At 37.7% G+C, this 432960-nt stretch overlaps 3 protein-coding genes and 1 long non-coding RNA gene across 14 annotated transcripts; 2 read left to right on the top strand and 2 right to left on the bottom strand.

Moving 5' to 3' along the window:
• Positions 1 to 14700: 14700 nt before the first annotated feature.
• Positions 14701 to 30724, bottom strand: ING3 (inhibitor of growth family member 3). 3 transcript variants are annotated; one of them, XM_054079682.1, is made up of 12 exons: positions 30564 to 30724; positions 30313 to 30384; positions 25918 to 26018; positions 24460 to 24525; positions 22618 to 22714; positions 20447 to 20518; positions 19955 to 20074; positions 18627 to 18784; positions 18085 to 18275; positions 16765 to 16957; positions 15786 to 15824; positions 14701 to 15128 (listed from the first exon to the last, which is right to left on the bottom strand). In XM_054079682.1, exons 1-12 carry the CDS (start codon positions 30589 to 30591, stop codon positions 15012 to 15014), a joined length of 1254 nt encoding a protein of 417 aa, XP_053935657.1. In that variant the 5' UTR covers positions 30592 to 30724; the 3' UTR covers positions 14701 to 15011. The 3 variants fall into 3 exon arrangements, with proteins under 3 accessions (XP_053935657.1, XP_053935663.1, XP_053935673.1); XM_054079688.1 differs by having other exon boundaries at positions 18627 to 18685; XM_054079698.1 differs by lacking the exons at positions 30313 to 30384; positions 30564 to 30724 and adding an exon at positions 26211 to 30117.
• Positions 30725 to 57182: 26458 nt separating this feature from the next.
• TSPAN12 (tetraspanin 12) lies at positions 57183 to 100459 on the top strand. Of its 6 annotated transcripts, XM_054076321.1 has the most exons (9): positions 57183 to 57325; positions 57809 to 57945; positions 59015 to 59049; positions 70141 to 70223; positions 70863 to 70998; positions 85884 to 85958; positions 90293 to 90400; positions 93221 to 93364; positions 98892 to 100459. In XM_054076321.1, exons 1-9 carry the CDS (start codon positions 57198 to 57200, stop codon positions 99192 to 99194), a joined length of 1149 nt encoding a protein of 382 aa, XP_053932296.1. In that variant the 5' UTR covers positions 57183 to 57197; the 3' UTR covers positions 99195 to 100459. The 6 variants fall into 6 exon arrangements, with proteins under 6 accessions (XP_053932296.1, XP_053932254.1, XP_053932291.1 ...); XM_054076279.1 differs by lacking the exon at positions 59015 to 59049; XM_054076289.1 differs by lacking the exon at positions 59015 to 59049 and having other exon boundaries at positions 57199 to 57333.
• Positions 100460 to 104482: 4023 nt separating this feature from the next.
• KCND2 (potassium voltage-gated channel subfamily D member 2) lies at positions 104483 to 373186 on the bottom strand. Of its 4 annotated transcripts, none has more exons than XM_054056444.1 (8): positions 372791 to 373186; positions 371968 to 372096; positions 369930 to 371106; positions 124251 to 124413; positions 114687 to 114785; positions 113006 to 113101; positions 108795 to 109042; positions 104483 to 107200 (listed from the first exon to the last, which is right to left on the bottom strand). In XM_054056444.1, the coding sequence occupies exons 3-8, from the start codon at positions 371042 to 371044 to the stop codon at positions 107023 to 107025; spliced, it is 1899 nt and encodes a 632-aa protein (XP_053912419.1). In that variant the 5' UTR covers positions 371045 to 371106; positions 371968 to 372096; positions 372791 to 373186; the 3' UTR covers positions 104483 to 107022. The 4 variants fall into 4 exon arrangements, with proteins under 4 accessions (XP_053912419.1, XP_053912420.1, XP_053912421.1 ...); XM_054056445.1 differs by having other exon boundaries at positions 371968 to 372087; XM_054056446.1 differs by lacking the exon at positions 371968 to 372096.
• Positions 373187 to 393019: 19833 nt separating this feature from the next.
• LOC128850944 (uncharacterized) lies at positions 393020 to 398751 on the top strand. Its single transcript, XR_008448206.1, has 3 exons — positions 393020 to 393118; positions 394427 to 394507; positions 398523 to 398751. It is a non-coding gene; the product is annotated as an uncharacterized LOC128850944 (long non-coding RNA).
• The last annotated feature ends 34209 nt before the right edge of the window (positions 398752 to 432960 follow it).

Genomic DNA, 432960 nt, shown 5'->3' with positions numbered 1-432960 from the left:
CATCGCATAGCAGTGTATAAATAAAACATCTTACTGATGTCAAAAAGGGAAAGAAAGGAGGGTGGATGAAAATACTCCAATGAAAGCACTTGGTATTTAAGCCACAGAAGGTCTTAGTTACTACTTCCCCCTGCTGACACAGGACAGGGACGAGACAGATGGAACAGTTGAGGAACGCTGTTATCTTTAACCTAAACTTATATAATCGAGTGCTTTTAGCTAAAAATATCTGTATACAAGTCATCTATTTTTTCATCTTCCATCATTAGTTATTTTTGAAAAGAAAGAGTTCTTCCTGTACTGCCTCATCTATAAAAAATTAGCTTTATTATGATACCTTTGAGCTAATCTACTCAATCCAACAGCAGCAGCAGCAAGTTAAAGGCCTATATACAGCAATGAGCAGAGTATATGTTTGTTTGAAGTATTGGTGTTAATTCAGCTTTCATATCCTTTTTTGTTTTTTTCATACAAAACCCATCAGTTTGCACGTGTAGAAAAATGCCATAGAAGTGACTCAACACCTCATACAGCACCTCAGCTGTCACATGCACTGCATTTTAGTTTTCTTTCTGGGGCTGTACTTGTCTAAATTAGACTCCTGGGCTATCCTGAGCATGAAAGGAGTACAAAACTTGCCTGTACCCTCCCGTGACTGATGTTTGCTATCCACACAGAAACTCCCATCTCTGCTGTCTGAAGATATGTTGCTCATGCTCCCTCCTTTCCAGCACACCAGCTCATATCCTCGGGTCCTACTCCAGCCAGTCTGTGCTGAAAAGCCTCTGGCAACCCCACAAATCTGGCTGGTGGGCCAGATTTCCGTGTCAGAAAACCATGGGTTCCCTGCAGCTGACTTTGGGGTAGGTCTATGCCACACAATGGAAAGGGGCACCCAGGGAGCTGGTACATCCAAAAGAGGACTGCAGAGATACTACAGCCAGCCTGGGAACCACAGTGACCCCATCAGCAGAGAAAGAGAGCTTTATTGTTTTAAGAGACTGTTGTGTGGCTTTTGACTTGCCCAGATTTCTGGGCCCACAACTACCAGCTACATGGGTGGCGTTTGCATGGTTGTCAACTTCTTACAAAGGGGGATTTTAGTTACATATTTACATGCTATTGAAAGAAGACTTGATTAAAAACAGCTTATAAAGATCTGGATTGATGGTTGCTTCATGATGGGGAGTTCACATCCCCTTGCTAGACTCACACTAGGACAAAATAATCCCCTCTGTCCTCACCCTCTGTGCTGGAGTTACCTTCAGCACAGCCAATAACCATGCTCTTCCTCCAACACAATTTTCCCCTTTCAAGCTCAAGACTGGGGTCTTTATCCTCACATTTTCCCCAGTGTCGCGGAGCCAATTCATCCTTCCTGCAACCCCAAGATCACTCATGGGCCCCAAGTCTTCTGAACAAGATGACATTTACTCATTTATTGTACCAAGACTGAAACAAAAAAAACTCTGCAAAAACAGAGGTGAAGGGATGTTAGCAGAGGGCAGGCAGATTACTGCTTCCTGTATACTCTGGGGGATCAGCCTTCCATTCATCTGCTTTTCCAAGATGTTCCAAGGACTGAGCTGGCTTTTCCCCTATGTTTTGTGGTTTCTTTTCATGACAATAGCATGTAATGCAAATTTCTTAAGCTGTAAATTACTTTTATCAATCACAGCTGGAGTGCAATGAACATGATTCTTACCAGCTTTTGAATCAGGATTCCACCACATCTCTGGGATTATATGTCTACTGACTTATCTGGTCACATTCCAACACTTTCAGAAATTAAGACAGACTTTTGCAAATGGTGACTAATTCCCCTGGCTACTAGTGACTAGTGGCTACTAGTTACTTAGGAAAAGAAGTGGATAAAGAGTCAGGCCTCCTGGATCCCAAACTCACAAGAAAGATTCCTCAGTTCATAATATTCAAGTAACTGCACATTACAATTATCTGTAAGATCAGAAACATCTAGCTAAGTATTTATACTCACACGTATATGTACATATTTCAGAATTCTTAGCAGAAAGCTGCAAATCTCTTCTTTCTTACATAGAAAATACCCTATTTGGGATTCGCAGGCCTTTTCCTTCCAGTGGCTACTCCCACTGCAAGGATTAAGGGCACTCTAGCTTGCTTACCTCTCCCTTCTCCTCCCACTTACTCAAGACTGCTCACCTGGATGGTCCCTACAGCAGCCAGCTTCTGTCTTGCTCTGTGTGAGGGAAGGTCTTGCAGGGATCACTTCTGCCAAAAACCAACCATGACTGTCAAGAATAATCTCCAGTGCTTGCAGCCGAAATCCAAGTTCCATCTGCATCACCTGGAATAGACTTTAAGTATTTAAAGACACCCTGACACATAAAAGGTAAGAGAAAAGTCACAAGACTTGTTAAAAATTGCCAGGAACTAGTATTTGAAAGGACTTAGTCAACATGCCATGCAGGCATGTAATGTGCACCATTCATCATCTCACTGGGGTTTTAAGCAATCCAGCTCATATTCACACAGCTTCCATTTTACACAACTCTCTGTGTTTGTTCAGCAGTGAAAGCTAGTGACCATTGAAGAAAGATTTCAATGGTCTAAGTAGTGACCTGGACAGATCTTTGCCAGGAGCCAACCAAGAAGAAAATGTTAGGCATGGAAAGTTAGCAGGAATTTAAAGCCAGCTAAATAGATCCATTTTATGCATGCTTAACTTCACTCAGAGATCTAATATGAATCATCTGCAACTCTGAATAAAGCTAAGTCCAGATATAAGTACTTGTAAGATTAGAACTTGATATAATAAAAACCATTTTGCATCAATAATTTCACTATATAGAGGCTGCCAAGAAGAAAATATGTTTAAAAACCTACTCACAATTGCTCTTTTCTAGACCAAGTTTCAAATTACAAAGTATAGTGTCCTAGCAACCATTCCAGTGATAAATGAGCTCACAAGAAAAATACGTTCAAACAGATCATTTCTAAATGAACTGACAGTCAAGTCCTCGTAATCATGTCTGTCAACTTCACAGTGCAAACCTATATGTAATTTTCATTGTTTATTGTCAAGTCTTTAATTTCTTTTTCATTTTCTAGCATACTAAAAACTATGCCATAGGCCATAAATTTTAAGTAACATAAAGTACTGGATAAAAGCTTTATGAACAATAGGCATTAATAACTGTAAATATTCAAGCAAAACTTTTATTTAAAACGTGCTGGAGAAAGCCTGCTCTGCCGCACCCTCCATGAATTTTTACTTCATACTGAATTCCATCCAGATTGCAGTTAAATTTGCAGCATCTTCAATCCTGTGTGGTCCTGTTATAAGCAGCGAGTGGGGGAGATTGGCACACAGTGAAAAAGGGAAGAGAAATACATTTCATTAATGCTCTGCACATTGGAAGATCCAATACTACTGAAGCTTAAATTAATCCCAGCATAGTAAAACCCCAGACTCTCTGCCATTTCCCATTCATTGAACAATGTAGGTCTTAATGATATCGTGATTTTGTTCCACAGAGCACTTCAGCTAACAAAGATTCACGTCTTAATGCAGCTTTGGCTCAGTTCTCTGATATTGGCTCACAGTGAAAGCAGGTTAGCAGGGAAGATTCTGCAAATCTTTGGAAGCAAAAAGTTGATGTTAAAGAGAGAAGAGTTTTAGGGAAGGCTCCCTTTTCTGTATTGCTTCTCACTGTTGTTTGATTTATTTAATATTTTGTCTTTATATAAGAGGCAATAAATGATCTGGACTACACAAGCAATGTGTTTACTTCTCTTATCGTAGTACTTACAGTCCTTATATAAATGCATAGTCGATATACAGTCCATTTTAGATCCTTAGTCTGTAAATGTTATCAATGTGTTAAGAAGTGTGATTGCTGGATGTTTTGCCCCAAGAAAGATGCTGTTAGGTCTGCAGTTCCGTGGTAAGATGAGCCAGTCTAGTAATTCCCTGTGAAGGAAAGGGAGAGGTCTTGCTTGCTCCTCTCTCCCCTCCCTTCAGCATCTCCTCTTTGCCTCTGCTCCTGCTCTTGCCCTTCCTGCCTTATGGTGGTGCTCATTAGATCCTTTCATGGGAAAAAACTGTGCAGTTGGGTTGGTTGTCTGCCAGGTGATCCAGTTGAATCGACTCTTGGAGAGGTCCAGTGGGCCCCAGTGCTGGTACAAGTTAACAGTAGGAGAAGAGAAGTGAGAGAGTATGTAAACAGAGGAAGGGAACAGGACCCTGGCAATGGCAAACTTGATATGCAGCTCACCCAGACTACTGAACCCACCCAAGCTTCCCTACAGTTTTAGGTATGACCTTGGTCAACTGCATTATTTGTCCAGAGGCATCTGTCTGTATCTCAGCCATGTTCTTCAGTATTATCTTTGGTAGAAGGGTGACAATGAAACACAGATATCTATTTCTTTATATATGTTAATAATACAGAAAAATGCTTGACATGAGGGTAAGGGAAAGCAGCTGAAAACCAAAGTATTGTGAAGATACTGATTCCTACTCAAAAGGCAAATCTGCGTGTCAGGATGAAGAAACAGATCAGTAAATTCTTTGCTTCCTCATGTCTAAAGTTATTCACCAACTCCTGACATAATCCCCTTGCAGCATTTATTCTGATATTACACAAAGATTCATAGCCATTTTGATTGCTCAGATTCATTGTGTACTGCTGAGAGCTGAATAACAATCAGTGATAATCAAAAAATTCCCAGATAGGCTGTAAGAATATCAACACTTATCTTCAGGTATGCAGTACAGGAATGAAGTGGAATATCTCACTACCTCTCACAGCATTTGTGCTCCTTTTTACTTTAAGTAAATATTTTATTTTGGCATGCTCCACTTCTCTTCTCTTGCTTCTTGCTGGTCCCTCCTTTCTTCACACTTCATGTGAGAACATTTGAATTTCCATTCTCAGGTTTTTCTCTTTCTTCTTACAAATTTTTTTTCTCTCAACATCATTCTCTTCTTTTGATACAGTGATTAGTTTCTGGTTTTAGGTGATCCAGATCCTCTTTTTTTCAATTAAATTCTTGGGCCTTATTGTATGAAAAGTATTTGCACAAATGCTTTTCTACTTTCTCATGTACTTCTGCTGTAAGCAGAGCTGTTCACTGCCTTCTGCCTGCAGAAAGGATCTGAATGACCTTTATGTGCTGCATAGTCGTATCTCCTTGCAGTTCTTCCTAGCTGCTTATAGTCAGGGTAAAATGTATTGAAATGACCAGCAGGAGTGGGAAGAAGCCAAGAACTCTAGCATCACTGATGCAGTACTAGCCACTCCCTGCGTGCTCAAATGATGTTTGCAATGAAGGGTATCCATATAGCTCAACAACTCTTCTATGTACTGGGACACTCTCCTCACACCACACCCTTCCCCTCCATGTCCATCCCCAGCACCACATCAGAAGGACATAGGGGGGAGAGGGACAGCAAGTGGCGAGGATACCAATTTGGAGAGGTATACTTCAAGGATACCAATTCAGAGAGGCTACTTCAAAGAGGAAGGAGTGACCACTCAGCCAGGCCTCCAGTTTGACAGCAGGACATATCCAAAATATTGTCCTACACAGTGGGAGTGTGTGATGCTTGCAGCCAGACATGGAGTTTCAGAAACAATAGCAACAACTGTGAAGGAAAGGACCAGTCTGTAAGGGCATTTAGCAGGGTGAAGAGAAGCATTTACAAACTCTTTTATTTCTATTGTTTAGCATCCTGCATTTTCCCTAGGGTTTGGTTTTGGTTTTGGTTTTTCTAAGTTAATTGTTCTATTTTTTGTTCCAATAAACTCAAATGTAGAATTGAAATGTCATAATCCCCCGGGTCCTGTCACAAATTCCTTCCTCTTTTGTGTGAACTATATTATTTAATTGTCGTGTTCCCTTTTCCTTTAGCCTCGCCTCATCATGTAAGTAGCCAACACTAGTAGAGTGTTCACTTTTTTTCCCCTTCTGTTTTACAGAACAAATGGACCCTAACCAGTCCAGTAACCAAGAAAAGGAAAGGTAACCAGAAAATTCATGACAGTGGTACCCGAGCACAGTTTTTTTTCCTATTTTCCTCAAGTTCAGGAGCAAGCTCTGTTTCAAATAATCCAATTTTTAGAAAACGAAAGGTAAAAATACAAGTAGACTCCTCATCCATAAACAACCATCTTCCACTCCCCTAAATTCCTTAAACTGTATTTTCTGCAGTTCTATTACCTTTGGCTGTCTTTGTTCCTCATGACTGCTTCCATGATCTGGAACATCCTCTCTTTCTTTAGCACAGCAGTTGCTTTGCTGAGACTACTCACAGATTTTTTGAATTACTATCCCAGTGTCTCCTAGGTTCAGCAGTCCTCTGATGCTCTTTGGCAGCCAGAAAACAAATGGAAGTCCCCTACAAACAAGAAAATATTGTACTTGTATAAAACAAGGGTGCAAGGCTGTCAGGTACCTACAGTGATCTCTGTGTTGTCCTCTAGATGATTTAGTCTGCACTGCTGCAGATGGTCTGCCTGCCAAAACCTGCAAACAAGCTCTATAATTTTGTTTTCCAGGTGCCAATCATTTCAGATATTTTAACCACTAAATATTGGTTAGCTCCAGTACAGCAAATATCCGTGCAAATGTACAACTTAAAGCATATTGTGGCCTCCACTGACTTCAGCAGATGAGTTCATACATGTCATAGATTTAGGCACAAAGAAACAAGAAGTTGGTTTCTTTTCTATCAAATGGCTTTGTATTGATGGATATTTTTTTTAACAGAGCTCCCTTGTTAGCAAGGAGAGTTTTAAGACAACACATCACACAGAAAGGCAGACTTAACATTCACCTGTGCCTCTCAAGGTGCCATACATCTAACCAGCCCCATCAAGACCAGCCATTATTATATATACCAGAGTATCTAACAGTTCATTCCAGTTTGTTGCATTCTCGTGGTTCTGCCGGAACATACAATAAGCCAGTACAGAAATGTCTCACCTGAGGCACTTCACCTATCGTGCACGTATATAATAAATTATTGTACAAGTGAATAGAATATGTGGAGGTGCAAGACATGCTATTTTGTTGTTCTTATGGACAAGCAGAAAAACATAACGGTACTCTCCTGAACTTATCAATTTGATTATATCTATACAGTTTCTCTCATGAGTCCAGTGGCTGCAGCACGATCACAGCAGAACATGGTAACAGCAGCCAATGTGGCACAGAAGTTGCTTTAGGAATACCCTTAAGTACATTATATCTTTTAAGCGCTGACTTTTGGCAACCTACTCCACATGATATTTCTAAAAGCAAAGGTTTAACCATTTTTACAGCTAACAAAAGCAAAGTGGCTGGAACAAATACAGTGAAGGAGGCCACACAGAAAGTCCTCATTGCAGTTGGCATGGGGCCTGATGAGTTCTTTGTGTCCTACCCCATGCAGTCACTACACTGCCTCTCAGCTCTGGTCTGTTGGACTGCACACCTTGCCCAAAACACGCTTGATGCATATTGCAGGGTGCTGGGAGGAAGTGGCTTGAAAGTTGAAACTGAGGGAGGCATTTCATGCTGAACCGCTATGATACGGCTGGGAGGAAGCTGGACATCATGCTGTCATTTAGTGATCTTAACTATTTTGATTAAACGAGTCATGTAAAACTAGCTTTTAAGACAAGGGGCTGTTGAAAAAGCAAGGTTTAAGAAAGATATTTCTCAGATTTGCAAGAACTACAGTGTTTTGCTCTGCTTTTCCACACTTTACACACAATTTGAATTGTCCAGAATGGCTGAAGAGTGAATAAAAGCGTTTTTGTTCTTTGTTTGATTACTGGATGATTTGGCGTTGTCTGTTTCAAGCCTTGTTCTGTTATATTATTTAATTATGGAGGTATATTCTAAGACTAGAGGCAGATGTAGACGTTATTAGGATTTGATTTTGCAAAAATTAAAATACAACCAAAATATAATCAAATCAGAATAACTTAAATACAGTATGGAGTAGCTGAGCAATATCATATTAATATTTTTAAATCAATCATATTGCCAACACAGTAAATTAATAATTTATATGTCTGATAGCTAACTTGTTTTAAAATAGACTTTAGAAAGAGAATCACTGAGAATATTTGGGGTTGACTTAAAATCTTGCTATTATTAGCCAAATATAAGATCAGGTGACAGGTTTATTAATATGTGGATATAATTACAAACAATATATTTAGACGATTCCTTCCTTCCTTCATGAGTTTCACTATTACTCCTTAAGACTGAAACAGCAGGGGAAAAAAGAAACTTAGAATCTTGTCTACTTTAAAAAGCTTGTCAGGCTCTGTAAAGTGACATTCCCAGTACATTCCTTTCAGCCTCTTAACAGAAGTCTTTAAGTAAATAGTTGTATGTAAGTGTTCAGAAAAAACTTTCAAAATGAAAAGTACTTTAGAGTTGGTAAATCTTGAATATTAATGGAGATAGTAACCAAAACAACTTAAAGTTGTACTTTTTTCTCTTTTTTGTTTTTGACAATCATCTTTATTTTTCCTGCTCTGGACTAAAACCTCACTGATATTTTAGATTGCATCTATGTGTTATAAGAGCAAACAAAATGTTATAGAAGAGGTGGCAAATCTGTTCTGATGTAAGTAACTCTCTCAAAGGTAACAATCACTTTTGAAACCAGGTCTTTTGTGTGCAAAAGCATGTTTTAAGTCAGTTTCTAAGAAAAGTTCTACTCTGGATTAAAATTATTAACACATAATTTAATTTTTTAGGATAATTTAAAAATAACTCCTATTTTAACTTCTGTTTATTCCTCAGTTCCTTAGTCATTCCAAGTGTATTAAACTATCCAGAAGATCCCTGGGAATTGTATGGTATACCTTTCTAAATTAAAATAAAACATTGTGTCAATACCACTGACTGTAGAACCACTACATTTCCCAGATCTGACTAAGGAACATATTTTTATTGTCAGTTCATTCAACTATTGATTAATCCATCCATCTATAGAATGTAGTTGATTTTAAAGCCTGAGGTTAATTTAGCCTCAAATAACAGGACACAGAAATTAAAAACATTTTTAAAATAATTTAAGTCAATACCATATCCAGATGAATTCATCACAATGAAACACTCCAACTTGTCCCCTTCTCAAGCAAACCACATAACTGAACACTTATTAAAACAATTTTTAAATGCAATGAGCATTTATTTTTACCCCCACACAGAAACAATGTAATTTTAGTCTCACTAGGATAAAAGAAAACAGAGCTTCAAAAAACATTTTCTTTATCAACTGGGAAAAACATTCCTGCACTTCTGACAAGAAAGGATTACTTAATTCCACAGCACTTCCCTGACTGACCCCTGCCAGAACTTAACTACATTCACGCTTGCAAAGTTTATCCAAACATGTATCCCACATGTCTGCTCCCGAGAAGAAATACTAAAACTTGCTTTGAAGTCTTACGGCCACATTTTCACAGGTGGAAACAGTATAAAATTATCTTTGCATTGCTCCCCTATGTCTGTTTCACCAATTTCCATGAGTGCAAATGCAGTATAACTATTACTTCTTCTTCTGTAAAGAAAGGCTTAGTAAAGCCCTAGTAAGGAAAACAGAGCTGTCAACCCAATAAATAAATCTGTGTGCAGCAACAAAAGTATGAAAAATACACAAATTGTAGCTGAACAACTGCATCTGCTTTGCTTAGTTTAAGACTCTCCTCATTGTACTCTTAGACTTCAGTGAACTTTTCTTAATTGGCAGCAGCCAGTTTCATAAATGCGGGCACACAGATTTGATTCAGTGTATATGGCATTGCTGAATAAATATTTACAAAGGAACAGAGCAGTCACAACAATGAGTTTTCATAATATGAGGCAGAAGGTATAAAAAAGTATTAGCACTTCAAACATGTTTAAACATCTGTTGATCCTAACATTGTTTGAAATTTCCTACTGCATTAGGCAGATTCCTTGTACAATCTCATAATATGCTAGGGTTTTTTTTCAATATGTTCAGGATCTTTTTTTCAGTAGACAAAGGGAATACAGTTAGCAAACAGTTAAGGTCATGTTTATAATAATGACTTTAAATGTGTATGAAATGTAGGTAACTATTATTATTAGAAAACATAAGATGTGATGCATGCAAGCATAAGTCTGTAAGTAATCACACAACTTGGTGGTAACATCATGCTCAGATATCTCATAAGATATACGTAGAAGAAAAAGCTGCTGATTGTCTTTATAGAATATCATATGCCTATAAAAGCAAGATAGAGATTTGAAAGTGCTAGAGGAATATTACTGTAACTTGTTACAGATATAATGAAGAGGGACATTTTTCTTGTTTTAGTTGCACTATTCTCAAGAGCATTTTAGGCAATCCTGGGAAGAATAAGAAAAATGCAGAGACAATCTACATATAGTGGGGCCTAACTTGAGTTATTCGTGTATACCTTAAGAAAGTGCGAAAAGTCAGATCCTTATCCCTCTTGCAATTCTACTTCCCAGAGATTTTTAGTGTAAGTGCAAAACTGAACTCTGTTGTTAAGGTGCAGGCCACACGGGTTCTCCGTCACCTGCCATATCTATAGAACAAGAAAAGTGCATGGACCGAACATTCCAGCAGGATGAGATGGGAGATGAAAAAAACTGCCAAGAAAAGCCAGCTCACAGTGGAAAGTGCTTCCCTGGTGAGGGGGAACAGAAAGGGGAAAACAAACTTCAGAATTTCTGATCTTTCCTCTGTATGTTTGAAGAAGATTTTGCAAAGTCCAATAAACAAGAATACAAATTCTTCTGTGCTACTCAGAGAGACAACCTAGGAGGATTTTCAGAGCAGGGAGCATCCTCTTTCTTTTTCATTTCAAACCTTGAATAAATAAAATCTACATCTGAGAAAAACATTTTACTTCTTCACAATGCAGACAACACAGTTCACAAGACAGGCACCACTTTTTCTACTGTTACAGTGCTAATAAGCACACAGCTTCTCACTTTGTGGACTACAAGCACTTCCTCATCCTAAAAATTCACTCAAATGCTGGAGCACTGAGATGAGACTAAAACCAGCTGCAATGCATAATGCCAAAGGGTCGACCTAACCTTGTGTCTTGTATCAAACAGCAGTCAGTGTTGTATGCCACTAAATTCTCATGATCAATCTTGAATGAGTTTTTGATCCAGATGTGTTGCTTCAGCATTTTATGCCTCTATGGACATTGCTTCTGTTAATGTCTCAGCCACTTTTTATATCCATGTAAGTTAGCATGCCATGTGTGAAAAAAATGCTGCCCTTTTTCATTTTGGACTGGCTAACTCCCTGCTACGTCTATCAAAAGACACACCTTTTGTACAGCACTCCTAAAAATACAGATCCCTGCTACATCTTTACTGACCCACCTCCTTCCTAGCCAGAAGACTCCCAGACAACTCAGCTGCCTCTCAGACGTGTTGTCCTTACACAGCTTTGACTACTTTGATCCTTCTATCGGAGCCTTTCCTAGTTTTGCCACATTTTTGCAGAAGAGTGAACCAGAATTTTAAACTATGTTAAGACCCTATCACACAACAATTTTCACATTGTAAAACTGTTTTCTTTTTTATTCTTTATCTCCTGCTGGGTCATTCTTAGCACTTGTCTGATTGACTTCTAAACAATGAGCTGATGTTTCCATAGAATTACCTAGATAATTCCAAAACCACATTCCTACACGGCAATAGCTACTTCAGAGGCCCCAGCTGCAGGTAAATTAAGGTTTTATATATTATATTTACATTGCTTTAGGAAATGTTTCATCACTTCTTCCATTTTATCAGACACTCAGTACCATGAGATTTTTTGCTATTTTTGAGAACCCAACATAAGTGCAAACACTATATTATTATTTACCCCTCCTTAACTGACCTTTCATGTCTGGTGTGTTGCAGGGTCCTACTGGACTCCTTTAGCAGCCTCTCCTTGCTGGGAATATTGGTAATTTATTCCTTGACTGTTTTGCAAACAGCCGTGTAACATTAAGGGACCTCCGCTCTTCAACCAGCACATCACTGTTTATTTAAAGAAACTCTCATGAGAGGCCCTTTATAGATCAACCTGGCCTTCTTTCTCTGCTCAGTGAAGCTTGCTAAGTACTCTTTACCACCATAAGGCAAGGACTGCCAATATGAAACTATGCACACACGCTAATTCTAGTCTTTCAGTTTCTACCTATGTACAAAGAAATAAAAACTAAGTGTGTAGATCCAGCCTGAAGATTTTCAATAACTGGCATTTTTATTGCTTTTCATTTCTTTAGACACTTTAAAATACTTAATAATTGCTCAGATATTCCATTTGTAAGTTCTTCTAGAACTCTCATGCAGGTTTGGTCCCAGGAATTAGTTGCAGACCCATTTCTATAGATGCCTTACTTCGAGAGCAATTCTAAAGTAACCTGCAGGAATGATCCTTGTATTCAAATTTGTCTAACCTCTTGCGCAGTGAGGAATTTTGCTTGTCTTGTAAATTTACAGTGCTTTTTGCACCATAATCCCATGCTGACCTTTAGGCTTCTCTCATAGGCTTCCTGTTTAGAAGAAAAAATAGAAGCATGAACAGGTTTTAGTGTTCTACATCTTTGACTTCTGTATTAGATTTTTTCCATATTTTCCAGATTTGTTCATTTCTGTTTTCTTCATTTAGATTCAAAATACTAACATACTAATGACAACAAAGGTCAGGTTTTTCTTCTTGTCCATTCTCTAACTAGCTCCTCCATGAACTAAGAAAAAAAAATATATTATCCAATGAAAAAGCAAATCAAAAATGTTTACATCAAAGCCTGAAATTTTTAGCTGTATTTGTAGTCTCTGCACCACCTTAGGTATAGTTACCACCACAGTGAGGGATTTTGCTATGTGTATTTGTAATTGTTAATGGACTTACTTTTTAGCCCTAGAGACTTAGACTCTCAGTGCAAAAGGAGTCTGGATTGCCTGTTGCTTATGCAACTTCAATTCACAGCTTGGCACAGCTTCCAACAGAACAAATAGTTTGTTACCTTTATTGCCTCAATAGCCTCAATTAAAAACAGATATTCTAGTCCTCAAGTGTTTTCTTAGACTGGGATTTCCACAGAAGTACAAACCCAGAGGATTCAGTTCCCAGTTTCAATGGAACCTTAGTTACGCTGCTCCTTGCTGCTCCTTTCCCCTTTCTAGCCTATTCCTTTTACCAAAGTCTATTTTATCATCCATCATCACATTTTCATTCTTACACATCTTTTACTTACTTCATGGATTTAAAATGCCTACTTTTTTTCATTTTTAAACAAATGATGCAACACAAGCCTGGTTTTGTTTTGGTTTAGATAAAGCCTGCATATTCTGCACATACTCCTACCGTGAATGAGCCTAACTTTTCATTCCCTTGACACTGTTGGCATAGTCATGCATTGTTTGGAAAGCTACTATGGTCATGATGTTCCAGCCTGACAGCCCAAAGTGCAAACCCAGTGCTAGAGTAAAATTATTACCCCAAAGGGAAAGTTCTTTTTTTCAGTAGTGTAAGAAAGGAGGAAGAAGACAAAGGGGGTAACAATCTTTGTGTTCAGTGCTGCTGCATGAAAAAGCCATACAAAAACAACAAAAGGAAACTGACGGTGAAAGGAAATTGACAAACTATGTCCAAAAATAATCAAGTGGGGATAAAAATACAGAAAATCTTTCCATTATATTGATGGTCAAGGGTCTAATTTAAAGATCAGTTTTCTGATCCTGTACAACATTATAGGCCTGTATTTAGGCTTCCTAACATGACAATCCCTATTACCCTACGGATTCTGCAGCAGGATGAACTCCCTTCTTCCATGAACCACATGTTGCTTTTCACATGAAAACCACTGTCCAGAAACAAATATGGCAGCTGCAAGGCACACTTACTAAGGTTTTCTTCTCTCCTTCTCATTTCCAACCATGCTATGGAAATAGGAAGACAATCCAGCCTATGGATATGTCTTGACAGGTCGGGATTTTTCTTTATAACCACATGGAACTTCTCTGCTCAATTAAGCAGGTGCCACTGGTCATCAGGGGGCAGAGACATCAAGGCAAATGACGTTCCAGCATTTGCCTACATACATATTAGTTACCCACCTAGCAGAGAAATGTCCTCCTGTACAATGATCCTTCATGTGGGTCATGTATAGCAATTTCTTATGCAAACTTCACTCTATTCTTCTGAAACCATTTCAGGGACAAACCCTTTTTTGACAAATGAACAGAAAACATGAATTCAAGGAGTTGAGGTTGTTTTATTTTAACACCCAATACAATTCAAATTTAAAGGATTACTTGCACAAAAAAATAAACACATTTGGTATAAAAATTTATCATCACTTTAACACCTTTTTTAACTCTTATGGCCTGCACCTTCTCTGGAGCAGTAACATATAAAGACTAATGGCACAAGTTTGTTTTATTCTACAGCATTTTGTTTTTACATACTCAAGTACCCTAGAGGACAACAGCCCGCTGTATACAAGAACCATTTTCTTCAGCCTGCTGAATTAAGTTTCATAAAGAACCAAAGCTATAAAGGCATTTTAAAAACCACTGGTTTTTTTTTTTTCAGAAGCACTGACTTTTTTGCACCATTTATATACATAGTGTTACATAACAGCTCTTGAGTACAGTACATGCAGCAGAATATATCTGTTGTATATAAAATGTACATTTAAAATCTTATCAGAATTTTTTGAAGAATGAATAATTGTAGAATGCCCACTGCTCAGAGAAAATGGTTTGATAGTACAAATGCCTGCATGTGCTGGCCACTGGAACAATCCAAGGCTCACTGGAATAGTAGCACATCAATATGCTTTAAATAATTTACTTACAATATTAAAACACAACTAGCAAAATCAATAGTTCCAGATCTTATGACTGCTAGGTTAACTCTTCAGTGGTTGCAAGGAAGTGTGGTGAGGGTTCCTCCCCCTCCCAAGTCCTCTATAAAACTTTTAATTTGTAATTTGTTTTCCAGATGAAGAAACTTATTTATGTCTACTGCCTCTTCTCTTCATTGCAGCCGTACACTGAGGACAGTACCATTTCCCTTTCGGTGCTTCTGTCAGTCCAACACATCCATAGTGGAACCACTCAATGGGGCACTATAAAAACAGAGTAAGAGAGGGTTTGGGGTTTTGGGTTTGCCTTTTTTTTTTTTTTTTTCAAAACACCTGTTACAAGCACAATTCTATGAAAATGAAGCAAGCAAAACCTATAGATTCTGCTTTTCACATAGGACGAAACAAGAAGAGAGGAGGATCTCAGTCCCTAACATAGAATCAACAGACAAGGAAAAGCAATTAAAATCCTAGGAGTTATACATGGACTCGCATAACAAAGCAAAAGATACAGGCAGTGCTTCAAAAAACTTAATCTGACAACACTAAGTGACAGAAAAGTAATCCTACCACTCTCTTCGGTCTAAATGTAGTATCTCAGTAAATAAATGATTACATTCAACTGTTCTCTCAAAACTTGTTTTATTTGAAGGGGAAAACTGATATTAATGGTGCCATGGCTAAGAGCTCCCAGAAATAAAGGGCATTTTAAAGATGTCAAGCCTTCGCAGCAGAGGGTGAAGCCTTCTAAAACAACCTGAACTATGGGGATAGATGAGAGATTTTCTGAAGAATGGTTCAACTCCTATGCACATTACACTAAAAAACTCTACTCTAAAACTGACCATAGAAAACAACTACTCCACAAGCACCAGTTACATGCACAAGCATCTCATGAACTTTTTGAACTTTGTTACTTACATCTTGGTTATCACAGCCTACCATTTCACCATAGGACACCTAGTAAATAAGAAAAAAGACCTTTATTAATAATTACTAGTTAAAAGGAATAGACATTTCAAAGATCAAAAGTTCAAGTTTCTTCCTTTGAGGAGCTTTTCCATTAATAACAGCAACAATATTTTTATTTTGCTTGTTACACAGCACCATGTTCAAAGCAAATTGTTCTTCAAATTTTTTTTAGGTAAAAAAAAAAAAAAAAAAAGATGCTTCTGAGTATTTCAGGTTGGATAAAAAAGATCAGCACTCAAAACCTGAACTGAGCACATTTTAGTCTAAACAACAGGGCTCAGCACATTACCAGCCCAGCTTTCAAAATTATATTCAGGCCTGGCATTTCCCTTGCATACATGACAATTTGAAGCACTTGTTTGAAACAATAAATAATCTGAAGAGCATTACAGAATTCTATAATCTCTAAAAAAAGCCAATGCTCTTACAGGTGTTCAAAATAAGAACAGACATTTTTAAAGAAAAGCTTCTCATGTTGTCATTCAGTCTCCAGTTTCTGGATAGCTTTTATAAAACTAGGTTTTTGTTTGGTGGTTGTGCTTTTTTGGTTTGTGGTGGGTTTTGGGTTTTGATTTATGTTTGGCTGTTTATTTATTTTTAAATGGAAAATAGAGGAGACCTGACAAATTCCTCATTAACTTAAAATTTTAACTAAATTCTCTTTGAACCTGTTCAATTTTTAATTTAATTACTCCTCAAGTCTCATTAAAAGATTTAAAACTCTCCAGGTGTATCACATCACTGGAAAACTTGCATGTTTTCAGCTTCAACATTTGAGTTCATTATTCATATCACCAGGAAGTAAATAAAACAGATCAGAATTTCAAGACTGCAAAGATAATGTTTTTTAAATTAGCAATCAGAGAAGGAAGTTCAACTCAGCTAAATAGCAGCTCTAGCTATATGTCAAGTTGGAAGCCATCCTTACCTGATTACAAATGCAGTAACGTGGCTCATTTGGATCATAGGTCCAATCAACCTGGCTATTAGAATCAGACTCTGGTATTACTGTTGTTTGCTGAGACAGTTCTTGTGCCAGTGCAGATGAAGAAGAACATGATGATAGAGAAGAAGAAGAGGAAGATGATGAGGACTGCTGACTTGAGGATTTGTTGTTGTTTCTGGAAAAAGAAAATAGCATACACAATTTAAATTAATTTCCTGCCACGTAAAAGAATCACTAAACAAGTACTTATTGACTACGAAATACCGCAGTGTCTAAATCCCAAAGCTTCATTCCCTAACATATTTCATTCAACAATTGCAAGAACGGAAAGGGATACGCTGAACACTCTTAGTAAACAGAAACAAGTCTTACCAGCTTACAAGTGCACGACAGGCTATTCTAATCAATAGAATTTAACAGCTTTAAACTGTCAAAAGGCCTTAATAAATGTTTTCCTTCACCAATTTTTCCATCAACGGCCCTAGTGTCAATTGCCCATGAAAATTACGTTACAAATAAAACAGGAATTTACATATAAATAATGTCATATGTCATGTACAATAGATAACTATTTTGAAGACAACTGATTCGGTTTATCTCCACTCAAGCATCACCAATCACTCCACAGAACAGTGCCAGAATACAAATTCTATGCTTTTGCTTATAGGTCAGATCTGACACCCAAGATATCCATAGATGAAAATGCTTCTAAGAAAAAAAAATATTAACCGAGCTGAGAACACAAACAAATCTGTACAAAGAAAAGAATGCAAGTCAGTTTAAAAGGACAAGCCTTTCCAGGCAAAGTCTTTCAAGTACAGCTTCTGATTGTTGTGATATTGTGTTGTTTAATATGTATTTCATATTTATCAGAAATAAAATTAATTTTGTTTCCTGTCCAAGACAGTCGGTCATCAGAAAGCGTTGTTATTATTTGTGAAGCAGATCTTCTGATTATTTCAAAACCATCTACGAACCATTGTATAGTATTCCCCAACATCTGCTGTTAGGCCAAATCTTCTCTCAAGAACATCGAAAAATGAGGGAAGAAACTAGACTATGTCACAGATGAAATAGCAAATCAAAGACGTTTATTTAAAACCTTGAAGAGAGTTTGCTTAAAGAAAGAAAGTGAGAGGACAAAAGAAGAAAGCTCTGACAAGAAAAAAACAGCAGGCAGTAACTACCTTCTTCTGATCCTTGCCTCTGATATTAAGTATTTCTAATATGGGCGATGACCTTTAAAAGAAAGCTTAGCTGTCTTAAAAGCTATATTTGCAGTCAACAAGTAAGAAAACCTACTTGCTTTTTCTGCCACTTCGTGAATCTGTGGTTGATGAACTTAACGTCTGTGTTAATGTAGACGCCAGAGCTGATGATGAGTATCCAGTTGAATCTCTGGATAACGAAAATTCTCTTCCAAGTTGAAAATCATTGTTCTTAAATGCTTCATAGCTGGCTTTTAGACTGGATGTTCGTCTTCCTTCCTTCATCTAAAATGAATACTGATATTCTATCAGATCACACAGCAGAGCTTTTACAGAAGACATACTAGGCTGCTAACTGCTAATTATTTGCATAGGTTCAATAGTTACCCTGTTAACAAAATGATGTATGGTAGGTGGTAAAAAAGTACAAGAATATCCCACAGGAAAAGCTAGAAAACAGGCTGTCCCTTTATGCAAGTTTTACAGGATGAAACTGTAGTATATAAACACAAATGATACTGCGAGAAGTGAATCACATCAGCTGAAAGTGATCATGTGAATTTAGATTTTAAAAAAAATCACTAGCCTTTCTTCTTGATAGCCAATGGCACGATGACAAGAACGTTTTGACATTACCTGTGCCGTGGCTTGCACTGCTTGAGCTGCTGCCATGGTAATTGCACCGGCCCCGGATCCTGAAGATAATGAGCCCAGGTTATATGATGCCAATGGTTGAGAAGAGTTTGTATTGTATGTATTGTTTGAAGAGGATGATGAATTACTGTTTCGACACCCTTGATGAATAGAACACATTCATGAAATACAAAATGAAACTAAATTCCTTTGCATTTTAAGAAGAGTTATATATGACAACCAGTGAAAGAGCAGCAGCTCCGTTTTTGCACCAGAACGGTCTGATCTTTTGGAAAAAGTTTAAAAAGTCATTTGACAATGACAGTTTTGGCTTAAGAGAAAAAAAAAAAGAAAAAAAAAATATTGTTTCTCACCCATACTCATGCGCAAGAAGTCCTTTTACAAAGAGTCTTCACTATCCCTCACTATCATAATCAGCTATCAAAGAACAGATGCAGCTGCTATGTCTGTCTATATAAACCAAATCTCCACTAAACGATGCTGACTAACACAAGAGAGTAAGAATTTAACTGCACACCTATACTGTTTCTCAAGTAAAATTTTTAACAACCTGAATTCTAAAAACTACAAACCACAGTCTTAATGCAACACAGATTTCCACAGCCATCTACACACTGACAGCTGCTCAATCATAGCTAACATTTGATTTGCTATCTCATGTGAAGTTCCTTCAAAAGAAAAGTAAAATGGATATGAGAGAGATGACTTAAAAGGGATGAACAGCACTAAATTCCAAAATATAAGGTACTTTACTTACTATAATCTCTCACAATCTATTTCCAGAGAAGAAATTACGTAACACCCTAACTTTGAAAATGGGCAGAAAGTTGTGGGGTTTTTTAATTCATTACTCCAAACTACTTCTCAACTCTTTCAAAACACACAAGCAAAATGATTTTATTTAACTGTAGCTGAATGCCAGGTCAGACTAACCCTTTAAAAAAAAAAAAAGTGTGAATATTCTTTTCTCTTACTTTATAAATTATTGCATACATTTCTTTTTCCCAAAATAATAACGCATTGATCTCTTATATTTCTAACGCTGGTTTAACAAAACTGTACTGTTATCTTCTTCCAAGCAGTCTACATAAAAGAAACAGCCAACACACAGCTGTTAAATGACAACGAAGCTGATGTACTTCATGGACAACACAGATGAGTAACCATGCCTGCAATTTCTCATGTTTTAAATGACTGAAAATCTCAGGGGAAAGGGTATGAGCCTCTGATTTCAGAAGAAAATAACTCACAAATATTATGGGCTTTCTCTTCTTCCGATTAAAAATAAAATTTAAGACAGTTAAGATTACCTGGTGTATTTTCTTTAGAAGCATCTGAAGTCAGGGTAGATAGAAGAGCTTCAGATTTAAACTTCTTTTCAGGAACATGATCTGCTGTACCATGGTGAGAAGATGGATTGTGTTTCCTTTCTAAATGCAACAAATGAAGGAAACTTAAATGTAAAACCTTTTCAGTTTGAAAGTTAAACTACAACTAGAGATAATGGCAGATAGGAATGATTGAACTCAACGACCCAAGAGGTCTTTTCAACTTGATGATTCTATGATTCTATAATAAAACACCACTTTTAACTAATTCCCATCAGCAAAACCCTATTAATTCATTCTTGAACTTCTTCTGAATAGACATCATTATCATTGCATTATGCCTTTTTCCTCCAGCCCTCAATGTTTAGAGAAAAAAAAAAAAGTTCTATACTTTTTTTTCCTCCCCCTAACATTACCCAACAAAAAATAAGGAAACATAAAAAGTCAACATTTTTTTAAGTCTCAAACACTTACTCTCTACCGGAGTGTGAGAATGGGCATGATGGTTATTCACAGGCTGTGATGGTGTATCCAGCTCCAGAGATCCTAAGAGGAAGGGGATAAAAAACTTTCAGTCATCACATTGCACGCTGTTGACTTTTAAGATACTAAAATAATCTTTATAATATTAACCAAATCGCTATGCAGTTATATTTATTTTAATCAGAAGATTTTTTGCTAGACTTGAAACCCTTCCTATAGTACAACCAGGAACTAGTGAGAAGAACAGTTTTAAAGTTAAAACTGGTGACTGCTGCTGTTCAACTATTGAAATCAGTAAGTTAAAGTCAAGGCCAATAAGGAGAACAAACAACTTTGCCCTAAATATACCATTTATTCAAACGAGTTGCATACAAGCTAGTGATGGCTAGAAAATGCTGTACCAGAAGTACTGTCAATCTAACTCAATATGAATTGAAAACTGTAACTGGTACACTGTTAATGAGGCATCTTATCACACTGAGACAAAACACACAAGCACTAGCAATATCTTTCAAGATTATCTAACATTCAACAGGAAACACTTTGGATCATTATCTAAATCTTCTTAACATTTACAATACATAAACAAACAATCCAAAGGTGGGGGGGGAGCAGAGAAAAAAAGAAAAAGGGCAAGGGGGTGCACAAATGCATGTCTATGTCTAAGAATAATACTGCTTGTAACAGGAGACTAAACCAGCACAGCGTAGGAGAGACTCTGAACATAAATTTCTATTAGAACAATATACGACAATTTGTGTATCAGCCTTTCTGCCGAACATTCAAGCTAGCTGTAATACCTTCCAACATTTGTACAGAAGACAATTCAAGAAAATAATTCACATTCATTTTTCAAAATATGTAGCTTCAACCTTTCTTTACCTCCTTCTTTTCCAGTGCTTTAAAAAGTACGAGTGTATTAGAAAAGTTTAAAGAAAACTATTCTAGAAGGTCAAAGTATAAGGACGTATTTCGGCTGAGCCAACATTAATCATGTTATGAACTAGTCCAAAGGCTGCCCTCTGGTGGAGTCTCAGCAATATGTATGTACGCTGACGTCTAAAAATGGTTAAGAGACTAACACTTTACACTTGATTAAAAACAAAACAAAAAAACCCGCAACTTTAAAGATGTCACATGCAGTCTGGTACTCTATTCCGAGTTCCTGAAATTCTCTCTACCTACCTCACCAAACACATAGCTCAACTGAAGGCAGTATCACCTCTTAAAACTGTAGCTGGGATTCCAACTGAAAAAAAAGTAGTCCTTTTCTGTAGTTGCTAGTTCATTAAATGTCCTTTGCAGTTTTCTTCTGGTAATAGCGATTACAAATAAGATATCCAAAACCTCACTGCTTTTATGACAAAGCCACAGAAAGCTCGAAGAAAGAATATTTCTTCCTAATCTCCTCAAGTGATGTAGGTTATTTTTCACTGTCTATGGGTATAAGAACAGTCATTGCCCCTTAGCTCCATAATCACAATAGTTAAGTCAATTTTGAAATTTCTCATAAACACATTTGAACTTGATGCCTAAATGCTGATGTGTACAGAAAGGCCAGATACTTCTGCACCAAGTTGGCCAAAAAGCTGGCTTTGTTCACATTTTCAATACTAGCTTAACTACGTTCATTAAGCACACAGGTTTTCCTACTCAAAATGCTTCCCTCTCACTACCCCATTCCACAATAAACCCCATTCTCTCCCCGCTAAAAAGAAAAAGAAAACCACTAAGTTACTAACTTTACTTGACATTCCACGGCTATAGCTAAAATAAAGACCCTCATCAATTTGGTGGCAATCAATTCAAGTAAGAAATGGTATGCATTCAACTGGGTTGGTGGCAAGCTAATGTTGAAGTACTTGTCTGATTACCTACAGTCATTAAAACAGGTTTAGAGAATTCCGTACCTTATTGTAGCAATTCACAAGTGCAACAGCTGTGCCAAAAAATTTATTCTAATTATTCAGTCATAATTTGACTTCATTAGTGAAAACTGAGATCGAAACTAAAATTTGAGAATCACTGACCAATAAAAAAGTACCCAGGTTAAAACACAATTTAGAAATGACTGGAAATACTGCCGACCACTAACAAGTTCATGATATCTCATTTTTGCAAAGTGATTGTCAAGTTCTTAAAAGAAAATCATGCATACTTACGTCTCTCCAGTATTTCTGTAATTCCAGCATTATCTGCTTCAAGTTCCATTTTAAACTTAGCGAGTTCCTGGTCCAGTTTTCTCAAATGACGGTCTACCTGTTTCGAGACACAGCAACAATAAATAGCATTCAGTTCTGGAACATGAATATCTACTCAGTCCCAGTCTTACTACGTATCTCCCTTTCCAGCAACTCTCTGCCATGCAGCACTATGAACGCATTAAAACACAAAGAAGCATAACTTCTTGGTCACATACATTTCCCTAACTCAGCAGAGAAACTAAGATTAACACCAAAACAGTGCTATTGCTCCTAAGGTGTGCAGTCAATCACAGGATATCCTAGGCTGCATATTGGTTCAGCAGCTAGAACCTTTCCTCTTACTCTAGGCAATGCTCCAAAACACAACATGAAGTCTTTCTTAACAGAAAAAAAGATTAAGAGGACTTGGGGTGCTGTGGGTATGGGTGTAGAAAGGGGAAGAGAAAGAACAGTACACAGCATGCACTTTTTAGAAGAGATTGGACTGCATGGGGAAATTGCAAGTTTAATGAATTGAAATTGAAATTACTGATCTTTGAAGCAGCGAGTTAATCTAAAGATAGGCGGCAACTTCCAACTTTCAGCTAGCTGAAGCTGAACAAAAGCAGACAAGAAATAGTCATTTTATGTCTACTATATTTTAGTGCAGTCTGACTTTCAGGTTCTGTTCTCTGAGAAATTGTAAAATAAATATACTTAAAATCTGAAACCCACATGCTATAAAGAAGAGTAGCTTGCACGTCGTCTCTTTTCAGAAAAAAATAACGAAGACAAAATCAGCACACATGAAATCTTAGGATATCTAAAATTATTTCTGCATGTTTTGTATTTAAGTGACATTTACTATCCAAGCAACAAAATTCTTAAAAGTCAATAAAATATTAAACGCTTGTCTCACCACCAAAAATAGTGACGTGTAGCTGACAGAACAGTTCAGGCAGAATCACAGAATGGTTTGAATTAGAAGAGACCTTAAAGATCACCTAGCTACAACTCTCCTGCGATGGTCAGGGACACCTCCTACCAGACCAGGCTGCCAAAGGCCCCATCCAACCTGGCCTTGAACACTTCCAGGGAGGGGGCATCTACAACCTCCCTGGGCAACCTGTGCCAGTGCCTTACCACCCCCATTGTGAAGAATTTCTTCATAAAGTTTAATCTAAATCTTTCGCCCTCCAATTTAAAGCCATTCTCCCTCATCCTATCACTACATGGCCTCATAAAACGTGCCACCACAATTTTCTCATAGGCCCTCTTCAGGTACTGGAAGGTCACTATAAGGTCGTCCCAGTGCTTTCTCTTCTCCAGGCTGTACAACTACTACTCTCAGCCTGTCCTGGTATGGGAGGTGCTCCAGCTCTCTGATCATCTTTGTAGTCCTCCTCTGGACCCATTCCAACAGTTCCATTTCCTTCTTATGTTGAGGATTCCAGAACAGGACACTCCAGGTGGGGTCTCACAAGAGTGGAGCACAGGAGCAGAATCACCTCCCTCAATCTGCTGGCCATGCTTCTTTTGTTGCAGCTCAGGATACGGTTGGCCTTCTGGGCTGCGAGCGTGCACTGCCGGCTCATGTCAAGTTTCCCATCAACCAGCACCCCCAAGTCTTTCTCCACAGGGCTACTTTCAATCATGTCATCCCCCACCCTGTATTAAAACCACAGATTGACTCGACCCAGGTGTAGGACGCTGCACTTGATCTTGTTGAATCTCATGCACAGCTATAATACCGATCAAAATGTTCAGAACTCCTTAGGGCATAATTTTAGGCAGTTCACCACAAGCCTTCTGTCTACTTACCAAATCATATATTTGATTAGCCAGTTGCACTTTTTCATCTGCATCTTCCAAAGCCTTATAATAATCCTGTTATAAAGAGATTTTATTTTTAAATTGTGAACATAACTGAATTAACTTCAGTCATTTTAAGCTTTTATCCAGCACAAAATACAAGTTAAAAGGAGATATTCAAGTCACGTTTCAGAAAGACTGTGAAGCTCTACTGTTAACAACAATCAGCTAAATTCTAGATGAGAGATATAATACATATCAATTTATTGTTTGTGACTTATGAAACGCTAAGCTACAAAATGTAGACTTTTCCTCGAGTGATATTTAGATTTCTGCAAAATATGCTACAAGAAAAGAAACAGTCTTGGATTTAGTTCATATTACACCACATAAAGTTTATAGACTCAAAGTGAGGTGATGTCTTTTACTTCACATGGATCTTTAGGACCACTGCAAATACTACTGCCCTTCAAAACGATGCTCAACAGTACTGGGAGGGGAGGCCTTTCCAGCATTGTAGTTAAATAGAGATAACAATGTATATAGTTTACAGTTTAAACTCTTTTACACATTCATGTTACTCATAAGTGTATTATAAAATAATTTGACAAAAGCAATCAAATTTAAAATCTGCTCTAACTAACGAAAATCCACAGACAAAACTTCTTTTTTTAAGTTGTATTTACAAATGTTTTTAATCTAGAATTAAACAGGTTTAAGAGCCTTTTTATTCTCCATTTCCACTAAAGATTATGTTGCTTAGGCAAAAACTACTTGAAATGTTGGTCCAACTCAAGTCAGAAGCAAATTTTTCATTTACTCTAGTGAAGTCAGAGCTTTGACTTTTTTTAAATACAGAAATATAGTTATATTAATTAAGAAAAAAAATCTCTTGGAACAAATAAGGGGCTGAAGCAGCAAGTGCAGGAGATTAGAAAGGAGTTTCTCCTGACAAACCTACAGACCACCTTGCTAACAATACCATCACCAAAGTCCGAGTGTTGAAGGAGAAACCAAAACACATCCACCTTTTTATTCCTCCCTCCCTAAAGCTACATCTACCACATGTATAAAATACACAAGGACATAGGGAGAACCACAGGAAATGCTGAAGCTAAGCTTGAAAAATATCCTCTAAAAGCAAGCCAATTAACTTCCACAGCCTCACGTCACACAAGCAGAACAAAAAGTCTGACCTGAAAATTTAGTGCCTGGTTTCCTCACCATTTCAGTATCATTATTTTTAAAATGCTAGCAAATACTGGGTAAAACTTGAGAGAAATGTTTCATCAAAGAAAAAACTTCCAGTCATTTTTCTCCTCCTAGGTAGTGCTATCCATCTCTGTGAAAGCCCGAGGGAAGTCACAGTTCTGAATGCTTAAGTTTCCATCACTCATAAGCTATTTTCTCCTAAGGTTATCTTCATTTGCAAAACAAAAATGTGAACCACTCCTATGATATCCTTACTTTTTTGATAGATGTCATTTGTTCTTCTCTCCATTCAGGTTTGTTTTTCTTTGCGTTCATAAAAAATTCATTTACCCTCTGCTCAAGCTGATCCATTGCATCTGTAGCACAGGAAAAGATTAAGATAAATGTTATCTTCTCATGTATATAAACATTATGAAATATGATGGATTTTTTTCTTAAACAAAGTTGACAGGACTGAAGTGCAAACTGTTAGAGAGGGAAAAAAAAACCAAAAAAAACCAAAAACCAAAATAACCAAGTGACAGTGGACAGAGGAGGGAAATAATTACCTTAATTTCCAAGAAGCAGAATTGCATTCTGGTAGGATTCTCATCAAGGTTCTTGTGCTCTCCAGCATGGGACAGGCAGGACTCCAAGTTCTAAAGGTTTTTTGTCCCTAAGAGCAGTGGTAGTGACTTAAAGCACGACCCAAACTCCTCACCCAGGGCTCTAGACTGCTGACTTTGGAACATTCTAGCCAGTTACAAACTGAGCAGGAAACAAAATGCTCTCCTAAGAGAAACAGTCAAATACAAAACCAAATAATTGAAAAAATTAGTGCCTCAAAAAGGTAGAGCAACTGAAGAGTCAAGTCACCGCCTTTAAACAAAGGCCCTCTCCATTGTATGCTAGGATGGGTGAGAGCAAATTGAAAGCACTCACAAAGTTATTCCCCCCACCCCCAAGGGCAGCACTAAGGATGAATTCACTGATGAAATACTATGTGAACAAGACTCTGACTTACATGAAGTTGAGAAATATCGTAAGAGAAAAAAATAAAGCCATCAGTTCTCCAACATTAACTGTCATAAGAAGGGAAATGTCAACTACAAGTTCTTTGTTTTTTTGTTTATTGAAACAGGAACAGGGATTCGACTCCCTTCCCTTTCCCTCCACCCTCCTTAAAAAAGAAAAAAAGAAAGCACTTCCAAAAAACACTCAGCTGCCTCAGCCAAACTAGCTTTGACAGCCTTGCTACTCACAGGATAGAGGATAGTACTGAAATGTTTTTCACAGCACTCTCAGCAATACTGTCCCGATAGCAGTTTCAAATTCAACATGACAAGGCACTAACTACCTACAGACTTCAGGCTCTGGATATAAAACACTTAAGGTACTTTGCAGAAACCACCATCAAAACTGGATCACAAGATGGCCATCTTCTCTTACAGAGAAAAGTGATTCAGTTAGTTCAAGAAGCTCATTAATTCTCAAGTATGATTAACTCTTAAAATCCAATGGGGTCCACAGGTTTTTGCACTCTGAAAATTCACAACTAGAACTAACTGTTCATGTAAATAACCAAAAATTATTCATTCTAAACGATTAAAAACATTCATGAATTTGCCCCTAAGCTGGGAACGTCCAGCATCAAAACCAACAGGAACCTAACAACTGACTGGACAACATGCAACCCCAAGATGGAAGAGTTGTGACACAGGCTTACAGGAATTTTGTTCAGACCTGGATGAAGCAGTCAAACAGCTTTGCTGTAAAACACATTAAAGATGGGAGAATCTGTACAATGAGAATGTTCCACTTGCAATGTGTTACTCAGGGAAAAGATTAAGAAGCCTAAGCAGCAAGCAAGCAGCACATACTTTACATGGCAGCTTCTAAAAGCTTTGTTCTTTGACCAAATGACTATAATTTGGTCCATAAAGCCAATGGACAAAATGTTTCCTCTGCAATTCCCAGAGTACAAACTGCTAGGTGATAATTATTCTAATGGTTCCACAGACATGAAGAGGGAAAAAAAAACCCACAAAACTTCACTCTTTACTTTTTATTGAGGACAGTACACCAGTCTGCGTTAAACTGCGTAAGGCAAAATGTCCACAGAAACTTGGTCTCCTAAAAAGGGCAACGCAGGCACTATCTATTAGATTATATGAAAGATTCTCTCTGGTATAGAATCATAGAATCACTAGGTTGGAAAGGACCCACTAGATCATCGAGTCCAACCATTCCTAACAACCCCTAAACCATGCCCCTCAGCACCTCATCCACCCATCCCTTAAACACCCCCAGGGAAGGTGACTCAACAACCTCCCTGGGCAGCCTGTATGCTCAAATTCCTTCACCTCTTCTTCCCACCTACCTTTTTAATCCCACTGTGACACATTCTGAGACACTAACTTCTTAATTCAGATTTCCCAACACAGTTGCCAGAAATTCTACTATAAAAGAGGCCTTTTTCCAGATCGTGACATTTTTACCATGGAGGCCTGATAATCCACGATTTGCAATTAAATAAAGAAATACATTTTATACTCTATATGGAGGTCAGTTAAAGCTCAAGAGTCAAGTCGTAACTCAGATGGTCTCCACCTTTCCCACAGCAGCCTTGTCAGGGCATTCAGCAGGTACAGCTGGTTTATTACTTCTTCCAACAACAAACAGCAGCACCTGCTCCATTAGAATTCCATGTGGTTCAAACAGGACAGAATGTAAAGTTAACATTAACTCTAAAACACGGCAACAGTTATCTCTGAACTACAACTCATGCAGGTTTCTGAGACAGCATCACTCATCAAGTACTGTTTCCAAGTACTTCAGTGACACTGAATCTTCACAGCAAGTCACTATGTTACAACATAAGAATGTAGTATTCAGTGGGTAGTTTGGCAACTGATGTTGAAGAGATGGTAGTCCAGAAGTTTCATAAATGTCTTTAGATGCTTTGTCACTGATTGTGCAAGAATTACAGAAGTACTAAGGTCCAAGAAAATTTTTCGCTAGGGCTTAGTACACTATGCTGTGTTACTTGCTACTTCCAGTAATACAATATGGAGTGTTATTTACCACTTCCAGTTAAAGCAGAGGAAATGACACCAGTACAACCTTGGCAGCACTACTTGGCTCAGCTCTGAAACTCACTTCAGAAAAACTCCTAGCTTCTTTGTCTCCATACTGAATAGGAGTAAATTTTGTGAACTTACTCAGAACTACCTAAGTCAGTGAGCTGCTCACTCTCTCTCCCAGTGCTCCCCACTGATCGTTACTTCAGAAGTGCTATCTCCCATGAGAAGCCATTGCTCTGTTCCCCCAACTTTAAGCACTGAATCCAAGACAGCATGTAGGCTACAGTATACAGAATAATCCTATGGCCAGTTCAATATGCACCAGTAAAGTCTATTAAACAGACCTGCTGCATCTGAAGTAAATATCCAAGGAAAGCCTGACACCTCATTTCAGATTATAGGTTGAACTACTATTTTCAAGAACTGTGCTTCCACACAGCGTTGCATTTTGTATTCCTGTATGGCATTCACTTGTTATTTTGACTCTCACACTCTCATTCTTCTTTACAACATTCTGAGCCTTCTGTATTGATGATCCCTCTTATCTTTTGTCCAATAATGATTTCATTAGCAATGGCCTTTCCATCAGTTACAGATGAGGACATTAATTACAAGTTTAATGACAGCAACACCTCAGTGTGCGTTATGGAAGACCTAAGCCCCAGATGAGGTTGCATTAGAAAACATGAAAAGGCAGTGCATCCTCAAAACACCATAAGGTAGTGTATCGTATCAGTACATACATAGGTATATACAGAGCAATCTACAAAGAAACCCAAAATGGACAGTGTGTTTGCTTACATGTCAGCTAGAGGACAAGAGGTTATGTTTTATTATCACAGAATCATAGAACAGTTTGGTTTGCAAGGGACCTTAAAGATCATCCAGTTGCAACCTCCCTGCCATAGGCAAGGACATGTTCAACTAAATCAGTCTGCCCAAGGCCCCACTCAACCTGGCCTTGAACACCTCCAGCGATGGGTAACCACAACTTCCCGGAGCAACCTGTGCCAGCGCCTCACCACTCTCACAGTCAAGAAATTCCTCCTTAAATCTAGCCTAAATCTGCCCCTCTCGGGTTTATACCCATTGCCCCTAATCCTATCACTACAAGCCTTTGGAAACAGTCCCTCCCCAGCTTTCTTGTAGCCCCTCCTGGTACTGGAAGGTTGCTGTGCAATATCACTCTATTCCCGTATTTATTACACTATCGTGAGAGGAGCTGGCTGGGAGGTTTCAGAGACAGCACGCTGCTACCTGCTGTAGGAGCGGGACATAACTCACGTTCCAAACCACCATCACTGCTCTTAGGGATCAAAAATCTAAAGAGTTTGGGACGTGCCACCGAAAATGCCTTTGGGAGCAGCACAAGCCCAGCAGCCAAACTCCTGTAAGATCCTAGCCTGAGCTGCGGGCCGGGGCGGGCCCGGGGCGGGCCGGCGGCGCGGGGGGCCGGGTGGGGAGGGCGCCTCTCGCTGACACCGCCCCTCGGGGAGCCCCCAGGCTCGCCTTCTCCCCCCCCGGGCCCGCGGCCGCCGGCGGGGCGCGCGCTGGGGCGGGGCGGGCGCGGGGGGCGGGACTCACGTACTCTGCACCTGCAGGTCCATCTCGCGCATCTCGGTGAACCTGTCGCGCAGATCCATGGGAAGCTGCTCGATCACTGCGGGGACACGGGGGGAGGGGGAGGGCGGGGAGAAAAGGGAGGGAGGCAGGCGGTCAGTCAGTCACCGCCGTGGGGGAGGGGGGGCGCCGCCTCCTCGCCGCGGCCTCCCCCGCCCCCCCCGGCCCCAGCTCCCCCGCCCCGGCCGCGCCCGGCGCCCCTGTCCCGCACACACTCACTCTCCAGATAGTCCTCCAGGTACAGCATGGCGGCGGCCGGGGCAGCGCCGAGGGGCTTCTCGCTCGCGGGGGGCTCGTCCCTTCCAATATGGCGCCGCCGCCGACAACACCGGCGGCTCGACTCAGCGAAAACAACATTGGCGGCTGACGGCGCCCGCCCGGGCCGCTCCGCGATTGGCCGTCCGCCTCGCTGACGCGCCGCGCGCCGCCGCCCCGCGGCCTCACGGGAAATGGAGGCGCTGCGCGCGGAACCGGCGGGAAACTACAAGTGGCGGCGGGCATCGCGCTGGGGCCCGGGGGGAGTGCGTCCGCGTGCTGGGTCCGAGAAAGCCTCGGGCAGTCTGGCGAAGGGGAGGGGGTTGGCAGCCGCTCCATCGGACTCGATGCGTTTGCTTGTTTATCTCTTAGCTTAAATGCTCCTAACTGGTAGTAGTGCATCAAAAGTGTAAGAAGTGACAAAACTAACAAGTTATAAATGTTCATAACTTGTTTACAAAGGGTTGTAGTGATAGGACCAGGGGCAATGGGTATAAACTGGAGAGGGGCAGATCTAGACTCGATATAAGGAGGAATTTCTTGTCTATGAGAGTGGTGAGGCACTGGCACATGTTCGCCAGGGAAGCTGTGGCAGCCCCATCCCTGGAGGTGTTCAAGGCCAGGTTGGATGGGGCCTTGGGCAGCCTGATCTAGAGGGAGGTGTTCTGCCCATGGGGGCAGAACTGGATGGTCTTTAAGGTCCGTTCCAACCCAAACTATTCTTTGATTCTGTTCTATGATTCTAACTAGTAGTAGCACATCAAAATCATACAATCAAGAGGTTGGAAAAGACCACCAGGCTCATCGGGTCCAACTATTCCTATCAGCCACTAAACCATGTCCCTGAGCACCTCATCTACCTGTCTTTTTAATACCTCCAGGGATGGTGACTCCACAACCTCCCTGGGCAGCTTCTGCCAGTGCCCGATGAGCCTTTCTGTATAGAATCATAGAATCACTAGGTTAGAAAAGTATAAGAAGTGATAAAAGTAATCAAATTATTTATGTTCCGAACTGGTAGTAGTGCATCAAAAGCATAAGAAGTGACAAAACTTATAAAATTACCTCGATTTCCGTGCCCTCTCATGAGTGGTTCAGGGTGAAGAATGCGTCTCTGCTGGCGTACATCAGTAATAGGTTGCAGGCAGCGCTACAGGCACAAGGGAGCATCAGCTTCTGCAGGAGCATCCACTTCTGCAGACGTTTGAATTGCTCTTCAATAGCAGAAGTAAAACCCTAACAAGCAGGCAGTAATGATTGCACTCCAGTTGCAATACTTCTTATTGTAATTTATTTCAAAACGTTTGGGGCTGAGGTTTTTCATGCTGTTTCAATCTCCCAAATAGTGTATTTTGTCACTTTTATCACTATCTAATATTTATTGTCATACTGGTGGACTGATGCTTTTATCCAGATTTTTTTTGCTCAACAGGAAAGGGTTTTTCAGGGCTTGTGTGGTGTCAAGTGTAGGTAAAGGAGCATAAGAATAGTGGCAGCAGAACAGGGTAGCTTTCTTGCCATGCTTTTTATCTCCTTTTCATGTTTTCATCTGTGACATATGCATCCGAGCAAGGAAAGAAAGTGTATGCTTAAGGCAAGTCTGAATAAAAAGCTGTGTGGGATGTTTTTGAGCATCATAACCAATAGAAAATGTCATTCTTTTCTCATATATTGTGAATAGTTAGCTAAGGATGACAGAATCTCGGGAAGTGAAGCATAAATTTTGTGCGTAGCCTTTATGAAGACTGATGTTAGCTATGTCTTGAATATGCAGGGCATAGCTAAGGATTTTGTTATTATTATTCCTGTGTCATTATAGATGGAAAAATGGTGTAACAATAACTATCAACTTTGTAAAGAAACACTGAGATAAAGTGGTCACTTTTTATCATCTCCCCATCATTAGCCGTGCAGTCTGTACTGCCAAAACAGATGTATCAACTAGTGTCATACATAACAATGAATAGTTTTTAGCTGGTTATTAAGCTCAGGTACTGTGCACCAGAAGCCGTAGTTGAAAGAATATGTATATTATTGGTCATACAGATCACTCCTTAATGTACCACTTGTGACTCACTGGTGTAGGAATGAAAATATTTTTTAAAGTTTTGTGTGAGAAATTACTTAGCCCCATTTTGTTATGTAGAAAACAAGACTGACCTTTCCTAGGAAAATAAATACCAGCACTTTTGTTGAAGTGAAAGGGTTTGATGCAGCAATAAAACTCAGTCCATGCAAAAGCACATCCTATGTTCATTAGGAGAAAAGCTAGGTGAATTTAGGGAATCTGAATTGATGGGATCATTTTCTTTTACACTTAATGATGGCTTTAATGCTTTTTAAAGAAAAAAATTGCAGACACATTTGGGATCACATTTCATACAGCAGAAGTTTAAGAAAACAATATTATACACAAATACTGTACAAAGACTCCACTATTATAACCGCAAGTGAAACAGTCATACAGTAAGTTCATACCATTTGCTTCATGACTCAAACCCTAGGACAACCAGGGCATTGGGACCTTATGGCTTCTCCAATGCTCCAGTTTCATGCCTGAGTTTGCCACATTCTCATCTCTGCAAGCTTGGGAATAGCCAGCAAAATTTTCACTGAGAGCTATTGTGCAAGGGTATAATCAGAATCCTCTTGTTGGAAAATACCTTTGAGATCATCAAGTCCAACCATACTTGTCCACTACTAAACCATATCCCTGAGCACCTCATCTGTCTGTTTTGTAAATATCTCCAAGGGTGGTGGGTCAACCACTTAGCTGGTCAGCCTGTTCCAGTGCCTGATAACCCTTTTGGTGAAGGGTTTCATCTGGTTCCTATGTGCTGTGGTGCCCAGATCAAATAAACCAAGAAACAGTTCTCGGGGCTGTGCCTTGGTCATTTGCCTTTAGCGTGTGTGCTGTCTTCATTAATGGAAAGAGAAGATGAAACTCAAGCATTCCAACAGGCTTCTGTCTTCAAGTGCCCCCCTTTATGCTTTATGTTTTATTGAAACATGAGAGGGTTTTATAAAAATAGAAACCCACTTCAGAAATTGTTCATTGTAGTACTTTACAGCAGGGAATGCGAGGGGATTATATAGTAGAATAGAAATGAAAATACAATTCAACTTTGTTCAGTATCTTTTGAAAAGCAAACAGGAACTTATTTATCTGCTTATAGTCTTTTTTCAGTATTTTCTTTCTTAGATAGGTGGAGAGACACATTTTTCATTTCTGCCGATGTTAGTTAATATTGTAGAGTCAAAGGAGTAGCCACTCCAACTTCTGTCGAGTTGCGTGTATAAGTGCTGCTTATCGTGACATACTGATGGAACTGAGCTTAAACTGACATTTAAGAATTGATTATCTACTCAAGCCATAACCCCCCCTATTTTTATAATGAAAAACTTCTTGTTGTGTATAAATGTGAAAAATTACCTTTATTGATTAACTCAACTTTTAGAACTGTCTGGTTAGAACAGCGTCTGGTAAGGAAACATGGATTAACAACTGTGTTTATTGGAATGCAAATAGAGTGAAAAAGAACTAAACACCAACTGTGAACTCCAGGTAAAAAGAAATTGAATTTGTGAATTCCAGTCAACGTTGCTCAAAAAACTCCTGTACAGCAACAGAACTGCTTATCACAAAGAAAGGAAGGGAGTCCCTGGGAACTGCCATTTTCTCCTGTTGATCTAACTCGATTAATATTGATGGCATTCCTTCAGCAAATGCTTCACATAAACCATGTATCATCATTTGTGACAGAAAGATGGCATAAAGAAATATTACAGTTGCCCTGTGATCTACCTTGAGCTAATTGCTTGCATACATTTCATTGGTTTTCAACCGATAGGGAAGAAACTGATTGAAAACGTGGATTTATGTTCTGAGGTAGACTTCTCAGATGGGGTTAAGACTTAAATCTTCTCCCTTTCTCCTGTCCTTACCCATTCCAGATCTCTGTAATGTCCCTTTTCTATTATTATTTCTTCTGTCACTTCCCATGTGTAAGGTTGTTTGCCACATCTCTAACTCTATACTTTTCATTTTCGTATGCCGCCTGCTATCAACCCATTGATTGTTCCCTTTCCTTTTTCCTTCCAGATCTGGTCTGTCTTCTCAGCTGAATGATTGCCAGGGCTTCCTGTATCTATTTAGGACTCTCACATATTTTCTTCAGTACTCTGATTTTTAAGTCTTGTCTAATGCAATGTTTCTAGACCTATGGTCCTTATGTTTTGTTTCGTTGTTTTCAAAGACACACTTCTAATGCTTTGATTTGAAAAAATCAGGACAGACCTACCTAGCCCATACCTAGATTGATGCTCCAGGTCTCAGCTACTGCTGGTAGGATCCTGTGCTTCAATTTCTCATCAGGGAGCCGCACAAAGATTGCTGGCGTATGGAGTGCAGAAAGCGAAGTCTGTCTGTTAGTGAGGGCTAGCCTGCTGTCACAGAAGAACTTTAAGACACAGTGACAGCTAAGCAGCAGCAGGCAGTGGCGCAGCAGAGCCTACATACAACTACAAGCCTGGGTAGCTCTCAAACTACTAGAAATGAGCTTTTTCCTTTTCTTTGGCACCTGCCACTGTTGCATTACAGCAGTCCTGTCTGGCGGGCCAGAATCCATTTGCCACGGTGCACTGCTGTGAGCATGTGTTGTCGATCGCAGCATTCCTAGCAGTTTTGTCTGCCAGTGTCAGCATCAGGCCTGCTGGTCTCCTCACATGCTTTCAACTATTTTATTATAATTTCTCCTTACTTCCTGTTTCTTATCTGCTATTTTTCTGCTATTGCTGCTGTTTCTCCGCTCCTCCCAGTCCGGCAGTCCAGCTGTCCCTCCCAGCTGCCATGAACTCCACCATCTCCCATATTCTAACCTTTCTGCTGTTGCAGGGTCATCACCCAGAGCCTGACTCTCCCTCTGCAGGAAATAACTATCATTCCTGCTGTACTACATACCATGGTTATTGGAGGACATTAGTTAAATAACTAAATTGTCCTGAGACTGAGCACCACGTAAGGGTTACAACATGTTCGTATTTGTTCTGGGCAATCAACTTTATGTAATAGGAAACTCTATCCAAAGCCAGATCCTAGGAAAAAGCTGAGTGAGAATATCAAATATAAAATGTTACCCTTGTCTAGTGCAGCATTGTGCAGAAACTTCACACTTCCATGAAGTGATCCTCAAAAGGGCAAATTTGACCGAGAAGTACAGTGGCTGGATGGTAATGTGTCTGAGAAATCACTTTCCTTTTCTACTTACTACAAACTCTTTCACATTCTGAGATTCAGGTTCCTATTTCTGGAAACAAATCCATGACCCAAGGTAATTAATTTGCTTTAACAGTCAACAGGAAAATGGAACTGCCACTTATCTTTCAGCATGACTTTGTGTACAGACTCGGGCAATTAAAATGTCATGTTTTAGTTAATTTTATCTACTACAGACTCAGTTAAATTTACTTGCAGATTTCAGTTATTTCCTGAAAGTCTGCAGGATATGAGTAATCGCTGTTTATATATTTATCACTGAAATGTTTTATCCTAACTTCCTAAGAAATAAAGCTTATATGAGCAATCTATATGTTTGTGTGCACACTTCTTTATGTGTCCTTTCACTCTGCCCTATCTCAATGGAATTAATTGACTAATTTCACCCTATACGAAAGAAAAGTCATCCTTTCAGAGATGAATTTTGCAGTTCTTAAATGCTGTGTTGACCCTAATGTTTTTTTGGGGTTTTTGTTCCCTTCACTGAGGAAAAGGTTGCAGTATAAACCTGCAAGAATAGTTGAGAATATCCGCACACAAGAAATGAGTTCCTCAACCGTGAAAAAAGCGTCAGTTGGTGAACATGTCTTATTAGGCACTGCTGTAAGACACAAAATAACTTAACCAGTTTTGCTGTTCACAGAATGTCTAGGTTTGTTTGCCTGAATTTCTTAAAATCCTGAGTGCTAGGTCATATGGCATGCATGGGAATAAAGTTTGGAAATTATTGTTTTAATGATTATTTAAACACTTCTAGTAAAAGTTTAAGTTTCAAATGCTTTTAGCTGATTATCTATAATGAAAGATATTTCTTGCATTTTATAATTGTCAGATTTACAATCATACTTTTTTCCATGAGCTCAGCACATTCTTGTGGCTGGAAGACGTCCATATCTGCTAGCTCTCCATGAAGAAATGCTATAAATGGTTGCTACACCATCAGAGGCACAGAAAAATGTGGGATATGACAGCATCTATTGCCTAGGCTGCTCAGACGTGTCCTCTGAGAGTTGAGGTCTGCAGGTGGAGCGGGTGAGAAAACAAAAAGCTGAGAGTTAGGAGATGACAATGCAGTTTTATTAACCTCCACCCAAATTCGTGCTCTTGTAGCCTCCTTTGTCTGTGGAGCAAATTAAAGGAAGTTGAAAGCGGCAGCAGGGGAAGGAAATACTGTGAGAAATTTGCCAAAGTAGTGACATTATGATTGACTGAAGGAGCACAGCTGCCACAGGAGAGAATGCAGGTTTTGAGGGCAGGCATGAATCTTCACTGCTCCTGGGCATTCACTGTCAGATGTGTGAGGGTAACAAAGAAATCACCTTCTCTTTCAGGATCATTAAGCAAGAGCTGTGCAGACATTAGGGCACCCAAGAAAACAGAGTTCAGACTCAGAGGATTTGCAGGAGAGGACATATCTTTGTGATGAAATGGAGATACTGTTAACTTCTTAAGAAGGGAGAGAAGATATACTGGAACATAGCGCAAGACACAAGTCTGCCTCTTCGCTGTGATAATAGGCAAAACTTGGGGAAAGAATGGAAATACAACTGACTTTCTTGAAATTTTATTACTGGATGTAGTCAAAATGGTAATAACATTGTAGCTGAGATACTCTAAATATATACTTAAGCGATCTTTCTGGGGAAGTTAGTTTACATTTCATTAGAGATGTACACAATTGATGAAAATACAGACAATTTGGAAAGCACATAAACACTTCTCCAACTGTTCTATTGACATTTTTTTGAGTGATATTTTTGACTTTTACAAATATTTCATGTGATCTAAGCATACCTGTTTTATATGTGTGTAATCCTAGGTCAAATTTGCAACGCAGAAATATATCTGCTAATTCAACAAATGAACTATTATTATTCTCTACTTGAGTTATGTTATTGTTATTATTGTTTGCAGTTTTTGTTCTGAAGTGCAAATTCGTGGTCCCACGTGTGGTGAACCCTATCATGTTAGTTAGTACAGAAATAATGAATAAAAGGTGGCCATAGGCTAAGTTAATACCTAATTTGTTTTTCATCTCATGTATTGGTGGAGTAACCTTACTGTATTTTTAGGTGGCTTCTAAAAAGGTTTGCAATGAGTACATATTATAGTGAAGATTGATTTTGGTCTAAGTTTTTAGGCATGTCCACAATTCTCATGTATTTCAGTGCCAAGTGTTTAAAAAAAAAAATCTATGTTTTAAGTGTACCATTTTATTTTAGTGCATGTGGAGAGTTCGCCTGTTGTACTTTCACCTTGCGTCAGTGATATACTTCAACAACATATGAAGAGAGTTAACTGGCATAATATTAGTTGGCATTCCTTGCAATGAACAGCTTGTTTCTAGTATAGCTAATGGTAGGAGTGGCGCTTCAAAACCAGCTTTTCTACCACGAGCAGGAGATCTTACCAAAGAGTTAATTTGGGTGACGAGGTTCTAACTGAGATATTCCAGCTCTCATTTTCATGCTTGTAGGTTGCAGAGCTTTCTGATCTTTTACATTCATGTAAGTTTTGCCTATTAATTTTGTTGGTACAATGGAAATTATAAAAATTAAGGGCTTTACTAGAAAAACAATCTTACTTCATGAGAGACCACAAGCTGAATTTGTAGTATGTCAGCAACCTTGGGCTTATGTGGCAGGGGAACATAGTTTCAATAAAGAAAATAAATCCTTATTAACTGTCAAAAATTAACTGTCAGTAATTTATAAGGAAAGTTAAAAAAGTACTGCATTTTTTTATCCCAATTCAATTTGAAAATAAAAACTAAGTATTTTTTCCCCATTAATGAGAAATCTGCTCTTCTCTATGTCTCTACCCTTAAAGATTAGGGCAAACCATTCGGGAAAGCAGCTGCCTGGGAATTACTCAATGAAACAATTCTTTAGCTGGAAAACGCTCATTCATTATATACTAAGGCATTTGCAATAATGTAGGCCTTCAACGGGACTTTTACTGTAACAGATAAAGAGAGCTGGAGGTAGAAGAGGTTGAGATTTTATTAAGAATAGTTTCTGTTAGCAGTAAAATATGGTACCGTACGATTGACAATGTTTTGTGTATAGAGAGCATCTCACTTGAAAAAATTGACAGAAATCTTGAAGAACGTTATATACTTTCCAGCAGAGTGTTTTATAAATTTTTGAGAAAAATTCAATGGCCCCTAAGTGCTTTGCATAAGGTATAATCTTAAAACTATCAGGTGACAATTTTAGAGCAACATTTAACTGCTAATTACCATAGTGGCAGATAAGTATTTGCTAAAAAGAGACATGGGCCTTAATTTTTTTTAATTATTTTTTTTTATCGCGGATGTCAACATTTCTTTGTCGTGATTATATCTGGGCTATTTTTCCATTTTGAGGCTAAACATAAATTCAGTTTACAAATGTTTCGCTCTAAGGAATATTCACTGGAAGATGAGAAGCTTAAAATAGTATGTCTTAGTGAGTCTCTACTTTTGTAAACAGGATTAACACAAAGGTGCTGCCAGAAGATGATGATTAATGGTTCTAAACACTATAGATCTGCATTATGTAACGCATCTCATATCCTTGAAATGAGTACTGTAATTTGTCATTGTTGTCTAGAGCTAAAATTACAACAGGTAATTTACAACAATAGATTATATTGCTTTATAATTACATTTTTAAAATTCATACAGTCTTATTTGAATAGATGCTAGATCTCAGAGCAATGCGTTCATTTTTTTGTGTAGTAACATGCAATGGCTGGATAATCAATTATACATTTGTTTTGCTAAAATGACCTTTGTCATCTTTCTTACACAGTACAGTATCCTGTATCCCACTGTTACTATGAAGAAACACTAATTTTCTACTTTTATTTCCTCATCCCTCCTCAACCACCCAACTGGAAGGGTTTGCAGCCAACACTTGGGTTTGGAGCACATTCTGCCTGCTTGTGGGAATTACCTGCAGAGCTGTTGTCAGCATGCCCTCACAGTGGGCTGCTTTCTCCTAGGGCCTCCTCGGCACCTCTCCTTGCCCCTGTTGTGTCCCCCTATTTTAGACAATGAATGAATTCTCTAACTCGCCTTGGCTCCTATCAGGAATGTGGGTCATTTTAGGCTGCAGAGTTCATTAAAAGACATATAATATTTCATATTCAAACAATTTCTGTCTCTTAGCCTCTCCGTACTGTTTCACAGGGCTATTAAAAAAAAAAAATAGCTAGGAGGTGCCAGACATAAAAACCTGATTAATGGAATTTCTTTGTGGGAATCCAGCGTTTTGCTTTGTAATATGGTCTATTGTGCTTTAATGGGAAATTCCATTAAATTGGTGACTTATGGTTCTGGAATTGTTGATTGACCTCAAGTGCTGGAAGACAGATGTAGTTTGCCTTTTTTATTTACTAATCCTGGCTCATAGATGTATATTGCTAGCTTGGACAACAGAGACAGGTCCCTTGTGGGCCACTTAGTTGAACTTGACTGAAGAATGTCTGCCCCTGGAAAGAAAAATATTTGGTTTCCAACTGAGTACTGGAAGTTTCTGTGCCAAATGGGACAATGTTTGGAACAAGCTAGAACAGAATGGAAAGAAGATCATGCTAGGACTTACATAGATAAATAAAATCATAATACACCTATGTGGGTATCTGCCTACTGTGCATGTTCTTCCTTTTCTGTCTTCAATCAGTGTTAACTGCATAAAGCTAATGTGTAATCATTCCTTGGTGCTTGCTTTCAAAAATACAGGCACATTTTGTTAAATATATAGCACAGGACAGCAAATGATATGGTCACATGAAGCAGTTTGAAGGAAGACAAATGTAGGTCGGATAATTCTTCTGACTTTACTGGGCCCTGCAAAATTAGTAGTAGCCAGATCTAAACGGTTTTGTATGCAGCATGCTATACAATTAAAGTACAATCTGGAGGCGCTCTGTCTGCCATCTGTATCAGAGATAAAGTAATTTATTCACCATCAAGAATTAACAAATTATACACATTTTTAGTTCAGAAACAGCATATTTGAATAAAGCAGAAATATTGTCCTCTGGTAAAGATCACCCACTCAAGATTTGAATTTTAATTACCCTTTTCCAAACACGCAACCCCTCCATGTATCTATGGATGTATGTGTGTGGATGCATATGTATAAATACATATGTGTTATTTTGGCAACGGTATTCAGATCTTGTTCATAATTCTATTTTCTGCTATCTGTCCTTGCAGAACTCATTTCAGTTGACAAAAATATATACTTATAGATTCAGAATTTGAAAGGGATAAGAAAAGAAAAGAACACATACTTTCAGTGAAGTCGTCTGTGTGGTTTTATGTAAGATATAATTTTATAAGACCGAATTGAAAGAGAGCAAAGAGAACATCATAAAGGTAAACATATAGAAATTGGTGGAATATTATACCTTTGTTATATTATTTATTTATCTTACAGATTTCACTAGGAAGTAACATTGTCGTTACAGAATCTTGTAAGATCATGTAAAAAATAAGAAGGACACATACTCAGATGAATTCTGTAAGTTTTTGAGTAATCTCTGTAGAATCCTGCCAGCCTCTTCATCTTTGATGAGTTCTATAGGATTTTCTGTAGAGACTTTGTCCTTCAGTCTGTTCACAGGAATACTGAAGGCACGGATACAGCTGGATGATACACCTGCTCATTCAGTGAATTACTAGTAGCTATCATTTGCTGCCTTGCCACAGCAGTAGCAAAATAGTAACAGAGCAGAACTCCTATGTTGGGTAGCACATACACCAGCTGTCCCTTTAACCCACTGCTCTCCTCCTTTCTCATAAACCCTTTTTTTCACCTTTATATACTACATGTTTTTCACTCATGAAAAATGCTGTGTTTACAATGTCATATCTTGAGTACTCACAGGATTATGGGAAATTCTCTATTCATGATGGAAATAAAATTCTCACTTCATACTGACGAACCACAAAAGTTTGCCCTTTCTGTTAGTATTTGTGTAACTTTAAGAAATATCTGCACCATGTACACAGGTGCGATGCAGGAGTTACCATGGAAACAACACTATTGAATGGTAAAATCCGGCTTCAGAATAGCTTTATCTTAATCACCTTCAATTTTTCCATATGTTCCAAGTTTTTTCTTTGTTCAGTATGAAGTGAACATGAAACATAACTAATCTGTGGGCTGAAGGATGTTACACTTCATTTGCACAACTTTTCAGGCATTGCCAGCCTGTTTTAGTAATGAATTCTGTTTGTTCTATTATTATTTGTACAAAAAAAAAGATGTGCAATTGACAAAGCCCCTGTGTACTTTATTTGCATATCTTTGAAGATGTTGTAAGGCAGACAATTCCCAGTGGAGACTTTAATAATAACGGTCATCCCATAAAAGGTCCATCTGTGGTGACACTGTGCTTTTTGGAATCAAGGGGAACGGGTAGTTTAAGAGACAACCCAAGATACCAACAGAACCTGTGGATACTTGTCAATTCACAGCCGATATATCAAATTAAGACCTCTAGCAAACAATGCTTCCATCTTTGAATGTTAATTTCATTATCTGAAAGAGCTTTTATTTGATTATTTGTATTATAAAGTGTTCTTGAAGAAAACAGGAAATGTACATGATATAATGCTGTACATAAAGAACTATTTTCTACCAATAATCATGACTGAGCAATTGTGTCAAATGTACTTATATAATGTAATTCAGAACAATACCTTTTCTATAATATCATTCAAGCTTATTGACTGTCTAACAGAACTAACAGAACATTCTTAAACCTGTATTCAGTGTTTAAGAGTGCAACATATATTTGCTAAGTATGTTTATTTAAAACTGACAGTAGCATAAAACACCACCAACACAACTGTAAGTATACAGACCCTTGTTTAAACGATGATCTTGTCACACAATTCCATCTTTGAGTTCAGTCATATAAACTTTCGCTTCCTTGTTTGGGCAGAGAGGGGGCTGTTTCTCTTTTCCTGTATAGCTAAGTAAAGTACATTCTTAACACCTCATATGTGATGATATGAAAAATCTTGCTTGATCTCAGCTGCAAATGTATCATCTCATGATTTCAGAGAACAAAGGTACCAGTGTGGACTACAAACAGATAGATACAGAATGGGTGGAATTTTCAAGAGATGAATTTCACTTAGATCAGCTGGTAGACGCAAAGTTTAACTGGGTAATGCTTGTAAGAAAATGAATTAGATGACCCGCTGAAAACTAAAGACAGCACATGAGAAATGTCTGTATGAGAAATAAAGGAAGAATGGAAAAGCTTACAGTGAGGTCCTCCCAGTAGCTGTAAGATTTGTCTAGAAGAATTCAGGTAGCACAAAATAAAAGGGAACTGCTGTTCAAAATGATCTGTCTGGAAGATGAGGGAAGAAAGAAAGACCTAAGAGTAAGAAGAAGAGAGGGAATAAGGCAGATGAATAATGCAAGAAATAGAAATAAGAAAAGACTGTAAAAGACAGAAGATTGAAAAGTCATGGTCACTCATGAAAGGCCAACATATAGCCAGTAACATGCAGGAAACGATGCTGACTGAACAAAAATAATTTGGATGGTGATTTCCTGGCAGGTTCAATGTTTAATGAAGAGAAAGCTAGACTAAATGGACATTCTGGTAACAGGAACAATCACTTCAGAAAAGAAAATGAGGAAAAAAATATGTCAAAGCTAGCAGGAGGGAAGAGGTCAAATGAGTGGTCAAAATCAGAAATGCAGTTTCCTTCATACTTAAGAAATTAAAATGTCTTATTCGAGTCTTGAAATTTTACCTCCACCTAGTCACCTCCCTTTACCTCTGGTCTTCTCAAAATTTGTTGCCAGTGCAGCTTTACCCACTCAAGAAAATATTTTGTCCTTCTTTTGGCTTCTTTAAAAGTCAAACATAACATCCAGCATTAGGTTTTGACAGGGAAGTGGACTCATTTGATATGGATGTATAAATAAAAAAGGATTAAGTGCATGAAAATTTCATTGTCATTGTAGCTAATTATTAGTTAGGAGAGGGATTTTATAGGCTACAGAGAACTTTTAATGAAATCACAGTTCAACCTTCTGCAGTGAAAACTGCCATCCCAAGTACCAGAAACCAGCAAAGGAGGAAAGCATAACCTTGCTGCTCAGTAGCTGTGTGCAGCGCATGGCTGTGGCCATTTATTATCAATACCAAGAAGTTGTCATGATGTGACACAGGCTAAAGTTCTTTTCGCTTGTCCCCCAGATCCAGTAGCTCCTTACAAATGTAAGATGTCCCCAGGAGTGTCCTCAGGAGAAGTTTTATTAGTATTTCAGTTTAATCAGTTTTGTGTATAAAAATACTGCAGTGTGTATAATTTGTTCTGCTTCCATTTTTAAAGTCTTACTGGATTGTATTAAATGTTTTTCAATAATTATGAAGCATGAATACCAGTCTGAGTATTTATCTGCTGATAACCCTGAAAATTAATCCCTACTTGGAACACAAATTGACTTCTTTTTTATTCATTAAAGTTAAAAAAAAAGAAAAAAGAATTCGCAAGCTAAAAAGGTTACCTGAGGCAGGTCTCATTTGCAAGAGTAGCAGCAATGTAGACATATATTACATAAAAGCCAAAGCAATTAATACTTGTACAGCAAAGTGCATGAAGCAGTAGTTCATACACAATGAGAACTAGGGCTATTAAACTAGCTTATTAATCTATAGAACAAACTTTGTAATCAGTTCAGCAATTTTTTAGTCTCAAATAAGCCAGACTGGAAGAAAATGTGGGGGATGATGCACCTACATCAGAGCAAGGGCAGAGACCACAACGGCACATGCGCCATATTGCCACAACTGCCACGAGGACTGAGAAGAGTCATAGTTGTAGGAGACTTTACTGAGGGGAATAGAGGGTCTGATATGTCGAGCAGACCCCACTTACAGGGAAGCCCGCTGCCTTCCAGGTGCACGGGTAAGGGATGTGGCCAGGAAACTTCTAAGCCTGGTGAGGCGCTCAGACTGCTGCCCATAACTGCTGCTCCATGTGGGAGGGGATGAAGCCACAGTACATGGCCCAAGGGGGATTGAAAGAGATTTTAGGGCCTTGGGATGGCTAGTGCGGGAACCTGGGGTCCAGGTGATTTTTCTCTCCCTCCTCCAGTTATGGGGGGTGATGCTATAAGGATTGGATGGGTCCAGTCTATTAATACATGGCTCTGTGTCTGGTTTCAGTGTAATAACTTCAGGGTTTTTGACAACGTGATGTTCTACATGGCACCAGGTTTACAGGTATCAGATGGGAGCCACCTTTCTCGGTGGGGGAGGAGGGTCTTTGCTCAGGAGCTTGCAGGGCTCATTGACAGGGCTTTAAACTAGATGTGAAGGGGGTAATATCAGGCTTGCCTATGACAGGCTGTGTGAGGACACACAATGTTTGGAGGGAGGGGGTGATGGTATAGGCCCTCCACCTGCTGCCCTGGGGCATGCTGGGGATGCGGTGGCACAGTTGAAGACCTGTGGAGATGAGTGGGAGGCTCGTGAGGTAGTAGGTGTCAGGGAGGAAAATTCTCCAAAACATATTATAAGTAATAAAGGGTTCAGTAAGAAGGTGATGCGACTGGCAGCCCAACTGAAGTGCCTCTGTGCAAACACAAGAAGCTTGGGTAACAAAGAGGAGGAGCTGGAAGCTACCATGCTACTAGAAAGCTATGATCTAGTTGCCATCATTGAAACTTGGTGGGATGAATCCCATGACTGCAGTGTGGCTATTGATGGCTACACACTGTTCAGAAGGGACAGACCAGGAAAGAGGGGTGGAGGCATTGCCCTCTATCTCGGGAAGGGGATAGAATGTGAAGAGCTGTCATTGAAGAATAGCCATGAACAGGTTGAAAGCTTGTGGATCAGAATAAAAGACTGAGAAACCAATGGGAACCTTGTGTTTGGTATATACTACAGACCACCTGATCAAGGAGAGACAACTGATAAAGCCCTCTTCCTCCAGCTCCAGGAGGCTTCACACTTGCAAGCTCTCATTCTACTCCAGTACTTGATGAGTAGACTGTTTGGTGGATGAGAAACTGGTTGGATGGTCATATTCAGAGTAGTGGTCAATGGCTCAAAGTCCAGATGGAGATCCACAAATGGTGTCCCTCAGGGGTCTGTACTGGGACCAGTGCTGTTTAATATCTTCATCAATGATATAGACAGAGAGATTGAGTGCACCCTCAGCAAGTTTGCAGATGACACCAAGCTGAGTGGTGCAGATGCCACACCAGAAGGACAGGATGTAATCCAGAGGGACCTGGACAGGCTGGAGAATTGGGCTCTGCAAACCTCATGAGGTTCAACGAGACCATATGCAAGGTCCTACACCTGAGTCAGGGCAATCCCGATTTCAGCACAGCATGGGGGATGATGTGATTGAGAGCAGCCCTGCAGAGAAGGATTTGGGGATGCTGGTTTGATGAGAAGCTCGACTTGAGCCAGCAATATGTGCTCACAGACCAGAAGGCCAACTGTATCCTGCGCTGCATCAAAAGAAGCATGGCCAGCGGGTCGAGGGAGGTGGTTCTGCCCCTCTATTCCTCTCTTGTGAGACCTCACCTGGAGTATTGTGTCCAGTTCTGGAATCCTCAACATAAGAAGGCTATGGAGGTGTTGGAACAGGTCCAGAGGAGGGCTGCAAAGATGATCAGAGGGCTGGAACACCTCTGCTATGAAGACAGGCTGAGAGAGTTGGGGTTGTTAAGCCCAGAGAAAAGAAGGCTCTGAGGAGATCTTACAGCAACCTTCCAGTACCTGAAGGGGGCCTGCAAGAAAGCTGGGGGGGGACTGTGTACAAAGGCTTGTAGTGATAGGACTAGAGCCAATGGGTATAAACTGGAGAGGGGCAGATTTAGACTAGACATAAGGAAGATTTTGTTCATGATGAGGGTGGTGAGGCACTGGCACAGGTTGCCCAGGGAAGTTGTGGCTGCCCCATCCCTGGAGGTGTTCAAGGCCAGGCTGGATGGGGCCTTGGGCAACCTGATTTATTGGGATGTGTCTCTGCCCATGGCAGGAGGGTTGGAACTGGATGATCTTTAAGGTGCCTTCCAACCCAAACCATTCTATGATTTCATGATTCTATGATTCTATGGTTATTGATGCTTGAGGTTGCCCCGACACAGGTGCAAGACCTTGCACTTGGCCCTGTTGAACCTCAAGACGTTCACATGGGCTCACTCCTCCACCTTGTCAAGGTCCCTCTGGATGGCACCTTATCCCTTAGGTGTGTTAACTGCTCTATGCAGCTTGGTGTCATCTTGCAAACATGCGTACTGTCTTGCAGAGCCATTCACTGTAGTGGTTAAAGGACACCTCATGCTGTGGAACAAACACTTTATTTACAAATGTAGATTCAATGAGTTTGTGATGTGCAGTAAGATATTCTTTGATCCTGAAAAAGAAGAGTTGATACATACTAGTGTGATGCAAACAGAGAACACATTTTAAACTAAGGCATGTTATAGCTATCAAAATCATCCCAATGCTGTAATCCTGAAGTAATAACTCTTAATAAAAAATCCACCAGGACTGCAATGACATTTTAACATCTTCCATGGAAAATTATGGATCAATTATAGTAGGTAATTGTCCAAGTCAGTGATGTGATAGATCAGAGTAGAAAATTCTCTTTAATAATGGTTTTTTAGTGTCACAAAATTGAACATTATGGTATTTGGGCTCATATTGTGTTTTTCAGAATTGCCCACATAAGAGTGTTTATATTCACTGTGGTATTGCTAGGATGTTATACTAAACTTGTATAGCATTTCTACACCCCTGTGTGCGACCAGTTTATCTTACCTGGCTGATTACTTACCTGTGTTCAGTCATGTCAGTGCCATGAGTAGTGGCACAAGTACTGATGATCTCCAGCACCACTGAGTGGCAGTCCAGGTCTGTGTGCATCGCAGATCCAGCACCCTTCCTCACCAGGATGTTTAGTCCACGGGATTAATGCATGAACATTTCAATAAAACATTGTTTACATGATAAGCAGCCAATTCACCCACTTGAAAAAAGGGCTACATTCATGAAAGGTATTATAAAGAGACTCTTCATGGTGGAATTTTTAACAAATAAATGCCATACATACTCCTCTGCCGAGTTAAAATTCAAAATACTTGAGAATTACAAGTACTTGTGAAAATAATGAGGTTTTGTGTTCAGAGGAAGCTGTACAATGATTCTGCTGTATGTATTTATGAAGTACTGCTGTTTGTCTTGCAGCAAGCATACAGAGACTCCAAGGAAAAATCGGAACCTATGCTGAGTACTACCTACAAAAAAAAAAACCCAAAACACAGAGATGGCTTAGATTTACAGCACAAGCAACTTATTTCAGATAGTATATGGGAAATAGAAAAAAATGGCGAGGAAGTCACAATAATCCTCTGTCCCATGAAAGATCATTTCTGATTCTGACTTTAATGAAAGCTAGTTACTTGCTGACTCTGGTGATATTAGCTTATTTTCTCACATGAAGAATCCTTCATATTGCAGAAATGTCAGACTTCTTACAATGTGAAGGAAAAATATGGAAGTAACCCTGCTCTCACTTATCATTTTGGGGAGAACACCAGTTTTGGCTCAGATACCTAAATATTTTCACATCTTCAACACATAAATTCAAATTAATTAAAATCTGCCACTTGACTACTCCAGATATTCAGTAAAATAAATGATGCATTGAGCAGCATCCTTCTCCTAAAGACTTTCCATGTCTTTTATATTTTTTCTGTTTAGGTAAGTACCAGGCAGGCATGTACCTTTGCCCAATATGGATCTAATTATCACGTCAGAGTTAAAAAGTCATTAAAAAAATCTGTGCCTTCTAACATGGAAAAAGCACTTTATTAGAATGAAGAAAATTGCAGCCAGACAACTTCCTTTTCTTTCTTTCTCTGAAGAACTTTAGTCTTCAATCCACATTTCCTGCCAGGCTTTATAATAATATCAAAGTAATACGTACTTCAAATGTTTTCATATCCCTTCTTCTCTTTATCAAGCTGCAGCATCCCTCCATCACTCTCCAGATTTTTATATGCATTTTTATCTTAACTGTTATTAATGTCTTTTGAGTTTCCACTCATCTCTGTCATTTCTGTGTCCTGCTTTCTCCTGCATCTCTCTCAAGCCTCCAATGACAGTTTCAGCAGCAATTTTCATGGGAACTGTGAGCCAGCCAGGGCGCTTTCAAGTCCAAGGAGAAGGGAACATCATTTGTGTTAAGGCACATCACACATTGTAGCGTCAGGCTTTGTCATCAGAAGACTTTTGTGTAAGTGATCCAGACACAGCTGTCACCTCAGACACATCTCATGGCTCCTGGATGAGAATCTTGATGCAGAGAAGAATCTGGACAAGGGAGAGAAACTTAAGAGGCAAACCAGGTTAGCCACAAAGGATATTTAGAAGAGGAGATAGAAAAAAAGTAGATATAAAAGAAGGATAAGGAGAAAAAGCAAACAGGTGAAACAAATGCGAAGAAGAATACTTCTCTCCTCCCTTTAAGGCCTTTCCTTTAAGGAAAACGACGATCAGTTTAGTGCTCTTCTAGTGATTTGCAACACCAGATTTTGCTTCATCATTGTAAATTCTCTGCTAATTCTTAATCAGAGAGTTGAGCACTGAGTGTCACACATTTCAGACCTGGGACCTCTATTACAGAAGATAATCCCATAAGGGTATCTGTAATTAGATGGAACGACAGTATATGACAGCAACTCTGTACTGCGAAGTGACTATGCACAGAGCAGCACATTTGCCTTAGTTAGTGAGGGAGCCTTTTCTGAAAATCTATTTCATATCCTTCCCAAAGAAAAACTGCCCTAGGAGATAATTTATCAGACACTGAAAAGTAACGAAGTGTTAGAGTCAAAGATGCCTGTGAATCTTTAATCACTTATTAAATTACAATGCTGGCTTTAGTTATACAATCATACATATTTTTGCCCTTGACCATTGCTTCATTATATGCAAAGAATGAGCTTTTCAGTATATTCTTCTAGCTTGATTCAGCATGTGGTCTATTTACTTCCACTACTGAGCCTCAGCTGTGAGGGCAGCCATACATTTCCTGCTTGCCTGTTCCGCAGCTCTCATAGCACATATGTTTCACAAACATTCCTCTCCATTACACTTGCCCTGAAAGAAAGGAGTTTCATCATCTCCACCCTACAGCTGGGAAACTCAGACTGTGCGATACTAGTATCTCAGAATTCAGGCAGATCCATCTGAGTAGTTCACAATGGTTAACATTTCATATTTTCAAAGGGCAGTTCCCAGTAGCTTCAGATACAGTTGTGAATGTTTAAACATTTCTAAAAATCAGCCTGTGAGATCTCAAGCTGGACAAAGAAAACAGGGAACAAAATAACCACCTGGGGAAAAGTGATTAAAGAAACTTGCCACGCGGGAACACTGACTCCAGTTGTCAAAAGCAGCTACTGTGTAGTGATGAGATCTTCCTTGTATTTTGTTACTGCACCAGGGCTTCATGATAAGAACTGTCATGCAGCCTTGGTAACTAGCAGTGCTACTGGCACATCACAGATACTAAACTGTGCTCTTTGCTCATGTAAAATCTCCTGTTGTGCCTGAAAATGTAGTGCAGACCCTAATAAACAGGACTCTGAAAATCATGGTGGCTTCCCTTGTTTCTGGAGCAGTTACAACTGCTGAATGCCTCCTTATGGGATTTAACTAGAAGAGAATGTGTAACAAAAACTCTGTGACTTCCATTATAACATCATGCACCACATATCGGCAAAAAGCTACCAGAAAACAGTTGAGCAGATTTTTCAAACTGTGTTTTCTAGAGCAGGCAACATCCTTCTGTTGAACTAAAATCTATACTTATGAGAGAGGAGAATAAGGCAAGGAAGGACAGGCATTGGGAAGTGCCCTAGGATAAACAGCAAAGAAATTCATTCTACGGCAGGGATAAAACAATTCAACTCCATAGTTTTGGGGTTCTTTAGCTGGACTCACCTTGGAGGTCACTTTAAAGAGCATTGCTCTTTTAAATCCATAAAATATTCTTTTTCCCGAGCTCTATGACACATGGGTCACTGACTACGTAACATTTTCTAGCTTCCTTCTAAGAAATTCACAGTTGCACTGTCTGCTTAAATACTTTTAGCCATTAGCTCTGTAGCAACCTTCCGTCTCTCACTGGCTGTGCATATTTTCTGGAACAGATGAGATTTCCAGACTGTCCTAATGGGGAGTTAAATCCTAATGAGTTCATGTGCACCCCTGCTAAGGATTCTCATCTCTTGGCATCTATAGTATGTCTCAAGACTGTTGACCTAGAAATCACACAGTCAGATTCATCTGTTTCTGATTATCAGATGCATCATTTCTGTTATTCTTAACATATTAATTTTGATATTGAGGACCTGTTTTTCCAGCTGAATTTGGTTCTATCATCATTTGTTTGATGTGCAGATTTTTATCCATTTTTATGCTCTTTTTAAAAAAATAAAGTAAATAAAGACTGAAAAATATGAGTTGTTCTTTTTCACTTAGTACTAGGAGCAAATTTGAATCTTCTCAGTTTTCATTTTTTCAGCTGCTATATGGTATATTATTCTCATCTTTTTCATGTGTATTATTATTACACTCCATTCTTTTTCTTGTATGTCCTGACATTGTCTTGATGCGCTGATTTTGAAGAATCTGTGCTCATCTGAACTTATATCCATATTTATCTTCACATTAAAACACTGAAACACATAGTGATGGATATTGTAACTCTTTGGTTGATTGCTAAGAATGCACTGTGTATGGATCATATATTGTGTGTTTTGTTAAGAAGAGTTTTGCTGACTGTGAAGAGGAAAGCTGTTTGCCTTCTCATTGCTGATGCTGTCTCTAGTTAAGGAAGAAAGAGGCGATTGGTCCTCAGCCACAAGGTGACACAGAGGAGCTTCTAGACGGACACTGATGACCAGGACAGGAAACAGAGAGGAAAGAGGTAGAAGCATCGGCTTCGAGAGTAATTTAGGTTGGAAGGGACCAGCTGTGAGGTCAGATCATGGTGCTTAGAGATTCATCCATCTTGGGCTCAAATTAAGAGCTTTTTGAGGGGAGAGGAGAGCAGACCTGCAGCAAAGCCTCTGGAATGATGGAGAGAAGGAAAACTGTTCTAGAGTCATGTGTCGTTCCCACTCCTGCCGCCAAATATCTGCTGAGGTATTATTTCAATAGCCACAGAAAGTTGCTGAACTAGGAAGCAGGAAGCCCATTTGCAAGAGCCCACTGAGCCCAGAGTAACATTTGTCAAGTCTATGATTTTAATCTCTTAATCTTCTGTTTTTATTTATTCAAAGTGGTAATTTATTCCAGATTGTTTTCTTCATGTTCAAATAGAACAAAATTTTACAGAGTAGAAGAAGTTGGTGTCTTTTCATGTCTTTGTTTCAACAGAAAGGAGGGGAGTTTTTACCTCATCGTCTTGAGCAATGCTGCTCCTGCCATAAACAGGATGTATAGCTGTATGCTCTAGACAGGTTATTCCTGAGTCAACTAAGTACCCTTTCAGTTTTATAGAGGGATATTTGTGTATCTGAGAATTTTGTTTTTCAACAAATGTCCATCCTGCCCTGTACATTAATGCTGCCAGTCATAATCAGTGCTTAGGACCAGACAAGAGCAAAGCCAAACCAGACAAGAACGAAGCCAAACCAGACCTGAGGAGCCAGAGTAGTTAAGCACGGTACCAAGCAAAAAGAAAAAAAGTTATGAAAACTAGGAAGTCCTGAGTCTAAGGAAAGGAGCAGACAGACCTTAGTTTAGCTAAGAACGAGCTCACCTAAGCAGACAGGACCAAAGAATATTATTACAATCAAGTAACACACTGAGAAAGCAACACGAAAGTGGTGAGATACCTATTTGAGACACTGACAAGCCACCAACTAGCTTCAGAAATCCATCTTCAGAGCATCAGCACTGTAAGCCATGCAAATTACTTATTGCAGATAGATGCCAGTTACAGAAATTGCCTGCCAGGCAATACCTGGCAAGGACTTGCAATTAAAAAGCTCTGTATAAAAAGGAATGACTTAAATATCCTCAAAACTCTACAAATACTGCAAAAATTACAGGGATCGCAGAATTTTCAGAAATAACAGACAGTGCAGCTGGAACCAATATATTAAAATTAACTCATTAAGAATTTCCCTGGTGCTATCAAAGGCATTTCCAGCTTATACTAGAACCTTGCAAATAAATCAGTACATGAAAAATTCGCTTATTGGAATAGACCGAGTTGAGTAGATAAAAAACAGAATTAAAATGAATATGTGCCAAAGCACATCCACATGCATGTTCCTTTCTTCAGCACTCATCTGAGTAACTTTAAATTTTATGGCAGCATATAAAAGGACATTAATTTAACTCATTGCTTTTTCAGCAATAAAGTTTCCTGCCATCTAGTATCAGGCAATTATCACCTATAAATTTACACATGCACCTAATGCTGTTCCACTTGATCAGGCTACTTGTGTAGTTTAAAATAAATACACTTGCAGCTATGTGCTGAATGGGTGTCTTTAATATCTGCTCCTATTTTAGTCAGGTTTCCTGATGAAGAAGGGCTTACGAGATCATACTGTAGTATTTACACAGACATATGCCAGTCCATGCTGTTCTAACAGCTTTTGAACCTGTAGGCCAATTTCAAGCATATTTGACAAAGAGAGGCTAGCTTACGGATATTAAGTTTCTGTACATCAAATTAAATAAGGCAGTTAAGCAGAGGAAAGACAGATTATCAGTGTTATTGGTATTTCCGTCCCCGTCTCCTGCCATTGATGAAAAGGCTGTATCACAAACACTTTATTTAAGTCTACATAATTAATATTTGAAAGCTATTGTTGATTCTCTGTCAAGGACAAAAAAGCTTCACAATTTGTAGTTTATTAGACACGGCAGAATCCAAGCAAACAATACCGATCCACAAGGCTTCGATAGTTGTCATGCTTATATGTTTCTGTGCTACACATTAGAGAAGCATTACTTGCTAACAACAAACTTTTATTTCAAAGAATTATAAATATGAAGAGCTTCATCATTAGACTTCTGTTTGTAAAAAGTATCCTCTTGTCTTGCCCCAAATAAAATCTAAGCTATTTAATTTAAAGGAAAAAAAAAAACAAACCACATGTACTGAAGCAGCACAGTAGTTTCTCTGATGCTTTTGGGGTGATCAGCTAATATTTCCAGTTTAGTTACTGCTTTGAATGCATGGGAACTTTCTGTGTATTTCTTTCCCAGCATTGACATCATGGAAATTTCACGAAGTTTGACAGCCTGGTAGAAAGCAGTATTCCAAAGGGACCTTCCTCTGAGCCCTATAGCATTTGGCAGACATTCATAAATAGGACCTGTTTTCTTTAGGTTTTGAGTAAAATCTGGACAAATAATAATTTAACTAAGAGCAAAAGGACAGAAAAAAAATCACCAACTAAGGAATCCTCTTTATGTTTGTAATGGAGTTACTGTAACAGAATTTTAAAAAGTTAGTCTGAGAGCATCTTATGACCAAAGACCTCAAAGAATGGAAACTCCGAGACAAAATCTTGAAGTGTCATTGTTAGTGGGATTTTTAACAAGCAAAAAGTCTAACACACTGGTTTTCTTTTTCCCTTCCTCAAATTCCTTATGAACTAGAAGTAGTTCAGCTCTAGGCCAAAAAAGCAAGAACAACTTCTCCTTTTCTCTTTAAAGCATGTTTAAAGAAAAATTGCTCTGTGTAAGATAACTGACTATTTTTGTAGTGCATTTCTTATAAAAAAAAGTGCTCAGGTGATCTGTTCTCTCACAAGGAACAGTCAAGAATGCAAACACAACCTCAATTATTTTAAATCTGATTTATAACAGACTATTGTCCTCAGACAATGCTGAAGCTCAGTTGTAAACAGATACTATTTTTGTAAACTTGCATGGGTTCACTGAAAATATCATACCTATTCAAGATCTGTCTTGCTGACTGTTTTTATGTGAAGTCTTCAGTAATAAGAGGAATGAATGGTATGTAAACAGCGCAATGAATGTACAATGTCACCTTTTAACAGTATCCATCTTAGCTCAGTTTTCCTTATTTAGTTATGAAATTAGCACTGTTCACTGAAGAGTAGAAATGTGGCATACTGCACTTCCCAGAGAGGCTCTTTATACCAGAAAAGAGGATCAAAATAGTGGTTAAAGCTTAGCAAATTTCAAGAAAAAAAAATCTTCACACACCACATTTCTGCAACATTACTGAGTCTGTTCACCTTTACTATCAGTTTTGCTTCTATAAATTTGGCATAAAATCCCTGTTGCATGGGATTTTATGTCCATCCATGTCCATTTCAAGGAGAGATAAATACACCTGAAGAGTCTGTGTGCCCCAATTCATTACCAATGGCATGAAATCATTGAAATGAAAGCTGAAGTGAGATCCCACCAATAGCCTCAGTGACAAGCACTTGCATATCTGGAGTTTGCACGTTTTTTCAACACATGTTTAGTGCTTCAAGAAACAGATTTTTCTTTAACCTCACAAGAGCTAGATTCCATCCATTACATCTTTTTTTCTTCCTTCTCAGCTTTCTCTAGCAGTTGTTGAAACAGTCTCTATATAACATGTACTGAAAACCATTTTCCTCTTCTAGCTAAGAAATATTTTTCTGCGTATTTTCTCCTATTTTTTGTGGTGGTGGCACTGCAACACCTTTAAACGTAGTCATGGAAAATTCTTTCTTAATCTGCGTATAACCCTACCTTTTAAGCTATAAATATTGTTGTTAAAATATCGAGCAATATATACAGACATCAGTAGGAATTCACCACCGTAACCACCAGATGCGCGCACACTTTAACAGACTTCAGAGGCAGGGTGACTTCTTCACCTTAGTTGTGGCAACTCTATGTAATATGCAGAGCATGGGGCAAACCAACAGTGTTTTGCCTAAATAATAACAGAAGATTTTGCCTGTTTCTGGAATAATATAGCCCCAATATGGTTGCACTTCTAAATTTGCTGTTTAATGGTGGGGAATGGGTGCCGGGCTGTTAATGACCAGACTTAGGTTCTCAGCAAAATGTCCAGATGGAGGTCTGTGACAAATGGTGTCCCTCAGGGGTCTGTACTGGGACCAGTGCTGTTTAATACCTTCATCAATGATATAGACAGAAAGATGGAGTTCACTCTCAGCAAGTTTGCAGATGACACCAAGCTGAGTGGTGCAGATGCCACACCAGAAGGACGGGATGTCATCCATGGGGACCTGCACAAGCTGGAGAATTGGGCTATGCGAACCTCATGAGGTTCAACAAGGCCAACTGCATTGTCCTACACCTGGGTTGGGGCAATCCCGATTTCAGCACAGGATGGGGCATGATGTGATTGAGAGTAGCCCTGCAGAGAAGGATTTGGGGGTGCTGGTTGACAAGAAGCTCGACATGAGCTGCAATATGTGCTCACAGACCAGAAGGCCAACTGCATCCTGGGCTGCATCAAAAGAAGTGTGGCCAGCAGGTCGAGGGAAGTGATTCTGCTCCTCTGTTCCTCTCTTGTGAGACCTCATCTGGAGTATTGTTCCGGAATCCTCAACATAAGAAGGATATGGAGCTGTTGGAATAGGTCCAGAGGAGGGCTACAAAGATGATCAGAGGGCTGGAACACCTCTGCTCTGAGGACAGGCTGAGAGACAGGCTCTGCTCTGAGGACAGGCTGGGGTTGTTAAGCCTGGATAAGGCTCTGGGGAGACCTAATAGGGACCTTCCAGTACCTGAAGGGGGTACAAGAAAGCTGGGGAGGGACTTTTTACAAGGGCTCGTACTGATAGGACATGTGGGAATGGTTATAAACTGGAGAGAGGCAGATTTAGACTAGACATAAGGAAGAATTTCTTCAAGATGAGAGTAGTGAGACACTGGCACAGGTTGCCCAGGGAAGTTGTGGCTGCCCCATCCCTGGAGGTGTTCAAGGCCAGGTTGGATGGGGCAACCTGGTCTGGTGGGAGGTGTCGCTGCCATGTTGGGGGAGTGGAACTGCATGGGCTTTAGAATGCTTTTGAGTTGGAAGAGACCTTAAAGATCATCTAGTTCCATCCCCCCTGCCGTGGGCAGCGACACCTCCCACTTTAAGGTCTTTTCCAACCCAAACCATTCTATGACTCTATGCAATTCGGGCAAGCCCCGAGCTGTCCCTTCCACCGGTCCCCGCGGCCCGTGCCCCCAGCCCGCACCCTGCCCCAACAGCCCCCTCGCTGCGGTCCCCGGCGGGGCGGGCGGCGCTAGGACCCTGCGGGCAGGCGGCGCGCATGCGCGGGCGGCGAGGGGGCAGCTGGCGCGGCCGCCGGGCTCGGCGGGGATCGGGGGCGCCCGCTGGGCATGGGCGCCGCGGCTCCGTGCTGCCTCGCTCCGTCCCGATGAGTCCTCGCAGGAGCAAGTGAGTGAGTGAGTGAGTGAGTGACGGAGGGAGGGGGGCTACCGAGCGGTGGAGTGGCCACTGTCCCCGGGAGCAGCGCGTCCCTCCCGGGCGGGGACGGGACGGCGCCTCCGCCGCGCTCCGCTCCGCTCGGGACAGCCCGCGGCTGCTCCTCTTCCCGCGGCTTTAGTTTGCGTTAAAAAAAAACACCCCCAGCAGAGTGTCCGGGAGCAGCGGGGGGGGCTGCCGGGGGTGGGCGCTGACGGCGTCCTCGCGGGGTCTGCGGCTCTCGGGCTGGGGCTCGGCTTTGCTGAGCTGGGCTGAGCTCTGCTGGGCTGAGTTGGGCTGGGCTGGGCTTTGCTGAGCTGGGCTGAGTTGGGCTGGGCTGGGCTGGGCCGGGCTTTGCTGAGCTGGGCTGAGCTCTGCTAGGCTGGGCTGGGCTCCTCCACCTGTGCTCTTGTTCCCGGGCACTCACCGGCTCCTTTTCCACCTCTTGCTCCGCAGGGCGCTGGCGGTCCGGGCTCGGGAGGGAGGATGTGGTGAGAGGATGGGGCTGTCTCCCGCGGGGTCTCGCCATGGCCAGGGAGGACTCGGTGAAGTGCCTGCGCTGCCTGCTCTACGCCCTCAACCTCCTCTTCTGGGTGAGTGCAGCGACCCGGGGTGCCGCTCGAGCAGGTGGCGGGGGTCCCTGCTCTGGGTGCTGGGTGGGAGCCACCTGCGTGCCCTGGGTGTGCGCCAGGCGCTTCCCGAGCAGGAATACTGGTTGCTTCTGGAAGGGAAAAAAATAAATAAAAGGCTTTGGAAACTAGTTGGAAGTAAAATTAGATTTGGTATTAACCTAGTGTTAAAAATACACGTGTGAATTTGTGCACCTCTAGTATGTAGAGAGGGAAATATTCACGGGTGCTGTGGATTCCTGACAGGGAGCATCCCATGACCCGAACTGAACTCGCAGCTTTTAAGGTATCTGAACAGTCAGCTGGTCTGCAAAGGCCTTGCTCAGAGTCTTTCTTGTGTTTTCAGTGGCCAGATCCTAACTGGCAGACAGGGCCTGCGGTGATTTCTTTCATTTTCAGTCAGAACTTGTATGTATAGCAGCACTGTTTCTCGTTCTCCAGCCTAAGAGGGTGAGATCAACTCTTGCTCTTAGACTTCTACAGCTCGGGACAAACAGCGTGATGGAGCTCGCTCAGTCCTTGCACCAGATGAAATATCCTTCACCTATATAGTTGAGACTTATTCTGCATATGTATATGGGAACAAAAGGGCAGAAGGCACGACATCCCACAACTGTTCACAACAGCTGACTCTTAAGGTGCTGTAGACTTAAATGATACAGGGATAAAACATGGGCCATGCTTAGTTTGTAATAGAATTGAGGTGAAAGCCCATGATTATGGAAAATTAAGTGGAGATCAGAGTATGAATGAGAGTGAAAATTGTTAAACAGCATTTGGTACAGAATAGTCCTTTTTGTGTAATGCAGGTGATCTGAAAATCTGTTGAAAGTATGGTATATGCTTTGTATACTGCATTTAACAGAGGTGAAAAATAAATTCTTTCTGTATTGCATGTAGGAATAAAGCCCTTTAATAGAAAATGAGGAGATCTTTCTTTTTTAAAAAAAGGATGTTATTGTTTCTTGCATTAGACATGGTTTTCATTGGATACTGTACAAAATCTGAAAGTCTGTATTTTCTTTTGAGTAAGACCAAGGTTGCCAGGGTTCAGATGACTTGAGTTCAGCTTTGGCTTTTTACACATATGCTGTTAGAGTTGAGTGAACTAACAGCCACATGATTGAAAACATCTTGTCCTGCTGTTCACCTCTTTGCCGCTTTCTTCTGGTTTCTGTAATTCCTGCCTTGAGCAGTCCTCATCCATTCCCATTCACACCTTAACTCACCTCTGTCCCCTTAAACTTACTCTGCTCTTTTCTCTTGCCCTTCATGCCTGTTGCCTGCTGTGTCCCATCACTTTTATTATTCAGTGACAGCTTGTTGTAGTTGAAGCAGCCATTTAGGTGATCGCCAGGTTACGCATGTGGCTGTGTACCCTGATGCTATGTCTGTTGATCTGCTGTGTGGTGAATGAGGGCCTTGGTGCTGGAACTGAGTGCTTCGTTTCTCAGTCCTGAGATGCTTTCCTTGTGCAGGAAAGCCTACCCTTATCGTTGGATGGGACTAGTGCATTGTGTTGTAGTTCCTCTCTAGGGAGATGTGGGTCCCACCTGGGCGATTTAAATGTGTCTGCCATCTTCGCTCAGATTTTAAGTTCTTTCCCATGCCAGATTACTCCTTTCAGCTTTTTATTGTTTAGTTCATGTGTTTTTCTGTTTGTGGACCTCGGGCGTGGAGCTGCTTAGGGCATTTGAGCTTGGCAGCGGAGCAGCGAACTACATCTGTAATGCTGTGCTGCTGTTAACTTTGTTCATTCTTAATTCATGTCTAGGTTACGTTTAAAACATTCATGGCTAGAAATAACTTCTTATTCTTTAAATTTTGTTGCTCATTAGATAATGTCTTGCATCACCCTTAACTAGAAAGTGTCATTTCCCTCTGCCCCACCCCCAGTCATATAGGAAAAAGAATCCTTTGAGTCTGTTGGGGTATGAGAAGTCCTAGTGAAGAAAATGGTAACTTCTCATGCTTGTCCCTGAAATACAAAAAAATATCTGTAGTTAGTCTTCCTAGCTGAGGCCAGAACACTGGAAATTACACCCAAGTAGCTAAGTAAAATCTGTATAGTGGTGAAGCATGTGAATATGTAATGAAATCATAAGTGCCGGTATAGCATCACTTGCACTACAGATGCTACAAAGAATTAAAGCTATCTTCCATAATGTTAAAAAATTAAAGGTGTTGGAACTCAGATGAAAAATTTGCCAGTACATTTTGAGTTCTCTGCACTTTACAAAGCAGATGAATGCAGTGGTTTTGCTCAAAACAAATTACTAAGTCAAAACCCCCTGAGTCGGTCAAAACTGTGTGATAAGAAATAGGATGCGTGGTGGGTGGGTAGTTAAATGTATTGCACTTCTATCAGACTTCTTTGGAGGAATGCATGTTGAAAAAACCCTTTCTGCTTCCAATCTGGTCCTGTTCAGATGTGTATTTAGCAGCAGCTAAATATAAATCTGCTACTAGCTGCTTGTTGTAGTGAGATCTGCTCTATCTCCTCCTCTGTCAGAGCTTGACTTTTTTCCTGTTGGGCTCAGTGGGAGTTTTGCCACTGGCTTTTCTGAGCATGACCCATGGGGCAGAATTTTCTTGTGAAAAGTTCTTCTGGCAGCAGGTGCTTACCCATTGGGGTGGGGATTGTGAGTTCCCCTTGCAGTTGTTCTTGCTTTTGTTTGGAAAACTTTAGCTTTCCTATTGCTTTTGTTAGTGCTTACCTTGATAAATACCAGACCAACTTATGGGCTGGATGTCGGGAAGTTTAGATTAGATCAGCCCCTTGAAAACGTGTAGCCTTATTCTTCCTGCTCCCTACGCGTGGTAGGATCTATTCCAGTGGCTAAAGATGAAAATGATGCATGATTCCAGCATCTGTACAGACCTCCTGATCGGGGATGCATGTGTGTGGTTCTCTTACAGCTCTGTCTTGGAGGGTTTTGCACATTCTCTTGCTTGCTTTCTTCCTTCCCAAGGACTTGCTTCCACATGGCTTCAAGCCTGTGGATAAGGTGCGCAGTGGCTGTGTCAGTTTTGAGTGTTGGGCTGAAAACAGTGAAGATGTGCAAACAACATATATTCACTTTTTAAAATCACGGCTTGATTGAAGGTCCGAGTTGGAATAGGGTGACAGTCTCTCCTTGTTTCACTGTGGTGGTTTCCAGCAGTAGGTTTAACCACACGTACAAAAAGGATTACTTTCTCTTTAAAGCTGGGGGCTTGAAGATTTTGAAGTCTTGACAGAAGTTGTGCAAGAGTCAGTAGTCACTGTCTGGTACAATCTGATTGTCAGCTTCTTAGAACAGAACATGTAAAGTAAGCTTCAAGTGTGTCCTGTGTGCAGCTCTCCCAGCGTGCATATGATGGGACTCTAGCGTTTGTCATTGCCAGCCTGGCGAGGGCAGGCTTGTGCACATGAGGCTCTTTTAAGAAGATGTTGCTCGTAATAGGACTGGTTTGTCTGACCACCTATCTTGCGGAAAAACTTAATATGCTGATAGTTGCTGCACACATTGACATTTTCATAATTTAGTTGCTGTTGGAGCCTGCAGAACCAGAAGTATAGAACTTATCAGTCCCTCCGCTGCCATCCTTGTAACTTCTCCAGAGCATTGCTCATAAGTGTACAGCTCTCAGAAAGAAAAGCAGTTTTTACTGGGCTCAGCTGATGAGCTGGGATGTGGAATGGTAGGACCATATACCCGTGCATACATGAGAGGGAGGCAGGTGGTGTTAGGTATGCTTTTTGTCAGTTTTGGCCTAGAGGCTGCTTAGCTGTAAATAATTCATGAACAATAAACTGGAAACCTAATTCTGTGTTTTAGCAGTTCCTCATGTTTTGATAATGGACCAATAAATGTACTGCCTTTACTGCTCCAGGAAAACATTGGTTTTGTGGATGTGAATAGATCAGGACTCTGCTCTTTCAGAGCCATGTGAGTTGCAGTTTCAGGACTTACTCAGTCTTGTATTTTCGTAAGAATTTCTTTGACCATGCCCTGGACAAGGAGTGTCCGTCAGACTAAATCCAGCGGTTAACATTTAATTTCATTCTGCTGCCATCCTTATGTATAAATGAGTGTTGCTTAAGGTAGTTTATAAATCTGAGAGATCCAGCTTGATTTTTGCAGATGTCATCTTATACTCTGTAGCACTGCTATCTGCAGAATATTACATGCTGGACAGCCCAATAAAAAGCAAGGACCTCCAAAAATGCATGATTTGGTATCATGTAGTCAAGACTTGGTGCTTAACTAAGTGGATTGTCTTAGTAGTGCTTGAGAGAAGACATGCTCCTACTGTTTCTTAGTTTTCTCTTCTTAGTGGCAATAATGGTCTTCATTATCTTTGAACGGTGTGTCAGGACTCAACAGAAATTCAGTTTTGATAGCTCGGCAAACATATTTTATACAGGTTATGAAACTGCAGGATCTTTCCTTTTGGTGGGGCTTTTCTGTATCAGCTGTAAATCATACTGTTCCAGCTCAGTACCAGTCATGGATGTAACATGAGCATCTTCATTTCTTTTGAACAGTGTATAGCTTGTCCTCACAAAAATCCTCCTCACCACATTTTGTGATGTAGCTATTGTTCTTCTGTACTTTGCTGTGGTCTCTTTCCCAATTAAACCACCTTTGCAAACATTTGTGCTAGGGAGACCTTCAGTCATAGAACACTGCCAGCCAGTAATAATGGCACAGGCACAGCACAGGAGATTGTCAGAGGGCAGTGGCCCCTAGGGGTTGTGCTAGAACAGGAACTAGAAAATAGTGCTGACTACAGGAAAAATTCAGTGTCCTGGCTGCTCCTGGCTGCTTATGCTAGTAGAGGATTAAGCAAAGCAATAGTTTTGAGAAGCACAGGCCTGTTTTGCTTTTCTTGGCAGCTCAGCCATGTGTTCTTTAAAAATATTTTAAAAATATTTTTCGTAAACTAGGTAGTGATGGTAGGTGCAAGTGAAAGCAACACTTTTTTTGTCAATTTTCTCATTTAGAAGAAAAAGCAAAAAGTAGCTAGCACGCAGGAAAGTCTATACAGACTTTCTGCTGTGAGAAAACTACCAGATCTGCCTCTTTTTTTAATTTTTCTAGTGAGCATATGAGGTAGAAAGGAGGAGCAGCTGCTGTTGTGTCACTTGTAATTGGGGTTGACTGTACTGTAGTGGCTTGGGCAAATCACGGTTGTAAGTTGCAGATGACTGTCATAGGTGGTAAGGATCTCTTAATGGGTGATTAATAGTGTCACTGGAAGCCTGAGCCAAGCCAGGGACGTTTCCACATCCTTCACCTTATGAGGTTTTACTGCCTGGGGATATGCTGTTTCTGTTGAGCAACGCCTAAGCCTAAGCTTTCCTTCGCTTAAGTAGAAGTACCATCTAATTTAGACCATCATGTGGTTGTGGCTAATAAACACTCCTGGCAGGTAGTGGGAATTATTTTGCATCTATCTTGAATTTGTGCTCATGAACAAAAAAAATCATATGAAAAGAAAGAAGAGCCAGCTTCCAGTTAGTTTTACTTTTGTTTTGAATACTTTGCACATTGAAACCTTCTAGTTTTGGCTACATATACCACCTGAGGGTTTAGAGCAAGAGACTATTAATGGTGTGCAAGGAAGCACTTAGGGTGGTTGGAAGCAGTGAAATTGTGTTTGCTTCTTTTTCCAACCTCAAATGTATGTGTTGAATCTTGTAATTTTTTGCTTCGTTTTTCAAATCTATTGTGACATGAGGAAAAACAAAAAATCAGTCTGTCCACTGTCCGTCCTTCCCTGGAACTAATTCTGCGTAGAGGTGTTTCTTCTGCTTTCCAACTTCCAGTCACATTAGTGGGTTTTGTACATTCTTGGAATGAATAGAGTAAGGGTCAAATTTTTAAGGTAGTTACGTGACTGATAATATCCGTTGAAATGAACACTGCCTGTCTGGGTACCTGTAGCAGCGTAAATGTGTGGTTCATTCTAGGCCAGTATGCTCTGCTTTTAGAGATTGCAGTGTAGACTTGCGTAATTGAAACCTGATTTTCTTAGCATTCCTGTATAAAGAAAATACACTTGGTTCTATGGGAATACAGTGTCTTTTAAAGGAATATGTTCAGCAGAGCAAGCTATAGAAGGAGTTTTGAAAGACCAGTAATACTTTTAATTCTTGTCTTTGAGAAGTCTCTTACTTTTTCATGTCTTTAAGCTGCAGTATTTATATAACATCATTACACTATCAGGTCATATTCTAACAAAGTAAAGCCGTGTTTATTCATAAGTCAATTTTGTGTCTTCTTCTATATAACATTTTATGCCACATATCTTCATAGTTTACACGGCTCTCCCTGCATGGTGTGTCGACAGTGAATTGGTATATGAGTCTCTGCAAAATGATCCTGAAAAAGAGTGGCTTGATGTGATGATGAAAAGGAGAAAGTAAACGAAGACCTCACTCTAATGTTGGAAATCACATTGATTTCTGAATACCAATTAAGAAGCATATAAATGAAACCACAGACATTTTTTTGGGTAATTCTCACGGCTGTATGGAGCTCATTGTATCAACCTTGAGGATGAAGGCATAGACTGGTACTGACTAGATTTGAGCCAATAGCTCAAGGGGAAAGAAAAACTTCAAACTGTATGCTTAAACTGGTAAGCCGTCATCTCCAGCAGGATTGGGAAGGTCCATCTGTCCTGCAGGCAATTGCATTTGTTTTTTGCCTTTAAATTTGCGTGTCTTTCTGTAGAAGATAGCTACCCAGTTATTCATGAATCCCCAGGTGTTGCTTTTGTGCTGTGACAATTTTTATCATCCCAGGATTCTGTGGTATATGCTAGACAAGCTTATAGGAATAATACCTGTCTTTCAGTCTCTTGTAGCTACTTTCTAAAATATAGGGGACAATTTAATTTAGTGTAGTTTTATAAGAATGTGTGATTTAGTTTAAAAATGCGGTTTCATTTTTGTAATCTTCATGTGCTCATGGGTATTCGCATGTAAAACAGGAGAGTTAAGTCATGTCCTCACAACAAGCTGATATATAGGTCCTATGAACCATAGGAAACAGTCTTATCTCCTATCCAGTTGTGTACCCTGGGTTTAAAAATTACATGCCTGCTGTCTGTGGGTCCAAGAGAGATTGACTACTGTCTGTGAACAAAGACAAGCTCTTGGGGGGAAAAAAAAAAATGAATGTGTTATGCGTAAGTGAAGGCATCTGATCTTAAACGCGTGTGGATTGTGATATGGATCTGGACACTTGAGCTCTGCACATTGCTGTGAGTTACCCATAATCAGCAGCACATGCCTCTGCATCCCCTAAAGCAAAAGGTGTTTTGATGATGAGAGGTTACTTGTGAGGGAAGAGAGGCACCAATTGTGTCCTAACAAGAAATATAGGGTGAAGGTAGTCAGAGAGAACAAATGCAGAAATATATGCACTTTCTTAGCTTTCTTTGCCTTTAACATATTTTTACATGATGCAGCACAGAAATTCATACTTGGGTCTGACGCTTGGAAGAACGGGCTGTTGTATGAACTGTACCTTGACTTGTTTGCATATTTGAGCTCTTGTTTCACAGTTCTTTACATGGCACTGCCATGGGATCCTTGCATAGCTAACTGCTGAAAAACTTGCTTGCCTGTCCCAGGAGGGTGGCCCGTTAGCAGCCTGTCAGGGTTCTGGCAGTTGCCTTAATGCAAAGTGTGCAAGTTCCAGCCCGTGCCAAACACGGGGCAGGTTTTTAACTCACTGTTGCAGCTGTGCAAGCAAACCCAGATTCAGAGTGCAAATAAGTACATGCTTCAACTGTTTGCAAGTGGGAGGGGACCAAGGCCATAACCCCTTGTAGGAACTTAAGCTGAAACTAAAAGTTGGCATGTCTGTAGAATAAAAGGTGCATTAGTGAGGAATAGGGGAATTCCCTTTATTATAGACCGCCCTTCTTTCTATAAACATTTCAATGCTTTTGCCAGGTAATACAAAAAAACAAGGGCTCTTGTCCCTCTCTCCCCCGCCGTTATGCCCTTCCCTTCTAAAAAAATATAGTCATCTGTTAGTCCAGGGATCTGAGTCATCTGTGTTTGTTCAGTGATCTGAATATTGAGCTTAATTGTGAAAATCCTGTGAAAACATTGCAGCAGGCTCTGTTCATTACCTGGTAGTGATTTTTGCCCCCCTTTTGGTAAGTCACAGCTTAGGTTACACAAATAAATTTTAACTTGAAAAAGTTCTCAAGGATTATTTGTTTACTAAAATTAAAGGATGTGTTCTGATTAATGTTGTTGTATCTTGAAAATAATTTTCTTGGAGCTGGAAACCTTTTTCTACAAAGCAAGTTACTCCATAGTGCTAGTCAGCATTTTGTACAGGTACCAGAGTGGGGCCTGAACTTGTTTGTTCCATCTGGAAAAAAAAGAAATGTGTGTGGTTTTCAATGTGGAAGATACTGTAAATGTTTATTCCCATTTAATAATGAAAAGCACCCACCCTTCTCTCCAGTTAGAGAAAAGCAGCTTTCATTGTAAAAAAAATAAAGATGTTAGACTGATAAAGGTGATAAGAGAGAATGAAAACGAATGTTTAAATAGCTACAGTAACTGGTCTTGCTCCCTCAATGATGGAAATTCATGTTCGTTTATTAATTGAAAATGCAGATTTATTTCTGGTTTTAGGTATGGCCCCAAAGATGTGGTTAGTAGTACTGTCGCAGTAAAGTCTTAAAACATATACTTAATGAATGAAAGATGATTTGATGTTTTCATTTTGATTTGTAATTTATGTAAAAGAGTTCCTAAGGCAATTTAAACTATATTTGGAAATGACCACTCCTGATAGTTGTTGTTATAGTCCATTGTTGGATATTGTAGTATGGTTGTCTAAGAAAGCTCTAATTGCATTAAAACCTTTATGCTATAAATTAATTTGGAATGTTAATGTTATTGTGTGACCTGCATATTGCTTGTATATGAAAATGTAACTTACTACCTTTGTTTAATCAGGGTGAAAATATATTTAGAGTATTAAACAGCAGGCAGTTTTGAAAACTCTTCAGTGTCATGTTGATGGTTCCGTAACATACTGTGACGGTTCAGAACGAAACCTGTAGTAACTTCTGCAGCTAGCTGCAACAAAACCATGTTTTACTGCCTACTGTTTACAGCACAGCAGACTGGCTGCCATCAGAGAAGCCTGGATAAAAACTTTCTGATGAAATAATGTAATTGCTAATGTGATGAGAATTGTTTTGGTAGTTCTAGTTCTCATAAACTTCTGTCCTTTAGCCTGATTGCTTGATACAGATTTCTAACTGTATTTTACATTGAAATTAGTTACAAATCAATGGCTGAAGTAGAGGCTGCCAGTTTTCTAAGGCTGCCATCTTTCCATCCTTTAAATGAACCAAGAAATGCTGTAATCGAGACCTTGGCCCTGCCCATAACTCATTGAAAATCTCCTGGCAATGAATTGCAGCAGTGTGGTTGCTCCCCTTTGCTGATACGCTTGGATGTACACCGAGGTGTTGGAGGATGTTGTTACTATTCCTACTGAGCCTATGGGGTGAGTTGTACTGCTGGTGTTAGTGTAATTTCTGTGCTGCTGGCTGAAGATCTGCCTCTGCGGTGAGTGGAGTGAAATGGTGAGTGGCTGGAGCCTCCTTGATTGTCAGGTGGCACTTGAGGATGCTTAGTGTTTTAAAGTGCAGCATACTGAGTTGTAGGCAGGAGGCCATGGAGGTCAAGTGTGCATGTCATGTTCTTGTTGTCGTGATTCCCCCGTGGCTATGGAGCAGGTGAGCGAGTGGATTGATGGATATGATTTAGTGCTTGAGGATCTTTTGTCACTAAACTGAACATCAGTCATTATTATGCAGGGTAGTCTGGTGTTGCAAACACATCTTTCATCCTGCAGGTATTCCTGCCCAGAGGCTGATTTTTGCTGATCGGAAAGAATATGGCTTTTCTTTCCCAGCTCTTCCGTTTGGTAGGGAAGAGCTACCAAACACTCACCAGGTTATGTGCCATAAAATATACCTTTTCTTAATCAACCTATTGTTGTTTTTTTCTTTATTATCATGGTTCGTTCTTTACGGACCTCTGTTCAAGTGGGGCTGCTTGAGCGTTTGGCTGTTCTCTTTCTGAGCCATGTCTTTATGCTGTCCCAGTTTGACAGTGTTAACTGACTTTCGTGGGCATGAATCCAGTGTGTTATAGCACTCTGGCTTTCTGGTCATTCAGAGTAATAATTCATTTTGGCCTTTCTTCAAAATGGTGCCAAAGATACCTCCCAAGTAATTTGTCTGGTTGGCAGGAGAGTGTTGCACAGGTAACTGTGTGTATCTCCGTGTAGCAGTGAGATAAAGGGATTGTGTGTGTACATTTTTAGAGTAATGCTGAGCTGGCTCGTGTTGATACCATATGTGCGTTGTAAGCATAGCAGAAGTCAGTAACACCTGAAGGAATTAATGATGGTGAGATCATTCAGGGCATCGGGTGAGTGAGTGAGCGAGCGAGCGGGCTGTAGACTGGCTCTCATGGGGCTACAGGTGAAGGAATCTTCTTGTGTGTAACTTACCTCCAGCAAGAAACAGGAGTAATTGGGTGTTAGCTATTTACACTGAAGAACAACAGCCGGGGAGATGTAAATGGCTAAATGCTTTTTGAATGAAGTGAGAGACCTTTCGTAGAGAGCTTGTTCTTATAAACTGAAAGAGTCTTCATGTAGTTACATTATTGGTGAAGGCTATGTTTCCTAGGAGAGGAAGCAGTCCTTTTCTTCCAGTTACTGTTCGTGATAAGTGAAAATGGAGTCATGTTCCATGGTACGGTGATTAAGTGTTTTTGTAGAAGTTATGTGGCTGTGTGTTTGCCACAGCTTGGAGATGTACCTGTCTAGACTTTCCCCTCACTGATTTTATTTGGGCAAAAATACATACTTAGGTAGAGAAAACTCAGGCAGACAAAGCAGAAATAAAAGTTCTCCTTCCTGATTTGCCTTTGTAGGCAAGTCCTTTCATCTAGCAAACTGAATAATTCTCTCAATGGCAGGGCTCTTTTGGTCTCTAGGGTCCTTTCTGTCTCCCCTGCCTTTTAGCTATTTGCTCTGTGATTTCCCTGTTGACTCCAAATAACCTGCAGGCTCCAGTATCCTTGTGATGACTGTTTTGTCTGCCAAATCTTACCTCTGCTGAAGAAACAATCCCTTGCCTTCTTCCAAGGAATCCACTTCATCCTGTTGCTGTACGGGAATGTATTGCTGCATACCAAGGGCTGGAAGAAAACAAGTGCATCCTGTGAGTTCCTAATGGAGAGTAGGGGCTAGGCAGTCCACCAGTCTGGTACAGTAAGAAGAATATTATTTAGCAAGTGAGCATTTTTATGGTACAGGTTTTGTAGCAGGACTGTCTGGCTCTTACTAGAAGTTGCTGAGGAGTGTGGTTCGGATGTTCTTCTTAGTTCTCAGCACCACTTCTGTAAAGCAAAGTAACCAAATTTATCTTCAATATTTTGTCTTGACCTGCTGGCTACCCTTTTTTTGATACAATCCGGGATATGGTTGGCCTGTGGTTGACTGTTAGTGCACATTGTTGGCTCCTGTCCTGTCCAGCTTTTCTGCTACCATTACCCCTGAGTCTTTCTCCACAGGGCTGCTCTCAATCCATTCATTCCAGCCTTTATTGATGCGTGGGATTGCCCTGATGCAGGTGCAAGACCTTGCACTTGTCATTGTTGAATCTCATGAGGTATCAGTACCGTTGTTTCCTGCGTGGGTCTTACTCTTCATTGGCTGTATACTTAAGACGGCTTCATGGTTTCATACAGACTTGTTGGTAACTCCCATGAGCCCTGAAAGAGTTGTTGACCTTAGCAGCATAAACCCTCCCTGTTGTTCCTGTGGTATGTTGTGCAGTGGTGGGACTTCAGCCAGCAGTTGCATCACTCCACTGAGTGGACAGGGTGGTGTTCAGGTATCGATTATACATACTAGAAGATAATTGTCACTGGCTCCCTAAATACCTAAACAACAAACCAACTAAACATTTACAGTTTGGGGGATAATATTATGTTCAGATAAATGAATGCATGAAAGATGCTACTGATGATTGATCCTCTGCTTAAATTATGAATGATCTTTAAAGTTTTGTAAACACATGATAAATAATTTCCTATTTTCTTCTTAGTTGATGTCCATCAGCATATTGGGTGTTTCTGCTTGGATGAGAGACTACCTGAATAATGTTCTTACTTTAACTGCAGAAACAAGGTAAGGCTTTCCGTAAACCTATTAATCTGTGTGGGCAATCGATTGTGGTATATGTTGTTCATTCTGTATAGCAAGTTTCCCAATTAGGATTTCTAGTGATAAGCATTCAGCTAATTATTGTTTTATTGAAAGGTGTATTTTTGCAACGATTCCTGGCATCAACTGACAGTAGAGAAGGGAGAAAGATATAAATTCAATCTCTCTTTATTCCTGTGCCTTTCTCTTCTTACAGTGATCTTTTGCCCCATTGCCAACATGTAACCATATTATATTACTGTTTAGTTTTGAATACTTTATTCAGTCCAGAGGTATAGTTAGTTTAGCTGTTAGTTTTATTACAGCAGTGCTTGTGAGCCCTAGTGATGGAATAAGGCCTCGCTGTGCTGCATGCTGTTCATGTGCAGGACAGGAAGATTGCCTTTGTTCCAAAGAGATTTCAGATGATGCATTACTTTCTGGTACCAAAACGCAGCATTTGACTTTAAAATCACATAGAAGAGATTTCTGTGAAACTTGTAAGGTGCTGGAAATAACACATCTTCTAATCCACTGTTTTCATTTTAATGGCTATATTACTTTTTTAACTCTACCATTTTTGTGTGATTGTGCTTTTTTCATTATGTTTCTGATTGGCTTTAGGGTGGAGGAGGCTGTCATTTTGACTTACTTTCCTGTGGTCCACCCTGTCATGATTGCAGTCTGCTGTTTCCTCATCATAGTTGGAATGCTGGGCTACTGTGGAACAGTGAAAAGAAATCTGTTGCTCCTTGTTTGGGTATGTTTCATAACCTCTAAAACCAGCCAACTTCTGCTGTGCTTCAACAGTGTAAGAAAAGTTTTAATCCACAGGCACTAGATAAATACTGATTATTTTTTACTACCATGTTGAGTTATGATATCGCTAAGGAATTGTAAATGCGAAGCACACAGTAGGAGAGAATTTATTGCCTAGACTACATTATGCTGTGACTGAAAGACAAGCAGTGTCTCATTTGCAAAAATCCACTTAATTTAGTTGAGTTGCTGAAGGGAAAAATAACTCAAACTCTTAAGTACTAATGATTAGGGGAGCGTGAGTCTTGAGTGCTGTGAAATAAATGCTTATACTACCCTTTTGACTCTTGGCTGTGCAGTAGCTAGATGACCTAATCTTTGCTTTATCCTCACAATTGATTGTGTGTGAAAGTTAATTCTGAGTGCATTCAGAAGCTTTGCCTTCTGTTACATAGACGTGGAATTTTGCAGTTGCATTTGGTTCTGAGCAAGTTTAAAAATAAATTCCAAGTAACCAGCTTTTTTCTTTCTTTAGAGGCTGCATAACTGAGCCAACAGCAGCTGAAAAGCAGTAGTCTTTCCTGCATAAGTCTCTGTGTCCTATTTAACTGTGATAAGGGTTTGGATTTTGAATATTAGTTAAGCATGTATACAAGATGAAGATTGTTCTTTAAAAGCTATATAGTTAGGAAAATCTCTCATTTAAATCTGAATACTTTATAGTAAGTAATGCATTTTTTATGTTTTGATGTTAACCTTGCAATGTTGAAGTTGGTGAGAACAAATTCTAAGGCAGATGTTTCATAGTTGTGAGCACTTCCATAAAAATAATGGATTAATGTGATTTGATAACATATAATTATTTATCTAGTATTCTTGCGTACTTTAAAAGGGCTTTGTACATATTTTTGTTTTATATAAATCATGAAAGTATTAAAAGATAGTAAACTTTTTAAGCCTTTAGTTTTTATGGTAAGGTTAGAAGATTATTTTATTAAAGTGTTTTTTATTTAATGCTGGTGATAGTTTTTAATATGAATTAAAATTAAATGCAAGGCAAAAGCAACTATATAATGTAGACCAGTGCTAAATAGTATCTGTAAAAAAAAAAGTTCACTTTTTGGTATAAACCTTGAAAAAATCGTAACTAATTAAACAGAAAATTAAGTTAAAACTGGTTTTGACCTTCAGTTTATTTGAACTGCTGGTGAAAAGAAGAAATACTTTATAGATTTTAATGATGTCTGGTAATAAATAACTTTGTGTTTAGGCAGTCAAATTATACTAAATCAGAACAAGACATTTCTTTCATTTTAAGTTTCAGTATTTCATTTACAGGAGCCTGAGAATTTGCTCTTGCTAAGCAGACTGATAAGCAAAACTAAATTATATCTTCCTAAGTATGTCACTGTCTTTGATTAATTGTTAAATTAATATAGTTGTGTTATGCCACAAAAGTATGCAGAAGTAAGTCAATGCTTCATTCATCAGACTAATCAGAAAAGTGATAGATCAACAAAATGAGCTTTTGTACAGCCGGACGAACTAAAAGAAAAGAACCTTCATGTAAAACATTAACAACCTCTTCAATCATGCTTTTAATCTTCTTTCTGAAGTACATGAAGAGCTGTAATGATGGCATGCAGAGATATTTTGATACAAATCTTGATGTTCCTGGCAGCATGCTAATTGTTAGTGCTAATGTTGTTAATTCAATTTGGCTTTCGGAAAATGTAATAAAGCGTAAGAACCATAAAATATGGATATTGTGGTGTTAGGTATTTTTAATACAACTGAACATGTAATTATTTTAATTTGTTTTTGAAATTTACATTGCAAGTAAATGCTTGAAACCTTCCCAGCTCCACATGGGGCATAAATATAAATTGAACTGATGTTCACTTGGCTTATAGTAGGAAAATATAATACCTCAGTATTCTGAGGTGCGTGCTCTGGATTATTTGTAGAACCAGAGTTTTAAAGCTATGATCATTTAACTTTAATTACTTTAAGAATACAAAGTCCTGAAGGCTAGGTGGTATAAAAAGCCCAGATGTACCTTAAATATCTGTAATATAATTTTATTGTGTTGTGAATGACCAGCATCCTCATGTAGAAGTAAATGCATCTGCTGTGGAAGATTTCTTCAAAATTGTTGTGAGGTTATCTTGCTCTATTTTGACAATATAAGTGTTGGGATGAATCCTTGAAGATAGCTAGGTTTGCTGTCCATTTCATAAATTGCTTCTTTTTACTTTCTTTCCATCAGAGTATTTAACACCTGCAATATTTGCAGTATTAATCCTGTGGAGCAAAGTTTGACAAATATTTTTTTTAAAAAACGAAACCAAGTAGAAACACTAAGCACATTTCATTGCATGAAAATAAATATAATGTTAAGTACAACCCGTCATTTTGATTTAGAACTGTAAAATATGATTTGTATATTGCTTCATCCTTAGGGTCTAAATATAGTTATGAACATTGCAGAATTGGCAATCGTAGGAAGAGAATGTCTGAGAGTTGTGTTGCACATTGAGTGTGAGACTCGCATTTAGCTCCTGCTTTATGTTCTGCTGCTGGGATCACCTCTCACACGTTTCCATCAGAGTGCAATCTGGTCCCTTTCCAGCTGTATGACATAAGGTGCCAGATATGGGCTCCACAGACTTTACTAGAAAGTGTCTTCTTCATGTGCTGACCTGTTCTGCTGCCCACGATGTATGCCTCATCTCAGGGGAAGAAGATCCCAGAGATTTCTAACATAGAGTTGAGAGAAACAGAGTATCTTCTGAGGGTATGAGTCTGCAGAACACAATGTGCCTTTAACTTCAGAGGAGTTCCCAGGGGATTCCAGCTGTGCACTTCTTCCCTGCTTAGTGCAAGATAAAGTATAGTGAGAACCTCTTAGTTAAAGATCTAGAATGGAATCAAGCTCAATTATAATAAATTAGAACAAAGGACAACGCCTCCCCCCATTTATCTCTTTTGTACAGCCAGGCGAACTAAAAGAAAAGAACCTTCACGTAAAAGTGTGGTTTGGTTTTGCAAGCGGTCAATTTACTAACCTCATGTGGATGAGTCTCCTATTAATATATAACAGTGTAACATGAATTCTTCAGTCCTTCTGTTTGGTTTTTTTTTAAATAATATATGTTTCACTTAGAAATAAGTCTTATATTTTATGTCAAATGAAATCCTTCTGTATTTTCTTGTGACCTGTGATGAGGATTTTTGAGTTACAGAAGAAATTCAATCCCTAACTGGATTTTTTATCTAGAAAATTGCCTTTAGAAAGGATGGCCTTTCTAAAATAAAGCTTTATTGACCAAGGAAGTTTTAAGTTCACATAAATTTTCTTCTTAAGTAGAAAACTTTTTAACAGGTAAATTCAATACACCTGACAAAAGAAGATTATGCCAACTTAAATAATTTCAGTGGTTCCATCTATATGCTTTAAATTTACAGCTTTAGAAAGAATATTAAGCCAAAGCGGCAGAAATGGACTTCTCTTTAATATTAACTCTAATTATTCTCTATTATTAATATTCTCTAAAATATTGTATAATTTTAGAGATAATTTTTTGTTGAGTACTGAAGTCTTGGTTTTTTCTTTCCTGTTACTTTTATGGTAAGCTTTCCTTAAGAGCATTCTAGTTGATGTAGAGGAATGCCTTAAAAGAACAAGTACTTTTTGGTTTGACTCCAGTTGTCATCAGCATGTTAACTGAACCTCCATAAGTGTACCTCTGAGTGAGGTTCGTTCAGTGTCCTTCTGCTCAGCTTGGTGTGGGAGGGCAGCTTTCTTCTCATTATTACTGCCATGGAATACGATTACACCAAAAAAGGTCATGTATTAATGAGCTGTTCTGTTGCTAATTCAGTGGCAGGCTGGTCAAGGGTGTTAGCAAGTTGTATAGTAGTATTTTTAGGGGGGAACTGAGGAAAGCTGAGTGCTCATGGGAGTGAAGTTTCGGAGAGAAATGGAGATAGTGGCTCATTTTTTACTTAGGGAAGTGGGCTGTGATGCCAGCCTAAAGTGGAAGATTTGGGCTGCCCCGGGTCACTGGCTTGAATGTATAAAACGTCCAAGGATGAGAAACTAGAATCCGGGTTTTGTGGTGCTTGTTAGAGTTTTTCAAAGAAGGTTCTTTAACTTATTTTTTTCAAGTCCCAAAAGTATCCTTTGCCTCTTCTCTTCTGAGAATTTGTACATTTTGGATTGTTTTTAAAGTCTGTTTTGTACGTAGTCTGACTGGGAAAAAAATCAAACAACAAACCCCCAAAGCAAACCAAGATATACATGCATGTATTCTTAAAGGATAGTAACCTTAGTGTGGAATTTTTTTGAAGTTATTCTCTTATTAAGACGATAGTAAACTGTTGTTTGACAGGAAGAGCTTCATGATGATCCCACTGGAAAATGTTTTCCTGGCTGGAGTTTTCATTGCAAATTCTGGCATTTATAACTATGAGTTTTCTGTAATTATAGCATTCAAACAGTACAGGATTCAAATTTGTCTGCATATGTTTTTGCAAAGGGAAAAAACATTAGATATATTTGATATCAGTGGGGCAAATCTTTTTTTTGTTTTTATCATAAAGTTGGCAGAGAAATATTCCACAGAGCTAAATGTTACATCCTGTTGATGTGTGGTCAAACAGCTTGTTAATTCACTTATTACAGAACCAGGTTATAAATTGGAACTTTGCAGACTAAGTTGTCTGTTAATTGACTTGAAACATAAGCAAACTGTCATTAAACCAAAATGAATTTTTCTTAGGAGCAGACAAATATTTCATGAAGAGAAAAAATGAAATGGTATTATGCTTTGGTTTAAAAGGTAAACTGAAGATATGTGACAAACGTAATGTGAATGTGGCTGCCTCGTGTCAGTAGTTCCCAGCCAGCTAAACACAGAGCTGGTGAAAATGGTTTCTGAAAAGTCCAGCAGAAAAATGGCAGAGAACCACAGATTGTATCACCACTTGGGGCAGATACTTCTATATCCATGCACCCATTTAGGTCCACGTAGATGCTGAGGTGATAGGGACTACTAAACTTGGACATCTGTGATATTGCAAGACCTTGGTAGCTGCTAATGTCTTCCTAGAAGGGACTCCTGCTCTGTATGAAATGTTAGCTGCACTGCAGTACCACAGCACCAACCATTATACAGTACTTGTGGCTACAGTTGGCATGAATTAGTATGACAGTTTAGTGATAATTATTTTTTGTCTTCATGTTTTTTTGTGTATTTCTGCAATAATGCGTAATATAGGTTATTTGTTTTGTAATAACACGGGATATTTGTTCTGACCCCTGTGGACTTCTTAACCACAGTCACAGTGCTCCAATACTTGCATTAACATTTGGCACTGGAATTGTTATTTACTAACCAGAAGTATTTCTTCGTTATTTAACTGCCAAGTATTGAAAGGGAAGAAATAACTGACAAATACACTTAGTGTAAGCCTCTGCAGTTTAGAAGTAGACAGGGCAGAGACTGAGAATTCATTTTTGCTTTTTGTGCCTTTTATAAGCAGCTTATGTACAAATGAGCAGGAGAAAAATGGAGATTCATAAGGCAAGCTGGCCTGTCTGGTTGAAAGACAGGTTTATAGTATGGTAGTGAAGGTTTGTTGGGAAGCCAGTACTGTTCTAAAACTCAAATTCAGATAGGCAGTGGATAAGGAAGGGACTGGACATTTAGCTTGCATTTTGAAATGCTTCTTGTTTGGTGTTCCACTTGTAAGAGAAATTAGACTTAAAATTCACCAGTTTTTATTATGTCCGAGCAGTTTCAGATATGAGCAACTTTGTCAAGAAAATAAACACAGGGCTATTTTTTTTTTTCCCAATATTCCTAACTTTCTTCAAAGGTGAGTTGTTTGAAGGCATGCCTGTACTGATCCTTCTTAGAGCTCTTTTTGCCTTGAAATGGGATGTGGGGTAAGCTGCTTTTCTGTTCAGATCTGGGTTTTTGAGATTCAAATAAATTGTTAGATTTGAGATTGGTGTTGGTGACGCCACAGTGTTTCCATAGAGCAAAGCTAGGCTTTGCAGAAATCTGCAGGACTCCCAGCCCACATGTGGAGTGGGCTACATGGTCATGAAGTCCAGTGCAAACCTCTCTGTCCGCCTCTCTAAGCATGAGGTACGTTTTGTTGACCTTGTCTTCTACAATGTAAATGTACAGTGCTGTGAACGTACTTAAAAGACTTCTTCAAAGGCAAATGCTTTGAAATAGTGCCTGACTTTCTTAACTAGGAGTGGGAGCTTATAGATGAGAGATAAAAGTTGCCTACTGTTATGAGTTATTGGGAGGTATTTAGAGATGAAGGGTGCTGCCTGCTGAATAAACTGCAGGCAAGAGCAGCTGCATGTTTGAGTACCATAGAGGGAAGAGAGTTGGGGTGGAAGAGCATGACAGGAATTAAGCTGGTGGGAGTGTCCAGATCTTCTTGTAAATGCTTGGCCTAAATCCAAATGTTTGCTGCGCCTACAGGGATGATCTGCTTCTCTCACCCCAGAATTTAGCAGCTTGAGTGCATAGCCATGTCGTAGCAGGGCAGAGGCAGCACAGTACTCTTCAGTGCAGTATCCAACAGACCAAAATAACAAGTACTGTCCAGCCTCTTCAGGTCTGCTCACGGAAATGCCTTTGACTTACAACAGCAAGATTGGACAGTGCAGTTATGATGCTGTCAATTAAAATGATTTTTGGTTTTCATACTTCTGCAATACTGAAGAGCCACTTGCTCATCATATTGGAAAAAGATACTGTGCTAAATTAAAACGTAAATGTCTGACAAGAGCTGCTTTATGGTGTCAGTAAATTTTCAGCACGCGCTGTGCTGCTTGGACTGTGTGCTATGCTTAGGCTTACATGATGGGAGTCACTACTTTGCCTGTTGTTGGGGATACGTGAGATCCAACACGAAAAATGAGACTAACCCTATAGCTTGGGAACCAAGAGTGGAAGGGGAAAGACAGACATGGTTATGAAACGTTCTAACCTGTCATGGTGAGACAAGGCTTAGCTTGATCACTTCACTCAGTCTGAGTGGAAGCTTTTTCAGATATAGGTGTTTTCTTACCCTTGGTTGAAAAATGTCAGTGTGCATCAGCCCACAATGCTTTGTCTATGAAGCAGTTTTTAGCTAATAACATCATTGCTGTGCCTTGAGCACCTACCTTGTTTGCCAGACCTGGCTTCCTCTTTCCAAAGATCAAGTTAGTGCTCAAAGGAACTCATTTTTTTGTCTGTAGAATATGAGAAAGCAAAAACGATGCTCAACAGACTTCCATAAAATGATCTTCAGAATTTCTTTGATCTTTGGTAGCATTGTATGTAGCTGCCAGCTCAGAAGGATATGTTTTGATGCTGTAGTTCAACTGCATTCTTGTTGCTACAGAGTATGGATGGGATGTCTGTCAGGTAAATTAATCTCTTTTTCTTGCCTAATCTTACTCTTTTGACTAATTAATCACAGAGACGCTTTTCTCTGTGCACGGAGGCTATGGTATGGTTTTAATCTCTAAGAGTGCTTCTTCACTCAAAATGGTGAATGTTTGAAGTGTTTTGGAGCATGCTAAGGCAGAGTTACTGTGTGTATTGGCACTAAATTGATCTGTTTTACAAGGAAAAAGGATTTTCTTGACCGAAGAGGGATTTTTATGATGTTTAATATCCTTGGTAGGAAATAAAGAGGGGTTAGAGAGATGGAGGTGCTGTGTTTTGAAATAAGGGGAGAACAAGGAGGAAAAGAATATTGTAAGGCTTAAGGAAATTATGGTCTAATGTCTGTTCCCTGTTCAGAACTTTACCATGACCTTACAGTGATCCTTATTCCTTGGAGTTCATTGACTTGATGTAATTGAGTCTTGGGCAAATCCTAGTAATTGTCTGATGTGTGTATTTGCTTATTTCCAAAGTAATACATGTTTGCTTATGTAAGCAAAGATTAGCTGTTAAAGTAAAAATTTAAGCCAGATCATTAATATCTCGTAGAAGAATTGAGGCTGTGAACAGAGTTGTAACTATTAATGAATAGTTCTGTTTAGTTTTTAAAAAAGCAGATGAGACAGTCAAGAGATCTTGGATACATACCATAGAAAATTAAAATGTTCATTGCCATTAAAAAAGTTAGTTATAAAGGCTTTGGAAAAAGTGGTAATTAGTTATATAAAACTCGGACTTTGCAAAGGTCACAGGCTTTCAGGCACTTTGTGTCTATCGACAAAATTTGGTAATCTGGGAAACCGAAATCTACAATAATAGAGGTATTTGATATTTTTGCTGTGCAATTTATTTATTCTAAAGAATTGGATGGCATTCAGTAGCTAATATAGTAAGTTGGTGGTTTCAGTTCATTTCCTTGTTGACTTGTGTGTGCATCTCTCATAAATTTCTGCATTGTCAAGCAAGTAAACCAAATTTTAAATAGAATGACAAATGAACTGTTAATCCCTTCAGGGTAGGGCTGAGGGAGGAAGGGAGGCGGGGGAAAGTTTGCTGTGCTGGAGTGAATAAACAGAGAATTTCAGTTTTCTGTGCAGCTTGTCTGACTCTCATTTAATGAATGTTGCTTCATTTTTAAGAAGTATCGCTATATTAATCATTAAAATAACCTCATTAGTTTTGAAACTGTACAAAAGTGAAGGGAACCATGGTTTGTAACTTACTGAGGGAGCAAGGATTTTCATTAGGTTTTGCACAGACAGTCTGGTTCCCATTGGTGATCCAGCGGTGGTGGTCATCTACCGTTTCTCAGGGTGCAGACAGATATCTGAATGGCTTGAGTCTCAGAAAAACAAGGCTGATGCCCCTAGGCTGTTAGCCATTGGGAAATGTTATGCACCACCCTCTTAAATTCTGCTGGCATCTGTTCTACATGCCACGTACTCCAATCTTTTAGAGAATCCCATAAGGTTTTGTTCTGCAGCTGCCTTACCCTTGGAATCTACTTCAGCCCCTGCCCTGCCCTCCCAGTGCTTTCCTTGCCTCTACTGCCATATGGACTGCATTACCCAAGAAAGTGGTGTGAACAGCAGACAGCAAATCTGAGGAGAGCACGCTTGCTGATCAGCTACTCTTCATTTGCTGTGGAATAAGGTTTGTGTTTTTTTCTCGGGTCTGAGAAAAACAAAAAACCCCCCGAAGTTTTATATCTTCTGGAAGAAAAGAAAAACACTTGGGAGGGGAGTGGTATAGCTTGAAAAAAAGATGCTTATGAAATGAAATACAGAGCACATGAATGATGATTCATTAGTAAGTACACTGATTCTTCAACGAAAAGTGTGTTTGCTCCAAAGTGGAAGGATTTCTACAGTCCTGTAGACCATTCCCCAAAAGCTGCAGTACCACCCACCATGCTCTCGCTCTTCACCATGTTACAACGTCTGACTCCAGTCATTAGCCCTTCCCTGTCATTGCCATTTGCTTTTGTATACAGAATGCTCTCTTGCTTTCTTGATGTCTGGAAGTGAGTGTAAGAAGCTGCCAATATTTTGAGTACGTTGTGTGATGGGTTATATTTTTTCTCTAGGGATGAATTTAGTAGACTGTGAATTCTGATTTTCTAGGATGACAGTAGTGAAGTAGAAAACTTTCAGAACAGATGAAATAGGGTCCTAATCCCAGTAATGGGAACATCATGCTGCCTATAAAACAAAGGATTAGAGAGAGGAAAAAGATTAATTAAGCTACTTTTACCCTTTCTAGTTCTAATGAAATTTGGGTTGCTGCAGAACCTTGCATTTGTTTGTGTTTGTGAGTTGTGTAGACTTTCCCTTAAATTGCAGTTCCAAATTGCAACCAAAGTGGTCATAGCACATTTGGTATGAGCAGCATCATGAGGGCCTGACGGGGGATATGTTCAGGTCTTTGATTCTCCTTGTGTGTAGGCTAACAGCCCACTAATTTTACTGGTTATGGTATCTGAATGCTGATGAGGCATTCTGTAGGTCTAGGGAAGTGATTGAGTCACTGTCTCTGGAGGTATTTAAAAGATGTGTAGATGTGGTATTTATGAACAGGGTTTGGTGGTGAAGTTGGCAGTGTTAGGTTTACGGTTGCACTTAATGTTCAAAGTCTTTTCCAACCTAAACTATTCTGCGGTTGTATAGATCATTGGAAAAAATTACTGAACTTGCCTATGACAAAGCGGAAAACTCACGTTGGTTTCACTTCAGGAGCATAGTTGGAAATTCACATCTTTGCATTGGCTTCTCTTACCTGCCTGGGCTGCTTGGCACCAGAGGGCCATGGTGACCCAAGTAATTACATTTCTATGAGGACTTCTGCTCTTAGCTTCATTTCTGGCATAATGCTTACACTAGACTTTGGAAGGGTGTCCTCAGAGGATTTTCATATGGTTTTGTATCTGTGCCAGTGGGATTATTGTGGTGGCCAGTAATGGGTCATTGGGTATTGAGTGCAGTAGCCAGGGCAATGTGAAGGAAACTACTGCAGGATACTATGGAGTGTTAATTCAATTTTTACATCGATAATTGTAATTAGAATTTAATACTGTGGTGTGAATCCTCAAAAAAATCCATGTTTTTGGAAATGATTTGGGGGAGGGCATTTAAAATTTTACATACTCTGTCTACATACTGTGTTTTCCAAACTCCCAGTTTTTCCACCATCCCGTTGCCACGTTAGTAAGAGAAACAGAAGCTTGTTTTTCACCATTTCTTTTCACCTGTTGCCTGAAAAGCATATACAAATCATATTATTAAGTGATTAATTGCAAGATTGTGTGGCAAATTCAAGACAAACAAAAAATCTAGAACTACAGTAGGAGTTTTATATTACATCTCTATAAAGAACATAAAACACCATGCTTCGTGCTTTATATCCTTCCCTGCAATTATCCATGATTGCAACAAACAAATCCTATACTCTGCAGGCTATAAAGCCATGAGGGAAAGGTTTCATGTTGAGAGAGACTTATGTGTTTGCTGTTCACTGTTACTCTCTGAACAGAATGGGAATTGTTGGAACAAGCACCTTTTAAGCAAATGAAAAATGTCTTAGATTCAGTAATAAGTGATTTTGTGCTGGCATTTGGTATTTTTATTTGTGTTTGTAGCTAAATGGTTTATATGATCAAGAAAAAAATATGTTCCTGTAATGTATTCGGTGGTGGTAGTGCTTTGCTTAGCTTGATAGAACAAATAGAATAGCGAAAAAAAAAAGGTCATAATTTAATCAGGATAAATTAATTTTCTAGTTCAGTTTTTTAGCCTTAGGTGGTGAAATAGGAAGGTGTTTTGGGCATATGCCAGACCATATATGCTTATTCATGGAGCACTGGTATATATGGAGCTTGTACTCTTTAATGGGGAGCCACTGCAGTGTGCCGGAATTTTACACAAGCTAAAACTTTTGATCCTATTTAGAACTCCATGCAGATTCTTTCTAAAAATAGTTTTGAATTATTTTAATTTTTTATTGCATATCTGAAGAATATCATGTATCTTTCCATTACTTTATCATGTTCTGATAGATTTTAGGCAGATAGCTATCTGAGTAGCCATCTGAATTAGCAGAGAATCTATTATTTCAGCCTTAGTTCTCATTTTTGGTTTCTCTTTTTTCTGTCTTCAGAAGAGGAAAAGCCAGTAGAAGATAATCTCAGCAATGGGCAAGAGTGCTCTAAAGGAGTTGTGCTTTAGGAAGTAATCTCAGAGACCTGCTGGTGTAGTTCGGAGTATAATGCACAACGGCGTTCGTGAGTGAGTTAGTCTCCTTTACAAAATATAGCCACTCAGCCCACAGAAGAAAGATTAAGCCTTTCTTAAAAACCAAATCCCTGTTTCTGGCAAAAAGCAGAAATGTGTAAATGCAGAAAGATGCATTTTGCATTCAGACTGCTGTGGGAGTTTACTGGGGGCAAGGAACAAGGATTGAAGCCAGTAATAATTTCTGTATTTGGAAGATGGAAATTAGGGGTAGTAAATTTAAATAATGTTTAGAGGGTTTTTTTTCCCCCACACAACCTACGCAAGAATTATTTGGTTTGCAAACCATTACATTTAGAGAGGGGCATAATATTCTCCTTCAATAGCAGAGGGAAACTGAAGCTCCTGTTTGTGAGTTTGGTGTGCCTGCAGTTGCTCAGCTTCTAGGAGGATGTGCTTTAATGTGTGTAAACTCTGTGTGTTTTCTTGTCTTTTGCCATATGGACAGATGCGCTTTCTCAGAACAGAAGGCTTCATTCTGCAGTGCCCTGGTATGTCCAGATGTAGCTAGAGTAAGAAGTGCGCAATTCCTGGCAGAACCAGAAGTGGTTTATAAGAGAATATGACTAAATAGTTTTCTGTCCCAGGCTATATTCAGTGACTGGAGAAAATCTTGGGTTTGATTTTTTTTTTTTTTTATTTTTATTTTTTTTCTTCAGCTGCTACTAGAAACTTTCTTAATTATATGCTGACGGAAGTGAGGACGTTCCAAATGTCAAGACTGGTGAAAGGATGAGATGTTACAGGGAGCCGCAAACTAAGCGTTTTCCACAGAATGCCACATGTACACCCCTAGATACATTGTTTTCACTCTGATTAGTGAGTTTTGTGCAAGATTTGGGTATAGCAGGCAGTCCCAGGCTTGTTATTCCAATAGATTATAAAACCACTGAAACTTTGTCAGCAGAGAACTCCAAGGAGATCTTATAGCAACCTTCCAGTACCTGAAGGGAGCTTACAGGAAAGCTAGTGAGGGGCTATTTGTAAAGACTTGTGGGGATAGGACCAGGGGGAATGGGTATAAACCGGAGAGGGGCAGATTTAGACTGGACATTAGGAAGAATTTCTTCACCATGAGACACTGGAACAGGTTGCCCAGGGAGGTTGTGGCTGCCCCATCCCTGGAGGTGTTCAAGGCTAGGTTGGATGGGCCTTGGGCAGCCTGATCTAGTGGGATGTCCTTGCCCATGGCAGGGGTGTTGGTACTAGATGGTCTTTAAGGTCCCTTCCAACCCTAACTATACTATGATGCTATTATGGTACTGTGAACTCCAATTTGCTTTTCTCCGAAACATTAACTTTTCCTCCCTCTCAAATATGTTAGTGTCAGCCATAATGTCCCTAAACATTTTTTTCATATGAATTAAAAGAGCTAAAACGTGGCATTCTTTCCTCCTTTCAAAGGGAATATTTTGTAAAGTAGATTTCCATGTTTTTTTAAAGAACCCTTTGCATAACTTGCAGGCACTATGGTGGTGGTGGGTATATATTTTTCTAGAAGCTCATGAATTTATTTTTTAGAGAAAGCATTTTTCTTGTAAGATACAAGGCAGGTTTTTTTCCTCTTTTGGACCTTTGGAAGGTGGACATATTGATTATTGAAGGCGTATACTGAGTACTGGATTCTGCAAGTGCTTATGATGTTGATTTGTAAGGACACGTAATATATTGTTCAGCTATAATGACTGTGGAATTGCCGTATAACGTGGTGGGGGCTAGTAAAACATGACTTCTCCTTTCAATATCATCTTTATTAAAACAAACCTGAAGGTGAGGATATGAGTACACGTTTCTCTTGAAAATCCACATGACTATTTTTACACGCCCATTTTAAGTTGGCTGTTTGTGTCTACAAGCCTAATTCAGGGAGTTCAAATTGATCAGCAAGTAGAAATTAAATCAAGATGCTGTTCAGTAGCTGCAAACGTATCTCTGAATTACTGAGTCCCAGACTGAGTGAATGAAAAAGATGCCATGTAGATGACTGTTAAATCCTAACACTTGTTGATTTATATTCTATGTTTTAAATAATACAGCTTTTTTTTTCCCCTATTAAAATATCAATATCTATTACCCTCAGTATGTGTTTTGTTGTGGTTTGTTTTTTTTAAAGTACTTATCCAAAATACATTCCAGAATTAAATGACTAAATTAGAAGCCTTTTGGCATGTGTCCTCCAGATGGAATGACATATTTGTTCTCTTCTATTTTATATCGTGATGGTGTTTCTTTGGTTTGCAAATAAAATTAAAGCCCAAAGTGAACGGAACTGTGCTTTTGCTTTGAATAACAGATAAATGGGTTACTTTTAATAGAGGACATGAGTTAAAGCAATCTTAATTTCCATGCTGCTTTACCCTGCAGTCTAGAAAGTGTTTATTGATACTTTACAGAAGATGGCAACCGGTTTTTTTTAACCCTCATTACCAAGACCTGTACAGTTGCTTCATTTATATGCTTATTTTCTAGTTCAAAGGTTAGGTCTTGTGATAGACGAGGATATTTCAATCAATCTCAAATATTTGTTTATTGACACTTAGGGACATGGTTTAGTGGTCCACTTGGCAGTGTTTGGTTTGTGGTTGGACTCTGTGATCTTAACAATCTTTTTCAATCTAAATGATTCTATTTATGCCTGATGTCACATACCTAAAACACTTCTTAAGAATGCAGTTTTCAAGAGCCTTGTTTATTTTCATCTTCTCAGTTATCTCCATTTTAATTCTTCTTTTTTTTTCCCTCTTTTTGGCTATTAGGATGATTTGGATATGTTGCTTAAATGGATAAGACTGAAGGAAACAATATTTCTCTTTTTATTTATGATGGGAAGAAGATTGTTCTCTTTACAAATGTTTTAGCATAATATGTCATGATAGCTTTGTACTCCTGGGCAACATGGAAATGAATTTGTTTTCCAATGGTAATGTTCATATGCTTCATGTTAAGTCAGTAAGAAATATCACATGACTTACATTTTTGTATGCAGTAAACTTTCTAAAATTATTTCAGATTACATGTCTTCAGTCATGTGAAAACTTAATGAAATTTTGAGATGTTCTGTAGTAATTTTAAGTATTTTTTTTCAAAGTTAACCTGAATGTCAGAAATAACTAAGACTGCTCTGTTTTCTGCAGTACTTTGGAAGCTTGCTTGTAATATTCTGTGTTGAACTGGCCTGTGGTGTTTGGACCTATGAGCAGGAAATAACGGTGAGTCAGGAAAGGAAGCTGCATTTTTTCAGCAGAATAAAACAGATATTTCCATTAGCTAGCTGTTTTCTAATTGCTGTAATGTTTATCGTTTTTGATTATTCCAGCAATCTTAATTTCATGTGACTGCCAGAGAATATTTCTGGGAAAGTATCTGTCTGTAAGGTCCTTCTCACCTTTCCTCCCCCCATCTCCTCTGTTTTTGAGAGCCAAAGCCTGCAACTCCTGATTTCAGGACTTTATTTATGGTTAATTCTTACTTAAGCAGGTTCTCACTGAAGTCAATGGAAGTTTTGAGGATGAAGTATAAACTTCAGGCTCAAGATAAGTATTTAGAGAGGGGAGATGTGAGAATTTGAAGGGATTTTGCCTTCACTGTTCTTCTTAAAAAGCTATAGTTGAGTGTGCTACATTGTAAACAGACAATGTGTTCTCTTAAAAAGAGGACTTACTGTCTGCTGAAATCTTTGCGCTGCCTCCACAAGGTATAAATGCCAATTTTAAGCAAAACATGTCTTAGCTATAAAACACTCCCCTGTAAACTTGTGAATAGTTTTTATCTCTGTCTAGTTTTTATAGCTGCACCAACCTGTAATTTTCAAACTGAAGACTTGTAACCATCACACAAGAAAAGGGATGAGTGTTGAACAGAAATTAAACTGAAATGTTATTTGGCTGGCTGATATATCCTTATGTCTTGTACTTGGTCTGGTACAGAGGGGCAAGTATTTTCTCTTGAGCTGCCAAGATATGCCCAATATACTGGTCTTTCCAAAACTGTGTAGCAATTATACTGCAGTAAGACAGGAGCGAGCCTTCTTGGTATTTACATGGTACTGGGACCAAACTAACTTCTGGCGGATTTGAAGTCTGAAGTTATGTGACTCTACTTTGCGTCAGAATTCATTCCCTTGTGATACAGCTTGCAGAGGCATGTTCTATTACAGCAGTGATTAAGGCTATCCCTTTACTTTTAATGTCAGCTTATGTGGATGCATTTTAAAATTGGGAATGCAGACGAGGCATTCTTCATCCTATGGACACAGCTGCCCTCTGCAGGGGTTTTCCCGAGGATGGCAGTCAGACTAACATTCATCTTTCCGCAGAAATCTTGTCAGTGGAAGCTGCCTGAAATAACATAGCCTTCAGTGCACTAGTGCATGCCTTCTCCAGGCTTCTCTTTTCAGTTAGAGAACGTGAAGTCATGGTGTTTCTGTGACTCCCAAGCTATCAGTTGCCTCCTGTGCTACTGAAACTCAAACTTGGGACAGTTTGATAAAAGCTAGCATTGCCCAACCATATGTTAAGGCACTGGTGATGCTGTTTCCCTCCAGAGGAAAACACAGCTGTCCCTGCAGCCCTTTGGCAAAAGAAGCAACGCTGAGCTTCATGTCTGCACCTTCTGCAGTGCATCACAGTGAACTTATGCTCCATGCTTCTTCAGTTCTTCCTCTTTCTCCCAGGAGTTTGAGTCTATGAACATACAAATAAAACAGAAAAAACATCTCATCAGCCACTGCTTTTCTTTTTTTGTCTCTCTTCTTCTCTTTATATTTTGTTTTTAATTCCTCATTCCCTGAAATACTGAGGGTTTTTTGTTTTCTCTTTGCATCCAATTTCCTCATCTCATTCTCTTTGTCCTAACACTACTGCTCCTCATGTGACGAGATGGGCCAGTCTCTGGTTTGTTGCTGCTGAGACCAATAGGTAATGTGGCGGTCTGGAAGAGCACAGTTGTTTTCAGTAGTTCTTTCCTCACTGTGCATGTCATTCCCCTAGAGCATACTTTTTCCTACTCTACTTGATAAAGATTAGACAACTTCTTATATACACGGGGGTGACTTTGTCTTGTTGGTTTCAACATAGCATGAAATCATGAGCCCCTGGTAGGTTTCAGAGAATAGGTTGGCATTAGGGTAAGTGGGTGGGTGATGTTGTCAAAAATGTCACCAAGGCACATATCCGCCTCTGCTGATCCAATATGGGCTCTCTTTGGCATGTGAACAAGTTGCTGTAAGAATCCTTGTATAAACAATTTTCCTTCCAGCTCATGATAGCTCTCAGCAAGAAGTGTGCCTCATGACTAATTTATTCCACCCGCAAGACTGAAAAGCCAGTGTGGATTCTCAGCTTACTTGTGTGTTGGGCAAGCCTTGATACTCATTAGAAAAATAATAATGAATAAGTAGGTCTCAACGACAAACCGAGCTTTACAGAACTTATGGTAAAATCAGATCAGCATCTACTTTTTGTCTACACAGTACAGAAAAGTGTTGGCATATAGTCAAACAAATGTGGCTGAAAATAATGTATTATTGTGCACTACTGAGTACATGAGCTGACCAGAAAGCTGTTTAGTAGATACATCAATGTCATTGGTTTGACCTGTTGGCATTCTCAGAGCAGTCAAACACACAAACTCCAATATCCCTCCTTAGCTCCGGAATTCAAATTGCCTTCCCACACTAGAATTTAGTTTGTTCTGACTTGCTTTTAATTTCCTTCTTTCATTTCTTGATTTTTTTTTTGTTGTTTTCCATTGCTTTCATAAAGAAGTTGGATGCCTTGTGTTACATGTGTAACCGTGGACTGTGTTCAACTGAAATAAGATGATAAAAAACCAGTCTAGCAAATAGAGCTTAATTGAAGTGATACCAAATAGTATCCAAAGAAAGCAGAGTGCTGACTTCCAGTGCAGTGGAAAGAGAAATGCATTGAGTACAAACCCAAGTTATTTTATTATAGTGATCAGTAGAAATGTTTGTGGTAGAAATACTCTGACATTATTATTTTTAAGTGTCTTTAGTGCTCTACTGCTAACATTTTTCACATGGACAGCTCTAAGTTCAGTTCTTTATAGCTTAAGAAATTAAAATTCTGCTAAGTGAAAAGTGTTTTAAATTTCTGGGATATTATTCATATATTAATATGCATGATGTATGAAGCTTTACCAAGGCATAAAAAAAATATAATACAACTTAGCATTGGTAGTGAAACATTATCAAATGTTCTTATTTGGACTATGAGGTCAGGCAGGCAGTGGTTGTCCCTATGTTTTTGTAGAGCATCTAGTACAACAAAGACTTGGGAAATACTATGATTTTATTTTTTTCCTTAGATAACATTTATTGCTATTTGTATGATGCCCTTACTGTTTGCTCCAAATTGAGTGGCATAGCTAGTTTGCAGCCATTAGAGGAGCTGGGCTTCCCACCGTCCGATTGAAAGCTGATATTGTAATTTTTTTCACTATGACTATTAAAGCTGATGGGAGTAAGGCAGAAGAACTCAGCATAAATGGTATGTGTGCCTAGAAGGACAACTGCGAAGTCTTCACCTTCTTCTTTTAGTCTGGCACACTGAAATTTGTGCTGCTGAACAGAGATTAGTTTCTTATCTTGACTTTTAACTGCATTGTGTGGCAGGTGCCATAGCATGTGCTCCTGTAGTTTCTAAGAAATTAATTGAGGATTGTGATCCAATAAAGGACACACCAACGTCTTGCTTCTGAGCAGTCAGTTTGAAAGTAAAATTCTTTTAAGAATCCTTCTTTCAGAAGCAAAGATCTACCAGGCAATAAGCATGTATGAGGAAAAGAGTTCCCAGAGCCTCATTGTTTAAGCTTTCTTGTTAACATTCTTAAGCAAGATACCAAACTAGAGCACATTCAGGATACCTCTGTGTGGGACTCCAGCCAAAGCCAAAAAGCCACTGAAAAGACTCTCAAAGTAGAATTTATCTTAGTGAATTTTATATATTTAGATGTTAGACATTTAAATCTGTATTTGTCACCTTAGACAGTGGAAGGGATTTGAGACTTCCAGGGAATGATAGATCTGCTCTATAATAAATTATTTATCTTGAGACAAGATGAGTTGTTCTGTGTGGCTGCCTGTTTCTTTTGTTCTACTGACTAAGAAGACACCAGGGACATAGCTAAACCGGCACAAACAAATGCCATCCGTGATGATTTGGATGGGTCTTGCTTAGAGTTTTATGCCTGATAGAAAAAAAAAATCTGGTATGATGTAATCAAGTTGTATGAAAGTATCTCTGAATCTCTTCTGAATACATCTCCTTTCCCAGTGTACGTTAATTTGTAAGGAAAGGATGCAAGTAACTTTTCCCTGATATTTTAATAGAGGCTTGTAAAGTTTCAGTTTTGTAAAAATTAAGCCCTTGTTTTTCTGTTTTATTTGACTACAGAATTGTTTTGGTCTTTGCTTTGAAAAGATCTCAAAATATATATGGAAGGTTTGGGTTTGGAGCCACAAGCAAACTCATCGATTTATCAGCCTTCTGTTGTATGAATAACTTTCCTTTCCTTGCTCCAGGTTCCAGTACAGTGGTCCGATATGATCACTCTGAAAGCCAGGATGACCAATTATGGCCTTCCTAGGTACCAGTGGCTGACCCATGCTTGGAATTTCTTCCAGAGGGAGGTAAAAATACAGTTAATTCATGAGCTGATGCAGATAGTATTTATCTGCTACAGGAAAAGGTTTGTTTTTAAATTAATAGATCCATGCAAGTTTGTTTGGTGTGGAATCCTGTTTAGAGATGATGTATTCTGTTACGTGACTTGATATTCTCTTGAGCCATAAAGACACTAAAACACAAAAAAAACTTGTGAATTTGTTAACACAGTTTTCTCCTTTGCTGGTAAGATTAGGAACCAACACCTTTTAGGATTCTTGTAACATGTAAGAATGTGGTGTATATAAAATTACAAACCTACAGGTAAAGAAAGACAAACACTTCTCTATGCTATTTTAATATTAAGTGTGCTCCCCTTCCTGTAGGCTCTGTTATGTTTCGTTTCATGGAGCTGTCATGTCTAAGATAATGTGCCTAGCTGGAATTGAGTGGGAAAGGAAGTTTCTAGAAGGGTGCCAGCAACGTCTTTCTGGCTGAAGTTAGAGAAAGTGATGAGGATTTTGATTTCCTTTGACCGGAGTGGGTGGGGGAAGCAAACCAAAAAGCTGCCTTGTGCATTCACGGCTTTGCCCTCTGGCCTACTGAAATTCAGAACTGTTTTTAAAGAATGAACTATTATGTTACAAAAACATGAAATTGCCCAAGGTAAAACCCATTAAATCCAAATATAACTCACGTGCAGGAAGAGAACTGTTTAAATGCCCGTCATTGTGCTGCCTATGTGGAAATGTTGAAATCTATCATTGTTGCACAGATTTCCTGTTTATTCAAACATTTCCTGGCAGCACTTGCTTAGTCTGTATGTAACGCGAAAGAAAGTGCAAGGACTGCATGAGGTTAAACACCCATCACTCTCCCTAGTTGCCTGCTCTGGCTGTGCAAGGGCTCTGTGAAACAGAATAACCCATGCAGAATACCATGCAGGTAGTATTTGTGTCTGTTCTATGTGAGAGAGTACATAATCAAACGATCTCTATTTCCTTGAATAGAGCTGATACTGTATCTTGGTTTAGATGTACAGGTTGATTAAATTAATAGCTGTCTCTTATCCTCCTGGCTGCTGTAGTGTCATCATAATGGCTGGTTTTAGTATGAATATTAGTAATAAAACTTCAACTGTATCTTAACTTTTAGGGGAGAAAAACTTCCTTTTAGACGTTAGTTTCCTAGATTCCATCTCTGACCAGAGGAATGATTTGGGGAAGGTTTGAAGTGAACTGTGAGAGAGCTCTTTTACAGCTTCTAGATAATTGATGGGCTCTTATTTTTATTCTGTCTACTCATAAATCCAGTGATGGATGTGTGAGCCTGGTACACGCTTTATGACTGAATGAGCACTGTGCTTGGACCCCTTCTTCAGTCAGCATTACAATTTTTTTTCCTAAAGAAAAGATTTGGAGTTACAATTTTGTTCCCAAAAATTCAGCCCTGATCAGCTTTGTGCTCTTTCTTCTGTATCTTTTAACATCTGAGAAAGATGGGAAATGTATTTTTTCCCCAACTTCCTTATTAGTCTAATATTAAGTTGTGACTATGCTAAGGAAGATGGGAAGGGTCAGTCGAAGTAAATAAAGAAGAACTGGAGGGAGGAAAAGAAAAGGTGTGAGCATAAGAAAAGGATGTTTAATGAGGCTGTAATTTCAATTCCAATACTTTCCTTAGAAAGTCCCACGTTTGGAGGATTTTGACTGACTAGCAAAGTGATAAAAATGGAGATATTAAAGTTGTGGTGAAAAAGGAAGAAGTGAGATTTGTAAGAGGACTGGTAAAGTCAAGGCACAGTTTGTGCCAGTGTGGTGTCTGATCACTGATCTGCTTGATTGTGACTGAGGAGTGACCTGGTATACAGGACTCTTGACTCTGAGGCGAATGAGGGGGACAAATGTTTCCAAGCCCACGGGTAAAAGAAACCAAGTGACAGATTACAGACACTTGGTCTGGTACTGGAGAACATCCATACAGGAAAAAATCAGCATCTTAATTCATACAGCAGGGCTTTTTTTTCAGTCAGATCAAGTCCCTATCCAATACCAGAGAAAATCTAATGTAGCTGCTTCAGCTCTTTTTTATGTGAAAGCATCTAGGAATGTGGTAGGCTGGTCATTTGGCTTTAAATCTCTGTGCTTTGCAGAGGAGAAGACAGGTTGTTAGTCCTGATGCTTTTTATAGCCAATTACAGCTCATCTGCTTTGCAGCCGGACTTCCTACTTTTATGGTTAATTCTGTTGCAGTGTTTATTTTAGTGTGATACCCCTTCCATTTTCTTTTTTTTTCTTTCAATATTGGTGATGTCTATACCTTTTTTTCATCTTTTTTTAAATTCTTTTCTTTATTCAGATAAATCTGTGCTTTTTCTCATCTGTTTTTTAGCAGATGTGTCCATAGTTGTAGCTTTGCAGGGATAGTCCTCACTAGTAAGACCTCAATCATCTTTTCCAACTACTTCCTCCAGCCAAGCGTATATGTCTTCCTTAGTCACCCTTTTGACATGAAATTATCATGTATTACTTGTAGTAAGGATAGAGGAGTTACAGCATAGGACAATTTCTGTGAAGCATCCTTTGAAGGGAGCAGTTGGGAATTAAAGGAGAACGCAATATCATGGATTGTTTCTCAGGTGTTCATTGTTCACTGCATTACATTTTTCAAACTGCTTTATGTCAAAATACAGCAGAAGAAGAAATGTGGAAGCTCTTGTAGATGTTTTTAATCCTACATAAATATTTTGGAGATTGTTAAGAGGAATATATTTAGCTGATTGATGACCTAGTTTTATGATGAAGTAGCATCATTATTGCTGATCTTGGCTAATCCTTCCTTTGCAGTTTAAATGTTGTGGGGTGGTGTACTTCACAGACTGGCTAGAAATGACAGAGATGGACTGGCCACCTGACTCCTGTTGTGTCAGAGAGTTCCCAGGATGCTCTAAGCAGGCACATCATGAGGACCTCAGTGACCTTTATCAGGAGGTAAGAAGAAAAATGTGGCTGTTTTGTGAGGGTTCATAAATTCTTCCTGATCCAATCATTTCCAAACTCATAATTTACAGTGCAGCAGAAAAGTTTGTAGAGTAATTGTAGGTATGGAAAGTGTTTATTGTGCTTATTTATGTTTATTATTTGTTAATGCTGAAGTGAGGGAGAAAGTAGACCTGCCAAAAGCAAGTGGTTCAGAAAGCTGCTCTGTTCTAGGGAACCTAAAAGACAGTGGTAGCAACTATTTTTTTATCCACCAGCTACTTGCAGAGCTTCTCTTGTCTTATGGCAGGGCTTGCAGCACTGGTTACACTTCAGAAGTGTCAGTCTCTGAATGCCTGCCAATCTTACACATTCTTGAAGAAAAACAAGCTCTGTCTCTCTGCATTAATGGTTACTTTTTAATACTGTTGTCAGTATTGATACCATGAAGTCCCACTCTGCTATAGAGAGCCCCGGAGGAGTGTAAATGTATGGAAGATGAAGAAGATTCATTTGCGCTCAACATCCTTCTTGCTTATGTGAAAAGACAAGAGGTTGGAAGCAGTGTCACTCAATAGAAAACTAATTTTTGAGCTTAGGAATAGGAAGCTCAAAAGTATCAGAGAAGGAGTATTAGTCACTGGAGTGTCTTGTTGAAGTTGCAAGGTTTGTGTTAAGACCCACTTGATAAAAAGAAAGACTGCCTGGCTTTTTTCTAAAAGAATCCTGAAGGGCACTTTAATGGTTCTTTCCCAACCATACAACAGAGCATTTTGGATGCATTCAGATCTTAGAAAAAAATGTCTTTTTGGTTTGCTGTTGCAGAACCCATTCCAAACGTGGCTGTGTTCTGTTTTGCCAGCCACAAAACCACTCCATTGCTTTTTGAGATATGTACAGTATTTGGTTGGCAAAACATTTTTTTTTCCATGGTGCTTGCCTGTGGGTTGTCTCACAGGCTCATACAGTATACTTGCTGATACGTTTATCAATATCACGCAAACCCAACTTGCAAGGCTAATCTGTCTGACTCCTGCTTTGGAGAATTGAAGGAGAAAAGCTTTTTTAGAAAGTGATTCAAAACAAACTTGCGTAGTCTGGTGGTTTGAGCGGGAGTCTGAGGAGATTAGCCTTGCTAGCCTAAAATTGGCTTATGTAAATGCCCTTCAAGTCTATTCTGGTTCTTCAGAAAAATTCTTTGCAGTACTTCAAAAAACTGAAGTTTGGTTCAGCTAGGATTGATAAAATTGTTTTCTTGTAGCTGCGCTGTAAGTTTCTGCTGAGACTTCAGAGCTTTCTGTTGTCTAAATTGGAATTCTTCACAATATAATTTTTGTCGAAAGAAAGGTGACTGACTTAGTGCTTGAGAGTATTTTTGGCAGGAATTGTTTCCCCTGCTGGACTTTGAAAGCTGTTTTTTGTATGTGTTAGTCTTCTTGGACTGCTTCTGTTCTGATGAGCTTCACCTTTGGTGGCTCTCATGGATCAGACTCATTTTAGAGTGAGCGTGGTTGTGAGGGAGGTGTGTCAGATGACCATGTAGTCCTGGAGGTTCATTGTAATCCGAGAACAAGGGGAGCTCTGCCCATCTTGTGACTGGGAGCTGTTGCCTAGATAAAATGATTGGTAGGAGTCAGTATCTTCAGAAAAATCAAAATTATATATTCAATATATTTTCTTTTTCGAGCATAATTTTGAGTACACTCAAACTTTGATTATGCAGCAGATCTGTTGAATATGTTGATGGTTTATCTTTTGTGCTCTGAGAAGTGCCTTATTTAACATCTGATTCTTATTCTACGATGTTGCAATAAATGAGGAATATAGTCTTTGTTTCTATTTTAGCACTGAAAATATAAAATGGCCTTTGTAATAAATATGAATTAGGCCTTTAATCCATAGCTCTGTAGGAGGTTGATTGCTACAAAGTTTTACAGTTTTTGAGTTGTCAACAAGAGCTTGCTGTTTAGTGACAACTAACTTTTGCTGTGGAAAGTATATTTATATACTCTTGAATTGCAAGCTACCAACTATGAATGTGTTGCATAAGCAGAAAGAAAACGTGTGAATGTGAGGATAACAGGGGTGGCTGGTTATTTCTCAATTTTGAAACTGATTTTAAACGCGTACTAGAGCAGAACTGTAAGCACATCATTAAATGGAGGGAGGCAGTCTATCTAGATTGGGCATAATTTGTCTCAGTTATGTGTCTGTACTGCAAGAGATGTAGGCATTAATGATATTGCTCTCTGTTAATGGATGTTTCCTCTAGGCAACAAATGAACTGAATTTGAATACTGCTGTGGTTGAGCATTTTTAAATTATGACCAGCATGTACCTTCATCGCTTCAAGTTATCAGAAGTATTGAAATGCAGACAGTTTCTCTGTAATTAAAACCAAATTGGGAAAGTAGTATAATTACAACAGTGTCTTCTACTTAGATTAAAAAAAAGATGCCAGTGTGACAGTTTTTATTTCTCATCAAGTTCAATTACATTGCTTTTGCTACAGTGTGTGTTTTGTTTTTTTTTTAAGTTTCATAAAATCCACATTTACTCCTTGTTCTGTGTCTGAACTATGTTAATGTTTAGAAAATGACACAGTCAAATGATGAACGGAGCAAAGACATTGAAGTCTTTTAGTTTACTCTGGTACAGTTATCATATAGTACATTAGTTTCATTTAGATCCTAAAAGAAAATCTGTTGACTGCAGTGTGAATTTTGCATGTGAGGCAAGAATTCATCAAACACATTCAGGACTATAGCATTTGAAATTGTTGGCTTTGGGGTATTTCAATGTGATTGAAAACTGTTACTTTTCATATCTTGTCTTCAGATTCTATCACTTTGATCAATTGCGTTCTTCTCATAGAAAAGCTATAAAAAATATGTAGTAAGGATATAAATGCAAAAATGACATTTTGAACACAGAGCCCTTTTTGATGGGTTCCTGATGTCTTCTGCTGGGACTTATGCCTTTTATAGAATGCCTTTTTCGCTTGGTTGGAAAAGACCTTTGAGATCGTCAAGTCCAACTATACCTGTCCGCTACTAAACCATATCGCCGAGCACTACATCTAAAAGTCTTTTAAATACCTCCAGGGGTGGTGACTCAACCACCTCCCTGGGCAGCCTCTGCCAGTGCCTCATAACCCTTTCGGTGAAAAAGTTTCTCCTGATGTCGAATCCAAACCTTCCCTGGTGCAACTTTAGGCCATTTCCTCTTATCCTGTTGCATGTCACTTGGGAGAAGAGACCAACACCCACCTTGCTACAACCTACTTTCAGGTAGTTGTAGACAGTCATAAGACCCCATTTCTCTAGGCTATATAACCCCAGTTCCCTCAGCTGCTCCTTATAAGACTTGTTTTCCAGCCCCTTCACCAGCTTTGTTGCCCTTCTCTAGACACACTGAGGACCTCAATGTCTTTCTTGTAGTGAGGGGCCCAAAACTGAATACAGTATTCAAAGTGCAGCCTTACCGAGGCTGAGTACAGGGACAGAATCACTTCCCATCTTGTACTTCCCTGGTCATGCTGTTTCTGATACAGGTCAAGATGCCATTGGCCTCTTGGCCACTCGGGCAGACTGCTGACTCATATTCAGCCAGATGTCAACCAGCACCCCAGTACCTGTGGTGTTATGCCATCTGGATTATTACTCTGAATTTTCCCTTGCTGGCAGTGTTCCTTTGATGTCTGTTCTGTGAAGCCCTTCAAAGTTTAGAGTAGAGAATAAGCATGGCCTGGAGTACCTCAGGAACTACTCCTGAACATTTTATCCTTTCTGAGACTGAGCATCACCTTTCCTGAGCAGCAAGCACTGTAACTTGTGTTTTACACTGTTGTCCAGTAGTTTCCAGAACTGGGGTCTCTGTGTATCGTTGCTGCCTTATGAGGGCTTTCCTGAAGCCTTTTACAGTAGTTATTGATCTAATTAAGCAACTTCGGAGCATACACTGATGGATTGGAAAGAGCCCGAGGAGTCAAAGAGCAACTACTTTTTTTCTAAATTTCCTTTTCTAGGAAACAGCAACTTGTGATGTTTTAACATGGTTCTTGTTCATCAAACTTTTCCTTTGTAAATAGTGTTAGTTACTATTCCCTTATTGGTTTGGATTTGAACTTCTCAATGGCAGGGAGAGGTAGTGTACGTAACCATCCTCCTGATACTGCATGTGGATGGTCAGCTCTTTGGAGCAGGGTCTAGCTGCCTGCCTGAGTTGGTGGAGAACCTGATGCAGAGTGGGTTGTTACAGCTGCTCTCACTGTGGTTAATGAGACAAAACAAGGCAGTAATGCAGGCAGCTGCCTTTCACTCTTAAATGTCTGCACAGCCTCTGTTGAGGTGACATTTAGTGGGATGTGTATGGAGACTTGATTGCTTTAGAGCTGTACGTAACCCAAGTCAGCCTGGAGACCTGCATGGCCAGAGATGGCACAGGATGGGGAAAAGTGTGGAAACCACTGTGCCAAACAATTTTTGAACTGGTAAATTTCCATGTCCTTTTTTTGCAATAGTGGCTTTGATGTTGATACGATTTATCTATTTATTTATTTGTTTTTTTTATTTATTATTTCAAGAAGCAACAGCCCAACAAGATAAGATAAAACTGGCTCTTGGTATAATACCATCATAATCACTGTCAGAGATGTTTCTGCGTTCAGATCAGAAATTAAGCCAGTTTATTTTAAAATGTAATCTACAGATAGGGAAGGTGGGCAGCCTGTAACTAACATAAAAGAATAGGCTTTTTATGCAATGAGGAAATGGTTCTAGCTCAAGAATAAAACACAAGATTAATGCCACACTTATGCGGTGTTATGACTAGTAAGTACTAAGTATAAAATCTGTAACCACCATGTTTTGGGAATTAGTCAGGAGTCCTCTAGTAAATGTTATTCTGTTCCATGTTCCTTACTCAGACAGTGTCTGGAATGTAATGATTTTTCTACTCCCTAGGGACTTTCTGTGGAACCAATAAACTGGCATATAATAAGTCCTGATAAAACACTAAAAAAGAAAAGGAGAAGAAACACTGATAAGGTTATGCAAGTCTGTAGATCTTTCCTAGAACATTGTTTTAACTTCAGATTGTGGTATTATTTGTAGGAAGAAGTCAAAAGAGTTTAAAATAATTGACAACCTCAAAGTTCTGCAATTTAAGGACAGAAACAAGATAATTAATAGTGCTTAATGGTACTTTTATAACCTTTGCAAAACCAGCTGAGTTTCTCTGAAAATCAGTGATAGTTGATGGGAACTCATATCAACTAGTAACTTCTGCATTGAAGAGTGGCCCATAAACCTTGGAGCTTGTTACATGCAATAAACTCTCAGTGTATGAGAAAACTTGAAATGGCATTATGGAAGCAATTAAAAACTAAGCAAAATAATTTTCAAAGTGTTGTTTGAAGGAGACAAGAGAGAAATTCTGAGGAACCAGTAAAGCCAGCACTAGGCAGTATAAGCTAAACCTTGGCAACTGCAAGACAGATAACATTGACTAAATTTTTTCTTCTGTTTTTGTTTCATAGGGATGTGGTAAAAAAATGTACACTTTTTTGAGGGGGACGAAGCAATTGCAAGTGCTGAGATTTCTAGGAATCTCTATTGGAGTAACACAGATCCTGGCTATGATCCTCACTATTACTTTACTGTGGGCTCTGTACTACGACAGAAGGGATCCTGGGGCGGATCAGATCATGGCCCTGAAGAGTGATGCCTCACAGCAGCTGTCATGTCATTCCGTAGAGCTACTGAAACCAAGCTTAACAAGGATCTTTGAACACACATCCATGGCAAACAGCTTTACACACTTTGAAATGGAAGAGCTATAGGTCATGCGATGAATCTGAGAGGTCACAAAGGGTTTTAATTGTTTTTTGTTGTTGGTTTGGGTTTTTTCTGTTTCATCAAGTATGCCAAATATACAGGTCTTCGTCTGCTTCAGAAAACAGCTGATGAATGGAGGAGGCCAACATAGAAAAAAGGATAAGCCTGTTGGCCTTTTGGCCATGGCCTCAGCCATGAAACGGAGTTGCTTTTGCTTGTTTGTTTTTTAAAAAGCACTCGTTCACTGAGCACAGTAATATTTAACTTATTGTTGCAAGCTGTGGGGTGTGTAAAATACTGATTCATTCACAGGCAGATAGACAGAACTTCTAAGGAAACGTCACAGGAAAGGAAGAGAAATACTCATCTTCTGAAAAAACAACTGTGCTATCGACAAACAAAATGTGACTTCATTTGCAATTGACTTTTACATTTATAATAAGCCATTTGGAAAATGCCTTAATCAGGGATCTATGTATATATAATTGTGTGTTTTTGTGTGTGCATGGAAAACAGAACTACAATTCAAGTCAATACTTGGATTTAAAAATTTGCAAGATTTATAAAAAGAGCAAGATCTTTTTTCTAACAAAACCTTTATATTAGCTGTTGTTAAAGATGTTCTAAAACTTCTATTTTTATCTAACATGACTGTTTAATTTTTAATTTTAAATATATTAAACAGGAATTAAAAACAAAACTATGACTCTGGACAATAGACTTTAGTTTTCTGAGTAATTCTTTGAGACAGTTTGTTCTATGGACTATTTCATAGTAAAAAGGAAAGAGAAAACCTTAAACATTCTTTCCAAAATGGGAATCAGCATGGGAGTAGCACATTTTGATAGATAAATCTTTTCTCCTGTCTGCGATTCCCATGAAGGCAGAAACAAAAGACTACAAGGAAAATGCTTACACTTCTGGATGCTATTGCAATAATTGTAAAAGTACGTAAGGAGAAATTATCCTTTGGCTTCTTCATTAAGAGCTCTCTAGTGGCTTGAAATGCCAACTGGATACAGAGTTAAAATGTATTTATTGAGGTGGGGAAAGTGCATTTTACTGTATTTTTATGAACAATGTTTATTTCATAGGATTATTTTTACTGTTGGCCTCGCTCCTGAATTATGTATTTGTTTTACTGATTACAGTAGTTTGTGGCAAATGGGTTTTTACATAATATTACATCTAAAAAATTCTTTCATTTGTTTTGGAATTTGTAAAAGAAAAGAAAAAAGCAAGGTGTGATTTGGTAGACAATAAAATTACTTTTCTCTTAAATTCTGTAATGGCTTTTTATTTTCAAGTCCTGGAGTGTGAATACTTTAGGTGGGAGTTGGGAGGTTCCTCCTGGTAGTAAGAGTTAATTTGATGTGTCTTTACCCATTCCACATACTCTGTTGTGGAGAAACTGCATTGAGAATTTCATTTTCATATTTTATTGCTTCTGAGAAAGCTTCTTAAAGGCTCATTCAATTAAGCTCTTCAATTGTGTGGGCTGTTGTTTGGTTTTTAGCAGTCTATGTGTGGGTGTAATTATTTTGCGGGTAGTATTGCAAGCAAGATTACCTTTCTGCTTTTGTAACTTTCAGAGATACTAATACTTACATTGAGAGTTAAGAAAAAGGCTAAAGGATCAGACTTCTCCAAAATTTTGCTTGGAGTATTTTTATTTGAAATACTTTCTCATGCACTCTTCGGGAAGCCTTGTTGCCCAGTGCTACTGCAGACTTCCATCTTTTCCACCACTCGGCCTGGGTAGCATTGCTGTAGCTGAGGGCGAGGTTCCTATGTAGAAAAAGAGCAGGTGTTGGAGAACAGACGTGTTCTGCCTCCTGGCTGACTTCGGAGTGCTACAGCCGCCTGTGCTGCTACACAGTAGGTTGAGCTATTGTTGGGGTTTTGCCCTGTTTTTAAAAAAAAAAAAAAAATTAAAAGAGAATGTCAACAAACCGTAAACTGAGGAATCTTTTAATTGTGGATCGCATGGTTGACATGTACACAGCCACATCCAGCTGAATGTGGATTACAGCTGAATGTAGGGAAATTCACCATAAGGAATGTGAAAAAAAGGTCAGAAGAAGTCCTGCCCTTTGTCTAGGAAATCCTGATTTCCTAGACAGTTATACCTAATGAGTGTCTGTGGAAGCTTCCTAAGCCACGTCTCAGCTATCCTGAGGCTTTCCTTGAGTATACTCCCTTGGCAACCAGTGAGGGGTTGCAGCATAATTGCTTCTGTCCGGGTTAGAGCTCCTGAAGGAAAAAATGTGGCAAATTTGTTGGAGAACTCCATAGCTAGAATTAGAGATACTGACAGCCCCGGTAATTTGGTTTTAGGCTTCACAGGTGGTAAGGAAGCACTGCCACTAGCTATAGTTGAATTAAGAGCAAAGGGATTGTTTGGGATAGGGCCCCTTTGACACAGAACCAATTTCCCAGAGCAGTGAACATCTGTAGTCACAGTAAACTCACTTGGGCTTGGCTGCCCAAATCCCCAGCCAGTGTTCAGCTGGGGCTAGTTACATTAGGGAAAAGATCCACAGGCTAGGAATGATGGAAGTTTTCCATTCCCTAGTAAGGCCTACTGATAAGTATTCTGGGAAAGAATCCTTCTATTTTGAGTGTCTAACCGCGCCTGCTGAAGTAGGTCTCAGCTGTAAATTGTGATGCTTTCAAACTTTTTCTTTCACTCAGGCTATGAGGCATCTGTGTTTTCTAGGGCTTGTTCAAAGAACCTTAAAATTGACTGACTGAGCTGCTGTGAGCCTGTTCTTTTCCTGCAGAGCTTTAGGATATATGTAGGAGAGAGGCTGCTTGGCATGAGGGGAACATTTAGAGAGACTTTCAGTGGTGAAAACTACTTCATCCCTTTTATTTTCTCCTTCCCTCAGTTTTGCAGGAGTACCTTGGAGGAGAAGGGTGCGGTGTTTTTTCTTCACTGCAGCATGAAGTGTAATGAACCAAATCTTTCTTGTTGCAACAAGCTACTATGGAGCCACTCCTTAATGTTTTTCACAGATCCTTGGATGTTGAGAAAAGCAATTATGTTGGAAAAAGCAATTATGTTGGAAAAGGGATCACCTGCACACATCAGGTGTTTCTGTTCAGACCAGTGAATCACAGTGATTTCATGGGACTGTGCCTGTAGCAGTGGGGCTGAGTGTAGTTTACACCACATAATCATTACTTGGGACCATAGGGATGCTCTTAAGAGGCAAAATTCACTGTTTCTCGTCATTGGACAAGGCATTCATTCAGCTGCCAGCAGGTTGTATGACAGGGCTTTCTGGAGGAAATGCAACCCATAAATATAAGGGAAATTGTAAAGAATAAACAGCAAGAAGCAAAGCTGTTGGTCTCAGCAACTATGCGGTTAAAAATAATGGAGACAGATTTTTCAAATAGTTTTTGAAGTTTTTACCACAAAAGCATTATGTTTAATTCATATGAGTTGCTATTATTGAATTGAGTTTGTATCTAAAACTTTAAAACTCATGTATGATTGACTACGTTTCTTAAAAAAAAAAAAAATAGGATGTCCCAAATACTTCAGAATTTTTATGCATCTACTTGCTTTTTATTCAGTGTTTCTTCATCTTCAGTTGTTTCTTGTACATAGATACTGTGAAAATGGGTACCTTAAAAATAGATAAATAGATAATACAAGTAGCTGAGAAACTAAGCTGCCCAGGTAATTAAGTATATCTTACAGCCTTTGTCAGTTGAAATATGTTGTTCACTCCTGATTGGTCTTTCGGCTGCATATTTACACATCCTGACAGCTGATTGCTATTCCAGAACACCTGAAAATCTTGAGATATTTCCATAGTCAATGGGAACATAAAATCCTTGTGGGCCCCAGATGTAGGAAAGAGAGCATAATGACCTTATAAGCACCCTCTCTTCCCAGAACTTTACGGTCCTGTGCTTTCACTAATGTCTCCTCCTCCAGACCAGTTTCCTCTCTGAGAGCTGCACTCCTCCTGGAGCAGCTGAGGTTGCATCATGTTCTCAGCTCTGAAGGCCTTCTCTCAACAGTCAGTTGAGTTTACACAGCAAGTATATCCAAAACCTTAGAATGTGAAGTGTGTGCTTCCAGTTGCCAGTAGCTGTTTTATGGGATTCATAAAGTCATTCTTAAAATTGCTCTGGGATGGCTCACAGGGAGGTATTACGTTTACCTGTTCTCCTCCCCTGCGAGAGCAGGAAGCTCCTGGCAGAGGCAGTCAACAAACCCGCCAGTGGTACAGTGTACACAGCTGATAGATCAGCATCTGCACTGCCCTTTGTGCTTTGTAAGCGATATACAGAGTGCTGGTACCTGCTGTTATGCTACAAAAGGTGTTTGATCTCGTCTGTTCGCTAATATTTTATCAAGACAATCTGATATCAGGTTTGGCTCTGTAGCCTGGAACGTTCAGCAGAGCAGTTGGTGTCTGGACCTATTGAAAACATGGAAGATACTTTTTAAAACTACAGATAGAGAGGTGGAGTTTATATTGTTTGAAGTAATTTAATGCCCCAATTTTCTCTGCTACTGCAAGCTAGGGAGGGGAAGGTGATGGCCACCCACACAGGAGAAAGGCAGTGAAGTCTTCTGGAACTGTGGCATCCTGGTCTTGGTAGCTCTGGAATGGCTTAGATGCACTCACAGCTTGCTTGGAATTAGTGTCGGGTGACACTCATTTTCCTCAGGTTTAGTGATCCTTCAAACTTATTAGGAAAAAAAATGTTCCATGAATAAGTTATTGCAAAACCAGATTGACCCATTCAAGCATGCAGATGTTTTATTTAAGTATTCCTCAAATGTCTATTTATTCAGCATAATGCATGTATTATGCTGCCTTCTGAAATACGATATATGACTGTCAAACAAAATTGTCAAAACAACAACCTTGGTTTCTTTGTATGATACACAGAAATAATTACATTTCATGTACAGTACAGATGCATTTTACACGGTCATCAACAGTCATTCACTACCAAAACAGCATTTAAATCACCTAAAACACCAAAAGAATTTGTATTTCCCAAATTCAGAATAAATTAATGATTTTGCATGTGACACATGGAAATAGGAGACAGGACCGGAATCTTGCAAAATCATACTAAATTATTCATTAAGCTGCATTTTAAAAATGAAAGTACAAGTTGCTCCAGGGATTTAACTGTTATGCAAGTGTATTGCTGTAGTGTGTTTATTTCAGTCCATATGAAAAGGAGAATGAAGAGATTTTAAAAGACACGTGACCTGACTCAGTCAGTAGGTTTCCTGGGTTGTATGTATTCTGTCCCAAAGTGAGTTTCATAACTGCCTTTTTCTGTTATTTATCTGATATAACTAGTGAAGTACCACCATGTGACAGAAAGAAGTTGTTGCAGACTGCTAATACCAAGGCAGTTTTTATATCAATAACTGTTTTGCAAAAGGTGAGGACCAAGCCATTTTTTGTATGAGTAACCATAGGTAGAAGTAGGGTGCAAGTGAAAGACCTGGGTCCATTCTGCCTCTCTTTTAAACCCCATTAAAACTTATGTAACCCACCAGTTTCAGCAGATCTACTACTGCAGTTTTCCAGCAAAGAGAGGAGAGCAACGTCGGGTAATCCACCTCAGCAGAGTTCCTGGAGAAGGAACGCCTCTCTGGGTAGGAGCACAGCCCGTGTTTCTGCTCTCTACTAAGCTTTAAAAGACATGTAGAAGCTCAGTTTACAATGAGCCAGTTATTCTGATTTGCAGACAAAGTGGAAAAAGTGGGAAACTGCAAATTAACCAAGCTTCCAAATAAGTACATGATAAGATAAAAGAGTAACACGTAACACTACATACTCTTTTTAACTGCAGTCTAATTCTAGTATGTGCTATCGCTGTATTTTGGTGTACATACTGAAGCACAATAGTCCATCATCTATTCTTCAATCTCTGTAGACAGGTAGAAAGACCAGTGTTTGTGTGCAGTAAAAAGTGTATTGGCAGCAAGTTTGTTTTTAGAGGGTATTTCCTCTTAATGTAAATTTTCAGGTCAGTAGAATGCTAGCAAATACTGTACTGAAATATACACTACTCAAACTATTAAATATCTGTGTTAATCGTTTATTGTAATGGCATCTAATGCACTGAGCCTTTTGATTCATATGCATATTTTATTTTGCAGACATGCAATTATTTCTGATCCAGTGTTTTTGATGTATAAATGTACGTATTGATATGCACATATTCCATGTATATTTGATGTATATGATGTATGGTATGTCCTGTATATAAGAAGCATTATGATACATCTCCTAATGCACTCTCATGAAGAAAAATGATACTTTTTTTTGTCAGAAAGGTTTCTGGTAGCATCAATGTCTTTTAAAAATGAAGCCAAAAAGCCTTCGTATTAGAGCCTTCATATTAGCTTTTATGGCCTGCACATGTGGGTAAATTCCAATTGAAATAAATTATATTTTTATAGGTTTGGGACCCATTATTCTATCAGTATTCTTAGGTAATTAAATATCTTCACACAATATAAATTGTCAAACAAATTTTGGGATGCAAGTTTACAGATAATTAGAAGAAGAGTATAGCCATCTTTTTTACAGAATATCTTTCAGTGCCTTCCAGTACAGCCAATAGTTTGGATGCTGCAGAATGTCAACAAGGAAGATGTGGAGAGAAGTGTTAGCTGATCCCCAAATCACCTTTGTGGTAATTTTAATTCAAATGGGATTGATCTTGCAAGAATACACTGGAACAAAAAGTTTGTTCTAAAAATACAAAAGTACACAAGATGTCTATGGAAGAAAAGACACTATTGATTCAGCAGTAGCCTTGAAATCCGAAATAGTATGGTGATGTTGGAGTGGACAACAGACTTTCATAGGAATAGAGGACAGTGAACAAAAAGAACAATGACTGAATAGCACATTCGTGGTGCACAGTTTGGCTGTAAGATTATTTAAATGTTTGCCTTTAGAAGTATATAGTGTAGATGAAGCTGTGTAAAATACCTTTAAAAAAAGAAATCCTGATTCCTGATACAACAGGTGTACAATGACTTATTGCAGTTGTAACAGTACCTAGGAAGCAAGATAAAACAATAGTAAATATTGAACTAACTGAACACCTTTAGTTCACTAATAAGTGTTTGAATAAGAAATACTGCATTTTTTTCAAAGGGAAGTTATTTGTACAACTACCATGGAACATTAACAATCAGCTGTTGTAAGTGCACAGAAATGCCCCTTTCTACAGTAATATTTTATCATGCCTAATCTGAAAAACAACAAAAGTAAAGTGAGATCACAGCTCCAAATAATTTCAGCATGCATTATGGTTGTAGTTCTTTCAGTCAGTACAAACATATTTCATATGAGCATTTTTTCCTTTCAATTTTTGATAGTTTTTCAACAAGTTTGTGGTTTAATAATAGGAAAAAAAGACATGTTATCAAAATGTTTCTTGTTTTGCATTCAGCAGGTACACAGAGGTTTGTTTCTATTTTTGTTTTGTGTTTTTTTTTTTTTTTTTCTAAAAAGAGCTCTCATGATAAGAAGAAGCATCAATGGGGACATTTCATTGTGCTCATATAGTAAGTCAAGATGGTCACAGAAGATTCCACCGTGCGTCAGTTTGGATAAGGGGCAGGAAACTCCTTTTGGTTCACACGCTATGACACGGAAACCCACGAAGTGTTCGTTTCTCCTGAACCTCTTGGTCTGCAGCTGCTGGCGCACATGTCAAGGGGCATTGTCTTTGTCAGCTCTCTCATTCCTCGCCGATCTTTTCTCGTCTCTTGAACTCAGCTTGCAAGTGGTCTTTATGCTAATTTATAAATAATTCCTTATTTTATAAAGCGGATACTCTGACAATGTTTCCTCCCGAATACTCAGGAGAATCTGGCCTATCGTCTCCTTCGGGTGTGGTGACTGGAGGTGTCGGGATGCTAATTATTGCTGTAGTGACGTAAGGCTGCTCACAGTTTAGTTTAACACACTCTTCCACTTTGGCATTTAAGCTGGAACGGCTAGAGGAAGAAACAAGAACCCATGAGGAAAGAAAGTCCACGTTACTGCAAACCTCCTGTGTGCCCGATTTCATTCCCTGAGTCAGCCATCTCCATCCTGCCTCGTTAGAGAGCTCAGAGGTGCAAAGCGGCACCACTCCACCACCCCTGCACTCCAGCACCAGGTGGTCCATGGCTTTGTCCATGGACAGGCCTCCTTTCTCCCTTCCTTCCCACCGTTTCAGCCCTCCTAAATGTTTCTCAGCCCATCACCTAAGTGTTTCTAAGCAGGGGAAGTGTTTGAGCTGCTCTATGGGGAGCAATCTTAGCATAGCCAAGTGACTTTCTATGCAGGAAAGCGGGAACTAAGTTATAGTCTCAGTCTTCCACATTTCTCCGTGCTATGCATATTCAAGAACACTTTGTGTTTACTCCGTCCGAGTAAGACGCAATGATGTATGCACTAATTAAGGTTAACTTGTTCATAGAGTTGCTGCAGTTCCTCAGCATCATAAGAAGCTGTAAACCGCAGACTGTTTAAAGATGAAACTGGCATTTTGTGCTTGTGTTTTTAGCTTGTTTGTTTGTTTGTTTATAATGCATAATCATGCTTTGTTTGTTCACATACTCTGTACTGGATGTATGGTGCAGGCAAGTCCTCTAGCAGAGAAAGGATGGATCCAAGCATAGTATCTTCTGAAAAGCTAAGGAGGCCAGGAGGTCTCATTGCACAGCAGCTGAAGAACTTGAGTAGCTACAAGCTAATAGATTGTTCATGAAAGTGAAATCCAAACCTAGTAACTGTACAAAGTACGCTACTCAAAATGTAACTTAACAAGACAATCTCTATAGCAACTAGCACTGAAAATGCTTCTTTTTTAAACAGCAGCATGTTTGAGTACAATAGAAAACACTGCTGAGCCTCCTGAGATCTTCGCTGTGTTTTCAGAGGTGGTGTTTGCACACCAAAAAAATTGCCAAATTGTTTACTTGTGAGAGTATGGAGATGTTCAGTAAATCACAGACTCATAAACTGCAGTTTGTATTAACTCCAGAAAATAGGAAACACAGTTTTCTTATCCATTTGATATTTTTATTTAGAAGACTCTTTCTTATGACTATTAAACTTAGGAACCTGGAAATCAGTTTTATTTCTCTGCTCTGGAAATGTGAGGAAGAGGCATGTGCCTTAGGCTCCTGCACCAAACCAGTAGAATCAGCAGGCAGACCTTTCTTTCTTTATGTTCCCACTTGCTCATCTCATATTTCTGAATTGCACATTTTTCTGTGCTGTTTTTCTTGTTACATGTTTTTCCATGCCATATAATATTTGGTACTCTATTTTATTTGGGGTCTGTGGGTGATATTTGCAAATAGTACACAGTAGTTTGTGGGGAGGGCATAAGAGGGCAGAAACGGATATAGAGAGGGACCATTCTGTTATCTTGGATTAAGCTTGGAGCAAACTAAGCACAGGGTGTTTCAGTACTAGTGTCCATTCTTGGACAACTATTTGATTTCCGTCTTTAGCCTCATAACCATACGCCTCTACGCATCTTCTCTAACAAAGAAAGGGGCTTCAGCTCTTGGTTCTGGGCTGATGCATGGGAAGTACCTGTTAGACAGAGGCGTCCTCTCCACACATCTGATCTGGATGGTGCTGAGCTCTTGTACGCTGCCTGGACGGCTGCCAGTGATAGTGGTGTTTGGGATGCGGTAAGTCTTTTTATGTCTTCGTGAGCAGCAAGTGCTGGTAACACCTTGTTGAGACGAGAGAGAGGGGCTGTGGCTGGGGGGTCTGTTGACTGTGGAAACCTCCATACAGCTCTCTTCATAGACTTGCTCATCCACAAACTCGTGATTCTAGCCCAGAGGAACCCAACAAAGGGACAAAGCACACACAGAGAGATAATTAAAGTGAACATATTAGTCATGATTGTTTAAAGGCTTAAATTGACAAAACTGAATAAACTGGGAAAGTTATACAGTTTATTCTTGATTATGGTGTTTAGTCCACATTAGCCTGGGCTGAGTACCAATACAAATGTAAATGCTGGAACAAAAAACTCAGAGCCCTAAATAAGAAAAAGTTAATCCAAATTATTTTGTATAATACCACATGATTGTAGTTGGCATCAAAAATATCTGTTTAATCTATGAAGTACCACAAAATAGGGGATTCTGTTTATTAATAAAAATGCAAGTGGTGCTTATGTAGATGCTCTAAATGCAATTTGGAAATAAATAAGATTTATTGTATTGAACTATAATAAAATAAAAATCATAAATATTTTCCAGAGGAGTTTATAAAGCTTCCTGTTAGAATTCAGGATCTGAAATAGTGTGTTTTGAGGTATGCATCCATGTAAAAGAAAATGATTCAATTAAATGGAAGTTTTGATTAGACGAGATGAGACAGTATCCAAGAAGTTCCACATTACTGTAGGTGGAAGTATTGAAAGCAGTTTAGAAGACTAAGGATTTAGTTAAATTAAGTAGTCTTCATGCCATCTTTGCTTAATCCCAGCACAGGCAGTAGTGTTCTAGGGTTATCAGGGAGCTGAATCCAAACCCAAGCTGGTTTATGTTGACTCAGTAGGTAATTAAGGAGCTTTTCACACATCACTGTGACTTCCACATTATCTTTGTGTGTGAGAGTGTGGAATAGTGGTGTTGCTTATGGGGGTGGAGGGGAGGAATTTTTACAGTCAATTTAAAGTAGCAGCTCAAACTAAGCAGAGATTAGGATATGTTCATGTGCGATTTGGCAAAGCCTCCTTTTTTTTTTTTTTTTTTAAATCTCTCCTGTTACTGCTGGAATCAGTCTGCATATCCTGAGAACAGTTTAGGGAGCATTTTCTGGGCTGTTTCATGCTCTACTCAGTCTCGTTCACTTAAAGTTTGTTAGCCTGCTGCATCTTTGTGTATTAGAATGAGAAACATTATTTTTTTCCCCTAAGGAATTACGCAGTAATTGGAAAGGTGCTGATGTTTTCCAGGAGAATTACAGTACAGTGCTAATATAAAATATGTGAGGAAAATAGACAGAGAAACAACTGTAGCCAAGTGTTTGCTACAGATGGAAATATATGGGTATATTGTTTTCATTTCTATTTTTTCTTCTTCACTCAAACATAAGTTTGTGTGGAAATAAGTGGTGTTTAAGGACGCCAGTTTCAAGTGATATGGAAAGAATTTTCTTGTGCATTGACTTCTCTAAGGCGTATGCCTGTCGCAACCAAGATTTTGAATATGATCACATGGCAGACATAAAATTCAGAGAGAAAAATTACCTAATCTCCATCTTTAGATTACATTTAGCAGCTTACAATATGTTTGCCAAGAACCTACTGGTTTTCCAATTAAAAGTAATTTTGTGCTTCCTAAAACTTTTATGGAACAACCAACTCAATTCAATTCAACTCAATTAAATTTGTAGGGTCCATTAAAGGCAGTTATTGAGTGAACTTTTAATATAGACTGGAAACATTTTGAAATGATATAATGGCTTAAATGAATATATTTGATTATACTTATTAATTAACTGCACTTAAATCAGCCAAAAGTGGCCTGTAAAATATAATTTTCAGTGCAATTATATTCATTATTAATTTAATCTTCACAGAATTCCATAACCTTGCCCACACTGCATTTTTTAGAGTGGAAAAGATATTATCCTACTAACTTTAAAGAGCCAAAAAAGACAAAATAGTCCTTTGCTTACTATCATCTGGACTGATGCTTATACCAAATGATATTTCAAAGGATGAGGTGAATCTACAAAGGCCCCTCACTCTTGTTGTTAAACCATGAACAAGCAACTTGCCAGATCCCACAAGCTGAGAACCCAAAATTTCAAGCTCCCACTAAAATTTTAGGAATGCATGATATGACCTGGCAGTTGTGGAGTACTACTTGGAACACCTGCACACATTTTTCTCTTCATGTGTCATATGAACATTAGCACCAGTAGCAGGACCCAACAAACCAGTCAAAAAGAAGTAGAGTCTATGCAAATTTAGGAAAGAAGATAATGCATACTTTATAGACTTTTTATTTTTTTTAACCTCCCCCATTTAAAACAAGGAAAAAATAATAGGCTTACCTATTCTATCATTAAGATTAGAGGAAATGTGAAACTTTAGGAGATGAATTCAACTCCCATTAAGTGAGGAGAATGTTTTTCCCATGATTTCTAAGTGAGTTTGAAAAGATCTGTGGCTGCTACCAGGGTTTTTGAGTATGTTTGTAATGTTCAACTGCGGAACAATTTTTTAAGGCAGACAGCTATTATCAGATTCTAGTACAAAATGTCTCAAAAATGTTCCAAAAGGATCCAGCCTGAATCTTGGCAAAGAAATCACGTTTTGTTCTGAATAGGAAGCAAGACATTTTGTCCTACAGCATATTGTATAAAAACAAATACTCCAAAAGTAAGAATGGCGAAGACATAAGCACTTGCGGGATGATGTATTACCATCCAAGTGATGTAAAAACTGGGCCATTTTATTCACAAAGAAAGCTCTTGGAAGGAGATCATTAAATTATACATATACATACATCACATTTTAATTTAGCAATCCCTGTTTTGGAAAAACTTTTTAATCTTTTTTTTTTTGAGAAAGAGCATAAAGACTTTTACATTGATCTCCATCAAATACAGCAGAAGCATTACTGGGTCTCTGAATGAAAATCTAAAACTAGACTATAAAGACAAGAAAATAGCATGATGTTCCTCTATGTATGCAAAACTTAAAGAGAAATCATGTAATATTTTACATGCTACTGGAATTTCTAAAACTAGAGTTAAATTTGCAAATGGTAGTTTAATGGATGTTCACCAACTTATCTACAGTAGGAGTTAAATTGTACATGACAATATAACACCCACAAAAATATAAAAGTTCAAGGAGATTATTTTCATGCGCCCTTTTTGAAATTCCCAAATCCACAAAAATAAATTCACTATAATTAATATTTATGTTCTTATTTTCCTTAAGAAATGATGAAAGATGAAATAATGTAAGTTTGGGGATGATTAGAGTTATTGCTGTGATGTTATCTGTCCAGAAATATCCTGTCAGTAAACATGGCACTTAGTTATTACTGAATTATAACTCTGCTCTAGTTTACTATCCTTTATGGCTGTATAATTATTCAGGTATTGACCAGGGAAAAATATAGAGAGCACATAATAATCAGTCCTTTTGATTTATAGGGAGTTTAAAATCTAGATGAGCATATTTAGGCTGTTATGAATTACATCAGTGATTTCTATAGGGATCTCAGTGTATAAATGAAACCAAGAGACTTTGAAGCTTTGCACCTGCATCTGAATTAAGCACTTGAAATAGGATGCTCGGGGATCCTCTTTTACAGTTACTTCGGTGAGAAGTGTGTGCATGTCTGAGGAGTTGCTCAGCAGTGATCCCTGTACAAAAGCCCAACACGTGCTCAGGCAAACACTCGCTCTGCACTGGGTATTGAGTGTAGAAGGATTACTAATCATGTTGTGTGAACTGTACTGCAGAAAACTACAAATGATAACAGTACAGGATGTATGAAAACCATAATGAAGGTCACGTACACCGCTTGGCTATACTGATGTCATTTCACTGATACGAGTATTTTTCACCCTAGATGAGGCTCTCATCTGGGATCTCTCTCTCTCTATAGTGGGTATAATGTCTTAAAACAAGATAAAATTATTTTTCTTCCCATTTATCTGCTTTCATATAAAGGCTTATTAATTAGAAAAAATACTGAAAAAATTCAAAACTAGGCTGGTCTTGGAATTCACAGGAAAACGCAGTTCTCATTTCTTACCGTAGTTTTTTCCAGGCAGTGAAGCAGGTGGTGGTGCTGCGTTTCAAAGGAAGAGCCGGATTTGCCACCAAAGGCCTGTTCTTCCTCATTGGAGGACTGTTAAAACATAGAACTCCATATTATTGTTATTTGTGAACAAGATAGGTCTTACGCAAATATTTGGCCAGAACTAATCTGGATTGTACACGGTAGCATAACTGCAATGCATCTAGATGGTATAACCTAGTTTTTGTGGACCTGAGTTCTCTTTTGCTTGTTTGTTTTTTAATCACAATATTTTCTTTCCTTCTTTTACACCTCACTTTAAACGTTTCCATCTTAGGTTTTTTTATGCATAGATAAAATAGTACAATTTACAAGTGCAGTCAATGGGTAAGCTTTGAATGTTGGATCAATGCATCCTTAAAACTACCAGAAATTTAAGTGACAGTAAATTTTATTTTTTTTTCCTGGGAATATTCCTCATTTGAAGGAAGTTAAACATAGTGGTCCTCCTGGGATCATTTCATAGCATGCAAGAGTTTTTGGTATTGCTTCTTACATAAATATTCATGTCATCGATCCCAATCTGCTGAATTTGGGAAGCATATAGAGATGTTACTGACACAGAATGAAGAATTAAGTAGAAAGCATCCACTGTTTATTAATTGCCTTTGTGATTATTCACTAGAAAGCAAAAAAACTATGTAAGGGAGGAAGTAGGATAATAAGAAAGATTACAATTCAACTTCACAATATTTGAAATCCGCATGGCAATAAAGATATTTAGTGTCTTTTTAGTTCAAAGACTGGAATTGTTTCAAGCAGAAGAGGAAGCGGGGGTTCTGACTGCTCATCTTTTGCGCTAGACCGTACGGATGGACAGCCGCTTCCTCCACTTCTGGATGTAGGTTAAAGCATTTGGCTTTTTAACACGTATTGAACAGAAAGAGCACAGAGGAATAAAAGCCTTCCTGTATTCCCTGGGGAATTGCCTCAATACCAGAAAATGGCAGAGATTAAACAACACTGTGTCTTCAGTCTTTCTCAACTGACTTGAGCTCTGAGTATTCAAGGGACTGTCTCGGGCAGCATGGGTTGCTGTGATCCCAGTCCCAGTCACTGCCCAGGGCTCCTGCCCTTGGTCCTGGCTTTCTTGCCAGGGCTAAGGGGGAAATTTGCTTCAGGCAACATTAAATTTCAATGCCTTTGAGGTAATCACCAATATTCTTTTTAGATCAGAATAGGTGCTTCTGGGAAACACTCTTCAGTCTGCAACACCACTCTGCAAACAGTACCCCTGAGCTACCTCTTTTCCTCACTGATGAGGAAGCCTGGTTTTGTCATCCATGTTCTACCTCTCTAGAGCCAAATGAGATAAATCTCGTTTTACCTCCTAAGAGGCAAAAGCTCTGTATTTTCTTAATGAGGTCTTCTACAGGATTTATCTCTAAAAATGTGTTTTACATTTGAATCCAGTATTTCTTCCTGGCCATTTCCCTCATTTTTTAATATCCCATTATTGACTCTTATAAGCTTCTTTTAACAATAGTAATTGTCCAATTTATCCTTCTTTAATCTACCTCTAAAGATAACATTGCCTAAGGACCCAAGTTGACTTGCCCAGGTGATGAATAGAATAAGGTACTGCTAGGCTGTCATTAAGCTGTTTCTCTGGAGATGGAGGATATAAAAACATTACCTGCTGCAGCTGGTTACTCAGTAAACCATTTCGTTTGCTCTGCATGTAGGCATTAGCACTCCCACTCTTTGCTGCACGAATTCGAGCAAGTCTGGCTTTCTGTGTAAATAGACAAAAGAAAGACTGTCACTCGTACTCATGTCCATTATTCTGTTTATCTAAAACTGCTAAATGGAATCAGCTGCTTATGAATACCAATATCATAATGACTGAAAGGCTGCATCGCATCTGTCCTGCAGGTGGAATGAATCATAAATGCCTACCTGTTTAAAATGCGAATGACAGAAGTTTTTATTTGTTTGCATGATTCAGCTAATGATAACAGTGATTTTGAAGAAGGGATTAGACAGATCAGCATGTAAGTGCCTCCTTTCTTTTTGTTGCGTTGCCTCAACAGTGCCACTCCACATGCCTTGTGGATCAGGAACACGTGCATTCATCTCAGCTGCCACTGCTGCAGTGAAAATCTCTTTAAAGGGAAAGAAATGGGTCAGAAAAACATAATATTGCAACTGCAGTGAGCTGGTTTCTCAGAGCCTTCTTGGGGTTTTAGAGTAACAGAATGTGATGGCAGTTTTTATGCTGTCTCCCAGCTAAATTCTTGAATGCTTACCAGGGCTCACTAAAGCCCTTTTACCTCTTCATATATATAGGTATAATCGGACTTAATACTTGCCATCATTGGTCATAATCTGTCTATAACCTGACTTTCCAGAGACTGCAGGCATCAAATTTCTGGGAGACATTTGAGATTTCTCAGGTAAGCTTCATGGCTTGTGAAGAAGACTTCTATTTCAGAGCAGAAGGTAGCTCTTATCACAAATTAGAAGGTGTTTAATGAGTGAGGACACTTTACATCCACTGACTTTTGAACAACAGATAAAAGGCAACATTAGGGCAAAGCATGAAGGAAAGACACTCATTTAATAATATAGAAATCAAGCTTTTATAAGATTTCTAGGGTGCCATCCTGGTTCCGTGACTTTTATGGCTGGATACATGTGTGAGAGGGAGTCTGGGTTTATCTTCATGCATTGGTTTCCACTTCTGAAAATGCTGAGCAGCATTTGGAGTTGAATGTCTGCTGGAGCACAGAAGGAGGCACAGTGAAGAGCTTGAAAAACTGACTGTTATATTAATAAGGATTTTCTCATCTGATAATTACTTGGTTGATATTTTTGGAAAATAGAGGATTTCTGCCCCCTTCCCCCAATTTCTGCGGCATTAAATGTCAGCATGAAATGGTTGAGAATCCCTGAACACTTATAGAGGGAAGCAGTCTGGTCACTGCAGCTGCCAGATCTCTCTGGTGTGATTAATAATTAACTGACTATGAGAAATTACTCAACACCATGCTTCTCTGCACTCACAGCCTCAAACTTGCAGATCTCCTCTACGGTGAGCCAAGAAATTCATGACAGCAAACAGCAAACGCGGCTAGAATCTGGCTTATGTTATATGTCATGTATTTATTATCTTTTAATTGTTCTGAAAGAAAATAAGATGAAGCTGTGCATGTGTGCATCACTGGGTCAAAAAGCTCGCAGGAGAGGCTGTTGCCTGATTTTGTGCTATACTGGCCATTTTAGAGTAACACATTGGTTTTTCACCCTCCTCAGTGCATGCAGCATTTCCAGCTATGTAGTTAATGCACCTTGGTCTAGTGGTAAGGAGTAAAGTGCCTGGATCAGTGCTTGTGCACAGCTGAATTCCCACCTTCCACTTCCTCCTGTTAGCACTGAAAGGACACCTACAGCCCCACGCACCATCACCCTAGGCGGAATCCCAGATACTGAACTGGGTGTAAATGTCCACAGCTGACTAGCCCTGGGCAGCCCACCGAGAGAGCAAGGGCTGAGCTGGCCTGGGGCGTCCAGCAGCCAACCTGGGGAGGGTGGGAGAGTGAGAAACGGTTAACAGCTCCAATCCTCCAGGCTCACACTGGCTCCTTGGTGGCACATGCAGGGCCAATGATGTGATTAGGACTGAGTCCTCAGGAACGATACTAAAAAATCCCCTTAGGCAGTCAGAAAATAGGTTATTCTCAAGGTGGAGCTCTTCTGATACAACACCGGCATGATGGGCTGAAGGCTGGGGAAAGAGCTTTACCTGCACTGCAGAACAGTCATGGGTTGGGACATGTGCGCTGGATTATGTTCATAAATTTATTAAAGGTCTCTCTCAGCATTACTGTTTAGCCTTAGGAGCTTGAGATGCTTTAGAGGTGCCTTTGCAGGGTACAACACGGAGTACTATAAATAAGTGATTTTGGTCACAAATTTTTTAGCTGTGGTACATTTCAATGTGCTCTTTATACAGGGAGATTCATTAGATTTAATGAACAAACCTTTTACATACATTACTTATGCTTTTCTATTTAGCATGCATATTAATTTTCTCTTTCAGTGATTGAAGTAATAATTATGCTGCAGCACCATTTAATAAAGAAATATAAAAAACCATAATGATTCATCAGACTATCTTAATATATCAGTGTGCTACAACACATATAATACAACGGTTGTACTTTCCATATGAAGATTTAAAATTACTTTGCAAATGTGAATTTATTGCATCTTAGAAAGCTTTTGTGAGGTGGAAAGTAATAGCTTACCTCTTTCTAGCTGAGACTCATTCAGATGTCCTGAATTTACGTCATTTAACAAAGAGAAGACAATAAATTACCTATTACCACGGCAGGAACAAGATACTGTGGCTTCCATGCTTGTACTTTGGCTTACAGAAAATACTGAAACTGGAGGTGTTTACAAATCTGTTAAAGGGTTAAGATTTCTTTTCCATGCTTCTGCCTGATTTGTATCAGAGCCTGTAGCATGACTAGTCTAGTAACTTCTCACATTCCCTATCAAGGAATCACTAAAAGCTCATGTCAGCCACAGGATTTTAAGGACTGTGCACTGGGGATTGAATTCCCATGAAGAATACCAAAATGACTTGATGGCATCAGGGAATCTGTGATTACAGAAGAACTGTATTTTCCTTTAATCTGTGAACTGCAATTTCTGCCATGTACAACAGAAAGAGAGCAATAACTGCCCCTTTCAACCACTGCAAAGCCCTTCCTAACTCTCTCCTTTCAAGAAATATCTAGCAAAAAAAAAAAAAAGAAAAAAAGGAAGGATTAAGTTTTCCTGCAGTAGATGTAGGACAAAACCAATGTGGCTGAAACACAGTTCTTTCACTTATTCTGGTGAAATTCCACCATAATCATCTTGTCTGAAACTTCCTAAAGAAACTGATGATCAGCTCCAATTCTTCCCACATCCCTTGTATTTGCACTGAACTTCTCTTTGGAATGTGCTGCTTTTTTTGGAATGTGCTGCTTTTTTTTTTTTTTCTCCTAGTTTCAAATTTTGCCACTGCAACGTGGATCCTTGTCTATGGCTGCATTTAAAGGAACCTTACAAGGGGAATTCACTGCTATTCAACAACAGCTAGCTCTGTCAGTTCTGGAAATATAAACAATTATTTTCACAAGGTTTTAACTAATGCTAAATGTAGCACTGTGGGGTATTTACAATATCCACCTTTTAATGCTTAAGATGCCCTCAGCTGTCCAGGTGTATTAAGAGAGAGATTTTATCAGGAGCACTTCAGGGCAGGGCTTACTGTGATACTGGGAATACATTTTGGCACGAGCCCTTCTTCAGTTTGCTATGCAAGAAGCATATTTAGCCTAGGTAATTTAATATTAGATAGCTTCTGTTGTTTCTCTTCTACTGCTCTCCAGACTACATAACTACCTTAGTATAAAACTTCAAAAATTACTAATTACTTACCATATGTTTATTATTTTTTTAATGATCTTGTACAACTAAAATATAATAATTCCTTCACTGTCATTCTGTGTGTACTGGTTTTGGTTGGGATAGAGTTAAATTTCTTCATAGTAGCTTGTATGGAGTGTGTTTTGGATTTGTGATGAAAACAGTGTTAATAAAACAGGGATGACACAACTGGTGAATGAACTGAGTAGGGAAGGTGCCCCATCCAACCTGCTGTTTGTGAACAGAGGAGGCCTTGTGGGAGATGTGACGAGCAGAGGACACCTGGGGCACAGTGATCGTGAGATGATAGAAGTCTCAGTTTTAGGAGAAGTAAGGAGGTGGGTCAGCAGAACTGCCACCCTGGACTTCCGGAGGGCAGACTTCAGACTGTTTAGAAGGCTGATTTATAAAATTTCCTTGGAAAGGAAGTCCTAAAGGGCAAAGGAGCCCAGGAGGACTGGGTGCTCTTCAAGAAAGAAATCCTGGTGGCGCAAGAGCAGGCCATCCCAGTGTGCCAAAAAATGACCTGGTGGGGAAGAAAAACAGCTTGGCTGAGCAGAGAGCTTAGGGTGGATCTCCAAAAAAAGAGGAAAGTATATGAGCTTTGGATGAAGGGGCAAGCATTTCATCAGGAGGAAGTGAGGTCATGCAGAGAGAAATCAGAAGGGCTAAAGCCCAGTTAAAACTTAAATTGGCCAGTTCCGTGAAAGATAATAAAAGATGTTTCTACAACTACATTAACAACAAAAGGAGGGCTAAGGAGAATCTCCATCCTTTACTGGATGCAGGGGGGACATTAGTGACAAACAATGAGGATAAGGCTGGGGTAATCGATGCTTTCTTTGCCTCAGTCTTTAATAGTAAGGTAAGATGTTCTCTGGGTACTCAGCCTCCTGAGCCAGAAGACAAGGGAGGGGGAGCGGAACAAGCTCCGATGATCCAAGAGGGGATGGTTGGAGACCTGTTTGGCCAATTAGACATTCACAAGTCTATGGGGCTGGAGGGGATCCACCCATTCTGGGTCAATTTCTGTTCAATATCTTTAACAATTTTCTCAATGAGGGGATTGAATATACCCTTAGTAAGTTCATGGATGACACTAAGATGGGAAGACACGTTGATCTTCTTGAGGGTAGAGAGGCTCTGCAGAGGGATCTGAAAAGGCTCAGGCCAGCGTGATGAGGCTTAACAAGGCCAAGTGCCAACTCCTGCACTTGGGACACAAAAACCCCTTGCAGCGCTACAGGCTTGGGGAAGAGCGGCTGGAAAGCTGCCTGGCAGAGAAGGACCTGGTTGACAGACGGCTGAACATGAGCCAGCAGTGTGCCCAGGTGGCCAAGAAGGCCAATGGCATCTTGGTCTGCATCAGAAACAGCGTGGCCAGCAGGACAAGGGAAGTGATTGTGCCTCTGTATTTGGCATTGGCGAGGCTGCACCTTGAATACTGTGTTCAGTTTTGGATGTCTCAGTACAAGAAAAATATTGAGGTACTGGAAAGTGTCCGGAGAAGAGCAATGAAGCTGGTGAAGGTGCTGGAGAACAAGTCTTACGAGGAGCAGCTGAGGCAACTGGAGTTGTTTAGCCTAGAGAAAAGGAGATTGAGGGGAGACCTTATCACTGTCTACAACTGCCTGAAAGGAGGTTGTAGCGAGGAGAGTATTGGTCTCTTCTCTCAAGTCACAGACAAGAGGATGAGAAGAAATGTCCTCAATGTCCCCTCAAGGGGACATTCAGATTAGACATAGCAAAACTTTCTTCAGGCACTGGAACAGGCTGCCTAGGGAGGTGGCTGCGTTGCCATCTCTGGAGGTATTTAGAAAACAGGTAGATGAAGTGCTCAGGGATATGGTTTAGTAGTGGACAGGTACTGTTGGACTCAATGATCTCAATCTCAATGGTCTTTTCCAACCAAGCAATTCTATGATTTCATAAGGCCTTTTCTGCTCCTCAGACTGTCTCATCATTGAGTATGCTGATGGTGCACAAAAAAGTTGTGAGGAGACACAGCCGGGACAGCTGCCCCTAGCTGACCCCTGCTGACCAGAAGGATATCCCATACCATATGACATCATGCTCAGCAATAAAACTGGGGGGAGTAAAAGTTCATGGGGGTCTGCAGTTGCTCAGGGACTGGCTGCACATCAGTCAGTCAATGATGAGCAATTGTTTCCTTTGCATTACTTGTTTTTCTTGGGTTTGATTCCCCATCTCCCTTTGTTGTTTCCTTCCTTCTCCTTTTTTTTAAATTATAAAACTATCTTTATCTCAACCCATGAGTTTTTGCACTTTCACCTTTCTGATTCTCTTCCCCATCCCACTGTGGGAGGGTGAGCAAGCAGCTAGATCGTTCTTGGGTGCCTGTTGGGGTTAAACCACAACACGGGGGCTCCTAGACCAACACGCAAAACTATAAAAAAAAAATAAAATTCTTCACACTGTTGTTTACAACATTTTTTGTTTGGCCGTTCATGAATCCATCCTATATTTTTGCTTTCAAGTGAAAAATCAAGCCCACATTTCATGCTCTGATTTTCTTATTTTCAGTAATTGCAAATAATTGACTTTAGATTAGCTGACAATATTTTATAGGACCTCAGCATGCAATGGAGCAGAAAATGCTGTTTAACTTTGTACATTAATGGATATGGTATTAAAGAAGGTCCATATATTTGTTAAGTCATGTCTTGCTTTCAGATTCTATTCAAACTACTGTTCAGTAAACACCAGTTTTACATGCTTTTGTGCTAAAGTCAAAAATCTTGGCTAAGTTATTCTGTTATGCCTCTGCAACTCCACCAAGATTAATTGCCTATCTCGTTTAAAGAAGTCATAATGGCTAGCTACTGCAAATGGTTCACTCTAGGCTGTCAGGTGCTGTTAAGCAGTTGTTGCAATTTATCCTAAAGCTATTTATACTTATCTAGTAACTAATTATTCACAACTTGTCAGATAAATACATTATGTACAATCAATAAATAATAAAGCCAAGCCAATCTTCAGGAGATATTTTTCTGTGTAATGGTAGAAGACTTTACTCACATGAAAGAGTCTGGTTGAACTTTACGTATTAAGTCACTTTTTGTAGCTGATAGTTGTTTGAGTGTTGTGTTGAGGCACCGTGCAAAGTCACCCTAGGGAGAAATTAGGTGGGCAACTTAAATTAAGGTTCCTCTATTTATCAGGTAATGAACGATAATGGGCAGATGGACCCACAATAGAGGCTTTTGGCTAAGAGAATATAAGGCTTGTGCCTTCAAAGATGCAGAAAAATAGGTGTATGAAAAACAGGGAAGGCATCCAGCAAGGAATGCATCTTTCAGGGTGTGGAAGACATTGTCATACAAAGAGTAGCTGCGGTACCCTTTAATGGAGCAGACACCTATTCCAACACGGTAGTTATGCCTCCTCCTTCCCCTTCTCTGTGCTGGTCTTAACTTTTGATTCCTGTTAAATATGGAATAGGAAACTGTATCCAAGCTTACCTAAACCTTTCTTTTTTCTTTCCCATCCTTTCCTTTTTCCTTTCTCCTCTTTTCTTTCCCTTTATACAAGGATCAGTCATAATACATCTGTCATAACTGTGCCACCTGAAAGCACTGATTGGCAACCAAAATAACTCGGCCTCTTGAAGTTGTTTCTAGCTGAAAAAAAGCTCCACAAAGAGGATTCTTCAAAGCTGTCTCAGTTGTGATAAATCTGCTTGAGAAAAAGCCATAGTAAGGCTACAGGGCATAATTAGTTCTGCCCTTAATTCCAATATCTATTTTGGAATATTATTTACTGTCAGGACAGGTCAGATCCTTGGAGCTTATTACCAGATAGAAGGAAGAATACATTCTGTTTATTTTACTTTGTCTTTCATTTTAATCTCTCTTTTTGTTTGTTTTTTTTTATTGAGATCTCTTTTAGAATAATGTATTTCCAAGGTTGGAAGCAGGAGCTTCTCTTTCAAAATGAGACTGTTTTTTTCTTTCTCTCTTCCATCTTCTCTTGAACATTAATAGGAGGCATCTTTTTGCCAAAAAGAAACAAAGTGAATTCTCTAATCCTGAATGACTGTGTAAAACTCAGTAAATGCATATACTGGTGGTCACATGGCTCTTGAACAAACCTAATATGAGTGACAAAGTTTTCCTCCGGAAAATTCCCAGTGCTCCTAGGACTAGATTTCAACTCTTCATTGCAAAACATTCTCTTGAGTTTTCTGACAGCCCAAAAGGCTTTTCATTTCTGAAGACTACCTTGATTAAAATTCTGTATGAGATATTGATAAAGTAAGTTATCTAATTCAGCTATACGACTATCTCAATCACGTAGGTGGTGTTGTAGTCAGAAGGAGGTACCATTGCCTGCAGGGGTTCATGATGTGCTCCATGAAACAACACCTTCCCTCAACCTACTTCTTCAGCCTTAGAGAATAGAAATAAGGTTGGCACCTAGGGAAATATTTAGTTTAGAAAGCTGTGTAAAGCTACTATTGTATTGAATGAAGCAGGAATTTCAAACTTCAATAATGTGACCTTTTTACTTGAATAATCTTCAACAATGCAGTAGAACCTTCCTGTGAAATGCAAAGCTATACTTCATAGCTAAATATGGCTAGATATGGACTATAAGGTACTTAAGAAGTGCTTTTTGTTGATTTTTTTCAGTCCATCAAAGCAATATGCTATTCAACATCTCAGTCATTTTAGATGACAGAGATTAGCTTTACAATAGGAGATATCAATGAAACACACATCCAGTGCTAAGTTAATCAGACCTCAAAGCCATTTTGTCCAAAGCAGGAATGGCATAAACATCATCAGAGGAAATCTCTCATTCTTACTGTTGACATTGTTCTGGGGACCAGAGGAACAGATGCTTTGCAGGATTGCTATTCATCACTTCATATTCCTGTTTGAAACATACAATGAGCTCACTGTTTTGCAAGGAGAAAAAGCCAGTTATGAACTCAAGCAGTTTCTGTTCAGGGAGAGATTATGCAGAATATCAGCCAGTCTGCCATTCTAATCTTTTGCAAGGTGTTTTCTAGTGTCCATCTTTTTTCATTGGTCAGTGTAAAGCAGGAATAGACTATTTTGTTTCATGACATGCAGTAGGAGGCGGTTTCTATCTGAAGTAAAGCTGGTTGCATCTGCACTTATGAAAGTTCAGAACAGGAACATTGATTTCTGGGATCAAGCAGATTTGTTATCCATGACTGGCGCAATGCTCGGAGGCACGGTAATGAAGCACTGTGTTCTGGCTGATACATGCTGTTCTTTCTCTGGCTGCTACCGCCTTTACGCAAACAGAAGTGGAAAAGTTCCTGCCAAAGACAATGTAGTGTAGAAGTGATGTATTCTCTGCATGTTCCAACTGTAGGAATGGTGAATACACAAAAATGGCACAAAAAAGAGTGGGTGGAATTAGTAGAATGGGCAGGGTATGACATTTAGATTACTGAAGCAGCATATATTTGAAATCAGTTTTCTACAAAGATGTGACATTTCTGTGGTATGCTTGATTTCTTTTATGGCCATTTTCCTCATCTGGTAATGTTCTTCCAAGATGTGGCCATTAAAGGGTACAATATCTTAGCTTGGGCCTATGGCTGACTTTCTTGGCCACTAAATATAACATAGTGTTTGCATCTGGCACATGAGCTAGGCACGTAGCACAAGCATATAGTAGTCCTTTTGCTAATAAATACTCACTTTGAGGATGCACAGCATAGAGAAACTCATATTTTATGCATGGCTCACCAGAAAAGAGGAAAAAATTAGGAGCTCACCTTTTGTGCCCTGCGCTTGTCTGCACGTTGATTCTGATGGTAGATACGGCTGAAGTTGGACACTATTACAGGAACTGGCAGAGCAATGACCAAGACCCCACTCAGGGAGCATATTGAACCAAAAATCTTGCCAGCTATTGTCTTCGGCACCATGTCTCCATATCTGGGTTAAGGAAACAAAATGCTCAGTAAGGACAAAATCTCTTCTAAGTACTGAATTTCAAAATGATTTAATTACACAATAGATTTTACTTCTCTTGCACATAATACTCACTGCATAGAAATAATACTTTATACACATATGCATACATAGCATGCCCAGTGTTGTCCACACATGATTTTAATTAGGAGCTAATGTTGGCTACCCTGTCCATCAAACTGTGGGCATCTATACTCTTCTCAGGCTGCCTCCACTGCGATGGAGAAAGAGTGATGTTGCTAACAAAAAGAAATATCAGCGTTGAAGTCCTTACTCTATCTGTTATCGGAAGAACTCATCACTTCCCATTGGCAAGGTCTTAGGGAGACCACTTGGTAAGTTAGATGCCAACCTGAATTATGTGTTCTCTCGCTTAAGCTTATTTAGCACTTTCCTCTAGGAGAGTAGTACATATTTTGGAACAAGTCACCTGCGAGATCATGGACTTTCCATCCTTGGATATTTTCAGCAATTTGTAAGACAAAACTGTGGCTGACCTAACCTATTGCTATTGATAGGCCACCTTTGAATGTGAAGTTGGGCTAGGTGACGTCCACAAGCCCCTTCCATGGTCTAGTCTAAAGTAAACAAAAAAAACTCAAGCCACAGGCAAGCAACCAAACAAATTCTAAGTGCAAATCCTGGCAGTGCTCAGAATTCTTTAGGCTGCTGGATACTGTTTTGTCTAGCAAGTAAAATCATAGTGCTACTGAAATATGTAGAGGCAGTCCAGTGACAGCTTAGTAAGATATCAACTCATTGCACTCTGTAGAGTACCATATTCTATAGGACAAATATATAATTACCTACTACAGAGTTTAATAAAGAGATAAATTACTTTGAAATAGTGTTCAAGCTTTAACTTCGCTGGATTTTAAGTTGTTATTAAACATTTATACTAGCATGTGAGTTTAGCGTGCTTGTGAGCAGACAGATAACACATTCCCTATTACAGAGAATTTATAAAATATTAACACAAGAGAAGGTAGGAAATAAAACTACAAGAGGGCCAGTGTTTGGAAAATGCTTCCTTGAAAACAAAACCTGTCTGTTCAGCAGGAACTGGAAAAATAATAGAGAAGAAGGGGGAGTCTTCAAGTCACATGGTCCAAATTGTTCACCCAGTCACGAGAAGGAGGGGATAAAGGGATAACGATATCAGATGATAGAGAATCTATATGGGGTTAGAGAACACCTCCTAGAAATGAGAGATCAGCATATGTCAAAATGGGATTACACATCACCTTGTAGCTGAAGATGAATGGTTTGCATTTTGTAAGACAAGGCAGATGTTTAACGTAAATTTTCAAATAAGTTGTCATCCAGGCAGATATAATATAGATAACCAAGTCTTAGACTATTGACAAAGATTATGTTGTGCAAAATAAATGTTTCATTGCTTTACGAAGCATGCCTGAAGGTAAAATAGTCACAGGCAAAACATACATTTGTATTTCTACCAGTAAATCCCTCTACCTGTTCAGACTTATAATGCTATTAGTTTCTGATTTCATTTCATGCAGGATTGGATAAAAATACATAGCGTAGTGTAGCCCATCTTCTAAATTATTAATATATCTAGTCTTAATTACAAGATATATAGAACTGGAAAAATACTAGAAAGAGAGTCATGCCTTCCCTCACATCAACAGTTGCACCTCACAACACAGGCATTTTTACTGCTTATCTTCCTAAAGCCAGAGCTGAGTATCAGCTGTCAGGAGTGATGCACGCCCACCTGTTCTTTTCTTTTGGGTAGGAAAGTGGATAAAGGATCTTTCAAGGTCCCTTTGTCAAATGGGAATGTTAACACCTAACTAACCCCAGTTTTTTTTTCAGACAGAGCAGTGAGATAAGCAGTGGTCATGGTGCCAGGCTGGGAAGCTTCAGGCAGAGGTTCTAGGTTCACTGATAATATTTGCTGGTTTACAACATTTGTTACTGCTTTATTTCATCCCTTCATATACAATACAAGTATTTTCTTAAATTGAATCAAAGGGTATCAACAGAAAGCAATTTAAAAGGCAATATATATTTACACACACCTGACGCAAGCAGATCTTGAAAGGCAAAATTAATGCATGTCCAATACTATTGGACATATCTCTAAAATCAGATCCCTACACTTGTATTTAGATGTCTATCACTTGAAATGCTAAATTGCTAAACCTTCTTAAGCTCACATTGCCACTGATGGCTACTGCGGAGAGAAGGCATTTCTGTATCTAATTAATTTGCTTTGAAGTTGCTCAGGGATATAGTTCATCCTGTTGATAATGTGACACTATAATTATGTGAATCAAGTGTAGACTAATGCATTAGGAGCGGTGACAGGAACTATTAGCTGATCCATCCCTAACATTCCAGTATTTATATGTGGACCTACCGACTGATATAAGGAGGTGCCTTTTCACGGTATTTCAATGTTATAGAATGAAATTTAAAAAAATAGGATTGTTTGATACATGAAGATATTTTACAATGTTTTTCTTACTTTCTGGGCAAAATGGAAAGTGGATGGATATTCTGCTTATTTTAAAACAACTTGCTTTTGATTATTTTTCTATTTCAGGTTGAATCAGTTGTAGTACAGTGACACTTTCCAAATGTAATGTTGTTTGTTTATTGTTTAGTGCTAATAATATCTTTTGCAACATTAAAAACTCTTACATAATTAGTTTTCTCTCCTGATGATAAATACTGTGTTGCATATGTTTAAATAAAATTATAGTCAGAAAAAAATAATGTCTTCCAAGAAATTAGCCTTCCTGCACTGAGAAACATATTTGAGGCTGAGAAACATATTTGCTCACTTTTGTGACAAAACAGTTTTTACTACATTTACTTTGATTAGCTTTACTCTCCTTTGGGACAGTGACATAGATTTTTTTCCTTGTGTAGGCATGATCAGAATTGTTAATGAAGTTCCTCCTGCTGGATCAAACATTACTTTTATGTATACCTCATACATCACTGAAAACCACCAATGGAAGCGGATTACCTAAAATAAAGGGAAAATTTCTTCCTGTTTTTTTCCTTGGAAAGTCTAAACTAAAAAAGAACATAATTCCATTTTCAAAAGGCAGTGTAGCTTTGTGGTGCTTGTATTTCAAAGTGGAAAAAAAAATACTTGATCTCTTAAACAAATCCTAAATTCTGCAGAAAATCTGATCCCTTCAGTTATGGAAACACAACAAATACAGAATCTTATTAAGCAATTTTCACAGTCATTTTTCAAAACGAAACTATTTCAAGGTTTTATCTAGTGCTGCTCTGCTTGTCTCATTGCTCTTCAGACTGTAACTGCAAATATATTCTCCTTTATGTGCTTTTTTTTCCTAGTTGCTGTCTTTTCGTAGCGTCATATATAGTCTGTTCCACATATGTCTATTATTGTGGCCAAAGCTCGAGTCAGTCTTTTGGCATTTATGATTTATGCTGACAATTTGATTTTGTAACATCAGAAGTGTCATCCCACTATTGCATGTTCTGGATAAGTGAACAAAAAGATACGTTGTACTGATATCTGTTATCAGTCAAGTGCATTCCACTTCATTAACCAAAAAGGGAAGGGGAAAGGCCATGACAAACCAGATGTGTCAATCAAGTTTTATCAAATCACAAGTCAGAAACTACGTGATCAAAGTAATGCCTGGGTTTCACTAGATGCAGTCCAGGCAGGTCAGAAATACCCTATTGCTCGCAGTCTGTGGATATCTGTTCACTAAGTGACACTGTGCAGGGACGAATGGATGGATGGATTTAAAGGCATGGTTGTCTCAGTTGTTTGTATTCAGCAGGTGACAGACCACTTTTTCATATTTGACTCCTTACTGCAAGGGAAGACAATAAGCCAGCGGATTCCTTTATCTTGCAAATACTGGATCTTTCAGAGTACTGATATGAGTAACATAGGTAGAATTTCTTATAGCTTTGCATGATAGATGTAGGGGCATGAAACACAACTCGAGATGCACTCAGAAGGCTGAGCTTTTGTAGAAACTTCAAATGCATGAATAGATGTACATTTACAGATGCCCAGCCTGTAACCTAAGCATGGCCACGTCAGACCTTACCTGTGGACATCCACCTGCCAAAACAAGATTGCTTTTCTAACTGATGAGTGGAATATACCTGATACTGTACCCCCATAATTCAAGAAATCTCAGACAACTGAGGCTGTATTTGTGGCATCATCAGCTGTTTATCTTCTTCCTGGATCTACTAAAGATTGTGTTTTGATGGCTTTAAGATGCAGTATTTCATAAATCAAAGGTCTGAATTATAATTAAATCAACTCATACTTTTTCTCCATTTTTTGTTTATGCGAGCAGAGAATTTTCTTCACTAATCTTAACCAACGAGAGCAATGCTGTCTATTTAACTTCTGTTTGTTTCTTTGAACACAGGACTAATCTTTTCAAGTGAAAAGTAAATGTATTTTTGAGGATAAAATAAATAATCACAGAATTGTAATTTAGCTTTATTTTTGTGTGCGCTTGACAGATCAAAATACATGTTTGGACTAGCTTACTTTGGATAAAAACACCACAGCCTCCACATGACCTCTACAGAAAATTTCTAAAACTACAGGACATATGTAATAGAAATAAACCCCAAATGTTCACTTTCACAAATATCAAATAGTTTAGACCGATAATTTCAGAAGCAGCCAAGGATAAAAAGGTCAGTGTTCCAAAACCCTAAATGCAATAATGTTTACTGACACTAGAGGGCATAAACATCATTAAAAATAAATGCAAATGCAAAACCAATTTTTAAAATCCATGTTACAAATACATGTGCCCTCTTCCACCTCCTTTGAATTAATTTTCGTTCTTTAATAAAAACACTACATTGATTTAGGTCTGTTGTCTGCTCCCATCTTATTTGCTGAAAAGAAAAGCTAGAAACATTTTTGCTTTCAAACATGTAAAACATATCAGAAAATAATGGAGTTGTAAAATAAATGAAAAGACATTAAAATTTATTTTGTAATATTTATTCAAAAAGCAAGGAAGTTTATGACCAAAGAATAATGAAAATACTATGAAATCCATGGAAACTAAACAATCTTTGTAGAAGTAAGCACAACATATTTTTTTTTTATGCATGGCACACAAATCATGTTTCCCAGTGGATTTAGCATGTTGTTCAGGCAGAGTTCAAGCTTTTTTTGCACTGGAGTTGGTTAAAAGAATGGTGTCCTGTCTTTCCATGACAAGGTCTATCCTCCCACCCTCCAGCTGCCTACTCGCTCTGGGCAGGGTTGGTGCTTCACCCACCTGAGTGGGATGATGATGCATCTGCCCTCTTGCTTCCCTTCTCCACTAATGGTTGTTTCCTGTTCTCCAGGAACCGCAGGCAGAGCCCTAGAGGCTGCTCTGGTGAGACTCTCAGCGAAGATTATCCAGCTGCTCATCAGCCCATGCGTTTAGGCAGGCAGCCACCTAATCGGGCACAGAATTATGTGCCAGCAGAGGAGAGAAGGCAAGAAAAGCAATTCCTACTTTCTCTGACACTAACAGTAATCATGATGAATCCGAAGCCTTACCTAGGTCTTAAAATAGCCTAATGATTTTGGAAAAGTAATTTCTAATAATACAAAATATTGCTGTTAGCGCGAGATGCAGAACATAACATAGATTATTTCAAATTTTATTCCAGCCTAGGGAGATTGTGCATAGAATAGCAAATAATCTTTCCAGCTGCTTTTACTGCTGTGAAGGGCGCTCTGTTGCAATAGTTCTCTCTTCTGCTCAGTGCTGATGGACATGGTCCCCGCTGGGGTCCATAAATGTTCCTCCAAGAGCTGACCAGAATGGTTTTATGAATGATGAACACCGCATCTGCTTCTCAAGAGTGGCACTGCTCCTGGACTTTCCAGCCTGCAGTGCAAGAGAGTCAAATATTGGCCCTGCACCTGACTGAGTTTGCAGTTTCTGAAATACAAAATTTCTCATAAAATTCAGGGGTTTGATTTTTTAAATGTGTGCCAGGGCTTTCATCCAAGAAGCTTAAACAGATTTATGAAGGTGGGCTTTTGTACACAGCGGTCAAGAAAAGGAACTTTCGCATAGAAAAGTTAAAAGACTTGCCTGAGGAAACCCTCTGGGCTTCTTGCAGTGGAGACAGTGATCCATATAGCCAAATTCCTTCTGTTTTCATTCTCCATAAAGTATCAAACCCCAAAAGGTAACAAAAATCTTTTTTTTTGTCATCTCTCACCCACTCCATTGGAAAAGATAATATCCTAACTGTTCCTGATAAGGTGCAAAGTATCATGGAAATGTGATGTCTGGTTCATGTTGTAGGAGGGCTATTTAAACTGCCAGAGCTATGGCTCAGTTGAATCCTACCAGCTGCATCGAAGTCACACAGACATAGTACTGGGGAGGTTTTTTTATTTTGGTTTGGTTTTTTTCCCCCCAGATTTCAGAGTTAAAAATGAGCATGTCTGTTTTTAAGACAAAGTGAATTATTTCTGAAAGGACTGAATGCTTTTTATGGCTAAGAAAAGAAACACAGCAGAAAAAATATATTTGATGCAAAAGTTGCAAGCTGGCATTCCTAATGTTACCTAAATCTCGGTGATTCTCACAATGCACTGGCCATCATCCACATTCATAGGTAAAAAATGGGCCTTTTTTAGAGTCTGCAAGCAAAGGGAGCTTTGCAGAACCATTTTCATGGTAGCAGGCTTCTGCGTCGAATGCGTATGCCCTCACCCTGCATGGCCCCTGCCAATGCCCAAGCCCTCTTCTGCCAAAGATGATACTGAGACCACAACAGTCACTGCATGTGGTCTCTATATATTGAAGCAGGCATTGCCTTGTGTTTCCAAACCCTTTTTTGGCTTTTTTTTTTTTTTTAATTTTAACTATGTAGCATCATATCTCATTATGGAGTACCTTAGAACTGAGGCTTCCAGCACCAGCTTCTGTGATAGAGATGCTCACACAGTGAGAGATCTACCATATATTTGGTGGGGTTTTATGATGTTTACAGCAGAAGGAGGATTTAATGTTAGCAATACAATTCATCAGCTGGAGTACCACACACCCCAGAAAGGAGGAGTGACTAGTTAAGCTCTGCCTTTGTGCTGTCATGGACATGGGATTAAACCGATATCAATTAATTCCCTTCACATGAAGATTAGCTGTAAGATTCGGCAGATACCTTGTAAGGGAGCAAATATCAATTAACCAGTTCAACTTCAAGACCAGATAAAAATATACTGTCAGTGAAGACCAGAAAATACCTGGTTTGAGGGTAAAAAGAGAAGTGCTATGCATAAAACAATATTATAGCGATGTCAAATTATATCTGACAATTGCAAAAAGGTGTCCTTGTCTATGAAGAGTGCTGTAAATTGTTGTAAAGCTGTTCCCTAGATCTTCCAAGCTGCTTGGTGACTAAATTCTGGCAAGTAGACACTAATTAGACATTTATTTCAACATTACATCCAACAACAGATAATGTAAATTGCTCCTGATAATAAGTTCAAGTGGAATTTCAAAATAAGCATATCAACTGTGTGACCTTATGTAGTCAACCCGTACAACTTGAAAAGTATCTAAGTTGCTGTCTAGGAGCTAACACTAGTTTTAAAACACCACTGTATGTGATTGTGAAATTATCCAGGGCTAGATTGGAAGAATGAGACAGAGGAAAGTAAATACATCGTCATTTCCGAAAATCATCTTTAGTCCTAAGAATACTATATCTAATTAACATGGAATTCATTTGCTGTATTACTTCAGAATTTCAACTGCTTAAGACACCATGGTGATAAGCAGAGAATATGTGCTTAGATGGATAATTATTCATAAGATGGTACAAACCATTACAGGAAGTATATATATTTCCTCTGTCACTCAGATACTTTGCATTTTCTGGGGCCTGATGTAGGCATTCCCCTTTTTTCATTCTATTTTATGTGAAACCAAAAGTAACTCAAAGAAAAAAAAAAAAAGAATTTGATCTTTGCTCCTTCAACCCTGATTTACTTCCCTAAGAGCAAATGTTCCAAGGTCTTTTCTCCTAAATATCAATGACATATCACTTATATAGTCAGGATCTAATTTTTCAACAGATTTTTTTTCAGTGCACGTGCTCCCACAAACACATATATACAATGAACGGACCAGCTCTTTCAAGGCTTAGAAATGAACAAAAGAACACCAGTAATGGGTCAGACCAAAGCTCCACTTAGCCTAGGATTCAGTCTCCAAAATTTGGCCAGAAGCAAACAAATATGTAGGGAAAAAAGAGTAGGCTAAATCCACATGATAATATCTTTGAATTCTCTTCCATCCTCCATCCACTTAGAAATACCTCAAGGAGTACCAGAACTGTAATTTCTTTGTAACTAGTGATACTTAGTGAATAGCATTTCCATGGGTTTTATTTTGTCCCCTTAAATCCATGCACATTTTTGTCATTCTCAGTACTGTTTGGTAGTTCCTTTGGTCGGTGTCCTTTTGAGTGCTCTGAATACAGTTCCTTGCTTCGTATGATGCCCCCAGCCAGGTCCTTTTAAAAGAACAGCTGGTGCGTGATCTTTGGCCACCCTCCTCCTGCTATTTGTGTTTTCATACTTGTGTACCTTATGTCTCTTCCAACCTGAGAAGTCCTACTCTGTTCATACAGAATCTACTCCCTAAATTTGATCATACTTTTTGCCCTTTTCTGAATCTTCTCCAATGCTTTAGCACTTTTTACAAGAAAACAAGACTAGAACCGCATATAGTTTTCAAAGATGTATGGACAGGTTTAGAATAGCTTATTTTTCTGATGCCAACTTGGATGGTGAGCTGTTATTATTCACAATGTTGATTCATGATTTCTTACCCTTGTTATTTCTCTGTCCAAATATTTATTGGTGGGACCTGGTAAAATTTGCCTTACTTCCCAGATCTCCATCACTGACTGAGGAAAAGGAGCTGTTAGGCTTGGAGTTTTGGTGACTATCACAACATAATCCTTACAAAATGATCAGCAAAATGGCATTGCTCACCCAACACCTGTGCTAAGCAGAGGAAGAAAATGCACTCCTAGTTTTGTACCAATATTTAAGTTAAAAGTTTTTGGTCCTGTGAATAAGAATTTTTAGAGGGTTTCTCTCCTTGTTTTTCCCCCCCCTTTTTTTTTTTAACTTTTTCTTCCAGAAAATCCTTTCCTAGAAATAGAATACAAAGTTAAGTGAAAGTGTGTCATATATCATGTAGAAATAGAAACCAGGATGAATGCACTTGAATCCCAGACACTCAGCATTTTAAATAAATAGGTATAAATATAATAGAATGTAAAGAATTTCCAGCAGTTCCTACTTGAGATATTAATTGGAAGCAACATGAACATCAGGATACAAAAAGCCTCATCTTCAAAAGTACCACCATCTTCAGCTACTCTTCACATTAAACATAAGGAGTGAAAGGTGGGCAATGCCTTCAACTGAGGGCCACAGCACATAGTAAAGACAGAAGAACCCATAGTGTAGGTACTAAACAAGACTAATGTGAGATTTATCGACTATGCAAGGTCGGCTGCAAAGAGTCCAGTTGCGGGATCCATTGATTCCCAGCAGGATGGATGAGGGTTTGACACATCCTCCCTGGGAAATGATTCCAAACGCAGCTGCTAAGTATCACCCGTCTCCCTGACCTGTCCTTGTTTGGTGGATGTTCTCTGTTCCCCCAGACACCTCAACAGCAGTGGAAGATGACAACAGTGCATACATCTGCATTCTTCTAGGAACACACTGTTCAGTAAAAAATTTCAGCATAGTGACTAATATCAGGGTTGAGCTGTGAAGCACAGGTTATGGAGCAGATTGAAATGCATCTTTTTGAAGCCCAGGGTATGTTCTGATGTGCTACATCACTTCAGTGGAAGGGAGGGGAGAATTTTCCTATTAGCACTACGATTAGGTACAGTCTGGCTCCAGTGTTGCTGTTTCATCCCAGAAACATTGCTGAAAATTTTATGTAATTAATTCCTCCTACAGATTTTCCTTTCATTGCAATACTTATGCTAAATAGCAGTGAAGTCCAAACAAAACATTGATCTGTCAATCCATTCCTAAATTTCTCTTGAGTATATATTAGCCACCAGGTCAAACTGATCCAAGTATAAATCACATTACACCAGAAAAGCACTGTGGAAGTTTGTGAGGACAGCAGTGCCTTTTTTGTGTGGCAGCTACTGGGCACGGCACTGAGATCAGTCAGCTGATTTCACTTGGGAATCAAATTCTGTTGCTCCCACTTTCCAGTAAAACTGTGACTGACGGTGGTTTTAGCCACTACTGGCACTAATGTTGTTCAGTGGTTTACTGGTCAAATCAAGATGCAGGATTGATTCCCAGCAAATTCGGAACTCTTTGTTCTGCTTTTTTTTCCATCAAAGCACTAAACAAAGTAGCCAGTCTGTAGCAGAGATTTCACTTTACCCTTTGGTACATCTCACAACTAAAAAACATTCTGATTTTAATTCCACGTATTTAGTCCTGTCAGATAACATTGGTTTTTAATATGTTAAAACACTGAGAGTGAAAATATTTTGTAAGTATTCCTGGAATAATAAACAGAATTATTTTCTTCTCTTTGGAAATATTCAGAAATCCCCAACCTTTCAATTTCCTCCTTATTACTTGTTTTCTTCAAGTATTTTCACCTTATTTGAAAAAAGTCTATTGTGTCACACTCAGCTCTGGCCAGTTAGGCCAAGCTAATTTTTTGTTTGACAACACAACCACCCATGAACCAGTATTATTTTTAAACTCCTTTAGGCAAAGCTGAAAAACACAAAATAGCTCATAGCGGTGTGAAACTGTTACTGGCCTAACTGTCTAGGGACGTCTGCCAAATATTAAATACTTCAGTTAATTTTTCCCTAATGCTGACTCTAAATCGGTTAAACCAATAGTAAAAACTACTCTAGTATATTTTTATGCACACCCACCCCCCTCATATGAAAAATATATGTGTCTCTATGTATATGTATTTGGGTGAGGCTAAGAACTTTCCCTTTAAGATAGAAATAATTGCTTAGTACAACTTTTGTGGAACTAGAAATCTATCAGAGTCCAGGATCTTGGTGTCCCTTTCCAGCTAGTAGTCAAGAGAATAATTTTTCTGAGGGCATCTACTGTTATTTTGCCTCCAAAATTCATCTCTTTCCTCTTTTACGTCATTTTTAATGCCTCTCTGTTTAGAATAAGTTTGAGAAAACACATCAGTGGAAGTTACTAGCGGCAATGGACCATTTACTATTTTTTTCCATTGGTATAATTGTCTTTTCTCTTTTTTCCAATTTTCAGGGGGTTTTGAGCTTGCTTAGATAAGTCCAGGAAAAATGAAACAATTCACTACCACAAGTGTAGCAAAACAAAAGCCTCTTCTCAGCTCACTCAAGGTTCTTCACAATTCTGCTTTCCATCAGCACTAAATCACCCCAAACCCTGGAAAAGGACGGGATGCTATAGCATTCAATCCTCTTAAAGTTTCCTGGCAGGGTAATTTGTTTCAACTGAGCATAGTTATATCCCCTTTCTTGCAAAGAAACCAAAAGCTTGTGTGAGCTGCTCTGCTCATGGGCAACTTAATCCTTATCCTGCCAGGCACTGCCTCTGCAGACGGTAAGAGCTTGGCTTTGCATAGTTCATATAATTTAAATAGGGAAATCTGCACTTATTACACAAGAGAAATATTGGACCAATGGTTAGAAGACTAAAGTCCTCTCTTAATCAGATTGTGCAGCGTGGACTTCATCAATGAATGCTTCATCGCATCGGCTTTGAGTCTTGACATGAATTTGAATAGATAACTTTGGATATGGAAATACAGCAGCATCTTATGAAGGGTGGAAATGGGTTTGCCTACTTTTGCCAGTTTTGATACCGCATTTTGTGATGTGACCTCTTGTGTGCTACTAATTGGAATCAAGCCACCAATGAATCTCTAAACATTTGCACACTGCAATGGCATGGTAATGACTTTCTGTCACTGCTAACTCCATTCCTATCTGAATTTATGTCCCATAACTGTGAGGCTCTGTATCTCATTACCAGTCATTCAGGCATCAAGCTGCATAACGCTGACTACTACCATTTTTTTACAGGTAATAAACAATTTTTCCATGTGTTTTCTCTATTTTTAAACAAATCTCCCTCTCCGTTGAATACAACATTTAATGACTTTCTGCCAGAGCCCTTTCAAAATTTAACTTTTTAGAGACTACTCATAAGTCCTGAGTTTTCTCATGCAACTCTCAAAAATGGAGCTTCTGGACCACACTCATCCTTTCCATCACATTTTTAAAAGAAAACTTTGCAAAGTTTCAGTGTTCTTTAAGAATTCTGGAGCTTTGTGGAAAATTTGCCAGATGCCCAACGGTAAAAACTAAGGATTTTGGAAGGTTGTGCGAGACTTCTCCACCTAGAGAGATGTGAGTATAGGTACCCCACATGTGTACCCAAGAAATCATGCTACTGGGAATGCTGGAAACAAATTTTCTCAATCTCTTCTTGTGCAGCCTGTGTTTCACAAAATGCTTAAATATTGAGCGAGCCACGCCTGAAATTTTGTACTGTTTCAAGTGAGCAATAAAACCACAGCTACCTTAAGTCTTGTAGTTTTTTTAATGAATCAATTTTCATTTTTGAATTACAACATAGAGAAAACACTTCACTCACTAACAGTGGGTAAAGCTTTAGGAGCTTTCATGGAAGATCAAATCCTCATGCAGAAAATCTTTTCAATCCCAGCTCTCCAACAGTTGGTTCGACTGCACTAACACTGAAACCAGAATTCAGAGGGAACATCTGCACATAATTACTTGCCTTTTGGAAGAAAAGTCTTATCCTATCCTTTCTCTTCTCCAGGTTTTGAAAGATGAATGGGTGTCACTACAGATGATGGCTCAGTATGCACTCCTGGATCATGTAGCCCTCCTTGTAGCATGGATCTGGATTCTGCTAAGGAACTGGAATTCAGTCCTACAGCAATACTTTGGCTTTTTTACCCACCAAATGGCTTACACTGACCTTCCCCAAAGGGCAGACTCCATTTTTAGGTGTCTAATTCTGCCATCATTACTTGGCACAGCCTGTGTGCAAATCGTTATGCCTAATAATTAGATACTGCAGTGCTCAGGGTTGTGACATGAGACTTTCTGAATCATTAATATTATGCCTGCACAATACTTTCCCCTTTCAGAGGTTGTGTGTCATTCTCAGCGAAATGCTGTGTTATGTCAGACATCCACATGGAAGCACTGTAAAAATTGCCTTTTCAGTAACGATTTTTGTGCTGCAAACAGGGTCTCTTTCTGCTTATCCATCGAGCAGTGAATTCCCCAGACCAGTAATTCCTGAACATTTTAAACCACACACCAGCTTTCTTTGACCTGCTGTGAACCTTTAGAATCATGCTGTTAATTGAAAACACTATAAAAGCAATATAATGCAGACCATTTCTTTTAGCCTTGCAGGCTATGTTTTTGGACCCCTTGATGTAAACAATGCCTAAGCAAATAAAGCTCCTCCTGACCAGCACTCTGACCATAGCTGAAAGATTATTTCCTGAGCAATTCTCTCCAGCTTGACCTCAAGATCCACAAGAGCATCAAAGAATAATCTAACAGCTTCTACCTGTCTCCACTTCAAGTACAACTATATTCGATATATTTATCTTTGTGTTTGTCAAAATCAATCAGGAACTTTAAGCAATATCTGACAACCCTTGTGCTTAATTTTGCCTGTGCCATTCACTGAAAATTTTGTCCTTGGATTTTAAATTTCTACTCAACCTTTTGGTTCAAAATGTGTTACTTTTATCTCTACAACAACACGCACAATTTAATGAGGACTGCCAAACCCTCTCCTTTTTATGCATTTTCAATTAGTTTTGCTTCTTACTGACTATAAATCTCTTTTTAGAGACCTTTATATAGCAAGTCTTCTGTCCTTTTCTGCTGTCAGATTTGTTGTTTTCAGTGTATTGAACACTGATTTCCTTCTGTTTCTCCTTGACTTTCTTATTATAGGTACTTTCTTGTTTGTGCCCACACTACAACTGCATAGCTTTGGAGAGGGAGCAGGCACCCTGGGAGAAGAGAGTGAGTGCTGCAGTCCTGCTGCAAAAAGATTATATATCTCAGAGCACTACTCCATGAACTTGACTGGGGCTGCCTGACAATTGCCCCCTGAGTCACCACTGATTTTCAGCTCTGTACAGGAGCTGCGTGTCTAGAGAACAAATGAAGAAATGATCTGCTAGTCTCAAGCTGCTACATGGTATGAGAGGCAGAGAAGTCACGGGTATGGCTGCGTGTTACTGCTGTGTATGTTGTGTCATGTTGCACACACTTATCTCCAGAAGTTACTTTTACTCTCCTGTGGGAGGTGGGAGTAGGTGTCTCATGATTGCAAGGACTCTTAAACTTACTTTTAGCCCAGAGACTTAACACATTGGTCATTGTGGACTGAAAATCCGAGATGTTATTTTATTTCAAGAGTTGCTTTTTCAAAAGTAGTATTTTCAAGCGATATATAACTTCTGATAAGGATCAGATTCTGGCCTTTTAACTTGCACCAACAGTTTCACTTACTCCAATAGAGCTTCTTTTATGAATATCCGCTCTCAGCTCTAAGTAGTTGATGTTTGTGATCTGGCTCACAATCTATATTTGAATGCAGAGGAGACCCCCATCAAAGCTGATGTTTATGTTGTTCCTTGTGATAATAAGGCACATTACTTAATAAGACAATTTGCATAATTTCTATTAATTTATCTTCTGCAAGAGATGTCCTTACTTTTGCCCATCCTTTTTCAGAATATTCAGAAATGCTCTCACATTTGTACTGGTCCCTTGAACCCTGCTTAACTTCACTTCGTGCCACACGAGAGCTTCTCCTTGATGCCGTGTCACTCTTTTCAGTACCCTGCTTTCCTCTACAGCTGCAGTCGCAGCACCCTTCTTAGAAGGAGAGATTGCTTAGAGCCAGCAAAGAAGAAGTGGCAGTGGTAGGCAGGGCTTGGATCTACTCCACTACCACAGCCAAACACTGGAACAAACCATTCTTATCATTTTCATACTTAGAAGTCCTTCTAGTACTACAAAAATGGAACTAATAATAATTTTCATAGAAAGAGTAAAAATAGTTCAAACATCTGAGAATGAATAATCATGTGGTCTTATTACTGTAACTCCTGTCACATTTGCTGGCTTTTCCTCTGGTGCATTTTAGGTCATGCTTCACCCTGCTGGTAAACTTAGACTGTGAGATCTCAGAATTACTTGTGCTGGATCAGCTCTGGGTGTCAGACAACTAAAAAGCTTCTAAACCACTTTTCATTGCTTTCAAAGGAGGGCAAATTTTGATTGTAAATATTAGGAGTGTTTTCATTTATTTTTACTCAAAAACCATGGTATTACAAGCTCATATGCCAGATAATAATTCAAGCCCTCTCTCCAAGCCTTTCTTTCTTTAAAATGCTCAAGAGTATTCACCACTAAATGCATTTGCCTTAGGAGCTAGAAGATCTGTACTTTGTATTACCAATATTACGTCTTTAATAAGCAGGCATGCATGTACATCACTGGCATATTCCTCCTCAGAAGGAGTGGGAAGGAATGGAGAAAAAATTCCACAGGAGGTCAACTCTCACAAGAAAGAAAATAAAAGACCAAATTAATGGAAGCTTCTTAGAGAATAAAGCAGCTATTTCCATTTGCGTAAATAATCAGGACATAGCAGTATGTTCCCCTTCTGATTTCATATTACTCCACTTTGCTTTTCCTGTTTTATCCACAGCCAAAAAAATATTCTATCTTTCTGGTAACCTCTGATCCTCTCATTCATAAGAACTAAAGCCTGGTCATTTAATCTCAAATTCCAGTTTGCAGGATCGTGGCCTACAGGCTTTGGGATTCTGCCATCATATAAATCAGTGTGCCACTATATGCATAACCCGAGGACAACATCACAGAGAGAGTGAAGAACAAAGGGCATAACGAAAGAGAAGAAAGAGGTCCTCATGGATGTGGTTCCTCAGGGATTATTACAGACATATCTACGAGGACAGCCACATGCGTGGTCCTCCCACTTGGTGATTTGACTCTGCAGAGGTTGGGCGAGGCATCTCGTGTTGGTCACATTTTCAAGAGAGTTATATGCTCCAGCTCAATGCTGTGCTGACATAGGCCCCAGACTAAGACTGGATTTCATCCCACCAGCTCAGAGAGCAGATGTAAGAGGTATACAACCCTAGGCCTGTACCTCCAGTGTGTTTACTGCTCACTGCTGCTCGTAACCCACAGGGAGAACAGCACTGCTTCTTCTCTGAGGACAGGATGGTATGATTCTCAGTGGACAACATGGGCCACATTTTAGAGTGTGGTTGCTGGTGACTGGAAGACAGTAACTCATCTCATCCACACCTATTCTAACAATTAAAAAAAAGCATGAAACAAAAACAGTCAATGTCATCAGATTTCCTGAAATACAGAGTTCATCAAAGTGTAGGAATGAATCAGTGGTGCTAAGTTCCTGTTATTACAAGTGTTTGCTGCAGTAAAGAACCAAACCCTAAATGGTGCTGGAGAAACACTAAAGACAATAAAAAATTCATGACAGTCCTCAAGTAATTGATGCATTTTAGCTTGTAGCTAAGAGATTGAGCAGATTAATCCTTAAAAACTTCATCACCTTACATAGTTTATAAACCTATATTACACATTACTTGAAAAATAAACCAGAATGCGACAAAACCCAACAAATATAATAAATGCTGCTTTTCTTCCAAAAATCTTTTGGACATGTCAGATGTAATCACATTGATACTTCTTTTACTTTATTCCCATAAAAGGGATGAATTTGTGGAGGTCATGTACTGTGTTATATCTAGCCATTTTTACTCAGCTGAGCTGTTAAGCAAGAAATGCATTACGGCTACACAGTAGCTCTTGCCAAGAGCGGAATGGCAACACGAAACCCCCAACACTTAGCAGTGGAAACTTCATTAAAATATTTCTTGCTTCCTTTTACAGACAAATAATTTTGTTTTGTTCAAGCAAAAATCCCATTGTTACACATACATGGATGCTATTTTTAGTATCTCAGTCTCTCAGGGTTTCAGGGTAGCAGTCATGGAAGACCAACACAATGTTTTTTTGCCCTTCTTCTGTAAATAATGCCCTAGAACTCCATTCTAGATCCTATATGCAGTATCTGAGGAGGGGAACAGAATCTTAAGATGAAAGAGAGGGGTATTTTTCCAGCTGTGGCCAATATAAAGGCAATGTGTGTGCATTTATGAGTACTGTCTGATCTTTTTCATTGAACTAGCAGGAGTAGGATTAGACCCCATAATACTTTTTTCAAACTGGCAGGAAGTGGATTAAGGCTGAAACTACAGATAAAAACCTGTTCTCTTCAAAAACAATCTGCCAAGTGTTTTCAGGATCTAAATGCAAAAGACGTTTGTAAGCACTAGAAGAAACTACTTTTGAGTTCACATTTATTTACTTAGAGGACAATTCCATAATGACGAACAATTACAAGTTTGTGACAAGAGTGTTCTTTAAGCTCTGGAGATATAGTCTCCTTTGATTTCTTATGTAAAAATGTCATTTATTAAATAGAGTTTTGAAATCAGTGTGACAGGGAACCTAAAATAGAGGTCTTTAATGAAGACATCTTTCAAGGCAGTGAAAGGTTTTGCTGTGACACAACATTATAACAACCCTGTTGACTAAACTGTAACCTCATTGACATCAATGAACTCTCACTGGAATCAATGGGCCCGTATTACAGAAAAAGTGACAATTAATTTAAGTCTGGAAGTCAACCTCTGTCATGTGGAGTCTTTAAAAAAAAATAGCAAATAAGCTCCGTATTGTTGATGACGAGAATTTATTACTGGTGCAATGCTGATAAGGTGTACTTATAGCAAGAGACAAAGGCAGTGTCTATGCTCCAAAAACCTAAGCAGAGATTATAGAGACAGGACATGAAGCCAAAATGGAGAAAAACCTGAATAGGAGTTAAAGCACACATTCTTACATAATTTTTGAGAATGCTGTTTTGTAACGGGAATGATCCTTTCTGCAGTAAGAATGATGGGGCACACAATGCATTGTTGTACAGACCTTCATCTGGATTCACCTCAACTCTCTTTGGAAAGCTGAGGTGTCTGAATTGGAGAGCTCTCCATTTTCAGTGTATAGTTAAGCCATTTCCAAAGACTTCAGGATAACTTCTTTCTCATCATCATCTGGAAGCCTAGGTAAACTGAAGTGCTTTAACTATGAAGAGCTAAACGCAGAAGAGATGAATCTCAGACCATACATTTATGTTCTCGGAAGCAATGTTCAAGAAGCTCAGAGACCAATGATGGTGCTCTTTAGAAGTTCCTCAGCTTCTCTTTCCATCTGTCAAGATAAAAAATGTTTCTTCTCAATAGATGAGTAAATACTCAGGGCAATAAAATCTGTCTTTTACCCTGAGGTGTCCAGAACACTGCGGCTGTTCTTTTTTTCTTGTTTCTTATACTGGGCTTACCTGTCAGTAGCTGCATACTTGAGCATGTGTATGCATATTAATCACCTCTGGCCAGACTTTTAGGGAGTCTTGTGAATAATACATCTGCTTTTTATTAGAAGTCTGATACTTACAGTTGGACTATCTAATGCTTGGTGTTAGAAGTGATACTTTTGACTTTGTTTTTGGTTTACAGTTGAGGTTGACGATCATTTCTAGTCTAAAGATATTCTATTCCTTTTTTAATGCAATTCTTGTTATTACAGTGCCTTAAGCAATGAAATATATACTTCAATATCTTGTGTACTTGGTCTATTAAGATACACATGCTCTTCTCCCTTTCCTTTTCATTTTATATGCTCATACATTTTTATGATACTACTCTAAAGGATTATCTGTAAATCAGATCATGCTCAAGTTTTATATTAGTATGTGCTAAATATTATACAGAAACTGTTCAAACCTATTTAACACACTAGACTGGAAACCTTCTACTGTGAGGTATCTTATTGGGCATTTCATAGGTCTCTAATCTCTATTAGCCTGAATAAACAACTACAACACACACAAAGTGGTGAGATCGAGAACTGGATTGCTTACTGAGGCAGAAATGACAATAATGTTTCTGCAAGTTCGTGTTAGCAAAGTCAACAGAAAATTACATATATCAGTAATTTGTTGTCCAGAGACTGAAGTATTTTCATTTCTCTACTTGCCATAATCATACTTAAAAAAGAATAAAACATAAAGCACCTCTGCATCTACAAAGGCAGTCTGTATGTTCACCAGTGCTGAGCTCAGATGATTTCTTAGTAAAAAGCAATGTCACTTCTTAAGCATTTGGGCTGAAAATATTATGCAATGGGATTTCTTTCATGATCTGAGATGCTAATCTTTCTAACTGCTACTCATTTTAAAGAAAGGACCTAGCGCCAGCCTGTGAGAAATGGAAAAATATGGTATAAGCTGAAAGACAGTAAACAAGGCTTTTTGGAGCTCTTCAATGGCTTATTGCCATATCCAATTGAACACAGATGTGCTGTCCATGTTGATGTAAGGAATGGCACAATGACTGCTGAGAGCTGTAGAGTTTGCAAACTAGAACCCCGCAGAAGGTAAGGCTGCAAGTTGCATCCCTGAGGTACAGGCAAACTGCTAGTGCATTTTCAGTCTAGCAAATCCAGGCAGCGTTTTCACAAAAAAATATCATATAATAATACCAAACTGGAGAGAAAAATGGGATAAGGGATAGGAGAGTGCTAGTCCAGCCTCTACATGTGGCTTACTGTATGAAATTGGGCACATTTATGATTACACAATGAGCCAGCAGCTCTTAAGAGCTAGTGGGTTCTCAGGACTCTCCTTGGGCTGAAGTACCATTAGATATGTAGTCCTGACTATAGTCCTTTGCACTTCTATTTCACCTCCCTTTCCTTGACCTCTCTTGTATTTTCAGTTGTTGCAGGGTTTGAGATACCTCATCCCCAGGGAAAAGCTGTTTTGTACTTACAGCGTGAACATGGAACACCTAGTTACGTGCATTGGGGATATTGCACAAATAAAAACTCTGAAAAAAAAATAAATTCTAAGCCTAACTAACTCAAGGCAGGTAACACGCCCACTTCACATCCATATCAGACCTTCACTTTTGCTTAATGTCATCATCAGTTTCTCTCCCCCCCCCCCCCCCCCCAAATTAAGAATAGTTATTTTTTATTAGACTTTACTGAAATACTGATTGGGCTAATAGCATTTTTTAATTGTTACACTATTTCTTTCCTGCTTCAGGCTAACTTTCCTAGTGAGATTCTAAAATGAAGCAGATGATATGACATGGTACTCAAATTGTAACTGAATTATTAGATTCTGTTTGATTTTATTTTTCATTTAATTGTAAGCCTTCTTCTTCAACTTCACTGTAGTTCAATACATATTTGATAACTATGTTTATTTACATTGTGTGTCATAAGGCTTTTATGTATTTTCTCTGAAGAATCTCTGCACTACTGGATACTGCAAGTATTTGGAAAAAAATCTGTGGGTAAATTAGTGAGTACTTGTGCAAGATAATAAAAGAAAGGCAAGCTTGCGTCTGCATGCTACATAAGATCCAGTAGGATTTACTTGGGCCCAGTGTCACCTGAACATAACTAAATTCTGCTTCTAATGCCACTTTGGATATGAATAAAATGCAGTCATATTTATACAGCACTGGGCCAGTAGCATGGAAACTGGTTTGCCTGGAACATGTCCAGGCACCACCTGGAATCTAAAATATCAGGAATGTGGTGGGTTAGCCTTGATTTGCTGACAGGTGCTCATAAAACTGCTCTATCACTCCCCCTCCTCGACAGGACAGAGGGAAAAGATAGTGATGAAAAAGCTCATGGGTCAAGGTAAGGCAGGGAGACTTCTGACTCTTCCACCCCCTCACCCCAAGAGAATGGGGAATGGAGGTTTTGGTCAGTTCATAACACTCCATCTTTGCAGCTCCTTCCTCCTCACACTCTTTCCCCTCTCCAGCATGGGTCCTTCCCATGAGCTGCAGATCTTCAAAAACTACTCGAGCATGGCTCCTTTCCATGAGGGTACTGTCCTTCAGGAACAGACTTCTCCCATGTGCCGCCCCCCCCCCATAAGCCACAGCTCCTGCCAGGAGGCTGCTCCTGTGTGGACATTACATGAGTTGCAGCTACCTTCAGGGCATCTCCATCTGCTGTAGTGTGGGGTCCTTCATGGTCTGCAGTACGGATAACTGCTCCACTGTGGTCTTCCATGGGCTGCAGGGGAATGACCTGCTTCCCTCTGGGTTTGCAGGAAAATTTCTTCTCTGGTGTCTGCAGCACCTCCTCCTCTCCCTTCTCTGACCTTGGTGTCCGCAGGGCCATTTCTCCCACATTTTTATCACTCCTCTCTCTGACAGAGGCTGTGTGCATTTTTTACTCTTTCTGAAATACATTAATAGCGAGTCACCACTGGCATCACTGATGAGCTCAGCTATAGGGAACAGCGAGTCTGTTTTGGGACTGGCTGAATCTGGCTCTGTCTGACATGGGGGCAGCTTCTGGTGTCTTCTAACAGAAGCCACCCCTGCAGCTCTCCCCCATACCCTCTATCAAAATCTTGCCATGTAAACCCAACATGGTTGGGAAACATGGTGGTGAGCTCCAAAACTGTCTCAGTTGGAACCACTGTAACCAGAACCACTTCCTTTCTGCTCATTCCTTTCCAGACTCATTCCTTTCTGCTGCACTGATGACTCCAATTGCCTCTCGAGAGGCTGTGGACTCTTGGTCTAAACTAACCCTGTAGTAGTAGGAATTTCTGCATCTGAGATACCACAGTTTTGCATTACATCAGCTGATGGTAAGAAGACACATTGATGCTTCTAACTGGGCTCTGTTCAGTCTTGCCCTGAACTGATATAACAGTGAGCATTCACAGAAAGAGTTCAGATGAACAAAAAATAGACCAGAAATTTGCTACAAAAGTGTGAGTTAGCTTCTCATTCAGAATGACTATAAGTCTTGTCTAAATAATAGCTTGCCAAATACTTCTGAACTACCTCTTTCTGTTGCTACTATGCCCCTGAGAACAGAGCTCAGAGATCAACACCCACACATGGGGTGGCCTTACAGACAATCACTGGATTTCAGAAGAAGAGAAAGTCTGGAAAAACCAGTTCTTTTTCTGTCCAATTCAATTCACATAAACATTGCACCGGGAAGACAGGAGAACAGCGGAGGCATCTCCACTGGCTCTGAAGCCTGCCTTAACTGGATGGCAGCAAACGTTTTCAATACCTTATCTGACAGTAATTACTCATCACAAAAAAAATAAACTCTCACCTGTGGGTCAGGCTACCATATATAATCCAGAAGACATTGTCCCCAGTCTTTGACTATGGCCTGACATTTCCCAGTTTGTCCTCAGGTCTGGCTGGGGCATAGAGTTCTTTTGTCCTCTGGTCCATAAGCCCACCACCTCATCTCTCTGTTCTCTGTTTTGACTTCCCATCAATTTTCATCAGGAGGTTTGACTAAATTTCTATATTTCAAAACCTGCTTGCTGAGAAACTCCATGCCCCTTGCTGACTGCTGCCTCTGATAACATTTATGGTCCTCTGAAACAATGGAACAACACGAGGCTGGTGTGTGCAGGGAACAAAACTTACAGAGGATAATGGACATTATCATGCCCTCTGCACAAGATAAGAATATCCACATTACTCTGAAAGCTTTCAGAATAAAAGATAACACTTAGCTTACTTTGTCTCAATAATTTATTTACACATGCATAGGACACACATTTGCCTTTTATCACGTAAATATGTATAAACATCAGCAAATAAACAGAAACAAGCAGCTTTATCTCTAGGCTTGGGAGAAAAAGAAGAAATACAGTTATTGTTTTTCCTGTTTCAGAAAACCAGAGGGACACCCAAAGTCTGTGAAAATAAGAATCACTCAGTATCAAGAGAGAAGGAAGAGAGAGAAAGAGACAGAAAGAAAAGTAATAGATATGTAATATGATTCAGAGAGGCTTCAGCTGGATTTTCAAATCCCAAAATATATTTGCGTGTCTGCCAGAAATAAATATTTTCTTTTGACTCATAAACGGAACTAACTTGACATGAAAGCACACATTTCTTTGAAAAAAAAATGCGGACACCGAAGTGTCACTTTGAGGTGAACTAGGCTTTCATGACACACAGCCAAGCATGTAATTTGCTGATGAATAAGCTCATTCAGTGTACCTGTTTTCCTTCTTCCAGTACTGCGCTTTTCTGCTCATGACTAGGCATTTCTTATTCTTTCTTCCACTCCAAAACTCAGATATATGAAATGCTGCCCAAAATGTCTATACAGGTGGCTCCATAATTTTTTTCAACAGAGATGGTTGCTTAGGGAAAATGGGATTATGAAATAATTCAGCCTTTCTACTACCTTGTGACATGAAGGGTGTCAAAATTAATGGTTCACCCCCCTTCTCCACTCCAAAAGCAGCTACTAGTCAGGGATCTTAAGGCTCAGGAGGCATACAATTTCTTGCTGCTCTAGTCAGAGCAAACCCCAGGCCAGCACTGCACTGGTCCCTTTCTCTGCTGTTTTTTCTTTTGGGCCATTCCGGTCCTCTCCACTCAGGTGCTTCCATCATCCCCTGCCTGCTCTCTATTAAAAGAATATCCTATTGCTCCTTATTAATGATTCTTCAGATGACAAAGGTTTATTCAGCTGCCTTTGTGAGGCATCTCAGTTCTGCCGAGATCCGGGTTGATAACCAGTGCTTCTCCAGCTTGTGCTGGCAAGACTTGCAGCCCACCCGTGTGTGTACGCGTTTGAGGAACAGGGGTCACAAGCTTTACACTGTTGTACAATGAGGATGCAACTCCTTCCTCCGGCAATGGGAAATGTTAGTGCTGGGATAACTCAATTATCTTCCTGCTTTTGCTGGAAACATTTTAAGATTATGAAAAAAAAAATAGTAGAAGCTGATCTGAGATCTGATCTATGCACTTCAACCTCTTTATCTTTCTTTTTTTTTTTTTTCAGTAACTTGAGGCTGCATTTGCCTGCACTTGTTTTTTCTCCGCCTGAGTGTTTTCAGTTTCATGCCTGGTTGCCTGCCTACCTGAGCACCGCTGAGAGCATGTTTTTCTCTGTGAAAGGAATGCATGTGTTTGCCTGCCTGCTCTAACCAGGAACTACTTCTATGGGGAAAAAGAACAACTGCTGTTGAATTACAGGCAGGCACTTCTTACTGAAAATTGTTCTTGTAGACAGCAGCTGAGGTTCACTGAGGTGAATGCAAGGATGTGTAATGTATTTTTACCTGCCCAAGGCTGTCCATTTTTTTTAGGTAAGAAGAGAGTGAGATTTCTTACATAGAGAGAAAGGATTGTTCGGCCACCCTTAGGGTTAGAAAGCATCAAGTTGTGAATGCAAAATTCTGGATTCTTCCATAATCTCATATACAAATTATTCCTTTTTATGCTGGATAAAATGGCCTCACCAAGAAAGGTGAGGTTACAACTGCTTTCCATACCTGCCATGCCCCACTTTTATCCTCAGAGGCCTTGAAAGTGATCTGTGTCAAGGGTAATTTAAAGAAACATTATTTTTTTTTAATTTGGAGTAAAATGGGTTTGTGATTCTCCCACCAGAGCTGCAGCAAGAAGCATTGAGTATACCTTCTAGCTTTGTGTCATGTTTTTGCCATGTGTGGGGATATAAAATCAACAGTTCTAGCACTCCTTCTTAAAGGTGGCTACTGAATAGCACGCTATTTTTCATCTGCCAAACACTGCCAAGAAAGTGGAAAACGACAGGGAGAAGCAACAGAACCTAAGTCACTGCACAATCTTATTTCATGATTGAAACTAAAACCTTCTCAATCCCTTATGTACTTAAAATGTACTGTTCTAAGAAAAGGAAATAGGCAAATCCATGGAACTAGGAGATATATCACAATATCAATAAATAAATAAAATAATAATAATAAAGAAAAAAAATCTGTTGCACAGACTTCCGTGTAGATTCTGTAACTAATAAATATTATACAAAATCAATACAAAATATACAGTCGTAATAAAGTCTGAAGATTTTCTCTGACTAGAGCTGCATGGTCAAGGAGAGCAAATAGAATTGAAAGTTCTCAGTCTTTTTACTAGAATTTCACCTAGAGGTATTGTCTTTGCTCCTTTTTATTACTGTTTTTTTATTATCTTCCTTTTCCCTGGTCAATGAAAACTTTGACAATTTCAATTTACTTCCAGGTTTTATGGCCTGTAACTAAGCTCTTATCTGATAAAACCTAGCTTTTTCTCAAATTTGTTATCTTCTCTTTTTCCGTATTGTACCACTGATCTCAACACACATTCCCTAAAACTGTCCTCAATGCCTCCCACCCTGCTTTGTCTCACTGTGGAATCAAAGGTGTGAAACGTAAATTTACACTGTGCACTGACCTTTTTCCAAGTTATCCAACTTTGGATAAGTCTTTTGAACAGGAGGTGGTAGGACAAACCTTTGTGCTAACAAGAAATTGGGTTACTGCCTTCCAGGATTCACCAAGCATTTTTCCTCTACCCTTACTTTTGTGTCTATCCATTCAAAGATGGACTTTTAGCATATTCTGCTAGGAGAATGCCTGAAATTCAACCACAGTAAATCAAGAACCATTTGAACCATTTGAACCTATTCTGTATATTTTTTTTTTTTTTGTAGATATTTTGGTATTATTACGTTTAATCCTCAGCCTGCATTTTTCATGGTTAATTCAATCTCCTAAATTAAAGTTTCCCTTTTTTTTATATGATGAAGTTAGTTAGAGTATGTAAAAGCAATTTTCTTAACTGGTACAGGGTTTTTTCCTATTTATAGGGCAGTATCCTTACCTGTAATAAAGAGGCCATTTAAAAAGTTTGTGTGTCTATGAACATTTTCCTTGAACGAATGGCAGCTGGGACAGAAACTCCAGGTTAGCATATCTCTCTGACAGGTTTTAAAATGATCTAGTGAGATCCAGGCTCTTCGCTGTCACCAGCTGGGGAACGTTCATCTTTGAAGTATTTTTACCAACTCTGTGATTTCTGTTTTGAGCTGAAAAAGCCTAGTTCTGTGTGGAATTTAATAATCCCTAGTCTGAGTTCTTTTTTAGTAATTTCTCCCACTTCTGTCTAATATTGTGGAAGGAAATGTGACATGTTTTCAATCCCAGATTTATAGATGTCTGAAGCTGCAGCTCAGTTCCTGGAAAAGAGGTATTATACACTATTGTTTTGGATAGAGTGTCATTTTGATGTAAATTGAACTATTCAGTTTCTCTTTTGTTTCCTCAAAAAACATTGTTTTCTTCTGTCCACAGCAATTTCACTTTTTTTTCTTTGTAACAACAGATATCAAACCAGTTAAAGTTGGAATGAATATTCCGTAGTGCTACCTAAGCTGCAGAATAATTTGAGGAATACTTGTAACATCTGAAGCAGCCTTCACTCTTAAGAAGCAAAAATTAACAAGCCATATTTGAAAAAAATGAAATCCCACTAGGCATTCTACAGTGTACAAAGCTTTGCCAATCTAATATGCTTTTCCCTCTATTCCTCCCCAGCTTCCAACATAGAGCTCCTCTCATAGCCCCAGAGCTCGACCCTGGAGAACTCTTAAAGTCCTATTTATATTCTATGTGTATGGGATTTTAGTTTTCGGAAGACATGTAGCCTTAATTTTCAGCCCATATGCTACTTTACCTGTTTTAGAGGTGGGGTTGGGGGTGAAAGATCCAGCAAAAACGAGCACACTAATCCTTGTTAGCTTTAGAATCAGATCGTTGCAATTTCTTCCAAGACTCCTCTAGGTTTTGTAAATGTTCATCTGAAATCTTCCCAGTTATTAGCATGTCATCCAGATAACAGACAACACAATTTACCCCCTGCCTTACTTAGCTCATTATTCTTTGAAACGCAGCAGGTTCTTTTTCTGTTCATACCTAAATAGCCCCTTATGTGTGTTTGTCGTCAGAATATTTTTTTTAATACTAGCTGCAAAGCCACCTGCTGGCACTCTCGGGACAAGGCTTGTTTGGTTAGCTCCTCTCTGCTCAGCGCTTTGTAAATAGCTCTTCTCCTCTAGAAATCCAATATTGCCCAGTCTGAACCAATGAGTGCTGGAAATTTTGCATTTCTGACAAACTTTTCACTACTTGCAATACAATTTGTTTAGCCCATTCACTGACATGCAGGGAAAGAAATGGACTCTGGTTTTCGGTGCTACAAGCTGCTTTTCCACAAGCTTTTGCAGGGCTTATGGTACAGGTCTCCTGAGAAATGCAGAAATGATTTTGTTACTTGCAGATGACATTGCAGTTGTTATACCTGTTACCAATCTACTCCTGTAATGAAAACCAGTCTGAATTTTCCTACTGTTACACAGCTGATTAGCTACTATCCACTATAATTTAAGCTTAGGAAAACAGTTTCTGGCCACCATTTTCAGTTATGATTGTCTTCAATGTTAACAAAATATATTTGTAAACTGCAGTAACAAGAAGACCTGCCTGTTAATCACTACTTCCCCTTACACTACCATGAGACAGTGTGCTATATATGTTCATTTTCTGCACAGCCAGTGCCCAGTTATCCATGGACAGTTTATTTAGTTGACAGATTAATTGTGCCACAGATGCAGAGACGCTGGGGGAGGCCAGCTCGGTTCTGGCAGGATTATTCATGCAAGTGCAGTTCTGTGTGGTTGTTGATACATTAGTCTCACTGGGTACACGGTGACCTAGCTAGGGAGGATACAAAGGACCACAGACATCTCCAGCCTGCTTCAGCACAGGCAGAATAACCTGTGAGCCCAATCAGGCACAAGATGGTTCAAGCAGTCTGCTTGGATGCATGTGGGAGATGACTCCAGTGCTGTGTTTAGTGGTCTTTCAACATATTGAGTCAGGCAGCATGAACTTGCCAGCCAGCTTGGGTCCAGTCCTTGGAAAAGTTCATAAAACCTCAGAGATATGTGGGGCGTAACGCAGAGGAACTCAAATAGTTCCACAAAACTCAGCTTAGGACAAACAGGAAACATTAGTTCAAACTGAGGGCCAACAATACCACCCTTGTAATCACAGACAACTTTTTGAGACTCCTCTCTTGAAGACTATTGCCCAGGTTTCTCTAATAACCATCGTGTTCCAGTCCCTACAAGCACCTACACTTCTGGCATTATAGCTTCTTAAATGAGTGATGCTCCTGCCATGGGCTGTAATTCCTCAGGCACTTTGGTGGAGACAGAGCGAGGTGACTCAGAGAATGGACTCAGGCTCCATAATTTAATTTCCTGAGTTAGTTTAAACCAGTTTACTTAGCAGTTTGGTCCATAATTGCCCAAATACTTTTGTCAGTCTAATGGAGGCAATGGTATGGAGATGGAAAAGAAGAGCCAGGATGGGAAGAAGACTGTCTCTTTTGGATGTACCACTGTCTTGTGCAAATTTTAAGTGCTTGGAGAAATATGAGAGTCTTTTGCAAAAGATTGTTGAAACAACCAATAGGAAACATTTTTTGGCTTGCCAAACACCAGAATACTTCTAGCCCTTCTAGTTGATTTCCAAGATAAAACTATTGTTCTGTTACAAAAAAAAAAAGAAACAAAAAAAAACCACCCAAAAAACTAAAAAAAAAACCCAACTGAAACTGAACAAACTAAAAGAAAGCATGGTAAACTTTTAATGGTTCCCTTAGATCTACTATGTCTTTATCTGGCAATACTAGGAAAATAACTTTAAATAACTTTTGCGTACTGGAACCCTCTAAGCAGCTTGTATAAAACACTGCCGAAGCCCACATCTCTCTTATACAGTCCCTTTTACCCGATGCAAACAGTTTATTCTTGCTCTTTTTTTTAGTTAAAGATCCAGTCCTTTGCCATTATTCTGTGGTGTGTTTTGCCATGAGCAGAGGAGTAAAAATGTGAATACATTGTTTATAATAAGAACAGGGCCACAGTATAGCTTTCTTTCCTTAGGATTTCCTTAAGACAATAATCCCCAATTTCAAAAAAAGAAAATTGACTAACGGAGAGGAATAATTTATCCTCCCTTGCTGCAGGAAGTGTAAATCATAACTGAAATTAAAGACTAAGTCTTGATCACATACTTTTAATATTTTTGTTCTACAAGAGAAGAGAAAATCCTTCACATTTAAGCAGAGCTGAAATCGAGAAGTTGAAGTTGTTTAGTTCTTGTTAGAAGTGCCTTTCTATGCAATTACTGTCTTGGTCCAGTGCAATCAGTTAAGGAGCATCTTACAGATTGGTTCCCCCCGCTTGTTACCCTTTATAATTCCCCAATGAAGAGTTTAAATACTGCTAGAATCAAAATCTCCTTCTAGATTTAGAGAACAACACCGCTCCCAAAGGGTAGTTGAAAAATGTGGGAATTACAAATTTGATCTCACTTACAACGGTAAAAATCAAGAAGTATTCTCATTTCTGTAATGTGCAACTAACAATGAGCTGGAGGTGGAGGGAGGGATATGACTGCTTTTCTTATGATTCTTTTCCTCTGGGCTACATTATATAATCCCAAGCACGAACAAAGCTTTGAGCTATATTTATTAATGATGAATCTGAGTTAGTACTTTCTTGTAGTACTGTAAAAGAGGTATGATTCCAGAGGTGTTGCATTGATCTAAATCCACGGCCAAATCAGATTCTGGTCTCACTTTATCATTTGAAACACTACTCGATTTGGTCCAGAGATTCTCATCTACTTTCAGCACAATAATTAAAGGATGCCAAAGGGTGCTGATGCCTGTTGCAGGCTGACCTAGACAGCTGTGATTTGGAAATGAAAAACTGGAAGAACTGAATGGCAAATAGTGCTGAGGGAAAACAAATCAAAAATGAGGAAGGGAACAGAAAATAGAGCAGACAATCAATGAAGGCTAGGCAGAAAATGAATCCTGATAAACTAGTAAGCGATTGGGTGAGTTTCATCAAATAGAAAAATGTATCTGTGTACGGAATAGAAGAATAGTTGGAGTTAGCAATTTGCACCATTTTAAAAACTGTTTTCTGAACCTATGCAGTGAGTATATTTTTTAAGAAATATAATTCCATGTATTGTCATACAGTCTCCTTTTGCATAGATCAAAGAAATCTGCTGTTTGCCCTTGAGTTAATAACTAAAGCCTTGTCTTAGGGTAGAATCACTTGTTAAGGACCAGGGTTCATGTTGCATTTGAAGAGTCGGGAAAGTATTATTCTCTCTCAGCTGTTTGTGATCTCCTGTCTATGCAGCATGAATAAAACAAGTCAGGAAAGAAAACATCCAGCTACATATCCATTGACTTCCCTTTCTAAAGGAAGTTACTTGGAAGAGTACAAAATCCACAATGGGCTGCCTCAAGTATGACGATAGCTAGAATTGTCATTGTTAGACAGAATACATTAAAAATAAAGAGGATAAATATCTGCATTTGCCTGAGTATAAAACTAGGCTCATTATCTTCAGTAGAAAAATCACTTACAACTTCAGGTCTTTGTAGACTTTTTAACCCCAGTAACAAATGGCTGAAACCACTGTTTCTCTGGTTTTGATTATGGATTAATTACAGAGATTGCTAGTGGAAAAAATCCAGCTATATCTACAGGCACAGTCAGTATAGCTGCATGCTATGTGCAAGTGAAGTGCATTTATTCCAACGTGACTATAAATGTTTATTGCGCTCCAGGTATAGTCAGATCATGGTAACTGTTTCAAAGCTGATATGCGGGCATTATAACGAAATTTAAGTGTAGTGCACTGACTAAGTACACTTAACAGATGAGGCTTATTTTCAGAAAATGGAGCTGAGTGGATGCTCAGTCTCCATTCCCAGAAGCTATTTACTGCACTGATAGTTCAAGAAAAAAAGGCAAATAAATTAATGATTATGCTTTCACTACAAGATGAGAGCAAAAATCCTGTTTAAAATATATGGACATCTGATTTGTTTCATGTACTCAAAACCGAAACTTCTCAATACTTCTGAATGACATAGTAACACCCCACTTTTTTATTTTTCATTTTTCCTAAGAGATACAGGTTATGTTAAAGACAACGGGATGCATTTCATATTGTATTTATCTTTCTAAACTTACAAGTTTGGAAGAATTGGCCAACATTTTGGTAATGACAATCTTAAGGACATTTCAGACAATCTACTCCACACAGAATGAAAATTACCACACAGTATTTAAATGGGCAGTATTACAACACTATCTTCCTGCCTGCTCATCACCAGTTACATCTGCACAAGACTGATGCCATTATGAGCAGCGATGAAAAGCTCATATGAATCTTGACTTTCTACTGCATCCAAGCTTTCTCAGTTGAATCCAGGACCAATGAATGGTTTCAGAATAATTGCTTCTAGATATATTTCTTTTTTGAGAAGTTTCAGCTTGTGACAGTTCTTAACTGCAGCAATTGTTTTTAGAAGCCCTTCATTATAAAACTTTAGCATTTGCAAACCTAGTGGTTTCTCATATTTTTCAGTCAGAAACAAAGAAAAGAAAAGGCATTATGAGAAATTTAAAATGATCTGGTTGCCATGGCAAGTATATATATATTCATTAGCATTCCATGGGAAAAAAAATAATCCACTGATCAAGGCACATGTTATTTTTTATTTCTTAACTTATCTGTGATATTTGGGGCCGTTTCTTCCTCCCAGCAAAATAGATTGCATTCATAAACACGTAAAGAATGTTAAAGTTAACCACACTTTCTGGCAAGGCATTTTTTTAAAAATAATTGCTTTGTGAGAGATGTATAATGCATTTCAGTCTCTCTTTACTAAAAACAAAAGAAAGTATTCCCTATGAAATCTGGAGAATCTGTTGAGTTCATTTAATTGTGCAGTAACACTATAAATTATGAAGGAAAATACTGTGGTCTGTAAAAAACAGTGCAACTGCAATTAAAAGATATGGAGAAAGGTCTTAGATAAATAAAAGAGATATTATTAGAAGTACATCACAGAAAAGGTCAATTGGTTCCTATTTACTTGATAAAATTAAAAGCCAACGCATCTGATTCATGCTGGCATAGTTCCACGCTTTTCATGGAGTAGATGGTGGCATAACAAAGATCAGGAAGTATTAGTTACCGCACACCATGCTTTTGGAAATCCATCAACAGCATCAAAAATGCGTAACAGCAACAAATACCAGATTTTTAAAAATCTTTTTTCTGACTAAACTGAAAGGAATGAAAACCTACCCTGAAACAGTGAATTGAAGTGCGTTACAGACCTGTAAGATGCTCATCTAGTTATTTATATAAATTACTGCATGAATTAAAATAGTATCAATTGTAGGAAAAAATCAGAGTAGAGGAACACCCTGAAGAAGACAGGAGTCCATTATTATTTTATGCGCTATGTGATGTTCAGAACAGTACTGCTGAAATACATCTTGACAGCTGTGATACACCTTTTCATAAATAGTCCTTGCTTTCTCCTTAATAAGTACTTATGCAAAGGAAGAAGAACTCTCAGGAACGGCCAATCTGTTGCTTAGCTAGCATGACAAATTGAGCTTTCATCAGACCCATGCACTTCTAATTTGCTGAAGCTAACATGGATTGCGGAGTTAAAAATGGGAGCAGAATATGGCTCCTTTGTAAGTGCTCTTTTAAGGCTCTATTCCTCTTAATTGCCCACCTTATCATATATTTCATTAGTTCATAATCATACTTGTTTTTCATGCAGTTTGGTTTTGAAGCTTAAGAAAATCTAAAACTGAAAAGCTTTTTTGTTATTGAACTTCAAGAGGTGCATCAAGCCACTTCCCATAGAATGCATTAGTATTCAGAATATGTTGGCAATGAAGAAGGGCATGACTTATTGCACTTGAGTTACTTTTTTGGTTTAATTCCTTTTCAAATGAATTTATAAATCACTGAAGGATTTCCGAATGACAGGCTTGCTTTCTTCTGCTTTTTATAGAACAGCTACAAAATGTATACTTCTTTGCTGCAGCCTTATGCTGAAATGCCTTACCTAAATGTGGGAAAAAAATGGGTTACTAACCAGAGACACATGAATATTTTATGTAATTTTCCAAACATTTTAAAATGGGGGAAGGATTGATATTTATTAATACTTGTTGCCAATATCACAAGGAGAAAATTAGCTCTAACAAATTCTGAAATTAAAGTTTGTGACAATTCAATGTGTTCCAGTAAATAACAATCATATTATATTGATATTCTGTATCAATTTTAACATTAAATTTGTTTAAAAAATAGTATTGAAGGTACTTATATGTTTGGGATAATTTAAGTAATGTTGCCTTGTGCTCAGGTCCTATATCACTCCTCAAACCTTTGAGCCCTATGGAGTTCATACTGAAATGTCATTTAATTTAGTCTCTCAAAGCCCATGTATTCTACTACTTATTGTTTGCAGACAAATATTAACAGCATTTTTGTTTTCATTCTCATCAGATATCTGAAAGGAATGGCTTAGGGCATCTTTAAGATCTATTTGCCTTCTTTTGATTTTTGTGTCCTGTCTCATTCTTTATACACACCATTATTTTCTTTCTTCCTTTCAGGGGTGGAAAGAGGTTCAGGCAGGGTGCAGTGCTGCCAATGCAACGTTAATCTCCAGCAGCTACTAACCTTAGTGACCTATAGCAAAAGAAAGGAGGTATCCTGAAAATCATTACATTCCTTTATGCCCTTTTCAATTTGCTGAGACAAGAATGATGTTGGCACGCAGCACAGTCCAGTCTTAAGTTTCTTGCTAAATGGCAGAGTCTTCTGTTACTAGGACAGTTTTATCTGCTGCCTCTGCTCGTAGTGCTTTCCTGGTGCAAAACATCCTTTCTTCCTCCACAGAGAAAGCAGTCTGAAAGTACTTAGAAAAAAAAAAATCAACTTTGTTAAGCCTTTTTATCTTCTGCCTCTGTATTATATAGCCTTTTTCATCAGAGAAGGAACTGTCTCTGGCGAGTTGGAGGAATGCTGCCTGGGGGCCACGCTTGTTTCAGCTGAAGGTTATGCTGAAGCTCTGGAACCCAAACTTCTGGTGTGTTTTGTAGGCTCGCTTTTGTACAGCCTTTGCTAGTAGATGTAAGGAATGTGAAAATGCTAAATGATGAAACAAGGCAACAGATACTTCAAATGAAACTAATGTCAAGAGTTTCGCCCTAGTGTGAGTATGCACCAAAGCTGAAAAGGCACTTTATTACTCACTTAATTGATCCTGGCCTTAAATACCTTAGTCAATGTGAAACTTAGACATCTATGCTTAATTTTTTTGCCCTGCTACTGGAAATTAAGCTTTATTATGCATAGCGAAACAGTTACAGCTAAGTATGCTTGTCTTTGCTAACCAGGGTTTACTGAGGGCACTAATGGCATTTCTTGCCTCCCCGCATCCCACCATGGCCCAGGACACCCCCATTCCCTGGAGCTGTGAAATCTTTCCCCAGTGACGCCACAGCAGAGCTGGTGGCATCAACCATGGGTCATGACAAGCTGGCCTTGCACCCTGACCAGGCTTTGGTCCATCCCCACTCCTGTGGAGGTGCTCAATGTCTGGGGTTGGGGCTGCCCCTTTGCTCCCCTGGTCTGCTCTAATTCCTCAGGCCAGGATCCCCCAGCCACCCTCGCAAGTCCCTGCTGCTCCCAGCAGGAAGCATAATTTACACATATATGTAACTTTTAAGTTTAGAAGACAAAGTACTGAAAAAGGGGCATAAATAAAGTAGTGAACGTGAAACGTCTGTAATTATCGTACATGAAATATGTCCAGAAGCCCAATTCTGGTCTTGCTTACCCCTTGCAATTGCGTTTTGTGTTGAACCTACATCCTCACAAGAATAAGTTTGCAGGTACACCTGTATGTTGTCTGTGAAGAATGTATAGCAAAAGTTAAAGATCTTCCATTGAACAGCTGTTGAAACCTTCAGCTGCTACAAAATATTTCTGAAAGAAGCTGATCATGCTTTACAGAGAAATAATAGCAAAATGACTATATGTGGAAGATAAAATGAAATGATGTGGTATTTGTGTCATCATATATTTCTGAAAAGACCATAATTCTAGAGGTGATGAAATTGGCACTATATTTTCATTGATTTCCTGTATTTATTCCGGTTCTAAGTGGAATGTAGGAAATATGTTTTACAAAATATGATTAAATACCTATCTATCATTGCTGAAGTTAGTTCGCATCTCTTGGAGACAGAATAACTAATGAAAGCATCAAAATCATTAGAGAAATTTTGATTAAAAATTACTCAGAACTTAATTTCTTAGTAATTGCCTGGAATTTCTTGCCTAAGTTTTCAGAATGGTGAAATCTGATTTTGTCTTCTAACCTACTGAATACAAAAAATTCAAAACAATTCTGAAATAATTAGTTTTGTCACTTATGCTTCTCAAAACAATGATTAATAATAATATTATTAATGACTGTCCCCTTCTATGTTTAAGAAGGCATTCCCCTGATTAAAACACACTCCTATGTATTCTAAGAGTTCTGGGAAAAACTCTTAGAATACATACATAATTTTACACATAACTCTCAGTTATGTGTAAAATTTATTTGAAGTATTTTAAATTCCTACACTGTTTCTAATGATGAAAAACTGTATCATTACACATTGTGACAAAGACACAGGATGAAGGATAATTACAAAATGTGTTACTACCATTCATGTGTGAAATTTTCTAGGCTGTAAAAATGCATGCTCTTAGACAGTAAAAAAGATAACAGTTAAATGGATAACCTTGATGTATAGAAAAAATTCTAAACACGTTCAGCTCTTCACCAGGTATTCATCTGAGAATGCCCCAGTGTGTCACACTGTTTTTTATTCTGCTTGGGTTTTTCCATTTTCAGCACAATGATACTCTTTTAAGAAGAAATATCCTAAAGGTCACGTTATTGTTGAAAATGAATTCCTAGCTTACGTATTTTTAAGTAGGTGAGTTTTAGGCAATTTTTATTAGACAAACTTAAATTCTGTGCTAAGCTATGTATTTTACCTTGTCAAAGAAATACTTTATTTTGTTTACTTGACTAAAACTCATGTATGAATACTGATGATTTAAAATATATACGTGTAAAATTTATGCATCTATGATATTTCACTTGAAGTTGTATTTATTTCTCACAGTCCATTACACAATCCACAAAGAGATAACTTATGAAAGAATATTCACTTATGGTACACAAATATTTTAAGCAAAAATAGACCCACTGTTATCCAGCAAAAACTAGAACAAAAAAACCCACTAACTCATTCAAAGAAATCAATTCTCAGATAAAGATAAGAAGCTCCTGGAAATCAAGAGATTTGTCAGATACTCTCATGAATGCAATTTATGAACAAAATCATTTTGAAAATTAAATATTTGGATCAAATAGTTACAAATGTCAGCAAAACAAAAAGTATGATATTTTCATAGAGCTGATCTACAACAAAGCAAGACTTCTGAGTTTCATGTTTTCCACGCCATAGACCTCAACAGGCTAGACCAGCTGTTTTTTTCTGTTTTTTCATTTGTATCGTGTTTAGGCTTATTTCACTCATCTTTGCTTGCCCCTAGTTATAGTATCAGTTACTACTTGTATTTCAGTGGTGCTGCCAGCATTGATGGTAAGTTACTCTCACAACAGCTTCTCATAGTCTTCCATGCTCTACTACGTGTGTGCCTTTGCAGCCCAACTATAACTGACTGTCTCTCAGCACCGTCTTCTGCTATTCCATCCTCAAAGGATAGTTAGGAGAGAAAGACAGAGAGAGAAACAGGAGGAAACATGCACATGAAGTTTGGATTTATAAGAGAGGAATTTTATATTTCATTTGAATTTTGCAAATATTTGATATTTCTTTCACTCCACTCCATGTGCACAGACAACACGAATTCTTACTCCTTGCAGCAGAGATGCAGAAAACTGCATGACTTAATATGATACATGTAGGAACACTGAAGTTGCTAAGAATATTCCGTTGTTAAAACGAATAGGAGTAAGTTTTTGAGGGACCAAACCACTTATGGTAACCAAAGCACTTCATAGAAACCTATTCTGAGCAGGGATGTTCTCTTCTGCTCAAATAACCTCTCTAATTTCCTACCAAAATATTAAAGACAAGTAATTCCTTATAATGCAGTTCTCAGGGAGAGATAGTATTACCCCCATCTTCATGAGACTCACAAGCCAAAAGATTCAGAATAGGAACCTGAGTAGTTAAGATTAGTCCTTGGAAGGAGTCTGTTTCTATCTACTGCAGAGGGACCCTAGGGAGACAAGACTTTGTAAAAAACATATCTGTTCTGCAGAACCACCAGGCTCAGCAAGTGGATTCTTTCACGAGCTGCTTGGTTGATCAGGAACAAGTTACTGTCTCACAAGCACCGCTTAGTCCGTTACGACCTCTTCTTACAACTACAGCAGCTCAGTGCGGTCTCTGCAAATTTGGTGTTATGTTATTCCTACCAGGTTTCTGTCAACAGAATGTTTTTAAACTACATCGCAGCATACAATTATAGCTTATTCCATCTGCCTTCCTATTTGCTTTGAAAGATTTTTTGAGAAATAAATCTTTTAAAGATCCCATATGAAACAATCTGTTAGTCAATTAATATAAATAGGAACAGAAATGATATTACTGTAGTATTTTTTTTAAAATAGTAAAATTGTTCCACAAAAACTCTGAATTCCCTAGTTTTTAACTAATTTTATTTCGGCTTTATTGGCAACAAAGCTGCATGCATATGCAACACCTTTTCCTCATGCCCTCAAGGAACAAAAGGTGCTAAACACATTATGAAGAAAACTTTATGACTTAAATCTGTTGTGCTGCTCCTAACGTTACACTGGCAAAACACTCTATATAATAATAAAATTAGTTAATGAGGAGTTTCATCAGTTCAGAATAGCAATAATGCTCTGGTATATCATGTGAAGCAAAGTTCTGCATTATTGCAGCAAAGAAAGCAAAGCATTCAAAGTAATATTTGATCAAGTATATTAGAAAACCAAAGAAGGGTGCTACATGAGTATCAGACGTGAAATAAACATAGTCTACATCTCCAGTCACTTGGAGTATGAGTTATAACTAAATCCATGGCAAACATATTTTAAAATGAACTGCAGAAGGATAAACGATAGGAGTACGTCATTTAAGAGTAAAAGCTATATTAAGAGAAGAAAGATGTAGGGGAGAACTTTAGCACAGCTGGTTAGGAATTCATGGAATTTGACAAGAGATTCCAGTCAGTACTCAGGGCAAGATGAAATCTTGTCATTCTTGTCAATGTGTGCTTTTGGTTTCATTGTGGTCAAGATTTCTACCCTAATATCAGATTTGAGGCCCATCGCTTCTTACTTCAATCTCAAAGACAATTCTATATGTAAGTGATTTTTTTTTCATTGCCTAAGCTATGCCATATATTGCCTTATGATGGACCTCTTTCTCTCCTTTTTGTGTAGAAAAAGAATGCACCCATATTTAAAATGTTTACAGATGCATTTAGGTTTTAACTAAAAATGCCTCAGAGAAGAACTACATATTTCTTTAATGGGGAGAGAAACTCTTTGACATCTGCTTGATCACTGTGTCCTAAAAGTATATTCAGAATGGCAGTTCTTTGGTCAGAGGAGAACTTGGGCTGATCTTTAGCATGGAGAGAGGTAAGGAAATGCCATAAGTTAACCTCAATACTAGGATTTGGGGCTCATCTGTAGTCAGAGTTTTCCCTAAAATAAAATATATAGTTTCTACAATCGACGAATTCCCAAGAAATAACCAGGTACTGCCTTTGAGGTTGTACATCTCGAAAGAAATCTTCACCGTCCTCCTTGCAACAAGGAAAAGACTGATATCATCCGGATCTTTGAGATTCATACAACAAATGAAAGGAGAATCGAAAGGAGAATCAAAAGGATTAAGTAAGAACCCTTTCTTGACCTCCCCAGTACAATCTGCTGTGTTGACACTGACTCAAAAGGTGCACAACAGTGAGTAAGCACTAGAAACATTAAACCATATTTTAATTTTGGAGGGTTTTTTTAGAAATTAAATGCCTACCATAGTCTTATGTGTTCATTACTGGGAGAGGAAGCCAGTTATCTCAATGGGTTGATTTCAGCTTACAAACCTGAGAGAATAATATTGTTCTACACAGAGGCTTTTGTGGCAGCCATGTAGCAGAAACTTTATAAAGTTCACCTTGAAAAGACAACTGTGCTGGTTTAGTTACGAATGTTATAATTTGCATTACAGACACAACATGTCAATGCCTGTGGTTTTGACCTCTTAAGTCACTTCACGACAACCCAGATGGCTTGACAACTCTACAAGACTCAGCATGATTTAAGGGCAATTCTCCCTTTGTTTCTGCTGTTAAAACCTCAGAAGAGTTTTCTCCTTCTACCAGACACCCTGAGACAAACAGTTTTGACCTGAGGAAAGTTATATCACTTATTCCTGGGGAAAACAATGACTGTCTCATATGTTCCCTTCTATAGAAAGATCTCTGCAAGTTGTTCTGCAGAACTATGCCTGATTCCACTTGGGTTTGTCATGTTTTCAAGTTACATGTGCAATGATATCAGTGATTTTATTTTTTTTAAAACCACATTTCTGCATATGCAAGATTCTGTGAGGCTGCAGTAGAATCAGGTACTTGAGCTAGATTACGCACTGAGGGAGTCCACTAATGGCAGTAAAAGGACCCTGCAGCCTAATTGCCATTGATTCTTGGTCTTAAAACATCACATAGAAAACAAAATTGTGTAGCAGACTGATCAGTCTCAATAAGTGGAAAATGCCATTATCTGTCTGCCTATGTGAATTTTCTTGAAAGGACAGGGTAAACATGTAATCATCATAGCTCAGAAGATTCAAATTCCGCATAACATACTTTCAGAAATAAAATCAGTTCTTTGATAGGATTTAAAGAGTGAAAGGTTGGGAACACAAGAAACAGTCAGGAATGCAAGCAGAAGAGGTGAGATGTATTAGTAAAGAAGGGAAACATAAGGGGAAGTCTGGGTAAATAGGAGAATAGTGAGTAGAAGAATGTAAAACCGAAGGAGTAATCTGAGAGAATAAATGAGTGCTTATTAGATTCGCATCCTCTTCTCTTTTTCAGGCTGTTATTCCCTGTTACCCTTGAGATGTCCCAGCTCAGTCTCATCTCTATGAAGGTGTCAAGATGCAAGGCCCTGTCATCACCTAAGATAGGTGAGCACTTCCTCACCTTCCTCATGGCAACTGGAATTAGTCTATTCCTGACCCCTGTTTCTCTTCTGTTAGTTAGGACCTCAGCCATACCCGCAGTTTGCTCCCATGACAAAATGAAAGGAGTGGGAGGAAGGAGTACATGTGCTCAGAATTACCCTGCCCTCCATGTGAACAAGAATTAAGGTTATTTTGACATTTCAAATCAGTTGGTTTTACTTCCAAAAGCTTTCAACACTAAATACAAAAGTTACTCTTCACTGCCTGGTATTTAGAAGTCAAATTTTGCTAGCCATAACAGAAAATACTGAGAAAAGCTAATTCTCTAACACTGACTTTTTTTGGCCAATGTACAAGTCTTCTAACTTGCAAAGGTGCTTCAAAGTGATTGCAGAGTATTGTAAGCTCTTCTGAGAAAACTGAAAACAGTGGATGTGTATAGGTATATGTTTCACCATGACTTAAGTGATAGGATCAGTATTTTTTAGAAAAAGAAACAAGGAAGGAAACAATACAGTTCTGCCCTCCTTTTTCCTGTATTCTGTAATTAATATTACAGAATTATTTAATATTCTGTATTTGCAGTCTATTTTTTCTCTGTAAATTAGTTTTGGAATGAAGCACACACCATAACTTTTATGTTATTGTTGTTCAGCCTTGTTGTTGGACAGTTAATTTGCTATAAAATCCACACTATATCATTGTTATTAATTAGAGTAGCCATGAACTTGTCTTTCAAAAGCTATTAAATGCAAATATTGAGTCACATAAAAACATAAATGTGCAGTGAAGTTCTTCGGCAGAATAATGCTATGAAAGAATTAATAGAAATTAATTAAATCTTCATTGAAAGGAATCCACTTTATCAAGTGATGAACCTAACTCAAGGGATAAAAACATAAAAAGTGAAAAATACTATGTCAAATGACAATAAAAACAACACTTTGTGGCTTGTAAAATTAAGAATCATACAATCCCTAGGTTGGAAAAGACCTTTGAGATCATTAAGCCCAACCATACCTGTTCACTACTGAATCATATCCCTATGCGCTTCATCTACCCGTCTTTTAAATACCTCCAGGGATGATGACTCAACCACCTCCCTTGGCAGCCTGTACTAGTGCCTGACAACCCTTTTGGTGAAGACGTTTTTCCTAATGTCCAATCTGAACCTCCCCTGGCGCAGCTTGAGGCCATTCCCCTTTGTCCTGTCCCCTGTCACTCGGGAGAAGGGGCCAGCACCCACCTCTCTACAATCTCCTTTCAGGTAGTTGTAGAGAGCAATAAGGTCTCCCCTCAGCCTCCTCTTCTCCAGGCTAAACAACCACAGTTCACTCAGCTGCTCCTCATAAGACTTGTACTCCAATCCTTTCACCAGCTTCATTGTTCTTCTCTGAACATGCTCCAGGACCTCAATGTCTTTCTTATAGCGAGGGGCCCAAAACCCAACATAGTATTTGAGATGCAGCCTCAACAATGCTTAGTACAGGGGCAGAATCACTTGCCTGGTCCTGCTGGCCACACTCTTTCTGATACAAGCAAAGATGTCATTGCCCTTCTTGGTGACCTGGGCACACTGCTGGCTCATGTTCAGCGGTCTGTCAACGAATACCCCCAGGTCCTTCTCTGTCAGGCAGCTTTCCAGCCACTCTTCCCCAAGGCTGTAGCACTGCAAGGGGTTGTTGTGTCCCAAGTGCAGAAGTCAGCACTTGGCCTTCTTAAACTTCATCCCGCTGGCCTCAGCCCATCGATCCAGCCTGTTCAGATCCCTCTGTAGACCCTTTCTACCCTCAAACAGATCGACACTTCCTCCACAGTGTCATCTGTGAACTTACTAAGGGTACATTCAATCTCCTCATCAAGATCATTGACAGAGATATTGAACAGAACTGGATCCAGCACTGGACCTCCATCTCCTCTGAGGTGGCAAACCAAAGGTGCTCGTCAGCACGCCATTCCCTAGACACTGGAGCGTCATTCACAGGCGTTTTCCTGTCAAGTCTGGTTTTGTCCCCTTCCCTCTTCACATCTAGTTTAAAGCTCTAATAATGAACCCTGTTAGCTTTTTTTGTTTACTGTCACACAAGGCATGCCTGGCTGTTGGGTCTGAGACAGGGAACATAGGGTGTTATTCCAGTGGTCAATCTCCCTCTCACACTACCTGATGCTCCTCAGCCTGCTCAACTCCATCCTGAGTTCTGTCACCAAGCAGAGGAGTTCATCCACCTAAGCACAACTCCCACAAGCAAATTCCCCATCGGTGTCCGATACCAGTGCAACTGGGGGCCACGCCGTCAGCCTGGCTTCTGGGTGGCAGCATGCACCTTCCAGGGCTCTGTCTGGGAGGCTGCATCATTCACGGTTGGTACAGAACTTGAACAGCCTTAAATTTCTGCCTAGTGGCCACCATGGTCCTCTGGTCCTTCTGGACAAGAAGCTGAGGAAATAGGTTTGTGTAGGTAAAGCGATCTGTACTTCACAGTCTACATTGTCAATTGTGAGGGTTTTTCATAGCATGAAGAAACATAGCTGACATAATATCACTAACCACTTACATGAAATTGTCTCAAATGCACGTAACTTTTGCAGAAAGAGACACAGAACAGTGTAAAATATTAATGGAATTATTCCAGATGAGCAAGGAAATTTAAGAATTTAACCAAGGTTATAATTTCAGAGATTTAATCTATTCCTTAATGAGAACATACTTATGCATCTGCTGAACTGAAATTATTTGCCTAAGTGCATTTTTGAAAAGAGATAGTCCTCGTAGATGCTTAAATGCATTTCTGGTTTATGGCCTTGGATTTTAAATCAGAGAATATGTGTTTGTGATCTACACATCCTTGGAACCAGAAATACCAATGTGAGTTTGAGGACCTCATCCGAAATTATGCTCTGTAGGGAATCTGGTAGGAGTTTAACATCCTTTTAGGTAGCTAAAGAGAATTTCTGAGGGTGGATAGTAGGTGAACTTCTGCTTTGCTATGATTGTAAAAAAACTTACTGGAAAATGTATTACTGATGAAGATGACACATGTAATTTAAATAGGAATTACATTTGTTCTAGTTGTACCATATTGCAGTTAACATGAGATAAAATTAAGAATGAGCTCTGCATCAGAGAAAGATGTTTAAATTGAGGTCTAGGTACAATAATAACAGAATGAAAAAGACCTGCCAACTACAGAAAACAGAACAAATTCATACTCAAACAAGGCTTGGGAATGCAAGATGTCTCTGAGAAAGTTGCATGGAATAAGCACAACCATTTATGGGATTAAAATACAGCTAAAGTCATTTAAAATTAGTCCTTCGCCAGGAATCCTATAAATACTTGTGAGCTACACTAAGTACTGCTGGCAGAGCTATTATACAGTTTACATTGAACTATTACATATTGAACTATTACAGATGACTATCGCCCCTTCTTCCCTTAATGTGAACTCTTGAATTTGGTTTCCATCTGGTTAGAGTACAACATATTTTCCATCAATCGTATGCTAGGAGAAAGGTCACCTCTCAGTGTGGCCAGGGCACTGCAGGGGAGGCACTCCTGTACATATTCCAGTTCTTCCATTGCACTCTCTATGCAAGATGCTAGTTGCACTCTCTGTCCAATTTTTCAAGCCAAGCTGGCCTTTTCCAAGCCCTTACTAGGGAAAGGAAACAACAGGCAGCTTATGTTGCTGTAAACTCCAGCAGATTTTCAGACCACACACCTACCCCTGGATATCTGCCAGCAGAAGCTAACAAATGTTTTGACTGAAGGCAAGCAGGAGACTTGTAGAGATAAGAAACTCCTGAGAAGTTATTTAGGAGAGTTTTAACCTCTGTTACTTTCAATAAGGGGAAGAAGCTCTTTTTTTGAACTCTTTCCCTTTATGACCAGTGCATGATGATGGCCAATCCCACTCACCTTGTTAAGGAAAATAAAAACCACTGGAATAAATGTGGTTTACAGTTGGCTGCTCTGGTCACCGCAACTATGAAACTGTCTAAATCTTGGAGCAGTCTGTACTGAATCAATGCATTGGACACATAAACAATTAACTAATCTCTGATAGTTAAATAGCATCTTTTCTCTAGATGCTGATATGCTATTTCAACAACATAAAAGTGACACACCAGTGGTATGTCTTTCCTTCCAGAATTTAAATACATTATATCTCGGCCAAAGTTTAATACTAAAAAAATATAATTTGTAGACCCTATCTCCTTCTCCCTCTTACTTCTACCAATTCCTTTCAGGATATGCAAAAAAATATGAAGTATTTCTCCAAGAAGCATGTGCTTCTTTAAGAAAGACCTTAGTATCAGTATTACATCTATCACACTATCAGGGATGAAATAATTGCATCAGAATAATAATCTTTTTCGAAGGCATTGTTAGGAGTGCAATCCTGATTAAGAGCTGCTGTATAAATGACTGGTGTTCAACAGATGCAGTGGCTTACACAAATTCTTTATACAGAAATTTTCACTTTGGTCATGATGCCTCATTCATGTTACCCAAAATAGGAATTGTTCCTTTTGTCTTTTTTTGTAAAAACAGCCGACTGTGCCATTTTTGTGTAAAGTAGCTGCAGTTCAATGACATGCTGCAGGAAAAACAGAATATAATGAAATCACAAAGTATTCTTATAGTACTAATGAAACATTGGTAATTTTCCCCATAAATGTATAGAAATATCTCAGATACATTTTCTTGGTCAGTCACACTTAAAAAGAAAGAAAACATATCTGCAGGGACAGTTGCTAAAGTTACAGTTAGAAATAGGACTGGTAAAAAGGGTAGGTGCCTTTTGCCTGGTAAGTAAAGATATAGTCTGGTTGAAATAACATGTTATATTTGGAAATGTTGGGTAAGATGAAAAAAAAAGAAATATACAATCTGAAGAAACACAAGAAAATAATATTGAGGCATTTAATTAATTTTCTATTTTATTCTTTTACATAATAGATCAATTAAAATTTTCATTTTGTAATACATTTACTTTTAAGAACAGGTGAGAAACAATACTTGGAAATTTCCACCCAAAATTTCTGGCTCATAATTTGGCTAGAACAAACTAATTTAGCATATAGCTCTAGGGTCTTCTCAGATATATTTTGGAGTAAATCTGCTGTTCATCAAAAAGCAATCATTTAAAATAATTATTTTAAAAGCTAATAAGTGTTCGTAATTATTATTGAAAAAAAGAGTGTTTATTTAAAACAGTCACAAAACCTGTAGTTTACAAAACTTAAATTGTGGCTAGTAAAGTAATTTTAGCTGCAAAACTGCTTATTTTTATCTTTTCTAGAGTATGCAGCTATTCTGACCAATAAAGTAGGCTCCAAAGAGAATTATACTAAATGGAATTGTGAAATACATGGAAAACTCCAACTCCAATTTTATGCTTATCCAGGTTAAAAAAAAAATATTAAAAATACACTTAAAGCCAGGGAAAATCAGGAAGCATGACTATATGCTTGTCATTCAAGAATTGGAAGACAACTCCTGGCATGGTATGAGGAGGGTATGGAGCCAGAAAACAGAAACAGGTTTTCACTGAGATGAAACACTCTCCAGTATTGAACTGAAGCCATAAATGTTTCTTTCATCCACAGCAGTGTGACTAACTTAATAGCAAAGGAGCTAGTAACTAACTAGCTATCTAATTAGCTAGCTAACCATTCTTATTCTTTCAGTCATTATCCAAAAATATAAGATTTAAAGATCGAGAATGGGTAATGTTTCTTATGGGTTAAAGTAAATACAAACCCAAGATGTTACACTGTTAAAAAAGCAGACTTTCAGTGTATAAGGCATAACCCTTCCCCTCCTTTTCTACTTGCAGGTGGACTCAGATATTCATTGTTAATTAGTTTTTCAAATGGTGAGTTTAGGGGCTTATTCAGTTTTTAGTGGGAGTAGTGGGAGAGGGAATCTACAAATTTAATTGCTAGCAGCAGCTGATGCTATCATGTTTCAGACCAAATGGCAAATAAAACTAAGTCTCTATAAAAGTCTGTATTAAGAATTAATATTATCAGAAACAGTTTGATTTGAAACTCTGCTTTAGCCTTAGCAGGCCTGTCAAGTCAAAAAGGCTGTAATCAGCAGCAGAATGCTCTCATAGAGCACAGAAGTACCTCATTCAGTTTGCACAGTGTTTTGTTTGAAGAATACGGAGAGCCTTCCCTACAGGGCCTTCCCCTTTGTGTTATTCCTTAAATTCAGCAGTGAATTGCTTGCTTTCAAATCAACGTGGGCTGATCTAACAAGAGAATAATGTGTTTCCTCCATAAAGGAAAACCTTATGAAGATCTTTTGCTTAAATTCAGACTTCCTTACCACAGCAAAAGTTGAAAACCTTCTATTTTTCAGCCAGGAATAAAGGGAAAACTGATTTTCCTTCCATCTGTATTTGGCTAAGCACCTAGTCCCTAGAGAGCTGCTGCACTACCAATGCCTATCTTCAGATTGCAATTCTGGCTTTTTCTGTAGTTATTTCTTAAAATACCTGTGGTGCCTTTTCATCTGCTGTTTCTCTCAGTTACTGACCATCAGTGCAGTTGGCTGACACCTGATGTGCTGGTTATCCCAGTCAACAATTTTTAGCTGCATTAGTTTGCTCTACAGTCTTTCTCAGAACCGCTTGCCTGCTGTGATAGTTCCTCATATGACAATAGTAGGAAATAGTGTCAATCGAATTTTTAACCCACTTCAGGATGTTTTCTTCCATGCAATTTTATTTGAAAATTTACCATTTAGAAAATACAGAAACAAGAGCAATTAATATGTTAAACCATAGGCAGTCATACACCGCTGAAATAGCTCTGATAGCCGATGTTATTTCCCCTGTGGCTCCTTGGTGCCAGAGGTCACTGTCTCCAAAGCCGAGTGGCTGGGATACAGCATGTAAGTGCTCTTGAGTGGACGCCCTGGCAGCTCACCCAAGCATCTGCCACGGCAGTTCGAATTAGCCTGCCAGACTCCACACAGAGCTCGCCGAGAATAGATGCACATTCTGTCCTGCAGTGAGGGCAATCGTTTCATGGTCAATGACATCATACATAGGTACAGTATAGCAAATGTATGACCTCACCTTTGTGAGATTACCACCAAGCTGGATACTCTCTGGTTATGTCCATCAGCACCTTCTTCAGCTGAAGGGCATTTGGTATACTACAGTAGTACTAGACTTCTACTATAGAAGTCTAACTTCTTCTACTTATGTACTGCTTTTTACTTATGTAAAAGAAGTTAGACGTATTTTTTTCCATATGTTCCCCTAGGGCTTTGCAGAAAAAATTGGCCTATCCAGTAGCATTTCACCAGAGTAAACACATTATGACATAAGCAAGGAGAAATTTCCGTGTTTTTTTTTTTTTTACTTTAGAACAGCACCTATAGTGTCACCACTTTAACGTTAAAACTGTCAGTTCCAGTTTAAAGTTTATTATTTCCCATAGAATAATAAATACATTAACATGAATGTGCAGATAAAGATGCATTTCTGGTAAAATGAGCATAAAGCAACATAAAAGGATACATCGACTAAAATATCTTGAACATTTCAAGAGAGTAATATTTTGCCATTTTTTTCACTGCTTATTTTTTTATGACTCAAAAGACCAAACATGAATTCTATTAGTAAGATCAAATCTTCTATGTTAATTATTCTGCCATTTGCTACTAACAAAAGAATGCTAATATGAATATACTTCTGAAATCTAAAAATGTAAATGTAAATTAATGTATAATGAGTACCACAAAGCACTGTAGCTAATAAAAGATCAAGCTTACTAGAAAGCCAGTAGCAGGCTTCAAGGCAATCTGCTGAATTAGAAAATCACTTAGTTTAAAGTTAATAGAAAGTAGTAGGTAAACAGTCTAAATTGCAGTCTGACAACTTTACAGAGAAAATAGGTTAAATGAATTTTCTGCTTATATTTTGGGGCTATGTAGAGTGATGTCCCCGATTCCATCTTACTTGTCAGTTTTTACTGTTTTTCACTAATTAATTCTCTTCATTTTGAAGTTCAATATCAGATGGAATCAAACTTCAGTGTACATTAGTGGAGCAGAAAATATGAGAATGTTGGATAGGCAGCTGCCATTTCCTGACTTTTCCACCAGTTTTTATAGGTTTTGTATGCTCACGACAAAGATTTATATGACAATTTGAAATCAATGGTAGAGCTGCTACTGACTTTGGGGAGTCCGGGAGTTCACCCATGCCAGTAAAGTTAAGCTCAAAAAAAAAAAAAAAAAAAAAAAGCAGAGAGAGATATAGTTGGAGACTGAGAGCTCTGATTTTTGGAAAATACTCAGAACTTGGCTTCTGACAGGCAGCCCCAGTGCTATGCTTCAAGTCAACCACTAGAATGATCAATTAATGATTGAAAAAGTTAGATTTATTTGCTAATTTTATGACGTGCTACAGGAACCTGAACAGGAGATGGGAGAAAACAGAGAGTTTGCTGCAAGGAAGTTTATAAGTGTTATAGACTAAAATCAGAAAGGAAATGTAAGACCAAGCAACCTGATTTTGGCATGGCAGTGTAGCATCCAAGAAGACTATGTGCCACAAATACTGGCACTTATAATGTGCATGGGGAGAATTAGCACCCCAACCCAGGACAAATCAGACAGCCAACCAAGTAGAGTTAGCTGAGGTTAGCCTTTAGAGAAATGCAGTGAGGAAACCTCAGTCATGAAGTTTGCCAGTTTCCTCCTGCAGGTAAGCATCTATATCCAGGCAGGACTAAGAGCCCAGAAACTTGTCCTGAATGTTTGTGCTGGTTAACTAGCCTTAAATGCACTGATTATCTATGTAGGAAGCATGGTGATGTGATTCAGTCTTTCTGTGCCTGCTGTGGAAGCTGAGGTGAGCTTAGGTAGGAGTTCATTCGAGTTTCTGGAGTTTCTGCTGTAGACTCAAAAGCCGTTCACATGCTTTGAGCTAGTGACATACAACATGGAGCTGGGACTAGGTAAACAGATGAGTCTTCATTCTAGCACCCGCTCGAAAGAAAGGCTTAACAGTGCCCCATCACTGCTTACACATCTCTTCTCAGGAGATGGGATTGAATCTCCTTAGTCCAAAGGTGGGAACCAATGCTTCATCTCCCCTGGATCTGTGAGGGTGTCAAGCACTAGGCTGTCGTTGGAGTTGAGGAATGAAAGAGTATAACTTATATCTTAAAATTAAGTGATGGTCAAAGTGGTGTTTGAGAAGTGCAGCTTCCCCGGTCCCTGGGAAGCCTCCTTGGAGAAAGACAGAAGGATATTCAGATGCTCAAACAGCAGAGATGTGAGAGGGGTGCCAAGCTACTTAGTCCTGTCAGAATGTAAGTGTTGCTCAGGAGAAGCAGAAGCAGTTTGGCAGGTTTTTGAGGAACTGAGGCAGAAACCTGATCAGCAGCGCAAGTGGTTTTCAAGGCATCAGCAACAGGTGTTTTCAGAATCACAGTTGCATGCAAACTAAAGTTCACCTGAATTCTCCTTTGAGAGTTTAAGTCTTTCTTTATATGTGGCCTGAAGTTTCATATTCATTAAAATTCACAGGGATTAAAAACTTATTATTGTATTGTTGATAATTCTGAATTTAAAATGCTCTTTTGCAGTTAAAAAGAACAGCTAATCTTGTCAGTCCACTCATGCGTTAATCCATGGAGGGGAGCAGAACTGTTTTGGGGCATAGTTAAGTGCATCTTGGAGTCTAAGAGGCATCTTTTAATGCTCCACTTTGATTTGAAGGATTAGAGTTTTAATAGCCAAGGGAAAATACCATTAATTTTAACTTTCAAACAAATGATTGAGAGGAATATGTGAGAATGTGTAAATCAGCAAGGTACTATCTATCCTTGATGACTGCTGTCTGCACAGAGGTGCCCCCGGTAAAGCCAAAGTAATTTAGTTGCTCAAGAAACAGGGACATACATTTGAGGGTTTAATACTTTTGGCTTTGCCATGGGGAAAGACTATGCACAGAGAAAATTTTATACGTAAAAGCATGTAATACAGATCTATATGTCCATATGTGACATTTTTTTCAAAGTTGTATTCTCTGTGTCCCCTCCTCCCTCTATTTCAGATCTCAGAAAAATTCCATTCAGGACTTATGCTCCATCTGTGAGGAGGAAGTCATCTTACAATAGACAGAAATAAGAGTGTTTAGTTTGGAGAAGAATGCCCCTAGATTACCCACACTGATTCTGTAAATACTGGAAATAAATGAGTAATGCAAAGTAGGATGAGGGAAACGGGGAATAAAGCTCAAGACAGTAATCTAGTACTTCGAGAATCTACTGACAAAGTCACAAAGAAAAGCCCAGCATAGCTATGTCTAAATACAAAAGGGGAAACCATACGTATGCTGTTTCAAAATTACAACCACCTCATGTGGTCCATCTCTTGCCAAAGCAGCCTGCCAGCTGCTTGTGATTTCAAAAACATCTTGGGCTAGATTCACCTTGGCTGATGGAGCCCATCGTGGCACTAAGGTGACTAGCACTGAGGAGAGCAGGTGGATATACAAGTGTGTTTGTTCATCTTATCATAACTCTTACCTTTCTTGCTGAACTGTTACTATGTATAGTGCTCTACAAAGTCTGAAATACTCTATTTCTCTAGTTGCTTTCATCACAGTACCCTTTAAGACAGAGCTGCCTGATATTTGGAGGAGCTGGATGCTGTGAATAGGGTAGCTGATTCCCTGCAGATACTATCCTTTTAAATGACTTGAATACAAACCGTATGCAAGCAAGGATCCATAATGATGGAGATTACAGCCCCAGAAATAATTTTCCTAGTTATTTTAATCTCACATACAGAGGCTGATGGCATAATCCATGTCTGCTGCACCTGGTTATCCTAGAAAATTCTGCTGGAAAACTGAATACTAGTCCTAGGAATAGTCATTACATGTAAGTTAGTTTTCTTTCATACAGATTACGTAGATAAAAAGATTCTTAAAACACAGTTTATGTGTCATGTACAGAAATGTAACACAGAGAAATAATGTCCTTTCATTGCTAGGGCCCTTAGACTTTAATTGAAAATATCTAAAACAAGTAGAAAATGTTTCAATTATTGGATTTTTGACTCAACAAAATGGAAAAAGTAAAACATCCTTCTTTTGCAATAGCATTATTCATTGCATACACACTCATGTACAATTTTAAGCTGGTAGAAGCAGATAGCTGAAAGAGCCTTCAGTGATAAGGGCAATATTAATACGCTAATGATTTTTATTAATATATCGGAATAACTTCTTTAACATATTCTATAGAGGATTATAAATCTTTTTGTAACTTACAGAACTACATAATGGTGACATAGAGGATTTACACAACCCCTCAGCTTTAAGATGTTTTTTTACACAACAAAGCATTTAATAAAAGTATTCAATGAAGCTTATTGACATTTACTTTTCCCTCTGCTATACATTTATTAACTTTGAATATCACATTCACATTAACATCAAACACATAAAATATGAAATAGCTGGAGAGAACAGAAGACATATTTTAGGGCTTTGATGTTGATGCCAGGGTTTTATTTAAGATATTTATATGTAGCCTAAAAAGGGTAATAAATTTCATTGAAAGCCACTATATTACTAGACTTTTCAAAGTCCACAGGGTAGACTGAAAATACTCAAAAGAGAAAATTAGAAATAGTGCTGAACAATCAGTCTTCAAAAGCAATGAATGTTATTAGGAAACCACATTTAAGGTATCTATAATTTAAATTTGATTTCTGAAAAGTGGAATGACACACACACACAAGAGTTTCAGATTAGATATAAAAATAGTTTCCATTAGCTTTTTCTGCGTTCTTACATGGGGATCATTTGCTTTAGAGGCATTGAAAAAAAGACTACTGTATACAAAGTACATACTACGAAGTACAGCATGATTTAGTAAAGTACGGTCAAAGGCTGACAAAAGCAAAGACAATTCCATTCACTGAAGTGTTTGCTAGCTTCTATCTACTGCTACCTTGTTGAAATTAAATTCATCTATAGATTTGGTAGCAAGAACATGAGTAACTGAGCAAGAATGAACATGTACTTGATAGATTAAATTTATCTCTGCTGTATCGCTCCATTCACTGTTTGTGCAGGGATGAATAGCAAATTGGATCAAATTATAAGAAAGGTGAGCTACCTCAGAGAAAGCTGCATGTGAATATTTTGTAAAGAATAAAACAGTTTTGACAACTTCTGCTGTTAGATAGCAACCATTTAGATAGCATATGTTAGATAGCACTGGAGAACAAGTCTTACAAGGAGCGGCTGAGAGAGCTGGGGTTGTTTAGCCTGGAGAAGAGGAGGCTGAGGGGAGACCTTATTGCTCTCTACAACTATCTGAAAGGAGGTTGTGGAGAGGAGGGAGCTGGCCTCTTCTCCCGAGTGACAGAGGACAAGACAAGGGGGAATGGCCTCAAGCTGCGCCAGGGGAGGTTCAGGCTGGATATCAGAAAAAAATTCTTCACAGAAAGAGTCATTGGGCACTGGCAGAGGCTGCCCAGGGAGGTAATCGAGTCACCTTCCCTGGAGGTGTTTAAGGAACGGGTAGATGAAGTGCTTAGGGACAAGGTTTAAGGGAGTGTTAGGAATGGTTGGACTCGATGATCCCGTGAGTCCTTTCCAGCCTGGTGATTCTATGATTCATTTATTTTTAAAAATAACCAATTACGTAAATTAGAGGTTATCACCTGAACACAAAATTCTATAATCCGTATATATACACATACACTTAACTCAGGTTTAGTTTGATCTTTATGACATTCAGTGCAGGGGAAAGCAGAGATGAGAAGTTCAGTCAAAGTTTTTCAAATAGTAAATAAATATGCAGACCTACTTTGAATTAAATGTCATGCTTTGACATCTATTTCTCAGTTGTGTAAAACCCCACAGCCAGAGCTAACTTTTTGATTCAATTTAGCTGAGAAACTTTTTCTGTTGGCTTCTGTTAGTACGCTTGCGCTTTCATTGATATATTTCAATTGACATTTAGACTCCTAAATACCTGTGTGTATTTTCTCTTTCTTGTTACATGCTGAACATACCTAGATGAAAAGTCAGCGGAAGCTGTTGAATGTTCAGTACCTGCACAGAGACCAGTCCTGTGACTGACAGCTATTATAACACCAAAGAAATTAAGAGTCAGGTCAATTACTGGATCAGGACTTAAACATACACCAGAAAGCCAACTGTAAGCTCTAGCTTAAAAAAAGGACAAAGGAAGAACTATTGCCAGGAACTTGCTCTCTGGCTTTGTATTGTATCATTTCCTCAAATCATTGAGGATTTTGAAGTCTATTCCCTGACTTGTTATGTGTCGGGTTCAGCAGGTTTGATCTGTTAGTATAAGAAACTGCGGCTGTAACACCAAGAGTCATGAACTTTTAGCCTGGCATGCTTCTGAAGAACATGGGAAGAAAAGGGAGACAGAGGAGATAAAGATATCAAGTTACAGGATGAGGCCAAAGTAATACATCGCGCAGTCATGACATCCAACATATTTCTGTGGTGATCAGATTTTCCTTCATCTGCCCCATTGTGTATCAATCAATCAGAGAACACTCCTTCTGTGTTTGAAAACAATTCCCTCAGGTAAACAGACCTCAGCCCAAAGGGCAGATTATCAGGTAGATACCATGCTACCCATACTTCATTAGCTAATTATCATTAGTATGACTTTGGTTCACGCTTCCTATCTTGGGCCACGCTCCCCGTAAAGTAATTGAAAAACTTTGCTCTTGAGGTCTATTAAAAAAAAAATTATAACAAAATCTGAACAAGTGCTTTCTTGTGTTTACATACTTACTTAATTTCAGGCTACTTTATCGGTTTTGAGATAAAAATTTTGGCTTAAGGGCAGTCCAAAAACCCACACTGGAGGGTCTCCAAAGCCCTCAGAGTCAATGCTTGAGCTGCGCATTGCCACAGAGCAGTCACAGCCTTAGATCATCTATTCTTCCTTCTCCCCATTTCTGCTTTTGGACTACGATCCTGGGGGACTGCTGACAAGAAGAATCCTCAAATAACTTGTTAGATTGGCTAGGGAGATCCCTCAGTATCAGGCACTATTAGCCTGGTCCAGACTCTGGTCCAGCACCTCTTAGCAGTAAAACCTGAAAAATTCTGACTTTGTGGAGATGTGTAATCTCTCTCTAGGAGATAACGTCAAGGAGAATTTCCTGTTACTATCATGAGAGCAGAACTATTTGTGAAACACAAGTTCTTGGAAAATCCCAGATGGCATCAATTCATCTGCTTTTGATCTAGGAGGAAAATCACACTTTAAGGTGTTTCTCTAATGTTCTGTATAAATATTCCTAAAGGCTATGAACAGGTAATAAAATCTTCCCTATTCACGTCTACATTATATCAGATTTTATATCCTACCTTCCAGATGATAATTTTATCAAGTAGCATCCAATTTATTTCTTTTTCAAATGTCACTGAGTGCTCTGCTCAAATGCTACTGCTACTTAGAAGTTGGATAAGACCTGCTGTTTAGAAACAAAGGTAATATTCTTAACTATGACGAGAAAGTATTATCATCACTGTAAATAGCCTTGAATAAAAAACTGCTCAGTAGACAAAAGTTTGCAAAATCATTATTTAAGCTTGGATAAACAGCATTTTATGATCATCCTCCTTTGTTGTAACACTAGCTGGATAAAAATGGAACAAAAATGTTACCTTGATCACATTTTGAGAGGAACCTTTAGATATTAGACCATGCATTACTGTTCTGTCAACAGCTTTAGAAACAGTTATTAGCAATACATATTATCTCTTTTAAATTGCATCTCCTTAAGGCTGATGTGATCACTAAGCCAAAGGCTTTTATAATTTACAGATTTAGCTAGCAGATGTAGTTAGCAGCATTCTTATAACATTAACAGTTATACACACCTAATTTCAGATTCTGCCATATGAGATTATATAAAAAGTCTGCTTCTGGCAAGTGTAATTTGCATATTAATATATTATATAAGGAGATATAAAATGTTTACTTTGAAATTTTCCAAATCTACTGGATTTATTTTGGAGAAAACCTACTTAAATAACACAATACAGATCATGTAGTTTCACTTACAAAGTCCACCTATGCTTTGGATCTCTCCTACTTTGCTCACTATCTTTGTCTTTAGCATAGTCTCATGGATGTAATACTTAAAATGAAATCCTCTTGAGAATGTTTTGGGCCAACTGATTGGACCAATGTGTCCCTGCTAGAAAACACATGTAGGCATTTCCCGTTGACACAAGAGATCAAAAACGGTGACCTAAACTTTTGATGATGAAATTACAAAGATCTTTAGAGGTCAGATACTGCACTGGATTTTTTAGTGGGTCACTTTCATTGGCAAGTGGATTAACAACAATATTAATGACTACTTACCAGGCACACAATGTGCAACCTTTGAAGACCACCTTATTCAATAAGGTTTGTCTATGGACATGAATTCTCTCACACATGGTCTTCTGCCAGTCTAAAGGTTTATTGTTTCATGTAACTAATGTGTGTCTGTTCTTAGAAAGCTTTTATGAATGAACCATATATATGTAAATGCACAAATATAGAAAGGTAAATCAACATGCACGTACGTGCATATTTGTATGCACACACACATACATAAGGCAGAATTAGTGTTGTCTTTTGAATAAATACTTACTTGCCATGAGGATATGGACAGTGAGATTTATTTCCCCATTATCCTTCATGCTTGTACTCCATACTTTTATATCCATTTAATGAATTAATGCTTCGTTCATTTTTTGCCAGCCAAAAGGAGGCAAAGCCTGAAACAAACAGAATTGAGCCTCTTGACAGCTGAAATGATCGTGGACTCTCCATCGCTTTGAAAATTAAAAACTGGATTGGACAATATCCAGAGCAATCTGCTGTAGCTGACTGACACCGCTTTGAACAGAGGGGATTGAATTAGGTAATGTCAAGAAGTCCTTTCCAAACTCAACTATTCTATGATTCTGTGAAGTTTTCAGGTTTTTCTCTCCAATGTAGCAAATATATTGAGATATTTCTGATTATGCAGGAAAGGAAATAGACAGTTGAAAAACTATACGCTGAATAATCATAACATATTTCCAGAGAAGTCAGTAAACTAAACAAAGTGAAATACAAAGCAGAAGAACTGCTCTCATAACTTGCAATAAACTGAATACTTTATAGATCTAAAGAAATAGTTTGGTGGAACGAACAATCCAGTACCCTGCATCCTAAAAAACTCTTTACTGGAAGTCATACTGTTCAAATGTCAAATATCTTTAAAAGCAAAGGGGAAGCGGACAGAGGCATTATGCTATAAGAAAGCTTTCTGTGGAAGACATAATATGTAGCTGAACACACACTGGAGTCAATTCTAGCAATGAAAGTGAGTTGATAACCATTGCCCTCAGATGCTGACTTAATGTAAAAATCATCTTTGCTAAGTAAAGCTATGGAATCGGATTTAAAACAAAATAAAACCCATAAACAAACAGCCCCCTCCCTCCCAAATCACTTCTAGAAGATCTGAAGGAACAAAGGGCATTTTGGACAGAAAGTGAACTCTTTCCAAAGAAAATAGAAATTTCTTGAAATAGATGGAAATTTTTGCTTTTTCAGTCCAAATATTTGGTTCAGTGCTGCCAAGTAAATTTGCTTTCTGCCAGTCAGTGATGGATTTCTTTTTTTTAAAATTACTTACATTGAGTGAAGGAAGCAAACAGCTCCCTTTCTAGTTCCTTCTAGTTCCTTCCACAGAAAATAACACTATGAAGATGATACTATAGATAAGCACATGCAAGAGAGTGGGAGTGTTTTGTGGAACAGAATGTTTCAGCAGTGGATTTTTTTTCCCCCCTTAAAAGCTGCATAAGATGTATTCAGTTTCCAGTCAGAGAGCCTGCCAGAGGTGTTTTGTCACTGTAGAGTCTGAAAATAAATTTAAAGTTATTCTGGTTTTGTTACATTTTGTGGTCTTGCTGAATCAGTAAGTGGTTTGAGCCCACTGATATGACAGATAACCTCAGAAGTGACAAAATGAATGCAATTATCGGCATGTAGGTAGGTAGCCTCTGTAGACTAATTAAGCATTCTCCTCTGTGTTCTTAACACCACAGCATTCTTTACAACAATTTGTCTAAGTACACACTCAAAATTCTTAAGTCTAGATTGAGACAAGTACTCCAATTAGGGCTCCAAGGACATTTCCTATTCTTCAAAAGGAGAAAATTAGGGATCTGAAAAAAACATTTTACAGTCAAATGTAGGAGTTTGAGTGAGTCACATGGCAGTCTTTCCGCATGGATGTCATTTCATGAGACTCAAATTAAATCATGGAAAGCTTAATGTTCTTAGTTACCGAAATTTTATAGCTTTTATTATAGATATGATGGGGATTAACAAATTGTAAGACCCAGTTTTTTTAAAAGAAACAGTGGAGGCATGTAAAATTAATGGACTTTTTTTGGATACTTTGGCCTAAATATGCCAATGAGTAGGTAGATCAAAAGACTACAGTCTTTATCATGCTTCTACTAATTTAGGTAGATGAAAGCTAGATTGGAAGGCAAGCAAGGCAGGCACCTGGCTGTAAGAAACTGAGAATTAATAGAAACAGCAAAAGGAAAAAAGGCTGATACACAATAGCAAAAGTTGTAATTCTGGGTCTTTCAGAGCACCTGGGAATAACCATTTTACCATGCCTTTACTAAAGATGGTGGGTCAGCTGCTTTTAATGATTGTGATTCCTATTACTCTGTTTTTCTTTTTGTGGTACATAAGTATGTTGCGCAACTTTACTAAGATGAAAAGAATGTGGATGAATTCAGGTCTACATAAGGACTGAGTGCCAGACAGTAATTTTTTTCTGGGAATGTTTAAAAAGATCATTAAATCTGCTGTTAGTATCTACTGCTTTGCTTTGCTGTTTTTCTAATGTTTCTTCAGTTGCTTAATGTGCTTAATCATTTCCAAGTGATGTGTTCAATTATTTGGCACTGTACACTATGATATTTATGACAGTTACATGTTATTAATATATAATAAAATGGAAGATGGTATAAATACTTTACCTTTTTCAACTAATAAGATATGCTGTGGTTCTTAAACATCTCGAGTAATTACTTTGCTTTGTGAATGAGATATTTAAATGTCCTGTTTGTAATTCATTGCTGAAGGTTTATTTAAAATGTTCACTTTTTGCTTTGTAGTCATTAGTGACAACTTATATTAACAATACGGAAGGGCACCAATGGAACTTCAATGTAAATTTTAGCTTGCCACTTCCTTCTCCCTCCTCAGGGCCAGCACATGAAGGCTCAACGCTGCCTCAGTGAAGATTTGAAAAAACAGAAGGAAAACAGATAACTATGTCTCTAGGAATTATATTCTTAAGTTATTATGTTACTTGGCTTTATTTAAAAGAAACTAGTAATATTTTCAATCAAAGACCTGTCCACTGCGCTGATTTTATAAACTCAATTACAAAGCTCATAATGGGAGATTTTACACTTCATATATAAAATACTCATTATTTTTCTGAATGGTCTTATATTTACATTTCTTTGTGCATAGAATGAACTAAAAAGAAATCTGAAATAATAAAAATTTTGTTTTGATTGGAGGACTATTAGAAATGGAGGGTTCTAAATTGTCTGATTACTGTAACTAAATGAAAAAGAAAAATAACATTAATAATTTATATTCTAAGATGTAGAAGTCCAGCTACAGAGCCAGAGATGTTGAGAATCCATATAGAAAGAATTGGTCAGGTGGATACCAAATTTTGAGAGACAAAAGCAGTATTATTGTTATTTACATTATAAAGTCACTTTGAAAATACTAATGAAATTTATAGCACAAGAAGGTAGATGTGTAAGTAACACCATTTTTAGTAAATATTGATAAGAAACTATTCCTTCAAAACTTGTAAGAAGAAACTTGAGAATTCTTTCTCTGCTAATTCCATAAACAAATACAAATTTTTATTTTGAGAACTTAGAGTACTGCTAATTATATCTTTAAATTGCTTACATCTACAAATGCACCTCTTCATCATCTTCCATCAATACAGAATTTTCCTTGCTGTTTCTTGCATGAGGATAGCAATGGCAGAAAATGACTGAAGTATGAAATCTGTTTTTTATTGGTTTTAGATATGTGCCCACTATTTTAGTTTGCAACATTAGCTTAGTTTCCATTCTTCTCTCTTTTGAAATCAATAGAAGACAAAGGTGATGTAAATATTTTCTAGCATTTATTCAGTCTCTTAATTAACATTCAGGAGTTTCAGCCATGGGTGACAAATAAATATTTTAACAGATGTAAATAGTATCCTTTTATGTGAAGTCAGAAGAACATCTATTCAAAAAGAAAAATCTTTTTTTTTTAGTACAGTCAGCATAAATTTTGGTAGTTTAAAGTCATTCTGTTTGGATTCAAAGATGTGAGGCTGCACTCAGTTCTTAGATGCACCTCTCAAATTTCTTTCTTGATATTTGAAAGCATAAATAGGAAACCGGCCATCAGATTGAATTTAACAAATTGACCTGCTAAGCTTCATTTCATTCCTACGTCCTTTTGTTCAGAGCACTGGAATCCTGTAGGGAATGGTGCTGAGCATTGCTCTTCCACTGATAGGGAATCTGAAAAGTCCCTATTACTGAATTGATTTCCTTATGTGCTCAAGTTTTGCTGCCACATTTCCTAGAACAGCTTCATCTCTCAGCAGAGTAAAACACTTCATATAACGTAATTATAAGCTGTGTTCCAATTAGAATCTTTTAAATGTTGTTACTATGAAATATCATAAGTATGTGCTTGCTAACTGTTGTTTAGTGCCAAAAATCATAGTCAGAACAAATCCAGGCAAAACTGGAACCAGGGACAGTGCTGCGACCACCACAGGTGCATCCAACCCCAGGCCCATTCGCCTTGGAAGGGACCTCAGCAGCTCTCTAGGGCAACTGCTTGTTCAAAATAAACTCAGCTGAGAGATGAGACCATGTTTCTCAGGGATTTATCCGGTCTGACCTAGAAAACTTTCAAAGATGGAGGCTGAACTACCTCCCCAGGCAACCTGTTCCACTGCCTGACTGTCCTTGCAGGTCTTGACTGTTCTCATTAATGTCCAGCCTGACACTTGATTCACTTACAGCTGTTGTCCTTGTCCTCCCACCATGCACCACTAGGAAGAGCTTGGTTCTCTCTGTTTTGGTAAATTCCCTACACATGTTGGCAAGCTGTTGGTCCTCTAAATGAACTCGAAGGCAATTCACAGTGCAGGAATATGCTATGTTTTCTTAATAACTAACAAGACCATTATGTTAACTGCAGATAAGGAAGATATAAGAGAATCAACGTCCACCTGATTTCATTCTATAGTTATAATTGAAGAAGATTAGCATCATCAACCCCCAAACATCGATTTTTTTTTCCCTTAGTTTCCCTCTAAAATAACTTAGGTATATGTTCCCATAGCAAACATTTCTATTACTTTCTCAGCTCAGTATGTTCTCAATACCACTTTCCTGTGCAAAATATTTATCATCACCAGCTGCTCTAGACATTATGTTTCTTGAATTTCCTGTGTAAAATTACAAAATATCTCTACACTAGTATTCAGTGAGTAGATGTATCGAAAATACATGCTAAGCAAATCAGGTATTGTGTAAGAAGACTTATAAACAGATTCAAGCTCAGGTAACTACTAATGTGAAATATTTTTTTTCATTGAACTGTGGTTATCTAGAGGCATTTGAAGGGTGAGAGCTGATAACAGTTACCAAGCTGAAATAAAACGCACCTGTACATACATTCCAGGAATTAATACTTCAGGGCAATTATATTTCCACTCAAATGAGAGTATGATTAATATTTTTTAAAATGTATAACTCACCAAAACACATTTTGATATTTCCTTTTTCAATGCTATCCATTTGTCATGAATTAACAAGTTTATTTAGTGTTAATTATGAGAAAGTTTTTAGGTTTCTAAACTACAAGATATTGTAGAAGACACTATTAGCAGCTTTCTGAACGTGGAGGCCCCTCTAGCTGGAGACATGAATAATTCATTTCTCATTCATTATCCCAAGTCATTCCACTCAAATCATTCCATTAGAGGACTTCTATCATCAGATTTGCAAGTTTTACTAAGTATTCCTGCAGAATGTTTGTCAAAGTTAAAAATATATTAATAGCATTGCCTTATTTTCCTGTGCTCACTCACACACACCTGCAAAACTCATTTTTCTGTTTGCTTCGTTGTCAACTTACTCTTCACGTGGTCCATCCCAACCTTACTGCTCCTCTGAACATAGAAGAGAAAATGCAGAGGGAATTGTATGTATGAATGAGTGTGTGTATGTGAGGCAAGATCAAGGAAAAGCTAAAGGCAATGGCTTCGTCTCGTGAGATATTACCTTACTCGGGGTTATGATTTCAGGGCACAGATGTGCTCTATTATCCCTTTATACACTTCCATTCCTAGCACAACAGACAAGATCTGAAGAAAGGGAATCTATTGCTTGATGTCTCAAGGAATTAGATGAATTGGCAACGAAAGCTGCCAGATATAATAACTGTTCTTATGGTTGTACATTATTGTACCTATTACATTAGAGATTGCCTAGTCTTCATCCAAGCTCAAGATCTATGCAGTATGAACATGATGTAAAGTCATTTTGCATTTTCTGTCTTTCTTAGTTCAGGCTGGAGAAGAGGAGGCTGAGGGGAGACCTTATTGCTTTCTACAACTACCTAAAAGGAGCGTGTAGAGAGGTGGATGTTGGTCTCTTCTCCCAAGTGATAGGTGATAGGACAAGAGGGAATGGCCTTAAGCTGTGTCAGGGGAAGTTTATATTGGATATTAGGAAAAATTTCTTCACAGAAAAGGTTATCAAGCACTGGCAGAGGCTGCCCAGGGAGGTGGTTGAGTCATCATCCCTGGAGGTGGGTAGATGAAGTGCTCAGGGATACCATGTAGTAGTGGACAGGTACGGTCGGAACTGATGATTTCAAAGGTATTTTTCCAACCTAATGATTTTATGGTTCTGGAAAGTTTTAGTCAGACCAAGAATTTTTGTTCGACTAATTTAATTGTGTAAGTATTCCAGCCTGTCAATCTGCAAAGGTATAATTACAGAGCAACTTTACCATTATTGCTCAGAGGAACCCTTCACTCTTAGGATATATCATTGCACTTCTTAAATATATACAGCATATTCAGGTATGTCTTACTATTGATTCTGTACTTGAATTTGAGGCCATTTTGTGAGCAAGGTCTAACATTAAAGGAAATTTGAGTTAAAAAAAAAAAGTCTGCTTTTAGCAAGATACATTTAGAAAATCAAGGAACAAGCTAGGCAAGACCTTCAAGAAGTAATATGAATGTGGTCGATCTTCATTTTACTTTTAAGGCGTAGGCAGATAGATTGGGTAATCTGAGATCTCTTCTAATTTTGTGTTCTGTGAGACAATTTGGAGTAGTGGTCTACAGAAATCACAAAGACCATTGTGTGAGTACTAATAGGAAGCTTGTGTATGGAAGATCAACCTATGAAATGGAGAGGACATCTTCAAAGGGCTGTAGCACAATCTCTAGGCTTGTTCCTGTAGGTTGCATGCTTTGTTACAGCCAGTATAGAGCAAAGCTGAAGCTTGACAAATGAATATCCTCTGCTTTCTTTTGTGCCAAGAGTTTAATATTTAGCCACAGGCAGAGTCCCTTAATGTTTTCCCTCAAAGACTTTCATATTGGCTTGGCAGAGGTTGGTGCATTTCCACAAATGATAAGTTATCTTAACGACAACTTTCTGTGGATCATTTCAGGGTGGTTGGGATTAATTTCTTAAATTCTTTTGAGGATTCTTTTGAAGCTCACAGAAAAGTCATTCTCCAGTGCCTCCCAGGCCTTAGAGTACTCTTAGAGATTTACTTTCTCAAATCGGACCCAAAACAGCAATGATATTATAAAATAAATGTTCTTTCAATTTAAATATATTTGACATGGGTCTGGTCTCTTCTTTTAACAATAATCCGTTTCCTGTGACCCAGCAATCCAATCAAGTATGAATCAAAGTCTCACAATTCCCTACAGTGGGAGCATTGGCCTTCAGGCCTAAACAGAGCTTCCTGCAATTGCCACTATAAAAATAACAAATAAATTAAGTGAGCTACACAGACAACTGGGTTCAATGTTATCAGCAAGCAGGTAGGATGTCTCAAGCTCAGATCTTTGATAGAATTTCCAGTGAAGAGAAATGTAGGATCTTTTCAGACTCTCTCTCACAAAAAACACTGTTTTTATTTCAAAAGTTCTTTTTTTGAATATCCATTTTGTGAGTTCTTAACAATTACTATCATTCTTTACTCTGCTTCAAGCAAAAGTGTGCAAGTCAGGGAAGTAGTCACAATGATTTTAATTTGATTAATGGCTGAAATGTACCTTAGCTTTTAATATACAGAAATCAGGCAAGTTGTCTATTCCAGACAGTTACCTGAAAAGCTTTAAAAGTAAACTTATATACAGATACAATGATAAATAAAACACCCTTCTATATTTAGATACACCTATACACATGCACATTGAAGTGGTGCAGACTTTTCCTCACCGTGCATAGAAGGCCTGTGGTACTGTAGGTTCATTTGACCTTATTACTTTTTTTAAACAAAAGTAAGGCTCCTTCATCTTATTTAGGACTGGAGACATAGATACTGAACTTAATAAATTGTTGCCAAATGAGTAAAAACATGTTATTTGTCTCAACTACGTGATTGCTGTTAATGAATGCATTTATTTAAGCAGATCATGCAGAGCAGTAACTCACTAAGAAGTATGCAAATGATAAAAAACCCTATCTTTTCCTTTTTGCCCTCAAGATTTAATAAAACAATGTGAGGGCTACTGCATATTATTATCAGTTGTAAGAAGATGTATGACATCTACTTTCTGTTAATATTCACTAGATCACTTCTCCAAGCCAGCTACAACTCCATGGCTACCTAAGGACATTAGGTAGAGTTTGAATTCTGATCTGGATTCATAGCATTTGTGTTCAGGATCAACACAGAGAGAAAAGCAAGTCCTGAATCCCTTATTGACATGCTTTTAATTGCCTTCTAGAGGTATCTGCCTCCATCCATTGATCATGAAGGCAATCTGCTGCCACTAGCCGCCTAATCTGGGAGGCTCTGCTAAATCAAACATGCTGGGTGCAGATCACCATCTCTACCAGACCCTTTATTCTCTCTGGTTTTCCCCCATTCCCTTGTTCTTTACTCATCTGCAAAACACATGGTAGGTAACACAGAGCTACCAAGAGAAAAGGTGAAGTTATCACACTCCTGTCCTTATATTCATCTATGCAGAAATGAAACACAATGTAGTCCTTATTCTTAAATACTTTATCCCTGGTATAGATTGTGAATCTTTAAAAGGTAGACTTTACTTTGCTTGCAAGGGAAACCTCTCTTTCACAATCTAAAAGCCGTTCCGAGTATGTGGTTCCCTGTATTTGACAATGCCCTTATTATCATTATCATTCTTTCTACCACTGAAGTATCTCTTTGTATAATGCATATAATCACAATTAATAGTACATAAATCTGTAGATGTCTTTCAGTGATTTTTTATTTATTATATATTTTATGAAACTAGACAGATTTACTTCTGCTGACTATTTTTAAGGGGAGACATATTTTCAACTTATTCACATATTAGCAACTCAACATATTATTTAAAAATATGTTCAAATAAGCAATGTGTAAACCTGATATAAACAGAACACTACTTGACAGATTCAGCAGACATCAGATTGGCAGGAAAGGAGTCTTCTTACTATATTAAAATCTATCAAATGAGGAAAACTTCAATTAATGGTTTAAAAATAACAGTCTCTTGGCCCTTTAAGAAATCAGTTTGCAGATACATAACACAGTTTACTCAGGAATGTATATCTCAGTTAAATTAAAATGCATGCATCTGTAAGCAACTAGGATGTGCATGATTATTTCAAGAAGTAGAATGCAATTATTTTAAGAAGTACAATGCAATGCCTTGTAGCCTTGAACTAAGTGAACACTTAAAATTGAACCCTATTATGAATGTATTATGTCCCCATTAGGAAATATCACCTCAGAACTAGTTAACCACTTCCCTTGTGCGCTGCTAAGGGCTATATTTTGCCATTTCTATACTGTTCACGGAAATCCCCATTGTTATGAGAATTCAAATGCACAAGTATTCCATCTGCACAAACAAGAATCAAACATTTACACAACTTCTCTTCACGTGGTTTTGTTTCGTATTCTTCTGACAGGAGATTTAAAGTCTGTATATATGTATTGTATGTATTGTATCTAAAATATGTGTATATAAATGTATTACAGATTTACAAAACTATCAGATACAAAACTTTTGTCTGATGATTCTAACTCACTACTACACTGCTTTTTAAGCTGCACTAGATTTTTAAATCTATTTACATCCAAATAGAATATTTTTAAAACTCATGACAAAATGTACTGTACTGAAACAGGCATAAATAGCAGAGCTATGCACTAGAAAACCCCATGTTTTTTCCATTTCTAGTTGCCTTGGTCATTTTCATACACTTGATTAGTCATAGACACCCTTTTTTGTTGTTCCATCTGCTCTCCATAGGTTAAAAATAAAGAATCTATATAAAGTCTGGAAAGATTGCAGGGTTTTAACAGTTGTATAAATTAGTTTTCTTCTTTTTAAGTTTTCTGACAGACTTCTGATTTTGCTTATCTATTTCTGATATTCTGTTCTGTCCGTTATTTTTATGTGCACTGCTTCTTTTTCCAAAACTACATAACAGAAAATGACATTGCCTTATAAAAGGGCACCAGACAGGTTACTGCTTGAGCTTTCCATAGCTCGATAAATTTGATGCAAAATTTTTTACCATCCTCCCACAGTAGGCAAGTTATTCGCACTGTGTGGCTTATTAAACAACATTGCCATCATGCATGATAAAACATTATAGTGGGCTGACATAAGAAACTGTAATGAGAATAAGCCATTGACAGACTTTGGGTACAGACCGAAACTTAGTCAATAAAATCACACCAGATGATATATGTAAGAAAAGAACCAGTACAAAAGAACAAAAACTCTAAGATAGCAATGCCTGGTGGTTATTGCCTTAAGCTCTCTATTAGGATTTCTGCAGTGCTCTAATGGCTGAGCAAACTCCCTATCTGCATCTCAGTCTGTGTCAACATGTCATGACACATTAAACTTGCTTATCGCTATCTGCACAGAAGAAGGTATTCTGAAAAAGCATGGCTACAAGATCTCTCTTTCCCCTTACATACTCTTATGTTTCTGGTGTAGTTAATATTTGCTTGCTTCCTGCCTTCTCTCTGAAGCTCACATTAGGGCATTCCTAAGAGAAGATTTTGAGTGTCTCCAAGGTAGTGATCCATCTGTAGCTAGTACCGTGCAACCCTCATCTGCAAAGCTGCTTATTGTCCCATGCCAGGGATGGATCATGTTAAAGGGAACTCATTGCCTTTGGTTCACAGCTCTGTTTTAGTCATGATTATCACAGTCAGCTAAAATGACACCAGCTGTGTCAAAAGCAGGACTTGGGTAAATCTAGCTGTCTTTAGGGACATTCTATTCTGCACATATCTATGTGTGCCTTCTGAAAATCCACACATACATCCCAGCAGAAGTCAGTCTATTCTCCTCTGAGTCTGTTGGAATACAGTTAAAAGAGGCATGTTCCCCCAGGAGGAACATAAGATTTATTAGAGGTAGAGTAGTTCCCCACCTAATTACAAATACATATATACATATGCATATGTATAAACATATATGGAATACATTTGGAATAAATAAATAAATAAATAAACATGCATAAATATACATATATCAGTACAACTTTATTATTCATTAGTACTTTTTTTTTCCTCTATAAAGCTGCTTGTTTTGGTCTGATGGCTTCAGGTTTACTTGCTAATAGGAAAGAAATAATAGTTTGGTTCTCCAGTGTTATTTTTTGTGCTGTGGCTTCTTTTCTGTGTAGAAAGGCTGAGTGAGAGCTTTGCTAAGCACCACAATACAGTGGAAACAAAATTGTTTCTGATGTGCTTATTCTTTCTGCAGCTTGTTCAATGTTTACTTTTTCCTCATTCTGTGCCGTGAGTGATAAGCAATACTGAATAAGGCACCACTAACTCACTGCCCTGAGGGAAGAACAGGTAGTTTTCTACTTCCAAAAATTCTTCACTAAAGAATATAGAGGAACCTTATTCTGTAATGCAGAGACTGATTCACAATGGGATTCCACTATTTCTTTGAAAGACTTCAGCAACTCCCTGCTCAGTTCTATGAATGATAACTAAAGGCTAATGCACTTACTAACCAGACATAAAAAAATGGCATTTTAATTTACAGGGGTTAGATATCTACTTACAGCTTCAGAAATTTACAAGTGACCTCTCATGTATAACATATGTTTACTATTTTATGTATTAACCTTTAATATACTGAATGCACATTGATTTGACTGCGCGACGTGATTTTAATACAACAAATGCACTTTAGAAAAATGGCACAGTAGACAAACAGTAAAGTATGGAGAATATGAGAAATCTACTTATTGATTCCACCTTCATTGACAGTGTGGCATGACTAAATACTAAGTGTAAAGATTGCAGAGACCTTTGTTAACATTTCTAGACTGTATAGACTCTTAGCTAGGGTCCTTCTTGCTGGTGTCTGGGGCCAGCTCAGCTATCCCAGCTGTAGATATAAAATCTCAGACTGTCTAAGTGCTCCAGAGAAAAAGAGGCTGAGGGAAGACCTTACCCCTCTATACAACTACCTGAAAGGAGGTTGTAGTGAGGCGGTGTCTCTTTTCCCAAGTAACAAGCAATAGGACAAGGGAAAATATCCTCTAGTTGAGCCAGGGTAGGGTTGGATTGGATATTAGGGAAAATGTATTCAACCAAAACGGTTGTTAAGCATCAGAACAGGCTGCCCAGAGAAGTGTTTGGGTCACCATCCCTGGAGGTATTTAAGAGACATGTAGATGTGGTGCTTAGAGACATGGTTCAGTGGTGAACTTGGCAGTGTTAGGTTTATGGTTGGATTTGACGATCTTAAAGATCTTGTCCAACCTAAGTCATTCTATGATCCTACTGCAGAATCTAACCTAATGACAGCTAGAGGTAAGAACACAGAGCAAGTAGATTTTCTAAATCTAATGACAGCTAGAGGTAAGAACATAGAGCCAATAGATTTTCTTACAGGTACTTTGAGGCAATATATCATTAAAAAAATACTATATGTACTTCAAGCTTTTCACAATACAATTATAAGTACGAAACATGCATTTATTTGGATCATTTTGTAGTAATGCAAATTTAGGGGAACATATCAGTAAGGCTGTAGTATAGTTCCTTATGTATTTTGGAAATGCTTGGACCCTGAACAGTCTTTGAGGCAATTTGAGGCAAAGCAAAGGAAAATGGAGTACTATAAACAATCAGACTTCCTGTTTTCATGCCATCAATCTTGTTTCTCCGCTACACAGATGCAGAAAGTACAAGATGCTAGGTGCAACTCAGAGAGATGAAGACATTTTTCAGGTCCAAACACAGTGAATGACTCCTATTTACATTAGTAAATTGAAAATCAGTGCAGCTGGGGGTGTTAAAGAATTCCAGAAAATATCCAAAAGGCCAAGCTTTTGGGCTTAGAAAGATCAGTACTGGCCTAAATGCAATAAGAGTCACAAAGGGAATTTCAAAACAAAGTAGAGAACTTCTCATTGAGGTCTAATTATTACTGATCTCCATATTACATAAAACAAATTACACAACAGAGAAGAATCTGAACATTAAAAATGAATGTTTCTGTTAGGGTGTTTCAGCATCTGTTCATACCCAGACATGTTCCAAGTTATCTCCAGAAATGAAATAGAATAATTAGGTCAGATCCCAGACACTCATTTGCCTAAACTAAAAAGGAGGGAAGAATTAGCAGTCTTTACTGTAATCCAGATATGGGTATTCTGGAGAGCAGTTATTTCTTTTCCATCAGTTCCCTCTTAATTTAGGTACCTTTCAATGATTTTTCTAGTGCAGAATGTTATTATGTTTAACACCTGCTGTGTTATTGCACAGTTTTCTTTAGGTTGACATTAAAACAGGGAGAGGAGAGCGAGTGATTATGTTCTAAGCTATACTCTTGAAGATTTACTTCTTCGTAAGTTAAAAAAAAAGAACATATCTGCATGTTTGCCTTTCTCCACGCTGTGGTGAGGAACACTTTCAGTTCCTTCCTATATCTGATGCTTATTACCTACCTCCACAACGTGTGGAAGTTCTGTGCTGCAAATTACTCTGTTGCAACAAAAAACCAATTGCATCAGTATTATAGCTGTAATGGCAAGACGCAAAATCTGCAGTTATGGATAACTCCTTTAACTAGCACATAGGTCTAAATTCGGTAGTGGTTTCTAAAAAGGTAATGAAGCATCAGAAGTGGAATAATCTGCCTTCTGAGAAGCCATTTTGGGGCAATCACAGTCAGCTTTGTGGTCCCCACCTTGCAGGGGACTTGTGGACAAGTCATTTGGCAGATGGCTTTGAGCTGTAGGCCAAAGCAGCGAAGTGGACAGAAGGCCACTCAGCTTTCCAGATCTGCTGGGATGCTGGTTTATACAGTCCCTGCTTGGGGTTCTGCCAGAAGAGTGTTGCAAAACATTTCCATTTCACCTAATGTACAGTTCACTTTTTCTTAAAAGCTCTAAGTAGACTACATGAGACCTAAACCTTCTTCCAAAATACATGTTGGGTATTAGTAACAGTACGTGTGCCAACTAACAAAGTATTTCTGATATGAGGTGCCAAGCAGATGCTCAAAACAACTTGCTCAGTGTTCAACTCTCAGCAAAGAGGAACATGAATTCTTGTTATTGTGGGCATATAGGGATGTAATGTGTCTCAGACATTCACCTGCAGTGGACATCAGAGAAGCACCAGTATACATTAACGGAACTCTGAGGAGATGCTGTGTATGCTGCCAGGATAAGCTACAATCATGAGAAATTATACCATTAGCAGTGAAATGTAGACTGGTGTGAAGTATGAATGAGGATGCAGACGGCAGAGAGGAGAGAAGATTTTTTTGTTTTATCATGCCTGCAATGATGTTTTATATAAACACACAGGTGAAAGCTGTAGAGTTAGAACACAGCTTGTTTGTTCATCAGTGTAAAGGTTGGACATCTGATAGCTGCATCTGCCACTTTTGGCCTCCGTCAGCAGTTTGAAGGGTGAAAGATGTCCGAAGGAATTAAAATGCTATTTATCTTAGAACCACAACTTTTGGAAGGCTTTTCTAGGGAGACAGCTGATATAGAGTACTTGTTCAGCTAGTCATTCAGCAACTGCCACCAGGCTAATGTTTCAAGTGCAGTCAATCATTTATCAGTGTTTAAGTTTGCAACCATTTATCACCACTACATATAAAGAGTGTTTGCTTACAATTCTGGATATAATTTGTGTAAAAAAAAATGATTATAAGACTTCTGGATGATAAGGGGGAGAAAACAAGGAAACAAAGGGAAACTCTCAGGGAAGTTCTGCCACTCTTAGAAATACCCTTTTTTTAAAAAAAAAAAAAAATTAGCCTGAAATACTGTTAAGCCTTTGTTGTTGTTTTGTTTTGTTTTGTTTTGCCTTTAAGATTAGAGCTACCAAATGAGCTTGCATTTTAATCTTCTGTAGTCTATTTATAATCTATAATCTTCTACAGTGAACCTAGAAGGTTAATGCTTAGTATTACTTAAAATTCATGTGAATACTTTCGACCAGCTGTAGGATGTATTAAAGGGATTTATGAATTAAAGGATGATTGATGCTATAAGAAGCTCTTGCTGACTTTACAAGACAATTCACTCATTTTTCAGTTAATTTCATAGTTTATTATATCCAAGATAGGTTAATGGAACATTACATTCCATTTTCCTTTTTCTTTAAGTAAAAGGGGTACTGGTACTACAGTGCTAATTGTTTAATGTTATGGTTAGATTATTGGGTTGATTAAATTGGATTAGTTAGATTACTGGCTCAAAAACATGCTACCACGCATCTTACGTTCCTACTGCTTTGGAATATTTTAGTTTGGAGTATTAACATTTTAGAAACCACATCTATACACAGACAAGTTTGGAGGTTCTTACTGTAAGATGAAACTTAAAATAGATTCCTTAAAATTTGGCTAGAAGGATCCAGGACTGATACAGCTAATATTTTCCCCCCTCTTTGATAGGAATTACTTGTGACAAATGTAAGGTTCCAAAAATGTAATACAGGGAAAAACAAGATCATATTTTGGTACCATCTTTCCCCCAAAGTAGTTTAATTTACAATTTACGACAACTTCTGCAGTACCAGCTCCACCACCTAAGGAAGACCTGCCAAGAGTTCTTTCTCTGCTGCCAGCTGGTCTTCACTGAGTCATGAGCAGCCATGTGTTCTCCATTCCTCTGCCTGCCCCATGCTGCACCACACGGCAGTAGCATCAGCTCTAGGAATTCATCTTATGTTTCTGTGCAAGGTCTTGCCTCATCTTAGCAGATATTAGGAATTCTAATCCTCTTTCTCATTGTCTTTAAGAAAAGAGAGTATGTATTTCTCTTGACTTCTGTTTTGTGGGGAACCTTACTGAACAGTTATCGGAACTTTCACTGGGCGCTGGTTGTCTCCACCTCTGCCACTGGATTCCCAGACTGGTGAGAGGTCGCTTCCACAGAGCAGCCAGTATCATACTAATGAATCATTCTTTCTTCCAGTGACTCCCATACTGAATATGCAGTTTTACCATAAGGAATCACCAACTTCCCTGCTTACAGCAAAACTTCTGTCCACTTAACCCTTTGCCTGACTTCAATTCGTAAAGGCCAGGTAGGTTCCCTGGCAAACCCTCTGCTGTAGGCTTTCAGAGGAATATGTACTAAAGAAAAGGTTCCAGATCTGCTTTTGGCCTTGTTCTCTCTGGATTTTAATGCTATTCTTTTATTACTTCCAGGCTCTATTTCTCATTTTGGTACGTACATTTGCTAAGAGTGTTACAGCTTCTTCTATCTTTGTCCTGTAATCCCAACTGATCCTCCAAACATCACATTTCACACCTCTTAGCTTTGTCCCCACCAGCTTTAAGAAAGTACTGAGGAAGATCAGCTGAGGATCTCGTTGGCACCCAGCAATCTATTGCAGTGCATCCAGCATTGCCTGGTCTAGGCCAGATGCCTTTCAGTCACAGCTACTGCAGCCTGGGTTCACGTTGAGCTGTTGGGTTGTGATGGAAAACCTGGTCTCCATTCAACCTCAGCTCAGGAAGAGGAAAGGAGGCAGGATCTCACACTACTTTCCCAAGCTCATTCAACTCTTCCTGCATGTTAGCCATCCCCAGCAGAGTGTTCCTATGTTTCAAAAAAAAATCAAATAAAACCAAAACAAAGCCTGAAAGATTAAATCTTTTCTTTTGCAAGAATTACTATTTCTCTCCCTACCTCAAACAAATGAAAGAGCTTGAATGGAGTTTTTGGACACATCAGACTCAGAAAACATACTTGTGTTAAGCTTTGTCTGATCCATCAGCTTTAGAGCTTTGTTTCTCATAACATTTTTGTGTATGAAGTGGAGAAAAGGTGCTGTTAGTGGTGGAAATTAATTCCTTGCAATAACAATCTTTCCAGTATCTGTTGCTTATTCCTCCTCTTTTTTCTATTTGCCCACATTAAGACACAATGAATTTCCACTGCAACCCATAATCTCTTTAGTTAGACAAAAATGCATGTTCTGTCATATGATGGGTTTTTATCTCTGGAATATATTCTTGATTACATTGGCTTTAGCTGGGTAACCTCTATTAACATCAATGGCAGCCACATGGCTGAAGCTCTGAATATGAACTTCAGAATAAATCATTAAAATGCAATTGTTTAACTTCTGTTGCTCTAATGTCAGAGATATCAATTGGAGAGAGTATTGGAGTCTTGCATGTAACTGAACAGGTGATTAAATCTACCTCTTGCTATTTTCCATTAAGATTTTTTTCAGATTCTCCCCATACTAGTTTTGCCTTTTTAAAAAGATATTTTACATCTTTAACATAGATGCAGATAGATTTAAATGGATATGTGTTCAGAATTTCCAGTCTTTAAACTGAGTCAGCATAACACTTTTTTTTCTTAATAAAAAAACCCTAAAAGTCTTAAAATTGTTTCCAGATCTCTAAATGGACTCACAATCAATAAGTAATGAATGTCCTTTTTTTTTTTTTTTTTTTTTGGAGTATTTTTCTCTTGTTAAGAAAGGGCCTTTTTTTTTCTTTTTTCAGAAAACACTTTGTTGCTAAGCCTAGACTATATTTACACTTACCGAATACATTTTTGTACCACTGTGCAGTCAAACTGTGTTTATGTATCAGAAAATAACATTTATTGTAGCTCTGAATTTAAATCATTCTGTAAATAATAAATTAACTCCATGGGTATAAAATACTTTGTGTCAAAGAGCTGGTCAAACATAAAAGTTTACAGTTCATGATTTCTGCAAGTTCATACTAAAATCAAAGAGATTAAAAATCTGCTCCAAAACCCTACTGAAGTCAGTGAAAAGGTGCCCACTGACATTAGTAGGAGTTGGATAGAGCCCACCATGGGAAAAAAATCAATAGGCTTTAAATGTGCCGAGTTCATGCACAGGGCACATCCACATCTCGCAGAATGAGGCATTTGACTTCCTCCAGCCCATGTAGGAGATATTGTTTGGAGTTTAATTTAATCCCTTGTTGATTATTCATTGGAGTGAGGCTGAGGAATGGACAGAATACTAAAACAGATGCTTTTAAAGACATACAAAATCTGGTAGCCACTTCTAAATGTGTTTTCAAACTTCAGTTAAATATACTGTACGTATTAACATACAGCCGTGCTCCCCCACTTGTTCTCTTACTGTGTTTGTATGCATTCATATACATATATATCTACATACATATTTGTGAGGAAAAGAAAGACTCTTTAAAATATGAAAAAATTCTGTCACAATTTTGTATCAGAAATGAATCTTTTTGTGTGATTTTTTGGGGGGAGGTGAATGAGTACTGCAAGTATGTATAGAATTGAATATAGAAATAGTTACAGGAACACAGTGGGCTGGAGAGAGGAAAAATGCACACTGAGAAGGCAGTGTAGGAAAGTTTCCCAAGGACTGATAACCTATGGAGTCTGTTGAATCTGCAAGAACTGTTAAATGAAGAACACAGAGAATCTGCTACACCTGTGCAAAGCCACAAGCACACACCAGTGTCAACAGCTCACAATTGCGATCTGTGTCTGGCTCAACTCAATCCCTAAACAGGAAAAAGGAATTCACAGTATTTGGGTGTGTATATGATCAGGCTAAAATACTGTTTTTCATTGCTTTTGAGAACTGAATACTAAGACATTACTTTTTCAGTTTTCCAGTAATTCCGTTTTCATGTTAAAATGTTTGAGTTTTTTACTCTTGGGTTTTCACATAGGTGGTTCATTCCTGCTATAGCTTGGCTCAAGCTTTACTTTCTGTTAAATGCTTGCCAAACAGCACTGACATAAGCAGTTTTGGTGTTGAATGACATTTGGTATTTATTTTATGTTTGGTTCTGAAATAAGCAGATATGATATCTCCTGGCCACAGAAAACATCAAGATGCACGTGGCATACACAGCAGTGATGTCCTTCACCTTCTTCGTGCTATTTCTTGAGAAAAATCATGAAGGTAAGACTAAAGAAGAGGTAATGGTTTCCCGAGGGTGATAACCTAAGCTTTTGCGTGAGTAGGTTTAACTACAGGCAGACTGTAGATAGCTTTGTGTGTTATATGGCTAGGTTTAACCGCAGGCAAGCTGTAGATAGCTCCCTGCATTATATTTGATCTAAACCCAAATCTATGTCAATAAAGTACTAGACTTACCCTGCAATCTGAGGTCTTGAGCATCGATGAGGGTAAAGGCTTGAATACATATCAAGCATTGTGCAAAGAGGTGATGTTATAGACTCATGACACAGTTGCTGACTCTTGTACTACTTGGTTTTCAAAGGATTAAGTTCTGTTAAGTAGCTGTTCATTCACAATGGGAAGGCTTGAGGACTCACTGAGCAACCTAATGTTAATTTGTGTGCTAAGAAAGATTTTTAATAAACTTTATAAATAGGCACTAGCAGAGTAAAAAGGGAGAGATTAAAAGTTACCATGCTAAAGTTAATCGTGACATTTCCTACCTCTGAGTATTTCATTTTGTATCATGATTATTTTCCTAGTATATGGAACACTGGGGAAGTGTTGTATAAAACTGAGAATAAAGAAGAGGGAAGCAGGTTCAGACAAAGCAGTCTGTCGCCTTTGCCCGAGATGGTACACGGTTTCCCTAAAACGTTAAAAACAATCCGAATCTTGTGAGCTTGAGAAGATGTAGTACAATGAAGACTTTTTTATGGTGTGTAATTTACAATGTTTTGTAACAGTTCTGAGAGCAGTGTGATCTCACAGGAAAACAATTTAAGATAGGAGTATTCCACCAGTGGAAAGCGCTAAGTGAAAAACAGAGCAAGAGTGCAAAGCAGGAGAAATCCCCTGAATATGAAGCGGAGAAGAGCACTCATTTATTGCATCTGCATTGAACAGAGGTATGAAAACATTCAGGAATAGAACCGGGAGGGAAAAAACAGATCCTTGTTGATCAAAGGAACACAGGAGGAAACAACCACTTAGAGTTCTCTAGCTTGGCTATCCTAGGTGGTTGTGCAGGTCAACAGTTCTTCAGGCATACTGTGGAGGACAGCTAAAAAAGATCAGGAAGAGAAAAGCTACTGTGTCAGCCCATCAGCTTTCACATCAAGGGAAAGCCTCAGCAATGACAACTCAGAAAGGAACCGGATTCCTAGTACACTACAAGGCTGGAAAGGAATATTCCTTTCACATTTCATGTAAGCAGGAATATATAGTTTTAATGTTAAATACAATTTAAAAAAAACTTTAAATTAGTATGATATTAAACAGGAATTTGGATAAATTTGACAACTGTGCATGTATGTGTGTGTGATCTTCATTTGTTCAGGGAAAAAAATCCAGTTATAAGAGTGTGGGTAGGCAGTCCCACACTGAGTCTAAGAGAGCAAATAAGCTTCCTCTCTCCCAAGGAGGAGGAATCCAGCTTGCAGATTGTTGTGGCCAGAGTCAGCTGTCAGGCAGAAGCTGCTGCTGTGAGGCTTGAACTGGGGCCCTTTTAGCAGGAGGCAGACTGAGCTCCTGTGGTCAACTTCTACACAGATGGAGGGCTGGAATAAATGATGCTTTAGGTTAAAGTAAGAGTGAAAAACGCTTCAGGTGTACAAAGTGTGCCTCTGGCTGGCTGGAGTAGTCATGTGTTTACTGTGGAGGAGCACTTTTGTTGCACTCTTTCCAATGCTTACTACTCACTAAAGGGGGGAAAAAAAAAAAAACCAAAGCAAAAAACCCAGCCACACAGCAGACTACATAGAGTGGAGGATGGAGTAACAGTGTCTTAGGGTGTAGCTGCAGGTGCTGCCATCCTCCACTGGAACTCCCCTTGAGGTCCTGCTCTGAACTCTTCCATTACATTCACTCCTCTTGTTTTTCATTCTACTATGTCTCTATCTCTTCCTGCAGATCTTCTGCTCCTCCTTCCCTCTTACCGATTTTCTCCACTTCTGCTCCTTCCCCACCCACTCTGAACTGCTGTGTCTCCCTGTGAGCGTTCCTCACTCTTGCTTCTTTTCTTCTGAGGTTCCTACTTCCTTCTCCCTTCTCTGCATTGAGAGGAAGTCTTCCTGCTGTCAGATCTTGCGCTTGGCACCATGACGGCCTCCAGTGCTCCCATGGTCATCTGTAGAGGCCTTGTTACTGCTGGATAAAGCTTGATCATGCTTTTGGTGGGGTGAGGTATGAGCAGTCTTGTTAGGGAAGAGTGGTGCTGACTTGGATTGATTTTGTTCACAACAGAGTTTAAGGAGAATTCATCCAGGAAACTAAAGCCTCCATCCACCCTATGTAAATAGAGTTTTTTATTTCCACTTGGTGGTCATATTTTTGGCAGTCACAAAGGCAGTACAAGGAATTCCTGCTTGAGGTAACCCCCCAGCCCTTCTCAAATCTTAAGGATTTTTTCTCCTCATAGAAATGCTGGTTTGACTCCTAAGCTTTATTTGCCTGCTTCCTATTTACCAACTGAAGTTCCTATTTTCTGATTTTCTATTACTTACACAGTACGAAAATATAATCTGAATGCAAAGATAGAAATCTCAGGATTTAATAGAGAGATGTATTATTGCTTCATTTGAGCTCTGAGCAAAAGGGGAATATGCCTAGATTTTACAACAATGTTTCTAAATAGTGCTTTTAAACTCTCATTATATATACCATCAGTCAGAAAAAGATCTTCACTTTTTACCTAAAAGTCAAAGGGTGGGTCAAAGGGAAGAGAAGCTCATGTAGTCATTGTAAAATGCCCCTGATCCCTAAACAAATTCCGTTTAACAGGTAAAAATCTCTTGAAAAATAAAATATACTAACAGCATTTTGTGTGATTCTGTCTTTTATATGAGAGTTAAATTAACATGCTATATGAAATACCAACCTAACAGTGAACTACTGCTGTGTGATTGCTGATTGTTCGACAACAAATGCATACATGGGCTAGATGCAGACTGACAATCAGTTTCTCTGGCCTGCGGCACTATGTGGCTGTAGGAAATTGTTTGGGCTGTTGCACCTTCCTGATGCCAAGGGCAAGTTGCAGTGGGTCCAAGAGCTGTGAAAAGGGTACTCCTCATGGAACAATGCTCCTCATGGAACAATGGAGGAAGCATTTGGGGTGGTTAAGTGGGACAGATGGGAAAGATGGGATAGCTTGATGTTGCCAATGAACATAGGCAAAACTGATTGTTGCTGCCCTGAAGAGCAAGCATCCTTATCTGTGTGGGCAGCTTCAGGCAGCTTTGCAACAGTTGCCTGCTAAGCAAGGAGAGGAGGAGAGGTGTTAGGGGTGATCTGAAGGTGTCAGCATGGCCTGCCAACAGTGGGAAAGGGGGTGTGTGTGTGTGTGGGGAGGCTGGCCTGGGGATGTAGATGGTATGGAAGGAATATACAGTTACTGGAAGTCTTCTGTCAAATTTTGGAGATATTGGGCATGTATGAATTAGGCAGAGGACAGAAAAGAGGACTGGATATTGTTGGAAGAAATCAAAGGTTGGGAAGGATTGGAAAAATTTTGGAGAGTCCAAGGGTAGTTATCTGTCTGCATGGTGATCTTTTTCTTTCTTTATTTCTTTTCCTAGATCTTCCCTTTAGGAACCATTTTGTATTCCCTCACATCCCTTCAGCAGAGTACTGCCTTTTGAGGCTCCTTTCTCCATTCTCACACAATTCTGTACTGCTTTCCAAAAAGCCCTGTTCCACTCTTACCAAATCTCCATCCTCCTTCTGCACCAGCCCTTACTTACTTACCTTCATTCCTGCACTGGTGCTCCACAACTGATGTGGGAGGGAGCCCCAGATCAGGTAGTCCTGGAAATGCTGGTTGTGTGTGGGGCATGTATACTTCCTCCCTACTTGGTGAAGGAGTGGCTAACATTTCCTCACATACCTTGACATTTTCTCAGTGGCAGCAGCTGGATACACCAGTTATCACAGGCCGGTGTTCTATGGGCAGTCGCTTTACTAGTAAGCTTTCCATAATGGATAAGGATCAGCTGAAGAAGTGGAGTGTCTAAGAGTCATTTGCCCAAAAGCCCACACTCACGTAATTTTGAAGTCTTTCCTGTTGTTCATGACAACCAACACACTGAACAATGGGATGTCTGCATTAAGGTGTAGAATATATTAAACTTCTTAATTCATCACAGCTTAACTAAGACCCAGAGCGAGAAGACTCTTGAACTCACACCACTCTTCTGCAGTAGCTTGGAAGCTGAGCTCTAAGCCCTCTTGAGTCAGACAAGAACACACCCACAGAAAAAGATAGAAGCTGGACATTTTTCTGCACTCGGGGAGACGTGTGCCCGAGGTCCCTCAGGATGAAGGTCTAGAAGCCAAATATGCCAGATGATTGGAAATGTACTGTAGCTTTTGGGGTTTTATGCAAAAGGTGTCCACCAATGCCAAATGGCACCCTTACCAACAGAGAGACTAGCAGAACTTCCAGATGAGGCTCCCTGCATATTTGTAGAAACACATATGACTTCATCAACTTTGGCACGAGAAATCTAGGGTTTTTAATTCCAAATGGTTTTAGACTGCAGACTAAAGAGCAAGATCTTTACTTTGCACTTGCTGTGCAAAGCTGGTGAGGGGGCTGGAGAACAAGTCTTACGAGGAGCGGCTGAGAGAGCTGGGGTTGTTTAGCCTGGAGAAGAGGAGGCTGAGGGGAGACCTTATTGCTCTCTACAACTACCTGAAAGGAGGTTGTGGAGAGGAGGGAGCTGGCCTCTTCTCCCAAGTGACAGGGGACAGGACAAGGGGGAATGGCCTCAAGCTCTGTCAGGGCGAGGTTCAGGTTGGATATCAGAAAAAAATTCTTCACAGTAAGAGTCATTGGGTACTGGAACAGGCTGCCCAGGGAGGTGGTCGAGTCGCCTTCCCTGGAGGTGTTTAAGGAACGGGTGGATGAAGTGCTGAGGGGCATGGTTTAGGGAGTGTTAGGAATGGTTGGACTCGATGATCCAATGGGTCCTTTCCAACCTTGTGATTCTGTGATTCTGTGTGTGTTTTTTACGACAACGATGGAAACTTGTGCTTTAAACATTTTATGCCTAGTCTGTGTTTTCTTGAATTGCTCTCAAACTGAATGAATCTCAGGAAGTTAAAAACAATTTTGCCTCCTAAATATTTTGCTGACAGTCTACCCTAGAGTTTTAAAAGAATACCGTAATGAAAACTGAATTAAATACACAACTTCACTTACCTTATTCTGCTGTACTAATTTGCTAACTGACTGCATGGACACAGGTAGACTCAATACCAGAAAGAAACCAGTTTGATACAACAGATGATCTTATTTTGTTATGTCTAAACACACAAACTAATAACATTAGATATTTCTATTAAAAATGTGAGGGTTTTATTCTGAAAGATAGAAGACACCTAATGAAATATATCTACCAGAAGTTATTCATCTTTCATCTAATGTAAGAAAAGGTAAAACAAGCAAATTTGAAAAAAAAAAAAAGTAAATAAACCCAGAACACGGACTGCTGAATATAAAGTAATCCTCTAGGGTTTGTTTATTGTGCATATCTATAGGAAAGTGATAACTCTATGTGAACACGTGGTACCTTATCCCAGGAAAAGACTGAAAATGAATGGCACAGGCCTCTTTAAGGTATGACCAATAACCACTGACAATCTGTACGTACAGTAAAATGCTATTTAATGCTTCTCAGGATAACCTGTGGATTTTTTTTACAAGCAACGAACCCACAACCTTAACCTGTGTAATATGTTTGTGATGCGTGTGTATCCTCTTGAGTCGGGCAGCAAACCCACCAGCTTTCGGCAGTAGCTATCCCATAAATCTCCACGAATGCCTCAGTCATCAGAAAGCAATAAAGAGGCATATTATCTTTAGTAAAGTGAAAAAAAAGGAATGGAAATTTTAGGACAATTGTCAAAAAAAGGAGTACCTCCTAAAGATAAAAGTACTCTTTTTTTTTTTTTCTGGACCTATTTCAAAAGCGTTATTCTGAAAGAAGAGACATCTTATGTTCTTTTTTTTACAGCCTATTTTTGCCTTAAAAACTTCAAAGACAAACAACTGCAACGTCACAGACACCAAGTCCTTTTTTTCCTCATTGAAAGATGTTCTTATCTATGTTGGCAGCCACCCCACACAGTGGCATACACCTGCCTGGAGGCCCAGTTTTTGGGATTAAGCTACAAAACCACAACAGTTAATTTTTCCTTCACATTTCCTAGTCGGTCAGAGAATTTTTAAAAATACTGCATTTTGAAACATGCATTTGGATGCAATCTAACCTGTCACTAGATGGAATCACTGTTTCAAACACTATAATGCAGTTGAATAATTACATGGAGTGAAGCAGTCATATCATGTATGGGCAACTTATGGGTTTTGAATGTTATTTAATCCTGCTAGAAAGGACATTAAGATGTAATTGGTTTGTGACAGATTTCTTTTACGCTGAAACAGAGGATTGCTTTTGGCTCCTAAATAGCATTATGTCTACACCCATGGTGGCACATTTATATGTAAGTCAGGAAATTTCAGTAAAATTTAGATTTTTTAGATGTTAATTTGACAGTTATTTCAGTTGTGCTTACTTTCTGCACTGTGTTTAAACAAAAAGTGGAGTTTCAGGACTTAATGTCAAGGCTACTACAGAGTGCTTCAATGTTTCCCAGAAAAACACAGTTCCAAGGATTCCTGCCTAGGGCTCTTGTTCAAAATACATTTTATATTAGTAGTGGCAGAAAATTATTTACATATTACAATTCTTCCAATAAGAGGAAACAGCAATGGAATTTCTCATGAACAAATGTTATGAAAGCATTGACAATATATTGACAATGTATTGACAATACACCTTTGTTGAATCCTGGTATGCCTTCAATTCTGATATCCACACAAACTAATGAACTTAATTTTCAGCAGTTCTTTGTACATCCTAATTTATAAGAAGGAAATCAACTTTGATTCTTATCCTGTATCTGTGCTGTTTTCACATTCATATAAATAGAGGTATAGCAAAGCCATCTAAAACTCTGGTAATTCCTTCCCTCTCTGCTGAGATAGACAACCAGGAAAATGAACATTAAACATTCTGAGGAAAGAATATTACAGCTTCAGAAGTATAACAGTAGACAAAGCTTAATATATACTGAAGAATGGTGTTGACAATTTTATAAAAAGATCTCAACTAATACTGTACAGTCACTTAAGAAACAAAAAAGCCTATTATTTTGATCCTGCCTAGACTAAAATTCCTAAATGAATGAGAAAAAAAGACCACTAGTGAGGAATAATAAAATTTTCAGGTAGTGAAATGTGATTAAGCTACCAAATCGAAGGAAATCAGAAGCAAACAAAAGCTTAAAAATTGGCATTTCAAAAAAAAAGCTGGAAGATGGCTGTTTGTCTGAGAACATGTGTCAAAACGCATGTTGGAATTATAAGCAAGAGTATTTTGAAGTATCAAAATCACTTGCTTGTCACAGCTGGAGTGCCATGTGATAAACAACATGAAGAATTAGCCATGATCTAAATGTAGACAAACCAAAAAGATACTGCAGGTAAACAGCTGAAGAGATGAGTGTCCAATAATTAATTAACTTAGATTGACATTAAAGACTGAAGAGGTAGGCTTCCGGTAGTCTGCAGCTGTACTTTTCTTTCCAGTGAAACATCCTAACGAAAAGTTCCTTCATGCCTCCACGCATGCCCCCTCCCCCAAAGAATTATGGGAAGAAGTGAAAGCAAGATAACAAGGAAAGCCAAAAGGCCTTGTGCAGTCTCCACACAATCCTCTTCTTGCAGGAGGAATAGCATACATTGAAAAGAAAACCTCACCACACCTACTTACATATTGGGACAAAACAGCTGTAGCAACCTGGAAAAGGACATAAACTATTATCAGGTACACTAATGTTAACAGCTCGTCAATGTCCCACCTGCAGGATGATCAAACTCAAGTTGTACTTTTTTCTTCAACAGAAAGTTACACTCGATGGAACATTTAACCTTAAAAGACACTAAAGAAACCAAATTCTAGCACCTTTGGAGATAGGAATAAGACTTCTTCCTCTTGCTGCTCAGCAGCCACTGATAGTGTTTACATTTCACTGAAGAAGAATTGTTTCATCACTTCAGCCAGGGCAATTGCTTTTTTCTTACAAGGTTTCAAAATAAGAAGGTAATATACACCTTACCAGTTCAAACTTTCTGCCTAAAATAAGGACTAAAATAAGTCCTTTTCATGAACTGAAAAGTCATGATTCTATTTACTTTTCTTAAACAGATTAGAAACTTCCCTACTGCTGCTCTAATTAATGAGAAAGACTTCCACTTTTTAGTTTTATAGACAGCAGTATGGACCCTTAGGCAACAGAAAACCATGCTGAAGTTTGGTAACTAATTACTGAATTCTGATCAGCAGCTTTTACAGAAGGATTTAAACAATCCCACATCCTGTGGCTGAGTAGGTATGCTAATCATTTCATAAGAGACATTCTTTTGGAAATATGAATCAAGTTTATGTAAATATAGAGTCAGAGTCTTTCTTGCTCTCCTAGCTGTGATAGTTGCATTACTGGCTGCAGGGGGGGCTTCTCTGAAGAGGAGACACACATTGATCCCTCAGAAGTACTGGCAGATTTCATCTGGAAATTACTTCAGTGATAACAATGTACATTAATTCAGGTTTATCCATACTGTGTCCTGCAGGCTACATCCTTCCCTTGAGAATAATTCACTCAGGATAGTTTCTAAACATCCTTTATCATGCTTCGGCTGAATGGGTTGTTTTGATGCTCTACACTTTATCTTTCTTTTTTTTTTTCTTTCCCTCTCATCACACAAAAACCACGGTAATAGAAATTTAATTACATAACCTTGTGCTGTCTCATATCCATAAGAGCTCCTAGCATGTGGCAGGAATGCCTGCATTTTTCGTCATATGACAGTCACATCTCTGGATGTATAACAAGAAAGAGGATATGGACGATTGATTTGCATCCAGAGTACCTTACTTGTACTCGAAATGTAAGATCTTGTTCAGGCTCAGAATATACCAGATTTAAGCATTATCTATATGATTGCTCAAGCAAGAATTCCCTTGCTTGATGCCTTTGAAGGCAGCTTAATAAAAAGAAGGAAATAATGTTTTTCAAGCTTTAGGGTGGACTTAATGAGAATTCATGTTGAAAGTGATTGACTATGTGAAGATAGAAAAATACAAGCAGAAAGACAGGTAGTGCTTCTCAGTCTAGGGAGGTAAGCTCTTCATCTCAAATAGTCACCCCATTGAAATGGATAACCTAAACAGTATATCAGAAATTATGTATTTGCCAATATTCGAAGGACATTTTATAACAAGTGCATTTAAACAAATGTTCTTTAGTACACAGAGAAATCATGATGACCTTTTCAAGCATCACTATTCTAGAATCTTCTTTATCCTTTACCACATCCATTGTTATAGTCTATCTGGAAAAGCCCGAATGAGAAACTATAAACCACCAAATGTCAAAGGAAATGTCATCATTAACTTTATCGTGGTATTGTTCATCATCATAAGTCTGATCCTGAAACAACTCATAAAAATTATAAATGTGTGTAGCTTCACTGGCAGTGAAACTTTTCCTAATTTACATGCACCACAGGAACATCAGTATTGTATTGTGTGTCTTAAATGCAGCAAAATTTGCCTTCTATTTAAATAGTTTTCTAGTAGTGGTGAGTGGATCTTTTCATTTTTATTGTATTATTCCTTAAAATGAAATATTTTGCTAAGGAAATGTCATCTTTTGAACTGAACAATCAGTATGAAACATTCCAGTTGAAATGAGTGTAGTGCCTACCATCAGACAGAGCAGTCAGGAAGAGTAAAAAGTCCAAAGTACTATTCATTTTAAGGTCTTCAAAACAAGAATAAATCAAAATAAGAAGCTTTTGTGCATTAAAGTCTTACCATAAAGTTTGTAAGATCTAAACTCTTTTCACCCTATATTCAAAAGAACCAGCTCAATTGTTTACATTGTTAATATTAAAAAAAAAAAAAAAAATTAGTAGCTTTGGATGCATTTTGCATTTCACGTACCTGCCTTCAGCATTAGAATAAATAAAACGGAAAAGAAAATCAAAGAAGAATTTATGCTGCCTTTTCAGAATTCATTTAAACTTTTGTATTACACATTTAAACATCGTGGTAGAACCTGTTCTGAGGTGTTAGCCTTAGCAGTATAGACACTGTGTAGATAATGTGCAAGCCGCATTTAATTATAAAGCTTAGTTCTCAATGCCGAGATAACAAGGCTTCAGCATACAGTTCTTTTTGATAATAATTTCTTAATTGCCTTGTAAAATCTTGAACATTTAGTTCAAGATAGTTAAAGATTTTGAGGTACAGTGTGAAGTTGAATCAGAAAAGCTTGCTGAAAGCAAAAGAAGTTATTTAATTTCTTCTTTGTCTCCACAGAACAAAAAATCACACTCCTACTTCCCACCATAATACATTTTAGACCAATCCATCTTACACAGAAAATTTCTGCTTTAGTCTGGAAACTGATAATCAATTAATAACCTATAATAACTCAAAGGAAATGGTGAAGTCGGGTTCATCAAGATTATGCTTTCCTCTTTCCACATCTCTTTAGATTTCATCAAGGTTGCTGAAAGGACATACTGGAGTCACTGCTTGCCTTGCACCTACATAAACCTGATTTCAAAGCTGTCTAAGCTCACTGAGTTCCCAGTAATGCGGTGTGTGATAAATGTCAAGTCTTTTAATTTTCCTGAAACTGACAGTCTTAGTTATCAATACAAAATTTGACAAAGAATACTCCTTCTATAGTTTTCACTAGTTTTGTTACGATAAATACTTTTTCCTTATCAGTTCCTCTGCCTAAAAAAAGCCTAAAAACAGAAGAAAGAGAACTGCGATACACTTAAGAGGACAGCAGCAGTACTTTTTCCCCTCCAAATACTCTGTTTGGTCCTAAGAGAATGCACCTGCATTTCTGAAGCAGTTCCATCCTTTCCCCAAAGAAGAATCTGAAGAACATGGCTGCAGTTATATTTAAACCTCTCATGTAGGTTCTCCTGGTCCCTGAAGACAATCGTGAACTGAAACAGGCTTCAGGGAAAACAGCATATTTGATAATTAGTCCCTTTGAAACAGCCTCCATTCCTCTAATACAGCATACTTCAGAATATTTTAATAACTGGAGAAGGAATCTGAAGGTCTTGAAGTGCCAAAAATTGTCTTATGGGACCATTCAGCCGTCATGACGACCTTTGGAGCACGTCAGCTCTCTTCAGGTGACACACCAGCTTCCCTGCACTCGTTCCTCAGACTTCAGGTGCTCAAGCTATTCATAAAGATGCCATGTTCAATCAAGGGTGGAAAATTACAATCATCTTACTCTGCTAACACTGCTCACCCACAAAAGGTGTCTTCCTCATGTCTCATCCCTCAGTGCAGGAGGCTTCTCTACCCATTTTGAAACACTGACCCTCACCGATTCCTTTATAAGTAGGTTGCCATATACATTATGCATTAAACCTTTGAGCTCAGTGCATGGCTCCGCAAGCTCCAGAATGCTGTGTCTCCCACAATCAGCCACAAATCGGATGTTGGATGTCATAGCTAGTCACAGCCTGGGGCAGGTGAGCCATAAGCCTGGCAGCCTTCTCTTCACCTGCATCTATTCCTGGGAGGGCAGATCTGGGATGCACTGTTCTGTAGTGCTGCTATCCGCCCCCATTCATTTCAACCTTGGAATCTGCCTTCCAGAAATAGATGGCTGAAAAGGTTCTGACACAGATGATGCTTAGAACTGATTGGGATTCTTCCTTTGTTTCCCAGGTCTAGGGTCTTAGCTCAGCTGTTTAGAATGACCTTTCCACCTTCCTCTGTTCCTGGGAGGGTGATGTCAGACCTGCCCATGCCGCAAAGAGCCCCACAGTGCACCAACAAGTGCAGCACCATGTTAAAAGAGTAGCATGCTCTGGGCTGGTGGAAAGAGAAAGCAGATCATATTTTCTTATTTGCTGGGGAAAACAAGCATGTTTTTGAAGGACATTTTTTTCACGTTTTCAAAAGCTTTCCCACTTTTGCTTTAAAAATAAGCATTCCTTAGCAACAGATTCTGCGAAAAGAGAAAGACCCAACCTCGAAAAATGCAAAAATAGCTTTATATCTTAAGTAGATTTGCATTTTCTTACCAATATTTTGCCTAATATTATTAATTTTTAAGTGAATGAGTTCTATTTAGGTATACTGAAAATCTGAAAGGCTCCTTTTCAGTATTTCAGTACCGTTAACATCGTGGCGCATCCCAGCACTCTGAGATTAGGGAGGGAAAATTTATTGGCTCTCTGCCATCCCTAGCCATCTTCCAGTTATATTTATAGCCTAGGGAAGTCCCAATGCTACATTTACCACATATGTGCAGTACAACTGAACATCTTTGGAATCCGGGCTTCTCTTAAAAGCTGTTAACTTGGGACACTACAGCAGGCGCTGTCTGGGAAGTTACCTACCAGATATACCTCCCAGTGACAGCAGAGACATCTAATGGAAAGTCAACATGCACCAGTTTTCTCTTTGAATTATGCTGCAATTTGACAGGAGCAGAAAGCGCTAGTTAGATTGGAGCTTTCATTATAGGTTTTAGTTCATATTTTGCAGTTTAACACAAACTGCTTAGTATTTCAATACAAAATACCTATTTATTGTTGTTGAATCATTCATAATACATGTAACTCACGAAAGTGCACAATGTATGCGTGTTTGCAAAACGAAGTTTTTGCCAAGTAAGCTGTAAAGTAAGTGTTCCAGTTATCCACTATGTAACATACTGTGCTTAACTATAGAGAAGGTTCAAGGTAATTTAGAGTTTATTGTTAGAGGCAGCATAATGAATTGAATTATTTTATGTCAACAGATTTCTGAAACCAATTAAAATATTTTAACAGCATGCAAACAAATACAAAAACATTCCCAAGACTGCTATTGTAATTTACTTTGATATGTTCTTAAAACTAATCTGGACCATGTCAGGTTAGAAATCACAGCATAATACATGTTATTAAGCTCTTGCTTACAGACTGGCTGCTGTGGTTTTTGCTGTCATGAAAGGCTGCTATTTGAGCAAGGACATGACAAGATTTGCCCTTCAAAAACCTAATAACTGCATGCAGCTTGGGCTTTCTTATGCTTTGCTGGGAGAGAAGTCCTAAACATATAATACTTTATTTCTTGTATTTAGGTGTTTGGGTTTTTTTTTTTACAAAGCTAGTGTAGACAAGACTTCAATTTCATATACAGATATTTTCTTAGGAGTTGAAATACTAGTGGAAGGGTTCATGACATTGAGCAGCATGGTAAATTGTCCTTATCACAAAGAGTCCAATACAGAAGTCTGCAAAAGAATCCCTGGCTTCATTATGATAAATGTGAAAAAAAGTAAGAAATTGAAGGTAACATTGACAGCAGCAGTGATGTAGCCATAATGTATCTGAATTTAAGTGAAAAATTAATCACTGTGAATTAGAAAGTGTTGTACTAGGCACCAGACTCATGACTACATGACAAGCTGTACGTGCTGGTTCATCACACAGCAAGAGTGCAGTTAGCATTTCTTATATGTTTCAGTGCTACGGAAGTGTTTTAAGAATGCAGAACTAGAAAATAATACTGCCATTGAAACTGGGACTGAGCAGTGCTGTGACAGTCTTTCTAGTCCTCGTAATGACATATAAATAGAAAACCCGAGAGTAATTCCCATACCTATCATATTTATTAGCAAAACAGTTATGTATTGTTTATGTGCCTGTCTTCTGAGGTATGGAAATGTATGCAGTATACAAAATTCTTTGGAAATGCACTATTATACAGCACACGGAAAAAAGAGACGCAGTACAAATTCATATTTTACTAAACAAATTCCAACAACCTAAACAAATTTCAATTTTCTTTGTAGTTAATATTCATGCTGGTGAATTAAGCATGCCATAAAAAAAAAAGGCAGCAAAATTGTCTGTTCAGAAATTACTAGCACTGGAAACATTTTAAAATAGTCATCTTCCAGAACTCTGTAAAGGAAACTGAATGCAAATGAAAATGTTTCTCTTTATAGGGCTGTTCAAAACCAAGAGAGTTCAGATATAGGATTCTGAATTCTATTTCCATGTTGAGTCAAACTGAATGTTTCCAATTTACTAGATTTCTGCTTTCATGTTCAGAAATTCCATTTTGGTGCTGTTAAGGTGTGATATTAATTAATCTGTAAAATATTGGATGGAAGATCCTATGCTGCTGTAAACATTTTTACTGAACATATGACAACTCAGAAACAGAAAAAAGTATCAGCACAAAGCCACACAGATTTAAAAGTACCATAAATAAGTCTTTTTATGGCCCCTTGTTCATCCACAACCTGATATTTAAATGTACCTCCTCTCTCATTCATAAATCGAATACTTCTTACTAAGTCAAGTAGCAGATATTATTTTCACTTTTATGTCTACAATTTTTGAACATTTATTTGGATTCTTTGCAAATCCAACCTTTTTCAAACTTGAGAGTAGTTCCTTTCATAAAGCAGAACACTAAATCAGTAGCAAGCAACGGTGTAAGCCCTGCCGAATTTAAAAGCAGACATCTTCTATTATCAAACAAGTGGAATTGTATTTGAGGAAAGCTCAGATTCCAAATTAATTCTTCTTTTTGGTTCACTGTCAAGGTGTACCACAGGACCTATATTTTTATAGAAGCTTATTGGAAGTACATAGTAAAGAACAGGGAGAAATATTTTTATTTATAGTTTTTCAGAATAGTTTTTATCGTATTTCAGAGATTGGCTTCTATTCTTGTTCTTAGTTAAAGCCAAGAACAGGCAGTTTGTTTGTGGAGCTCAAGAAACACCTAATAAACAAATATATGTAAAAAATATTTTAATATATTTTAGTGTTAAAATTCCTTGCAACATCTTTTCAATGGAACAGTTCTCTTTAAATCAAGTTCTTGAAATTTCTACAAATCCCAAATATGCAAGATACGAAAGTATAAAATTCATTCTCTGACATGCAACAAACAAAAGCAAAATCTGAAAAGCTAAGTCTCCAGTCACTTTTCTGGCAAGTAAATGGACTGAGTTTTAAGCAGCTCGATTTCAGATTTTAAATCTCCAGGGTTTCATTAAAGAGATTGCATCAGATCTTCAAAATCTGATTAAAACTGAAAACATCTGGACGGTAAAGTAAAAATGCATATTCCCCCTAACTGGCTTTTAATCAAAAGACAGGTCAGAGTCTTCATTTCTTTAAATGCAACATTTGCAGTATTTTTTCAGAAAACACCAGATAGTGTTTTGCTGTCTGGTGCTTCTGTTCGCACATGCAAGATGCCTGTTGCTCCTCAGGAGAAACTGCTATGACACTCTCTTTTTAATGCCAAAACACTATAATGGGAACTTAATGTGAGTTTGGGAAAGAAACCTGATGTGTTACTTAAAAATATGAAGTGCTATAAATTTCCCCTCCAGCTATATTATTTCTTTCTCTGATTTCTCGGACAAGGATTTGAGTTCTTGTGGCACAGTTTTTTATGTTGATTTTGTGAAAAGTTTTCCTGTCTTTCCCTTTCTGCGCTTGTCCATTCCAGCCTCTTTCTCATCATCAGCCCAGCTACATCCAAACCAGCTCCACACTTTACTATTTGTGTCTTACTTCTTTTCCAGTTTTGGGTTCCCTTCATTCCCTCTTAATTTAGTGTCAACCTTTTGGAAGGATTAGGCAACAGCATTCATTAGAGATAAATCATACTCTGAAAAAGTCTCTTAATCAAATGCTCTGCTTCCTTTTAGTAAGCGTATACCAACAAATAACTGGGGAAGAGAACTGAGAGGGGAGAGGATATCAAAGATTCACTTGTTTCTGAAATGCTAATGACTGTAAGAGAATTAAAAGTTTTCCTTTTATAGAGCAAACTGCCAATGGTTTGTACCTGCTACACATAGAATTAATTTGAAAATAATTAACTGGTTGTGTCTGAGACATTTTAAAAAGGATTATGCAGACCTGCAGTTGAAATTTTTAGGAATGCTATTAATATATTACATCAGGAAATAGTGTGGTCTCTAAAATTAGAATATTTTCAAGGAAAGAGAATACTGATAGTGGTTGGATTTGGTTTATAAATAGGAGAAAGCAATCATGTAAAAATTAGATTTCAGAGAGAACAACTAAAGAAAATTTATGACATAATTACAGTATATAATTCCAGAACTGAAACTTCTTTTCTGTTCTTCAGTTAATAACAAGAATTAACATCTTGGATTATTTACAAACACTCTTTACATTTTAAAGTAACTGTTCTTGCTTTTGAATGCAGGTAGATTTTTTTTTTTAAATTGGATTAATTTTTATTTAAATTAAATGTCAAGTAAAGAATCTATAAATCTTAGTAAAATAGGTGAACTGAAAAGAGGGATAACAAAATCTTCTTCTGCTATGAAAAATAGCAGGACTGATTTGTCTTTCACCAGACTACACTTTAACACATTGGTCTTCATCCACGTTTGCTGAGGTTTTATTTGCAAAATGAATGCATGATTTATTGTAGGAATCAGTCTAGCACTTAGAAATGCATCAGTTATAGTCATAAAAAACCTCTTAGAAAAATAAAACAGGAATAAGATTTGTGATTAAACACTGGATGAAGGCGTAGAAAATAAAGGTTCAGCCACTGGGTCTTTTGTAGATTCTCTCTGTGCCTTTGATAAATATTATTGCTTTAATCAGTAGTGTGCTAGCACTTAAGAACTACACTCATGGGGCCACACTGCACTAAATACTATGCAGCTACATAAAGGTAACTCTAAACCGACAAGTTTAGTTACTCTGCATTTCAGTCACCTACATGTAAGACAAGAATATTACTTCTATTTTTCTCAGTTCTTCTCTGGGTCAGAGTTTCTTCTGCTGTTTCTTTGCATAGCACTTAGTACAGTAGGACTCCAAGTTAGCTCCTGTTGGTGCTAGTGTGATAATTCAGGAATTACTTATAGTTCAGCTAGAGCTAGTGATACAGGATGAAATTTATTATATCGGAATTAAAACATCCACGGTGCAGATGCCTGCATCAGAACTAGCAACCCTAAGTTCTTTTTATAGTTAAGGAAAGAAAAAATACTCTTTAAGATACAATTTCTGTCACCTGTTTTAGAGGAAATACATATAATCTCTCTAGGATGAAAGCTACCTCCATTGGCTACTGCAAGAGGCTAACGGAGCAGCTCAGACAGACAACTGATGCCATCCACAATACCTGTAGCTTCGTAGGTAGATAATGACTGGCTGGATTGTAGGGATTCATTATTTATACAAATCATTATTTCCTACCTAAGAAACAGGAAAGGGCATTTAGCAATTTTTACAGAAGGAAGATAACTGCTCTTTAATAAGACTCAGCATAAGTTGTGACAGATTTCATATAGAAAAAGTTTGAAGTAGGATTTTTTTTTTCTTTTTTTTTTTTTTTCTTTAATACTAGCTGCATGTTTATGTGTGCAAGAGCTCTTTCGGCAATTTTTAAATTTAAATTTCTAAGTATGCCCACAGGTGCTTCACATTAGATCTTGACCTCTCTTTGCAAGTTTAACAATACAAAATAGATATAGTAAAAATAAAACTCTAATACATTTGAAAAATTATTGAAACATACAGAATATCAATGATGGAATAGCATACAAAGGCTTTAAAAAAGCTGTTGAGAACAGAATGGAATACTCCCTCCTGGTCTTTTCTGTTTACAAGAAAGAGAACAATACAAATTAGATTATAAACTTTGAAAATTATTTGATATGGTATGCCATTCCACATGTATGAACTATCTCAGTGGTCAGTTTCCTCTGAATTTGGATTGCCAAAGCAGGAATGGCTTCTCCTACTAAGGATGGCCTCTCAGCAGATTGGGCAACTCATTATAATGTTGGTGAAGTTGTTGAAAAATCCTTTTGGAAAGTAGAAATCTATTTTTTCTGATATTGACAGTGGCTTGAGCTGTGCTGTGAATACAGGATCATCTCTACTGCTTCATGACTGTATGAAGAGATATTATTGAAAATATAGTTAAACAACAGAAAGATTTAAGCTAAAGATACATTTTATATGATTCAAGATTCAGGTATGTTCAGATAGCATTACCCTGGAGAATTAAAAAGTACTTGATAGTATACATTTGTCCGTCCTGCTTTGCTTTGTTATCCACTTTCTTTACCTTTTTTGTTGCCTTCTGTTTCTCACTCTTTTTTTTTCCTCTCTAGCAATCAGATTCTTTTATTTTTTTTTTTTTTATATTTTCCTTTGTTATTTTTTACACTGCACTTCTTTTTTCTTCCAATGAGTTGTTCCTTTCCTATCCAACAGGTAGTCCTACCTCTTATTCCTTATTAACTTACTAGAAAATTCAGGTTCTTTGAACTCCCTATGAAAATCACTTTTACATTAGTGATATTGTATTGGCTCTATAAGAAAACACAGTTTACTCTGTGATGTTTCTTTCTGCTCCTAGGATACAATTCTCCTTGATCTCAATAAATCATTTTGTGGTAGAACTGTGGAATTCATTTTATTTTCTTAGAACTCTACAGACAGTTTGCTCAGAGCTTTGTAGTGTACATTGTACAAACCCCTGTAATTTACACTGATTTACTATACTCTTCAGCTAACAGCATGCTAGCAATTTAAAACTGCTCTGTGCAATCTTGCAGCCACCAATACATGAAGAACAAGTAAAATAGAAAGAAAAGGCACTGCCAGAGAGAAGTAAGGGGATGACATCAGCTCTGATGGACAATGTGCATTGGGTCTTCATCCAGAAACTATCTATCTAGGGAGATTGCAAACAAAACTCTGGACTCTGAACTCACAAAACTCTGGAAAAGGAAAAGACAGTTAAAAAACAAAGACTTCTTTTCTGTTACAGAAAAAAAACCCCAAAATTATTTAAAACAATGGTACATTCACAATAATAAAATATATTTACTTCAAGTTTTTATGATTTTTCTTTATGCTATGATTCTTCCAGTGTGTCTAAATATTATGCTGTAACTGTGATTTTCACCAATTTACTTCACCTAAACTTGTTGAAGTTTAACTCCTAAGTTGATAAAACTTTGTGATAAGCATGCAACACTTCAAAACATGAATAGGTAGTAACTGGCACTGCGGAAAAGTTAGGAAGCACTTGTGTGTGCTTGTTCCTTTCAGTGTTCCTTTTAAAACAAGGAAGACCTAAATTATTCAGATTGATTATCTATTACAAGTTTTACGTAATAAAGCATTCTACAGCATCATTCCAGAGCCTCAGAAACAAGATTTTCTGTGGATACTACCGATTTTTATGTTAACACTGAATGATGTATGAATATGCTTTGGGGCAGAATATAATTCTGAGAACCCAGAAAAGTATCTTGCCAAGATCTTGGGGGTGTATATTAAAATGGTTGCCTTTCATCAATCACATCCTCATTTTCCTAATACAAGAAGATCAGATATTCAAGTCTAATCATGTGCTATGAAAAATGAATGTAAACAAATGCATAGGAGTTTTTTCGCCTTAATTTTTCCCTTTATCTTAACAGTGTTTTTTTTCTTTAGATCGGGATTACATAGAACAGCGTTCATTTTCACAGTCATCTCAATACCTACAGTGATTTTATTTGGGCTTTTTAAAAGAACTGTTGTTCTCAGAGGGACTACAAAATTTTCCAGTGATCAAATCACTGCTAAACTCCAGATTACACTGTCAACCAGAAACAGAGGATATTTAAATGTCCTATGCTTTAACCTTGAGAAATATAGAGTGTATTTAATGTCATTTTTTTTCTTCGGGTAATGATTTTAAGGGCAGGCTTGTATAATCTTTACCTTATTGAAATAATACTAAATGAATCTGTCTGTGGTTGAAAATGGAGAACGTTCTGTGATGACTGCAAATATCGCTAGAGGGAGGAGGATCTATCTGACTAGTTGCAGATGTCCATGTAGTTTTTTATTGTCTTTTGCGGACATCCTTTAAAGTCATGGAGGCATGATTTGTAATGAAAACATCAGCATCTGGGGAAATAAACTGCAACCTCAAAATGCCCATTTCTCTCCAGTGACTTTAAAGAAAGCCTATGATCAGTGATTGCGATACTAGAGTTATTAGAGGTACTACATTACACTAGCGATGTGAAAAAAAAAAACCAAGTAAAGCAAAGTCCACCTTCTCGCCCCAGCTGGGGGGCAAGGTGGCGTAACGCACAGCAGGTCGCAAGTGTTACACAGCTGTCCACAGAGGGATGATGAGTCAACAGACAGTCTTGTGCTTCTGGAAACTGCCTCCAAGCTGCCTCCAAGCTGCTGGGGGAATATGGAGGGCTCACCTTGGCTTTTAGCTGCAGGGATCCCTAATTTTGTAAGGAAACGAGAGCCTCCAGCTTGCAGGTTTTTTCCTCTTTGATACGCGAGTTGCCAAATTTTGCTTCCAACAAAGCATCTTTGCCTTGTGATCAGTCTTTGAATTCAAGCTTTATAGAACTTGGTGGCTTAACTCTGGTTGAGATCTATGGAAGCAGGATTTCATACTGTTTACTTCTAACTGAAATGAAAATGATACTAAAAAGCATAGGAATAGCACAGAAAGTTTTAAACTAGTTTAAATTTGTTTCTATATCTTTGATGTTATCTAACTGTTGGTTTGGATTTTTTTTCTTGCATTATGAAGTTACTTAAATCCATACTAATTTTTCTTCCAACAAAACAAGGTGTTTAAAACCACTTATCTAGCCTTTTTCTGGAGATGTTCTCTTGCTTCTTATTTTCACTTTGCATGCTTTATTTTTGTTTTGTTTTGTTTTTAAAAATTGATCATTTTCTTTCTTTTTTAGAAGGCAAAACCATTACATTTTTTAAAGTGAAACTTGGATTAGAGAAACTGTAAATAAAAGAGTCTATAAAGATAAATATTGATTTAAGAGGTGCTCATACAAATGAGGAAAACAGTCTCTTGCAAATTCATAAAATCCATAGCTTCAACTGATCCAAAGGGAAAAAGATTGATTACTTACTTTAGTCTACTTAAAAAAGGAAAAATGTACTTTTTCGAATATGCTATTTCTGAGGACATGATGGCCACTTCCATCTCCGCTTTTCATGTAGAACAAGTGGCTAAATGTTAAACTTCACAGTGAATTTAAGATCTCAGTAAGAATGCCTTAAGGAAATAGAAACGTGCTTCTGACAATGTAATTTGATTTTAAAATTTCATTGTATTAGATTACCTCTTCCCCTTGAGGGACTAAAAGTGCAAAAAAGTTGCAACAGCTATACTTTAGAAAGTTTTCTGAACAGCATCAACTCTGAAACTTAAAACTTGGTGTGGGCTATTAGGAGTGCTGCCAATTAATAATTTCATTGTGGGAGCTGAAGCTTCTACAGGGAAGTGGCCATGTGAAGAAAAATCTTTAAAATTGAAGTATGTCAAAATCAAGCCTTAAGTGATCTTATTTTAGGTGTTTAATTTAAGAAGACAAACTCTCTAGGCTGTCTCGGTAGTCTAAAGGTGAAAATAGACTTCTCCTGAGCAAGATGAAGAGCACCTTTGCTAGCTTTCTCTTTCTATTTGGACTCTTGTGAAGCCAGTCTTTATCCTTTGGCAACAGTGGAACCCTAAACAAGTAGCCCGTACTTTCAAGGCACCTGGTTGTTTATGAACACAACTGAAAAGATTAAAAACTGAACTTGAGTAAAACCTCTTTCCATCTTTATTTAAAAATAATACTCCTTTCACAGAAACGAGAGGGACAACAATCAAGAAGAAAAGTGAATTAGTTTATGTATATTTTGCCTTTCTGAATAACCTCGGCTTCTAGTTTACAATATCATATTGGTAAGCTCTAAGACACATTGCAACATCAAACGGTTGACTGTATAAGGTTAAGTTATGGAAGTTAATGGTTTAAGCCAGCTATTCATCTGAATCTATTTCTCTAATCATCACACTGATATTTTGATTGCTCCATTGTTGCAGAGGAAATTGATATATTCACTGCAGATGAATGTTGTGGAAGTTAGACATGTAAATTATATATTACATATAAAATGAATCCTAAACCTTAAAACATTCCTTTATATTGCAGCAATAAGGCTCAATGTCTTTATAAGAAGAGAGAGATGACCAATATTGTCATCTCTTATTCCACAATCATTTTTCTTTCACTCACCATTATGATAAAGAGACCCATTTACAAGTAGTGTGACTTATTTTAAATTTTAATCTAGCACCTGATTGGATAAATAAGGTCAATTTAGGATGAATCAAATGAATACTATTACACTGAACATCTGTCACTCTCTCACATCATAGTTCATCTGATAAAATGGTTCTCTTCATCAATTTCTTGACATAATAGGAATGAAGTCATCATAATATACCACCGTCATAAGATCAATGTTTCTGACTTTGAAAACAAATGTCTTGGCTCTGCCTCAGCATTAATGTGGCAGCTGGAGACCATTAACCTAAGACAACTTTTGTTGTCATTGACATTATCTCTTAATTAAGAACGTACTTCTGAGCATTTCTGGGGAAGATTCATTTTTAAAATTTAAAAGTTTTTAAAATTAATTTGAAGAGTATAAAAACTTGTACAGCAATTATGTTACTCGAAGGAAGGAATTGCAAATCAAGGGGTGTTTTTTAGTAAGAGTAACCATATCTAAAAATTTGAGTACAAGAAAATGCAATGAAATATTAATAAAAAAATGCTAAATAATAGACTAGTGCCAATATAGTAAAGTTTTAGAAAATAATATTCTCATCTCACATCTCTCAAGTTGTGTACATAGAATGAGTATTAATATACTCACTTAAGATATTAACCTTATTAGGATTAAAGACATAAACATCACTGAAGTTACCATGGCTTTCACATTCTAAATAGTATTCCTTCCTTGCTTCTGTTTAAGTCTAATTTCTGAGGTAATCACAAATAATGACAACAGAGTACAAAGATTTATTAGCAAAACAGCAAAATTAAAGAATTTTCTCAGTTAATGTCACGGACAAATTTTTAAAGCCTCTTGCAACTTATTAGTAGAAGTTGCTAAGCTTTTTATTTTCAGCGTTGTTCTTTCAATCCTCTTTGCAAATTGCACATCTCTTTTACAATTTGCTTGAATATGATGGTTATTTAAAAATAGTCAGAAGTACCTACGATAAATTACTGTTTGCCTGGTGATAGTTATGCAGCCCTGTTTTACGCCTCTGATTCCAATACAGCTATATGACTTAACATAAACAGTACCATACGACTGATGTAACTAGCCAACACGTAACAGATGGCCAATAGTACAAGCTAAAATTCACTTTCAGGAGATTTCCCAGTGTCTTATGTAAAATTTGCATGTAGTGATGTTAATATAGCAATAAAATCTGAGCATTGAGTACCAACTGAAAATGAGCAAGAACCCACCACAAACATACATATTTTTCTTATGCTTATGCCATCAAAATATCTCTTCAAAATAGGAAGAAAAATTAATATATCCATGACCACTTATCTGCTTCTGGAGAAAAAACATATTATCAGAATGACTGGAAAATTTATGATCACCAGAGTGGATGGAATGCTTTATTCATTCAAGTGAAAGACCAACCTGCCACTGAGCTTAATCCACCCAAGAGAGCACTTAATACTTATACATTAGGAATCCCCAAGATGTGTGAAAATGTTGCCTCATGTCACGATGAAGGCAGTTCACCGGTTATGACACACCAGGGTATTCACATCATATTAATGTACACAAAACCTCATCCTGACTGGGTATCTATACGTTGCACACTGCTCTTGGGAACAAATCTTTCTCTGTATGGACTGTATGTGATAGCCCAGCCACCTAATCAGGACTCTTAATTCATATGCTTAATTTAAACACTTACATTACTGGAAAGCTCACATTTCTAACCTTTGACCGGATGGCTCAGTTGTCAGACTTCTCCATTCCTCTGCACATCTTCACAAAATGCCTGGACATTACCCTCTCCATGTATTCCATGAATTTTGAAAGCTGTGCTCAAAAATGACTGGACAGGACATGAATGAAAAAGTCATGACTTTGGCAGCTTGTAGCCCTTTCATACCACTTCTGCCATAAATAACTTGAAGGGCAAGAGTACAGACATGTAGCTGTCACTGGTCAAGGCTGAGCTGAATATAACTATACTGTAAAAAGAATATTAGAATTTACCATGCTTCTTAACTGCACTCAGCTATACATTGTAGCTTTGATGGTTGGACTGTTTGAGTCTGAAAAGATCCATTATAACAATGTGAGGAGGTGCATTCAGAAAAAGGCAAAGTGTGGATCAATGCATAGACTAAAATGCAAAACCTCATTTGCCTTGTTATTTTCACTACCAAAATGTGTCAAACTTCTTTCCTCTATCACTGAAGTCCTTGTGCTTATTTATCAACAATAAGCAGGAGATTGCATAAAACTCCCATGTTCTTCACACAATTGTCTTCCTTTACTAGAGATTAAATTCCTTCTTTCGACTAAACACTTTCTTTAAACATCCATATGAAGAAAGAGGTATTAGTGGGAGATCACAATCTAAAAAGGCTGTTTTGGAGAAGACAATAAGTGTGTAAGAACTTGAAATAAACACTATTTTATTTGTAAAATCTTAAAGATATTTGTTCTGCTATATAGAGCTAGGTTTGCAAATGTGAACCACATCACCTCCCTGTTGACTTCTATGAAATTTGTAAGACCTAAGAGAAATTATTTCAACTAAGTAACTATTGGTAAAGTCAATTTCAGGCTAAAATTAAAAAGTAGAACTATATGCTAATACTTCATTGACAACTCAATACACAAAAGCCTGAGAACCCAATATTCCATTTGCAAACAATTTTCACTGAGAAAAAGACACATAAAGGAATGCTGCAGAGTCTGGTGTGAAAAATGAATGGTGCAAAATCAAAGCCAGCACCTAGGCCTGCTAAGGTCTGAGGATTGATGGTTATGTGAATTTTCTCCATGAGGATGCTTTCTCCGCAGACTGAAATAATAGAAACATTAAAGTGTGCTTCCATTCTATACTAGTGAGTGAACAGGGTCCTGTAGTGGCCCTGGTGAAGACATCCAAGATCATATGCATTGTCCAGCTGTTAAGGCTGTTCTTGGTTCAGCTCTGAGCTGTGCCAATGCAAGGAGTCCCAGACAGTGCCAGACTACAGTCCAGGGAACAGCATGTTCCACTTGCTCTTCCTACCAAGTGGATTGTGGCACGTAGCACCTTCAGCAATCTTGAATCCAGAAATGTTCTAAGAATTTTGGCTGTGGATGCTTCTTCGCTTCTTCATCAGGAGCCAGAAGAAGTATTATGGTATCACTTTATTCCTGCTAGGACTCCTGGCTTATTCCAGTGAAAATGAATTTCATAAAGTGCTACAAAGAAATCAGCTAGACAGAGCAATTTCTTTTGTGTATCTCTACTGCAAACACCTAAATCCAGAGGGAGCAGGCATGAGGGTTAGAAAGAGAAAAGAAGCAGTGCTAATTGAGACTGACAATTCCTTTTGTCAGAGTGAGATCATTTTACTAGAGTTTAAAGGCCTTTAAAGAGAACAAGCAAGACTTTAGTATATTGACACTTCAGTTGCTTCCTTTATTAGCTGTTTGTAAACCTAAAGAACTCACAGTGACATGGTAAACGTATTCAGTTTAAGCTTAGAGATTTAGGGTTAAGATCTACACAGAAGCTCAGATCTCAAACGTCTCTTTGACCGCTCAGTGTAAAGTGTGTATCTTACAAACACTCTTCCAGCTCTTGCACTTCACTTTCTACTTGTGAAGCTCCAAGGCAGCCACATTTCTGTGGCTGGACCTACACATGGCTTGTTTCGATGGCTTTGGTGTGAAATTTTCTGGCATCTGCCCCCCATGGAAATAAAAAGTAGGTAATATCTCACAACAGTTGCTGGGTTGGATCATCTTTAAAACACTGCAAAAATCTATTTAAATAGTAAGAAGAATACTAAGAAGTATAGTGTACTAAAAGAAAAACTGAAAGTATGCCAGCTTCCATTGCCTTTTAACTCAGCGGGTAGAAACTGATATTGATAAGGCGGTACTTGGTTTGGATATTCTCCCTACCTGGGATAAGCAAGAATTTGAGACAAGATACATGACAAAACATATTGACACAACCCTCCACAACATACTTCTCTCTAAATTGGAGAGAGATAGATTTGATGGGTGGATGGTAAGGTGGGTAAGAAACTGATTGAATGGTTGTATTAAAAGAGTAGTGGTCAATGTCTCAAAGTCCAGATGGACATCTGTGACAAGTGGTGTCTCTCAGGGGTCCATACTGGGACCGGAGCTGTTTAATATTTTTATCGATGATATTGACAGTGAGATGGAGTGCATCCTCAGCAAGTTTGAAGATGACACCAAGCTGAGTGGTGCAGTTGCCACACTGGAAGGATGAGATGTCATCCAGAAGGACCTGAACAGGCTGGAGAAGTGGACCTGTGAGAACCTCAGGTTCAACAAGGCAAAATGTAAGGTCCTGCACCTGGGTTGGGGCAATCCCTGTTTTCAGTACATGATGGGGGATGATGTGCTTGAGAGCAGCCCTGCAGAGAAGGACTTGGGGGTGCTGGTCAATGAGAAGCTCGACATGAGCCAGCAATGTGCACTCGCAGCCCAGAAGGCCAACCGTATCCTGGGCTGCATCAAAAGAAGCGTAGCCAGCAGGGCGAGGGAAGTGATTCTGCCCCTCTATTCCTCTCTCGTGAGACCTCATCTGGAATACTGTGTCCAGTTCTGGGATCTTCAACATAAAAAGGATATGGAGCTTTTGGAACAGGTCCAGAGGAGGGCTACAAAGATGATCAGAGGGCTGGAGCACCTTCCATACAAGGACAGGCTGAGAGAGTTGGGCCTGTTCAGCCTGGAGAAGAGAAGGCTCAGAGGAAATCTTATAGTGATCTTCTAGTACCTGAAGGGGGCTACAGGAAAGATGGAGAGGGGCTACTCATAAAGGCTTGTAGTGATAGGACCAGGGGCAATGGGTATAAACTGGAGAGGGGCAGATTTAGACTAGACATTAGGAAGAATTTCTTCACCATGAGAGTGGTGAGGCACTGGCACAGGTTGCTCAGCGAAGTTGTGGATGCCCCATCCCTGGAGGTGTTCAAGACCAGGTTGGATGGTGCCTTGGGCAGCCTGATCTAGTGGGATGTTCCTGCCCATGGCAGGGGGGTTGGAACTAGATGATCTTTAAGGTCCCTTCCAACCCAAACTATTCTATGATTCTATGATTCTATATCAATTTCCAGGCAAACATTCTACCTATGAGAAGGACTGAGGATGAGAAGACATCATGGCCATCCTCCCGATGACACCATGCTGGTGGAAGAACCTTCCAGTGTATAAATATTGTTGGGGATGAGGGACCAAAGTGTTAGTAATTTTAGGACCTGCCCAATATGGTAACTAAAGGTTCTGCAGAACTTTCCTGATTGGACTGAAAAAAACTTCAGATCACAGGAGAGATGCAAATTTTGAATTTATGTGCCTGACTGTCACTTTGGTGTCCTAGCCCCAAATGTACAACAACCTAATATTATGAGATGAATTAGAAAATGACTGAGATGAAGTCAGTTCTTACTAGTAAAGTGCTTGGTTTCATTGTTTCTGATTATTTTTTCTAGCTTCTCATATTATTTAATTAATGCAGTCCTTAAGGTCTATTTATACTTCATGTAAATCAAATATAAATGAGCTGGAGACATTACCATGGGAAATGGAATGAAATTAATTAATATATTACTTGATTAGTTCTTATCATTAGTTATTAATAATTAGTTTTTTTTCCCTGCACAATTAAGAGTTGCCTGTACTACAGGAAAAGCTATGAGATGTTAGTGTGTTTTATTAAACATAATTCTTAGCCTCCAAATACCTCAAATTGTCACATTATAGAAGGATTGAAATTCCTTAACAGCCATGAACTGATGCTGTTAGTCAGGTGCCCTTGCTAGGGTGTTATTTTCTCAATTGTATCTTGATTACTAGGGAGAATCAGCATACTCACCAGAAAGTGTTGAAGTTTTTGAGATGTTTAACAGATGCAGGTTTGTGCACAAACCCAGCCTGGTAGTTAAAAACAAGTTTGAGGACAATATGTCATCTGTTGGAAGTATTCTTGTGGAATTTTCTTCTCTTATTGCTCATGCTTATTTATCTTCCTTCTCTCAGATAAGGTCTGACAGCTAACGTGGCATTAATTAGCATGACGGTTAACCATTCAAAATCAATCTTCTGAAGGCTTTATGCCCCAAATACTACTATGTTACACAGAACCAACACAGAATATCATGGAGACACCTGAGTATGTACTCCCTCACACAATGGTGTGATTTCTGAAATCATAAACTTCTGAATGATTATGCAACATGCTTCCATTATATTAGTGCATTTTGAACACTAATACTGTTCTACTGTGACTACTGTGCTACTAAGGAAAAAAATGATCAGTGAAAATATTTACAACTCACAAAGAGGACTTGACATAACATATGCATAGCTCATAAAAATATCTATTACTGTTCACTTTTATTATACATAATGTATGGTAGACATAAGTACTCTGACAGAAGCAAAGCAAAGCAAAATATTGTTACCATAACCTATATAAACATGTCTATTTTTGCCTTTTTTTTCCCCAAGAAGGTGAAATACTAAATGTTCTAGACAGTATATTTAGACAACTTATATTTAGAAATCTCATGTAGGAAAATTAGAGTCTTTGTAATGGAAGACTTTTTGAATCAGCATTTTGAAGACTTTTAAAATTATATTACTAACAGTACTGAATAAGTTAATTCCCTCTCATTAAAACTTCAGTTTTATGAGGAGTGACATTTGTATTAGTCTCCAATCATTATGAGCACTGTAGAAAAATGGAGAATATTTTTTAAAATAGCTCAATGTTGCTATCACTTAATCAAGAAAAATTCACCATGAAATAGGCTGTTCCCAATGGAGATCTAGTACAAGAAAAAGCCTTCCTAACCTTGGAAGTGTCATATTTAATGAACATATTTGACAAATTCTGAGATCTTTAGTAATACATAACAACACAGAAAAATTGAGGCAGACTATTACATATATTCTTACTTATCTGGTTCAATTTAAACTGCATGAATATACAGAGCAGGTACATATTTCATTTCAACTGGAGATATGAAAATCCCAAAGTAATATATTTATCAATTTATGCACATTGCAGTTAGGATGTGCTACACTGTCCTATCAAAGATGAAGCCTTAAGAGAAAATTAAAGAATCTCTTTGTCATGCTGGGCACATCAAAATGAAAACTGTATGTAATGAGTAGGGCACGATGTTAACACACAAACACTTTTAGCTGTATCTTAACTGTGTCTCCCAGTTTATAAGTAATGAAGAAACAACAACCATCTTTAGGAAGGACTTTGTGTTTGCCATTTCTGGTTATTGACTGATGTGAACAAGAATATTCCAATGTATAACTACGTAAATGATTTGCATGAAGACATCTATATGAACTTAATGGATTCATCCTTTCCTATATTAGCTACTGACAACACGGATACTCAAAACCTAAAATTTTAATTGACTTACTGTAAGTTTATTGTAGGTTAATATTTCATAAATGGAAAATATCACTTTTTGATTAACAGCAAAATTTGAGCAGTTGGCATTTTAGAAGGTACAAATAACAAAATAGCCAATTAAACCATGTCAAGCTTTGACAAGGTAATTTTTCTTCTTTGCACTTTGGGTAGGATTTTCAAAATCACTGAGTAATGGGCATTTTTATAGAATTCAGTGGCTTAGTTGATATCACTGGAAATAAAGTTAGACCAAAAGTGAACGCTTTTGATATACTATCTAATACCATCTGGAAACAAAAGAACAAAATAAATCTTTGCTTATTGGATAATTTTCTGTCTTTCTTACCCCATCTAAGTCTCCGACATTTAGGATTTGGACTAATTTCTGTGTATTTCATATACATGATAGATATGATGAAAAACCTATTGACACATAAGGCAACTGTAAGAATAATAACGTAAAAGAAATTACATCCAAAAGAAATTTATTGCCAACTTGAATAAATTTGTTGAAGTATATCCTTAATATAAGGGTATGTCTTTTACTTCCTGAATATATTCTGAACCATTTCTGTAAATGCCCTGACAGCAATGTGCTTCAATATTTGCATTTCTGCAGAAAAAAAGCACTATTGCTTTAATATACTAAAATGTATGAAAATACATAGTTGAAATAAGTTGGTAAAATTTCTGCTGCCAGCAATGTGCTTTCGATATGTATTATTAATAATAAAAGAATGACACTTGTCAATGGTTAAATGTTGTGCTATACCATATTACAATGTAGCAAGCAGAACATTTCACATACTGCATATTATTTTACCTTTTCCTTATTTAAATATTTCTAGTAAGCACACACTATGGCAGCTGGAAACACAACAATGCCTGAATATGTACAGATACCACTAGATCATTGTTCCTCTATTAAGACCATATTGCATTTAGCAATGATGTTCTGGCTGCTCAGTGTTATTTCTGGGTCAGCATCGTATCTCTCCAGGAAAGGTGATTTTGCTGTTGGCCCGACTCCCTCTTTCTGATTTAACTGACATAGTTGAAACCATGCCAAGGTGAGAGAGCATTTCAAGTTCAGCAATGAGGAAAGCAGCTTGGGTAAACGCCATGAACAAGCAGCTTTCTGAGAGTGATGTGGAACAGAGATTCAGTTTATGATATTCTTGAAATGAGGAAGACAGGCACATTTGCACAGTGAATACTGTTCTACTGCTTTCCTACTCTTTCCTTCCCAGAGGAAGCAGAGATCAAATATGTATTATGTTATATTTTATTCCCCTCAAAACACTACTCTAAATTTTAAATTAAAATCTGAAGTATTGAAGTAGAATAATTTTAATGGTAAAATCTATCTATAGAAAAGATTCTCAAGAAAAGGAATTTGCTTACTTTAAGATAAAATGAGATTTTCTTCAGACTAGCCCAGAAAAGAAAGATCTGTCATAGCATTTCAAAAGAAAACAGTGTTGTTTTGACAGTACCTCCTTATGTTTCCCATATTAGCAAGACAATCTAGGTACTAGTTAATTATTACCATATCATCAGTATAAAACCTTCAAGCGGCACAAGCAGGGTTCCTGTGTCCACTACACTAGGTATTGTGCAAATAGAAGAACAGAGACAGGCAATTTAGATTTAAGACAGCTCATTGGCAAGTGCAGGCAGGCAGAGACTGCAAAGGCACAATGAGCTAACATTAGTCAGTGTGAGTGACAACAGCTTTGTCAGGGGTTGAGTAAGTATTGCAGGAAAGGAAAGGCAGAATTTGTGATTTGAAGGAAAACAATGAGGCAGGTTGGCAGGTACTTATGGGATGTACCTCCAGGTTATGGATGAAATCACAAAAATGTATATTGGAAAAGTCTGCTGAGTGTGTGAGGGAACCAGCTGGGGATATATGTGTCTGGGTGACTATGTTCCGTCCTAAAACCACATAAATGTGCTGATTATGGGTGTCAATAAAGTGGCCCAGCAACAGAATACAGCATGATACGGTGACAGTCATTGTAATATTCAGGACTACAGAAAAAAGGAGTTTTAGCAATCCAAGCACATATTCAACAGTCTAATTGGGAAGTGTGTTTGTGTATGTTTAAAAAAAAAAAATCTGTATGATTTATGTTTTCATTTAAAAAAAACCTTCCCCGATATATTTCCTTAAGTAAAAAAGAGTTAGGCTAATGTACTAGACCTTAACAGAGGTTTGCATGTGAATGAACCTCAGTGTGTACTTAGGAAAATTAGCCAAAAGAATCGGCACTTGAAACTCTCAAAGCATCCAATCTGATAGTAAAAAACTACAGCGATGTGAAACACAGCAGCAGTCTGTGACACACGATTTCCCTAAAGAATAAATAAATACCTTTTTTTGCCAGAAGCTTTCAGCTGACAAGGAAGGACACAAGACTGAAAGTCGAAGCAGTGTCTAGTGGGCACAATCTAGGACAGTGGCTGGCCAGCAAAAGCCTCAAGATAGCTGGGAAAGGTAGTAATTTTTGAGAGAACGGAAGAAAAAAGTGGGAAAGGAAAGGAAAAGAAAGGAAAGGAGAAGGAAAAGCAGTATGGCAGAATGTTTGGAGACAAAAATAGGAAGCAGTTTGACTGTAGGATTTTTCTAAAAGCTTTTTTGGCTATCATTTTTCTTTAAACAGAAGCCATTATTGTGTAGCTATGATTATTTTTGTAGTTGTCACTTCACCAGTTACAAAGGGTATGGTCTCTTCAGTACAACTTGTTCATTACACTAGCACAATTCCCAAAATAGCCTCCCAATCAGGGTCAAATATAGTTGTGATTTGCAGACTGTATTGACTGACAAGCCAGCTGACTCAGACAGCTGGTACATGATAGTCAGGCTTTAAGGCATTCCATAATTTCAATTTAATTTCAAAGGGTAAACTATAAGTAGGAGCAAAATAAATAATTTGCATGAGGACAAAGATAGTCTCATGAAATAACTATGGTATTCATAAATTATACAGTTATAGAACAGCCCCTCATTATTTTTTATTGTCTGAGCACAGTAAAGTTGGTGTCAGTATACTATAATACACATATAGTATCATCACAAATGCACATGCAGAACGTTTACTGATAATAGTATCAGTACAAATTATGAGAAAACACCATCAATGTTGTGACATTGATATACATGGTTATGTATATACATATATATATATATATTTATATGTATGTATAAAACTAATTCAGGAGAATTTCATCTATATGTATAAAACTAATTCCAGAGAATTTCAGAAGCCTATTTCACCCTTACCACTATAAAATATGTATGTTTACAATATGCCAACATTTGTGTGGCTAGTTTCTTTGAAGCTAAGCTCTTAAAGATTCATTAATTAAATGTAAAATCATAAGTGTATTTCAATGGAACTACTTTTGAGGGCTGTCACTTCTTCTGTTCCTAAAGTACCTCTGTTCTACACAAATCCTGATTAGAAATGTACACAGCTAATAATTATTTCTATTTGTGACATGGAATCATGAGAAAAGATCCTCTTTGTACTGAATGCTGAAGTCCACAACTCAGGCAAACATATCTCTTTGAATTTGGTGAGGGTTTGAGACACCTGAGATGTAAATAATTCTAGTAAAAGTGAGGTATATTTGGGATTTTTAAGAAGAAAGCTCTTGAGAAAAAATAAAAAGGCAGTTGGAAGGAACAAGAGAATAATTAATAGAAATAACAAGGAACATTAAAAAAGTTCTTCCACAGTTACTAATTGAGAATGGTTATGCGGTGTGTGAGCATCTTACAAAAGAAGGCAAATCTTTACTTTTGTGATAGTCTAAGCATCACATGCAAGTTTAGAATATAAAAAGTTGCAAAGTTTAGGATTCAGTGAGATTTCATCCTTGTAGCTTCTCTCCAGCTTGTATTTTAAAAACAAGCAAAAGAATGACGTGAGAAATGCCTCTCCCTTTCTGCAGGCATGACAATCTGGGCACAGTGGCATCCGGCATCACTTCTTTGTTTCCTATGTGACAGCAGAGCTCCATGTCTCGAGGGGCGAAGTGGAGCCCTCTCTGATGGCTGCTGTCTCGAGGGGGCTGCACAAGAGCCTACTCAAAGCATAGGGAGAGGAAGTCCCACAACAGACCTCAGCTCTGGGGAAGATCTATGCAGATCCCTCAGGCTTTTTATCTCCATTTTTTTTCACTCAGAGAAGGCAACTCCATGAAATGTGTCATTAGGAAATAAACTTAAAAGGCAACAGAACAATTAAGAAGCCTGTTGGTTCCTGTTCAAGTCAGTGATCAAGGTGGAGTGGACTCAAGATCTGAGTAGGAGCCACTGAAGACAGAATTGTCCATGTACTTAAATATCATTCTGTTAAAGAAACCCAACCCATCCTTCTCTTACTGCTACTCTTTCAAAAAATGACCCAAAAAGGTAAAATCATATGCTGGCATAAAATAAATCATATGCCTTCTCATAAAACAAATGTTACATGGAATCCTCTTATAGATAATGAGGTTAAACCATTACTTCTGAAGAAAAATATTTTTTCTCCATGCAAATATTATGATCTTCAATAATTATGTTAATTTGTCATTTATATTCACAGCTCATCTGGTAAAATCATTATATGTCTTAACACTAACTTTGATTGCATAAATATTACATTAACTTTGATCACGTAAGTATTGCACAATCACCACTTTAAATAGTTATGAAGGTGACTGAAAAGATTCCAATTGACTTTAATTTAACAAGATTGGGAAATATTTTTCCTCTGATTTTTAATTAATATAATGAATATTTTTTATTTAGTTATTTTATAAGCATATATTTCATTCTTTTATTAAGTCATATACAAGCAAGTGAGAGTTTGAGGATGACTACTACATGATGATCAGATTATAACTGTATTTTCACTTCTATGGGATAAACCAGAAACAAGCCCAGGTCCTGATAGAGCAGCCATTTTAATGCTTGTATATCATAAACATGTGATTAACTGCCATGATTAATTTCACATGGATAACTTTGCTGTTAAATGCTTCTTCCATGCTTAAAGCCCTGTATTTTGTTAAGTAGATTTAAGGATGTTTAATACTTTGCTAGAACCTGGACGCACCAAGCTCTTGCGTGTAGAGTTTCCAGCCAATTTCTCTATGTCAGGGAGAGCTTTGATGCATCTAAGCAACTGATATGATATTGATTCACAGAAAAAGGGGCCTTCTACCTTATGTGATCAGCAAAGAGAACAGTCAATGGCTGTCTTTAATGCATATTAGCAGAGTAACAGGGCATATAGGAACTTGACGTGAAGTAACGCTGGTATTATAAACAGCAATTTGTTCCCACACTACTTTGAGGAGAGAGAATAAGGCTATAAAAATGTGACTTTACTCATCTACAGTATTCGTTTGATTCACTTACCTGACCTTATAAATATGAAATTTCATAGAATCATAGAATCATTTAGGTTGGACAAGACCTTTAAGATCAAGCCCAACCATAAAACTAACACTGCCAAGTTCACCACTGAACCATGTCCCTAAAAACCACATCTACCAGTCTTTTAAATAACTCCAGGGATGGTGACTCAACCACTTCCCTGGGCTGTTCCAATGCTTGACAACCCTTTCCATGAAGAAATTTTTCCTAACATCCTATCTAAACCTAAAGAAATCATTTCCTCTTGTCCTATCACTTGTTACTCGGGAGAAGTAACTGAAACCTACCTCACTACAACCTCCTTTCAGGTAGTTGTAGAAAGCAATACAGGGTTCCCTCAGGCTCTTTTTCTCCAGACTAAATAACCCCACTTTGCTCAACTGCTTTTCATAAGACTTGTGCCCCAGACGCTTCACCAGCTTAGTCGTCCTTCTTTGGACAAGTTTCAGAGTCTTAATGGCTTTCTTGAAGTGAATGGGTCAAGACTGAACACAGTATTCAAGCAGCCACACCAGCACCAAGTACAGGGTGACGATCACTCCTCTAGTCCTGCTGGCCACACTCATTCTGATACAAGCCAGGATCCTTCTTGGCTACCTGCGCACACTGCAGGGTCGTATTCAGCTGGAAAATTTAAGTGACTCCTTACCCCTTGCTCATGTAATTTTCCCACTTCAGTGGTGATATCTCCAGGGTGTCCGTGATAGGACATTGCACTTGTAGAGAAAAAGCAGACAACCACATGTAGCTCCTTACTTCTGGAAATGCTGTCCCCACATACAGACTCACTTTGGTGGAAACAGACCAAAGAACCTTTGATGCCTGTCAGCTTTGTTAAAGAACATCATCCATTTTTATACAGTTATATTATCATTCTGGCAAACCTATTCTAGGACAGCAAGTATACAAAGCTAACACACTCTTCTGCCATACCTGGGAATTCTTTCCTGGGATTTACATTACCTTCTTTTATCTGAAAGGGGAGTACCATAAACTCCTCCTCTCCTTTGTTGGAAAGATTAATCTCAGCAAGTCGCAGACAGCACTTCAGTGCCTTAAACCTCTCAAGATACCACAGTTCTTATCTGAGCACAGTGAAGGCTGAATCAAAAGAAATAGTCCCAGATCTATTAAACATACTTGGTTTCTCTGTGATCTGTTTCCCTCCTCAAGGGTGTTGCCCACTACTACTGGACCAGTCTCTTTCCCTCCTGTCTCGCTGCAAGAACAATTTCTTTCACCTGTATGGAAGCCTAGGCGTGAAAGCCTTTATGAACCAAAGGAGGTTGGGATGTATGGGTTTTCCATTGTAACTAGCTAATAGGAATGGGGTTTTGGCTGAAGCCTTACCAACTATTCTTGATATAAGTGCTGCCCTTAGAGATGATCTAATTCAGTAGGGATTGAGGATTTCTGAGTATGTGTATAGGGATAAAATCTACTGCAGACTTTTTAAAGTAAAGAAGAATTGATATTTTTTTTTACATTTTGCTTATGTTCTTTTTAGAGACAAATGCATGTTTTTAATTGCTTGGTTGTAAATTCTGTTCTTGAGGCAAAAATAAAAAAGGAACAATTAAAAAATTACTTCAGTGACTCTAAATTGGCAAATGTTGACACATAATAATTCTGCTACCATCTTATTTTCCCTCTCCCTCTCTTTCTTTGGGGTAATTATGCCTCTTTTAAATTCAGACAGTGTTTTCAAAACACAGGTTAATATATCCAATAACTTTGACTTCATATTGTATTTTTGAAGCCCTTAGAACATTAGCATATAAAACTAGAATAATGCTACTTAACTGCCTTCATGCATTAAAGTCTGTTTACAACATGTATTTTATTTCAGTTCTTATGTTGTAGAGTTCTTCAGGAAGCATGAATAACTCAAGTAGACAGAACAGCAATTGAAAAGCAAAACTAAAGACCAAATGGGAACAGATTTCAGTGTAACAAGACAAAGGAACCCTTTCTCTGGAGGATATTGAACTGCAAGAGACACTGTATTAACATATTCTTTCACAATGCTTTAATTGTAAAGATGCTTTAAATGAGTCTTTACCTTGTAACATTTCATCAGAAAAAATACATTCCCAGTGTTGTAAGTCATAATTGATCATAACGAGCACGTATTATCTATAAATAACCTAATCAACATTCAGCAAGGAGTTGCATAAATGAGCCCTTCTACATATTGCACCTTATAATGAGCCACTACGCAAGTAATGACTTATTAGTACCACGGGCAATGAATGATTAATTAGTCAATTCAAAAGTGACTTTTTAAGGGCATAATTGCTACATTCTCTAATTTCTGAAGGTTAGACAGAATTAATGTCATGTTGGCATACTAGACCTGATGCAATAACAACTTTGTTTGTCAACAATGAACTACGAGCAGGGGTGGTTCCTGAGAGCTGATTGCACTAAGCTGAATATGCACTCTGGTTATGGATTCCCTAGATTACAGTTGAGTACTATACAGTGATTCTTGCCTGGTCAATCGTGGGATAATTTAGGAGAGCAGCTAGCAAGTGAGAGCTGGACGTGCCAGAGAAGACAAAGCATGCAGGTCCTGCATGACTGCTGCTGTGCCCAGAGTGTGCTGCTAGCTTCGATTCTGGCTCATAACTCATTCCATCCAACAGCTGCTGCTGTCCTCTGCCTCTTCTTACTTCCTAATCATCCCTTTGGCGTTTGTGTGTCAGCTTTTGGAGGGGTACAGACAAGACATTGCTCAACACCTGAGCAGACAGAACACCACTGCATGAAGATTTGTTTGGAAGGGTCATGCACCTGTGTGAGACTAGAAGCAATTAACAAAAGAATAATTGCTTTAGAAAAATTGTGTTTGGTGTGTACGCAGTTCCAGGCAGAGTCTCAAGATATCAATATACTGTTCTCCAGTTTGTGTGATCCAAAGTCCACACAAGCCAAAGGGAAGTGGTCTGCAGAAGCTGGTGGCATTAGCTAAGGCAAAAAGTAACGGAGATTATGAGAACCTTAACTACAGTAATCTCCCTATGGGAAAAGAAAGCTGTACTGAGAAAGAAAGCAGTTTATTTCTCAGCAACATTTTTGTTTTCATGTAGGGGAGTCAGGGAAAGGACCAAAAGAGGGGACATGAAATCTGTAACTATGCAATCACTTGGCCCTAATTCAAGATTATGAGGCAAGAGATTGACCAGTACATGATCTGTTCTGTGATTCAGCAGTCTCAAAGTCTCACAGAGCTAATGAGAGAGAAATGTCACTTCCAACACTCATTTAATCCCCTCTTTCAAAAGCCCTTGGCATGGCAAGGGCTGACACGGCATCAATTAATAAGATGATGTCTTCAGTTAAGCAAAGTTGCTGCATATGAGAAAAGGAAAAAAATAACCCAAAACGTTTTTAAAGCCATCTAGAACTTTATTTGAGTTATTTTATTTGACCAAAGTTAAGTTAGAACATTACTCCTACTAGTGTTTGAGCAGAAATCAAAACAATTACTTGTCAAATTAATACATCTAACTAGCACGTGTACCCTCAATTTATTCAGGTCACTTGTGAAGAAAGTGCTGAAATTATCAGTAGACAAACATGAAACAGAAAAACACCAATAAACAACACATAAAGAGATTGAATCTCTGTAACACTTACATGCATATTCTAGGTTACTGAAAAATACCTTGGTGATACACAATTCAGCTGAAGGTGTTTGGCTACCTCGTGCCCCTGGATCTGCAGCACTCCTCCTGGCTTCCCCCTCCTGGGGAAGTAGCACAGCATACTTCAGTCAACAAGTCTAAAGGGAATTCTAGGCAGAAATTAATACTATTCTGAATGGTATTAACTCCTTGCAGATTTAGTGTTTGAAGTTTATAATTTTATTTTATTTATATAGAGCACCTTTTGTTGGAGGATCTTGTTACCATGCGAGTTGTCAGATAGCATTGATAATGCTAGTATCTCTATTAGAGTGGAAGACTTTTTTCAAGGGCTGAATGGCATTAAGGATCTTGGGTGATGAAAAGCTGGAGCTATATAAAATGGAAAATTTTCCCTAATTTCTCATTTTTCTCCTGCTTCGCAGATTAAGCAACACTATTTTTCCCTCCAGTTGTCAATGAGCTTCTTGTAAATAACAAAAGATTCATTACTATACATTACTAATTACTAGTGCATATAAAAAATCCCATTCTTCTATGAAATTCTTAGAGGAATGGGAGCACTTGGCTTAAAAGGGAAAATTCAGATTTTATTTTAAAAAAATCTATATAAATACAAATTTATTTATTATTGAAGGACAATATGAGCTGTAAGTTAAGATAAAGGCATCAAGTAAACATTATGTTCTCTTTTCCACGCTTTCATTCTCAGTAGGGCTTGGTCAATAATTAGGTTCCATCCATGACTTTTGTTAATTTATGTAATCCATTTCTATGACCTTTCTTCTTGTTTCTTACAGTTTCCAAATAGGTGGGGTACTTTTGTGCATATTTTCTCTGCATGAGAAGCTATTTCCCATACTTTCTTGTTGTGTGTGTGTTCTTTAATTATGCCCCTGTGTCTTAATTCTTTTGATTGAAGATTACTTTTCAGCTATTTCCCCCGCCTCCCGAATATCTGGTCGTGTCAGAGACACATTTTTCCTATTCTTTTACTATTTTGCACATGAAGAACTGCACCCATGAACAGTTTAGTTAATACAGTAGTGAACATACCATGTCCTGCCCTACGCTGAATCATTGCTGGAAATAATGGACCTGCACTGGGAACAAAATTACAATGAGAGCATTTTGTCTCATACATATTAAAATGTTATGTTCCATGAATATACAGAATAAAAGTAGTATAAAGGATCATCTAAATATGATGCATCTAAGTATAACATGATTCAACATCTGCAGTCCTTACTTGTGGCCACTGGCCATTCACCGCCTGAGAGGTTTATTAGAATGCTGTTACATTTGCTGCAGGAAATGTAAATGTAAATGTTGCAACTGAGACCAACATGGAGATAAAAAATTCATGTTCTTACAACATTTTCCCTTTTCTGTTGCTGCCTATGGACTGGCAAAGGTTGTGACAATGGCTATGCCTTAATTCGTCTTTTTTACAAAAGATAAGTCCTTACAAACATAAAACCAATCAAAAGCAAAAGCTCTGTAATAAGGCATATGCATTTTAAAAGTAATTACGAGGGATTTGTCTTGCTCTTTGATAACCATTAGAAACAATAATGTTCAAAATCTTAATTATGTCATAGGTTGCTTTTATGTTATTTTTTTTAATAAAAGTCTAATTAGTATCTAATACACAGTTGCACCATGCTTTGCGTATAACTGAATAGACAATAAAAACACTGAGGTTCATTAAAGTGATCAAAGAGAAAAGCATACTCTCCACTCCTTTTAATAACTGTTCTACAGAGAGCTAGGAGGTTTTTAAAAAGCCTGAGCAGTCTTTGCCATTAATGTACTAAGTGAGTATAATTACCTAAATCAAGAGAACACAACTTATTTGCAACGAACTTTCCAAATTAAAATCAACGTTTGACTACTAACACAAATGAGATTCCGCACATGAAAAGATCATTATAATTAAGCAAAAACTATTACTTTAAACTATCATGAACCCTTAGGACAAAGACCTGAGTTTGTAAGAACTGTTCTTTGTAATATCGAAGCCATGAGACTAAGTCTGATCAGCTGGTTTTCAGTTTAGAATGGTGTTACTCAGTAGTAAGGATCTAAATACACATTATATTCACCACAAAATTTATTGGGTGGAAAGAGATTCAGATATCTCTGTGAGCTGGGAAATTATTCTGTCCTGAAAAATCACTTTGAAGATTCAAAACCAGAGAACTAGGTAATAAATAGTATAGACAGAAAGAGACAAACAAAACAGAAATTTGACATGTTGTCACAATCAAAAGAAAGAAGCCTCTTAGACCCACATCTAGATCACTGAGAAACAAAGGACAGAATAACAGCAAGAAAAAACTGCCACTGTGCTTTTTTTTCTCATGAGATTGTTAGAGTAAAATGCTGGTTTGGATTTAAAAGAGAAAAGCAAATGGAGAAACACTCCCATATGCATTTAGTTGAGTAGGAATGGTTTAAGATCATGCTTAACTACCTTGTTAAACCTAGATAAAAGTCTAACAGGTAAAATCCCTTAGAGTAAATTTAGCTCTTAAATTTTAGAATTTGGCTTACAATGGTTTAAAGAAGTAAAGCACTGAGGGAAAAATATGTGAAAAAAAATACAGCAATTCTATATGAAGAAGCTGATGGTTTTAACTTCTAAAATATTGACTGTGTAATAAATAAATAAATAAATTTATTAAAATGCTAGCATGATTCACAAGATGCCAATTGCAATGAACCTTGCTGGCTAAATTCAGGCTCAATATTGCTATATTAAAGGCATATTATGAAGCCTATTTTTGGTTTTGTTTCTGAAGGAAAAAATATAGCTTCTATTTTGTTTAGATTATTTTCTGAACATATAAGAAGAATGCTAGACATTTTTAAATCTCAGCTAAAATTTTGTGAGAAGTAAGTATGAAAAAGTTTGTGGAAGTTTTTAAGCCATGGAGTTACAGAGAGAAGCAAAGGTGCTTGGTTTAACTGAAAAGTTTTATAGTTTGCTGGACTGGGACCTTATTCATTAGAAATTAGACCTTGGTGTTCATATTATAACAAAATGACTTTCAATGAAACAACTGTGTCAAATGGTCTTATTTTTTAATATATCAGTTATGGTGTGCTATATTGGAGTAGTGCACAAGCCAAGCAAATGTATTATGTTCTTACTAGTGGTCACTTTGAATGCATCTTAACATGAGCAACACATTCTAGCTTTGCTTACAATAAAGCTTCAGCTTGGATGCTTCTGGTATATTCTTGTCCTAGGGAACTTTTTAACTATATGTAATTATAAAATCCATGTAATTATTTCTTGTGGTTCATCAGAAAGGTTCTGACCTGATGAATTTTGCTGTAGTGGAATATATAGCTGACCTCAGGTAGCTCATAAATATGTAACACATTGTTTTGTAAAACATGGTTAATTGTTTCTAAGCATTTTTTAATTATACGGTTTTCAATTGCATTTTAATAACATTAGAACATTTTCCATTACAGCTTAAATTTGAAAAAAGCCAGCAATGGGACAATTCAGGAAACTAAAATTATTAATTCAGCAAGTCTTTGTAAGATCAGTCTCTGAGTCTGTTTTTCTGGTTCTTTGCATGGCTGCTTCTTCAAGTAATAACATTTAGAACTGCTTATAAAAACATTGTTTGTTGTAAAATAATAAATGGTTCCCAAAAGGCTTAAATTAACCTATGATTATGTTATATCTATCTGTATCTACACAGATATTCATTGCCTTTGTACATATTTCATTGCAACTGCAAGATGCCTCCAACACCAAATGTTATAATATAGTCATGGAACCTGTGCCAGTTTTATTTCACCTTAACTATTTGAATCATGCAGCTGAGAAGTAATGATGTTCTGAGGACAATTCCTACCTACCAGCTTCTTCCAAAGCAGCGGGGCAAGCTTTTCTACACCTACATATGAACTTATAAAAAGATTCAGAAAGATAAGAAATCACTGTGATTTCTGCCAGCAAAGGGAGCAATAGAAGTGACACACTGCTGTTCTCATGCTCTTAATTTTGAAGTGGTTAGGAATTACAGTGAAGGCCAAACCAAACTCCAAACTTTCATCAGATTAATAGCACTCCATGGAGTAATGCAAACTGTTTCTCTCCCCTTATTCGTAATCTCACTATGCATATTAATATTTTCCTAATTCTAACAATAATTATTTCACATAGTCTTGAGGATGGCATAATGCCTGGAAACTTTCACTGAATTGCATACCATGATGATGTACACTTTGGATAGTCTCCAGGACAAAGGCCATGAAGTATAATTAAAAGTGACTAATAATTAAGTCCCATAAAATGTAACATGACGGAAAGGAGTGATAAATTTAGATATATACTATAAGTAGTTTCAATGCTTTTCCCCTGACTAGCTAGCTGTTCTGGTGATTACCAGTATATGTAAATATACTAAGATAAAATCTGAGAAACTTGGCTCATTCTTTACTTCAGTACATCAAAACAATGGAATCAGTACATCTTAATGAGCACTTACTATTTTGTACTTCTCTGCTATATCCAAAACTGCAATAATGCATTCCATATGGAGAAGTTTCCGAGGATAGTTTCATAGCACAGAACATAGAATACAGAATAGCTGAGTCTGGATGAGACCTCTGGAGGTCATCTGGTCTAAGTCCCTGGGTCACACAGGACCACCTACAGCTAGCTGCCCAGGATTATGTCCAGACAGCATTTGAATATCTCCAAGGATGGAGAACCTACTACCTCTCTGAGCAATTTGTTCCATTGCTCGAAAAATTAAAAAACTTGAATTTAGTGTAAGTAAAATTTTTCATAAAGCTGAAATACAAAGAAAGAAGAGGAAGCCGATTCCACGGAACATACTTCTATTTAATAGATTTCCCACAAATTAAATATATTACATGCACTCTGACAAGCTGTGATAATTGTACTCATACTATATATAAACTCTGACTACACATAAATATATAGTTAGGGAGGGTTTGAGTGTGCATATATGTCTTCAGTTACTATAAACACCAGGAGGCTAAGAGATTTTGCTTTCACTTCTGGCTAAGTAAATGAAGAGTAATTCTACTGAATTGTCCTCTTTAATGGGAGTTATGTGATGGGGTGAAACTAAGAAAAATGCTGGGTCCACTTGCATTTAAATTACCACCTTAGCGATCATCTATTTTTAATGACTACAAATAGCTAAAATACTAGCATATCACTTACTAAAGGTTACTCATTAACGTATCAACACAACCTGGTAAATAATGCAGTAGAAAACTCCAGTCTAAAAACACGACAGAGTCACAAATAACAAAGCATGCGTATTGTCTGTAAGTCCATTGTGTTGCAAAGCTTGAGAAGCAGGCAAGCAATCATATATTTATCTTTCTTAATAAGTCTTTACCCGAGAATATTTTTATAACAGGTGATTTATAATATTAATTGCAAAAATTAAACTTAACTGTTTGTGAAATATATTAAAGACATCTTCTGCACTTTTGATTTCGTGAGGTCTACAAGTAATTTTGCAGTGAACCATAGTACATTTGTGTCTGTCAAACAAGACAAACATGAAGAAAGTAATTAAAGATACTGCCAAAGAACTCCAAGCTCCTATTCCATACACAGAGAAACTGTTGTCTTCTTGATATACATTTAGGCTTTCCTTCAAATTACCACTACCTTAAAGGACCTGCCATATAAATATTTCTAATGATCAGTCAATACTGCCACTGTTGTCATCAATCACTGCAGAACAAGTACTCTTTTACACAGTAATCACATAAATCGTCTTCCAAGAAATTATAATTCATCCAGACACACCTCTTGATCTTCTGCAAGGTCATCTCAGCTCTTTAAGCTTTTGTGGAAAGACAGCATATGTCAAAACTCAAAGACAGATGAATCGAAGGAAAAGGGTTGATTGAGTTTAAAAAAACTGTCATAGTAAGCAAGCCTATCTCTTTAACAGGCAATGTGTCAGAAGCATTTGTAATGAAGAGTTTGATACTTGCTGGTAATATCTAGTAGTGCTATTGCTTTTTAATAAAGAAATAAATCACAAATGCTGGTTTGTAACATTGCCAGGAATTACTAAAAAAATTCCCACAATGCTCTGGGATGAGATTTGAACTTCTAAAAGTAATTCTTGGGAGAAATGTGTGTACCTGGTTAACAGAAGTATCCATGCGTCATGAAGGAAGGAAATATGTTTGAACTAACTTAAATTTACAGCTGCTGCTTCACTGTCTGAGATGCTATAAGAGGTATTAGAGACAGAAAAAAACTATAGGACATTTGAGGCAAATCTTTATGTGCTTTTCTTTTAAGAATTTCCATTGTCTTCTTTTGAGAACAAGACAGAGCCTTCACACAGCATTTTGTCTTTAAGTGCACATACTAGGACTGTGGGTTTTCCTTGTTGTATTTTTTCCCTTTAAAGGTTCTTTTCTCCATTAGATGCAAAAAAAAATACTGAATACAGAACAAAAACCTTTCATTGATTACTGTTCTTTCTGTCCCTTAAAAGTCAAGAGAAAAAAACCTATAAAGCTTATGGAGAAATTATTTCTGCAACAACATCATTATAAACCAATTGCTAAGAAATGGCTTTATGTAAAATGCTTTACAAGAGAAATGCTCTACCAATAAGAATTATGTCAGCTGAAGAAAATCCAGGGATAATAAAAAGACAGCAGGGTAAGAGACAATTAGAGTCTGATTTATGAAAAGACACCACATACAGACAAATGGTTTTAATCCTACCATGTTTTGTGCATTACTGAGTTTACAGATCATCTCAGCCTATCAATAAATACATTTACAGAGATGTAAAGACATGTAAGCAAGGTGCAATAGTAATCCTGCATAAAAACAGTTGTTACTTAAATAAAGTTTAATGGCCAAATCTGGTGAAGGAGCTGTTGGCTTCTTGAAATGATGCTAAAGTTGCAGGCAACAGTCAGTCAGATCAGATGCCAGGAACCAGAAAAGGAGTGAACTTTTAAATTAAATCTAAGGAGGCAAGTGTCTGACTGAAAAGTCAGACAACTGCTTATTACCCGTAACATGAAAGGTTTAAAAATCATCAGAAGTCCTAAAAACCAAATCAAAAGAAAATTTGGTTTTTTCACTTAAGGAAATAGACTTAGATGAATGTTAGCACACAACACAGGAATGTAATAATCCTCATATTTCCCAAAGACAACTAAATATATGACAGTAATTCACAAGAGATTTTGCAGCATAGCTGAAAGATGTTACTGGTAATCAATAGGACAAGGCATTTCTCTGGAGAAATAGCACCCACTTAATAGGCAGGAAATAAAGCCCACATACTTAAAGTGTTTACTGTGAGATAACACAAGATAAAAAATACACGTGAAGTATATATCCAAGCCGAACAGTAATACTTGGGCTCCTGATCTATGACAGGTGTTCGGGAACATTTAAGTGCCTTCACTACAATGTCTTCTTCATAATACTATATCTTATCTACACTGCAGTAGCAAAGAAGTATCCACTGCCAGGCAGCTTGATCCAAATTAGGAATGCAGTAAGGCAAACTCATCTGAATTCTAAATAGCTGAAATTGATATATACAAGAGAAGGCTGGTTCTGTGGCTATGTCACAAGACAGGAATCAGGAAAACAGATTCAGACTTTCTCTACCACAGCCCTTCTCTGTGACCTTGAGGAAAGACAGTTACTTCCAGGCTGTGAAAGCTAAAAAGCTGGAGAATATCAAACAGGTCAAAATAAACAAAATTAGATTTTTTTTTTCAAGACAGAATGCTGATAAATCCATTGCTGCATGATGATGTGCATGCAGAAGGTGAGACTGGATCAAAAACTGATTGGGTGAATTCCAGTAAAAAACATGCTAGAAAGACTATTTTAAACAAGGACACAACTGCTGGAACTAAAAATTTCTGAGTCTCAGATTGCTGCAATTTTGGAGGGTATTGCAGGGCAATTACCACAACATGTTGTCCATAGTCCGATAGTCTTTCACAGAGACTGCTCCAAGTTGTTGATGGAAGTAAGATGCCAGGCTATATGGATCTCTCGTGTGGCCATCTTTGTGTTCTTATGGAAATTTTTAACTTTCTAACTTGGGAAGTACTTTTACTGTACCTACTACAAAATGAAATTAATCTGTTTGACAAGCTGGGTAAATACTGATGCAGTTAGCTCACGGTGAATATTATGTTGCCACAGTTTCAGTATTACAACGGCAGCTAGTGTGAAGCTGGCTTATAAGCTGCAGTTATTCAGGATAGAAATATCTTCAGATAACCAAGATGCACTTCTACAGATTAATTATGAACTTGTAATGTTATGACATATAATATGTTTTGCGATGAGCTAACAGGTTTGCCTCATTTGAACATATGTCATATTATAACAAAGGGGACACTCTGCCACCTTGTGCCAAAGTGTTGGAGCAAAGACAGAGACTATCAATGACAAAGGGCTGACACAACACAGAAATACAATATTATTCTATCAAAGTTTGAAATCTCATTAATTTTCAAATACAGAAATCATCCAGGAATATCACCATATTACCATGATTTAACAAGATATACTGAATTAACTGAGCAATTTTAAATGTTTTTGCTCTCAGCCTTATCCAGTGGCAAATATAAGATAATTTTGTTTAGTCTAGCCTGAAATGATTGAAGTTCAAGCTGAGCTGATGAATGGTAACATGTTAAGCAGTAGTAACGTAATTGTGTGTCTGAGTTCTAAGGCTCCTAAGTCTGCTTAAGTCACTTTGGAAAATTGGATTTAGCTAAGTCATTCATAACAAGATTTTTCAAGGTATTTAGACATTTTATTCTCATCAAAATTGGTGGGAGATGGATGTCACAATGCCTTTAAAAATCTTATTTGCAGAGCCTTACTCTGCTGAGCAGAGAAAAAAGAAAACCAGACCTGCATCTGCAAGTTTCTTTCGGACAATGACTGCTTCCTGGGAACAAGAATGCAGTGATGATTAACTGAGGACAGACAGACACAAAGGACTCACCGTGCAGTCATACAGATCATCAGAGAAGGATTAGGCCTCAAATACATTTGTTAAGGGAAAGGCTAGAAGGGGTGGAGGGGTAGGGCTGAATGATAGTAATAAGATAATACTTAGCTTAGTCTGATACTGGGTAAAATGTCAATGGTTATGAATTGCTTCGAAGTTAAAACACACAGATAAATATATATACCAATCTTATTCAAGGCAGTCGCAGACAGTTGGTTTCTTGGTGTCACAGCAGAAATGAATAAAAAAGAAATGCTATTTCTTGCACTTTTGGTTTCAATACTTAAAGAAAGTCCAAAGTTACAAGAGATGGACTAGGGTGCCCTTTATCTCTGCTCAGATGGTGATCAGAGATAGTCTGCCAGTGCACAGGAGGATGAAGGAGTCCATGGGTCATTCCAGGTCCCTAGAGGGCAAAGAGGGAAAGTGCTGCCCAGCATAACGCTGGGAGATCAGGCTGGCTAGTGTCTGCAGCAAATAAAAGCTAAACTGAACATTTCTTAGAAATAAAACAGTGGTCAGAATATTTCCTTATGAGTCATATGAAGAAGAGTAATCTGATTTTTTAATGTACTGACCTCTGCCACTGAAAATAATCCTTTACTTTTCCCTGTAGCTTTACTTAGTAATAAGTGGGAGTTATACACCTGTCATGTGAGAATGGAGGGTGACCATAAAGCACCTCTCCTTAGAGTTAGTTCAGAATATTATCTGAGGTGTAAAATGCAATGCTGCATGTTCACAGGCTTAGCATGATTACAGACGTCTACAGTCTATTCCCACAATTAGCTACTTCATAGCAAATGCATTAAAATAACCTAATGAAGTAGAGCTAAATATAGAAAAATGGACTATTCAAGCCATAAACGAAGCTGAGTGTGCCAGCATTATTCTCTTAATGCAATAACTACCCTTACTAGTCTTTCAGCAGAACTGAGAGAATATCAGGAAGCACGGCTGAGCCTCACTGCAAGGGACACCCCCAGCTAACGTTACACAGCATATCAATATAATTTTTAAAATAATCCTAATGGTTGTGAAATGTAAAGCACACATAAAAGGAAAAAAAACACTGCCATTTTTATCTCCAGGGTGGGGGGTGTGTGTTGCAAATTTGAGGAACTCCATGGCATAAAAATATGAGAATAATTCTTGATAAAATTAATTCCTGTTTAGGGCTGCTGAATTGGAAGAGCTGCACGTCTCAAAATATTGAAGTCATGGTAAAACAAAATTATTAAAAGGTGAAGATTGCAAGCAGTTCAGAAATGAAACTATGATCTACAGGAGGTACATTCTTCTTTTTCTCGCTAAAATATTATCTTGCAACCTGTGATCGGACTTAACCCTTACCTGCGCTATTCTTTAAATGAGACTTTGATATATGTCTGATACAGAAATACTCAATCAGAAGAAAGACAATCTCAGAAATATTTAAAAGGAAATGAAATCATAAACGAACTTACATTTTTACTCAGCTATTTAATACCTAAAATACTTAGTGAGAAAAACTCCCACTGATGTGTAGATGTTTAGTCTGTTTCAGAGTTCCAATGTTTAGAAATAGCAATTCAGAAATAGCAATAAAGTAAATGCTTTTCATCCTTTCTTATATCCTTATAGATGAGAATTATTAGGCAAAGTGAACATTATTATGCTTATGAATGCTAGGTAGCAATTTCCTTGAGTGAAGGAAATTTCTTGCTTGCATTATTGCGACAAAGGATATGCCATTGGATGCTGCTTGTGAAGAAGTGACATACACTATAAACAGAGCTATAGAAATCACCATCTAACAGATATCATGTAACCATTGCACAACAGATATTAATGTTCAGCAATCACAATTTGGAAAAGAATTGCAGAGTTCAGCTCCCCTCTAGATGACTGGATGCATAATTCCTTCGAAAATCTGATTATTCCTAACAGACAGGCAAATATCAAAACTGTGGGAAACAGAAAATCTAAGGACACTCCTCATTATCCAAGCCTTTCATGACGGTATCATCTGCTCCTATAATATGGTCCAAAAATAATCACCCTAAGCATTGCTATCACTTCAGTCTTTATCACACAACTACACAGGAAAGCTGACTAGTAAGATGGCAAATGGAAGTGTTGACCCTTCTACGGCTTTCTAGATATTTTTTTTTCTCTAAGGTCCTCAGGCTGGTTCTTGAAATTATAATGAAAAAAACATTATTCTTAGAGACCACAGATAAGTAAAGAGCTGCTTATCTCTGGGGTTCAGCTGATGTTCCCAGCAGAGCAGCTTAGGAATCCTCTCTCTGCTTCTAGGCAGAATTCCTAGGAATTCAGGATGTTGTGATACCCTTAATTTATCCAGTTCTCCTGTTGTGGCACAGAACAGCTGTGGATTTCTATTTTTCATGCAACCAGCAGCATTCAAATTTTGTTTAGAAAGTATAGTGGGACTGAATAAAGCTTATATTCGCTGTTGCACGGCCTCCGTTTTGCAAATGATGACTTCTAGTCCTGCTTTCCAATGTCCTATGCTTTTACACTATCTGTCTGTCTGTCTGTCTATCTATCCTTTTGTTTCATTAAGAGGCAGATGCAAATACAATATTAAGTTGACACGTGAAAAACTAAAAAGATTTTTGCTGAATGTGAATTTTAAAATATCTCTGCATATTTCTGTGTAAGAATTTTTGTTCAGGTATTTATGTTTTAAGGGCAGTTGGGAGAAGTCTTCTCGTTTCATGCTTCTAGAAGTTGCTGGATATTATTCGGCAAGAAGTGCACTTAGTTTGCTCTCATACTGCAACATGCAATATAGTCACAGTTTTTAGCTATGCTGTGGAAAAATCACAATGTAGTTTTAAGAAAAAAAGGTTGAAACTCTCACATTACAGTCTTTTAGCTATCACTGAGTGTATGTTACATGATTTCCATAAAGTTTCATGGAATGGAAAACATTCCAATGACGATTGCATCTGTTTACATTAATTATGTAATTATACCAATTGTACAAATAGAAAGCAATACATATGTTTGACTGAAGCCAACAACTAACTATCAAAATAAAAAACAAGAAGAAACCAAGGTGGGGGTAAAACTGAATGAAAATTTAGATGTCTATTCTCCCAAGTAAGTGCAACAAACACGTACTACCTCTCCAGTCCTTTTCCTGTTCTATCTTCTGCCAGAACCAGAACTCCCTCTCTTAGATACTGCCTCAGGAAAATTTCCTTGTAAAGCTCCCTAAAGCTTGTTTGACATATCAGAGCTGAATTTAATGAGATGCCTAAATGTTGTCCCAAATAAGAGCTGAATTTCATAATATGATTGGGATGCTTTTTTGCAAGTGCCTTATTGCAGAGGTCAAAAATCTTTCCAGAGTAACACAGGTGATCTCTTTTTCTTTACAACTGGAAGTTAACGTTGCTGGTAAAGATGCAGGCCCAGACCCGGGGGTTAATAAGCCACATTGTAATGCAGGAACTCTTCCTCATGAAGATTTATCAGTTCAGCAGGACATTGAAGTTACACCTACCAGAAACAGGGTTTTTATTAGGTGCTATCTTTACCATGGATAATGAAGGCTGTTGTCACCTTCCTCAGTATATTGCATCAGTGAAGTCTTATCCTATTTGATATTGTTTTGTTTTACGTCTCTAGCTACTGTATGTGGGATGTTTCATTTCAAGAATCCCATGCTAACATACAAATAAGCATTTAAATAACAAAAATGCCTAATCAACTATTTCAAAGTTAATTATACCTTAATTCACTGGTCAACTGAGGATCATACTTCCCACACACAATCAACCTTACAAGTATTTCAGTATATGTAGATAATGTAATTTAATTTACAATCTTTTCCAATGTATTTTCCCTCTGGGAGATTCACTACCTATTTTTTCCTTAGGTATTACAAAAACAGGATGAGTATCTCAAGCATCAAATAAATCAACTCTAGAACAAAGTAATGGGTAGGACAGTCTAAAAATGTGTCTAAAAGTCACCAAGCTGCTCAGAAAGGCCACTAGCAACTGTGCTTGATGGACTCAGATTTCCCAAACTATTTGGAAACTTTTGCTTTCTTGAGGGAAAAAAAAAACCTCATCAATTTGTCTTCAGAAATAAAATATGCTAGTGCTGTCACGATGCATAGATTTCAGTATTTGTACAATTAATATCTGTGCTTAATACGTCCTATTAGAGAAATGACTTGTAATGATTAAAACATTCCTTTTCCTCCTTTTGTGTAGAACAATGGCTGCCACAGACACAGGGAAAAGAAAATGACTATCTGTTCACCAGTTCATTTCTCTGCCTTAAAAGCTCACAGATAGTTCCAATAAAAATGTGGTGACACTGATTTGGGACCACGTTGGGCAGAAGTCAGTGGGCCCCGCATATAGAAGACTTTCTCAAGCCAGCCTTAGGCTGGGAGTCACTTTCCATTTTTGCTTGGCTGTATGTGCAACACAAGGCACAAATGGACCACTTGTAAGCCATATTAGCCACGCCAGTTTAAAGGAAGGGAATACAATTCATGGTAAAATACACTTGATCTATTCCAAATTGCTTATTATACTTTCCAATTATTTTTATTTTCTTTCTATGGAATTCCATGTATACACTTGTCATGAAAGCAAATATTAGTTTCTGTACTAAGAAATATTAACATACACTTCTAGAGACAGTTATCATTAAGTTTTAAAAGAGCTGTGGTAGTTTTAATTAGGGCATTCAATGGCATTTGCTAGCAACATTTAACTTTAATTGACAACTTGTCAACATGATCTAACATTTCCTATTTTCAAATGACTATGAGAGAAAGAAGTTCAAACACCACTAAATGAAATTGCTGAGGGACTTGCTGTTAGTCCATGAAGCTAAAGAAACTGCTTTAATGAACAGCTAGATTTTCAGTTTTCCTTCGAGTTTGTTACGGTAATCTGTATTTTTAAGGAGGGAGAATGGATTTGCATGAGGGTCTTTTCCTCTCCTCTGCAGAACACTGAAACATAGTTGAATTAAATCTGAATAACTTTACAGTTTCATTGACTAGTAATCTATTTTTGCAGCAGCAGCAGCACTGATGGAGTATATGAACAATTTGTCAAAAAATTTTATCATTATTATTGTCCTTATTATTATTATTAAGGAAATGCTTGGAGATTTTAACTGACCTGAGTGGTACATTTTGTGTATCATTTTTTTTTGGACAGCTGTTGCCTACATTCAGTTAAGAAATTCACATATATGAAGAAAAACTCATCCCAGCCTGTATCCCCAAAATAGCTGCATAGAAAAGTAGTAATTCATAAAAGCTCTAATCTGGGCAGAAGACATTTTCTCTCCTCTGCTTTCTGTAAAGTCCGTTGAGGGAAAACAGATTATCACAAGGAGAGAATTCAAAAGAGAGGGAGTGGAACTCGAAATTGAGCAATTAAAGAAAGATAATTATCAAGTGTTTATTATAACAGCTGAAGATGAATTAAGTTGTCTAGTAATTTTGGAGTCATAAACCAATGGTGACATCCTCATATTGCAGCAAACTGTCAAAGTCAAGACAGAATAGTATACTAGGGTAGATAATATAAACACAATCAAAACCAGGGAATAATAGAGTTCATAAAATAATCTTCAGAGACAGACAAATTGAACATTTTAGGTATTTTTTCTGCTGAATGAAACATCAAGTTTGATGGTCATTATAAAAAACAAATAAATTGCCTATTATAAAGTATATACTATTTTGAAGGAAATTTTCTGTGCTTGCAGAAATTAATTCCATTTGCAAATGTTAAATTTTTTGTTGCAATTTTAAGTGGTTGCTGTCCTGGAATATATTTTTAATGATAATAAGAATAAAAGATGTCATAGTACAGTCTATAACCAAATGCCCTTCTTAATCCATGTTATAAGACTAAGGCTCATATTCACCTTATTTGAACTAAATTAAGAACATAACTGCTTCATATTTTCTGTTTCTAGCCAAAGGAAAGAAATAGGAATCCTTTTATGTCTCCACTGTCTACCAGTGGAGCTAGGTGGAAAAAAATCCACATCCAAGCGCTCTTCTGCTTTAGAAGGTAATTTGTCATAGCTGTACTTCTGTTGCTCTTCTACTCATAAAACTCTGAGATGAATTTATCCCACATTTGTTAGGAATATGCTTTAGAAGCAGATTAAGATAAAGCATGTCAAGAGCTTGATGTCAAGTCTTTAAGCAACAGTTACCCTAAGAACCTCAAGAGACAATAATGCAAAGATTTTATCAAGATCACAAATGATCTGATTGTGCAAGTTACCATACCTCAGCTGATCTTGGATAGCTGTCAATGCATATGGGCTTACCTCAGAACACTGTACGGTAAACTTCTTGACGTAAGTAATCACAAGCAGAATTTTAAGCACACACTTGAATCCCTCTGAGACTCAATACTATTTGAAGTTCAAAGTTAAGCATATGCTTAAGTATTTTCTTGAATATGCATGAGCTGCTAGGCTGGGCCCTTCGGTAAACATGCCTCCTTTTAAAATTGTTTGCTAGAATATTTGTAGAAAGTGAATCCACTGGGGCCACAGACACCGCCAATTTTTTTTTTTCCTTTTTTTAGTTCAAATAAATGTTCGTGAGTACATTTTGCAGTATTTGCTCAGCAGTTCTTAGAGGAATAATATCTGCCAACTGGCCTTGCCATCAATAAGGAAGTAACTATACACAAAATGTCAATATATATTGCTCTCCCCGGACTAGACATGTCAATGAAATTAAAGGCTAAGTTACTGAACATCTGGCTAGAACTATATTTTTAGAAGCCTATTCTAGTTCAAGTCAGAGAACTAGGAGGAGAATGCCTCACCTCTACTCAGGCATCTGCTGTATTCAACAGCTACCTATTCCCAAAATTTTTGATTGAGCTGGGAACCCAAGAGGGCATTCTAAGATTCAGATTGTGCAACAAGTGTGGTTGCAGGGCTGCAAGTCACAGCCACGAATGAGGGTTTCCGTGGTTCAGCAGCTACACAAACTGATGGCAGTGACCTGTGCCTGTACTACAATGATGAAGTGACCTATGGAAAAGAGAGGAATCACAGTGTGGCTTCAAACCTGCCGCAAAGATAGAGTAAACACAAATCTCAATAGGATTTTCTTATGAATTCCACAGCTAAAGTATTATTACTTTGTTGTCTATTTCTTTCTTTTTCATATGCTGTAAGGTATCCGCAGATGTAATATAAGACTGGAGAAAGGATGTCAATGCAATTTCTTTTACATCTGAGTCACTGTTATGAAATCAGGTCGGACTGGTGTTTGTGAAAAGTCTTTACTTGGCAGCACCTACATAGTGATAGGAGAGAAAAATGTCTGATACATAACACGTACCATAATATTTAGGAAAACACAATTTTAAGGAATTATATAACTCAATAAACATAGTTTTGAATAAGAAGTACATCGAGTAAAGGTGTGATGTCTTAATTTCTGGTACACCTAAAGCTCTTGGATATTCTCCGAGAACCAAATCCCATAACAGATGAAACTATGCTTGGAGAAAATAGCACTCATTTGTACTGAACTGTTGTACAATTCATAGCATGTTAACTACTACTGCTTGCTATACATGAATCTGGTTATTTTTGATCTTATTATTCTGCCTAGAATATACTGTTTAATTATCCAAAACCCATTAAACAACATTGTTCATAGTGCTACTTAAAATTATATGAAGTATATGATAAGGTTTAAGATTCATATTTTTATAGTAATTCTTGAATGTTAGTTCAGGAAATACAGAAAATGGGAGCAGGGAGACAGGAAGTCTGGACTGGATTTGCTTCTAAACTTCAGTATGTAATGCTGTAATCAGTGTGAAGTGATAGGGGTTTGTAAAACATCATAAACAGATGAAGTGGAAGAGTGATTTGTTCTTGAGAGTCGGTAAACTATTCTGACATTGAGTATAAAGGTAAAACATTTATGAGACCTACTGATAGGCACTGCCAGTCACGTGAGTTATGATCTACCTGGAAAACATGTTTATGAGTAAACAAATCTGCCAATTAGAGCCAATCATGTCAGACACATGGTCAACAAATATAATTAATCTAAGCACTCCGATTCCATTGGGGAAAAGGTATTACTGAGCGCATCAGGTGAAAAATGTAAATAAACCTCAGAGTGGAAGGCAAATAAGCAGTAAAGTGTGAACAAGCATTCAACTTAAGCATGGTTGAAAACACAGAACAATATTAGAGGTCTGACAGAAAGTTAGGCAATAGGGAAATACAGAGGCAGATGAGTGCAGAAAGGGAAAAAATGTGCTGGTTGATCTATGGTGAATATAGGTAACAACAACCTATTTGCAATTTTAACATCAAAACCAACTGCCACATGATTACTAATAGTCCATTTGCAACCCTCTGTTATCAGAACATAGAAACAGCTACTCAAAATGTCTACAGTTGTATATAAATAAGTAAACGGGGTACATACGTAATCTTTTCTGTTGATGAAAAAATATAAACTCTTCTGAAAATCCTGCTGTCTGCTGTTATTGCAGGTAGGAAAAGATCACTGTCATAAGTCAGCACGGTTGCCATCAGTGATCAAATGCTTACCACATTAATCTATCTGAAGTGCTTCCAAGCCATACTTTCCTATTGATGTTCATGCTCTGAATTGCAACAAAGAGCCTGGAAGGCTGTTAAAAAATTGAAAGGAATGTTTACAACCCTATGATTCACAGTCCTTTTCCTGAGAATAAACAGGCCATTCTGTGGAGAGCAAAACCATCAGCAAACACTTGAAATTTATTAAATACTTTTCTACAGCATTACTCCTCCACCTCACTAATTGCTGCAGCTGCTGCTACAAAAGTATTTCAATTCCAGCTGAAAGGAGAGGTAGCCTATGCAAATCTTCAGGGAAAAGAGACCCCTATGGTACTCCTCTATGTTGTGGTCTGATATATGAATGTCGTGTGACTCTTCTTCCCAGTCATCACTAGGTGACATTCTGGCTGTTTTCGTGCTAATGGAAAAACTCCCATTATCTTTAACAGAATATGATTTCACCTTTTTACATTATACAACTGCAAACCTTCATTGGAGAAGTGATAACTGTGTATCTTTTTCTTCTCAGTTATAACAACATTAAACTCAGACAAGATAGTAATGGCATTACTTCTAGTTGCCACTTGAAACAGAAACAAAACCAGAAGGAGGGCAGACTAGATCAATTCCACTTGAAAGAGTCAATGAGCACACCTAACAAAAAAAAATGTGCTGTGGATTCCTTAATTTATTCTGTGCTAGGGTAATGTAATTCTCTTGGACAGTGTGATCTGACCACACATTCTTGGAGGTTCATGGAGTTTTGCAAGTTCCACTTTGCAATGCCTCAAGTGTCAGAATATAGATTTTTGAGTTTTCATTTTAGAAACATGAAGAATCCCATACTATCACTGGCCCAAACTGTTCTCTGCATTTCTAACCCCAAGAATCTTTCTAGTCAGGTAGGACTTGCAGACGAGGTGAATGAGATCTGTTACGTGTGTTTGTTTGCTGCTTACCACACATGCATTGTTTTCTTTGGCTTGGGTAAGGAAGAAGACACTAACATGTGCAAGAGGTTGTTCCTTTCCTGGACACAACTATCAAAAGCTTTGAGAATGATCATTGGGATGGCACACAGATAGCCTGCAGCTCAGGATCAGAATACAGAACGGTTTGCGTTGGAAGGGACCTTAAAAATCATCTAGTGTCACCCCAGAGAATCAACAAGAGGGAGGTCTCTCTAGGGCCTCAGAAAAGGTGATGTAAAAGGTTTTGCTGTCCAAGCAGATTGGTGATTAGAAAGCGTGTAAGGAAGGTTTAAAGAGGAGGCAGGTTTCATGAACATTTTGTTTCAAACTTGCTCACTAGAACTGAGTTTTCCATATTTCAGTTACCTCATTGTAGTTTCAACTTCTAATACAGCATGGCTTTAAGGAATGTTTTTACTGGGTTTTGTTTGCCCATGTTAAAATAAAATAGGATATTTGTATCACAAGGCCATCGTTATCCTAGGGCTGCTGAATGAAGGAAACAAGCTAGAACTTTAATCTACCTTTTCAGCCATCAGAAGCCAAAATTTGTGGCTTGCTGCTCCCTGGCGGCTGCCTTTTCTGCCTTTTGTCCTGCACCATAATCTTTGTATTCCATGCGCTTCTGCAGGGTAACCTCACAGATGGAGGTACCAAAGAGGTGAGATGCATCTTACCCCTCTTGGCCTTTCCTTAGCTGAGAATCTAATGACTTACCAACAGCAATGGGAACTGAACTTCAGGCATAAGAAAAAGCAACTACATATCTTTTCATCGTATTTTTAACTCAGACAGAGTGGGATTACTCTTTTAATCTCCAGATAGAAACTTGTAACATTTTATAAAGATTTTGGCTAGAAATATTTGAAAATGGTCTCTCACATTTCACTAAAATGTTATCAGAGTTTTGAAAATGTTTCTGTGCATTCTGTGGTTAGGATTGAAATTTTGAGAGACTTTTGGAAAATTTTGTCTTCACTCTAAACATGACTGTCATTTCATGTCAAAGCTATCTCCTCGTCTCGCCTTGCCCTGCCCTTCCATCCCCTGTCCTCCTCGTCTCTTTTCTTTTGCCCTTCCCTTCCCTTCCCTTCCCTTCCCTTCCCTTCCCTTCCCTTCCCTTCCCTTCCCTTCCCTTCCCTTCCCTTCCCTTCCCTTCCCTTCCCTTCCCTTCCCTTCCCTTCCCTTCCCTTCCCTTCCCTTCCCTTCCCTTCCCTTCCCTTCCCTTCCCCTCTTCCTCCTTTTTTCTTTTTTTTTTAAATTGAACAAAACATAATTCTTCCACACTTTTAATGTCATAATTTATGTTTCAGTCAAGAAAAATAGTGATTATTTGTCCATCTGCCAAGATCATATACCTTTATCTCATTTTGAATCACACTGAAAATGGAAAATCTAAAGAAGTCTTTCTTCAGGAGTATGACAGGTAGATTGTGAAAATATTGTGAAGCACTGAAGTGCCAAATTGATCCTTCAACAGTACTAATTAGAGAGAGAATTTAGCTTGTGTTGAGATGAAATAGTAAACCAAAATTAGTGAAAGGGTCTGGTTTTTTGTCTGGAATAACATAATTAAAAACGATCACCTAGCTATTTCTACTAGTCTGCTTTTCCCTCTTTCTATTTATAGCTTTACTATAATGCTTGGAAAATAATGTTAGGGATATATTAAAAACTTACATATAACTCAGAACTCACTTAAAATCAAGTAGTTGCCAGGAGTCTCTGAACAATTGCAATATTCAACAATTTAATTTTTTCTGAGTAAACATCCAATCCAAAACAATTTATGGTGAATGGAAAGTCAGTGACTTCTGTTGTACATAGGAACAGAATATGGTTTTCTAACATTTCCAAAGCCGTGTCATACTGTTGTGTGTCTTCTTCTCCTTCTATCATCTACTATCTTAAATATTTTTAAATTAAAAGCAATAAGTAAAAAAGACAAAAAATAAAATTACACTACAGCAATATATATTAAAACAATATTACAATATTAAAATAATAACAATATTATAATAATAAAACTCAAACTTGTGATATTCCAATAGCAGAAAAAAAGTTCAAGAATAGGAGTGAAATCAGATATTGAGCTACAATTTATAAGCATAATTAAACAGTAAATCTCTGCCACAGATATGTTAATTAAATACGTTATTTATGTATGCTGTACACTTATTTGCAAGGGGTTTACCTTATTCTTACATGGATTTATTTTGTCCTTTGGCTATTTATATGTTATCTGTTGCTGCTTTATTTAAATTATTTTATTTTAGATCTAAGAAACACTTCCATGAACTGCATTCTATATATCAATAAAACCTGTGTAAATCTGAAATGGTGAAATTCATTCCTCACATCAGGCAACTAATGAGACACTGAATGAAAGACTGCCATTATTTTTCAGAAGAGTTGGACTGGGCCCTTAATCTTCTAGAAATCGCATACTTAAAAAAAGAGAGAAATTGTGACATCTGATTTTACAGGAGCTGTTAACAGAACTGAAATAAAACCTCCTATTGGAGCAATAATGAAACCACAATGTGATTATACAGCAGTTAAATATATTTTAGTGTGAAACACACATCTGACAAATTATTTTGAAGATTAATAACCACATCTATTTTGTAACCATGGTATGACAGAGATGAAACTGATCTCCACAAATGAAAGGTTATAATTAATTAATTTCTGTGCTCTACTGATGTTTTACATCTAAGGGATATACACAGTAAAGTGCAGAATGGGTCAAAGCTGAATAACTCTGTGAAGAAGTCTCTAAGCAAAGTGGCATATTCTCTCCTAAAATTTGCAAACGGATTATTACAGAAGACAGAATATGATACATCGGCTTGGGTACAGATTGAGATCTGAATCTCCTGTGGACTGCAGTCAGTTCAAACTACCATGACTGTCTACAGAAAAGGATTGCGGAGTTACTGTCCTCTAAAAAAGAAATAGTTCAAATATTACCTTTATATAGTATATCTTCTTCAGTGTAAAGCTCATTATTTCATTCCAGATATACCGATCACATTCATTAGTTCCTTTTTTTCTTTCACTTAATTAATGAGTGGAATGTAAATAATATCAAACACGTTTAAAGTATTGAAGAACATATCCTTCCCAAAGCTGTAAGCATACTCACTCAAGGTAAAAAGAATCTTGTGTAAAAGTATTCAGTAGCACACCATAATGTAACTAACCATCTTGCAAAATTAAATCATTATCATTATTCACCTTTCCCAGTGCAGTTGCAGAATACATTGAACCTTCATTCAAGAACTAATAACAATCAACAAACTCTCACTCCTTTGTTGAGGTGTTACTGCTTCACATTTGAGATCTGACAATAAACTTCAGCATCTGGGTTTGTAACACGTATCTTGTGCTATTTATCTGTACTATAAAGTTTCTAGCACATTTCTGAGGTACTAAAGTGCAAAATCAATATCAGATGTCGAGAAAGGACAATATATGATTACGGTTTCTTAGGCATTAAAAGGGAGGATAAAGAGCAAACTATTACCATTAAGCAGAATCTGAAGATATAAAATCTCGCCAGGTAGTTCAATAGTGAAATAGGACCTGTATAACTTTGCTACTTTTTTCTTAATTCACAGAAGAATACATTTATCTATGACTGCTATGATATATTCCTATTTTAAGCACACTTTTCCAAAAGACCTTTACCTGAAGTTTTCTCTTAGCAACAGAGGTGGCAATTAAGGGTAAATTTCAAAGCTACTGTTTCACCATGACATCTCTATGTCTGTTCTGGCTTTGGCTGGGATAGAGTTAATTTTCTTGCTAGTAGCTGGCATAGTGCTGTGTTTTGGATTTAGGATGAGAATGATGTTGATAACAATATCCACAGCGTTTTAGTTGTTGATGAGCAGTGCTCACACTTAGTTAAAGACTTTCCCACTTCTCACGCTCTCCAGACAGCGAGAAGGCTGGAGATGCACGAAAACCTGGGAGGTGACACAGTTAGGACATATGACCCAAACTGGCCAAAGGGATATTCCATCACTTATGATGCCATGATGATAAGAAAAAAGTACCTGAGAGGAGCTGGACAGGAAAGCAGTGACTGCTGCCTGGGGACTGGCTGGGCATCAGCCTGTGGGAGGGGAGCAATTGCTTTGTGTATCGCTTGTTTTATTTATTCTTTTATTATTATAATTATTGTTATTTTCCCTCCCTTTTCTGTCCTATTAAACTGTCTTTATCTGAATCCACGAATTTTACTTTTTTTCCCGTTATCTCCCTCATCCCACTGAGGGGGGCAATGAGTGAATGGCTGCATTGTGCTTAACCGCCTGTCATGTTAAACCACAATAATCTCCAAGGTTATACCCTTACAGAAGGCCAATTCCTTTCTATTTTGTAAGAACCCTGTGACCATTTCTATATTAAAGGAACCTTTAAGGGTCACATGGGTTTCCTCCTCTGTTTTTTTTTCCCCAGCCTATTTTTCTAGCTCTTTTTCTCAGTTTCATTATGAAATATTACTTTCCTGAAGTTCAGCCTGTTATATTCAAGTACAGTCATACAGAAAGTGAAATCAATGTTTCTTTGCAGCATTCTACTTCAAATGTCAAGTCCCAAACGGAAATTGATAGTCTAATACTTGAGACTCTCGGGCACTAAAATTAAGTTTTTTCTCCTTGATACTTGCAGAAGTAGTAAAAACTGATTCAGCAACAAAGAAAGAATAAACGGTTGCATCAGCTATAGTGAAAATAAAGAATCAAGAGCAGCATCAGCAATGCTACATTAGTGCAATACTCTTTGTTACAATACTATTATCAGTATTTACTTAATGGCATGATTATTTGTTAGGAATATCAAATTTCAAAGCCAAATAAAGAGGAACATGAAAGATCTTTAGAAATTCTTAAAACATTTACTATTCAGAATTAAATTCTATGCTGATTTTCTGACTGTGCACTTGATAATAACCACAGGGCTTACACAATTTGAAAGTCAGTCAGAAAGTAAACCCTACATTAATCAGATTTTTACAGCAATAGCTGTTCTTTCAATCAAATGTTACTATACTGAAACAAAGAAAAAAGGCTGCTTGTTGATGAGTTTAAAGAATTTCAGGCAAAGAGAAAACTGTGAACATTCAGTCCTACATCCTGCCTAATATAACCATAGAACTGCTCTAAATTATGTCTTGCTATTATTACTTGTAATTCCAGTACCTGTGTTTGAAATAGATGTGTTCTTTTTGGAATGAGAATCTCTTTTCAATATTTCAAATTATATCACATACACTATACACTTTGCTAAGTCATTCTAACATTAATTTCTGGACATTTAAAGAAAAATGTATGTGGAAAAATATCTGGAAAACACTAATTAGTTAAAATAAAAACCAGATAGGCTCCTACCAATTCACCTTACTTATGGCCACTGTACAACTTGGAACCTAAAAGTCTTGATTGAAGCTAGATCTCCCATGGCTTTGTGCCTCCTCCAGCACAGTGAGGATCTCAGAACCTCTGAGCAGTTGACTTGATTTAGTGCTTGCAAGGTATCAGGTGGACTTCATACCAGCCCTCAAACCTCACATTCCAAAAGGAAAAAACAAAGCAAACAAATGAAAAATCCATACCTAGTCAGTCTTATCTGGTGTTTAAATCTGTGAGTCTTCACTTATCAGACTGTAATCCGTTATACTTTTTTTTCTATTGGACTGAAAAATTCCCTGTTATCAAATTTATACTTTGAATTTCTGTTGCAAAAACTGTGATCCAAGTATTCTCTTCATAATAGGAATGGGCTATGACCCTTCATTTTCTTCTTTTTGCTTATGTTTTCCTGTAATTTAATTGTCCCTTTGTCATTTCACTGAAGCTGATTCATTTTTTAACGTGTCTCTGGAAGTCTGGTGACAGCTGAACACAGTTGCCCAACAGAAATGGTCTCAGTACCAGGTACACCACGCATTGTTGGTATATTTTCTCAAATATGTGTAGGCATCATCCTCACCTACATCATCGTCGTGTCTCCATTCTTATTTGCAGTAAGAATAGCATGAAAATCATCTGTAGAGAGGTTATATACAACACACAGGCCCCAAATCTGAGCCAGTTTTGCCCCATATGATGCTCTTTGCAGAGTCAGCAAAAGGCAATTTGATCAAGGGTTAGAAATGAAAAATATTTGCTGTACAGATATCAGCTTATAAAAACTAAAGTTACTGCTTTATGTGGATGCAGCAAATTACATCAAACGGAGCAAAAAATAATATTAAAATAATTATAATACACCATGTGGCCACATCCTTTCTGTTCAGTTTACAGCTGAAAAAGGACCATTAGATAATTTCCTGTTTTACATATTGGTATACACTGAAGCCAAAGATCTGTGCTTCACTGAAGTACAAACTGAATTTGGCCAAAGACTATCTTCTTGAAAAGAATCCAGACTGGATCTGAAGGCATCTGGCCGCTGGGGCTCTAGTGGTTTCCTGTAATTCTGCACAGCAATTAGTTGATCTCACTGTTGCAAATTTTGGTCCAGTTTCCTATTCAGTGTAACTATCTTCCAGTTATGCGTTTCTATGATTTTTTTGTTTGTTTGTTTGCTTGTTTGTTTTACATTAAAGAGATCTTTAACAGTCACTTTTTTTCTGTGAAGAAACTAATCCTCTGTTCCCCAAGTCACCTGTCAATCTACTTTTGAGATGCTACATGGCTTATGTCAAGTGCTTAAGAAAATTTCCGTTTATTCACACTTAAATAACTTTCAACACATTTTTGCAAAGATGCCTATCCGAACTGTACACGCCATGAACCTGTGAACACTGTATACATCTTCAGCTAGAAAATGCTAGTTATGCCACCTCCAGTAGTCTTACGGAGATGTGTACCATTCTGAGATGTCGTATAGCTGTGGTGAAACCTGCCATCTAAACCCATGGATTCTCTGAAGTGGAAAAATTCCTGTCAACATCAATAGGGCCTGAATTTCCTTCAAAAGGAACTGAAATAAAACAAATGGGGAGAAACCAACATTTAAAGCAACAGGAAATGAAAGTGAATTGCTAAGATATCTAATATTAGGCCTTTAAACAAAGCATAACAGAACCTCCGTAATCTCTACTACATACGGTTGGATTGATGTGCTGTGGTGAAATAATATGCAAAGGATCTTAATGAATCACAAGTGTAGACATTTTCTTTAGAAAGAAAACACTTTCTAGAAAATTTTATTGGGAAAATTTTGAACTTCTTCAGTACCATCAAAATAATAAAAACACATTAAGGTATAGGAACTTAACAAAATAAACAAATACCCCAGTGCACAAATTTAATTTTGTAACAAAGACAACATGTTAGCAGTGTAAAAGAAGTTTTCTCATTTGAGGTATATCATGTCGATGGTCATCTACTGCAGGTAGAAGTTCCCATGTTGCATCAGTAGCACTAACTGTTTACTTAAATTCTTTCTTTCTGCTTCCCAGACTTCAAAGAATGAAATAATTTAGACAGATAGGGTGAGATTCTTCCCACCTAACTTATACATTTATTACATGGATGATCTACAACAAACCAAGCAATCTAAACTGCTTGTAGTTAGTGAGAGGAATGTCACCCAGAGGTACAGCAGTGACTAAAACAGAACAGAGGGACTGGCAAAGAAATCCACTGCTAAGTAGTCTTTTCTCTTGGACACAAGCAATGTCTAGGCTAGATGTAATTATCCATGTTACAGATACCAAAACTCATGAGATGTCTTCCATCCATATTGATAAATAGATAAAAGAGCTTCTAAAATCAAATGCAAGTTAAGTCAGGCTTTTTCTTTGAGAGTCATCCTTCAGCATTTTAATTGGTGGGAAGAAGTATTTTAATTTCCTGGCGAGGGAGAAATGTGTATTTAGGAACTATGATGGAAGAACAAATACTCATCAATCTTCTCTGTGATTGAAAATGAAAATTCTCTTCCAAACATCTCCAATGCCCCTAACTGCCCCAACCATATACAGAACGAAGATAAAGTTGACAGATGTTGAAATGACTTCAGGAGAACAAATTACTGAGAAACCTTCTTTTTCCTCTTTGACAGCTGGTAAGTATTTTCATTCTAGGTAATTTCCAAGAGGGTGAAAAGAAAGAGGTAAATATGAAGTATAGTGCTAACCTTCCCTTGGGGCATCAGACTTTGTTATTATAGTCAAAGACTCACAACTCTATGAGTGTGTGCAGACGATATGCAAGCTGAGGTGAGAATAGAGGGTTAAAGCTGTTTTAATGAAGAAAATCTATTGTCTTGTCTACAAAGTGTGTCCAGTTTATGTTTCTCTCTGTGACAACTGGGGTCAATTCGACTGACTTGGGAATGGCTTTTCCTTGTACCGGGACAAAGGTTCAAAGTTTCCATTTTCCGGTAAAGTATGGCAATCCAATAAGGGTTTGGTTTGTAAACGACAATATTCAACTGTTTTCAAGACAAAGTGTGCTTGCCCGATTTGTGTTTGTCCAGGGAGCAGAGCAAAGGCGAGGAATCCTTGGTTGCCAGACCTCTGGCTGACTTACAGACTGAGCAGCTGCAGCATGGGCAGGCAGCCCAGCACACAAATATGTGAAAGTTATCAATAAAATTGGAGTTTATAAACTCCTTATACTTGCTTAATGTTTGTGCATGCAGAGGAAATGCAACTAAGGTCCTCCTAACAAGCACGATGGCTGACAAAAAACACTGCTGCCAATTGTCAGAAGGCAAAAAGTGCAAACATCCTGGTAATTAGAGGGTGATAGGCGGGAGACAGCTAAAATTCTAATATTCTGAGTGGATTTAATGGAATTTGACTAATTATAATTAGAATGTAAGCACTTGACTGAGAGGACACATGTCCTCAGTTAAAGCAGAGACAGTTGAAAAGCCGGGTTTCAAAATTATAAAGGAAAGAAGGAAAATGGCTTCCTCAGACAAAACTTCTAAGAACATTTGTACTGGATTGAGACAGGGTTAGGAAACGTAATTTTTCACATGAAAATGTAAGTACTTTATACTCAAAGCAAACTGAATTAAAATGCAATTTTTAATGCTAGATCTGAAAATTTACAAGTCATGCAGAACGGTAGCCAATGGGTATTTTGGAAAAGCAAGAAGCTTCTTGCTGCTGTAAGAGTAAATTGAAATTTTTTCATCTTTAACAGCCCTGCAGCGTCACATGTTGTAATTATAAACTAATTTGTACTCTATTGTATGTGCACCTATCCTTCTACTCTTCTAGAACTGTTTATTTTGGAAATCAAGAGTATGAAATGTAAATTATTGTCTGCACTTTCCAAGTTCTTTAGAATACACACTCTAAAGACACCTGATCAAGGACGAGTATACACACAATTGTCACAATGGGTCAGACCAAAAGTCAGCTTAGCCTATTAGCTGTCTCTGATAGCTACCAAGAATAGAGGCTTAAGTAAAAGAACAGATACACAGTAAAAAATAGGTTATGAATAGAACCTTCTTCCTTCTGATGTATCCTTTCAGTTTCCAGCAACAAGTAGCAATGGTCTGAGTCACAAATTGCATCTAACCTATTATATCTAACCTATTATTACCCAACCTAGGACATATTCTTCATTAATTTAATTAATGTTGCAACTTATGTATAGGAACAATTTCCTATCACACAGTTTCAATTACTCACTGGATGAAAGCAGCATTTTCATTTGGTCAGTTTAGAACTGTTGCTGGGTATTTTAATTCCGATGTTCCCTAAATCCTCTGTTGTGAGAAACTTAGTGAAATCTTGCTGCTTTGCCTTCTCGCATAATTTTAAAGAAAACTATTGTGTGTCTCTTCAAATATAAGGAATCACAATCTAGTCTGTCTTTGACCATACAAAATCTGTTCCTTGTATCTGATAATACTTGTTGACCTTCCCAGTATCTTTCCTTTGTAACGCATTGTTTATGGCAGATCCCAGAACTTCTCCAAGACTTTTCTGAGTTCAGATCCAAATGTCAGACTAAGCTCATGATATCTTTTATGAAATGTACTAATGATTTCAAGTGAAATATGTTAATCTGCTTGCAGGACACAAAATGAAGATACTCTTCATGCATGCATGATCTTATCTATTTCTTCTCAAATTCTATCTAAATACACACAATTTATTATGCCACTTTGGTTTTGGTGATTTCCAACTGAGTTATATTTTTAGAAATTTATTCATTTCTGAGTTGCAGAAGTTAATTTAGAGCACATCACTGTATAATAGTCATTAGATATTGGGTGGCATTTCTGCTTGTATCACTTTGCACCTATCATTACATAATTGAATGTTTGGTTTTATTGTCCAGTCATTCAGTATTTGGGAATTCTTCTGCAGCTCTTCACAGTCGGTTGCAGATTTAGCTACCTTGAGTAGTTTAAAATGTAAACAGCTCCCTATTACTCTTTTCACTTTTCATTTTCTCTGCTCATTTATTATTGTACTAAATAACACAATTTTATTTTCTATATAATGATTATTATTCATATTGATATAGAGGTTTTGTACACATTTTCATTGTGTAAGAAAACCAAAAATTTCAGGTTTTTTTCTGTTCTAAGATTTCCCTTCTGTTAATACTGTGTACAATGTAAATGGCTGTTTTCAGACACTGCAGTCACATGTTTTCTACAAAAGTGCAAATTCAATACTACAAGCTGATTTACCTGGAGTTTGAAGCCACACCAACTGCAGGAAAAAAAGCCATAAAATCATAGAATTGTTAAGGTTGGAAAAGACCTCTGAGATCACTAACTCCAACTGTCAGCCCACCTCTACCATGCCTACTACACCATGTCATGAAATGCCACGTCTACACACTTTTTGAACACCTCCAGGGAAGGAACTCCATCACTTCCCCAGACAACCTGTTCCAATGCTTCACCTCTCTTTTAATAAATAATTTTTTCCTAACAGCCAATCGAAACCTCCCATGATGCAAATTGAAGCCATTTCCTCTCGTCCTATCACTTGTTACTTGGGAGAAGAGACCAACACCCACCTCACTACAACTTCCGTTCAGGTAGTTGGTGAAGGCAATAAGGTCTCCCCTCAGCCTCCTCTTCTCTACACTCAACAGCCTCAGTTATCTCAGCTGTTCCTCGTAAGACTTGTGCCCCAAACCCTTCACCAGCTTTATTGCCCTTGTCTGGACACACTCCAGCACCTCAATGTCTTTGTTGTACTGAGGGGCCCAAAACTGAACACAGTATTTGAGGTTTAGCCTCACCTGTGCCAGGGACAGGGGCATGAACACTTCCCTACTCCTGCTGGTCACACCATTTTTGATACAAGCCTTCCTGGCCACCTGGGAGAACCGCTGGCTCATGTTCAGCCAGCTATCGACCAGCACTCTCAGATCTTTTTCTGCCAGGCAGCTTTCCAGCCATCCTTCCCCAAGCCTGCAGAGTTACATGGGGTTGTTGTTACTGAAATGCGAGATGTGGCACTTGGCCTTGCTAAATCTTGTACAATTTACCTTGACCCATTGATCCAGCCTGCCCAGATCCCTCTGCAGAGCTTTCCTACCCTCGAGCAGATCAACGCTTCCACCCTATTTGGTGTTATTTGCATAGTAATAGCTACTTAAATTTTCCTAATATTCAAATAATCAAATAATTTCTCCAGTTTTATTAAGGATGAATAATTTTATCTCATTGTATTTCCTATGATCTGATATCTAAATGTTTCACGAGTATGACAGAAATTATCATAAACTGTGACTTAGTCAGAGATCCCATCTCAGAGAGGATAAAGTGGGGTTAATAAAATTGCTACTTATTTTTTGTGTAAGTTTTATTTTCTCTTTCTACTCCTGCTTGCCCTTGACAAAGATTCCCCTTGCATAAAAGTGCCTCTGTCCTTAACAAAGAAGGGAATCGATCTGGATGTTCAAGACTTTTGCTATCAAGAGTCTTTCACTTCAGCTTGACAGCAAATACCTAAAGGAACCAGAGTGTTCACCATTTTTTCCACAGTCATTTGTTTAGTAACAACTGTTGTGTCCCTGTCTATTAACATGACTTCCTTGCCACCCCACAGAACAGAGAAATGATCTTCTGTACAGCTTTAGATATCCGTATCCCAGGGCCAGTATAATGAAACGTTAGGTTTAATTGCCGCACAAATACAATACTTCTAATTTTAAAAAATCCTTTTCAGCCATGCTTTATAAACACACTCTCCTTCCCACCTTTCCACCTAGAAAAGTCAACTACTTTACATAAGTAACTCTGACCACATATAGAAGAGTAATTACCTTGACCATTGAGAGGATATAATGTCTTGCTGTTATTCCAGCTGTTCAAACACTGTTTGAAAGTGTAAGCAGCAGCAACAGCAAAATAAACACAAGTTGGGGCTTTTTTCTTCTTTTTTTTTTTTTAGTATTAGCAGCTTGTGGATCCAAAAATATTGTACTGCAGAGTGTGGCTAAGTATGTATCACCTCTAATCATTTCCTGGATGATTGATTTCCTAATTCCTTTAGATTTTAACACTGAACATCATTCATCTTAACCAAATGTTGGACTGCTTACAAAATACAAAAAGACAACTATAATTACTCCATTTAGTCTAACTTTAAGCTTTTACCTGAAGTAACGCATAAAGTCTGATCTTCTACAAATTCATATTTGCACTTTGGAAGGTGAGATTATGCTTCCAAATGTTCAACTGCAGAGAATATCAGGAAGTCTCAGAAAAGAGAAGGATGATTTTTGTAGTTTTAGAAACCACTATTTTAAGACACAATCTAGAATTTTTAGTTGGACATGTTCTTCACTCAGTACTGAAAAACTTCCAACAACACAAATTTAGAGTCTGTGCAAAAAAGGACAGTCACACTGCAAATTTAGGAGGGCCTGTGTACATAGGAAAGTATTATACTACAACAGCTATTGCTAACAGTTTTTGGACAGCTAATTTGTGCCCTAACTCAAAGGAAAATACTTTCCCCATATAGGTTAGTTAAAAAAATAAGATTTTAAACCAGAATTTCTTTCTTTGTGAAAAGACTGCCTTAAATTCTTCACTAATGGGACATAAGCCTAGGCTCTGAGTTAAGTACCCCTTTTAAATACCTCATTGAACCATAGCCTGGATGTTTGCAGACACTCAGCTCATTTGCTTTATACTGAGCACTTATTCAGCTAATAAGAGTGCTTTTTTACTTTTGTATAGACTACTTGGCTCCTGAATGCACTCTAAGCTTTACAACATATACCTTTCACAAGAAAATGCGGCTGCCTATCTAAATAAGATTCTGGCTTTTAATCACACCCTGAATTTGGAGCAGCTAAAGATCATGAGACACTAAATGTCAGAGGTAAGAATTGTCTTTAATATGTGAGAAGAGACAGGAGGATAGGCATATAGTCTGCTTCAGTGTTGAAAACAACAGTTGATTCTAAATCACTTGGAAACAATCTGACATAACTCACACAGTGCGGCTCATTATTCCTTCATTAATTTCTTCTAGTTTGTAAAATACTACCACCAACCCTTTTCTGCTCCAAATAGAGATTAACTGAGGGGCAGACAACCCTCCTCTTCTTTCTCCTATTCATTTTATCCATTGATGTGCATGAATTGTTGTCAATAAATACAATGAATATGCACCTGCATAGTCCTGCCCTAAAAGACAGACAAGCCTCATTCTGTTTTGATCTTTGACTCCACCTAAGAACATCACAGCCTTCACCAGTTTCTTCTTAATCCTTTCAGGATTGCAATCATCACAACAGCTTTTACCTTTTCCCACCCTTTGGGAGAACGACTCCCTATCTTTACTTCTGTCTGCGTATGCCCGGTGTCATGTGTAAACTGGAACTTGAAGCAACCTCAGGCAGGTTCCACCTCTGCTCTCCGAAAGGCGGAAAACGTCCTCTCAGGAAATTTGTTGACAAAAGTAAAAAACTAGTCCTGTCCTTCAAAGGTCAACGAGCGTGATGGGTTTAGTTGACTGCAAAAACCAGTCCCATGCCAAAGCATACTTCGAGCCACTCATCTGTGAGCAATGAATCTGGTTTTATTAGGGCTGTATAATCTCATCCAGTTGTCTGGGTGCCAATGCACCTGCTCATGTGGTCTTCAGCTTTCCTTAACCTGGTAACTCCCTATTTTCGTTCCTCTCACAGAGTAAAATTTAAAATTACATGTTTTGCTAGTTTTCGTTTGTTCCTGGCGAACCTCCTCTTTTGAGTTCATTGGATCATCAGGTTGAACTGAAAGCCTAAACAGACTTCACAGTGCGTTGTGGATTTTGTCTCCTCCCATGCAGCCTGACATTGCAGTCCATGTGGAAGGCTGCATAACATGACACAGAACATTCTCCTGAAACGAACGCACCTGCTGGGCATTAACTGTACACCGTAAATTTAATAGCATTACATGGGTATAAGGCAGGACATACTTTGGCCTAAGAATTTTATGCCAGTTTTACGTATGCAATGTCACCTTGCATTTTCAGCTTCAAAAAGCCAGTTTGAAATCGGATATGTTAATGTGATACAGAGGTTTGAAGCACAACAGGAGCTAGCTGGCTGCACCCTCATCTGGCCAGCTAATTCTACTTCCTCTCTTGTGGATATTACTGGTTTTTATAAGGTGATATATCATCATGAGAGTGTCAGCTGCATCGCTCTACAGCTGCGCTAAATCCTTCTTCACACAATGATGTCCATTATGGTGTCCTGATACTAGTAGGCTGAGTTATGAGCTAGACATGGAGTGTTGTGGAGTGCTGAAGTGGTCTGGCAGTCAGCCAGGGACATGCTACAGTACCGTGTGCTTGGTGGAGTGTAGTAGAGATGACAGCCCGTTGCTGGAAATTGCAGTTCTCTCCTGCTGTGCACAGTTATGATAGGGTGTGATGTGTTGGCAAGTGGTGGCTATGATTTTATGGTAAAATTGAACTGCAGTACAAGGCTTCCATGTACATTACTTGCTTAGACTGTTATCTTATTAATAGCTCTTATTTAAGTGTACAACATTGTATTTAAGGGGATGAAATTTAAATCTACTTTTTAACCTCATTTGCACTAAGGATCATGCTTATTGCTAAACATTTGGATTTTTATTTCTTTTATTGTAGTAAATCAAAACATGTATTTTCTATTTTCTTCCATTATGTGTGTGTTTATTTCTACTTTTATGACTTTACTGAATACTGTGATGTGCTAACATGTTCTCTGTGTTCTAGTCCTATTTCATAATATTTTAACAGTGAGTATTAAAGTAATGACCTTTTCTGCTATAATTTCTGTACTTTTATTTTGTAGGTTACCACTCAGAATTTAGTTGGTAAGTCTTAAACTTTAAAAATGACATGTATATACACCTTAGTTTTAATAATTTCTTTAAATTTTACATCTTCCAAGACAGTCGAGAACCCAAACCATCATGAATCCTGCAGCTCAAAGTACTACAATGGTATCATTTAAAAGCTCATTGAAAATATTTGGCTTCTTTTCCAAAGATGATACTACAGTCCAAATAGGACTGAAACTGGACTTATATCTCCACTTTTGGCAATTACACAACAATGGAGCTTTTGCTTCCTAAAGTTTGCTTGTTTGGACTGTTAAGTGCTGAAGACCTTGAATTGGTTTTATGGAATTCATCCTATAATTATAAAATGGAATATAACACAATTGCAACCAAAATTTCTGACTTTGAATGACTGCAAAATGAAAGTTTTAGTTTCTGAATAGAAGTTTATCCTCTTTAAATGAAAAAAAAAAACCAAAACAAACAGCATGACAAAATAACAGCATAAAACTTTGCTATTAGGCATGTTGAAAAAGAAATTAAAATTTCAGCATTAGATACCTAATAAGAGGAACATTCATATTTTGTAAAAGATACATACATAAAACAAAACCAAAACAAGCAAAAAAATATGGAGTTAGCAAACACCATGGAACAGATTCACAAAAAGTACATATATTAAAAAGCATACTTATGAAAACAGCACTATGCTGAAATCAGCTTATGATCTATTGTAACAGTATTACATATTGGCTAAAAAATATTTTTCTTAATGTATGCCACCTAGCCTTACAATACTTTTCTCATCTTTCAAATAGTCATAATCCAGGAAGCTTCTTCAGGAAACTACTATTCTAATATAATATATAAATAATTATATGCATATATAATACACTCATATAAAAATAAATTAGCCAAATTACTGGGTTATTAAGCAGAAACTGTAAGACATGAACAGGTTTTAGGCATGAATGTATATTTATGGTTATCAGAATAGATAGTATTATCAGATTTACAGTAAACAGATAGGAAAAGTAACATGAGACAATTTTTTAAATATATTCATTGCTATTATTTCCTGGTAGCAGGGTTGGTTTTCATTTTCCTCTTAAATGGAAACATGTGATTTTAAATCAAATTCTCCACAGCTTCTGCCTTATGATAATTGCACTCAGTGGGGACTGAGTTTACTGTATTGGAAAAAATATCATGTTATATATTGTTTCTTGACTAAAAGAGTAAACTAAAAGCTCTAATAACTTATGTTGTTGGCAGAACACCAGCAAAATGCAACATGGGTGGCTTATGGATTAGCTGGTATTTAATATAAAAACACACAGGCATCATAAACAAACCCTTCTTCATTTTAATTGGCTTTATTCCATTTGAAATTGTGTACACAATTCCTATTAAAATACATAGCGGAGGATGAAACTGAAAGTGGACACAAAAGTAATGCAGTGGTTTGTAGTTTAATTCATGCCTCACACTATATCACCTCATTCACAGATCAGTCAGCCATTGGCTTGCTATTGGCTGAGATTTTTCTGGACAGGAACCGATTACAGCAACACAATCTTTTTGAATATATATATTTTGACTACACAAAGCTAGGAACGACACAGTAATTTGTCTGAATGCTTAATGAATTTTAAAAGAATTAGTGATATTAGTCCACTAAAGTGTTTTCCAGTGTTTATCTTTTTGTTTTCCTACATAAAGGTTGAGTGGTTCATATAGGAAAAAAAAACTATTTTTATTTTAATGTTTTGTTTCTCTTGGAACCAAAGAAGAATGATAGCCTCAACATCAGATTTGATGCAAGGAGAAAGAAACAGAGCTTGAGACTTGTAGATTAACATACTGTATATTCAGAAAAACAAAATTGCCTTAGGAAGGATTTGAAACATAATAAGTTTCAAGAATAAACCAGAACCACTTATTGTTATGCCACAAAGCTTCTTAAGGATATAGTGATGTATTTCTACTGCCTACACACAAAAAATGTAAACTGAAATGATGACTATAGTAACAGAGAAACACTTCTTAAAATATTCAGATAGATGATTTTAACCAAGAAGGTGCCAATATCTATTTCCAGTCATGCTGTGAAAAGCTAACTATGGCAGATGTCATCAAGCCTGCCGGAAGTGAATTTTACCTGCTCTATACTCACTGACGATTTAAAACACTGATACCTATCTGTGTGTGCTTCTACATACATATCTTAGCCTATCTTTCCTTATCTTGAGTTATGCTGCATACAAAAAGCTTAATCTTTTGGCATGATAATGATGGTCTAGTACAAATTTTTAGACTAGGGCATTTTATTTCTTGATTTTCCATTTAATTTCTTGTCAGGATCTATGACTCATTTTCTTTGGACATCTTAGTTCTTCTGGATGAATGTATTTCATCCCTCTGAACCTGGTCAGAAGAACCCTTGGCAGAGCTATGGCATTCAGACCATTTCCTTTTGACCTATTCCACTTTTCCACCCCCTCATTTTCTCTATGGAATTCAAATTCCATTTCTTTCATTTTGGGATATTTTTGTTTGCTTCTCACCTGATATTCTGCTATGCCAGCTAAATCTCTCCCGTCTTCTCCATCTACGCACTTTCCTACTCATTAACATGTTGTCGGTGTTCAGCATTCCTTCCTCACCTCACACACGTGGAGGTGCTATCTCTTATTCACCTCCTTTGGTGGCAACGGTCATGATAGTGCTAGAGCAGGAAAGATGCCAGCATTTTAACTACTGCGTCATCTAAACCTGAGCAGATGCTCTTGTAATCTCTTAGGCAGAGGAGGTTTGACTGTGTGATAAATAAATTCTTTGGGATGAATATGTGGGAAAATGGGGAGCTCTGAAATACACTTTGTTTCGGGGGCAATGTTTTGAGGGGAAGCTGAAAGGTACTTAGACTTTTCTTCATCCCTTTATTTAGAATTTCATGCTAAAATTCAGCCATGACAGAGGTGAGGCTACAGCCTTTTTGATTTCACATAACCCTGGCTATTGCACAGCCAGGATGAAAAAACAATTCATCCTTTCTACTTAGAAACATAGAACCATTCCTCAATGAACACTGTCTGTCTCCCAATGTCACTGGTGTATAACCTCTCTCCTAGGCGTCCTCTCAGAGCTGTCTGCGATTCAGGGACTGCTTTTGATATTACATGGTTGTATAATCTTGGCTCCAACTGCTGAGAAAAAATGCTAAGTTGTGAGAAGAAGCTGTGAAAAAGTACTAAGCAAGAAGAGAAGGGTAAAATGACAGGCAGAGGTAAGATTGTTGAAACGGGGATGGTTGGCATCTCAGTGATTCCAGGAGAAAAACACTGATATGGGAAGGTATAAAGATGGCATACCAGCAGCAGTGAGGATTAGCAATGGAGGCTGACCCTTTCTCACCTGCCATCAAGCTGTCTGGCCAGTAAAGACATGCTGTATACTGTACTAGGAGTTGTAAGAATACTTATTCTCCTTTCTTGTTTGTCAGATTCTCTGTTGCATGTAATAGCCAAAAATAACTGCTTTATGCTCTTTGGATGTGTACATGCTTCTCGCAGTGTCTTTGTTCATGGTAAAAGTTGTCCAAATGAAGCGAAGCAGAGAAGGCAGGTCACAGACATCAGCTAAGCAAAGACATCAGTCTTGTCAAGGCAAAGTGTCAGGTGGTGAATAACCAGGGACATTTACATAATAACTACTGAGTGGGAAGCCTCTCCCTAGAAACCCTGGAATTATAGAATTACTATAGAATTATAGAATGTTTTGGGTCGGAAGGGATCTTAAAGTCTACCTAGTTCCAACCCCTCTTCCATGGGCGGGGACACCTTTCACTAGACCGGGTTTCCTTAAGCCTCATCCAACCTGGTCTTGAACACCTCCAGGGATAGAGTGAGGTGGCACCTGCAACTTCTCTGGGCAACCTGTTCCAGTACCTCACCACGCTCATACTGTAGAATTTCCTCCTTATATCTAACCTAAATCTATCTTCTTTCAGTTTAAAGCCATTACCCAACCACATTTATATATTACAATATGAGAAGTAACTATATTTCTAAAAGCTATAGTCAGTGAAGACATTGACATTATTTTCACCCACAGAGAAAACTGTGAATACTTTCAGTTTAACTATCAAAGCACAGGTCAACATTTTTCACACTGCGTGTTTGTTTCATAATAATTGCTGTTGCAAGGACAAGAGGGAAGGAAGAGGGAAGGAAGCTTAAGAGGGAGAGGTTGTTTGAGGTCTTTTTGTAAGCAATGTTGAATAAAAAGGGGAATTCAAGCAGTTCTTCAGCACATAAAGTGGAGGGCAGAGATGCAGAATTATGTAAGTGTGGATGCAGTGGCCAATTACTTGAACATAGCATCAAGAATAACTGGAATAAGCAATTGAAGTAGTGCGGGACAGGCACACAAGGAAGAGTGGGCAGTGTAGAGCCTTTAGCATAAGGGAACAGGTACAGTGAGATCCCTACTGAGGCATGATTCTTCTTTCTGTATTCTTTCCAGAAACTAAATATCCTAATGCCATCATGCCCATGAATATCTTCAAAGACTCCTAATATAAATCATAGGTGTGCCAATGTCAGTCCATATCACAGAATGTTTTTTTAACTGTCTTTATTTTTCAAACTTGAGAAATCTGAGACAAAAGATACTCAAGCTGCTTTACAAGAAGCTGCTCTCCTCAGAAAGTCAAATACATGAGTCTTATGTAAGAACACAATTAAGACCGCGCTTACCGCCTTAGCTCACATTCCTTCTGTGTTTACTTGTATGATTTATTTTGTTTTTCAGTCACTAGGATATTGGAGATCCTCATAATCTTTCAGATTTTTATCTTCACAGTATCTTGTGAATCTCTAGTCAGAACTGGTAAGGCCACATCTGGAGTGCTGTGTCCACTTCTGGACTCCTTAGTACAAGACAGATATGGAGCTACTGGAGAAAGTGTTCTAAAGGACAACAAAGATGATTAAGGGACTGAGCATCTCATATGAAGAAAGGCTGAGAGAGCTGGAGTTGTTCAGCTTGGAGAAAAGAAAGCTCAGAGGGGATCTAATCAATATGTACAAATATCTGAAGAAAGGAAGTAGATGGAGGCAGGATCTTTTCTAGTGGTGCCCAGTGACATGACAAGAGGCAATGGGCACAAACTGAAACACAGAGGCTCAAACACCAGAAAAAACTTTTATCTGCGCGGGTGACCCAGCACTGGCAGAGTTTGCCCAGAGAGATTACGGAGTCTTTATCCCTGGAGAAATTAAAAAGACATCTGGACTTGTCCCTGGGCTACTAGCCTTACTTGGAGGCTTAAACTCACCAGATATCTTCCAATTTGACCTGGAACTTTCTTTATTAATTAGAGGATACCTACATTTGACCCTCTTCAAATTATGCAAGGAGGCTGAAATTAGTGTAAAAAGAATTTCTGTGACCTTAGTATAATATAAGGTGCTTTACATTCACAGTTTATAGGACTAACATAAAATCATATTTTCAGTTTGTTTTTTTTTTTTTTTTTTTTTAATTTTGTGTCATTGCCTTCTCCATTTGGCATCTGAATTTTCTCTAATCCCTACGTTGTCTTTCCCCAGAGCCTTCCCAGCCCCCTCCTGCCACTTGCCACCTGGTAGGCAGGAGAAGCAGGTAAGTCCCAGGGCTCCGTTTCTCTGCTGTTGACAACAACCTTCTGTGCTAATTCTGTCAGGCATGCCATCAGCTTGTTATCACTGCTTATTATAAACTGTATATGCACATGAAGACTTGTAACTTGAACCCCCATAACCTAAAGGTTTGGATAAAGGTGGAGTGATTTTTAAAGATATCTCAGTGCTGGTTGTTTAAGTGTGCAGAAGACACATGTTTAAGGCCAAGCACATAAAGAAACATGAAAAAAGGAGATGAGTGGCCTTGAAAAACACAGCAAAACAAATAAAAGGAACAAAAGCATTACTGAATGGTTTTAAATTCATTTTTCTGAAATAAAAAGTGGTTTGAAGTTGTGAGCTATTTCCAGTATTTGACACTTGCTGTTTCCTATTTTATGCCTTGATTTAAATGTTTATAGTCATCCAGGTACAGTATTTTGATATAATCTCTTCCACACTAATAAAGATCTTGCACTACAATTTACTCTAGTTGTAGCAAGTATTTAGGGCTGACTAGCTCTAAATTGCCTATTGTAGCACCACTAAGTATGGAGCCCACCACCTTAAACTAGGTCCACAAGTTAGATGCCATAACGTAGAAGTTGTGGATACCCTCATCACAGAACATAACATATAAAGGAACAACAGCTATATATAGAATTAAATGCATCCTAATGAGTCTCCTGAACAAAAATGCTATATGTCTATATTTGGCAAGCAAAAGCCTGCTCCTGAAAGATACTCACGCCTCAACGCCAGTGAGTACTTCAAGAGAACCTCTGCACCTCCCAACATCTGGCCTTAAGTGATCAAACATTTCTATCCATTGACTTGTTCTACCTTGCCTGATTTCAAGCAGGTTATTACAAGAACAGGGATTACGCATCATTCCCTTCTACAGCACTTTGAATTAATAATTCAATGCACTTTATTCCGCAAGCCATTCTAATCATGGTTAGAGTCAAAAGATTGTTTTGTCACATGGAGAATACTTAGAGGAGCAAAATGCCATGCTGTACTTCCTGTGGCAACAGTTAGAAAAATGGCATATGCCACTTAGCCCCATGGCACTCATTATTGTTCCTTGTCTGATGTATTATTCTAATATTCTCCCAAGTTTCATGACGATGTCATGTTGATCATGCTGCTGTTAGTAAATTTTGGAACAATGCACTTCCTGCTTGAAGGTACAGTAAGAAAAGGTAGTTCTACAGCTGACACCAGGAATCTGTAATTACAACTCTTAGAAAATAAAATACAAAAGAGGTTTACTGGCCAGACAAAAATTCCCAGATTTTTTTAACTTTTATGCGATGTCTCTTGCCGTTATTAGTAGCATTAAAAGGCTACTTCAATTATGAACATGAACCAACATTTTTAAACTAAAACAATGGTAAAAAAGGATGTAAACTTCTGTTATTTGCATTTTAATACTATCATTATGGTCTCTCTTTCACCATCACCATTACAGAGACAAATTTTAATTTTCAAATCTAAAGCCCATACCACTATTTACAAAACAGTCAAGATAGTACGTAGATAGTAAAAGTAATATATTTTTAGGTTTATCATTTATAATTCCTCTGCATAATTTACCCTACGTATAATGCTCTCCTTTGAAACTACTTTCTGATGTGTAAGTAGTATTTCAATTGTGTGACAAACAAACCTTACTATGTCTTTCAGTATTCATTTTCAAAACAAGTAATGCAATCTAAAGAGAAGACACAGCAATTACAAAAGAACTTGTGATGCTAATATAAAGCAAATTTATTCCAACGTTAGTCTTAGCATGTCAGGGTAGGACTATATTATTTGGGTTCACATTATCAAATTATAAGTGGGTTTCATTTCAATGTTTAGGGACCTTTGCCAACGGACCTCTTTAATTAAATCAGAGGCCATACATAAAACCATTTGTCTTGGAACATTTATCTAGAGAGAGTGTAACCTTCTGAATTGGCCATTTTGGAAGAGAAAAAAATACACGCAATAAGGAACAAGTCCATAAAGGGTGCATGTATTTTCGTACAGAGTTCAGAAACAAATGGCTTGCATTTCTGGCTAACCAGAAGCAAGGAAATAAATCACCAGACCTGTGAAAAGGATGAGCCATAGTTTCCTTGTTGCGCTGGCCAGGTCCATATGGCTTTCTGCCAGCAGAAGTGGTTCACAACAGCATCATACACCCTGCTATTTAGTCCTATTTTTGTTATTGTCTTCCGTCATGATATCAAGAAAATTATTTAATTTTCTCACACTTGGTATCGTCTTCTGTAAAATGAGATGACAGTAACATATTGCTCTAATGTCAGAAGAATATTTTTGTAAAGTATTCTCAGAACCATCTATTTAAAGCTTTAAAAATGTTTTATTGTATATCAATACACAGAGAGGAAGAATTTCAAATGTCCCGGTTGAAGAGTCTGATAAAAAATTAACATAAGATAAATATGGTAACTGGCTTCCGTGTTGTACATCGTTGATGTTTTATAAAAATGCCAATTTGAATACTCCCAGCAAAGTGGCACTCTCTTTCTGGGACATGTTAATCTGTCACTATTCACCCTGAGGATATGATCTCCATCCTGTGTCCTCCATTTCTCAAAATAAAATTATTTTTAGAAATTTAAAAATTAGATCTTTCTGTCTTTTATTTTGTTTTAGTATCAGAAACAGAAAATAAAATGTATAAAGTACACATGATTTCTTGAAACATGATCAAAGTACTAAACTATCTGCAGTGTATTTTTCTTTCCTTCATGATGTCTAACAACATGAACAGTTCACCTCTACCAAGTCTTCAGTAGCACCTTCTAGGCTTTTTAGATACTAGCATTAGAAATTGATTTCTGTAATGGTATCTTGGCCAAGCTGCAGGTTTTCATAAATTCCTAGATCATAAACACAAAAGGACCTCAGCAATGATTACCACTCACACAATACAGATCGCAGGGCTTTCTTGAGGTTAGTTTTTGGCCAAACAGCATGTCTTTCAGAACAAATGATTACTCCTGATTTTAAAATACTTTTGATAGAGCACCCATCTCAAATCCTTGGAATTTGCTAAAAATGTAGATGAAGCTTTTTATAGCTTCAAATCTAGCCAGTGGAAAAATTAATTTATATCTGCTAGATTACCGAGCCTATGCTTGTTATCCACAACATCAATCATGCCATTGACAATCTTACTTGACTCTTAATTTATAAACTGAATGCATAGAGCTTCGATAGTCTTTTAATGTATATTCTGCTTTTCACTTGTTTAAACACTTTATAAAATTTCTGTTTCTGTATTAATGTTCTTCATGTAGTTAACGAACTGGCACTCGATCAACGGGGAATTGTATCAACATTACAGACTGAAGCAATGGAAGGACTTTACCTATTCTTTGATACAAGTCTGTCCACCTGATTATTTGGATTTTCCCAGTAATGCTTATGCTTTCTATAAGAGTTACTATTTATTTCATTATTTATCAGTAACCTAAGTTCTGTGTCAACTGAAAACTTTGATTTATATTTTTCCACTACAGATTAATTAAAATCAGATGAAACCGACCTTTTCAGAATAGCACAAATTCCCTTCTACTTGTTCCTTTGAGATGCACCATCTAGCTAGTACTTAACCCTTTATATTCCGTGGTAAATTTTTATTCCCTTTTTTTTTAAATCAAAATAATTTACATTGCCAAACTATTGCCTTAGATTATTTTAAATATAATATATGAACAAAATTTATGAACATTTTCTTCTTATTAACATGAAAGAGTACTGGAGGGCAATAATTTTCCTATCTTTCTGATTGTCTTTCATTACATTATCCTTCTTTTATACTTTATTAATTGAGGTCCACATCTCTGTTGCATTGCTTTTCCTGTAGGCTTATATTTCCCAGGTTTGCTTATTTACTCTTCTTAGATAACAATAAAATACTTAACATCTTCCATTCTTCTTTTAATAGTTAATATCCTCCAAGAAACATAAAAATTCACTAGCAATAAACTGAAGAGCTCCTTGATTTCAAGGCTCTTAGATGCAAGGTATCTACAGATGGTAGCTTGGAAATTCTTTAACTTCAGCAGCTGCTGTTTAACCTCTAGTTACAATTGAAACAGAAAATGTTTTTCCTTATCCTGTGATGTAACTCTAGCATTTGGCCTTTCCCTCAGAAGTATTTACTCTGTTCTTTTTTCTTCTAAGAATGATTACTATGTTCCTCTAAGAATGATTATTATGTTCAATTATTTGCATTTTGAGTAATTTGTATTCCAAAATCATATCTGTATCATAATGAAACTACAGTACTGAGTTCCTCATGGTAATTGATGAAGCTATACAAATCAGTTTCAGATATTTTCGGTCAAACTCCATGAAGCTTTGTGCATCTTTCTGAAGTAACAGATATTCTCTGTGACAGACAATCCTAACTGATAATCAATATCTCAGCAATATCAATGCTGAAATTAAGAACTATTAAATAAATATTTCTTTACAGTTGCACTTTAGACACATGCAACACAAACATACAGTCACTTTCCTTTTATACCTGTGACTGACAGAGACTGAGCTCTTGCCTAAAAATATCTTTCAAAAGACTTTAAACAGCTTAGAATTTTTTACAAGTTCAGAGATGTCCCCACTTTCCCTCCATATAATGGGGAGATGTGAATTATTAAAGTTCAGTTCATGTGCGTATAGCACCTACTGCATATATTCACAGGCAATTTTGATTTGATAGTAATTTTGTATTTGCAAGGTACACTTGTAAAGGATCACATGAAGTGCAGGGCTTTAGAGACTCGGTACTTTGGAACATGAAAAACAAATTACTCTAATAAGGATATGCAGGAAGCATTAACCCATTTATAATGTCAAAGAAACTCCTCAAATTAACTTCAAACAAGAGCAAATTAAGAAACAGACAACATTCAAATGACTCTGGGAAACACGATACCATATAATTTAGGAGGAAACTAGGATAGATAACAATAACAGAAGCCAGAGTGGTTTTGGATGCACCTGTGCAAATTCTTTTTTTCAGGGTGCTAAATATAGGCGATGCATTCATGCTTGATAAAATAAAAGATCAGACCTTTACCTCCAAAGAATCTAAGGGTTATAAATAGGAAGAGAGGAAAAAAGAAGCATATATGCATGTGTGCGTGTGTGGTTTCAGTTTATAAAGGTGCAAGTCCTTCTGACGCACAAAGGGATAAACTACCAACAGACTGCAATGCTAGAAGGCAGGAACTCTGACAATGTGTGTTAAACAGTAGATACCAAGTACTTCTGTTTCCTTCATTGGCATAGCTGCACCTATATAATCTATGCTGTGTCCCACTGAACAGATAGCCTGCATTTGGGGCAGATACAATTTCATAGTTCTGTTCTTTTGAACTGATTTGACAGAATCCTGTCTCTTCAATTAGCAAATAAGACCCTTACTGTAAAATTCTTAAAAAGCCATTTGTCCTGATGAAAATAAAATCAGACTTCTACATCTGAAATATTTTATATAGTGTTGTGAATTGCTGTATAAACAGCTAGACCGTTTGACACCATACTAATCTATTACCAGTGATGTGATCAGCACAGGAAGTTAAAGAAAACCTGAACTCCAAGTCCTTATCCTGCCTTATGCTGCTATAGTTTTGGCTGAAGTCTGCTAGTCATAGTATATTTACTCCTAAGTGAGAATTCAGTATAGTGCATAGTCAGAAATACATGCTTTTTATAAACTGGAAAAAATATGTTAATTGTCCAAAATGCTTTATGCCAAACAACATACAAGATGTGACTAGAAGACGCAATATTTTTCATGAAAATATCCAGGAAGAGAGTTCCCTGAATGAGGCCTTTGCAGTAGTGTAAAGATTCTACCTAGGTGACTGAAAGCAGCTAGCTATGGGTTAGACTAAGGCAGCATGGGGGTATGCATTAGCAGTTCCTGAGCAGTGGATGGCCTCGACTGCCCCTATGATCTCGAAGCTGCAGTTCAATTTTCCATTTCAGCTTCACCCAGTGAACAGGGTCAGCCCATACTGTCTGCAATAGATCAATCTCTTAGATGCATAGACATTTCAGGGGATGAACAGGACTCCCTTACATAATTTCTCCCTTGTCTTTGTTGAGGCTTGCTTTATTTTCTTTATTAACCTACTGTTCATCCCTTTTATCATCATGTCTTTTCAAAAGACATAATGAATAAGCATGATTTTAACAATAATTTAGTGACAACTTTAATAACATGGTACAGCATCTTTTTATTGAATTGTTGAAGCTTAAATTCCTCACTCTTGTTTTAACATGGCGGTGTCAATTAAAGTTAAAATGTTGACTGAAGAGGTTGTTATACATCATTTCTGCATGATGAAAAAACTGTTTTGGCTGTTTTCTTAAGGGCTGTTCTTTTATGAGACTGAATTACATCACTGCTTTACAGAAAGCATTTTTCTGCCCTATCAGGAAGCACACGGGGTGAGAAACAGCTGAATGCCAGAAGCCAATGGAAGACGCCGCTTCTTAGCATTACTCCATGAAGACACAGTCCTACAGGCATGTTTACTTTAGAGCATGGGTGGCCCTGCTAAAATTCAGAAGACTAGTCACAGGATTAGTGTTCTTCTAGGATGCCTTTGTATATTTGGGACACGGGGGCAATGATGGCATTTACAAGCAGGTTTCTTCCCGCTTCCTTCTCTGAACTTTCACAGGCTTATAACATGGTAAACAATAGTTTCAAATAGGTCACCTTCCCCTCAGGCAACACAACGACATCAAGGACAGGAGTTCTCATCTTGCTTCCTTGCTGCAGATATCACTCATCTCACCACACACCACCATGCGTATTCAGAGGGAAATTCTGTACCCATGTTAGAATCACTATAATAGTACCTCTATGAGGATAAAGACAACTTTGTAAAACCCTTTCCTTCCAAAACTCAGGATAACTGGCAAAACAGAAACAAATTCTGTTCCTGACAGTGCATCATGCTATTTCTTAACCACAGCAAAAATAATTCTTAAAAGTGAAGTAATTGGTAGAAATGACTGAACCATATTTAGTGAGGGTTTCATTTCATCCAAAAGGTGCAGTCACTTCTTGGCCAGTATAGAGTTCTGTCCTTAGAAAAGAAAAAAAGGCTGTAGCTAAAGGTTTCAGAGAAAAGAGCTCATAGGGCTTTTATATATTTACACAAAATTCAGGGGAGGTTATACGCCACTGCTACGCAGTGCAAAACAAGGAAGGCAAAAACATAGCTCCCCTTCACAGACCAGCAGATCTTCAGAAGGATGGGGAGGAGAGGGTAGCAAAGACAACATGAGGTCTGTGAGCAGAGCCAACTTTTTGGCAGACGTAACAGGTGAAGGCAAGGGTAGAAACAAAGGTTGTTTGCATATGCCAGCTGTGCCTTTAGAACTCCAGAACAGCACATGAGCTAATTGCAAACTGCTTTGCATGGCTAAACTGAACAGACAGACAAAGAAACTATTTGGTGATGTGATTTTTATATAAAAATCAAATTATAGCTGTTTAAAATGGGCATAATGCTGAAATGACCAAGCAGAGCTCAAACAGTTAGGTATCTCTGCTGTCTTAATCAATACACAAGAGACACCAAGGTCACGCTTCAGAAGCAGCAGCATACAAATTAGAGCCTGTTTCCTGTAAGTGAAATCATATAAAACTGAAGAACATATATAGTAGGAAAAAATCTGACAAAATCTACCACCAATAAATAATTTTACCGGTTGGAAAATTACTGAATATTTTGTTAAATGAAAACACAGCAACAGTAACATTTATACTGGTAAGGAGCATTTTGCTTCTCAACCTACTTCTCCTCACCACAAAAAGTTCTGGGCAGATGGTTGTAAGAGAGACTGGGCACAAGAAATCTTCTTCAATCAGGGCACAGTGGTATCTAAACAGGATCCTAAACGAAGAAAATACATGAAGTAAGGCTATTCCCTGTTCTCAATTAACGTATTTTCTTCAGATCTGAATCAGTCAGCTTGTTCTGGGTCACTGGCTCCCAAACAGTTCTCTTTAATAAACCTTGTAGCTGATGAGTTCTTTTTTCCTCACTGTCCAACTCTGTGAAATTCCTCTTTCCTGCCAGCTTCCTAATTCTTGGTGCTGTTGCCTCTTGCTGGTCTGCTTTCTTGAACCATCCAGCAGCACTGAGTCCTGCAGGAGGTGAAGTAAAAAAGCAGCAAACCATGAAACAACAGCGCAGAGTGTAGCAGATTAAGACGGAGGAGTGGTTTCTTGGGGAGGATAATGCCTTCCTGTTCTGATAATCATTTTTGCTCCTTCTGTGCAGCAGCATGGACTCTAAGATAATAAAACAGGCTGATCTTGTACTCTGAGTCTTATCTATGATGTAGATAAGGTTGGTATTTGCTGCTCTAGTTGCATATAACAGGAACCAAGTAAAAAATTTCTCCCTTGAATGAAGAAACGGTAAAGAAACTAAACTGTTTTTCTGCAGGGTTTGTTACATCTGCAGTTCACTAGATCAGTAAGTGCAGCAGTGCCCCAAATCGTTGTGTGCTCCATGGACCGCCTGAGAACTACCTGAAGGATAACCTTCAGGCAGCCTGTCTAGTCATGTCCAGTTGCATACCAAACCATTCAATGTGCTTGGATTTGAAGAAAACCTCAGAAAAGAACATTAGTTCAAGACACAGCTTAGAAATTATATCCAGCTGGATTTGACAAAATGCTGAGAAACCCACCTCCGCTCCCTTCCTTTCCATGCACTCCCAGCCAGAAACAGTATCACACAGCTGTGGGCTACCACTGATCCCATTAGGGCTGCTCGTCTCCTTATCTGCCTCTGACAGGATGCATACAGCAATCTCTTGCTGAGCAACTGGTGGAGCTCTGGCTACTTCGAGCAACAGTCTTTGAGACTGACAGCCTTATGTGCCTAAAGGGATCAGAAATATGACTGGGAAACAATTTGAATCCCAGCTCTAACACTGCCTTCCTGTATGACATTAGACATATCAGCATCTTACCTTAGGGTGCTGCGTGGGTGACTGTGGAAAATAATAATGCATCATCCTAAATTCCTCAGAGACTGGCTCAGATATCCCAAGACCAACTGCCTCAGAGAGAAGACTTAAATCATATCCTAGGGGGTATTAAGCTCTGAGAGATATTAGAGTGTTCATGAGGTCTAAGCTGAGGACTCTTGCCAATTCTATTTTGAGAATAAACTTTCCTACCTTTTAAGAACATAGTTTAGAATGACACAAAAAGAAACTCTGAGCAAACCCTTTTTCTTGCTGCTCTTTGCTACAGTTTGTCTGCAAAATGATGCAACTCAACCCTAGAGGACTGTAGTAGACTGAAGTCTGATATGAGCGGTATATTGAACATGACTACGTAACAGCTCCAAATAACAGCTTGATTTATGTTCTTATGCTATATCTTATGATATATACTATATTCCTATATTCTGTGTCCTATATTCAATTATACTTCTATGCGTTCTGTTCCTGTATGACATAAAGAAGCTCTACCTGGTTTAGAAGGCTTAGGGAAGAGTAATAGTACTTCCACCTAAAAGGATTTCGTTTTCTTCAGAAAGATGCAGCAAGGTTAAAAGACATTCCTTTAGAAAAGTGTTTTCTCTGTGCTTCTTTCAAGGAGCCTAAGGACAACAGAGCTGGTTCTCCAACGATATGAAGAATGAAAATTGAAGGGTAAAGCAGAAGGGTAAAGGGTTCTGTTGAGAGGAAGGAAAGTAGAAACCTGAGATGTGAAGAAAAACATAGAGATAAATTTGAGGGATTAGAGGAGTATAAGACAAGTAGAGAACAGGGGAATGTTTGGAGTGACAACAGTGACAGGAAGACAGTGGGAACCAAAACAAGTTTCATGTCCTTCAACCTAACTTTGTGCTCAGAATAGCTTCAAATGGAGATTAAGTTGCTGTGCTTCACTGAGACTGATTGCTATTCATAGACCCATATTTGTCCTAGTTCTGCAGTGTTTATGCATGTTTCTTCTTACATTAGAACAAACAAACAATAAAACCTGAAAACATTTTCTTTCAATGTACACTGTAAGATGGAGAACCATTTTGACTTTTAAAAATGGTATTTTGATACTGAGCTATTTTCAATGATTTTTAATGATTTCTAGTTAGGCAGAAGATACAAAGGTTTAAGAACACATAGCATGAAAAGTAGCATTTTTAAAATATTTCAAAAAGTCAGATTAATAATATCTTAATTTTTAGGAATTAATTTTTCAAAATTCAGCACTGTACTGCTTATTTTTACAGAGAAAGAGAATTTGATTTTGTATTATTTTCAGCTTTTCATTTTGTGTCTAGAAATGATGATCGTTATCCAAAAATTTGAAAACTTCAAAGTATTTCTAATACTCACTAGTAAAAAAACTTGACAAATATAAAAACTATCAATTTACTCAGTATTCTAGCTTATAGATTCCTTTGAGATTCGAGCTCATTTATGAAGTTATTTAACTGTATCATAGATCAGTTTTTAATCAGAAATTTTCATCAATATAAAAATGAATGATGACCTGATATAGCCTGTTTCAACAATCAAAAATAGAGGGCTCTGCATCCACCAGGCAATAATTTAGGATATTTCTGGAAACACTCCAGTAAGAAAGGAGGAGCTCACATTATCAGTAACCTGAAGTGAAAACTTTCTGCCTTTATATCTTCAGATGTTGACACAATCGGGGTTAAATTAATGATTTAAGTAAATTTTACATTAGTAAAAATGAAAAGAAAAAGAGTTTGTAGAAGAAAGCAAAACTACAAAGAGCAGAGACAAGTAACTTAGGGTGTAACTGGTGATCTGCATAAATTACTGGGAATTTAATACTGGATTCAAAGTTAGGTGTGACAAAAAAAGGCTGAATTTGTCATCGACTGAGAAGTCCATTTTAGCACACAATTTTAGAATCTGAAAGTATTGTAAGGTATCACTCAACCCGAAAATGGAGGTGGGACCGGCAGAAAGGAAACACTGGAGCAGTAGACAGGAGGTGAGAGGGCGTGGTGGGAATGACAAAGTTGGTGAAGTGCATGTTAGAAGAGCCAAGAGTAAATGCCAAGAGAAATGTAAGATGTGTAACAGCATTCGAGATAGCTGCCTGAAGAAGACGAGCAAGGCATACTGCTAGGAGAGTTTAGATGAAAAGGTATCTATAATAAATGACAAACTTAGGTTTTGTTTCCTATTAAGGTGATTTATGACCTTAGAAGCCTGAAGGCTCATCTTGTTGTTTTCTGCACAAGGAGACAGAGGTGGAAAAACCTTATGCCTTATTATTTGCTCCAGTATGAGGGAAAATAACTACCACCATCAGTTTATCCTCTGTATTTAGAGCAGAAGGTTGTACTGGTTATTCTTTGGGAAAAGAAAGATATGGTCATCTGGAATGATGTCTAATGATTAGATAATGTAATAAACTATTGCTAATATTTTACATGTGAAGAGATACATGTAAAACAGAGAAAAGGAAGGTTTACAATAGTTTATATTTGTTCTTTGGACCCTATTTGAGAAGAACTCTGCCCTCCTGGCTCTGCTTTCACAGCTCTGTCATACTCCCTGCTCAAACTCATCCTTCTAGTTCATTTAAAATATTATGAGGAAAGAGACAATGGCAGGCAGAGAAAAAGATATGAAGACAATAAATGGAGTGAAACTTTGAGAAAACAAAGGGTGAAGACTGAAAAAAAATAGAAAAAGTGCATACATCTAAAAAAAATTATTTAAGCCAATCTAAACCAATAGGTCTTGCCATGGGAAAAGAAATTTACCATTGATAAAAGCATTTTAAAATCCACCATTACATTTTCCTGTGAGCTCCCACCACTGTTAACTAAACCATGCAGCAAACTGTGATACCTTACTGTAATCTTTGATTTCCTCCATGATTTAGGAATACTTATCACACTCATGCATTGTGGTTTTTTTTTAGTTTGAGAGTATGAGTTCCCTGAGGACTAGAAATTAAGGGCTAGATTCCAGATAAAGTAAAATGTTGGAAATTCATTGCCTCCAGCAGTATTTGTGTCTCAATTGCACCACTAAAGAATAGTCCTCATGCTTTTCACTTGCTACCTGGTACCCTGCAGGGCATGCATAGTAATAATATCACAATAGTGGCCATAATTTAGAGTTTGAAGGATATCATACCATTCAAGGGGAGGTAGGGAGTGTGGAATCTACACTGTGTGATTATACCAATTTTTCAGCCAAGATAAAAAAACCAAAAATTGTCGCATGCATGAAAAACACAGTGAAAAACATGCAGTAATTTAGACTTGAACTTCACCATTGTTTCGATGTGCGTCTTGAGCAATTTGCCCAGAAAACTTCCCATTTAAAAATCTACTGTCAAAACATTTTATGATGTTCTAGACTTCTTGTTCTCTGTGAAAGATCTGCAGATATACACCAGAAAAATACCAGAAAATTTGTATGAAAATTATAGTTTAAAATTGCTTTTGACCTTCTCATCTTTTTAAAGCATTTTCAAGAACGACTACAGTTATTTAATCATGTCAACAAAGTAATCTTGGGGAGGAGGGGGGAAGCTCTGCAATCATCACTTATAAAACAGTTATGCTTTCATGCTGTTTTTATAACAGCCTCCATAATAAAACCCCACAGAAATATCACTGCAAGGATTTAGGGTCTTTACAAAACAATTTATATGAACGGGCACATTACGCTCATTTGGCATAATATGGAGTAACAATCAAGCAGGGAATTGAGTATTTTTCCTTGAAAAATACTTTCGCTCTGAAACAAAATTAGAAATTCAATTTTTCAACCTGATTGTACTATAAAAGGAAATCTCATGAAGAAAATATCCTTTAAGACATGTTTTACATTGAGGCTATGGTATGCAATATGTGGTAAAACCCCCAAACCCCTAAAATAATAAAATAAAAGGATAGAAGATGACCTTTTTATGCTTGCATATATTAATATATTTTTAGTTATAATGCTAATACAAATAAAGGTCATACAATACTAAGATCCATAAAATACCCTACTTTAACAGTCATATTTGTAGGATTTATATGATTAACACTACATAAAAGTGACATTGCCTTTAATGCACTGGTATTATCATTGCCAGTGAAAACGACCTCACTTTCAGATATCTTATCTTATTAAATCACAACATTTTAGAAGACAAGCCCTAATTTTCTTCTTAATGTAATTTTTGATAAATTGTAATCCAGTGACTGTTATCATAGCTCTGATGCTTCATTTATGCATCTACAGGTGACCTATCCATACTGTCTACCCTGGAAGCAAAATGAACTTGCCCTCCTCTAGCAATTTTTATTGTAACAAGAGTTTTCTGTTTCTGTGCCACAGTAACCATAGCACAAAAACTATTTTAAATAGCCTCACCACTAAATTATAGCATTCCATACCGGCAAGGATACAACGTGAAAGACTGTTTTACTGCATATAATAGAATAAACACACAGCTATGTAAGTGAATTTGTATTTTTTTTTATTAAAGTCAAAACTCAAGCAGAAACAAGGTCCTAACTTATTAAATCTTTAGGTCCTAAAATTGAGTCCTAATATTTGCCAACCTATAATTTTATATTGCTTCTCAGCAATAACCAATGAAAAAGGAAGCCTGTGAAAATAAATAATTTAAATGAGAAGTAGATCTCAGAAAAATGGAATCTCAAAAATACAGGCATGAGCAAACAGACTCATAGTTGCTCTAAGTTGTATTTCAGATACCGCTTGTTTTTCTCCCCTGAAAGTATACTTTCATTAACCTATTTCTCTACAGAGCAAAGCAGCAATAATTCTAGAGCACAATTTACCTTCCTGAGTAACCTAAAACGGGGTATGGACAGAAGGGAAACAACTGTGTAGCTGCCCAGAATATAACACAGATTGCCTCTAGCAAGGGAACATAAGGAGCTAATTACCTTGAAGGTGCAAACTAATCAAGTTAGGGTGATAGCCTGCTCACAGTTATTCACATGAATAGCCCAGATGAGGTTACTGGAAAGAGTGAGAAGTTGGTGATGAAATGGGCAGTAAAATTTAAAGGCATATGCCCAAAGAGGTCAGTCTTCAAGTCCTAACCCCCATTCTGTCTTACTCATCCTAAAGCTCAGGTGTCCCTCCTAACATTGCATCTAAGCTGAATCCTACGTTATACCAAAAAACATAGGAAATCATTGTCTCCCCATATGCTGTGGCAACCTGCTGCTTTTCCAGCTGTTCACCAATCCCTAGGTGTAACAACTATCTCTCTGTGCATAAAGCCTGAATAAACAAATCTGTTATATCACGAGTATGGGTTCAGCTGGACTCATCTGTTTTACACATGGCGTATCCTTTTGCACATACATGATTTATCTGTTTTGGACCAAAAAGGATCTTGAGCATCTCTCTGACAGGGATGTCTAATGCCAAACGGTGTGAAACCATAATGCCCTGAAGGACCATTTGCGTATAGTGCCTGCTTTGGACAGGCAGCTCTGCATCAGTTCCTTATAGATTAGGGCTGTGTAGCCTTCAGTTTTTATATATATAGTAATATTAGACTACAGTTAAACTTACAGAAGTTTGGATCAATGTGTAAAAGCCTTCCTACTCATTTAGAGTGAAATAACATTGTTTGTTTCCCAGAAATGGCACAACTCTGATTTTCCTCTCCAAGCTGTTTCTCACTAATGTAACTCCCTTCAGGCAAGTGATTTACACCATCATGAAGTGGAACAGAGTCAATAACTACTGAGACAAATAAAGGAAATCTTACTCAGGCTCCTGTGTGTATTTTTTAAAATGTTAAGTGAATAATCCCAGGAAGGGCACAATTGTGCACCATTAAAAGCTGTTGCTACATCAGCCTAAAGAGCTTGGAGGAGATTCGCACACCCACCACAGCTGGGACCGACAATTCTGACTTGCTTGCAATGCTCTCCCTACACTAAGTTTTTTGTCGCTGTATAAATGAATGAAGATGAAATATAAGAGGAGGGGAGCATCTTTGAATAATTCACCTTTTTCCAGCTGTCACACGTGAAAGGAATAGGTATGGCTGCTCTGCTGAAGATACTAACCTGGAACTTTCCATGATCGCTAAAAGAGGAAATAAATTGCCAGTTTCTCAGATGTCTGTATGCACTGATCTTCCCTCCCACTTCTATTCAGCAAGATTAAATCCAGTACCATAAATTTTACGGGGAGGTATTTGCTTTTTGTTTGGCGAGGTTTTGTGTGTCTGTGTTATCAGGCATTTTTTGTGTATTCTCAAAATGCAAAGATGATCAATTAATGTAGCAGATTAGATTACGTCAACCAGTGTATCATCAAATTTTGAATAAGACAATCTATTCTGTATTTCATTACTTCATCTGCAAAGTAGGAACTGAATTTGTTTAATTTTCCCTCATAGATTGTGAGTGGAGCAAAATGTTTCTGAACCTATAACCAGCTGTTTATATGCAATCAACTGGACATATGTTATCTGTTGATATTCATGTCTTTTAATGATATACCACTCACCAAAAATATTTTATTGGAATTACTTTTAAATTTTTCTGATCTTGGATTAATTATTTCAGATGAAAGGTTGTGTTTTGAAGATAAATAAAAAATGAATTATTGAAAATATCTGCCTGGAAAATACGAAAAACTTTTCACTTGAAAATTTCCACTTTTAAAAAAACCCATCAGTTAAAGATGGTGTGAGCATCACTCAAAATCAGTGAAATTTTCAATTATTCAATTATTTTCAATTATTATTCCAATTATTATTATTGAATTATTTTCAATTATTCAGTGAATTATATTCAATTATTCAATTATTTCAATTATTGTCAAATAAATATTTCAGTCAAGCTGAAAAGATTTTTTCTCTTTTGCAGTTTGGCTAATAAACTAAAAAAAATCAATTCTTTGCTCAACTCTTCTTGTGACTATAAACTTCATTAGTGTGAGAAGTCAGAAATACATGAGTAGAATACAATTATTAACTGACATCAATGTGCATTAATTGTCTGAAAAAAAAGCAGTAAGAGGTTTTATGTAGTCTGGTGTGTATCCAACTCTAAATTTCAAGGAGATTTAAAAGTTTATGTCAGAGAATTAATCACTTTTTCAGAGATAAAGTTGATTAGAGATAACCTTCAGCTGTTCCACAGTTTCTTTAAACTTTAATTTGTCATTAGGTGAATGATTTAAAGTCTGTTCTATTCCTGAATACTTCCATCTTCGGTATTCATTAAGGAAATTCATAAATGCTTTGGCAAACAAACAGTTTAACATTGAAATTTTTCTAGCTTGTAAAAATCTGATCTATTTTAAACAAGTATGGAAAAGGCAGAAGAATAAATTGCACTTTTTAATTGGTTTTATTGGAAGCTATATTCTGTACACTTTGCCAATGTATTAAGTTTAAGAGACATGGAAACAGTAACTGCATTTTTTTTCCTTTAAAAGAGGAAAGATTGAGATTATTCTTCAAATGATAATCACATTTTCAGTTCTGCTTTCATACACTGACAGTTTTAAATTCCAATGAGACACAATGCGCTTTTAGATACCTAAAATATTTTCTTGAGTGTCTGAAAACACCTGCTTCCTGCTGGAGAAAAAAAGTGGAAATGACACAGAAAAATTTTCTGTTACTGGGAACACCTCAGAAAATGTCACAGCTGGGATTTATTGGCTACTGTAGTCCCATTGATTTCAGTGCATTTTGAGGACCATCGTGAGACCTTCTGAAAGACCAGATTTGCTGTGTAAACAATTGTGTTATGATTGTGGTGGCAGGCATAGCCAGAGCCTGGTGGGATGCCACACGACGGCATCTAACTGCTAGGTTCAACAAGCAGCCAGAAGCATTTTGCAGGTGTAGCACATGGCAGGTCTGATGCTGGAAAGCCGGTGCGTCACTACAACACTAAGCTTATGAGGTTTTCAGGTCAGCTAGACGTCAGGGCTGTTAAGGTAGACAGTATGGCTCCAAGGGCCAACTACTCAAAATACTACTTATTCAGTTTGAAGAACCATAAATTGGTTTTACTGACTAACTCCACTTTAGGTAAACATTGAAGAAAACCATAATCTTTCTGCAGTTTTCAGGTTGTCCTTACTTTTGCATTTCTTTGGCACTTTCTGTAAGAAAAAGGCTGGTGTAATAATTCTGAGTATCTGTAAATTCACAATCAGTGCTTGAACCCATTGTCCAAAATCTACCAAATCTGATAAATAATGATAGCAAATCTAACAAGTTTGGGTATTTTACATGACTACTGCTAAATATGAAAAATGTATTAATATATCCACTGAAGGAATGACTGGAGTGTGAATTAACCTTGAATTAGACATAAGAAAATCCATACAGGAGAGAAAGATACATTACAAATGCCCCCCAAATAGGAAATGTTTTGATTAGAGAATACAATTTAAGGTGTTAGAAATTTCAAACAAGAACATCAGCTCTTCCACTACGTCTATTACTTTTTGTTTATGAAGTAGATTTCAGGAACAGAAAATCTGTCCTGGCAATGAATCTTCCGAGTATCCAGTTCATAGTTAGGGAACAGTATAAAGTTTTCTGTAATTTTATTTAGAAAAATAATTACAGAAATGAAAAACAGCAACACTGTACATATAAATTCACATTTAATTAATTATCATTAACTTTGCAGATTTGCTAAGTCATTATATGAAAAATGTCTTTCTTTAAGTTGTTGTTTCAGTCTGAAAGAGATGCATTGGTTCACATTTAAAAATTATGCTCACAGCTATCAGGTACTGAAAGATTAAATTTAAGAAGAACGTGTACAGAACTGATATATGAAGAGTAGCACAAATTAGATGATCTGGCCACAAGTTTGACATGAAACTGCACTGTTCAGTAGCTTAGTGCTTTTACCAATAAAAAAATTATGTTTTTTAATGTATTTTTATGGTACTAATAAATAAAAGTTTTGTTAATTTTAATTTATCTTTTATTTAATTCACACAGTATTAGCTTACAGGATGTGAGAGAACATGCAAGTCATCCCGCGGATGGTTTTGTTCTACAGTCCAACTTTGTATTTCTTTCTCATGCTAAAACATGACTCTGCAGGTGCCTCAGCACAAAAATTCTGATCCACAAATGTCAATGGACTTTTGCTGTAGAGCCTGATGGCCCCATATTTTCCAGGAGTTTACATCTGATTAATGATTTTAATGGTGAGACAGAGGAGGGAACAACTTTGATGACCTATGGGAGAAAAAAAAAAAGTAGCTAACAGTAGATTGGTGATCAACAATATACCCAGGTACTCATTTCTTGCAGACTGTCCTACAACTTGAGATGGCCACAGAGATGTTTGTATTTTTATGAGTACCTCAAACTGCTAACTTGGTGTAGCTTTTACATCAGAGTTTTCAGAACAACACTTCATGTTAGAACTACAAGTATCAACAGCCTGGATGTTAGCCAGATTTCACTGAAAGTGATCTCCAGATTCATTTTGAGTCCACATTTATATAATCAGAGGAAAGACATTTTATTACTTATTCCCACCATAGTTTTGCCTCTATTCTTCTGCTAAGATTCTACAAAAATCTGAAAGACACCAAGAGGAGCTCTTTATCCAGAAGTAATGAATGCTAGAATATGTTCAAATCTACATTTAGATCAAGCATCTTAATCACTCCACCAATGATCCAGTTTACAGTCAAACAGAGCTGGCTTGACTCTGTTTTAGCCCCTGGTAAAGGAGTTAACCTTATTGTGCTGAACCTTCTGAATGTTATTGCAACAAAATATTTACCATTTAGAAGGGTCTGTCTTACTTTTGTAAGTGACTGCTAGAATTTACTAGTAATTTATTTCAGCTTTATTTAACTTTCAGCTACAAATGAGCTGTTCACTTAAACTGACATAAATTTTCTGCACAGATTAAAATGGAAGACATGAACCATTTACTGCAGGGAAATGTAATATTAGAACTATGATTATATCACCCCTTCAGCCTCTAAAAAACCTTTTAATGTGCCAGATTTATTAAAAAGTTCACATGTTTATCAAAATACCAATCAGCCAACACCAGTCATTAAGAGGGGAAAAAAAATGAATCATCTGGGAAGAAGTACATTTGGTTTGGATTTCACTGTACTTAACAGTAGAAGATATACAATAATGTCTCAGAAGATGGACATTCCTGGCATTCACTCTTTAACATTAGAAACACTGTGCTCTACTGTACCAAAAGAACTCTTCTTTCTTTCTCGAGCCAGAAAAAAAAGGATAAGAAAATACTTGAGCCTGGAAGTCCAAGCCTTATTTTTTCTATAATCATAACCAGAGCATTAGGCAAATGCATACAGACTGTCTCCATTCTCTTTGTGGTCAGTAATACTTCTACATTTTAAAGGACTGAAAGAAAAATCTTAAACTAACCTGTACCATACGGTAAACTCCTTTGATGAATCCAAACCTTTTGAAATGGAAACACCTGCATTAGAATCTGGTTTCACATCATACTTAAAGACAGTCACTTCCATGCTAAGGTAAAATCACTATACCATGTACATTACAAAACAAATGAACAAGTAAAGAATTTCAGACTCCACTGGTCTCTGACTCTTGCAGTCTTAATCTTTTTTTCAGAACTCTAAAATAAAATTCAAACAAACTAGATCTAAGTTGATGATCTGCCTATTCTGATTTCTGCTACTGACTTCACAGCTTTGATTTCTTCATTGCGTTTTGTTAAGTTCAACTCACTAATTCATGAAGCTCAAAATGCTGGCTGGTAAACAGAAAAGAAGGTGGTGTGAGCCAGTATCTCATATTGTACTTCCCAGGAGCAAACACAATGCAGAGCTTACTGATCTATAGTGCAAGAGGCTATCAGACCCTAAGGGCTGGATCTGTTTCACATCATTTTAATAATCCTAAAGTTAGTTACTGCATACACTTCAGTCTTCTATGCTCCCTTTCTAATCAGGGGAGAGAGATACTTCCCGAGGGTAATAAAGAGAATATGCACCCTCATAGGGTGTCTTTTCCCTTCTTCAGTGACAGAAAAGTTGTGTAATTTACTTAGAATACCTATACGTATATCTATAAACTTAAATGAGATGAACCCCAAGCTAAAATCTGAAACAAAATGATTAAGTATGCCATGAAACTGTATTACATTTCTTTTTACCTAATTCGGGGACATGGGCTGAGAAGTCAAACCTCAGATCAGTTACAGGCATAATTCATGTACTGGTTCATGTATTCACATGCCAGTTCTATTGGTGCATCTGAACCTGCTTGTATGGTTGTGGCTTTGATAGAAACTTCCGGCAAAATTTCTATTTTGAAACACATGAAGATTTACTTCAAGACTGCTAGAGGCATAGAAGCCTGAAACTCAATTTGCTTTGGATAATGACAGGGAGACAGTGACTCATTAATCTGATTAGGAGTCTCTTCTGTTCTTTGTTTTGTTACAAACAGAATAGTTACGAAAATAAAAAATTTCTGATTTTAGAGCTGTTAAAGACGTTAAAAGAATAACTAATGCTTAGTTTGTTTGTTTTTAAATTATAGTCATTATATTACTTTAACTTGGGTTTGTTTTTTTTTTTCTCTTTAGCATTCTGTTGGGAAGTTAGGTCACTTGATTACTTCAGCACACTATTGTGCTAAATTTTTGAAGTATGTGAGCTTTAAATCTTTTTTTTTATATTTTTCTTGAAATAAATGTTTTCTGCATACAATAAATCAATACAGAAGATATGACTTTGAAAGCCAGAACACTTCAAACCATGCAAAATCATAGCCACTGATGTGAACATAGAATTACTTTAAGTAGCTAGGCAAGCTGGGCTTTTTGTGCAAAAATATTCAGATTTATAAAGGCAACTATTGTAGTAAAGCAGATGTACGATTTAACTTATGTTTTGCGTATTGGCCCTGGGATCCTGCATGCCTCAAAAATCAGTGCTGAATGTAAATACTAGAAATACAGCATACAACTTTGTTCAGTATCTAAGGGCTAAAATTAATTGAAAAAAGCAGTCATCATAAAGGTATATTTAATGGAAACATGATGAAACTGTTGGAGACGTTATTTCTGTAATCAGGCCCAGTCCCATGCTAGCCAATTTCATAATCTTATTACTTTGCATTATCTAGACCAATAAAGACTTCACAGTAATTTAGAAATTGCATTGTATCAAAGAAGTAGAAATAATTGCTAGGATATATAGTTTTCATCCTCCTGCAGTTTCTAATTTTATATAACCTTTCTTATTTTATTCTCGTCTGTCATGGTAGAACCTACTAAATTCCTTCAACTGTTTTGATTTCTGTGTTTGCATATGCACCAGGCTTTCAGAAGAGTAGTTGACTCTCTTGCTTTTGCCAAGAACACCCACAGGATTTCATAGTGGACTTTGAACAGGCCACCTTAATCCCTAAGAAACCATCAGATTTATCTGGCTCCGTGCAACCTAGCTAATATAGAAAATCGTCCAACTAATTCTACCTCCATTTTCACTAGGGGCATCTGTATCTTCTGTGATAATAAAAGTGACTATACACAAGGTGTACAGAACAGCATGGTTCCAGCCTTACGCATGTTTTTAAACTTTCATTGCACCCTATATGCGTCTTTGTAAACAATGGCTTATGACTAGATTACTCAACGGTTTGGGGCTGTATTAGATTGCTTTGTTTTACAGGCAAAAACATTCTCTAAAAAGAGAACAACTGTATAAAAAGTAAAAAGAAAAAGGGTAAAGCTTGTCTGCATAAAAGTAAATTCCTTGGGACTAATCTCAAGATATGAACTGACACGAAGCATACAGATCGACATCCTGTAAAGACACATGGAGTGATAAAATACAACTGCCTCTCATGACAGAGTATTTCAAAAAGAATGGTCTATGTTTATGTTATAAATGGTGGTTAACTCAGTTAAAAGTACTCTTGGAGTGTTTAAATACTATGGACATGGACTTAACACAAGACATAGAGAAAAAGAATTCATAAACCCACATCCATCTTATTGGACAGTGATAAATCCATGAAAAATATGTAATTATTGCCAGCAAATCTTTTTCAAAAAACAGTGGCACATAACTGATACTTAGATATTTCACATGAAAAATTATAAGAAACTGTACCTCCTATTTATTCAGAACTTGTACCTTATTTGGACTAAGTGAGTAACCATCTCTTTTCACAGGTTAATCTCTGCACATGAGGCACAGACTCTAGCATGGCAAAACCATTCTGTAATACTTAGAAATAATTTGAGGCTATGTACAATACAAAAAAGAGAAACTGATTTAATTTACTCTGAGCAATCTTCTGATGGGAAAAAAAAAAAAAACTTGTTAACTGTATTCTCAGATGTTAGGCCACAGTTCATTAGGTTTAATTTAACTAATCATATCATAGAGACAATCTTAGCCTATACAACATTTGGGGTTACCAACTTTTGCGTACATAAAAACCATACCTCCTTTGATAAATTCGGTTCCATTTTTTCTGAGAAAACATAGTGTTTTAGTAGTGCTTTAAGCTAACATCACCAATTGAAAGATGTCTTTAATCGCCCCTTGATGTTTAAAGGTTTTTAGTAGGTCATACAGTTATTATGATAGCTAAATTCGATAATGTTGAATAAGCCAGATTTCAAAGAAAAGGGGTGTGTATACGCAATTTAGAAAGTTTTAACACAACTCCAAATAACAGCCAACTCTTTGATGACCTGGCTAACACAGAAACTGATAGAAAAGACATTCTACATTTGCTGGAAGAAATTGTGACAGCCTATGTAATTTAATCCTTCTCTTGTCCAGCTGTTACAGTTGTTCTCAAGACCACATTAGTACCGCTGTGTGAGATCTTGTTGCTCCCTTGATGTAAATGCTGCTATCTCCCTGCTAACACAGAAACCAGGCAGCATTTTTTGCTGATCTTGCAGGATGGAGCACTTAAAAAGGCCACCTTCTCATAATGGCACTTAGCTTTGGTATGTTCACCTTAAATCTCAGCAGGACTGCTTTACTGCAGTCCTATACTCTGATTTCCTGCCTTTCCTCTGTATATTCCCTCCCCTTTGATTTTCAGTTTTTTAAGCTTGAGCTTAGATTCATTTTCCTGGAGCAGTTCTGTTTTGCCTAAGTAATTATCTAATGACTGACACAGAGGTTTGAACTGGAGCTGCTACTCCCTGAGGAAATGCTCTACAGATGAACCATAAGCCTGTCCTTCACTTTTTATTATTTACAGAAAAAAGGAACAGTTCCACCAAGTATTAAGCTCCAGCTCATGTTGGTGAAGACAGCTGGCTACTGCTTAGACCACTTTTGCTCAAAGCCCTGTTTCAGGTCAGATTAGCAGGGAGGAGCTCACATCTCCCACATTCCTGATGGATATTCCTTCAACTATAGTTCTTCAATATAGGGAAGGAATCCTTCCTCTAGATGTTAGGATGATGGCTGTAAGGAGCACAACTCACGAATGAAGATACTGAGAGAACAGAGATGTTACTGAACTGACTTGGTGACACACATTTCCTTTCCACCGTTTACATTCGCATTTAATTAGACCCAGTTGAAGCTGTTTTCTATTCCAAGGGTTTCCAGCAGCTGAGGTCCCTGACTCTCGAACTGCGGTATTTGCTGGGGTCAGAAATTCATGGTGCACAGTAAGATGACTGTGAGGCCAAACGGTGCTGAGCAGAGCATGACAGATATTCTTAAAAGCTGGCTATGTAATGCAGAATTTTTGCAGTACCTTTAAAAAACTAGACTGAAATGTCTACATCACTGTTTGCAAATAGATCCTACATGATGCAATTTTCTCAGAAAAATCTAAACTGAGTGATTTGTTCAAGATATTTCAAAACCTCTGCAGCAGGGAAAATTGTTCCCTGATTTCCCCCTCTCTTTCTAAACGACGGATCCATGAGCAGTCTATGAGTCACTTAGGCTGGTGCTTGTTGACAAATATGCTGCTGAAGAAGTACACTGAGTTGTAAAGCTAACATGAAAGGGGCTTATGCAATGGCTGAAGCACCAAGTAAGCTATCAGCCATGGAAGAAATTTTTTAGATGGCCTAATTTAATGATCCTGAAGACCTACACAGCACTGAATGTAAGTTTGATACTGTAGGAGAGAAAGCTGCCTACATATCTCCCAATTTTTCTCACCTTCATTCCCAGCTAGTTAAAAAACAAACAATCCCCATGGCTCCAAACAAGGACTCGAAAACAGCATTTATTTCCTACCTGGAATTCCTGGATAACTTGTCCACAACTCCCAATTTATTTATACTCAGTTTACCTTTAATGACAAGAAAAAGTTGATATCAACTTTGTAATATAATCCATTCCTGATTATTTGCAGTTTGTGTTAGAACATGTGACAGCTTCTTGTAAAAGTAACTGTGAAAATTCAAACAAGTCCATGAAGCAGAACTATACTCATAAGTGCAAATACAGTTTTTGAATCAAAGAGCAATGTTAGTTTAGAGCGTACCATTCTTGTTTGCTATACCTCTGATGGACACTTTGTTTTTTCATCTGGCCTCTTTCCAAAATTTTTGTTCTGAGCATTTATGTAGCACTCCAAGGAGTCAAGGATAGAACAGTTTTATAAATAAAAGATGAGTTTGTATAATTACTAGGTAGAGAAAATAACTGTTTCTGGGTTTAGTTTATTTCTTTTTGAATGCACACAGAAGGCCTGTGTTTTTCCTTTCCACTTTTGGTCAATGGCCAAAGACCTCTTTAGAACCTTGACATATGAACATTAATTCAAAATATTGCATGATGTGACAGTGCTTACATAAATAGCGTTACCTTTCTAGATTTCTCCTTATATGTCCAAATGGAAGGTCTTCTGGATTCTATGGCATTGTGTAAATGGCTTGGTAAATTAAAAAATTGAAGGGTTGGATGTTTTAGCTATAAAAATAAAGCCTTAAGGCATTAGATAAGACTAATGTTAGTAATTTCAGGGTTCTGGTTTAAACAGCTTATTTTCTTACTTCTGTCATAAAATTCAGCTGCAGCTGAAATACTATATAGGAATGGCTGATCTTCTAGACCTAGCACTAGCGCAAAAGTAAAAAGATGAACTTTGAATAATTTTCATGAATTATTTAATTTCTTTTCTTTTGTTGATACTGAAATTAAGCTCAACCCAATTATCTTTCCTTATGCTAGCAAAACAAGCAAGTAAGATGTGGTAGTACTCTTCACCTTTATCTTAATGATGAAATACGAGTAATACAACACCTATCCACCATATTGAAGAGCACATCCAGGTTAAAACTTTATCTTCGGTAAATATTTATATTTTGCTTTCCCTTAAAAATACCCTCTTCTACTGGTTATTCAAAAGCAAGGTGCTATAGAAATGAATGAGTTAATGCCTAGCAAGTCACATAGTCCTGACTACTAAAAATTACCAAGACATTACCTCAGTATAATGTGTTTCAACATTGATAAATTTAGTCTTTTACAGATCTATGCAGTCTTCTCACACTTGAAAATTTCTTCCAATGTACAATGAACTTGTTCCTCATACTTCCAGTTGGCAGGCTGCTCATTGCTTTTACAGTAAGGATGGTTATATTTTGATGGCTTCAGTGTCACCTTTTGACTTCTGTGCCTCTGGCCTTACTCCTTCTTCTTGATGATGTTCTTTACAGAAAAGTGCTCAGCTAACACCCTGGGCAGAAACAAGTTCAAGCTGATTTCTGAGGTTTTAGGTAATCAAAAGGAAAGAGGAGAAAAGGAGCAAAGAGGATGTGTGACAGAAAGTGTACCGGAAAGGCTCGAAAAAGGTGCAAGAAACTGGGTTAGAGTTTTGCTTTAAGGGAGTTGAAGTATGCAGTAGGATAGAAGGGATACTGAGGCACAAGAACGCAATCCTATTTTGGGAACATGGGGAATTCAGAAACAAACTACGTTTTTTCCTTATAGAGTAAAATCGGGGCCCAACTCTAAATGTTTATACAGACATAGAGGGGTGCATGAAGCTTTTTGTGAAAGGGAAGAGGAAAGGATTTGAGGTTACTGCAACAGGGGAATAGAAAGATGCAAAATATGTACAAAACAAAGACCTTCAGGTACCATAGGCTTCCTTCCAGACTGAGACCTGCCTTTGAAGCTAGATCCAAATTCAAGTATCTGCCTTTAATCCACTTGTTGGATATCAAAGGTATGTGATTGGACATTCATTTACAGAATTAATTAAGAAACAGGACACCCTGTGCAAGGCCAAAAGCCTATTTGATGCTATACTTGATTAATTGGTAGGCTGGGCTGAATTCATTTTAAGATTAACTTTGTTTTATTTCTTTCCTGTGGCATTATGTCAAGGTGAAAATGTATTGACTTATATTAATTTCTTTTGCTCTGGCACATTCTATGTATCCAAGTTAATTTATAAATGGGTTGTTTTAGTCTGGTTTGGCACATCACCTTGATGGTGACTCTTTAAAGGTACTGGTTAGAGCAAATGCTGTTGAAATTCTTTACACAGCTGATATTTAAAAAATCTCTTTAAAACAGCACAATCTGATATAGCAATTAATTATTCTCCTGACACCTTGTAAGAAGGTATAAGCCCTACTTCAGCATAGCTTTTGCTGAGGAGGATTTACAATGATTTACACTAGCTCACAAGCCAGTCCTGACTTAGCCTTGTAACTTCAAGTCCAGTCATTCTAGGAAAGATGATATAATTGCTTCTATTCTACCATGCATTTTCTGAAAGCTGTCTGAATAATGTGACATCTTCTGAGAATAAATAATTTTGACACAGAGCTTTATGTTTAATCGATTTTTGTGCAGCAAATAACTTCTATACAAAACGAGTTGCAAACTGGGTATAATAAGAAACACTAACAATCAACATAGTTCTATAAGGCACAAGATAGTATGTAAGAAGGCGGGGAGAAAAGAGCAATATCCTGTTTCATTGAACTTCAGTAAATGTGACTGAAATATTTCAGTAGTTTAGTGATTCACAGTGAAAAGTTTTCCCCACTGAAAAAAAAAAAAACAAGATGTGCATGTAAACAACTTCAGCACTGAAGGGACTGAGAAGACAGAAAATCCCCATTTGCCAGCGAAACTACTCTCAATCAGGACAAATTTCCAGCTGAAATTGCATTTGAATTGACACCATTACGCTTCACTGAGAAAGTCTTTTTGTATAAGCACAGCAAACTCTAAGGAATGGTAACACGTAAGAGCCACCCACCAGCCTCCTTCCCTTGATTTCAAGGCAACAATAACAAAGAAAAATATCACTGGATCTTATGGAAATCAGGCTACTGATGACTGTGCACATTTTCCAAGAAAGTTGCTTTAAACTGAAGGAAATTTAAACATTTCTGTTGATAATGTGAGTGTTCATCTCCCTAGTTACATTTCTGTATGGAAAGAAATTATATACGTTTGAACTGAGCCCTGCTTATTAGTAAATGGTGCTACCTCTGAAAATGAAGGGTCAACACAGAAAAGAAAAAAGGTAGAGATGAAAAGAGAGAGATAGATATCATACGCAGTAGAAAATACTGGTAAAAGATCAGAGGCAGAAGATGAGGAATAAAGAACAATGGGCATGAGTGAAGTAGATAGCAGAGACTTGAGTGTGATACCATCTGTGAAACCTGTGACTTAGATGAAATTCATAATATCTGTAGCAATACCCTTACTGTTCAGAGTGGACATACCAAAATATGTGATTTCCTTGCTTAATCTATATAAGCCAAGCAGACAAAATGTTATACTTCAGTTCATAAAGCTGTTATTCTGTTTTAAGAAGCTATGTGAGACTCAGTGTCTGGGATCCTGGAGACTACTAAGTCAAACTATGTTCTTACAGTAAAAGAAAACAATGTTTTGATTCATGCTAAATAATATAAAAAATGAGTTGTCTAGGGTAACAATTTAAAAATAATTTGGGGAATTACAGCATTCTGTTTCCATATAGCTGAAGACTTTGCATGCAGTGCTGAACTATAGTTGGGCAAAGAACTACATTTTACCAGATATTAGCAACTACCCATAATAAAGTCAGTGCAGTAATGTTATATAATGTGTAAACCAGCTGATACAAGGTGCAGTACACCATTTCATAGTATACTATATGTAATACATATGGCTTTCTGTTGCTGTTTTGGACTTTTTAGGTAAAGAAAAACAGAAATGCAAAGAGGAAAATTGAGCTGGCACCACCAGGCATCTAGAGGTACATGAGCAGCAATAGGAACACTAGGGAAAACATGGCCCTGCTGCTGGCTAGGGTAGAATGTCAAAGGAAATGGAAAAGGTCAGTATCTCAAGGCCAACTTTGCCTCCGTCTTTACTGAAGGGAATTTTGCATCAATGAAGACTTGGAGGAGTATCTGATCAGGGAATACTTAAGCAAAGCAAAACCCAGAGAATCTGGTGGGATGCACTCAGAAGTGCTGGCCAGTGTCATTGCAGGACCACTCGCAACAATCATTGAAAGGTCCTGTCAAATGCTGGAGGTTTCTGAGGACTGGAAGACAGCAAATGTCACTCCTGTCTTTTGGAAGGGTAGGACTGAGGATCAACAGAGCTACAGGTCAGTTAGCCTCACCTTGATCTCTCAAAAGGTGATGGAGCTACTAATCCAGGAAACCATTTCCAAACACATGAAGGAAAAGAATGTGATTGGAAGTTGTCAGTATGGATTTGTGAAGCATTCCTGACTGACTGATGAGGTGGTTTTAAAGCTGGCTAAACCACTGGGCTCAAAGGGTTGTGGTCAGGAGCATGACGTCCAGATGCAGCCCAGTCCCTAATGGTGTACTGCAGGGGCTGATATTGGGGCCAGTATGTTTTAACATCTCACCAGTGATCTGTAACACAGGACACAGTGCATCCTCATCAAGTTTGCAGATGATACAAAACTGAGATAAGCGGTTGATGAACCACATGGTTACGCTGGCATTCAGAGGGATGTCATAGCATCATAGATGCTAACATCATAGAGTAGTTTGGGCTGGAAGGGATCTTAAAGATCATCTAGTTCCAACCCCGCTGCCATGGTTAGGGACATCTCCCACTAGATCAGGCTGCCCAAGGCGCCATCCAACCTGGCCTTGAACACCTCGTAGCCACAACTTCCCTGGGCAGCCTGTGCCAGTGCCTCACCACTCTCATGATGAAGAAATTCATCCTAATGTCTAATCTAAATCTGTCCCTCTCCAGTTTATACCTGTTCCCCCTCATCCTATAACCACAAGCTTTTATGAATAGTCCCTCTCCATCAATCTGGAGAAACAGACACCTGGGAAGGAATAAAGGTGTGTACTGTTACAGGCTGGGGACCGACTAGCTGGGAAGCAGCTTTGCAGAGGTGGCCTTGGTGGTCCTAGTGGACCGTGAGCAAGCAATATGTCTTTGCAGCAAGGAGGGCCAATAGCCTCTCGAGGGCTGTATCAAGAACAGTATGATATTGCCTGCAGGCCGGGTGTGTGATCCTATTACCATCTTGCCCAGTATTTTTGCCATTTCAGCTGTACTTTTCTGTTAATTTTGTCAGGACTACAGATACCATTTAACCCTCCCATGGAACATGTACTTCTCTGCTAGCAACTTTTGGGTTGAGTTAGGTATTTCAAAGGCTGAATACTCTTTCATTTGTTCTCTAATTGAGAGGAGAAATTGTTCTTTGTCAGTTGACTGCAGCAAGACTGAATGATTATAAAAAAAAATTGCTAGCACCATGAAGAAATTAAAAGAACTTTGGCATTTCTAAATGACCTTGAAGCCAATCCAGAAGATGATGTCATTCCTATTAAGATTTTTCTGTGTATGTGCAGACAATAATGGTGGGATTTTACAAAACAGGTTACTTTCAAAATTCAAAATTCCTGTTTCTTATTTTCTTTGATGGCCTTCTTTTTCCTTCCCTCCCACTTTTAGTGCGGAAACTGCAACAGAATCTACTCCTTCCCCTCATCCCTGCTACTTTGAGTACAGCTGTTGCTTTCTTCATGATCATTTAATGGAACTAAGGAAATAAGGAAGAATTATGAGAGAATGTAAGACGGCATTAAAGAAAGAACAAATCTTCATACAGATAATTAAAATTAAATCTGGGAGGGAAATAACTGATGAGACGGGAATAGCTGTGAGCATTCCTGTAAATCCCCCAAGGAATACTGGCAAACCACGCTACAATTCCTAGGAGACTTTCCTCCATATCTCTAAACTATAACATATGCCATCCAAATCTACTAAAGTGAAGTGTTTTTTTAGTGTGAATTTTAAAGATTACAAGTTTTTTTGCAGGATTGAAACAAAACAGTTTATCCTGAACAGAAATTTCATAATGAAAGATTTAATGCCCACTAGGCTAATCAACCTTAAAAAGTGAACAGAAGAAACAACTTTCCACTGAAATATTTCAGTGTTATTTAGCAGAGAGTTGGTGAGAAGATCTTTGACAGCAGTTCCAGTTCTGGAGTACAACATATAGCTCTGATCTTTTACTGTCTGACAGTGCTAAATTTAGCAGTTATACTGTTTGAGATTTCTTTTTTTTTTTTTTGTTTTGGTTTTTTTTGTCTATTTTCTAGAACACCAGAGGAAAAAATAGGAAGCCTGTCAAAGGATTAGGAAACAAACTTTCTGGTACAGTGCTTTCTCTGTGTAGTGCCAATCTACTTTGCAGTACTAAGAGGCAAGGGAGAGGATCTTCCTGAGTGAAATCCAATGAAAGTTTTTTAATCTTTTAAAGGTTATGCATTATGCCTCCATTTTCACATCTGAGAGTGAATAAAGTTTAGGACAGATTTTCAGTGAAGCATGTTTTTAAAGGCCATGATACTTTTATAAGTAAATAATTAATAGCTAAATCAAACATTTAAAGACTAGCAGTGTGCCTGGATAGCATTTGCAGTGGGTAGAACACACTCTACCTGTGTCTGTGGGGCTGGGGTAGGCAGACAGCTGCTCTTTCCGTGTCACCACTGCTGGTCTTTTCCACCAACTAGAAAGTGAGAAGGAGTGAACAGAAACCACATCCAACCTCAAGAAAAAATTCAAATTCAGCAGCTAGTATAGCTGTGGGTAGGTAGAGAATGGTTTTGCTTGTTTGACTGTTTTTTTTCTTTTGCTCTTTTCTTTTTTTTAAGCTTATATCTTAGGAAGAATTCAAAGAAATTGAAACAGAAAACTGTATCATGTTCCATCTGCATGCTCTACAGAACCAGGATCAGACACTGGACCACATGGGACAGATGTTAGCTACATCAGGTACTGTTGGCAGATGTTTAGATTCTTGGTGGATGAGCACTGGGCAGCCTTATATAGAGTAGAAACAGAGCCAGTAACTCCAGTGAAAGGAGCGGTGCCAACTGGTTCCTCGATCAAGGGGGAAGCACAGATCAGAACCAAAATTTGGTAGTCTTTTTTAAGGGACCGTAACTCTAAGGCCATATAAAAATGCTTCGTTTTCTAGGAGTTCTTACTGCTTTGTCAACTTTCCTCATGGCACAATCTAGCTCTAATTAGTGCTGTGTTAATGAGCCATTACTAAAGATAGATGAGAATAACTGTTCTCATTGAATAGTAATTTCATCAGGCTGCAATGATACCTTCATGTATGGGTCATGGAAATAATATTAAAAAGATAGCCACATAAAATACTTAGGTGAATCCTGAAATTAGTTACTGGTGTGATACTGACTAAGCAATACAGCAGATCTTGAAACAATCTGCTGTAATTACTTCTGGTAAGAAGGATCATCTCTCATGTTCTGCAGTTTTATCAACCTGGTCATGATCCTGAGCAAGCAGTTTTAACTCAAGGAAATCGGACACCGGCTTATCACTTTACAGCAGGATTTGGGTGGGCTTTTCATTTGTTTCTTTCCATACTCACTTTAAAACTGGTGAAAGAAATCTGTTTATTTTATTTTTGCTGACAGACTTCAATGAAAGTAGGATTTTGACTTGGCAAACAAGTGCAAGCTGGAATGTACGGGCATGGAAAAAAGCCTGGAGAGATGATCAGGGACAAATGAAGCATTGAGACAGGTGTTGGTGGCATATAGAAGAGGAATGCAGTAGGGAATAAAGTTAGAGAGATAGCTTGGAGCAAAACTTCGAGGGTCTTTCAAGGCAAGGACACAGATTCTGAACTCAAGGTGAGGTGTGTGAGTAAAATTAAGTAAGACCGACTTTCTCCATGAGCTTTCCAAATACACATTATAACAAATTTTGTGCTTTAGCTTTTTCAGAAGTGCAAATTAAATAGAGAGAAGCTCAGTATTTTTGGTCGGACAGTCTGATATCTGCTCAAAGAACAATAAACATCTCTTGAATGGCTTAAAATAAAATAAAGTAGGAAAAAATACAAAGAGATGCTCTCCAGAAGCTAAAACAAGCCAAGGAGAAGAGAGTCCAGGTATGGGGGCCGTATTCTGCAGTTTCCAATTAATCATTCCCTCAAGGGCTGGAGACTTCAGAACAGTGTACTCAGAGACAAACTCAGGTTCCAGCACTCAGAACTTGCTCCCATTTTCCCTCAGGAGCTGTGTTTTCTGCAAAATCCCAGAAAAGAAAATGAGGGTAAGCACAAAGCAAGAAGCAATATGAATGTTGGAATAAACATTCGCTAAGCCCAGAAGAAAACAGTTGCCATAAAGCTGCAACTAAAACTAGTATTCATGGAAATACATCTGTTCCCCTCTCTGAACTACACACAGTATCGATAGATGAAGATAAACTGCTGGAATCCCCAGAATGAGTTGAAACACTGGATTATGGTTTTACTGCTGCTTCATAGGACCACTTAGCAATGTATAGGATGGCTTTGCTATGTGACTAACACATTTTGACAGATATTATGTGGCACATGGTTCGAACTTTGCCCTTAGAGAAACAGCCAGCTGAAAATATATGGAAAGCTAAAGTAAGGTTAACCTTCACATAAAACATTGGTGTTATTTCCTGAATGAGGTTCAAACCCATATTCATATGTTTGAATTATACATGCAGCAAATTACCAAAGGCTTGTAAGAGCCTTAAAAATACCTCAAAATTATGCCAGTAGCTGGAGAACAAAAGCAACTTCAAAGCTTAGAGAAGACATCTTAGTGGACAACAAGTTCAATATGAGTAAACAGTGTAGTGTTGCACCAAAGGAAGCCAACAGGATGCTGTGTTGCATCAACCAGGGTATCACCAGCAGTCATTTTCCTGCTCTACTCAATGCTTATCAGGTCACAATTGGAATACTATGTTCAGTTTTAATCCCTGCTATACAAAAATATGTGGACAAGGCCACAATGATGACCAAAGGACTGGGAAGCTTGCCATATGAGGAAAGGCTGGGACAGCTGGGTTTGTTCAGTCTTGGGAAAAGAAGGCTTAGGGTTCCATATTTAAAGGGTGGCTACAAAGAAGATGGAAACTCTCTTTTTGCAAGAAGTCACAAAGAAAAGACAAGGGGTAATGGGTACAAGTTATTCCCGGGGAGATTCCTATTGAACACAGGAGGAATATTTTTCACAATGAGAACAATGAGCCATTGGAGTAATCTCCCCAAGGAAGCAGTGAATTCACCAACACTGGACACTTTTAAGATTTGGCTGGGCAGGGTGCTGTGCCGCCTTGTCTAGACCACACTCTGGCCAAGAAAGGTTGGACCAGATGACCATTAAGGTCCATTCAACCTGGTATTCAATGATCCTATGATTCGCCTAAGGAGGCCATCTACATTTAACATCCAAGAGTATTAAAATGGTTGTATATGTTCACGCGCTTCCTATGAAAATGTGTGAACATTTTGTTGTCAAAACTGGAACTTTCTGCATGGATATACTGGGTTTGCTTTGGCTTTCATTTAACTGCTTCCTTGTGTCTAGAACTGAGTAAGTTACCTGAGAGCAGAAATCAACTCAGAACACACAACTGTGTTACCTGTCAGTGCAATCACCTTACACACGGAAAAACGGGTTTTCAAGTCCTTGACCTAAAGGAGATAATTTGTTGGAACTCTCCTACATCATATGATTACATTATAGAAGAAGATTCTGCAGCCTTGCAGCCCGAGTATCGATGCCAGAGACACAGGTTGAAGCCGCTGCTGTCTCTAAGACCTGGGATCAGGACAATACATCTGCCATTGCCTTTGAACACTTCTTCTGCTACTAAGCTATTGTATGGAAGAGGATGTGGCAGCAGGTGATATAAGCAATTGTGATCAGCCCCTTCAGATGCCACTTTCTGTATTGTATAACTAATTACATAAGAATTTCTGTTTTCTCTAAGGCAGCTGGGATATAGATATCCAGAAATGGTTTTGAAACATCAGCTCTAACCTAATGAAACAAAGGTCCTAAACTGTTTCTAGCTCCTGCCTCTCTCTCTTTGGAGTCATTACCTTTCAAAGCATCACGGGGCACTTTTTTGATGGTAAAAATACATTTCCTATTTTTAATTCTGTCTAGGATATACTTGAGATTTATATATACAGAAACTCCCCATCAATGTTTAGAATGGAGCCTTTCAATCTGCGACAAAATTTTGCATGGAAAATATTAGATATTTTTACAATTTTCTCCCAACTTGGGATAACAGGATTTTTTCACATGAAGTATTTGTTTTCCAATTCACAGCTATCGTACAAGATAAGAACAGCTGACTTGTCTAAAGTTAACTGTCTTGTGAAAGAGTAATGAATCAAACTGTAAGCTCTGATCACACAGGACATAATCTTTCCCACCAGAGCAGTCTTTCTTTCCTAATCACACTTTTCAAAATCACTGTTCTTCAGCAACATTCCTTCCACTGGGAAATGCTGCCAGGGTACAAAATAATGTAAATTCATTACAGCATATTATGATAGTAACGAAGAAGCTCTATTCCTCAGAACAGCTGGACAAAGATAAACACATGCATGAGTACATACATATATAGAGGGAGAGCAATGGGTATGTACATGTGTTTATGTACACAAATTTATACATAAACACATGTAAACACATTACATTTAATGTAGAAAAAAAGAGCACTACTGTTCTCAGATCCTATCTGGTACCACAGCCTTGCTTCCTTTCAGCTGTCGATGCTTTTCATACCTGCTTCTACTGATCAGCAAAACAACAGTATCTTTTTCTGGTTTATATGTGATCAGCATGATACTCTGGGAAGGCATCTGAAATTGGGTATTGTTCCAGAAAAGCCACAATTGGTATTTAGTAACATCAATCATATTATTAAAACTTAAATACAGAAATCACTTTAATAATTCAACACTAGGATGAATATCATGTGGTTGTTGTCAGTATCATAAGCACAGTGAAAAAGATTTGTTACTTTTTTTTTGTAGCTTTGAGTCCAACTGATACAATTTGAGGATTTTGTTTGTTTACATATGAAAATCATCTTAATCATAAATTACAAACGTAGTTTTGAATCTCAATAAATTCAACTGGCCTAGAGGACTGTTAAATCATAACAAAAGTCTTGACCATATTACTTGCTTGGATTTCCATCTATCTTTACTAGGAAGCTGTCAGGTTAGAGGAAATCATCCTGCAAACTACGTGCTTACTAAAAATGGAGAAAGCTAAGGACCCAATTCTAAGCACACCCACAGAGACCTTCACAGCAACTGTGTATGGACACTGAAATAAATAAATAAACGCAAGGAGATAAAATACTGAGACAGGATGAGTCATTTTGTATCAGTCAGTGCCAGCTCTACATTTGCATTGTAGAAGGTCAATTATCTCACACTGAAATATAACTGAAACTATGAACTCAGTACCTCTGGGCACTTAACATTGTTTAGATCTGTACTCTAACACTTAATTTAATATTTTTTCCTGAAGGGAAATGATTAATAATTGCATTCAGTGAAGCACACACTTTAAAAGATTGACCCTCACAAGCTGTTGTTTTTTTAAGATTAGAAAAAAAGTAGCTGTTTCCACAGACACTATCACTATGTGACTCTTTCTACGCTTCACAAAGCTGCTGAATGTAATGTGCTAAATGCAAAATTTTAAAGATAACTAATTAGAATAGTATTTTGCAATTATGTTTTAGAACATTCAGCAACAAATAAGACTGAAGTGCTATTTGCTGTTGAGTCTGCTAATGAAGAAAGTTCAGGCTTTCCTCCTATTGAATTCAGTGTCATGTCACATCTACGGCTTAAGTGGAACCAGGGAGCAGGCAGGAAATTATGACTGTTAATTCTTCAGTTTGCATACCCAAATGTGCACTATTGTTTTGAAGGTATTCATGCCCACATATGAAAGGATTTTGGCTTTCAGCAGTACCTTTCCAGAACTGATATATATCCCATGTATTCTGAGGAAAAAAGAAAATTTAAGCTATAGGACATTGATACAAGCAAATAATGGCACAAAATACGAATGCTTCACTCAGTAGCTTAGTATCAATTAGAAAGACTCGAGAATAAATTCTAAGTGCTGTTTAAGAGCTACGGTACAAATCAAGTATGGTACAATACATTTTATAGTCCAAAAATTAATATTGGAAGACTAAAATAGTAAATCTTCCACTCCTCAATCTTCTTCTGATGCTAAAACCTCAATTACAATAATGAATGTTTCACAATTTCAAAGCACATTGCAAACAATAAATAATTTTGGCAATTAAGTAGATCGACATTATTATTCACATTTTATTATGTTATATATCAGAAAACTGGAGCAAATTATGATTTAGAAAGGTATTTTAAAGTTTTTTGGCATATGAAGTTGGAGATGGGAATCAAGAGGATTTTAAAAGTGCAAATACCAAGCCACTCCCTTATTCAGGTCTTCAACCAGCATTCATAGTTAATGAACTTGTTCAGAGAAAATGCTGATTGGACAGGGAATGGTGCACAAAATGAACAGAGATATTGGATAGAAACTGTCTTTAAAAATCTAGCAACTTCTGCACAGTAGAAAGTAGTTGTTACTGTACCATCATAATGGCCAAGAAAAATTTGTCATGTTTCCATTGTATTTCAAGTGTACATCACATCCTGCCAAGGCTGCTCACAGTCACACTTCTTGTGTTTGTATATTTGCATGTGGATACAACGCACTAGCAAGTGCACCGAAAACTTAGCCACCAGCCTCAAAGATCTCCAAAGATTGCTCTATTGGCAATAATTGTTGGTCCACATCTGCAACAATCTTGACACTGTGTTAGGTGAAGGGGGCTCACTGCTCCATGCCACTGCTTTCAGAATACAGTGAAAAGACTAGGCTGTTTGATCTAGTAAAAGCAAATATTTTTAAGCAAATGACCTTTATTTGCGCTCTTGAAAAATATTCCCACACTCAAATTTTTGGAGAAGCATATAATGTTATTACTAACATGTGATCTCCTCTGTAATCTGAGTATGTAATTTGAATATCTAGTGTAACAGAAAAGTACAGTGGTAAACTAAAAACAGCAACTTGCAGCTGAGCATTCAAGAATAACATGCTTTTAAATAGAAGGGAAAGGTTATGGTCACTCAATATAATTAAAAAACACTGTTTATTTTACTGCTACTGACTGAAATGTGATGTGTGCAGACAGATGCTGCACAGCATACTGCATGTCATTTCACATATTCTCTGCAGTAAATTAGGCATCATAGTTTGAAGTATTTACAATGGAAATTATATGAAAAAAATTGCTCAAGAAATACAATTTACATTTCCAGTGTATAATTATCACCAGATTTAACGACACAGTCCTTTCACACAGTATTCCTTCAGTGTTTTAAACTAAAGCCTAATTCTCTGATGCTTTGCACATGTTTGAAATGAGAAAAACATCTTACAGTTTTGTACTTAGTAGTCTGGCTTCTCTCATCTATTTTTCTCCCTCTGCACCAAGCAGGTGGCACAGAGGAGTGAAAAACATCTCACCAGCAGGTGATACTCTTAGTGTGATAGATTCCCTGGCAGCCATAGAGCTGGTAAAGCTGTTTCCTAGCTCTTCTCTTCTACATCTTCTTACTTTCCCTGGGGTTAAGGCGGCAGCAGATGAGCCACAAGGAACAAGTTCATTCTTTTCCACACACCCTGCTTTACTCAGCGAGTAAATGGACTCATTTGCCAGCAAATACAGATTAAAGTATCTCATTGTCATCACACACATATTTAGTTTACACAATTCAGAATTTTAAGAAACTTCAGTGGGACTTCAGAAATCCCATGAAAAGGTGGAATTCCGTCTCTGCTTGTCTCACATCATGATACACTAATCAATGAGATCTTCATTAGCATTCCTGTGCCTGAGGATAACAGCAGGCACCAAGAAGACTATTTCCAGCACCATTAATTCTCATGAATATCTTTACAGAAATCCTGCAAGGATGCTCCTTGGCTTTATCCATTATGGCTATTTCAAACTAAGTACTCCAGCTAAACAGCGCCAAAACTCTTCAAAATATGTGCCAGTGGCGGTTCCACTGTTCTTTAAGTATTACAGCTTCTGAACTGAACTGTTAGTTCCCAACCCTGGTTATTTCTCAAGTTTCAGTCAGGAGTCATGTCAGCTCATGTCAGGAGTGCTTTGATTTTTTTTCTTTTTGTTTTGTATTAACATTTAACTGTTTCTATGACTGGTCCTTTTATCGAAATCACCATAAAATTTGAATGTGTACATTCCATTAGGTTACAGCAAAGTTGCGAGTGACATTTGCTTCTCTAAAGAACTTCATTTGCTTCAGTTGAGAACGAAAAGGAAATATCATCCAAAATATCTTACAGAACTCCAAATCATCATACCCACCAACTGCCAACTCCCACTAACTCCTTTCAGTGAAAATGAACAATGGAATAGAACACTGACTTTCTCTTCTACAATGCAGTCAGCCACAGGTATATACTTTTTAAATGAAAGAATAAGTCCTAGTTAAGTAAAGTATAAGCCCATAATAGAAGAATTTCCTTTAAAATAATGATCTAGCAACAGTTTATTCCAGAAAGAATTCCACTGGCATAACTTTTCAGAACCGACACACAGAATAACCAAATGTTCTGGCCTTAAATACAGCTCTTACAGCCATTTTACCCTCCTTCTCACAAGCTTGTCAAACAATATTTCATCCTATCTATCTTAAGAAGGTGAAATATTGATCCTTCCCAGTGTGCCAATTAATCTTTCAAAAAACATTAGTGAGGAAATGAAGTTATATTTATCTCTAAATCAATATTAAGTTTTCTAGTTACAGTAATCAGTTTTGGATCAGGTCATGCGATTTTAGATGGCTCAAACTTATACAGAAGAGAATGTGGAGCCACAAATGGAGAATCAAGCGCCTCTCTGGTGTTTACAGAAGAACATGGACATAATGTGTTTTGTAACAGAAGGACAGATTAAGACACTAAGAGAAAGTAAAACATAGAAACAGTTTGTTTTCTGTAACCAAAATAAAGGCTTGTAGATTTCAAGTGGTATTGAGCACAATAAAATTTTAGGGTATGTGTATAAATTTAACATCCACTATAAAAAAGATATTTTCCAGAGTGAAGTAATTTTGTTCCTTTTTTAAGATATTCTCATAAGTCATGCATTTGTTCATTTGCCAAAATTTAATAATCAAATTATAACATGATATATCTTGTAAAAATATTAAATACAGTGGAGATACTGATTACGACCTGTATGAGTTGACATTTTATAACAGAATCCTAAAACCGCTTATCAAGCTTTTAAGTTCCCTTGCCTTACTTAAAAATATGTCATCAACTTTCATAGCACTTAATGATTCTCATCACGGACATGACTTGAAAGTTAGACTAACACCTGAAGATGAATCTTTCGCATGTTGTCAAATGTTGTATGCTGCAGAACTAAGGCCTGTCAGAAACCATTCATTACATTTTTGTGTTTTTCAGTCTCACAAGTTTTTCTCCTCTCTCAATAATATTGGGCAGAAGGAGTCTTTTAGCTGTCCACTTGCATGACTCTTCTGCTGTCCAATGGCACACTTATCATGACAGATTTCCAGCTTTATTCTCACCACAGTTTCCACATATTTCCATCCTCTCTTTGAATATCTTTAGATAAAAACGTAGAACACCAGTCATTAACATTTCTAACAGAGTGATTCAATGCAATATCTAGCATTTTTCGAAGGTGTTTGCTTATAGAGTCTGCACCTTTGATAGATTTACACCCTTTGCATCCATATGTTAAAATTAAAATAACATCTGAGCTGTAAATTTTAGGAGTTGGTGTTAAAATAGTAGATTTTCAAAAGCCTATTTTTTTAAGATGATGAATATAACTACCATCTTTCCTACTGATATTCTTTTCCTTCCACAATATCCCTGCTGGCTTGAATGCTACTGCCAAAACAGGCAAATTGCTTCAATACTGGAACATCAGGAAATTTTTTTTTTCACAGAAAGGGTCACTGAACACTGGCAGAGTGAACCTGTTGATTCTATGAGTCTATGATAATACTTGTATGCCTCTGATTTCTGAAGTAAGATGGGTTTCAAACTGACAGAACTCTCACTAGACTCTCTAACTGTTGCTTCCACATTCTTGGGATGTCAGATTGCATTTTCTAATGTAGTTAAGGAAAGAAGCCCTTTGCTCCTCTTCAGTCACCCTTCCACTCCCTGAAGACAGCGCTGAGGACTTGCACAAATCCCCAGGGGTCTCCTAGGCTTCTCTCCTTGTCTGTGTTCAAATCTATGCTCAAAAGCCCTGGCACAGGACTTAAGTGGAAAAGGAGCAGGAGGAAACCTCCTTCCTCTATTCTTTTCCATCCTGATCCAACATGAAGTGGCCCAGATGTGCAGTCTTTTCCTCGCAGTAGGCACATCTACTCTTGTTTGCTTATCTTCTGGTTAACTTTTGAAGCGTTCTAACATTATCCATAACTAGATCTTCTCGCGGGCTGCAAATGAATCTTGTGACACCTCTCTTGTATCCAATGCCTTCCTCCCCCTCCCATAATGAGGCCAAGCGCAATGTCAAGTAGAAGAAGGAGAATACAGGTGTTTTTGTTCCTAGTAGCAAAGGTTATGCCAGTAGTCAACCCTCCTACCTGCAACAGGACTCTCCAGCCACAGGCCTGCAGAGATCGCTTTGAACATGAGAAATCACTACCTGCTTTTCAGAAAGACTTCCCTTGCAGTGAATGTCTTTCAAACAGCAACATAGCTGAGAAAATATATTTAAACTTCTAACTGCAAAGCTTCAAAGAATCGCCAGCAAGTGTCAGAAGCACATGCAGTTTCTGAAGCTGGTTTTAGCTTGCTTCTCCTTAGCAGGGCAAAGAAGTATGAACTGATTTCTTACTCTAGTGTCTGTTCAGCTGGTAGAGTGGGAACAGAAGTGATATGTTTCATGTAGCTTTTTCAGCTTTAGGTTTGCAAGGCTGTATCTCTCTGAATTAACTAAAAATAACTCAAATTAATTGACCTAAAGCCTCAGTATGATCTCTCACGAACCTGAAAGATATGCATATTGCCCTTATTCTGCACAGAATTTGTGTTAGCACATGTGGTCCTATTTTTCATGAACATATGACAGAACATCAGATTGGGATGTCTTGAGTTCTTCCTGTAAAAAAAGCAAAACTCTCTTTTGATACTTGCACCTTATTACCTTGAAGAAAGAATATACTATTTTATTGTCTATGCACAAATTCTTTATCTGGCACAGCCTGGGTGTAATGCATGACTCTACTGGGAATCTGGGATGATATGTGGCAGTTATAGCTTCTTAGCTGTATATGGGATTACTCAGAGCTTCATCACAATGAAAGTGCTTGTCTGGGTGCTAGTTTATTGAAAGTACCATAGTGGCACTCAGAAACATCCTCCTACATGCATTTCCTAATTCTGTACTTACGTGATTCACATTTTGGATTATGTGAATGGACACATACAGTTATATCAGATTAAAGAGAAGTATATGCTCAGGCTGTGTGTGGTGGTAGGAAACAGCTTGGGCATGTTGCCTGACAATGTTGAGAAGAAGGAAGGAGTGGAGGAAAGGAAATTTCTGATGGAATTGATAGGAAAAAAGCCCTGCATCCTTTGTATTTATCTAGCACCTCTCATTCAAGAACATCAGAGCCTTCAGCCTTTGATGGAAAGAGAAAAATCTTCAAGACCTTTCTGCTACAAACCTCTGAAGCAGAATTAAGCCCATGAGTGTTAGCAATAACAAAGCCTAAATTTGCAAATGATCAAAGGGAAATGATCAAAGTAAATGAGCAATATCTCAAGCAGATTGGGATAGTGCCTTCCCACACGTCACTCCAAATTATTATTAAACAATGTCTTTGCAATCAGGAAGGTATACTTCCCTTGAAAATATATACCCTGAGAAAAGCATGTTTTGACAAAATACAGCAAAAACCTCTACCAGATTTAAGGACTAGCAACAAATAGCTAGTACCCTTAAAAATGTAATCCTAAAAATGGCACATAAGAGAAGTATAAGTCAGCCAAGTCTGTCAGAATAATTTAAATTCATTAGCTGAGTTTTGTTATAGTCCCAATGAGATGGGTAACAAACAGATTTTCCTTTTTCTTATGATTCTGAAAGTCACAGTACATAGCCATTTACACTCCCCTAGTCTGATTCATACGTTCCTGCAGTAAGCAAAATAAGCAGGGCCTGGCTAAATTTTGCTAGTATAAAGTTGATTTGACATGCTATTGACGGTACAAAAAAGTGCTGACTTGACAACAAAACATGTCCTGACAACAAAATAAAATGAGACATCTAACCATAGAACAACAAGAAGAGGAGGAAAAAAGTCCTTGCAAATAGTATAAAGTATTTAAACAGACAATTCTTTCAAAATGTTACACATTTACAAAAGAGTTTCTTGAGTCTACTTATAACTTAAGAGAGAGATTCTTGTTTAAGCATAAAAATCTGAATTTTAAAATGCAAAGTAGTACTCTAAATCAAATGTGTATAGGGGCTGATTAATGCACACCTTAAGTTCCTTAGGGTCTCTCTGCACCTTCTGTATGCATTCAAGGTATATTTTAATCAGAACTACTGCACAGTTTGTCATCTTATTTCTTACTCAGAGCCTTTCTTCTTCGGGGTTATGGCTCTTTGCTGATCATTATTGTCATTAAAGCATGTGCTTTTTAATGCCAAGTAATTAGGAAAAATTACAGTAAAAGGTTTCTTGTGTGGCTTCAGCTGAGAACTGCATAATCTTTATAGTGATGTAGTTAAAATTTTAGTCTCTTCCAGTCTATATCATGAATGTAAAGCTCCTCTAAAGTCTGTAGCCATAAAATAACACAGCTGTTTTAATAACATGCCTTACAACTTCTGTCAGTCTTGTGAATCTCTTTTAAGAGCTGAGCTGGTTGGACAGTGATCTAAGCCTCCAAGTGATAAATAAAACAATAGCACTAAAACCTCATTTCCCTTGACTACGAGAGTTTTCTAATTCTCAACAAGGACTTTGATTTATGGAGATTGAAAAAATTTCTCATCATATTTGGAGAAAGTAGTAAGGAGAAGGAACACATTTTTACACTTGATAACAACTGAGAAATACTAGAAAATAATAGAATAACTGTCAGAAATTATAAATGCATTCATAGATTTAAAAATAGAAGCTGAAGATATATTCTCATTGTTAAATCAATACTAGAATTCTGTTTTAAAGACATTCATTTATCCATTGAACATGCTTTTTCTAAACTACAAGATTTACTTCTTATGATTCTAATCCTGTGATCTTACTCTTGCGATGTAAGCTCAGTGGAGTCTGTGATGAAACGATCCATCAGCATGACGAGTATGGTAGGGTCAAAGTGCAAATCATGCTAACTAATGAATATATATATCAGATGTAAATGTAAGCATCCATACCTTTATATATTTATACACACACAAGCAAACAGGGAGTAGATATGTGCATGTGCATTCTCCTGAAATCAAATCATTTCAGTGTCACAGAGTAGCCAAAGAAGAATGCCTGCTTAAAAGCTTATAAAAATAATTAGGTTTTGCTTTTATGTGTTTTGCTTTCTTGAAAGGAGAGAACTGAACGTGGACCACTAGCAGAGTCTCAGCATTGAATACAACAATGCGATATATTTAATTTTGTTAAAGTATAAAATAACAATTTAAGAACTATAATAATAAAATAATAGTTTAAGAATTCCACTAGCAAAGTGAGAAATATGCTAATCTAGATTGTACTTTGTGTTTATATTAGATGTATATAACCATGCTGTAACATATTCAAATTTGGTTTCATCTGCTAATGCATTGCACATTTATCTTGTATGCTACCAGAAGTTTCCTGAAAGAAGGGTGTAGTATTTCTCATTCACTCTAAATTCATACTCTTCTGATTCCAAAACAACTTCACTTCCTAAAACATCACACTTGAAAATCATGTTAGCTAAACATGTTTATTGATGCAAATTACCAGCAGCATCTTGGTTCTCCTACTGGAAAAAAATAATCAAAGGATGCATTAACTTCACTTTGAAAGGATTACTTGTGCCAGTGAAGCTACAGGTAGAAGTTTTAAACGGGAGGGAGGAATCCAGTACATACACTGAAAGCCATTTATGACAGTTTATAACTAACAAATATTAGTTCAGAAAGCAATGACAATAAAACATGACCAAACAAAGGCCAGTCGAGGTTTTCTTTTTTGAAGTCTTGCCTTGTAAATGCTAACGCAGTCTTAGTAACTCGTACAGGATAATGCCTGCAGATGACATGTTAACTATGCAACTCCAAATGAATGGTATTTTAACAGAGAGGAATATAATTACTCACACCCTTTCTTTACCCCAAACCAAGCAAAAATGCTTTATAATGTAATCCTAACTTCATTTTCATTTGGAAACTGGGTCCTGTATTCACGATTAATCTCTCTATTAATCACTGAATCCTTAGCATTCATCATCTTTTCTAGGCATACGTGAGTTAGGAGCCTAGCTATTTTATGGTCTTGCTTCATTCTAAAGAGACAGCAGAATACTATTCATCCCAAGCACTTTCTGTTCTCTCCATTGATTATGGAAGAAGTTTAAGGAACCATTCTCTTAATTTGGACACATGAGTTAAATTTCCAATATTAGGTGGGATGAATTTGTGCTTGACTCATTCAGTTTCGGAAGGTGTGTAGTTTGGCCCTATGCAGATCAGTACCAGGAACAGAGACTTTAGAGGAACAGATTTCCTGATGTATCTTTCTGAGAGGTACATTTGGAATCAAACAAACAAACAAACAAGCAAAGAATCCTTCTTAGTACACTTAATAGTAATAAAGCAGGGTTATGTGCATGCTGTTTGCACTGTCTGCATATTGAATGGAAATCTTCAGTACATTAGTAGGAAATGCCATTTTTCACGTCCCTCAGCTAGAATCAAGCAACATTCTGGGGCTCTATACTGTTAAACTTGGGAAACAGGTTACGTTGAAGCACTGATGTTTCTAAACACTTGATTTAGAAATATAAACTGAAAGTTAAGAGTTGCTTTATAATTAAAGGCTCTTTCTGCTTTCAGTGTATACTTCAGACTTTTTGGCTAACTATAAAGAATAAAATTCATCTGCATGAGAAGTGAAACATCAAATAATGGCACTGAGGTAAATGGAGACTGAATCTAAGTGTCTCCTTTGATGCATTTACTAGTGTTTAGAAACCAAAGAGACAGTGGTCAACTAAAACACCGGGTTTGTCATAGATTAGTTCTTGTAAAGTTTGTAGATTTTTCTTTGATGATTTACTAATGAATTTATAGAACCAGTGACTGTACTATGGTATGAATTCCAATGATTATTGTGGCTTCGATAGTCTTTTCATAGCATAAAAAACATCTTAATCTTTCATTATATTTACCTCTGAACATCACTACTTTTAACTTACCATTATTTTAGAAGGCTATTTTATTGCTCTTTTGGATAGAAGAGGGAAAAACCACGGGGCTGGGGTGTGGGAGAAATATTGCTTTGGTCTTTTTTAACCTAATCGACTCCTGTAAGTGGATGCAACTCCTGTTAACTTCATTGACAGCTGCAGCTGTTTACATCTGGGGTGATATGGGTGGTTCAGGAAGGGCTAAGAGCACCGGCTGACATTACATTTCCCTGACTTTTCCAATTACAAAGATTTTGTGTTCAGTTTCTTATACTGTGCCAACTCAGACATCAGTATTTTTCTACACTCAGAATCTGCTCAGACTTCAGCTTTCACCTCTGGGCTTAGCCGTATGTCTTCATGATTTGAACCAGCCTGGCTTTCCAGTGCCTTGATTTGGGGTTAGGATTTTTGTCATGTATTTCAGTACTGGGCTCCTACTGTCCATGTAAATGTGTTGATTTATATAGCATGCATAGACAAGACAGGTAGAGTGTAACATACAACTAGTGTAAGTGCAATTTAATCCTCTTTTTAAAAAGGGCAAAATGAAACAGAGTGAATCACATCTTCTAATGGTTTCTCCACCTCCACTGGTGATTTGCATTAGCACAGGTGGATTCAGCAGCCGCAATCTCCAAGACAAAGATCACAGAATAAAAAGGATTACAAAAGGGGTTAATGATTAATTTTAGAGTATGGCGGTTAGAAAAATCAGGCATAAAAAGGAAAATGATTTTGTTAATGAAACAGCAATTTGTTGAGTCTGAATCGTTTCACTGGAAGCATCTCAGATTTGACAATTTTTTGCCTATTCCAATGCAAGATAGTCATGCGATTTACACCTAAATTTCCATTAGAAGCTCCTTGGGCCAAGGACTCTTGTGTTTCTACAGAACATGGCCTTGGGAAAGACCTAAGAACAGAAGCTAGTGTCTCCAGAGAATATGTCTAGACACTTGGGACCCTGTCAAATACTAGATTTTCAAGCAAATGTTTTCCGATAAATTGTCATTCCTCGGAGTGATGCATCTGGGGAATGCAGTTCATCCCGGACATGTCCCATTGGATGTTTCCGAGAAAGGTATCTTACACTCCAGAAAAAAAAAAAAAAAGCTTGATTCACTTTGGATATGAAGAAATTCACAAAAGTGGGAATTTATCAGACAAACCACTTAGAATTTTTCTGATATCAGTTCAGTTCATGAAAGAGAGAAAGCAACTATTCAAGATTCAAGAGAATTGTTTTAATGACTTTGAAGTGGCCAGAATATCCACTGCTCTTCACTGAAACATTAGTTTGTTGACCTTCAGTCTTCTTTGAGTTACACAATGTGCAATTATAATCTTTAAATACATTCTATTTCATATCTCATTGCATAAATGAACAGCTTTCTTTCATCTAAAGATAAGCGAGCATGGGAATTTCAAAGATGACACAAAACCAAGATGTGCATTTCAAAACAAACCATGAAAAATAGACTACATTTTCTACTCAAAGCTGCAACAGTCATGATAAAAGGGGTAAAAGCAGGTATTTTTACAGAGAGAACACAGATGTTCAAGGCTCAGAAAAGAGAACAGACACGCACTGAAGCTAACCTACAGACAAATAAAAAAAAAATGCATGATTTTTCCTCTGTGAGGTACTTGTCATTATTGTTTAAAAATATTTTAGTGAAGTTTTGGACATTTAAAGTACTTTTGTTGATAAGATTCTCGAAGGCTTAGACAAAATCACTCATTTACCTGTCCTTTATGAATAGTCTTGTAGAATGAAATTTCTCCCAAATCTTTCATATTTTAATTAGCCTCAATCCTGTGATGGCTCAAACTTTGGTATCCTCAGCAGTCCACGCTTGAAAACATAAAAATAATTTGTGCATATAAAAAAGGGAAGAATATCCTTGTCAACTTGTGTAGGAATAGTGACCTAAACAGCAATTAAAGCAATATTCTTCATAAAATATAGATCTTATTTGCGATGTTTGATAATATGGAGTACTACTGAAGTAGTTTGCTCCAGAAGCACTAATGTTACCCCTTCACTGACATTATGTATATTACACAAAGAATTCACATAAGCTGATATCTGTGGAGTTAGTAATACAAAGTGCTGAATACTTCGGATATCTACTGGAGTCAACTAGTATTAAGGCTACAAAATGAACTGTAAATGTAATATAAATTTTGGTCTTTGTATTTTTCCAACAACTGAAAATCACTTTTCTATATTTCTGGGAATGGGAGCAAGGGAGGACCATCTTTAGAACCCATTAATAAGCAATGAGTGTAAAAGATCAAAGAGTGCCCTATAGGGTGATGACAGGATCTGGTTTTTTTTTTATCTGAAGTAAAATCTTGAAAAAAAAGATTGCTAGTCTCTTTTCACACTCACAGTAATATTTCTCATTTATAATTATCTAGGATTTTGTTACAAGTTTCTCAAGTTGTTCTTCTAATTAAGAGAGGAATGTTTTAGTCTCAAATAAAAATATAAAGGCATATTAAGTTTATAATCTTATTTTTATAGAATTAAGCGTATCATTAAATCATTAAGGTTGCAAAAGATATTTTTGACCATCAAGTCCAACCGTTAATCTAGCAGTGCCAAATTCACCACTAAACCATGTCCCTAACCACCACATCTACAAGTCTTTTAACCTCCAGGGATGGCAACTCAACCACTTCCCTGGGCAGCCTGTTCCAGTGCCTGATAACCCTCTCCGTGACGAAATTTTTTCTTATGTCTAATCTGAACCTCCCCGCCACAACTTGAGGCCATTTCCTCTCATCCTATCACTTGTTACTTAGAAGAAGAGACCAACACCCACCTCACTACAACCTCCTTTCAGGTAGTTGTAGAAAGCGATAAGGTCTCCCCTCAGCCTCCTTTTCTCCAGACTTAAAAACCCCACTTTCTTCAAATGCTCCTCATAAGACTTGTGCTCCAGACCATTTACCAGCTTCATTGTTCTTTTCTGTTGGGCTTTACTCGAGACTAACAGAGGGGTTTGTAACTAAGATGCCTTTGGATTATTTTCTCAGATTTAAGAAGCCATGGTTAATTCAGAAGACTGGAACATCTGGAACCAAGAGTTGCATGCTTGTGCAGGAGGACAAGATGACACTAACTTCCAAGCGACAACACTAGAGCTTTGTGTTCAGTACCCAGGCCTGTCACAAATTCTGGAAAGACCAGCAAACTACTTACTATCTAGGTCCCAGATTTTCCTCAATAAAATGGAAAATGATGGGAGGAATATATGATTATATTAAATGCTAACAGAATTTAATCCTAGCCCTACTGAAGCAGAATTCTTACTGACTTCCATGCTGCAAAGATTTTACCTAATGTGAAAATTTATTCCTAATCTTGCTATTTTGAGTTTTCAAAATAGCTTTGAAAAACAAACACAAATACCCTTATATGAAAGAATTAACATCTGCATAGAAATTGATTCATACCATATAAAAAAATGTAGCAAGATTATGTACTTATTTTCCAAGGCTGATCAACTAGAATAAAATGCAAAATTCTTGTTAGCCAAAGAAAAGTAATGTGCTATCATTTCTGTCAGTACAGAAATCCCACTACAAACAAGCAACAAATAATGTCAGGAAATAATAGTTTCTGAGGAGATGTCACCATGGAAAATAAACTTATAAAGTGGTGAAATACAAGTGACATTGCTTCTAATTTTGAACTTTGATTGTAGAAATCAAGGCAGTTTAGAGGTATATTTCAGTGGGGACAGAGTGACTGTACCTTAACATAGGAAATTCAAATAAATCATTCCTTTGACATAAACTATTGAAGATTTAAGGATTTGAGAATCTTAAGAATTGAAGATTTAAAAACAAATAATACAGCACATATGCTCACTGACAAGTCACGGGTTAATTCCAGTTCTCCTGATGTTGTCATTATACTCTTTCTTCCAGAGTGTCACAAAGTGGTTCATCTGAAGTAAAACCTAATAAAGATTTAAAATATATATAAACCTATTTTGGAAAATCAGACTTTTTTTCATTTACTTTTTCGTCTATTGATAACAAGGATACTGCCAGTGGGGTACCTTTCTGGCACAAAACAATGCCTGGTCATGTCAGTGGGTATAATTCTGGTATGTTACAGATTAGACACTTGCAAGGCATTGCAAATGGCACTGTTCTTTGTCAGACTTTTCATTTAGGAAGGCCCAAACATAATGCTTGCACTGCTGTACACTGCAGGGAAATGTCAGAACAGGTAGATTTATGGGAAGTCATGGTGAGAGCTAGATATCTTTAGTGAGTTCAGTATGCGGCACATACCTTTTCTAACAAAACTAAGGTTGGCAACTTTTAAAAATTCTACTCAGTAAGATACAGCAAATCTCCAGTTTTCATAATTGGTATTTTTAATTATTTACAAGCAAAGAGGCATAATGTTCTGTTACTATGCTAGCACACTATCAAAATTGAAAGCAATTTAAGTTAAAATTAACCGTTCTTAACTAACTAGGTAATAAGTTCATTAACGCATATGCTGAGGAGTAGGCTGGTGCACTTAAATTTGATTCTGAAATATAAAACTTAGAAATAAGTACAAACAACATGTTATGTAAAAAACCCCACAGTGTTTCTATAAAATACTAGCAGGTTTATACGGAACTCGAATTTCCAGTCTTAAACCCCGCGCTTTCAGTACAAACATATGTGCTTTTCTAACATCAGCCTTATTGTAAACTCTACCCATTCTGTATTTTCTGCTCTGGTTATTCCCAAGTTCATCTGACCCTGTCATTTTCTTTATAGACTATCTGAATGTGATTCGGTTGCCTAAACCGAGTCGTGTAGTTCTGTGTAAGATGGCCTAGGGCATCTGACCTGGCCATCTGCTCTTCACAAAAAAGTAAAAAAAAAAAAAAAAAAAAAAGGAATGGGCCTCCTGTAGGTCAAAGATGTGTAGAAGTCTTGAAACCCTAGGGTGTCCCACATGACAGTCAGTACACATCTGCCTTCAGAAAATTGAAATCAGCACTCTCTGTCCTCTCATGTTCTACCTTGAGCTGTTTGGTTTTGTGACCCATTAGGTTTGAATCTGGTTTAAAATTAATATCTAACTTCATATGTATACATACACTTGTGAATTGATGCTTAAATTCCCACTGTAGTCAATTAGTGAGGCCAGCAATGCCTGCCTAGTGAAGATACCTGAACCTACTTTGGATGTCTAGTGCCATGTGAAAGATCTCCCTAGAGTTTCTGTATGTAAAGTTATAACATACTCCCGAAGGAGACATGCACACTGGAGGAGAAACAGATGGCTGCCATGCATCCTGTAGGAGGAGTAGACTACCAGGCAAAATGTCATACGCTGTATAATATGGCAATACAGGTGCAAGATTCAGTTCAAGCAACTCAATCCTAAGTCAACTGAACGCACAGCTCTGTGGCTACCTGTCAACAGCTACAGACTTTTTCTGGAGCAGAATTTGATTTCCAGTACCTCCCCTCACAGTCAAGATCTCCATACAGAAGTCGCCACTACAGTGCCTAATGAATGGGTGCCTGACTGGATGATCAGAGATCCATCAAAGATCATCCAGATGTCTTAATTCCATTCATTCCATTGACTCAATGAAAAGGCTGGTCAAGTCTGCAGAACAATTAATTGTATCTGGATGCTAAGTAAAGCACTGTATGGAGACAATCTGTAGGAAAGACTATCTGTATAGGTGTTCACTTTGGACCTAGGGCATTGATCATGAATCTGAGCTAACTTCACAAATCTTAATATTTTAAAAATGGACTTTTGCGGAGAGTGCTCTGCGTGTTTTGCATCATACTGTAGTTGTTACGTGCACATATCCAGGAAAGTAGAAGAATTGTCCTGGGAGCAACTTCAGCTGAAGAGTAGAAACTCTTCTTGCTTGTCCTCTTAATGTTCCTCTCAATTTCAGTCTTGCAGCTCTGGAATAGTCTGCTTCTTAGGACCTTCTCTTAAAATAGTCCATGTACATTATATCCCTAAAAGTTGTACAAATACATTCTGATGCTGCTGGCCATATTTATTATAAAGGTAATGCCATTTGATGCATTAGCTGTTTTCTGAGTCCATCTGCTATTTCTAAATCCTTCTGGAGATTTAAGTGAGGTTTGTATTTTAGCAGAGTGAAGTCAGGAAATAAGTGCCTGTTCCTTAGACTGAGATGCTTCTAATCATGCAAAATGCCTGGGTGCCAGCACCAAAGAAACTGAGGCCAGTGTAAAGGTGCCTAATGAGCTGAGATGCTCCAAGTAGAAAAGGGCCATCTTCTATCTTGCATCTAGAAATATCTCTTCATGTTCCCTGAAGCAGATGTTTTGGACCCATTGATTATAAAGAAAGCTTTGGTCAGTGCACACAAATGGGGTGCTTTTTATCTTCTTTGATACAAACTAGGAAGGGGATAAGGGTACACTTCCCATTTTATTTTGAAGCAGAGTTTGGATCTGGGGTGTTCTATAGCAGGATTGGATGACAAGAAAACATTCCAGAGTGCTATAGTACAAAAGCAGTACTTCCAAGCTTTCATAGAGAGTTCAATGAATAAAGAAAAAGGTGACTCTTTGGAGCACTTACTGGATAGCCTAAATTTGCTAGACACTTTCAACAAAGATATTGTAAAACAAATATCTGTGCTGAATTGTTTATCTGTGCTTTGTTCATTGTTTCTCAGGCATTTTAGTGTATCTACCTACTTGCCTACCTATCTATCTACCTCTATCTATCTACCTCTGTTGCTAGTTTATCAAGATAAACATATATTGGGAGAGAACTGCCTGTTTCTGTAGTCATATCAAAATTTCCATCTAGATGAGAGAGCTCTAAATTCCCTTCAACATTGATATCTAAAGGGCCCTTAAATTCTCCTAACTTTTCATACATCAAGGAGCACAAGAATGGGGATGAAGAGATTAAACATGATCATCATTCATGAATCATGGGCTTGCTCAACATTTTACTCAACAGGAAGCACAGTTTCCTGACGGCTAAAAATCCCAATAGATCTTAAAAATCACTCATTCTGGATTAAGCAAACCTGAAGAATTCAAAAATCCTCAATTAAATGTAGAATTAATATTGTTCAATGTATGGCACAAAGACAGGCTTTACTTTTCACTGACGAGATTTTAAACACCTACTGATTGCTCTGTAAATTATATTTTCCCCTAGATTTACTGCTAAACCCAGGTATTTGCCTTGACAGATCACTCACATTCAGCTTCTCTCAAAAGAAAGGAAATCTAGCACTTAGTGGTAAATTTAAATGGATAAGTATATTTGCAGTCAAATGAAGACTCATTCTTTATGTATATTTAGCAATCTGTATTATCCCTTAGCCAAATATTATGTCTGCATTCAGTCTTTAATGAGCCAAAACTACTCATGAATTGAAGGAAGGGGTTACCAAGTAGGTTTTCTTATTTAATGAACATGAAGAGTTCCCTCTGTAAAGCCTACAGGGCAGGCATTGCAGGGCAGGATTTTAATGACCATTTTCCTCAAAGTTCTTTGTAGCCTTAAAAGTGAATTTTCATGGGTTGTCCATACTGGCAATATCAGTGCTGCTCAGCAAGGCTTTTGACCTCCTGTTGCAGTAAAGAATTATGCCAAGGCTTCTAAATTCATACATTTACTATGTCTGCAGAACTAAAGGACAGGTAAATGTGAGAAATACACCGTGAAAGGCATGGTCCGTCAGTAGAGGTTACTTTTATCCTTGCTGCAGTTCAGACATCAGCAGAGCAGTACTGTGCTATATGACCAAAGAAGGGAAGCGACAGCAGCCTAAACTCTGATACAATCATAGAATCATAGAATAGTTTGGACTGGAAGGGATATTAAAGATCATTCAGTTCCAAACCCCCTGCCATGGGGCTGGGACATCCCACTAGATCAGACTGCCCAAGGCCCCATCCAACCTGACCTTGAACACCTCCAGGGATGGGGCAGCCACATCTTCCCTGGGCAGCCTGTGCCAGTGCCTCGCCACCCACTTATGTCTAGTCTAAATCTTCCCTTCTCCAGTTTAAGGCCATTCCCCCTAGTCCTCTCACTATAGGACTTTGCAAACAGTCCCTCCCCAGCTTTCTTGTAGTCCCCTTCAGGTACTGGAAGGTTGCTATAAGATCTCCTCGGAGCCTTCTCTTCTCCAGGCTGAACAACCCCAACTCTCTCAGCCCATCCTCATATGGGAGGTGCTCCAGCCCTCAGATCATCCTTGTAGCCTTCCTCTGGACCTGTTCCAACAGCTCCATATCCTTCATATGTTGAGGATTCCAGAACTGATCATGAGGAACATGAAAATATATGAACTACTCAGCTTATATCATACAGCAGATCAGGTTAGGGGTCCTTTCCAGGCTGCGAATGTAAAGCGGTTGCTGCGTATAACATCCACTGTTAGTATGGAGTAAAAAGAGCTGCAGTTATTTTACTCTGTTCTGTATCTGGTGCCAGGTAAATAGAAAATTTGATTTATTTCACCCACTGAAGACAGAAAAATATGAGTTGACAACCTGGCTTATACAGGCGATTTACAGTATTCAAAAATTACATCAACACTATTTGCATTTTTCTCATTAAGAATATTCCACATTGAGTTTCTGGACAGCTAATTAACAGTGTCCACCAATTTTATCTTTCAGGGACCAGTTTATGAAAGGACTTAACAGCTGTAATTTCACTGTCCTTCTGTTTTCTTAATATTTAATTCTGTTATTTTTATTATGCTACAACAGCTCAATGTTTATCAATTAGTGGGAATATTTGCAGATAAACTGAATCTTTAATTAAATTAAGTCTACTCAAATATTTAACTTCCTGTATGAATTTATGTGAAATAAATTTACCAACTGAGTGAGGAAAATACCACATAACAAAAAAAAAAATGTCATGCTTATACATACCAATTAAAAATTATTAAAAGTACTGAAACAAACACTCAAATTTATTAAACCAATCAAAATTAATTTGGTGTAATATAGTATTCCAGCTGTATAAGCACTGCATGGCCAAAAAAGTGAGGGATTATTCTCCCCTCTGTTTGGCAAGACCAAAACCTACTGTCTTGCTTTATTTTGCATAAATGTTTCGCTTAGATGAGAATATAAAACTTCAGTGGAGCTGATCAGATTCCATGACATTTGTCAACTTTACTGGCAGCACAAAACTGTTTTCCTGATCAGAAAGTGTATTCATTAGATTCAAAGCATAATTAATGCAGTAATTTAGTCAAATTTTTATTCAAATTTAATTATAAAGAGATTTAGTAACAGACATGTTTCTTAGCATTCTATAATTTTTTGTTTCTACTGATGTAAACATTTGTTTGTATCTTTTATTCCTGCACCATTATGTACAATGACATATTTAAACTCTACAAGAAATATTTCCTTACAAATAGCTTTTTATATCTTATATTTGCTTTGTACTAATTAGTAGGATTAAGACTGGCATTAGATGTTTAATTGTTTAAAATATATCTGTGCTCTTTAAATCAGAATATGAAAACAAAAATAAGTATACATGTATACAAGTATACAAAACTAAGTATATATGCTGTTTTGCATAATGCAATGGATGTGCGTGCCTTTCTGTGTAGGAGCATAAGATAGCATTATGAACAGTAGTTTTAACTTCCATGAAGACTGGACCCCTGATCTTGGCTGCCTTCTTGGAAGTGCCTGCCATCAGAGAAGGTTGCATTACCTGAATGATTAGGCACAAGCTAGGGTATGACAGAAGGAGGAAAAACCCTACTAGGAATAGACTAGCTGAGGAAGAACATCCTCAGGCACATTCTTGTTATTTTGAATATTTTGCAGTGTTCAGAAGGTTTGTATTCCATAGTTATTGAGTAGATTTCTTTCATAAGGAAAACAACACACAGAACAAAATCAATAACTTCTGTTTTGCATCTGGAAAGCACAGGCAAATTTGTGGTTGAGCTGCAGTAGTTGGTAGTAGTAACTGGATTTTCTTGGGAACAAATGATGACTCCCTAAGATTGAGTTAACAATAAAACAGGATTGGTCTACTCAGTGGGCAAACAAACATTTCAATGAGGCAAGATCAGCTTAGTCTACAAAGGCTTCAGAAATCATGTAAATACAGGCAATGGTGATGATAGGGTTGAGTGTTTATGGGTAAAAATCAGTGGAATGCCGAATAAGGCAGATATCATGGTGGGAGTCTGCTAGGAGAAGTATGGAGGAATGTCAGCAGAACTGCCACCTTGAACTTCCAGAGGGCAGACTTCAGATTGTTCATAAGGCTGGTTGATAAAGTTCCTTGGGAGTCAGTCCTAAAGGGCAAAGGAGCCCAAGAGGGCTTGATGCTCTTCAGGAAGGAAACCCCGGCAGCGCAAGACCAGGCCATCCTTGTGTGCTGAAAAATCAGTTGGTGAGGAAGAATACCAGCTTGGCTGAGCAGGGAGATCTGGGTAGGTCTCAGAAAAAAGAGGAAAGTATATGAGCTTTGGAAGAAGGGGCAGGCCATCTCAGAAGGACCTCAAGGATGAGGTAAGGTCATGCAGCGAAAGAATCAGAAGGACTTAAACCCAACTAGAACTTAAAATTGGCCAATTCTGTGCAAGATAATTAATTTTTTTTTCTACAAATATATCAACAATAGGAGGGCCAAGGAGAATCTCCATCCTTTACTGGATGCAGGGGGAACAATAGTGACAAAGGATGAGGATAAGGCTGAGATACTCACTGCCTTCTTTGCCCCAGTCTTTAATAGTAAGGTAAGATGTTCTCTGGGTACTCAGCCTCATGAGCCAGAAGACAGGGAGGGAGAGCAGAACAAAGCTCCCTTGATCCATGAGAAAATGGTAGGAGACCTGCTTGGCCAACTAGACATTCATAAGTCTATGGGGACAGATGGGATCCACTCAAGGATATTAAGGGAGCTAGCAGACGTGCTCAATAAAACCCTTTCCATCATCTACCAGCAGTCCTGGGGAACTGGGGAAGTTCCACTTGACTGGAGATTGGCAAATGTTATGCCCACTTACAAGAAGGGTCAGAGGGAGGATCCAAGGAACTACAGACCTGTCAGTCTGACATCAGTGTCAGGAATGGCGGTGGAGCAGGCCATCTTGAGTGCTATCACACAGCACACGCAAGACAATCAGGTGTTCAGGCCCAGTCAACATAGCTTTGCGAAAGGCAGGTCCTGTCAATCTAACCTGATCACCTCCTATGACAAGGTGACCTGCTTAAAGGATAAGGGAAAGGCTGTGGATATAGTGTACCTGGACTTTAGTAAAGCCTCTGACACCGTTTCTCACCATATCCTGCTTGAGAAACTGGCTGCCACTGGCCTGGACAGGTGTTCCCTCTGCTGGGTGAAACACTGGCTGGATGGCCGTGTCCAAACAGTAGTGGTGGATGGAGTTAAATCCAGCTGGAGACAGGTCACAAGAGGTGTTCCCCAGGCCTCCGTGGTGGGTCCAGTTCTGTTCAATATCTTTATCAATGACCTGGATGGAGGTATTGAATGGACCTTTAGTAAGTTCATGGATGACACTAAGCTGGGAGGAAGTGTCGATCTGCTTGAGGGTAGGGAGGATCTCCAAAGGGATCTGAACAGGCTGGATTGATGGGCTGAGACCAGTGGCATGAGGTTTAACAAGGCCAAATGCAGAGTCCTGCACTTGGGGCACAACAACCCGACGTAGTGCTACAGGCTTGGGCAAGAGTGCTGGAAAGCTTCCCGGCAGAGAAGGACCCGGGAGTGTTGGTTGACAGGCAGTTGAATATAAGCCAGCAGTGTGCCCAGGTGTCCAAGAAGGGCAATACCATCTTGGCTTGTTATCAGAAACAGCATGGCCAGCAGAACTAGGCAAGTCATTCTGTACTTAGCACTGGTGAGGCCACACTTTGAATACTGTATTCAGTTTTGGACCTCTCACTACAAGAAAGACATTGAGGTCCTGGAGTGTGTCTAGAGAAGAGCAACAAAGCTAGTGAAGAGGTTGGAGTATGAGTCTTATGAAAAGCAGCCGAGGAAACTAGGGTTGTTTAGCCTAGGGAAAAGGAGGCTGAGGGGGTTCTTATCACTGTCTACAACTATCTGAAAGGAGGTTGTAACAAGGTGAGTGTTGGTCTCTTTGCTTAAGTGATAGGCAATAGGGCGAGATGGAAAGGCCTCAAGTTGTGCCAAGGGAGGTTCAGATTAGACGGAAGTAAATGGATTACAGTTGGCTCTAAAACCAATGAAAAACAGCTTATGCACACTGTAACTACAGCTTATTTTTAAAGATAAAAAATAACCAGCACAAGCTGTATTAGTTTGTAACAAACTGGAACAGAACAGTTGCAGAAACAGATGAAGGAGACTATTGTACAGAATAGCTTTCATTTTAGATCTTTCCATTGATAATGTCAGAAGGTTCCACTTAGCTTTGTTTAACCAGATGTCAATGAACAAAAAAAACCCTTTTCCTGATCTGCTCTCCAATGTAAAGCAATGAAATATTAATTAATACATTTAAACAGCTATTCAACTTAAAATAGTTGATTTTTTAAAGGCAGAAAAAGAAAGAGTAATTGACATCTGTGAGCAGGTGTTCCTCACACCAAAAAAACATGGTGTATTTAAAAAGCTGGAAAAAGTACATTTGTTTGGGGAAGGCATTTATCCAGAGAAATCTTTAACTACATGTGCCATAAAACAGGTGTAAAATGCTAGCTCCTCAGACTTGTAACTTTAAGCCACTGCAAAGCATAAACTGCCTAATTTCACCAAAGAATAACAGTCACTACTTCACTCTGTTGTTGCATGACAGCTGTATATGAACAGCTACTCCACTCCACGAAGTGAAGTGGAGAGATGCCACATCACTAGAGGCAAAGCATATCATTGTGTTAATGTCACTTCTGTTAAAGATCTTCTTGTAGCCTGACATCCAGAATGGAGTCACACATTAATGTACAATGGATAATATTTCTGACAATATACTCTAGATGGCCTCAAGCTGATTACCTCTACTTCTTCTGAAAACAGTTGTTACTGAATTGTTTCCTTTCAATAGAGCCTGCCTGAGGAAGAATAGTAAGTGAGACTGGATCGTCAGTGCTGGATATATCATAACTTTGCAATTGCCCTACTTTCGTTCTTGAAAACAATTATTTATCAAGGACAAGAAACAACTTGCCTGTAGGATCTGATCTAGATGAGCATCTGTAAGGTTATCTCATGCCTATATGCTAAAACTTTAGATAGTTAACAATAAAAACTCAGATTAACCGGAAATGGTGTTATCATGATTGGTGCTCAGCCTTTCAAGGAGGGCTGTGCACAACATCCTTTAAATTTATTCAGACAGAATATTGCTGCTGATTTAGCTCAATGTTTGACTATGATACACTGTCTGAAAGGTGAGAAACAATTGGCACTGTTTGTGTCCCAAATAATGCTTTTATCTGGTATCAATCACGGTTCCTGTGCTACAATCAGCTTACAGGCAGTCTTTCAAACCTGTGCTGAGTCTCAGAACTGATAGTGGAACTGTGTAGGTATGAGGATTCGGGACCATTTAAACTCCATGAAGATTCAAGACAATAAATTGATGAGGTGACATGACAATTTGCTGTGAAACTCAATGATAAGTCTAACCTAGATTTCTAGGTGATGAGTACAGGTAAGGTTCAGCTCTCATCTCTCACCTACTAACCAAACCTAAAGCTTGCCCTTCCTTTGACTTTCTGAGGTGTGCAACGGTCAGTCCTTAAATGTTTCAGTGTATGACCAATAAAGGCAGCTAACAGGGCTATTCCGTCCTACCGTTCTAGAGAAACTGCCACATGTATACATACATACCTGTTACTATTTTTAAAATTGTTGAACTTGAGGAGATGAATTTTCCTGTGACATTTGTTCCTCAAAAAGAAATCTTCATAACAATTTAATTCAGAGGCAAGAAACACAACTCATCCAGAACATAAATACCTGCTAGGATCTCACCTATGTTTAGAAGCTCTAGCTGCAGAGATTTCTGAAGTGTCTCTGCAGGAGATAGACTTCTGAATACCATCCCATCACAACAAACACTTAAACAAATAAATAGTGAGTTGCCAAGCATGAAATTCACCTCAAAACCTGAAATTCCTTAAACAGACAAACTAGGAAGAGAGCAACTGCATCAGACTATCTATTTAACTTAATAAAACTTTGAAAAGCTTAGAAAAGTCAGTGCACGCTGAAACAAAAAGATCAAATGAAAGCTGCATAGAATTGCTCAGAAAGGCAATTAAAGAATGTGAAAGGATGGGGGAAAAAACTGCCTAATGCGAAACTCTGATCAGAAGCTCCCATGTTGCCTATACGAAAGTTAAGGAAATGTCAAACGAAGCTGAACCCACTAGTAAAAACACAGCATGTGGCAAGACTTCACATTTCTTGGATGGATAAAATCATAGAACTACAGAATAGTTCGGATTGGAAGGGACCGTAAAGATCATCCAGTTCCACCCCCCCTGCCATGGGCAGGGACATCCCACTAGATCAGGCTGCCCAATGCCCCATCCAACCTGGCCTTGAACACCTCCAGGGATGGGGCATCCATAGCTTCCCTGGACAACCTGTGCCAGTGTCTCACCACTCTCATGGTGAAGAAATTCTTGTTTACACCTAGTCTAAATCTGCCCTTCTCCAGTTTATACCCATTGCCCCTAGTCCTGTTGCTACAAGCCTTTGTAAATAGTCCCTGCCCAGCTGTAGGCCCCCTTCAGGTAATGAAAGGTCACTGCTCTTCTCCAGGCTGAACTACCTCAACTCTCTCAGCCTGTCCTTGTATGGAAGGTGCTCCAGCCCTTCGATCATCTTTGTAGTCCTCCTCTGGACCTGTTCCAACAGCTCCATATTCTTCTTATGGGAAGGATTCCAGAACTGGATACAATACTCCAGCTGGGGTCTCACAAGAGAGAAGTAGAGGGGCATAATTGCCTCCCTCGACCTGCTGGTTACTCTTGATGCAGCCCAGGATACAGTTGGCCTTCTGGGCTGTGAGTGCACATTGCCAGCTCATGTCAAGCTTGTCATCAACCAGTACCTCCAAGTAATTCTCTGCAGGGCTGCTCTCAATCACATCATCCCCCACCGTGTACTGAAAACAGGTCTTGCTCTGACGCAGGTGTAGGACCTTGCACTTGGCCTTGTTGAACCTCATAAGGTCTCAGAGGCCCACTTCCCCATCCTGTCAAGGTCCCTCTGGATGACATCCCGTCCTTCCAGTGTGGCAACTGCACCACTCAGCTCAGTGTCATCTGCAAACTTGCTGAGGGTACACTCAATCTCACAGTCTATATCATTGATGAAGGTATTAAACAGCACAGGTCCCAGTACGGACCCCTGAGGGTCACCACTTGTCATGAATCTCCATCTGGACTTTGAGACATTGACCTCTACTCTTTGAATATGACCATTCAACCAGTTTCTTATCCACTGAACAGTCCATCCATCAAATCCATATCTCTCCAATTTAGATAGAAGGATTTGTGGGGGACTGTGTCAAAGGTTTTACAGAAGTACAGATAGATCACATCTGTTGTTTTTCCTGTGTTCGCTGCTGTGGTTACCCCATCATAGAAAGCCACTAGGTTGGTTATAGAGGACTTGCCCCTGGTGAAGCCATGCTGGCTGCCGTTAATCACCTCCTTGTCCTCCATGTGCTTTAGCATAGTTTCTAGGAGGACCTGTTCCACGATCTTCCCAGGCACAGAGGTGAGGCTGACAGGTTGGTAGTTCCCAAGGTTGTCTTTTCTATCCTTTTCAGAAATGGGCACAATGTTACCCCTCTTCCAGTCACCAGGGACTTCTCCTGACTGCCATGCCTTTTCAAATATCACGGAGAATGGCTTGGCAACCGCATCAGCCAATTCCGTCAGGACTCTGGGATGCATCTCATCAGGTCCCATAGACTTATATAAGATCCCTCCTAATGTGTTGGATTCATAAGGATGATGTTCCTCCTTGGTGCACACAATAATCCTTTATTTTATTATGTTGAATTTGACAAATTTATGCAATATAAATGTTTTCATTTGTCTTACTTGAAACTTTTATAAATGTCTAATAAATCTACCACAGATATTTTTATGGCACAGCACATGCAATGCCACTGACAACGTGCTTCCACAGTTCTTTGTGTCTCATGAAATCTCATTAACTTTCTACAGTGTTAGTTCATCTGTATGAATATTCTTATTCTGGTTTCACTTAATTCTTGCCTTAGTATGGCAAACAAAAGTTATGGTAGAGGACATAATCAGCTGAACAGCTCAGAGTTTATTGCTATGGACAAAAAGCCAGTGTGATTCTCCTATACATGTATTGAAATCACAATTACACAGGTTATATTACTTGCAATTTTGTCTCTGGAAAAAGTGCTCTAAGAATACTGCATAAAGTTCAACTGCACATAATTCAAGAATAAGGCTGAAAATGAAGGTGAATTCTTGGAGTAACCACAACAGTGACTGGGGTTTGGAAAACATGCTTCATAGTGAGGGACTCCAGGAGCACACCACCCATTTAACTTCTCAAAGAAACTCTACTGACTGATTTGATCATAGTGAATACTGTAATGTCTATCCAGAGAACACATACTGTTGATAAACTCTTCCATCTAGCTCAGTGGAAATAAGACAAGTTCCAAGTGTTCAAAATTGATGACAGAGAAGTTGCATGGGATTCAAGTTTCTTCTGTTCAGATGTAGACATCTATAGTATGAATAGTTGCCTTGACTTTCTTTACAGGCTCAGGGCAGCTACGAACATTTCTATCACATTGCTTTTTTCATCTAAGGTAAATGAACTGTGCTCTAAACGGCCTATTACTCTCCACTGGAAAACTTACTCAGATGTAGACAGACATCTAAATTGAAGTTTGCAGAGAAGAATTCCTTCATTCATATTAGAAATGTCACACAGTTTTCAAAAGATATTAGAAGACTGTGATGGACTTTTCACTGATGGCTCCTCAAACAGAATAGAAAGCACTTATACTGTATTCCCAAATTTAAACCATAACTAATTCAGAATACTCCTATACCTTGTGTCAGATATGATGTGATGAAGTGATCACAATGGTCATGTCTGACCTTAAAAAATTAATACTGTTGATTTAAACTAAAAAGGAATTTCCAGAAACACTTCTTCATCAGCTGAACTTTACTACTTCAAAACCATGCCATGAAACAAGTGTCATGGTGTGCATAATCAAACCTAGACTTTTTATTTCTGCTTCAACTCTTCAAGTTCAATTTGGAGCACTAGCTAAAATAAAAATCATTAATAATTAATTCCCTTACAAAGTCTGCATGAATGGACCTTTTAAAAAAAAAAAAAAAGAAAGTAGACCAGTCACTTTATGTCACCAAACCTTTAATCGTACTGTCTTGATATTCTTGCAGAATTGTTGTAATTGCATTTCACAGATGCATTAACCTTTTTTTTTTTTTTTTCTGATAGCAATGTTTGTATGCTCATGGGTTGGACAACGCTGTTTATTCATCCATCCATCTAAAATAGAAGTTTTCACTTGTGTTTTAGAAGTAAGAGGTAAAATAGGTGTCAGATGTAATCAAAGCTCAGAACTTCATTGCCTTCTTTTCATATTATCCTTAATTTAATAAAGAATTTCTCAATGTCTTTTTCTGTTTAGCAACCTTTATTTTATGCCTCCAGAGTTCGCTACACAGTGCTGAAATTATTCTCTCTACGTAAGAATTCAGTACAAGCTGTGCTCATGACAAAGGAGTTCTAACACAGAACATAAAAATGCTCTCTCCCATCTAAAAATTAAAATGGGAGTAAGTTCTCAGCCTTGTATCCACACTAAATTATAAATGCAACAGAATTCATCACATATTTAACATCAAAGTTCTTAACTCATTCATTAGTTCCAAATATTTTTGGCTGTGGTTTGAACCTTCGGCATTCTCAAATCTCCTTTCTTCTTCATTTTTTTAATTGAGCTTGCAGTTTAGATGTGTTATAGACTTTGAAACATACTGTAGGTGCAACTTTTTATGCCTTAAACATGCCATTCTAAATTTTGCATAATATATTGAAGGTTCAACTCCTTTTTTTGTAGTTATGTGGGAGGATCTGACTTAAACGCATAAGCGTGACGCAGGTCCAGAGGTGCTTCAGATACTCAGACTCAACTTCAAAGCAGTAATACAAGCTTCTGCTTACAACCATGTGGGACTTGTTTGGCTCTGGGCACATTTCACTATGTAACCTATATAAGGCCAATGGAAAAGACCTACTTCTTTTCATAACCTATTTTCCCCTTATAGGAAGAGTTTAAATTCCTATGAGTAATGAGAACCACATAAAATAATTTCAAAGCCAATTTTAAAATGGAAGAAGTTTGATTGAAAAAAAATCATTAAAATTGCTTTGCTTACCTCTTATTCTCTTATTTCTGTGTTGGGAATCTGTCATTCTGACTTGTAAGCATTAAGTAATTTTCTGCCCTTTTCTTAAGTTTTGAAGACAGACAGGAGATTTTCAGCATTTTCAGAATTCTTTTAGTATTGTCGGGTTCCTTTCACAATTGTATGTGATGAGCTTTGATTCTGACCATGAAGACAGAGAAATCAAATAATTCAGGAGAGTCTGCAGGGGCAGAGACAGACAGACCACAGCTTAATGTAAAACAATTTCATGGTATCATGGCAGTGATATAGCTGCTCTGGAATCCAAATGTGGCCAGCAGTTAGTACAGGAATCTGTGAGCTGTAGTGCTCCAGCAAGATAATGCTTCATAAGGAAGAATGAAATTTGTGTCTGCAGGTTAACTTTCATAAACATCTGTATATGCTTAGCAGTAATATTCACCAAAACTTTGAACAATTTGGTTTTTTTTTTCTTTTAAAGAACTGAAATAAAATAGGCAAAAAAAATTACTTTGGCTCCCAACATGGTCAGAATCGGACACTAATTTAGTTGCATAAAGGGTGATGCCATGGAAAAATTCTAAGTAAAAGCAAATGTCACTATATTGACTTATGATTGCTCAAACAGAATTCAGGGTACTACTGCAAACAAAGTATTTGTTTTGTAGTTTTTGCAAACCCAATCTTTGTGGTTCATGAATGCCTGAGTTCACAAAGAGTAGCAAGACTGTTTTTTCTAGTCTATCTGTCCGGAAATCTATTTTATGCTTATCTTTAAAATGTCTTCCATATTTCCTCCACAACATGCAAAGTTAGCAATTTTTAGCAAAACTATCCAATCACTACATTGCTCGAAGCACTGTATTTCTTTTAATGTTAGTTTTATCTTTCCCATTTGAGGTGTCATTGAAGAAATCAGTAAATAAATATAAAATAAAAGGTTTATCATTTAAGCTTCCTGTCCCGCTTTTTCTTGAACTTATTTAACTTTGAACCTTACTTTTTATCAGTCACTAAAATGTAAAATATATTCACTGCTGTCACTAAGATTTCACATATCCTATAAGAAAAGGAGACTTTCCTCAATCCTGTTGTTTTACAGAAATGTATTTTTTTTACTGGTCTTCCCCAATACATGATCAAACTCAGCTAACGAAGCAGCTGGAAATACCACCATAGTGAGTCCCAAGCAGAAACAGAGCAAATGTGGTCCTGAATGTCAAGTTTTCTTACTATAAGTGCTGTCTTCATAAAAAACCTTGAAAATAGATATATTTTAAAATTGAACTGACATTTTGTAGCACTTGAGTATTATTCCATCCCAAACAAACTTAATTCACTGATAATCGAAGTGAAGAAAAGGTATTGAGCCTGACAGCCAGTCGCAGTGCAGGTGTTTTAAATTCTTTTACTCATTTAAAAAAGTCTTAAAGTACCGTAAACGTACATATTCATATCATAACTACATATATATCTGTTAAAATGAACCTCCTAAATTAGGTAGAAAATATATTTATCCTCAAAATAAGATTTAAATTCAAAAACAGCAAGATGGAGGATCTAGGTAACAACAAGCCAGTCAGCCTCACCTTGACCACTGGGAAGGTAGTGGAGCAAATTATCCTAGAAGCCCTTGCCAAACACATGAAGGACAAGGTGACCGTGAATAGTCAGCATGGATTTATGAAGGAAAAATCATGCCTTAAGAACCTGAAAGTCGGCTATGGTGAAATGACTAGCTTAGTGGATGAGGGGATACTGCTTATTGTGAATTTAGCAAGGGCTAAATTGACAAGTAATGTCTCCCATAATACTCTCCTTGACAAACTGATGAAGTGCAGGCTTGATCAGTGGACACTGAGGTGAGCTGAAATCTGGCTGAGCTGTTGGACTCAAAGGGTTGTGCTCGGTAGTACAAAGTCCAGGTGGAGTGCAGTCACTGGTGGTGTTTCCGAGGGCTCTGCAGTGAGGCCAGTACATCCTCGGCAATGACCTGGATGATGAGACAGAGCGCACTCTCAGCAAATCTGCAGGTGATACAAACTTTGGAAGAGTAGTTGATACAGCAGATGCTTGCGTTGCCAAAGGGACATCAACAGGATAAAGAAATGGGCAAATTAATCTCAAGAAGTCCAAGAAAGGGAAATGCTAAAACCTGCACCTGGGAAAGAATAACCACATGCCCCAGTACAGGCTGATGTCCGACGGGGTAGAAAGCAGCTTTGCAGAGAAGGATCTGGCAGTCCTAGTGGAAAGAACCAGCAATGTGCCCTCATGTGCAAAGCCCAATAGCCTTTTCTGGGCTGAATCAGGTACAGGATTGTATCACCTGCAGGTTGAATATGTGATCCTTCCCTGCTCCTCAGCACTGCTAAGCAACTCTAACTCCAAGCTACAGTTGGAGCACTGGGTCCAGTCCTGGTCTACCTGGTACAAGACGGCAACGAACACTCTGAAGTAATTTGAGCAAGGGGACATGAAGATGCTGAAGGGCTTGGAGCATGTGAGCCGCATGGAGAGGCAGAGAAAGCTTGCATTGTTCAGCCTGGAGAAGATGCTCAGGAACATCTTTTTCCATGTATATAAGTACCAGATGAGTGCAGAAGTTAAGAATATGGAGCCAGATTTTTCTCAATAGTATCTGGATTGCGGTAATTGGCCACTATTGAAACACAGGAAATTCCATTAAAACAGAAAAAAAAAAAAAATCATTGTGAGAGTAGTCAAACACTGGAGTAGGTTTCCCAGAGAGGTTGTGCAATCTCTACCCTTGGAGATAATCTATAACTGTCTGGACGCGACTCTCGGCAGCCCGCTTTTGGCAAACATATTAAATCAGGATGGGCTGGACAAGACAGTCTCCAGAGATCCCCTTCAAACTCACCTCAGTTCTGCAGTTCTGTTCTTCAAGAATAAAATAGCATGCTGTAAGGCTATATCCTCTATATTGTAACACCCCTGGTGGAATTAATGATAAAGCAGCTTTCCCTCCTCTTGTGACTTAGTAAGAGACAGCTAAAAGTGGCCTTAAAATCGATGGCCCAGGGATGGTATGAGGTTGAACCTTGAAAACTGTGTTCAGTTTTGGGCCTCACATGACAATAAAAACATTGAGCTGCTGGAGCGTGTCCAAAGAAAGGCAATGAAGCTGGTGAAGGGTCTCGAGCACAAATCTTATGAGGAGCAGCAGAGATAACTGGGGTGGTTTAGTCTGGAGAAAAGGAGACTGAAGGGAGACCTCATCACTCTCTACAAGGACCTGAAAGGTGGTTGTAGCAATGTATTGGCCTCTTCTCCCAAGTAACAAGCAGTAGGATAAAAGGAAACAGCTTCAAATCGTGCCAGAGGGAGTTTAAAATGGATATTAGGAAAAATTACTTCTTCAAAAGGGTTGTCAACAGTTGGAATAGGCTACTTAGGGAAATGGTTGAGTCACCATCACTTGGGGTATTTAAAGATGTGTAGATGTGGTGCTTATGGACCACGTCTTATGCGCTTCAAGTTCTTAGAAGTCTTTTGAACAGGTATTTAAAATTGCTGGCTGTATGGTCACAAACATTAATTTTCAGTTCTTATGGCCTTACAGCTAAAAAAACAATAAAAAGTTACATAGACTTGTTATCCTGTGGTAGCTATTTAATTTTAAAGACATTTTCTGTAACTTTCTTCAGTAGTAAAATTTTTAAAGAAATCACTGGAAGTAATGGTTGAGATTTTAGAAACATTTTTCATTGTAATGTGCATCTAAGCCACTTATCTGTCCAAAATAACTCTTAACTTTTTGCTAAAAAAGAAATGCCACACGTTCATATTTAATTAAAAAACAAACAAAACAACAAAGCAAAACCTCATACTAAGTATACAATAAGCAACATATATATTGCTGATTGGAAACTTCCTGGCAAAAAATTTTCTTTTGATACGATATTTACAATGAGACGATGTGATGACAATGTGTTGAATGCAAAATATTATGTAAGAAAACCTTAGGACTTCTGGTGACTCATAAGAAGTAACAGCATGAACATTTTGGAACTTTGGAATCTCCATTCCCATAGCACACATGCTTGATGCATCTACGCAAAACACAGCAATCTCATGCTCCACTGCTTTTGAAGTGACATGAGGACTTAAGAATTCATACATTGTGTCAGATCAAAGATATATCCAGGCCAGAATCTTTTGGTCATTACTGACTGCACAGAAAAGAGTGAAAATGGAGCAAACGTATTTGACTCTTTCCCTTAACATTATCTCATTTTCCACCTATTTCAATTCAGGGTTTTTATGAAGCAGATAGCTTTTCTATGTATTTAGAAACAGAAATTAATAATAATTATTAAATAATAAAAATAAAATAATTAATCTCCTAATATATGACAAAAGTAATAGTTAATGAAGCACTAAAGCATTCATAATCAAAAAATCTAAAGCTGAAGTTTTTATATTTGCAAGTCTTTTCCACAGATTTTACTCCAGCATAGCTGAAAATTAGAACCACGCAAAAAGTTAAAAGTTCCTGCTGTTAAAAAGAAACATATAAAATAATCCTTAACTTTTAAACTCATTGTAGCTTGACTTGACATTTATCTGACATCTCCTTTGATATGTAATCATATTACATACATTTTCGTTCTTCTGTATTAGCACAATTTCAGTAAACAGACTTTCCATCATACATATTTCCTCTAATGCATTTCTAAGGTCTTCTCAGCTGTGACTATGTCTGATGGACACTGTTGAAATCATATGATTGATAAGTAAGATAACAACAAAAAATTCTCATGGAATAATTCTCCAGGCTTCTTGCAGAATATTTGATATGGAAGGTATTGTTATTTTTTCATATGTTAATCACAGTGCTTCAAAAGATTGAGCATTGATACAGCCCTTGCAAATATTTGACATTGATCTGCTAAAAACAGACACACACCTTAGGCTCCCATTGTTCCCTCTACCAAACCCAGTGTTACTTCTTAACATTTTCCCCCTATTTAACTGGAGTAAAAATAGTATTCCTTTCTGAAATGTAATGATATAGACTGAAAATAATCTTTTTTCTTTCTTCAACCCTGAACCTCAAACCTTATGAGTGGCTCCTGGAAAGGAAATTCTTCTCAGGAATGTCTACTGATTACAAACCAATTGAAAATGAAAACTTTCTTCAGGCACAACCCCAAACTAAAACAGCTCTTCATGTCTTCCCATGACTGAACATATGCTCACACATAAAGGAACAGGAACTTGGACCATGGTGGAGAAGAGCACCATCTGGAGACACCATCCCTTTTGTTACCTTGCCATGCTGACATGCACTAAGACATCCTTAGTTCATGCTAGCACAAGAAGAGAATCAGCAATTTGCGAAATTCCCCCTGGATCTTCCCCATCCTAATAAAAGGTGCTTCTTCAGGTACCTTAAATTTCAACTAAATTTTCAGGTCTTGTGTCCTTGTTCTGATATTACTTGTTTCTTTTTCCTCCCCACTGGGGAGCGTTATACCATATGGCAAGTTTTCTCTTCTGAATTTTTCCAGAAATCAATTTCCAAGATCAGGTCCGTTTTGATTTTACACAGAACGCCAAGAAGCAATAACCTGGACATAAAAGGAGGAAGGCGTTATACACAGAATACCTGTGAAAAACAGCATTTCTGGAAATTCATGTTTTAGACTACAAATTTCACAAGCACAAGATGATTTTAAAGAGAAATGTAGATCAATAAATCCTTCTTTATCAAGAATTTCCAAAGTCTTGTTTTCACAAATTTTGCACAAGTCTAATATTTAATATGGCTGAAGACTAAACAATGATGCAATTTATACTACTAAAGATACCTACTTTTTCCTCTCTCCTGAGATCTTTTTCTACTAGGGATTCTTTATTGAGACATAATCCATAACTCTCTGAAGTCAGCAGGATCCTTAATGGGCTTTGCATCAGCCACTAATTTACTTACCATTTGCCTAAAGGACACCACTTTAACTGTAATTATTTTTCTGTCATTAATAGTCAACTTAATTTATATTCAAAATGTTCTAAAATGATTTTGTAAAAATGTTATCTTTAGTTTTAAACAATGGAAAAGATTTTGATTAATTTTATGATTACAAGAACAAATTAGCATGAAAGTAGGCTAAAAATTGTGAACATGCCTTTCATGAGGAAAAATTCTGGGCTCCCTGCCAATTTTAAAAGAAAAGAGAGAAATTCAAGGTAAAGATGTTACTGTTTAGCTTGTGTCTGAGTCAGAATCTAGAACAAGAGTCCCTTACATTTTGAGTCCTTACATATGCAAGAAGTCCTATTGAAATTAAGTGGGGCAAAAATAAAGCACTCAAAGAAAGATGTTTCAGTAGCAGGCAAAAATAAGATGCAGATAGACAAAAATGAGCTGCAGCACTATTCAAGATTCAAATATTTTGTACATATTGGATAATAAGTGAGGTGTACTGCTAAAATACATAGTATAATCACATGTAACTTTTATTTATATGATTACATATACCACATTTATACTCTGTGAGTATGTCTATATGTATGTATACATGTGTACATACACACTGATACACACAAAAATGTTCAAATAGGCACTAAATTCGCTTCGAGGCACCTCATATGCATTTTGTTTTGTTTTGTTTTCAGAAAGAGCCAGATACATAACAGTGTAGTCTTCTGAAGACAGTTGCATGGGGAACTACAAGCTTTTAAGGAAAATAATAGCAAAGGTCCTAGTTGCTTTGCAAGGAATAGACATCTCTTACGAGTTGGAAGATATGTCACTGTTCCACAACGTAATTGAGAACACCCTTTAGATTAAGATCCTGTGAATTAATACAGCGGTGTTCTCCTCCCATCAGGGCAGAGGGTGTCAGGCTCCTCCGATAAAACAATTCTGCACCAGAAAGTGAAGGAGGTAGCCTTTGTAATTTGGGCCACTTTCTATTAAACATTTATACAATGTAGAAAAGGTGCAAGAGGCAAAAAAAAAAGGTATTGTCGCCCAATAATCAAATCTTTTCCTGGGACCGGAAACAGAACAGAATGGTCCAACAAGTTAGCTGAACAGCTAATAAGAAACTTAAACCCTTTTTGCTCACGTTGTGTTATACGCATAACTGAGAAAACACTAGTGTAAAATTTTTTAATTGACTTTTTAAATTAACCTTTATTATTTTACAATTCTCCTTACAAAAGTTCATGATATGTATATTGCATTTTTAACACATCATTTATATTGAAAAAAGAAAAAGTGCTCCACTGCACTTGAATTAGCAAATGCTTAAGATGTGCAATGTACTTCAAATCTTTTAAGCCACAGCAAAACTTGCCATACAAAGTAACATTTTATTCTCTTTTTTCAAACAGCATATTCCAAACCTATAACTGCTCAGAGGAAATTACTCAGAGGAAATTTCTCAGAGGAAAACGCCAGTGCAAGTATTGACCATCTGGGTCTGTAACTACTATTTCAGAAGAAAGAAGAGGCAAAATACATATTGAAAATGCACCTAATACTTGATATGATTTGTGAACATTTACTGCTTTCGATAATTAGATATGTTATATGCTATTCTAATATACATCTGTATTGTTCTCGAGAAAAATTGATCGAGAATTTACCAAATTATATTGGGCACATCTTTCTGTAACATAATATTCAGAAATGCTCTTGAAATAGCCTGTAATAGTATCAAACATGAAAAGTAATGAATGTAAAATTGTCCTACCACAAACCACTCGTGGCAAAATACGACAGTGGTCCAATCTATTACCTTTTTACTTGAAACTCCGAGCAATGATCTCCATTTATTATCCTTGATTATCCATGAGTAGCTGCTTAATTGAATATATTGCTGATAGAAACAATCTATTAAAGGCTGTTTGTCTCAGAGACCTCCCAACCATTTGAAAAAGTGTTACAATGACATATAGTGAGAAAATTATGCCGCTGGGGTTGTATCTTGGATCTTTTAATTTATTATCTAAATAATAGATTCAAGATGTAACTTTTCAAAAAGTAAAATAATTCATGCCAGAAGCCCACTGCTTGCACACTGGGATAACTGACATTTCAAGAGAAACTTAAACTTTTTTTTCCCTTGAAGGGTGATCCAAAATGTGCAAATAAGGAAAATTTAGTTATAACAATAGTCCCTATGAAACACCTAGCAGAAATGGACAGATCTGTCAGGAACAGTAAATTGTCCTTTTTGCTATGTATGATTGTAACACGAGTATGTCTCATCTACTGTACATTCAGATCAAGAATGCCGTACTTTCCTAAAATGCATGAGACTGTCCATAATTTGTTTATGCAATGGCTTCTTAGTTATTTGAACAACTGGAGATGAAACTCTGCTTTTTACAAGTATAGCATGGACCATCAAGTCACCACTCTATTGCTCGATAGAAAATGAACATTTCTTTTTCTTAAGTCTTTATGGCACTTTTGGCCCTGAAGAGAAACTTCAAGTTACAATAATAAGCATCACGTAATAGTTGGAATGGTTGATAGAAATTGTTTCTAAAAACCCTAGATTTTTATGTATGCATCACTTGAAACACAATAGAATTGCTTCACCCGTTTCCTACATCCCACTATTTTAAAAGAATCAAAAATGTACTTTGCAGTGCTAAGCATGACAGATCAGGCCTCACTCTTATTTTCACATTACTGTCACCCAGGAGTAGCTTGTGAAACAATGGATTTACACTGCTGTGAAACTGATGTAAGTGGGATAAGCAAGCAACAAAGCTTGACACCCCATATGCAAATGCTCGGAACTCCTCCAATAAAAAGGTTATGCTTCTGAAGATGAGCTCAGTCTTCAGATGATGTGGTCATGAACACCATAAAATGTTTTGCCTAGTTCACACTGGCACAGAGGCTAAGATCCACAAATTGTAAATACCAACACTTGCCTGCTGCAACAAAGTCGAAACGACTAACCTCGAAGGAGCTCCTATTGATGAAGGAAAAACACTTTTTCAACTTGTAGAAGCATGCTTGCAGTATAAGTGCTTGGGCACTGTCATCGACAGCATATAGAAGAAACCCAAGCAGAATCGTTTGCACCACTGTGGAGGTGTGTCTTTTACACCAGCTTCATGCTAAATGTCGAGTCAAACCTAGGGTAAAGAATTGCAGGGTCATGATACTCAGGACAGTGCCTCAGTCTGGATCCCAGTGCTACTCCTGAACTCCAAAATAAAACACATTTTTCTCTTTATAGTTCAGCCACACACACATGTACACATACACACAGAGGGAAAAAAAGCTAGCTTATATTTTAATCAAGTGTGCGAAGTGAAGCCATGGCAAAACTTGTGTGTATGCTTGCGTGCAGTTTAAGGACAGTGCTCCCTCCCACTGAAAGCAAAGGATGCACAGAACGAGCGTCATTTATTATACTTTGTAGACCAGTATTTTATATTGAGAATTTAAAAATAGAGAAAGACTATCTCTGTATAAAATAAAAATGGGAAAAGACCTAAGAAATAAACAAACAAGAAAGAGGATTTATTGTTTAGTAACTTCTGAACATTACTGCAAAACAGCAAAACTGGGATACTGTTTATGATTTAAGACACCCACATTTCAGTAGCTAGCACACTAAATTGATAATTGTTCACAAAAACACCTAAAACATATCTGTTGGTTTTACATGCACTGGTAAAAGAGAACTGGCACAATAAAGTACTAAACCCCACTAGTTTTTAGCTTTTCTGTCACATCTCAGTGCATTTAATATCATTCTGTCATATTATTTATGACTATACAAAGATACCAGTTATTTCCCATTATCTCTTCAATAAATAAGTAAAGCAGAGCATGCTGCAGTGCTACAATTCGTTAATGAGATGACTACAAAATCGTCACGGTGTCTAGTCTCAGAAGCTTGCACAGCATCTCACTATTAGAGTTCACCTCAGCCCTGAAGAGTAAATTCATTTTTTACATATTGATATGTTCCAACCTGATGGCTGAGACACACATTTTGGAGTGGATTACATAAAGTAAGTAAACCTTTCCATGACACATTTAACATTTAACAAAACAAAAATTCCAGCAGCGTTTTCAGCTTTCATTAACATTTCCACCAGTCTATCACAAGAGAGTTGTCTGTCTTTCTGGTAAGGAAAGCAGGTTAAAACTTTTACTTTGGATTTTCATGTATCTTAATTGGATGAGTTCCTTTAAAGTTATGAACTAATGACACAAACATGTTAGACTATGTACTGTAAGACATAACTAGAATCTTGATCTAAGGCCTCTGAAGAAAATGAAAGTCTTTCCATTTAGTTCCTGTGGCCTTTGCCTCCAAACCCCAATGCTGGTAGAAATAATCAACTTCTTTACCCATTTATCTACATTGCACAGGTGAAAAATGTTTCTTTTTGTCACAAATGAACTAACATGAAATTACTTCTACATTTAGAAAGATAAAATATTTACTAATGTTTTTCAAATACAGTAAGTGTGGTTTCCCCTGTAGTTTCTAGTGGCCTTTTTTTAATCATAAGACATACTGTTCACTATGCATATTTCTTTATTTATATTCACTGTAGGTTCTCTCATTTCATTTTACTATTTGGTTCCTTAATATTCTTCTACATCTTTTTTCTTCTACCAATATTTTATATCTTGGAATGATATTTCAGCTATGTTTTCCACTGTTTATTGTAGGAACTATCAAGGACAGAAGATTTAAATGTTGTGACTTTTGCATGTTTCCCATCTTTCTAGTCAATTAGCAGAAATATATTTAAAGGCATGAACAGAGCCTATTGTAATATAATCATTATGCCTCAAGAGAATATGGGTTCACAATTTTTTCTGAGATGACCTGTTCAATATATTCTGTGTCCTTTCTCCTGAGAAAGATAATGTTACTCTATTTGATTGGACAACGCCACTAGGAAAAAGCATCATGGGGAAGGAAGCTTGAAAATGGAATATGGAGCAGTTAAGCTGGATTAGATCATTACACAGAACAGGGCCTAAAATTTGGAAAAAAAAAAAAAAAAAGAAAAAAAGAAAAAGGAGAAGATTTCATAGCTCATGGCCAGTTCGTTTCACTGTCCCGGAATGGGATTCAAGTAGAAAGTGAAGACATTCTGGTGTGCATATGTAGTTTTTTGCACAAGTTAGTGTTTAAGTTCCCACTGCAGACATCACAGTCAGTCAGTCAGAGAGTGATCTAGCTCACCTGAAAGCAGACAGATATATTAAGGTATCTCACCTAGGCTCATATTTAGACAATTCTGAATTCTGTATTCTTTTTCATTAAATATGTGATTCAAGAGGAACAGAGAAAAATCAGCATTATTTACATACGAGATAAGAAAACCGAAATTGCTCAGGAAGAAAAGGAAACCAGATAAAAGATGGCTAGTAAAATCCCTGAAAGAGTAAATGCCATCAGAAAAACTTTTTTAGTCAGCAACTCATCTCAGGCAATGAGGATAAATATGTGTTTATCCACAAAACTCATTTACACATACTATATGATTACTGTTTAATAAGCCATTTCCTTCCAAGAAACAGTTGTGAATATGCATAAAGTCACTCATGCAGTGCATCCATGCCAACAAAGCTGCAACATGCTCTTAAATTGAATAAAACCTATGAATAAAACCTACTCCCTCTCAGTCCTTCTTCCAGGATTTTCAGAATCGGCATTCGTATCTCACATTGGAAAAAGAAAATAACTGTAAATTTGGTTTTCATTAAACAATTTATTTAGCTAATGCTCAACATATATGGGAGGAACCTAAGAAAGTGTGGGCCTTCTCACTGGGAGTGACGGATCTTAATGTGCAAAGGCAAGTAAGCATAGAAGGGCATATAATAATTGTGTCGTTGATACATACGTGTCTTAGCCAGTCATTCATTTTAACTGATTGTTTGACAGATTCTCATTAGGAAACCGAGTATTTCTTCTTTATACCCATTTTATATATGACCTCATCCTAATATATTTAAGCAGGACAATCTCAAAGTATAGGCAGAACTACCAGTTTAAAAGTCCTTTATATCAGCAGGATAATGAGGCAATATAATATACGGTACATTTTTCACCAACTATTTTAGCAAGCAGATCAACTAACAGATAAAACCTTTATTGCTCTAAATAGCACTGTTGTACTGGTCCAAAATTAGTTACATCAGGCTCTGGCTGTCATGTTCTCTGATGCTATTAATGTGTGATATCCTTTCAAGGTTGCCCGAAAGTTTCTGTGAGTTAAGAAGACGTAGGTAAGCTAAGGGAAAAAATATGCCAACTTGTTCCGCTTTTAGCTGTAAGAAACCCTGAGCCAGTTCCCTACTCCAGTATTCATTATGATCAATTTCTGTGAAATACTCGGGGAGGGATCCCACGTATGACTCAACGTCCATGTTACCAGAGGAGAGGCTTTATTATTTGCTCCTACAGCTTCCTCTTGATCAACAGCAAACAAAATAAATCAGTTACACCAGAAGCTGGTATCTACTGTCTCACTGTATTTCTGATAATAAAACTATGCTTCAATAAATACAACTAAACTCTGGTTTTGCTTTTTTCGTACTATTTCTGTACGAAGTATTGATAGCAATACATCTATTGCAGGAATCTCTGTTGCACAGCTACAGAGTTTTGTTTATATCTTTAGGATTTGAGATAATTCAAATAAATTATAGTTGTCCTCATTAATATCTTGCTAGAGTCATTCATACACAAGTTTGATGAAAGGTTCTCTCAGGTCAACTACAAGTTTCTAATTGATTTTCATGGGCTTTAGATCAAGTGAATAACACTAAATACTGCAATGCACTCAGCACTCCCAGGTTCTGCAGCATTTATTCATCGTGCATTGAAATTCTTATTAAGAATAAGTGTTTTGAAGCTGACATATGTTCTCATCACCTTGTAGATTACAATCTTTGATTATATAAACAGCTAAACAAAACAGAGATGTAAGAAATAACTGTGTTTAGAACAGCTGTTTTCTACTTGCAGAGTTTTCAAGCTCTGTGCTGTTCTTGGACTCTCTGAACCTTTGGTATCTGGTACCATTAAGAATGGCTATCTTTTGTCCAATGCCCATAGTTCCTTAAAATAATTTAGAAAAAAAATATAGAACAGTTTATTTCCCTAATCTAAGCCTGATCCAACCCACAGTAAAGTCATTTCCATTAACTGAGAATATGAGAGGGTGAGATGAAGAAGCCAGTTAGCCCAACACCCCTATCAAGTGGCCAGAAGCAAATGACGTGGCTAAGACAAAAGCAAAGGCAAGAATATAGTGATACCTCCCTCATTATATCTTCTCAGCTTTCCACTATCTGCAGCTTAAGTACTTCCCAAGGCAGATCTTGTGTCTTTTGTGTTTGATATGCATTGGTAGATATTTTTCATTTAACTTTTCTAATTGTTTTTTTCAGTCAAAAAAGAATGGTACAGTAATGGCTGGAATGCAGCCTTTCATCATAAGACAAAATTATTCTTTCATAGCATTGTTTCTAAAAACATTTTCGCATTCCATATATGGATGATAAGTCAAAATTGCCTTGAACTGAAATTCCAGAAGCAATTCAGATTGAACAATCCAAATACGACACTTATTCGCAAATATTTGTTCTACAAAAATGCAGAAAGAATAAGTGTTTTTAATTCATAGATTGAAAGACTGCTGAATAGATTTTCTATTACCTTATATGGCAGGAGCTCTTGTTGTTTTATTGTGAAACTTCTAGAAGAAATATAAGGTTTCTTTTGGAATAAGTTCCAGATACTTAATTGAACATATTCACCGTTGATATTACCTTAGTCTTTCTGCTAAAGTTCTTAGCATTTTTTATAATTCTCTTATCAAATTCAGTAAACAAAATCAGTAAATAATTTACCAATTCTTATACTACAGTAATGAAAATGTCTGAACAGGTACATAGCTCTTCTACCTGCAAACCTGTTGTAGTGAGCCTGACTGGGAGACAATAGTACTTGGAAGAGTTGTGAAACACATAACAGTAAAACTGAGTAAGTGTAGTAGATCTGTCCTGCATGCCCATCTTGGCCTTCATGCTGTGCTGTACAAATATCTTGTCTGCAGGATAAATCTGACCAGATCATTGTAACAGAAGAGCTTGCAGGCAGCTCAGTACCAGTAGTTATGCCACCTACATGGGCTTGCTTTCATCTACAAGTGCAGCAAGAAGTTCTCATGAGAACATCCTTTATGAATAGAGTTGTTTTACTATAAAAAAAAAAATATGTATATATATAGTAGCAGAGAGCACCAAAAAGGAGGATCGTATCTCCATGAACAGAGTCTCTGCAGTGAGTAGAACAATCCATCCAATGCTACATAAATCCATGTTTCCCAGCATCTGAAGGGACATAAGATTTACTACCTATACTACCTACATATATATTCCTCTTTTACTCTATCTTATTAAAACAGCTATTTTATTAAGCCATTTGTTGTTGGGCCTCTCTCATCAACATCCTGCACCTTTCCTCTCCCTCCTCATATCCCATCACCCCACACTGATGCAGAACAACAGCCACTATCACACTGCTCTCTTGAAGGACTCAGATTTCTAATGATTCAGATTTCTAACATTGTCTTCATCTATTTCTCTCTTAACAAAACTCTCAGTTGAATAATTTAACTGCAGACACATTGTATGGGTCCCTGTTCTCAATTTGGTTTTCTTAAGACAGTGGAAAAGTGGCTAGCAGATCAAAAATATCACTTCAAGTCTCAGAAGTACGTAAAACTTGTCTTCATAGAAGGACTTGTTCCAAGGACAGCTTAGAGTTAAGCAAGAATCTGAAGAGCCTACATTCTCTCCCATCAATACCATCACTCTTCAAACTTGTAAAAGGCATTTACTTGAAGAGCAAATGGAAGGATCGCTAGGTTTTTTTTCACATAATTAAATCAAAGTTAATTTCCCAAATTATTAAATGATCACTCTTGCCTCTCAAAGGAGAAGCAAATTTTCTGTACTGATGCAGTGAGGCAGGAGAGTACTTTTGCTTTAGAACTTGTTTGGAAGTTTATGATAAAGCTGCCTAGTTAAGGTAAAAAAAAAAAGAACTATTTCTTCTGCAGTATATTCATCTCTTCCCACAAAATAAATTAAAAAAAATGCCATTTAATATACAAAAGAACATGATTTCCTGAAATCTTACAGAAAACAGAAACGTACTGAAGGAAACATGGCTATTTCACACTGGTACAGAACTCCACAAATTTGAGATTTGCTGCTCTGGAAAAGCAGAACATGAAGAAATACAACTACAATGAGTTAAACCAAATAATTGTTGATAATAGGATTTCATACTAAACTACAGAATTTCTTCACCAGACAGATAGGCATGATTTGTAGAGAAGTGAAGAAAGTTCATAAAGTGAAGAGAAAAAGATATGAACTCTGAAACAGTTTCAACCATAATCGTCTCTCACGGCCCTCAAGCTTCTGCAGTGCTCCAGTTTGGAAGCAGCTTTTAAGAAAATGGTAATTTTTAAGCTGAATTAAATATGAAAATGAGTACTGAAACGAACAGAGTGTCCCCACTGAAATTTGTTTTAGTGTGTCTCTAAGACTTTCAGACTGCTTCAGAGCTATGCATCAGCAACGCCTAACTGCAGTCTAGGGCTCCAATGTGTCCTGGAAGACACTAAAATAATGGCTTGTGGAATATGCCTGACAACTCTACACTGGGGCATTTCAAAAATAGACAGTAGCGAAACAGACCAACATGTGAATCAGTCCCTAGGTTTCCGATTCAGAACACAAATAGTTCACAACTCTAAAGTTAAGGTTTTCAAGCTCTCCATATCTTCATTCAAAACTATTGCTATTTGAAGAATGACTTCTTTATTGAAGTAAATTACAGTGGATACTTACTTAAATGTTTCTTTCGGTCTATTAGAGGCTTCTACTGAATCAGCAGAAACATTAAAATTCCTTATTTTTTCCTAATTCAATTTTTTTAATGTTGTTTGTAAATTGCCAAAAATTGAAAAAAAAAAAGCACTGAAATGGTCTTGAGGATTACACAAAACAAGAACATTTTGATTTTAAATGTAGAAGCCACATTGCCTTTTTGATAAAGTGGAATTGTCATCAAATCCCAAGCATGTAATCTGCTAGGATCTTTGGAAGAAATATGCTATAGGCCTTTCAGAGTTATATAACTGGGAACAAGGAGTCTAGACCAAACCAGCTAGACACAGAGGTTGGGATTTATCTCATTTATTTCACTTGGTATTTAAATATTTAAGTCTCTGCTAATCATAATAAATTCTATTTATACTCAGTGCAGAGGACTGAGCATCTCCAGATGCCTGCTTCTCTTCATTACCTCCTGAGACAAGAATGACTAGTTCAGAAGGATTTAAAGTTTGGAGGAGTAAGTTAAGGCTTATAAATCACAGAGGTGGTGAGCAACTGGCAGAAAAACATGTTTGGATTCCACCTCCAGACTCTTCTGTAATAATTCTATTGTAAAGTATGCCTCAATTGCCTCCTTTTAAAAAAAGTATTCTCTACTTGTCTCCTTTAAAAGAGTTGTATGTCCTGATTGTGTCCTTTAAAAAATCACACACCCAAGATACAATCTATAAATTCTATAGCTATATTCTTCCACACAAACATAGGGACTGAGAAAAGAACTGTACACAGACAACATGAAAGCTTATTTAAGGAAACCTTTCTGCTGTACTTGGATTTTATTGCTTTGAAAGTAAAAGACCTTCTGAGTATACCTAGTGAGCTGGAAAATAGGTATGAGTAAGTATATTTTGGCAGAAGATAACACCATTGACACTAAGGAAAGGAATCAGTCTGTTTTCAGCCTTTTGACACGAGTATCTCTCAAACCCACTTATGTGGCTCCAAATCCATAGGTCAAACCATTGTCCTATCCAGTACTCCACATCTTCTTGCACTTTTCTCTGTATTTATTTAATTTGCTTGCAAAAATGTAGGAAGCAGTCCACACTAGATGTGGTGTCTACATAGAGAAATAGGGAAAGCTCACATACCTTCTAGAAAAGTGTTGCAAAACCCACAATCTCTTTCCCACTGCATGGCCAAACCCACTGTAAATCCACTCTGTGGACCACTTTCTTACAGACAGCGTGTTGTAATCATTGTATGAAGCTAGGTTGGAGAAGACAGTGGCCAGGAGAAGACACTTGCATCCAAAGCGATTTGTGCAGTTCACTCCAGGCACTCTTTCCTTCTAGAGACCTGAAACAAAACTGGTTGCTACATTGCCCTCCCACAACAAGGTTTTTATCGGACATGTGAGCACAGCTGCACAAAGGCGTCTGTATTTTGAAGTCATTGGTTGTGTGTGTCAGACAGCATCATCTGTGGTCTACAGCTGTGCCTCTCCCCAGAGGAGGAGAGAGGCTGTCACAGCTCTGCCAATACAGCAAGAGGCTGAACCACCAGCATGACTAGCAATTCGCTTCTCTCATGAATGATTTAATACATTAAATTTCAAAAGTTTGGGCCTTGGAATGAAAGAAATTGTAGGTCAGATGAATGATGATAGTTATAGTCCTTCAGCAGCTATGATTTCTGCAATGATCTGACTGACATGGGGTGAAGGAAGACAAGTGCCCGAAATAGCACGCGGTCCAAGATAGATAGCATATATTTCACATATTTTTTCATAAGGAGTTTCCTTTATATATTTACCTCTAAAACTCAGCACCTTTTGACACAAATTAGCATCCTATGGTTTGATTATTGTGTTCAAAAGCAAATCAAATAAAATTGGAGCTTCACCTTCACTTGGAAAATAACTAATACTGAACTTGTCAAAGCATGAAGCCAGTCTGTGGACAGATTTACTCTAAGCTATCTGTCTGCAGGAAAGCTTCTGTTTGTAGTCTCTGAAGTTTTCCATCCAGGGGCCAAAAAAGTAAATAGTGACTATATTCTCAATTGCTCTAGAGTTTACAATGCAAATATTCAAAGTTTCATCTTAGATAGACACATATCAAATAAATACAAGAAATAGCTGCACCTATTACTTATCTAATTCTCATTACGTGTATGAGAATAGGTGTATATACTCTGCTTGTCTAGTCCTGCCTGTCCCCAACTCTTCTTATCCATGTCTCAACATGGATTTGATCAGCTGATGTAAACAAATGCATCAATAACCAAAGCAAATCAAAAAGCTTAGAAAAGCTAAAAAATCTCAGTTCTATAAGCGATACAAGATACGCTGGTATTTATATTATAAAGCTGCTGTTAAAAAGAGTTGTTATTAAGTATTTTTTGGTGTGGCTGTGTTTTCAAAAGAAAGGCCACAAATCTTAACCTGTTATTTACCAACAATGAAATGATCAGATATCCTAAACCAAAAATATTCCCTCTTCGCAGTCAGGTTTGGAAGTATCTTCAACCTCTCTACTTTCCATTCCTCTGTGGGAAGCAGGGGAGTTTGGAGACCAGTATGTTGCAGCTGTAATCCACCATGTCAAAGAGCATCAATTTTGTTCCTAAGCAACCCTGCACAGTGCAGTAGTTGCTGTCCACAGCTGATAAGGATGCTCAGAAAATTGTTAACTGGCTGCATGTGTGAGAGATGAAAGTTGCAGAAACTGAAAGTAAGACCACCAATACAGGAATAAAATTCCTCTTTTGGGTTATAAAAAAAAGACGGAGATGAACAGTAACAACAATGAAGAGTAAAGGATCCCACTCACATTACATATGTTCTCATACAGAAAACTCTTTTGGTTCATCTTACTGAAAGAAGCAATGAGTTAGGATGCAGCTGACACTGTCCTGTGAGATATTGCACAATGTTAAATTACGTCCTTCACAACCTCACAGTCTGATTCTTAGCCATTTACAAGGAATGCCTGGATGGCCAAGCTTGCAAGTGATAACTTGAAAGACTGTTCCCTGTGTATCAGCCAAAATATTTTGAGAATCTGCCAAATTACAATGCAAAAAAAACCACGTCTCTGGATATGCATTTGAAGAAAGTAGAGTTTGACGTCAAAATATCTTCTATTCCAAAATAATAACTAATTAATGCATGTTAATGTATTATCATAAAATTAGATCATTATAAGTATTTTTATGGAGTTTCACAGTTATCTTTTAATCCAAGGTGATTTAAAACTGTAGTGGAATATACTTAATTTGATTCTAATTTGCGAAAGTACTCAGACTAATTAAATAAGTTCCTAGAAGTTTATATTTTCTCATACCATAAGAAATTTTATCTGAGGGAACTGAATTTTCAATAATCAAACAGCCAAATTTATTTCTGCAGATAAATATTTTATAACATTTTTATTTTAATGTTCATATTATAATAGATTGGAATTTGAAAAACTATACAAGTGTTCTTAATATTGGGAGTTCTGCTTCATATGTTAATTTTTGACTTGAATCTGAGCTAGACACCATCTGGTTAAGAGTTAACTCACAAATCACAGTGCTTCCTCAAAGAGAAAGAACTGTGATACAAGATGCTTGCCTCAAGAAAATAACATTTTATACAATGAATCAGGAAATGTGTTTTAAAGATGTTTCATGGAACACAGATTAAAGTAAAAATCAACTAACAGAGCTATAGAACATGCTTACAAAGCTTATATTACTGAAAAAAAAAAATTAAAAAGTAAATGCAGGCAAAGTACCTCTCAAACCTCCCAGTTAAGTCTACAAACAATATACATAAAATATATAAAATATATAAAAAAATAAAGACAAAATAAAAACATTTGCCAGCATAACAGGGGAGAGGATGAATCTTCAGTGGTTAAATTGAGGATTACTGTTTACCTTTTCTCACCACACAACAGCATCTTAACAAATTTACTGTATATAAGCTAAATATGAGACCTATTGGCCAATAAATTCTTAGTGCGGATGTTTCTTTGAAAAAACAGAATTCCCTGAATGACACTGTTTTATAATTTTGCACCTGGTTTCTAAAAAACATTTTCACTAATTTAACAATATCTGCATGTCATAACCCATGTTATATATCTTTTCAAGTTAAACTGTTCATTTCAAAAACAGACAGGAAAATTAGGATCAAAATACGTATTTTCCCTTGGCTGCTGTAGGTTATTCTTTCAGTGATATTACCTTTTTTTTTTTATTTGTATTACGTATTCCTCTTTCCCAAGAATACTATACACACAACAGTCTATCTCCTTCCACAATGTTATGTGAATATAGGACATGCTGTATTTTGAGAAGACTCGAACCCTTATAAGATTAATTTGATTCTGGTAGGGGTAGGACATACCCAGAGTCTCAGCACACTAGTCTATTTTTCCCAGCAGTTATTCTTGTGCAGATAAGACTATGTTTTCTAAGGTGACTAGGTACGCAGTTTCCCAGCTTATTTATTTTCAACTCTTCTCCTTTGTGTTTCTAAGCACCTAAGCCTCTTTTTGGAATTCAAGCTGGATGCCCATCCACACCTCCAGATACCTAAATGCCTTTAGAAATCTTCCTTGCAGTGTTTGTCTCCTATAAACTAATAAACCCAGATTTCTGTGTCTGTAAGACTTGACTTCACTCTTAAGCCAACCAGATCAAAGAAACCAGTAACATAGATGAAACTGAAAAAAAGGGATGAAATGCAACATACGGCTCCTAAATACTATAAATATGCAAAATTTTACTGTGTTCATATTAATAACATTTTTGTAAGTTTTTAGGCAACCTCGCATTCTCTATAGCAGTGCAAAATCAAGCCCTAATTGAGTACGTTTACATAGTGGCTCCAAAGGTTTTCACCTTCAGGATGGAGGTCTACACACAACTAGGGAACAATGCTGCTCAATGGAATATAAGAAAGAAAACTGTTTTTCTAAATATGCAAATAACATGATTGCTTATATGAATAATACCTTTGTATCTTTAATATTTACACAGATAGCAGTCTTTTAATGTTTTGCTAGCTTTTGCAAATGACCTAACTGCTAGAATCTGACATGACGGTAGTGGAAACTCGGTACTGATGACTGGGTATATTAGGATATGCTTTCTAATAATGTACAAGGTGTGTCTATGCTGGTGTATGAAAAAGAGTGCAGTCTCATTTGAATTATGATAGATCTGAATCTTGTTGGTTTTTGTTTTTTTACTGAAGCTAAAATATTCTAGGACTGATATACTGGTCATGTGAACTTTGTATGTGCTCATGTTTAAATCTGAGCCTTCCACACCACATATTTGAGAAAATACCTGTACATAGTATTTTACTAGAAAGCATTTAAACCTATTGCACATCAACTGCTCTAGTTAAATGCACTATTTCGTATTTCATCGCAATTCACAATTATTTAAATCTATGCTGTGGAAATAATGTATATTTCTTTTCGTACTTTGGTGTAAATTGATTTTTTTTTTTTTTTGTCAAAACAAAATCCACAACTTTTTATTTAATAGGAGTATTATAAAATACTACCATAAGTACAGGTATCCAAATCATATGCTCCAGCAAAATATACTTAAGAAATAATGGTAGAATTTACACAACTACTTATGACAAGAGTCAAAGTCTCCTGCAAGTCCAAGCATGGTACCTATTACTTTTCTGGGAAAAGTAGCATAGAGCTATCATTTCAAAGCACTGTCTATGAATTTAAAACCCCTTCCTCCACTGCCTGAGCAATACAGAAAAAAAGATGGTTTAAAACCAATGTATTTCTCAAAAATCTGTGCTCCCTTCTATTGGCCAATAAATGATAGGTAGAGAAATAAACAAAATCTTCCCCAACACGCTGGCAGCTCTCTTGTCAGGTAGCTAATGAAACCTGGTAACATCGAGTCTAAACTAACTTCTGTATTTCTAATTTCTATCCCCTCTTTCTAGCAATCTAGTCACTTAGGCCCTCCTTACAATGTTCTTCTCTTATCAGCTTACTATGATGCAAATTATGAACTGCTGCCAGTGGACTATAATAGCGTAAAAATCAAGTAATGGGAGTAGTTCATTAGACTCTCTTTCAAATGTCTGAAAAGTTAATTGCCGCTCCGAAGTTGCAAGATGTTCTCAACTTATTTTGGACAACTGTTTTATTTCTGCAATATTTATAAGTTCCCATTTTCAGAAATACAGTTCCCATTTCCAGATTTTTTGGCATAGTAGTCCTATTTCTGATACTGTATTCATAGACTTATGTGGCTTTTCTAGTGCAAATTTTTCTTCTTAGACAGAGGCACAATGATGTGAGTCAAGTACAGACTGTCATCACTCAGTTTGAACTTCTTGTGTTAGATCACTTAGAGATATTACTAAAATCACAATATTCACTGAGGATTAGTTGAACGATAGGCCATAATTAATAGATCAGGCACCAGTCATAATTATTCTCTGAGTCAATTTGTTCTGCTGTACTAAGTCAGCATATTTCTTTGCTACATCTTGGGCCACACTAGTCTTATTCTTGACTCACATTAAAAACAATAAAACAAAATTCCATCTGTTTCTACCACAGGAGCACATAAATTTCATTCTGAGCAGAAAGATCTTTTTGTTAAGCTTCACTATCATACTCTTCATAACTGAAGGAAATTCATGCTGAAGTGTGAAGTAAGCTAACTCCTCTTCCTCTAAAAGATCTTCAGGATTTTTTGGAATAGGAAAGCGGGTCCCAGGGCAACTAAATAAAGATAGCATGACTCATGTTCTCTGTCAAGCCAACAACAGCACAATACAGTTTGAGTAATCTTTTTATTAGAGAACAAATATTATTACTTTTTTACTGCCATGAAAATGACCCTTACTTTTCAATATTTCAAATTCTCCCTGGAGCCCTGTTTGAATATCTAGTAATGTGCTTTGAAGGTGATTACACTACATTTTGTCTCTCCCCTGCTATACAGTATTCTAACTGTTCAGGCTAAAAATCTCTGTTGTGAAGAGAAAAAAAATTGAGATATCAAACACATTTCTAAAATACAAAATTCACTAGGTTGTATATAAGAATACAAATATAGAAAAATGCTATTTGAAAGAGGGTTGAAAATACCATACACAAAATGAATGAGCAAGCCAACATGTAGGTATGAGATACAGAAATAATACTACAACTTTGCTAATCTTTACCTTTGTAAAAGTAATCATAAGAGTATTGTCAAACTTTTCATGAAATTGTTCACAAAACAAGATTTCTAATTTTGTGCTCTCGTTAGATTTTATTGACTCAATTTCTTTCTTACAAGTCCTGAAGAGATGGATGTTTTCCAACTGCACACAGACACCATAAAAAACTAAAGGCACTCACAATAGTCAGAAAAGGACAAGATAACGTGCTTGGCATTTGGGAGAAAAAGTGATGTGGAAATTTTATGACACTCATAAGGAAAAAATCTATCAAACAAAGGTCAGAAAAAAAACCTGTTATGAGGAAAGTTCAGGTCAAATGAATGATGATGAATGAAAGATTTGATCCAATGGTGAAGGATGAATGAGGATTCTGGAACAAAGAAACTGAAAAAATAAAGCCAGAAGAGTCTTGACATGAACATTAAACTTGTCTTGAACAGGGGAGAAAAGGTGTCAAGCCAACAAACAAATCCCCAAACAGGAAGACTATGGAAAGTGGTAGTTTGGAGAAGTGAAGAAAACAAATAGACGGAATGTACCCATAGGGAATCAACAAGAATGGGAGAGGAGTCAAGACAGGAGAGAACAGAATGTGCAGGAAAATTAAATCCATTGCCCTATTCCCCTCTTCACAGTTTGAGCCTGCCTGTTGTCACATCCAGTCACCTGCTTGATCATAAAGTCTTTAGGGAATTTGATATATCTTAGATGGGATTCCTCATACTTTATTAGCTATATTAACACACAACTGAAATGAAGAGTTGCTTCATCTTTTCTGGAAGGCACAGCTCTAGTTTACACAACCAAAGCAAATAAATGAATAGTCTTGTGTTCAACCTTCCCTTCATAAAGTATTGTGCTCGTCTACAAAAGTATTGTATAACTTGATAAATCTACCCAATGTAAAGCCTATAAATATAAAAGTTTAATATAGCAGTGAGATTGCTTTAGAACAAGTTACAGAAGAGCACTGTTCCTTATTTAAAGTATAATATGTTTATAAAACATAAACTACACCTCAGCTCTGCCTGTTTTGAGAACAAACGTCACCCTTACACCACCAAAACCTTACCAACTATTCCTGCTCATTTCCCGGCTACTGGCAGGAAAGAAGGAAAGTTATTAGATTATTATGTTATAAGGTGACAGCAGAAAGTGACATAACTGTGTCATTATGAATGTAGATGTTCACAAGCGCCCACGTAAGTCTGCCAGTCCCAGTTCAATAGACCTCTGCCAGGTTTCACTACCCTGTTTCTCTACCTTTATGCCCACAATTTTGATGCTTTTCACTTGTTACCCTGAATCTCCACAATCTGCTTTGTGACCTCTTTCAATTTTATTATCTTGTCCTGTTTTGTCCCTACTTTACTTTTGCTTTTGCTACAACTAATATTGTTAAACCACTAATTAGAAATTTTAAACCAGACAGCTCAGTTTCTGGCAGAGTGCATGCTGTTATTCTAGAGTCATCTCTCTCTCTTTCAGCCATTCTCTCTTTCTCACTTCTCCTTTCTGCCTCTTCTTTCACATAACATCTCTGTGTACAGCTACATACTACTCGAGTTGAACAGTCAAGAACAGTCAATAGCTGGGATATCCTTGGAGGCTAAAATATAGTAGTGTTTGAAGTCATTGGCACTCTGCAGAGGAAAATGTAATCTATGTTTTTTAAAGACACTTTAATTGCTCAGCAATCATGCAGAACTCAGAAATATAGCTCTGCTTCCAAGATAATAACTCCCCAAATTGCAAAGGTCGCTTACTCAATACCCTTGCTATCTAGCAAAATATGAGAATGACACCAAGACTCACAAAGTTAACTTTATGTTAATCTATTATTTGGCATTAGCCTTCATGCATTTTCGTAATATTTCCCATAACCTGCTGTGTGCTACTGTCATTGAAAACATAGACTTCATCCAGCTTTGTTGCTAGAGGGAGAAAGTTGTCCACATACAGTCCATTTATATAGCCCTAATTCAGCTAAAACTAAAATTAAAAATGAACATGAATCCTGTACTAGTAAATGAGAAGCTTTGGCACAGAGCACAAAGGTAGCAGTTCTAATTACAATCAGCTTTCACTGACCCTTGCTGCTTTTGCTTATAATTTCCCCCTCTTTTTGTGTAATTATTGCATCATCTAAAAAAGACTTCAAAGTTTTATTATGTTAATTCTGTTTAAATTTTTCATATATCTATTTAACATTTAAATGTAATCTTCATATGGTTATCATGATGTTATTAAAAGGACATCAACTAGCTAATGCATTGATTAAAAATTTCCCAGAAGTATGTGATGTCTGTCATATCTGAACTTATATCTGAACTTCTGAGGGTGAAATTTGAATCTCTGTACAACCTACTCAAAACTTTCTCTGTGCAAACTACCTTGAAAAAGGAGGCAAGCATGAGTGTATCCTTTTTAATCTTTTTTATTCCCCCTTAGGACGTAAATATTGTATGGCTGCCAACATGAAAATAGGTTCTTAGGCTCTATTCAAAGAGATTTTTAATGACGTTCAAATCTCATTAGTACTTTTGAAGATTTTACTCCAACTAATACCTCAAAACCTGGAACTGTAGAATAATACACTTAAAAAAAAAAAAAAGAGAAAAAGGAAAAGAAAGAAAGCAACAAATCATAGCAATGCCAAATAGATACCATACCCAATTCATAATCATTTGCAAACTGACTGTAAAACAGAAGACAAAACTGAAGGCAAAATGATGTTCAGTACCATGGACAAGTACTGCCCAAACTGCCCAAGACCATGAAAATGACTCACGCAAAACCCATCTTTGGTTACAAAAAACAGAGACTTGCTCTAGCTCTTTTATAATAAGATTATAGATTCTAAATGTTGGTAAATTCATAAGACCTAATTTGTTGAAATCCTTTCATTTCTAATTAAAAATATAGGGTGAAACCTATCAGCATTAGAAAATACAGGGCTACAGAACTATTTAGTTGTACAACTTGTCCTTTCTGCTGTCACTACCAGAAGAAAATAGTCTGTCACTACCAGAAGAAAACAAAAACCAAAAAAAAAACAGGAACCTAAAAAGTAGATTAAAATCCCCAAAGCTCTTGTCACTCTTTTTTAGCATAACTTGCCCTTACAAGTAGTATGAAATATTTACAATGCATTATATTTATCTTCATTTGTTATATCACGCTGAAGATAAAAGCCCTGTATAAAAAATGGTGGCATAAGACAGTCCCTTTATCTTTTTCAATGTTTTGTATGTGTGTTTCCCAACTAATTACAATTGCACATAATAAATCAACTTTTTCATAATAGTTAATAATGCACTTTCATTTTGTTAAATTTAAAAGTTATACATTTTTCATAAATCTCAACAGTCCCAACAAGATGTGGCAAAATGTTTGACTAATAAAATGATGGGGTTTGTCTTCATAAAAGTGAAAAGTCTGACTTTTAATATTTGTAATTATTAAATAACTAGACAGTTTCTAAGGAATGAACAAATTTTCAGTTTCACAGATGCTAATTTACAGCTCAAAATTAAGAACAGGGCAAAAAATTGTCTTCTCAAATTAGTCAGCCTTCTAAATCCCTGTTATAACTACAGATAAATGCAGTTTAAAACTTGGTGCACAGAATCAGCCGATATGACTGGTATCAGAGAGTTTATGAAACACTATCTCCTGTCTTTCCACTAAACTGCACTGGAGTCTTATGTCAACAATGACATTTTTTAACTCCTAATTCTCTGGGAGAATTTCTATTGCCATTAGAATCATCTTTTTAAGCCTTATGCTTGATCTGTCACGTGTCTCACATTTACTCAGTTCATTTTCCAGAGTCCGTCACTCGTCAGTGTAGCTTCATACTTATCATTCACAAGTTATAGGTCCATGGAAATCAAAGGAAATTTATCCAGTGTCTTTAATAATATCAGGAATATTTTTTGTGAAGATTAAGGTATCTGTATTGGTTTATTTTCGTGAAAACAAATTACTTTTTAACACCAAACTCAATATCCAAGTCTATATCAATACATCACTTCAAGGAAAATGGCAGATCCACATACTTCTGTGTGTGATCGAACTCAAAGATTGCACTTGTGTTCTCCTTACAATTATCACTACTTTAGCAACACTGTAACAAGTCCTGTCAGCAAACACATTACTTCCTTAAAAATCCACTGATAACTCCCAGATATTCATAAAATATTCCAATTTCACTATCCAAAACCCAATAAAATCTGAGAAAAAAAATGCAAAGAACCCAAACAGTTTCAAGATTGTTTTATTTCATTTTGCTGTTTGCCTTTTAGGTTATCTGCAGTTTTGCTGTTTGGCTATTTTAAGTTAAGAAACACTTTTAACTCACTTACATGTGTAAAATCTAGAAAGAAGTGATGAGTCGTGTTCATAAAGCTCTGCAACAAAAACTTACACTGGCATTTTTTCTATCAACATCTTTTTAAATTCAGTATTTTCCATTCATGCCAATACACTTGTTGAAACACTGGCTGTAACCAAACACCAGCTGCACTTACCCCAGTGTTGTCATGGTGACAATGGTGTACCAGAAAGCTGCAGGGATGCTGGTGAACTTGCTGGCTGATGAACCTTTCTCTGCATAGTACATAACTGTGGCAAAGATGATGATGGCCATAGTGAGTGAGAAGAGGAGGAAGCCTAACTCCGAGGCACAACTTTTCAGGGTATAGCCCAGGATGCGCAGCCCCTGTGAGTGGCGGGAAAACTTAAAGATCCTGAAGACACGAAAGACTCGTAGTGTCACAAAAGCCCCACTGACATCCTCATTATCTGTCATCACTAGGCCAATGTAATATGGCATGATGGCAACCACATCAATGATACTCATGACACTGCGCACAAATTTGTAGCGACTAGGGGCTGCCAGCAGACGTAGGAGATACTCAACTGTGAATATCATGACACAGGCAGTATCCAGACAGAAGAAAGCCACAGCATAGCGCTCTCCACAGGGCAGCTCTTTGATGTGACCCGGGCTTATCCCACAGGGGACTGTCTCAACCACATTAGCAATAACAGAGACGGCAATGAAGAAGCCAGTGACATAGTAGAAGACGAGAGCCAGTGTACTGGTGTGTGGGTTTTCAAAGGCCCGCCACATCCTCTGCCGAGCTGTCATTGAGGGCAGGGAGCTCTCAGCTGCGTGATCTGTATCAGCATCGTCCTGCAGGCGCTCGGCATTCTCACGCCGGCGATCCTTGTACTCCTCATAACAGCAGTCGCCAATGATCTCAGGGATGATGCCAAAGAAGGCCAGCTCCTCATCATAAGCTGAGATGCATTCCTGACGTGGATAATGAAGCTTCCCCGTACGGTAGAAGTTGAGAATATGTCGGAAAATATCAGGGTCCCGATCAAAAAAGTACTGCTGTGTCTCAGGGTGATAGAAGAAGTCCCGCTCCGAACTGCCCAACAGAGTATCAGGGTAGCGTTCTAAAGTGTCCAGCCACGTCTGGAACTGGATGCCACTCACATTCAGCACAATCAGAGAGTCCTGGCTTCGCTTCCTCTCCTGCCGTGGAGCAGCTGGCATGGGACCTGTGGCCACTGGCATCCATCCTATAGCCGCTGCCCTGGCAAAGGGTAACCAAGCCGCTACTCCCGCTGCCATGGTCCCAAACACCTACTACAGCTCAGTCTAGAGCCAATCTAGAGACAGTTCTGGTCCAGCCACTAAAATAGAGAGGGAAAAGAAAAATACAAATGCTCACACATTTTTGAGGCAAAAGAATTTCTGAACATTGTTGCAATTTTCAGTATTAACCAAAAAATCTTTTTGCTTCCTTTTAATTTCCTCCCCTTTTTCATCCCAGAATATCCTTCCCAGGGGCCGCTTAGCCAGTTAGCACAATAAATCGTGGCACTTGGAAATCAACGTATTCGAAGCAGTCACTCTAGCAGCCAGATCCTTCGGATACAAGGTCCACGCGAGGCGCCCGGATGGATGCTACGGTCCACGAAGCGCTACCCGCGGGAGGCAGCTCTCAGCCCCGGTGCAGCGGTGCAGCCACCTGGAAGGAGATGTTCCCGCAGCCGCTGCCCCCGCCCCTCCTCGCCCCGCTCCGCTCCCCGCGGCTGCCGGAGCCCTCCCCGTGCGGGAGCCGCAACGATGCTCTCCCTGACCTTGATCGCCGCCCCGGGGACTCCTCCTGACCCGGGCTCGGGGCCCCGGGAGCCGGCGGGGCAGGGGGAGGAGCTCCGGGAGGCAGCATTAAACTTTTAAGGCAAGTTTTCCGTGTCGGGAAGGCGCTGAAGGGCAGAGGGGCGCGGGGGAAGCTCCCCCCCCCCCGGGAAAAGGGAACCTCCCCGGGACGGGGCAGGAGGTGGTGCGGGGCAGCGCCGCGGCGGGGGACGAAGCGGGGACCTCGGGGACACCCGCGGAGGGTGGGATGCGCGGGGCATCGCCGGGAGCGGCCGGCGAAGGGCGAGGGAGCAGCGGGGAGGGGGCGCGGGGCTCGTAGCGGATCATCCTCCCTCCTCTCGCCCTTTCCCCTCGACTCCGCTCTCGCAATCCCTCCGGCCCGCGGCACCTACCTGGAAAGTGTGGCGAGAGCGCTCAGTTGCATAGAGACTTTTGGAAACGGGGGGGAGGAGGGGAGAGCTCAGCCGCTCGATCTCCGCGCCCCGCCGGCAACGGCGGCGAAGTAGTTGCTCCTGAGAAAGCTTGATCGCATCCAAAGGGACATCGATAATAAGGCTTTCCCCCACCCCCACCCCACCCCCCCTCCGCCGAGCGCCGAGCAACAAGTTCAAGGGGTGGGTGGGGGGAAACACCACGTAATCGCGCCTGGCGGCTCGGCGGAGCACGTCCTTCGCGGGGCGCGGATCCTGCGGCGCGGCTGCGGCGGCCGCCCCTGCCCTGCCGCGGGGCTCCCCGCCGCCCCCCCCGGGCCGAGCCGCGCCGAGCCGCGCCGAGCCGCCCGCGGACAGCGGCGGAGCGGGGCTGCGGCAGCCGCGCGGGGCATCGCTCCGCGGGCGGAACAAAGGGGCGGCGGGCGGCTGCGCAGGGCAGGCGGGGAGCGCGCGCGTGTGTGTCCGCGTCTGTGTGTGTGTGTGTGCGCCTCGTGTGCCTCTGTCTCTGTGTGTGTGTGTGTGAGTGGGGTGGCGCGGTCCAGCCCCTGCGCCGGCAGCGCCGCACAGAACCCGACGGAGTTGGCGGCGGGGAGCGGGCGGTGGCTGTAGGTGAGGCATCTCGGGGGGTTCTCGGGAGCGCTACCTCCTTTCAAGGGAAGAGGTTTACTGGAAGAAGGGATGGGGAGGGGATGAAATGCCTGGGAGCGAAGCGTGGCGATGCTCCTCACAACCTGCCCCCAGCCTCTCTCCGGAGTTCTCGCTGCAATATCCAAATGGCTCTTACCAGCTTTGGGAAAGGCGAGAGCCGGGACGGGTATGGGAGCCTTTTCCTCCTCCTTTCCTTTCCGCTCCCGTGCAAAGCCGCCCCCCCTTTTCCCGTCGCTAGATGGCGTGTGGATGACGGGAAGCGAGCTCCCCGCCGGGGGCAGCTGCGGGGCTGGGCGGCTCCCGCGCCGCCTCCAGCTGCGGCCCCGCTCCGGGCGGTCCCGGGGCTCCGCCTGCCGCCGCGAGGCCTCCCGCGAAGGCGAGGGGCTGCCCGGACTCGGTAATTAACATGCCGAGAGCGCGCGGTGTCTTCTTCGCAGAGCTCTCATCGGGGTACCACAAGGCGTTCCTCCTTCTAACGTGCGTCTGCTTCGTTGTAGTAATAAGAGCTTCCAAAGGAACCGCACACCAGATCGGTTCCTGAATACCTGAAGATCGTCTGACTAAACTTCCCAGTCCGATAACCTATTTTAGGCATATTCATAGAATCATAGAATCATAGAATAGTTCGGTCTGGAAGGGACTTTAAAGATCATCTATTTCCAACCCCCGAGCCATGGGCAGGGACACTTCCCACTAGATCAGGCTGCCCAAAGCCCCGAAACAAAAATAAACCAAATCTATTCTGAAGCTTGAGAGGTATGTCAATTTCTTCACTATAAGAGCGGTGAGGCACTGGCACAAGCTGCCCAGAGAAGCTGTGGCTGCCCCATCCCTGGAGGTGTTCAAGGCCAGGTTGGATGGGGCCTTGGGCAGCCTGATCAGTGGATGTCCCTGCCCATGACAGGGGGGTTGGAGCTAGATGATCTTTAAGGTCCCTTCCAGCCCAAACTATTCTATGATTTTATGATCTCTTTTCTATATTTTAGTAATACTCTCAACTGCAATCCGTATTAGCTTCTGTTTAAGTTCCCATGAAAAAGATGAGCATTATCAGTGATGTAGTCTCTAAGCTATTCCCATAAGAAATACTTGAAAAGCAGAGTGGAAGGGTTTAAAAATGTTCAAGTGTTATTCCTGGTATAGCAAGACTTGTGTTGATGGTTCCGTCACATATATCAAATCACATGAAATAAAATATCACACCACATAATAGATGTTTTCTGTAGTTTTATTGAAGTAGTTTGTTGGTTTGGTTTTGTGGTGTTAGATTATATCCTATAAATTAATCCATTAATTTGAAGTTAGTTGGTTAGCTGTAGGCATTGAGCTTTCAATTGTGCAGATGTTCTTCTCCCATGTGAAAGATTAGGGGTTTTGATTTGGTGCAATTAATAAAGCCCAATTTATGGTCCTGTTAGCTCAGCACTGAAGCAATAATACAGAACTTCCTTTTCTGACAAATAGTCACAAGAGGTTTCATTTTCAGATATAGATTCTTTTTGTGATCAATAGCTGCTACTATTTTTTAACATGCCTAGCTTGACAGAAAAGTTGCTGCTTCTAGTTGCTCTTTCCTTTGCAATTTTTCCAGAGTAGAATTCTTCGCTGACAACTCCCTGTCTATAGAGAAGAGAATGGGTTCCGTTAAAGAATCACTTGGGTTCTTGCTGCAGTCTTCAGGTTGTTTCAGGGACTTACATGTTTCATCAGGAAACAGAAAAAAACCCCAAACAAACTAAACATTTGGACAAGTGGGTATCCCGTAGTGTTACAGCGTTGTGTCTGTTTAAATTGGAGGTCTGAAACCAGTCCAAGTTCGAAGTCTTTCGTGATGCCACTGACTAGTTAGAAAAATGATGAGCTCACCTTAAGTTTTTTGGACAGCCTGTGTATGAGAGAGACTCCCTTCAGAAACAGTATCATGGAAGGAAAAGCCAAAGAGTATAATCTATTGCCTTCTTAACCAACCAAGAAGTCCACTAATATAGTACTGAGTAGTGGTAACCAGGAACTCTGACTTTCACAGCTTGTGTCTTGAGTTTAGCACCTTGAAATTGTCTGGCTGCAGAATTTGTACGTTTAAGAAAAGCTGAATTCTGGTACATAAAGTGTCAAAGTCTGTGACATCAGAATTAGCTACGAAGCGATTGGTATGATGTCACAGAGAGGATTATGGCTTCAAGTAGGAATTAAGTAGCAGGGACTCAAATGAGACAAAAATCCTATTTCAAGTGAAGAAAATAAATACTAGTAATTGTAGGAAAAGAAGAAAATGGTACTAAGGGGAATGTACAATGGACTCCTATATGAGCTGTTTCTTAATACTTTACAAAGTCATGAGGCACAAAGAACTCTCTAAGGATTAAAGAAGATAATAAAACTCTGATGCATAAGTTTATATTAATGCATTTAATTTTTTCTTTAATATTTTTGTAAGTATTTAGAATGTTTGAAACCAAGAATTTTCTCTACAGACTGAATGTACATGTGCATCTCCTCTTCCTGATTTCTCTAGCATTAAGAGAGTGGTCTTTCCTTCTGAGGAAAGAACACTACAAATATTTAAAGACATCTTGTAAGCCTTAACCACAAGATTCAGCTGTACCTCTGACTTTTTTCTTTCCTTCCACTTCAGTCTGGAAGATAATTTCACGGTTCTTACATTCTTATGCTAGTACTTTTGTACACTCAATACTAAAAGCAGAAAATCATGAGACGATAAGTGAGTTGTGAATATATGCTGTTTTCCCCCATCTGGATTAGTAAGAATATCTTCCATAAAAAAAAGCCACATATTTCTCTACTATTTGGTCAAATAATGTGAAGGGCTTTTTTTGTTTTGTTTTATTTTAAATTATAGGAACCAAAATTACTTATTCGATACACAATTTTTTTTTTCCAAACCCCATTTTGGTTATTACTTAGGAGAATATTCTACTGATCTGTCTCTTCTGCCTCATGTATTGCTTGTTTGAAGATCTGAATGCTTCTCAGTGTGAACAAAAGAGGTTTGGGGTTTTTGTATTTTGTTTTGAGGGGCGTGGTGTTTGTTATTGTTGTTATTTTTTTAATGGAACATTCCTGAGATCTTCTAATCACAAAAAGTCTGGTATAAGGATCTCTAGAGGGCTAATCACAGCCTTACTGAAGAACTAGGTCATGAGGTTGAGAATGTGTCTCACAGAGGAAGATGTTTTGTTCTATAATGTAAATTAAAAAATAATTCTTTAGTCAAACATGCAATCAACACAAAGTTAAGTAGTTATACTCTGCAGTTTCCTTGCCTTCACAGATTTGCTTTGTCTACATCTAGCTGGCTTTTTTTTACTGTGGGACAGACGAAATAAGTAGGTGGCTTTTGATTTGGGCATAATTTTCAGAAGGCAAAAGCCATCTTTCTGGGTGTTTGCTAAAATAGGTTCAGGCCACTCTGCAGTGCAGGTGCTTGTTGCTGGACATTAAGATATGACCTCGCACTGATCAAGGATTAAGGCATACAGTGGGAGAAGGGCACAGTATGCATAATTTCTTTTAAATTCTGAAGCCAGCCTTAGAGTTAGTATAGCCATCATGAACCTAGAAAAAGACCCTTATTTCTGAGGAAAAGATTTATTTATGCATTTATGACAGCTTTAGTGAATGGAAGAGGAAGGCAAAGCTATCAGCACCATGTTTTGTTTTTCCTTGAGGTGAGTTTAAGTCAGTACTTGGAATCATCTCAAGAAAATCTCACATTTTTCCAAAGAAGAGGCTGACTCAATCTCAAATATTTGTACTTCATTTGCTCTGAAACAACAAATATTGATTTACTAATTATATATGTTTTTCTTGATGTACAGGATTTTATGTATAAGATTAATTCTATTGAACTACATATTAGTCATATCAAGCTCTGGGAATTCCTCTTCAAATTAGTGATATTTTAACCATCAATGAAATGGTAAATAAAAACTTTTAAACCTTTCTTTAGATAAATACATATTTCTCATTTTGAATTCATGTTTCGGCTCATATATCTTCAAAGGAGTAGTTATTTCATGTATATAATAAGGCCAAGTTTCAAGCAGTTTAGCTTTAGGCACCTGTGCCACCTAATTAAGAGCCCACTCACCCTGACTTCGAAGAGTCAAAAGAAGGAGAAACAACTCCAGAGAGCAATTCATCCTATGTACAATCTCAGTGTTTGTAGGCATGTATCCATTGACTATAAAAGGCAGCCTGGGGATGACTGTGGTTCTTAAGTTAGGAGTCTTACATGCTTTAAATTAGGCAGGATGATCCTGACACTGAGTGCCTGAGTCAGTCTGCAAAGTCAATGTTAAAACTATCCATGATTTCAAGTGTCTTTAAAGTCATATCCTTAGAGAGAGAAACTAAGAGTGAAGTAATGCAGAACAGTAATTAACCTGTATCTCTGTAGCCACATTTCTAATCACATGCTGAATCTCCAGTATCAACAGATACCTTTCACTCCACAAGCACTTAAAAAGAGAAAAAAAAAACCAAAGCAGTAAAAAACCCTCTTAGAATGTATCACATACATTATAAACAGTCTCCTCTACTGCAGTGTGAGGTGCTAGTAATGTTAGTTCTAACAAATCTCTACATCAGTGCGTGACAATGTGTCACTTCTACCAAACTGGTTAACTTGCATGCAGAGTTCAGTATTTATATTTATTGCGTTTCTGTGTGCTGATTCTCTAACATATGAGTCTCATTGTTTGTTTGACTCATTGGGTGAAATATATGTATCAGATATGATTTAAGTTATTTTATCTAATCTGGTTCTTGACTGATGCACATAAAGACTATATTACAACAAGCAGACAATATCTGGAGAATTAACAGTCTATGATTCAGTCATGACAATTCTTTCATGTTTCTTTGTGATTCAGGAGAAAGCTTGACTAAACTGAAGGACTGAACTGGGTCAAAACATAAACAAAATTTACGAGTCCAGGTCATTTTAGTCAGGGCATTGAATCCATCTTTTCAAATTAAACTGAAATTATTCAGTAAGTTCTCCAGTCTTACAGCAGTTAAAAAGGTAGATCAGATAAGAAACTCAGCCTCATCAGGAAAGGAACTTGCTTAGAAATGTTTATCAGAGAGAGCTTCAAGACCTGCTAAAGCAGAACTGATTGATTCACAGGGAGTAACACCAAAAGGGATGTGGGCAGTCTGTGGGCCAGTGTAACCATAAATGAAACCATAGATGCCGCTAGGGTGGTCTTGGAGGACGAAATAAATTTGCACAATCTTGGGAAGCTCGAGCCTTTCCATTTTCAAATCAGGTTGCTTTTCTTCTTTGAAAGTGTCCATAGACAAGGGCCAAGGTAAAAAAAAAAAGTTAGCTTACACTTGAGTAGCTTCCAGATTCAAAAAATATGAAGAAAATTTCTCCACCCTTCTCCCATAACCCTATGATTTTGTCTGTCTGCTTATACTTGTAAAAAGTCCTCTGATCAGTGAAATTATGAAATTTTTGCTTTGCACAATTATGAAATCTTTATTCTCTTGGGATAATACTCAGTAGAACAGATGTGTAATGTTGGCTGATTAAAGCAGGATAATGTTAGTGCCCTTTAAATTTGCATACACTTTAATGAAGGACAATATTGCTAAAAAAATTATGAAATTGTAGTAGTTTTATGGAAAATGTGGATAAGCAAAGCAAACTTTCTAAGACTAATACTTTTCCAGGAGTTCCGATTTTGATTTTTCTTATCTGAGTCTTGGTAATGGATTTTGACAATGTTTTGAGAGTTACATATAAATTATGATGTGATGTTGTTTCAATTTTTTCAAAGTTCCTTTCTATATATTTTTCTTGCAAATCTTTCTCTGTGTTCTGCACTGTAGGAGCTCTTTGCCTCACAGACAACAGATTGTATGGTAAAATGATTTAACAGCTGAAACAAAATGGCAAAATGCAGTGATTTTTTTTTCACTTAACTGGTTTTGCATGGCAACTTTTCAGCCTGTATCCAAACTTTACCATTTTAGATATACGCCTTTTTCTTTGTCTTCCAGGAAATGTAGGATTTGGATGTCAGCCACCTTCCTCTGTTTCTGCAAAAGCCTCGCAACGATCAATGGCTCCTTGCCTAATTAGTCCCATCTCTTTTATACTGCAAACTGCTTCGTGGCTGGATTGGCTCTGCTATTCAGTGCCTTAAGTGATGGGTACCCAAAGAGGGGTAGTACAGCTCCAACTGAGAGTGACTGGAATTCTATCCTACCTGGTGTTAATAACTGGTTCCTGTTCCAGCAAAGCTTCCACCATTTTAAATCTCAGCAGCTTAATAGGAATCCTATATGAAAGAGATTAATATGTTCAAAAATATAGTTAATAGAAACAATGTCTCATTCACTGGCACAAATGAACACAGAACATTTCTCAGAAGGTAGTAGATTGAATAAAATTATTATCTTGCATTACAATTACTTCCTTAGTCCAGCCAGCTCTTTGCAAAGGAAGAAACCTGAGGTCAGGCAGACTGACGTGAAGCTGGTAAGTCTTCAAACTTGAGAGTATCTGGAGAGCTGCTTGTAGGGGCACTTTTTGTGCCAGTAATTGCTAATAGCCCCTGTAACGCATTTCAGAGTAGGAAATGGAAACCTTCTTTCTTGTTAATGTTTGCTTTCCAATTGCATAAACAGCAATGAGAAAGCAGTCCTTTGTAGCAAGCCACTTCTCCCAATTAGAGAGGAAATGAAATTTTTGTGGCATTCCTGGTGGAATTGCTGTGGTGAATGTAGAGTCCAAGCTTCCAACAGGAAGAACGGATGAAATAAAATGTTTTGGAGCCTGTCTACAAAAGTGAAACATTACATATGATTATTTGCATAGAATTAACTTAAAACCTCAAGCTCAAAAAAGGAAAAATCAGAAAAGCTGGCATATTTTTCATAACATCTAAAGCCAGTTTCGTTCCCCTGGAATGTAAGTGAGGGTAGAAGAGTGGGTAATTAGCAGATCCTGAGAAACACATTAATTAGCCTTGATGCCATGGTATTAGTAGGTGTCATCTGGACCTAGCAGTCATAAAATCAAGAAGTTATAATTGAAAACTGTCATTAAGGTTTACATGCTTCCAAAAGAAATATGACACACAGATACATTAGATGTTTATTATGTAATTTCATGACAAAGTTAAACAAGTATTTATTGCTTGATAAACAATACTTCACCTCAAGCCAGTTTTCAGCATGGGTTATTCAGTTATAAGTTACAGTGTTAAGGCAATTGAAAAGCTTGCACGAAATTCCTGCTGTCCAAGTTAAAAGAAGTACATTTCAATGAAACCATTCTAGCTTCATAAAGAGGTTGTAGCTTCGTTTACCAATTAAAAATATTATTTTGCTTTAGCATCCTTGTTCATAAACAAAACAGCAAGAAAACATCTCATTTGAATTACAACCTTTTTAAAGAAGGTTTATAGGAACAAAATATTCACAATGGCAGATCTTTAGTTTCTTTCCAGTTGTGTATGTAGCATTGTTCAGTCACTTGGAAGAACTGCTATATGATGTAACAGAAAACAGCCTCAAGACTACAGCAATTACAGATTAGATATTTGACATACACCATGCAAATTTAAAAAAAAAAAAAAATCCGATTCCCTTTAAACAATAGAAAACAGAAGGGTGAGACACCAGACAGTAGGGACATTTCTGTAAATACAGCTCTGTTAGAAGAAAAAACTTGGAAGAACTTGTATAGCTCAAGGTCCCAAAATCAACAACTGTTCTTTTATGGGCCAAGGTCCACTTGCAGTTTCTGCTCTGCTCTTCATCAGCCTCTTGCACACTGGTCATATGATTCACAATGAGTTTGGTCATCTAATTTCGTCTGTTACACTGAATGGAACTGTTGTCTAGATGGGACATCAATCCTTCCAAATCCAATACTGTACTATTCCAATTCATCCCCCAGTGAGAGCAATTAGGACAGAGGATAATATAACATGGAAGGCTTTAAAAAATGAGTAATAGTCTGTGTCGCGTAACTGATGGTGTCTGGTTTCCCTCCTGTCTCTGATGTCTAAGAAAGGGTGATCTCATTAGCCTCTTTCACAAGAAAGAATAATAGGGTCTTGCTTCTCCATCCACTTGCCAGTTCTCATAAAATTATAAAAACTTCTTATCTTTACCCCTCTAAAATGATGTTCAAGAATTACTGTGAGTTTAACAGACAGACTGACAAGGGAAGTGATTGCATTCACTCAATTACTCAGAAATTTGCTCAATTACCTAGAAAATCAGAATACAAATTGCTATCCTTATTTTTGTATGTTAATTCTTAGATCTTCTAGTCAGCTTACTATGGAGAAGAGAGATCTGAACATACTCTTTTCCTTTCTCTTTACTGTGGACTTTGACATTTCTTTCCCTGTAGAAGAAACTGTGGTCACACCGGACAGTTACAGGGAGTAGCACAAAGATTGCTCTTGCTTGGTTGTAATGTCCCTGGACAACAAAGGATTACAACTGAGAAGTGGGAATCCTTCTGCAGCTTTTCCACTGCTGTGGACGTAAAGAATGGCAGCTACTAGCCAGAGATTTGTGTAGATCAGCAGCTATACTCAAACAGTAGTTCTTTAATGGCATATTCCCCTATTAGATCCTAGTCTACAAGCACTTAGTGTCTTGTGGGGTCTCAAAAAAAAAGTTCTGCAGTAAACTTGTGCGTGTATGTGTGTGCACACAGGGTATAATGCAGTGGAGGCTTGAGGAAACACTACCATATGAAACAAGCGCTGTATAAGTTATTGATTATCACAACAATACTAACAAGATAAGAGTAGTTATTGGGAGGAAATAAAAGCCTTTGACTTGTAAAGGTCCTGATTATTTTTGTGGCATTGCTCTTTGAGCTTGAGAATAGCCTCCAAAACATCTATTTCCAGCTGGTATGGAAGTGGACTGTTGCATGAAACCTGTAACATGCTTAAACATTTCTAAAAGACATACCTATGGGAACCTTTCACTTGATGCAGATTACATATTGAGGATTTGTCTGGCTATCCTCAGGCTGGGAGGCGGGCATGTTGCTGTTTCAGGTGAATGCAAAAAAGGTCACAGAAGAGGAAGTTACAAAAAAAGGTAATAATCTCCCCCATCCACTGTTTCTAGTGTATAACAACTAAATAGTCGTACCTTGTTGGTATCGCTTTGGTAACAAATAATCTTTAGAGTTCTTGTTTTGTATGATCTTGTTGCATTCTCTTACCACTGCATATCACTTAAGACAGAACAAGAAAGATTTCTTTGAGTTTCTTGAAGTTCAGGTGGGCATAGAGCTCAGTATCTCCAAGAAAAAAAGCTATCCCTGATCCCAGTAACTTCTAGAATTGGGAAAGCAGCAGTTAAAAGAACAGAACAAACAAACTCTATTTCCCTAAATGGTTTCTATCCTGTGAAAATATTAAAGGGAAACTCTTCGGTTGTTTTCTTCATATTTCTTCCTGGTGTATCATTTTGTGGTTGGGACCATTGGGCAACTTTTCATACTTTTCAATGTCATATTTTCAGTGACATTTCATAAATATATAAGTGCATTCAGACCTTGAAGACCATGAACCATCTTTAAATATGGTAACAACTTGAACTGTCATTGCCGGGCATTAGGAGACTAATTTTGAGCTAATGGTGAGCACCTCCTGCAAGTGCTGCGTACCTCCTGCTACTAATTAAATTAATGACATCTAAGAATGTTTAGCACCTCACAAGAATAAGTTCTTATTTACCATCCAAGAAAGTACCTGGCTGGGTTGTAATTATTAAATTTAAACCATTGTTTCTCATTCCCGCTGTGTTTAGCACCATCAGCAAGAGGTCCTGTATAAATTATGTGCCATTTTTTCCTTTGCTGCCACATGGGTAAAATTGCAGCTCAGAATGCAACTGCCTATGCGTTCATGGCTTTTCTGAACCAGTCTCAGGATCTGTGATGTACTGTGTAATTTATATCTGTTAAGGTATCAGTCATTAAATTGGTACAAAACCTGACAAGATAATTCTTTTTAACTAACATGTATGCATAGTGGTAAAAAAATCTAAGCAATGTGATCTAGCATTTTAACATTTAAAATACAATAAAACCAACCGAAAATTACACTTACAAAAAAAAAAAAAAGCCCAGTAAAAAATGATTGTTAAACAACTTAATTACAGCAAATTTCTAGAATTAATTTGCCATTTATGGAAACACTTCACAATGATCAGACTCCATATTCTGCATGTGATATTAAGCAGGAAATTTCAGCAAGGAGTGATTTTGCTGTTGTAAGCTACATTCACTCCAATTTAGGGTGCTGCACTTCTGATTAAAGCCACGGAACCAAACAGATTTAGTAGGATTTAAGCTTGTGGTACTGGGAGAAGAATTTTAATACCTTCACTTTTTTTGGTGTATCATGAAAAATGGTTGTTTCATTGGTAGAACTGATGGTTAATATCATTTGTATCATTGAAGAAATCTCTCTAGTATGAAAGAAGCACTTCTACTGCAAATACTCTCCTGTTTTCTTTACAGGAACGAAAGGTGAAAAAGCATTCGTGGTTCTTTGGGGTTTTTTTAGAAGATACAATGTCAGGCCACAAGTGTGCCTTCCTTTCTTCTAAATTCATAATCTCCTGCTATGTTTCATCACATATGGAAAGCTCAAATGCAGTATTCCTTTCATTATAAAATTGTAAAATCCAGTGTTATGTTTGAATAATAGGTATTTTGCCATTTCGTTTAGTGGAATGTAAATATCATGACTCCAAGGAAAGTAGAAATTACTTAGGGTTGTATATACATGTACTCTTACAGAAAAGTAGGAAATGTACATGTTTGTGTCAAGCTTGATCTAAAAAAGTTTTCTGTAGACAAGTACATTTTTTCCATGGTAAAACTATAAAGATGGATGAATTCTTTTGTATTGCATATATAGTGGACATTTTGGTAGCTTTTCAAATAAAAGAATTTATGGTTGGTATTGGAACTGCAAATAATTGGTTTTATTTCTTTTTTTTTTTTGTTTCCAGTTTGCCACTTGAACAGATAAATTAAAACAAAACAAAACAAAGCAAAACAAAACACTGTTCTATGTTGGCCAAGAGCTAGAATTCATTGATTATGCCACTGGAAAAGAAAACAAAAACCAAATCAATTGGTTCATGAAATTTTGTTAGAAACATTTCATTTATGTTTTTTACACTACTTTAGAAATGTTCTCAATTTTTGCATTTAACAGAGCAAAAAAAAAAATTTCAAAATAATTTCAAAACAATGTCTGTCGTAGATATCAAAAACAGACTTTCAGATTTCTCCTTTCAGCCAAAGGATTAGAAGTTATTTTAATCCAAAGGCTAGTTTTTTTCAGAGAATGACCTGTTTGTGAGAACGAAGGTCATAAACAACAGATTTACTATTTACTGTGATCTTTTCAAAACTCATTAATTAATCTAGGCTGTGATACAGGTGTCTTTGGCAAAGTGAAAATTTAAATTTAAATCCTCTATTTAGATTTCAGTCTCTAGTAACAGCTAATACATGAGCTTCATCAGGGCTTTGTGCGAGTATGGGAATATTCACTACAGAGTTCTTACTGAAGGACCAAGGCCTGATTCTAAAGTTCATGATTTCTCATGTAAGAACCCAAGTGTAAGCATGAACACGTCCACAATGAGTATTGTCTTAGGAAAGGAACCTTCAGGGTATGGTAGCCAATTGGAAAGTCCATACTTATATTTGAAGCAAAATGTACATACTTACTTTGCAGCTTTACGCTGTGCTCATCAGTTAAGTCTATAATTAGGAAAGCTAACATTTTTTTAGGCTTTGATCCTTGCAGTAATTGCATACATGATTAATGTTACACTCTTGAACCAGTAATTTGGCCCTGAAGAGCCATCCAGAAGGTCTGCATTAATTTCAAAATGGTTATGTGTCTCGGACACTGTTTACCTCTGTTTTTATACTGGCTGAGTAGTTAATGTTTTATAGTACAACTAATCTATGTAATAAGCTAATAAGTGTTCCGATTATACTTCTGTAACTCTTTCTCCTTGACATAAAATCTTTCTCCTACTGTGTAAGGTAGATTAATTTGTAATCTTATATGCTTACTTACATCTCCCACAGTGATCAAAGTTGGCTAAATAAAAGTAGGCTAAATGTAGTCTCAAATAGAATTTGGGCATAAATTGTGAAAAATTAAATACTCTCCTCCATATGCTACTGCCTCCCATTAATGATACACCTGTATCTAACAGAAAAGATTACCTTACTTTGTAGCTCAGGAAAACAGGTGTTACTAAAAAACACCTCAGGTTTACTAATAGAAACTCTAAAGAGCAGCTTTTATTACTAGTGGCAATAGAGAATCCTGGTGATACTTAGTGTCACGTGTTGTGCATGAACTACTGAATTATTGTCCAATGAATTTTTAGATATTTGATGTGTACAAATATTAACAATTCCATGAGGTAAGTAAGCAAAAGATAATTCTTGACAGGATATATTCTTACGTGATGGCATTTCAAGGTTACTATAAAAACTGTTAGCAACGTGAAATGTTACTCAGTAAAGAATCAGCTTCAGTAAGGAACCTGAAGACAGCTGCAGAGGCTCTCTGCAAGGTGGGATGCATCTCATCTGAGTTTTACCATGTAAAAATTAAGAATTTATTTTAAGATAGTATTCTAAGATCCTTTTTTTGTTGATAAGAGAAAGTCAAACAGTAGCATCTCGTCCTTACCTATAGTAACTTCTAGTGTATTCTTCTTTACTCCTCAAATGCATAATACTTCTGAAGAAAAGAATTGTAGGAAAGCAGATTCTAAGAGATTTTTATGAGATCTTTTTAAAGCTATTTGGCATCAAAGGTGGTTCTGTGAGAGCAAGAAAACATCCTTAAAATACTCCATACTCTGTAAGACATAAAAAGCCCGTAGACTGAGAAGTGAAACATGTTTTCACAGTTGAAATAGTCACTGATGTGCTGCAAAGCTGTTTATATCGTGTGTCCTGACATCCATTCCATGTCATGTAATCACTGTTAGATACTTGTATGCTGTTGCATGAAGCTTCCGTGCGTTTAACACAATGTAGAAAAGGGAAACTATGGTTGTCTTTGATAGGATTAAATTACACATCTAATCGTTTTTGTTCCAGATGTCAGTACTAAGAAGTCATATCAGAAACTCATATGCAGAGCCTCATACATAATTTTAATCCCTCATCCTGTGCTGTAGGTTACAGATCTGGAAAATATAGCATGTAAAAGTTTTTAAAGTGGATTATCATTGAACCATGGAGTGGTCTGGGTTGGAAGGGACCTTAAAGATTATCTCGTTCCACTCACACTGCCATGGGCTGGGACACCTCCCACTAGATCAGGTTGCTCAAAACCTCCTCCAGCCTGGCCTTGAACAGCTCCAGGGATGGGGCATCCATGACTTTGCTGAACAACCTGTTCCAGTGCCTCACCACCCCCACAGTAAAAAATTTCTTCTTAATAGCTAATCTAAATCTACCCTCTCTCAGGGTTGCTTTCTCATTGCTTTTAAATCCACTACTGTTAATAGCAAACATTTTACTCAGTTATTTTGGAATGCCCTGTGTGAGAACTAAATGAATTGCAAATTGTTTATACAAAATGACAGAGGGTGTTCAGCATTTACTGGCAGGTGAAAAGCATGTCACACATATTGACTTTCCACTTGTGGCTACATACCTAGACAGGGCCAAACGGAAAACTAGGCAGCGTGCAACAGCCGGGAAGACAAAGTGTGATGTGCATTTAATTTCACCATGCCACAAAACACATCAACTCCATATATATGTCTTCTATCCATCTGTATATGATAAATATATGCTCATATATTATTTGTTTGGATATATTGTATTTCTTCATTATGGAGACCATTTTGTGTGACTGTAACAGCTGTACTATTTATGTATATGGTGCTGTGCATGCTTTGCAGATTCCAAATGACAAATATCTATGAAGTCTGCTGATTTTTTAGTACTCAGAAATCCCTCATGGCATGGAGATTACCGAAAAAAAAAAAAAAAGGCAAATTGAAATCTGTGTATCTATTTGTCTTTTAAACCACTAGTCTCTGAATAAGAAATAATAAGAGTGTGCTTTTGAAGAGTCTGAAATGCTTTATGCTTTGCTACTGCAAATTTAGTCAGCAAAAGCAGCTCATCTAAAGCTCATTTCTGAGTTTTGCTGACGTTAATGAATCCAACAACGATACTGCTGAAAAACAATGACAGAAAGAAATAAGTTTTTTATTTTAAGCTTCATCGAAAATAAAAGGCAAAATGGAACATGTGTCAAATGGGAACAACTTGTGATTAGTAGAATTTGAAAAGTCCTCAAAATTTTAAATAATCATACTTCAAGTGTTAGTGGATCATAGGTAGGCTATATCTATTGCAACAAGAGATAAAAAATAGATTAAAAATATTCTAAAGGGGACAGAGTGCATGTACCCCCAGACTTTTGGCCAAATTTCGAGCAATGTGGCTGTTATTTATTTTCTGCTTAGATTTCAAATCCTATGTCTATCTAGCATTTTATCATTCATAGCAGAGTGACAGCTGTAAAAAAAACTAAGAGGCTTTCTGGAGGTCCCTGCTGTATATGCCTGGCAGATGCCTGCAGTAGATCCTGAGAAGGTGGTCTGTTGCCCATGGGGATCACTTCTCCTTGTTTTCAGGCAGGGAGTTCACACAGATTAGTAATTCATTTCTCCAATGAAGGCTGCTACCGGTGACATGAAGAGTCCTTCACCAGCTGATGGACCTGAAAAGGAAAAAGGGCAGGAGGCACTTCAATTTTCGAGAGTAATGCTTGCCTCTTTACTTTGCACCCAACACTTGGAGAAATGATGCTGGAAATCTTGTTAATAAAGTTCCTTACCACATTGCTGGCAGTCCTGAAAACGAAATGGACTTCAAGGGAAATAAGCCCATAGGGGACAACAAAGAGGGAGGGAGATGGGATGGGTTCTGTGATAGGGTAGGGTAGATGCCCAGATATGAGTGTAAAGAAAGGTGTATATATAAAGATTCAGTGTAATCGTACATATAAAGATAAGTAGAAAGAGTCAGAAGTTCAGCTTAATGACATCACCTGGAACCGCTTTTGTTGTAAAGTATATCTTCAAACTTTCAGAAGTTTCTTTTTAAAAGGAAGGAATTATGTGCAATTTTTTGTTGTTATCACAGAGTTTATTATAAACTAATAAATTCGTAAATTTATTAAGCTTATTTCATAGCTTCTCCTGAAGCCCATCTGCCTTACTTGGGATAAAACCATTCCCCTCTGTTTTTGCATTTATGGCAATGTAATTAGTGGGGAAATATATCTTCCTCTTATTCTCTTAGGTCCTGCAGCCTTTGAGTAAATACAGTTGCGTTCTCTTTTTTTGTTTAACATATATATGTATATATATATATGTATGTATCTCAAGAGGAAAGAATGCCATGCACCCACTTTGTGAAAAATTGTCATGTAAGATTATCCTCTGAGAATCCAAATAAAGTCATTGAAAAAGGGCTATCTTCATGAAATAAAAATTCTCACCTAGTTTATCTAATTGGGTGTGCAAACTGTATTTTATCAGTAACAAGAATTGTCATCTAATGGTGTTCACATTAGATGCCCTAAGAATGAACTGGCAATCAGAGACCTTGTTCATTCTGTTTGGGCTTCAGAGTTCTCATGCAAATCAGTATGCAGATGTAGTCTGAGGATGAAACAAATAACCTTAGTGATGAAATGAAACATGAAACTTTCATTTGAAACTTTTGGTGTTGCTTTACTGAGCTTATTGCCTAAACAACAGTAGGCGTATTATTCTCATAAACATTTGTCATGGGTTTTTTTATGCTTTGGCAGGGAGTTTGCTGTGACCTTATTGTGTCTTTAAATTTAAAGACAAGACACAATAGTTTTGTCTTCAGTGTAGCCATCCCATAATTATGTTTCTCAAAAAAATTTCCCAACTTATCATTTAGAATGGGGCGGTTAATACAGGTCTTTGAAGGAAATTCTATTATTGCTTCAATTGGTATACATTTTTATACACAGTGTACTTAATAAATGTGCATATATACATATGTAATTTATAAATATATATATACATGTGTGATTTAAATACACATTTACATTTGTATACATGGAAGCGTTTCGCACAGGTCTGTTTTTTGTGTTTCTTTTCTTCCCATTCTTTTTCCAGGAAGACTTTCTGCCCTTAAAAAAATCTAAGCTAAATTTTCAGCTCTTGATACAAAAAAAAAGCAGTACTTATAAGCTGCCTTTTTGTAGATGAGTATAGCTAAGCAGATAATGAGGGGTGAAATCTGCAAATATTTATTTAAATGAAACATTGAATTTTCCATGGCAATATTCTAACTCGTTTTGTGCTCACTTTGCAAGAATATTCTAGGAAATTAATTTACTGAGAGGCTGCTTAAAATATGTATTGTTACTGAATAGTTGATGATACCAGTAAAAGTCATACTTGAAGTACTAATATGCAATTATTGAAAATGAACAATAAGCTATTAGTTCTAAGCTCTGCTCTGCCCTGCAGAGAACAAAAGAAAACCCAAAAAACAGACTGCTGCTTTTATGCCTCCTGCATACATACCTATAATGTCTCGCTCTTCTTTTCCAGTTATAGTCACACATCATCATCAAATATGTGGGTTCTTCCTACAAACATTTTATGTATTTGAAACGTAATGCATAGTCAAAATGGCCTTATAATGTGACCAAACATGGGCAGAAATATTTGTAGAATGGGAAACTTGTGAAGCCAGACTTTTGAGAAAAGGCTTGTATTCACATAGATGATAAAATGCATCAAACAAAAAAACTGGTTTTGTTTGTTACTACAGATAAATAATAAAATATCAAAATCAAATGCATCTTCACAGTCTTCTGTGATTCCATACTTGTAATAAACTGCTTACTATACTATTACCTACTATATTTGCAGGCAGAACTTGGTAAATGTTAATAAATAAATAAATAGTATTACATTATGAATCTTTAAACTAATCTCAGTCATCTCGTCAGAGCTGTACCATGTAGTATGTATGAGACTAATTCTGTTGATGTTTACCTTGTCAATGCCCAAACCTTGGCCTGCAGGTTTGGGATTGTGCAGCAGAGAACCATAGCTGCTCAAGTGCTCTATAGCTTGCATGTCAGCCTGATTAAGTCATAAATCAGCAAATACAAGTGACTGTACACCAAGGGGTGGGTTATCATGTGAAGATCTGTACTCAAAGTACACCAGCAAGGAGGCAGATTACATAGGGGCAAAGTATATTATGGCCACTTGCTTACCTTGAGTGACCCAGTGTGCCATTGGCTCTCACAGCCGAAGGGAAGATGCCTTTTCACAACTGTACAAAAAGGAAGAAAGAAAACTATATTCAGCAAATAAATTATTAACTCTGAATTATTCCCTCAGCTCTGTGCTAGAGTCATTGCTGCCCCAGTTTTCTATCTTGCATATGAAGCATAAAATATCATCCCTGTCCTCAAAGCCTTTTCTGATAGGAATTAGTGAGATGGTTGAAGTCAGAATTGGGCCATATGAGGTAGCAGCTTTCATCAAAGAATATGTAATTTCACAATTTTATTTTTTCAAGGTCTTTCTCTATTCCTCTTGAACTGAAAGGGAGACTTGCCGATGACATAAAAGTGGCAAAGTGTGGCCCTGCAGTGTTTCTGACATGGCAGGATCTACTTAGATGCATATATCAACAGAAAAACATTCATACTGCTGTCATACTTGGTGCAGTGGTCTCAGCATTTTCAGACATTTCAGCTGCTTGCTTAAAGGAGTTTTTCACAAGTCAGCAGGTGACTTTTCGTAGAGGTCAAAAGGCTAAACAGAAACCTGTAAGACACTTCGACCAATGCAGAGATTTTACTGGTTTACAGTGTAATGCTGAGCATTACTTACATAAGTGAGAATTTTCATTGAACTGAGAGTACTTTCACAAAGTAACCCAGATGTTTTCAGGATAAATTAAACTTCATACTGTCTTGACTCGTATCACTTGTCCCGGCTCATTCATAGTAGAAACTTGTCATGGCAAAAAGTACTTTGTTCTTTCATTATATATCTGTTCAACAATAGAGCTCATTATCTCTGTCTTGCAGATACAGAGAATGAAATAAGAAACGAACATGATCTTCTGAAAATAGGACAGTAAAGCAGGACCAGAAGTTAGATGTGACTCAGTTCCTTCCGAGTCTAAAATCAGTTTCTTGCTGTTGGACCAGTATGTGTTTCCAGAGTGTTTGCTTGTATATCTATATATATACAGACATATCCCTGCATAGGTGCCTCTCTGTATAGTTCTTTTTAGAAGTAGAACAGATGTTTTTCTAAATAAACATTATCAGATCTGAAGTGATATGTAGGTTCAGTAATAGTCTATTATTGGGAAGAGTATTAGCACTATTCATTGGTGATTAAGTGCACAGTGACCAGAGAATTGAGTAGAGGTGTGAAATGTTTTGGATGAGAAGCTGTTCAGTTGTACAGACACCTAAACACATATATATATATGCCTACATAAATGCATTTTGTATTGAACTTTTTCCATGTAACAAGGGAAAATCCCACTTTATTAACAAAAAGTATTTGCTGAAAATGTAGTCAAACTGTCAGTCTGTTAGGGTAGTTAGAAATCCATCCACTGTAGAAATTTATTTACATTTATGAATTCTGAGGAACACAAGAATATTGAGAAGCGGCCAAGGAATAGGTCACAGAGTCCATATTTTTAAGTCAATTATACAGTAAGATATTTTGAATGGATATTTTCCTGTGGAGAATTAGTATTCAGTAATTACTAAAAGAAAAATAACATTTTACTTTGGGAATTTCTTTCATGTTCCTGTGAACATAAGATCTTAGCCTAGAATTGCAATTAATTTCCAATGATTGTTTCTCTCCTCTATAAATTTAAATAGTAACAAGAATATTTATTGTAATTTAACAAAATAGTTTAACTTGTACTTTATGTTTATAAGACAGGTTTTGGAAGTCTGTAATATGCTGATGCTGATGGTTAATTATAGTCGTGGTTCTTTTTGGCTAGGAAAGTGTATATGAGATGATTTACTTGCAACAGCATCTTAAATTAGCTGGATGGTGGGTGCTCTGTGCATAGACACATACTACAATATACTGATCACTGATATTAGACCCAAGTGAAACAGTCATCTTTCAGACAGCCTTGGCTCCAAATGTTTCCTGAGCAATTCATAAGGCAGGGGAAATGGTTCCAAGTCTTCATTCCCCATACTGATGTCTTCCACTCCTGCAGCAAAGCAGATGGAGGTACCAGCTACATCGCGTGCTAAGGAGCACGCCTGTTCCCTCAGTACAGTCTGTGCAAGTTTGATTAGGCGCCATTCTTCTGGAGGTAAAGCGACAGAAAATGACGGAGAAGCAAAAATTTCCCATAGGCTGGAACTTCCTCAACAACAAATTAACATAAGAAGCCATAGATATGGGATCTACTAAAAGTCAGTACATACAAAGTTAGCCTTAATACCAATCCCCTTATGTCCTTCCTACTGGCTCATATGGCCATCCCACAGCTTATTTGAAAAGTCATTCAACGTAAATGCTCTCTATTACATGAGGTGCAAAGCAGTTTTTAGCTTGGCCCTTGGCAAATACATTAGTAAATTGTCTGGAAAAAATGCCACTGCATAGCCAAGTATCATATACTTTTTTATTAAACTTTTTGTGTATTCATTCCTCTGCTATTATCCTATTTCTCTTTATCTGGATTTCACTGATTCTTTTTTTTAGTCATTTCAAGCAAGCCAGAAGCAAAACAAGAAGAAAATTCACTCAAAAGCTCAGTCTTGAACTCATTTTGCAGTTAGGGATTTATTGTAAGGATTTTGGATTTCTCCAGCCTGACACTAAACACATAAAAATCTCTAGTCCTGTTTCTTCCTTGTAGTGTGACAAACGGAAATCCTCCCCCAGAATAAAAACTCTGAGGTATGTCAAGGTTGCTGCTATATTTTCCCATAGCTCTGCATCTTACTTTTTGGCCGGCAAAATCCTCTTTGTTTCTCTTCTCTGTGAGTTTAGTAGCCTTTATAGGTGAGGGGTCTTAATGGGTTTAGTTGCCTCAATTAGTTCCCAGGTAGTCAGTGCTTTCCTGAACTGTTTCTGTATCCTCTGTGGGAATTAAACTCCTGAAGTGGTTTGCTGGAAATGTGTGGCATGATCAGGAGGCTACCAAAGGCCTCTTCACTAGCTGTGGGTTAAATACTACCTGAAGGTTTAGATTAACTCTCTTTCCAGATATTCCAGGACAAACTGACCTTAGGGGAATCAAACTGAGATCAATGACTAAGACAAGAATCAACCATTATTCTTCAGTTTGAATATATTCCTGTTGGTGAGTATGTGGCTTTGCGGGATTTTTTTATAGAGCTCCAATATAGTTGGGATAAGTCTTTTGATGATGGAGAGACACTCGCTGATTATGAATTTTCCCACTGCATTCAGCAAAAGCATATTCAAGCATGATCTGACTAACCAGTCTAGAAAGTGTGTAGATGAATGCTTGATGAAATGAGGGAAACAGTACCCCTGCCTGCTGTGAAGCAGATCTGTAGAAGTTACTGCAAATGTAGGTGTAGCTCTGTTGTCTGAGGAATGCCAGTAAATGTCAGCAGTCTGTCTCACGAAGAGATCCACGGATCGATTTTCCTACCTCCAAAGTATAGTTGCAATTGCTTTAGAAATGAAGCAATAAAATTATGATCTTACAGCACCTTGTAAGGCATTTTTTTAGATATTTGCGAACTTTATCCTCCTTCCTTGTTCTATTGATGCTATATACCCATGGTCGTTCTATTGATGCTATATACCCATGGTCAGGTCATTTTTTTGTATGTGGAAGAGTCTCGCCCTCAGCTGTTCTAACTCAAATCAGGAATTTGAATCTGAATCCTTTGACAGCCTGGGGCTGCTGTGTTTATTGATCGCAAATTCTAACAATTCATTTACATGGACTTCTGAATCATCCTTTTTTCCTGAGCGCTGTAACTGGAAACCTCTAAAGTCAGTTTCTAGTCATCCTGACTAAATGAGAGCTACCCAAAGTGGATCCAAAAGAAAGGTTTGTCAAGTCGTGATAGCCCAGCTGCTGTAGACCCACCTTGTCTTAAGCAAATCCTATGTGACACCTGGGTGAATTTTTCACATAAGATACTTTTCAGCGCAAAATTGCTAAGCTTCACTCATGTTCCTTTGAACATTCATGCATTCTCCTATTCCTATGCCATTCTCCTATTACGTATACAGACATGCACAGAGAAATTGTGCATTATCAGTGCATGAGAACACACTCTACCTGCTTAGCGCAGATTCCCTTTTCCTGAGGGTCGGCTTTGGAAATTCCTTGTCCTTCCAAAGTCATCTTTCAGAGAGATATCAATCTACATTCAGAATATTGTAGGTTTGGATAGAAAGCAACAGGCTATAACTGAAGATTTGCAGATAAGGTAATTCTCATTTTTAAAAAGAAAAAATAAGAAGAAAAAAAGGAGACACAATGGAGCAGCTATAGTCTATATAATGGTTATAGAGAGTCAATACATAGAGGGCTCAGCCACACTAGTTTTCTAGTCTGTTGATGTTATCAGGAAGTTTTAACATGCCAAGTCATAAGGTAATTTTGAAGTCATGTGTTTCTTGGCAGATAATAACTTGACATCGAATATGAAGACCTGTGAAAGGGCTCATCACTTTACCTCTCCTGTGACTAGCTGCCAAAAAGAGGGTAAATATTTATTTTAAATCACAGATATCTAAAAATGTAGAGGAAAGTAATTAATTCTAATTATTTTGCCTTGATTACCAAATTAAAATTGTATTCTTCCATTCAAATCTCTGGCCTACACCATTGCCTTTGTTTGTTATTATATTACTCTGTGGAAGAAGCAGGCATCATGCTTCTGACAGTGAAATTCTCTGAACCAGTTCCCCTAAGATTTTAATAGCATCTGATTTACCACATTTAGTGATCCTCTGTAGGAACTAATGGATGAAGTGCATGGTAGTTTTAACTTAGCTCCACTTCTCTCTGCCTTTAAAGCTCTAATCCCCTTTTATCTAGGGATACAGACCAACAAACCAGACACAGTTCAGAAGACATTTTTCCAGACAAATGAAATTTCTCAGAACCATTTAGACCAAGACTTTAAATAGAGATGATTTTGTACTGTGAAGCAGAGGGCCAAATCCCTAGCCTATGGAAATCAGCATAGTACTAGTGACTTATTCAAAATTAGTAGAACTCTCCTCATTAGTGTTAAATGAGGATCTGACTCAAGGCTTTCTGTGGACAGCTGATGGTATTCCTCTGCAAGTAATGGAGAATCTCTCTGGAGTATTTCCTGATAAAGGCAGTGATTTTTCCCAACACAATTCTTTCTAGTAGCAGCTATATTAGTAAGCAAGTAAAATGGGCCAGGAATCAGTCTGTGGTGGCAAGTTGCACGGCTTTCTCCCTTCCTTCAGAGGCTTCATGCATACAACTTGTTTGGAATAGTCCCTTGCCCAAACCAGTCCATGAATGATGCTTGGGTCATTGTGTAGGACTGTCCTCATTGGCACAGGTCAAAGCTGTTTTAGGGACCATGATAAGAATTCAATAGTATGAGTGACTGCATACAGGATTTTTTCTGTGACTGTGTGGAAGTTGATTTTTGATCTGGTACCTGTCATTGTTGTGTAGGAATTCATTTTAATTGAGGAATTTTAATTTTTACCCTCAAAACTGATACTTGTGCAAACTAGGTTCTGTTGATTTCAGAATAGTTCCAGAAGTTTAATGTCTCTTGCACTGAACTGCTTTGAAGGGAGAACTAGTTAAAGTTATATTAAATTAATGACTTTGATAAGTAAGTCCTGTATTGTCTTCTGATAAGAGTCTTTTTCTGGAAAACCAAGAAAAATCCTACAGGCATTACAAAAATCGAGTTGCTAAGTCCTCTTAAGATCTTTGTTGCTCACTATGTATCCCCACCATGGTATAATGTAGCCCTTCAGTTAAAGTAGTAGTTATAGTCAAAGTTCCATGCAAAAATCGTGAGACTTGATCTGTAGGCTGAGAACCAGCATGAAAAATCAATCAGGAAGAATATTATGCTTTTCAAATATCGATTTCCATTTCTAAAAGTCCTAAATATCTGCAGTTTCTGTAAACACTGCAAATTCTCTATCAGCAAAAATGATCAGCAACAACAAATGTTTGTATTTCAATCGAGCAAGCAAGCAAACAAACGAATGTTGTCAGGTTGTGCTGTAGAGTTATGTTAAATACTTTCCAGTTCTGTTCAAGAGCTTGAATTTACTTGCTTAGGGCAGAGTATTAAACAAGTTGCTACATTCTATTTTTCTGAAAGAATTGCTCTTAGGACATGGTGCTGTAATAAAATGTGCTATCATTCCACAGGCATCTAATCGACTGCATATATGTAACTGCAATCCAATCCATGTAGCAGCAGGTCTCTCAGAAATTTATTCCCTTTGACACAAACCTTTACGGCAAAGATGAGTGTATTTTAGGGTTTGCTTGCTTTATTTTCTTGTTGTCGTCATCATTGTTACTTTCCTTTAGCTGAATACATCTCCATTGCTGGTAGTTTCATTATTAGCTGGGTAATGGTGAAATTGTTGCTTTCATTAAGTCAGAATGGAGATTAACTCCCACTGTCATTTCAGCCTTCATTAGCAACTGTTTAACTGAAGTTCTTCATACAGTGTCTGTTACTTTGACTGGGATGTACTTAGTTTTTGAAAGAAAATTGCAGCTGTTGCATTTGGGCCACTTACATCTGTAGCATAAGGTCACCTACTAGCTATGAGTGAAATGGTGCCACTTGAGGGCTTGTGGCATTTGATTAATTTATTTATCTATCTGTTGATTTATTTATGTATGCAGCAAAGTCCAGTTCAGTATGGCAAGAGCTACAGCTACAAATAATTGGGACTCTTTTCACTTCTCTGCCAGACTAGTCTCAAATTTAGATCCTCAGCACACAACCACCCTATAAGTTAATGTTATAATAATATTTCCTGAGGTTCTGAAAGTGTTCTATTTCTGCAGTAGAATTTCCAAAATCAATCACTTCTTGATAGTGGGGAGTAGATCGATGTTTCTCTTATACTGCTACCCACCAGGAGTAAAATCTAGAGACCTCTTTTAGCTTTTCTGCACAATTATTTACTGCATGCGGAGCAGAGTATGTTCTGCATACAGCATAGCCAAAAAAAGGCTGGTTAGAGCACTCACTATGGATGCAGATGATATAAGTCCACTTCTTTTTCACCCTTCCCCTCACCTTGAGAGCATTTGAATGCATCTTTTCCAAAAGAGTGATTTAACCATGAAAGTCTCCTTAGGTCTGCCTCTCAGGTTTCTTAAATCTATTTCATTTGCACAAGAAACCTTTTATCTGAAACAGAAATGCTTCTTTCACCTGTCTAAGCTCTAAAACCTAGAGTCAATCTCTTGTCTGACTGTGTTTTAAAAACTCATTCAAGGAGCAACATTTTACACAGGGCAAAGAAGGCATATATCCATACTGTTTTCTTGTGGGTGGGTAGAGATATCAGCTCAGATTTATGTGACCAATGAGGGATTTGAATGCATCTCAGATGAAAAAGAGTTATTGGATTACTCAGTTATTGGATAAAGGGAGGAGAATGCAATGCCACAGAGGACCTCTGAAAAATGGCTGGCTTAGATATGTTTTTAACATTTTCTCATTATTAGGATGTGAATCCTGAGTGGCTCTCTCTGCAGTTCTTATTCATATAACAAGAATATAGTGATCACCTGTGAAACACCATGAACAAAAGGGAGAGAGGTTCTTAGCTTGCTGATAGCTGCTGTGTGTGAGAATTGCTCTAAAAGCATTAAGAGATATATCTGTTCCTAATGTAGACGGAGAGTGCATTTAACAATGTTAGGACAGGCAGGGGTAATTCTCCCATTTATTTTCTTGTGATTCCTCAGCACTCCTATGTTACAATTACTGGAAGACTACATATTTTTATGATGTAGACATTATGTAAGTAACACTTACAAAAATAAATGTCTTTTTTTAATGGATTTTTGGATATCACAAATGTATTAACACTAAAATAAGACATATTATTTTACTTTTCTGTGGCTCTTGCTAAATCTTTGATTGCATACATACTTCTTAGATTATCTGCTCCTGGTCTACTCATATGGTAAGTGTAGCCTTTTGGAAGAATTAGGTTCTTGCATCCAGTAATGCTTTATAGTCTCTGTACCTTGCACTGCATTAGAAAGAAAGTCAATAGTGTAATGATGAGACCTGTTTAACCTTTGACTATATTTCTTCATTGGAGCAATATCTTCCAAACTCAACTAGTACTGTTAAAAACAGGAGTTTTCCAAAGCCTGGTGGGACTTCTTATCTTGAGAATACTTTGATGTCTGATACCACAATTACTGTTTAATTAGCTGTAGAAAGAATATGTCATTGCCCGTCCATGATTATTGTCTTTTAAAGTTAAAAAGGGAGGCATTTTTCCATTGTCATAGTCCATTGTTTTGTGTTGATGACACAATGCAGCCTGCATGTGGGTGCAGGAGCTGTGCAGCTGCATGCCAGCCCTCATCCCATGAGTTCTAACTTGGACAGGAGAAGGTAAAGAGTGTTGCTTTCTTAGGATGCCTGCTAAATCTCCTCCCATTCCACTAAGAGATATCTAATTCTATCTTATCAGCCTCTCCAATTTTTTTTTTTATTTCCCAGGCGCAGATATCAGAGCGTACCAGGAGTTGCTGATTAAGTCTTTTTTTGTACTTAGACTAAGCGGCCGTCCTCCTCCTGCTGTGAATTGTTTAAACAGCCTCTGCCAAGTCACCTTTATCACAGAAATTAACCAGACTGCTTCAATATATCTGGAACCTAATGGTATATTGTCAATCTTTGCTTCTTAATAGCTTAATATGAAAAAATTACTTATATTTGGAATTAAACACAAATGTCCAACATCATTTCTCTGAGTTCATATAGTATTTTGAATGAACTTCACTGCTGTCTTGCTTTGAATAAATATTGACTTGAATTGGTTTTGTTTCTTTGTCTTTTCTTCTTTTTCTGCCAGTCCTGCAGCAATTGCCCCTTGTTAGTTTTAAGTGTAAGATATAGTCTGTTAGGTTCAACATTGAATATTACTGATTTTAATTTTTCCTCTATATTTTGTCGCTTGGAATGTGAAATCATCACATGATGTACACTGATGACAGTAATGTTATCTCCAGATCTCTAGGCAGTCTCTAGGTTGTTAGGAAAGTAGCTATTTTATGATACTTCCATCAGTCCTTCTGTCTGCTGATCGTAGTTTCCAGCTGTTGCTTGTTATCATGCTCCTTCCTCTACAGCTCTATTGTTCTCTCTTGTGAAGAGATACTGTTCTCCTTGTTCCTGCTTGTGTACTGTTTTTTTATTATGAGGATGCTCTTGTTGCTATTTCAGTTCTGTTTGTTTGGCTCATCTTCCATGGATTGAGGCCAGCTTATTCAGGACTTCTGCTTTGGGAATGGTAAGTAACATTACCTGTGCTTGCATCTGAGTGACAGTGTGTCTTCCTAGATCCACGCTCCTTTTATACGTGTGACTGTTCTTTCTCTTATTAGTTCCCTTTTGGACCACATATCTGCAGCATCCAGAAAACCTATCAACTGCTGTCATGAAAGCTTCTTTCTTTGCCTTTATTCTTAGCATTTTATTGTAACAAGTGATCTTGTCTGAAACTGTTTCTTTAAGGAAGCCACAAGGAATAATAGACTGCTCGGGCTTTTGAGGTATGCTTTCTTGTCACTTTAAACTTAGACACAATAACTAGGAAGGAGCCAACAGCTGCACCTTAAAAAATAGTTTGATAACAGTTGGTTTCTTAATTAAATTAGAAGATCTAAGTCAGAAGCTTGCCACTATCAGTTGTTCTACTTGAACTGTTTTCCCTGACCCAGTAATGAGAATTTGTTCCCTAGAAAGTTTGTCTAAGTTACTACCTTTTTGTAATTAGTCTAGTAAAATAGCGTAGCGTAACGTAACGTAACTAGGATATCAACGAAGACTGGAAATTGTGACATTTATAGAACAAAACTGTTTTCTCTGAATGAAATACATTAAAATCCAAGCTAACTTGTTCTGTCACCAGCACACATGAGAACAGCATGCTATATAGCCCTAATGGTATGTAATTGTATTATCTTATTTAAATCTGGATTATTAACATTCTTTGCATTTTTATTAACTTCAGAAGATAACCAGCTCATGCTGGTGTAGCATGCAGTGTCTCTAGGAAAATTTCTCTCCCATGAGATGACAAAACTGATTAATATCAAGTATTGTAGCTCTGAAAACAACTGCGCTATCTAGTTAACTATTTTACCTCTTAAAAAAATAAAAAGGTAGTGATTAATATAGAATCATAGAGTGGTTTGTGTTGGAAGGGACCTTAAACATCATCCAGTTCCAGCCTCCCTACCATAGGCAGGGACACCTTCCACTGCATCAGGTTCCTCAAAGCCTCATCCATCCTGGCCTTGGGCACCTCCAGGGATGGGGCATCCACTTCCTTTTTGTGCAAACTGTTCCAGTGCTTCACCCCCCTCACAGTAAAAAGTTTCCTTCTAATATCTAACCTAAATCTACCCTTTTTTTAACTTAAACCCATTCTCTCTCCTCCTATTGCTACACTCCTTGATAAAGAACCTCTCCCCATCTTTCCAGTAGGCCTCCTTTAAGTAGTGAAGGCCATTATACTGTGTCCCCAGAGCCTTCTCTTTTCTAAGTTGAATAATATCAACTCTCATATGTCCTCATATGAGAGGTGCTCCAGCCCTTTTATCGTCTCTGTGGCCCCCCTTTGGACACACTTTACCAGATCCACGTCCTTCCTGTGCTGAGGCCTCTAGAACTGAGCACAGGACCACAGGTGAGGCCTCAAGAGCGTGGAGTAGAGGGGCAGAATCACCTCCCTCAACCTGCTGGTTATGCGTGTTTTGATGCAGCCCAGGACAGAGTTGTTTTTTCTAGGCTGCAAGTGCATGTTGTCAGCTCACGTTGAGCTTCTCATCCACCAGCACCCACAAGTCCTCTTTAGAGCTACTCACAATCCATTCTCCACCCAGCCTGTAATTGTGCTCGGGATTGCCCCGAGCCAGATGCAATAATGAAGAGTACTTATGTAATTGAAAAATAGGCTTAAGAAAAACTGACTTTTAATCTAAATTTATTTTTAAGAAAAAAATTGGCATTGTTATTTTCCAGCATTTTATGAAAAAAAATGAAAAAAGAAAGAGGAATGGTATTTTGTAAAGATTTTTCTGAATGGTATGGATTATATCACACCATTTTTTTTAAGAAAATGTTTTTAACAAATAGATTTTTTCACAATTATTTTTCTAGTTTTGTTTCCTGCTTCTGAAGTCAAAAAAGAACCAAACCCACAGTGAGATTCTTCAGAAAGTACTTTTCCCGGAATGATATTTTTGAATGAACCTAAAAATCAAAATGTTAAATAAATCTTGGATTTTGCAAGAAACACCAGGCCAAACCAGTACCTACTGAACTCAAAGGCAGTATGTGATTCATCGAATCCTGTAGTAGTTTAAGATTGAAGGGATCTCTGAAGGTCATTTAGTCATTATTCTCCTCGAAGTGGGGGCAACTTCAAAGTTAGATTTGTTTTTACAAGGTATGGCTTTTCCAAGAAGACAAGAATATGGACTTCTTTGGTAGTCTGTTTGACTAAGTGTGCTTTGTAAATGTATGTTGGGGATCAATTTATGACTTACTACCAGGAAGGAATTTGAGGTTAGGTCTCACAGTTTGGGATGGCTTTTTGCATCCTGTTGAGTTATGAAAGAGCTTTCAGTTTGAATCTCTGACAAAAGAAAGTTTTGCTGTTCAATATTCAAATAAACATTCACTTAAATACAGTTCACGTTCCTAAAAATACTGTTGTTTTTTCTCTGGGTTCAATTATGAAGTTATTCATGCTGCACATGAATGGATGAAAATAATAAATATAAGGATGTCCTTTACATTTTGTGCAAATACTCCATTATGTCAGATTCTGCATGTGAGCATAGTGAAGGGGGAAGGGAAGAAGTTACAGCTGTTGACCAGTTTCTTTGCCATTAATAAAAGTTGAATGAGAAGTAGGAGAATGGACTCAGGGTTGTGGGACTGTCAGGAGTACTGGCACAGAAGTGTTGAGGGAGTACAATCTGGCTCATACCTGTGCAGTAAGAGGTTGGTACTGTGCCGTCTTACTATGAGTGACTTCTGTGTATACACCACCCCTCCAAGGCAATCAACTTTTGCACACACTCTTAGGTTTCAAGCCCCCTTCCAAAATATTAACAGATAATGTGTGTATATACACATAAATTAATAAATGTGCTCTTGGATGTGCACTACAGAAAGACAGGGAAGAACTGAAAGGTGTCATAATCTGTGTTTTAAGTATTCTTTTTTGACTCTCATCTAAAGACACAAAACCAGGTCTCAGAGCGTGGCCTATTCATGTTTCAGTTCTTCGATTCATGTATTCTAAAAACCTCTAAAATAATACCGGTTCATAGACACGTGATTGAGGATTTAGTCTGAGGCTCTAAGAACCTGCTCATTGGCATGTGTCCAAAGCTGCCATTATACACATAAGGATTCTATTTATCATTTCATAACTTTTTAGATTAGCAAATATATACATAAGTTTAGAGATAGTTTGTGAAATGACATGGAAAAGTAGTTATGACAATGGATGAAAATCCACACACTTAGCATGCCTTGTTTAGTTTGTGAAAAGCACTTGAAGTGTTGAGTTAATCTAATGGAATTCAGTGAATCTCAGTCCACTGAAAATGGCTGTCAAATCAAGGTTACTTCATCAAATTGAATCATCGGCAAAGATTACTTGGTGAAGATGAAAAAGGTAAAGATATAAAACAAACAAGTGAATGGGTATTAACAAATTAGAAATCAGAAAAATGGAAAAATGTTAAGAGATTTCTGCCAATAAAAAATAGCTTTTTCTTATAGAGTTTTTCTTTGACTGTCATTGGCACATTTATCTATTCACTATGTAGAAAAAATATCTGTTGCTTCAAAAGCACTATTTCAATTCATGCAGGCAACTGTTTCCACTTGAAAAAATCATAGATGTCATTCACAAGTGTTTTCTTACATAAATGGAATGGCAAACCTATTCCTTTCTCCATACATTTTTCACTAAAATTCAATTGTAAAGTATAGCTTTGAGCTACCATTAGAATATGAATGAATTTAGTAATCCATAAGCTTATGTTTTCTTTTGTATATATTCTTATGGAAGAAACCTTTGTCTTCTTGTTATTTTTTCTTCATTTCTTGCCTTCAATTGGCATGTGAAGCGTGAAATGATTATAAGATTACGATTATCTACTCAGTAATAAAGGTTATTTATCAAGTATAGAATTACTGAATACATAAAGACATTACTCTCTCTCTCCCCTTTGTATTCTATGCCTGTTTTATCTGTTCCAGTTCCCTAGCTAGAACTGAGTTGCTGTCTAGACAGCTGTAATGCCGTCACATCATTCCTTTGCATAGATAGTAAGGTTAACTATTGATTTGGGGTGTGACAAAGCTCCAAATTATACATGCAAACTGGGTTTGCCAAAAGGACATGATTAAGCTTACCTCTGTTAATATTAAAGTACATAATTTTCAAGATAAAGGAAATAAAGTAAGTTTGTTGTAAATTTACATACTATACTTACTGTATACTGTCTATTATGTAGCAGTTTTACTGAAATTTATATGCTCACACTTCAGTAAGTCATCTGAAAGGATATCACTTAGAAAACTGGCAGCAGAACATAAATAGTAATGGAGGAAGGGTAAAGTGGTAATTTAGGGACTGTAGAGTAGAGACAAAGAAACCGTGTTAGAGGGAGAATGCCAGTGAAATTTTCTGATGTTGGTCGTGGGAACAATGTAAGCTAATATTTCCATTTGTGACCCTGGAAAAATAAGTCAAAATACAAAATGCATTCATAACAATGATATTGAGAAGACATTGTAAACAGATGGAACACCATATACAGCAATTTTATTATTCACCATAATAAAAATGTTTTCAAATGTAACAGCTTAAAATGCATGGGACTATATATGTAGCAAAACCACTCAACAACCTTTCTGTCATAAGGAAGAAAATTCCATGATAACCAAGCAGCAGGCTGAAATAACCAAGCAGAAATCTAAATTCTGTCCTGAGAGGAATGATGAATCTATCTTCCTCTTTCCATCCAAATAACCCATAAGACGGCATCTCATTCTGCTCCTTTGCGTAGAACCCCATAACTCTTGTAACCAGAGGTCCCACTGTAAAGGGTATACACAATATCCTCATGATTATCTTCAGTATAGTCAAACATTCCAGGAAGATAAGAAGTAACAGATTAGATTTCTTTCATCTGTGGAAGACCTAGCACATTGTTCTCTTTTCCTGCATGTTTTAGGTGTCTAAACAAAACCAGGCCCTTTTGCTGGCCTTTTAAAATGCTAAATGCTGCTCAGTATACGTACAGGAGACCAAATTCTGGATTCTGGTTCAAAACTTGAAAGACAAATATTGTTCAGCATTTCCTGCTGACGAACAGTATCTGTCCTCCTGCTCAAATGGGAGTTTTCATGAAATTATTTTGCGTTCACTTATAATGTGCCAGCATATGTTTCAGATATCCACACTGTAGGTAGTGTGCTTCAAATGAAGCACTAAAAATTGCTCAGACAACACAGCTTCTTGAAGTGTTTTTCACCTGTACGTGGTTGTGCAAGTGCCCCTGGTCTGTTTCAAAGAAACCAGTCCAAGTGAGGCTAAAAGGAAGGAAGTATTTAAGCTAATATCTTTCTCTTACTTGAGATGGGCTCCTAAGCTCAGAATGGCCACAGTTTCATGATGCAGAAGCGTTGGCAATAACTAAAGTTATTGGCCTCTCCACCCCTTGTCATTCCATCCAAGCCCTGCCCTATGGATTACAAGCGACCCAGCAGTACAAGTGAAATAAAAACTGTTGTTTTGTTTGTATCTGGGTCTGTTTTATGATCTGTTCAGAGCAAAACCTCACACGCATTGAGATGACACAACACGACGGGTAGAATGCTATGACATGGAACTGGGTACATTTTACAGAATCATAGGGTGGCTGAGGCTGGGAGAGGCATCTGGAGGTTAGGTAGGGCCGCCTAGAACCAGTTTTCCAGGACCATGTCCAGATGGGTTTTGAATATCTCCAAGGATGGACATTCTGTAGTCTCTCTGGGCAACCAGTTACAGTGCTCAATCACTCTCACAGTAAAAAATTTTAAGCTTCGCTGTCATTAAATATTTCGTGTGATGACCGCCTGGTCTAATTAAAGCTAAGAAGCACTTTTAGAAGTTCATGACTGGCTCTCAGCTCAGATTCTAAAGTAAAGAATTCGGGCTCCTGTGCCTATGTAACACTGTCTGTATCAGTCTGCCTGGTTGCATCTATAATAGTTCTAGTATGATACGGAATGATATAGTATGTGGAAATGTGATTTTCCCTGCTAGAAACTCTCAGCACACTTCATAAGAAAATCTTGGCCTGTTTCAACTATTGATGTATTCCAAAAACTTCCTGGCGTGGTCTGTCAGTCAAAGTAACTCCAGAGAAAACCCATGGGCAGTTTGCCTTCAGCTACCCAAGTCTTGGCGATCTCTTAGTGTAGAGGCCAGCCAGTCTGTGAACGATCCCAGCGCCCTCAGTGCTCTCAGCATGTTTACTTTACTGGTAAATACGTGGCCTGTGTCTGCATGATGGAGATGTAGTGCATTGAGCTGCTATAGACACCCTTGACTTCAGTATGAAAATGTGTTAGGGTGGTGGGGCAGGTAAGAATGCCTAAACTGCCTCTTTGCCTCTTGTCCTGGTTTCCTGGGAATATTTTCATTAACTCTTTCATTTTAGAACTTACTCAGAACTTGCTTTCTGTTTGTGAGTTTGCCTTTCTGAATGTTATCCCTCTGGGTATGAAAATCAATTTATTTTAATTTTTTTTAATTACCTACATCAGAGTAGTTAATATTGTGACTCATGATAAATAAATAAATCAGCTTGCTTAATTTAACTGAAGCACAACTTTTCAGTGTGTTTTTAGCCTCCAAAGAATACTCTTATTATTCAGGATCAAAAAAAGCTCTGAGCAGAAATTTTTGATTGGGAACTGCAATTGCTATCTATATTTCCAATGGATCTATTTCAGAGTGAGAACGAGAAAAGACTTCTTGAAACCTCAGTATTTATTTTTAATTTCACCTGCATTTGAGACCTTCTGCTGGCCTACTTCTTTGTGGTTTTTTCAATTGATATTCATTATAAAACTGGTTTTGTGAGAGAATCAATCGCTAGGTTTGGAATGCTGATGAATTTCTGATCTTTTCCCATGTGCCTCTTTAGCACAGTTATTTTAAATCCATAAATCTATATATCTATATCTATGTATAATTCAAGAATACATTAGTAAAATAGGGTTCTTCTCTTTTAGTAAAATTAGGACATCAGCATTTATTGTTCCTATAAGGTGTGCAGGACACTATAAAGAGGTTGAGGTTATAGTATCATAATGTAAAAATGTTGTTTTATGAAATCTAAATAGCAAAATCCAAGACCTATGTAAAAATAATGTTTATATTTAGAAAATTCTGTTTGTACTCCTGTTAGCACTGTTGTTCAATTGAATGTAAAAATGGTTAGTGATATAAATCTGTAACATCATAAGCTAACGAAGCAAGAAATGGCAGCCCTCAACTTCTTTTTTTATTAATATCTTGCAGCTGTCTTTGTACCACGGACATTTTTGAAACTTTTTCTGAGATTCTATATTATTTTGCTGTATTTTAAGCTTCTCTCAGGAAGTTTTATTATATACACTTTTTGTCATGTACTCTGAGTTTCAAAATAAATTAAATTCTGCCATACTTCTCTTTTCACTGTGTTATTCTGTTCATCGAATTGTTATATGATAACTTTCAGTGTGGTGATTCACCCAAAGTGAGAACACCACGTAGACACACAAGTACCAAACTGTTGTTTATTCTTAGTGAAATTAGCTATTGATTGTGCTTGGATTTGTTCTTTAGTTCTCTTTCTTACTGCTATAACAGGGAAATGTAACATGCATATTTATTGACTGGCTGATTATAGGCTTGTGCGTGTAGCATTTTTATTTTACTATATAAGCTTTTTAAAAAATGTTTGTACTATGGATGAACAGCTACTTTAGTGAACTAGAAACTGTACTTTTAGAAATGTGGCATATCCATGTATACAAAATTTTTACAACAGAAAGTGTAGCATGATTTATGGAACATGGAATTGTACATGTATGAAAATTAAATGTAATAACCATATATTTCTATTTAGATCATGTTCAAATGAGTTATTTTTTTCTATGGCCTTAAATTTTTAGGAATGACTTCCTTTTAAATGCATTTTTTGCAAAGCAAAAACAGTAGAGAGACAACACATTTTTTCTGAACATTTTTAATACAAAATACAGTGTTCATGAAAGGCTTAGCATTAGCATGTTTGAATGAAGATTTAAAATACTATACTAAAGATCATCCGTTGTGGTTCCATCAAAGAACAGCACACTTTCAAATGAATTTAATGCTTCTGGAAAGTGTGAAATTGACTGGTACAGAAATGAGACTCATAGATTGTTAGTGACTATGTACAGAAATGCAGAGGCAGAATGAAAGTCCTCTCTGAAGCCACAGTGTGTCTTATGTGTGATATGGAGAAAGATTTCCAAACATTTTTTCTTTACATCTCTGCAAAATCAGCCAGTGAGTCTGTTGCTCATGCAGATAGGTAGTTAATATGAGCATGCAGCTATCAGAAATTCAGATGAGAACTATGCCAGCAAATTAAGTCAATGAGTTTGTACACACTATCAAGCAAAAATTCATCAGCTGATGACCTTTCCCTTGTGACCACTCTCCAGTCCCTGAAGGAGAGAATCTTGGTGGTTACTTCTCTCTTGCCCAGATAATGCCGTCATGCTGCACAGGACGATAAAAGTACATATTCAGCTAGGAGAACCTGCAACATCTCACTCGTAACTACTTCAAATTCCCCCAAAGTTACAAACTCTTTCATTACTCTGATGAAGATACAGCTTTTAATTCTGGAACTTAATTCTTTGAGATCTGGTACATTTACACTATTTCCTTCTATTTCCAGCATTGCAGGTGGGTGGAGTAAAATATGCCTTCAAGTATTATTATTTATGCTTTCCAGAAATGTTGACATTATTTACCTGTTCACCAAAAAGATAAGACTGTTTTGGTTGTTTAGCCCCTAAAGGCCTAAGGAGAAGCAGAGATTTCCCTCCTTTCAGATACATTCCTTTCTGACAATAAAAGCATCTGCTTGCTTGTAGGATTGAAATATTTACACTACTAAAAAAGAAAGTTCAGCTTGAAGAAGAAATCATCTACAGAGAAACATGTTGGGGAAAAAAAGGCAAAAAACCCAGTGATATAACCAAACAAGTAAGCACTTGTTAAACCATGCTGACTCTCCTTTTGTTATGCAAAACTGAATGACAGTAAAGAGAATAAAATGGACTTGGATACCAAAACACATTAATCACACATATATGCCACTTTACAAATTTTATGACTTCCCTGACCCATAGAAAAGGTGAGACAGTCTCTGTGACTCTCAACTGGGTGTTACCAGTACTGGCTCTCACGCTCTGTTGTTCTTGATGACCTTCATGACTTTCCCATGTTGTTTATACTTATGGTCCTCTATTCCTATAACTGAGCAACTCTCTTTTCCTATGGGCTTAATAAAAGTTCATATGCTAACGCTATTGTCCACTAGCGGTAAATTATGCTAATTTCCATGTTCTTATATAAATATTTGACTGAAATGAGGTGTAGCTAAAGTTGTAGAAAGCTTATTTGGACTACTAATCTCACAGGTCTCTCTGGAGATATCTGGTGAAAAAAATGGTACCATAGTCAGACAATACACAGAATAGGAGAATATGGGGAAGAAACACAGCAATATACAGCAAAAAAAAGTATCTCAGTGTAATTACTAATCTTCTTTTCTTAACAGGTCATCTAAATACTTTACATGTATAATTAACAAAATATCACTTCAGAATAAACTCCTTTTTTTTTAGGGCTGCATCAGATTCCCTGGCTTCACAGGCCATATCTGTGTAGGACTAACCAGACAGAAGTGTAGTAGGCCAGCTTTGGGATTAGTGTTTTTTTCTTTACTGCTTCCTATTCTGACCTTCTATTTTAGGAAAGTCACACTCCTCATAAAAGTAATTCAATGAAGGGAGAGAAAGAGACTGCATGATCTATGTTTCTCAATTGAATAAGAGCAAGATACTAGTGAATTGGAATTTGTTAATAGAGTAGTTAAAACTCAACCAGTTTAACAACCAAGGACATAGGCATTTTTAGGTTGCCTTGAGAAAAGGTAAAATGTGGGAATGAAACCCTCATTTTTCCAATTCCATTCTTTCAGTTTGTCTCCTGTCATGATTTAGTGAGGATGCAGGGTTTTAAGTTTCCACAATTCAGAGTCTGGATTTTTTCCTGAGGATGACAAGAGTGGGGACTGCAAAAGGCTATGAAGAACAGCTCAGAGTCTAGGTCTTTTGACTGCTGGCATATTTGAAATGAGGTCCTTGGGGTGAAAAACACATGAGTAGACTCCATAGTCTGCCTTTTCACTGACTAAAGTGAAATGTGAAATTATTGTACATATGCTTTGTGCATTTATTGATATGATGTATCATGCCATACACTGGAAACTTACACTTTAAACAAGGTGCTTGAAAATCTCAGTACAGCAAATTGTCTTCAACAGTTTTTACAGACAACTCTCCAAATACCTTAACTGAATTCCTTTAATTAATAGATTTTTAGACATATATTATATATTCAGAAGCTTTAAATACACTTAATCTGCATGATCACTCTTAAAATTTAATTTATTGAATGAGATAAGCATCAGGTAACAGAATTTCCTAAATAAACAAGAAGATTTTTTAGTGTGATAAAGCTGAGGCAGAGACACAAGGCATTCTCTTGAGATACAAAATGAAAGTCCTGAATTTCTATTGCTAGAGTTATATTCATGGCTGTGAGGACTCCTCTTTATGATAAACAAATGAATGGTCAGATTAAAATCATAGCTTGGCTTTTGTGCTGAAGAGTTTTAAGACATTTAGAAATATACTATTTTACAACTTTAATTTCTTTCTCTACTTCATATGACAGCATTTGGAAACCTTATTTTAGGTTATGAATATTAATTGCTATCCGAGTTTTCACCTGTTACATAGGGACCTCCACAATATGCTCTTGATTTTATTAGTTTAGAGTTATAAAATACTACTAAAGCAATTATTCTGTGTTTGACTGTTTTGTCAGCAGTAGCCACAAGACCCATCTGTATTTTATTTTATATTTAGATGTAATTACATACCAGGTAAAAATTCTTTAAGACACTGTAAATTATTTTAGCATTCATATAATTTCTGTATTGCATGTAAAAGTAAAAAAACCCAGACACTCAGCAAAGTTTTAATGAAAAACGAGGTCAAAAGGTAAAAGAAGGGAGCTGATATGATATATCGATGAATTTATACCGGTATCACCTATGCTAGTAGTATAGCTGAGACGTTCTAACGGCATATTGCCTCAAATTTGTATGTGCATTGCTTTGTTTCAGGGAGATGGATTGTAATATGTTAACATATTGATTATATGAGTTCAGAATATTAAAATGGCATGTTTCATCTTGTGCGTATTTATTAACAAAACAATATGCAGTAGGCTATTTATTGTGCTATTGACATTTGTACTACAATAGCTAAGGATTTTTTCAGGATTTACATTATAACTCTCTATTTTCAGAGGCCAAAAATTAATCAATACAACTTTGCTCTGGGCTGAAAGTGGATGTGAAAATTCTATGTTCAGGATCATATGTTTTGCAACAAAAGGAACACTGTAAAATCAGAAATAGTTTTACTAGGGAATTATTTTCCTTTTTTATTGTTTTTTTGAACAGCTGATAGTGCTGAAGATGTTACAGAAAAAATACCAATCTATTTCTTTCCACACTTCCACCAATTTATACCAATAGGCTAAAGGCAGCTGAACTACACTTTACATAAAACTCTTATAATCCATTGCAGATCCATGTTGTCACCTTCACTCTTGTGGTTTCCCATGGGGTACATATGTTCACTTTCACTGCTGAAGTTTCATGCACTAGAAATATTTTGCTAGGCTGTGTAACATATAAGATCAAGAAAGAGATGAATTCAAAAGTGTTTGATTTGTCTGAGATCAAACAACAGCAGTCAATTCATCTAAAAAAACAAGTAGAAATGAGGAGTCAAGGAAGAAATATTAAGGTAATGTGAAGAAAGAGGTGAAGCATCATCAGGCAGGCAGCAGACATCCTGGGAGGACACGTAACAGCAACTGGGCAATGAGATGAGTGGATTTCTACAGTGATTATTTGAAGCTAAGGCAGAAGGAACTAAAGCTATAGTAGATAAAGAGGAATGATGATCAAGTGGTTTCCATTATTAGAATGCTTAAATATTACTTAAACACTTGAACAGGATGTTTCATTAATCTGAATGTATAGATAAGTATTAATTCTTCTTAAACAAGTCCCTTCAAAGACCTGTTTCACCCAGGTCCCAGTCCCCAATTTTTTTTTTTTTTGAGTGTAGAAGAGATGTATGACTCTTCTGGGGCTTTTCTTCAGTTGTTTGACTTCCTGCTGAAAAGCACTCTCCAAGAATATCTCTATGCTATCAGTCATCCTTAAGATACCTGTAAGCCTAGAGCCATTGATTCTCTCTCATAGTAATTGTCCCTTTGGTCACAATGCAAGTTTAGCCAAAAGTTCTGCCCTCCCTGGAACTCCTCCAGATACGGCGTGCTCCTAGCAAGAGCATGGCATCAGGAAAATCCTACCTCCTCCCGTTCCTCACCTCCTGTTCTGACAGCAGGATAATGACATGATGTTTTTCAGTTTTTCTTTTTGTGTTTTCACAATGGAAATACGGGGGGGGGGGGGGGGGGGGGGGGGGTGGCCTTAAGCTAAATATGTTCTTTAGAAAAAGGCCAAAGAAGTGAAAGATTTGAGCAATGATCACTGCATGGGTAACACATGAAGAAAATGTGACACTGGCAGAGACCTTTTGAAAACACAGGGCATGATCAGCAGTAAAATTAAATTAAAATTATGTATGCTGTGGTGTAAGAAAGTGTGTGCCTTTTCAAGTGCCCTAGTGCTGAGTCTCTAGCGTGTCATTACTTCCTTTTTCCTTTCTCTGCATATACAAGTTGTGACAAAGAACTGCAACATTTCTAGAAGGTAAGAGCAGTGAAGAGTTTCACATGCTTTCTAGAAATGTGGTTGTTCAGATTATTTGTGTACTAACAACAGATGTGGCAATTGATTTCTGAGTTACAGCCTAATGATCTTAGAGCAAGCAGATTCTAAGGATGGTGTTTAACACTGAGGTTTGTGATATGGATTTTAGATTCACTGCAGTGACAATAAAAAGATAAATCGATATTTAAAAAAACATGAGCACACAATATGCAAGTCAAAATATTTACCTTTGATTTCTCCACTGTTATGATTATATAAATTAATTACTTCATAATTATTTTAAATTGAAAATAAAACCCAGATATGAAATATGTGAGCCGTTAACAAGGAAACGAACAAAGCTTCTGCATGAAAGGAAAGATTGCATTCTGAATTTTATAGCAGCGTTAACTTTTGCAATTGTAGCAGGAAAAAAAGAAGGAAGAATATGGAAAACAAACCTGGTTAAATGCTATTGTTCTATTTTACATCAGTATTAGCTCTCCATTTTATTTTAAGTATCAGTATAACTAAACATCTAGTTCACTAAAAAAAAAGTAATCAATAACGGCTGTTGAGAGAATACACTCATTTTCTTTTTTATGGTTTCCCAAATTAATAGGTTTTGTATTTCTAATGTAAAGAATACCTGTTTTGTGTAATATCCACTGGTATTTGAATTCCTTAAACTGAAACGATTAAAGGGAGTGGATTTTCTCTTAGCTTCAGAGCTAAAGTTAGTGCTGCTGCTAGACTCACCCATCAGCCACACCTGCCTATATAAACAAAGAAGCATATCTACAAACCCAATTTTTTGTTATGAAACAATAAACCTGTTCTTCGGGAAAAGCAGCAAAAAAAAATCCACTCAAGTATATACAAGAGGTCCTATTGTCCCATATAAAGATGTGAAGACAGTAAGAAGATAGTAAATGATGTCCAAAATTATTTTTAAGCGGAGCATATAGCATACTTTCTCCTGCCGCTCATAGAAGTGGATCCGTTTTCAATGAGTTGATATGGTCAGAAATTCTTCATCCCATTTCTATATGTTTAGAATATGTAAAACTGCAACAGCTGACTCCAGATCTGAAATTTATTCTATAGTTTGTTAATCATTTTAGAATGTAAGTTTTAATAACAAGTGCTATCCTTACTTTGTACCACATGCCCTGCATTGATCTTGCTGATAATCCTAGCAACACACAACGAGAACTGTAAAATATGTGACCACAAATAGTATCAACATGTATAATTTGAAGTATCGATGCCGTGAAACAGGCTAAACTCAATAATCAATGCCAATTTGATTATTAAGCAGGTATTGCTTTAATAAATAAATAACAATGACGGATACACAGGGAGTTATTTCACCTTATGTGTGTCCATTGAGTCTGGTTACAGGACTTTTATACCGGTTAAACATACACATTCATATAGATTGCAGGTAACATCGGTTAAAACATACATAAAACTCATCACATGTTATCACCCCCTCTCTATGTGCACCACAGTTCCTTTGTGTTTTCAGAATCCTCTTATGCTCTTTACCTTATCTCCTTCCTCATTCTGTCCTCTTGGTGAGCTCAGGTTTGTTCTTTGTTTCAGCATTTTCCTCAGCTTGGAGCATCAGTCAGAGATGTTTCTTTAAGATACACAATACTTAATTTGTTGCTTGTTTCAACTGGTAAACAAGCTGAACGCCTGTTACCATTATATTCTTTCTTACTGCAAGCTGGCCAAGATTTTATTCTTATTATTCTTATTATTGCTTAAGCTAATTCATTCCCTTAACACAATGATTTATTCCTTCCTTCAGTATACATACAGAAAACAAGTGAACACTAGGACTGAACTCTTTAATTACAGAAGAAAGCAAAAACTTTGGTCCAGGGAGGTAAAATTTACCTGATGGAGTGAAAATTCTGAAGCTATTCTTTATTTTTCAGTGCTTAGAGGCAGACAAGATATTTCTGACCTCTCTGTTTTACAAATGAAGAAGGAAAGAGCAGTAAAATATCTTCCTCATCTCACATATTCCCTTTTTACTGCAAATGATACTCTTCCTTGGGAGCAGTAGTAATTTGGGTTTACATCCATTAAAAAATTTCAGCATTGCAATGGGTAACATGGTACAACTCCTGTGCTTAGGTTTCCCATAAATGCCTGGAGAAAATTAGGTCCACAGAGTTAAAATCCGTAATAGAAACAAGAGCTCATTTCTAAAGAGAAGATCCATAAAAGACAGCAGGTAACAAAAGGTGACATTGAGGTACCTAATAAGACATAGTAAAAACAAGGCTTGAATCCTTAAGTTAAGTCCCAATTGCAGGATAACATTGTTAAAAAAGTGCTCCTGACATCAGCTGCTTATTCCATCCTCTTTGAGAGAACATGGCTAGAAGAAAAGTGTTTGGCTTTCTGTCCTTCTTTTTCTCATGTGTTCCCCTCTTACACTCAGTACCAAAAGAGCTTATAATTAAATCAGTTTCCATCACTACCTCCTGCTGATACTTTTTTTACCTATGAAATAAATACTTTTTTTTTGGACTAGCAAACATAAACAGGAAAATTTCTTTCCACTGTATAGCATACTCTTGAAAAAAGAGACCAGGTGCCACTAAATGATCTCTACTCTATGTTAAAGTATTCAGTGGAGCAGATAATTGAAGATTCTTCCCTATCCACTGGCCTGTGAAGTCATGCTTAAATATTGAATACTGAGTATATAATCATTTTCTACTAAGTGAAATAGCTGAGCTAGAAGGGACTAGAGTGTTGTTCTTGCTTCACCGGGCCATAGAACAGAAATAATCCTGTTGTTAACAAGGGTGGCATGGGTAGTGGGATAGCTTTTTACATGGGACATCCTCAAAATATGGAGAAGTGCCTTTCTTTGCTGATAAAGCTGGAGTAAACAACATATCCTCTTTGTTAGAGCAACTTACCTTGTGTCTGCCAATAAGTGTGCTATGGATGCCTACTGGAATTAGCCTAGCAGACAACTTGGAAAAAAGAAACAAATAACTTTTCATTGCTGTCTGTATATAGTTAGTTCTGATAATATCTAAAAGCAGTCCCTACTCGGGGAAAGCTAAGGTATTGTAGTTGCTGAATGTGAGTTTTTAAAATCTACATTTTTGATTATAGAATCACAGAATGGTTGAGGTTGGAACAGACCTCTGGAGGTCATCTTGTCCAACTGCCCTGCTCAAGCAGTGCCATCTAGAGCCACTTGCCTAGCGGATTGCTCTAGTCGCCTAGAGCAGATTCAGGCACCTAAAGGAGTTTTCCAAATAGATTTAGGAGCTTATGTCCTTTTGGGGTTAGTCTCACTCTATTAATCTTTAAAAAATATGTCATGTACCAAGTGAAATAACTGTCCTCCTGTAAGACGATCATTGCATTGTTCCCAAAGCAAGAAATAAAATTAATAAATATGATCACATATCAATTAAAAATAAGAAATACATAGAAATAATTTATTACTGGTCCTTCATTTTCTTTCCCAAGTCTATTTGGTATCTCTCATCCTAACAGATAGCTTGCCAATTTGAAGTTATTCTGTTGAAATACACAAGTCATTGCTGAAAAACTTATTGTTGTGACATGAATTAAGCATTCATTGATAGTGTGAAACTGAAAACTTTTGCTGTATCCTCTGTAGTCTTCTGTGCTTCTGTACTCTCTCCTCCATATGCAAGGGTCAGAGTTTTGAAGTGATCTTCTGACCAATGGACGTAAGCAGTGCTTTCCTCAAAAACATATTCATGAGCAGAGAACTGACCAGGTCACTGACGTAACAGCAGCACCCAACCTGAAGTGAGCCTTTGAGAAGACCTAAACACAGTTTTTATGCTTATGTTGATGTTATCAGCCAGCCAAAAATGTGCTGAATGTGTGTGAGACTGGAATAATGCTGACAAATCATAGTACACCTTTTGTCCCAGAGCCCTGGAACAATGCCTGCTGCCTCCTTGCCTGTACGCAGCCAGTGTCTGTGGCCATAGGTTCTCCATGGCTTTTGTTGGCTCTCCCAGTGATGAGAATTCAGTCCAAATGACTGCTCCTGGGGGGAACAGCCCACGCCTCAGCTAGATCAGACTGACACAGAAGCACGTAGGCAATTAATAATGATAATGATTGATAACACTGGTGATGATAGAGAGGTACCAGTAATAATACTTTGAACAAGAGTAATCTTTATTTGAACATAAAAAAACCCCTATGCTTGGACCATACCACGGCTATCTTTGTTTCTCAGCTATTTCCATCTTTTGACAACACTGTAAACCTCCCATCTCTGACTGGTCCCACAGGCCAATCTGTTTCGCAGTTCAGCTGTTTCTTTATGATCAGTTAGGAGTGTTTCTTCCTGCTATTCATAGTATCATAGTATAGTAAGAGTTGGAAGGGACCTTGAAGATCATCTAGTTCGAACCCCCCTGCCATGGGCAGGGACATCCCATTAGATCAGGCTGCCCAAGGCCCCATCCAACCTGGCCTTGAACACCTCCAGGGATGGGGCAGCCACAGCTTCCCTGGGCGACCTGTGCCAGTGCCTCACCATTCTCATAGTCAAGAATTTCTTCCTAATGTCCAGTCTAAATCTGCCCCTCTCCAGTTTATACCCATTCCCCGTGGTCCTATCTATCCCCACAGGCCTTTATGAATAGCCCCTCTCCAGCTTTCCTGTAGCCCCTTCAGGTACTGGAAGGCTGCTATAAGATCTCCTCTGAGCCCTCTCTTCAGGCTGAATAAGCCCAACTCTCTCAGCCTGTCCTCGTAGAGAAGGTGCTCCACCCCTCTGATCATCTTTGTAGCCCTTGCTCTTCTACCTCAAAAAGTCCTCTTGTTGCCTGTACCTTTTAGTCCTCCAGATGAACGAATGCCCTGGTTCAATACAGGTTTCAATCCTGAAAACGTGTCCTCAGTTGGCAGAATTAATGGATTTTACTTTGCTATCTCCATTCAGCAGGATTCACTATTTCAGTGATTTTCTGTAGCTGGAAAGCAGCAAGGATTCTCAATCTGATGTTCCTCCTTTCACTTTCTACTTTGCTTTGTTTTGCTTACTTGTTCCTCCTTCCTTCCTTTCCACCTTTCTCTCCCCCTCTTTCCTTTCCTCCTTACTTCCTGCCTTTCCTCCCTCTTTCCTTCCTTCCTTTCTCCCTTCTGACAATTCCAGGGCAATCTTTTCTCTAAGGTTAGAGTTTTTTTAGTGGGCTGTGGAATGTACTGGATTAGGGACAGTAAGTATTATGTCAAACAGAGTGAGAGATTAGTGGTACTTAAAACATAGGACAAGAATTCAGACTTAGTGGAACCTTGGAAATTCCCCTCATTCTTCTATCACTTAACAAGCTATGTTTCTCTTTTTCAAGTGGTGTGCTGGTTTTTGTGGGTTTTTTCCACTTGTTTTTTTACCTCTTCACTGAAACAGTGGACATTTCTTTTGAAGATAACAGCTCAGTAACTCATTAGGTTGTATATAAACTACAAGGAAGAGTCGATATTAGGAAGGAAAAAAGAAGGAAAGCAGTTGTTATAAAGAACAAACTACAAACAAGGGACATGAATCACTATTATAAGAAATATTTATATGTAGACTATCAGTATATCCTAGCTATTTAAAAAGAGATAACTAAATATATTAAGTCCATGGTGTAGGAGAACATGGCATGTTTTGATTCAAGAAATTTCCAGCGTTATTAGCTTAGAATTGTTAAGACCTACTAACTATGATCTACTGGCTCAGAAAGCCCCTAAACTCAAATTTTTGTCTTTTCATCTTTTAAATGCAGTAATTTATTGGATATCTTTAAAAGACAGATTTTTTGTTGGTGGTTTTTTTTTGCTTTTGGTGTGAGAACTGTAGCACAAAGAAGTAGTTAAAATAGGTGAAAGAATATCCTGCAATGTTAATTCAAAACTGTCATTTCAATATAAGTGAGGATCCATACAGACTGAAAGTCCCTTTTCGTTTTTGGTGACTCCTAAAGAATGCTTTTAAAGAGGCCATAATATGCTTAATTGTGTTATGGTACAGCAGTGAGCACTTCATATCTGTTCCCATAGCAACAACAACGCTGCAGAAACAAGTTGTTCAGGCTACAGTCTGTCACATTGGTATGGGGAAGCTCTCCCTGGCAGGGTAATGACTATAACTTTCTATGTTTCAAAAGACGTTGTTTACAGCTGTGCTAGTAAACAATGACATTACTTAACAAGAGTCTCACCGCACCAAACAAAGAAGAACAACAGATAAGATACATGCAGTTCTGTTTCTAAAAATAGTTTATTTTTTCTATTGACATCACTTTAAAGAAAAACAAAATAATTTTTCTCACTATGGACACAGTAGAGGTTCTAAAATTCCATTGAATTCTGATCACAATATTTTACCTGATAAGTGGTAATAAATCAGAAACAGTAGAAAATTATGAATCAGACCCAATTTTGGTTTTGTTTAAACATCATTATCACCTGTGGCATTTTGTAACATTTTTTCAGTATGTAGCTGAATGTTTATAGGTGATTTGCTTTTAAGGAGTTCGGTTTTTGTAAAGTACAAGATAAAGAATAGTCACTTTCTTCTATAAGATTTATTACAGGAATTGAGGTTCTTTTGAATATTGAAACTCTTTCATCAAAAATAAGCAGTTTGTTATTGTCTTACAGAATGTTTCCACTATGTTGTATTAAGAAGAATGTCATGTGAGGATTTAAACAGGAAGGGCATTATGTGAGGATAAAGGAAAAAAAATAATAAGCCTAAAAATGAAAAAAAACCCACAAATAAGGACCTTTTTCTGCTTTCTTCTGTGGAAGCTCTACAGATTAAAGCTGCAGGGATTAGTTGAACTATCTAGTAGTTCAATAAAATGTACCAAATTAGAATACATTTTCTTAACACATTTGTTCCATGGTAACAAACAAAATAGTTAAGATACAAAATATTTTCAGATATAGCATCCAATTTTCACACCTGCATAATAATTTAAATTTTCCCTTCCAGGGGAAACTTTCCATATTGTTCTGTGTCCAAAATGGGGGGGGGGGGGGAGGGTGTTGATTGGGATTTTTTTAGGTTTAATGATTCTCCTGCCAGCTATCTTCAAGTCAAGGAAAACTACATTTGTAATTTTAAAACTCTTAATTGTATTTGTTTTAAAAGACCTCTCTAGAAACAATTTAAACATGAAATGTGGAATTTAAGGCTAAGTTTAGGACGGTGTTGAACCTGGCAGCCTTGGGATCCTGCGCCGTCTACTGCTTTTCTCATGAAGATTTTAAAAAGTCACAAAACCAGCCAGTTGCTGTGATAACAGACATCTGGGAGTTAGAAGCGTACCTTTCAGAGAGCCGCGTATTTCAGGGTTGTAGCTGGGCTATAGCGAGAAGAAACCATGATTCTTAGGCAATTTTTCATATTTTTTCTTTTTTTTTTCAGTTCCAGCTGGTCGGCATAAGCATCTTTCTCTTGGATATGAGTACTGCAAATCCTGCTCATAAGTGCTAAGTCACTGAGGGATACATCTTCGGAAAAGGACACTTACTTATGAGCTTCTGCTTAAATATGGACAGTATTTTTTGGTCTTGAAGACTAATGAATCTTTGTGACTTACCATGCTGTAATTCTTTTCACTCAGATGATGAATGCTGATCAAAAAGGGAGACTTTTTTTTTCACACAGAACAAAAACATTTACAAAAAGTTCATGTTAAGTCTATATGTAGATTGTCCTACTACTTTAGACTAACTCTCCCTTTCCTTCCTTTCATACCAAACAGGGTGATCTTAAACCTGTTATCCTCAGAACAAGCACTCTGTTCTAAATTTGTGATGAGTCCAGCTTTGTCCGTTACAATACACTGACTTTCAAACTCACCAGATGATCACACTGATGTGGGGGATGTGAATACTGGAAAAAGGAAAACAGGCAGTTGCTCTGGTAGGAAGGCTGGAGAAAGATCATTGCAAAGGTTGATTGAACATCTTAATGCCAAATGCAACCCACATCTCTGAGGTAAGTCTCTGTATAATACATAGAGATGATGAGATTCCTGAGGAAAGGAGTCTGTGCCAGCTGCTCCAGTACTCAGATAGACACGTAAGCTGCTTGGGTGTTCATGCTGCCCTGGTTCAGTTCCATTTCCTTTGCCCAGATATGTATTTATACCTGTCTTTCTTCAGGATCCTCTTCCTGATGGCTTTGACCATACCATTTCCTAGAAATGCATCAGCTGATCTGATTAATGAGTATTGTGCTCATTAATGTCTCTCTCTTATGGTCTTTTTCTCTTTTCTGCCCTTTTCCTTGGAGAAGTTTATAATCTAATTGCTTTATTCAAACAGTTCCAGCTTCCTGGAATTACCCCATATGCTTTAACAGACTGTCTTCCCTCCTTCTTGTTCTTGTCCATTGAAATCTCCCTTATTTCTCTGTTTATCTGTACCATGGTTTGCTGCCCACAGTTTAGCTCATTTTACTGGAGCTACACTGTCGTTACCAGCTTGCTAAATCCATTTATTTTATGTTTTTTCCCTTTGTATTCTGGCTTTTGTCCTTCTTACATCTCATTTTGACATCTCTCCCTTTCAGGAGGATCCTTTGCACTGATCATGAAAGGTGCTTATAAATGTACCTAGCTTTCTTCCAACTCACTGGCTGTAGCAGAAAGACAAATCTTTGTCTTTCTGTTTTAACTCTGCAATGGAAAGAACATGCCATTGGAGATGCTGCTTTATGATTGGGTCAGGTTCTATTCATAAGGACAGAATCTTTAAAGGTTACTTCTAATTAGCACAAATGATTCCTGCACTGGCAATTTTTCAGAAGACACAGCAAAGCAGATTTTCATGATGAGCGTAAAAAGCATTATTCTGACACACAGCAGCCCCTCTGCCAATTCTGAATCTTCTGCCAAGCCACAAAGTAGTAAATCGTTAAGGAATAATATCTCCAGATTTTTTAACACGATTACTTATAATAATAAGCTTGATCTGAGGTGGGCACTGAAAACAGTTAAAAAAAATCAATCTGAAACATACAGGTTTTATAAAGTTGTAATGTAATTAAAAATGTGGCAGTCCAATGGGCATTCTCCAGAAGTTATTAAAAGTTTATTGCACAACCAGCTCCCTCTTTTACTCATAAAAAACCCCAAACAAACACACCTCAAAAATTTTACTTTGGAACATTATAATAGCAGATTGAGAGGTGGGGAGAAACGTCAGCTAATAGCAGAGAAGGGAGGGAAAAACACTTCTCTTTCACAAGAATAATAAAAGACTTCTAATTACAAATTCACATTGTTAATGTTTAGTTGCAGGAGAACCTGTTGATAGGTTCAAGAGAGATTAATGGTGGAAAGCCAGAAGAAGTGTGTTCTTTGCCGGTCAATACAAGTTAAAGCATTTGCAGAATAGGTAAGCCTGATAAAACAAGTTACTATGGAGCTTCATTTTCTCTTGGTTCTAAGAGAAACCAGCTGCCACTGTACTTCACCATTATCTGTGTAGTGGAGGTGAGATGAGATTCAGGAGAGTTTATGACTTAGTTATTCAGCAGTAGTAGTCAAAGACAAGTAAAGGGCAAGAATTGAGCTCAGCATTTTCATTTTCCACATGGGACACTATGTTACATTTGCATTTTATATGTTGCATGCAATTTTCTGAGTGTTTCCGTTCTGACATTTATGCCATATGAGATGGTTGAGTGTTTGTGCATTTGCATTACTGTTATCACTTTTAAACTGTGGTAGGTTCTTGCTGACAGGAAGATACAGGCTTTAACATGAAGTGAGCACAGGCAAAAAGAGAGAGAGTATGAGAGGAATGAATAGGGGAAAGAAAAGCAGAAGGAATAGAAGGAGAAATGAAAGGAGGGAGAAAGAGAGGAATGGAGATAACATTTTTAACAATCATTCATTCCTTGTTTGTTCCCTAACTTTTTATGTAGTGACAACCTACTTCAGAATTCTCAGTCTTAGTTTCTTATCTTCAAGTGGTAGATAACATTACTTGAATAATTTCTCCAGTGTTTTGAAAATCTGAAATAAAAAGCAGATTGTACAGGAAGAAGGAGGAAACTATTTTGATATTTCTGCCAAAGAGCTTCTTTATATCCTTCCACTAGGAAAAAGCTGTTCCCTCTTACTCAAGAAACATTGGGAAGGTTGTTGTAAGAGAAGCCAAAGCCATCTGTCTAGGACACTTATGTTACCTCAATTTTCTTTGCCTCAACTCTAGTCTCTGACAGCCTCTGCTTTTCTGACTCCATATTTCTATGGAACACTCCTTCCCTCTCTCCTTCCTTCCTTCCCTCTCTCCTTCCTTCCTTCCTTCCTTCCTTCCTTCCTTCCTTCCTTCCTTCCTTCCTCCCTTCCTCCCTTCCTCCCTTCCTCCCTCCCTTTCTTTCTTTCTTTCTTTCTTTCTTTCTTTCTTTCTTTCTTTCTTTCTTTCTTTCAAGACTGTTTGTAAGGTAATAAAAACTGTTGATTCTAATATATTTTGGGTAATACACTTAGGAGGTACTAGAAAAAAGAGTGAGACCAAGAGTATCTCCATGTTTTTATAATTCCACAGACTGGAGAGGGTGGTGAGGGTAACAGGGAATGAAGGGGAGAGGAATAACAGTGCCTGAAAGTGGCTCATCTTGGTGAGAAGTGTCCTTGCTGCAGCAAGACTAAAAGCGATTCCACTCACTCTGCTCACACGCTGGAGGTTGTCAGAGGAATTCACAAGATGAACAACAAATCTTTTAATGAGTTTTCTCATGTAGATTTTATTAGCAACAAAAATATTACAGTTTCACAGTTTGTTTCATTGCATTTTCAGAGATATCTGATGGGCACATGCTCTGTTGATTAACTGGTTATTGTGAATCTGTTGAGTTCCTGTATTTCTTTGTACATTGGCAAAGATAGAATCCTCCTATCAGATTTGAAGATAAGCACTTAACTTCTGCTTTTATGCTGTTTGAGATGAGTCTACGTGATTTTTCAGAAAAGACAGAAAAACGCGTTCTGTGCTGTAAAGCTAAACTCTCAGCTAAAATCTTTTAAACATGAACAAACAAAAGCTATCTGAGACTTTATTCTTAGGATAATAAATATATGTTTAAATTGTTTTCCATTTAAGAAATATTGTCTTCCTACTTCAGAACTAACAAAACTTCATCTTTCTAAGATTTGTTACTGATAACTCAATATTGGGCACTCAAGTTCTTAAATGTCATGCGTCATATCTGTCCAAAAATAGTGCCCTGAAAGTGTTTCTTTTTCTCCACTGACCACAAGGAAAAGTTAGAACAATCATCTCATATATGTAGACATTTGAGATATCAAAAGAGAAATGAGAGCATTTCAACCTTGGATGTCACAGTGCCAAAACACAAGAAAAACAACAACAATATCATGTGAAAGACAAAGGGAAAAGTTTTATAGCTTAAATGGGATAAAAGTTGGTCTAAAAATTCTGTGTTGTGCTCTTCCTGTTTACTTGTAGAGGAAAAGAAAACAGTGGCCGTGTCATACAGAGAAGAATGGCTTCTTCTTAAACTCAAAATGCGTTATTCTAAACTGATTCAGATGAATGAAACATGGAAGCTAGTATGGATAATCCTGAAGGATCTTGACTTGTCACTTCCCAATACAATATGTGATTTTACCATTTAATTTTTCTTCTCACTGCACTAAGTTGCACAGTAAGGGGAGGAAAAATGTACTTGATTCTTAAGGGGTTTTGAGGGATAGTGCAACAGCAAGCTAAAAGTGAGGACTGTGCATATGCTGTGCCATGGGAAGCGCTTGCTTATTGTAAATTCTAAAAAAATTCCCTGAGGTTCACTGACTGCCTGTGTCTACAGTAAATCCCACAAGTGAACTAGGGAGTGCATTTATTCCCTTTTCACTTCTCAAAAACTACAGTTCAGAGAGATATTTTTCCATGGCAATTGAAGAGATTGCATCAGTACCAGAATGCATGTTAAGAGAATGCTCCTGACCTCCACCTTCAAAGGTGATGAACAGTTAAGGGAAAAGGACAAACTCTATAACTCGCAGATTTCCACACTACTCAGCAAACCTTTGCCTCTCTGACTTATGAAAAAGCAGACTGACCATCTAAATCATCTCAAGAATTCCCTTACTTTCTAACTCAGCAGTCACAGAATGACTGTTAAATACACCTCTGGGAAGCTTAAGATTTATTGATACATGCTTGATGTGCATTTTAAGTTCAGCTTATTGTACATTTCCAGAATATTGAGTGACTGATACACTCTGCAAAAAAATCTTCAAGACCAAAGTTTAATTCTTAAACATAAAGGCTGTTATGAGAGACAAAGATTTGCTATTCAGCTTGGTCAGCCAGAATCAACGGTAACATCATGTCCATTAAGAGCTCAAAACCTTCTCTGATAAAACGCGTGGTTGCAGTTTCCAGTAGCCTTGTTTCGATGACTTCAAGATAAAAAGGAGAGTTTGGAAAGAATGAAAAGAATCTTTTTCCTGTAATACATGCTTGGACCCACAAGTGACATATCATGATAGCTAAATATTTAGATAACCATAAATGTATATGGATTAAAAAGTGCTATAGAATATATATATTTTGCTTGAATTTCATGTCGATATACTGCCTTTAGAATTAGACTTTGCTTTATCTGTTCTGATTCCTAAGACAGAGTCAGCTTCTGGTCTCTATTAAAAAGAACATTCATCAAGTGCTTTCCTATATTCAGAGGAGGATAAATTTATGCTTTGAGTGCCACATGATATCCCAGCCTCAAGTGCCAAGCAGTATCTTCCTCTGCCAGGTTATTCTCCACAGCATAAATGTGCTTACACATTATCAACATGACAGAAAAGTAACTGTTGTGCAAGACAAATATTCTTCCCTTTTTAGTATGCATCATACACCAACAATGACAACCAAAACAAGACTGAAAAAGAGCAGGTAACAAAACTATTATTTGAAAGAATGTAAACACGTGTCTGTTCTTCCCTGGGTTTTGTAACACTCATAAACATGGAGAAGCCTATGCTCGTCACAAGACATTCAGGTCTGGAAAGGCTAATGTCTCTTGGTCTACAGCACTGAAGCATTATGAAGAAAAAACCCCACATTTGGATGCCAAAACCAGTGGTAATCCTGATCCACATAGTTTTAATCTAATGTGGTATGTTTTATATCAGCCACAGACATATCTTATTTGCTGTATTTCATAGTTTTCCACCTTCTTCAGACAAAATACAGACATCCAGACTGACAGTGAAATGTATAAACATCAACAAGTCCAACATTACAAAGCTGTTTGCTAAACTTTTGGCCTAACCTCTTCTATCTTTAGTTCACAATCTTAAAAAGTATAGGGAGAAAGAAACAAGTAATTGATACCACACATTTTTTTTTTTTTTTTTTGGAGCAGAAGAGAGTATGCAGGCCTTCCACTGTATTCTTTATTCCTGAAATTTCAGGTTGATGAAATGCATCACAAGCTGGCACAGACGATATATGAATGTTCTCATTCTCCAACGCATACTAAAACTAGAACAGTTGTGACTGGTGTGTTGGCTCTTTTGTGCCAATAATTAAAAGAAGAGTTGAAACAGATGAGACTGATGAGCGTTGTTATAGGCACATTTGACAATACGTATGTTAAAATGGCTTAAGTTTTTGAACACTTTCAGTGGCATTTAAAGTTACGGAAGTTTACTGATCCCCTGGAGCAACAAGCAAAAACAGTTCTGGATTTCCTCACCAGAGATATATACCATTTCACTGGTGTTCAGATAAGAGAAGACAGTGAATGGGAAATAGCATGTTTAGTGAAATGTGAAAGCCATTGTAGTGCAAGAGCTTCAGGATATTGAGCTAATGATGCGTGGTACAAGAGGATAAAAGGAAAAAAAATAGTGGTATATGATAGTATATAGAAGTGGTTTTCCATGTTAACTGTCTCAATGCAAGAACTGAACAAATTTTGTAATTCTGGCAAAAGCAGTATAAGGAAGAACTGACAAGTAAGAGTGTTTGGTTGTTGCTTCTGACTATTGGCATCTCCTGCATGGTTATGGTGCCCTGAAATCACACAATGACGTTCTTTCAGGAGTAATATTCCAAGGCCTCATCATAGTTGCTACAACACCAGCTAACACTTCTAAATTAGTTTCCAAGGGAATAAATAAATACAACATTCAAGTGTGAGAGTGAAGAGGCAGAAGGTAGAAACATGAAAAGCTAGCAGTGCGTGAACGTTTGAAGGTACTCATTGTGCTCAGGTCAAAAGAAATGCTGAAGAAAACTGTTTAACAATTGCTAACAAGCTGTTGTGTATACCACATCTTCAAAAATGTTTAGTATTTTATAGTACTTGGTTTATGTATTTGGGAATGTGTGCTTTTCTGAAGAATCATAGAATTTTGTTGTGACTGACTTTGAGCATTACTCCAGGATGTATCTATGGGCTAAACCACTTCTTGTTTCCCTTCTTATTTTGTAAATAAATCTCTACCTCTGATGACAGTTTTTTTGAGTGAGGTGCTATGGATTAAATACCAATATTCTTCAAGACACTAAGAACAGAATTTAGACTGAGCGAATGCCAAAACAGTTAGGAGAATATGATGATATCAGAAGGAGTGCTCCTATGCTTTTTCTGGCAGATTATTTTGTTTACTGCTTAGTTGTAGTTGAAAAAAATGCTTGCTGTCAGTTCTGTGTATTTTCTTGTTTTGTTGGGTTACTTTAATTGGCTAGCCCAGTAAAGAATAGAGGCTTTCCATGGTGTTTGCAAAAAAAGTGTTTGCTGTTTGCTGCAAAATGCAAGCAATCTTAGAAGAAAAAGTGGCAGCTAACTGGTGTTAAACTGCATCAAATTATCTCCCAATTATGACATAATTCAGAATTACACATCAAGAGGGCTCTAAATACAAGTTTATGAAAAAGTTTAATTTCATACTTAAGACTTTAATAAATTCTCAATGTTCCTACTTTTCTAACTTAATAATAACTTAACGAAAATAAATTTTAAAAGTGTTTTAGAGTATCCAGATGGATTGTTTACAATTATTATTTTCCAGTTTGTTGGCTAACTTGGAAAAACTAGTTACTTTTGCAGTTCCCAACTGTATTCTATTTCATAAGTGACCAGCTAGGATGTGGGAGCAGAGAGAAACAAGGAGTGGGCAGAACACTGTCTTTATTTCAGTTCTTGCATTAAACATTGAGGCAAGTGGAACAAACGCCACCATTTAAGCTGACATAGACAGTGCTAAATAACATCTGGAAAACACTGTCACTCAGAAGCCTTTTGCAATGCATGTCAACATTAGCATTATTGGCCTATCAGCCTTCGACACTGTCAGGTTTTCTCACACTCAGCAAGCTGAGCACCCACAAGCAGCTATAGCCCCTGTAATAGTTACTGCTACAGAGCAAGGGTGAAACAGAGAAAATTTGGCTTCAGAGACACTGTACATCCCAGCTTACATTTGCCTGTGCATTTTACAGGACAGAATCTAGTGCAATAAGAACATTTGCAGTCATGCAGATGAGTTTGTGGCAACTATATGTTCTATAGAGCCTTTGAAATTAGGGCTTATTATTTAATCTCTGCTGTCTGGAGATCTGGCCACTGAAGCATTGAAGGGAAACTCATATGGACCTAGCAATGGTACTTACAATAAGGCAGGTACAGGACAGGACTAGAGCTAAAGGCAGATACTGTTAAAAAGTTTGGCTGATGAAAGTGAGTGAAATTTGGAGACCTGACACCAAGATGTGACACCAGGAGCCAAAAGATTTAAGAAAAAAATGAAAAATGCAGTCAGGAATAGCTTAAAGATGTGGACATGAGAAGTTAACAACCTCTGAGAATGAGCAGTCAGGGAATTCAGCAGATATTTGAAGATAACAAGAGAAGCTGAGGGAACAGAACTCACTGGAAATGTAAATATAGGCGGTACACTGGGGAAGGTGTGGAGCAATGTGAGTAATTAAAATGTTGAATTTACATCTATAGAATAATTCTGCATAAAATATTCATGAGGGCACAGTTCTGAGTCTTTAACCTCTGATTGCCTAGAAATCAGTTTTCACTTACAGAAATCCTTCTACTGTATTTCCTTAAGCAACAAATACATTTTTTTATGAAGGAAATTTTATATGTGATGCAAATGCTATTTTAAGTTTTTAGTTGAATGTGATTCCAGTGATATCTGTGGGCACTGTGCCAATGAAGATTCATGGAAGTATATTGATCACTCATAGAAAGAGGACCACACATTTTTTACCTAGTACTCAGTCTCTCATGCTTAGACCTGCCTAACATTTGTTGCAAATGACAGACTGCACTGGTTGTCATTTCTTTTTTCACCTCAGTCATTGCTCTTAACATAAAGCAGTATTGTTAGCATGTCCACATTTTGTCTTTCTCACTCCATCACTTGCTTTATTAATGCATGAGCTTTAAACACAAAAGTGACATCAACACAGATAAAAGGGTAATTTTCAGCTGATGTACAATTACTTGACAAAAAAGACTGGTGTAAAATCAGTACGTATTTAAATTATTACCCTAATACTTGTTACTCAGTGTTTATGAATGTTATCTCTATTAATAGAGTATTTATGAAAGAGAATAATATTTTTTCAGTAAGGTGTATCTGCTGACAGAGGGACAGATCACCCTTCTGTGTTGCATCAGATCATAGTCTCTCATGTGGCTGTGTTAATACCGCAAGTAGATCAACTTAATCATTGCACTGCTTTTTTTCATAAAACAAGGCCAAAATGAATCAGGTTAGTATGTTTTTAGGGCTCGACTGCAAATTTCTTGTTTCATGATGATAATGGTAGTTTTAATTATTGCAGTTCTGAAACATGCTATCACACAGATAAGAAACATAATAAAAAATAAAGACTGTTTGCAGAGGGCTGTATAAAAATTCACATTCTGAACTGGAACTGAAAGGGTGGCTGTAACTCCACCTTCCTGGTAGAGTTTACTGTCCTGGTGGACAGCTGTAACTCTTACCCACTGAAGGTGATATCGGCAACATGTCTTGAGAGCACCTATGTCTTGCAGACTTTCATGAAGAGTCAAAAAATGGGTCAGGGTATGAAAGCTACCTTATACTTTTGTACTGCAAAGAGTAGGTATACCTGTAATACTGAATGAGTCACAAGAATTCTCATAAAATATAATTTTACCACCATATTAAAGTCTGCATGATTATGCTTGAAGAGAAAGATTAAGACAAAACAAAGCACCTCGCTTTTGCCTTTTCATGCCTTGTGAGTGCTTGTTTTGTTTTATGTAAGGTCTTCTGTATGTATTTTGAGGGAATTTTACAAATATTCAGGAGCGTATTGCAAAGGTAGATAGTTCAATAAATGTCATTGTATTAGCATCAACATACTTAGTCTTTAGGTCCTATATGCAGGCTTTCCTTGTTTGAGTTTATGAATTTACTGGAATTGGGAATAGGTTATGTACTAGGAAAGAGAGGAAGCAGGTAATAAAACCTGCTGGAAGATAACCAATATAGATATATATCTTCCATACAGATTTGCCAAGAACAAATCATGTCAGACTTATCTAACTACTTCTTTCTGTTCCAGAGTAACAGACCTATAGAGGTGAGAAATTGTAGGCTTTTAACAGTCTTCAATGATATTTTAGTAAACAACCAAAGCAAACATTTTCCAGAAAGAACTGTTAAAAGCTGGAGTGAAACTGGATGGAAAACTTTAAAAAGAACTTGTCAGTTTTTCGCTGTCAAAGTGGAAAATTCAAAGGCAAAGGTATTCAGTTGCTAACAGAAAGGATGGGAAACAGCTGGCTAAGAAAAAGACCCAGGCTGTAGCTGCACATATGGTATTAATGTCATGGTTTTATAAGTAATATCATACAGAGACATAGAAATGAAACATGACTTCTAAAATATAAAAAAAAAAATCAGTAAGCCCTTGTCTAGGTACCATGGGCACATACTTCAATGAAGATTGAAAAACAACAGCAAGTGTGGTAGAGGTCTTAAAACCATAGTGTACTAATACTAAACCCTTCTGTGTGATTCCTAGGATCCTGTCATTTCTTGCCATTTTCCTGTCTTCTCTTCATCTTCCTTACTGAGATTACACTTCCCTTCAGCATCCATCTTCAGGCAGTTTCCATCACCCTAGACGTTGCCTTTAACTTTTCAAAATAACTTATTTCTTGTTCTTTGTTTTAGTTTCTGTAACACCTATATTTTGTAATTATAATCACTGAGATATTGATTATTTAGTGGTATCTGTAACTAAGCAGAGTTACTGAAAGCAGAGGAAAGATTTTGAAATGATCAGTACAAGGTACTGAGATGGGGAGAAAGGAGAATCTCTAGACGTGAATCTCTGCCAGTTTTAATAGATAATAAACCACTCTAACTCATCCACTAGTAAATAGTCATGTAATTAATAATGTGGTATATATTTCTTGGAGAAAAAGTTGAACAAATTTTCACAAGTCAAATTAAAATAAATAAATGAAACTCAAGGAGAGGCAGATACCTACCATGAAAAAAAGCTCAACTAAAGCAATTTAAGTTTAGTAACCTTGTAAATAACTGAAAGCAAAGCCTTATAAGGGAAAGTACTTAGCAATCTTAGTAAAAGGCACTCAGTCTCACAAGCTTTACCAATAATAATTTTTCCTTCATTTAACTGTGTCCTATCCTTCAGCTCTCCAGCTGGAGGCTTATTTTTCAAATATCTTTGTCATTCTGAATGAACTTCAATGACAACAATTTTGTGAGAACAGTGGATGTTTATAAACAGAAGTTCAGGGATTAACTATGGTAAGAGACGTGGGGGAAAAGTATTATTTCAGGTATTATAAAAAGACTACAGATGAACACAATGAAGAAAATAAGTTATCTCCTCTTGTGCATCAGAATCTGTGCAAAGATAATTAAAGCTGTGTGACTTTATTGCTTCATTTCACCTGGTGCTATGCAATAGAGAATCTGCACAGCTGTGGAGTGGTTTGCTCCTCTCAGTGAGGATTCAGAGAGAGCTTTGAGCTTTGTGTTCATCTGAGCAATGGAAATAAGACCCAAACGTTTCCATAAATTTCTGTCTTGACTAAATTGTGCTATTTACCTTCTTGTTTGGTGGTCTGAGAAAGTTTTGTCTTGGTTGCAGTCATGTTCTCACCTTGCTCTGACAATTTTCACGTTTATAACCCGTATCTTATATAGTCCTAATGACAACAGTATACAAAGATCAAACTGTAATATGTATTTTTCACAACTTTCTGTTAAAATTTAATATAGATAATCAGATAAACCCTATAAATCTGTTGTGGCAATTACCAAGGTCAGTGTTTATCTTCTTGCCACCACTGTCAATAAATTGTGCAATACTCTCTTCCCTAAGTATTAACTGCCATTCCTTCCAGTTTTCTTGTTGCTTTAAAGCTTGGCGCATGTAAATATACAGTCTTGCAACCTCCAGAAATAATTCTATCTCATGTGGAAGGCACACAGCTTTAGGTCGTACATGATTATAAGGAGGTTTTGTCCATTTCTGGGATAAAGATGTCTGCATTGAGCTCCAACATGTATGAGGAGAGCTCAGAGACCCAACATTTTCCCCAGGTAATGACCCCAAAGGTGATGTTTTCATCTTAAGACAAAAGTTGACCTTAATAGGCTCAGAATGGCATACTGAGAAGTGTCTGAGTCCCATTTTTAGAAGTGATCTGTGAAGATACTGTACTGTCTGAAGTACCAGGTTAGAACTCAGAATGATATATTAATACTGTTCATGTCCTTTAAGAACAATGACACTAGAGCATGCTTTACAGGAAGTGTAGCTCTCCCACTTTAACTTCCATGTGTGGGCTCTAAGTTAATAAAGATCTATTTTTTTCTAATCCTTCTAAATTATCTACATGAAATCATTGTAAGAAATGCCTGAAGTCCATATTAGCGTATTTTTAGCAGTAAATTATGACCACACTAATTTCAATATCTTTAATAACTGTAATATACTATTATTTTTAAAGAACATAAACTGTATGCTTTTCACATTCTGACCCTTTCTCTAAAAATAGTAACTTCCTTGAGAATAATTGGAAGGTTAAAGAAGATGGTGCTAATGTGATGGTATCTGCTTTGGTGAGACTGTCTCTATTTAAAAAAAGCTTCAGAAATGATCCTGAAAATTATTGCTTATATATTCCTGTATGTAATCATTAAAATTTGGTTTTAAGTGTTGCATCTTGGAGAGATTAGAATATTAGACTGAAAATTATCATTTACTTATTGATGAATAAGGAGGCTTTGGATTCAGATGCCTCACCATCAAAAACTGTTCTAATTATTTTGTTTCCTTATAAACTTATGAACACACACATTAGACTCATTTATCATGGCTCCTTTTTGTGTAAGTGATATGTTATTCACATGCTAATCCACTGAAATATTTTCTTTAAAGTACCTTTGCCAAGAGGAATGACTGATCATAAAACATGAAAAAACTAAAATTATTTCCTTCAACTGAGTATTGAAACTGTGTAAGTGCATTATTGATTGTCAAGATATTTAGTGAAGGATTTTTTCCCTCAGTCTAGATATTTGTTTTATGAACAGCGGCTTGTGAGGTAACCATTTAAAGAAGTTAAGAAGATAAACATACAAAAAGACAGGGATTCCACTTTTGTATTCCTGTAATCT

This window comes from Cuculus canorus, chromosome 1 (genome assembly GCF_017976375.1).
Source record: "Cuculus canorus isolate bCucCan1 chromosome 1, bCucCan1.pri, whole genome shotgun sequence".
Taxonomy (NCBI): domain Eukaryota; kingdom Metazoa; phylum Chordata; class Aves; order Cuculiformes; family Cuculidae; genus Cuculus; species Cuculus canorus.
The sequence above is the reverse complement of the archived record's forward strand: the minus strand, read 5'-3'. Positions and strand labels throughout refer to the sequence as shown.

Excerpts from the sequence above, each read along its gene's own strand:
- ING3 (XM_054079682.1), bottom strand. The coding sequence starts at position 30,591 with ATGCTGTACCTGGAGGACTATCTGGAGA. Across the intron at positions 30,385-30,563 it reads CCTGGAGGACTATCTGGAGA|TGATCGAGCAGCTTCCCATG; the intron begins GTGAGTGTGTGC and ends GTGTCCCCGCAG. Across the intron at positions 15,825-16,764 it reads GTTACTGCATTTGTAATCAG|GTGTCCTATGGTGAAATGGT; the intron begins GTAAGGATGGCT and ends CTTATTTACTAG.
- TSPAN12 (XM_054076321.1), top strand. The coding sequence starts at position 57,198 with ATGCGCGGGCGGCGAGGGGGCAGCTGGCGCGGCCGCCGGGCTCGGCGG. Across the intron at positions 57,946-59,014 it reads CCCTCAACCTCCTCTTCTGG|ACCAAGGTTGCCAGGGTTCA; the intron begins GTGAGTGCAGCG and ends CTTTTGAGTAAG. Across the intron at positions 93,365-98,891 it reads TCAGTGACCTTTATCAGGAG|GGATGTGGTAAAAAAATGTA; the intron begins GTAAGAAGAAAA and ends TTTGTTTCATAG.
- KCND2 (XM_054056444.1), bottom strand. The coding sequence starts at position 371,044 with ATGGCAGCGGGAGTAGCGGCTTGGTTACCCTTTGCCAGGGCAGCGGCT. Across the intron at positions 114,786-124,250 it reads ACAAGCGCAGGGCACAAAAG|AAAGCCAGACTTGCTCGAAT; the intron begins GTGAGCTCCTAA and ends CTATTTACACAG. Across the intron at positions 109,043-113,005 it reads ACTGCCTGGAAAAAACTACG|AATCACGAGTTTGTGGATGA; the intron begins GTAAGAAATGAG and ends CCTCTGGGCTAG.